General features: G+C 38.9%; 1 protein-coding gene and 1 non-coding gene across 6 annotated transcripts; both read left to right on the plus strand.

The window, feature by feature from the left end:
- Positions 1-39,720: 39,720 nt before the first annotated feature.
- On the plus strand, positions 39,721-39,794 carry Trnag-acc (transfer RNA glycine (anticodon ACC)). The gene has a single exon. It is a non-coding gene; the product is annotated as a tRNA-Gly (tRNA).
- A 17,654-nt stretch (positions 39,795-57,448) lies between these two features.
- Positions 57,449-446,036, plus strand: Esr1 (estrogen receptor 1). 5 transcript variants are annotated; one of them, XM_046427429.2, is made up of 10 exons: positions 57,449-57,695; positions 66,214-66,313; positions 180,638-181,154; positions 210,583-210,773; positions 250,656-250,772; positions 304,207-304,542; positions 370,291-370,429; positions 402,835-402,968; positions 437,337-437,520; positions 441,600-446,036. In XM_046427429.2, the coding sequence occupies exons 3-10, from the start codon at positions 180,709-180,711 to the stop codon at positions 441,832-441,834; spliced, it is 1,782 nt and encodes a 593-aa protein (XP_046283385.1). In that variant the 5' UTR covers positions 57,449-57,695; positions 66,214-66,313; positions 180,638-180,708; the 3' UTR covers positions 441,835-446,036. The 5 variants fall into 5 exon arrangements, with proteins under 5 accessions (XP_046283385.1, XP_046283384.1, XP_058429604.1 ...); XM_046427428.2 differs by lacking the exon at positions 66,214-66,313; XM_058573621.1 differs by lacking the exons at positions 57,449-57,695; positions 66,214-66,313 and adding an exon at positions 59,420-59,602.
- Positions 446,037-447,821: the final 1,785 nt, after the last annotated feature.

Raw genomic sequence — 447,821 nt, forward strand, 5'->3', positions numbered from 1 at the left:
CTACCAATGTTTCTGCTGTTTTTCCTGCCCCCATCAAATGAGGCTGGAGAAAATCACATGAAATCACAGCTAAGTGGCATCCCAAATTCATGACCTTGAGCCCCACCGAGCCCTCTGTGCTGACTGGTAATACTGCCGTGTTTTCCTGGTTAGCTCTTACTGCCATTTTTCAAAACTACTATTGCAAATATTCTTCTCTTGCTCAAAGCTCTTATCCTCTCTCTTCCCTCTCAGTGGATAATCTCATCTGTGATTTCACTCAGTGAATAGAAGCCATTACGGGAATCACCTTCACTACCGCACCCTCATACAGCCTTCTGTGTCCACACCCATCCTCCCTCTTCCCCTCTCGGCTTATGTCTTCTGCCTGGGACTAGTTTCCCCAGCAACTTATCTCATCAATTATTTTTGTCTGTTTTCAATATTTTCATCCTTACCTTTGTTAGTAGCTTAATTCCATCAGCCTTAAAATATGTTCAAATCTCTCTTGTCTTGAAAAATCACTCCCTCTATTTATGACAATTCTTCAAGCCTTGCCTCCATTGTCTTCTTTGTAGTCAAGCCCCGTGAAATTGTCCATTACGTTTCTATCTTTCTGTCTCAACTCCCAATCATTACCTCCTCCCTGCAACCTGGCCCTGTCTCTGCTCTTTGGTTAACAAAGCTTTGCTTTTAAAGTGCTTGTCTAACTTGAACTTTCTGCAACATGTGGCCCTATAGACCATTTCCTTCTTGAAATATCCTTTTCCGTGGGTTTCCATGAAGTGACCTGCAACTTGTTTTTCTTCTACCTTTCTAGGTGCTTGAGTTAGATAAGTCTCAGTTTGTAAGAAACAGAAATGAAATGAGAGATTCATGTAAGGAAAAGTGGGTACACAGGTGAGTGAGAGCCTTGACTGCATAGTCAGAACTCAGTGGAGAGCAGTCGGACATCCCGGGAACAGAACTGGAGGGCCCCGTGCAGGGCCCAGGGTGACTCTTTGGAATCTCGTATCCACCCCACAGTGCCAGGTTTCCTTTGGTTCCTTGATGTGACTCAGCTTTCTGTCTCTGCTTTGACAGCTTCAGTACCCATTCCTGGTCCCATCCCCTGTGGTCATGGAGTGGGGTCTTGCTCGGGTCTGTTGGATGTGAATGTTTCATGGGTGCTTATTCTAGGCTTCCCTGTCTCACATTTCATATTCTTTTCAATGCATCAGCTTCATAACCTCAGGCAAGTTACTTATTTCTTTGTACCTTGGTTTCCTTATCTGTAAGACAGAGGTTAATTTTTTTTGGTGTCCCCCCAAAAGCTCCTGTGTTAATGCAGGAATGTTTAAAATGAAATGTGAATTGATTGGATTGTGGGAGTTGTAACCTCATCTGGGTGATCACTGCAGGCAGGGGGGGCATGGCTGGAGGAGGTGGGTCACCGGATGCATGCCCTGGAAGGCAGCATCTTCTCGGCAGCCCCTTCCCCTCCCTGACTTGGATTCCTGGGTGCCATGAAGGGAGCAGCTCTCCTCCATCATGCCCTTCCGCCAGGATGCTGTGCCTCACCTTGGACCCAGAGCACTGGACTCAGCACATGGACTGAAACTTTTGAGCCAAAATAAACTTTTCCACCTCTAAGTTGTTCTTGCTGGGTATTTTGGTCACAGAGATGAGAAGCTAACAACAGATGTTGAGGTCCTAAGTTTGAATTTCTGTGAACATTAACTCATTTGGAAATAAGGTCTTTGCAGATAAGCAAGTAAGATGAGGACATTATGGTGATTCCTAATCCAATAGGATGGGTGTCTTTATAAAGTGGAAATCTGGACACAGACATAGACACTTACTCAGGGAGAATGCCATGTGACGATGAAGGCAGATATCAGGGCAAGGAATCTAGAAGTCAGTGGAGGCAGATTGTCAACAAACCACCAGAAAATAGGAAAGAAGCCTGGAACAGATTCTCTCACGGTCCTCAGAAGGAACCAATCTGTGGACACCTTGATCTCTGACTTCTAGCCTCCTGAACTGTGGTTGAAGTCACTCAGTTTCTGGAATTCTGTTAGGGCAGCCCTACAATATGAGTACTCTACCTTATAAGCCTATTGCAAAAATTAAATAATATAAAGCATTTGGAAAATATCATAGCACATAATGGATACTCAACACATCCTAGCTAAGATGGTTGTTGTAAATATCACTAGCCAGGACCACCCATTCTTGTGGCTTTAATCATCACCCCTGTAATGATGGTGCTGACTTTTCTTTCTCGAGATGGTTTCTGTCCTAATCATCATGGTCAAGTGTGGGGTAGAATTGTGTGGAGGAGGCACAAGGAGAAACTGAACAAAACAGGCTTGGATCAAATATAGGCTCTGCTGAGTGCTTATCCTGAGTGTTTACTTCAGGATGACCGTGGGAATAACAGGAGTGTTTTGCTCATAGAGTCCTTGTGAGGGTTGACTTGATGTGTATAAGGTGTGCAGCCGAGATCCTGGACCATGCCAGAGCTCCATGGGTGTCATAATGTCTTACAGCTTCTCAACTTCAACATATGCAACATTGAGTTTATGTTTTCCATCATATTCTCTTTCTTTACCACCTGTATCCCACCATATGCTCTCCTGGGCTCCCTCCTCAGAGAGTGACTTGGCTTCTGCTCAACTGTCCAAGTCAGGATGGAGAGGAGACTGTGACTTCTTTATCACTTCCACATCTGATGAATCACAAAGCCCTGTCTAGTCCATCCCCTGCCTTCTCCCTCATCTACCCAAGTCTCTCCTTCCACTTTAAGGGCACTATGGTTTACACCCCCTTTTCTCTGCCCAACCTTGGGTGTTCCTGTATTGTCCCTTCCCTTCTCCACTGTGGTCAGAGTGATCATACCAACAGGACCCTGTGCTCCCTGCTCTATGCCTTTCTTTGATTCCTGCTGCCCTCTGGGTGAAGTTGGTCTTGTGGCACGGAGCACAGGGTTCTCACTCTCTCCTATCCTTGAGGAATGCCATACTTTATATAAAAGAACCTTGGAAATCCCTTCAGTGCTCTCTCACCTGCAGGGCTTTGCAGCTGCCTACCATTTGGACCGTCTCTTTGCTATCCTCATTCGAGTGATTCCTGCTTATTGTTTAGGACTCAGTTGGGATATCACCCAAGAACTTTCCCTGTGGTCCTAAAGTTGGGTTGGGTAACCCACTTATGGGTTTCCATGGTATCTTGTACATAATTTTACCAGCACTTTTTTTTTTCTTTTTTGGTAGCATCCCATTATGATAGAATTAATGGAACAAAGAAACACGGAGACTCAGACAAATCGAAGTTATAGCTACCTGGTCTCAAATCCAGGCCAATCTTACTTTGAAGTCCCCTTTATTCACACTTGGCCACACTACCTCCTGCAGGCGTGTTCATTATGTATCCAGGGCTTGGCCCGTGGTGGATGCTCTGTGGGTATTTGTTGATTGTATGGTCAAATTAGTTGATAGAATGGAGTTTGAATATACAGGTTGGTTGGATCCTCTCTTATCTACATTTCAGCTGTATACAGATTTGGATGGGTTCTTAATGCATAATGATTTGTGTAATTACTAAGTGGGCATATGATTATAAGGATGATAGCTTGCAGATGCATTCAGTTCTTATTTATAAAAATGTTTCATCTACACAATAATTTGGATATGGATGGCAAGCATGGTTATTTCTAGGAAATGGAAAGGGGGAGAGAGAGAGCAGAGAAGAGAGAGGAGAGAGAAGAAAGGAGGAGGGGGAGAAAGAAGAGGAGAAGGAGAAGGAAAGAGAAAATAGGAGAGGAGAGGTGTGGAGAATTGACAAAACTGAGACTAGGTCCCAGGTTTCCTAATTCCTGGTTCCATGAAATTTTCCTTTCACAAAGCTGCTCCCTTGCAACACTTTGAGTAACTTTATGAATAATTCTTGGCCTAGTAGAAAGTAGGGAAGAAGGTAGTACTGAAGAAAAAGATGCTGCTACTTCCCAAGTGGTAATGGTCAACAAATAAAAGTGGAGAGATTGCACCCACTACTGATCCAGAAATAGATTAGGGGACAAAACCCACACTCATGCTCTCTGGCTCCAGATTCACAAAGTTCAACTTGAGAAACATGCTTTCCTAGACTACTGCTAAGTGGAAAATGGATTTTATTGTAACTGTCCTGCTGAAAGTCATTTACACAAAGCATGCCTTTCCCACAGGCCTGGGCTGAATGTCTTCATGAGTTGTTTAGGAAATTGTGAGAACATGATACTGGCTAATGCTTCTCTGGGCTTTGGAGCGAATGCTATGGGTGCACCTCAGTTCCCTCCTTAGGACTGAAGCATTCGTTCTTTTCTTCCTACTTCTTTCTTTCTTTTTTATTTTATTTTTTTTCTTTTTGCTGTGCTGGGGCTTGAACTGAGGACCTTGCACCAACTAGGCAAGCTGAGCTACATCCCCAGCTCCAGAGCACTCATTCTCCAGCTACCCAGAGCTGCTGGCTCCTGTCAACACACAGCTGAGTCCTAAAGGGTCGTAGACCCTTCCTAAGGGCAACTCTCATCCAGGGACTGGCCAATGTAGGGACACACAGCCATAGCTGTCTTCCCTCCATGCAGGGCAGCTCCTAAGGGCCACCATCTCAGCTTCACATCCCTCCTCCCTCAGAAGATTGGCTGGGGCCTCTGTGGCCACTACATCATGGTGTGACTGCCCCCTCTGTCAATCCTGCTTCTCACTCTCTTACATGTTTTGCTCCTGAGTGTGCAATTCAATGACCCCTCTATGTCTGGATCTCTGTCCTGGAGTTTTCCAGGACACCTAACCTAAGTCAGCTTCATGAGCTTTCCCTGCAGTGAGTATTGACCATGTACCTTTCATCGTGCTCCTTGTCAATCAGTCAGTAACAAGTATTTTCTGATCACTTGGTGTTATAGTGCCCATAAAAGAACAAAAACAAAAGTATCTGGGACAAATTACTCATTTTTTTTTTGCTTCTTTTCTTAATTCTCCACGGGGATTCGTAACTAGGTTCCAGGAAAAGGTTGAGCACCAGAAAAAATATTTTATTAGCTTTACTTTCTAGGCAGTTGTAACAGATCACAGTACTGAGAGTGACATAAACAAGAAGGGATCTGTTGTAAGGTATTAAGTGGCTCACAGAATTGTCAGGACTGCAGAAATAAATGTGTTTGGAGTTTTCCACAGCAATTCTCAAAGGCATACCACGAACTAGACCACCACACTCTCTTCTAGTCAATGTTTGAGGGATGAGCTCTCTGTGCTGTTCCATTCCATGAAGAAGAATTGTTGAATTGACCCACTAAGTTGACTTCACTGACCAATTAATGAATGGCAAATGGTAGTTTGAAAAAAATACTTGATTAAAGGAGGAGAGAAATGGCTGTTGATTGCCAATCACCAGAAAGCTGGGGGATCCATCATCGTGTTGATACTACCAGGGTCTGAAGCTAGGGCTCTCGGGGGTCTCCCTTTCAGCTGCTAGTTCCAGAACCTCACTGCACCTGCTGTTATCTGGACCAGGAAGTGCATGCCTTGTACCCTGCCCCTCAGGACCCCTGGACCTAGTGATTGCTGGAACCTTTGCTAATGGGACCACAGAGGACCCAAAGCCTCCACCACATGCTTGCCAGCAGTAACAGCTGTGACAGGAGGTGGTGTGATCACCACCGTCTTGCAGATCTCACACTTAGGCATCTGATTGGCTAAACTCACTTTACATCTGGAATCTGTTCTTAAGGGACTCCAGGAAATATAATATTTAACTTGTCAATGTCAGAGATATAGAAAGGCATGCTAGAAGCATGTTTTTCAAACCTTTTGACATGCTTGATTGTCAAATTCATTTTACTCACAGATACACATAGTCACAGATATGTCTGCCTGAAATAAAAGATTTATAAGAAAAATGTGACGCATCCTGATGGTTTCTATTCTAGTCTGTGTTGCGCAGGGCTCTGCTGTTCTATGCTATTCCATTCCATTAAGCCATGTTGGTCTTGACTCACTAAGTTGATTTCATGACCCACTAATGGATGGCAACTGGCAGTTTGAAAAAAAAATACTTCTCTACAAGAGGAGAGAAATGGATGTTGAGTGCCAATCACAATATTCACCATTCTATGCTGTTCTTTCCCCTGTCCCTGAATTAACAGAAAAGGATTTAAGGCTATTTACAGAAGGGACTTAGTAATAGGATACAGTATACAGTGGACTGAGGACCAGCAGAGTGGCTGAGTGGCTTGTCCTTGGAACAGCAGTTTCTCCATTTGTAAATGAGAGCATTGCAATAGTTCTGGGTTGTAACAACCCAATTGTCACTTGCCTAGAAGAAAAACTGAGGAAAAGTGATCAGTGCCTTGTGATTTTAAGGACAGCGTGGATTAATCTCACAAGGCTGTCTCAACAACAAAAAAAATGTGCTTGTGGATTAACATGTGTACTCTTAAAAAGTAGTACTTTAAGTACTGGCTTTAGTCCAGTTCCTGGTTTTGCATGTAGGTGTAAATCCTAATGATCAATTCTAAGAACACGGCAGTATGTATCAAATGTGAATTGGATGGTTGGTTCACTTGCCCCAGGTTTGAAAATCGACAGTTAATTTTGCTGTTAAGGTTTGTAAAGAAATTAATCCCTTAATGTAGAGCTTTCAGGTAAAATCTTATACTTGCCAGTGATTGAGGCTTTCAATAGGAACTTTTTCTAATCTGGTGTAGGTTTGAAGGTAATTTGTTTTGAAAAAGAGAAACCAATCAAAAAGGGAGAAGAAAATTAAAGTTTACCAAATGCTTATTCTGTGCCAAATGGGGTACCAATCATTTCCACATACAACAACTCATATATGCCTCATGATAATTTTTTTAGCTATTTGTTTTTGTTTTTGTTGCAGTGCTGGGAATTGAACCCAGGGTCTCACACATGCTAGGCAAGTATTCTACCACTGAGCCACACTCTAGTTCCTCACAATATTTTATTTATTTATTTATTTTGTTACCAGGGATTGAACCCAGGGGTGCTTAAACACTGAGCCACATCTCCAGCCCTTTTAAATATTTTATTTACAGACAGGTTCATACTAAGTTGGTTAGGGTCTCATTAAGTTGCTGAGGCTGCCTTTGAACTTGCAATCCTCCTGCCTCAGCCTCCCAAGCCACTGGGATTACAGGCGTGCCCTACCACACCCAGACCTCACAATAATTTAAAGGAAGAATTTGATCATGACTTTTACATGTGAGAAAAAGAAGCTTAAAGTGATTTAAAGGGACTGAACCAAGGTCATTAATCTAGAAAGTGGTAGAATGTGGAATTTACACTCAGTTCTGGGTGATTTCATAGCTCATGCTTTGTGGTTACAAGTGAAAAAGAATTCTCAAAACAGACTTGATTGGCAAGACTAAAATTATTATGTTCTGGAAAATGAAACATTCTTATGGGCATTTAAGCTACTCGTTTCGTGTAAAATCTTCCTAAGCTGTATTTTGCTCTTTATAAGACCTAGATATCTTAAGTGCAATAGAGAATTGGAAAAGATAATTTGCTGGGATAATTTTAGTTTTATATCTTTCATGGTTTTCCTGTGGATTGAATGTTAGTGCCTCTCCAAGACCATAGGTTGAAGCCTTAACCCCCAGCACGATGGCATTTGAAGGTGTCGCCTTCATGAGGTGAGGAGGTTTAGATGAGGTCATGAGGGTGGAGTGGTTCATGATGGGACTGGCGTGAGAAGTAAATTGCTGCTGGCTGAGTCTTCCTAGTCTATGCCATTTTGTTATGGCACTTTGAGTTGACTAAAGCAGTATGTAACAAAATATTCCCCTGAGTGCCTCCACTGTGTGAGCTTAACCCAGCCACCTGTGGTATATGTATGTGGCCCTTGCATATGGTGGTGGCAATGTGAAGAATGCCAAGCTTGCAAAATTTGTGAAACAATCTACAAAGTGCATTTGCTTCTCATAATGTTTGTTTTTGCATTTTTCTTTTTTAGCAAAACATTTTAAAAAATTAAGTAAAATATTAGATTAAAAAGAGCACAATTTGGTGTGACGCTTTGCCTATGTGATCTGATTTTATTAACCTCAGGACAGAGACAAAGCTAGGCACAAACAAGTAACTTATTTAAAATATTCCTTGGGTTATTTCTTATGTGTAAATCAATATGAGATCCACACAATTCTGCGAGTCCTCAGAAGCTGGCCACTACGTCTTCCACAGAGAAGATAAAACCCCACATACGCTTCTCTCAGCATGTGATGGGTTGTAAGGAAAAGGCAGAGCTTCCAAAGAAGTTCTGAGAAACACTAAATCCTCATCTTGATAACCAGAGTTACTATTTATTTATGTGCCAGAGACTGTGTTGAGCTTTTTGTAAACCCTTTGTAAATTAATCTTCCCTAAACTGCACAGTGTGATCAATCTATGTTCAATCTCATTTAAGCCAAAGGATGAGTCTAGATGAGAGCAGTTACTGGTGTCCAACCCCATGCTGGCTGATCTGATCTGAAGGCTCTTGCTCCTGTACTGTTCCACCTCTTCTTAAAACCAGATTTAAAGATAGGGAGCTAGTGTAGGTAGGTAAATCAGGTCTGATGGAGGAAATGGAGTTAGACTGGAGTCTGGGAAATTGGAAACAGCCCCTGGGAGAAGAGCCCTTTGATACTCCTCCTCCCAAAAAATTGTTAATTAAGCAACTCCTGAGCAGACAGGGAGCTGCTCATCATCCCCCACTGGGCTGCCCTCCCTTCCAGCCTAGCACCCCATCGAGGCCCTTCCAGACCACCTGCTCACCCTCTGGCCATTCCATGGACATCCCCCAGTTACTAGGCAGGATGAGGGGCAACGAACAAGGGATAAGAATGCAGGAGAACAAGGGAAAATTTAGACATATAGAAGGGACAGGACTTCCTCATCCCACAGATTCCGTTTTTGGGTTTCCTTCTTTCACCCGGGAGAAGTCTCTTCTACTGTCCTTTAATAAAGCTTCTTACTTTCTACTGGAGGCTTGTCTTGTCGTGCTTCTCTGGTGTTATACTTCAACATTGGAGGAAGCAGGACTCGTCACAGTAACTGGTAACCGGCGGTACCACTCTTTTGGAGAGCCTAGGGTGCAGGCCCTGGTGTGGATGCCTGGCCAGTGCCTGGCACTGTCCTATGTGAGTGTGGGAACCGTGTGGATGCACAGGTGTCAGCCAGGTTGACAGGTTGACAGGTTGACAGGAGGAGCGATGTCCCTAGCAGACAGCTTGGTGTTCTGGGAGCCCTCTGTGACTCCCTGGGTTGGGACTCAGGCTGATTGTTTTCAGCTGGATGTTAGAGGTAAATTTTGAAAGCCACACCATTTTCACTAACCTGGCACCTCTGGACCATTCTGTTTAGGGATCTGATAACCTGGGAATTAAGAGCACAGTTTGGATTATACTGCTGAACTTTAATCTGAACCCACCTTTTGCTGTTTGCGTGTATCTCTGGACATTGGTTTTCTCATCTATAAAATGAGGATCAGTAATGGTCCCCATCGCCTACATGAAATGTTTAGTGCATGGCCTGCCTTACTATTATTGTCAACAGATATTAGCTATTACTGATATTAAGCCATTAATATGTCCAATATAATATTTGCATATTTAAGGAGTTTGCTGCTGAATTAAATGACTGTAATCAGATACAGGGCTTCCTTCCACCCTCTAGGGTCAAGTGGATTGTTCCCAAGGACTCACCTCCTGGTACTGATGCCTGGTGTAATTCTTCCCCAATCCAGTGACTCGGGGCTTGGCACTGTGACTTGCTTGGCCATGGGACTCCAGCAAGTGTGCTGTAGGCAGAGATGTGGTCAGCACTTATACCCTGGGACTTGCCCACTTGGAACCCAGAGGTGGTGCAAGAAAAGCAAACCAAGCCAGTCTATTTGGAGAGAGACCATAAGGCCATACAAAAAGAGGTTCATCCATGCCAATGCCACAGTTGAACTTGACCCTAAGTCCGTTTTCCAGCTGAATGCAACCCCAGAGATGACTCCAGTTATGAGCAGAAGAACTGCCAAGTCAAATCACAGAATCATGAGAAACAATAAATCATAGTTGTTTTAAGCCACTGTTCTTTTTTTTTTTTTTTGGCGGGGGGCAGTTTTATATGTAGCAACAGATGGTCGAAGCACCCTTTGTGTTGTCTGCATAATACTGTGAAACACAACCTTGTACCAAAGCCAAACTAATTAAAAAAAAAAAAAGCACAATTTCCACCCTCTCAATGGCAAATGGATAACTGTGGGAAAAGAGAAGAGCTTTCAAAGAGCTCAGAGTAGTCATCTGCATTATCACTCCACGTTTTGGGGCCAAGCCTCCATTGAAGGCACCCAGGGCATTGCCAGGACTCCATCCTGATGCGAAACCCAGCACTAGGACTGTTGGCTTGTAGGAAATAAGAAAGAAACCACAGGCACTCCAGTGACCTGGCCACAATAAATGCAACCCACATTTCCATTTTCCTACAAAACCAGTGTTTACAACAGAAAAACAGGGCAATTTATATTTTCAGAAACAAACGTTTTATTTGGAAAATGTCAATGCCAGTTGTACCCTGATGTTGTTTTTCTAAAACATGTAGTTAGTAAGAAGAGTAGGGTAGGGATTTGGGTTATTTTAAGAGTGCTCTAAGAAGTTGGCTAAACAGCATTGAACATTATTGTATTTGAAGGGGCATGGGCCTGTCAGCAACATATTCTTGACTTAAGTACCTGCACCAACACTGCCACCTCCACTGACTCAGCTTCTCTTTCCTGCATTACTTTTTGCTCATTGTGTTAGATGAAGTGAATTGGTTGATGTGTATATTGGAGAGGATTATAAATCTTTAGGGGAAAAATTTAATCTATTACTAGGAGGATAGAAAAATAAAGCAAAAAATCAATTTTGAACAAGCAAGTTTGAAAAGTAGACTTTATTGTTATTTTGAGGGGTAGTTTTGGGTTCACAGAAAATTAAGTGAAAAGGTACCAAGATTTCTTACATCCTCTCTCCCCACCCACATAGGCATGGACTCCTGCACTTCAACATCTTGCAACAGAGTGAGACATTTGTTACAAAGGATGAATCTCTAATGACACATCGTTATCACCCCAAATCCATAGTTTGTATTTGGGCTTGGTGTTGCATAGTCTATGGGTTTTGACAAATGTATAATGCCACATGCCATCATTATAGTAACATTCAGAGTAGCTTCACTGCCCTAAAAATCCTATGTGCTCTATCTATTCATTTCTCCCTCTCAGCTCACCCCTGGCAACCACTGATTTTTTTTTTTTACTGTTTCCATAGTTCTGCTTTTTCCAAAATGTTAGATAGTTGGAATCATATAGTACATAGCTTTTCCAGATTGGCTTCTTTCACTTAGTTATATGTATTCAAGGTTTTTCCATGTCTTTGCATAGCTTGATAGTTCATTCTTTTTAGTACAGAATAATATTTCGTTGCCTGGATGTACCACAGTTAATTTACACATTTGCTTCCAAATTTCACCAATTATGAATAAAGCTGCTATGAATATTTGTGGGTTTTTTCTTTTGTGGACATAAGTTTTCAACCCATTTGAGCATACACCAAGGAGCTTGCTGGATCCTCTGGTAAATTTTGTAAGAAACTATGAATCTGTCTTCCAGTGGGACATCCCCACCAGCAATGAAGGAAACTTCTTATTGTTCCTCATCCTCCCCAGAATTGGGTGGTATTTTGGATTTGGCCCTTGTAACATGTAATGGTATCTCATTGTTGTTTTAATTTGCAATTCCCTGATGTCACATGGTGTTGAGCATCTTTCCATAAGCTTATTTGACATCTGTGTATTTTCTTTGGTGAGGCATCTGTTTGGATATTTTGCTTACTTTTTAATTGGATTGTTCATTTTCTTATTGTGGACTTTTGAAAGTTCTTTGTGTATTTTGGATAGCAGTCCATTATCAGATATGTCTTTTGCAAATATTTTCTCTTAGAACAGTTTTATAAAGGTAATAATGTTGAGAGTTTTAAATTAATCTAAGCATTGTGTAAACAAAATGATTATTAAAAGAACAAATAGAAATATATTAGCTATCATTATCAAATTTAGGAAAAACATTGATAAGATGTTGATTCTACATATCTAATCATTCTATATAAGGGAGAGAATGTATTAAAATCTGAGTATCAAAAATATAATTGAGAAAATCTTCAAGATGTAGACAATCTAATAAAGACTGAAAAATAGTGGAGATCCGTAGAAAAAACAGGTTTGTTAATATTTTTCTGTTGTTTTCCTTCTTTCTCACTATATTATCATTATTCATGTCTGTCTTCCTTGTTAGGCTGTGGGCTCCTGAGATACAATATGGCCCCAATATTTTAGTATTTGCTGCATATTTGATGAGACAGAATAGACCCTTAATGAATGTTTCTTGAATGAATAAATATAATTGTACCTTGATTTCTGCAGGAGATTGGTTCTAAGAACCCTCGTGGATACAAGAATCTGCGGTGCTCATGTTGTGTATATATAATGGCATATATTTGCATATAAACTCCATACCTGCTCCTGTATATTTTAAATTATAATCTAGTTTACTTATAATTCCTAGTGAATGTAAATGCTATGTAAATAGATGTCCTACTGTGTTGTTTGGAGAATCATAACAAGAAAAAAGTATATATACACGTTTAGTACAAATGCAATTTTTTTCAAGTATTTTCAATCCATGGTTGAATCCATGAATTCCGAACCCACCAACATGGAGAGAAACTGCATAAGATTGCATGTTCAGTAATTTAAAAATATTGTAAAGTTTCCATGGAATTGGATCTGTCAGAACCAATCCAAAGTGTTATTTGATGAATGGCTTGCAGCACTGACGCATTTGGAGGCCCTACTATATAGGGGTCAAGAGCTGGGTTTTGAAACCAGGGCCATCTAACTTTGAGTCCTGATTCACCAGTTCCAAGCTGTGTGATCTTGGACAAAGTCTCTTTCTAATTCTTTATTCCTCTGTAGTAAAATGGGATTGAAAGGAATTAGCTTATCTCAGGGGTAATAGTGGGAATTCAATAAGAACATGGGTGCAAAGTGCCTGGCAGTCACTATTATGTCAAGCAAATCAACTAACCTGATTTCATAAACAATACAGTGGTATGTACAAAGCCAAGGGAGGAATGTCAGGTCCCCCAGAAGAGCAAGGCTAACCCCAGAGGCATGGTTAGAAGGAGAGGATGGTGCTAGGAGACAGGAGAGGAGAGAGGAGGAGAGAGCGGGTAGGGAGGGAGGGAGACAGCCTTGTCTTGGCGCAAGGTGTACCAGGCTAAGGTGCACCAGGCTAAGTTTCTGCTGAAGTTCTATCTTCACACTGTGGTTGGCCTTGGACCAAGGATGCTTATGCTTAAGGGTCCTTGTGGGGCATCTTCTGACAACACTCATGTCAAGGCCGAGTACAGGGCTAAGATCATGAGCTGGAGTCAATCTCAGGTGGCCATCACCTGACAATGACCACCTAGTCCTCACAGATCCTGCGTGAGGCTCCTGATGAGCCTAAGTCACCAACTCCTGGGGTTCAGATAGATTCACAGCAAACTGATCTCTTACTTTACTGTCTACAACCATAATATTCCAAACACTGAGAAAACATCGTTGTCTGCGTGATTACTAAATCCTATTCCACAGTTTGCTCTGTGATTTCATGTGGAAGAGAATGCAAGGGTGACAGGATGGCAAAGCACGGACTTTCGCTGCCACTAGGAATTGATGTGCAGCTCGTAGTATAAAGATTTACCTGGGGGAGATATTAGGAGCAGATGGATAATTATGGGCAGATAAATAAATGATCTTATTTCAGTAAACGAGTTCCATAAAAGTAAGGCGGATTAAGTGGAAAAGAATTGGCTTATGGCATGGGTAAGGTTCTTTTGGTCTAACCTTGATATTTATGGAATGTTTTATTGAAGTATGAGCCCCAAGGGCAGAAGCACCTACCACATTCAAAGAATGACAGCGTGGTTCTCACGAATCACGACCTGTCAGCTCCTTTGTAAAACCTGTTCTGAAAACACGGTGGGTTTTTCTATCTGATGCTAGTTTGGGTCACAATGATGGCAAATTACAAACTATACAGTAATGAATACTTTGATACATCTAGACAACTATTAAATATACATAGGTGTCTTTCTTCTTATCTGTTTGTCTATCATCTCTTTCCCTACATCCTTTCTCCCTATTCATTTGTCTACCCACCCATATCCATTTAGCTATCACCCATCTGTCTATCTACCTACCTACTTATCTTTCAGTGTAAGCCCTCTCTCTCTCCTCTTCTCTCTCTCTTTCTTTCTTGATGAGGGTCTTGCTATGTTGTACAGCCTGGTCTCAAACTTGTGATCCTCCTGCCTCAGCCTCCCAAGTAGCTGGGACTACAGGTGTGTGCCACTGTGCCCTGTATGGGATGGATTCTTTTCTGATAATAACAAAGTGTTCTTTTGAATGAGTAGAAACAGAACTCCTAATTACAACCTTGATTTTTGAAGGCAATTCTAGACCCTGCATACCTAAATCATGCGTAGTGTTTATGGAGTCTCAAATATTGCCCAATAGTCCATGGGAAGAAAGACTGGAATTGCTACCACTTGAATTTTTTAAAAATGTGTTTTTTTTAATGGAAATAATATATGAATAGGTTCTTGTTGTATTACCAAAAATTCAGAAAGAGATAAAATTCCCTTTACCACTCTTACTCCATTTCCCCATCCCAATACCACCATTGATATCAGTTTTCCAAACTCATAAAAATATGTGTGGGGGGTGGGAGTCTTTGGTTTCTTTTCCTCTTCTTCTAAGGATGCAGATACTATCAGATCAAGGCCCCATTTTTATGCTTCATTTAACCTCAATTACCTCCCTAAATCCCACATCTCTAAATACAGGCACATGGGAGGTAAGGGCTTCATCATAATGAATTTTGAAGGGACACAACTCAGTCTACAGCAAGCACATAATAGGATGTCTTGGGGATCATTCTGTGTGTATGTAGCTATGGTTCAGAAAAGACATACTCACCCTGGAGGTACCACCAGGGTTCAGTCTACCATCTTGTTTCTCTCCTACTTAATTTGATGGATGACATGAAAATCTGTTCTAATGGTCATAAAAGTTTTTCAGAATCAAAAGAAAAATTATTGGAAAAGTCTAATCCTGTGAGTTATGGATACAAGGTTTCCTCTATTTCATTTTGACCATGTAATTTTCAAAAGTAACATGTCAATTTAACAAGTATTTGTTGAGTGCCTTCTATATACAAGGCACTGTGGTAGGTTTTGACAATACAATAGTGAATAAGACTCTCTCAGCCTTCCGGGAACTCTTTGTGGACTCCAGGAATGTGAGAACACAGTGAGAACTTGCTATCACTCAGTGTGCTATTACTACTAGCCAATATTTGTGCAGCAATTTACAGTTTACAAGGTACTTTTGGGGGGCCTAATAGTGGGGATTGAATCCAGGGTGCTTTATCAATGAGCTACACCCCAAGTCCTTTCCATTTTTGAGATGGGATCGTGCTAAGTTGCTGAGGATATCACTAAGATGCTGAGGCTAGTCTTGGACTTGTGATCCTTTGGCCTCAGACTCTTGAGCCGCTGAGATTATAGGTGTGCACCACTGCACCCAGCTACAAGGTACTTTTTAATACAAAGAATGGTTGATTTTAATTACATATCATTGTATCATTTTACTAAGAGAAAACTATCATGTTTCCCTCCAAAGTGCCAAAATATTGAGAGAGCATTACAAAAATTCTTATTGAGGAGCATTACAAAAATTCTTATTTGATAATCTAAATGAGATAATGCTGTTACATTTAGGTTTTGATAAAAAAGAAAAGTTCAAAGATTGAGTTGGTTGTACCACCTCTGAATCCCAGCACACAAGGAAGTGCTCCTGCATTAGGTTCTTGAGAAGTTAAGCCCAGGAACTGAGGATGCCGTCTGCCTGTGGAGAGTTGAGAACAGGAGGTCCTGGGCTGTAAAGTAACTGTGTCTTCCTAATGCAGCGTGCCTGGGTGATGCCACCAACGAAGCTCTAGTGTGATGGGGTATTCTATGGGGCAGAGAAGGATCAGCTGTGGGTTTCTGGTATCCAAGACTCTCTTCCTTCACACATGCACTCACAAGTTGCATTGAAATAAAAAAGGTCAAATACCTTGGAAAAGTTTGTTGACTTAAAAATGTAACAGAGGATGGGGTGGTAGAACCTACTATGCTCAAGGCCCTGGCACTGCAAAGCAAAATAAAACAAAGATAACAAACACCAAAGAACACAAAAAGGCAAACTTTATTAGTAATTATTCATATTTAAAATTCTAGGTCATGTTAGCACAAGGGAGTTTGTGATGATATGAGAGAGGCAACAAGATGTGAGATTACACTCAATTCTTGACTTGTTTAGGGGGAACATATAGACAAAAACTTAAAAATAAGGAAGAATTAAAAAGAAAAAGAAATGCTGAATAATCTGATGACTCTTATAATAACATTATAAGAGTAAAATAAGAGTAGAAAGATGTGGAAACATATCATTAACTATAATAACTGCAAAAATATTAAACTTGCCAACTGAAAGAAACTACCAAATTAGATTTTAAAAATCCAGATATATGCCTTTCATATGATCATACCTGGAGCATAAAGACACAAGAAACCAGAAAATTAAAGTGTAGAAGAAATGAACAAAAGAGAAGCTAACGAAAAGCTCATATAGTTCTATAAAGATGAGACAAAGCTTATTTTTATATAGAAAGCATTTATTAATTCATATATGAGATTATTCATCAACTCACCAAGAATACATATCAATTCTAAAGTTGATTAAACTGCCTCAAAACATATAAAACAAAAATTGAGAGAATTATAGAGTCAGATAAGGGTTGAAAAGAAGAAATAAAACTTTATTTTAGGGTTATATACTTCTTTACATAGAAAACTCTAGAATTCAGACAAATTATTAGAAATAATAGGACAGCTTAACAATATGGCTCTATATAAAATTAATGTACAAGAACCAATGTTGCTGGCAAAAAGACCTGGAAAAAAGACACTGTTTATGGATACATTAAAGAATATCAAGAACCTAAGAATAAATCCAGCATAAAATGTGGAAAGACTTCTTAGAAGAAAATAATCATAAAATTTTGTTGAGGGATATTGGAGAAGATCTAAATAAACAAGGTTATATTATATTTATAGATAAGAAGTCTTAACATATGGAAGATTTCAGTTCTCTCCAAATTGGTCTATAGTTTCAATGGGAATCTAGTACAAATTCCAACATATTTTTTATGACACTTGATAAACTGATTCTTAAGTTTTCATGAAAAAAGTAAAGAGCTAAGAGAAGCTAAAACACTTCTAAGGAAGAAAAGTAGATAGATCTGGCTCTGTCAGATATTAGCATTTATTCTGAGCCTATCAAAATTAGGACAGTTTGGCCCCGATATATAAACAAATTGATCAATAGAAATAAGTTTGAGAGACCATGAAAGCAAAGTTTGATCTGTACCAAAGGTGAATGCTAGATTATGAGGGCAAGGAATGATCATTCTAGAAATGCAACTGAGTTTCCTATATGGAAAAAAGATAAAATTGAAAATTGGATTCTTATCTCACATCACATACAAAAACTCAACTCCAGATTTCTCAAGGACTTAGATGTCAAAAATCAAAATTTAGGAGTTGTGGCTCAGCAGTAGAGCGCTTGCCTAGCACATGCGGGGCCCTGGGTTTGATCCTCAGCACCACATATAAATCTATAAAATAAAGGTATTGTGTCCAACTACAACTAAAAAATAAATATTAAAAAAATAAAAATTTAAAACTCTTTACAGAATATTGAATGATTACATATTGGACTTTAGGTAGGGATCAGTATTTTTCTTTTTTAAGTGCTAACCTTAAAAGAAAAGACCATCACTATTACTAATTTTTTAAAAGGTCTTTGCTAATTTGAAGAGTAAAAATTATACCAAACTCAGAAATTTATATTTCTGTTATTAATGTGAAGTTGAATTTTTTTCATGTTCTTTTTTAAAAAATATTTTTAGTTGTTAATAGACCTTTATTTTATTTATTTGTATGTGGTGCTGAGAATTGAACCCAGTGCCTCACACATGCCAGGCAAGTGTGCTACCGCTGAGCCACAGCCCCAGTCCTCATGGTATTTTTTTTCTTTTGAAATATTTATTTTTTAGTTGTAGCCGGACACAATACCTTTATTTTATTTATTCTTTTTTTTTTGTGGTGCTGAGGATTGAACCCAGGGCCTCGCACATGCTACGCCAGTGCTCTACTGTTGAGCCACAACTTAGCCCCTCATGTTCTTTTTTATTGTTTGGTTAATTGATGACTTTTTTTTTTTTACTGTGATATTTCTTATTGATTTGTAAGAACTCTCTATATTAAGAAAAATCAACTGTGCTCACTATGTATGTAGCAAATATTTCCTTAAATTTGTTTATATTTTGTTTTTCTTTCTTTCCTTCCTTCCTCCCTCCTTCTCTCTCTTCCTCTTTTTTCCTACATAGAAGGTAATAGATTTGAGAGCCCATGAAAAGACTCACATCTAAATGGAAGGTTGATGCATAACAGAGACAGAATGATAGATAAAACCTGTCAATATTTTAATATAGAGATTATTTAGAATGATTCTCCTTTCCTTCAAAATGTTCTTCTATTACCATAATAAGTTTTTTTCATTAAAAGTTAAGAGCTTTCCATTTTCTAAGGTCTTCAATTTATTTCTTTAGAGTTCTGTAGTTTTCATTGTAGAGGTCTTTCACCTCTTTTGTTAGATTTATTCCCAAATATTTTATTTTTCCTGAGGCTATTGTGAATGGAACAGTTTTCCCAATTTCTCTTTCAGTTCATCACTGATGTATAGGCACACAACTAATTTATGGGTGTTAATTTTATATCCTGCTACTTTCTGAATTCATTTATGAGTTCTAAAAGTTTTCTGGTGGAGTGTTTGGGTTCTTCTAAATATAGAATCATGTTGATGGCAAATAGGGATAGTTTGAGCTCTTCTTTTCCTATTCATGTCACTTTAATTTCTGTCTTTTGTCTAATTGCTTTGGCTAGGGTTTCAAGGACTGTATTGAATAGGAGTAGTGAAAGAGGGCATCCTCGTTTTGTTCCAGTTCTTAGAGGGAATGCTTTCAATTTTTCTTAATTTAGAATGATGTTGGCCTTGGATTTAGCATATACAGCTTTTACAATGTTGAGGTATATTCCTACTATCTCTAGTTTCTCTAGTGTTTTGAGCATGAATGGATGCTGAATTTTGTCAATGCTTTTTTTTTTGCATCTATTGAGATGATCATGTGATTCTTTAAAAAAATTAAGACCTGTGCAAGTTCCTTTATATTTTGCAATGTAGATTCAACTTTATTGTTTCAGCAGTTCATTATTCAAATTTATTGTTTCAAAATAATTCTTAAATAGTTTTTTTTCCCATTGAGTTGAAGTACAACCTTCATCATGTGCCAAATTATTAAATATACTTAGGCTTACTTTAAAGTTGTAATTTGCCTTAATGAACTATTACTGTATCAGTCTTAGTTTCACAATAATGTTTAACAATAACTTTCAGGGAAATATGCTATCCCTTACTTCTCTTCAGATAGTTCTAGTCTATTTTTATGTACTTATTTTTCTAGAAGATCTCAATTTAAAGAGAAATTGGAAATATGGTTACACTTATATTAAACTTCTGAATCTATAGTATTCTTTTTTAAGAGAATTTTTAATAGATATAAAGTATTTATTTACATATAACTTTTCTTGAAAATAGCAATTACACATTTTTTGTGGGTTTTAGTGTGATATTTTAGTACATGTATACAAATGCATAATCAAATCAGGTCAACTGGTATTTAAACTACCTCAAATATTTTGTTTTCAAGTATTTATCATTTCTTTTTTTGAGGGGGACATCCAGAATCTTCTCATTTTAAAATATCTATCAATTATTGACAAGCATAGGTAGTCTACTTTGCTAGAAAACATTAGAAGTCATTTCTCCTATCCCATTGTACCTCTGTACCTGTTGACCTCCCCTTTCTCCCACATCTTCTGTTCTCTCCTCCTATGAGATCAGCATTAGTACCCACCTGTAAGTCAGAATGTGTAGTATTTGTCCTTCTGTGTCTGACTTCTTCTTCTTTTTTTTTTTTGACTATGGAAAACACTTGCAATATACATATTTGTTTACAAAATATACAAAGACTGGAAAACTCAACAATCAGCAAATAATGCAATTAAAAATGAACAAAACACATAAACAGGTATTTCATTAAAGAGGATAATCAAATGACAAATAAGCACATTAAAAAATACCTGACATTATTCATTGTTAGAGAATTTCACATTAAAATCATAATGGGCCACCTAAGAGATTGCCTATGGTTTTACACACACACACACACACACACACACACACACGTATTATTTTTTTATTTGCAAATAAAAAGTGTTAACAAAAAATAAAATAAATCTGTTGCTGTGTACCATATGATAAATGAGAGAATGAACAATTGCAACAAAAGCATTCCAATGATCTCCTTTTTGAACCTGACAGCAAGACTATTCAACCCATTTTCCAAAATATTACATCATCAAACCTATCGTTTAATCAATTTCCCACTGACCTTATGTTAGGTGTTCTTTTTTCCCCCAACAATATCAATAATTAATTTAAATATAAATGAACTAGATATTATAATTAAAAGGTATAAATGTTCAGCACGTATAACAAGCAAACAGTAACTATATGCTCTATACGTATGTTGCACTTTACATATCAGTACACCAATAGGTTAAAAGCAAAAGAAGGGGGAAATAAGCATGAGAAATCTGAAGCAGAGCTATTAAATAAAATAAATTTCAAGAAAAAGTATTTTCAGAGATAAAGGGGAACATGTCATAACCATAACAGAGTAACTTCGTCAAGAAAGTATAGCAAACCTAAATGTGTATGTAGCTAACAACAAAATTTCAAAATACATGATGTAACATTTAATAAAACCAGAAAGACAAATCCACAATCATATTTGGAGATTTTAAGCCCCGTCACTTTGCTGGAAGGAGTAATGATATAGAAGGCTTAACAACATTATCAGCCACCTTGACCTACTTATTGTTTATAGAGAATTATGCACAAGAATGACAAATAGAAAATTAATAAGGATAGACTATATTCTGTCATAAAATAATCTTTGAGAAATTTTAAAAATTTGAAATCATGTAGATTGTGTTTCCTTCATGATTTATCACACTAGAAATCAATCACCTTAAGATGTATAAAATCCAACCCTACTTAGAATTAAATGACATACTCATAAATATCTCACAGATAAAACAAGAAAGCACAAGAAAAGCAAATAAAAAGTGCTTTGAACTAAGTGATAATAAAAGCTTAAAATATCAGAATTTCTGGGACGAAATAGTACTAGATGAACACTTATAACGAAGTATTTGTATTAGCAAGAAGCTAAATTAACAATTAAATTATTCTTAAGGAAGGTAGTAGGAAGGAAAAAATAAGAGTAGGAACAGAAATATGTGAAATACAAAAATAATATAGCTAAAAGCTAATATAAGTTTAACAAGTCTGATCAAGAAAAAAAAGCAAGAAAAAATTAATATTAATGGAAAGGGAGCTACTGAAACAATACTAAAGTTGCTAAAAATAATATTACAATTGTATAATTACAATTACATAACTTACATAACTTGGTCTATTTTAGAGGATAGAAACCCCTGCTTGTTTGTGTGATCCATGTGAACGATGTGTTTCTTCCCACTCTTTCACCTTCAGTCTGTGGATGTCTTTGCCTATGAAGTGAGTCTTTTGAGACAGTATATTGTTGGGTCTTCTTTTTTAATTCAATCTGCCAGTCTGTGTCTTTTGATTGATGACTTTAGGCCTTTTATGTTCAAGGTTATTATTGAGATATGATTTGTGTTCCCAGTCATTTTGGTTTATTTCTAGTTTTTAATTTGAATTAGTTTCTACTTTGATTGATTATTACTTTAATGTAGTTCCTTCCTTCATTGGTTTTCACTTTTTTTTTTTCATTTCATCTTCTTGGAATATTTTGTTGAGAATATTCTGAAGTGCAGGCTTTCTGGTTGCAAATTATTTTAATTTTTGTCTATCATGAAACTTTTTATTTCATCTTCAAATACAAAGTTTAAATTGCTGGATAGAGGATTCTTGGTTGGCATCCATTTTCTTTCAGTGCTTGGTGTATGTTATTCCAGGACCTCCTAGCTTTGAGGGTCTGAGTTGAGAAATCAGCTGAGATTGAAATTATAATCTATACGTAATCTAATATTTTTCTCTCACAGCCTTTAAAATTTTATCCTTATTCTGTATGCTAGGCATTTTCATTATAATGTGCCTTGATGTGGGTCTGTTGTAATTTTGCACATTTGGGGTCCTGCAGACCTCTTATATTTATATTTGATTTTCCATTTCATTCCTTATTTTGGGGAAATTTTATGATATTATTTCATTAAAAAGACTGTGCATTTCTTTGGTTTGTATCTCCATGCCTTCATCCATCCTAATAAATCTTAAATTTTTTATTTTCATGTTATTCCATAATTCTTGAAAGTTCATGGTTTCTTAACATCTTTTCTCTGTGGTCAACTCTATTTTCAAGACTATATATTTTGTCTTCATTGCCTGAGGTTCTGTCTTCCAAGTGGTCTAGTCTGTTGGTGATGCTTTCTATTGAATTTTTAATTGTCTCCTTCATTTCAAGGTTTTTTTTTTTCTCCCAGAATCTTTATCTCTTTATTGAAGTGATCTTTTGGTACCTGTATTTGCTTTCTTACATCATACTTTACTTTGTAGACGAGTTTAACTATGTACATTCGAAACTCCTTCTCTGATATTTCTTCCACTATGGAATCGATGGATTCTGTTATTGGAGTATCTTGGTTTGCTTGGAGTAAATTTTTTCTTCTTCTTTTTATTTAAAAAATATTTTTTTTAGTTGTCGATAGACCTTTATTTTTATTTATTTATATTTGGTGCTGAGAATCGAACCCAGTGCTTCATACAAGCCATGCTACCTCTGAGCCCCAGCCCCAGACCTAGGGAGATTTTTTTCCCCTTGCTTTTTCATGTTGTTATATGGCTCTGAGGCTGTAGAGTTTCTACCCTATGAACTTACAGTGTCTCTGAAGTTTTCCAGTACCTCATTGTTTAGGGGGAGACAAATAAAAACAACAATCAGTGCAAATAATTTTAAGGATAGAACCAAATAGTTCCTATTTTAATGTTTATAATGTTAATTATCACAATAAACAGAAATGACATGATCAGTTATGCCTATAATATAAACAGCAAGTTTGCAAAAGGGTTTACATTTTCAAATGGTGGACAGGGAGAGAACAGAAGTGATGGAGGTGATGATTATGAGTGAGCATGAGAGAAGACAGAAGTAAAAGATTAAAGGAAGAGTGAAAGAACAGTAGAGATTGGCTGTTAGAAGAAAAGAGAGAATCAAGGGAAACAGGCTAAAAATATATTTAAAGCAAAAATTTAAATAAAAAAATAAAAGAATACAAAACAAAACTAAAACATATTAATCAAACATCCTAGTTCACAAAAAAACTAATTCATGTAAAATAACTGGCTTCAAAAATAAGAATAGAGATAAGAATAAGAAAGAAATAGAAAACTGTATAAATGTCCATGTACCATTAAGGTCACAATTTAACAGTGAAAAAGAATTAAAAAAAAAAAAAGCTTGATGAAAAGTTAAAGAATTCTTTCCGTTGGAGTTTAAAATATTCTCAGCTTCTCTTCTGAGCAGTTTTAGGTGGGGTCTTCTGGAGCGTGATGCTCCACCCTCTGGATTGCTGGAGTGAGAGGGGTAATCCCATGGATGAAGCTCCTGAAGGCAGGGTTTAGACCTGGGTGGGCTCCAGGCTGTTTGCTGAATTATAACTTATCTGGAGATTTTACATCAGGCACCTCCAGTGCCCAGTACTTGCTGGTCCACACTGGAGGACTTTATGCCAGGGCTCCCCTGGGTTCCACTTGTGTGGTGGGGGAGCGAATTCTTAGTCCCCTACCTGCAGACGCCATGTTTCCTAGTCTCTAGTTCAGTCTCCAATCTCTCCTGCCCCTGTCCTTCTGAGTTCTCAACCAGGTGCCTCTCTTCCAGGTGGTCCTATAAGCAGTCGGGTTGGAGGGGGACAGGTAGAGCTGGGCGGATTTCCACAACCAGTTGTCCCCCGTGTAAACCTCTCCTCATGTTTGATTTTCTTCTGGTCACTTAAACAGACTCTATGTCATGCAGCGTGTGTGGATTTACTGGATTTGTATTTAGGGCCAAACTCGGGTTTGCCAGAAATCTGCTTCCTCAGATGCTGGCCCCTGTGCCACAGTTGCAAAATCGTTCCTTCCTTGTCCTCTGCATGCTGCCTGGAGAGATGGTGGCTTCTTTCCCACATGGATCTTGTGCAGCGGGTTCTTCATGTTGGGCAATGTCCTTGTTCACTAAACACTCCATACCCAGACATGCCTCAGGCCTCCCAGGAATGTGGGTTCCTTTAATTCACTTATCCCTCTACTATGCTCACAGAGGGACCCCTGTGGCTGGAGCTTCTGGCCTAGGGCAGTGGCTGTGCTGCTGGGGATATTTTCCTTATTATATCCAACCTCCTGTGTCCCTGATATGCTTTGAATGTTCATTTTAGGTTCTGGTAAAGTACCCCCTCTTTTTGGTCACCCACCTTGTTGGAGAAGCTGCCTGTTTGGTTTCCTGGTTTCACACCACCGAGGAGCCAAGAAAACAACACCTCTATTCCGCCATCTTGGATCTCTCTCCAATCTTTAGTATTCTGTATTCTTTCTGATCATCTCTGTCTCTCTTCTGCCCATTCTTGCTACACACACACCTAGGTATTTTATAATATGATTTTGTTTTTATGAGTGGGCTCAGATTTGGTTATATTATTCTAAACTGCATATGAGAGTCTAGGAAAGCTTTTTTTTTTTCCTGAAATATTTTAAAATTTTGAAATGAAATTTGGGAAAGCTGAAGCAATTTGTATTTCCATTAGCATTAGGTTTGAGAGCACCTCTATCCTAAACTATCAACACCATAAATATTACCTTAAAATTGGTAGCATACAGTTTTTAAAATGTGAAATTCTTTATCAATAGTGGAATTGAACTTTTAAGAAATTATGTTTATTGGGCTCTCATATTTTGTCTCTTGTAAGTCTTCTGCTAAAGTTTCGGTTCCCATGTTTTATTTTTAAGATATTTGTTCCTCCCCCAGTGCTGGAGCTTGAACCCCAGGCCTTATACATACTAGGCAAATGCTTTCCCACTGAACTACACCCAAGCCCAAGGTAGTTAAGGTTCTTTTTGCTTAAGAATGTTAACCTTTTATCATTACCACTGGTATTTTCCAGTACTTTCTTTATATATACTGTTTTTTCCCTTCAGCCCTAGGGCACAAGATAGAAGGTTCTCACCTGCCACACCACATCTTCTCCAGCTTTCGATGAAGCTACCATCAGAGGCAGTTGGTAGACACCAACTTGCTGCTGAAGAGCTCACTTACTACTTTTCAGGAACATCATGGATGGCTCTGAGACAGTTGTTCTGTGTTCTCTTTCAGTAAACAAAATTTATCTGAAAGCAGAAATGACTCTTAGACATGTTTTCAATGCCTGAAGAAACAATAAGAGTAGTTCCAAAAAAAACTATGGTAAGTAGATTTTTATTTGGGACAGTTTATTTAATTTTTGTGGTGCTGGGGTTTGAACCAGAACCTTACACATGCTAAGCAAGTTCTCTGCCACTGAGCTGCACCCCTAGCCACTAGATTTTATTTTGATAAGCTCTAAATTTCTCACCAGTTAGGAAAAAATGGACATGTAGCTCCAAACATCCCCACAACCTGATACCAACCCATTTGATTGAAAATAATGTTCTCCATTGTCCAAATAATGTTCTCCATTCCCAAAGGAAGTAAGTTCTAACTTTTCTACTTTATTAATTTACCTTAGGTAATCTAATACTGTAATTGTTATGAAAGAATGTAATTTGGTTGAGATTATACAATGTAGAAGGAATATTTTTGTCTTATAAATTGGTGCCAAGACGTGGACGTGGGATACATGTGGGCGCAATGGTTGACATATTCAAAGACTTGACACATGGTCCCTGGATATTTCAGAGCCCTGGATTAAGGATGACAATCTTTCAAATTAGAGAATCTTTAGATTATAAAGTAATGATAGCCAAACAATCTCATTATTCAACAATATTAAATGAGTCTACATCTTAAATACAGAAAATAAATTTTTGTATAATTTTTTCTTTGTCTTCTCAGGCAAAGTTGTTATGTCTTTTATCTTAAAAATTCAAATCTTAGCTTTATAGTTGTGAAAAAAGTTAACATTGTGTGGGAATTTAATATTGTTCTGAAAATATATAGCAAAATATAGATGAAGTTTGAAACTTAAGATCCTATGCACAAATAAAAATGGGAAAACAATAAAACTTCCCGTTTCTTTTGAAAAAGTTTAACCCTTAAAAATAAAATTTTAGTCATTGTAAATTATGTTACAGTGAAATAGTTTTCAGTTTTTGTGAAAGTAAATATTTTGGGTGACCATTGTATTCCATAGTTGTTCATACTTTAGCTCAAATCTAGTCCTTTTTGGGGGAAATTATTCTTAGATTTTATGTTGGATGATATCACTGCACTAGCATGGCTTATTGGCGTGACTGTACCATTGAAGCTTTTGTTCTTTGTGACATGTTTTGGATGAAATTTTATGCATCAGTGACTAACTTTTTGTGCTGATTTTCCTTCTCTTTCCTCTCTCTCTTTCTTTTTTTTTGTACCAGGATTGAACCCAGGGGTGCTTAACCACTGAACCACATCCTCATGCTAAGCAAGTTCCTCTTTCATATTTTATTTAGAGACAGGGTCTCACCAAGTTAGCAGCTTTGCTAAATTGCTGAGGCTGGCTTTGAACTCATGATCCTCTTGCCACAGCCTCTGGAGCCGCTGGGATTACAGGTGTGTGCCACCACGCCCAGCTGTGCTGATTTTATAGCCCCTCACTTTAAACATTATTTAATTTCTGTCTCTAAGTCTATTTTAACTTTTTTTTTTTTTAGAGAGAGAGAGAGAGAGAAAGAGAGAGAATTTTATTATTTATTTTTTAGTTTTTGGCAGACACAACATCTCCCCCTGTAATGTGGTGCTGAGGATCGAACCCGGGCCACACGCATGCCAGGCGAGCGTGCTACCACATGAGCCACATCCCCAGCCCTCTAAGTCTATTTTAAATCTGGAGGAACTAGCACGAACTCATGAGTACCAATTCTAAGTGTTATATATATGCCAGTATGTGTTCATCTTAAAAATGCCTTCTTGAGCCATATGTAGCGGCACATGTATGTAATCCCAGCGATTTAGGAAGCTGAGGCAGAAGGATTGTGAGTTCAAAGTCAGCCTCCACAATTTAGTGAGGTCATAAGCAATTTGGCAAGACCCTGTCTCAAAATGAAAAATAAAATAAAGGACTGGGAATGTGGATCTGTGGTTGAATGCCCCTGGTTCAATTGTTGGTAACCAAAACAAAACAGAAACAAAACAAAACAAAACAAAAATACCTTACTGAAATTAAAATTGAATCATATGCAATTTGTTTTGTTGTTTTTTATCTAAAAAATGTTTAAACATTTCTATCTTCATATATTCAACCTAATATCTTTGTTTTGCGATGCTCTTGGCTAAAAATTTTGTGATGACTAGAGAGTGTTTTTATTCTTTTAAATTTTATGTTTTAAAATATTTTTTAATGTTAAAGGAATATAAACACATTTCCAACAGCATTGGAAACATTTGTAGGTTAGTTTTTTTAATCCCCCCCCATTTATTTTTATGTGCTGTCTATCTCTCCAGTTAGAATTTAATCATTCAAGAAAGGTAAGCAATTCTCCCCATCACCCTTGTGCATCTATGTTCATCGATTTCCTGACGATGCACATAGATGCAGCCCACACCGCAGTGCCTCTAGGGCAGAGAGCACCCAGTGAATATTTGTTGATGGTCCTGATTATGGAGTGATGAAATAATGCTAAAAGCAACTTGAACTTCTGTCAATACAGCTGGGGTTCACTTAGTTAGACCTTTTTTAGTTTGTCTGAACATTATTTCATGTAGATGAAATGACTCACAAGGCTACTTATTGATTTTAAAATTCTTGTTCCCTCCTGTGTTTTTGATTTTTGAAATTAAGTATTTTGTATATCCTTCCTCACACAGAAGCACAGCCAAAGCTATTTCTTATTGTTTTTGTTAAAATTATGTTCCTTAGGGCTGGGGATATAGCTCAGTGGTTGAATGCTTGTGTAGCTTTTGCAAGGCCCTGGGTTTAATCCCTAGTACTGCTTAAAAAAAAGAAAAAAAGAAAAGAGAGAGAAGTGTTCATTAATATTCCTGTTATAGTTTGGATGTGAGGTGTCTCTTAAAAGCTCCTGTCAATAATGCAAGAATTATTACTATTTATTATTATTATGTCAATAATGCAAGAATTATTATTACTCAGAGGTAGGCTACTGATGGTGAGAGCTGTAACCTCATCAGCCCAGTCTAGTTAGAATGGACTAAGTTGGTGGAAACTGTGGGCAGGAGGGGTGTGGCTGGAGGAGGTGGGTGATGGGGATGTGCCCTGGAAGGATCGCTCCTCCTCTGGCCCCTTCCTCTTCCTCTCTCTCTGTTTTCCGGCTGCTTCCCTCCACTGGTTCGCTTCCCCCACGATGCGCTGCATCACCTCAGGGCCCACAACAGTGGAGTCTGCGCTTTGTGGACTGAGATTTCTGATACTGGGAGCCGAAGCAAACTTTTCTTCCTCTAGGTTGTTCTTGTTGGGTGTTTTGTTCACAGCAATGCAAACGTGGACTGAAACAACTGCCGGTTCAATAAAAATCCTCGATCCCCAGTATACAATAAGCACCATGCTAAGGACTATTGTTCATTTCATTGAGACAATGACATTGCTTTGTTTTCCTTCCATAGTGAAGTTGGATGGCAATGTCAAAAATATATTTATGCCGGGTGCCACATGGAGAACATCCCAGCAGCTCTAGAGGCTAAGGCAGGAAGATCGTGAGTTCAAAGCTAGCCTCAGCAAAAGCAAGGTGCTAAGCAACTCAGTGAGACCCTGTCTCTAAATAAAATACAAAATAGGGCTGGGGATGTGGCTCAGTGGTTGAGTGCCCCTGAATTCAATCCCCCCTACCCCCATATATATATATTTTTGTATGTATGAATGTGTGTGTGTATACACACACACATTCATACATACAAAAATAATAAGGCTTTTGACATTGTTATTTAAAAACAATCATTGGTATGATATATTAAGCACCTACTTTGTGCTGAGCACTGTTCTAAGTGGATAGAGTTATGATCTCATGCACTACTGAGAGGAGAATTCTTTCTGCTTTACACATAAGGAAACTGAAGTATAGAGGATGAAGGTATCACAGAGCTAGTGCAGCAGCCAAGCCTGGATCTAAACCCAGGTTTTAAGTACTGTATTAGAAATATGCATCCATAAGGAAGGAAGGAAAGGTTTTTCTAGGTGGCCAGCCTAGGGCTTGGTTTAGGGAAGCCCACTGAGGCAGAACTCAAAAATGCTAAGGCAAATGTTGGTCACTAGAGGAGGTGACTAGTCTTGGTGGCAGGACTTTCCCTCCTGACACTCTCCAATCAACTCCCTTGTTACCATCTAAGAGTGCTGGGTTCATTGACTCTGTTCAGCAAAGAATAGAAGAACAGGACACAGAGATAGCAAGCAAGACGCAGGTTTATTGCGAAGGCGACAGACAGTGAAGACTTCTCCATAGAGAAGGGACCCCGGAGCTGGGAATGTGATGGGGGAGTTGGGGCCTGTTCTTTAGATGGTCTCTGGAATTCCTCGTTTCCTTATCTCCTCCCTGTCCACGCTCCTCACTGTTATTCACTGGTGCCCCCTCTGTCCATGCATCTGTTTTAGTTTTGCTATTGGATACCCTGATTAGGAGCAGAGTATGGAAGTGTCTGTCTGACTGGGTCCCCTGCCTGAGTCCAGGACCACTTTTGTCAAGCAGGAAGTTGACCTCATTAGAGACCCACTCCATGCTCCTTTGGTCTGGCCCTGTCCTTGAACTCTTCACTTGCCATCTTGCCTCTGCTTCCCCTGCCCTTCTACATCTCCCTCGCCTCTTTTCTGGGTTCATTGTCCACCCTACAAACTCCCATTCAGGAAGTGGTTCCTTATTTGGTTTTCTAACCAAACAGTGGGTTCGCCCCTTGGTGGGTGCTGAGCCATTAAACACAACTGGAGGTAAAAGAGTGAAGAAAGGTTTATGACTTTCAGAAAGTCAGGAGAGCACTGGGGATAACTCCCAAAGCAGTGTCTCCCCGAACAAAGGGAGCAAGGGACTTTTGTTGGGAAAACTTATACCGATTCATATTGGACATCACAGGTAGAATAAGCCACCTTCTTGAGCATGCTCAGGTGGAGTGTGCTTATACTTATATTGCATGTTCAAAGATGGTAGACAGGGTACTCCTGGGGCAGAGAATTTAGCATTATAATGAGATTATAATGATCAAAGTTACCCTGTGTCACCTAGAGGAACTGGATGGCCAAGGCTGGTTGAACTTGGTTCCTACTCACTTTCTCTGAAGGCCTTCCCTGAAACAAAGAGACAGGGGTGCTAGCAGTGAGCAGCTTCTTACCCCAAGCACAACGCTCACCCCTCCAGGTTCCTGCCTAGCAGCTAAGAGTTTGTCCAGCCCTTTTACCATCGAGTTTCTCAAGGCCAACAAGAACACTGGCATCGGCTTTATCTTTAGGATTCTGGGAACCAGTCCCTGAAGAAGGCTCTACTCCCTACTGTGGGAAACCTCTGGGGATAGGCCCTTGACAGGAGTAATTCACAGCGAACGTCTTCCCTGCCAACATTCCACCCCTACCAAGAGCTTTTCTACTCAAAATAATAGTTTAAATGTCTACTGTGGGACTCTCAGCTAAGTTAAAAACCAAAAGATTGGAAAATGAATATGCAAGTACGTATCAGTTCAAATGCTTACCCCTAAAATGGTGGCTGATCATTAAAGTCAAGCAAAGGAGGCAAAAGGTGTAGAAGAAGAAGGAACTATTAGTCATAATATTCTTTAAAACAGCACATTACTGTTGACCAGTGTGTGTGCAAAAGATTTTTATTCAAAAGGTGAAAAGGGAATTTTTAGCACTCTCCTTTATCAATTTAGAATAGACACATCTCTACAGTTATCAGATCAGCTCTTTAGAGTTCAGTAGTTTCAAAGGAATCAGTATTACTTTTACATACTTATCTGGCAGGTGAAATTAACTTATCCACTGTATGGGAAAATGAAAAATTCCCCGTAAATTCCAAGGATGTTATAACTTGCTTTAGCAACTTTTTTTTAAGAACTATTTTGTGTATGTATGTCTTACAATAAATATCTGTAAATTCAACTGAGAGGGATGTAACACACACACACACAAACACATGCTCCAGTTCTCTGCCTCATTTCAAAATTCTCTATACCACTGAGCTACACCTCTAGCCTAAGGCATTCTGATTGATTTGGAGTTGGGTCCAGGAAATTCAAATAGGAAGTTAAAATTGACCAATACTGGGAGCACCATATGGGACATAATGCAATAGTCAGAATGGTGGCAAGGGTTAAAAATAGTAAAATGATTTTAAAAAGGTATTTGATTTTTTTTTCCAAGAGTACCCATACAGACATCATGGGGAAAGCAGAACTCTGTTGGCCTTCCCTACAAAGATTTTGCAGTGTGCTATTATTTCCGCTTGCATCATATACTAGGGGTGAAGGGGTGTGCTTGTGTAGGATGACGTGTGAGGCTTGCATTGGAGCAGCATGTCCAGATCAGAGGTAAGAGGAGAAGCCCAGCCTCAGAGCATTCTGCTCTGCAGTCTGGGTGTCCTGGAGGGGCTGCTTCCAGGAGAGTAGGAGGTGCATTTCCTAATTATGTCCAAGGTAACAAAAGTGCTTAGCTTGGTCCCATGGGCAAAGCTCTTATTTTAGTACTTAGGACTGCTAAATGTCAAAAAATAATTTCTCAAACATAAAACGAATACTCAAAATAATTATGGGGACAAACTTTTTGTATGAGGACAGCCTGTTTGTATGGGCATCTCCCAATTAAGTAGCAGCACCACTGTGTCAGGGGCTGACCCTTTATCCTTGGATGGAGTGAGGTGGGTGAGGCACTCCAAGGGGAGGGGCTGATGGAGGGAGGGAGCATTGGAGGGCACTTAAGGGACTCAGTTCGTGGTTCTTTAACATCTGGTGAGGAGTTATTTCCATATTTGAACAATCAATATGGTCTTAGGGTATAAACAAGTGGAGCATGATCTCTGCCTGCCGCCTATCTCAGAAATCAAAGTTTCATCATTTCCGTCTCCCTTTTGATGTTAGCATATAGTTTATGGGCCACAACACAGGTTTACTTCCAGTTTTGGGAAATAGTAATCATGGCAATACTTATTGAGAACTGGTCATTTTATTTCATCTTCATACCAATTCTTGGAGCCCATGACATTTTAAAGGGAGGACGTTGAGGTTAAAGAACATGCCCCCAACCCTCGTTGTGAAGAAGAATAATCAGCCTTTAAACCCAGGTCTGTTTGGGTCTTAAGCCAGGCTTGGAGTCTGGACCCTGTTGCTGAACTCTGGCTGCCAATTTCCCCATGTCCTCATCCTTTATCTCTATATCAGCAAATCCGTGAGTCACGGGATGAAGAGCAGAGAAAGCAGAGATAAGAAGCAGCAGCAATGAGAGGAGATGGACCCCAGGAAGGGCTGGGAGCTAAGCTCCCCCTTCTTAAAAAGGTTGCTTAGTCCCAGGATGCAGGAGATGAGAGAAAAAAAAAGGCACAAGCATACCTCTTCTCAGTTTTGTTCAAAATTATTTGCAAAGATTATTTTTGAAAGTCTCTTGCAGATATTTGGAAAATGAAGAATTTTGTTTATAAGAAAAAACGTGCATTGTTTCCATATTCCTCTAAAAAATTCTTGTTAAACTCGTGTGCCGCTAGTAAATTAAGTCATTATTTATTCTATGTAATGGAAAGCATGCCTAAATTGTGACTCAGTAGACCCCATTCTAGGAATGACTTGGCCCCAAGTTTGCTGTAGCTCTGGGTGAGTCTCTCAAACTTGCTGGGTCTCAGCATTCTCACCTACTAATCAGGGAGTTTGGGCTGGTCCTTGCTCAGGTAGAATTGGCAGCATCTTTCTGCATCCGTTACCCATGTCTTGGAGCCTCAGCGTCTCTTTGATTATTATTTGATTACACATGGTAACAAATCAGAGCATTTTATACCATGTCTGGCACACATAGTGTCTGAGATTGTTATCTCCACTATGGAAAGCAGGTGGTTTGGAAATTAATGACCTGTACATCTTAATGTGGGTTGGGTGTTTCAAAATCCATTCGTATTTATCTACTTACCACTTTTATTCCAAAATTCTTTCTTCTGTAGACCAAGTAAGATTTATGGACAATCATCTAATGCCAGAAATTTGCTCAATGCACTTAAGAAGAACTAGATTAGTAGAGATTCAAACTTAGTTCCTTAAAAAGGGTTGGTGCCTTTTGTTTCAATTTTTTTGGCCCAGGATTCTGGTTCAAAGCCAAGGGACTGCATTTGGTGATGGCCTTCTTGATGATAGAGTGTCAAGACATCATACAGCAAGAGACAGGTTGCATCTAAAAATATTTTTTTGGACATTAACTGCCCATAATAATTGAAACATTCATGCAGTTTGAATTTTTAAACAAAATAATCATAGTAATGAGTTCTGCTCTTTTGCTTTGTTTAGTTCCATTCATTTTCTGTTGGATATTTAGTGCATCCCTAGAATTGCACTAAGTGCTAGCCATGGCTCCCCAAAGCATTGCTTTTTTCTTTGTTTCTAGGGCCTCCCATGTGCTAGGCAAGCACTCTTCAATTGAGCCATATCTCCAGTCACAAGAATGGCTTTATATTCAAGGATATGACAAAATTGTTGGAAAAAAAGCCTTAAATATAAATTGATTTTAGGCAGCAATACAAGAACAACACATAATGCAAGTTTTGATTGCATCTGTTTCATGGTTATTGAAAGGAAAGTGACCACAACACTCGGAGCAACCAAAAGATCTTTATTGCAGCAGTGCAACAAAGAGAAAGGAAAGAAGGAAAGAGAGAGAGAGAAAAGAGAAGAGATGAACAGGGAGAGAGCAAGAGCAAGAGCAAGAGAGAGACAGAGAGCGCGCGTAAGAAAGATAAAGAGCAAGAGAGAGAGAGCAAGAGAGAAAGAGCAAGAGAGAGGGGGCCTGGCAGGAGGGAGTTTTTATAGCCCAAATCTAATGGGGCCTCTGGGTCTGCAAGCTGCCTTGTTGGCCCAAGGGGGGGTTAAGTGTTCAGCCTTAAGCAGGGTTGAATGTTCAGACTTGAGGCAAACAGGTGATAAAGGACCAGATAGAGGGGGGTTTGAGTGCGTGGGCTATCTTGCAGCCAACATCTGTTCAGTTCAGCCTGCTCTGCACCCAACAGTTATGGTCTAAAACAAAGCACCCTTTGTTCCACATAGGGAAGAAACAAGACCAAACAACACACAGGTGAAAGGAGTGTACTGAAAAAGAGAACTCTGAGAAGGTGCTTTTTTAAAAAAAAAAATCAAACATTTTTAGTTGTAGATAGACACAATATCTTTATTTTGTTTATTTTTATGTGGTACTGAATATGAAACCCAGTACCTCACACATGCTAGGCAAGTGCTCTACCAATGGGCTGTAACCTCAGCCCTGAGTATGTGCTTTTCATTGCAGTGCTGTTGTGTGGTGTGGGCTTCTTTCCATGGTGGCGGTCCATAACGGATTCTGGATGCGTTTTGCCGCTCGTCCTTTCCCTCAGGCTGACATTCTTTGGTGCCTTGGTTGTGACATCACATTCTTGCTAAGTGGGTAAAGGTAAGCATACATTGAAGTTAAAAAAAAAATTGAAGTGGTGACTTAGAAGTGAGGAAATATAGATTCCATGGAGAAAACCCATTTGAATTGTGGGACCTGATAAAAACTCACATTACCACCAGATGGACACGACACTGCTTTTACAGATTACTGGGAGCAGATTAACAAGGACACCTTTACCATGTTTTTGAGTGATTTAGAGAAGTAACTCCAACAGTGGGGATTTCTAAATCATTATCTGTAATAACAAACCCAGTAGCTTATGGAAAAACTATCACTAAAGAAAACTATTTAAAATATATCAGGTTGTAATAAGGGTGAAATTTTAGATAACATGAGAAGATAATTTTTCTTTAGGCAGAAAAAAAAATACCTGGCGCAGATTTCTCTTTGACAGAGTGACCTGCCAGAATGCCCACTCGGCAGCCCATCTGATAAAGGTCAAGGAGGGAACACCCCTAAGCTGATTCCCGCAGCACCTGCCCGACCAAATCAGCTACATCCTCTTCTCGGTCCATCCTGCACTGTTTTCTCAAAGTTTGAAGAATAATAAACTAAGTTTCCTGACGCCATGTATGTTTCTTTCTCTCTTTTCCACACTGGAGAGCAAACCGTGTTGTTGTGAAAGTCAATGAAGAAAGACGTCTGTTTTTGACCTTTTTAAAAAATACTACAACAAAACTCTGTCACTTGTAAACTGAGAAGGAGACAGGAAATAAAAACGGAATTAACTTTAAAACAGCCTTTGAAGAAGAGTGATGACGTGCATAGTGGTTTTATTACTGTGCCAAATTTGGGTTTACAAGGTAATGAGTACTTTCCAATTTACTGCCTTTGATTGATTATCAAGTGGTACAAGACATGGCAAATCAAATTCCCCAAAATATATAGTCCTCAGAACATTTTTCTGGGTATTATTATTAGTAGTAGTAGTATTGAAATAGCAGGTATAAAACTTAAAGCAAGTTTTGTGAATACCCAGTTCCCATTTGTGCGTGTGCACATGTGTGTAGGTAGCATAGACTGAGCAGGATTCATCTACTTCCTCTCTCACAGCTGTGCTCAGTACCAATGCTTTCATGCCATGGGCTGCCCTAAATTTTCTGGCTTGGCGCTGCCTCCAATTAAACAAGAAAACGAGGTGGGAAGGGTCAAGACACAATAGCAGGGTAATGGAATTGGCCTCAAAGCCCAGCTTCGTCCAGTCCCTTGATTTTTTTAAAGTGGTTTGTTTTCTAGAAGTGTCTGACATGAACTAGAAATCATTACTATTTTCATCATTCAATTGGCCTCGGAGAGATTTTGTTTTAAAGAGACAGCACAGTTAGAGAATCATGATCTCTGAACTGAGGAGCCCAGAACTCTGGAGCTGGAAGCAGCCAGACCTGAGCCCATGAAGGTCCAGGGAAGGTCCCTTGGTGCTTGTGAGAGCAGCAGAGTCTGCCTGCTGTGTGTGTGGTCTTCCCTCTCTGTACAGCAGTCCACTCCCAGCCGCTCTCTCCCTCTTCCCACCCTCCTCCCTGGCCTCCCTAAGCTTAGTGGAAGTAAACACTGATACATTAAATGCAAGTAAATTTGGCACTCAGGCCCCTTCTTTTGGGTAACGGCTCCACTGGCTGGAGGTGGGCGGCTGGGGTAGGACCCCCAGTGTCCAGGCCAGCCGGTTATCCTGCCACACTACCCCCCCTCTGCTCCGTATCCTCTTCATCTCTAAATGTCTCCCCTCCCTTTCCCATGCCAAGGCTTAAAAGGTTTCAAATACTTCAAAAATAAATGGTTTCTAAGTCATCTCAAGATGACTAACACATGCGGTTTTATCACATTTTCCCAAAGCACAATGGCATATTAAGAATTGATTTCATCTTCATCCATATTCTTAGGATATAGAGACATTATCTCAAATGATTACTCCAGAGACAGAGACAAGAATTTTGTACCATTCTACTTTTCAAATCATTTTAGGTTTTATTTCATTTCATTTCACCTAAATCTCTTAGAGAGTTATTTCCTTCCGTTTTTTCTCATGTCACTTAAAAATTACATTTTATTTGGTCAGGGCCTAAAGAATTGCATTGGAAAACTAAGGAATTACTGAAAAGAATTTTCACTAGCGCAACAAGGGTGATCAGAAGAAATTGGCTAATTTCACTGTCTTTCTTTGGGTTCTTCATAGAAAATGACTGAAATGTGTCTGCCATAAATAACTGTCACTCTGAAACTGATTTAAAGCTGTAGCAGGGGAGAAAAGCTACTTTGGAAAAATTAAATCTTAGACTTGAGGATATTAAAAAGTACCCCCCAAAATCTCATGCCCAGAGGATCAAAGACGTTGGCCCTCTCTTTCAGCCATTAGATGTGAAGGAAGAAAGCTGGTATGTAGAATAGACTCAGGCTTCCTTTAGCCATTTTTATATTATTTTATATAAATTTATATTATTTTCTTGTTAATAATCCCTATTATTTCTATGGGGGAAATTGCACATTTCTGTTCTCTGGTGGACGCACCACCCAGGATGTTGGGTTCTCAGTGGGTCAGAATATCAGGAACTGTACAGCTCTGAGGCCACATGTCTCCTCCACCTGGCTGGGCCCTGTGCAGTCTTGCCCTTGACATAGCTCTGCAAATTCTCATTCCTTCAAAGAGCTGGAGCTCTTGGCCTCTGCCCATCTCTTTCTGCAGCCAGAGCCCCTCTACTGAGGTGCACACTTTCACCTGGCTGCAGGCTTCTACCCACCAGCAGGGGCCTCCCCTAGGAGATGCATGACTGGTATTAACAAAATGAACGAGTGCACCCATGGGTGTGCATGGTGCTGTGTGAGGGCTCTGGTATCACCAAGCACACGTGACCACAGCAGCTTTAAACAGTGTTACGTGCTCAATGTGTGTGGGGGGTGGAGGTCATCAGGCAAGATGGACCCAGAGAGCTATAAGGAGACAGGAAAGAAGAAAGGAAAGGTGCAAGTGGAAGAGAGAAGAAAAAATTAGAGGAGTTGGGACGTCAAAGGGAATTAGGAGAGGAGAACTGGAAAGCAGCCAAGAGAACTCGAGTCTTGAGGCTCCCTCACTTCAGTGCAGGAAGGTACCATAAAGGGAGCGAGAAGGACAGAGATGCATTGACTGGATGTCTGGCTGGGTCTCACCCACTCGCTAGTCTTCCTCCTTTCTTTTTGCTGACACAGTTCTACTGAGCCCTGTGTACACTTCTGGTACTTTCACTGGGAATCTGTGTGTCCTGATGGGAGCCCTTACATATCATAACACTTAAGGACATCTCATTAAAATCGCTTCTTGGCTTCTTATCCTCTGGAGAGTTCTTCACAAACGCAGGACCACACCACAGTCTCTCTTTTATCACAGTAGCCCCAGCACCTAGCAGAATGACCCTGCTCATAATAAACATTTAGCTAAACATTTGCTGAGAGTCTGGAGTTTGGGGTCTGTCACTCCAGTTCTCTGGACTGTAGTCCCTCATTTGCACCATGAGAGAGTTGGTCTAGTTGATACGGGAGACCCCCACCAGCATCGATCCTCTATGGTTTTGTACTTCCCTGGCTTTCTGCCCAATGCCAGGAACAATTTAACTCAAGAAGACAAGGCTGTTGCCTGCAAGGACATTGGAGACCTTTTAAGCCAAACCGTGACTGCTGGGGAGACTGTTCATACAGGACCTTGAACGAGGCCTGGGAACTCAGACCAGCCCTCATTAGCTGGGAGAGACCAGAGCAGCCAACTCTTGCTCTGGGAAGGAGTTGCCAGTAAGTCTCTCCTGGGCCTGAAGATGTGCTGGTGAGACTTGGCAGGCTCATTACAAAGGTGTTTGCGGGCTAAGAGTAAAGAGAACGATGCGTTATGTCTATGTGCACGTATTCCTCTGTGTAGCTAGCGTTTATTCCATGGGCAAACATTAAGTGCATTCTTGGGCAAAGCGCTAAAGTGATTAAAAAAAAAATCAGGCCTCAAGGATCATGCTATTGGATTGGGGAAGAAAGTCATCTTCCCAACAAAAATATGGCAAAGACAATGTGAAGTGAACGAGACAGGCCCTCCTCCACCTAGCAGTCCTCTCCTGTTGGATTTCCTATGAGGATTTAAAAGGAAAGAAATACCACTTACTGCTGCATCATTTGGGAAGGGAGGTTTGAGCTGGGCCTTTAAGCATGGCAGGATCTGGGCCTTTAGAGTGCGGGAGTGGCATTCCAGGTGAAAGAAGAGGCGTAGGAGGGTGGAAAGCCCTGGCACCCAAGGGGAACGTGAGTGAGTTCCGCTGCAGCAGGTTATGTGAAGCCAGCCCACGGCAGACCAGTGCGGAAACAGGCTGTGCCAGGCTGCAGGCATCTAGACTTTGCCCACAGGAGATGTGGAACCAGAGCAGGTATCTGAGAGGGTGCTGGCCAGCTCTGGGCTTCAGAGAGAGAACCATGGCAGTGGTGGGGACCGGCTTGGAGCTGGGCAGCCTGGAGCAAGCAGGGCCAGTTGGAAACTGAGGTTTGGGCTGGGGCTATTGATTTATAGAAATGGGTGGAGTCAGGGGGAGAGGAGAAGGGGCTAAAAGTGGGTTTCTGAGAAATAGCAGGAGGAGCAAGTCCTACCACAGAGAAGGTACTCAATGACATTAAGTCTCCAGAGAGCTGGGGTATAGCTCAGTGGTAGAGTGCTTGCCCACCATGCACGAGGCCCTGGGTTCAATCCCCAGTACCAATTGTTCCCCCCCTAAAATAGAACACCCCACATATAATTTAAGTCTACAGAGAAGTTGAGGAAGGTAGAGGAAGGAGAACCTGAAGAAATTTGCTTGAGGAGCCTGGGAAGGCGAAACCTGGTTTCAAACGGTGAGAATGAGCCCCAGGGCACAGGAGCGGGGGAATGGAAGGCAGGTGTGTTGGGAGTGAAGGTAGACTCATGCTCACGGCATGGGGGTAAGTTGTGGGGGGCAGTCTTGGGGGATAAATGGCCTCAGTTTCCCTTTGGATTCAAATTGAGGCCGTTCACCTGGGCTTCCGTGTCCCGCGGTGGCCTTCTCCTTCCTGTCTCTAGCACCAGCTCCCACTCTCCCTGCTGCCCTGGGCATCTCCTGCATTTTCTCAGGCCTGCCAAGATGGTCCCGGCCTGGGCCCTGTTCCAGCTCCTCCATCTTCCCTCAGTTTCTTACCTGGTGAGCTCCCCTGTATCATGCAGCTCTCACTTGGAATTCATGAAGGACTTCCTGACCAGGCAGTCCAAGAGGGCCATCCAGTGTCTATCACATGGCCTGTTTTCCTGTCTCTGAATTGTATGCATCACCCCTTGATGTTTTTGTTTGCCCCTTTATCAGTGTCTGATCTCTCTCTCTTTGGGAGGTGTAACTTCATTGGGGCGGAGACCTCTTCTGTTCATGATAGTATTCTTTACACCTGGCATATGATAGGAGCTCAGTTAAATGTTTGCTGAATGAAGAAATGAACACCGTTTTCAACAATATATGAGAAAGCAAGAGGCAAGTCTAGAGGGGCTGGGGACATAGCTCAGTTGGTAGAGTGCTTGCCTTGCATGCATAAGGCCCTGGGTTCAATCCCCCAGCAAGACACACACACACACAACACACACACAACACACACACACACACACAGAGGCAAGTCTAGGTGGATAAGATGTATTTTGATGCAGAGAAGAAAATTGAGGAAATCGAGCCATTTTCCATTGAAAATCAGGAAGTAAAATAACATCTAGAAAGCAAGGGGGTAGGGATGTAGATCTCTGGGTATGTCCAAAGGAAATGAAATCAGTATTTCAAATAGACATCAGCACTCCCATGTCCCTTGCTGTGTTCTTCATAATAGCTGAGATATGGAATTACCATGTGTCCATCAACGGATGAGTGGATAAAGAAAATGTGCTCTCTCTCTCTCTCTCTCTCTCTCTCTCTCTCTCTCTCTCTCCCCCCTCTCTCTCTCTCTCTCTCTCTCCTATCTATCTATATAGACCCAGTGCAGTAATAGTCAGCTACTGAAAGGAAAATCTTGTCATTTGTGACGGCATGGGTGAACCTGGAGGACATTTGGCTAAGCAGAATCAACCAGGCACAGAAAGACAGACACTTCCTATTTGTGGAATCTAAAAGAGTTGAACTCCCAGGAGCAGGCACTGGGTTGGTGGGTTGCTGGGTGAGGGTCAGTGGGCAGAGTGGGGAGATGTTGGTAAAAGGGTGGGCAGTTTTAGATAGGATGAGTAAGTTTAAAGATCTAATGTCGGCATGGTGACCACGGTCAGCAATACCGAATACTTCAGAATTGCTAAGAGTAGATCTTAAATGTTCTCATCACAAAAGATGATAAAAAATGTGAGGTTAATTACCTTGAACTTAATCATTCCATATTATACACAATAGATCAAAACATCACATTATACATTGTAGACACACAGTTTTTGTTTGTTATTAAAAAAAGAAGTGAGGGGGTGGAATTGTGGCTCAGAATGCATCTCAGAGGAATGTCCTAGGAGCTCCAAGAGGAAGTAGAGCAAAGGAGGAGAAGCTGGGGTGCCACGCCCTGAACCCCCACCCTGGGAATGGAGAAGAAGGTTCTTAGGATTGTCAGTACAGTTGGGCCAGCAGGAAGTTAGAAGTTCTCCCTCCCGCCTCTTTCTGGTGTCCTTTTGTAAGGCCACATGAAATCACAGCCGTGCTTAGCATTTACCACGAGCTGACGCGGTGATAAATCTTTGCGTGCTTCGCACATTTCATCAGCTCATTTCAGGGACCTCTGAAGTGGGGGCTGTGCATATTCCCCTTGGGAATGAGAAAGTTGAGGGTTAGAGTGGTTAAACGACCATCAGTGGAGGTGCCAGAACCGTCCCAAGCCTGACTCCAGTGACCCTGTTTCAGCCCCTGGCTCCAGGGTCTGTGCTTTCCAAAATCCAGTTGGGGCGGGCTGTGGGTTGTCCAGGCTGCTCCCCCAGGGGCACCAGTTTCAAGTCACAGCGAATTAAAGTGTGAATGAAGAGAGAAGGGGCATTAGCCCCACCCAGCCGACTCCAAGCTGGGGGCTGGCGGAGCACAGGAATAAAGGTCTTCTCATCATTACCTTTCCTTCAGGTGTTAAATAGGACTCAGCTGGGGTCTGTCAGGTCACTGCCCCCTTTTCAAGGACAGCTTTTCAATCACCTTTGCTGCTGTCTATGATAATTGATCCACTCAACTTTTCCCACAATCTCTCAGGTCAATTTTACTAATTTGTTTTTTTTTTTTCCTAGGAAGGTTACCGGGCAGCACAGCGCCCTTCATTGACCTAGACGTGTCTGTGATTCTCTGAAACTCTACTGCTTTCTCAGTCTTGCTTTTTCTTTCTCCTTCTTTATTGTGTTAGGTTTAGAAGAAACCTTGGAAAAAAAAGAAAAAATTGAGTTAGGCTTTAGAACACTAAATGGTAGGCACTGACTTTCCAGGTTTAGAAGAAGTTTATCTATTTTGTTGATCTTTTCAAAGAACAGATTTTAAATTTACTTATTTTTTTTGGTCTTTTCTTCACCTTCATGCCCTAGCTTCTTAATTTATTATTTTTATTTGGGATTTCTTAAAACAAGTATTAAGTACATATTTTATAAATATTTTAAATTTAATATTTTACAGATAATATATTTGCATATATTTTAAACTGCATCTGAGTCACTTTTTTTTTTTCCATGACCTATAGATTTTGGTTTCATTTTTCCAGGATAATTGGAGTATCTGGGTATCCAAGGGTATGCCAGTCAAGTGTTCTTTCATGAGCTACACCCCTAGCCTCCACCTTTGGTTGTCTTGATTCCCAAGATTAATTATAGATATATACAGATATATAGATATATATAGATATATAGATATAGCTATATATATATATATATATATATATATATATATATATAGGTTATATATAGGTATATATAGATATATATATATATATAGGTATATATAGATATATACCATATATATCTCCCATTTTTAAGTAAAGACCTTTCTTTGTATTCAAATTTTATTGGATTATTATCAGATTATATAGCCTGTAGACCTCAACTTTTAAAAAAAAATCTTTTTGCACATTCTTGGTGCCCAAATACATAACTAAATTTTATAATTTGTTAATGGATATATTTTAAAAAATCTCCAATTGAAATATATAATTGAAAGATCTATCACTAAAAATGTAGATAACTGAAAGCAATATTGATTCACTTCTAAAAAAATGCATTAACATCTCTCATAATTACATGTTAATGAAGTTCTTGCTCTTCCAGATAGTTTTTGATCTATGCATTTAGGTGCTATGATGTTTGGACCTTTTGGCTTATTGACTGTTTCAGTTCCTTCACAAAAGTATATAATATTACACATATCTCTATTTTGTTTGGTCAGTTTTTCTATAACTAATTAAAATGCCCTGGTGTTAATGTGACTCTTTTTGAAATTAGCTTAGGTTACTCTGCTCCCATCATGTGATACTTTGCCTTTGGGATTGATTGTTCTAAGGCTGTGTATCCCATATGTGAGTCTATCAATGTAGTCTATAAAAATTCATGGTACTTTTTGCCATTTGGGAGGCTGAGGGGATTTATTTATCCATTCCCAGTGTGCTCCAATTGGACTTTAATTACAACCAAGTGATTTTCTTCATTATAAAAGAAAATGCATACTTTTCTATTGGGCCTAAGCAGTTCCAGTCTATCTAGGACCTCCAGACTTACCTGCCCCACTTCAATATCTTCCAGACACCAGCACAAATCCACGGGCAAGAGAGTATTCAGTAGGAATGCATTGGATGTCCACTGAAAAATGTTATGCTTTGAAAAGAAGAAATAATGTAGATACATATTTTCAGACCATTGGATTTTCAACCAGAGCATTGGAGTGCCTTGTTGATTTATGAAAACAAATGTTTTTCTCATTTCTAAGCCAATTTTTAGTAATTTGAGGTATAAATGTAGGAAAAACTAAGGTTACAAGACGGGGGAGGATGAGTCTTTTCCTGTTATGAGAAAGTGCTGTTGACTGCCAGGCTGTATACAATAACAAATATTTACACAATACCTAGTGAAGGTATGGATTACCAAGTACTCTTTATTACATGGGCATTCATTGATTGACTCAAAAATATTGATTGATGGTCTGCTATATATCTGTTTCCAGGTAGAGGCTTGTGATGGACAACTGGACTCCAGCTATTGTTCTGAGTGTGAATAATTACATGGTTAGCTCAGTGCCTTCAGATGCTGAAATTTATCCTGAGAAGTTTCTGAGTTGCTTTAAAACCAAAAGTGTTTGGGGAACTACAGAGGATTCATGTTTTCCTTTTCTTCTTCCTTCTCCTTTTCTTTTCCACCCCTGTTTTACTATTGTAGGAACATTGAAATAGAAGGAAAAATAAATTAATTTCATAAGTGGTCACTTTCTGGAATACTTTCATTTATGTAATGTTTCCTAATTGTTAAGAAAAACCCATCAATTTTAGGCTGAATCTTAATGATACCTGTATTGTTTGCACTTACCCTAAAAGTTAAAGTGCTTCCCTTAACGTATCTCATTTACTCGCTAGCATAACTTGACCATTGAACATTAAGAATTGTTTTGGAACAATAAATTAAGTCAGGCTGTGGTGAAACAAAATTAGCAAAATTTGAGTTGGGGTGGGAAATTGAATCATGGGATTTAGGGGCCAGTTTGCGGGTTTACTATCTGCAGATTCTGCTCTTGACCAGGTGGGGGCAGCAGAGAGCTGACTGAGGGCCACCAAGTGGAGGCCAGGACTTGTCCTTGGAGTCCAAGGCAGGAATAGAAGAGGCAATGAGTTAGGAGAATCAAGGTTTTGACTCTGCATCTGAGAAGAAGGGAGGAAAGCGAGAGAGTTAGAAACACCACCAAGATCAGAACTCAGGGGAAGCAGGAAGTGAAGTAGGACACAGAGTCAAAGAGCTTGGTGGCGATAGCAGAGACAGCAGAACAGACAGGAAGGTGAGGGTGGGCAGTGAACAGCCAGGGAAGCCAGCCTGCTTTCCAGAGCCCTCCCAACATGGTGGTCGAGATCCCAATTCCATCTTGCTTGGTCCTTGCCAGGGGCTAGAAGGAAATTCTCCTTCAAAGAATAGCCTGACACTTACAAGAAACAGCCCCCTGGGAGACATCCTGCCTGGGAGACATCCTGCAGCCATCTATCTCCCTGAGACATCCTGCGGCCATCTGTCTTCCTGAAACATCCTGAGGTTATCTCACCTTGTGAAGACATCCAGCAACTGCCGATAAGAGAGCTTCCCCATCCCCAGCATATAAATACCCCTGGGTGAACAATAAAAGTTTGCAAGCTTGATCAGAACTCCTGTCTTGCTGTCATCCCTCATGTCTCTTGTCCCTTCATTCCTTCATTCCTCCCCACCTAGGTTCGCCGCCATCGTTGATGTGTCAGAGCAACGACTCTGAAAGAACTGACATGTGAAAAGCTGGCCACCACTCTCCTCGAGCTTGGATTATAATGAAAGTTCTTGTTCCAGCAACAAACATTAAATAAGTTGAGAACACTTGGGATGACTTTGTCCCCATTAGGGAGTGGTGATGAAGTTTTGCTTGGGCTTTTAATCCTGGTTACTGCAAAGGACGAAAGCCCACGATATCCTCCCATCCATCTTTTGGAAGAATTTTTACAATCACCAATGAAATACAGTCTGGTGCTCCTGTTTACTTAATGGTCTACTATACTCGAAGCATCATGCTCTCCCTGTGTGGTCTTGTCATAATTATCTTCAAATGGTGCTAATTAACAGAGCCAACACGCATGCAGCCGTCCCTTCCCTGACTTGGCACCTTGCATGGTGCATTTAGCATCCCCGTGGGCAGGCATTCGGAGAGCCCTCATTGCACCCCCCTGTCTTTCTCTTACCACTCCTCTAAGCTGCCTCACCAGAGAAGCTGCCATCCAATGGAGAAGAGCACCGAGTCCTAGCAGATGGCAGCTTATCTCAAGGCACGTCCATCCCTCCAAGTCCCAGCAGAAGAAAAAGGCTTTTGGATAGTTCCTCTGATCTAATTATAACAGCGTTGGAATTGTGCAAGACAATTTGGAAATTGGGAGAGTCTGGAGAAAAACAAAGGGGAACACAAGGGAGTTCTTGGAAAAAAAGAGAAAAATTTGAGTTAAACACTAAACTGTAGGTACGGACTTTCTTGAGAAAATGGGTGGAAAGTTCTTGATGAGGGACGACACCATGAACTATTCATTGGCTCTACTCTTAGGAGTGGCTGAGGCAGCTCAACTGTGACTCCCTTGATCAGAATGATCAACCTTTTCCTGCCTTTATTTCCTTTTCTGTAAAAGGGGAATTAAAGACCTTGATGACATGATTCCAAAAGATTTTAAAGATATGAATGGAGATTACTGCTGGGCTTGGTGGCACACATTTGTAATCCCAGTGATTTGGGAGGCTGAGGCAAGAAGATTGCAAGTTCAAAGCCACCCTCAGCAACTTAGTGAGGCCCTGTCTCAAAATTAAAAAAATAAAATAAAAAGGGTTGGGAATGTGGTTCAGTGTTTAAGTGCACCAGGGTTCAATCACAGGTACTAAAATAAAATAAAATAAAATAAAATAAAAATGGAGATTACTGACTGATGCATAGTTCTCTGAGAGGGTTCTTGTGAATGAATGTCAACACCAAGAGCATTTTATTAATGAAGTTCAGTGTGTCTTTGGAGAATAAACAGCCTGCCAGGAGAAGTATTGACTTAGTTTGCATTGTTCTATTGCTTGGTTTGTAAATCTTTCGAGTGATCACACAGTTCTTTTTCTCTTTTGTTCAAAATAGTCTTTAAAAAGCTGAATATAGACTTCAGTCCCTGCTGGTTTTGTTCTTTTTCACTTGGCAAAGGTTGAATGATTTTATTTTTCTTTTGGCCTGTGCTTCTTAGCGGCTTGAAATGAGCATTTTTTTTTCCTGTTGTTTGTTTACCTCTTCACCCACGTTGTCAATAATAGAGTCGCGCTGGGAACGGCGTGCACAGTGTGATTTCAGAAGGGAGTTTGCAGAGGGAGGAGGACTTGGTAAAAAATTTGGAATATTGCACTGTCAAAGTTTTTTCTCCCCCCCCCCCCAAATGCTAGAATTGTTTCTCAGGAGTTTTTCTTCTTTCTCTAATACAAACTCCTGCATTCTCTTGAGTGGTGTTGTTAAACATGGTAAATGTGTTTAAAAGATCATGAAACATGTGTTAACACAAATGTAACTAAAGAAGCAGGAAGTAAGTGGACAGACACAGTGACAGGAGGAGCTGGCTCTGTGATGGCTTGACTGTGTGTGGGGGGGTCCATGCACGGGGCTGAATGGGACAGGTCTGTAGGAACGGTGAGAAAATATGAATTAAAATGAGTGGTTTTCCACTCTCATTGGCACATTAGAATCTCATGGAAGATTTAAAACCATGTTAATGTCCACATTTCTCCCCAGAAATCAGAACACCCAAGGATGTGGGTGAGGCATAGATGTTTGAATGTCTCCTTAGTTGTGCGGCCAGGGCTGGGAATTACTGATAACCCACAGAAATGAGCTTCTTATGAGGTCTTCACAGAAGGGGTCTCAGCCTGGCTGCAGATATCTGTCTGCCCAACGCTAACCTGTGGGTTTCATCTAATCTTGATGGGGCTTTTCTTCTGGCAATGGTCCCATGCTATCTGGCCCTTCCTGACTTTAAACAGTTTTTCTCCAGTTGAACTCCTGGAGCATTTAGGATAGAATAAAAATGCCAACAGAAGTGGAATGAAATAGAGGGATGAATTGCTTTTCATGAACTTTTTTTTCTCAGAGGTTCTTAGCAGCCGTGGACTGGTTGCTTTTGAACGTGGATGACATATCTGTTTTGTATCTGAAAGGCACTGCCTTCAGCCTCAGAGCCACTGTCCTCTCCATGTGATTCAAAGAGTTACATGTGTCAAAGGATGCCGCATGTCCCAAACACGATACGCTTCTTTCTTTTGGTGTGGCCTAGAAGTCCCTTATTGAAAAGGTCTCCTGTTAGCTTGGACATGTCCTTTACAGGCAGATAGACCAGTCAGTTTGGTTGGCATCTGCTAGTCTGTTATAGCCGCCTGTTAATTTAGCTTATGTCTGTTAGAGCTCAGGAGAAGGGGACTCAGGAGAGGTGACTGTGTTGGGGTCAAGACAGAGGCGACAGTCAAGGGCACAGAAGGCAAACTCTGCGTGGCAGGTCACAGGCAGGACAGGGATTGGGGCAGCTGAATGAAGGGAAGAGATGCCACCGTCCTGGATGAGTAAGCTAGGGTCACCAGCTCTGAAGATTAAATGCCCGCTAGGTGCTTCAGACTTCCAAACCCTTTGCCAACTTACCGTGTCTTACTGTCTAACTGGTGCCTCAGATTTAACATGTCTGAAACTAGATTCTGGAACCCTTTTTCCCCTTAAACCTGTACCTGCAGGGAACCTCTTTTCTCAGTAAGCGACATCTTCCTATCAGGGTCCTGGAGGCCAAAGACCTTTGGGTAGCGCGCTGGCCTCCTCTCTTTTCCTCCAGGCATTTAACCTATCAGCAGTCGTGCTGGCTCCACCTTTCAGATGTACCCAGCGTGTAAGTACTGGGCACCACCGAGCACCACTGCCTGGTCCAAGCACCGGCACTTGTCTCCGGGTGCTGTGTGTTGGATGTTGGTGTCCCTCTCGAATTTATGTGGAGCCCTGGTGAATGTGATAAATGCCCTTATAGGAGAGATGTGAGAGTCGGCTTCCTCTCTCTGCCCTCTGCCATGTGAGGATACAAGAAGACAGGCACCTTCAAACAAGAAAGCAGGCCCTTCCCAGACACTGGGTTGGTTTGCACCTTGATATGGACTTCCAGCCTGTGAGAAATGCGTTTCTGTGGCTTACGCCACTCAGTCTGTGCTGTTTGTTACAACAGCCCCAGTGGCCTAAGACAACTGCGTGGTTGCAATGTCCTCTCCCGTCTCCCCACTCACACGCCCATGTGTCCTAGTCAGTTACCGTGGCCTGGTAAAATGCAGGTTGGATCATGCCTGCTCACCAGCCTCCAGTGCCTTCCCACTGTGCTCGGAGCAGGTCATCCACTCTTCTTTGAGGACCTCTGGGGCCCACATGACCTGGTGCGCCTCTTTCTCTTCCACCTCCTCCTTGTTCCTTCCTTACTGGGGCCACAGCAGCCGCACTTGCTGCTTCTCTCTCTCCCACTTATACCTGGGACACTCTGCCCTTTGTACTTGCTCCTACTCTGAGCTGTTATGTGCCCAGAAAGAGCTTCCTCCGGGATGGCCACTTGTCTTCTCAGTCTGTGTGATCTAGAGTCACCATGTCACCCCTTGTCCCAGCCTCCCCGTCTCCATGCCCTGTTCATCTTCACCTGAGTGCCGTTGCGTTGTCATTTGTCCTTCTCTCTATTTTATTTATTGGTCATTGTCTTAGCTTGGGCTGCTAGGACAAATACCATAAACAGGGAGGCTTAAAAAATGTAAATCTATTTGTCACAGTTTTGGAAGCTGGGAGTCAGAGATCAGGGTGCTGCCTGGACTGCCTCTGGTAAGGGCGCTTCTGCGTTGCCCAGGACTGCGTCCTCGCTGTGTCTTAACGTGGCAGAAGGAGCTGCAGAGCTCTCTGGGGTAGGTCTTCTTTGTAAGGGTACTAATCTCATCAAGAGGACCCCACCCTCCGGGCCTAGCTACCTCAGAAGGCCCTGTCTCCTAACACCATCATGTCGGGGGTTTGGGTTCCAGTGTATGAATTTTGGGGGACACAAACTTTCTGTCCATAACAGTTACTGTTTCTGCTTCTCACTTTCCCGGCATGTGCCCTCTGTGAGGCCAGGGAGTTTTGCCCCTTTTGTCTGCTGCTGTGTCCCCAACACCTAGGTCAATGCTTGGCATGTTGTAGGTGCTCAATAAATAACTTTGTGTTGAAAAAATGAACTGGTCTCTCACATAATCTCTAAGATCCTTCCCAGTGGCCAGGTCTGCCTAGCTCCCTTGTAACCAAGTCTCAGCCTTGGGTCCTCATGAGCTACTTGGGGAGAACTGGAGATTCTCATAGTCTATTGCATGGTTCTCTCACTCTCACTGCCCACTGGAGCCCTGCCAACTGCCCAGGATGGCTGCTGGCCACTTCCTTGTCCTTGATTATTCAGCCAGTTGGGGTCTTGGTGTGGACTCCTTCACTCAGCCCTCACGCCCCCTCTGTCCCTTCTTCTGTGGCCCCATCTGCTGGCTGAGACCTTACCTGAGCGCACCTTCTTATTTTTCATTTAAATAAATACCCCCAGCCCCCACCAACTGCCCAGCTCCTGGAATTACAGTACGTTGGTCCAGCCCAGTCCTGCGTGAGCTTCTGTTTGCATGATTCCTGTGCAGCCGACCATGTAAATACCAATTCTTTCTAAGGCCGCACTGGGGTGTGAGGTGGGAAAAACGCCTCAGGGCAATTGTACTGAGTCTCTCTGAAGTGACTAATGGGACTCTGTGGCCAGAGTGTCATGCTGCTGGTGGGGGTGGGGCAGTGGCAGGTGGGCAGGGTCCCACGGGGCTGTGCCTGAGGCTCTGTTGATCCTGTCAGATAGAAGCCTCTGGAAGCATGAGTGCCTGTGGAAACTAGACGCTGTTCCTGGACTATTTCACAACACTTTTCTCCAGGAAAAAGTAGGGGGGAAAAGAAAGCCTCATTCTCCTGATCCCCAATGTTACATAACTTCGTATTTCTCTTGCTGGTTGAAATAACTATCCTTTCTCTGCCTGAATAAACAGCACACCAGCTCTGTGGGACGGGCGGCTTCCTCTACCCTGGTGCTTCCGAGGGGCTCGTGGCTTTGTTGGTTTAGTGGTGGCCACAGCTGGACGTGGAGCAGCGTCTGCCTTCACGCCTCCTTCCTGAAGCACAAACACCTTTTAAACGTCTCCACTCAGAACAAACAAGGCCCCACCTCTGGCACTTGCGGGGACTCCCGAAGACCTGCTCCCCGTGAGCTGTGGAGGCCGTGAAGCTGGACGTCTGCTGTTGCAGCGCACACAGGGCCAAGTGCAAAACTCGGCAGCAGGCACTGGAAGCAGGTTCAGAGTCTGGAGTTGCAAACACAGGCGTGGACTCTGTCATGGGGGGACGGCGGATACCTTGGTGCTGTGTTCAGCCCTTACTTCCTAGCCTAGGTTTTCTTATTTTTATGTTGCATCTCACACCTGAATGACTCTTTGTGTAACTGGTGGCTCAGCTCGTTCATACCTTTGTCTTTGTTTCCTACATGAGAAAAATAAAAAGCCCCCGACTGGCCCAACAGACACGGGCGCTGCCCTATGCTGAGGCTGACTTTTGCCTCTTCCATTTCCTCAAGTATAAAGCTTCTTAGGTGGGAAAGGCCGACACAGGGGGACCCCTGTGGGGCGAGGTCCATGTGTCATTCTTTCTGAATCTTGGGGCCAGTTCATACCACAACGTGGTAACTGCTGAGAAGACCTAAAGTTTTGAAAATCAGGATCTCTTTGGAGTTTTACCAGTGAGATTTGCAAAACTGAGAAACGACCATTCCAATTTCTTTGAGAAAATGTGAGTTGTAAGATTGTAACAACTTGGTAAAAGGCACTAATTTAGAAAGGAAAAGTGAGGCATAGGCAACGTTTACAAATTGTGAAGGAACAATAACAACATATGTTGCATTGAATTAAATGTTGCCTTTACAGTGAGAAACCCAGTTCCTTTGCTTCTTAATCTTGTTTGGGCTTCCTTAAGAATTTGATAGTTTCCAGACTCTCCCTTCAGAAAAATACACATGTGCTTATGTACCCAAAAGTTCAGGATTTCAGGGGGGTTTTAAATGCCCTGGAACTACCCATGTGGATGTTTGTTTTGGAGGGTGGAATAAGCAAACCAGAGGACAGTTCCCGGTGGAACACAGAATGGTTTTATGAAAGGGAAATATCTTTGCCTAGTAACCAGCTAAAATATAATAGTTGTGAAGAAAATGCCAATGAGATAACTCAAAATCACATTTATATTATTATCTGTTTTAAGCACTCTTTACATTTCTGGTGATCCAGTAATCTAAATGCTCTTTATTTGCTTTGATTTTCTTGTTCTACTTAATGCCTGTACTGTGCAACTTAACTGTCCTATCTCTGGTGTAATTATCTAATTTTGTCCTTGGTTTCTTACGTTTTGTCTTTTGCTTGTCCCTTCAAGGACCTTGAAGGTACTGGGACTGGGGGAAAAGTAGATTCCAGTATAGGTTTTGGTATCACAGAGGAAGCTTTCCAAGCCCAGCAGGGCTACACTTGGGGTTAGGCTATGCAGTACCCCCACATGTGGCCAACTCTTTTCCTGCTGCTTGGAGAGCAAGGTGAATGTCAGTCTCCTTGGTCACTGAGGATAGCGGAGGGAAGCAGATGGTGGAGGGACTGGAGTTTCTTCCCCTTCAATCCAGATTGAAATGTATTTGAATGAAAAACAAATGAAAAAAAGATATGTTCACCAGGCATTGTGTGGTTTACTGCATAGATCTAGGTGGAGTAAGACATATTCCCAGGTAAACTGCAATCAGTTGGTGGTAGGAGGTGTGGAAGGTACAACTCAGGGCCAGACTGAATCTTCCTAAGAGTGCCATTGAGTATTCTTTAAAAGTGTGCTCTGGCCAGGCACAGTGGCCACTTTTTTTACACTGGGTATAATCCCAGTGGCTCTGGAGGCTGAGGCAGGAGGATCACGAGTTTAAAGCCAGCCTCAGCAACAGTGCTGAGGCACTGAGCAACTCAGTGAGACCCTGTCTCTAAATAAAATTCAAAACAAGGCTGAGGAGGTAGCTCAGTGGTCAAGTGCTCCTGAGTTCAATCTCCAGTACCAAAAAAAAAAAAAAAAGTGTGCTTTGACCTGTTATGGTTTATACCTTTCACCTGTGGAAAGGTCGTTCTCCCTTTCCAGCACAGCTCCTCAAGGTCATGTCTGTTTGTTCTTGCTGGGCATAGAGGAGAGGACTCATAGGCACTTGCTGCTACAGGAGAGAGGTGCAGGCAATGCACTGTGGGACCCAGAGGGGACAGTGAGGCTTGAGCAATGTCGGGCAACCAGGGAGGGCTCCAGGGAGAAGGTGCTCTTTGCCATGAACCTTGAAGAAGTAATGCGGTTACAACTGAGCTGAGTGGAGAATAGGCTGAGATCAAGGCCACGGGGGCTCAGAGTGTGAGGCTGGTGAGAGGGCTGGGGTCAGATGAGTCACAGGGACCCAGTGAGTGGTTTGTACTTCATTTGATTTAGAGTGACTTGGTGAGGGTGATTAAAGAGGGAAGTAATCTGGTGAAGCTGCGTTCCGTGGGTTAGCAGCGGGAGAGGCTGGCGGCAATCAGACCCTTTAGGATGTTATTCAGTCAAGTCCTCCAGAGCTGACGAGGACCTGAGGGTGGGGGAGGGGCCCAGAAGATCTGGAGGCTGGAGGTATTTTGAAAATGGTGTCTGAAATCCCTAGAGTGTCTGAGTCTGGGTGAATATAGGAGAAAAACTGTTAACCACACAACAGTTTTCTCAGGTTGTTGCTCATTACTGCCTTACAGCCTGCAGCCCTTTAAGACTCTTCACTTCTTTGGTGCTGGGTGAATAAGAACGTGCTGCAGAACTGGCCTCAGTGCAGAATGTCACTGTGGGCTCTCAGGAGCCACCAGTATTGACGGGCCATGGCTGTCCATGCTGATGCACATCAAAGGCAGCAAAAGGGCAGGGCCCATTGCCCCTGATTCTCTGTGGTTACTATTTCCTAGATTTCATTCCTTCTTCTTCTTCTTTTTTTTTTTTTTTGTAACAGGGGTACTCAACCACTGAGCCACATCCCCAGCCCTATTTTCTTTTCTTATTTTGAGACAGGGTCTCACTAAATTGCTTAGAGCCCCACTAAGTTGCGGAGGCTGGCTTTGAACCTGCAGTCCTCCTGCCTCAGCCTCCCAGTCACTAGGATTATGGGCATGCACCACTGCACTGGCTCATCTGGTTCTTGATTCCTGTTCTTATATGGGTCAAGGCTTCCCTCTGATCTCATTTGTTTACAGCTGTTTCCCTCCCATAAAGCCGTGTCTTCTGTCACTGTGATTCTGGTGTCTGGGCGAGCTGGGCAGCTGAACTTGACCACAGATTCTGTGCTGTATGTAAAAACCGTTCTTCTCTGACTTTGGCTCCTTGTTCTCAGGTGAAATTTATGGATTCTCCTTTCCTGTCAGAAATAGACCTTAGCAGTTGAAAATATACTAGTGGGAGGGCCACTGATCTCAGACGGACTTATCTGATGGACTTACCACTGATCACAGATGAGCCTGCTCATCTCAGCTGGCTGGTTTTCTCTGTCATTGTACAACTTTACTTACTAGGGGTCTTTGCTTCCTATGTTCTCCATTCCATCCCAAGACGTTCCCTGTGAGGCTCATACCTCCCTGTAGGTTTCCAAATTCATACTCCTGAGAACCTCAACATGATTGGCCAAGTCCATCTTGTTAGGTTGTGTTCTAGGTCACTGCCCAGACTGCAGATTGGCTGTCCAGCTAGTGGTAGTCAGATTGTGGGGGGACGTGGAGTCCAAGGGTGTCTGCTTGGTTGTCTGGGCAATAGGAGTAGAGGGCAGGGCAATTTCCCCTGTGAAGATGGCTAGATGGGTGGTCAGGTACTGATTGATGCCTCCAGGCTAGGACGGTTCAATTCTTGTTGCTCTTCAGGAAGAAAACCAGAAATTTGAAGCGGCTTTTATAGTGTGATGGAATTGAGACGGTCTTGGAGTACTGCCCACAGTGGAAGCATCTTTGCTAATAAGGACAAATGGAGACTATGGGCAATTACCTATGTATCTGAGTCCCAAGCTCTGCTATCATCTGGGGTGTCTGACCAAAGCACACATTCCAAGCCATAAACCTGATTTTTTTATTTTAGCCTAAATCAACCAGATCACAGCAAGATTTTGCTTGAATGACCCAGACAGATTGCATCAATTTTCTGCTTCACTTTACTTGTGGAAACCAGGCTGTTAGTGGCTACTTCTGGAATGGGAGAAGGTATCAAAAAAAAAAAAAAAAGAAAGAAAAGAAAAAAGAAAAAAACATGAAGGTTGTAACCTGAAAAAAATTTTTAGAATTTCATTGTTCAGTGTTCCTTAATAAACCACATGACTCTATAACATATACACGATATGTTTATGTTGGCCCACTTTAGTTTTTAGTAAAGATAGTGTGGATAGCATGATTTTGATGAAAATGACTCTTCCTTTTAAAAGTGTGCATGAGGGAATCAGGCATGATATTGCTCTTTGAATTATACTTCTGAGATTTAATTTGTCCTGTGTTTGTTTCTATGATGCTGTATTACAGTGCTTCATTTAACTTGTTCTTTCTGGGTTTTTTTTTTCATTACCAACTCTTAATAGTGGTGAATACAGTTTATGATTCTTCATTTTAAAATGATTCTTTCTTAATCTCAAGGGAAGTTTTTTTTTTTTTTCTATAAGAAAGCACAGAGTATTTAAAAACATTGTTAGTCTAAGCACACATTTTTATTTTTAGTGAACTCATTAGGATGATAAACATCAAAATGGTCAAAATAAACTTTCTATATCAACCTGATTAAATTGTTTTTGATTTGCTGATGAAACTTCACTGTCTCCTCAGGACACATAGAACCTGAGTGTTCTCATAGTGTGAGATCCTGTGTTGGTTCAGATGCTACAGGGGAGTGTTGAAGGTGTGAGGTGAGGTTTGAGCTGGACTGCCCACATTTGAGCCCTCCTGCCAGCTGGTATGGGTACTTAAGCTCATTATCTCGTGGTCTCCACATCTGTGTTTTGGTAGAACCTACATCACTATGAAAGTGCTTAGAATTCCTGTATTTATATGCCCAGGAGACATTTGCTATTATTTTGATTCTCTTCCACTCAAGAAAGCATATACTGAAATGTAAGTGAATATCAATAATACTCTTTTAAGGGTAAGTAATCTAATTTATATTTTATGTGACGTTTACACTATTTATTCATATTTTCTAAAAAAGGAAATAATCTATAATCAGTTTAGAATCCGTTGAGTGTCCTATTTTTAAGAACTGTTGCTCTCTGAATTTCCTTCACTATATTGATGCGCACAACTGATTTTAGCAGGAAACTAAATGCTGTTTGAAAAGCAAAATTCATCCATTCTCGCTAAAAAATAATGAAAGGATTTAATTAAATTAGAAAAAATATTTTGCTTTTAAGACATTTAAACTGCTCAAAACATTTAAAGTTTACTTTCCCCCAGAAATCATAAACAACAATAAACAGCTAACAAAGTTCCTGCACTGCTTAGTATACATGATTATCTCTCATGTAAGTGAATCTTGTTAACATTTTATGTTTGTGAAACTAAATCAAATACTTTTCATCTTAACCAAAATGTTCCCTGCTCTCCATGTTTTGGAAAAGTTAACCTCAGAGAAGTTTGCTCATTCAAATTATTTATGGACTAATTCACAAATATAGAGAAGATGGAAGACAGTGAAGATTATTTATTTAAAAAAATGTTTAAAGCATTGATTCTGAGAGTTTCCCTTTTCCTTTCTTCCCTAAGTCATTTCTGAGATGGCCCTCCTCTTGCGGGTGGCCTTTGGCTGGGAGACCAAGAGGTGCAAGTAGCCAGAGAGAGGCCCCTCCTCCTCCCTTCATCGGTCACTGCTCAACTTCCGGAAAACCAGCCTTACTCAGACTTTCAGAGTAGAAAAAGCTAATATGTATTTTAAAACACCCTTTGGAGTACATGCTACATTAACCTACAGCAGATTTTTATAAGCTTTTAAAATTTAAAAAAATTTAATATTATCTTAAAACTCATTTTCTACTTTAGAATGTTTGTCTCTGTGTTAAAAACAAACAAACAACAAACAAAAACCCTATGAACTTGTAAACTATTTCAGGAAAGTGCCAGGATCATAGGACAGAAGAAGGAGTTCAAAGTCAGAGGAGCTAAACCTGTGCAGGTTACAAAGTCAGGAAGGTCATTAATCAGTGACACAAAGTGCGGAGCAGAAAGAGAAAGTTACCAAGACCACGATCACAGGTGTGTCCTCTGTCCTGCTTTTAGCTGTGGTTAATTTTGGATGAACAAAATTGTTCAAAATGTGCTGAATGAAAGCTTTATTTACTTCTTTCCCCCCAATTTGTCTAGACTTCAAGTTTTATTATGAGTAAACAGAAAATGGGCTGGATTACATAAAGAGAGAGAGAGAGAGAGAGAGAGAGAGAGAGAGAGAGAGAGAGAGAGAGAGAGAGAAGAAAAGAAATAAGTTTGGGTGGATCAACACATGACTTTCCCCATGTTAAACATCTATCAAAACGGAAGTGCTGAGAAAGTTAGAATCAGGCCTGGATGGAAGGCCACTGCCGCCTTTATTATTTGAAGGAGAGTTTCCAATCCCAGTCAAATGGTGGTGCTAGTTCTTTATTCTTGAGTTTCTGCATTTCCTAATTTCATGGTCACAACAGCCTCAGAACGGCTTCTACCAAAACTGAAAATGCAGGCTCCCTGCTCAGCAGCTCTGTGACGGGCAGCAAAGGTTAAGGCCCCTTCTGCTGCCCTCTCTAGCACAAGAAGACAGTCTCTGAGTGACTTTCTTCTCCTCAAGTAGGTACTCCTATTTCTTCTTCTCAATTGATCATTTTTTTCTTTTTGCTAGAATGCGCTACCGTGTTCAAGCAGGGTATAACTCAGAGCTTACCTCTCCTGTGAAACGCTGTTCCATTTTCTCTCACTGCTCCAGGGGTATTTTGCAAAGTTCCTAGAAAGTCTTAGCATGATGTTAGCATGTTAATCTGAACTTGGTAGTGGAAATTCACTTTGGGAGTAAGATTCAGCTGAGTCACAGGGCAACCCGACTGCCTCTCCTCTGTACAGCACTGACAGGCTCCCTGCCCGCCCCAGATAACTGTATGTTTATTGGATCCGGCTCTAGCCATGAGATACTGTATGGCTGAAATGTGTTGCAATTTTAGAAGTTCATGATTGATCTTGGACTAGCCTGAACACTAACTGTTTCCTTACTCTCTGTTTGGTGCTATAACTTATGTGAGTTTGAACTAAGCAATCGGAATAAGCCATTATTTGTTTTCCTGAAGGCAGAGTTTTTTTTTGAAAAGCTGCGTGAGGTAGCAAGATGAGATTGAGACTCTGTGTCTTGTTTTGCCCCATGATTTTAGGCAAGTTTGTTTGAGTCCTGTGGTTCCAGTTTTCTCTATCTGAACACTACCACTAATGACTTTTTGCAGCAGGGTGGTGTGCACATTAACTACAGCACCACATGTAGCCTGTTGCTCACATAATGACGTGGTGGTCACAAAAGATAGGACAGGATACTTTCATTTTGGTTAAAGGAATGCTACACGTTTCAGGAAATGTTTTAAGTTGTAAGTTTTATTCTGGGTTATGATGCTAACCAGTTTTCGTTTTCTTTGACATGTACATAGAAGCCAACATGATTAATAATTTTTTTTTATAATTACTTAATAGAAGAGTTGGCTTTATCCAGGATTGTGATCATTGGTACTGATTCCTATTCAAAGTGCCAGATTTTGAATGACTATGGGTCAGATCTAATAGGCTTACAGAGTACCTTCAAGTAGAAGGTTGTTGGGAAACTTATCTGGTTTTGATATGATACATATATATTTATTTTTTACACATATAAAATATATTTATTTATTAATGTTGAGAGTGAACTTAGGAGAGAGAACCAGGTAGAAATATTTGAACTAAATCATAGAATGCATGGAAAAACCAAAAAAAAAAAAAAAATTAAGTAGGGTAGGAACTGAGATCTTGGATTCAGAGCCATTTCTATTCTTTAAAATGCCTTCCCATTTATTAAAAGCAAACATTTGCTCTGGTCTTATTAATGTTCTATGAAGTGTGCCTATAAGAACTTGGGATGCATGGACATAGTATTATTACTAACAGGTTGGATACAATAGTGTACAAGTTGTTAGATTTTCAAGAAAATTAGAAACAAAAATAATGTAGGTATGAGAGACAGAGCATGCAGGAAAAAAAAGCAAATTTCTGAATATGAATATAAGGATTATATTTACTAGTAGGATGTTTTTTTCAGGCTCTTGGAGATATTTGTTTCATTTCATAACTGGTGACAGTCAAGGAAAGGCATAAAGTTCTGTACTTAAACTTAAAATGAGAACAAAGCCAAACAACTACCTTTTATTTCAGTGAGACCTGTGTCTCTCATTCAGTTTAGCATTCAGAGCTAGTGCCCTCTACCTTTCCCCTAACACTCTAAAGCGACCTGCACTGTAACCACGACACCAGGTAGCTGCTGAACATTCTTAACCTGGTTGTCTGCAGGGCTTCTCTGAGTATTTTGTCTGTTTCCATTTAGCTCAGTTGGTCAGAACAAATGCTGGGACTGAGGCTCATTGGTTGAAGTTTTGTTTGACCTGAATGGAGAAAAGCTCTGCTCCATGGTTGTAGATAGCTCCAAGGAAAAAAGAGGGATTAGCTCTGAGAAGACCATCACATTGCTGGTAAGGGAAAAAAAAAGACACCCACACTTCATCCATGATGGGTGAGTTATGGTCCTGCCCATCCACTTCTACCAGGGCTGGGTCTCTGTCATTAATCCCTAAGAAAGAAACACCACCTGTGAGGCTTCTGCCAAGAGTCCAATAAGGTGCCATTTTAAAAGATACTTTACAGGTGGCTCTTGCTGAAGATGATAGTGATAAAGGTGCTTGCCTTTTGGGCAGCATCCCAATAGGTTACCTCTGGGCCATTCCCCCTGGACTAGGACAGCAAAACCTTGCACAACTGTGAGTTTGTGGTTCTTTCCAAGGAGTATAAAATTTTTCTCTCTGAAAGTCTGTGGCTGTTTTATTAGAGTTTGAAGAGGCTTGCACTATTCATTTGCCCCTAAAAATAATTCTATACAGATTGTTTTCAGCTCAGGTTTTCTATAACAGATAAATCTTTAGTGAAGTTTCAAATACAAATAAATATGATATGACTAATTCCAAGACTTAGTTATATGAATTTCTACCTGTGCAATTCAGGCAGATTATTTCACCTCTGAACTCAAGTTTTTCATCTGCAATGTAGGGGACTAAGAGTAGCCACCAGGTATAATTTAATGGAAAAAATGAGATTAAACCACTTTTTAAACTACTTGCAGTATTCAAGTGATAGAAACACAACACAAGAAAGCAACTTTAATTCCAAGCCGAGTACAGTGCCTGGTGCTCAATAAATGTTGGTGAATAAATGAATCGAACTCCAGGTTAGTCCCATGACTGCTAGCAGTTGATATCCATCTGATCATAACCAGCGACTTACCCTGAAAAATAACGGGTGGTCAGTTCATCCTGCTGAGAAAGCCACCTACTAAAGAACTGGTGCTTTTGTATTAAGCACAAAGTGTTGAAACAGCAGGCCCAGAAACTGCCAATGTCCTTCTGGCTCTTATTCCCATTATTTCTGTCCTTTGGGACCACAGGATGGTCACATTCCTTTGCGATAAGAAAGGCAGCAAGGAGTATCTTGCTGAGATATCAATACTTTGTTATAAATTTCTTTATATTTATTTTCACATTATAAGAAATATTTTGAGAGATGGGGTGGATGAAGTTCAGTGGTACAGCACAACAAGGCTTCCCCTTCTCCCCCCCAAAAAGAAGAAAAAGAACAAATATGTTGCTTTTTTTGGGCAAAATCTTAGTTCATGTATGCATAGCATGTTAAATTTCTAATTCAATATGGTATCAGAGAACTGAAATAGACTCTCCCTTCTGACCCCACATATATTTAGGGCCCATGACGGTTAGTAATAATAGCAATTACATTAGCACTTACTGTTTGGGGAGCTCTTATTTTGCATGATACTTTTTATAAGTATATCATGTTTCATCCTCACACCAACCCCAGGTCATAAACAGTAACATGATTCTCAATGTACAAATGAGGAAACTGAGGCTTTGCAAGTTAGTGATTTGTCTCATATTATAAAGCTTTGTAAATGGCAAACCTAGCTCTGGAATATAAACTCATCTAATCCCAAAGTTCATATTCTCAGCTATTACTTGAAATAGTATTCATTTCTCAAGTCTCTGTTCAATATGAACTTTGCCTTGGAGAAGCAGGCTGAGCTCAGAGAAGACGTTATGCCCTCTCTAAGGCTTACTATCTTCGTCTGTAAAATGGGAATCATGATGTTGGATTTAACAGAAGTTTTGTGGCTACTGATGAGAATTCAATGTAATAATAACTGTAAAAGAACATTGTGAAAAGTTCACTTTATTCAAATATAAATTTGTTACTGCCAGTAATACAATTATGCACAAATTATGACTGAGTTTACATGTAACATTTTGTCACCAGGTAAGTGAGCATAGCCTGGGTGTGGTGCTGGGAACTGGGTAGGAGAGGCAGGTCATTTTGTGCATGTGAAGCACTGACAGTGAGTGCATCAGTGCAAGTGTGGGTTGGGAGAGTCCTGGCTCCCCAAGCGCGTGACAAAACATGCGTATGAGCAGGGGCAGGAGGGAGGTGGTTGTGGAGGAAGATGGCGACCTTCTCCCTGGTCGACCCTTGCAGACTTGGGGGATGCTCTCTAATTTATTTGGAGAAAACAAATGCCTAGGAACTTCCCTGGCTCGCTGTTGTAAGAGTCGTTGAAGACTCTTATTGGCTGTACACATGGAATGGTGTTGTCCCAAGCTTTCAGGAGCTTAATCTGGCTTTGGTCTCCTACTTGAAATTAAAGTTGTCATCAACATTTTTTTTTTTTTGTGCTTTCCTGCTAAGAATGGGTGTAAGTGGGCACAATCTTCCACCTATCTTTCTTGTTGCCTTGGAGATAATGTCCAGGACCTTCGTGGTTACTGCCAATCATAAGGGGGAAGAGACAGACCACGACAAGATGACCAGTCCAGGGAGCTTGTGAAGTTAAGCAACTGATGTCATGATTCCAGCTCTTCACTGGCAAAGTAGAGTGCCACTGGGTTTTTGATGTTTCTTTTTCCTTGGATCTCATTAAACTGCCATCTTCTCAAATGGAGAGCAGCGGAGTTCCTAATATGCAGCTCCTTCCCCAACAAGGTTCTTCTGAAAATGGGTGATCTGCATTTCTTTTTTCTTCTTCTGGTGGTTCTGGGGATAGAATCCAGGGCTCCTTGCATGGTAGGCAAGCACGCTACCACTGAGCTATCTCCCCAGCCCAGTGATGGGAATTCTTTTTTCTTTTCAAATTCAGTTTAGATTCTATTTATTTATTTGCTTCATTCTTTTTAGTTATAGGTTATAATAGAGTCCATTTTGATATAAGTATATAAGCATGGAATATACAATGTTCTAATTAGGACCTTGGTTTTGTGGATATACACAATGTTGAGATTCACTGTGGTGTATTCATATATGTACATAGGAAAGTTATGTCAGATTCATTCTACTGTCTTTCCATACTCCCTTCTCTTTATTTTTCTTTGTCTAATCCAGTGAATTTTTATGCCCCCCGCCCTTATTGTGGGTTAGCTTCCACATATCAGAGAAAACATTCGACCTTTGGTTTTTCAGGGTTGGCTTATTTCACTTAGCATGATAGACTTCAGATCCATCCATTTACTGGAAAATTTCATAAAGTCATTCTTATTCATGGCAGATTAATACTCCATTGTGTATATATATCACAATTTCCTCATCCATTCATCTATTGAAGGGCACTTAGTTTGGCTCCATAGCTTAGTAATTGTGAATTGTGCTGCTATAAACATATATGTGGCTGTGTCACTTTAGGATGCTGATTTTTAAGTTCTTTGAATATATACTGAGGAGTGGGATAGCTGGATCAAATGGTGGTTTCATTCCAAGTTTCTGAGAAATCTCTGTATTACTTTCCAGAGTGGTTGTACTACTTTGTAGTCCTACCACAATGTATGAGTGTACCCTTTCTCCCACATTCTCACCAACATTTATCGTTGTTTGTATTCTTGATAATTGCCATTCTGAATGGAGTGAGATGAAATCTTAGAGTGGTTTTGATTTGCATTTCTCTAATTGCTAGAGATGTTGAACATTTTTCCATATTTTTTGTTGATAGCTCATTTCTTCTTTAGAGAAGACTCTATTTAGTTCTTTTCGCCCATTTATTGGTTGGATTATTTGATTTTTTTGTGATTGAATTTTTTGTTGAAGAGGCTGTCTTTTCTTCAATGTAAGTTTTGGTGCCTTTGTCTAGTATGAGGTAACTATCTCTGTGGGTTTGTCTCTGTGTCTTCTATTCTGTTCCATTGGAGTTCTTGCCTGTTTTGGTGCCAATACCATGCTTTTTGTTGTTGTTGTTGTTGTTATTATAGGTCTATAGTATATTTAAAGCCTGGAATTGTGATTCTTTCTGCTTTGCTTTTCTCACTAAGGATTGCTTTGGTTCTTCTAGGTCTCTTATTTTTCCACATGGATTTCAAAACTTTTTTTTTTTTTCCTATTTCTATGAAGAACATCATTGGAATTTTAATGGGAATTGCATTAAATCTGTATACAGCTTTTGGTAGTATGGACATTTTGGCAATATTAATTCTGCCCACCCAAGAACATGGGAGAAGTGATCTGCATTTCTGAGACCCATCTTCCTTCTGCTATTCTTAGAAATGGTCTCACTGGGATATTTCCTTTCAGGAGACACCAAGAAATCCAGCAGCAATTTTGAATTTATCTGACAGAGAGTAAATCAAGAATTATTTTCTAAAAACCATGCAAAAAAGGGCCTAATAAAGATGATAGCATCATATTTAATAATTCATTTTAATATCTTTTTATTTATTTAGTTTTTGGTTCTGGGTATTAAATCCAGGGGTGCTTAACTATTGAGCCACATCCTTAGACTTTTAGAAATTTTATTTAAAAATGTTGACACAGGATCTAAATATGTTGCTTTGGGCTGGGGATGTGGCTCAAGCGGTAGGGCACTCGCCTGCCATGCTTGTGGCCCAGGTTCGATCCTCAGCACCACATACAAACAATGATGTTGTGTCCACCAAAAACTAAAAAATAAATATTAAAAAATTCTCTCTCTCTCTCTCTTTAAAAAAATATGTTGCTTAAGACCTTGCTAAGTGTCATTTTAATATCTTTTACTTTAAAGCTATGGGATAAACATACACAGACATGTACACACACACACACACACATTTCAATAAGGAATTTTAGAAGTTCTACTTGCATTGAGTTTTACTACAGAATATTTAAGGATTAAGGTTATTCAGAGCCAAATATAATTTAATTCATTCCAATTTAATTTTTTCCCTAATTTTGCCTAGGAAATGAGTAGTTGCTACAGGGCCCCATTGTGGCTCATTAAACTTTGTCCTAGAGACCCTCTCCTAACAGAACAAAAGTGTCTTGGGTACAGTGCTGGTGATTGCACATCGGTGCCTGGGAAGAGCCTGCTACACACTGGTGTCAGGGGCATGATTGTGTTTGATTGAGCCTGACATTTCTTTGATCCCTAGACATTCTCTACTAGGTATGGTCAGCTGGGAACTGTTATGACTATTAGCTAACAATTATAATATATCCTTTCTATCATAATGTCAGGTAACAGTAGAGGAGAATGTGATAAGTGCTTTGAGAGTGATGAGCTCTGTGGGGGAGTGTGAAGAGAAGAGAGGAAGTTATTTCCAGTTGGAAAAGGGTGGTTAGGGGTGATTTCAGGCAGGAAGTGACATACGACCCTGACCTTGAACTATGGGCAATGTTTCCACAGGAAGATGTAAGGAAAGGACAGAAAATAAGCAAAGCAAAGGCTTTGGGGAATCATTAGCAGTTTGACAGAAATATAGTTAGGACACGTGCAGGGAGGCAGCAGGAGATAATCTAGGAATGGAGAGTTCAATGTCATTTTGAGGACTTGGACTTCATTATGTAAGCATTAAAGATTTTGGTATAGGCTTATAATGAAATAATGTCTCAACCTTAGGAAAACACTGTATAGATGGAAGTGTTCAGGTGATAAGTGAGAACATCAATTTGGAGGTGATTTGAATAGTTCAAGAGAGGTGAACTATTAATTTAAGTGGAACAACCTAAATTGAACGATTTAATAAATCTTTTAGGACTTGTTTTTTTGAATCAGGACTGTTTATGGTTGTAAAGAAGATTTTGTTCCAAAAGTGACTAGTGGAGAAAGAAGTGAGAGTCAAAAGGTCTTACTTTGCCACTGAGGTGCTTAGCAAACAGTGGCAGGCTCTGAGCTGTGTCTCTGTAACTGTAAAATGGGACTGATAACTGCTGGGCACCCATCAAAGCACTATACTAGTGGTACCCTGGAGACCAAGTAATGGACCTTTGTGAAGTGCCACACTTCATATGTGTGAAATACTATCTACTTAGAATATTTTTATAGGACAATTATTTTATTTGGACAAAAAATAGATTCATTAGGAAATAGTTCATATCTCTATAGTAGTTGTACTACTACTACTACTACTACTAGTACTACTACTGTCAGTCTCTCTAAGATTACTCTTTTAATCTTATTGTGATTAATAGGATCATCCCAATTTTTGCATATACTTATTAAATAGATACTCTTCAATGGGCACTGAGAATTTTGACTTTCGAGGCCTCATTTTGCTCACAAAACAGACACAGGGGTTGGACTAGGGAAACTGCATGGTCTCTGTGATTTCACCATTTGGTAATTCTGTGGTTCTGGTGTTCAGTTACCTACAATTAGAACAGTGAGTTGAGATACCATCATAAACACAATCAAACTGATAGGCATCTGTCTGGGAGTAAGAGACAGATGTGCCACTGTCCCATAGACTCAGGGTTCTAGTTGGAAAGGAAGACTGATTTGTCTTTCCTCTGCCAAAATGCTGTGCATTATGGGAATGGGGAGCTGAGTCCAGGTATTGTGGGTAGAAGAAAGGGGGAAGGTTGGGTTTGCTGTCTTTCTTTTTTCTCTTATATAAAAGGAAGGGGAAATAATTATGAAAAGAAAAATGGCAAAGAACAGTCTGGGGTGGGGGTTGATAGAAAAGGCCAAGTGCACTCAATAATCTAATTTCAGTTATAATAAATCTCCAGGGCTGATGCTTCACTCCTGAGAGTGCTCAGTGGCTAACACTTGGCTTTTGTATTTGGGCAGAGATGAACAGAGAGAAGGTGATACTGCACCACTCAGCAGGAAGAACATTACTCATACTGGTTGGATGGTCTTTTCCTCTAGATCACCCAGCCTGCACAAAGTAAGCACACAGGTACTTTAAATCTAGTTTGGAACAAAAAAAGATTCATAGAAAAATGTTTTCTAGGAAACGAAAAGTCAAAAAATAAAGGTCTGTTTACAGTGGCATTCATGTTGCATAAGCTGTATTAAAGTAGATGAGTATTAATCATTTAGAGCAGTTCACAAATTATTCACATTTGGACTATGCAGGGACCTCATTTCACTTCTTTCTCACCATCTGGATTCTATCCATTTCACTCCTCCCTCAGCACTTGGAATAGAAACGAAATTTCAATGTGCCAAATTTCTACTTATTAGAAGCTATAGTAGTATGTTCAGTAGGGAAAGGGATTTATACTGTTATGTAGAAGGAGAGTTTGGGATGATCTAAGGCTTTGGTTTGTTGTTGATATTGCTAGAATCCACTACCATCAATGTTTGAGAATTGGGCGCACTAGAGAAATTTATAGATGTACAAAAGTGTAACAAACATTGGGTGCACTTGACTTCTTTATCCAGCTCTTTAGTTCTAAATTTATTGTTAGTTTTATTTATCAAACCAATTCTCAGAGGAGTGGTATTTGCTGTGGCCACAAGGAAACATCTGTAAGCTTAAACCTTAGAGGCAAAAAGCCAGTTAGAACATTTGGCATAATGAAGCTCAGATTGTAGAAGAGAAAAATTAATCAAGGAAACCCTCAAAACTATTGAGACTACACTAAAGAAAAGTGTCTTATCACTGATACACTGAAGAACCAAGTTCACATTAATTAAGAAATGTCAGAATCCATCATGAATCAAGGAGGAATGTCATACTCTGGTAAATTTGGAAGTTGATGTTAATCTGACTGCCAGGATTTATGGTAGATTATATAATGGAATCCTGAGTTCTAAGAGATCAAAGGAAAATTCTGGCTCTTCCTTCATCCATTCTCTTAGGTCAAGCCTACCCAGCCAAAAGCCAAATGGAGAGTTGAGCAATTATCTGAAGTGGGCAGTAGAGACGGCCAAACCAGATAATGCATGATCAGAAAGTCATTGCAGAGGGAAAATGTGGACTGAAAATAGGGTAGGAGTGAGTGTGGAATGTCAAGCAATTTGGTCAGTATCCACAGTCCAAATTTACTGAATAACAGCCAATGCCTTCTTCATGTCGTTGTTTAGAATGAGACTGAAGGACAAGGGGAAAAACAAAGTCACTACTGAGGCTGTTGCAAGTTTGTGCAGATTTTTCTCCATATCTGTGTTATTATCTGTGACATGTCTAATCCTGAGTATTTCCAGGGATCGGATTTCACTGTTCTAGACTAGTGGGTTGAAGTGGTGGAGGAAACTGACTTATGTTCTTTTACAGTTTTGACGAATATTGTATTTAATTAGTCTTTTTACCCTCCACAGTGCATGCTGGTGAATTTTCCATTGAAAACTTTGATGCTCTCTTGCCTTTCTCATTTCCTCATATGGCCATTTTTATATATTCTTAATTTTAATAGAACCTGAGAAGGAAGAATATAAGTCTGCTAGAAGTGGATTGCATTGCTTTTGGTTAAAAAAAAAAAGGAAGAAAGAAAAAAAAAACCTACCAAAGTCTCAGAATCAGTGTGGTATTTTTAAAATTTGATGTAAAAACCATAAGCTACTCACTTTGAGCAGATGTTTCCCAGCTCTAAATTATCACTATCCATCATCATCCCTGTGTCTGTCAGTGTGAACTTGCTAATTGTAAAAATTCTTTTATTCAATGTCACATTTGTTATTTTTTTAATTGAGAAAAAGTTCATAAATTAAGTTTACTGTTGCTTAGAATTAGGAAAAGACACAGGCACACTCATATTTCAGATGGAAAAACAAAGTTAAGAAATTAAACAAGTTTTTTTTTTTTTCCTCACATTATCGTGTTTTGTACATGTGAAGTCATGATACAGCATTTTAGAAACAAACAAATAAACAAACAAAAATAAAACTGATGACGTACTTTTCAATAGCTTAAGTTGATGTTTAAAACCCATAGGAAAAAATGCCCTGTGGCATTTTTGGAGCACTGCAAGGAATTCTATTGAAATACCTTGTAATAAAGTAAAAATTCAAAAATGGTGTAAATAAGGATTAAGAAAGTCATATAAGTGATGAGATAAAACTGTGTAGGAAATGACATTGCTAATTCCTCACTTGCTGATTCTCTGGTAAAACCACACAGCCATCACAGGTGACTATACTGGACATATGCTTTGAGATGCTGTGGACCGGGAGGTTTTGTTCTAATGACAAAATGAATGTACAGAAATAAAATTCATTCCCTGAACCTGAATTGAGATAGTAGGTTATGGCCTACGTATAAATGAATCAAAACGACTAATTACATCATTGGTAAATAGCTCATGCCTTACTTAGTTTTGTAGAAACTATGGTTGAGGAACTTGATCTTTGCAGATAAGGGAGACATTGATTCTTCAGTGCCATGGATAAGGGAGACTACTTTTATTTTTAATCACCTTGCTTTATTTAAGTGGGGGATAAAATCAGAATTCATAAAGGAAATCTTTGGAAATCACTCATATTATGAAACTGTCCCACTCTGTTATAAAACAAAAGGAAGAAGAAAACCAAGAAGATGTAAGCACAAAAATGTCTTTATACTCTTCAGGACTGCAGTACCAAATCTCAGCCCAGCTCTTTACCAAGAAGGATGTAGATACAAATGTCAATGGAACTACCATCAAAATAGGAGATCATATTAGTTTCCCTTTCTGTATTTCAGCTTCTTCCATGGATATATAAAATATAATTGGACTCTTAGTTTGGGGAATGACTTTTCATTTAATTTCTTTGATTATTGAGCAACTATTGCCAGCGGCTTAGTATATACTTGCTCTCTGCGGAGCACTGGAGTGTGTTTCTTGAGTTGAAGTGAAGGATACAATCTATGAACTACCACCATTAAAAAAATACCCCACAAGTACTGTGTAGTTGAAATTTCTTTACTTGTTATCAGGGAGGTTGACCAACTTATCTACAATGTTCAATATTTCATTCTATATATAGAAAACACTACTTAAAAAAATCTTTTAAGTATCATTTTTTTTTCTCTAATAGCTTTATCATAGCCGTTAGCAAGTAAAACATTTCCTTATTGGAATTTCACAACTTCCTTTTTGTCTTGCCAGTTGTATGATGTTAATTAGACACAAAATGTGAGTTTGCATTTAACCCTGAAATCAGAGAACGTCTTCAGAATGTAGTCTTTATATAATCAGTTTCTACCTAAAACCAGAGACATGACTCTTACATTCTTATTAGTTAGGAATCTTCCTGTGGAATTTAATTATTCAAAAGTGACAAATGGCAGTTTCTAAGGGGAAAAAAATTGTTTAGGTGGACAAGCAGACTTTTTTTTTTTGTATTGTGACTACCAAATAATCAGATCATTTAAATTTAAAATTTAAAGAGAAAATAACTTACTGACCTCCAAGTCCTTTCTCATTTCCTCCATTTTAGAACCAGTTCAGAACCTCTTGGAAAGCCATGCCTATATTCTAATGAAAGGTGTCACCATTGCGTAAAGCCAGCTTGAGAAGCTGTATATTTATTTTTTAGTACATGAATCCAGTAGCAGGCATGTGATATAAAATGTTAAAATCCCTTTTGATTTGTAAATTCCATGCAATCCTTCAAAATGATTAAAAGCCCAAGAAGTCTGAGTCAACTTAATAATATGCAAGGTTTGTTTTTATGTAACGTGCCCACATTGCAAGGGAGGTGTGGGGTGTGGACCTAGCTCTGTCTGCCAATCAGCTATAGAGGCCAGCACTTAACCTGACCTCTCTAGGGTCCAAACTGGCATATTTTACTCAGAGAGATGACCTAATTGTAGAACTAGCAGTTTTGGTGAAGTATTTCAGGAAAGTTTTTGATTAGACCTTGTATAAGAAATGAAGGGTTACTAGGCAAAGACTTTCTTTGGTGACTAATCAAATGTTAAATAATATTACCAATTCCAGGCTTAGTCACTGTCCTCACAAGTGCTGTGGAACTGGTTAGGCTGGTCTTCCCAAGAGGCTGGAGATGATCAACTGTCCCCAAGCACGCAAAGCCCTCCGAACCTTGTCTACAAGAACAAGGCTGACTGCAGGCTATGTAGAAGCTCCCACCCCCCAAACTGCTCTGGCTTATGAATCTAAGAGAGTTATGGTTCTAATACCTCTATTAAGAGTCTGAGCAACTGCAAATCAACCCTCATGTGAATCACAGTAGAGCCAGGGGCATGGCTGCTGTAGCTTCTCACTTCCAAGAAGACAGCGAATGCCTGGAGCTATTTGCCAACCCGGTGCAGACGGTTTGATTTTGGACAGCAAGGGGAAAGACAATGGAAAAAAGAAAAATAAAATAAAAAAAAGAACAAGATTTTAACAAACAAATGAATCCTCTATCTGGCTCGGGGTTAAAACACCAGGAGAACCAGTGCAAATCTTGGGAGTTTGGATCCCACATCATTTTCAATATATTGTCCTATGTCCTCTCTCCCTTTCTGTTTCCACTAGCTCCACGGGTCTCTTGCATTTTTCTTTCTACTTTGAGGTCCCGGTTCTGAAGTTGATTATTCTACAAAGGTCTAAGGTTGCTATTGTTATGACTTTGATAGAGGTTTGAAACAAAACCATCAGTCTTCTAGCTGGCATGGAGCTCAGGGCTCACGGTGTTCCTCCCCAAGGAACTGCGACACCTAGGTGGCACGCCAGAATAATTCTTTCCCATGCCGGTTGCTCTTCCATTTACAAACCACCCAGAACAGAAGTGTTTCTCCCGTTCTCAAACGTATTTGGCTCTATTAACATGAAATGTTGGTTTTCAGTACAAAGAACCTGAAGGCTAAAAAAGGAGATACATAAAGCGCTAGGTTATGGGGCACCTGCATGTGGGTTTCCCCACGAGCACTCTTGAAAGTCCTGTGTCTTTCATGGTCTAATTTTTTCATTCCTGGGGTCAGTGAGTTCAGTCAAGTGGTTAATATAATGACAGTAATAACAGTTATACATTGTTTTCTGGTGCTTGGTGCTTTATAGAGATAGCTCATTTGGTCCTTTTAATATCTCTAGGAGTAGGTGTCTATACACCCACTTTCCCAGGCAAGCAAAGGAAAACCAAATCAAGTAATTTCCTGAAGATGACCTCACTATATGTGGTATAACAAGACTGGAATAGAGGATCTTGGCCACTGTAAGCATGGGTTTCCAGGTTACGAAGGCAGGCAAAAGACATTGATCCTGGAGGATATAGAGAAAGTGTAATGAAAAGGAAAAGTCTTCTCCCAGTAGGATCCCATCATCCATTTGAAATGAGAGCTCAGATTTCTTTGTGAATTGGTATTTGTGTCCCCACTGAATAGATGGACAGATGCCTATGATTTCTTATTTTTATATGTTTGGAGCTCATCTATTCAAGTCGAGAACTCTGTGTTTACAGACCAGGCCATGGACAATGGATTTTTATTTTTTTATCATTTGGAGTACATTGTTCTGCCTATAAATAATACCTAATGAGGCCAACTGATTATATATATCTGGACAAACTAGACTTATTAAAAAAGACAACATGCAAGATTAGCTAACCAGTCATTAAGCTCAATCCTCATTCTAACTTCAGTTAGTGAAAATGTGTCACTGGATTTTGTCCCAAAATAGACAGTGGAAGAGGTCTCTTCTTGACCAGATAATTTTTTTGCTTCCTAATTATATTTGATGTAGATTAATGGTAAATATGATTTGGGGGATTCAGGAAATATGAACTAAAGATGAAAAGAGATGGCTCAAATGTGCATAGGATGGCAGAGGGAGTGGGATCCACAACACTGGTGAATCACACCTGAATAATATAGGACTGACTGCAATGTAACAATGCACTCAACGATTATGTCACTTCATCCTCTATTTGGAGCAACTTCATTATCTATTTGGGGCATATTACTTCTCTGCTATATTCTCGTTGGTATCTATTTACTGGGATTTCTTCTAGTTTTGATTCTATCTCATTGCTTTAATCTGTCTCTAAGTAAATTAGAAGGCAATAAATAATACACACACACACACACACACACACACACAATTCTTGTCTTTATGTCCACCATCTAGTCAGAAGTTATATGTATACAGCAAGTAGAAATCTTAGTCATCTGGAATTCCATGATTCCAGAAAAATGTGGACATCTGAAGCTGGAATCAGTTATGAACACACATGTCCATATCCATGTCTACATTTTTCTTCCCATGGCAACATTTAGCTATTGTTTTGACACATATTTAAATAATAATATAATATTATCTGTCAAAGTATAGATGACATTTTGTTGCTATTGAGCATCTGAAAGTTCTACAGAGCAATTTTGGGATTTTTGCTCAGCTCAAACATGCAGAACACATTTCTTCAAACTACATTTACAACAAGGGAAACCAGCTAATGTGCTTCAAAGAAATTCACCATGTTTCTGTTGATCTTTATTCAATCCTGGAGCACCACAGGAAAATGATATATCAGGGAATCCTTGTTCTCATCACCCAGGAAGCAAGTGTCCTTCCCAGGGATGGGAGGAAGGAGAGGGAGGGCAGGACCACGCTTCACAGGTTACTGTGTACCTTGTTGTCCTGTCTGGTCCTTTCAGGGTAGATTTCCTGGGATAAGAACAAAGCTTATTGGTTGTCCTTGCTCTGCACAAGAGCACACCAGGTCCCTAGTACTGTCTTGTTTGCTTTCCCACACTGGCTCTGCCTCATGTTTCAGCTGAAATTCTTTCCATGCAGGAGGAGAAATGAGAGAAAAAAATGGAGGAAGTGTCTCTACTTTTGAGCCCTCTGTCCAATCTACAGGCATCTGTTTTAACTAGAGGGCTGGAGAAGTGAATGGTGAATGCTGTTGAGCAGAGTTAACATGAGAAGCACGTTTGGAATCATGGAAGTTCTTCTCTGCAGCCTCCACAGAGAGACCTGGAAACGTGAGGGTTTACAGGGTCCCAGGCTGTAAGGTTATCTGAGACAGGCCTATTGTGGTCATCGAGGGGCTTCTGTGCTTCCACTCTTTTTTTTTTTTAAATTTTTATTGTGGGTTGTTCAAAACATTACAAATTTCTTGACATATCATATTCCACACTTTGATTCAAGTGGGTTATGAACTCCCACCTTCACCCCATACACAGATTGCAGAATCACATCAGTTACACATCCATTGATTTACATATTGCCATACTAGTGTCTGTTGTGCTCCGCTGCCTTTCCCATCCTCCCCCCTCCCCCCTCCCCACCTCTCCCCTCCCCTCCCCTCCTCTCTCTCTACCCCCTCCACTGTATAACCCTGAGGGTCTCCTTCCATTACCGTGCAATTTACCTTCTCTCTCCCTTTCCCTCCCACCTCTCATCCCTGTTAAATGTTAATCTTCTTCTCCTGCTCTTCATCCCTACTCTGATCTTAGTTACTCTCCTTATATCAAAGAAGACATTTGGCATTTGTTTTTTAGGGATTGGCTAGCTTCACTTAGCATAATCTGCTCTAATGCCATCCATTTCCCTGCAAATTCTATGATTTTGTCATTTTTTAATGCAGAGTAATACTCCATTGTGTATAAATGCCACATTTTTTTTATCCATTCGTCTATTGAAGGGCATCTAGGTTGGTTCCACAGTCTTGCTATTGTGAATTGTGCTGCTATGAACATCGATGTAGCAGTGTCCCTGTAGCATGCTCTTTTTAGGTCTTTAGGGAATAGACCAAGAAGGGGAATAGCTGGGTCAAATGGTGGCTCCATTCCCAGCTTTCCAAGAAATCTCCATACTCCTTTCCAAATTGGCTGCACCAATCTGCAGTCCCACCAGCAATGTACAAGTGTACCCTTTTCCCCACATCCTCGCCAGCACTTGTTGTTGTTTGACTTCATAATGGCTGCCAATCTTACTGGAGTGAGATGGTATCTTAGGGTGGTTTTGATTTGCATTTCTCTGACAGCTAGAGATGGTGAGCATTTTTTCATGTACTTGTTGATTGACTGTATGTCCTCCTCTGAGAAGTGTCTGTTCAGGTCCTTGCCCATTTGTTGATTGGGTTGTTTGTTCTCTTATTGTCTAATTTTTTGACTTCTTTGTATACTCTGGATATTAGGGCTCTATCTGAAGTGTGAGGAGTAAAGATTTGTTCCCAGGGTGTAGGCTCCCTATTTACCTCTCTTATTGTTTCTTTTGCTGAGAAAAAACTTTTTAGTTTGAGTAAGTCCCATTTGTTGATTCTAGTTATTAACTTTTGTGCTATGGGTGTCCCATTGAGGAATTTGGAGCCCGACCCCACAGTATGTAGATCGTAGCCAACTTTTTCTTCTATCAGACGGCGTGTCTCTGATTTGATATCAAGCTCCTTGATCCATTTTGAATTCACTTTTGTGCATGGCGAGAGAAAGGGATTCAGTTTCATTTTGTTGCATATGGATTTCCAGTTTTCTCAGCACCATTTGTTGAAGATGCTATCCTTCCTCCATTGCATGCTTTTAGCCCCTTTATCAAACATAAGATAGTTGTAGTTTTGTGGATTGGTTTCTGTGTCCTCTATTCTGTACCATTGGTCCACCCGCCTGTTTTGGTACCAGTACCATGCTGTTTTTGTTACTATTGCTCTGTAGTATAGTTTGAAGTCTGGTATCGCTATACTGCCTGATTCACACTTCCTGCTTAGCATTGTTTTTGCTATTCTGGGTCTTTTATTTTTCCATATGAATTTCATGATTGCTTTCTCTATTTCTACAAGAAATGCCGTTGGGATTTTGATTGGCATTGCATTAAACCTATAGAGAACTTTTGGTAATATCTCCATTTTGATGATGTTAGTTCTGCCTATCCATGAACAGGGTATATTTTTCCATCTTCTAAGATCTTCTTCTATTTCTCTCTTTAGGGTTCTGTAGTTTTCATTGTATAAGTCTTTCACCTCTTTTGTTAGGTTGATTCCCAAGTATTTTATTTTTTTTGAAGATATTGTGAATGGAGTGGTTGTCCTCATTTCCATTTCAGAGGATTTGTCGCTGATATACAGGAATGCCTTTGATTTATGCGTGTTGATTTTATATCCTGCCACTTTGCTGAATTCATTTATTAGCTCTAATAGTTTCTTTGTAGAGCCTTTTGGGTCTGCTAAGTATAGAATCATATCATCTGCAAATAGTGATAATTTAAGTTCTTCTTTTCCTATTTTTATGCCTTTAATTCTTTCGTCTGTCTAATTGCTCTGGCCAGTATTTCGAGAACTATGTTGAACAGAAGTGGAGAGAGAGGGCATCCCTGTCTTGTTCCAGATTTTAGAGGGAATGCCTTCAGTTTTTCTCCATTCAGAATGATGCTAGCCTGAGGCTTAGCATAGATTGCTTTTACAATATTGAGGTATGTTCCTGTTATCCCTAGTTTTTCTAGAGTTTTGAACATAAAGGGATGCTGTACTTTGTCAAATGCTTTTTCCGCATCTATCGAGATGATCATATGGTTCTTATTTTTAAGTCTATTGATGTGGTGAATAACATTTATTGATTTCCGTATATTGAACCAGCCTTGCATCCCAGGGATGAATCCTACTTGATCATGGTGCACAATTTTTTTGATATGTTTTTGTATCCGATTCGCCAGAATTTTATTGAGGATTTTTGCATCTAGGTTCATTAGAGATATTGGTCTGTAGTTTTCTTTCTTTGAAGTGTCTTTGTCTGGTTTAGGTATCAGGGTGATGTTGGCCTCATAGAATGAATTTGGAAGTTCTCCCTCTTTTTCTATTTCCTGAAGTAGCTTGAAAAGTATTGGTATTAGTTCTTCTTTAAAGGTTTTGTAAAATTCTGCTGTATACCCATCCGGTCCTGGGCTTTTCTTAGTTGGTAGTCTTTTTATGGTTTCTTGTATTTCCTCAATTGATATTGGTCTGTTTAGGTTGTCTATATCCTCCTGACTCAATCTGGGCAGATCATATGACTTAAGAAATTTATCTATGCCTTCACTATCTTCTAATTTATTGGAGTATAAGGATTCAAAATAGTTTTTGATTATCTTCTGTATTTCTGAAGTGTCTGTTGTGATATTGCCTTTTTCATCCCGTATGCTAGTAATTTGAGTTCTCTCTCTTCTTCTCTTCGCTAGCATCGCTAAGGGTCTGTCGATTTTGTTTATTTTTTCAAAGAACCAACTTTTAGTTTTGTCAATTTTTTCAATTGTTTCTTTTGTTTCGATTTCATTAATTTCAGCTCTGATTTTAATTATTTCTTGCCTTCTACTTCTTTTGCTGTTGTTTTGCTCTTCTTTTTCAAAGATTTTGAGATGAAGTATGAGATCATTTATTTGTTGGTTTTTTCTTTTTTTAAGGAATGAACTCCATGCAATGAATTGTCCTCTTAGAACTGCTTTCAATGTGTCCCATAGATTCCGATATGTTGTGTCTGTGTTTTCATTTATATCTAAGAATTTTTTAATTTCCTTCTTGATGTCTTCTATAACCCATTGATCATTCAGTAACCTATTGTTCATTCTCCAAGTGATGTATGCTTTTTCCTTCCTTCTTTTATCGTTGATTTTCAGTTTCATTCCATTATGATCAGATAAGATGCATGGTATTATCTCTACTCCTTTATATTGTCTAAGAGTTGCCCTGTGACATAATATATGATCTATTTTTGAGAAGGATCCATGTGCTGCTGAGAAAAAAGTATAACTGCTTGATGTTGGGTGGTATACTCTATATATGTCAATTAAGTCTAGGTTATTAATTGTGTTATTGGGTTCTATAGTTTCCTTATTCAACTTTTGTTTGGAAGATCTGTCCAGTGGTGAGAGAGGTGTGTTGAAGTCTCCCATGATTATGGTATGGTGGTCTATTAGACTCTTGAACTTGAGAGGAGTTTGTTTGACGAACATAGCTGCACCATTGTTTGGGGCATAAATATTTATGATTGTTATGTCTTGTTGGTGTATGGTTCCCTTAAGCAGTATGTAGTGTCCCTCGTTATCCCTTTTGATTAACTTGGGCTTGAAATCTATTTTATTTGATATGAGTATGGACACTCCTGCTTGTTTCCGAAGTCCATATGAGTGATATGATTTTTCCCAACCTTTCACCTTCAGCCTATGTATGTCTTTTCCTATCAAATGCATCTCCTGTAGGCAGCATATTGTTGGGTCTTGTTTTGTGATCCATTCTACTAGCCTGTGTCTCTTAATTGGTGAGTTTAAGCCATTAACATTTAGGGTTATTATTGAGATATGGGTTGTTCTTCCAGCCATATTTGTTTATTTCTGTTACTAAACATGGTTTGTTTTCCTCTTTGATTATTTCCCCCCCTTTACTGTCCTACCTCCCACTGTTGGTTTTCATTGTTATTTTCCATTTCCTCTTCCTGTAATGTTTTGCCGAGGATGTTTTGAAGAGATGGTTTTCTAGCTGCGAATTCTTTAAACTTTTGTTTATCGTGGAAGGTTTTAATTTCATCTTCCATCCTGAAGCTTAATTTCGCTGGATACACAATTCTTGGTTGGGACCCATTTTCTTTCAGTGTTTGAAATATGTTATTCCAGGATCTTCTAGCTTTCAGAGTCTGTGTTGAAAGATCAGCTGTTATCCTGATTGGCTTACCCCTAAATGTAATCTGCTTCCTTTCTCTTGTAGCTTTTAAAATTCTCTCCTTATTCTGTATTTTGGGCATCTTCATTCTAATGTGTCTAGGTGTGGATCTCTTATGATTTTGCACATTCGGCGTCCTGTAGGTTTCTAGGATTTGGGATTCTGTCTCATTCTTCAAGTCTGGGAAGTTTTTTCATATTATTTCATTGAATAGACTGCTCATTCCTTTGGTTTGGAGCTCTGTACCTTCCTGTATCCCAATGACTCTTAAGTTTGGTCTCTTAATGTTATCCCATATTTCTTGGATGTTCTGCTCATGGTTTCTTAACAGTCTTGCTGAGCTGTCTATGTTCTTTTCCAGTTGAAATACTTTGTCTTCATTGTCTGATGTTCTATCTTCTAAGTGTTCTACTCTGCTGGTAGTATTCTCCATTGAGTTTTTAAGTTGGTTTATTGCTTCCTGCATTTCTAGGATTTCTGTTTGTTTGTTTTCTATAACCTCTATCTCCCTGTATAGTTGATCCTTTGCTTCCTGGATTTGTTTGCGTAATTCATTGTCGAAGTGATCTTTCGTTGTCTGATTTTGCTGTCTAATGTCTTCCTTGATACTCCAGATCATCTGAAGCATGTATATCCTGAATTCTTTATCTGACATTCCATCTGCTGCAGCTGTTACCTCTTCTAAAGTTGCGTTGACCTGCATTGCTTGTGGTCCTTTCTTTCCTTGTCTTTTCATACTGCTTGCGTATCTTTCCTGCAGGCGCGGGCGGCGGCTCTGCTCTTTCCTTATTCCAATTGGGGTGTCGTGGCTACCACGCCGGCAGGTCACTGGGCCTGTTCTGGGCGCTGGCGGCGGCTCTGTTCTGCCCCTACTCCAATTGGGGTGACGAGTGTACCACACTGGCAGGCCACCGGGCCTGATCCGCCGGTCGGTTGCAGGTTTGCCTACCCTGCAGGCGCGGGTGGTGGCTCTACTCTGCCCCTACTCCAAATGGGGTGACGTGTCTGTCGTACCGGCAGGCCACTGGGCCTGTCCCGCTGGTCGGTCGCAGATCTGCCCACCTTTCGGGCACGGGTGGCGGCTCTGCTCTGCCCCTACTCCAATTGGGGTGTCGTGACTACCCCACCTGCAGGTCGCTGGGCCTGTTCCTGGCACGGGCGGCGACTCTGCTCTGCCCCTACTCCAGTTAGGGTGGTGTGTGTACCACGCCGGAAGGCTCCTGGGCCTGATCCGCCGGTCTGTCGCAGGTCTGCCTACCTTGGAGGCGCGGGTGGCGGATCTGCCCTGACCCTCCTACCACGCCTGCGGACCCCTGGGCCTGATCTGCAGGTTGGTCACAGGTCTGCTCACCCTGCGGGCACGGGTGGCGGTTCCGCTCCGCCCCCACTCCAATTGGGGTCACGTGGCCACCACACCGGCAGGGCCTGATCCGGGCATGGGAGAAGGATCTGCTCTGCCCCTACTCCAGTTGGGGTGACGTGTGTACCACACTGGCAGGCCACTGGGCCTGACCCGCCAGTCTGTGACAGGTCTGTTTACCTTGCAAGAGCGGGCGGCGGCTCTGCCCTGCCCCTCCTACCACGTCCATGTACCACTGGGTCGCGGGTCTGCCCACCTGGCGGGTGTGGGTGGCGGCTCCGCTCCGCCCCCTCTCCAATTGGAGTCACGCGGTCACCACGCTGGCGAGCCGCTGGGCCTGCTCCGGGCGCTGGCGGCGGCCCAGCTCCTCCCCTCTGGCTCGACGACAAATTGAGGAGACTCGGGTGTCTGTGCCTCACCCCGCCTACCAGGAGACCAACTGTTTCATTCGCCGCTGGTATTGATGAAGTTCTCTCCTCCGCTGCTTTCTGATGACATTAGATCTCTGCCATGTTGGTATCCTATGCGAATGGCAGCATTTTGTTCCCCTTGCCGGGCAACCAAAGCAATGGGTGAGTCCTGACCGGCCCTCAGCAGGACCTGGACCGAGAAGCAGTTTCCGTGGGCTCCTAGCCCTGGGCCAGGGCAGTTCCGGGAGCCGGAACTCGGCCGCTCAGTGCTCGGTGTAAGCTCCAATAAGAGTAGGCTCCAAGAAGCAGTCCCCTTGGGCTCAGTTCCGGGAGCCGGAATTCGGCCGCTTAGTGCTTGGTGTATGCTCTGATAGGAGCAGGGTCCCAGAAGCAGCCTCCGCAGGCTCCCCAGCCCTGGGCCAGGGCGGTTCCGGGAGCCGGAACTCGGCCGCTCGGTGTTCGGTCCGATAAGATCAGGTTCTAAGAAGCCCCCAGGCACTGAACCCTAGCAATCTGTCTGTAAGCCGCAGGCGAATGGCAGCCTGAAATTACCTGTTCTATGGCTGAATGAGCTGCGGTCAGTCGAAAACAGGGAAGGTGACGTCAGCTTTCCAACATGGTGGCTGCTGGCCTCCTCTGTGGTCTGACCGGTGTGGAGAACCGAGATGGACCGCTTCCTTCCCCCGTCTCGAACCCAGAATTCAGCCCTGAGTGCGGTGCTTGCACGGCTGGCAGAAACTGCAGCGCTGTATCCCTGCGTCGCTATCTCCTCGTTTCCCAGCGCGCGCTGCAGACTCTAGTCGCGGGGCGATTTGCTGAATAAGCAGTGTTACCCTCCGTGCGACAAACCTCTCGTTTTTGAGTCCCCGTAGCCGATCCTCGTGCGATGGAAATCCTTCCTCCAGGTTACGGAGCACCCCACTATTGCTGGAAATTCCTAACAAGATACCCTTTAGCCGTCCTGACTTGTCATACTCCCACACAGTGAAGCAGCACACGGGGGCAATGCACTCCTCTCGCCGCCATCTTCCTCTGTAGCTGTGCTTCCACTCTTAACCACCGATGTGGATGTGTGAGACTTGTATTTAGGTGACTGAGAGTCTTTCTCATGCTGAAGGAGCACTGGAGGAAGGTTATGCCTCAACATTTAGAATTGACTGGAAGTGTCGTCCTTCATTTTAAAAGGAAATCATGACCTTTCTTATGCTTCCATTTAAAAGTGGTATTGTGTTTTTTTCATATTGTAGACTGCCTGTTTATTTTAGCAAGTTTAGACAAGAGTAAACATGTAGGTAGAAATAACCTATATTCTCATAGGCACATTTTCATTTAGTCTTTTTGAGCAAATATATATATATATATATATATATATATATATATATATATATAGAATAACATGAAAAGATTCCATAGTGTAATGTTAATAAAATTCAAGATGAAACAATTTCCTTTTATAATACACATATGTAATACACACATACATATTATAGATGTGTAACATGTATGTATGCACACATATAGGTATGTATTTTGCAGATTGAGGTTATGTTTAGCCTTAATATTAGAATTTATTTAAATACTTAGAAAGTTTAAAAAGCATTGTTGTCTACATTTTTATTCCCTTAATATAAATTCCTAAATGTGAAAATAGAATGTTAAAGGGGAAAGCTATTTTTAAGGGTTTAAAGGAGTATTTTCAGATCTCTTTTTCTTTCTCTTTAAAAATTACTGGATTGCAGAAACTCTCTCTCAAAATTCCAAGTGAAAATCATCTATAATTCCATCTAGAAATCGAGTCACTATTTTGTCTGTCACCTTGTCTACGAATTTACTCTATTCCTGGATCTTTCCAATAATAGATAGGATTTATTTTCTGCATTTTCTTTGGTTACTGTGCCTTGCATATGTTCTATTATGCCACAGTCTCTTTTTGGTCTGCCCTCCTTCTTTCGTTTCTCTTTGCTTCATCCATCCTACTTCTGAGAAACAAGCACATACAGCTTGATGTGCATCCACTAGTCTTATCTCACACAACCCTATACAAATGTGCACACTGATATTCAGAGGAATAGTCTCCATTTGTCTTCACGTGTGGCATCAAGCTGCATATACAGAGTGTGTGTGAGTGTGTACACGGGTGCACGTGTGCATATTGCTCTGTACCTTGGTTTTCTCTTTGCAATGCATTTTGGAAGTCCTGAGAACTGTACTCGTATCTTGTTCTTTTCAATAGTTGCATGAGGTAGGAATTTGCTAAAATTTATTCAAGCAATCGTCTTTCATTAGTTATTCTGTCATGAAAAGTTCTCAACACATAAAAAGTGCTGTCACTACAAATATTCTTAGACACATATTCTTAACTATTGGTGGTTTTATTTTTATGGTGTAATTCCCAGAAGTAGGACTGCTGGTTCAAAGGGTATGTGTATTTTTAAATTTTAATGGTTTTTTCCACATTATTTTCTAAAAATATAACAAATCATAGTCCCACTAGGAATGTTTGAGAGTATTGTTTTCCTCACTTTTCCACTAGCATTCCTGTTTCTTCACTTTCTAATTTTTGCTAGTCTAATGAGTAAATTGATAACCCTCCCCACCTTTTTTTATTTTTTATTTTTGTAGTACTGGGGATTGAACCTGGGGCCTTGCACATGCTGGGAAAGCCCTCTACCACTGAGCCTCATTCCCAGTCCTAATTTCCACTTTTTGGATGTCTAACGACGTTGAACATCTTTCCTCATTATTGTTAGTCTTTTTGACCTATATAGTTGCTTTTATTTATTTATAAATGCTCTTATATTTATATTATAGATTAAAAAATTGCCAGATAAACTTGCATCTCTTTATTATGAGCAACATGGTATTTTGAACCATATATATATATATATATATATATATATATATATATATATACACACACACACACACACACACACAGTGGAATGGTGAAATATAGCTAATTAATATATGCATTATCTCACAAAGTTATTCCTGTAGTGAGAACACTTAAAATATACCCTCTTAGCACTTTTTTTGAGAATTCAATATGTAGTTACTAGCTATAGTAATTTTGTTGTCTAATAGAGCTCTTGAACTTGTTCCATCTATCTAATGAAATTTGGTAACTTTTAACCAGCATCTACCCAACTATCCTAAGCCCTGATTACCACCATTCTACTCTATTTCTATGAGAAGAACTAAAACATTCCACATGAGAGAGATCACGTAGGATTTGTCTTTCTGTGCCTGGCTTATTTCACTTAGCATAATGTCCTCCAGGTTCATCCATGTATGATAGGGGTTTCTTCCTTTTTAGGGTGAATAGTCTTCTATTATGCAGTATCTCTATCAATTCATCCATCAGTGGACACTTAGGTTGATCTTAGCTATTGCAAATAATGCTGCAGTAGATGTTGGGGTACAGATAAACCCTTAGACATAATGATTTTAGTTTTTTTTTCTATGTAGACATAGTAGTGGGATTGCTGCATCATATGGCAGTTCTTTTTTAATTTTCAAGGGAACTCATATACTGTTTTTCATAATAGCTATACTAATTTACATTCCTACAAAGAGTGTACTACTTTGTTACTATTTTCCCCCCTTTGGATAATAGTCATTTTAACAGTTGTGATCAAATGCCTTCTTGTGGTTTTAATTTTCATTTTTCTAGTAATTAGTGATGTTCAACAAATTTTCCTATAGATTTTTTTTTGTCCCATCAGTTGCTATATCTTTCCCCATCAAAAATTTATCCTTTGATTTTATTTTTGTAGTTTGTCTGTCACAAAATTTTCAAAGTAATTTTATGAAATTCAGTGTGCTTCTCTTCCTCTACAGATTCTGGATCTCCTTACTTTAAAATATCTTCTCACCTCTTCTTTTCTTACAATTTCTTCTAAAAATTCTATTTATCTTTTTCCATTTTTAACAGTAGCAATTTTTACATCTGAAATTGTTTGTGTGTCTAAAAGTGTGAGGTTCAATTGTATTTTTTAAAATTTGAATAGTCTATAATTTAAGCATCACATATGAAATAAACTTTTTTCAATAAATCGAATTTTACTAGTATCTCTTTAAAAATTCTTTTCTCTAGTCCACTGGTATATTTTTATATTTCTTTGATCACAATAGATATATAATGTATTTTAACATCTGTAAACTTTGATGCCCTCACTCATGATTATCCATAACTTTTAGTGTCATTTTTAATGATTATTCTTCTATATGAATTGAATTTTGTATGCAACTTTATTTAAAGAGACCATAAATAGAAGCAAAGTAGTTTTGTTTGTTGCTGCAATTAACAGCAACAATTTTCAATAGTTGACTGCTTTGTGATATTATCTTCTTATCCAAGAACATAGTATACCTTTTCATTGTTTAGCTCTTACATTGAGTTCCTTCGTGGGATTCTCTTTATATTGTTCTTGTATCTTCCTAGTTGTGCTTCCTGTTAGAGTAAAAATAATCCTGTAAGAGAAAAAACTAGAAGGAAATACATCAAACTATTAACATTAGCTGATCCTGGTGGTGGGCGTTACAAAACTTTTGCTTCTTCTTCCACTTTTCTGTATTGATGATGCATTCTTTTTATAGTGTAAGAAATTAGTAACACCTATTTTTCAGATGTATGAGAACTGTAATTTCACCTGGCATTCTTTTGTCATCTCATTGGATCAGTGGATCTCAAGCAGGACAGGTCCTGGGGAGTGGGGAGAAGCTCTTTGGTGTTGTGTGTACAAGTTGAGACATTTTCCTTATTAGTCATCATCTTAACTATAGCTGACAGCTGGCATCTAGTAGCACTCAGTGAACATCTGATGAATAAGTGAATGAATGTCATAAACTATTGTAAGAAAATGTTATAATACTGTGAATTTGGAAAAGAAACCCAGTGTATTGTTTTCATAATATGAAATGGGAAAATAAAATTCAATAAAAGTGTCTCACTGGTTGCTGAGAATCTACAAAAGATACATCTCTTCTATGAATCAGAAATAAGAAATTGTCCCAAGGAAGCCAGTTCTCTTCAGAGAGTTCTGTCTGGAAGATGGAGCTTGAGATTTATCTATGGAGAGGGATGAAAAACACTGGATTAAGTTACAATCGGTTGTCATTGTATCATCCTAAAACTTCAGCACTTAGCACAGAGACTAACTCCGATTAAACTCGCAAACAGTGTTGGCAAATTAAGTAGACAATGTTGAATTATGTCTGATGATCAAAGAATTGAGCTTTTCATTTTGAAAACATGCATAAGATCTGCCTTTCTACCTATTACTGAAATTGTATTAATGGGAAAAATCAGACAAGGACTGGGAGAAAAACATCACATCTGTCTTTTGCCAATGGGCTGAATGCAGAGGTGATGGAGTGGATTTACTAGGCATATGACTGGAAATAGGTTATGGTGCCCCAGCAAGTCCTTGTTGCTTGCTGACAATTAGTAGTGTCTGTTTAAATCATGCAGTTTTATTGGGCCTTAAAACCATCTTTTGGTTAGTTTAAGTTTCAGCAAGAGAGAAAGGAGCGCAGGGGAACACGGAAGGCTGTCACCGTCCAGATCTAAGCTTTATTCTGCCTCTTTCTTTCTTTTTTCTTTTTTTTTAGATAAGTGCCCTCATCACTTCTTCCTCCTCTTCATCTCCTCTAGTCATTTTCCTCCCTCCTTCTCTCTTGTCTTAGCTCTTCTTTTCTTCCTCTGTATCTTCAGGGTTTGGAAAAAGTCAGTAATGAGGGGGGAAAGAAGAAGAACGCCCCTGCCACCCCCAGGCTTGCTGGTTCCTCATCCCTTCCTGGAGCTCTGCCCTCACCTCCAGTGCTGGATTCAATTCAGCTGGCAGTCTTCATTCATTCACACCCAAAACGTTGAGCTCCTACTATATAGAGGTCGTGTTCTGGATGCTCTGCACAGACCCAATCTTGTCCCTCTGGAGCTTACATTTTATGGTGGAGGCAGACAGGTGATACTGAGATAATGTATAAGGCAAAGATCTTAAAAGATGGTCACTGCTGCAGGAAAGAACAGAAAAGTAGACCAAGGTGAGGTGGATTGCCTATCCCAGTGGGAGGGTGCAGCTAGATGGTCATGATAAGCCTCCCTGAGAAAGGAACATGTAAGCAAAGACATGAAGGAGGTGAGGGAGTGAGACATGGATGTCTGGGGAAGAAATTTCCAGAAAGAATTAAGAGCCCGTCCTAAGCCTCAGGGCAGGATCCTTGCTTTGTGATTGGAGAGTTATGGAGGTCAGTGTGTCTGGAGCCCAGTCAAAGAGAAAGCTTGGAAGGTCAAGGAGTAGCTGTGGCAGGTGAACTTATTTCTTTAGGGGAGTTCAAAGAGTAATTCTTTGGATAGATTTAAATGATAAGTATCTCAAATTCATTCTGATTTTATTGTACAATCACTTTCATGTGAATACTTGATTGGCAAGCAGACTGTGATCAGAACTCTAGGACAATTTTATTTGCAATTTTCTCTTTTTTTATTCACCAATAGAGAAGGGAGTTATTTATTTTTTAAACATTAAATGTTTTTATTTTTTATTTGTTCTTTTTAGACAGACATGACAGTAGAGTGTATTTTGACATAGTACACAAACATGGACTATAACTTCCCATTCTGGTGGTTGTACACGATGTGGAGTTACACTGGTGGTGTATTCATATATGAGCATAGGAAAGTTATATCCAATTCATTCCACTGTCTTTTCTATGCCCATCCTGCATCCTAAATCAAGTACTTCGGTTCCTTCTAACATTAACAAGAAATGCATAAATATACTTGGTAGTAAAAAGAAATAAATGAATATACTCAGTGGTATCTTGAATATACTCCTATCTTGGTTGCTCTTAGAGAAACTTACTATAAATTTCTGCAGCTATCCCCCCTCCCTTCCCTTCATTCCCCTTTGTCTAATCCAACGAACTTCTTTCCTCTCCACCTCTTAATGTGTGTTAGCGTCCACATATCAGAGAGATCATTTGGCCTTTGGGTTTTTGGGATTGGATTATTTTGCTTAACATGATAGTCTCCTGATTCATCCATTTACTGGCAAATGTCATAATTTCATTTTTTTCTTATGGCTGAGTAGTACTCTGTTTTATATATATATCACATTTTTTATCCATTCATCTACTGAAGGACACCTAGGTTGGTTCCATGGCTTAGCTACTGTGAATTGAGCTGCTTTAAACATTGATGTGGGTGTGTCACTGAAGTATGCTGATTTTAACTCCTTTGGGTATAAACTAAGGAGTGAGATAACTGGGTCAAATGGTGGTTCCATTCCACGTTTTCTGAGGAATCTTCATACTGCTTTTCAGAGTGGTTACACTAATTTGCAGTCCCATCAGCAATTTATGAGTGTGCCTTTTCCCCTACATCTTCACTGACATTTATTGTTACTTGTATTCTTGCCATTCTGACTGGAGATGGAATGTCAGTGTAGTTTTTATTTGCATTTCTCTAATTGCTAGAGATGTGGAACGTATTTTCATATACTTGTTGACCAGTCATATTTCTTCTGTGACGTGCCTGTTCAGTTCCTTTGCCCATTTAATGACTGGGCTCTCTGGTTTATTTTTTTTGTGTTATGTTTTTTGAGTTCTTTGTGTATCCTGGAGATCAATGTTGGAGATCAATGCTCTATCTGAGGTGCAGATGGCAAAGATTGTAGAGAAGGGATTCATAAAGGAGTTACAGATTTCTGTAGTAAGTTTCTCTAAGGGCAACCAAGATAAGAGTATATTCAAGATACCACTGAGGATATTTATTTATTTCTTTTTACTACCAAGTATATTTATGCATTTCTTGTTAACATTAGGAGGATCAGAAGTACTTGACTTAGGATGCAGGATTGTTTAGAAATGTGACTCCACTGGTTAAATATCTAAACTGTAGCTCTCAGGGAGAATGCAAGGTCAAAACTAGTGATTGATAACAAAAATGAGGGCAGAATGTTTTGAAATGTCATGCCTTGGGTAATCCACTGACAGTTGTTTTTTTTTTTTTTTTTGGTGAACCCAAGGGTACAAGATAATCAATGTTGCCAATATTTTATATCTGCCATTTGCTTCTCCCTTGCCATATGCCTGGACATATGCCGAATGTCCTACCCCTATCATTTCATGCCAGCTATGCAATCTGCCTGTCAACACAGGTATCCCTGACTCTATCTTGTAAGAGAAGAAAACTGAGTCCCAGAGAGGAGAAATAAGAAGTTCTGGATTATCTACAGACCTGTTAACTGGTATACTACAGTATTCTCTCTTTTGATTTTATATTTTGCTCATGCCCTTAGTAAGTTTAAATGAGCAAAGAGACTCACCTTTGAAGAGATATCTGGGAAGCAGTTTTTTTCCAAGTGAGTTCCACTCATCTGCAAAAGTCTTGTTCAAATACATTTTTTAAATGCTGTGAATTTCTTGGAGCAGAATTGTTTGCACTTTCCTCCTCTGTCCTTACAGAAGGCAGGATTTTTTTTTTCATATTTAGTTGTTCTTTGGCTATGTCCCTTACTGTAACTATTAATAAATAAAAAAAAAATAAATTTGTGACTTGTGTTTGCAAACTTCACTAGTTTGTTGCAGGGATGTTCTCATGTAGTCATTTTTAGTTTGGTTGTAAAAAGAAAAAAATAAAAAGACCTCAAAAACTCTTAACTGAAATTAAGGTTTTTTTTTTTTTCCTTTTTAACTAGTTCCAAATTTAAAAACATGAAATAAGTTTTAAATTCATTGGTTTTTTTCTATGCCTTTTTGAACTCTCAAAATTGAATTTTGATCACATCTTATATTAAAGTGGCTGACACATGGCTAAAAAAACCCTGAAAACTTTGTGCTTCCTCTTGAGAGATTTACGTGCAGATTAACACATGAAGGCCTCTGGGAAGTTTGTGGTGCAGAAACCCAATTAACTTATTTGATTAACTTATTTGTTCCTTTCTTCCCCAAACTTTTTGATTGTGAAGCCTAAAAAATAGTATAATAGCTTTTAATATTCTTTGGGAAACACTTAGAGAAATGTTAAAGGGAAAGACATACAAGGACAAATTGAAAAATAGAATTCTTAAAAATGACAATATTTTGGAACAAAACATTCATTTTGCTTTTAGGTGGTCTGACATACACGCATCATTTAGGTAACAATGTGCTTTTGATTATTTGCATTTTTTATTTGCTTTTGAATTTCATGTTACTTTTTAAAGTAATTAATCCAATCATTTGTTAGGTTTCAACCTTGTGCTAGGTGCTAGTAATATAAAGAGGACAATGTAAAATTAATAGACATATCTCTTGCTATGGATTCACAGTGCAGTGACAGAAAAAGAAATAATTTATAGGATTGAAATAAGTGTCACATGACTTGTGTCAATAATGTGCTATGGAAATAAAGTTTCAAGGACTCAGCTGCTCAGGGATGTCTTTTAGGAAGAGGTGATATTTGATCTGAATCTTAAAGGGAGGCAGAAATGTTTATCAGGATGGCCAGGGCAACATGCTGGAGGTGAGGATTCAAGAAAGAGGCAACGAAACATGTTTGGGTGACCAGAGAGGATTTGGTGTGTTCAGGGAGCTGTGATTCATCATGGCCGGAGTTCAGGGTTCCAAGGAGAGATTGGGAGTGAGGAGATTGCTCAGGGCCTGTGTCCCACCCATGAGGCTACAAAGAGAAAGAACACTAGTCTGACGTGAGTTTAGAAAGAGCACTCTGGCTGCAAGACAGTGCATAATGAATAAATGACGGGACAAGATTCCTGAGGAGACCGAAGGGATTTGGGAATCATACATACGCTAGTGGTTTAACATTCAAATAGGAAATTATAGGAAGCAAAATCATGACTACCAACTCTTTAAAACTCATGGGAGTAGAGTGGTTAGATAAGAAGGCATCAAAGTTTTTCTTTCATTTGATAAACTCCTATGTCTTACGTGTCTGCCTGGTCCTAGGCAGTGTTCTCCTTCACCAAACATCAAATGGCAGATTTGTAGGTTTACAGTTGCAAACATGGTCTTTTGGCATAACCATTTAACAAGATTTCTCTCTTTTTCAAGAGCAAGTCATTCATCCAACAAGTTAACAAATAAATTAATTCATAAATTGTTAAATAGAGGTACATGTCATCCTAGTAGGTTCTCAGGGAGCAGGAGGTACATGTTGAGGATGATTCATATATTTTTTAATATTTTTAATTGTTGATAGACACAATACCTTTATTTTATTTACTTAGTATTTTTTTAATGTGGTGCTGGGGATCGAACCCACTGCCTCATGCATCCTAGGCAAGTACTCTGCCACTGAGCCACAACGCCAGCTCGATGTTTCATATTTTCAATGAATTCCCAGACATGAAAACTAGTCAAGTGGTATCAGGCAGATGTGATTGGCTTTCCAACTGTTGGTGACATATTGATTTCCTAAGAGACTTATCTGCTTAGAGGTTGTTTTAATAAGCTTTTTTTTTTTTTTCTGCTGTGACAAAAGGATCTGATGAGTACAACTGTAGGGGAGGAAAAGTTTATTTGAGGGCTCACAGATTCAGAGGTCTTAGTCCAGAAAAGTCCAGCTCCATTCCTTGGGGCTCCAGGTGAGGCTGAACATCATGGCCTGAGAGAGTGGCAGAGGAAAGCAGCTCACATCATGGTGATCAAGAAGCAGAGAGAGACTCCAGCTCCAGATACAAAATATATACCCCATAGCCACACCCCCCAGTTAACCACTTCCTCCAGCCACAACCCACCTGCCTCTAATCACCACTCAGTTAATCCCTTCAGGGATCAATTCACTGATTGGATTAAGGCTCTTGTAATCCGATCATTTCTCCTCTGAACCTTCCTGCATTGTCTCACCTGTGAGCTTTTGGGGGATACCTCACATCCAAACTATAACAGAGGCATTGGGAGAATCCTGTTCAGGAGAAGATTGCAGTCAGGATCTTGGAGAACTGGCAGGAATAATCCTGGCAGTAAGGGGTTTGGCTGGGTGGAATGGGACATCCCATAAGCAAGGAATCAGGAGCACTGAGTGAGCCCAGCCTGTTCAGGGGCTAGAGAGGGCGTGGGGATAGGGGATTTGATCTTGAGGTAGGTGTGCTCTGACTATGGAATCCTTGACAGACCTGCCTGCCAAGAAGTTTTGGCTTCTCTCTGCTGTGACAGGTAGCTATCAGAGCTGTTTGAATTGGGAAGTAACACATTTAAAGCAAGGATTTGCACTGAGAAGTTCCTAAACCAGGGAAGAGCCTGGTTTAGGAGGAGGCCATGGCAATGCAGAGAAAAAGACAGATGTAGACAGAGACAGGGGCAGAGGAGGAAAATGCCACCCAAGACTGTGTGCAGTCAGAACAGACAGCGCCTTTGGCAAGAACACATGGGCCAACACAGTGACAGTAGAGTGTTCAAACAAACTGGCCCTCGGGGGCCCAGATTACTGACGTCTAGACCCTCCAGTGATAGTACTTCTGGCATTAATGTGCCCAAATGTCTATAAATCCTGATATGTTTCCAAACTTGGGCAGCTTCATAGTCCTGTATATTGAATTAAAAATCTAAACTTCTCTAAAGCCATTGTCTTTTCTATAAAATGGTAATGATCACAAGTAGCATACATCTTCATATATCACTGCTGAGACAAAATTCTATTTAAAGCTAATTCATTACCTGGGCAAGTTGCCACTTTATAGTGTGATGTAAATGGGGTCTGGGAGGCAGAACATCAGTACCATTTTAGCTAACTTCGTTTCATAGCATTTATTATAAATCCTTCTCTACCCTGTAAATGCGGCCACTTAGAAGCAAGCAATGTGTATAAAATGTGAATGGTTAGATGTGTTCAGATTCTCAGTATATTGAGAACTTTGTAGCTCATTTTATATATATTTGTACTTTCTTTTTTTTAAAATTTTTTATTGTTGGTTGTTCAAAACATTACATAGTTCTTGACATATCATATTTCACATTTTGATTCAAGTGGGTTATGAACTCCCATTTTTACCCCATATACAGATTGCAGAATCATATCAGTTACACATCCAATGATTTACATATTGCCATACTAGTGTCTGTTGTGTTCTGCTGCCTTTCCTATCCTCTACTATCCCCCCTCCCCTCCCCTCCCCTCTTCTCTCTCTACCCCCTCTACTGACCTTCATTTCTCCCCCTTGTATTATTTTTCCCTTTCCCCTCACTTCCTCTTATATGTACTTTTGTATAACCCTGAGGGTCTCCTTCCATTTCCATGCAATTTCCCTTCTCTCTCCCTTTCCCTCCCACCTCTCATCCCTGTTTAATGTTAATCTTCTTCTCCTGCTCTTCGTCCCTACTCTGTTCTTAGATACTCTCCTTATATCAAAGAAGACATTTGGCATTTGTGTTTTAGGGATTGGCTAGCTTCACTTAGCATAATCTGCTCTAATGCCATCCATTTCCCTGCAAATTCCATGATTTTGTCATTTTTTAATGCAGAGTAATACTCCATTGTGTATAAATGCCACATTTTTTTTTATCCATTCGTCTATTGAAGGGCATCTAGGTTGGTTCCACAGTCTTGCTATTGTGAATTGTGCTGCTATGAACATCGATGTAGCAGTGTCCCTGTAGCATGCTCTTTTTAGGTCTTTAGGGAATAGACCGAGAAGGGGAATAGCTGGGTCAAATGGTGGCTCCATTCCCAGCTTTCCAAGAACTCTCCATACTGCTTTCCAAATTGGCTGCACCAATTTGCAGTCCCACCAGCAATGTACAAGTGTACCCTTTTCCCCACATCCTCGCCAGCACTTGTTGTTGTTTGACTTCATAATGGCTGCCAATCTTACTGGAGTGAGATGGTATCTTAGGGTGGTTTTGATTTGCATTTCTCTGACAGCTAGAGATGGTGAGCATTTTTTCATGTACTTGTTGATTGACTGTATGTCCTCCTCTGTGAAGTGTCTGTTCAGGTCCTTGGCCCATTTGTTGATTGGGTTGTTTGTTCTCTTATTGTCTAATTTTTTTTTAATTTATTTTTTTTATTGGTTGTTCAAAACATTATAAAGCTATTGACATATCATATTTCATACAATAGATTCAAGTTGGTTATGAACTCCCAATTTTACCCCAAATACAGATTGCAGAATCACATCGGTTACACATCCACATTTTTACATAATGCCCTATTAGTAACTGTTGTATTCTGCTACCTTTCCTATCCTCTACCATCCCCCCCTCCCTCCCCTCCCATCTTCTCTCACTACCCCATCCACTGTAATTCATTTCTCTCCTTGTTTATTTTCCCATTCCCCTCACAACCTCTAATATGTAATTTTGTATAACAATTAGGGTCTCCCTCCATTACCATGCAATTTCCCTTTCTCTCCCTTTCCATCCCACCTCATGTATCTGTTTAATGTTAATCTTTTCTTCCTGCTCTTCCTCCCTGCTCTGTTCTTAGTTGCTCTCATCATATCAAAGAAGACATTTGGTATTTGTTTTTTAGGGATTGGCTAGCTTCACTAAGCATAATCTGCTTTAGTGCCATCCATTTCCCTGCAAATTCTATGATTTTGTCATTTTTTAGTGCTGCGTAGTACTCCATGGTGTATAAATGCCACATTTTTTTTATCCATTCATCTATTGAAGGGCATCTGGGTTGGTTCCACAGTCTAGCAATTGTGAATTGTGCTGCTGTGAACATCGATGTAGCAGTATCCCTGTAGTACGCTCTTTTAAGGTCTTCAGGGAATAGTCCAAGAAGGGCAATAGCTGGGTCAAATGGTGGTTCCATTCCCAGCTTTCCAAGAAATCTCCATACTGCTTTCCAGATTGGCCGCACCAGTTTGCAGTCCCACCAGCAATGTACAAGTGTACCCTTTTCCCCACATCCTCTCCAGCACTTGTTGTTGTTTGACTTCATAATGGCTGCCAATCTAACTGGAGTGAGATGGTATCTTAGGGTGGTTTTGATTTGCATTTCTCTGACTGCTAGAGATGGTGAGCATTTTTTCATGTACTTGTTGATTGATTGTATGTCCTCCTCTGAGAAGTGTCTGTTCAGGTCTTTGGCCCATTTGTTGATTGGGTTATTTGTTTTCTTATTGTTTAATTTTTTGAGTTCTTTGTATACTCTGGATATTAGGGCTCTATCTGAAGTGTGAGGAGTAAAAATTTGTTCCTATGATGTAGGCTCCCTATTTACCTCTTTTATTGTTTCTCTTGCTGAGAGAAAACTTTTCAGTTTAAGTAAGTCCCATTTGTTGATTCTTGTTATCAACTTTTGTGCTATGGGTGTCCTATTAAGGAATTTGGAGCCCGACCCTACAATATGTAGATCGGCGCCAACTTTTTCTTCTATCAGACGCAGAGTCTCTGATTTGATATCTAGGTCCTTGATCCATTTTGAGTTAACTTTTGTGCATGGCGAGAGGAGGGGATTCAGTTTCATTTTGTTGCATATGGATTTCCAGTTTTCCCAGCACCATTTGTTGAAGATGCTGTCCTCCCTCTATTGCATGCTTTTAGCTCCTTTATCAAATATAAGATAGTTGTAGCTTTGTGGATTAGTTTCTGTGTCCTCTATTCTGTACCATTGGTCCACCCTCCTGTTTTGGTACCAGTACCATGCTGTTTTTGTTACTTTTGCTCTGTAATATAGTTTTAAGTCTGGTATCGCTATACCGCCTGATTCGCACTTCCTGCTTAGAATTGCTTTTGCTATTCTGGGTCTTTTATTTTTCCATATGAATTTCATGATTGCTTTATCCATTTCTACAAGAAATGCCGTTGGGATTTTGATTGGCATTGCATTAAACCTATAGAGAACTTTTGGTAATATCTCCATTTTGATGATGTTAGTTCTGCCTATCCATGAACAGGGTACATTTTTCCACCTTCTAAGATCTTCTTCTATTTCTCTCTTTAGGGTTTTGTAGTTTTCATTGTATAAATCTTTCACCTCTTTTGTTAGGTTGATTCCCAAGTATTTTATTTTTTTTGAGGATATTGTGAATGGAGTGTTTTTCCTCATTTCCGTTTCAGAGGTTTTGTCGCTGATATACAGAAATGCCTTTGATTTATGCGTGTTGATTTTATATCCTGCCACTTTGCTGAATTCATTTATTAGTTCTAGTAGTTTTTTTGTAGACCCTTTTGGGTCTTCTAGGTATAGAATCATGTCATCTGCAAATAGTGATAATTTAAGTTCTTCCTTTCCTATTTTTATGCCTTTAATTTCTTTCGTCTGTCTAATTGCTCTGGCCAGTGTTTCGAGAACTATATTGAATAGAAGTGGTGATAGAGGGCATCCCTGTCTTGTTCCAGATTTTAGGGGGAATGCCTTCAATTTTTCTCCATTGAGAATGATGCTAGCCTGAGGCTTAGCATAGATAGCTTTTACAATGTCGAGGTAAGTTCCTGTTATCCCTAGTTTTTCTAATGTTTTGAACATAAAGGGTTGCTGTACTTTGTCGAATGCTTTTTCTGTGTCTATTGAGATGATCATATGGTTCTTATTTTTAAGTCTATTGATGTGGTGAATAACATTTATTGATTTCCGTATATTGAACCATCCTTGCATCCCAGGGATGAATCCTACTTGATCATGGTGCACAATTTTTTTGATGTGCCTTTGTATCCGATTCGCCAGAATTTTATTGAGGATTTTTTCATCTAGGTTCATCAGAGATATTGGTCTGTAGTTTTCTTTCTTTGAGGTGTCTTTGTCTGGTTTTGGAATCAGGGTGATGTTGGCCTCATAGAATGAATTTGGCAGAGCTCCTTCTTTTTCTATTTCCTGAAATAACTTGAAAAGTATTGGTATTAATTCTTCCTTAAAGGTTTTGTAAAAGTCCGCTGTATACCCATCCGGTCCTGGGCTTTCCTTGGTTGGAAGTCTTTTGATTGCTTCTTCTATTTCATCTATTGTTATTGGTCTGTTTAAGTTGTGAGTATCCTCCTGACTCAGTCTGGGCAAATCATATGACTTAAGGAATTTATCGATGTCTTCACTGTCTTCTATTTTATTGGAATATAGGTTTTCAAAATAATTTCTAATTGTCTTCTGTATTTCTGTAGCGTCTGTTGTGATATTGCCTTTTTCATCCCGTATGTTAGTAATTTGAGTTCTCTCTCTTCTTCTCTTCGTTAGCATGGCTAAGGGTCTGTCGATCTTATTTATTTTTTCAAAGAAACAACTTTTAGTTTTGTTAATTTTTTCAATAGTTTCTTTTGTTTCAATTTCGTTGATTTCCGCTCTGATTTTAATTATTTCTTGCCTTCTGCTACATTTGCTGTTGTTTTGCTCTTCCTTTTCTAGGGCTTTGAGATGAAGTATGAGCTCATTTATTTGTCGGTTTTTCCTTTTTTTGAGGAATGACCTCCAAGCGATGAATTTCCCTCTTAAAACTGCTTTCATTGTGTCCCATAGATTCTGATATGTTGTGTCTGTATTTTCATTTATCTCTAAGAATTTTTTGATTTCCTCCTTTATGTCTTCTGTAACCCATTGATCATTCAGTAACATATTGTTCATTTTCCATGTGATGTAGGATTTTTCCTTCCTTCTTTTATCATTGATTTCCAGTTTCATTCCATTATGATCAGATAAAACGCATGGTATTATCTCCACCCCTGTATATTTACTGAGGGTTGCCCTATGGCATAATATATGGTCTATTTTTGAGAAGGATCCATGTGATGCTGAGAAAAAAGTATATCCACTTGATGATGGTTGATATATTCTATATATGTCAGTTAAGTCTAGGTTGTTGATTGTGATATTGAGTTCTATAGTTTCTTTATTCAGCTTTTGTTTGGAGGATCTGTCTAATTGTGAGAGAGGTGTGTTGAAGTCACCCATAATTATTGTGTTGTGGTCTATTTGATTCTTGAACTTGAGGAGAATTTGTTTTATGAATGTTGCAGCACCATTATTTGGTGCATAAATATTGATAATTGTTATGTCTTGTTGGTGAATGGTTCCTTTTAACAGTGTATAATGTCCTTCCTTATCCCTTTTGATTAATTTACTCTTGAAGTCAATTTTATTCGATATGAGGATGGCCACCCCTGCTTGCTTACAAGGACCGTGTGCGTGGTATATTTTTTCCCAACCTTTCACCTTCAGCCTGTGTATGTCTTTTCCAATCAGATGTGTCTCCTGGAGGCAGCATATTGTTGGATTTGTTTTTTTTAATCCATGTTACCAGCCTATGTCGCTTTATTGGAGAGTTTAAGCCATTAACGTTTAGAGTTACTATTGATATATGGCTTGTACTTCCAGCCATGTTTGATTATTTATCTTCTTCTTCTTTTTTTTTAATTTAGTTTGTTTCTCCATGGTTAGATTTCCCCCCGCCCTCTGTCTTTATAGAGGCACTTCCCACTGATGGTTTTGGTTATTGTTTTTCATTTCTTCCTCGTGTAGTGTTTTGCTCAAGATGCTCTGCAATGCTGGTTTTCTGGCTGCAAATTCTTTTAGCTTTTGTTTATCATGAAAGATTTTTATTTCGTTATCGTACCTGAAGCTTAATTTTGCTGGATACAGAATTCTTGGTTGGCATCCATTGTCTTTCAGTGTTTGAAATACGTTATTCCAGGATCTTCTCGCTTTCAGCGTCTGTGATGAAAAATCCGTTGTTAACCTTATTGGTTTACCCCTGAATGTAATCTGCCTCCTTTCTCTTGTAGCTTTTAATATTTTCTCTTTGTTCTGTATATTGGGTATCTTCATAACAATGTGTCTTGGCATTGGTCTACTGTGATTTTGTGTGCTCGGTGTCCTGTATGCATCTACAATTTGTATATCCGTTCCCTTTTTTATTTCTGGAAAGTTTTCTGTAATTATTTCATTCAGCAGGCTACTCATTCCCTTGGTTTGAATCTCTGTACCTTCTTCTATCCCGATGACTCGTAGGTTTGGTTTTTTTATGTTATCCCATATCTCTTGGATGTTTTTCTCGTGGTTTTTAACCAGCCTTTCTGAGTTGGCTAGGCTCTTTTCAAGATGATATATTTTGTCTTCATTATCTGATGTTCTGGCTTCTACTTGCTCCACTCTGTTGGTGATACTCTCAATTGAGTTTTTAATTTGGTTTATCGTTTCCTTCATTTCTAGAATTATTGTTTGGTTTTTTTTTTATAATCTCTATCTCCTGATAAAGATGCTTAACTTCTTCTTTTATCTGTTTATGTAATTCATTTTCAAAATGTTCTTTCACTGTTTGGATTTGCTGTCTCGTATCTTCTTTAAGGTTCCATTCCATTTGTCTAAGGTATTCCTTGAGTTCTTCATTGTTTGTACTCCTTTTCTTCCTTGCTTTTTCATGCTGCTCATGTTACTTCTTGTTCTGTTTGACTGCTGAGTTTCTGTTTACTCTTATAGATTTATTTGATGCTTGGGAGGAAAGATATTAGAAGGGAAGGGAAGAAGTCACTAAAGAGAGTGAGAGTAGGCAGGTAGAATTCAAGGAAGGGGGAATAAGAAAATTGAAAAGAAATGAAAAGACAAAAGGAACAAAAATAACAAAGATTAGATAATAAAGAAAGAAAGAAAAGACGAGAAAAAAAATTTAACAAAAATAATAATGATAATAAAAAAATGAAAATTAAAATTTAAAAAATAATAATAATAATAAAATAAAAAATTAAAAAAATAGAAACATTGAAAAAAAGTAAAAGAACATCAACAAATAAAAATTGAAAATGAAAGAAAAAGAAGGAAAAAAAGAAAAAAAAAGAAAAAGAAAAAAAAATGATAATAATAATAATAATAATAATAAATGCAGTCCTAGAGTTCTATTAACTTCTCTTCCAGTAGGTGGAGCTGTGCCCACTGGGCCAAGCTTCTCCTCTCAGTAGGTGGGAACCATTCACTGTGCAGCAGCTCTTTCTCCTAGACTGGGCTGGTCTCCAATCCTGAGTGTCTAGGGCCTTGTCTTGTGTTTCCTCAAGCCAGGCCGTGCTCACCTGTGGCGCTCACCACAATACTGTCTACACACCAGGTCTGCTGCTCCTGGGAGCCCTGTTTTCATGAACACCTTGGCTCACTCTCCCTGTTTGCCTCCCTCAGACCCTAAGTTTGTAGAGCTTGGGGCTGAGATCCCCCAGCGAATTTGCTTGCCCTCCTGTAGCCACGCCCCCGGTAGCTGGTGCAAGAGCCCTCAGTTGTCAGCACTGGTGGGAGCGGTAGCCGGGAGTTCCGCGCCGGGAGTTCCGCGCCGCGAGTCCCGCGCCACTCCTGATTCCCTCGGTCTGGTTATTGCGTTCACAGGAGAGCTGGGAGTGGCCCTTAAGGTTTCCCCGCTGTGTGGAGAGAGATGACTAGGGGATTACACTCCTGTTGCGCTGGTTTCAATGCAGTTATCTCCTCCGCTCGTGACGCCATTTCTCTGCCATGGTGGTTTCCCATGCAAATGGTGACCATTCGTTCCCTTTGCCGGGTGACCAATGCAACGGGTGGGTCCTGACTGTCTCTCCCAATCCCCGTTTCAGTCCTGTGGCCACTGCCTATGAAGGCTCTGTTGGCTTTTACCTCTGTAAGTTCCTAAGGGCCGACCAATTATTTCAGTGGGATCATTAGTGCTGAGTCACACGAAGCAGGCGAACCGGAGCTTAATTGCCTCCGATTCGGGCTCTGTGTGTGTGTTCTGAGGGGCCCAGCCTGTACACCCCAGATCCACGTCAGCTCAGCATTGCCTAGTGATCCTGAGCAAACAGCATTTAGACAGTTTACGGCTCCCTATGCCTGCGCAGTTGAAGCTGTCAGAGACTTGATCTCTCTGCGCCTGCCACCATGTTAGATTTCCTCAGTGATATTCATGTTGCCCTTACAGCTTCCTGGCATAAGCAAGTTCTTGGGATTATACAAACTGCTGCTTCTGTTGCCAGTCCAGATTTCTAGGAATGAAACCCTGCCGCCGTCGCCTCCATCTCTGGGCCGCACTCATGGGCGCTGCGCTCGTGTGCGACTGTAGCAGAGCCGCCCTGGCCTCCGCAGCTCTTCAGCCCGGTGCCCGGCTCCTGGGGCCCAAGCGGCTGCCGCCGCGGCTCTCCGTCCCCCTCCTCCGGAGCACGGGTCCCCTGGCAGGGGGGTGCAGAACGACCCCAGAGCAGGCTCTGCCCGAAGGTGCAGCGGTGAACAGGCCACCGAGGCGCTCGAGGCTGTAGTCCAGCCTTCGGAGGACAGGGCTCAGCACGCAGCCCAGCTCCAACCTCTAGGTGCGGCTGCCGGACAATGTATACGGAGCCATCAAGACAGCAAGCAGAAAGCAAATGGCGGCTCCCGCGGAGTGGATTTTCGGCACAGAAACCACAGCCCCGCCAACAATCCCAATCCACAAACTCTCCCTGTATAAAAAATATTCAAAAAAAAAAGAAAAAAAAGGCGGGGCGCACTGAGCTTTCTTTGCCTCGGGTACTTACAATCCACTGCTGATTACACACTCAGCTTCTCTGCCCAGAGCAAAGCGAAAGAGGAAGCCTCTTATTGTCTAATTTTTTGAGTTCTTTGTATACTCTGGATATTAGGGCTCTATCTGAAGTGTGAGGAGTGAAGATTTGTTCCCAGGATGTAGGCTCCCTATTTACCTCTCTTATTGTTTCTTTTGCTGAGAAAAAACTTTTTAGTTTGAGTAAGTCCCATTTGTTGATTCTAGTTATTAACTTTTGTGCTATGGGTGTCCTATTGAGGAATTTGGAGCCCGACCCCACCGTATGTAGATCGTAGCCAACTTTTTCTTCTATCAGACGGCGTGTCTCTGATTTGATATCAAGCTCCTTGATCCATTTTGAATTCACTTTTGTGCATGGCGAGAGAAAGGGATTCAGTTTCATTTTGTTGCATATGGATTTCCAGTTTTCTCAGCACCATTTGTTGAAGATGCTATCCTTCCTCCATTGCATGCTTTTAGCCCCTTTATCAAATATAAGATAGTTGTAGTTTTGTGGATTGGTTTCTGTGTCCTCTATTCTGTACCATTGGTCCACCCGCCTGTTTTGGTACCAGTACCATGCTGTTTTTGTTACTATTGCTCTGTAGTATAGTTTGAAGTCTGGTATCGCTATACCGCCTGATTCACATTTCCTGCTTAGCATTGTTTTTGCTATTCTGGGTCTTTTATTTTTCCATATGAATTTCATGATTGTTTTCTCTATTTCTACAAGAAATGCCGTTGGGATTTTGATTGGCATTGCATTAAACCTATAGAGAACTTTTGGTAATATCTCCATTTTGATGATGTTAGTTCTGCCTATCCATGAACAGGGTATATTTTTCCATCTTCTAAGATCTTCTTCTATTTCTCTCTTTAGGGTTCTGTAGTTTTCATTGTATAAGTCTTTCACCTCTTTTGTTAGGTTGATTCCCAAGTATTTTATTTTTTTTGAAGATATTGTGAATGGAGTGGTTGTCCTCATTTCCATTTCAGAGGATTTGTCGCTGATATACAGGAATGCCTTTGATTTATGCTTGTTGATTTTATATCCTGCCACTTTGCTGAATTCATTTATTAGCTCTAATAGTTTCTTTGTAGAGCCTTTTGGGTCTGCTAGGTATAGAATCATGTCATCTGCAAATAGTGATAATTTAAGTTCTTCTTTTCCTATTTTTATGCCTTTAATTTCTTTCGTCTGTCTAATTGCTCTGGCCAGTGTTTCGAGAACTATGTTGAACAGAAGTGGAGAGAGAGGGCATCCCTGTCTTGTTCCAATATTTGTACTTTCCAATTTGGATTTTCAGTGTACATGAAAGCCATGTGTCATAACTTTTTGAATTACAGAATAGGAAGGAGATGGGAGTCGGGTGGGCATTGGGTATTTGGAGCTGTGTAGATAGAGAGATGCCTTGTAGGTCACATATAAAATACCACCAGAAGCTTCTGACTAAACTTAGGCTACTAACAAAAAAGGAATGGAAGAAGACATCAACCCACAAGAACAAGCAATGATAGGAGAAGAGACAACAGCAATACATGAAACTCTGGAGTACGGCAGCTGCTGGATGAGTGATAGGCGGCTCCGTGACCAGCTGGTGTGAATTCTGAGCCTTGTGGAGGCAGCCGAATGAAGGTCCAGCTCACCCAGCTAAGGAATCCCAGGTCAGCTGGGGGTTTAATGGCAGCAGATGCCTCCAAAGACTAGAGGTGGTGGCTGAAAACAGAACCAGCTGAGAGTCAACATCTGTGGCAGTTAGAACCACAGACACCCTCCTTGTTGAGTGGAGAGGGGTAGAAGCCTTCTTGAAAATAGAGAAATTAAGGGAAGGCCATCATGTTGAATGGGGAGACCCCGGTGCTTCCTGCTTGCTCAAGACTTGGTAGCAAGGTGTGAACCACCCAGGCAGGAGTTTGGGGGAAGTGGCTAATTGATGAAACTGATCACTTGCAAGAAGGGACCTCTGAAACTGACATTGAAGGGACTAGGTCCCCACCTGATTACCCTAGAACTACACAGAAACATGATGCTCCAAGGAAGGACAGTCATCTGACACTGGTACAATGAAAGATGGAGACACACACACACACACACACACACACACACACACTTCCATTGGAGGAACTATACAGGAAGAAAAACATCTTGTGTCTTTTTTGAGCTACTGTTTGCATGTGTTCTTGGCTAAGACTATTAACCTGAACACTAACCAGAAAACTAAGAATCAGACTCCCTGAAAGATAGATCTTTGCGAGGCAGAGAAAATCTGCTCAGTGTTTGTCCTGGGTCCCTCCTGGTCTCTATCCCTGCTCTTCCTCATTTTTAGATTTGAATCCAGAGTTACTACAAATGCTAACACCTGGGGCCAATTTATGGCTCTGTTTTTGTAATTCATCAAGGAGTCTCTGGTATGAAATACACTTTTATTTGGTCATCTTAGGAGCCAAGTTTTGGAATTTAAGGTTCTTTTGTTTTGTTTTTTCCTATACTGTGAACAAATGAAATTAGGGAACACATTCATAGCCGTTCTATGTACTTTGTCTATTATTTCAAATTCAGAGTGAAATATTTAAAAAGGCAACAGCTTTCTCTTTGCATGTGATCCATGGGAGGCTTTCTGCTATAGATTTATTAAAATTCCCACCTCTGCTCTCTGATTAAGGAATTGTAGACTCTTTTACATGACAACTCCCTTTGGCCCTGGGAAAGTTGGTCCATTTTTAGCAGATTTTGTTGATTTGAGCTTTGCTTTTGTTTGCCGAACCTGTTGGAGTGTTTTCAGGTCATGTGGGGGTAGGTTTGATTGTGTCCCTTTAGCATTGTAAGACTCCAAGAAAACAAAATTTCCTTAAAAAAAAAATTGAGTTTTTTTTTTTCATCTGTTTAAGTCTATGTTCTTTGATTTGGAAGTAGAGAGTTAAAGTGTCTTATTCTTAGTTTTCTAGATTATTAGGAATTGGTAAGACTCTGAAGAAATTTGCCATACTATTTGAATTAATAGGGAAAAAATATAAAGCTTATATTTCAAAGATCTTGGGCTATTGCACCCACCTGACTTGAAAGCAGAGCATGGTATAATTCTTAACCAGGGATTTTGGCAATATTGCCTCCCAAACAGGTTACATTTGTAAATCTGTGTGGAACATTTCCTATGTGAGAGGCAAAAGGTAAAGGTGAAACAAAAAAACGTAAGGTCTGAATTTGGCCCACTTTGAGAGAATGTTCTCATTGGGGAGATGAATTGTGAAAGATTAAACAACAGATATTTGCATACAGATACATGAGTTTGCAGGCATTATTAAGACTAATGTCAAACAGTATTAAGGACTCAAGACAAGAGAAATGAAAAAACTGAGTTGTACATGGAAGAACTTTAAAAATGATGAGCTCTTGTGGGATGAGGGGATCTGGGCAGATGAGGAAGAGAGAAATTTTAAAAAAGATGGAAACCATGGGAGATACTTGATTGACAGAAAGCAAGGAAATTAGTGACGTGGAGGAGGGGTACCCTCCATTCCAAACTTCTAGATGAGCTAGGGTACTTGGGTTTGGTAAGGAGCCAAAACTAAGCAACTATGGCTTGCTTAGGCAGAAAAGGTATTTACAATCCTGGGTCTTGCAATCGGTGACCATAATCTATTCCTCCTTTCATTTCAGCCTAATTTCTTTATTTTTATAGTTTGAAAGGTTTTCTATGTAGAAGACTTGTACATCTTTTGTTACATTTGTTCCTAGACATTTGACAGTTTTATGCTACTGTTAAAGATTTAAACTCCTTTCCTGCTTCTCCTCCTTCCTCTCGTACCCTACCTCTACTCTATTGGTCTTTCTTCTATTAATTAGTTGTTTTTAACTGGTGCATTATATACATAGAAGTGAAATTCACTGTGATACATTCCTACATGCACATGGCATGATTCGCTCAATTTCATTCTGTCATTCTAACCCTTTCCCATCCTTTCTTCCTCCTTCTCGATCCCCTTTCTTTACTCCACGGTTCTCCTTTCTATTTTAATGAGATTCCCCCTTAAAAAAAACCCTTTATTTCTGGCTTCCATATATGAGAAAAAATTCAACCCTTGACTGAGTTTGGTTTATTTCATTTAGCGTGATGTTTTCCAGTTCCATCTATTTAGTCCACAAATGACATAATTTCATTCTTCTTTATGGCTGAGTGAAACTCCACTGAGTATATATACCACATTTTCCCATTCATTTTTCTATTGAGGAACACCTATGCTGGTTTCATAACTTGGTCCTTGTGAATTGTGGTGCCCTAAACATTGATGTGCCTATATCACTATAATATGCTGATTTTAGTTCTTTTGGATAAATACCAAGGAGTGGGATAGTTGGATGTGATGGGTTCATTTCTCATCTTTTGTGGAATCTCCATACTGCTTTTCAGAGTGGTTGTGCCAACTTACAGTCCCTCCAATAATGCATGAGTGTCCCCTTTCCCCATGTCTTTTCTAATATTTATTGTTATTTGTGGTTTTGATGATTATCATTCTAAACTGGAGTGAGATGAAATCTCAGTGCAGTTTTGACTTGTATTTCCCTGATTGTTAGGCATGTTGAACATTTGTTCACATATTGGTTAAACATTTCTTCTTTTGAGAAATGTCTGTTTAGATCATTTGCCCGTTTGTTGACTGGGTAATTTATTTTTTAATTAAATTAAATAATTTCAAAACTTCCACTTTCTAATTGTTGATACTACCCAGAGGTACAACACATTTTTGCATATTGTCCTTATATGCAGCAAATTTGCTAATTTAACTTATTAATTATAACAACTCTGTGTATAGATTCTTTTGAATTTTCTAAATATGCAATCAAGCTATGTATAAATAATGACATTATTACTTTTTCTTCCTCTTTTCTTATTTTTCTTTTCTGAGGTGTGGGGGATTGAACCCAGGGTCTTATTTGTATTTGCTAGGCAACTGCTCTATCACTGAGCTACACCTTGGCCATTTCTGATTTTTTTTTAACCTATTGCATTGGTTAGGATCCTCCAATATAATGTGAATAGACGGTGATATAGTGTGCATTCTTTTCTCATTTCTGATCACAGAAGGACATCTTTTAACACTTAACCATCATGAGTAATGTTTGCTTTACTTATTTTTATAGTTTATCCTAACTAGTTGTCTAATAGCTATTTTAAAATAATGAATTAATGTATTATTAATATATTAAGTAATATAATCTTTTCTATATCTATTGAGATGATCACCTGAATATTGTCCTTCATTTAATTTGATGAATTACATTAATTGACTTTCAAATACACTTTTCATTTCCAAACGAAGTCCAACTTGCTTTTCATAGATTATTTGATGTCAAGAAAAAAGCTGATGAATCAGATTCATAAAAAAATAGGAGCCAGAATGGCAGCCATGGTAGAGAAAGGCAGAGCCCTGAAACTCAGAATATCTGATGGGAGAGGGAATCTATCTCATAGCAAAATCCAAATAAGAGGAGGAAGCCCTGGCTTGTGTTCAAAAGCTTGGGCTCACCTGGTGTAGTGTCATACGCCTCTAATTCCAGCTCTGCCTCTCACTTGGTGTGTGACCTTAGCTCCAATTGTCCTTCTCTATAAAGGAAGATGATGATTTATCTCCCTTAGAGGTTTATGCCAAGCTCATAGAAAATGATTATAATTCCAGCTATTATTATTTTTATTAATGAATACAAGGTGTTTACCCAGGCACCTATAAATGGAAAAATTTAATGGAGAAATCTTGAAGTCTATTTATCAGAAAGATTTTCATCAATAGAAAACACTGATTAGTTTGATAGCTTGGCTTTCTCCAAAACCTTGAATACTTTTTAAAACTCATTTATGATATATGAACTATTTGATGACTTCCAAACTTTAAATTTTTAAATAGCTTTTTTTGAGGTATAATTTTACACACTGTAACTGCACATAAAGTATATGATTTGAGAAGTTTTGATACATGTAAATTGCCATTTAACCTTTACCATAATCAATACAAGGGACACACCCCTCTTCTAAGTTTTTAAATCCCTCCCCGTTCTTCACTGTCTATTAAAAAATGTTTGATTATGCCTTGGGCAATCTGACCCTGCCTGGAAAAACTCCCATGGAGGAAGACATTGGAAGTGCCTATTTTGATAGACTCAGATGTAACATAAGCCACATAAGCCAGTACTAAAATGTAAGATTTGTTCTAGAAGGGTGGTACTAGAAATGCATAATGAAGCTTGTATTTGTTTGATTTGTATCAACCAAAGTACGATATTAAGATGTCGCAATGTAGAAACACCTATATCCTATTACTACTGTCCCATGCTTTTGGTATTCATTTGCAGTGGGCTGAATGTTCAGGTCCCTTTCCCCCTAAATTTACGTGTTGAAATCCTAACCTCAAAGCTGATGGTATCAGAAGGCAAAGATACAGCCTGAAGGTACCATCTGTGACCTAGAAAGTAGGCCCTTACCAAACTCAACCTTGATCTTAGGACTTTCCCAGCCTCCAGAATGGTGAGAAATAAATTTCTGTCATTTACAAGCCACCTAATTTTGTTATCACAGCCCAAATGGACTGAGACTTTGTTCACCATCAATTTGACTCACCTTGGCACCTACAGGGCTCGCGTGTCTCTGGTGCTGCGACAGGAACTGGGCAGGACACGTAGGGGAATTAATAATGCTTGGACCTACCTTGAAGAAACAGTAGGATAAACTGCAAGGAGTAGAGGGTAGAGAGCAAAGAGAGCAACATTTGTTGAGCCCTAGCTCGTGCTAGACATTGTGTGTGCGTGCGTGCTTGCACACACACACTCACTTATCAGAGAGGTTAAGTAACTTGGTAATGTCATAGAATTATCAGTGGCAAGTTTGAAAATAACAAAGGGCAGTTTCTAGTCAGGGAGCATAAAGACAGCTAGGGATCCTTTTGTGAAGCATCACATGAGTCTTGTCACAATCCCAGTCAGAATTGGGTCTGAGGCCTGCTAACTAATGCCTTGTTGGTCTCTGCTGCAGGACTGTGCTTGTGCCCTGGGTCTGGCACATCATCAATCCTACCCTCTTTCAGCATCTTCTTCTGATCTGGCACAGCCTCTTATTTCCCACTCTGGCCTGTGCCCAGGGGTCTGGTCCTCAGAGGAGATCTCTAGCTTTTCCAGTTTGGCCCGTCATGGCCAGCTCCTGTCATATTTGACTTCATTTGAAGAATTCCTCTCCTTTGGATCTAGCTTTCACCTTGCTGTATGAAGTGTTAGCAACCAAATATGGACCTTCACATTAATTCCTTCTAGCTTGGTGAACACTCTGGTCGTATAGATGGCGAGGAAACAATGTTTCCTATTCAACATCTTGACATCACTCTAAGAAACTGGGTGCCCCTGTAATTCTATGATGCAGGGAGCTTACAAGAATCAAGTGTAGCTCTGAAGACCGTCCTGCTGGTCTTCTCTGGTGAAATTTTCATCCTAGTTTTTTCTCTTATCTCTGTGACCACTTTCACACAAGTTATAATAGGTCATTAAACTAAATAGATGCAATTTTCTCTGTCTAGCCAAAATGCAGCTAGAAAGATCTTTGTATAAAATTCATCATCACAAAGACATTTTACTTGAATCTTTTTTTTAGCGTGGTGTCACCCAAGGGTGAAGAGACACTCATTCTTTTTTGCTTTGTTGTTCTGCTCCAGGGAAATTAATTAGCAGACAGAAACATGGGTGCAGGTAAGGTTTATTTTGTTAGTATGGGTTTGGAAGGATTAGGCTTGGCTGGCTGGACACCCAGAGCAATGTGGAAACTGAGCAGCGGCTTGCAGTCTACATAGAGGCCGGGGACGGTGCCAAGAAAGGGGGATAAAGATGGTGCCAGATACCTGCTGCTTCCTGCCACACCAGTCACTCAGTTTGAATCAGACTCCTCTTAAACCCTCAGAGAGTTTACACCAGCCTAGTGCCTCAGCCACAGAGTACCTGTGATAGAACACTGATCAGTTTGATCCTGGCTGCACAAAATAGAGCCATTGTGAGGTTTGAGATGCAGGGTCTTTGGTTGCTAATAACCTTCATAATGTTCTTGTTCCTCTCATCAGGCAGACAAAATAAGGTGTCTGAATTACCACTTTCATTATCCAAGAACAAGACAGAGGTTAAATCTGTAGTTATGTCTTCATAGATCATGGAGAAAATGCTGTTTTCTCATTAATCATAAAAGAAATTGCTTGTCCTAATGAAATGGTTCACTGTAGGGGATTAGAAACAGGGTTTGTGGAATTAGGAGCCATGACATATCCTTATTGTTAGCTGGTTACTGTTAACTGAGTCTTCCTATAATTTTTTCTTGAGAGATAAAATCTGCAAATGTAAGTTTCTTCAAGTTGCAATTGGTGACTTTCTATAATAGAGTTGTAGAAAGCCGTGTATCTTCTCTTCTTCCCGGATAACATTTTTATTTCAATTATAAAATTGCCGCTATAAATAGCTAGTAGAAGTTCATAGGGTATTAGTCTCATCAGGCAGTTAATTACATTGTAAAATAAGTATGAGTCATTTAACTGAAATAAAAAGTAACTGATATCTTGTCACATACTGCATATGATCCATTTGGTCAGAAAAATGAAAAGTGATTTCATAGTCTTGCCAATGTAATTCCAAAGAATAAAGGACTTAGTGTTTGTGAAATGAAGTTAGTCTGTTTATGAGCAAGACACACTGTTTCTCGGATTAAAAACTAAAAGGACTTTTTGCTTTCAGGATTTGCATAATGGTAAATGGGGTTCCCTTTGTGCTTCTGTGATATTGGGTGATAATTGAATTTGATAGTCTTCTTTTGAACTATCGAATTTGAAAAGATCTTTTTTTTTTTTTTTTTTAAATATAGTGCCTTCACCTAGAATGAACTCCAATGGTAAAAGACTTTGGGGTTCACACAGAGGTTAGTAGGGGCTATACTTTTAGGCAGAAGGTCTTTTTTTTACCCGCCCTCAGATCCTATCTTGTAGCTGTAACCATTATCATTGTGACACCTGGTTAGTACAAACCATGATTTTGAAACTGAAAGGGAAGGTTACCTGGGGAAGAGAAGAGCTAAAGGGTTTTGACTTGGTAAACATACCCTCTCCTGTCACCTCTCCCAAGGCTCCTGGCTACATACCTTGGGCTGTAGTCCCTCTCCAGTCCCACCCAGGACCACAGCCTTTGTTGCCTTCATCTCCAGGACCTCTGAAAAGCCTGGATAACAGTAAGTAGCAGGTGACATTTCTGGTGGGAAACTTACACACTCTCCTATGTACTTCACACGTTTTTATTCTTTCAACCAACACAATGAAACAGATCCTATGCATACCTCCACTTTATGGTTAAGGACACTTTATGGTTAAGGACACTTTGCGGTTAAGGACACTTTACAGTTGAGGCATGAAGGGGAAAAATAACTTGTCCAAGTTCACAAAGTCAGCAGCAGAGCCAGGATTTGAACCCATTAGTCTAACCCCAAAACCCATGTCATTAGCCAGCACACTCTCCCACCCCAAACACCTCAAATCCACTGCACCATCGGAGAATAGAACTAATCAGGGACACACCTGCCTCCTCTGCTTAATTGTGTGTTTCTAGGGATGAGGAACCTGGGCTGTGTCCAGCACCAGGGCCATGCAGGCAGGCACCCTGCAAGTGTTAATTGTCATCCTCTACTACGTATTTGGAATATTTGCATCTAACTTCACATATTTAGGCTTAATTTTCGCTAGAATCTTGTGAGATCCACATTGTTCCCATTTTATGTTGGAAAGATCTTGCATTTAGGAAGCCATGGGATGGGAGTCTGAGACCCCTCTGTTTGGTTTCCTAATCCTTCCCCTTCATGACTTTCATTACACTACATGCTCAATTAATTAAAAAAAAGAAACTAGGTAGGTGAGCATTAAACAAAGATGTGGTGAGTTTTGCTTTCCCAGCATTAGGATTTCTTTCTTCCTCTTGGTAGATTCTAGAACACTCAGAGCATTTGTTGCTGTCTCTCTGAAGGAAAGAGTCAGGTTGTTCACCCTGGTTTTCTTGGACTTACAAGGAGACTTCTGTCCTCTACCAGATGCCTTACCTTACACAATTATTTTTTTCCAAGAATTCAGATGATTACATATTCATTTAGGTTAATTGAGTTATTCCTCCTATTTTATTTATTTTTATTTAAATATTTAAAATTTTAGTGGCATTATAAAATAATTATACATAACAGTGGGATTCATTGTTACATTCCATATGTGCACACAACATAATTTGATCAATTTCATCCCCTAGTATATCCCTCTTATTTTAAAACTGTGAGATAATCCATTTAATTCCCAGCTTAGTATGATGCTCTTGAATCAGATCTGTTTGCTTGTAATGCCTTGGCTCATGCAAGTGCAGAAATGAAATTTATGTTGTTGTTGTTTTGGTTTGGTTCTGGGGTGGGACACAGGGCCTCATCATGCTGAGCCATGACCCCAGCCCAGAAACGGCGGTTTAAATTGGATGTAGGATGGAGAGGTTGTTTTGGAGGATGGCGCTACTTCAAGAAAGGAAGAATGCTATTTAAATAATGAAGCCTTTCCCTGGGTTTCCCTGGACAGTCTGCATGCTGCTGGAGAGTTCTGGCTGCTTGTGAGACAACATTATCATGTACATGAGAGATGCAGAAAAAGAAGTGGGTACAATCCAAAGTCAACTTCCATCTTCTTTGTGATTTGCCAAGGCCAGGTGGCAGCTACTGGGGGTCACTGAAGGACATTGTCCTGAGCTATCTTTGCAGAGACTGTGCCAATGGTTTCAAATGCAGTCACCTGGGATACTATCACAGGATTAATTTCTGAGAGCTTCAGAGGAACGACCCATCTTCTAGATTGGCGAGGCCCCATGGTGGCTGGACTCCCTGGCATGACACCCACTTCATTGCTTCTGCCTTCCTGCATGGCGAGAGGGCCACACCACCTACGTGTGAAGGTGAAGGGCCACTTAACTACATTTTTTGGGCAACTCGTTGCTCCCTATGAGTGGAAGCCAAGCTTCAAAAGAAAGAAATGTACAAAACTGAAAAGAGGCCTAGGACCTACTGGGATTTTGGATGATTTAACAAATACCCACTACAATAAAATGTTTATAAAATGTGTATGAGCAGACAAATCATCTTCTTTGGCCGTTCCTTCATTAGTCAAAGATGCTGTGTTTTATGACTGTGTTATTTTGGGGATGGAGAGTAGCACATAGACTCATATCAGCGGAGTTCTCCGTTCTGGCCAGGTTTCTTAGCATCAGGAATTGCCATGGTTCTCATGGTGTGTTATTCTTTCTTGCCAAGCCTTTCTCCTCAGTTCCCCGTCGTCTTGCAGATTTTTGAGGCACCAGAATCCTAGCAACAGATTTCTTGTTTTAATAGAATGATTCTGATCACCATTTTTCTGCAGGCTGGTAAAAATTTTGTGCTTAAGAACCGCCGAATACCCCAAGAGCATTCTTTTTTTTTTCTGGAGACATCACTTCTACCAGTTCAGCAGAAAAATACACCGTGCTTGTAAATCCACAATCAGGTGTCCAAAGGAAATAACTCCCTCCTAGAAGGTAAGATGGCAGAAGTCTCACCTCAATTTGGAGGAACTATATCTATTAGGCTTTTTGTTTGCTTATTTGGTTTTGCATTTGATGTCAATAATAGAAGGGTTTTCAGTTTGGAGGGTCATAGCGATACTAGTCCATTCCATTATAAGAATCTTGTGAATCAATATTTTTCATTCATTGTCCCCCAAATCTTACACATTTGATTTTTATTCTCAGGAAGACATAATGCAGTGAAAGTTGGAATTGCATACTAAATCATACATTTTTTTATGATTTAAAAAGCTTTTTTATGATTTAAAAAACTTTTTAAAGTTTTTAAAATATTTACTTCTCAAATTCTAAAACTAACAACAATAGTAATAGTGTATTTCAGGAACTGTCCTAATCAGTATGCTTCTATTAATTCATGGAACTCACAATAACCCTTTGGGGTAGTAAAAATCACCTGCATTTAGAGGCACAGTAACTAAAGCACAGAGAGGTTGTGTAATTTGCACAAAGTGTCACAGTGGCGAGTAGCATCATGGGCGTTTGAATCCTGGAAGTCTGGTTCTTAAGACCAAACTCCTCAAAATTGCTCTGTGTTTGTTTAAAATCGCTCTGTGTTTGTTTAATGCAGAGAACTTCAAAAATAAATTTTCCATTTCCCTACCATTCAAAGATATCTATTAAAAGGAAGCATTTAACACTCAGTTGTATGCACTTTCTGAATTTTTATGAAAATATAAACTTAAAAAAGAAGTAGTTTCTTTATCCATACTGTTTGTTATCCCCCTCTGACACTTTCCTAGGTCCAAAACTGGATTTTTTTGGATTTTCACCGTTCCATTGTATGAAAGTACATAATTTCTATAATTAAATTTCTTATTAAAAGACACCTATGTTATTTCCAAATTTTCAATAAATGTCACTGTGCATTATTTTTAAACATATGTTTGGTTATTTCCTTATAATAATTTCCTAGAATCACTTCTAAGCAATTCAGGCAGAGGCAAGGGAGATGCACATGTTAAGTGCCTTTAATCATCTTGCCAATTGTCCTCCAGAAAGATTTTCTTGTTTCATTAATGCTAGCAGTGAACAAGAGTGCCTGTTTTCCTGGACACTGGATACCTTGGATTATTCTTCTTCCCCCTTTCTTCTAGACAAAACCAAAGAAATTTCTCATTTCAATGTGCATTTCTTGATTTGCAAAAAGTTTAAATATCAACACAATTTTATTTAGTACTTGAATAGGTGTGCATTATTCAAGTTATTAAAGAAACAAAATATTATTACAGTGAAAGTGCATGTGCCTTCAACATTGGCTCCCAGATGTCCATCAGTAACCTCAGGGAGAACCACTGGTACCATTCTCGAGTAACCTTCTTAAAGGTATCAAGCATATACAATCAAAGAAGTGCATAAGTGGTCTTGTGAGCATGCACACACACACAAAGAGAAACATACCATACATCTTGTTTTGCCCCTTGCTTTTTCCACTTAACAGGAAATGTTGGTGATCATTCCATATCAGTAAACAAAGAATTATCTTATTATTTGCAATGTCTACATAGCATTGCACCATAAGGAAACGGTTGCAAACATTAACATTTGTTTTTTGGCTATGGGCATTTCTTCTTTAAAATTGCCTGTTAGTGTCCTTTGAACATTTTTCAAATTGCATTTTTAACTTTTATGTTGTTAATGATGATTCACAAGTCTTTATTGTAAAATAAATGACCAAGCCATTGGTATTAAATAATGCAAATTTTATTTCATATTTCATTGTTGGTTTTTTGATCTTGTTTTGTGGTGGTTCATTTTTTTGCCATTGTTTTGTCTTTTGTTTTGGAGTGGATGTAGAGAAGTCTTCTTACGTAATCCAACCTATTCATCTTTCTGGTTTGTTTTGTGAATGATTTTCCTGGATGATCAAGAGCTGCCATGGTCTCTTTGTTTACTTATAGTCTCTTTACATGGGGGTTTGGCTATTGGGAATAATGCTATCGTTAACAGTAGTGTGAAAATATTTTTTTAAAAAATACTACTTTCAGTTTCTTGTTTATGTATCCAGAGTGGGGTTTCTGGGCCATGTGGTGTTTCTACATTTCACTTTTTGAGGAATGATCATGTTGTTATCCACAGCAGCTGAACCATTTTACAATCCAACCAACACTGTTCAAAGGCTCCCATTTCTTTATATCCTTGCCAACATTTGGTATATTCTTTTTTGATAGTAGCCCATCCTAAGGAGTGCCAGGATCATTCTGAATATAAAATTTGTCAGAATCTTAAAAATTGTTTCCAAATAACATCCCTCCAACTTCAAATATTCTATAAGAGCAATATCATGAATAGAACCATCTATGAAAACTTGTAGTTGGAAGAATTTGTTTTTTACGAGTTAGTTCCATTTTACATATGCTTCATTTAGGAAATAGTTTTTAATGGATATGAAGTGAAGTTCAGTGCCTGTGCCAAAGGAGGCTTAAGTTCAAGTTTCAGTTAAGATGAAATGACTGATTAGCTTTATGTTGACTTGGAAGCTGCTTGTGGATAAATTTTCATTAAGGAAGAAATTGGGACAGTGTTGAAACTTTACTTCATTCCTACCTCTATTAATCTTGGAATATTAGAAATGCAGATAACACCAAGTCAGAATTTACTGGTGTCTGAAGACACTTGGACACTTGTAGCCATGTTTAAATCAGAGAGTGCAGATCGTTAATAGAGACTTCTCTATCCTGAGTCCTTTCTAACATTTTTGCTTTGTCTTATTTATAAGAACGGGCTTCACTGAATAGTGCTTTTTTGATTTGACCCATAGATGAACAGGGGTAAGTTATTTATAATATTTAAAGTAAGAATAATATTAATAAGGATAATAATAATCTAATATCTGTGTCATAGAACTGTGAGGACCAAATGAGCTAAGGTATGAAAAACATGTTTGATGTAAGTGCTAGATAAACATAGTGGTTGTTGATATTACCATTGTTGAGTATCGAGAGTTTAGTTATTTTTCTTGATATTCAGGACAATTGTATGAAGCCAAGGTTTGGGCTCCTTTCTAGGCAGATTTTTGCTAGCACCAGATAGTGTCTTCCTCCCTCCCTCCTTCCCTTCCATCCATCATAGTGAAGGGGTTCCAAGTCCATTTCTGACTGCCCATTGTCAGTCGTAGTAAAAACAGCTGTTGCCTGCAGAACCATGATCATAATATCTTCAAAGTGCTCTGTGGGGTGTAACTCAAGCATTTATTTTCTACTGAACTACTTTCATGGCTCTCAAATGACAAGGAATTCCTTGCAGGCTAAACCCTCAAGCCCCTTTAATTCCATTTCCCAAATATGGTTATACCGTAGATTAAGGTGAACTGTTTTATTCCACCTTGTCCTCATCTTTCATGCTCTGAGTTCGTTTTGAACTCTGTCTCTATTTAGAGGTACCATACTTCCATTTCTTTCTGGCAGAGGCTCTTTCTTACCTTTATTTTGTCTCTAAGCAACCTGTCCACAGTCTTCTGCGCAATGATCCTTATTTGCCGTCTCTTCCTCCCTCCATCTCTCCATCTTTTTTTTTTCACCATCAGTCTGGTATTTAGTGAGAACCTACTGTGTGAGAGGCACTTTACTAGATGTTGTCTCTTCTTGTTCTGTCACAGAAGGCTTCTCAGAACAGTCTAAATCTGCTACATTGTCACCCTCCATAGGGTGAAACCAATGTCCTCTGAGGATCTTTCCATTTTCTGCCACTTACAGTGGCAGAATTCATGGCGCACAGTAGGTCATTAATCCACTGTGCTATCCTACAGCTAGCTGACAATGTGGCTCAAAAAGGTTCTCACCCCAGCCTCACCTTTGCCTGGAGCCTATCTCCTGGCTTCTAGGAACATTCTCCATATTCCATTGAGTTTCCTTAGTTAGTTTTGATACATGTTTTTTTATATAGACTTTTTTTAACTAGGAAAAATATTACCAGAACTTGTTTCTGGCATGTTTGTGTCAACAGATGTTTGAATCAGATGCCCAATTTTCTATTTGGTTCACTCTGAAAATTTCCTCTTAGACATTGTTTAGCATTTTGACTGCTTCTCTTTACACCCTAGGTTTTTAACAATAAAAAAGTGTTGGGGCTGCTGTTCTGTTCTGCAGGTGGTTGGATGTGGCTGAGACCACCAATGTTTAACACACTCAGTCCTCCATTCTGCTGCCAGGGCCACCTGTGACCCCCTCTGGGCCTCCTCTGTTCTCCTCTGCTTATCTCTTTGGTGTGTTATTTACCATTTAATATTATAGCTCTCTCTATCCATGAACTCATGCATGATAAGGGAAGGGCATGTTGTTATTTTAATTTAAAAAATAATAGTCTCTTTTTCATCATAGCTTTAAGCATGCTTTATTTATGTGATTTATATTTCAGGAAGCTTCTAGTGCAGGAAAAATTGCCCAATAGTTAGAGAAGTATCTTCTAGGTTGATTGAGGTATAATTTACAAATCATATATTTAAGGCACACAAGTAGTTTTTAGAATCAATGAATTTAAAAGAAATTTTACAGTATATATTTAAGAGACAAAACATGCTGCTATAAGATACCTATAAGTAGTAAAATAATTACTATAGTGAAGCAATTTTACATATCCATCATCTCATATGGTACCTATTTTTGTGTATTTGATAAGATCCACTAAAATCTACTCATTAAACAAAAATCCCTGATAAAATCCTATTTCATTACCTCACTTTACAGTTAGCTCTCCAGACTGTTTATCTTATGTATCTTCTACTTTGTATCTTTTGGCCACATCTGCCTATTTCCTCCCCAACTTCTGCCCTGATAAACACCGCTTTATTCTGTTCTCTGTGTGTATTTGACCACATTTTAGATTCCACATGTAATTGAGATCAGGCAATATTTTTCTTTGAGTGTCTGGCTTATTTCACACAGCATAGTGTCCTCCAGCTTTATCCACGGGTGGCAAGTGGCAGGATCTCCTTTTCATGACCAAATAGCATTCTGTTGTATGGAACTACCACAGCGTCCTTATTCATTCGTCCATCGGAGGGTACTTAGGTTGGCTCCATATCTTGGCTATTGGGAATAATGCCGCAATAAGCATGGGAGTGCAGATTTCATTTACCTTGAACATACACCCATAAGAGAGAGAGCTCAATCATATGGTGGTTCTAATTTTGATTTTTAAAGAAACTTCCTTATTGTTTCCCTGATGACTACACTAATCTACATTCCCACCAAGAGTGTGTAAGGATTCCCTGTTCTCCACACATTTGCCAAGTTTTGTCTTTTGCATTTTTTTTATAACAGAAGAGCAGGTGTTATTAGCATTATTTTCTTTAAGCTTAGCAGAGTGTATGTGCTAGACAAATACAGCAGACTAGTTTCTGTTTCTGGAATCAGCCTGCTCATGTTTGCAACTTGTCCCTGCCAGTTCTTAACTCTGTAACCTTGAGCAAGTTGCTTAACCTTTTCGTGCCTCATTTCCCGCCTTTGTAGCATAGGGTTGATAATAATGATGCTCAGGACAGTTACTGTCATACATATAAGTGCTATTAAATATTTTCTATTACTTTTGAATTCAGTTTAATAGAATCATTGTAATCACAATTACCAGCCATTTATAGATGAAGGTATGTGTTTTGTTCATTGATATCATTTCACCTAGAATGAAGCTAGGGATGTTGAAGTTATTAAAAAATGTCTTCTGGGGCTGGGGCTGTGGCTCAGTGGTAGAGTGCTTGCCTCGCAATGTGTGAGACACGGGGTTTGATCCTCAGCACCACATAAAAAAATAAAGATACTCTATATGTTCATCTTCTACTCAATAAATACTTAAAAATATCTTCAAGTGAGTGAATGAATGCATGAATGACCTTGGCACTGCAGATACAAAGAAATATAAGTGATTTTTTTTTTTCTTTTAGACCTCACAGTCTGGTTGAGAATGTAACAAAGATAAGATGATAATTGAATGGTGCTTAAATACTAGGTTGATGTATCATTTCAAGATTTTTCTTTTAGAATCATTTGGGAGGTTTATTAAAATTGCTGATTTTCCAGTGAAACTCGCTAATATTGGTTGAATAGATATGAATTGAGGTTCAGGAATCTGTACAAAAACGTTCTCCAGGAGTTTCAGAGAACACCCAGGTTTGGGATCCACAGGCAAAAGTAGAAATTTATGAAGGAGACAGAGGAGGGAGAGAGCTCTGTGGGCTGAGCTGCTGGCACGGCCTGGTGGAAGAGGGCACCCCAGTGGACATGTGGGGCTCGGGTATGGGAAGGAGGACTAGTGTGGTGTAGGGTTGGTCACAGGTGTTTCACCAGCCTTTTGTCACTCTCACAATATACCTGATGAGAATAAGTTGGAGGAGGAAAGGCTCATTTTGGCACAGTTTCAGAGTTCGGTCCATGGTTTGCCAGACTCTGTTGCTGTTGGGCTTAGGTGAGGCAGAACATCATGGTGGAAGTGCATGGCAGAGAAAAGGAGAGGGGAGGGGGAGGGGGAGGGGGAGGGGAGGAGGAGTAGGAGAGGAGGGGGAGGGGGAGGGGGAGGGGGAGGAGGAAGAGGGAGCTTACTTGCCTACACTTACCACCCAGTAGTCCATTCAAATTATTAATCTATCAAGTAGATTCTCCATTGATGAGGTTATCGCTCTCACAATCTAACCATTTCACCTCTGAACATTGTTCCATTGGCTAACACCTGAGCTTCTGATTACAGGGGGGACCCTCTAGAACCAAATCTTAACAGTGCATCTTAACAGTGGTTTTGACATTCAGGAACAGAGACCTTCTGGCCACATTTTCCTGCCCTCCAGCTCCATCAGTCTCTTGGTTTGCCCTAACAAAGTCATAGAGTACACAGAATCATTTGTTGGAAGGTGCCTAAAATCTTCTATTCACTGAGTGATTTACTTGCACTTATCAGTTGGGTATGGAGAAGAACTGCTCATAACACCCCAATGTGGCCTCTGACTTGGCAATTAGTAGGCCTGAAAAGTAAGCTCAAAGATTATATTTTATGTTCAAGTTTTCTACACTTTACAGAACTTAGTTTCTGATATTATAGAGATCACAGTAACACTTCAACACATCTCCATAATTTCTAACTTCTCAATGGTCACATCTCTCTTAGACCAGGCAGACCAAGTAGTCACCAAATATTATAAGAACTCTCCCAATGTTCCAGTACCTTTTAACCTTAGTCCTTAACATAAATAAATAAATTTGCTATCTACATATAATTCATATGCCATAAAATTCACCAACTTAAGTGTAGAGTTCAGTATATTTTAAGTATCTTCAGAATTGTATAGCCTTCACCACTAAATAATTTTAGAATATTTTTATGTCCCTCAACTATTACTGATACTATTTTTCTTAAACATATACTATTATTGCTACTATTATTCTTAAAAATTTACTATTACTCCTACTCTTATTCTCTCCCCATGTCCCCGTCTCTGTCTCTGGCAACCACTGATCTATTTTGCATCTCTGGTGTCCTAGGCTGGACACTATATATAAATGGGAAAATGTAACATACACACTTTTGTGACTGGCCTTTTTCACTTAGCATAGTGTTTTCAAGGTTCATCCAGCTTGCAGCATATATCATTATTTTTACCTCAATACTTTTTTATGTCAGAATAATATTCCATTGTATAGAGTTACCACATTTTCTTTATCATTCATTTGCTCATGGACATTTGGATTTTCATTTTTGACTGTTATGAATAAGATGATTATGAATGTTTGCACACAAAACATGCATGGACACATGTTCTCCTTTTTCTTGGAATATACCCAAGAGTGGAGTTGTTGGGACTTATAGTGACTCTGCGTTTACTAATTTTTGAGGAACTGGTTAAAATGTTTCCAATAGTGACCATACTGTTTTTCAAGTCTACCAGTGATGTGTGAGTGTTCTAATTTCTCTACATCTTCACCAATATTTTTTTAATTGTCAATGGACCTTTAATTTATTTATTTATATGTGGTGCTGAGAATTGAATCTAGTGCCTAGCTATTGGTTCACACATGCTAGGCAAGCGCTCTACTACTGAGCCACAACCCCAGCCCCACCAACATTTTTTTATTGTATTTGATTATTGACATCTTAATGGGTAAGCAGTATCTTACGGTTTTGATGTTAATATTTTTTCATATGCATATTAGCTATTTGTATATCTTCTTTGGAAAAATGTATATTCAATTCTTTGCTCATTTTATTGTTTAGCTGTAAAAATCTTTATGTATTATGGATGCTAGATCCTTATCAAATATTTTCTCTCATTTTATGGGTCTTCTCACTTTCTTTTTTTCCCCACATTTTTATGGGTACATTAATGTACATATTGATGGGATTTGTTATTACATATTTGTACGTGCACACAACACAACAATATAATTCGGCCAATATGACAATATGATCCCAACACTTCCCCCCTCCCTCCCCTTGGTCCTTTCCTCTACTGACCTCCCTTTGAGTTTTAGGAGCTGTACCCTACCTTTGTTTTCATTTTTCTTCTTTAGTTTCTGAAGATGACAGAAAACATATGACCCTTGATCCTCTGAGTTTGACTTATTTGGTTTAACATGATGGTCTCTAGTTCCATCCATTTTCCTGCAGAGGACATAATTTAATTTTCTTTATGGCTGAACAAAACTCCATTGTTTAAATATATATATATCACATTTTCCTTATCTATTCATACATTAATGGACACCTAGGCTGGTCCATAGTTTGGCTATTATGAACTGTGCTTCTATAAATATGGATATGCATGTATCATTGTAGCAAGATGACTTTAATTCCAGGATAAATACTGAGAAGTGATATAGCTGGGTCATATGGTGATTCCATGACTATTTTTTGAGGGGCCTCTATATGGATTTCACAGTGGTTATTTACACTATAGTGGTAATTTATAGCCCTACCATAGTGTCAAAGTGTTCTTTTTTCTCCACATCCTCTCCAGCATTTATTATTATTTGTATTCTTAACAACTGCCATTCTGACTGGCGTAAGATGAAATCTCAGTGTATTTTTTATTTGATTTTTTCCCCTAATTCCTAATGATGTTGAACATTTTTAAAAAGTCTTTTTTTTTTTTGGCTGTTTGCATTTCTTTTACTAAGAAGTGTCTGTGTAGTTCATTTGCCCATTTATTAATTGGGTTATTTAATTTTTGGTATAAAGTTTTTTGAGCTCCTTATATATTCTAAATATTAATCCTCTGTCAGAGGAGTAGTTTGCATAGATTTTTCTCCCACTCTGTGGGTTCTCTCTTCACATTCCTAATTGTTTCCTTTGCTGTGTGGAATTTTTTTTTAAAATTTGGTGTTGTCCCATTTATTAACACTTGGCATTATTTCCTGAGGTTTAGTGGTCCAATTGAGAAAGTTGCCTGTGACTAAAAACTAGAGTGTTGACCCTACATTTTCTTCTAGCAGTTTCAAAGTTTCTGGTCTAATTTCAAGGCCTTTGATCCATTTTGAATTGATTTTTGTGCAGAGTGAGAATAAGGGTCTAGTTTCATTCTTCTACATATGGATGACTTGTCCCAACACCATTTGTTAAAAAGGCTGTCTTTTCTCCCATGTATAGTTTTGGCAACTTTTGTCAAAGAACAGATGATTGTATCTGTGTGGGCTTGTCTATGTGTCTTCTATTCTGTATCGTTGATCTATGTGTCTATTTTTATGCCAGTACTGTGCAGTCTTTTGTTACTATAGATCTGTAGTATAATTTGAAGTCATGTATTGTGGTGTTGCCTTTTTTGCTTAAATTTGCTTTGACTGTTCTGGGTCATTTATTCTTCCAAATGAATTTCAAAGCTGTTTTTTTTCTAGTTCTGTAAAGAATGACATTGATATTTTGATGGAGATTGCATTGAATCTGTATATTGCTTTTGGTACTAATGGCCATTTTAACAATGGTAATTCTGCCTATCCATGAACATGGGAAGTCTTTCTGTCTTTTGAGATCTTCTTCGATTTCTTTCTTCAGTGTTTTATAGTTTTCATTGCAGAGGTCTTTCACCTACTTGGTTAGATTTTATTCCTACGTATTTTTTTTGAAGCTATTGTGAATGAAATTGTTTTCCTAATTTCCTTCTCAGAAGATTCACTGTTGGTAAATAGGAAAGCTATTGTGTGTGTGTGTGTGTGTGTGTATTATGTAACCTGATACTTTGTCAAATTTGTTTATTAGTTCTAGCAGTCTTTGGGGGGAATTTTTAGGATCTTCTAGGTGTAGGATCATATCATTTGAAAATAGTGATATTTTGACTTTTTATATTCCTGTTTTTAAATCTGTTTTATTTCCTTCTCTTGCCTAATTGCTTTGGCTAGAATTTCTAGCACTATATTAAGTTGAAGTGGTGAGAGTGAACATCCCTGTCTTGTCCCAGATTTTAAAGGAAATGCTTTTAGTTTTTCCCCATTTACTATGAGGTTGGCTTTGGTTTTTTCATATACACTTTTTTTGTGATGTTGAGGTAGGTTCCTTTTTATCCCTAGTTTCTTTTGTGTTTTTATCATGAATGGGTGCTGAATTTTGTCAAAGCCCTTCTCTGCGCCTATTGACGTTACTAAGTGATTTTTGTCCTTAAATCTGTTAATGTGATGAATTACTTTATTGATTTGCATGTATTAAACCATTCTTGCATCTCTGGAGTAAAACCTACTTGGTCATGGGGTACAATCTTCTTAATATATTGTTGAACATGATTTGCTAATACTTTACTAAGTATTTTGGCATCTAAGTTCATCAGGGATATTGATCTGTAGTTTTCTTTCCTTGATGTGTCCTTATCTGGTTTTGGTATGGGTGTAATATTAGCTTCATAGAATGAAATTGGAAGTGTCCCATTCTTTCTATTTCATGGAATAAATGAGGGGTATTGGCATTATTTCCTCTTTAAAGGTTTGCTAAAATTCAGCTGAGTATCTATCTGGTCCTGGGCTCTTCTATGTTGGAAGGATTTTTATTACTGCTTGTATCTCATTATAAGTTATTGGTCTATTTAGGTTTTCCACATCCTCTTGATTCAGTTTTGGCACATCATATTTGTCTAGAAATGTAAGCCTTTCTTCCAGGTCTTCCAATTTATTGGAGTATAAGTTTTCAAAATAGTCCCTAATGATCTGCTAGATTTCTGAGATGTCTTTGGTGAGTTCTCCTTTTTCATCACAGTTTTATTAATTTGTTTTTTTCTCATTTTTTTCTTTTAGTTAATTTGGCTAAGGGCTTATCAATCTTGTTTATCTTTTCAAAGAGTCAGCTCTTTGTTTCATCAATCTTTTGTATTTTTTTTTTAATTCTCAAGTTTATTGATTTTTGTCTCTGATCTTAATTCTTTTTTCTGGCTTTAGAATTGGTTTGTTTTTCTTTTTAAAGGGCCTTGAGCTGAAACATTAGGCTGTTTATTTGGGATCTTTCTGATTTTCTTACACAGGCACTCATAGTTACAAACTTTCCTCTTAGAACTACCTTCATAGTGTCCCAGAGGTTCTGGTATGTTGTATTGCTATTTAGAATTTAAAAATTTCTCCTTTGATTTCTTTATCACCCATTAATAATTCAAGAGTATTGTTCAATCTTCATGTGTTTGTGTAATTTCTGTAGGGTTTGATCATATTTATTTCTAATTTCATTCTATTTTAATCTGATAAGATGCAAAGAATTATATCTGTTCTTTTGTAAGAGGTGCTTTGTGGCCTAAAACATGATCTATTTTGGAGAAGGTTTCATGAGCCACCTAGAAGAAATTGTATTCAGCTCTTGTTGGATGAAATATTATACAGATGTCTGTTGGGTCCATTTGACTTATAATATTTTTCATGTACAAAGACTCTTTACTGAGTTTATGTCTGGATAATCCATCTAATGGTGAGAGAGGTATATTGAAAGCACCCAATATCATTGTACTGGGGTCCATCTGAGGCTTCAATTTGAGTAGTGTCTCTTTTATATAACTGCACCATGTTTGGGGCATAAATATTGATTACTATTATATCTTCTGGTTGGATTGGGCAATCTTGTTGGAATGTTCACTTTACAAATATGAAGTGACCTATGTCTTTTCTGGTTAGTTTTTCTGTAAAATATACTTTGTCAGATATGAGAGAAGCCACTTGCTTGTTTTGGGGCTCCATTCACATGGTATATCAATTTCCATCCTTTTACTTTTAGCCTATGACCGTCTTTGCCTATTAGGTACATCACTTGCAAGCAACATATATTTGGATCTTATTTCTTAATCAATTCTGCCAGCTTATGTCTTTTAATTGGAGAGTTGAGACAATTTACATTTAATGTTATTATAGAGAGATGTTTATTAATTTCTGCTGTTTGATTTACTTATCTTTTGGGCCTGTTTCTCATTTGCTTAACAACTCTTCAAATGAGATTTGTTCTTTTGTGAGCACTGAGGTTTGTTTTTTATTTCTTCTGTGTGCAGTATTTTTTTTTTCTTTTTGGTACCAGGGACTTAACTTAGGGGTGCTCAATTGCTGAGCTACATTCCCAGAACTTTCAATTTTTTATTTTGAGAGAGGGTTTCACTAAATTGTTTAGGGCTTCACTAAGTTGCTAAGGCTGGCTTTGAACTTGTGATCCTCTTCCTTCAGCTTCTGGAGCTGCTGGGATTACAAGCATGCACCACTGCACTGGGCCCTGCATTTCTTTAAGTAAGTTCTTTAGTGCTGATTTAATAGTCATTAATTCTTTTAGTTTCTGCTTATTTTGGAAGATTTTTAATTCATCTTAAAATATGAATTATAGCTTTGCTGTATATAGCAGTCTTGGTTGACAGTTACTTTCTTTCAGGACTTGGAACACATCGTTCCAAGCCCTCCTAGATAGTAGTTTATACTGAGAAATCAGAGGTTATTCTAATTGTCTTGTCTCTAAGTGTAACCTGATGTTTTTCTCTTGAGGCTTTTAAAAATTCTATCCTTGTTCTGTATGTTAGACATTTTAATAATAATGTGTCATGAAGAGGTTCTTTTTTGATTTTATTGCTTTGGGATTCTGAATGCCTCCTAATACTGCCTGAATATTCAAGGCTGACCATTGTCTTCCAGCTCTGATATACTGTCTTCAACATGGTCTACTCTATTAGAGATTTTCAACTGAACATTTTATTTGATTTATTATGTCTTTCATTTCTAAAATTTCTGTTTGGATCTTTTTCAACATTTTTATCTCCTTATTGAATTTCTCATTCATATTCTGTACTGACTTCCTTAATTCATTCAATTGTTTTTCTGTGTTCTCTTGGAATTCATTGATCATTATTATAATGATTCTTTTGAATTCCTTATTTTATAGTTCATTCACTTCAATATTTTGGGGGTCATTTGCTGGTAAATTATCACCTTTGTGAGGTGTTGTATTAGCTTTCTTTTTCATATTTCTTGTATTCATGTGTTGGGTTTTATGCATTTGTTCAAAGTGATTTTTGATCCACTTTTATGTGTGGGCCTTTTTAGGGCACACTTTCCAAAATGTCCTAGAGTGATCTGGATTGAGACCCCCTCATAAGTGTGGTGTCCACCACTTTTGTGTTATTTCTTTGTATTTGCTATAGCAGTGTATATCCATAGGTGGAACCTGGGTGCCCACCCCTAACCATTTCTACTTGGGTCCTGGTCATTAGCTTGGGTTTTTGTCCATTCTGTTCTTTGTATTAGAGTATAACTGAAGAATAGGTGTCATTAATTTGCGTGTGGAGCAAGGTGTGCTGTTTTTTGGTTGAATTTAGTTTAGCATCAGAATTTCTACCTTGTGAACTTGTAGTGTCCCTGTAGGTTCTGAACACCTCACAGAATAGAGGAAAACAAACAATAGTAATGGCCAATGCAAAAACAGCATTAACCTAAATACTTGCTTCCTATCATGACATCTATAATGTCAATTGACACAAAAACAGAAAGTGTAGGGTCAAAAATTGTTAACAGCAAAAATAATAAGTATCCATTAACTGTTCTGGCTTTAAAACATACAAGAGATTTCCGCCATGACATCCACAGCAGTAATAATTGCAACAGCATTAATGGTGGAGGTAAGAGTTAGATAAACCAATTAGTGATAAAAGATGGCAAGAATACAGTTAACAAAGAGAATAGAAAATGTGATAGGAAGGTAGAAAAGAATTTACAATTTAAAAAAGTGAACAGAGGGAATGCAGAAGAGATGTAGCATGTGATGGTTATCAGGAAGGAGGAGAAAAAGTAGAAGAAAGGGAGAGTGAGAGAGAAAAATAGAATCTGGTTGTTAGCAGAAGAAAAGAGAGAAAGAAATAAGAGGAACAGACAAATGAAAAACAATACAAAACCAGACTAAAATATACTATTCAAAAACTTTAAATAACCCTTAAAAAACAAGATAAGGAAAAATAACTACAATTAAAAATGCTAAAAATGAGAAAAAACAAAACAAATATGTATATGTATACATGTCCATGAATTAATCAGAACAGCAAAAAAAAAAAAAAAAAAAAACACGGAGAAACAAAATGCGGAGCACACACACATACACAGAAAATATTCTTAATGAAAAATTAAGGAATTGTTTCCACAAATGTGGTCAAAATAGTTAACAAGAACAGATGATAAAAAAAAGAACAGATGATCAGTTGCCTGACTGTCTTTCTTTTCATTTCTTCTTGAGCTATGTACTGAGCATGTGAACAAGGGCTGAGGGTTATTAAACTGTTCTTCTTTTTGTGTTTGCTCACCAAGCTGCCAGTTGGAGTGGCCTAAGACTGAAGTGGGTTCAAATAATTCTCTTAGAGCTCACTAACTCTCAGGATTGGGGCTGCTGCAGAGTTCCATGAGTGGAGTTCTGGCAGGGGGTTTAGGTCTAATCAGGCCTTGGAGGCTTTGTTAGGTGGTGTATACCCTAGAAGGTTTAGATCAACACACCCCTAGGGCCTGGCAGATGTTAATCTCTTCTGGGAGTCTGGATCTCAGTCACCTCCCAAGGATTCTACTCATGGGGTGGGCAAGCCCATCTTTTACCCTCTCTGCTGCCCATGAACACAGACTTTCCAGGCTTTGTAGGCTTAGTCCCTGACTGTATTCACACTTGCCTGCTCAGATTCCCAACCTGCTTCAGCTGGTCACGTGAGCCCCCAGACTCCAAGGGGGAAGAGAGTTGAGCTCTCTTCTGCTTTTCTGACTTTAATCTCCCTAGGTAAAATATTCTCTGTGTCTGTTTCACTCCTGCTATGCTAGGTACACCCAAGGTCATACAGCAGGCACTTGCCAGGACAGTTTAGCCATGTTTACTTAGATCTCTCTGCTCCTGTAGCAGCAGCTGCAGAGTGGCTGCCCCAAGATGGTTCCACCTCAGCTCTCTGCAGCCAGTTGGGAAACCTAGGGCACATTTCAAGCACCAGTGCACAGTGCAGTCTCTGGATCAGCTAAGAGCAGGCTGCTTTTCTGATCTCAGGTTTTTCTGTACTAAATCTGTCTGCTATGTTTCTGGGTTCTCCCTCCCTCTGTGCAGAACCAGTATTGCTGCCCCAACTGGCTTAGCTTGATGTAGTCTTTCTTCTTTGTTTAATGAATCCGAATTTCTGAGTCTCTAAGACACTCTGACTATCCAATATTGAGTTTTAATGAAATCCCTCTTTCACCCATTTTGCAGAGAAGCTGTACTTCTTGCTGCTTTAATCCTGAGTCATAGAGTGACTAGGGAGGTAGTCTTCTTCTAGCCTGCCATCTTACATCTCTGATCTTCTCACTTTCAAAATGGTGTTCTTTGATGCACAAAAGAGTTTCATTGTATTGTGGACTAATTTGTGTATGTTTCCCCTTTGTTTGCTTATGTTTTAGGTACATATCTAAGAAACAGTTGTGTAATCCATAGTCAGAAGACGGACACCTATGTTTTCTTCAAAGAATTTTATACTTTTAGCTCTTACATTTAGGTCTTTGATTCCTTTTGATTAAAAGTTTGCGAACGATGTGAGGCAAAAGTTCAAATCTGTTGTTTCACATGTAGGTGTCCAGTTTCCCAGCATCAAATATCCAGTACATTTTAATTCTTTGAATTCATCTTGTCCAGACTGTTGAAGTACCCACCTCATGGCTCTTCTCCACCAGAGTTCCTGTGCCACCTTGCTACCAGTTATTCTTATTCACAGATGTGATCATGTCCTTTCCTTAAGAAAAATCACTGGATTTTTTTTTATTATTCTCCTTAAAATATTTCAAGTACTCAGCACATAATTAAAGGTCCTGTGTACCCTGCCTCAGTCTTCCTTCCAATTTTATATTACTTCCTTCCCACCTGCCATCCCACCCCAGCCATCCCTGGCCACTTGGCTTGTCTTCTTCTGGCCATGTGGCATCTGGGTTAGACATATGTGACTTTGGTGGCTGACTGTGGGAGGGCTGCTTATGGGATAACTAGGGACTCTGAAGAATGGAGGTGCTATCACATTTTCTTATCTTAATGACTAGAGGGACCCTTAAGAAGCCAACATTTTAGGACTAGCAATCTATTTTAAAACATTTAGAAGAAAATGAACTTTCTTTTTATAGGTAGAGTCAAATTCACAAATGATCCTTAAGTTGTATTTTTAATAATCAACCACCCATCTCAAACTCTGCAACTTTGTTGGTAAGGTCCATATTTTACATTCTGACACCCATAATTAAGGCCTCCTATATCACTAAAAACTATGGCTTTCATTACTGGGGTAAAACATAGGAGTTGTTAATTTATAAAAATTATTTACTTTTAATTGTGGTAAAAAATAACAAAATTTACCGTCTGAACCTTTTAGAAGCATATAGTTCACTAGTGTTGAGTCTATTCACATTGTGATGTAACACATCTCCAGAACTTGTAAAACTGAAACTTTGCCACCATTAAACAATTCCACATTCCCCTCTCCTCCAAGTCCCTGGTAACCTCCATTCTACTCTGATTCTATGGAATTTGACTGTCTTTAATACCTTATATAAATGGGATTATACAATATTTGTCTTTTTGTAACTGGTTTATTCATTTAGCATAATGTCCTGAAAGTCCATTCATGCTGTAACCTATGACAGAATTTCCTTCTGTTTTAAGGCTGAATAATATTCCACTAAATATATACCACATTCCCATTATTCATTTTTCTGTCAATAAACATTCAGAGTTGGGCATGGTAGCACATGCCTATAATCCCAGCAACATGGGAGGCTGAGGTAGGAGGATTGCAAGTTTGAGTCCAGTTTCAGTAACTTAGTGAGGCCCTAGGCAACCTAGTGAGACTCTGTCTCAAAATAAAAAATAAAAACGGGTGGGGATACAATCCTTGGTTTAAAAAAAAAGAGACATTTTGGATTGCTTCCACTTTTTGGCTCTTAGAAACCATGCTTTCAATTCTTTTAGATCTATAACCAGACATAGCATTGGAATTGCTGAATCATATGCTACCCTATTTGTTAGGAACTGCCATTCTGGTTTCTATAGTGGCTGACCGATTTTTACATTCCCTTCAACAGTGCACAAGGAGAAGTCAATAATGGTTCAACTTCTCTAATGGAAACATGAGCTAAGAGCCCTTTCTCTAGTACCACCAGAGACATGTCTACTGTCTTTGTAGCTTTAAAATTTACATTACTGATAGGAAAGTACTAAACCACAACTTTTCACCTTTGTATATTTGTAAGGATTGCACATGCCAAGATAATTATCAAAGAAAATTGCCTTCTGTTTTTTAAGGTTTAACTTTTGTAATCAACCATGTGGATAATTAAGATGAAGTTATTTATTTTCCACCGGGTTTTCTGGGTTGACTATTAGCATCTTCCTAACTTCACTAAATAATCAAGGAGTTCTCAGGCAGTGACTCCCATTTCCTGATTTAGGCTTTTCATCGTTTCCGAACATTTCGATCTTTATACTTTGCTTCTTTTTGGACATCTCTCATTAAGGTAACCATGAACAAATTACTACTTGAATTTTACCTGCCTGTGCTTTCTTTTGCAAATAGTGAGAGTGCTGAAGTTAATCGAACTTGCAGACTTATAACTCTAAGTAGGTCAATCACTGTTATTACTGTTGGGTTATTAGTTCTGTATTATTCTGGGAAAACATTGTTTGATTCAGGGAAGAAAATCATTTCAGAGAAAAAAGTGCTGGGTCTGGTGGTGTGTGTCTATAATCCCAGTGACTGGGGAGTCTGAGGCAGGAGGATTGTTAAGTTCGAGGCCAGCTTCAGCAACTTAGTGAGACCTTGTCTCAAAATAATAAATAATAAGGGCTGGGGATAGAGCTCAATAGTAAATTGCCCCTAGGTTCAATAGACAAAAAAAGGAAAAAAAAAAAAAAAAGAAGAAGAAGAAGAGGAAGAAGGACACCCTCCCCTCCTTTTTTGAGGAGTTTATAGACTCAATATTTGACAGATTTAAATGCTTCTTTTCCTTTTAGATGTGTGTGGTTCAAATCATTTTAGATGTAAGTAATGAAGAGGATGAATGAATCATCCCTGTGACAACTCTGTAGAGTTTCAACAATTTCTTTAATGTTTCATATATATTTTGTTTTTTATAATGTAAAAGCCAAAAGTTTTAATAGTACAAGTTTCTTTACATCAAAATACAGAGTACAGATCTCTATTAAGGCCATCTAATGAACAGATACCATGATTGGGATGGCGTCTGACGCGGCATAGAAGCCGACATGCTGTGTGCAGTGTGGAAGGGATTCTTATTGAGGCTCTTGCACAAGTCTAAGCCAATGAAAGGTATAAATTAGGGGACTATGTGAATTTGAGTTTAACTTTTACTCTGATTAGAAATATTATGAGAGGAAAAAAACATATTGCAACTCTTACATAACAAACCGGGACTTGGGTAAGAGATGGATAAACAGGGTCAAGAGCAGGGATTCTGGATTCAAAGTGTTTGGTGCCAGTGTAAGCTCTGCTACTAGTAGCTGTGTGACTTGGGAATCTCCTCACAGTTTCCGATCCCTCATCTGTAAAACATAGTTAACAATAGTTGTGGAATTTTAAAGATTTAATATGTAACTTGCTAGAACACTGCCCAGTGTGGAGGAAGTGCTAATAAAGATTTTATTACTGATTTTCTAGTACGAGCCATGAATTCTTATGTTGTTCTTTTTTTCTTTTATTATCCCAGGCATCAATATTGTCATTTGCAAAAAAAGAAAAGTTTTTCTTTTTTTTTTCTGAATGGTTTTAAATGTGGACAAATCAAAGGTTGAAAGCCCCTTTTCCTTTTAGTAATTGGTTAGTGCATAAATTGAAAGAGGGATGGATGGAACATTTTGTACCCTGAAAACTCTCAGACTGTGCACAGGAAACACCAGGAGATTCAGTGAGTGCATCACCAATACATTCTTTGTGACGGCAAGAGTTTTTAATGAATGATTCATTGAATAGGCAGATGGACTGTGGGAGGCAAACCCTGAAGAATTTTTTTCTCTTACTACAGAAACATTTCAGAGAGATAAAAACTCAAACTACTGCTCATGACAATAGATGCTTGTTAATTTTAAAGTTATGGCTGTTTATCTTTTCTGTATTTTGTTGTCTGCAGGGTCTCATCTGCTCTTCCCATCTCTATCTTCTCCATCTTCCAGGATGGGTGGGAAGATCAGATGGGATCATATGTGTGATGGTATTTCTAAAAATGTTTTTTTTACAGTGTTATTGTGATACATTTCATGTAAGAATGTACATTCACATGACTAAAGTGTAAAACTCAGTGCTTTTTAGTATATGCACACAGTTGAACAACCATTGCCGCAATCTAATTTCGAATATTCTCAACTTCTTTCTCTAGGGAGTCCTGTTTTATACAAAGGGTACAACACAACTTGCCATCTTTTGTTTCTAGTTTATTTCTCTTAGCATAATGTTTTTGAGGGTCATTCATGTTGTAGCATGTATCAATACTTCACTGTTCATTGCCAAGTAGGATTTCATTGTATGGATACAGACCTCATTTTCTTTTTTCCATTAATGAGTTGAGGAGTAATTTGTATTACCAATTTTTAGACATTATACATAATGCTTCTCGGAATGTTTGTATATAAGTTTTTGTGTGGACATATATTTTTGATTCTCTTGGATATATAGATAGATGTGAAATTGCCAAGTCATAGGATAACTCCATATTTGGCGTTTTCAGGAACTGTCAAAGGGATGTACAATTTTGCATTTCCATTAACAATGTATAAGGTTTTTTAACTTCTCTACATCCTCATCACCCTCATTATTGCCTGTCTTGTCATAATGAATATGAACTGGTAAAAAGTAATGTGTTGGGGCTGGGGTTATGGCTCAGTGGTAAAGCACTTGCCTGGGTTCGATCTTCAGCACCACATATAAACCAATAAAATAAAAGGTATTGTGTCCAACTACAACTAAAAAATAAATATTTTTTTAAAAAATAATGTGTTTGTAAAGTAAAAGTGAAATTGAAACAGTGCAAAAAGTATGGTCTAGGATCAAAATGTCTCCCAGAATCACATTTCTTTTTCTATAGGTCTTTAAAATTGTCTATGCATCTATGATATATATTTTAAAAAGACATATTGGGCTGGGGATGTGGCTCAAGCACTGGTTTCGATCCTCGGCACCACATAAAAATAAAATAAAGATGTTGTGTCCACCAAAAACTAAAAAATAAATATTAAAAAATTCTCTCTCTCTCTCTCTCTTTCAAAAAAAGACATATCAAGGAGTATACTTTTTATATCATTTCTTTCACTTAATAATATACCATAGAGTAATTTCTATAGAACTGGCTATTCTTTTTGCTCTGTGCAGAGTATTTCTTTGTGAGGATGTACCATAATTCATGTAAACAGTTTTTCTATTGGAAGGATTTTGGTTGGTTCCAGTATGTTGCTCATATGAACATCATGTACAATTTGGTTTTGAGTTAACACTTGTGACAATATTCACAAGAAAAATAAGTCACACTGCTGTGTGTTACCACCAAAAGAGGACGGAAGTGGCTGTCAGGCCAGGTCTCTCCAACGTGACATCATATGTCATCAGACAATTCCATCTTGGCCAATGTGGTATGAGAAAAATAGGTTATTGAAAGTGAATTTGAGCCGCAGGGGGCAAGTCAGGTGTATGTTATTATAAAGCTGGAATTTTAACTTTTTAAATGTTTTGAAGTTGAGCTAAAGAAAGATGAATAAGAAGCACATATTGCTCACAAGTAATATGTGATCTAGCAAAGGAGACACATATGAACCATTTTGCATAGTGAACATGGCATAAATACAAGTACAATAAACTCTCAGTGTTAGGTCACAGGCTAAGCAACTGTGAAATTAAGACTCCCTTCCAAATACTTTGGGGATTGCTTTTGGGAAAAGTTAAGAAAAGCTTGCGGAATAGATGAAAGAGTGGACATCAAGAGGAAGCCATTTCTTTTAAGCAAGAACCATGTATGTTGTACACTGACTTCTCAAAATGCATTGGAAAGCCACTTCTAGTTGTAAGGCAGGCTGGGGTCATAAAGTCCAGCTGTGTGCCCATGGTTGCCATGGTCCTCTGTGGGCAGGGGAGCATGGGTTTAGGCTCCACGGTGTGCGAAGCAGGTGGAAGGGCAGTTAGCTATGTCACTGTGATGTTTCTTAGAACTGCTGGACAGATCTTTGCCAACATAGCTTAAAATTACATTCTTATTAATAAATAAGATGATTCCATGTAAAATCTCATGGTGACATAAGACGTGTGATTCACATGATCATATAATTGGTGCTATGAAATAGGACTTATGCAAGATACTCTATGGCATGGCTGCTCTATTAGCTTTTCATACTGTGACAAACACCAGAGATAAATCAGCTTGAAAGCGGGAAGGGTTAATTTTGGCTCTGGGTTTCAGTCTGTAGTGGCTTGGCCATGTCATTTTGGGCCTCTGATGGCCCAGTATATAGTGGCTGGAGTGCATGGCAGAAGAGCTCTGATCACCCTCTGATAGCTGGGAAGCCAGGAGCGAGACTCGAAGAGGCCAGGGTCTCAATATCCCTTTTATATCCCATTCAGTGGCCTAACTTCCTCCCCCACTAGGCCTCACCTCCCCAGGCTTCCACTGCCACGCAGTACCCTAGGGCTGAGAAGCACACACACCTTCAGCATATGGGCCTTGAGGGAAATGTAAGATCCCAAACACAACAGCTGCTTAAAAATAAAGGGATGAGAAAGGGAGAGACTGAATGTGGGTGACCATGGGTAGACCCTTAAGCTATATTTGATAAGGTGTTGTGTAAACATAGTTACTTTTGTGCATACTCTTTTATTCTGCATTTCTTAAAATCATAGATTCGAGGGTTTTATGTATTCAAAACTCTCTGTGGAAAAAAATGACTCTAGATATTTATATCCATATTTATTAGGAATTCAATTTGTTTTGGTACTTTGAGTATGTATTTTTCCTATGGCAAAAGTTTTACAGAAAGTAATCTACCAGTGAAACCATTTCTGATAATGGATATTATATAATTACAATTCTAGGCAGTGGCAGTTTGGTCATTGACAGAAAATCGGGGACTAGCAATTTGTAGGGTACCTGGGTCAATAGGGGAGAAGTGGGTCTGGGCCTCTCTTCCCAGATTTGGGTTGATGTTCTCTACTAATGTTGACAAGCAGGGGGCCTTTAGTTTAGAAGGTAGTGATTGCTCTGTCTTCTCTAGGTATTTTAAGAGAAATCATTTGTAGTGTTCTTTTGGAATCAATAGAAGGTTGTCTCTGATGAAGAACATTTCCCAGGCTTCTAGTGAAAATACCTAGGTAGAATTTTGCCCAGCTTTTCAAAGTGGTTTTCCCGTAGGGTGAGAAGTAATCTTCATTTCCTTGGAGTCAAATGTCTTCTTCTTATGCTAATCCTAAAATAAGATCTTTGCAGAAAGGTTTTGTTTTGCTATCAAACTTGTGATTTCTGAAGATATGACATCTGAGGAGTTGGTGCCAATGGAGTTAGCTTTGCTTTGGAAATCAGGACGATTTTTATGACCATGATAAAAAAACAAAATCCCACATTCAACTGGAAACAAAGGTCAGGGTTAGACTACTCATCTTGCCACTGTAAGCTTTTTTGTTCTAGAAGTTGAATATTTATTTGAGGGAAATTCTGGAAAACTACTCCAAGTTGAGAAAAAAAATGCTTTCACATGAAATGTAAAAGTAGTTGTGAAGAATTGAAGTTTAAATAGCATAAGGGTCTTAGCACTAGTCTTCAGACACTTAAAGGTACATTTTACAGACACTTTGGATGTTTGAGGAAACAAGACAATCAGCCAAGTATCAGCATTAATGGACTCAATTTTGGCTAAAGTTGAATTTGCCATATGACCTTACACAAATTTGTCTGAAATAGGTGATATTAACTTCTTTAGGGAAAGACTCTACTGGGATTTCTTGAAGGCTACAATCTATGAAACAGGAGAGAGCACATGCTCAGGGGAATGATATTTACATATCTTTGGTCCATAATTCTAGAGCTGGGAAATTCATTCATTATCTGTTTGAGAGAATAAGTGGGATTATTTTAATGTTACTGCTTCTGGATTTTTCTCTCAGTATTCACAGTAAATCCTTTCCAATAAACCAGTTGTCCATCCTTGACTGTGACTAATTCAGATAGTAAGACACAAAGAGTTTTGGAGACTGAATGAGAACACTGATTCTCATAGGACAGGCTAGTCAGGTTTTGAATGTTTTATGAAACTGTTCTGAGAATACTGATAGAATGCTCTTTTAAAAAGACAGAATATTTGAATCAGGCTGTAAATTTAGAAAAGCAAAACCAAATTGAACAAACCCAAACAGAAAGAGTTAATATTCAAATCAGGAGACTTACCTGGTAAGTTTCACTGAACTGGTAAAATGTGATCCAACATAAACAGGGTGCAGTACTATTACCTCTTAATAGTACTGCAACTTAAACAAAGTATTTTTAATTTTCTCAGAACAAACATCCAAAACAAACACAAATGATGATGTGAGACATAGATATAATTTGGTCTATGATATTTTCCAAAACTTTAGTGCCCCAGCCGGTTGGTGTGGCACACAGGAGAGACGATAAATAAGAATGTGCTAGTTGTGTTGCATTTTGTAACCCACCTTGATGGTGCAGGGCTCGAAATGACTTATTATCATAGGAAAACACTTTACTGAAATACTTTGAATGGGAATCTTTATTGTGCATTAAGAGGTTCATATTTTCTTCAATGGTGTTGTAGGAGGCTCTTTAAAGATTCCTGTCTCTGTGCATTTAAGTGACAGAGTTGGAAATGTATATGGGTGGCAAATTTTGCAGACATGTAGCTTTGGCAGGGAAGAGGTAATAGTACTGCACCCTGAATACTGGTGAGGCCATAACACAGTAACTGTGGCTTTTAGCAACTACCAGATTTGCTAAAAGCAGTCACTTCCAATTAGCAGTAAGTGCCATGCACCTGGTGTTACTAGGAATTCAGGCTGATTCTTAATGTAGCTTTAAAGAAAGAACAAAAATCTTACTCATATTTTGGAAGACTAAAGGAAAGTTAACAACGGCAAAATGGAAGGATTCTAATGTGTTGACTATTAATAATGATTTAGAATACAGAGGAACATGCACACCAATGACAGTTTTCAACTGCATCATTTCTAAAAGCCATTTCCTCATAATTTAGTTCCTAATTTTGCATTTAATCTTCATATAACTATTGCAGTTGCTTACTTATAAATTTAGAACACTGCCACAGGCTCCCTATGTGTGTTTTCATGACTTTCTGCAAAGCAAAACTTTTTCACCATGATAATAAAAAAATATTTCAAATTGTAAAGATGTAGAGAAGAGAATATGCTCTTCAATTTCTTTTCCAAGGGTCAAATTTTACCATAATGGAAAGTACTGTAATATGTTATTAAGATGTTATTTTCAACACAGAGTACATATTTTTAAATGTTTTAAAGTTTTCCTCCTTAAAAATTTAATACCCTTTTCTTGAAAATGTTTATCTTCAGAAAACATTTCTGAGGGTTCTGGGCCATTTGATGCTTCCTGGGCTTTTGTCATTTTTTTTTTCTCTTTTAAAGGATTTTGTAGGACAAAATCATCTGTTGGATTAAGCTTTTTTTTTTAGCTACTGTGTTCTTATAAGACTAATAGACTCATAAAATAATTCATCTCATTGCAACTGGAGTGTGTACTTTTCCTTTATTCTCAGTCATGATTCTTTTAAAAGAGCTAAGAATATGAAAATAATCAACCTATCCGGGTGTGGTGGTGCAAGCCTGTAATCCCAATGACTTGGATTGCGAGTTCAAAGCCATCCTCAGCAATTAGTGAGGCCCCGAACAACTCAGTGAGACCTTGTCTCTAAATAAAATATAAAAAGGGGTGGGGATGTGGCTCAGTGGATATGTGCCCCTGGGTTCAATACCTGGTACCAAAAAAAAAAAAAAATCAACCTAATGTAGAACATGCTATCAGTAACTTTTATTGGCTCACTGTATTCTGAAATTTACCATAATGAATAAACCAGAAATATTGAAATTTAGGCTTTTCAGCAAACTCACTACACTGGTAACATAGTCACCAGTTCTGTGTCTTCCTCAATTGTTGATGTGATTTGGAGTTAGAATTATGACATCCTGCATAAAAGGTCCTTTAAGCCACCTCCACTCTTTGGTTTGTGTAGCTAACCATTGAGAGTTAAACAGTTTTAATATATAGAAGTCAGTTTGGAAAAACTATGCAAATGAAAAGTTTTTCTCAAAATTCATTATATGACTGACTTTTAATGGATTGAGACCCAATTGGTAACATCAGTTTGGAGCATAGATATTGCCAGTAGTGTTTATTTATTGCACATATTAAATTATTTAGGTAAAAATTTGGCCCGATATGGAATTTGTAGATATGAAATTTCTAGATCCTGCAGTGACTGGATTAACCTGCTTGTATTGGAAATATAAATATCAGAACTCCTGGTTAGGTGCCTCCACCTCCATTGTCTCTCTTTTTGTCTAATTGGTCTTTGCATCTGTTCATTTTCCCTCTTCTTGGCCTCTTCCTAGAAATCATTATGTTTTCTCAGTGACATCAATCTAGTGCTGTGGGAATGAGAGGAATGTTATGTCCAAGGTCAAACAGATTATAATAGTGCAGAGCGAGGATGTGGAGAGCAGTCAGAGACTGCGGGGAGATGAGGGAAGGAGAAACCAGAGATGGACACACAGAGAAAACCTTCAGGAAGGAGAGTAAATGGAGACCAAAAATTACAATCAAGATAACCAATGGAAATAAACATTTTTGCATTAGAATTAGGATTTGAAAAAGAAAGAAATGTTTATTTTTAATAAAAAAAGTCACCTGTAATTTCCTGAGTCCAGAAAGAGAAAAATGTGTATGTCTTACATGAGGTTAAGCCTTCCATTGTCAGTAAGAAGTGTTACTATTAAATCTGTCACTGGAGAAAACATAGGAATCTTTATCTACTATCTATTATTATTTTATTTGGTAAGGGGAAGAAAAAGTGTGTTATTCTATTCATGCTTTGGCCTATATAGTAAGACTTATGAATCAAAAGACAAACTGAAGATGCTGAGGATTTTCCTTAATATTTAATTACTTAGCTAAAACTCGATTGTTTTCTTTCATGCAGGTAGTGACTATGTGAGCATTCGGTCTTCACTGACCTTACTTGGGAAAATTACTGAGTCTTAAATCAGTTTTTTGTCTTTGTGTTATTTAATGTGTCAGCCACAGTTGATCGTTGTGCCATCTTGAGACCTCCCTTGATTGGGCTTCTGTTGTACCCTGATTTCTATTTCTTCCCTTCCTTCATCAGTTGTACTTTCTTAGTCTTCTTTGCTGGTTGCTCCTTATTTCCAGTCTTTCAGAGTTGGGAGTTCTCTAGGGTTCAGTCTTTGGACTTCTTTTTCCTTTGTCTCTTCAATTCTGGTATATGGCTTTAAACATATCTACCATATCTGTCTTGAACTCTAGACATGTCCTCCAACTACCCACTCAACATCTCCACCTGTATGTCTAACAGAATTCTCACACTTCACATTTCTGGAACAAATTCTGAGTTCTCCCTTCCCTCCATATGTATTCTCATCTCACAACAGGTACCATTTTGATTTGGGCCGATCCTTCCTTCCAGGTCTCAGGCCAAAACCCGTGGGATAATTCTCAACTTCTCTCTTCTATACTGCTCATCTAAATATCAAAGAATCCCTTTGGCTTTATAATAAAAATACACATGGAGTTTAACTACTTCCTGCTGATGCCACCCCAGTCATCCTGATCCTAGCTAATCCATGTGTTGCCTGGATGTTATTGTAGTCGCCTTAGAACTGGTCTTTCTGCTCCTGCCTTTCCTGCCTCTGTGCAGTCAGCTCTATCCATTACAAAGGGAAATCAGATTGTGTCAAGACTGTTTAAACTCTCTTAATCACCTCCATGGTCATTCAGTAAAAGTCAGACCTGCATGGCCCCAACCTTATCTCTTGGATTGACTGCCGACTCTATTCATTCTGCTACAAGTACACTGTCCTCTGATCTAGAAAGTTTATATTTGCCATCTCCTCAAACATGTGGCTTTCTCCTTCATTTTCTTTAGGTGATAATTCAAATGTCACCTTAGCAGGGCCTTTTCTATCATTCTGTTCAGAAATGCAGCACCCTGCCTCCCCACTGCCCATATCCACTTACTCCTTACCTGATGTGACTCTTTCCCCTTTGTCACCTTCTAACCCACTATGTCTGGCTCCCTACACTAGAATAATCCATCTGTGAGAACAGAGTTCCTTGTTTTGTCCAATTCTGTATTTTCAGTATTTAGGACGTTCCTGGGCACACAGTAGACATGCAATCACATTTTTAAATGAGTGTAGAGTAACACATTATAATTGGTTAAAATAAAACAAGTGAATTCATTGCATATTGCTATTAGATTGAATAAGAAGGAAAAATTTATGTTGGGCTGAGGGGAGGGTATGGTGTGCAGAGAACCTTACTTGGCATTGAAGTGGGGGCTCACATCGGCTCTCCCTAACCTCTTCACTGGGCAGGTTCCATTATCTTTCTCCGGATTCCAACCAGTACTCTTGTATACACCTTCTACTTGTACTGAGGCTATTTTAATGTTCCATTAAAAACCATTTAAAATTCAAAAACAAGGCAGTATTACTTTAACTCTGACCTTACAAGACTCTCAGTTTTATAACTGTTTAGAGAAAATGTGGAAAGGTTGAATATGTTTGCTGGCCTCAATCTTTTTATTACTCATCTCTGTAAAGAGGCTTTTAAGGACATATTAAAAAGTTTCCATCTCTCTTGTCTCCTGCCTTCCTTCTCATCTTCCCTCCATGTGTCCTAATAGTCGAAAGCAAGACCCTGAGAGTCTGAGGGAATGTGTTACTGCAGGACAGACAGGGCGGGAGCTGGCCTCCAACTTTGGATCTGACCTCAGAATAACTGCCCAAGTGACAGCTCTCGAGGAGAGTGAGCTCATGCATGTTGACTATCAGCAAGCTCTCAGCTGCTGTCCCACCCAGGGGTTGATGTCCTCACTTGGACCCTTTGTTCTTTTGTGCTTTTATTTTCTCCCATTCTGCTAGAGCTGATGAAGGCTTCCATCTGACAAGTGTTACTACCGAGGAGGCAAAAGAGACCCAGCGGGATGTAGAGTGGTCAACCAACACAGCAGGTAGTTTCTCAGAGAAATCGGGAAGCCAGGAATGACTTCATCCATTTCCTATAATGAGGCAATTTTCTTGACCTTGAGGAATCTATCAAAGTGTGCTTCTAAACACAGAGGCCATTTCTAGGGATAGCTGTAGAACAGCATTTACTGTCCACTGTATACCGAGGCATGGTAGTTTATAAACTCTAGCATAGCTTATAAAACTTTAGAAATGTGAACTTTTGCAAAGACTCCAGAATACTCGGTAGTTCTGAATGTTCATGCCATTTAAATTCTTGGTGGTTTCCTATCTTGGCTATTTAGCATTCTTTAGAGACACCTGTGTGCTAGAAATATAGTAGGAATTTGTGTGCAATTTTGTTACTCATGGGCTGGTTTGTTTCTTTTTCATATTAGAGATAGCAAAATAGGTGCTAAGATGCAAACTACTTTATTATTATGGATGTCTCAGGGGGCCTCCTTTCATCAATGCAACTTAAAATATACTGGCCTGTTCTGTTCCTTTTAAATGCATTTATTTAATAGTCCTCAATCGGTTTGTTCTTTCTGAGCTATTGCATACTACTTCAAGAGAAGTGGCAATAATGATGCATTTAGAATCAGAAAATTATTGCACATTGGAGCTACAGAGGACATCAGAGTACATGTGACCCAGTCCCTTAGTTCACAGAAGAGGAAGCTAAGGCTGAGCACAGGCAGTGACTCACCCAAGGTCACACACTGATTTTCTGTCAGATTTGGGCATTAAAATCTGCCTCTCCTAATTTCTTCCCAGTGCTCTTATATCATATGAGTTATAATAACATTACTGTATGGTTTGTAGCAAAACAGCATAATGCATGCTGCAATGTTGCTTTGGATGTTGCAAATTCCTGTGATAAATTCATTCTCTGATGTGATATTTGATAACTCTAAAGTGATACGGACGTTTCTTGGCATCCCAGAAGGTTACTATTGTCTCTAAAGGGTTTCCTTGAGTCCTGGCTCTTCCATTTACACATTTTCTGAGCTTGGACAAGTTTCTTCCCTGGTGCCCATGTGCTGACCTCTAGAACACCTCTTCTGTTATTTCTACCAGTTCTCTCTTTGCTGTATTCCTCCTGTTTCCTCCTGGAAACTGGAAAGAAATACACATAATGACCCACTTCAATGCCCAAAGGCAAAAATGACTAGCCTCTTTAGAAAATGAAAGTGAGAGTATTTTGTTTTGTTTTGGCTTAATTGTTGTTGCTTTTTAATGTGTGAATGTTTTACATGTAACCCCCTCCCCGGGCCCTCCCCTTCCCTGGAATGCAGTGTGGATGTCCTTAATTAGAGGTTACAGACTGACAGGATGGTGTTATTTATTGTGTTGGAGGAAAGACTCTCCAAACCTGGGAAATGAGCAGACTTCCAGTCTTGAGAATGGTTTGTCAGTGGTTACATCAGAAGAGGGTGTGTTGGCTACAAGAAAGCCCAGGAGGTTATCCAGAGCTCAGAGGCCTTTCTAAGAGGCCTCTTCACTTGTCATTCATTCACAAATTCAGTGAATACTTGATGGGCCTACTGGAAAGAATGGTGAGACTCCTTCCTGCCTTCAAGGAGCACACAACTGATAAAGACTCAGGAGCCTGGAGGAAGGAGGAAAGACCTGGAGAGAGAGCCATGCCTGGAAGGTGACTTGCCATCAGGCAAGGGTGGCAGGGGTAAAGGACGGGACAACCATGTGGGTAACAGGAAGGAGGCTAAAAGCTGCAGGGAGTCACAGGGGGCCCAGCCCTGCAGGAGCACAGAGTGTGGGGATCTCCTCTCCCCTGCTCTGCTGCCAGCAGGTGAGGCTGGCAAGGAGGGCGACCAACCGCCCTGCTTTATCCAGGACTCAGAGTTTCTCAAAAAGAATTTCAGTACTCAAACCAGGAGAGTCCTGGGCAAAACCCCAGGAGGGTTAGACGCCCTATTCTTTGTGTAGGTATCTGCCAACAGAATTGAGGGCTGTCTGGTTGTTTGTCTTGTTTTTCTTTTTAGTAATAGAAGAATATATTAAAGATGGACTATGAAAAAGGAGGAAAGGAGAGGTATGATGTTTGTAGATCAGAGGAAAATATTCTTTTTTTAAAGACTTATTTATTCATTTATTTCTAATTTGCTATACATGACAGCAGAATGTATTTCAGCTCGTGGTACACAAATGGAGCATGATTTTTAATTTCTCTGGTTGTACACAAAGTAGAGTCACACCATTTGTGTCTTCATACATGTACTTAGGGTAATGAAGGCCATCTCATTCTACCATCTTTCCTACCCTCATGTCCCCTTTTTCCCCCTCCCTCCCCTTTGCCCTATCCAAAGTTCCTCCATTCCTCCCTTGCTCTCCCTCCCCGCCCCCATTATGGATCAGCATCCACGTATCAGAGAAAACATTCGGCATTTAGTTTTTGGGGACTGGCTTACTTCACTTAGCATTATCGTCTCTAACTCCATCCATTTACCTGCAAATGCCATGATTTTATTCTCTTTTACTGATGAGTAATATTCCGTTGTGTATATATACTGCAGTTTCTTTATCCATTCATCTATTGAAGGGCATCTAGGTTATTTCCACAATTTAGCCACTGTGAATTGTGTTGCTATAAACACTGATGTGGCTGCGTCACTGTAGTATGCTATTTTTAAGTCCTTTAGGTATAAAGTTTATACCCAAGGGGGGATAGTTGGGTTTATACCCAATGTGGGATAACTGGGTCAAATGGTGGTTCCATTCCAAGTTTTCTAAGGAACAGATGGAGCCATTCTTGATGAAGGATGTGTTCATACTTGGGAGCAAGAGTGCTTGAGCACCTGAGGATCCATGGGTGGGATTCTGGAGGGGTCCACACACTTGGGCTCCTGAGAATGAAGATTATGTCTGGGAACACTTTGGTGGAAATTGATGGAAGAAATGGAACAGAAAACACTTTTGGTGGAATTTCTTTAAAATGTGCGTTTCCTATTAACAGTTTACTAACTATGCTTGAGATGATCATGTAATTACATTCATCAAAATTAAGTTTTCTTCTGTTTTATGATATTTATCAGTCACAATGATGATTATTAAAGATGGATTAGATAATTTCCTCTAAAAATTGTGTTATATTAACCTATAGAATTTCACTGTCTGCCGCATGTTTTTAAAATTAATCTGGAGGTCAAATAGCACATTTGTAAATATAGTGCTTCATGTGATTCTGTCGGCACTCAACATACCTCTCTGTTTTATTTCCCTTTTAATCAATTAGAATAACACTGTGCAATAGAAATATGTCAAACAAAGTCATTTAAAAGTTTCTAGTAATTTCTCTTTAAAAACTCATGAGAAACCAATGAAATTAATCTTGATAATATATTTTGTTTGACACAATATAGCTATGTCACAATTTCAACATATTGTTAAAGAGATATATTACATTCTTTTGATCCCTACTAACTCTGAAATTAATATAAAAATTTCATTAGGAATATTTTATCTATATGTACATATTTAAAATTTACATTTAAAAAAGTAGATTCATGTATCTAAGTAGCTATAACTATATTTCAGTTTGCAATGGCTGAGTCGAATATTCATTTTAAAATGAAAAACAGATGAAGATGACAAATTTTTTTATAGTAACTTGCCTTATTTAAATCTTCATTCAGTAGAACACTATTCTCCAAGTGTTATAGGGCTTGCAATTAGTCTTTGACAGAACCAAGAACACAACAGGTGCCTCTTCTCTCTGTACCCACAGCACTTAAAATATTTGCTCATGATAATAAATAAAAAAATTGGATGCCATCTTACAAATTTATTTTTAAATCAAGTTTCGACTTTGAGTTTTAAAAGCAAAATATAGTAACCATGAATTTAGTGACAAAACTGTTTTGATTACAATTTTGGAAACTAAAGATACTTACTACTCAATGAATGTCCTTTGCTTATTGGTCAGGATATCCAAGTTCAAATTGGTCATGGGAAAACAATCTTTGCTCTGAAAACCTCAAAATATTATCTTTATCATGGTTTTGATACAGATTTCAAATATGAAATTTCAAGCATAGAAGTATTACCACTTGCCTTGAATATGAGAATTTAAATGACTCCAATCTTTAGTCACACCAGCCACCTTCCAAGTGTTTAATAGCCACGTGTGGCTACAGGCTGCTATATTGGAACAGACAAGATATAGACTCCACTAGGTATAAGTAAGAATTTGGAAGTGGGAATAATTTCATTCCTTTCTTTGAAGACTGCTACCCTCCTGCCCTTAGCTGAGTACAACTTTAGAATCCACCAGACCCAGCCGTTTTTTGTTTTGCAGGCATTTGTTCCATAGGCTTCCTGTAGGTGGCAGTACTTTCTTCCTGAAACTACAGGAGGAGGTGTTGCTGGGACTTTTCACTCTGTTTCTGGCATTTTTCATAGAAATTCTCAATTCTTTGGAAAATTCTTTCATAGCATAGGTCAGAATCTTTTCAGCTCTAGTGTTATTCTGCACAGATGGCTGTTGATTATGGAAACAGTTTCTCAGCCTCCAGTCTGGAGAGTTTCTCGTTGCTCAGTTTGGGGTAAGAGAAAAGAAACCCTGAGAAGAGAAAGGGGTGCAGTTGAAGCATTGTTCCCAAATGCTTTTGTTTGCTCATGTCCATATTTTGGCAGTGGTAATTCCAAGTGCCACTTAATAAAACTTCGTAATAGATGAGAGGTGCCTTTTGTTTTCCACGCTGTGGCAATATTAATCTGTTTTCATTTTCCACTGGACTTTATAATTGATTCGCTTGAGAATGCACACAGAATTTCATATTGCTTTTATATATAAGCTAGATATTCACATCCAGTATTGAAAGAACTTGATGGAATATAGCTAAGGTTAATATTTACCTGTAGAAAAATTCATGTTTTTATCTTTTGAAGCATCCTTTCCCTTTCCTCACATTGCATTTGCAATAAGCAAACATAGGTAAGTAATGGCATACTGAAGAGAGAGATCAAAATGCAGAGTTAGGTTCCCTGAGGACCAATGTATATCTGTACCTAGTTCATGAGACCTGTCTGGGACCAAACCCTGGAAAATTGTGGTTTGGTGTCTTGATCCTTTTTGGTTAACACTTAAAAATTAGTTTCCCTTTTCTATATTTTTCACTGTTTCTCACATAGACTATCAAGGTTCCGTTTGAATATTAATCATGATTTTTTAATGTTAACTTTATTACTAGAATATTTGTACTGTACTTAGTATAATGGGTAAAATGCTATGCTTTTACACAAGAAAAAGTTCTTTTCTTAATATACTCTTTAATTCTTTAAAACTCTAACATATAAAATGGATTTCTGATGGTGGCGGAGTAGATAGGGGGAAATGGGGAGAAGGAGAGCTAACTTCATGAGACAGGGGCATGTCAGGAGTGGTCCTAGGTTCTTTGGCATGTGTTTGTTCTCGGTACCTCTTTAAAACACATAGCAGTTTTTATAGATAAAGAAACCTGGACTTAGGTATAAATCCCATCATCTTATAAATGATGGATACAGTTGAGAAAATCTACTGAAGTGGTTTGGTCCTCCTGTGCCCCATCGCCCTCTCCCTTTTCTCCTCCTCCTTGTCCTCCTCCTACTCCTCCAAAGCAAAGATTACATATAAGGGCTTCCACGTGAAGACATCTGAGATTGAAACTATGGTGTCAGATTGATATAACCTCTTGCACAGTATATTCCTTGTTCCCTTTCTCCTATTTGTCTGCTCTCCTAATAACATTTTGTCTCCCTTTCCTTCAATCTATGATTACCCCAAATCCAGGGCTTGTCTTCTATTTTTTTTATCTGTCTTCTTGATAATCACGTTCCATCCTGTGGCTTCTACCATCTTCCCATGCATGCAATTTCCAAATTTACAACTTTATTCTCTGGACTAGTCAGGTTAGGATTATTGCTGAACAAATAACTGCATAAATATCAGCTTAAAATAATAAGAGTTTATTTCTCAGTCACACAAATTCTCATGCAGATAGTCCCCACCTGTTTTCCTGAGTGACCCCCCAAAATATAGTGACTGGAGGAGCCCTCTCTGTCTTTACCCATTTTATGTCTTGATCCCCCTCAGCAGTCAGGCAAATCCTCTGGGAATGTCCGCCCAGGATGATTTTTCTAAGTGTGATAAAAGAAAAAAAAATGTAGCAACAGATTTAATAACTAAAATTCAACGTGAATTTCAAATTAGTGATAGGTAAATACATTACAAGATAGCTACATCAAGTATCTGGGATACAAAATATAGGTGACAAAGCTATAAGTATTATTAACAACTATCATAGTTATTGCTTATTTGAATACAAGAAAAGCCAAGCTCCAATTAAAAGTTTATTAAAGATAGATTTTCCTCACTCAAGTTTATGAAACTCCCAGAGTGGTACAGCCCCTGAGGTCTAGTGACTACAATTACCAAAGCCTACTTAGAGCTTTTTGCTAGATCTTATGCATTCAACTGAATGACTAAAAACTTGTGGGAGAACAGGGGCATGTGTCACTTATAATCACAGGTCTGTGAACTAGAACTAGTTATCTAATCCCCCCCCCCCGCCTAGATTTAAGAGGACTGGAAACTAGATTTCATCTGTGCATTTAAGAAGAAGGGAAAGTGTGGGGAGTGTGGAGGAAGATGTGTTTGCAGGAAGAATTAACAATGGAGGCTAAATTTAGTGAAGGCAAATAGGTTGAGAAGTAAATATTTTCAAAGTCTCTAAGTACCTCCACACTAGATGCTTATTGCAAAGGGAGAAGGGAACTTCACAGAGAGGAGGAGATATGTCCGAGATCACCTCATCCAGGTCTAAAGCTCACACCACTAGTGGTACAAATTAGCACTATGTACTTCCTGATGTGGTGCATGATGGAAAAAAGATATCATTTCTGTGGTGTCCTGCCCACAATCTGTAACCTGAAGGAGTTATCAGAAAAGCCCAAATTGAGGGACATTCTACAAAATAGATAGCTAAAACTCTTCGAAATGGTGAAGGTCACAAACTGTTTCAGAGTTATGACAACTAAATTCCAGTGAGATCTTGGATTGAATCTTGGGTTAGAAAATGGGCATTAGCAAGACAATTTGCAAAATATGAATAAATTCTATCAATTTGAAAATAGCACTCTTTCTATGTGAATTTCCTGATTTTGGTAGGAGTATTATGGTTAAGAAAGAAAAAAAGACTTTGTTTTTTGGAAACACATTCTGATACATGCAACTTATTCTCAAGCATCTCTGAAAAATGAAAACTGGATAAACAGATGATGGGGGTAGATAGATGGATAAATGGATGATAAGACGATGATAAAGTAAATGTGGCAAAATGTGATTTGAGGAATCTAAGCAAAATATATATAGGCATATTTTGTATTATTTTTGCAACCTCTCTTTTAAGTCTGAAATCATTTTATTAAAAAAAGTTTTTAACTAACTAAGTAGGTTGGCCCAAACTTTCTTATGCTTCCTATTTTTCTCTTTGTCAAAGAATCTTGGTGACAATCTGGGTTGATCACTGATATTCTAGTTAACACCTGAATAAGTCCAGGAGTTTCTGGACCATGTGCAAAAAGTATAGTTCTTTATATGTTAATCCATTTTCCTGATAATAGTGAATTTGTGCTTTATTGTCTGGACATTGCCTAGTAATTTGCATGCAACGGTGCAGATAGATTCTGGAACATTTTGTTACTTTGGTTCATCTTATATATTTAGGTAGATTTGAATGCCAGAATCATCAGTGGTTTTGCTAAGACTTCATTGGGAAATATGGATTTGGAAGTCTAATTTTTTAAAAGATATTTTGTTTTTTAATTGTAGTCGGACACAATTCCTTTATTTTATTTTTATGTGGTGCTGAGGATTGAACCCAGTGCCCCACACGTGCTAAGCCAGCGCTCTACTGCTGAGCCACAACCCCAGCCCCTGGAAGTCTAATTTTGCAAGATATTTTTTCAAGTGTGACGGCTTAGACCACAGGAAAAAAGTTTGAATGATCAAACTCATTCATTAACAAAGCCTTATTAATCCAAAAAATCTAAAGTCCAAAATATTCCAAAATCTGAAACTTTCTGAGCATCAACATGATGTCACAAGTGGAAAATTCTACAACTGACTCATGTGACAGTTTATAGTCAAAACACAGGTACACCAAAAATACTGTACAATATTAGCTTCAGGTATACATATAAAATGCATGTAGAACATAAATGAATGTTGTGTTCAGACAAATACTCTAATACCCCAATCCTCAGCATCTTATGCCTATGCAGGTACTCTAAGATTAAAAAAAACCCTCAAAATCCAAAACATTTCCTTTCCAAGCATTTCAGAGAAAGTATATTCAACTTCTAATATTGATGAAATATTCTGCCAAAGTGAGGAAATATTCATCTTTATCTTTGAACTTATGATCCTTAACATACCTGGTCTTGGCTTTGGTCACATGGAAACTGCCCACCAACACACATACCAGTGAGATTACAGAGGGGAGTGAGAGTGGAGTAAATAACCCAATAATGTTTAAGTATAGGAATCAAACTTAGGTAAAATATTGATGGTGTTCTAATAGCCCTATTTTGGGAGACGATCTCCTTTTAATTTATGTTCTCAGAAGGTAAATTTGTTGGAATGAACTTGACTGTCATTACCTTAGAAGTCAGGTCAGACACTAATAGGAGAAAATATTCTAAAACCAAAGAACCTTGATATATTTGCCAAGACTCTGAATAAAATCCAGTTGAATCCACTAAATTTTATTCTATTTGAAGTACTAGACCTCCCATAAGTAAAAGAAGTTGATTATAAACTGAACTAAAGAAAAAAATTAAACCCATGCAAAATCTCACCCTCTAATCATTATCTATGTACTTTTTAAATGTTTTCTAGTTTTTAATAGCCTACATATGATTTACATTATGCTTTTTGATTTATACATCTTTTTCAATGTTTCTATACAATGGAATTACACATAATGTATGCATAATAGTCTATTATTAATTTATGTGCCCATACTTATTCAGCCAGTTCATTATTGTTAGAATTCAAATTTTTTTCTCCAATTTTTTCATAAAAGATAACTAACCAATCCCAACCCTTAAAGCATCTATGTACATATTACTTCTATTGAACATGCTCCTTAGGATAAATTCCCAGAGTAAAATTGCTCAATCTAAGAAATGTGCATAGATTGGTAGATGGCAGGTAGATAAGTAGGAGTAAATGTGAATATTCTTCCTATGTTTTATTTCCAAAGTGTCTTTATCAGTTTGTGGTGGTATATGCATACCATTTATGCCATTTCAATCATCCACTTACCAAATTTAGGTATTTGTTTCCAATTTTTGCCTAACCTAATCATAGAAGGCAACAGAGAATGGTAGAAAGACTTTGAGTTTTGAAGTTAGACAGTTTTATGTTCCAGTCCTGGTTCTCAGGGATTCCATGATGCAAGTCAAGTTATTTAACCAATATGGGTTCAGTTTTTCTTTTCTAAAATATGATTAATGGTACTCATTTCATCAGGTTTTTGTGGCTATCAACTGAAATAGTTTATAAACGCCTAAACAGGGAACTGAGTATGTTTTTGTTGCATAAGAAAAGTGAATAAACACTCATCCTTTCCCTGTCTTCTCTGCCACTCATTTCAGGAATAGTTTTCTCAGTATGAATAACAAGTAAGATCAAGTTTGTTTTTAAATGGGAAGTCTTTTCTGTCTGTAACATTAAAGAATGATTAGTATTTGAGTATTCTCCCTAAACCTGTATCAGCTCTTTTCTCACCAAATTATCTTTTATAAAGGGATGATCAGTTAAGATGCATTTTAGCAGAAAACTCAAGTTGTTTTTGACAATAAGAAAATTTATCTTACAAAGTGGAGATTCCAGATGTGGGGTGGGGTGGGCTGGAATCAAGAGCTGGTTGAATCACTAGCTTAATAATATTGTTTAAGACTGGGTTCTCTCCAACTTTTTGCTCTGCCATTTTCTATGTATCTGTTTTGCTCTGAGGCAGGGTCACCACACTGATAAACAGTTTTTTTCTACCAGCTTCTAGAATCATGTTTCTTGCTCATGTTGAGAGAACAGGAAAAATTTTGTGAAGTGTGGAATGTGAGTGAATGACTCCTTTCAGTCTGACAAATTTGTTTTGTGCTTATTCTTGGACCAACTTGTTGGAATAGATTAATTAATATGGATCTCCCTCTGAAGCTAGAGATGGTGGAAGTATACATGATTTTAATTGAACATCTCTTGAGCTAAAAAGAATGGATTTTATGTCATTACTGGAAGTATATATTGTAAGGAAAATGGGTTTTGGATACATTGGTCATAACTAGCCTAACTGCCCAAGATTTATTAAATTGAAAAAAAATTGTCCAGAAAACTTAAAGCTGTTTTAAATATCCACACCCTTTGATTCTACATTGAGAAATAATTTGTAATTCAAGTGATTACCTTGATTTTGGACTATTACCAATATTTTGGCTTTTGTGTCACAATACTACTATACATGTAAGAGACAGGGGAACTATGCATACATGCAACAAATATTTATTGAGCTCTTGTTCCTTGCTATGCCTGGTATTAACTGCTAGGGATGCAGTGGGCAACATGCCAGGGTCTCTTTGATGTTGCAAATCTCAGCATGTAGTAGACAAATAAATCTCTGTATTCAAATAGGGTTGTATTGACTTCTTATGTGTAAGCACCTTCGTCTCCCTGACTTGCAAACAGCACACCCCATCTTGTTATAGGAAGTGGAGAGAGATTTCTTTTGTATTAATGCTATAAATCTTTATTTCTTGGTTAGAAGTTTTGCTAGGAGGGGTTGAACTCTGACTCATTGCTATCAGAAGGAACAACTCTTGGTTTTGGGTGAAATTCCCCCGACTTTAAATGGGCAATCCCAAATGGTCTGAGCCAGCAGGTTAATTCATCTGGTGGCATTTGCCTGATGATATCTCCATCAGTGCACACTTCTTAACTGGCACTGTCACACAGACACTGTTTTTGTTTCTCCTATTGATTGTCACAGTGAAAGCTGATATGGTGAGCAGGGGAATGACAGAGAACGTTAGGATCTATAATTGACAGGTATGGGTGATTGATTGAATGGACAATAAATTTCTAGGCTGAAAATAATTGATCTGGGTGACATGTAATGAGATAGAAAACACCGGAGGAAAGATTAGGCAGGGAGTGGACTCTGTGTTCAGCCTGGGACATGACAAGCTTGAGGTTTTTGTAAAATGTCCATGTGAAGATGTCTACTGGGGCACTGGATATTTATGTTGACATCCCTGTCACTCCATAAGCTCCAAGTTTGGTTTTTCAGACTTCTTTGAACAACAAGGGTGAAAGACTGTAGTGACACTTGATTGCATGATAGCTTATGGAGGAGTTTTCAATAAAAGTTCGGAAGAGGGCTAGAACTCAGGATATGTTAGCCAGGATGGAATAGGGGTTTGGGGAGATGGGGGTGCAACAGATGAGTTAAGAAGGAAATTCTTGCTTCTACAGCCAGTTAGATGATTTCCAGTGATGTTATAAGAGATTTGGAACAATTTAATTCAGCATTGTGTGCTCTTAATTTTTCATTCATAAATAAGAATATTATGCAATATTTGTCACATCTTTCTCAGCTGAACCCAGAATGTTAATGAAATTAAAATTTAAAAAATTGTTTTTCTTGGAAGAGATTTCATTATAAATATTTATTAAATTTAGGTAGAGCATCCTTGAAATATTTATTATGCAGAATTGAAAATATAGTCATCACTAATAAAGCCAGGCATGATTTCAATTATTTTATAGAATTCTAGTTATTAAATATAATTGATATGTAACTGTAACTAATATTAACTTAATGTAACTGTAATTATATGTAATTGATAAATATGATTGAAAAAGGTTAAGATTCAACCATGAAGAAGAATTCTAAAATTTCCCTCTTTTTTCCAGGAGGTGAAGGTAGTATGTGATTGGCAGTGACTAGACATAGGCAATAAGCCAATTTTGAGAGTCTCAAGCAAAAGTGCCTTTAGTATAACTAATTTTGGGATAAAAACTACATATGAAATTCTGCTATTATAAATCCAGTCATCTGTTTTTTTTTCCAAGATTTTGTCATAATGGGATGTGGAAGAAGTTTAGACAGATGGAAACTCCTGCTAGTAATCTATCTCACCTCAGATTAGATTTGGAGATGATTCATTTGACAATTTCAGTTGTTTCTGAGCAGAAAGAAAATTTAAGAAAGTAAAACCATTAAAATCAGAGAGACACAAGTTTGAAGAAGAGAAAAAGAAGGACAAAAAGAAAGCATAAGAAAAGAGTGGAAATATAAAGGAAGCCCTAAACCAGTTGTATTAGAGTTTTCAATGGAAGTATTGCAAATCACCGAGAAATAGTGTACAACTTATTTGCTTAAAATTTCCAGTTAATGTGCTTCAGCAGCATTTTGCAGATAAAAACTCTCCCTCTGCCTTATTATGAAGGCAGAGCTGTTTCTCTTTTTAGTCTGTCTTGCGATATACTTTTGATTGCTCAAGAGCTATAGAATTGTGTCTATTCCTATTGTTGTCTGCCTGATGGGAATTCATGTAATTGAAAGCGTTTATCTTCTCTTAGTAGAAAAATTGGGCACTTGGAAGTAATGAAATCCCCCACCTTTGTCCAAGGCCCAGGAAATGCTCTTCAGTCAGCTTTGTTCTAAAGTTTCCACTTTTCCCAGGATAACCTGTTGAAAATGTGGTCCTGCACTAGAAATGCCACTGGACTCTCTCGTGGCAGTTGTAACCATGTGTGTTCACATGGTTACATCTTGGTTCCCACTTTGGCACTAATCAAAAAATAAAATTGTATCCTTTCAAAAGAAACATGGAATGACATGAAGAAAGTCCATAATCTATCATGGGGTGAAAAAAAGCCAGTTACGGTGCAAATGTCAAATAGATCCTACTTTTAACTGTATATGTCACATTTAAGTATATCTGTTCAGCTATTAGGGACAATGATTACCTGTGGGGAGTGAGATTAGTAAAGGCAACATGACACTTTCATTGTTAACATTATACTCTTTATTTTGTATGCTTTTGTTTTGTCTGAATTTTTTAAAACAGCAAGTGTTACTTTGTAATTAAAAAAACAAACAAACAAACAACTGACAGTTAACCCCCCCAGGAGTGAGAAATTACTTGGGTTGGAATATGTTTAAATCATTAATTTGTTGATATGCTGCTTGACTATTATTTTCTTTTGCTCCTCCCAAACTCCCCTGTTTTCTCAGGAGGTGGCTTTGAAAAGGAAGGGTAAATGTTTCAGAGGAAATGAGCAGCTCAACCTTCCCACCTCCTGCCTAAATGGCTCATTTGGTTTTGTCAGTAGCAAATGTGACATGCAAGTCTTTATGGTAAATCAAGGACTGTGGGCGTCTAACAGGGCAGTTCAGTAGGAAACCATGCTTTGGTAACTGCTGATTTATCCAATGGTAGCAGGAAGGGAGATTTGGAACAACAGGAAGTCAGAGACCAGAAGGGATCTCAGTTATACAGGGCACGGTGACATGGCACCCAAATGTCAGGAAAGAGTGGACCTTCCAACATATGCACCAACCTGAGTCTCTTTGAATTTTCTTGAATATGCCACAAAACAATGATGAGAAAGTTGTTGCTAGTAACTTTGATAATAACTTTCGCATCTTGTTACAAAGGGTAGATGGCGTTTTGTGTGGCCACAGTGTGTGCAAAAGCAGGATGTGTGTGTGTGGGGTGGAAGAGGCTAGACTCGGATTCCCTTTTGATTTTAATTTTTATGGCAAAATATATAGCAGCTTTTTCAACCATGTATCAAAATCATTATCAGAATCAAAAATGTCATCTGCTTTGGAGGGATTTAAGACAGACGGCCTTGTTGGAGTCTGAATGCAATGAGGTCAGAGAGACAAGGGCTAAGAAAGATGCTGGCTTCCTGACAACCGACATACTAGAGAGCTATTCAAAGCTGGATTCTGGTGAGTGGAAAATCCCCATCAGCATATCCACTATGAAACTTGAAAATCTCATCAGATGTCCAGCCTTAATAACATATTCGCAAATGCTAAGAGACTGCTTGACAGAGAGGTTACCAAGATAAAAGCCCTGAGTGGTGGTGAAGCAGGCAAATTGTGCAGCGTTAGTCACAGGTTCACTCCTCCTCTCATTGTTTCATAAAAAATCCTCACTGTCTTTGTGCCTCAGATCTATCACTTCTTGGATGATGAAACATTCCTTTCCTCCAGGATCTTAATATCTTTCCTTTATCAATTGAATTGTGTCCTCCCCAGAAAAAGGTACATTGAAACCTGACCCTCAGGATCTCAGAACGTGACCTTATTTGGAAGTGGGGTTTTTACAAAGGCCATGGAATTGAACTGAGGCCATAGTGTTGGCCTTGATTCAATGTGACTGGTGTCCTTATAAAAAGGGAAAATATGGACAGACACAAAGAGAGAGAGAGAGAAAAGATCCAGAAAGAGGTGAAGGTGGAGAGTGATGTTTCTCCAAGACAAGGGACACCAAAGATGGTCAGCAAACCACCAGAGGATACAGAGGGTCCTGGTACAGATTCTCATCCTCAGCCCTTAGAAAGCACTCACCCTATTAACACCTTGATTTTGCAGGTCTAGCTTCCAGAATTGTGAGAATATATTTCTGAAATTTAATTCAACAAATTTGGGGTGCTTTATTCCAGCAGCCCCATGAGCCAATGTCTATGATAACATGAATACTCTAGAACAATTCTTACTCATTTCTTCTATATAAACAGAAAGTCTGCTGATAAAGAATAATTATCTTTGCCAAAGTGCATGTTTGAAGGCAGTGTTGGGAGGCCACTGGAGGCTTTTACCCTAGACCTAGTTAAAGGGAGGTTCAGAGGTGGAGTCAGGGAGCCTTCTTGGCAGGTGACCCAGTGACTCAGGAAAGCCGGGTAGGTTTTCTTACCCCACAGATCTTTGTGCAAGTAGCAACTCTGGCATCTTTTCTTTTATATTAATTTATGGAGGAAGATCATGCTTGTTGCAGAATTATGGGCAGAAATTTTATATAAAATATAATTTTATATGAAATTTAACCTCTCATTTCCTTGTTGGCAAATGATTGGATTGTGGAGGTTCTAGTTGGAAAAGTGATGTATAGCTCAATTTCACTTTTGGATCTGTTATCAGTACTGTCCTGGTGTCTGATGACTTTCAACTAAATAAACACATCCGGCATCCTTGGTAAAAATATGGGCTTCTACAACTAGAGTGGCAAACGAACTGGGACACATGCTTTTCAGGAAGTAGGTGTCCTTATTGAAGAGTTGGAGTAGGTTGATTAAGCAGGGTTATTTAAGAAACATTGTCATCAGGAAATTAGGGAAGACTCCAGGAAGAGTTTGGTCAGTTTTAATTCAACCTGCAATGAATTTGATCCAAAACCTTTTCATTAGCTGGTAAAATTTATTAGCAACTGGAGATAGAGAATGTCACTCATTTACTTCTGAAAACATGCTTTGGTTATACCGAATTGTGTAGTTTGAGCAAGGACAGCATCTTAGGATGGCAGAGGGACAGATGGCTGTTCCGTGATAATGAATAACTTGGACATTTTGTTTGAAGTTTAGTTGTTTTATTGGAACTTTCCTGTCCCTGGATGAGACATTGAGGCATTAGATGCTAAGAGCAGGTAACAGTCTCTGGATCACTAGGGACCAATTAGTCATGGATGGGCAGTAGGCCCTGTGTGGTCTTTCTGTAGGATTTAAAAGTGTAAGCAGCTTGGGATGAATTCTTGGTTTGTTTTTTGCACAACAATTAGGAAGGCTGGGCTGTCATTGCTTTTTACCCCCAACTTCCATCTTTTGAAGTCTGTGATGATCACTGACTGGAAAGGGTGGGTTTAGACAGTCTATATTTAGAGAGAGTGTCCTCTACCCATTGTGTTGAACATTTACAGGTGAAGCTGAAAGAAGTCAAGCCTTTTTTAGACCTCTATTGGTGTATTCATAGAATTAGCCTATTGGGTAACTTGAAGAAACTTGGGACTAGATAAAGTCGCCTTTAAATGACTATACAGTTATTCAAGCTTTTTTTTTTCTTCTTTCATGGTTGGTTATTGGCTTCATTTTGGGGACATATGAATTGACCTATTTCTCATGCCACTAATGGGTTGGGATGGACTTTGACCCAATGACTAGTGCAATGTATTCCTTTGATTTTGGAAAAGGTCACACTTCAAAACTTATCTGCATGACTACTCACTAGGCAGCCAGTTCCATCCCTGGGTAAGGACTGAAGTGGCATGGGAAGAAAAAGCAGATATTAAAAGGACACAATCAACTACAGAGATGTACCCTCAACACAAGAGTTGGGTGATAGAGAAATAAATGGTCTAACCTACGATAACATGGATTAAGATTTAAATATTTTTTAGTTGTAGATGGACACAGTATCTTGATTTTATGCATTTATTTTTATGTGGTGCTGGAGATCAAACCCAGTGCCTCACATATGCTAGGCAAGCACTTTACCGAGCCACAACCCCAGCCCTGAATTAAGATTTTTTTGACTTTACTATGGTGCAAAAGTGATTCACATTCAGAAGAGATTAAACTCAAATTCTGAATGCTGAGCTCTTCTTGTATTAGAGATCCTATCTCTCAATGCTAGATAGGGGCAGTGTGCACAGCACACTGTTGGTAACCAACACTCTACAGTGTGCTATGCTGCTAAGCCAGGAGGCTGGGGCAGCAGGTGGATTCAATGCACATAGGGCATTTTCAACTAAGGGTGGGTTTATCAAGATATAACCACTCTGTAAGTTGAGGAGCATCTGTATCAGCAAACAAAACCATCCTGGACTTTACCAGCTTAGAGCAGTAGCCTGAGGAAAACAAAATAGTGCTATAGAAGATGGCGTTCAAGGCCTGCTCATGCCAGCACCTGGGTAACATGGTGGGGGGGGGGGGAGGGCAGGCCAAGAAAAGTCAGCCAGGGGGACTGGTCTACACAGAAGATTGTTTTTACGAGCTGGAGAGCAAGAGTTGTGGTCAGAAAATCACTTAAATGTAAGAGTGGACATGAGAGCACTTTAAATCAGAGAAGGGCAGCAGAGTGCATGGGCAGTTGTTGCAAATTTAAAAGTTCTGGGTTTTGGAGCCAAAGGAATTGGTAAAGCAAGGTAAAGGAAAGAGGCTGGGTCAGAAGGAACCCGACAGCGGGAGCTGGGAACCTTGGTTGGGTATCCTGAGAACATAAGTAAGGCCAGGGCAGAGAATAGATATGGGAAATAGCTCCCGGGTTAAAAGAAGCTGGCGCAGGTGGTTAGAAACCACCATACTGAAATATTAGGAGAAGGAGACCTGAAATTCATTTCAGGGTGGACGGGGTTTGTGGGGCAATGCTAATGGTTCCCATGGTAGTTTTGTGGTGAGAGATACCAATGCGGAGGCTGCTATCTGCTCTTTGTCATCGGTGTGAACAGACAGCGGTGGCAGGAGGACCCTATGGCCTCTGAAGAGGGCTATGGAGCCACGGGTGGTAGTGGCTGTTAGTTACTGGAGGAACAGCGATGAGTTCAAGCTTGCGTGGAGGTAGGGATTAAATGTTGTATTCAGAAAACTGGCCACAGATGAGTGTGGCCGGAGGAGTGTTGAATATGGAGAAATAAAAAGCTGGGTTGATGGGGTGGGCTAGCAGGCCAACAGTAAAAGAGGCAAAAAGTAAAAGAGAGTATTTGGGGGGTGCAAATCTAAGAAGGGCTTGTGTGGAAGCTCCCTCTGACTATGAAAAAGCCAGAGAAAGGCCTGTTCAGCTCTGAAGTTTTGTCTTTTTTGTTTCTTTTGTCAGTCCCAAATAAGAGTATTGATTAGGACTGTAGCCACAGAAATTGGAAGAAGAGGTGAAATCAGGTATTTCGTGGACACGCACGCTGAGGGGTGATGCCCTTGAGAGCAAGGAGCTGTGGCTAGAGAGGAGTGAATGTGGGCATAGGAGGACCAGTAGGCACAACAGAGAAGAGACCAGACTGATTAACTCAGAGCAAAGGGGCAGCTGTCGGTGGTTAATGTGTAGACAGATTGTTCAAACCCACAAGTTCACGTCCTGACACTGAACTAGCCAAGAGATCATTCATTTCTGGCCTAATTTTTAAAAGAAGTTTATACTTTCCTCAAGAAATGACTGCCAGTCCTTCTAAAGTTCTTTGTCGTTATTGCTGGGCAAGTTCTCAGGGTGAAGCCTAGCTCTTCTTGCTGTGTGCACAGCAAGAGTAGAGCAGCAAGTGCAACCCCACACACTCTGCATCGCTGAGTGGAACCTGGTTTGTTTTGAATGTTAGGAGTTCTATACCTTGCTTTTCCTCATACGTTTTGTTATTTAACTTAATGTGTGTTTTTTTTTGTTTTTGGGGGGTTTTTTTGGTACCAGAGATTGACCCCTGAGGCACTTAACCACTGAGCCACATCCCCAGCCCACAATCTCCCTTTTAAAAATGTTTTTATTTTGAGACACAGTTACACTGAGTTGCTGAGGCTGACTTTGAACTTATAATCCTCCTGTGTCAGCCTGCCCAGCTGCTGGGATTACAGGCATGTGCCACTGCACCTGGCAACCTAGTAGATCTTAACTGGCAGCAGAGGAGTCAAAAGCAAAATAATAAACTTATTGCGGACTTCCACGTATTCTCTCTTACCTTTTTTTGGTGCCAGGTATTGAATCCAGGGGCACTCAACCACTGAGCCACATCGCCAGCCCTTTTCATATTTTATTTAGAGAGTATTGCTCAGGGCCTCGATATGTTTATGTATGTTTACATAGAAATATGAATATAGGAAATGGTTAAGATTATAAAGAGGCAAGCACTGTGTGTGTTTTCTTCACTTTTCATAAGATGGTGAGTCTATTTTGGAAATAGTATTATAATGCAATTTTATAGTTAATGTTATGGTTTGGATGTGAGGTGTCCCCCAAAAGCTTATGTGTGAGACAATGCAAGAAGGTTTAGAGGAGAAACAATTGGATTATAAAAGCCTTAATCCAGCGGTTGAATTAATCCCCTGATGGGGTTACATGAGTGGTAACTGAGGGCAGGTAGGGTGTGGCTGGAGGAAGTGGATCTCTGGGGGTGTGGCCTTGGGGTACATATTTGTATCTGGCAAGTGGAGTCTCTCTCTCTCTCTCTGTTTCTGATCATTATGTGAGCTGCTTCCCTCTGCCACACTCTTCTGCCATGATGTTCAGCCACACCTTGAGTTTTGGGGAATGGAATCTGCTATCTGTGGATTGAGACCTCTAAAACCATGAGCCCTCTAATAAAATTGTCCTCCCCTACAGTTGTTCTGCTTGGGTCCTTTTAATCACAGCAGTAAAAAAGCTGACTAAAACAGGTAATGGTTTTCTTTAATTATTTCCCCTATCAACTGATTTTTTCCCCCTTGGCTATTTCAGTGGATCTTTCTGTTATTTTGGGGTATATATTGAATGACTTCCTCAAGATTTCAAGATATATATTTTCAAAATTATAGTATCTGTAAGACTTTTGATATAGGCTTCCTTATTTCCCTCCATGCATGTGTACACCAATTTAAAAGTGTGTGGAAGTGCCCATTTGCTATTATTTGAGTGTCCCTGCCAAAACCCATGTTGAAATTTTATTGCTGCTGTGTGGTTGTGGAATCTAATAGTGTCAAGTGGTGGGATGTGTCAGAGGGTCCTGGGCCCCAGGCTCTTCTCTCATGGGAGGATGTGTTGTGAAGGGGAGAGTCTACTCCTCCTGCTCTCTTGCCCTTTCTGGGTGTGTGCCAGGGGATGATGCAGAAAGAAGGTCTTTCAGCTGCCAGCCCCTCCACCTTGGACTTCCCGCCCCCAGGGCCGAGGGGGAATGGACTTCTGTTCCTTACTAAGGACCCAGCCTGTGGGAATCTGCTAGAACCCAAAAGGACTAACACTACTTCATCTCTATACGTGGCTGCCTTCTGGAAATCATGCTAGCCTGGTATTGTGGCTTTCCTCCAGAAATCCATTGATTTGAACACAGGCAGTGAGTGTGTGAATGGACAGCCCAAAGTCCAGGCCAAATGTGGCCAGTTCCCATGAAGGCCCCATAGGGTTAGGTGTGAATGAAGGTCAATGAGAAATCTATCTCTAGTTACCCTACCTGTTCATGCTTTTTCTAATGCCCCAGTGCAGACTGACCCCTCCACTCTGGCACCATTGTCTTCCCGCGTCACCAGCAGTGGTCTACCTGTTATCCCGTGCCCCCCAAGGACACTGAAGGCTTGCACAGCTGGACTAAGAGGGCACTGATGGTTCCCTGCTACCCGCAGTCTACATCCCAAACTCAGGCACCATTTCACAAGGGCTGTGCCTGCCTGGCAGAGGGGGCACTTCCTGACAATGCCCAGAACAGCCCGTGAGGGTCCGCAGCAGCCCCTGTGCACTCCGGGGAGGTATAGCTCTTTGCTAACTGGAGAGGGGCAGGCCCTTTGTCGCCAGGAGCCAGGTTCTTAGGCACATTGGAATGTGAGGGCAGAAAGGCAGAGGAACCCTCTTGGGGCTGCAGGAGCCTCAACAGCTCTGGGTGGAGATAATAACCGACATGTGTCAACCTCAGAGCTGTCTGACTAGTGGTGTCAGAATCTCTGCCTGTCTACTTAGAAAATAATTCCATGCTTCACTTGTCCTAGAAGATAGGAGTGTGTGTTGATGTGTTGAAACAAACTTTCAATTTTAGGACAGAAAAATCAGGATGATAGATTTCCTGTCTTCCTCACACTCTTCTTACATTGCTATGGTCTATTATAATTAATTAATTAATACTGATACACTGTTATTAATTAACGCCCAAACTTCATTCCATTCCCTCCGTAGTTACCTAGTGTCCCTTTTCTGCCCTGGGTCCTGTCTAGAATGCCACTTTACTTCTTGTTGTCTCCTTAGGCTCTCCTTGCTGTGACAGTTCCGCAGGCTTTTCTCGTTCTCGATGACCTTGACAGTTTTGGGGAGGACTGGTGAGGCCTCTGTAGGGTGCCTCAGTGAGGTTTGTTTCATGTTTTTTCTCATGTTGAGAATTGAATTATAGGTTTTTTAGGCTACTGAGGTGAAATTTTTTTTTAAAAAAATAGCTTTTAGTTGTCAATGGACCTTTATTTTTTTATTTATTTATATGTGGTGCTGAGAATTGAACCCAGTGCCTCACACATGCTAGGCAAGCACTCTACCACTGAACCACAGCCCCAGCCCTGAAATGCAAATTCTTACCACTTCATATCAATCACATAGACTACCAATTGAATTTGTGACTGTGAATGTTGATCTTGATACCTGGCTGAAGGGAGTGTGTGCCAGTTACCTTCACTGTGAAGACTGTACTCCTTTCAGGGAAGTCCCTAGACCCAGCCCATACTTATGGAGTAGAGAATTATGCTCCTCCTTCTGGAGGGTCGAGTATCTAAATAAATTATTTGAAATTCTTCTGCCTTGGGGATTTGTCTAGTCTCTCCCAATTATCTGTTTATTCAGATATTTATTTATATCTGTATAGATTGATGGATATTTATTTTATACTTTGAGATATAAAACAATACTACTTTATTTCTCACATTGTTCAAGCTTTGGGAGAGATTTTTTTTTTAATATAAAAATACTCTATCAAAGAATGAAGTCAACAGGAGAAAATTGTTTTTTTATTTTCCTTAATGTGTTAATTATACCATTTTCCCATCAAATAAAATTCTGTTCATTGCTTGTAACTTAAAAATAGTGTTTGTATTTTAATGTACTCAGATCAGAAAAAAAAGTAACATTTTTGAGGCTGAGTTAGTCAACATGTGCAGTTGTAGGAATACCTTCCCATTCCCCTCTCTAAATCTGCTGGGTGGCCCACTGCTCCTGGGTGAGGACAAAGGCCTCCATGGCTCTCCTTGGTCTACCTCATGTGGTCACTTTGACCTTCCCTTACTGGGTTCTCAATTTCTCAAACATAGTTTTGCCACCAGAGGGTTTTTGCATATGCTACTTTCTCTTTTGGGAATGAGTCCCCTGTAAGTGCCCCCATCCTCAAACCCTGGCTTTCTCTCAATATATATTTTTTTCTATTTATTCATTGGCTCATGTAGTTTTGAGGACTGAAAATTTTAAAATGTGTGGGAAACTCAGGAAGGACTTAATGCTGCATTCTTGAGACAGAATTTTTTCTCTGGTAAACCTTTTTTTTTGCTGGTAAAGGCTTCAAAACTGATTGGATGAAGCTCACTCACATTACAAAGGGGAACTTAAATTCAACAGGTTGTTGATATTAATGACATCTACAGAGGACCTTGCAGTAACACCTAGACTAGTGTTTGATTAAATAAAAGGGTTCTATAATCTAACCAAGTTGGTACCTAAAAGTGACCATCACAGTGATCAGGATAGAAAGTGAGCAGGAGTAGGTGGTAGGGTGGTAGGAGAGTGAGAGATGAGCCAGGGGACATAGGGGGGACAGTTACACTTTAGATGGAGTGGTCAAGAGAGAAGACATTTGAGATGAAATATGAAAAGCTATAAAAGCAGGAACCAGTTACACCAAGACTTTGCATTTCTAGTTTCCTGGTGATACTGATGTAGTTGACATGGGGACCTCCTTTGAGAACCACTGAGTGAGGGTGCAAACTCTCTTATCATGCAACGAATCCTAGGGAGGTCTGTTACCATCCTCCTGGGATCACTTTCCTCCAAATGCCTATCTCACCTGGCAGGGAGGGACTGGCAGGTGTGTTGAGAGGCAGAGTCTCAAGAAGGAAGTCCAGAGAGGTCCAGGACAAAGGGAGGATAGGGGTTCTGTAGGTAAGAACTGAGTTTATTTATTGTACTAAATATAAATATCACCCCAAATTAGTAAGAGATGAGACCTTGATTCTGCACTGTCTCTCTGGACAAGCCACCAAACCCATTGGGGCCTTAGTTCCCCACCGGTGCAAAGAAGAGGTCATAATGAACACAGAATTCTGAAACACATTTTGGTGGCACATTTAAGCACTGAGATTTGTGGGGAGGTCTGATTCAAGTACTTAGTTACCAAAAGAGGTAAATGTGTTGTGAATGAAGGGGGGTGAGGTTATTCCTCTATTCATGTCCTTTCCATTCAGATTCTTCTATGTGGAGGAAAATCTGGGTGCACCTGAGATTGCAGAGAGCTTAGGGTAGGACAGGAAGACTTGCGACCTTGATCTACATGACTGCTGAAGTCCTCCCCAGTCCTACCATCCTTTGCTGACAAGATTCGTTTTCACAGGGTGCTCATAATATTCCCAACTTGGACGTGATATTAACAATGAAGTCACATTCTTTGCATCACCACGGCTGTGGAGGTGTCTGATAGAGGTCAGTTTCCTAAGAGCATTTTCCTGATTTTATCTAGCAGGGCCAGGGCCAACCCCCAAAATCAGATGTTCTTTGCAAGGCCCTGTGTCATCTACCCTCTAGCAAGAGGCTGCCCTCCTGCTCCTGACCCAGGTCCAGGAGAGCTACAGGCCAGGGGCTTTGCTGGGGAAAGTCTGTCCCCAGAGACAAGAGACCAGGTGGAGCCTGGTGCTCTCTGCCCGGCACACACCTTTCTTTATTCCATTCTCACTGCACTTGACTTACAGAGTAGCTAATGGAAAGAACATGCTAATTTCTTCCCAACTTTGTGTTTTTAAACAGCAACAATGAATAACCATTTATATACACAAATATTGCAAAGGAGACCTTTGGCTTTATAAATTGAACCTCTGAGAGTATCTTTTGTTGATTTACTTAAAAAGTCTATGATTTGACATATAAATGATTAGGAAAACATTTATTCCAGTAAGCATCAGATATGTCCTCAAATAGAAGGTATACTGAATTCCCTGGCTCAGTCAATTTCACTGCAGTTGGTCTAAAATATCAGTCATGAGATCCATTTGCTCTGTGTATTAGAGGCATCAGAAGGAAGGGGGAATAAGAGGCGCAGTCCCTTGAAGGAATAGAGATGTGCCATTGTGCCGGAAAGCAGGCCTCACAGGGTTAAACAGAGAGCATTCTCTGTGCCCTTAATCTTGTCCCATGGGGTAAATGTAAAGGAGGAAATGTAAAGCAAAGCTCAAGACTTTCTGGTAGTAATAGAAATGTAAAGCAAAGCTCAAGACTTTACTTTCAACTGTAGAGGCCCTTTAGTCACTAAGTACCATAGCTGGTCCAATGTGAATGTCAAACACGAGTTTCATTTTGTGTCGTGACTCCTCCACTTTCCCAGGTCAAGCCCCAGACAGGCTCACTTGCTCTCTACAGTGGGGTTAGTGGGAGTTAGCCTCCTTCCTCCTTTCCCTCGTATTTATTCCTCTTTGTACATCTTGCCCACCTCAATGTCTGATCCCTACAGGGTTGAAGTGAGTCAGGAGGAGAAGTGAGGGTAGGGCATATTGGGTGAGTTGGTGTCACGTTACCTAGATCTGGCAGATGTTAGGAGCTGTCCCTGTCTCGGGGACAACCATCATTCATGGGCCCCCAGGATATACCCCCTTGACCTTAGCCCTAGGGTCTTGCACTTGGGCTCCTCCATGCAGGCAACACCATGTGCCTGGTTGGTCTTGAGTGGAGTCACCAGAGCACTTCTTCCTGATGAGGTCAGCTGTCGCTGCCAGGCAATCCTCTTTGTTGGATCCAAATTGTAGCTATGCCGGTTTCCTCTTGCACGTGACCCAGATCAGGTCCATTCTTTGCCTCCACAAACTTTGGGACCAGCCCAGCTCTGCCATGGCCAGAGTTCTCTTGTCTTCAAGCTTTGCAGGTGGGCCAGACACCTGAGGTCACTGTGTCTGCAAGTTCTTAGAAGACCAATCTCCTAGGGGTTGTATTATCCTCTTTCCCTGGGCTCCAGATGTCAGCTGGCCTGTCCTGACTCTCCACCTTGAAGAGGACGTGACCCTGCAGGCAACTCCAAAAGTCTTCTAATTTCCTAACTCCTGTTTCTTTCATGCCCTTGATGTATGAGAGATAAGAGTGAATCTCACACTTTTTTTTTTTTTTGAATGCTGTACGGTGGCCTGATACTTCACTTTGGAACATGTCATCTATTCTGGGGATTGAAATACAGCACCAGTAAAAAATGGCTCCATTTTTACATTTTGTTCCTATATTAGCAGATATTTGTTCTAATAAACATGGTTTGACTTTGGTAACCTATTTGCTACCAAATCACTTAATTCAGTTAAGAAAAACTAAGGAAGTCAATTTTTCTATGGATGAGGATTCTCCATTGCGTAGTCCTATACTGATTCTTGAGCTTAATTTTCACCTTCAAGGAGTTTATAGTTTTGTTCAGCAAATCAGTATTATAATGAAATTTCTGGACGTGAAAAAGATGGTTTGTAAAGTTGGATATCATGAGTTTTCCCCAAAGTGCCAATCTAAGAAATAAATGCTGCTAATGATAATGAAGAGTTGATAGTGGATTGTGAAAAATCATGGTATGTGGTAGTAAACAGAGAGGGCTCTTGGAAACCAGCCAGCCTAATATTGGATGTGTGGTGTTAGGGACCCTGGGTCTATCCTATTGACCCATACCTCTTGACTCTGTAAGCTATGTGGTGAACCTGTGGTTACTGAGCCACATTGTGACAGACTTCCTGAAGGTCTATGAGATGAGAGATCCACTCTATAGGCTAACTTCGGACTCAAGATTCTTAGAGGACACTCAGCAATTGTCTTGAACCATCAGGGCTGGGCAATGTGGGACTTGTGATAAATGTGACTTTCAGTGTGTCTGCTGATCAGAACTTGTCTTTTCACCTTATAATTCTTGTGGCATGGATGTTGTTTTATATTTCAGAGAATAATAAACACTTGAGCACAAACAACAGGTAAAGCATTGAAAAGAAATTTATTTACATGAAGCTAGACAATAGGTTCAAATCACTTTATTTATTCTCTTTCAATATATTTGAGTACCAAATGTATGCCAGGCAGTATACTGGTGACCCAAAGGAATCTCAAAGTCTAGTGGAAAAAATGATATAAAAACAATATGTATAATTCAAAGGGACAGTCCTATAACAGCAGGTTACCTATCCACTCTCCCAGGGAGAAATTATGTCTACTTGGTTAATTTTAGGTCTATGTACTTGTGATATGAAAAAATATTTTTTAAAGTGTTAGGAGACTAGATGTTATCTTTAATGACAGGCTAATTTTCTCTTCGTTGATTTTTAAACAATTGGGATACAGTATATATAACTGTGAAAAGGAGTCTTAGTATAAATTCTCCTTCAATGTATGTTCTATGGATAAAAATACTTACAAATATATAACAATTGGTTTTTTTCTGATATGAAAACAACTTTTTAAATTATTTCACAAAAATGAAAAATTATCTATGTATATAAAACCTTGTCTTTCCACTAAAGATAGGTTGTAATTATTATCATTATTTTTTTTCTTATTGAGGTTCAGATTGGTTTCCATAATCTTCAAATCCAGTGGCTATATTTATTATTAATATAAATGGAAAAGCTAAAAAAATGGCTAAGAAAAACTAGATGATTTTTGGTTTCCTCTTGGATGATCATGTTGTACCTAAAGGAAATCTAAGTTAGACTTTGGACACATTGGCCATTTGGGTCCCAAGCATTTTAGCTTTACATTAAAGCATCTTAAAACCTAATATTTGACAGTCTACTTTAAAATATTTATTTTTATTTTTGTGAAAGCCACAGTCCTTTTCTCAACATGACAGCCACAATTTTGTCAACAATCCATCACTTATTTATGAAGGTTTAAAATCTGATGATATTAACTTGCATTGTACAATGTCTCAATGGGAGTAATAGAAGGTGGTTTGTGTTATGTCCGAAAACACAGTAAAACTGTAAAAGCTGGTATTGTAACAATTCATTACCCAAATTACACTGAACTCATAAGTGAGCTTTTGTTTTTCAAGTTTACATAGCTTGCTTCTGGTTACACTGTGCTTGATTATTTTTTATCCCCAGAGAAAGGGTGCTGGTTTGTATCTAATTTCAATAATGTATTAAGCTGACTGTCACTTTGTGGTGGTAGCAAATAAGCCTTAAATAATAGCTCTTCACTTCATCTAAAACTTTTGGGTCATTCAACTCTAGTCTTTGTCATATCTTCTGTCACCTGTAGTAACCTGTGCTTGTGGGGCCCAGGGCTAACTACTGGGGAAAATGGTGTAAACCACTGAGAAGAACTTGCATTTCCTGCATCATCACTTCCAAATCTTCAAACAATTCTTCGAGGTGAGATTGTCCCAATTTTATAGATTCATGTTAAAAACCTAACTTTGTGGGACTGGGGTTGTAGCTCAGTGGAAGAGCACTTGCCTGGCATGTATGAGGCAATGGGTTTGATTCTCAGCACCACATACAAATAAATAAAGTCTATCGAAAACTAAAAAATATTAAAAACCCAAAACTAAAACACCTTACTTTGTCCCAGGTCTTACAACCTCTAGGTGTATCAGCTAAAAATTGAAACTAAAGCATGTGAAAAGATGTTCAATCTTGCTCATGGTTTAAAAAGTGCTGATTAAAACTGCACAAAGCCAGGTGCATTGGTGCACCAGTGGTTTGGAAGTCTGAAGCAGGAGAATCACAAGTTCAAAGCCAGCCTCAGCAACTTAGAGAGGCTCCAAGCAATTTGGTGAGACCCTGTATCAAAATAAAATATAAAAAAGGGCTGGGGATGTAGCTCTGTGGTAGAGTGTCCTAGGTTCAATCCCTGGTTTAAAACAAAAACAAAGAAGCAAATCCGCATGGAGATACTATGTTGAAAAATATTTAAAAACTCAAAGATTCAACATATTTCTGAGGATGTGGGAGTTCCAGTTGTATAGCCACTACGAGGACATTTGGCAACATGTACCAAAATTAAAATTAAACTTATTTACTCGTGAGATTTGACTTAGGTATTAAGTAATTGTAGTATTGTAGTAATTGCAAAAGATTGGAAATACACTTAATTGACTTTAATGGGAATTGGCAAAATAAATTGTTTCCTCCTTGCAGTGGAATACTTATAAAAAAGGAAGAAGATGTTTGATAATGAAATAGGAAGATGTCTAAGGTATACTGTCAATGAAAACAAGAAGCATGACACAAAATAGGATGCATATTACTATAACTTTTTTTAAAAGGGGTGTGGAAATGTGTGTGTGTGTGTGTGTGTGTGTGTTGTGTGTTTTCTTCCATATGCATAGGGTATCTCTGGAAGGCTACTTTTAAAATTGAAGACAGTGGTTGTCTCCAGAGAGGGAAATTGGAGGGTCCCAGGCAGAGGTGGGAGGATATTTCCCTAATTCTGCTTTGGAAATATCTTTTGAAGTTTTTTTTTTTTTTTAACTGCATTATATACTTGAAAATTGATTAAATAAAAATTTAAAATGAAATGAAATCTGTAAAGCACATGATAGATGCTCAATTAAGAGCCATAAGGATTTCCCTTATGCTTCTGGTGAGGCCTCAGAGGAGAGATTTCAGTAGAAAAATCAACACTAGAAAGGATGCTTTCCTTGTTGTCAAATCAATTTGAAAGAAAAGTCTGAGTGGGTGCTGTGGCACATGCCTGTAAACCCAGTGACCCATGCAGCTGAGGCAGAGGGATCACAAGTTCAAGGCCAGCCTGGGCAACTCAGTGAGACCCTGTCTCAAAATAAAAAATAGACACTAGAAATGTAGTTCAGTTGTAGAGCCCCACTGGATTCAGTCTCTAGAACCCCCTCTCTCCCCAACCCCCCCCAAAAAAAGAAGAAAGAAAAGTCTCCAAAGCAGATGGCCATGTTCACACTGCAGCAGTTTGGAGGGAACAGAAATAAAAAATCCTCACTATCAACCCACTTATACAGAGGTTAATGAAATCTGGTTCTCTTTACTAAGCTCCTTCCTTCCTGCCTATAGACTGGGGTGATTGATAGGTAGCAAAGCTCTCAAGAGTGCACACCAGACCCTGTGGGCCAGGCCTACAGGAGCACCGGTTGGGGCTCCTGGGATATGGATGAGGGTTTCTATTGAAATTCCTCTAAGGAAAGTGAAAAGAAGATGGTGAGGTTGGGAGTGTCACTGACCACTCAGCCAGGACTGGATCACCCCCAAGCAGCTGTGGGCAGAGGAGGGCAAGTCTGTTCTGTATGGAGTGAAGGGTGAATTGAGGCTGATTGGGAAACATTCATTGGAATGAATATAGCATTTATTTCCAAGAATAGGCACGTCCAGATTCATTGAGCAAGAACTATATTTAATTGAGTCGTTCTTATATCCATTCTAAGAAAGCTAAATTATCACATCAGAAAGAGTCAAAAGATCTCCTTTTGCATGAAAGAGAAGCCAATGAAATGGGCTGTTAGGTTTAAACTTTGGGTTATTTTACGGTAGCACTTAGAAAAGGACTTTACTGTTTTTAATGTTTTCTGTCTCTAGCATTGTGCACAGTCAGGGAGTGAATTTCAGTGTTTGGAATATGCTTACCTTCCATCTTCCTTTGGGCAAATCATCAGCCCTCTGATCTGACTGCTGTGGGTCATGTTCTGTGAGAGCCACCACTCTAGCCATGGTGCTGTTTGTGCTTGTTTATTATGTATTCTCAAGTGCTTACCCAAACACAAGGACCATCCCAGTGTAGGAAGGAGGCATTCGACCCCACTGAGACACCAAGAACAATGTACCGGGGCACTCCAGGGGCTCACTAAGGGATAGTTTGATGCAGCTCATTCTCGTTTTGAATTTCTTGAGAAAGCAAAGTGCCTAAGGTTTTTCATATAAGTACCTCCTCCCAAGCCCCATGCTTTACTTTTTGTACTTTTGCATTTCTGCAAGAAGGGACTTTCTTAGTTGAATAAGATTTCCCTGTTTAAAATTCAAACACCTACAGGTTTGGTAAGAATGAAAATGAATTCAATCAGATATGTTCCTATGAACTGCAGGCTGAACTTAAGACTTGAACAAGCCAGGATTTTGAGCATGGGGCAGCTGTTCAAGATGAACGTTGGGCATCTCACCAGAAGTGACAGTTGGGCTGAGCAAGGGGTGTCACTGACTGGCTTGTTGAAAAAGAGAGGCCAAGGGGGTCAAGGACACCCATGTAAGAGAGAGCACGTTGGCTGTGAGGTTTGATTAGAATTCTGGGGCTAGTGGGTGACCCCTGTTGAGTAGGAGTTGAAGAGGGCTGGCCTGAAAAGATCGTAGAGATCATGTATTAAGGAAAAAGTAGATCTGTATTAAGAACAGAAAACAGATACGTAAGGGTAGGGTGGAAAAAAGTAAAAAAAAAAAGTGTACAATTCAACCATTTATTAACTTTTGGTAGAAAAAATGTGGAAATATTTTTTTCTCTGGGTTTATGGCAAAATGCTGCAGACAAATATCACTAAAAAGATTATATTTATGCAATAATCATTTAAGAGTTTGCCACTAAATTCTTCTGAATCTGCATGTTTAAATTAATAATCTTTCCAATTCTTTTAGAAAGCTGGTGATTTTTAGGAAGGCTACTGGGTTTTGATTCTGAAGTGGCTTCCTTGATCAGTAGAATAGCAAAATAGAAAGGAGATTTAATTTCTTTCAAACTAGATTCCCTTGAAAATTGAAATGTAACAAATAAAGTAAAATAATCAGCTTTGTTTTCATTTTTCACTTTTTTTTGGTTAAAGCTGTTGCATTTGCAAGTTTGTACAGTTTAGCAGACACAGGAAGGATTTAAATTCGTTTTGTAGCTAGGAAGTTAAATTCCAATTATATGGAAGTGAGACTCAAATGAACTCTCTTCTTGGCAGCAATGAATGGGAGGTGGATTACTCACTTCTTCATGTTCTATTAGGGAAGTCACATCTCTGAACACAAGTTGTGTCAATGTTTGTTTAAAACATTATGTTCTTCAACCCCCTTGTTTCTCTACCAATGATTTGGGAATGTGGTAGCAAACTTATGTGTTTTCCAAAGAGCCGGGAATTTTAAAAACATTTAAGAATAGCTCACTGAACCACCAGGATTATGCCTTAATTTGCTTTTTTGTTAAACCTGGGCTATACTAAAGGAGAATACAGTAGCTACACAGAGAGCTGGGGTGGGTGAGAAAGAAGGACTCACCCTGTCTGGGGCCCCAGATGCTAGTCTAGTTCCTCTACCTGGGAACCTTCAGCAAGTTTCCTGTGCCTTTCTGGGCCTTAGTTTCTTCATAAGTACCATGAAGGATTTGACCGTGATAACCCATAAAGAAACCATGAATTCTAATAGTCCATTATGTGATAAGAAATGGGAGTTGTTCTAGAAAATATGAATCTACTTTCAAATTTTCCTTCCAGCTCTGGTTCTAAATTCCAGCCCTCATCATCTGTCCTTCTGCGGAAGTCACTTAACAATGCAAACGGGATTCTGGGAGAGGTTTCCATATTCATTATCCAAATAGCAGTCGTTGGGGGCCAACTATGCATCAAACATCCTACTAAGAAATGGACTTGTGACTTTGAAAAACATGCTCCCCATGGCCCTTTTGAATTTACAAGCCAGTGGGGGGCGGATACAGAGAACTACTTAGGAAGTCCAACCATATGATAGGGCTGTAATGGGAGTGTTTGTAGAGTGCTAAAATTTGTATGTCCTTTCAAAAATTCATATTAAAAGCCATTGAAACAGTATTAAGAGATACGACCTTTAAGAGGTGACTAAGGCCATTATTGTTGGGGTAGGCTCCTGTTTAAAGGGCAAGTTGAGCCTGTTTTTTCTGTCTCACACACATGCTTCCTTACCACGGGATGCCCTTCCACCCTGTTATGACACAGGAAGAAGGCCCTCACCAGATGCAGCCCCTCAATCTTGGAATTCCAGACTTCAGAATCATAGCCAAATAAGTTTCTGTTGTTTACCACTTAGCCAGTCTGTGGTGTTCTGTCAGAAGCAGAAATGGCCCAAGATGGGGAGATAGGAGCTTTCTTACGAGTGGCCCAATGGGAAATCAAGGAAGGCTGTGATGTCTTGGGAAGATTTGAAGGATGAGTAGGAGTAAGTCAGCTGAAAAGGGATGGGAGGAAGATTCTGGGGAGTATAATCTGAATAGGTGGACATCCCCTTTGCATTGTTAAATATCCACCTATTTAGGTCAGAGGGTTTGAGCAACTTGAAAGCAGGAGCATGGTACCAGTGGGAGGGATGGGACCTCTGGAGAAGCAAGGATGATCATTTGAATTCCTTTGCTTGTCAGATAGATTACTCTTCCTACAGTATGGAGACTAGATAGTGGAGGCCAAAGGATGGAGACAGTGATCTTCAGAGAGAAGACAGTGGCCTGACAACCACAGTGATGAGAAGAGGGAGACCACGTGAAAGAGATCAGGAGATAGAAATAAAAATTTGTGAGAGATCAAATATAATGAGTGAGAACAAGGGTCAAGGCTGATGGCCAGATTCTCCTGGCTTGAGCATTTCCATGAACAGTGGGGTCCTTTGCCAAAGCAGGAAATGGAGGGGAGGGGCACATCTGGGGAAAGATAATGATTCAATTTTGAACAAGTTGAGCTTCAAATGGCTAGTATATTATAGGTGCTCAATAAATATTTATAGACTGAATGAATTTTCACCTAAAAAGATGCCCTCTATATCTGGAATTGGAACTCTTCTGGCCAGGATGGGGATCGTGGTTGTGGTTGGAGATTTCTACTCTGATATCTTCAATGTACTTAAATGAAACTTGAATCCCTGGGAGTGGCTGTAATCATCCAGGGGAGTGTGGAGGAGAGATGGGAATGCATGGGCTGGATGCAGAGGAGTAGCAATGCCTGTGGACCCCTGGGGAAGACCAGGTCTCAAAGGCTGAGTAGGAGGACCCCTGAGATTAGGTTCAGCACTCAGTCAGCTCTGTGAGGTTGGAGGTTTTGGGTTTATTTGGGGTACCTGATATTGACTGAACTGTGTCTCCAGCTTCATATATTTAAGCCTTAACCCTCAATGTGACTATCTAGGTAGGATCCTTAGGCAGCTATGTAGGTCAAATGAGACCAGAGGGGTGGACCCTACTCTGGTAGCACTGTGACCTTCTTAGGAAAGGAAGCGATCTTTTTCCCTCTCCTTTCCCCTCTACTTCTTGCCATGTAAGGATACATTAAGAAGGTGGCCATCTACAAACCAGGAAGAGGGCCCTCACCAGAACCTGACTATGCCAGCACCCTGATCTCAGACTTCCAGGCTCCCAGACTGTGAGAACATAAATGTCTGTCGTATAAGAAACTCAGTCTGTGGTATTTCGTTATGACTGCCTGAGCTAGCTAAGACTGTGGCCACTTACAGATAGCCTGGTAAATATAAGTAATCAATAGTTCTTTTTTTTTTTTTTTGAGAGAGAGAGAACTGAGTGAATGAGGCATTCATTGTCATGTTTACAAATGTGTTACTTCCTCAATACAGAATGATTGCAATTGAGGCGGGTGAGAGAGGGAAGGAACTCTTGGTAGTGTGAATAAGAGGCAGCTATGACAAACGAAGAAACAAACACATAAATAATTTAAAGGCCTGAAAAGGCTTAAAATTCACAAATATATAAATATAGAAATCATTTTGCTAGGCTTGGCTCTGAAATTGGGCATGGGGGATGGTTCTTGGTTAGAGAGAGAGAGAGAGAGAGAGAGAGAGAGAGAGAGAGAGAAGTGTGTGTGTGTGTGTGTGTGTGTGTGTGTGTGTAAGAGCCCTCCTTAACAGTAGATAGGACTATCTAAATCTATGTGTATTTAGGCACAATCTGGATATTGCTCTACACAGAGAAATAATACCCTAAACTGGCAATGAGATTCCTCAAGTAAATAGCAGATAAAGGGTGGAAGACGGACACAGTGTAACAATAATTGGAATAATTGGAATTCTTGTATCCTACATGGCACTTACAGTGAAAGTATCTTCTAAATTGTCTTCTACCACATGCAGTGTAGGTAAATGATATAAAAAGTTCTTAGAATATTTTAAATACATTTTCCAAGAAAATGTAAGATGAAAGTTAGCCAATTCTATTAAGCTGGCAAATGAAATCTGAATCACTTATTGATTCATAATGAAGAGCAGCCATTCTGTCTGGCAACCAAGAATTCTAATCATCTGCATCAAGTCCTGAGCAAGAAGACAGAAAATGGCATCTGAGGTCACAGGGTTTGTAAGAGGAGGGGTCTTTGGCTTGATTCTTGGTTAAAAGTCATGCCTTTTTCTTTGCAGCAGCAGTGGGTTTAGAAATGGGTGAAGGAACACTGATTCCACTGGGCGTTTTGGTCACTTGCATCTTTGCATCTGCTGAGCTTCAAAGTGTCCATGAATAGTGGAATGTTAGTAAAATTCTGTGGTCTTAAGGGTTCTCATGCTGGGAAGTCTGGGAAGAATAAAGTAGATCTGTGCCTTGATGCCAGAGGAAGCTGCAAAGCCAGCACCTGCCTGGTTGTGCCATTGGTGGGAAATGGGGCACATGTGCTCCAATTTGTAAGAGATCTCCTGGGCCAGGTGGCAACATCAATCTATGGCAACAGAACTCAGAACGACAGTTACTATAGAGGTTGGGGGTTGACTACAATGGTCAGGAAGGAACTTTCTGGGTGATGGAAATACTCTATATTTTGACTGGCAGGGTTGTTACATGGGCATATCCTTCTCCCCAGATTTATCAAACTGTATATGCATGTCCATTCTACTGTATGTAAATTTTGACTGAAAAAGCAAAAATCCAAAACTGGGTGAAAATTAAAGGCTAGGAGCTAATAAAAACACTTAAAACAAATGACCAAACTATCTTTAAAACGAGCCCTTAAAAGGACTCATTATTCATCCACTTTAGAGGAAAACAGATGACGTCAAATAAATGCTCAAAAACAAGCTCCCCATCATGACATTTGTAATCAGTACAACGATCAGTTTGAACAGAGCTAAACCTGCACTTCTCAGAGTGCAGGAACCATGTCTGGTGGGATAAGCTATCATGAAGCTATTTCTACATTTATTTTCTTTCATGTTTCTGTTGAGGAATTATGTTTTTGTTACTGTAAAAAGCTTTTAATGGAGCTAGAGAAGAAGCTATGTTTGGCCACAGTATTATCTGGTTAAGAACTAAAATGCAGAGCCCTTTGGTGAATCATGTCGCCAAGAACTGCAGACTTAACACATTGAGATGGTACAGATTTGAATTTTGACTTTATGTTTTCAGTCATTGTGAAGATACAGAGATAACAAAAAACAGTTATATAGCAAAAAACAGTTTTTATAGCAAAAAACAGTTTTGAAAGTGGTAGGACATCACTTAGAAAGTTAGTTTTTAGACACCGTTATTCTGACAGATGGGATATTATTTTATCCTCGGAAGTATCTGTAGTAATTAACTAGCTGATGTTTAATGACTTAATAATGATCAAACACCATTTTAGGCTCTCAAATTCCCAAATATTTCTAGCTAGAACTTGTCCTCAAGGAGCTTCTGAGTAAAAGGTTAAAAATTATATTTATATAAATAACTGATTCAAGGAAGAATGGGTTAACTGCACAAGAACTACCCCTGGAGCTCAGAGGACAGGAATTCTCTTTGGATAATAGAGGAAGGTACCATGGATTCAGTGGCATTGAGACTGGACCTTAAAAAAGGAGATGCTTTTCCCTGACAAGTCAGGAAGGTGGGGGTTCTAGACAGAAAAATTTGGGGGTCTTGGAGTATTATACTTTCATTTGGCTGAAGCACGGGTCACACACCGAAGCCACCAGACTAGAAAGGATGGCGATGGAGAAGAGATGTCTGGAATTCCTGGGGAAGCTGGGATCTGGGTTAAAAAACTCAAGAAAATAAATCCGCAGCAGAATTCAGGAAAAACAGGGAGAAGGAAGAGGCAGAAAAGGTCTTTAGGAGGCACTTGGCACAGGTAAGGCCAGGAGGGATGGAAAAGGGGCGATGGCAATGCAATGATGAGCAGAAGTGGCTAAGTTAGATTGCTTGGGAACTACTTCTTGATCCCATATGAAAGGTAATGGAAAGTCAGGCCTCAAAGGAAAATGCTAGAATTTTAATCTGGTGACCAGAGGGACGGTGATGCTGTACACAAAGGGAAGTTGGAGGAGGGGGGTGACCATGTCGGAGGAGAGAGAATGAGAGCTTGGGAGATGATTGGAAAAGCGGGTCTGGAGATACACTGGGCAGTGGCTCTAGAGAAGTAGACTTTACCTGGTCAGTCAGTCAGTCATGCAGGGCTGTGTGTCCCACATGAGAGGTGATAGGAAAGGAGAGAAAGTTGGAGCCAGAGCCACTAGAGGAAAGTCCATATTGGGCTCCCGGGCACCATGCTTTCCTACCCACCATCACCCAACATGGCAGACCAAACTGATCAGGATGTTGACAGAAATTACTGGAAAGAAAGGGGTCAAGAAAACTGTCTTTATTGGACATGTCAGACTTTGATCACAAGTCTCTGCAGATTCAGAGTCTCTGAGAAGACAGCTAGGCTTCTTATCCCTCCTGTGTTCAAGGTGAACATTTGCAGGTTCTCTTTCCCTTCCTCCTTCCTTTCTTATTTCCTCTTTTCTTTTTTTTTTCCTCATCTCCACTCTCTTCTCACTTCCCCTCCCCTCCCTTCCCTTCTCCTTTCTGTCCCTCTTGCATTTACTTGTTTTATTTTGGACTGGCCTAGTGAATACGTGACCATTGTTGACCTATGAGAGGAGGTACTGTCACCAGGATTCACCACTGTCACCGACAAAGGATAATAATCTTTCTTTTCATTATAATTTTTTAGATTTTTGTGGTGCTGGGGGTTGAACCCAGGGCATCCTACATGCTATGCAAGTGCTCTACTGCTGAGTTACATCCCTAGTCTTCAGTATTTATTTATGTTCAATATTTATTGTCATTGCTAATTGCAAAGGGAACTCTTCTGTGTTCCAATATTGCATTATTTTGGGTTTTTCAAAGCACTCACAAAAAATATATATTTGCATTACGACATAATTAGCCTTTTTTTAAAAAAAAAACTTTCTACTTTTTTATTTGTACTAGTTTTAAGAGCCACTCATAAATCTCTTGGTAACTGCACAGGTTCCTAAAACCAGAGACTAGCCACTCCTGGCATTGTGATTAGAGTTATTTAATACCCAAGGCAGTGACAAATGTCTGGCAATGAGGGCACTACTAGGCGTCATGTGTCCTGGGACCCTGGGGGAGGGCACACTAGGAGAACCTTACCCCAACTCTTGCTCCCTGGTCAGGAGAAATGTTGAGAATCAGGCGGACGCATGAGGGCACTGTCAGGAAAAGTAAGACCCCTGCCTACAGTCAATGCCAGTACAACTAAAAGCTTAAAATCAGTTAAAACAAAGGTCCTACCTTGGTCTTATCTTCATACCCTCAGACTTAATACATTTTTCACATGTTTACAGGAAGCAGTCAAGGAGATATTGGTAGAGAGTTTCGTGGGTTTGGTTAACGAGGTGGAGGAGTATTACTTTTCAGCTGCAAACGTATCCCTGGAATGCCAAGACATTTATTTCAAAGTCTGATTTCCTTGTGCCACTAGAGGCTTGGCAATAGTGTGGCTACTCAGAGATGTGTGGGGCTGGGACCAGTAAGGCATTTGATCCAAGTGTATTCCAGGAAGCTTTTCTTGTTAAATTATATTCTTCAGAAAAAAAAAAAAAACCACCCCTGGCACATTTTGTAAACTTGATCTCTATACACTTTTGATGGGCATTCTATTTTCGCCATAAGCCTATGATTTACAGCTAGGCTGGTTTCCCTCTTGCGTAGGGTGACGATGGCAGAAAGCTTGGGACACAAGTAGAGAGCAGAGGGGGCTGGAGTTTCTTTTCCCCAGGGAGACACACTCTAGCTATGCCACACTGCTGTCCCCAGCAGACAGCAAGCCTCCCTCACTCCCCACTGCCATTCATCCAGCTCTGTTCAGCAGCCCAGCTGCCGCGTCTGCCGGGAGGGGCTGCCAAGTGCCCTGCCTACTGGCTGCTTCCCGAGTCCCTGCCATTCCACACACAAACACATCCACACACGCTCTGCCTTGATCACACACCGAGCCACTCGAACATGCGAGCACATTCCTTCCTCCCTTCTTACCGTCTCGGCCCTTGACTTCTACAAGCTCATGGAACATTTCTGGAAAGACACTCTTGATCCAGCAGCAGGGTAGGATTGTTTTGATTTCTCTCTCTCTCTCTCTCTCTCTCTCTCTCTCTCTCTCTCTCTCTCTTTCTCTCTCTTTTGAGCATTTTGAGAAAGCAACTTACCTTTCTGGCCAGCGTCTGTATCCTAGCTGGGAGATGAGGATGTGCCGTTTTTCCATGGGGGGGGGGGGATGTGTGCGGCTCCCTTTTCTTTCAGGAGTTGTAGTATTCTTTGTGCCATTTATATATATAATTTGGCAGGCTCAGATTTTTAAAGAGCCCCATGAAGTGCTTTTGCATGTGTTGTAAAGAAGGCATTTGAAAATTGAAAGTGTGATTTACGGAAACTAAATCATCTGTAAAAAAAAATTGCTCTGGAAAGTAATTGTTGCTGGCCATAAAGAGAGAAATATCTGCAATTCACCTAATGTGTTTTTAACCCTTTCTCTGCTTATGATCTATAGTTATTGATGCTAAACTCAATTTTGGTTTCATATTAAATCAGTTCATCTACATATCATCCAAAATTGATCTGTTTTTGCAAGAATTAGATAAAAATGTGTACTTAGTATAAAATATTATGAATGTTACCATTAGTAACAGCAACCTTGGCATTTATATATGCCATGAACATTTTGTCAGTTACTCTTTTGGGCATTTGAGATAGCAATTAAGGTAAAGTATTAATGGCTATATCGGAGGCTATTAGGCTGTAGCAAAGGAAGTTTATTAAGAAGTATAAACTAATCAAGACTATGGATTATGATATACTTGACCAGATATTTTATCTCATTAATAGGACTGTGTGTGCATGTGTGCACGTGTGTGTGAGTGCAAGCGGGGTGGCTTAGCTTTAATTCAGTTGAGTTCAAAAATTGTTTCTATTTCTTTTTCATTTGGATATTTGCTTCTGCATTTTCCAGCCCAAGTGGACCCAGAAAGTCCAGCTGTAGGACTAAAGAGATGAAATGCAGAAATGCATTTTAAAATTGCTGGTTAGATGGACAGTGTAACATAACTGCTAAAGCTTTAGCTAGTGACCTCTGAGAGGTTATGTTTTGTGGGGAAAGGTTGCATTGCATATTCAGTTTTCTGAAGTTTTGGTTGCATAACCTGTGGAAGGCATGCACACCCATTTGTGCCTAACCAAAGGTTTTTCTGAATCATCATTCACATGAGAATTTCTAAAGGGAGCAAGTACAGCACCAGTGGTCCAACATAAATAGAAAAGTCAGGCTGGGAGAGTCTCAGAGGTTGTGTCTGGAAAGGACCTTGTCAGAAGCTTTCAGCAGATGAAAAACTGAAGCGCGGTAGGATTCTCCTGCCTGCAGAAAGCAGTTCTTCCTATAAGTACACCTTGCATCTCCACTCTCCTTGCCCCTACATGCCTCCTATCAGTTCCTTCAGCTGCTAAATATAGCCGGCTGTGGCTGGCTGCATATGCAACTGCACACTCCATCCTATCTACCATATCTCAGTTACAGAGCAGTCCTCCCCAGGGTCATTCTATGTACACACTACATATTTCTAGCCAACAAGGAGAGTGAATCAAATAGAAAGACAAACAGAGATAGATTGGAGCCTGGCATGGGCACATCAGGCAGCACTTTAGAAAAAGCTGGCCCCTGGCTTAGTCTTCTGCTTCTGTTTTAACCCTCGTCTTCCCTGAGCCACATTTAGGAGATCCCTCGGCGTCCCCATGCCCTTACGGTGAAATTCAGCCTTCATTCAGCAGCGACCACAAGTAAAGTTAAGTTCTGGGAAGCGGCTCTTTGGGGTTGCTCCAGAAGGAGCGGGGCCTGGAGTGATGTTTGAACCAGTGTCAGTGAGAGGCAGTGGTCCCTGGCGGGATTCCAGCACCTTTGTAACACTTGTAAGCAAAGGAGACCTGTACTTAAAGTTAGAGACTAGGGAGACCCGGAGCTGGCGGGGCGCGTTCGCACCAGGGTTGCACTTGCTGGAGTTTGGCCAGAGTTTGGCCACTGGGCTCCACGGTCGGCCCCCGGGGCAGGGCCAGGCCGGGAGTTCCAGTCGCCTCAGGACATGAGCCGCACCACCTCTAACCGCGGACTGTGCTCTTTTTCCAGGTGGCCCACCGGCTGCTAAGCCCTCTGTCGCCCAGGGAGACAGTCTGCGCCTTGCCCCGCGGTCACCGACCATGACCATGACTCTCCACACCAAAGCATCAGGAATGGCCTTGCTGCACCAGATCCAAGGGAGCGAGCTGGAGCCCCTAAACCGCCCGCAGCTCAAGATACCCTTGGAGCGGCCCCTGGGTGAGGTGTACGTGGACAGCAGCAAGCCCGCGGTGTTCAACTACCCCGAGGGCGCCGCGTACGAGTTCAACGCCTCCGCCGCCTCCGCGCCGGTCTACGGCCAGTCGGGCATCGCCTACGGCCCCGGGTCGGAGGCGACGTTCGGCGCCAACAACCTCGGGGGCTTCCCCCAGCTCAACAGCGTGTCTCCGAGCCCGCTGATGCTGCTGCACCCGCCGCCGCAGCTATCGCCCTTCCTGCACCCCCACGGCCAACAGGTGCCCTATTACCTGGAGAACGAGCCCAGCACCTACGCGGTGCGCGAGGCCGGCCCGCCCGCGTTCTACAGGTACCCGCGTCGCGCCGCGTTGCATCAAGTCGGGTGGCCGGTGCGCGCCCTGCGGGATGGGAAGTGGGGAGCCTGCGGGCACCCGCGCGGGTCCCAGCTCGCCCGAGGCCACCAGTGGGATGCAGGCTGGAGCTCTTTGGGCTGCAAGGGCGGGAGCCCTGGGGTTGTTTGCGGAACCCGGGGTCTGTACTTTGGTACTTAAAAAACAGTTGTTCTCCACCCTCCTATGGTCTCCGTGAGAGGCGGATCCCAAAGCCCGTGTGCCTAACTAAACATGTTTTGGAAAATTATACAAAGCAGCAGTTATTTGTGGGGGCTAAATACCCCAAAGCAAATAAACTCAAGGCACTTTGAGTCACTAGTAAAGGTCCTGCTTTACTATTTAAAGTTGGAGGTATTTGGGGTGAGTGGAACTCAGGAAAGTTTTTAAAAAATTTATTATTATTATTATTATTATTATTATTATTTTACTTTAATATGCCAGTAAAATTTTCTTTTATCTAGAATCATGAATTTGGAATATGCAAGGTATGATGGTGATTTTGGGGAAGCGATTCTTATCATCCACTTCACCCTTCCTCTGCATCCTAGTTTCGAAGGGTTTTGGATGGAATCGCGCTGCTCAGAAGATTCATACAAGAGTTGAATGAGTCTCAACAATTTTCTGATTTCTGACTGAGTTTCTGGCTGATTCCGTGTTGGAGCAGATTGCTGGCATGTGACTTTTGACAGCCGGAAATTTATAGGTGTCCTGTAAACTTAAACCATGCCATATTGAAACACCAGTGATTCAAAATAATCTCCTGCCTGCTAAATGACACATCTGTTCTGCCAGGCATAGAATGCCCCTGGGCTGGTGCGGGGTCAGCGGGGGTCGTCGCCTTTTTCGTCTTGTGCAAGAAACCCTGGCAGTGCACAACACAGGGGAAACTCCTTGTGACCTGAGTGGTGATTGTTTTGTGGCTTTATTATCTCCTAATAGAGATTGCTTCTCCTGCCTCCCCATTACCTTTCATTTTCCCTTGAGCAGTTCCCCTTCCTCTACAGAGGGCCCATAGAGAGCTTGGGTGGGCCTTTCTGGTAAATACAGGTATGGGAGGACAGAGAGAGCTGGGTCCGTTTGGGAGACTTCAGGGTGCCCACATTAGGCACTTTGCCACTGTACACTGGTGTCTGGAGCCTTCTGCTGTGCTGGCCCAGTCCTCCTGCAGTGCAAGCTCTGGACCATTTTCTGCTCAGTGTTCCTTTCCCAGAGGTATTTATAGCAGAAGAAACTGGACTAAGGAGCAGGTTGGCACCCGAGGATACTGGAGAGCAGACTCTTGGGGTATCCAAGGATACATCTTTATCTCCGTTAGAGAAATCTGGCTCATTCCACAACCAAGCAGGTCTAGGCTGAATTATTTCTTAAAAGATGAACAACGAACAAAACTTGGAGTTGCTGAACTGAAATTAATTTACCTGTTTTAATCCAGGGTTAAACTGGAGAGAGAGAGGAGGGGGGGGGAGAGAAAAAACCATTTCTTCTGCCCACTTTTTTCAACTGGAAGAACAAAATATAGCGATTAATTCTAATTCCCACAGCATTTTAAACTTCATGATGTGAAGGAAGGTATTGGTAGCATATGAATTCCATAACCTTATGGTGGACTCCTGAAACTGTTTTCTTTTCCATTTAATTTTCAGTTCTTTTATTGCAAATGAATGCCACTGAATTTCAATGGGCACTAATGAGACTGCTCCTTGGTGGATTATTGCTGCCTTGCTAATAATTACAAAGTGAGCATGGTCAAATAAAGAGGGGACCACATTTTATTCAAAACTGCTCATCATCCAAGTGGCAAATAATGTCACTATAATATGCCCCATCTTAAACTTTTTTCGTTAAACAATATCCAAATACTTTTAGAATAATAAAAAAATGACAAAAAATCTTTTTAAAGTAAAATACTCACAGAAATTCAATTCCCTTGGGAAACTCAGTTTTGGAATTTTTTTTTTTTTTTTCTGTGTGGTTTGCCTCTTATTACCCATGGAGGGAAGGAGTTGTCTGTGCTAGTTACTTCAAATGCACAGATGCTATTTAATATATTTTCTTTTCTTATCAGTTTTCCTGTTTGGATAACTTTGGATAGAAAGAAAAAAAAATGATTAGGCTCTTTTAAAAACCTTTAATTTTCTTAAGTAGTTCTTAAAAGTTTTGGAAAGCAGTGTTTTCAACTACTTGTCATGACACAGTAGATCAAAAAATTAGTTTATTAAGTCAATTCATTATTAAAGGAATAAGTCAGAAAAATATTAGAGTACATGATATTTCGCGAGGGTAAGTTTTGTTCCATGTAAATTTGTGGTAATTTTATGTGCTACGTGTGCCAATTGTGATGTAAAATATATTTGTTACTGTGGGTTGCAGTCAAAGAAATTTGGAAGATACAGGCTTCAAGGGTTATGTTCAGTAAAAACAGAAAATTGAGGCAGTGGCTGCGGTTTTATCTACACAAACCAAAACACTTATTTGATTGTCTTCATTTTATTTTTCACTTATACATTAGGCTGGTATATTTAGGTCAGTTAGACTAAGGTTTGCTATTTCTGATTCTTAACTTTCCATTTGTAGAATGGTGAACAGCACCATGGGGTACAGTTTGCACTATCCACATGAATGTCCCCCTGGGATGTTCAGTGAGCTTGTGTGAAGTTCACATTATTCAGCATTAAGATGCTATGATTACTTTCTTTCTTGGCCACCATAAACAACCACATTTATGTATGAAGAAAAGTAACAGGTAAAATTGCACAGGTCACATAATAATATGAGAAGGATTATTGCACTTCCCAACAAATAGTTATTAAGAGATAATTAGTTTGTTCACAGACAAGCTGTGATTTTGCAAGATGTGTCTTACCTAAAATTTCATGACGAAGGCCTCTGATCTTGAGTTCTTCTTTAAGGTGCCAATGGCTTAGGGATTTCAAATGCAACTAAAAATGAAAAAATTGACACTGTTTTTTTTTAAAAATTCAAAGTAGACATTTAATGCTGCATGCTTATTTCAGTTTTATTACTCAGTATTTCTAAAGGCTGAACATTGCTTACTTCTTTTGAGTGGCTAATGTTCAAGTTTTCAGTAATTCTTCCCTTGTGCTTAGATGCTATTTCAGCTCCTTTTCTTTCTGTTCTTACTTTTTTCATTCATTTAAATTGCTACTGATTACCTGACACATACTGCCTCGGGAATGAGTGGATGTTCGGATGAAAACGGAATCACATCTCCAATCTCCATTTCATTTTCACCTACTCCATGTGGCTTGTGCCTGTTTGGTAGAAAGCTCGTGAAGGATAATTGCCACTTATTCTAATCTTCTTTCTCACACTCTGTTAATTTGGATCCCTGGCTATAATTGTTTGTTATTTACTTTTGTGGATATATTTAGGCTATGACATTTATAATTTGAGAAAATTCAGGTTGAAGATTTTTGGTTTCTTATACATTTAAGGATATAAAAGACAGGGGGCAAGAAATCACCAATGGCAGGCACAATAGAAAGCAGGAAAAACTGTAAAAGACAAGTCCGATTTCCCATTAACGATGAGAAAATAGTAATCTTTATCAGGGGAGACTGAATATATAAAAGTAGTATATAACTATACAAATATTAGATATTTTTATTACTTTATCCCAATGCTAATATTTGTGCTGGTGCTTTCTTACTCTAAAAAAAGCAGAAGAGAAGAACAGATTTAAGTGGTCAGAAGTTTTGCTATGAATATAGAGTGATGATATTGTGAAATATTTTCCTCTGGGTGCCAAATTTAGGTAAAAATCTTTATTCCATCTGCAACATTTGTTTGCAACCAGGGTTATTCTAAGGAACATTTATTTTATAGATGCATTTTTAGAACGTATCCGATTCTAAAAATCTGATTCAGACTGATTATGTGAAAAAAATTTTCACATAAGGAAATAAATGAATTTTAATTGTATTTTTCTCAACTCCAGAGTGTACATAAAATTAAGACGTCTCACTCCTCCCTGGGCCTTCAGTATTATTTTTAATGTAAATTTAGATGATCTTAGTTGAAAAAGCAGCACTCTGAGTGTGCTCCTTCCTTTTCCAGGAGACTTTAAAGAGGAGCAAGTATGTTCTTTGGTTTAATGATAAGTCTCAGTTTGCTTACCTAAGAAAGGAAAACCTGGGCACTTGTTTGGGATCAAAATGCATGCTCCAGGGAAAGACGCTATATAAATAAAAAATATAGCCACTTGAATGGGAACCAACCAAAGTGAAAGGCACAGGATTTCACAGAAGGCACTTCGTCAAAGTCATTGAGTAGTTTTATATTTTAAATGCTTTCAGTCAATTGGTGAATAATGTCATTTGAAAAAAAAAATAAGTGTGTCTGAGCTGTTCTGTCCACCATCCTAAAAGGTCTTTACCCTGTCTCCTGGAATTGGAGGACTTAGGTGGACTGGAATTTAAGGGAAGCTCCTTTATGATCGTCTTGGTCTCATGAGGGAGAAAAGCGTAATTGCTGAATTCTGTACCTCGGAGAATATTATTAGGAATGATGAGGAAAGTTTGGCCTTCACCAACAGTATTTTAAATGATGTGTATTTTTTAGACCTTATTAAGATAGGAAGGATAGAGCAAACTATGTCAGTCCCATATGTCAGAATTTCATGCCATTTAATAAAATCATAACTTTAAGTAACTTGGTTAAATAAAAGAGGATGCAGCTGTCACTCCTAGGTGGTATGGCAGGGTGGTGACTGTGTTAATGATGATGGTGGTGGTGGTGATGACAGTGGAGTTTTGGGGTCAGTTAGGGTCAATGGTAGTTCTGGTTGCTTGTAATATAGCCTGGAGAGGTTTACCATATATGAAAAAAAAAATCCATTTATTATACTCGACTCAATTTTGTGAGGCTATAATTTAATAGTCTGAAAATGTCAATGATGTTATTAATAATAATATCATAAATCTATCAAGGACCTATAATTGCTACACAGAAAATTAAAACAAATGATCAAAAATCCCCCAAACGCAAACAAGCCTGGGTTTCCCCCCAGCCCTGAACATTATAGAGGACCAAATCACATCACTAGTTTGTTCTCATAACATTTTCTACTTTGATCAAATGTGCTGTCTTTAATAAGGCAGTGGACCTCTTTGTCCTGTAATTTTATATGTTCCAGAGTTTCTGTGAATTATACCTGGGTAAACCTTGGGAGTTCACTTAAAATTAATAAAGTTGGTTAAATAGTGCTCAAGACTCTGTATGTTCAAATGAGCCCTTGAAAATCTAAATTCTCTTTTTGAGAATTCCCTAAATGTCGTCCATCCTAAGAGTCCAAAGGGCCTCTGCAGTTCTTACCTCCAGCTTGGAAGCTGACAGACTGGCTGGTCCTCTCCGTTGGTTCCATTCTGACCTGCATTCTCCAGCTCCATGGTGAATTACCACCGTCCAAGCATTGGCATGGTTAGGGGCCCCAGTGGCTGGTGTGTTCATGCTGGTACTTACTACTTCCTGGGCAGTTTCCCTGGTCTCTTGATCATTGACAGGTTTTGGATTTCTTCTAAATCTCTAAAAGCAAAAGACAATTTTCTAGTTTCCTGCAACTACATGATGCTAGAAAGAGTTATTTGGTTAAATAAAAAAGGAATAGAAAGGAATTGTTGGCAAAATTCCTCTTTACTCTGCGATCTTTTTTACTTTCTCACACTTTCTTATTTCCTCTGCTTCATTTTCTCATAAATGGAAGCTTTAAGTTCCCTTTGAACTCTTTTTGGGTCTCTCTCCCCATCAAGTTTTCTTTTTTTTTTCTCTTCTATTTTAGTTGTTCTTTCTGTGTAGCCTCAGATTTTTTCTTCCACCTTTTCTGGTTTGTTTATTTATGGACCTATTTCATCTGTTATTTTAATGAAATTTGGAACAGGATTAAGCAGAGTTCCTACCTACCATGGGAAAACCAGTAGTATTAGAATATTCTTTAATAACTCAGAGTGGCATTAACTAGATTAAAATTTCAAAAATGAGTTTTTCTTATCTCTAAGTATACAAACCTGAAACAAAGTCAAGAAATTTTCACTTAGTGGAATTGCTTGGACAGTTCATTCATTCATTTGGCTACCTTGTTCCAAATTGAGTAGCTCATTGAGGGCATGGATTACATAAAGTGCATTTTCGTGTTCCCAGTAATTCATCAAACAATGTTGAATATAACAGCTGGGAAATCTTACGGCGTGGGTAGATGAAATCCTAACACCCAAGTCTATTGGGTTTGTATATGGCATGGAGATTAAAAAAAAAGTAAAGTGAAGCCTGGTTATTATTATCCTGGGGATCGGAATTTTAGACCAGGAGTTCTAGAAACATATGAATATGCACAAGACATTTATGCCAAAACCTTCTTCTCCTACTCAATCGACGTAAAAGCTCATTAGAAAATAATTTAATTACATTCCATGAGTCATTTTACTTATGTCATGAAGAATTTTAGACAGTGATTTGGGGGGTTAAACTTTCATGATGTGACAGTTAGAAATGAGTTATTTGGTTTTGGCTTTTTTTGGGGGAAGATGGTTGTATTTATTTCTACTGGATTATTTCAAGCATTCCAGAGTGAAAGGATGCATATTCCAATTTGAGTATGAGATACAAGTTAGTGACATTGCAAAATTATTTTCTTTAGTTACAGGAAACAAGAATCACAGGACTTTTGGAAGCTTCTTTGATTTCTAGTAGGAGGGATCCCTGAGCACTGACCCAGGTGGATACCATATCTCATTCATCACTTGTTTCTCTGAGCCCTTTGCAAAGAATGTGGCACATGAATGTCTGAGAAGCAGCTGAGTGAACAGTGGTTGTGGGCAGGAAGCACCAATTGCACTGATTCTCTCCAGTCTCTTGGCTGGGAGAAAGGCCATTCAGGAAGGGACTTTCAGATGCCATTGGAAGGATGTGGAGAGTCTGTGAATCTCCTCCCTCAGAAATGAAAGTAGAAAGAAGGACTTCATAAGCATTCCAAATACAATCAACCCTCATCGGCCACAGATTTGGTATTTGAAAATTCACCTCCTTGCTACAATTTTTTTGTAACCCCAAAATCAATAGGCAAGGTACTTTCTTGGCCCTTCGCAGACACATGCAGAGTGGCAAAGACTTGGTGGCCCCAATGTGCATGTTCTTAGCTAAGGTAGGACAAGGTGCTCTTTTTGTTTCAACTTTCATAGTGTAAATGTGCCCTTTTAGAGTCCTATTTAATGCATTGTTTTTGCATTTTTATACTTTTTGTTGGTGATTTTGCTGGTTAAATGACCCAAAGCACAGTGCTGAAAGACTGCCTAGTGTTTCTAAGTGCAGAGAGGCTCTGATGTGTCTCACAAAGACAAGCAGTGTTTTGGTATGAGTGATAGCGTGGTCAGCTGAGTTCAATATTGATGAATCAATAGTTTATACTAAATAAAGTGTTTTTTAATAGAAACACCTATAAGACAAAGTTATGTATTGACAAAAACACTGTAACCAGAGGCTCCCAGGTACCCACCATGTTTTCCCCTCAGAGTAATGACTCCATATTCACAGTGACTTTATAGTATATAACTACAGTGAATAGTGAGAACTGACTCTACATATGGGAGTGATTAAAAGCACATGTTTGGGAGGTAGGCCACTTATATTTCTGTCCTGGCTTGACTCTTGTCTAATCTTGCAAGTTATTTAACTGTGTGTTTCATTTTATCATTTGTCAATTGCTGATCAGAATAGGACCTGCCTCTTTTGGATGGTGTGAGAATTAAGTGAGTTCATAGACATCTAAGGCTTAAACATACCCAGCACATAGAAGTCACTATTTTCATTTCTCTTTTAGAAGGGGGAATGGGAACTACCCATTAATGATGAAGAGGGACCTCTCTAGAGTCTGCAATGTTTGTGATTGCCCTCAGTTGGTTTGATTTGCCTTTAAGGAACCAACTTTAATGCCCTATTGTGATTAGAAGTTAAACTTTTCCAACCAGAAGGAAGCAGGAAGCTACTATTTCTTGAAGTGCTTAATGTATGCCAGGTACTATGCTAGAAGAGAACAAAACAAGCTGGGTGTGGTGGTGCGCACCTGTAATCCCAGCATTTTGAGAGCTGGAGGCAGGAGGATTGTGAGTTCAAGTTCAGCATCAGCAACTGAGCAAGATCCTGTATGAAAAGAAAAAAAAATAAAAAGGGCTGGGGGTGAAGCTTGGTGATGAGTACTCCTGGGTTCAATCTCAGTACCAGGAAAAAATGAAGAAAAAAAAAAGAACAAAGCAACTGTAATAAATTCCAAGTGAATAAAAACCAATCAGCAGATAAAAAGCGGGGAGAGGTATTGAGTATGATGGAATGCAGCAGTCCCTCAGAGAAGCAGAGTAGAAGCCGATCTGAGCCCTTTAGGGAGAAGCTTTCAAGTGCAGAAGCCCACTCCTCTGAGATCTGGAACAAAGGAATATGTATGTGCATCTTCAAAGGTGCCTTTCCAACCCTGGCTGCAGTTAGAATCAGGACGATTGCAGAATCATCCAGATGATTCAAAACCCACTAAGGTCTGGGCCATTTCACAGCAGTTCTGATAATTGCTCTGAGGTTGAAGCTAGAATAAGAAATGAACAAACAAAACAAAACGATTCCTCAGGCTTTTCTCCTGGGTACTCCACTGACTTGCAGTTTCCCAGTAGGCATCTGCTCCTGCGTTCCATCTTCCCACCATGTTGGATGGGTGGGGATATTTCCAGCACGGTTTAATATGGAGAGAGAGAGGCAGGAGGGCCCTGGTGTGACAGGGCTTTGCTGTGTTCCAACTTTAAGGAGAAATGTTCAAATCCAAGTGTGCCCAACTTCCAAGTCTCCCTTCTATTGGGTCACTTGGATATTTGAAGTAGGGAGTAGAGGGAGTATTGAGGACCAAGGTGACAGAAGCATTCCTTTCTACTCCTCATTTTTCCAAAATAAGACTTGATTAGACCGTTTCTGTTTGATGTGGATACACAGAAGACAGTATGAATAAGAATATGAAGATGCACAATTTTCCACACAGGATATGAAATTGAAATTAAGAAACCACTTAAAACACGGATGCAAACATACCCCATGCCCATTACTTTGCATAATTGGATTTTTGTTAAGTGTTTAGATACTTGGGAGGTGATTGAAGTTCTTCTGTGATTCCTGAAGAAGAGTTCTCTTTCCTTTAGGTTTTTCAGTTGCCACAATGTCAAGCTGTTGGTGATGGATATAACCTCTATATATCTATATTTATAACCATAAAATACTAAATATCAGTACCATTGGTTGACTGCACAAAGCTTTAGTTGCACATTTGGAAAGTTCTATGAGTTGGAATCCTCAGCTTGTCTTTGATGTGGAGGAGGATGCCTGTACAGCTTTCTTGGTGTACTCCCTCTGTCACAGTGTATCTTCAGAATTCTTAATGGAGTTAGAATGTGTGCTATTTTTAATGCTTCCCCCTTCCAATTTTGTGTTTTAAAAAATTAATTTATTGATGAAGGATAGGGGAATTCAGGCCCTCCATCTTGGCATGTGAGCCCAGGGCATGGTCTCCTAAAGATCCCCCTCACTTTGCCCAATGCTCAAGTCTGGTCTTTTTCTTATCTGACTGTCTGGAATAAGCAGCTGAGAGCAAGTTTTTGAAATCCTAGGAATATGTATAAATGCACCTCCTCGGGTTAGAAGTGAACACAGGTTTTCTCTAGCGCCTTCACTTCTTGAACCATAGGTTCTAGGAAACCTTGACCATGAGGGACTAGCAACATACCAGCCTGGGGCTTTTGGTGCTTTGGTCTTTTGATTTTGATGCTTTGCAGTTGTGACTGATGGGACCAAACTTGCTTTTCTGTAATGAGTCCAACTTTCTTTTAAGAAGTCTGTGTTTGACATAGGAAATGGCTAGCAGAGTGATCAGGTTAGAAGCATTCCATTGCTTTGATTTTTAAATAGAATAGCTGTGGTTGACCTAAAAGTTAGGCCACCTAACAAACACAGGCAAAATGTTTCTTTTGAATGTCTCCCACGTCATTCTTTCCTTTCTCTACACAAGTTCAGTCCTCTTTGACTACTTGTCCTAAGGTCATCACTGTCTTTTTTTTTTTTTAACTCTTTTTCAAACTCCAGTTAAGCTTTGAGGTTGCTACCAGAGCATACCAGTCAAAGATCTGTAGACCTGATCTGCTCCTTCCTCTGCTTACGTGCCCTCAGTATTTTCTCACTGGTCACAGAACACCTGTATTTCATGGTGTGGCCTTCAAACCCTTGTGACTTGATTCCAATAAATCTCCTACTGTCCCTCCAAGAAGCTCTTGTTCAAAGCCATATTTGAATGGCACTTGTGATCCTTATAGTCACCCTTATCTGTACTGTGTACCTTTCTTCCATTTTTCTCCCATCTCTGTGAGGCTGATTCTACCTGGAAGTCAAGACTCAGCTCAAATGCCTTCTCAGCCAGGTGAGTTTCCCACCTGAGATTCTTTCAATGTGTATTGTGCACATAAATTACTTTTTTGTTATCTTTATTGTAGCCACATGGAATTCTGTTCACTTTGGTTGTAAATAGATTTGTCTCCTCTATCTGTTGAATAGATTGAATCAGGGTTACAGGTGAATGTCCTGGATGGGAGGCTTCATTGGATGTGGTATTGGTTCAGAGATGGAAACCTAGTCTGGGGTCAAGGAATTCATCAGAGTGAGGGAGATGCTGAGTGTGTAGACCAGGTGAGAACAGTGGAATAAGAGCTGTGTTAGAGGGCAGCCACGGGGAGCCTGGAGGAGAGGCGCCAAGCCAGGTGGGAGGTCCCATCCCTCCACGTGGAGGTCACAGATGGTCTGATGAAACAAGTGACACTTTCAGCAGAGGTTTTAAGAATGAGGGGCAGGTGAGGCTGTGAAGAGGAGCTGAAGCTTGCTTGTCCTGATGCTTCCTGCAATTGTAGCTCAGTTCCTTTGACCAAATAAATACTTGATGGTTTATGGAACCATGCTGTTGATTCAACAAAAGAAGGGTAAAATGTTAAGGTTCAGAGAGATAACTTTAACCATGCCAATGGCTGGTGCTTTTGGTTTTTGGAACACACTGTGCCAGACATCTTCCTGAAAATCTTATAGGGATCCTCTTGTTTAATCCTTATGCTAAACTTAAGAGGCTGGTGCTATTATTGCCCTCATTTATGGATGAAGAAATTAATACTTAGAGAGTGGAAATGATATGTCCAAGGTCACACAGCCAGCTAATGCAGGACCAGTGAGTCTCAATCTAGAAAAGAGAGCTGAAGCTTTAAACTGACTGTAGACTATGTGGAAACGGTGACGGGGTGTCTTCTGATGTGATCAACTTGCTGGGCCCTTGGTCTGTTAATTTCTTTAATGTCTTTATTTTTAGTTGTGACAATGCTTTAATCTTAGACTATGTCCTGAGGCTGCTGCTTTTAGTTTTATGGGAAACTGCTATTTTTATGATGCTTTCTAAATGCATGTTTAAACAATTTTCCATTAAGTAGGGGTATGTTTTCCCTTCTGATATCAGAAGGAGCCATTAAATACAATCCTAAAAAGACTTGCTGATAGCAACCTTATTCTTTTCTTTGCATGTGAAAAACATCCAAGAATTTCAAATGTGGACAGAATTATAGTGTAAGTTTGGTCCAATCCTCTCTTCATACAGATAAAAATCAGAAAATCACAGTATTTTCATCTAGAAGGTACATTAGATATGATCTATTTCAACCTTTTTTTTTTTTTTAGATAAAACCATAAGGTCCCGGTAGTTTAGGTCAAGGAGGGACCTTAGATGTGATCTCGTCCCATCTCTTTATTTTCCAGGTAAAGAAATCAGAGTCCAGAGAGGTGAAGGGACTCCCCCAGAGCTTCACTCTGGAGAGTCAAAGCAGGTCTACGTCTATACCTGGCTCTTGCCCATTACCTCACCCCTAGCAGATGAGGGTGAGCCTGCTCCCATCACGCAGGGCACAGAGAACACACACACTCATGTCGTTGTTCTGGTGTTTGTGGTGGACGCTCAACAAAGTGGAATGAGGGGAAGCCTGGTTCTGGTAGCTATGACATTATAATGATGGCTAAAGGGAGAGTGCCCACTGTACCCTCCTGGGCTGGCCATCCGTTTGATTGGCATATGGTCTCCGTGAAAAAGCATAACCTCTATTTGGCAGTTTGATTTTGGCTTTCTAGTGGAGACTTACTTTCTATACTTCCATTTAGATCGTTTCCTTTCCATCCTAATAACTATAACTTGTTTGCTTTCTGATTGTAGGTTTCCTTTCTTGTTTTTTTATTTCCCCCTTCCATCTGGAGCTTAAAGGTTAGGAATTACCTTGCCAAATTTCCCTGGAGGCTTACGCTGACTCCTTTCAGATTTCTAAAGCAGTTGGAGGCTATTTTTATTCCACTATTACAAATGTGAAGATGAAACTTGCATTAATTCATCATGGATATTTACCTTCGTACTGTCAAAATATTTTTTTAAAAAGCCAGGATGCACATTAAAAACTTTGCTACAATGGTCCCTATGTTGAACAACATGTGTGTCCTCTGAGACTAATTTCTAAACCCAATGTTGGTTATATACTGTTTACTATTAAATTTTTCCATTTGTGGTTTAATATTGTTCCAGGAAATTAAATGTAAGTTTAATATGAATGGCAATTGATGGAACCATATGTTGGAAATATAATTAATGTTTAGCACATTTATTGTGGCTGATGGGTTCTAACTACACTAAAGCAAAAGCAAAGTACTTTGACACAGCTTATTCTTTAGAAATCTATCAAGATAGGACTTACAATTAAGCAAAAATCCAATATTTTTTCATTTTGATTTTTTTTTACCAGTTAAAGAACTGTTAGTTACTTTTTCAACTGAAATGTTTGAAAAGGAGAAAATAATCTTACAATTCAAAATGGTATGTAGAAATTAAATATGTTCCTTTTAATATTTTAAGACTACTTTGTGTAAAAGAAAAAGTTTTTGAGGTAGAATTTATATGGAATCCTTAAGGTTGGCTTTCATATTGATTTTCTTTTTTATGAAAAAAATGTAGGCCAAAATGTATTTTGTTCGGGTTTGAAAGTAGTATCACTATCCTTTCAGCAAAATGACTCCCACTGAGGCATGAGAATGAAGCCACCCTGGTGATATTTGGAGGGGCCATTGTGCAGATCCCACAGTCTAGGTCATCCTTAGAGTCAGAGGATGCCGCATACAGGAAGTTCAGGTTGATGGCACCCGTCTTCCATCAGTCCATCTTGGAGGATGATCTTGTTAATCCTCCCAGAGATTAGACTAGCAATTTATACTGGGCTCAAAAGTGAGAAAGATGAAGTCATGTGTCTTGTGGCACTTACTGGTGAGGGGACTTCTCCTCGGTGACTTAAGCTGCGTGAATCATGAGATACATTAGTCTTTTTACTCCCAGGTCATTTTAGTAAACAGGTGAACATTAATTTAACATGACATCCCATTGGCCCAGAGTCAGTGCTCCCTGAGCATTGCCTATTATGTCCCCTGACGAGAAAAGCATAATTAAGTGTGTGATCATTAACTTTTCCTATTGTTCTCAGATCAAATCTCTGGTGACTGCTGGAGTCACACATCTCCATTGCCTTTCTTAAAAGGCTATGCAGGGCTGCCAGATAAAAAATAGGATGCCCAGGTAAGATGAAATTTTAGATAAGTAGCAAGTCAGTTTTTAGTTACTTCTCCCATCATATTATACTCAAAGTTGTTTTTGCTGTGTATCTAAAATTTGAATTGAACTGGGCATTCTGCATTTTGGTTGGATAAATCTGGCAGCCATAATCATCTTGCCTCACTATTTATGGTTTAGTTTTTGAAGCCTAGAGATTCTTTTGTGTGACTACACAGGTTTCCACTTCTGCCTTTCTGTCAGCAAAGGAGGCACACCCATGTCAAATTTGTACACGTATTTTTGCTATTATTGTTAGTTATGATTGAGAACATACATTTAGATTAAACATAGACATGACTGCCACTCAGATAATTTGATAATTGTAAAATTTGACAATTATAAAGATAGATAATTGAAGTATAAAATAAATATTATAATGCATGAGGAGAAGGTGAAGGCGTAGGATGTGGTAAAAGGAGATCTTGTCTTCAGAACTGTGGATTCACTTTTGTAGTGAATTTTGTAGTGAATATTGCAGTGAGTATTATAGATATAACACTTTTCTTGGTAACCTTGGGAGAATTCTCTTTTTTGGGGGAGGCATCGTTGGATTTCAGAAAATAGCAACTTAGAAAAGCAAAAATCTGAAATGCTGTCTAAGGCATAAAAGACTCAGAAGGAGGAAGTGCACCTCCAATGTAGATAAAGCTTTAAAGAGACCTGTCTGCATTCCCTCTCTTCATCTGCTCAGTTTGCTACACCTTGGTTTGGCTGTATTGAGAGCAGGAGAACTTGAGCTTGCTTGTGGTGGCTTGGGAGGTGGCTGGCTGCACCAGGAGGTGCATGGCTACCAATGGCCTTGGAGGGATGGGGGATCTCCAGTGTACCGTGGGGTTGGTAAAGAAAGCCACAGTGTGAAAAGGGAAAGTAAAGAAATGCTCCAGTAATCACTGGGTATAGGTCAGTAACTGTACTTGTGTAATTTTCAGGGAGGGGGTGTTCTCTGAAATCTTTTTGATGAGAACATGGAGACAGGGATGTGAGTGACAATTCCCAAGTTCTCTGAAGTATTTCCTTTTATTCAGTGCTGACCCAAAGATGTTAGAGAACTCCCACTATCACATCCCAGGACATAACTGCAAGCAAGAGTTGGTGCCAGGGTGGAAGTGTGTCTGCCAGGGTTCTCAGGTGCTTAGAGAACTTGTTGCATTGGCTGGTGGCGGCCAAAGTGATTGGCTGACTGGTAAGTGACTTACCCCAACTGGTTGAGAGCCAGGTTGAACAGAGCCCTGGGGACAGTACTGCATTGGAAGTTGCTTGGCTGGTTTGTTTGGCTTCATAGCATGCTTATACCTTGGAGAACTATAGCAGGAGAATCAGGAAGATTATTTCTGAGCTAAATATAAAGAGTTATAAATACCACTTGTAAGAGTAATAAAGATATAATATTAAATTTCCTCCGAACAGGCCAAGTCTTGCAGGACAACAGTATAAATGAGCTGGAGCCTGGGAATCTGTGCCCTTATCCTAGTGAATCAGTTTGCTTCTGATTCCACTATCTAGACACGACCATCAGAGGATGCTGCCTAGAATGTTTTCAGAGGCAAGTGAAGAAAGAGCCAGTCTGCGCCAGCAGCTGTAGCCCTGATGTTTTCTGAGAGTAGCAGGGGGCTTTACCTGGCTTTTAACTTGCCACTCAAGCTCTAGAAAACTTTGCTGTATTAACTATGTTGACCTCCTTGGGCATTACATTGAATCCTTGTTTTTGTTCCTCATAAAGAGTAATTGAAGTCATGGGCAGTCTGGTTGACAGTGACCAGTGTAGCCTGTCTGACATGATCTTACTTCAATTGATGTTGTTAAATCTGCAGCTGGCTTCTCTGGGTGGCCGGCTCAGTTTGCCCATTCATGCATTTAACAAATATTTATTGAACATTAACTGAATGCCAGGCACTGTTCTAGGCATTGGGAATAGATCTGCTAACAGATCAAACAACCATTCCATTACAGGTTCTATTGCAGCAACTTTGCTATTGCAAAGGCGACATTTAAATGAAGATCTGAATAGCGGAGGGAATGGAGCCTTGAGAAGTCCCTAATGAGAAGTGATTGAAGCTGAGGGCACAGTAGTGGAAAGGCCCTGAGGCAGGAGCATGCCTCACATGTTTAAGGCAGAGGCCAGTATGGCTGGAGTGGAGTAGTTTGGAGGTGACTAAGGAGAAGAACAGGGAGGTGAGAGCCACGAGAGCCACTGTGCACCATCAGCAGGACTCTGGCTTTTACTCTGAGTGAGTTGGAGAGTCAATAGAGGGTTTCAAAGAGAATAATGACCTGGTCAGAGTTCTTATTGTGAAAGTTTTCAAACCTTCACAGAAATGGCAGAGAATAATGACCCTTTATCTATTCCTCGCCCAGCTTCAACAGTTATGTTTTATTCATGTATATTTCTGTATATAATTCTGTAGAAGAAGGACTATTTAAAAAATAACCATAATATCATTCCATTAAAAACTTAACATTATTTCCTTAAGTATCAAGAATCTGAATTGGTTCATTCCTTTCAGAGAAGCACATTGAAAGACCACTAAATATGTACCTCAAAACAGGTTTTAAAGATTAATGGCAGGCACTGGCTTTCTGATTTTTTAATTTCTTTTCATAAATGTTATTCAATGCCATAATCTCTCCAGTGAGAGAAAACGCTGTCATTCGTATTTTTAAGAAAGGAGGGAAATGGCACAGAATTGCTTACATGTTCAGTAGCTTGTTTTAAAGTTCCTTATAGAGTGATTTAGAAAATCTTGGTAAACTGGGAGTCACTTATCCAAACTTGAATTTCCCTGGGTTCTGTTATTTTTTTTTTCTTTCTTGCCTGTGGGAAATTTAGTCAGGCAATTGGGCACTTGTCAGGACTCTTGAGATATTTTGAATTATTTAAAAGGGTATCATGGAACTCACTCCATAAAATTCACTGGAGTGGAATTCAATTTAAATAAATTCAAAAAGATATCTTGGCTGTCTCCCATCTAAGCTTCCACCATCTAGCAGGTTTGAAACCTGTGTACATGTGACTTGCAGTGTGGTGTGAAGGGGGCCAAGAGGAAGTGGGTAATGCACAGAGAGTCAACAGATGAAGCTGGATCTGAATGTGTTGGGGATTTCTCCTGACTCGCGAGGGCTGGAAAAGGATGCCATTGGAAGGAAAAGACATGAGCCAAAGCATGGAAGTGTGAGGGACGGCATAAAATGGGTTGCTGGGGAATCAGGCCATGAGAGAGGTTGAGGTGTTCCAGAAAGCACTTCGTAGACATTATCCTAAGTCAAAAATAATAATATGATGTCTAAACTCCAAGACTGCAACCAAGCGATAGACTCGCTGCCCTAGTAGAGTGCAGTACACCTATCAATCCAGTCTTATGCCTTGGGGTTCATATAGTGTGCATCTCCATGCATATTCTAGCACATTCCCAGGGTCTCCAAATGATACCCTCAGCAAATGTCCTCACTGTACCACATAGTGTTTGACTATGTCTTCTGAGACATAAGAAAGATTTTATCTTTTTTTTTTGCTTCAGTAGCAATAGAATAATTGTTCTTTGAGCCTGCTTTCTGCAGAGTAGGCGGGAAAACCAAAGAAGATTTAACATTAAAGATTTAGTTTTGACTTTCATGTCTAAGAGAGCCCTTGGTATCTACTCAAAACTTCTGGTCTATGAAGACTTTGAGAGGTTCGACTTTGCCCCACTGATAAATTTGTTCTGTGCAAAAGAGTCTGTGTTTATTTTTTACCATATCCAAATCGTCTCCTATTTGAGATCATTCACTTGCTTTGGAACTTTTCCCAGTCACGTGTGCAATGCTATGATAGTCAAATTATAGTTTACTTTGTCTTTTTCTGTCTCACCTCTTTTTTCTTCAAGTTTCCATCTCAATCATGGATGATAGAGCTCTTGGAACTGAGAACAAGACAAATATACAACTTTTCTCCCCCTTTCTCTGTTTCTCCATTTTTTCTTTCCCTTTTCTTTCTGTTTTCTCTTACCTTGCATTACCAAAGTTACAGTTTTGAGGGGAAGTCATATGAACAGTTAGAAACCCAGTGGCTATGACTGACAGCTACCTATGCTGAGATGGCTACTTGTTACCATTAACTGGCTGTGGCAGCTCCGAGAAGACTCCACTGTGGTGCTACCCCTCAACCCAGCTCGTGTTTTATGCATTTTGTTACTCTTAGGAAAGAGTTCTGAGAAATAAGCTTTTCTCTCGTGGGACCCATTGAAGAAATTCTAGCTGGCTACAGATGTTATTGTTGGGTCAGAGGCATGGGCTAGAATCATGGTCACAAAATTGTGGTGCCAAAAAGAATTTGGGAAGCCCAGTTGTGATTTCTCATTTTACAAGCAAAGAAATGGAGATCCAGAGAGTTTAGATCATTTGCATAGGCCACATAGCTGTTATTGGCAGAGTTTTGTCTAGAACTCAAGAGTTCTGGGTCCGTCTAGAACTTCTTCACTACAATATCCTGCCTTCCTTATTTTATCTTGAAGTTTATTACATTTGCAGCAATGTGATCCCTGATGACAATATAGCTTCCCAAATAATTTTTGTGGGCAAAAAAATTTCCATTTGCAATTCTGGACATGTTTGTGTGGGATTTTTATGTGATGACATGTTGGCCTTATCTCTTGGCTGGGATCATAAATGAAATGATTTATAGATAACGTTCAAAAGCAAGCCAGAGGCCATTGTCTAAAGAGCGTTGTTTTGAGTCCTTGACATTCTGTGTTTAAGTGTCAGTGGGTCTAGGACTCTTGCCTGCAGTGTATTTTCCCAAGGGCCGGGGCCTTCCTCCCCCAGTCATCTGCTTCCCAGGACAGAGCTTGGCCTGACTGTCTTCCCTCTGCGCCCCTCCATTGCCTGCTACCCTGCGTTCCCTCTCCTGTTGTTCCTGTCCTTTCTTGTGCTATACCCTCTGGTTGGGCACGGGGAGCTGTTCTCTCAATGCTGTTGAATAAATGTTAATAATTCTGGGTGTCAATACGTTTATCATTCTCCCAATACAGTGTCATAGTGACTGTAGAAGTTAGACTGGAAATCAGACTCTCTCTCTCTTTTTTTTTTTTAAAAAGGTGTGGAATCCAACTGTTGCTTGCTGCCTCTTGACCCCTTTCTGTGTCACCTGTATACCTTGCTTCTTTGCATCTCTGGGCCCTTAGTTCTCCCCATCGTTCATTAGCACATGTAACAGGTGTGAGTGAATAGAGAAAGGAGAGGTGATGAGGCTCAAATTGGGTCATTTGGCTACACATTAGTAGCTCAGAGAAGATAAAAAGATATTGACTAAATGGGGTTTTTAGAGAACTTTATACCAGGCTATTCTTGTTTCCCATTAGTGTGGAAAATCAACACTTGCTTGTATTTTGGGGTGAAGACATTTTTCTTAAGTGAGTGGGAAAACCACTTGACATTTTACGGAGTGCCTTACCTCTTGAGTGATGAATGCTAATGTTCTTTGTGCGTTAAGAATTTCAGAACTTTTGCATATGAGCATTAATGACACACAATTTTCTGTTTGTTTTTGAGTGAAAATAGATGATTTCCTGCAGTCACATTTTTTAGAAAATATTCAAACTTTCATCAAACCCTTCTCCTGTAGGACTTACTAGCTCCATTAACTACATTTTCATGGAACTCAACAGAGTTTTCAACCTTTGCCCTACAAGTTAAATTACCATTCTCCCTCAAAAAAGTATTGCTGGCCTTGTAAGAAACATCCGCAGTGATTTCTAAAGGGATTTATGAGTGTAGGGATGAATCTGAGGCAATGACTTTGTTCCCAGATGCACTTTGCCCTTGGCTTGCAATGACTTTGGGTGGAGCTCCTGGGGATTGTGTTTTGTGGGGAGCTTGGGCTCTGGGGTCAAATTCCAGGGCCCTCTGCTCCAGAGTTTCTTGACTGACTCTGATGGGTTACCTAATCTGTGTGCGCCTGGGTCGCCTCATTTCTGAAGCAACTGGAGTTTTAATAGTACTGCTTAGTGTGGTTTGAAGGACCATGTAAAATAATATTCATAAAACACTTAAAATAGTGCCTGCCACTACCATCCAGGTAGTGTGACCCTTTGCTAGTCTTCTGGATTCAGAGTCAGGTGGCATTTCCTAGAAGTCTGGGGCGTGGTCTAGAAATTGGGTGGCAGCTGGAACTCCAGCTGCCACCTTCTCCCTAGAGAATTCCAGGGAGCATTCTTCACTACTTTATCACTAGTCTTTTTTGGAAGAAGTTTACTTCTACACTTTTTAGGGAAGAACCTTCTCTGGCTTTTTTTTTTATATTAACTAAAAGACACAATAAAAATATAAGTTAAATTCATTAAAGGGATCATCTGAGGCAAGAGATAGATACATATTAAGTTTTCAGAAACACAGTGTAGAGGAGCTAGAATAATTTCTAAAAGTGTTGAAAGAGTCCACGTTGTCAAGCTGAAAATAATTTATAACTTGCCTACCCCGGCACACAACTGCCACCTGGTTAAGGGAGTTGCCTAGACCTGGTCCAGGACTCACTTAAATTTTTCTAAAGGAGGTTCAGGATTTTCCTTTCCAGATTCCACCAATTTAGATAGAGTCCATTCCTGCCCATTCTTCTAAGCAATATTTATTTACTTCCAGGAAAATAAATAGAGATCATATAAAGTCAAGATACAAAATTGTAGAGAAATTAGAAATCAACCCATGACATGAAGCATCCCCAGCTTATGCCCATTCATGTGGATATTTAGAGCAGAGACAGCTGCCCGAGAAACCATATTTAGATGGACTTGTTGCTCCACAAACGGGCATTAATAATTGTTTTCTCATTCCCTCTATCCATCATTCTGTTAGAGAAACACACTCTGCTATGCCCCTTGCAGGTTATTCTTAAGTCTATTGATTGACTTATTCAGTAAGCATTTATCAGTTACTTTCCATGTGTAAAGAAATGCAGGGGATACAAATTGGGGGTGATATAAATACTTATAATACAGCATCTGTATTCTTGGGAAGCTTGAAGCCCCCTGCTGGAAAGCAAGACACAAAATAATTGAACATAGAATTTTACTCATTCCCACAACCACCTATCCAATTCTTGCTATTCATCATATGGTGTTGGAACCTGGGAAACAGCCATGAATATAGTAGGGTCTCCTTCCTGGAGATTTACAATTAGATGATGATGAAGCATATATTTGATATTCGGTCAGCACAGGTTCATTCTGTTGGAGAGAGGCAGTGGCTGATATCTGAGCAGGAGGGATTTTTTACTCAAGAGCTTTTTTGCCTTTTGACCAAAATAGGAAACTGTGTGGGCGAAGGTCAGAGCTGTAGTAGCTTGGTTTGGGAAGCATAATTCATAAAATTAATCCCTGCAGGACAGGTAGGGCTGGAGAGACAGAGTTGCCAGGTCATAATGGGCTGGTGCTAAAGAACCTGTGTGTATCCCATGGACCAGCGGATTTTCGGCTGAAATCTTCTTGGGAAGACATTCATGGTCTTCAGGAGGCCTGTGAACACCCTACGATTATAAGTGAAACCTGTGTGTCTGTAAATAAGAGGGTTCTCCTGGACTCCCTGAGCCAAAGAAGGTTAAGAAGTCTTGCAGAGATGATAAGGACACAGGAAGGATTTTGAACAGGGGTCCACTTTTCAAGGTAGAGCCCCTCGTTCTTGCTCTAGTGTGTAGGACAGATGTGTGATGTGGGGGCATGGAAGGTGTGGAGTGGGGAGGAGTGGGAGAAGACTCACCATGACCCTTCACTCATTCGCATGGCAAATTAGTAACTTGCAGTCATTCACATGGCAAATTAGTAACTTAGTATCAGGCAGTAAGGAGGAGCTGGCAGACCCTGGCAAGTAATGTGGCCACAGTGCCCGCCATGGTGGAGGTAATGGCTCATAGGATAAGATACATAAGTAAGCAGAAGACAGCAAAGTGTGGATTCACTGCAGCTCTCATTTATTTAGGGACTTTTTCATCCAACAACTGTTTCTGTGCTGGGCTGTTTTCAAGGTGCTGGTGGAATCAAGCTTACCCTTCTGGGAAGAAGATACACAATGAAATAAACATATTTGGAGCAGGTATGTTAGTTAACTTTTCTGTTGCTGTGACCAAGATACCTGACAAGAATGATGTAGAGAAGGAAAAGTGTGTTTTGAGCCCACAGTTTCAGAGGTTTAGTTTATGGTTTTCTGAGTCTGCTGAGCTGGCCCCAAGATGAGGCAGTACATCCTGGTGGGAGGGCATGATGGAGGTGCATGGCTCCACGTACGGGGTCAGGAGATAGAGGAAGGGCAATGGGCTGCAAAAAGATGCACCGTTTCAGGGCATGCTTCCGGTGACTGGCCTCCTCCAGGCACGCCCACCTGCTACAGTTACCACCCATCAGTCCATTCCAGTTAAGATGGCATGAGTAGGTTACAGCTCTCATAATCTAATCAGTTCACCTCCCAACATTCCTGCATTAACAGAAACTTTGGGGGACACCTCACATGGCAGGTTGGATGTTGGGTGGTGTTAGGTGTTGTAAAGACTACAAACCAACCAGTGCAGAGCAGAGAAAGTAAGAAGGAGCCTAATCTAAACTGACCAGGAAAGTGGTGCTGGGAAAGGAAGCAAAGCTGCATCGAGGGAAGAAGCAAGACCAGGAGGAGCTGGGCATGGGGAGGGCGTGGGACGGGGAGCACATGGTGTGACTGTCCAGCAGCAGCCGAGGTGGCAACTGAAACTGGGGAGCAAGGGCAGGGGTGCAATGAATAACAGGCAGCGTCACAATGTGTTGGGCCTTCCAGGGCACCAAAAGAACTTTTTTGAGTTTTCTTCTTGGAGGGTGGGGACCTGCCAAGTGTTCGGAGTGGGGAGTGCAAAGACTTCTGCTGTAACTGGATGACTCCAGGTCTTATATAAACTAGGCTGATGCATTGGCAAAGCTATGGAGGACCTTGTTTGAGCTGAGACAGGAGGATGAATAAGGGTTATTCAGGTGTGGGGAACAGGTGTTCCAGGCAGGAGCACAGGCTTGAATGCATCAGTGGATCCTAGGAGTAGGCTCTCTGGGAAACAGTCTTGCATGCATTGAGCTTGAGGTTTCTTTAGTTCATTCAAGGGAAGCTGCAGAGCATAGAGGAGATAATTAGCATATGGTCCAAAGTCCAGGAGGGGGTGTGAGATGGCAGTTGCATGTGACCACACATGTTTCTGAGATCCCACAGAGAGTAAATATCAACTGAGAATGGCAGAGGGCCAAGGGTAGAAGAACCTTGAGGAACACTGCCTAAGGAGCCCTGTGGAGGCAGAAAATACTGCACAGTAAGTGGAATAGTTGCCAGAGGTCCAAGTCCATGTCCAACTAGGTGTGTAGGGATGAGGGGGCGATGTTAAATTGTATAAGAATTCAAACTTGAACTAGTGTGAGCCGGAATACTCATGGATGATGTGGATCATCCGTGAGTATAGAGCTTAGTTTTCTAGGAGGGATGAGATATGTATAGGTGACGGGAAGCAGGAAATATGAGGGGAACGTAGTATGAGCAATTTCCTAAGGGTGGATTTGGTTACATCTTGCTTAGGCAAATACAAAGAGAACAATATTGCCTGGTGCAGGGAATTCAAGAATTTGGGCTTAATTCTAATGTGTTGACATTATTTTTTAAACTTGTGTTTTTCGGGTTTATAACTCCCCTAAAATTATAGGGAGAATTTTTTAAGCAGTGCTATCAGGGTGAGTTTGAGGAAAAGGGGGAGGAGGACAATTAATTCAAACTCGGAGCATTACTGATTTCTCAGATATGAATGATAAGAACAAGGAATGGAGAGAAGGATAGGCAGAGTGTTTTGAAGAAATAATTGACTAAATGTGGTGGTGGGATAAGATGTAGGAGCTGCATTTAGCAAATATTTATTAAGGACCTACTGTGTGTCAGTTAAAATTGGGAGCAAATGAGTTTATTGGTGAAGGGGAAAATACACTTATTAATAATACCCAAATATAGGACTGGATTTTGTGGTAATTGCCATGAAGGAAGATTCTGGGGAATATTGAGTGTGCATAGCTTTGGGTACTTGATCTGGTGAGGGAGAATTATGAAGTTATTCTACTAGCAGTTAATTAAACCATATTTCTAGGAAGTGGACATCTGTTGGTTCTTTTAATTTAGCTTTGTAAAAATATTTCCTCTAGAAACCAAGGCTTTCAAACTTTTAAAAAATGCTTGGTTACTCAAAGAGAATAATGCTTTTGGATAGCTGGTACCATTATATGTGGTTAGACAAACAACAGTATTTCATTATACTGAGCTTTAAAATTTTCCTTTGATTAATAAAAATTTTCTTGGTTAATATTTTTTTATCATGCTGTGTTTATACTTGGTCCAAGTGGGTCCACTCATATAGATCCACCTTTATGAATGCCTTCAGATACATCTTTTAATTATGTTGAGTATGTCGCACATGTAATATCAGTGAGGCATCCCTTTGGAAATATTTAGTAATTAGTTGATAAAATGAAAAGTGAACTAAGTCAAGGCAGCTGAGTTTCCAATTTCCATAGGTAAATGTGTTGCTGCTTTTGTTTTTTTTAAGCATTGTCTCTCATGCTTCTGGCCCCTGTTCCTCTGCCTTTTCTTTGTTCCTTGGTCACTTGTATGCTTCAGGGCTGTATCTATGTATTACTTACATGAAACATGCCTTCATTTCACCCTGAAGTTTCTGTCTTGTTTCTTTCCAGACAGTCTTGAAAAGTGTTAGAAAAACTGAACAACGTTCAGCCTCTTTATTTGGAGCTTAGTAAATCCATTCAACTTCTTATCTGGGTCTGATGAGAAAGTTTCCAAGATAAAAAGCTGTAATGACTGGGTTACAATTCAATGAGAAAGGGGTAAGAACTTTTCAAGGGAAAAAAAAAAGGTGTTTTAGAAATTTTGCTAAAGAATTAGTGCATCCTTCATTTATAATCCAGAGCTAAGAGCATGGATAGGACTTGAAAGCCTCCCATCAGGAAAGCAGGACCTGAAGACATTTTGAACATGAAATTTTGCTCCTGTGAAAATAAAGGAAATCAAGGTCCTCTGAGGTGAAGGGAGAGGAAGAAGCAATGACTTAAATGTGGGATAGGCCCTTCCTGCAAAGGAGGTGTAGGCTAGCAAGACCAAGTCTGTGACAGAGCAGTGGGCCAAAGCCAGGTAGAGAGCAGCAAGAAGAGATGAGATGAGACTGGGACTCATGTCTAAGCCCATCTGCTGGGGTTGGTCTAACTAGAGGTACTCAGATAATTGCAGGTTGGTGCTGATCCACCCATATGGCCAGGTCTGAGCCCAGACATGGACACATCCCACTTTGTTCCTTTCTACTGAAGATTATCAGGCTGAGTTCTGCATTCAGAAGATACAGCTGTCTAGAGACAGTTGTGCCCAATTAGCCTGGCCCAATGGATGCTCAAGAAAACTTGAATACAACTGCAATGTGCCACAGGGCTCTGCAAACCTGTGGGAAGGTCTCGCCTGACTTTTAGGGTGATCTGGTTGATTCTCTTTTTCATGATGTTTTGGGTGTTTTCATACAGCATATAATATTGTCATATTATGACAATATTGTATCATGGATTTCTGGCTAAAACGTTGCTTTACGGAAAGTAAGTATGGTCTGTCTACTTCCCCCCTTCTTCTTCATATGCCTTCTGCTTTTATGCCTTCTGTTTGCAGTCAATATTCAATAATCCAGAATCATTTAAAAGTTAAAGTGTATAATGAATGACATTTTGCTTTCAGTAAACATCTATACTACTTTTATAACTCTTGCTATTACAATTTTTTAATAGCAAATGGGCTTTTGCTATTAAAATTTTTACCAAAACCTTAAAGACCAACGTTGATTACTCCATTTATATTGTGAAAATGATCACATCATTGGTCCAGTTATGGATTAATTATTTGTGATCAATATTTATTCAGTCTCTCTTTTGGATGAGACACTATGCTCTAAGCACTTGGCATTACAAAGATGAATTAGACACAAGGAACTTTGCAGACAGCTACAGGAGCATTTCTGAAGATGGTTACACAACAATGTAAAAGTTGAAAATAAATCACAGGAAGGATTAATGTAGCTAATAGCAGAAGAGAAGTACCAAAAAACCTGTCAGAGAGTCCAGAGAAAGGCTGAGATATTTCAAGTCTGTGGAGTGGCGGGCAGGGAAGGAACACAATGCTGAAGGTGATGTAAAAAATCGCAGCATTCCTCTCATACTCACTAGGATGGCCACTGTAAGACAGATGGGCAAAATAGCAAGTGTTGACAAGGACATGTAGAAGTAAGAGCCCTTGTGCCTTGGAGGGAATAGAAAAGGGTGCAACCACTATGGAAAACGGTATGATGGATCCTCAAAATAGTAAACAGAATATCAGGTGGTCCAAGAATGCTGCTTCTTGGCATAAATTTAAAAGAATAGAAAAGCTGGGTCTTGAAGATATACTTGTACATCCATGTTTATGGCAGAATTATCCACAATGACCTCAGGACATTATTCTAAACAAAACAAGCCAGACCCCCCCCCCCCCCGCAAATAAACAACAACAGCAAAAAGAAATACTGAATGAGCCCACTTATGGGAGGCATCTGAAATAGTGATGTTCTTAGAAACAGAAAGCAGAATGGTGGTTGCCAGGGGATAAAGGAAGGGGGATATTGGGAGTTTAATGGGTTTAGAGTTTCAGTTCTGTAATGTGGAGCATTTCTGAAGATGGTTACACAACAATGTAAAAATAGTTAACACTGCTGACTCATACACTTAAAAATGATTAAGTTGGTCAATTTTAAGCTATGTGTATCTTACCACAGTTTTTAAAAAATGCAGTGCTGTTGACCCTTGAATTATGTAGGAGTTAGAGGTGCTGACCTCCTGTTCAGTTAAAATATCTGAATACAACTTTGAAAATTATTTAAGACTTTTATTTACCAGGAGTTTAAAGTTTGTTTATTTAAAAATCAAGTTGTAAGCTTTTTATTACACATTAAAAATGAAATTCTTTAAAAGACTCAATTTGATCATATATGAAACAAAATTTTAAAGAAAGAAAAACCTATGCTTTTAAAAAGAACACATTTCTCATTACTAAAAAGACATGTCTTTAGGTAAAAATAGTAAAAACCCTATGCTGTATAGACTATGTAGCTTGAGTTATTTGACCAACAGGTAAAGACATTCCGTATCTTTTTCATTGTGGCCCTCCCCACTCTGCCTTTGGTGAGCAGGGCCTGGAGCAACCTGTCTATAGCCCTCGCTCCTATTTTGTCTTTCTGGTCCACCTTTTCCCCTGTTAGCACCATGCATGGCTTCTCCCTGCACAGGAGGGGTGGAATACTGTGGTCCATGCCTGTGGGGTCTCCACGTGTAGTAAGGTGGGAACCTGGGCCGGTGGTAGGCCAGTGTTGTTGGGCACGGACTTTGGGAGCTTAAAAGCTGTTTTGATTTGGGAGTCAATTGTACTTTATTGTATGAGAATTATGGGAGTATATCTGACATCTTGGAATAGTTGCCCATGCATACCTTTTGTTTGTTCATTCATTCATTCATTCGACACACTTGTATTGAATGCTTGCTGTGTGCTAGGCATTGAGTTAGGTTCTTGTCTGCAACAATTAATAAGGTTTTCAAGACAGTATATCTATCCATTTCATGCTTTCTCATTATCCACTCCCACACCCGCAAGGGATTGAATTCCTAAGGTTAAATATTCACAGTGGCTTCCTACTGACTTGAATCATGCATAAGACATTAGTAAACAAACTGTAGAAAGATCTGAGGTTGATGGGGGGCATTCAGCAGCATAGTGGTGAAATGGAAAGAGATGGGTAACAGAAATATGAACTAGGATTGAAAACTGAGGTCCAGTGCTCTCTCAGGATCATTAAAAAATAAAGAATTCCTATTTGAGGCTGCCAACCTCAGAGCTAAGTTATTCCAAATGGAAAAAAATTGGCAAATCAGATGTACTTAACCCAAGGGACCAATGTTTTGTGAATTTTATGGCAAATGTAGTTGGAGACACACAAAAAATTGTGTACAATATTAGTAAGTGCGAAGGGCAGGGAAAGGTTATAAAATCTGAGCAACAAGAAAAAAGGGCTGTAAAGGGGGGAATCGGTTGAACTCAGCATGGCTGCAGCTTCCTTAACCACGAGATCCTGGGAGCTCTATTTTCAATTTACTGTATCTCTTCTTAGAGTTTTGAAAATCTTGTAGGAACCTTTACCCCATCTACCTCTACAATATCTGCCAACCTCTGTTTCCCAATCACCTTGTACACACTCTTCATTCATCATGTGTATCATTGAGTGCCAGCTACATTCCAGGCACTGTGCTGCCCTCTGACCAACACCCCTCCACCCCCAATCCCTTACACTCAACCTGTGTTGGTTGTCACATGTCTAGAAAATCCCAGGCCACCCTAACTTCTGCTTCTATACCTGGCCACAGGAGAAATGCGAACTTCTCATCTACTTCTTCCCATTCCTCCTTTCTTCCGATCTTCTTCAAGGTATCTTCCACAGGTGGCTCCTTGGACAGCTTCTTTAGTTTCCTTCTTGCCTTTGTTCTTTTATTCTCTTTGTGCCTTCATCCATTCTGTCCCTGCTGGTCTATTCCCTTCAGTTTGCATGAGGGCTTTGTAACCTCTTCCACTATAAAAATCCTTTGGGGGGTGGCATTATATTCTTTAAATACTACATGAAATCTTTCTTGAGCCATTCCCATACCAGCTCTCCAAGATTTGGAAAGCCTCACTCATCTTCTCACATCCCCCCCTGGCGTCCACACTGGGGTTTGGCTGGAACCTCTACCCTTTCTCCCAGAACTCCTTGCTGAATGTTCTCTTAGTCAAATTCAAACTCACTTTATCAGTGCTTGTTTCCTTGGACTTCTCTGTTCCATTTGGCATTATTGAGTGCCCTCAAATCATTCTTAAAGCTTTTTACTTCCCCATTTTCTTGATTCTCCTAGCACCATGCTTTGTTTCTGTTTATTTTTCAATTTCATTTCTGGGATATGCTTCTTCCATGAAATCATTAAAGGTGGAGGTAACCATTGGTGTTCCTCCACTCTTCTCATTCTATATGTTCTTAAAGAGGACTTTGAATAGTGGAGGACAGCACCCTTAAGTTATAGTCAAGTTTTAAAAATCCATAACCAGGCTTACCTGGTAACAGTAACATAAACATTTATATTGTTGATTTTTTGACATGTGTTCTACATTGTTCACCAATTCATTGGAATTTCAATGCTCCAGCTGTCCTATGCTTTGTTTCTATTTCCTAAAGACCCTTTCTGTGGTCTAGAATCAGAATGAGCCTTCGCCTTTAACAGTTCTGATTTAATTGTAAGTTTTGAGAAAAGACACTTATTAGAAACCAGCTAATTTCATTTTGTCATTTTTTTAGAGGTAGCATTTTTTGGGATAGACAGTCTGTTTCTTAAGCAAGTTTGCAACAAACAATTTTCCCTCAAGGTTAATACAGTAGGCAAACACCTTTTGTGGCAGCAAACAGCAAGAAGTAACAAAAGATTAGCTTACATTATGATTCATTATTTCAAAATGTCAGGATAAAGTGAATCTGCTCATCTCCTAAGCCTCTTATTCTTTAGAGGAGAATACATATTTTGTTTTTTCTGATGATAATGGACTCACCTTTTTCTTCCCTTTTTCTCCCTCAGGCCAAATTCAGATAATCGTCGCCAGAGTGGCAGAGAGAGATTGACCAGTAACAGTGACAAGGGAAGCCTGGCCTTGGAATCTGCCAAGGAGACTCGCTACTGTGCAGTATGCAATGACTATGCCTCTGGCTACCACTATGGAGTCTGGTCCTGTGAGGGTTGTAAGGCTTTCTTCAAGAGGAGTATTCAAGGTAATAGTGTGTTGAAATCAACTTATTCTATGTTTGGTCCAAAGATCAGAAATGACCAAGGAAGGAAGACACAATCAGCTACTTAACACCAGTGGGTCCCACTAGCATCTTTGGTAGAAATACAGAGAAGAAATGGAATCTCACAGGAGCTGACAGATGTCAGGGAAGCTGTGACTGAGTAATTCTGCTTCCTCCATTTGGCAAGGTTCCTACAGTCTCCACAAATTCTATAGAGGGGGACTGTAGTAGCTGGGTCTCTGAAATAAAAGGAAATGTCTCTGCCCTGATTGGGAATTGGCAGATGGACATTCCTGTTCTGCAAGCAGCTAAGCTTATGTACTATATTGTTTGTGCACAGTTATCTTACCTTGGCCTTGTCCAGGTTAGTATTCTGTTCTGATCTTTAGTCCAGACCATTTCTATGCAGCTTGTTCCCTTCCTCTCTTCGATCTCTTTCCTGTCTCAATGGATGACATGACCTTTTGCTAATATGAGCAGACTAAATATCTAGTGACTTGAAATAGGGGATATAGCATCAGTCCAAGTAGTTACGAAGTATCCAACTGTAACATTTCATTCTGCTGCCTGCTCAATCTTTTTGTTGTATAGGGTTTATCAATTGCAGCTTCTCTGATATAGTGCCAGCTACATTTTATGTCTACTCCAGGGTTGTCCATGTTGTGGTATTTCACAGGACAACCTAGGAAGATGTCTATCATTTTTACTACTAAAATATCCATTCTACAGATCCTTTATCAAAAAGTCTTACTGAATTTACCTTTTGTTTTAATAGGAGGATATTTTTTTCTGTTCTTATCCCTTTACTTTTTCAGATTCTGTGAAGCTTGGTCTATAGATACTAAGGATATTTCTGAGAGAGTTTTCACAATTCCCTCTCCAGAAATCTAGACTTAAGTAACTTGTTAAAAACTAGAGTCTGCTAAATTAATAGACACTGACAGAAGAAGTGATTCTCAGGAACTTTCTGCTATGGCTCTTCACAGCTCTTATATGGCATGAAAACTGAGGGATGGTACATACTATTTAGTTTTCCTTCCATTGCCAGTGGAATTTTTTTAAAAGCTGTTCATATCTTAATAGAGTAGACTGTGAGGTCAATGTGATCCATTTAAAAAGCATTTTTCTTGACACTTACTGCTTTCAACATCTTTAAAACTCTGCTGTAAGACTTGTACTTTTTTGTCAGTGTTTTTATAACAATTAGTGATATTATCTGGCAATAAATCTGTAAGTGTGTGTGTGTGTGTATACACACTATTAATTTTACTAGCTGATACTATCATAATTCAGAAAAATTAAATTTAAAATTTATATCTTGGTTAAGGTTAGTATAAATACTTAAAAGTCTGACAAACATCTTCATTTGTGGTTTTACTGTTGATTTGATTTTATATAATCTAAAATACTATTTTTACTAAGCATTTAATCCAATAATGAAAATGTATCTGATAAAGGTAAGGTTAGTGAATAGGTTCAGCTATATACTTAGGTAAGTCAAATATCAGGGACTTATTTCCATCATCAGTAAAAATGATTTAGAGTAGTGCAGGGGTCCACAAAGTTTTCTTTTTTTTTGAAGGGCCCAATAGTGACTATTTTAGCTTCTGCAAGCCATTCAATCCCTGTAACAGGGACTATCCTCTGGTACTGTAGCTTGCAAAGAATCACAGGCAATATTTAAATAAATGAGAGTGGCTATATGTCAATAAAGCTTTGTTAAAATAGACAACTGACCAGAATTAGCTGGTAGAGCATCATTTACTGATCCATGATTTAATATTTATTGATTTTATTTAGTCTACATATCACAGTTTATGGAAAAAATGGGTGGTTTTTAAATCTAAAGTTCTGATTATTCATGGTTTGTTGAGAACTTACTCTGTTCTTTTCTGAAGGAAATAGAAAATGTGAAAGACATACTTCATAATCCCACAGAATTTAGAGTTGTTTGAGAAGTTTATTTGGGGGAAACAAAAGTACTGGTTCTCATGACATAATTGTATAGTAAGTTAGTATAGATAAAGTGTTACTTTATGAAAAAGATAAGGAAAATAATAGATAAATGTAAGAGAAGAAAATAGTGTCAGTTATAAATGGAAACTTATTGAAATTGAAAGTAGAGATGGCTGTCTTCCAAGAAACAATAGCAGTATTCTTACAAATTATTTTCATCATAGTTTTTCAACATTAGTAATAAACTACACAAGTTCCCATCATATTTAGTAGTATCTCCAGGCATTAAGACATATGACCAGAAAATAAGAAAAAAGAAAGATACACTTAAAAATATCAATGAAAAATGTGCTTATTGGTATGGTTTTTACCTCAAGTTCAATTTTTAAAAATAATTTCTGCTTACTCTTTGATACTTTACACACACACACACGTGCGTGCACGCGCGCACACACACACACACACACACTAATCTCCATCTTGTATTCACAGACTAAATAGTAGAATTTCATTGAAATTGTACCATATAAAAATGAGAGTTTTATCTAGGTTCAGAAAGTTCTTATATATCATGGTGTGGTCATATAAATAAAATTTCTTCCATTGGGTGGAGATTGAGTATGAAGTTCTGAAAGAAACCTAGAAACAAGGCAAAATTATTACTTCTAGAGATATGGAGGGACCTTAAAACTATTAAGTTCATTAATTTATTAATTTATTCATTGAATATTTCTACTAGGAAAAGTACTATGCAAAGCCCAGGGGGATGCAATAATAGAAAAGACCTGGTCCCTACTCTCATTGAGCTTATAAGGTAGAAGTAGAAATGAATAAATAAACCAGCAATTAAATTACAGTGTGACAAGTGTCAAGCTCCAGGTGAATGCAGCGTTTTACAGAAGTTTAAACTTGACTCAGTCCCAGGGAGTAAGGGTCTCAGAGAAAGTTTCCTGATTAGAATTAAGTCTGAAGGATGAGATAAGTGAGCAAGGTGAAGGACAGAATGTTTAGTTATAGCATGGGAATATGAGGGAAGGTCAGGGGGGAAGATAGAGTGCAGGGAGTTCTGTGAATAAAACTTCACAAGATTCATTTGCTATTAGATTGAACAGAGACATTCCAGGCTGTTGATTCCCTTTCCATTTTAATGCTATTTTCATATGTTGTGTTGGTTTGTGCTGCTACAAGGGGATATGCCAGAGCAAGTTTAAATGTTTCCAATCCTGTTTTTCTCATCAGAGTCTTGATGACTTGGAACTAAAGGTTTTACTGAACTTTTGTGGCTCTTTATGAATCACACTGCCCCTCAAACACACTGAAGGACAGTGGAGGGGCTGGCACGTAGGTGGAAAGTTCTGAAGAGGCTGCGGCTCTCCCTGTTTTTCATGTTACTTAAGAAGAGAGCTAGGAGTGAGTATACATCAGATTATTCTCAAGTTCTAAGTGTTTTGGTTGAAGAGGTAAAGTGTTTGACTTGAAAGCACACAAATTTTTATCCACTACTTAGTCTATAAACTTGATTACTTAAGAAATTGAGTAATGGCCTCCAGTTGAATGCATTTAAAAAAAATTAAAAAGCAAAGTTAAGAATGCTATTAAAGTCAGAAGGATGAAATTGAATATTCTATGAATTTAGTAATCATTGTGGGCATTGGATTATGCCTTAAGGTGTGTTTTAGGTAGAGACTATGGAATAAGTTACATAAGCAGATCTAGTTATACGTTCGGTAGCCGATATTATCTTTGAGTGCTTCTCCAAGGAAAAATGGTTCTACCGAGTTCACTTCTCTTACATTATTATTTCAGAAAACCTGAGCCATAGCAGGGCCCAAGGCTATCTATACACCATTAACTATGCTACCACTTCATATTCTATCCATGTATTCAAGTCACTCAACATTAGACCAATATACATGGCCAAGGCAGATGTTAACCCACAGATGAGCTGAGATGGGACAACATGGTATCAGAGTGGAATCCGGTTATGTTTCAATGCAGTGGGGGGCTTACATCCAACAAGGATAACTGAGTGCACAGTCCACCTGGACCTTAGAAAGCATTGGGGTAAGCTAGTCCAGGACCCTGGATAGCTCCTGCAAAAGCTGCTGAAGGTGTGCAGAGGCTTACTTTCTAAAGAAAGGTCCACTTAGCTGGTTCCATCAGTCTGTAGAGCTCTGTTGAGAGAGAACACAGTTATCCCAGGATTGACAACTCACGCTTGTTCACTCAAGATTAATTAGTTTTCATATTAGTGTCCAGCCTTCTGCTTGGTAGGTGAAGCCCTATCTGGAAATGGTTAGTGAACAGGTAGGTGTGGGGGCTCCTCTTGCATCATGTCACTGTTTTATATTGGTGATCTCCTCAGAGATGTGATTTGGATCCTGATAATATATACACAGAAAAATATTAAGTCTTTTTTCTCCACATTTCTATACTTTCCCCCCTTGCAGTACAGTCTCCATGCAACAGCAGAAGAGATCTTTTAGATACTTAGCCAAACCAAATGATCTTGAGCTTAAAACTCTCAATGAACTTAGAGTAAAATTTCCTTTGTATGGCTTACAACGGTCTACCTATTTCTAATACTGTTTACTTCTCCCCAGTTAATGGTGGTCCAGCCACACTGGACTTCCTTCTTTTCTCCCAACATGACAACACGTTCCTTCTTCAGAACCTAACAATGTGGTTCTTTCTCTCTGTTCTATTGCCTGGAATGTCCAGATTTTCCCTGGCCAGCTATTTGTCATTCAGAACTCAGCCCACAACCACTTCCTCAGGTAGGTCTTCCTCAATTATCCTACCTAAAAGGATCCCTACAGACCATTGCCCTGAAGTGTTGTTTTCTAAGTGCTCCCTTCCCTGTCTTCTTTTCTCTTTTTCAACTTATACAGAACAGTTATGGTACTTATTTGTAGGGTACCCAATGTTTTGATACATGTATGCATTGCATAATGTTCTAATCAGAGTAAATGTTACTTCCTCAAGCATGTATCATTTACTAGTGATGAAAACATTCAAAATCCCCTTTTCTACAAAACACAAAACAAAAATCCCCCCAAATTCCCCCCCTCCAAAAAAAAAACTCCAATCAACAGTACTTCCCATTCCATCCTTCCTTATATTTGTTAGAGGGGAAGCTGAGAGTTATTTCAACCAGCATCAATCCTAGGCCACTTCAGCTGGCAGCTTGGTGAGCAACACGAAGAGAGGAAGGGGTTAAAACCCACAGCCTTGCTTGCTTCCCACCCCCCTCTCTCAGTACATAACCCAAGAAGAAATAGAAAGAAGGCCACTGGGGTGATATAGGCAGTGACCATCCATTATCTGACTGTTGTGACCATGTCAGTGGGCTCAATTCTTATTCTATCATTTTTCATTAAGATTTTTTTCTTTTTGTGTTTGGTTTGTGGGCATACATACATTCATATATTTGTTTCTTTTTTCTCATTTTCTCTCATTTTAAAAATATAGTTAATTTTCCTTGCCTTATTTTTTGAGTGTTAGGGTTTTTGATGTGGTTAGTTTTGGTTTTGTTTTGTTTATTTCTCTCTTTCTTTTCTTCTCCCACTAACAGCCAAATTCTATTGTTCTTTCTTTATCTCTCCCTTTACTTTGTTTTTCTTATTTTTTTCCTCCTTTCTTATAGCCATCAAAATAATTTCTTCTGGCTCTTTGGAAATATATAATGCATTATCATTATCTGTGGTCACTCTACTGTGCATAGTGTACCAGAACTTCTTATTTCTATCTAAATATAACTTAGTATATTGACCACCATTTCCCCATTCCTCCCTCTCCCTAGTCTCTGGTAACCGACATTTTACTCTCATCTTCTATAAGAACCACTTGCTTAGATTTCACATATCATGTAAGATCTTGCAGCATTTGTATCTGTGTCTGGCTTATTTCACTTGACATAATGTCTTTCAGGTCTGTTCATTTAATTTTAAATGACGACATTTCCTTATTTTTATGGTATAGTAGTATTCCATTGTGTGTATGTGTGTGTGTGTGTGTGTGTGTGTGAGAGAGAGAGAGAGAGAGAGAGAGAGAGATTGATTTTCTTTATCTTTTCAAAATTTGATGGTTACTTACACTGATTCCACCGCCTGGCTGCTTTGGATATATACCCAATAGTGGGATTGCTGAATCATGTGATAATTCTGTTTTTTAATTTTTTAAGGAATCTCCATACTGTTTTCCATAATGACTCTGATAATTTAATATGTCTACCAAAGGTGTGGAAGGGTTCCCTTTTCTCCATATTCTCACTAGTACTTATCCTTTGTATTTTTTGAAAATAACCATTCTAATTGGAATGAAGTAATATCTCATTGTGGTTTTGATTAGCATTTCTCTGATGATTAGTGATGTTGAACATTTTTTTATATACCTATTGGTCATTTGTATGTCTTCTTTTGAAAAATGTCTATTATCTATTTTAAAATCAGGTTACTGGGAAATTTATTGTTTGCTTTTTTATTTGTTTTTATGTTATTGAGTTGAGTTCTGTGTGTATTCTGGACATTAACCCCATACCAAATGTAGAATTTGCAAAAATTTTCTCTTGTTTTATGGTTGTATCTTCACTCTGTTGTTTTTTTTTATTTATGGTACAGATTATTTTTCTTTAATGCCCTTAAAGCTTTATGAAGATGCCCTGTTTATTCAGTTGTTTAATTTTTGTCTGTCTGCACCAGGTACCTCCTCCCTATATTCCCACACAAACTTGGATGTAAACTCAACAGGGGAGCTGATTTCTGGTTGCTATTAGCTCCTTTGCCTTTAGCACTGTTGGACACACATGCACTGAATGGAACATGGGTCAAATGAATGATGGATACTGGGGTCAAAAGAATGATGGATAAAAACTTCTAGAGGATCTTTAAAAAGGCAGATTAGATTGGCAAGAAAAGGGTAATGCAAGTGGTACATGTGATATAAGATTGAAAAGAAATGGAGGATTTTTCATAGGCAATAAGAATTTTGGAAGATAATTTCAGAAATGTGAAATAGGATAAACCAAGAAATTGAGTAACTCAGCCTTGAGACAACAGAGGGCTTACTGTGCTCTGTCCCTGTTTCCCCTCTTTGGTGCTGTAAAAGTGTATTCTCCAGGTCTGCAATCTTTGCTTTTTCTTCCTCCTCCTTTTCTCCACACAGTTTACTAGGGAATCTCCTACATATCTGATATGGATTGAAGTGTGTCCCTAAAAGAATATGCTGTAGTCTGAACCTCTAATATCTCCGAATGTGACCTTATTTTAAAATAAAGCTGTTTCAGATATAACTAATTCAGATCTTGGGGTAAAGTGGTCCCTTAACCCAACATGACTGATGTCCTAAAGAAAAGAGGGAAAAGTGGACACAGACAGAGAGGAGAGAATGCCATGCACAATGGAAAGGCAGGTGGGAGTGGTGCATGTCTAAATATCACAGATGGTGGGCAAACACTAGAAGCTAGGAAGCAGTAAGGGAGAATCCTCCCTGGCAGGTTTCAGAGGGAGCATGGTCCTGCCAACACCTTTATTTCAGATTTCTAGCCAGCAGCACTGTGAGACAAAACTTCATGTTACTTAAGGAACTCATTTGTTTTGGCAAGCCTAGGAATCTGACACAATATAAAAGGCCCAAAGTATCACAGCGATGCAAATATCTCTCAAGTCTGGCTCTTGTCCCATCTTGGCTTCTCAGTGATTATGGTGTGTTTCCCTCTGCTACCAGCCACTCTTGATCTGACTGCTTGATGTATGGGTCCCTAACCTCACCACTGTGTCCAGCATCCAGATTTTCAAACTTGGAGTTAGTTACCTCCATGGTTACACTCTGCAATCTGTGTCTCTTATGTTACCAATCAGAATGATTGCATAGTTCTGTTGAGTCTATCTTTCAAATGCAATTCCCTTTATTCAGAGTTGGTCCTTTAACCTTTAACCAGGACCAAACATTAATTCAGTATTTCTGTTTGTCTTCATTTGCTTTTTCTTCTTTCAAACAATTTTGCACACCACCAGTCTGTTAATATTCTTAAAGCAAATCACTAATCATATAAATCCTCTGTCTAGAATCCTTTGAAGAGTTCTGTGACCATGGAATAACCCATGGCTTATATGGCTATTTCAACATTTATACTGTCTTGTTCTAGCCTGTCTTTCCAGTTTTTTTTTAAGAGAGAGAGAGAATTTTTTAATATTTATTTTTTTTTAGTTTTCGGCGGACTCAACATCTTTGTTTGTATGTGGTGCTGAGGATCGAACCCGGGTAGCACGCATGCCAGGCAAGTGCGCTACCGCTTGAGCCACATCCCCAGCCCCTTTCCAGTTGTATTTAAGTCACTGCTTGTACTTGCATGAAGTAAACACTAGGCAGACTGGATTATTTGCTGTTCTACAAATGCAATCATTCCATGTCTTTTCATATTTCCCTATAAGAATTCTTCCTCTCCTGGTCAAAAGTAATTGTCATCAGAACCGCTGATGCTCATGCAAAAGATCTCTCTCTCTCTCTCTCTCTCTTGATTTCCATAAAACTTTGTTCCATCAAATCACATATATTTGTGTTTCTCCCACATTGACTATTAGCTTTTCAGAGGTAAGGACCAAATCAAGCTTTGTATTATAGGAGTCACTCAATGAATAAATCAAAGAATGAAGGGAAGGTGAAGCTCAGTTTGTGGACTTTAAGCAACATAAAACCATCATAGAATGAAATACTCTTTAATGAAGTTTAACCTTTCACAAGCATGTAGGAAACTTCAGGGAAGGGAGCAAATAAAAGCATAAAGACTAATTTATGTGATGTTCCATCAGTTTAGGTACATTATAAATTTGGACATTTCAGTAATTGTAAAATGGGAAAAAAAGGAATAAAATGGAAGGTTAAAAAGATCATACATTGTATAAAGATGATTAAACACGAATTATCCAGGAAAAAAGGAGTTAAAGATGTTCCAACAGAGGGGGAGTGACCTTGGAAATGAATGAACTAGTGAATTCAAGAGGAAGGCCAATTAGTAGGGGCACAGGGTAAGTTGAATTCTAGACATGCTGAGTTTGAGAATGTAGCTGGGTCTGCAGATGGAATTATCCAGCAGCCACAGAAACAGAATCAGCACTGTGCAGACAGTTCAGGGGTGATTTGAATCAATTTTCTCAATTAATTTTAAAGGAACATGATAAGAATGGTCTGAATACTCCTTGAAGGTTGTACATTATTAATAAGGTAGAAATAACTGTAAACTTCTCATTACCTAATACTTAAAAGTCCCTAATATAATCAACTGAAATAGAGTGAAGGTTTATTTTCGCTCACAGTTTTGGAGGTTTCAGTCTATGGTCACTTGGCTTTTGGGCCTGTGGTGAGGCAGACACAATGGGGCAGGAGCTTGTGGCAGAGGAAGCCTGTCCATCTCATGGCAAGAATAAGAAAAGAAGAAAGGGGCTGAGATCCTCAGATTGCTTAAAGTCCCCAGTGACTTTAAGACCTCCCACTAGGTTCTGCCTCTTAAAGGTGCCTCCACATCCTGTAGCCCCATGGCTGGGGACTGAGCCTCGACCACATGGCCCTTTGGGAGACACTTATTCAAACCATAGCAGAGACTCTAATATGTTAAAAGAGTTTCCTGGACTTTACCAAAACCGTGTAAGAAACATGTTTATTATTAAAAGTAGGCACAAGACCCTTCTAAACAAGAAAATCACAAATCAGCTGAACAGGGACAAACAATGCTCTCTAGGAGATTATAACTGAAAAGAGAACATGCTGGTACCAAGATAGTAAGCTACATACTGAAGCACAGGAACAAATATAAGCATTTTTTATGATGCTCAAGTAAGATCTACTTTTTTTTTTTTTTTGCAAATTATTTGTATTGTGGGAGTTCATAGCCCACTTTTCCGACCAAGAGCTTGCCTAGTCTTTCTACTGTTTCTACTTTTAATTTTCAATTTTCCTTCTTATGGTAACATGCATATTATGCAACAGAGAAATAAAAGTATTGAGGCTGAAGAGCAGGAGGTCTTTAGTGTGTACACTGATGCACTGTCATGGAATTTTCATATGAAAGTTGTTATAATGAATCTTTTTTGGAGAAAGAATTACCTGCAGGTATTGATAAATTGATAAAGAGGCAGAACCTAGTGGGAGGTCTTAAAGTCACTGGGACTTAAAGGAATCTGAGGATCTCAGCCCCTTTCTTCCTTTCTTATTCCTTGCCATGAGAAAGAAGGACAGGCTTTCTTTGCTACAAGTTTGGCTCCTGGTTCTCTTCAGAGGAAGGAAAAAAAAAAAAAAAAAAAAAGACACACCATGAGAATCCAGATCTGAAAGCCTCATTCCATGCAAGAATCTCCATTACCGCTTTTAAGTGCTTGTCACTCTTATTGCATTAGTACAAAAATTAGACATGTGTGTACGCACCTGCATGTGTGCATTTGAAGAAAGTCTCAGAAAGGTAAAATCAGCCTTCCTGCATGTGAAATGACAGCGGTTCTTCTTTTCTGTCCCTTTGGCCAGGCAATCTTTTTCTTGGAGGTAATTAAGACAAAATGCCTCTGACAAATAAAATCAGTATAGAACCCCTGTTTTTTTGGCAGCTTTTGTGGACACAGCTGAAGCTTTCAGAGGTCTTTAAAAACCATGGTAACAAATGCCTTTGAAGGGTAAGCAAAGGTTCCAAATGTTTTTAATCGCTGGTGTTTTTTTATGCTACCACTTCAAGCATTCTTCTTTACTTTTTGTTCACCTGATTGAAATTAAATTCCCAATTTCCCTACTAAGTGGTTCTATTCTGGTCATGGCATTGATTATTTCCATTAAAGTGGTAGTTTGTGCTCATATACAGTGGTTAAGCTCATCAACAATTCCATTAGAAAGCCCCATTTATGAGTGGCAATAATTTCCCACAAAAATTATAGATAGGCTTTAATGGGCACATTTGCAAAGGGCATCAACTGGCCCTCAGAATTATTGCTGACACTGTTCTTGCAAAACCTTCCAGTAGTGGTCTGTGGTCTCATCCTGCCAGATTGGTCTCTCTATCCATGGAAAACTTCTGTTGATACCGTTATATCCTTTTAAAGAGAAAGGTCTGTTTCTCTGATACTCATTCAGAGAAAACTATGCATTTAAACACAGACTGATCCTTCCTGAATTACATATTGTACAATTTCAGCACTATAGATCCAGATTATACCTCACCTCCTTTCCTGAAAAAGCTCCATTTGCAGCAAAATACCACATGCAAGAAAAATCTATTTCATAAATCTTCCATCACTTTATAAAACTTTTTCTTGCTACTATATTAATTCTGCATTTGTATATGAGTTAGAAAGCAGATTTATTTATTTATTAATATATTTTAATATGGAAAATACTTACTTGAGAAAAAGAAAATATAGTGGGGAAAGTACTCTTATTGTTTCCCACACATTTTTGTATTCTTTAGCTGAAATAAAGAGATTTTATTTTTTTCATTGCTAAGAAAGAGAGGAAGAAAAAAAAACCTTAATTATTAAATTCAGTGTCTCTCTGTAATAGGCATATATTCTTTGTTTTCTTTAAGAAAGAGGAAGTGGATTTTAAATTTTATCCAAATGAATATTATGAATAAATACAGAATTACCATAGTAGCAAGTAAAAGTTTTATAAAGTGGATGGTAGATTTATGAAATAGAATTTTCTTGTATGTGTTATTTTTTTCAGAAAAGGGAGCTTTTTTAGGCCATAGGATAAGGCATAACTTATATCTATAGTGCTGAAATTGTAAAATACGTTATTCAGAAATCACCAGATTTAAGAATTTATAGGTGGCTGGTTAGACTACATTTACAGATATGAATTATTTTGTGGTTAAAATCTAAGCACAAAGATCTATAAGGATGGCCGTATCAATTTAGTTTATTTCTGTAAGTGTTATGCACAAAGAAATTATGGTATTTAAGATAATAAAAATTCACAATTCACTTCAGAATTACTGATAAAGAATTTCATTTGAAAACCATCACTAGTGTATGTTGACACTACTGTTAAGCAGTTCATGATGGTGTAATGTAATCATCATGGAGAGGATTTTTCTCTTTATTTTTTGATTTCTAGCACATTGGTCATTCCTCCCTGTCCACCAGCACCTGCAGGCAAGCCTTGCCCTCACCCTCCTACTTCAGTTCCCCTTTCTTCCTACTTCTCTCCCCTTAGCACATGTGCACTCTGAATGCTCTTGGAGACTTCCCAGCTCAAGTTCCCTGCATCCTCTTCTTCAGAGAGGGCTAACTTGTGGAGCTCAGGTACTTAATTTTTTTTTATTTCATTGGAATGGATATTTATTGAATGACCGTTTTAGTTTGGAAAGGTGAGAAATGCAAGCCATATCATCCATAGACCCTCCAATCCAATGAAGGATTCAGCTGGAACATTAATTGAACACCCAGGTTAAATTCAGCACTATAGGCTGTACTGAAGCTATAGAAAGGAGCAAAGGAGTATTTCAAGAAGGACATGTGTGAGTTCAGAGTAGGGTATAAACACAATACTCTAGAATAGGCTAGAAGCCTTTGTGGAGCAGACGGTGTCTGATCTGTCCAGAACACCATGAAGAGAGGCTACTTCATCGCAAGTAACCTGAGATTTGTTATTAGTTATTAATTGCATACTTAATTCTGCATGGTCAGTACTGTGCAGTATCAGATAGCAACTTAGAGTGGTTTTTAACCAATCTCTAGATTCATAATAAACTTGTTGCTAAAGATATTCATTTGGAATACTTATTTGTAGGATGTGGGTAGTAGAATATTTCCACTTATTTTTGAAGCTTAACATGGTAATTATATCAACACAACCTGGACATTCTCTTCTGTAGTAATATATAATGCAGCAATTATGTAGGTAAACATACTGTATTTGATGTTTTTTATGATTTTAGGTAAATAATTGGTTCCAAGTAAAGATTTATTTAGGTAGGCCTGATTTAGACCCGGTTATTATTATGTTTGCAATTTTATTGGTTCCCCCCCTGGTTTTAATTCTGTGAGATATTTATCAAGGATGTTTTAAAATTGGCTAGAGCCTTTTTCATCTAAGAGTTAATAGTAAGCTTTTCGATAACCTGAGCAATTAGTAGTTGACAAACTTAGATACACTCTTTAATTTTTAATATGATGCCAGTAAAACTGGTCTCAGAGAAGGTAGAAAATTGTTTGGCCAGCTTTTATCAATTGCATTACATTAAAAGATATTTGAAAGATTTCAGTTCCTTTCTCTTCCACTCTCAGTGTGATACTTTTTCTTAAGGTCGGTACTGTCCATGCAATTGGTCTCAACAGGAGACAATAGCAAATGTGAGTCTAGGTCCTGGAAACACTTCCTTTCTTTGTGCTACCTGTTCTGTGCCCTTCCTCACTTTTTGTAAGTCCAGGAAAGAAGCCGGAAGCTCATGGGATGTGCTAGCGCAACTTTAGGGACAGGGTGTTCTCCTTTCTCCTAATTTTGTTCCCATGTCTCCTCCCTGAAATAAGTAAGGGCATCCTACTCACACTCTTTGATTTTAAATATGTTTCCCTAGAAATGAAAGTATTGTCAAGGGCCTAATGTGATAGTTATTGCTTATAAAATGCTTTTTAGGGGCCTAATTTTTCTGACTATAAGGTAGAAAAAAAGAGTTTGAATCAAAGGTTTCTTGTAAACAATTCCTTTTCTGTGTGTGTGTATGTATGTGTATGAATGCACACATAAATAGGTGTGTACATAAATATATATATGCACACATGCATGCACACACATAGAGCAAGAAGCATTTATAAACTTTGAAAATGTGTGTACAAAATATCAATCTATCAACGGTACAGAATAGAGGACCCAAAGACAAACCCACATAAATACTGTTATGTCATAATGGACAAAGGTGCCAAAAGCATTAACGAATGGTGCTGGCAATCATCAAAACTGGAAATCCATATGTAGCAAAATGAAATTAAACCCCTACCTCTCACCATGCACAAAAATCAACTCAAAGTATATCAAAAACTTAGGCACTAGAACAGAGACCCTGCACCTAACGGAAGAAAAAGTAGGCCCAAATCTTCACCCTGTTGGCCTAGGATCTGTCTTCCTTAACAAGACTCCTAAAGCACAAAAAGTAAAATCAAGAATCAATAAATGGGATGGATTCAAATTAAAAAGCTTCTTTTCAGCAAAGGACACAATCAATAATGTGAGGAGAGAGCCTACAGATTGGGAGAAAATATTTACCACACGCACTTCCAAAAAAGCATTAATCTCTAGGATATATAAAGAAGTCAAAAAACTTAACACCAAAAAAGCCAGATAACCCAATCAATAAATGGGCTAAGGAACTGAACAGACACTTCACAGAAGAAGAAATACAATTGATAAACAAATATATGAAAAAATGTTCAACATCTCTAGCAATTAGAGAAATGCAAATCAAAACTACACTCAGATTCATCTCACTCCTGTCAGAATGGCAATTATCAAGAATATAGACAGCAATAATCGTTGGTGAGGATGTGGGTAAAAAGGTACACTCATATATTCTTGGTGGAACTGCAAATTCATGCAACCACTATGGAAATCCATATGGAGATTCCTCAGAAAATTTGGAATGGAATTACCATTTGACTCAGCTATTCCACTCTTGGTTTATACCCAAAGGACTTGAAATCAGCATACTACAGTGATGCATCCATGTCAATGTTTATAGCAGCTCAATTCACAATAGCTAAACTATGGAACCAACCTAGGTATCCTTCAATAGATAAATGGATAAAGAAAATGTGATATATATATTCAATGAAATATTACTCAGCTTTAAAGAAGAATGAAATTATGGCATTTGCCAGTAAATGGATGGAGTTGGAGAATATTAAGCTAAATGAAATAAGCCAATCCCCCAAACCAAAGGCCAAATGTTTTTTCTAAAATGCGGATGCTAATTCACAATAAAGGTGGGGAGAACAATAGCGTTACCTTAGATTAGATAGAGGGAAATGAAAGGAGGGGAGGGGAGGGGAGGGGATATGGGGACAGGAAAGACAGTAGAAAGAAACAGACATTATTACTTTATGTATATTTGTGACTGCATGACCAATATGAATCTGCCACATGTACATTCACAAAAATGAGAAACTATATCCCATCTATGTATGATATATTAAAGTGCATAAATGCATTCTACTATCATGTATAACTAATAAAAACAAATTTAAAAAAATAGTGCCTAATTGCTGAATGTTAGGATTAGGAATAAATCTGGTTCTTTTTTCTTATCTATATTCTTATTGTCTACAATTAACATCTTTTATTTTTGTAATCGAAACATCATGTGAAAGATCAACGTTGCAGTTGATTAGCTGATTTTACCTTAGCATTTTCTTTGTTCTTCCTCTAGTAGAGAAAGAGTATTGTGAATATACCAAAGTGCAAAGTCTTTACTCTCAGTTTGCACTAAAATACAGCTTTCATTTCATTCTCAAGTAGCCCAGGTGAAATTGTATCAGGTGGACACAGGTAGCTGAGGCCAATAGAATATTCCTTCTGAGCTGTTGGGAAATCACAGAAGAGGAGGCAGAAGGCGTTGTGTGAACAATGCCAGTAGGAATCTAGATTTCTACAGCTGCAGGCCTGACCAGCAAGGTGACATATTTCAGTGACTGTTGACCGTAACCATACATCCACTGAAGGGGGAAGACAGCCGTCTGGAAGGGACCTGGGTTGTTATCAGTCATGGATTGAAGCCAACTGCACACATGGACTAGAAATAGTCCCTCAGTCCAGAGGCAGGGCTTGATCCTCACCTTGCTTGTTTTCCCCTTCTCCAGCTCTGGGGACCAGTGGCACCTAAAGTGACTTACGCTGTGAACTCTAGCAATTCATTCTGCTCCCACTTCTTCATTTGAAAATTATATTTTTTGATTTTGTTTTTTAATTCTGAAAGTAGATGGACAAAGGGTGAAAAGGTCGTCTGGAAGCAACTGGAAGAATTGAAAGCAAAACATTATATAGGACTATAATGGAATCATTGCATTAAGGGTGATTCTTCTTCTCCTTCTCTCTTTCCTCCTCCCTTTCTTCTTATTCTATTAGCTGTAAATCTAGAACTTTGAGAACCCCTTGGGACAGAAAACTCCCCATTGACAAGAAGCTGGTGCTCTGGTCTTCTGGGGCTGAACTATCTGAAGTCCCAGGGAGTTCTGAGCTTGGCCTTGGTGGCTGCTGGCTGCTCCAGGGCAGGATCAATGGTGTGACCAGATATACTAAGAGCCTTTTCTCTGTGTTCATATGGCCCTATGGTGAGCGACATTTTTCTAACCTAAGATCATAAACAGAGTATTTTGTTATAGTCTCTTAGAAGTTTTGAGGATCATTGTGATTTTAATTTTAGAGATATTAATCTTTCTTAGGTGACTTTCATAATGCTAGAACTTCTCTATCTAAATTAATTTAAAAGTCATGAAGACTTTTTAAAGCCTTTCATTTGCATCTCTTTGAAAGGGAGTGTTTTAAAAAGATAATAAACTAGTCCTTTTGCTCTTATGCAGTTTGCTTCGGAATGGGCTGAAGTCAAGAAACCATTAAAATAGTCAAGGAGAGTGGTACAGAATGTTGGATGGACCTGGGGGACCAACAGAGGGTCCCAAGTTGTACAAGTAACAACTGATGGTGGCCATGTCCTCACCACATGGAGGAAAAAGGCTGCTTGCTAAGCAAAGACTGATTAAAGTAGAACTGGCAACAATTAACAATGGATTTTTTTTTTTTTTGGTACCAGGGATTGAACCCACTGAGCCACATTGCCAGCCCTCTTTGTATTTTATTTTGAGACAGAGTCTCTAAGTTGCTTAGGACCTCACTGAATTGCTGAGGCTGGCTTTGAACTTGCAATCCTCTTGCCTCAGCCTCCTGAGCCACTGCGATTGCAAGGTTGCAACACCGTGCCCACTGGACAGGCCTTTGAGGAAGAGATATGATGTGATTCTGCGATGTTGAGTCAGGATGGCTGAAAGAACAATGAAGCTGATGCTTGAACAAATGATATATGTAGACTGGTGAATAATAGTTCTGGAAGGGAACTAAATTGGAAATCCATCTGGCTCACTACCCTGCCTCTTAATCCTTTTCTCTCTGTTTTTGGTATTTTACCTATGAATGAATATATTATTTTTAATTGCTTCATTTATCTTATAAGGAGTTTAGTTTAGTATTTTAAGTAGAAATAAGATCACAATTGGACCTGGTCTTGTGCCATCTTGTTTAGGACTACACTTTAGCTAAAAACTATAGCTGGATTAGAAATTATATATATATTGTTCATGGTATGAAGCTGTTTAAATACTTGGTGCATTTGAAATGAAAGCAGTAGGTATTAAAGACAGAATCATTTACCAAGAAATAACAGGTCAGATTGATTTATTGCTTCAATACTAGTGGAAACTTGTTTTCTTCAAAATCGTCTTTGTTTCTGTTTCCAATTAAGTGTGGTGAACTTTTATAAAAGACGTATGAATCAGGTCACAGGAGTATTCTCCTAAAAAAAAAAAGAACCTCTACAAGGGGCCATCTATATGTGGCTAGAAGCTCTACACCTGCCATTGTGGCAGTGGATGAAGACAGTTCAGTAAAACAGCTTCCTGTTCATTAACCTTTTCATTTTCCTTTCTTTCCCCTATTATTTTCAACTTCCATGACTTATGAGATGCCAAATAGCATAATTAGTCTTTACCTTCAATGTATTTTTGCAGTTTTGGATCATATTTTGTCACAATTTATAAAATGTGCTTAGTAAAAATGATTATAACATGAGAAGTCACTTTATATGTCATAAATTACTATATTTCATGGAAATATAGTTGTCACTATTATAACTTATCTGTGTAGTCTTAGAAAAATCATTTCATGAACTTGTAGGGCTTATAGCTTTGAGTGAGCAACTCAGACTAGCTTGGTGATGGGGGAGATGAAAAGCAAAAGATGTTGCTAGAAGGTCACTTGAGGGTCTTGGTTAACTGCAAGCAGGACAGGAGTGCAGGTAGGTCTCAGTAAAGAAAGGCTAGTTGAAAACTTTACCAAAAAAGGTGATGGAGCAATAAAATAAAGAAAATTCATTGTTTTTTACTTCATTGAGCTAAGTGAAAAAACCCAGGGTCTCAGAGCAGGTCAGGACCCCAGCCTTGCCTCTGCTCCTCTCAGTGACAGCTTCATGTCCTCCATCGGTAAATCTACATGAACCCTAAGGTGGGAAGCAGGACTGGCAACAGCTGCCAAGCTTCACATCCTGTGACATTTTTCAAGCTAACAAATATTGTGAAAGCACTCTGATTGGCCTAGTTTTGGTCAGGGACATACCTCTGCATGTTGTCAGGAGGCAGAGTCACATGCACAGAGTTGGTTCCTGGGGTAAGCCCTGTGAGGTCATTATGAGTCAGTTATCTTCCTTCCTGCTACTCCTCTTTTGGTCTTCAAAAACCAGTGTCTCTGAACTTCTGTTTCCTCAATTATAAATGCCACAGTGGTTCTGACATTGCTGGAAGATGCAGTGATTAGAGATCATGCTTTGAAAAGAATCATTGTCATTATGACCTCGAGTGGTCTCTGCCCTCTTTCTATTCTGAAGCTAAGTGGAGCAAGTAACTTAACATTTCATTATTTTATTTCTACAACCATCTTTACTTCTTATGTCTTTTTAAATTTAATTTTTTAAAAAAAGTTGTATATGTTTAAGGTGTATAATATGGTGTTCTGATAAACATTAAAAAAAGTGAAATAATAACTGCATTTGAGCTAGCATATCCAATGCTTCACATCTCATATACTACCATAATTTGTGTGTGGTGAGCACACCTGAGATCTACTCACAGAAAACTTCCAGTGTATAGTACTGTATTATTAACTACAGTCACCCATGCTGTACTCTAGGTTTGTAAACTTTTTTGTCCTACATACAACATTTTATCCTTTGACCAATATCTGTATCCTTCTCTCTCTCTCTCTCTCTCTCTCTCTCTCTCTCTCTCTCTCTCTCTCTAACCGTGTGTGTGTGTGTGTGTGTGTGTGTGTGTGTGATAATATTATTTCTTCTTTTTTGGGGGGTGGGTAACCAGGGATTGAACCCAGGGTCACTCAACCACTGAGCCACACATCCAGCCCCTTTTTTATTTAGAGACAGATTCTCACTAAGTTGCTTAGGGCCTCTCTAAATTGCTGAGGCTGACTTTGAACTCATGATCCTCTTGCCTCAGCCTCCAAGGCCATGGGGATCACAGACATGTGCCACTGTGCCTGGCTGATAGGATTTATTCTTAACAAGGAAATGCTGCTATTTGTGACAACAGGGAGGAATCTTAAGGACATTGAACTACATGAAATAAGTAAGACATAGAAAAATACCCATTACTTCTCAAAACCAGAATTTGAAAATTAGTTACCATTGTGCTATAAAAACAAGAGATTAGAGTTTTTTTTATAAAGACTTGGAATCTTTATCACTTATGCTTTTTTTTTTTTTTAACCTTAAAATGTTAAGCTTCAGGCTGGGCATAATGGCAATGCCTATAATACCAGTAGCTGAGGAGGCTGAGGCATGAGGATTGCAAATTCAAAGCTAGTGTCTGCTATTTATTGAGGGTGTAAGGAACTCAGTGAGACCCTGTATCTAAATAAAATACAAAAATAAAAGATAAAAAAGGCTGGGGATGTGGCTCAGTGTTTAAGTGCCCCTGAATTCAATACCTTGTATAAAAAAAGTGAGCAAATATAGTCTTTTTGAGTCTCTGTAATAACAAGTACACAAATACATCTCTTCTTATATATAGCAGAGACTGAGAAAATTTCTTGGATGAATTCATTTTTCTTTTATTGCTGAATCATTTTTTTGGATAAAGTTTCTAACTAGCATTTCCTTACTTAAAATATATTTAAAGAATGAAGATAGTATTTAACTGCAAAGTACAGAATGAGAGCACCAATTTAAATTGAGATTTGTTGTTTCTATAGATTAGTGAAATATACTTTATGGGGCTAGGTGAGTCTTACTACTCTATTTTTCTTGCTGTGTTTTTGATAGTGACACCAAGAATATAATCTTTCCTTTTCATGAGATCATTCTCAGAAAGTGGGCTCTGCTTCCACATAAACCTAGCCTTTTTAGTGAATTAAAAAAGAAAATCAAACTTCATAATAACCTTCATAATTGCTACTTTGAAATGGGAATTTGGAATGACACCAAATTATTAATCAGTAGAAAGAGAGTAGATTGCAAAGAAGTAATTATGCCAAATTTAACACCTCTTGAAATATATTTTGTTAAATAAAATATAGTCTGTCTTCCTTGTTCTCATTTGTAAGCACCTAGGAAAATTCTAGTAACAAGAATCAGGGAACAATACATTCTGTGTTCACGGATGGGTTTCATAGATTTGGGCTTCCCTCAGACTGTAGGAGAGCATGTACCTTTTACTTTTTGAAGAGGAGAGGTAACTGCATTTACTTTACAGCCCCGAAGTGAACTATTAGTCTATGTTAGATCATCTATGGTAAAGGCATATTATGACTTTCAAATAGTTCTGGACATTTAGAATGTAATTCTTGGTTGTTTAAATAGGTGTTTGGACGTAGTTTGTCAAGAGGATTGAATAAATGGCTGTTTTTCTTACATTTCAGCCTGCTTTTTCAAGCCTTAGAAGTCTCATAAGGCTCTGACGGTTAGCCTTTTGCTGACTGTGGAGGATTTTTTTTTTTTTTTTTTTTTGCATGTGACCAAGAGTTTTATATGATTTACACTTGACTGCATAAATGTAGCCTTGCAAATTATATGATGTGAAGAGAATTACAGGTAAAACCAGATTGTATACTAGGAAATGTTAGGTTATTATAGATTGGCTTGAAGTTATTGTCTTTTAGATGTTGTCCCTGAGCTGTGCCATGTGGAGATTTAGCATCTAATAATAATGATGGTTAATGTTTAATGAGGGCTTACCCTGCCCTGGATTTGATGTTACCCATTTTACATGCATCTAATATCATTTAATACTTCACAAAATTTTAGGAGGTCAACTCTGTAATTACTGAGGTTTATACGAAAAATAATCCAAGGTTGAAACTAGTCAAATTGCAGAGCCTGACTCTTACTATTGTGTTCTGTAGTCTCATAAAAGAAGGAGTGCTTCTGGAAGGGACCTTGGAATGAGGACTGCTCTCTGACCATTGTCCTTCTAGGTTAGCAGGCAATGGAAGGGGAACACAGGGCTGTCTGGGATTATCTTGATTGCCAAGCGGATAATGGGGCAAAGCCCCACGTGCTACCTGTTATACCACTAGGTGCAGGATTAAGGTTGAGGATGACTCCATGCTCTCTATGGAGACGAGACCAAGGGGATAAAGATTTGGGTCTGCTGGAAATAAGGGTTGTATGGCCCAGCTTGGAAAGGTGGAGACTCACACTCAGATGATCTGGTGACCCCACAGACCAGCTAAATGTCCTTGAGAAACCTCTGCTTGTTCTTTGCCGGATGAGCTGGAAAACACAGCTTGTGCTTAGCCTTTTTAAGAAATTCTATATAAGAGAAGTGTGATAGTTTCCTCTTGATGAACAAGGTTTTTCAGAAATAAGAGAAAAGAGAAATAACTACTGGAGGGGATTGGAGGGGATGGGAGCAGAGCCAGAGAAGAAAATGAAGATTGACATTAGGCTGGTGTTGATTTCAAAAACTTCAAATATATTTTTTTCTTTCTTTTTTTTAAGAGAGAGAGAGAGAGAGAGAGAGAGAGAGAGAGAGAGAGAGAGAGAGAGAATTTTTTAATATTTATTGTTTAGTTTTCGGTGGACACAACATCTTTATTTGTAGGCGGTGCCGAGGATCGAACCCGGCGCCGCCGCGCGCATGCCAGGGGAGTGCGTTACCGCTTGAGCCACATCCTCAGCCCTATTTCTTTCTTTTTAATTATTAATAAACACCAGCAGATAAGTAGACAAAGTTAAGAGTTAAAGCAATACAACATGGTATGTCATGAAAAGTTAAGGTCTTCTTGTCTCATACCAAATCCACTGTTCCTTTCTCAATCGGCAAACACTGTTACGTTTTTTGAAAATTACTTTATGTATGCACACATATTTTGGTAACATTTTATAAATAACTTAGATTAGAGATCTTTCTAGATCCGTTCATGTAGGCTCACTCATTCTCTTTTGAGGCTCCATATTATGGAGTGATACCTGTTATTGTTACAAAGTTTCATGGGTGACACAGTGTTTGTATCTATTAACTCCTCTGTCTATATGGCAGCCATACTAGAGGCAGCAGTGGCTGGATACGGTGGGGCACGCCTGTAATCCCAGTGGCTCGGGAGACTGAAACAGGAGGATTGTGAGTTCAAAGCCATCCTCAGCAACGGCGAGGCACTATGCTACTCAGGGATACCCTGTCTCTAAATAAAATACAAAATGGGGATGTGGCTCAGTGCTTGAATACCCCTGAGTTTAATTCCCCATACTCCCCCCACCAAAAAAAAAATCATATTAGGGCATAAGAAGGCCCAGAGGGCTTGCCTAGCTTGCCCAGGAGCACACGGAGCCTGAGCCTCAAACCCAAGTCTGGTACTTCTAACACTAAAGCATTCCCCAAATATGCCTGTATCCCTATAGTTTGGTACAGCAGCCACTTACTGGAAGTGGCAAAAATCTCACCAATCTGGAATATCAAGAAGACATATAAAATGTGGACTTCAGCAGAGTGAGAAGAGGGTTTAGAACTAGAGTGGACCATAATGATTAGCAGATTCACATCTTTCCTTTCACAGAGGCAGACCTGGGTGAGGCCTGCAAACATTAAATAGCATGTTCAGGCCCCACAGCTGGGCCTCTTTCTTTCCTGGGACTGGTTCTGGAAAGGGAAGCAAAGAGATTCTAGATTTTTCTGGCTTTTTTGTTCTCATCAGCTAAAATGTGAAGTGGAATGTTGACTGAGAAGCTAAATATCCTTGAGAAATGAGAACACTTCTTTTGCAATGCTGTGATGAGGCTTGTCTGAAGTAATTCTCCCAGCAGGGCAGTATGACCACACAGTCTGGAGTGGTCTGGATGCCCAGGAAGTGTGAGTTTTAGTACCACTTTTGCACTGACTGCTTGAGCATCCACATGTACTCTGCCTTCTGCCAGGCTCCAGGGCCACTTTCTGCAGCTTATGTCACAGAATCTATCCCCAACCACGAGGAGTATAAAATACAAGAGATTGTCTATACTCTTGGGTTAAATTTTCCATGCAAGTAAATACACACCCATGGAAAATATTTCTCCCTATATACAGATTTGGTTTACTTTTATCAAACAAACATTTCTAATTGTTTTCAATGAATGAAAACCAACATTCACTTGTTTCTACTAGATAAGAGAAAGTGTTACCTAAGTTGAAAAAGTGTTAGTAGTTATTTCTCAATCTGACAGACTAGCTCTTGGTTTGTTTCCTTATTTTAAAAGAGAACTGAACAAACTTAAAAAGGGAGGGATGACTGAACTCATGATATAGATGTGCCACAGTAGCCTCTGCCTGTTGATTCAGAAGGTCCTCATTGTTACTCTGATCAGGATGCCTGGGAGGAACTTCACCTACTAAGTAAACTTGGGGGAGACCTTGAAGATGGGTGAAGGCACTTATTTTAGTGTTTAGAGGGTCAAAATTCCATAAGGGAATCTTGAGATGTGGCAGTTTGAGGGACCTTCAACACCAAGTCTTAGTCAACAGCTTTTCCATTTTGTTCCAAAGCACCAAAAGGACCCAGAAATGAGAGGGTGGGGAAATGTGCTTACTCATGATTCCAGAGATCCAGGCCAGGAAACACAGCCCTGTGCAGGGTCTCTGAGTTTTACCCTCAAGCTCTGATCACCAGATCATTTTCCTCTTCCTTGCTTCTTCAGCTGAAGACAAGAAAACTTTGAAATTATTTCTACTACTTTTGAACATACCAGGGTTTGGATTTTAAAGGTGCCCAAGTAGGAGAAAAAAAAAAAAAGCTTGGAGAACGTTCTGGAAACTATTGAACAGAGAAAAGGAGAGAGATCCAAAGGGGAGCTGAATGCCACCTGCCATTGAACTAATCTCACCAATGGTCACCTCTCTGCTCTTTGTTTGATGCTTATCTGTCGTCCCAGAAGGAGCACTTTCAGAAGGTCTTTTTCTGAGATGTAGAACAGCACTTATTTGTGGAGCTCTGAGAGGCATTCTTGAAAGCCATTCATTGTCTTGAGTATGACAATGAGATGGTGGTCACTGATTTCATTATGTTTTCCCCTATTGCAGCTGTTGGTTTGATCCTGTGCCAGGTGCTTAAAACAATTGTGGTTTTGCAGATGAAATCAAGAGGCTGGGCAAAAAGGGGGGGGGGGTCATATCATTTCCACCCTGGCCAAAATTTTAACCCACTAGGGTCTTGTGAGGACAAAGATTTCCTTATTACTTCATTTTCATTTAGAAAAAGAAACTTTTCAGTATGATTTTCTTTCCTAGAATTCCTTTCTTTCTTTTTTTTGTTAAATCTTATTTTAAAAATATTCTGAGATGACAATAGTATTTTTTTGTTTCACTTAAAAAAATAAAAACAAAATGCCAATTGGGGGTAATGTTTTCACTGATAAGATTAACTAGATTTGACTGGTGTAAAAATATAATTTGGGAGGCATTATTAAGGCATGCTGGTTTTATTTGGATGCCATTACATACAGATGTGGTTGTGAAATCATTCAAATCATGGCACATTGAATGTCCTTGCTGGATTTTTAGGAATGTGTTCATCAAGACAGCCAAATTTTATTTCATTTTGTTTGGCACATTGCATTGGCTGTAAATCGGAGAATATTTGCTTTAATAATCTGAATCAAAATTTATTTCCAAACATAATACTGCAGTTCTTCTTCCACAGGATGTAAATTTCTTGTTTATTTCATCAGTACTTTGCTTTCTGCTTTCTCTTCTTATTCTATGCTGGAGTGTGCTAAGACATTTTCCATAAAAATTTTTATGACCTATCTTCCAAATCCACTGATAAACACTTGTCATGAGATTGAGCTCTCATATTTTAGGAGATATAATCATGGAAGTGTTACCACCAGTGGTTCTGGGAATAATTGCCTGGTTGCTTCTGAAATCCCTTTTGATGATAAAGTCATTCCGTTGGGTACTCTATCTTTATTATGAAGTATAACTTAGTATTTGTATGTTCTGAGTCAGTGTTCATTGAGTTCTTTCCATTTCACCAACCAAGGTAGTATTCCTGGGAAAAGGACTAGTGATGAGACAGACCTGGATTTTTAATCACGGTCCAACATGGAAAAGCCAATGCCCTGCTCAACCTGTCGATTTCCTGGGGTCTCAGTCTCTGACTTCTGTAACTGGGAATTAGAGTAACCTCACTCATTCCTTGTGTTGTTCAGATGAGACAGAAAGCCAGATTGGTGCAAGGAAGGGGATCGGAAGAGGCAGACTTACAGCATGTAACTTTGATTCCTTTTCCTGCCCTCCTCATGGAGATACTTCATACCACTCCAACTTCACTTTAAAAAAATGTGGCAAGATGAACATAACAAAGTTGATTCCTTCAGTCATTCTTCAAAGTAAAGTTCAGTGCCATTAATTGATTTGTGTTGTGAAACCAGAACTTTTTCATTTTCTCAGATTCGAACTCTGTACCCATCAAACAGTGACCCTCCCTCCCCCACTTTCCCACAACTCCTGGGAAACAGCTTTTCTGCATTCTGTCTCTATGAATTTGTCTCTTCTAGATGCTTCAGGCAAGAGGGAACAGAATATTTGTCCTTTTAGGTCTGGCTTTTCTCACTTTGCATTGTTTTCCAGGTTCATTTATTTTATACCATGTGTCAGAATTTCATTTCTTTTTAAGGCTGAACACTATTCTACTGTATTTATTTAGTTAGTCAGTCCTTTTTATGTATTCAGTAGAGTATATTTTGACATTATACGTACATGGAGTATAAATTATTCTAATTAGGAATCCATTTTTGTAGTTGTACATGATGTGGCGATTCACTTCATATATGAACATAGGAAAGTTATGTCTGATTCATACTACTGTTTTTCATTCTATTGTATTTACATACTACATTTTGTTTATTTATCTGTTAATGGACATTTGGGTTATTTCCCATTTTGGGTTGCTTTGAGTAATGTTGCCATAGGCATGGAAGTTTGAGTGCTTGCTCTCAATCCTTTTATAATCTTCATTTTTTGGTCCTGAGATTGAACCCAGGGCCTTGTACATGCTAACTATACAGTCTAGCACTGAACTACATTCCCAGTCCCTCAGTTTCTCTGAGTATCTTCCTGAAAGAGGAATTGTTAGGTAATTTAGCCTCTAACTTCATTTGGATCTGACTTCCAAGCTTTAATACTGCATTTATGGCCTGCTGCACAGTTGGTTGGTGTACTACTGAGATCTCAATTATAAAATGCTTAAAATTGTCCCATGCTTCTTCCTATCCCCACTCTCAGATCAGATCCTCTGTCTGATTAACAGTAAGACCAACTTTCAAGACATCTTGGCACAAACCATCAGACTCTTTGAATTTCTCCTCCCCTTCCCCCTGGCTCTAAATATTTGACAAAGGTATTTAAAACTTCACATCTTCTCTCCGCCTCATCTCCTTTACTACTCAAAGATGATTAGTACATATTTTGGTATAATTTTTCTTTGAATCCTTCATTTTTTATGACAGTTATACATTCCTACTTTCACTTAAAAATTTTTGAACTCTTATTTCTATGACAAATCCCTGCTAGTCTTCATTTTCTTTTTGTTCGTGGGCCCTGACAACATCACTGCTTGAACCTGTTCTTCCCTTGGTGACAATGAATAATGTGTTTGGCACCACCAATATATGGCATCATTCCTGAGACAGGGGAATGCAGATAATACAGGAGGTCCATATTTTCCTGAGTTGAATATAGGGGAAGATTTCTGTTCCCTGTACAGTCCTGTCCAGGAGAGTTGGACTGTACATTTCATCCCTTTGATGTAAGTAAAAAAAAAAATTTGCTCAAAGAATCCAATATTAGTTTGATTTTTGTGTGTAATTTGCAGATATATTAAGTAGAAGACAATAGCATTGGCTTGGCTGTCTTAACTCCTCATGATTTACTTTCTTTGCATGCACATCCTAAGAATCAGAATACTCTGTGGTCAGTTGTTGCGGAGGATCCTATCATGATCACTCTCTGGAAAGCAGATAATGGTTCTTGAGTGAAGATCTTGCACTTTGGGGAAGTCAAGCCTACCATGTGTGAAGGCTGTTAGAATGGAAACAAATTCAATCTCTAAGATGAGGGAACTTGGTTCATAAGTCATCTGTGGCTGGGTGTGGTGGTGCATGTCTGTATTTCCAGCCTCTCTGTGACTGAGGCAGGAGAGTCGAAAGTTCAAGCTCAGCCTCAGCAATTTAGGGAGGCCCTAAGCAATTTAGGGAGACTCTGTCTCAAAATAAAAAATTAGAAGAGCTGGGCATGTGGCTCAGTGGTTAAGCACCCTTGGGTTCAATCCTGTTTTAAAAAAAAAAAAAATCTGCCACTTTCTTGCTATGTGGCTTTGAACAGAGTTTAAAACTTTGGTATATCAAAGTTTTGCATTGGTAAAATGGGGATTAATATAATTCCTTCCTCATAAAGTTGTTGGGGGATTAAATGATACAGTTCATATAGTATCAAGTGTCTGCCACATGAACTACAGTAACTAAAAGGCCAATTTTCTTAGAATGATCAGAGAAGCCTCTGACAGGGCTTCTAGACAGGAAGTAGTACAGGTTTGAAAGGAATAAGCAGGAAGAGGTGTATCCCTCCTTAGGAATTCCATTTACGGAAAACTCTGTTACAAAATGCAGTTGCTCAGGTCCTGCTGGTTGCTACCTTGTGCAACGGAGCTCTGACCATTCATTCCCCAATGGATTCTTATTATATTTTCAAATGCAAAAGCTCAAAACCATGTGTTTGACCTGTCTCATGTACCTTAGTATCTAGAGAATAATGCAGATGTTCCCCAATTGAGGATAGTTCGATGAATGATTTTTTGATTTTACAATGTTGTGAAAATGATATGCATTTGGTAGAAATTCTTTGATTTAGGGTCTCTGCTCCCTTCCCTGGCTAGGCATGTGCAGTCTGACCCACCTTCATGTTGGTGGGCAGCAGCAGCAGCTGTAGCTCCTGACAGGCATATGATCACGAGGGGAACAACTGGCACTCACTCTGCAGTGTGTGATGTGTTGCTATCTAGGGTGCTTGGTAGATGAACTGTATGAGATGCATTTTTTACTTATGATATTTTAAATTTATGATAAATTTATTAGGCTGTAGCCCCATCCATCATAAATTGTGGAGCATCTGCATCGTTTACTGATAAACACTAATGTCATGGATTTCCCTTTGCCAAATATTAATAGGATCCTATTAAATATTAATAGGATCCACATTAAAGCTGTTTTCATCACTCTATAAATACACATTAAATACTTAAGCAGGGAAATAAATCCAGAATTGATATCTTATTTGGCAATTTAAACTATTTGTACACAACTTCTAAATTCTAATAAACTTGTTAATTTTATGCAAATAGTCCAGAAGAGCCTTTAATAAAGAGAATGGAAAGGTAACCAAGCTTTATAGATGGTAGCTAAATTAGGTATGAGAGAAAAAGACTTTGAAAATAAAATGTTATTGTGTTGAATTCTTCAATGAGGTTTTCAGGATTAGTACAATTGGTTTTTATTTGATGTGTGGATGCTTAAAATTGGAGAGTTAATTTATCCTTGAGAATTCATTTTGATTTATGTGCCTTAAAATATGAACTGTTAGCTAAATGCTTACATATGTTGATAAGAAGTGTTAAGTGTTTATTCCTTAATGGTGCAAAATGTTTTCCCAGTTTTCATAATTAGCTTCTTGCCTAATCTCATGAAAACCTCCTTGATTTCAATGCTTTTTTTCCCAGAGTACTGTATATATTCTTAGTGAGCTCACTTACAAAAAAATCATAAAATAAGAGTTGATATCATATATTTTGACATTTGGAAGTCCTGAATTAAATCTGTGTGGGTGCTTCCTTAGGAGTGAGTGTTGTGAGCTGTAGAGCACTTTGAAATGTGTCAATTGGAGATAGGGACATTGGAAAGCCCCATTCAAATACAACTCTGATGGCAGAAACTTAGGAAGTAATAAAATGGTGGAAAAATAACTACACTGCACAAATATGTCAACGGACCTGTATTATTTTATTAACAAAATGATCTTCAGCTTTAGAGGCTATGATTGAAGCAAACATTTTTAATATCTTCATATTTAACTATTAAGCCATGAGTAGAACACTTGAAGTTTAGCTTCTCTTATAAATTGAGACATTTAGCAGTCTATATCTTTTATGTGCAAGAAACCCTTCAATCAAGGTGTTCATTCTTTCCTACTAGTCCTCTGACCTTGCAATTTATTTATGAGGATTTTAATTTTCTTTGGAATATAATAGCATAGACTCATTATTTTTACAGCTAAATGTATTCTGTGGTAATGGTAGTGAGGAGAGAGATGAACCAGGGCTAATCTTGTAGGATTTTGTAAAATCATGAAGCAGTTTTTTATTTTTTGTTTCTTTCTCTTAGTTTGGAGATAGTGATCACACCAGCGCACCTCTAATAAAATTCTACAAGGCCCCTTGTAATCTTCAGTATGTCTGGGTATCTACCAGCTTTCTATTTTTATTTATTCATTTATTTAATTTATTATACATGATAACAGAATGCATTTCAATTCATGGTACATGATGGAGCACGATTTTTCATTTCTCTGGTTGTACACAAAGTAGAGTCACATCATTCGTATCTTCATACATGTACTTAGGGTAGTGATGTCCATCTTATTCCACCATCTTTCCTACCCCCATTCCTGCTCCGTTCCCCTCCCTCCTCTTTGCCCTATCCAAAGAAGTTCCTCCATTCTTCCCATGCTCCACTCCATCACCCTTATGGGTCTGCATTCACTTATCAGAGAAAACATTTGGCCTTTGTTTTTTTTTTTGGGATTGGCTTATTTCACTTAGCATGAAATTCTCCAACTCCATCCATTTACCTGTAAATGCCATGATTTTATTCTCTTTTAATGCTGAGTCATATTCCATTGTGTATATATACCACATTTTTTTATTCATTCATCTATTGAAGGGCACCTAAGTTGGTTCCACAATTTAGCTATTGTGAATTGTGCTGCTGTACATTGATGTGGCTGTGTCCCTGTAGTATGCTGTTTTTAAGTCCTTTGGGTATAAACCAAGGATTGGGATAACTGGGTCAAATGGTGGTTTCATTCCCAGTTTTCCAAGGAATCTCCATACTGCTTTCCATATTGGCTTCACAAATTTGTAGTCCCACCAGCAATGTATGAGTGTGTTTTTCCCCCACATCCTCACCAACACTTATTGTTGCTTGTATTTTTAATAACTGCCTTTCTGACTGGAGTGAGAAGAAATCTTAGAGTAGTTTTGATTTGTATTTCTCTAATTACTAATGATGTTGAACATTTTTTAAAAATATATTTGTTGATTGATTTATATCCTCTTCTGAGAAGTGTTTGTTCAGTTTCTTAGCCAATTTATTGATTGGGTTATTTGGTTTTTGAGTTCTTTATATATCCTGGAGATTAGTGCTCTATTTGATGTGTGTGTAGTAAAAATTTGCTCCCATTCTGTAGACTCTCTTTTCACCTCATTGTTTTTTCTTTTTCTTTTTGCTGAGAAGAAGCTTCAGGAATCTTGTTAAGGAAATCAGTGCCTAATCCAATATGATGAATATTTGGGTCTGCTTTTTCTTCTATTAGATGCAGGGTCTCTGGTCTAATTCCTAGGTCCTTAATGCACTTTATTTTATTTTATTTTTTTATTGGTTGTTCAAAACATTACAAAGCTCTTGACATATCATATTTCATACATTAGATTCAAGTGGGTTATGAACTCCCATTTTTACCCCAATTACAGATTGCAGAATCACATTGGTTACACATCCACATTTTTACATGATGCCATATTAGTGACTGCTGTATTCTGCTACCTTTCCTATCCTCTATTATCCCCCCTCCCCTCCCCTCCCATCTTCTCTCTCTACCCCATCTACTACAATTCATTTCTCTCCTTGTTTCCCCCCCCCATTCCCCTCACAACCTCTTATATGTAATTTTGTATAACAATGAGGGTCTCCTTCCATTTCCATGCAATTTCCCTTTTCTCTCCCTTTCCCTCCCACCTCATGTCTCTGTTTAATGTTAATCTTCTTCTCCTGCTCTTCGTCCCTACTCTGTTCTTAGTTACTCTCTTTATATCAAAGAAGACATTTGGCATTTGTTTTTTAGGGATTGGCTAGCTTCACTTAGCATAATCTGCTCTAATGCCATCCATTTCCCTGCAAATTCCATGATTTTGTCATTTTTTAGTGCTGCGTAATACTCCATGGTGTATAAATGCCACATTTTTTTTTTATCCATTCATCTATTGAAGGGCATCTGGGTTGGTTCCACAGTCTAGCTATTGTGAATTGTGCTGCTATGAACATCGATGTGGCAGTATCCCTGTAGTGTGCTCTTTTAAGGTCTTCAGGGAATAGTCCGAGAAGGGCAATAGCTGGGTCAAATGGTGGTTCCATTCCCAGCTTTCCCAGGAATCTCCATACTGTTTTCCAAATTGGCCGCACCAATTTGCAGTCCCACCAGCAATGTATAAGAGTACCCTTTTCCCCACATCCTCACCAGCACTTGTTGTTGTTTGACTTCATAATGGCTGCCAATCTTACTGGAGTGAGATGGTATCTTAGGGTGGTTTTGATTTGCATTTCTCTGACTGCTTCACTCATTTTGACAATATTAATTCTGCCTATCCAAGAACAAGGGAGATCTTTTCATCTTCTAAAGTCTTCTTTAATTTTGATATGTTGTATCAGTATTCTCATTTACCTCTTTAGCATTCTGCAGTTTTCATAGTAGAGGTCTTTCACCTCTTTTGTTAAATTGATTCCCAAGTATTTTTTTTTTTGAGGCTATTATGAATGGGATAGTTTTCCTAATTTCTCTTTCAGAGGATTCATCACTGATGTACAAAAATGCTTTTGATTTATGGGTGTTGATTTTATATTCTGCTACTTTGCTGAATTAATTTATTAGTTTTATAAGTTTTCTGGTGGAATTTTTCAGATCTTCTAAGTAAAGAATCATATTGTTGGCAAATGATGATAGTTTGAGTTCTTTTCCTATTTGTATCCCTTTAATTTCTTTTGTCTGTCTAATTACTTTGGCTGTAATTTCAAGGACTATGTTAAATAGAAGTGGTGAAAGAGGGCATCCCTGTCTTGCTCCAAGTTTTAGAGGGAGTGCTTTCAATTTTTCTCCATTTAGAATGATGTTGGCCTTGGGCTTAGCATAGATAGCTTTTACAATGTTGAGATATGTTCCTATTTTCCCTTGTTTCTAGTGTTGTGAACATGATGGGGTGCTGTGTTTTGTGGAATGCTTTTTCTGCATCTATTGAAATGATCTATGATTCTTATCTTTAAGTCTATTGATGTGATGAATTTTGTTTATCGATTTCCATATGTTGAATCAACCTTGCATCCCTGGGATGAACCCCATTTGACCATGGTACACTATCTTTTTAATATGTTTTTGTATTCAATTTGCCAGAATTTTATTGAGAATTTTTGCATCTATATTTATTAGAGATGTTTGTCTGAAGTTTTCTTTCTTTGATGTATCTTTGTTTGGTTTTCGAATCAGGGTGATATTGGCCTCATAGAATGAGTTTGGAAGTGTTCTCTCTTTTTCTATGTCATGGAATAATTTGAGAAGTGTTGGTATTAATTCTTTTCTGAAGATCTTGTAGAACTCAGCTGTGAATCCATCTGGTCCTGGGCGTTTTTTGGTTGATAGGCTTTCGATGGTATCTTCTATTTCATTGCTTGAAATTTTTCTGTTTAACTTGTGTATATGGTCCCAACTCAGTTTGGGTAAATCAAATGCTCTGGAAATTTGTTGATGTCTTTGATACTTTCTCTGTTATTGGTGTACAAATTTTCAAAATAGTTTCTAATTATCTTCTGTATTTCTGTAGTGTCTGTTGTGATATTTTCTTTTTCATCATAAATTTTAGTAATTTGAGTTTTCTCTTTTTTTTCTTCATTAGTGCCGCAGTCCGGCTGCAGCAAAATAACCAGGGGGTGACGAGCAACTTGTGTACATTGATACAGCAGGAGTGGGAGCCGTTTATTGTAGGACAGGAGGGGTATATGTACATTCCACACAGCTTATCTTAATTAACATAAACCAGATACAGCAGTCAACCAATAAGGAATCTCCACACTTAATGGCTCGCTGGCGTTACTTCACAAACCACTCCCTCTGGAAAAATGCCAGGCGCCATCTTGACTTGTTTACAGACCCCAACAATTAGCGTGGCTAAGGTTTTATCAATTTTATTTATTTTTTCAAAGAACCTACTTTTTGTTTTGTAAATTTTTAACATTGTTTCAATTTCATTTATTTCAGCTCTGATTTTAATTATTTCCTGTCTTACTACTTTGGGTATTGATCTGTTTTTTTTTTTTCTAGGGTTTTTGAGATTTAATGTTACATCATTTATTTATTGACTTTTTCTTCTTTTAAGGAATCAACTCCATGCAATGAACTTTCCTCTTAGTACTACCTTCATAGTGTCCCAGAGATTTTGATATGTTGTATCAGTATTCTCATTCACCTCTAAGAATTTTAAAATCTCCTCTCTAATGTCTTCTGCAATCCATTGTTCATTCAATAACATATTATTTAGTCTCCAGGTGTTAGTGTAGCTTCTATTTTTTATTTTATCATTGATTTCTAATTTCATTCCATTATGATTTGATAGAATGCAGGGTGGTATCTCTGTTTTTTGAATTTTCTAAGAGTTGCTTTGTGGCATAATATATGATCTGTTTTAGAGAAGGATCCATGTGCTGCTGAGAAGAAAGTGTATTCACACATTAATGGATTAAATATACTATATATGTCTGTTAAGTCTAAATTATTGGTTTATTATTAAGTTTTATAGTTTCTTTGTTTAGTTTTTCTTTGGAAGATCTATCCAGTGGTGAAAGAGGTGTGTTAAAGTCAGCTAGTATTGTGTTGTGGTCAGTTTGACTCCTGAAATTGAGAAGAGCTTGTTGGCTGAATGTAGATGCTCCATGGTTTGGGGCATATATATTTATAATTGTTATGTCTTGTTGATGTAGGGTTCCCTTAAGCATATGATATGTCCTTCTTTATCCCTTTTGACTAACTTTGGCTTGATACAAGAATGGAAACCCCTGCATGTTTCCGCAGGCCATGTGAGTGGTATGTATTTTTCCCATCCTTTCAGCTTCTGTATGTGGATGTATTTTCCTATGAGATGAAGCAGACATTTTTAAAAAGTTAAAATACCCTATGAAATGAAATTGGTATTCAATGAACCACATTAAAATGGATATATAACCAGATTATTAGAAGGTGTGCTAGTTAGTTTTCTGTTACTGTAATAAAATACTTGAATTAATTAACACAAAAAGAGGATTGGTTTATTTGGGCTCATTGTTTCAGAGGTGTCTGTCTGTGGTTGGTTGGCTGCGTTGCTTTTGGGCCTGTGAAGAGGCCACAAATCCTGACAGGAACAAATGTTAGAAGAAACTGCTCACCTCAAAGAAGTTGGGGAGCAAAGAGAGAGAGAGAGAGAGGAGGGGGTTTGGGCCTCAATATCCCTTTGAAGGTATCTTCCCAATCACCTAATTCTCTTCTACTAGACTCCACCATCTCCCAATGGTTCCACAAACTGGGGACCATGCCTTGAATACTTGGGTCCTTGGTAGATACTCAATTCAAATGATAACAGAAACAACATTTTAATTCAGTAACACATCTCTATAAAGAACAAACTTTTGAATAATTAGAATATGTTTGATTTTTTTGAGCAATCATAAAATTCACTCATGTCAGTGCAGCGTCAAATTTGAAATCATAGTGAAGATAATTCCCGGGTCACACACTATTTGATGTAGCTCTTGACCTTCTCATTTGGGAAGAACTGTACCTTTATGCTAATGTCTGGCCCCAGTCAGTGTTGAAGAGCAGCTTCCCCCCGCCATCTTTACTCTTGTTCTCATGGGCCTGAGTTTTGGGATCCTGAGCTGTAGCTGTAGCAGCCATTGCTTTGTTCAGGGTCAGCATCTTCTCAGTCATTGCTTCCTTTTTTCCACACCCTTTTTTTTAAAATTGGTGCATCATTGTTGTACATAATTGTGGCATTTGTTGTTATCTATTCATACATGCACACAATACAACAGTATAATTTGGTCAATATCATTCCCCAGTATTTCCCCTTTCCCACCACTCTTCCCCTCCTCTGGTCCCTCTCCTTTATTCTCCCCATCTCCCTTCAATTGTCATGAGATTCCTCCAACTTTTATTTTCCTCTTTACTCTATAGGTTCCATATATGAGAGCAAACATTTTGAGTTTGGCTTATTTCACTTAACATGATACTCTCAAGTTCCATCCATTTTCCTGAAAGTGACATAATTTCATTTCTCTTTACAGCTGAATAAAACTCTATTGTGTGTATGTTACATTTTCTTTATCAGTTCATCTGTTGATGGACACCTAGGCTGGTTCTGTACATTGGCTATTGTGAATTATGCTGCTATGAACATAGTATGCATATACCATTAAAGTAAGATGATTTTAATTCTTCAGGATAAATGCTGAGAAGTGGTATAGCTGGGTTGTATGGTGGTTCCATGCTACTCTTTGAGGAGCCTCCATACTGCTTTCCATAGTGGATGTACTAAGTTACAATCTCACTAACAGGGTAAAGGTTTCCTCTTTCTTCACATCTTCTTCAGCCTTTGTTATTGTTTGTGTCCTTGATGACTGCTTTTCTGTCAGTCATTACTTTCTTTATAGAACCCTGATATAAAGAAGCCTGTGATCCTCAGACAGGATGAAGGAGGGGGCAACAGAACATTAGTATGTTTCTTTGGGTCACCTAACAGACTCACTAAGCTCCACTGTGTGCCTGAGAATGTGCTGAGCACATGGTAATGGATGAGACAGATATAGTCCATCCAGGAATTGAGAAAAGCAATCAAGTCTAATGTAGTAAGTGCTAATAGGACATAAACTAGGCATGGTTGGAGGGCAGAGGAGATTTCTCAGAGGAATCCATATCTCATATGCATACTTGAAAGATGAACAGGAACCCACCACGCAAGAGTAGGGAGGGTGCAGTATCCACAAGAAAAAGGAGCCCATGCAAAGTCCTGAGAGTGACAGGAGCTTGGCATACTTGGACAGAAGGCATGGCTGGAACCCAGGAATGCCTTAGGGAGGGTGAAGAGAATCTTGGGGAGGAGCTGGGAAGAGCTCTGTAAGCTGTGTTGGGGTTTTGGATTTTATCCTTAGTCCTTGGAGGCAAGTAAGAATATAATTCAGGATAGTGGTAGCATGGTGTGTGGTTTTGAAAAAATCACTGGCTACATGGTGAGAAGGTTGACAGGGGAAAGTTGGAGGCAGGGAATCACACAGTGGGCTGTTGTGGCGATCCAGATGGGAGATGGTACAGACGCCAGTAGTGAGGGTGAGCATAGGAAGAAATTGGTCTGCTTTGAAAAAGTTAGAAAAGAATGGATTTGATTTCTCTGTGCATGTGTCTGTGTACATGTGAAGGATGAGGGGTATGGAAGGAGGGTCCACTGAGGAAGATGGAAGATCTAGAATAACACCCATGTTTCTGGTCTCGTGGTGGTGTGGTGGGTATGGACACACTGCTGAGGCAAGAAGACAGTCAATCCCACTGGGCACGCTCCTTCTGAAGAGTCTGTGAGTCAAGTCTGTATGGACCGAGGGCAGGTGGACACAGAAGTCTGAAGTTTGGGAAAGAAACTCGGCCTGAGATGACTGTCAAGAAAGTACTAAGGAAAAGGTGGTAAAAGGAAAGACCCACAGTAGTGGGTTTCTCTCATGTTACTGCTTATTTTATATGGCCTGTGTTTATATTCCTTTTGAATCTCTGATTATGGGTCATTGCTTATTTTCGTAACTAACAAATGTAGACTTTCTGAGTGATGGTAACAAAGAAAAAAAATCATCTGCTACCAAAAGGGGGAGAATAAGAGAAGGAAAAAGAAAAAATCAAGAGAAAAGAACTCAGACATGCTGAAGGCAAAGTTCATGTGAATCCTCTGTTCCCCGAGAACCTGATGATTCTTGTGTACAGGTGTCTTCTCCCCCCACTCTCTGGCTCTCTGGTTGTTTGCTGTACCTGCTGTCCCTCTACTTCCTATTACTCAAATTATAGATTCCCCCAAAGGTTTCTCATTTTTATTTACTTTTGATCTTTACCTTTGCAGTGCTGGGGATTGAACCCAGGGTGTGGTGCAGTCTAGGCAAGTGCTCTTCCACTGAGCTACATCCCTATTCGTCATTTTTGTGTTTTGGTGGACAAGAAAATAGTGATTATTATTTTTCAAACCTTCACCTGAACATGACTCATAGCTTCAGCCTTTAGTCACAGGTATGCAGATTCTTGGGTCTCTACAGTGAACACACGAATGCTTCGCAAATATCACTGGTGTAAGTTGGCTTTTTAAAAAAAAGTACTTCAATAGGATTTTTCTGGAGTATTTTACCCACAAGATTAAATGAGATTTAAAGAAGAATTTCCTCTTAAAGCAAATTAAATCAATTGCCTTAATAACACCCATTGACCAAATTATACTCATTAAGGAAAAAAAATATTATTTTTGGTCTTCTTCTTCTAATAATAGTTGTTGTTGGTATTTGGTTAAGAAGGACATAACTTTCCTATGTTCATATATGAATACACCACCAGTGAACCTCCACATCATGTACAACCACAAGAATGGGATCCTAATTGGATTAAGTCATACTCCATGTATGAATAATATGTCAAAATACACCCTACTATCATGTGTATCTAACAATAACAAGTTAAAAATTAAAAAAGAAGAATTTTTTTTAATTGTAGATATCAAATAGGTGCTATTAAATATTTCTTCTCATCAGTTTACCAATGCTTTTTAATGTATTTCAGGTAAAAGAAAACCCAGCTTTGTCAAAATAGGTTTGCATTATGAAGTGATTCCGTTGTGCATCTGTTTTTATTCTTGTTAAGGAATGAATTCAACTGCACAAGTCCAGTGCTTTTTGTGTATTAAACATGTTAGTTGAAGAATTTCACTTGGTTCTATAAAGATAAGCATATCCAGTGGATGACAAATCCAAATAGAAGGTTTAGCCAATTGGCCTGTCATCCAATTCAGTTCTCCCATCTTCCTCTGGCTTGCAAAACACCTGCTTTTAGGGGAGAAAGCGAGTCAACATAATATTTGGCTTAAGTCATTATTAACTTAATTTATACTCATTTTTTGAGCTAAAATACGTTAATGTATTCTGAATAAACCCCATAGAAGACCAAACACTAACCATATCTTTATGGTACCAGGAAAAATGCACCTTTTGCTTAGAGTTAGCATCTGCCCAGACAAATTTCGTTCCTGGTTCTATTACTTCCACAATTTGTCCTTATTAATAAGGACATTTCTAAAAATAGTATCTGTGCCTGGATATTTGAGGCAGTGTGTGGTCTCTTGCCAAAGTTCCAAGTTTACAACTCCATTGAATAGTTTTCTGGTTTCTATTATGCAATAGAAAAATGCAGATGATAATTTGAGCTGAAGTCTGTTTATACAGTAACTTTTATAATGTATATCTAAAGATGGAGGAACAAGTTTTATAAGGCAAGCATTTCTTGTCAAGCCCCCCCTCCACCCTATTTAATCAAGTTTGGCTCTTATGTTGAATAAAGAACAAAGAGATCTGTATTAAAACTTTTCATTATATGATGCATCTCATCCTTACTAAATGGGAAGATAAAGACTGTAGCAGAGAATCTGAATTAGAGGGTAGTATGTATACATTCAGTTTTGGGGGTGGGAGAATGGGAAACATGTTTTTAGACAGTACATATTATTTCCTTAGTCTAAATCCAGGATACTTCCCTAAGACAATTAGACTTATATAAAAACGTACTTATTAATTAGTGAAGTTTAATATTCTGCACAATACAAACCAGAGTTCTTTTAATGGATAAAGAAGTGGAGGTGACTTCTGAAACTTAGAGTAGAAACTTCCTGTGATTGACTGGATGCAAGCATGTGGACATGTATTCTCACATTTGAGTCTTACAATAATTTAGGTAGTGAACACCATATCGTCTCTAGGTTAGAGAGAAGGAAAGGGAGGCTCAGAGATGTCCAGCAGTTTGCTCTGCACCCTCCAGTGAGTAAGTGACCGACTAACTCAAGGGTGAGCCTTGGGGACACCCAGCACCCTCCTGCTTGAATTTAGGTCTTCTGTGTTTCATTTGAGTATCTAATTAAAGATCCTTTAATTTATGTTTTAGGAAGGACCACCTTGAAACTCATTATTAAAATCTGATTTCTAGCAGCTCTATTTGGACAATTTTATTGAGTGGCCTGGGTAAAAACACAAAACCCAGACAAAACATCTCACCTACCGAGAACCTTGACCTTCGGGGCCCAGGTGAGACGTGATACAGCTCTATCTAGGCTGTGTGAGCTTCCAGAAGGTGATTGTCCAAAGACCTCCTGGAGCAATCGGCTGAGGTAGAAATTAAGTCCAGCTGAGGTTTATTTGCACTTAGCATGGAGAGAAGGAGGGCAGATCAAGGTGGCAACTTGGGAAAGCCAAGTTAGTGATATGAAAACATCATCCAACAGTTTCCCTGTAAAGTCCTTGAAATAATGTTAATTCTGTCCTCTTGCTTTTAATAGGGCATAATGACTACATGTGTCCAGCTACCAACCAGTGCACGATTGATAAAAACAGGAGGAAGAGCTGCCAGGCCTGCCGGCTCCGCAAATGCTATGAAGTGGGGATGATGAAAGGTGGTAGGTACCCTGCCATGATGCCCGTTCTGGCCCAACTTGCCTACTGTCCAGGGCTGGCAACTTCTATTTGCATAGCCACCAGGAGTTTAGTGTGTTTAATTCATTTTTTTCCTAGTTCTCTTTTCAACAAATGCATTTTATTTCAAAGCAATTGAAAGTGGCTGGAACTAGAAATTCTAACATGCCATTTTGTGTTTCATATTTGCAATGTAAATAATTGTCTATTAAATCAAAGGTGTATGGGAGTTCATAACCCACTTGAATCAAAGTGTGAAATATGAGATGTCAAGAACTATGTAATGTTTTGAACAACCAACAATAAAAAATTAAAAAAAAATAAATCAAAGGTGTGTGGGAGGAGTGGTGGAAGGAAAAGAAGACTGCTCAATGAATTATTCTGGAAATATTTTTTCAGTTACCGATGCTATTGCTATTGCTAGAAAACGATATCTAGAGATAAATTTCCCCCTCGATTCACACTTGTACATGTGAGCACTAAATACTAATTTATAATGGTGCGATGTTTTGATGTACCTTAGGGGATTTGAATTTCAGTCAGAGGGATTGTTCACCTTTGGAACTTGAGTCAAGCAGCACATTTTATAATCTCAGTGCTGGTTACATGCCCACTGAGCACTAATGAATCCCTGAGCTCTCAGGATTCGCGCCCATGTGGTTATCTTTCCTGTGTGGCTGCTCAAGTATGCACATGTGGTTTCCCGGTGCCTCGTGCTCAGTCCTGCAGTTTTCTTGTATGGGAATCTGGAGTCCACTTCTGGGGGGTGTTAGATGCTCCTATTTAAGATCCCCTTGTGTTCTAGGGAATATCCTCTTGAAGAACATTGCTTCTGGTTTTGGATAGCCTTCAAACATAGTTGGGGAGAACAAATAGGCGCTGTGTAATTAAGTCCTGGATGCTTTCCATGTTCCACAGTGATACAGGAGGCAGGGAGGGGTCAATGACTGTGCGGTCTACTGTCTTCCCTGGGGAATGACTTTCGGAAGCAGGCGAGGTTCAGGATGAGCTGAGGAGAACACAGTTACAATGAAGAAGAATAGTGATTTTGCAAATAGAAGGCAGCTAACTTTTAACTCACACCTGAATGAAGGGAAAGGAGAGGGAAACCTAAGTAAGAATGGAGGTGAGGATGAAGGCACACTTGGTCATTACCAACTTACAAAAAAAAAAAAAAAAGCCTTAGTTCCATGGTCAGATTGTGATTTTGAATACAGCATTCAGAATACATTTTCTCGATGAGCAGATGAAGTGTTGAATTTAAGCAGTGTTATGAGATGTGACTATATGTCTTGAAAGTCTGAAAAATCAGCTTTAATTCAAAGGGTAATTAATTCTAAGAATTGAATAGCCGCATTCAGAAAATGACACTTTGAGTCATAAATGGATTAAATATTTAAGGAATTAATTTTTCTTTGTACCATTGGAAAATTAGTCATACTTAATTAAGCCCACAAAAAGCTTCTTAAGGTAACTTGATAAATGACAAAAGATAATGGCTATATAAGAAAAGTTTAATTTGAAACAGAAGAGTCCAAATGTAATATTCTTTGGCGGTTGTAGGTAAGATAAGCCCAAGATTTTTTATTGTCTCTAGAAGCTGAAATAATAAACTTGTGAATAGGTCCAAAACATGTTTTGTTTATAAATTTGAAGGTATCCATACATTGACTTCACTTCTTGAAAACAATTCTTTTTTCTAATTAATATTCAGATACAATCTGGCTACAAAAACATAAATTATTCATCCTCATTTTTAATCTCGCAAAAATTCCAATTTGTAAAGTCATAATAAAATCTTTCTCACTGTTTTCAAATAGAAATCTAAATAATTTGATGCTACCTGGACAGTCAGCATGCATATACTTGTACATGTATATTTATGACCATAAAATATGTATCTGTGTAGTTTTCTGGAGTTGCCATAGCAAAAATAAACTAGTTGGTTCAAATGATAAAAAGTAATTTTCTCACATTATTGGAGGCAAGAAGTCTAAGGTCAAGTTGCTAGAAAATTTGTTCCTGGTGTTGGCATCTCTTGTAGGCTTTGGATGATCTCACTCACATGGCCATTTCTCTGCCACTCACTCCTGGTATATTTTCCTTTTGTTATAAGGATGTCAGTCTCATTGGATTTGGGACTAACCCTTATGACTTTACATAATCCTAATTATCTCTATATAGACCCTATTCCAAAGATATTCAGATTGGGGCTACAGCCTCAATATCTAAATCTGGGAGGACACAATTCAGTCATACCAGGCTACCATGACAAAACACCCTGGACCTAGTGGCTGAAATGACAGAAGTTCATCTTACAGCTCTGGACGCTGCATGTCTGAGGTCTGTGTGCTGGTGGTTTGGTTTCTCTGGAGGCCTCTCTCCTTGGCTTACAGATTGCCACCTTTCTGTCCTCACATGACATTTTCTCTGCCCACGCACTCCTGCTGTCTCTTCTTCTCATGAAGACATCAGGCCTATGAACTAGCACCCTACCTGTTATGACCTTGTTTAATCTTAATTGCCTTTTTAAAGACTTCATCTCCAAACTCAGTCACATTCTAAGGTCCTAGGAGTTAGTTAGGGTTTCAAAATATGAATTTGCAAGTACATAATTCATTATGTAACACTATCCCATTGGGATTACTCAATGATTGTTCAGTACTTATCCACATATAATGAAAATGTGTCCTTCTGGAAGTTTATGTATATACATGAGTTTTGAACCAGTTTTTACCAGGTAGGCTGCAAGAATATCACGTTTTAATTACATGTATAAAGTACTTTCCATGGGCTGGGATTGTGGCTCAGTGGTGGAGTGCTTGCCTAGCACGGGCGAGACCCAGGTTCGATTTTGAGTACCACATAAAAATAAAGGCATTGTGTTGTGTCCATCTACACCTAAAATTAAAAAAATTAAAAATAAAGTACTTTTCATAAAGCAATATAAATTATTGGTTTTTTTATAATATGGGATGTTATAAAATATATCCTCATAGCACATATAACCTCATGGCACCTTATATAACAACTCCTTGAAAATCCCAATGAATAAAGACTTAATTTACAACTGGAAGTACAGTAATAACTAACTATAAAATTTGCAGTTGTAAAAAACAGCTGCGACTAAATAAATCTTTACAACATTTTCCAACTGGTTCCATTAACAATCCAGTTTCTTAACCAGGCTAGTCGCCAATTAGAGTAGTAAATCTCTATTTATTTTTATGTGATGCTGAGGATCGAACCTAGTGCCTCACATATGCTAGGCAAGCACTCTACTGCTGAGCTACAACAGAAGAGTAAATCTCTATATATGAAATAAAAATTCTGGCTTCAGAGAATCACATAACATACCTTCTGCTTTAATAGCAAGGCTGAATACATTTGTGAAGATGTATTCTAAAGATCTAAGAGAGCAGGATTTATCCACATGAAAAAAATTTTTAATCAATCTGTTGATTACCTACTGTCCTCCCTGCCTAAATCCCATGATTAGATTTGCTTCTGAGTTATGATAGTTCAATGAGATGAGGGATGTAAGATATGCCTCAGGGGATGTTTTTCCATCTTAGTGTAATTTTTGCTTCTTCGTCTACCTCATTTCCCTTTAGCCCTAAGAATGCAGATTAAATAGTTCAGGAATTTTTCTTTCTGGAAAATTAGTTCCTGTGCCTTTGCATTGGGTTGGATCCTGTATTCTAACTTCCACAGCAAATGTCTCTGAGATTCCATCTCTGTTGTTGTTCAGAGTGTGTCTTCTCTAGTTCATGAACTCTATGAGGCAGTCTGGAGTTCTTTCTGTCTTGTTGACTGAGCTAGTATTGAACAAGTCACAAAGTAGGTGTTTAATGAAAATATTTTGCAAAAGTGAATTGATTTAATTCATTGAAGTAGTATCTGTTTCGGTTGTCTTACATGCAAGTTGTTGTGGATGAAGTGAATATGAATAAGCCTCGTCTCTTCCATCAGTATCCTCATAGTACAAAGAAGACACATTGCAAAGGTGCATTTGAAGTGGTAAACAGTAATCCAGAAAATTTGAGATTTGACAAGCTTGGAAGATAGCTCAAATAATGAAGAATCAGAATGGATGTCCAGAGCTTTAGCCAACCTCTCCTGGGTTTAGCCCAACCCAGAACATTACTCAGCCCATCTGACTTCCAAAGTATATATTGCTACCCATGAATTTTACAAGAAAAGGGAAGACTTGAATACTGACCCCTCCCCAGACTAGCTGAGCAACCCCATTAAATCACTTTTGTGAGCTTCACTGCTCTGGGACGTAGGATGAAATAATTTCTACTCAACCAGTTTGTCATGAAGATCACAAATCATAACACAGGAAAATACTTTATAAATTTAAAGTTACCATAGAAGCATTAGCTATTTTATCTTTTCTGTCAAAAATAATTCTTATCTTACTAAGGAACATCATGCTGCTATTTTTTTTTTCTATTGGAAGAAAGACACAATTTCATTACTTCCACTAGGTAAAATTGTTTAATTCCTTTTTGAAGAATAAAAACCTAGGCTCAGACACATATGCTTTTTTAAAGTCATTTTTATGTCATACACTGGATATAGTTGCATGATGAGGTTATATAAAATGATGATTATCATTTTATGATGCCAGAGATTTACACAGGTTCATTAAAGTTCTTTCCCTACAATAGACACAGAGGCAAGTTGCTGGCCAGGTTCTCTTTTCTGTAGTCCATGAAGTTGGCATGAAGAGGTCAATTGATGTGCAGGACTTTTGCACTAACTATCCTGGTTTTATTTCATCCCAACATATTAAAAGAAATTTAAGACAAAGTAGTAGTTGTCAACTCATCTTTATTTTGATGACAATGTTGCAATCTAATGTTTAGGACTATTTCAAAACAATAAAATACTAAAACATTGCTCTAATTCTACTTTATGTTTGTTTTGATCTCTTTATGTTTATGTATTTCTAAAGTCTAAATTTGTTTGTTAAGCTGATATGTTAAAAACATAACGATTGTGCTTACTATGGTGTACCATGGGATGTTTTGATTCATGGATATATTGTTATGTTTAAATCAGATAAATCATATCTATCTCAAACGTTTATGGTGAAAACCTTCAATCACTTCTAGTTTTTTGAAACACAAAATCCATTATCATTATCTATGGTTGCCCCGAGATGCACTAGCACAACAAAACTTCTTACTCCTATCTAACTGTAATTAGTACCCACCACCAACCTCGCCCTGTCCCTCCCTTCCTCTACTCTCTCCACCTCTGCCAAGCAGGGTCCCACTCTCTGCCTCTAAGATGAGATCAGCCTTTTCACATTCTATGTGAGTGCTATCATGTGGCCCTTGTCTTCTGTGTCTGGCTTAGTTTAGTAACCATGATGATCTCTCCAGTTCCATCCATGTTGACAAAAATGACAATGTTATCCACTTTAAAGGCTGAATAGTGTTCCCATTGCATATATGTACCACATTTTCTTTAATCTACTGATGGGTTGATGGACACTTGGGTTGATCATGTTTCATGGCTCTTGTGATGATGAATGCTACAGAAAACGTGGAAGTGCAGGTGTCTCTTCAACATACATCCTTCCTTTTGATGTATACCCAGTAGTGGGACTGCTGGACCAGAAGGCAGTACAGATTTTACTTTTTTGAACAACCTCCACATCATTTTCCATAATGATTAGTTTCCATTCCTACCCACAGTGTGCAAGAGTTCCCCTTTCTTCACATTTACATCAGCACTTGTTGTTTTATTTGTCCTTTTTCTTTCTTTCATTGTTATTAGCACATTAGAATTTTACATAATAGATTCATTATGTTACATTTGTTTTTTCACACAACTAAATTTGATCAATCTCATTCCTTAGTACCTTTTCTTTCCTCCCCTTCTATATCCCCTGGGCTGCTTGTTTTCATCTACAGATCTTCTCTTTCTAATATTATTACTGTTATTTTAATTAGAAAACTATAGTTACATATATTCATGATTCATTCTAGTGTATTTGCTAAATACATAGACATCGTATAGTTTGACAGATTCCCCATGTATTATTCCAGTATTCCCCATGGCCCTCCCTCCTCCTCCCTCTTGATCCCCTTCCTCTACTCTAATGGTCTTCCTTCTATTTTCATGAGGTCCCTCCCACTTTTTGTTTTTCAATATTCCTTTCATTTCTGTCTCTCTGGCTTCTGTAAATGAGAGCAAACATTCGACCCTTGACTTTCTAAGTCTGGCTTATTTCACTTAGCATGTTTTCTTTGCTGTGCAGAAACTTTTCAGTTTGACGTAATCTCATTTCTCTATTTGTGCTTTAGTTGCCTGTGCTTTTGGGATTGTGTTAAAAAAATACTTGCTCATTCCAATGTCTGGAAATGTTTTCTCTATGTTTTCTTTTAGTATTTTCATAGTTTCAGGTTTTACATTTAGGTCTTTAATCTTTTTGAGTTGATTTTTGTAACTACTGAGTGATTGGTAGGGGTCTGGTTTCATTCTTCTGTGCATAGACAACCAATTTCCAATTTCCCCAGCACCATTATGGAGAAGTTTGTCTTTTCTTCAATGTGTATCTTAGCACCTTGGTTGAATATCAGTTGGCTGTGGTTGTGTGGATTCACTTTCAGGCGCAACATAAGAAATCAACAAATGTGATATAGTGTATCAAATGTGATGCAATTTATCAATGAAATAAGGACAAAAAAAACCCATATGATCCCTTCAATGGAGGCATAAGAGATATTTGGTGAGAGTTAACATTCTTTCGTGAAGAATGAAGTATGAAATTAAGTACCTCAGCATAACAACATTCTTCTAAATGAAGTATGGAAGGAGTGTCCTTCAACATAACAAAGGTCATATATAATAAGCTCATAGCCAACAGAATACCGAATGGGGAAAAGCTGAAAGTTTTCTAAGATCTGGAACAAGGCAGGAATGTTCACTTTCACCACTTTTGCTCAACATGGTGCTGAAAGTCCTAGTCAGAGCATTGAAGCAGAGAAAGGAAGGAAATGATTTTAAGTTAGAGGAGTCTAATTATCACTGTTTGCAGATTACATGATCTTATATGAAAGAAATCCCACAGATGACACCAAAAAAACTATTGAAACTAATAAATTCAGCAATGCTGTCAGATATAAAATTAACATATAGAAATTTATAACTTTTATAGACTAATAGCAAGTTATCTGATATAGAAACCAAGAGAGTACTCATTTACAATAGCTACAAAAAAATTAAAACATCTAGGAATAAACTTACCCAAATATGGAAAGCAGTATGGAGATTCCTTGGTAAACCTGGAATGGAACCACCATTTGACCCAGCTATCCCTCTCCTTGGTTTATACCCAAAAGACTTTAAAACAGCATACTAGAGACACAGCCACATCAATGTTTATAGCAGCACAATTCACAATAGTTAAACTGTGGAACCAACCTAGATGCCCTTTAGTAGATGAATGGATTAAAAATGTGGCATATATATACAATGGAATATTACTCATCATTAAAAGAGAATAAAATCATGGCATTTGCAGGTAAATGGATGGTGTTAGAGAAGATAATGCTAAGTGAAGTTAGCCCAAAAAAACAAATGCCGAATGTTTTCTCTGATATAAGGTGACTGACTCATAGTGGGGTAGGGAGGGGGAGCAAGGGAGGAATAGACAAACTCTAGATAGGGCAGAGGGGTGGGAGGGTAAGGGAGAGGGCAGGGGCTTAACAAGGATGGTGGAATGTATTGAACATCATTATCCAAAGTACATGTATGAAGACACGAATTGATGTGAACATAACTTAATATACAACCAGAGATGTGAAAAATTGTCCTCTATATGTGTAACAAGAATAGTAATGCATTCCACTGTCATTTATTTTTTTAAAAAATCAATAAAAAAGGCAAAAAAGAAAAAAAGAAAGAGTTGTATGCATGAATTAATGAAATGAATGAAAAAAAAATGTGAAAGTACAGGAGCAGAGTTATGACTAAGAATCCTGATTTTCTAATTTGGAGAGAATCTTGGCTTGGAAGATGAAACCTATATAGAAGCTTATGCTAGATGACAGAATCTCATCTCAGATCTCAATGACATTCAAGAAGCATCTATTACTCACATATCAGGAAGATAGGCTTGGAGCATTTGATGATATTGGCTGGACTTACTCATGTCTGTAGGTAAGCTGGTTGTCTTGGCTAGAGCAACTGGAAAGACTTAGTTTTGCTTCATACATCTTTCCTCCTCTAGTGGGCTGATCCAGGCATGTTCTTACTGCTAACAGTACAGGCACAAAGAAAGGCAAACTCCAAGTCTGAAGCTTTTGCTTGTATTATTTGATGGCATACAGCAGGCCACAGCAAGTCAATGTCTGAGTTCATTGGCAGAAGGAGAGGAACTTTCAGAGTTATGTGACAAATGTGGGAATGTTTGGGATATATTTTTGTAATCTGTTTCAAACAAAAATGTGAATTGCTTAGATTTTGGACTGTAAACCAAATAGAATAATTTGATCTTAGAGTTGGAGAGGGCATATCTACTGTTCTCTACTGTTCAAGGTGAGAATCATTATGTAGCATCCCTAACAGCTTGTGTTAGAGTGCAGAAAACAGATGTGAATTGTATTTTCATGCCTGTCTTTTATATACATATGATGAATGGACATGATAAGGCAGAAATCCAGCAATATATCTGAGCCAATACTTCTGGAAAATGTGGGATAATTTCTGGTACGCTGGAATTTGCTAGTTGACTTTGATGTGAGTTTAGTATATATGTGTGTGTTATTACTGTGTATAAATGGAAAATGAAATAGTAATTAAATATGAGACTCTTTTAACATATTACATCTCTAAAAGTTAATTACATCTCTAAAATTAACTACAGAACTTTATTTTTATTTGAGCTAACATCCAATTTACATTTTTAAAATTTGTATTTATTTCTAATTGACAAATATATATTATATACTACATGACGTTTTGAAATGTATATACATTGCGGAATCACTGAATCAAGCTAATTAACACATTCATTAACTTGTAAAATTTTGTGGTGAGGATACTTAAAATTGATTGTTTTAATGATTTTCATGTATTCCATGCATTGTTAATAACTGTAGTCACCATTGTGTGAACTGAATCTCTTGATCTCATTCTACCTATCTAGCTGACCTTTCATATACTTTGACCAACATCTTCCTCAACACCTCCCTCCTACCCCCAGCTTCTGGCAACAATCACTCTACACTGTTTCTGTGAGTTCACGTTTTAGGTTCCATACATAAGTGAGATCATGTGGTATTTGTCTTTCTGTGCCTGGCTTGTTTCACTTAATGTCCTTTATATTCATCCATGTTCCTGCCAATCAGTCTCTTTTGGAAGGTTACATAGTATTCCATTGTGGGCTGCACTTAGGACACTTAGGTTGACTGTATATCTTCTTCTATTGTGAATAATATTGCAAGGAACACAAAAGTGAAGATATCTCTTTGACATTCTGATTTCATTTTGATATATGCCTATTAGTGGAACTGATATACCACATCATAGTTCTATATTTAACTTTTTGAGAAATCTCCATTATTTTCCATAATGACTATATTAGTGTACATTTTCACCAGCAGTGTGTAAGTCTTCCCTTTCTCAAAGTTCTCACCAACATCTTATTGGTAATAGCCACTTGTTTCAGTGGGCTTTTTCATTGCTGTGACTAAAATACCTGAAAAGAACAATGTAGAGGATGAAAAGTTTATTTTGGCTCAATCTATGGTCAGCCAGCTCCATTGCTGTGGGCCCAAGGTGAGGCAGAACATCATGGCAGAAGGATGTGCCACAGGAGAGCAGTTTAGGATGTGGCACCAGGAAGCAGAGAGAGTTTCACTCACCAAGAACAAAATATAAACCCCAAAGGCGCACCCATACTGACCTGCCTTCTCCAACCACACCCTATCTGCTCAGTTAATCCATATCAGTGGATTAATCTACTTTTGAGGTTAAGGCTCTCATAACTCAATCATTTCACCTCTAAAATTTCTTGCATTGTTTCATACATGAGCTTAATCATAAAACCACTGTAATAGGTTCATGGTGATACCTTACGGTAGGTTTAATTTACATTTCCTTGATGGTTAATTAATTTTGGACATTGTTTCATATTTTTCAGTAACTTATTAGAAATGTCTGCTCTGGTCCTTTGCCCATTTTTCACTTGTATCACCAATTTTCTTGTTTTTGAGTTCCTTATATATGTTGGATTATTAACTGCTTATCAGAGGTATGATTTATAGATATTTTATTCCATTCTAAAGTTGTGTTCATTCTTTTATTGTTAATTTGGTGTGCAGAAACTTTTTAGTTTAATGAAATCCCACTTATCTTTTTTTTGCCTTTATTATCTCTGGTTGTGAGATTGTGTCAAAAAAATTACTCTCTAGACCAATGTCATGGAAGTTTTCTCTTTTTTTTTTCTAGTAGTCTCATAGTTTTAGGTCTAATATCTGAGTCTTTAATCTTGGTATTTCTTTTGCAATATCTACCATTGAGCCCTACCACTGAGCTATACCCCAGCCCTTTTTATTTAGAGACAGGGTCTTGCTAAGTTGCTAAGTTTATCTTCATGTTGTCAGCCACCTGAATTATTGGGATCAAATCTGTGTGCTCAGTGTCTGGATTACAGTATTTTTGCATATAGTGTGAGGTAAGGGTCTATTTTCATTCATCTGCATTTGAATATGCATATTCCCCAGCACTATTTATTGAAGAGATTCTCTTGTGTTTGTGGAAATTTTATTGAAAATAATTGTTGCTAAATATATGAATTTATTTCTGGATTTTCTGTTCTTGTTGGTCAATGGGTCCATTTATATGCCAGTACCATGCTTTTTAGATTACAAAAGCTTTTTGGTATATTTTGAAGTCAGGTAGTGTGATGCTTCCACCTTTGTTCTCCTCACTCAGAATTGCACTGAATCTGTAGATCACTTTAACTAGTAAGGGCATCTTAATAATGTAAATTTTTCTAATCCATGAACATGGAGTATCTTTCCATTTATTTGTATTTTCTTCAGTTTCTTTCATCAATGTTTGATTTTCAACGTACAGGTCTTTCAGTTTCTTGGTTAAATTTATATCTTAGAGTTTTTTTTAATAGCTATTATAAATGGAATTGTTTTCTTGATTTATTTTTTGGGATAGTTCATTATTGGTATATCAAAACACTACTGATTTTTATAGGTTGATTTTGTATCCTGAAACTTTATTGAATTTGTTTATTAAGTCTAACAGATGTGTTTGTCTAACCTTTAGGGATTTATATATTGATATTATGTAAAGTGCAAACAAGGAAAATTCAACTTCTTCCTTTCTAATCTGCATGGCTTTATTTCTTTTACTTACCTAATTGGTATGGCGAGGAATTCCAGCTCTATGCTGAATAGACGTGGTAAGAGTCAGCATCCTTATTTTGTTTCTAATCTTAGATGAAGAACATTTAACTTTTTACTATTGTGTATAGTATAGCGGTGTGTTTACCCTATGTGTTCTTTAATGTGTTGAAATACATTCCTTCTGTACCTAATTTATTGAGAACTTTTATCATGAAAGAAAGTTGAATTTTGTCAAATGCATTTTTACATCTTTTGAGAGGATTATATGATTTTTGCCCTTCATTCTCTTAATGTAGTAAATTTGTAGATTTGCATGTGTTGAATTTTACCTTTGTCCCTGTAAATTACACTTGAACATGGTGAATGATCCTTTCAATTTGCTGTTGAAATCAGTTTTGCTAATATTTTGTTGAGGAATTTTTGCACCTATATTTGTCAGGGATATTGATCTGTAATTTTATTTTGTTATACTATTCTTGTTTGACTTTGGCATTAGGATAATGCTGGCCTTGTAAAACGAATTTAGAGGAATTTCCTTCTTTTCAATTTTGTCAAAGAGTTTGAAAAGGATTCATATTAATTCTTTAAGTGTTTGAAAGAATTCAGCAGTAAATTTATAAGGTTCTGAGCTTTCATTTGATGAAGACTTTTTATTAACTGATTTAATTTTCTTATACATTATAGTCTATTCAGATTTTCTATTTCTTTATGCTTAAATCTTGGTTAGTTTTATGTGACTAGGAATTTGTTCATTTCTTCTGCATTATCAAGTTTGTTGGTTTATTATTGTGCATAATGGTATCTTATGATCTTTGTGTTTCTGTAGTATTATTTGTAATGTTTCTTCTTTCATTTTTCTTGTCTTTTTTTCTTAGTCTGACTAATGATTTGCTAATTTTGTTAGTTATCACAATCAATTCTTAGCTATATTGATTGTTTATTATTACTATAAGTATAGTTACCCCTGCTCTCTTAGGGTTTTCATGTGTTTAGAACATCTTTTTTCATTCCTTCACCTTTAATCTGTGGATCCTTATTGGTGCAGTGTATTTCTTATAGGTAGTATATCATTGGGTTTTTTTTCTTTAATCCACTGTGCCACTCTGACTTTTTCTTTTTTCTTTTTGGTAGTAGGGACTGAGCCAAATGTTGCTTAACAACTGAGCCAATCCCCCAATCCTATTTATTTATTTATTTATTTATTGAGACAGGGTCTCACAAAGTTACTTAGAGCCTTGCTAAGTTTCTGAGGCTGGCTTTGAACCTGCAATCCTTCTGCCTCTGCCTCTTGAGTGGTTCACACTGGGATTATAGGTGTGCACCATGGCACTGGCTCTAGACCTTTTTAAATTTTTTATTTTGAGATTATGAGGCCTAATTTTGTTGCTTAGGGTCTTGCTAAGTTGTTGAGGCTGGCTTTGAACTTGTGAACCTTCTACCTCAGATTTCAGAGCACTGGGATTACAGATGTGTGCAGCATGCCTGGCTTTTAGAAGAAAGACTTCCCTGATTGGGAATCAAACCCAAGCCTTGGTGGTGAGAGTGCCAAATCCTAAGTACAAGACCACCAGGGAGCTCACTCTGTCTTTTGATTGGAGAATTTGACACTTATATTTAAAATAATTATTGATAAATAAGAACTTATGCTTGCTATTTGTTTTCTAGATGCATATTTTCTTTTTTCTTCTCTTGCTACCTTCTTGTGTGATTAAGTGATTTTTTTCATAGTGGTATGCTTTAAATCTTACTTTTTATATTATTGACTGTCAGTTTTTGCTCTGCATAATGCTTACATAAAAATGCTTAAAAAACCATAATGCTTACATAAAACCTTTTGCAGTTATAACAGGCTATCTTAAACTGATAACAACTTAACCTTGACTAATATTTTTATACTTGAATAATTTGATTGCTTATTTAGAAGTCTTTTTTTGTTTTTTAAAGAAGGAAAAAGGAGTCCATCATTTACCTTTTTAAGAAAGACCATATCTACACCAAGATAGACATGAAGACCAATGGAATAGAATAGAAAACACAGAGACAAATCCACATACTTATAGCCATCTGATATTTGATAAAGGTGCCAAAAATATATGTTGGAGAAAAAAACAGCTTTTTAAAGAAATAGTGCTGGGAAAATTGGATATCCAAATGTAGAAGAATGAAATTAGATCCCTATCTTTCTCTCTGCACAAAAGTCAAATCAAAGTAGATCAAATCTTAGGAATTAGATCAGAAACCTTACAGTTGCTAAAAGAAAACATAAATACTCCATCATACGGTCATCTACTTCCACAAGAAGACCCCTAAAGCTCAAGAAATAAAATGAAGAATCAATAAATGGTATGCCATCAAATTAAAAAGCTTCTGCAAAGCAAAGAAAATTATTGAGAGAGTGAGAGAGAGAGCTTACAGGATGGGAAAATATCTTTGCCAGCTCCTTCTCTATCAGGTGATTAATAATCAGAATATACAGAGAACTCAAAAAACTATGAAAAATAAATAAAAACTAAATAACAAATATCCCAATCAATAAGTGGGCAAAATAAAAAAAATTCTCAAAAGAAGAAACACAAATGGCCAATAAATATATGAAAATATGTGTAACATCTCAAGCAATCAGGAAAATAAATGCAAATCAAAACTACACTAGATTTTATCTCATTCTAGTCTGAATGGCAGCTATCAAGAGGATGAATAATTATAAAACTGATGAGGATGTAGGGGACAAAGTACACTGTTGAGAGCCACAGCCAAAGGGGCCCCAGCAAACTTCCAGCTGCCAGTTCTAAAAACTTTATTTTTAGAACCACATAGCCAAACAAAACAGCCTCTCAGGAAAAACCCTCAGAGCCTCAACTGCCACCACCGGCTTTCCACAAGCCTCTCTCTCCCACACAAGCTTCTCTCCACCTCCCACAATCCTCCTGCTCTTGAGGCCGATTGGCTGGGTCATGTGGGCGGAGCCAAAAAAGTCCCCCAATGAGCAGCTCCGTGGTCTGAAAGGGCAGGGAAACAGCCCAATGAGCATCACCGCAGAGGAGCCAATCAGCTAGATGTTGCTGGGGCCGAGGAGCCAATCAGCTAGATGTTGCTGGGGCCGCTGTGAGCCAATCATCAGCCAGCAGCTGGAAGTTTGCTGGCAGCTGGAAGTTTGCTGGGGCCCCTTTGGCTGTGGCTCTCAACAGTACACCTATACACTGTTGTTGGGACTGAAAATTCGTTCAACCACTTTGGAAAGCAATGTGGAAATTTCTCAAAAAATAGGAATGGAACCAGCATATGACCAAGCTATCCTACTCTTCAGTATTCATCCCAAAGAATTAACATCCAGCCTAGTATAGTGATAGAGCCACTACAATGTTCATAGCAGCAAAATTCACAGTAACAAAATTATGGGATCAGCCCAGATGCCTGTCAGTAGAGGAATGGATCAAAAAAATGTGACCTATGTACACAATGGAATTTTACTTGGCCATAAAGAAGAATGAAATAATGCTATTTACAGGAAAACGGATGGAAATAGAGAAAATTGTACCAAGTGAAATTAACCAGACTCACAAAGCCAAGGGTCAAATGTTTTCTCTCATATATAGAAGCTAGAGCAGAATAAGAGGAAGAAGGTTTTGGAGGAGTGGATCAGATGTAATAAAGACACAGGGAAGATCAGTGAAGTAGGAGAAACAGGAGAATGGGAGGGAGAGAGGGAAGAAGGGAAAGGGGAAAATATGTAATGAATTTAACAAAATCATGGTATATACATATATAAATGTACCAAAGAGAGGGAGGGAGGGAGGGAGGGAGAGAGAGAGAGAGAGGGAGGGAGGGAGAGAGAGGAGTGAAAGGACTATCATTAGAGGAGGGGAGAAAAAAGAGGATAGGGATTAAAATCAAATTCCTTGTAGGTATAATTTTGTCAAAATTAACTCCAATACTGTGTGTACTTACAATGTTCAAAAACAAACAAACAAACAAAAAAACCCAAAAACAAAGACAGGCATGGTGGCACATGCCTGTAATCCCAGTAGCTCAGGAGGCAGGAGGATTCCGAGTTCAAGGCCCACCTGGCAACTTAGCAAAGACTAAGCAACTTAGCAAGACCCTGCCTCAAAATAAAAAATAAACAACTTAGCCAGACTGTGTCTCAAAATTGAAACACTTTTTAAACAGGGGTTCTAAAAACGATTCACTCCCCTAGTCACAACCATTGAAACAAAAAGTATGTGGGAATTCCTGAGGTCTTGGGGTTTACCGAAATTAAGAGTAGCAACTATCATACTATTGCCCACAAACTTTGACATTCGTAGTGTTCTATTCACAGACAGTGCCTTCATATCATATCAAAAATCGTTTAGTTTTCCAGAAACAAATTGTAAAAAAACAAGAGAGAATCTTTGAAATTTTTGCCTGGAATTGAGTCTCTGCCAATATTTCTTCTAACATTTAAAGTGAGATATGGCCTTTTTTTCCTTTTTCCTTTTTTTTTGGTACCAGAGATTGAAACCAAGAGCTGAAAAGAACTTGGGGGTCACCCACCCCACCTCTTTGTTTTTCAGCCCATGGCTCTTGTCCAGGCCATACAGCTAGTTGGGACTTGGACCAGAAGCCCAGTCGCCTGCCTCTTGGACCACTGTTCTTTCCATTGTGCTCACGGCCGAGCTGACTTAGATCATCGTGGACGATAGATGCATGCAGATGTCAGATATTAATATGCCACAGGCCCAAGAAGTGACTTAGGAACAGTTATTGTGGACACAGGGTGCTGCTCCTCTTCAAAAAAAATCATGAATGATGAATTTGACATAGTTGTGCAACCAAAATACAAAATAAATATACACAGTGGGTGTGATGGCTAATTTTTAAAGACTTAATATTTAATATAATTTAAAAAGGACATTTTTTTTCCTTCAGGCCAAAGATTTTCACATAATTTTAAAAATTTTTGTAAAGCTTATTTTTATTTTTAACTGTTTAGACTAGTTTTGGTATACTGAAAGGTCATTTTGTCAAATTGGGATTTTGACTAAGGATCAAATACATAACCTGACTCTTCACTTACTACTTAGAACCTCGGGAAGATCACTTCATTTTTCTGTCCTGTTAAAATTTGGCTGTGGTTTGTCTCCAAGGGCTCCTGGGTGGTGTTGTTGGGGTGGTAGAACCTTTAAGACGGAGTATTACGGGAGGTGGATAGGTCATTGGCAACACTTTCCTTGGGAGGGACTTATGTAGGTCTTGTGGGACTCCAGTTAGTTTCTTTGAGCATGGGTTGTTACAAAGGAGCAAGACTGGCCCCTCTCCACTCTTGCTTTCTGTCTTCCCCTGTGATGCCTCTTGTCTCTCTTGTACACACTCTAACCCTGATGCAATCTGGCCTGAGGCCCTCACCAGAGACTAAACAAATGGGTCAACCTTTCAGCTTCCAGAACTGTGAGATAAATAAACCTTTTCTCTTTGTAAAGTTCTCAGACTCTGGTATTTTGTTATTGTATAGGAAAATGGACTAATACATGTATTCAGATTTTACTTTTGAAAAGACATGGGCTTAGGAATCAGTGGTCTATTAAGTATCTTTCTAATTTTAAATTTTGTTTTAAGATTTGAGTTCAGATTAACAATGGAAAGGTTAGACTATAAAGGTAGTATGTAAAGTTTCTGGATATCAGAAACAGCTTGACAATTGTATTTATACTTAATGCTAAATTTAGCCTAACAACTAGCAACTAGAAAAATTTTTTGGAATTGATGAAGTTATTCTCTTCATTAATAAGCATGGAAAGTGAGTCTCTTCTGAATGGGAAATATCACAAAAATTAATAGATTCTGTCTTCACAGTGATTATCACAATAAAAAAGGCAAAAATTACTACAAATTATTTATACAAATAAAAGAAAGAATTCAAGAACAAAGTTTATTTAGACAGGACTTTGAGACAATAACTAAGCTCTTTTCTCTTATTAGAGATGTCATATATGCATATAATTAAGACTTGAATACCAAGAGATGGTAGAACATTCTGGTTTCTGCCTTGTGGAAAGAGAGAGGTTAAAAAGCTGGTGATTATGAGAAGTTTCTGATTCAATATTACATATGCTAGTTTCGTGGTGTTGGCTGGAAAACATATTCAGTGGGTATAAACCAGTGCACTTGAGGCTGGACTTCTTCGAAATCACAGAAATATATTCCATGCCTATGAGGGATCCTGAAGTAAAGTGCAGAGAGACTAATTTGTAAAGAAAAATTCTGGTCACTCCTGGAGGCAACACTGGTTTGGTTTATGCTTGATTTAGCAGAGAAAAATATCTGAGAAGCATACAGAATTATATTTAGTTTCTTATATCTTTAAAAACTTGCTTTATACCCAGCAGGTGGGGAGGCTGAGACAGGAGAATTGTGAGTTCAAAGCCAGCCTCAGCAATATCGAGGTGCTAAGCAACTCAGTGAGACCCTGTCTCTAAGTAAAATACAAAATAGGTCTGGGGATGTGGCTCAGTGGTTGAGTGCCCATCCCTGGTACCAAACAAACAAACAAACAAATGATAACAACAACAAAAAACCCTTGCTTTATAAAACTAATAAATATTTATTTTATATTTAAAATTTTGACAGTAATACTAATTGCCAATTTAAATTTATAAAAATTTTTTTTCCGGATTGAATTTGGGGCTTGAACCTGGGGATTGAAGTTGGAGCTTCTTGCGTGCTAAACTGAGGACTCTGGACTCTGAGCTAAACCTCCAGCTCCTATGTAGAATGTTTTACATAGCAAATGCCAAGACTAGTCCAACTTCTGACCTTTTGTTAAGCATCTACAATTTGCAGGTGCTGGAGACAAAAGAGAATTTAAGAGGAGGTCACTGACTTACCTCAGAGTTCAGGCAATTGAATGGTGGAAAGAGACCATTCACTTAAGAAGGTGATTAAATCCCTCCATTTCCTCAGGAGACCTAAGTTTGGAGTTGGCTTACAATTCCTGGTTTTTCAGCTTACTTACTGTTCTGACCTTGTTCCCAGAGGTCAAGCAAGGTGAAATGACTGGCTTTTTGTCCTTTGTGGTTTCAACTTCTGACTGATGTTCTTGGGGATGTGTCCTATTGCCACATCAGACTCCTACGCATCCTTGATGTTTCTGCTGTCATTGTGTGTTCCAGTCTCAGACAAAACTGCTGCCTTCTAAGATTATTTTGAAACTGAAAGGTGCAAACTGTATTTTGACAATTACAAATTGGCATCGATATCAGGGATTATTATTTGTATAGGATGTAGCCTTGTGGGTTCAATATTCAGCTTTAGAATCAGACCACTTGGATTAAAAGTTTAACTCTATCTACAGGTGTATGACTTTGAACAAAACCCGTAACCACTTTAGATCGAGGCTTCTTTATTTGTCAAATGAGGATGATAATAGTCATACTTACTTAATATTGTATGAGAATGAATGCCAAGCTTTCAATATTGAACTTGGCTTGTAGTGAGCTCTCCATATAAGTTGGTTACAGTGGGCATTGAGAACTACACTCAATTTTGCTTTTTGTACTTGATAGAATCTCCAAATAAAATGCAATTCCACTGTACTATCATTCATAATTAAACAGAAAAATTTAAAGTGAGTAATTAGTATGCATTTGGTCCCATTTGGATAATCAATATAAAATGTCACAACTCACCCTGAGGAACCTACAATTCAGCCTCCTGCTGACCTTGGCCTTTAAAGTTCTTCACCCTCTGAATCACACCTATTTTTTTTTAAGGTTTTCTCTCCTATTTTCCTAACCTACCTTTGGCTCCAGCCAACAGGACTGGTCATTGACTATAGAATGTAGTTTGTCTCTTTATGCCTCCCTTCAACCTGAAGTTAGTCATTAATACCTTTATTTATTAGTTGTGCCCCTGTTCACTGATCCCCTCTCTTGAACTGGATCATGTCTCCCCACAAGCTGTCACTTTTCCTTCTGAATTTCTGTAACACCCTTTTTGAATGTCTAATCCAGGGTCAGCTGAGCTGCTGTCAGAGCCCCTGGGTTAATCCAGGCACTGAGCTCTTGGTTCCCTGGTAGCTTGGGGACAAGTCAGACACATTGGTGTGTGATGGCTTTCAACTGGGAGACCAGTTTTTGCCATCAGTGACCATGCTTGCTCTGGACTCCTGCTTGATCTCACCTCCTTGGTTTCCACCTAGACTCCAACCTCTGCCCGCTGCTTCGCCTCCACTTCTGGTCTCTGGCATGACTCCAGTCTGTACGAGGTTTTGGTTTTGGACTTCTAGATCATTTATATCATTGCTCATTTTCTTTCATCACGACTTATTTGTGTACAGATGTTGCTGTCATCTTCCCATGATATGCCTGCCACTCAGCTCTGTTCACTACTGACTCTCCGTCCAGCCTGGCACTGAATGGCAGAGCACCCATGCCAGTTGGATCCTGCCCTTTGATTGTGCTGTCCCTTTAGCGCCTGGCCTGCTGGCCCTGAGTTTGATTTATCTTTGTTTATTGCATGCTTAATTGAATGGGGGAATAGAATTCACTTTCTAAAAAGTTAAGACAAGCTGACAACTTAGTATTTTCAAAACATACCTATCTCTCCTATCTATTCAATTAGATTTTTGATCTTTACAGTCAGAAACAGTCATATTCTTATTTTATTCATAGCACAATAATACTGTTTTCATCATTTATTATTGATGGTGAGTGTAAGTGACAGAGGAAAACAGGAGAGGAGGTAATTTATCTTGGAGTTTAGCTAAGCCATTTCCTTGACATAGTCTATTGTTCAGATGACATGGCATGACTGAAGCAACACCTTGACTATAATACCATAATTATCTCTGTCTCTCTCAGCTTTTGTTTATATAGGGCATAGACCTGTAAAAACTTTATTATGTAATTTTAATTATAAAAAGTCATGAAACCAAATACCACAACCATCATAACAAATAAATACAACTGTACATTAACTCAAAGAAACACAGGTTTGGGGAAATAGGGAAAAATGCCATTTCTAAAATTAAGCCCAAATAAGATTTTTTTATTATTCAATGACTTTAATGATTTTATGATTTTAATGATTCAGTATCATAGGATGATTTTGTTGGGAGTTGACATTCTTGACAGAGTTGGAGATGTTCTGATCCTTGACATGATTTCAGCTTCTCTCTCCTACTTTCTTAACACAGGCCTGACTCCAGCAAGTTCTAGGTCTGATATCTTTCTGTTGAATTCCTGTTTGTTTTTCTTTAACTTACTTTTATGTTTATTATTTTGTTTTGTGTGGGAATCCAAAAATTTGGGTTTCATGATATTTATGCATGTTTTTTTTGACATTATTCCTCGTCTGATGACAGTTCCATCTTGGATTTCCCAGAATTCCTTCATTTAGACAGATAGTAGCTCTATTTAGTTTTAAAGACATTCTCTGTCTCAGTCCCTCTTTCTCTAAATATAGTTCTAATACATCCAATGAAAGACCAAAAAATGTGTTGAGCATTTTCTCTAATAATAATTGTCTTTGGAATAGCTTGCTACATTTGCTCCAAGGCGGAATTTCCTCATCTGTTCAGTTCTGTCTTTTGCACAATTAAATGTTGTGCATCTGTAACTGATTTGCTTCACAGGGATGTTGTTTTCCTTCCCAAGGAGATTCTGGTTTCTGGTTTTCCCTAGAAGGTCAGAAAAGTATCTGTCTATATCTGACATCATTCCCTGATGGAATTTTGCTGTTGAGTTTACTGGTAAGATAGAGGACTGAGCAATCGTAGTAGGTAACTTCTTTGACTGAAGTCCAATTAAAAGAATTAGTTGTATGAATCAAGGACAAAAAACTAAAAACAAAAACAAAAAATACAAACCCTAGAAATGTAAGTTTTAAAAATAGAGTATTAAATAAAATACTCCACCAAAGCACCCAAGGCCATTCAAAAGAATAATCAAACAGAAGACTGAGCTGGCTGGAGGGAACTAGAATTACCCAGGAGTGGAACATCATGGGATGGGAGTCTGGTTGAACAGATTCATTTTAAAAAATAGGGGAAAAAAAGTTTAGGACTAACAAAAAGAAAGTGGTAGAATACTGATGACATTATGCTTAGAACGTCCTTAGGATGATAGAAGTAATCAAAATACCAGGAGGTGTGAAGTCCAGGCATGGTGCATCTGCAGATAAATGTCTGGCTCAAAACTCAGTAGGTTCTAAGTTGCATGGAGAGTTGATGAGATCCCAGGCAGAACTGGTGTACCTGAGAGTAGAAAGATAGATTTAAGTTCCAGATGATTGAATGAGGCATATTAATGAAAAGAAATACTCCAATGACTAAGACCTTAGATTTGGGGCATAATCCTCCAGACAAAGAAGTAGAATCTACTTTTTAATTTTAAAAAATGGGAAGCTTTAGTATTAAAAGTAAGATGTTAGACTGTTCTAAGAGTTTGCTTCTCCATGTTTAGATAAGATTTCAGGAAAAAATATGGAACATTTCATGAGCATCACAAGCTTATATAGCTTATGGGCAAGATAACATTTCTATTTGAAGGCAGAAAATGTTATCTTAAGATGTGAAAACTTAATCACTTTTCAACTTTTAGTGAAAACCTGAATCAGCTCCTCCCAGTAGGTCACACACAAAGATGGGGAGGACAGATCAGTGAATGACAGGTCAATAAACTAGTGACAAGTGAATATTAGAAAGTTAAATGCACTATTAATTACTCCATATTTTTAAAATGATGAGACTGAGAACTGTGACAATTTCAAAAACGACCTATGAAGATGGTAGGACAAGTACAGAAGGAAACATCCAAAGTTTTACCTCTACGTCCCCCTTTAGCATGAGGACTAGTTCACTTAGCCAACTTAGCAAGTTAAAAATACAAATTTTTGTTAAAATGAATGACTATGGTTAAGTATATTAGTTAAGGTTACTTTTGATGTATTTTGTTAAGAAACACTTTAAAAGCCTGAAATGGGAATTTAAAGACATAGTTACCATTAAAATCTAAGTTGACAATCCAATTCATCTAGGATTTCTAAATCATTTTTAATATTTAAGGAAAATGGTCTAAACGTATGTAAAAATAATTGAACAGATTAAAAATATAATCCCTGAAAGAGACACAGGTAACAGTTCTGAATTTTAATGTCCTAATACTATAATCACAAAATATAAGTGATAAATATGTACAAAACCATTGGGTTAGAGGTTTTCATGTATTCTGGATCCTAATTTTCAATTTATATTATGATTTGATAGTGTATTAATTTAGTTTGTAGCTCAACTTTTCTTTGTTTATCATCTATTTCTCAGAAAATTTTAATTTTACATTCTGAAATTTATCATACTTTATACTTTGTGCTTTGGAGTCGAGTCAATTTTTAATAATGGACACTATCAAGGTACTTCTCTTTATTCTATTTTAAAAGTATTACAGCTTTGTCTTTCACATTTTGTTACTTATTGGAAGAGAATTATGCACATTAATTGAGGAAGGATTATAATTTTATTTTATTTTTTCATTTAGATAAACCAAATTTTTTCCAGTGTTAATACTTAAGCATTTCATTCTTCCCATTGATCTGTAAAGCTAATTCCATTATCTCTGAAGTTCTGGAGCATGAAGGAATCTGAGTCTGATCTCTCTTTTTCTATTTCCTTTGTATGTCTGTATCTTCAATAAAACCATGGCTAAGACCATTCACTAAACCAGTTAACTTTATAATTGCTTTGATTTTATAACCTCTTCTTAAAAAAGGACTTTGTCCTTTTCCAAAATTGTTTTGTCTATTTATGGATATACTTTTGCTTTCAAATGAATTTCTAAATCTACCATTAATGAAATTGCATTGAATTTATAAATTAATTTGAGGAGGTTGGATATTTTACAAAATTTAGTCTTCCCATGCATTAGCATTTTCTGACTCTCCATTTAAGTCTTTTTAAATGAATCTCAGTAAAAAATTATTCATAGTTAGGTCATTTTACCAATATTTAAAGAAAATATTTTTAAAATTTATATTACTGAATTGTTTCAGATGTGTCTGAAAAATTTTACAAATTTGGGATTACATCGCCTGTTCATTTTTCAGTGTCCCATGTTGTTGGTATCTATCAAGGCAAAATTATTAGGGAAGCTACATTAACATTCCTGTATGGACATTCTATAATATATGTAATTATCTTGAATCAGATATGTACATTGTTTCTAACTTTCACAATTTTAAACATGACTATAGTCAGTATTTTTTTGGTTTTGTTTTGCTGAATTTTTGCATATCACAATAATTGCTTTTTTAGGGTTCATTTCTAGAACTTTAATTTCTGTGTCAAAAGCTATGCATTTTTTCATGACTTAGTATATATTATCAAAATCAAGCCAATGATGATTGATTTACAAATCAGGATATATCATATAAATAGAATACTATGAAAGCATTAAGAGTTATGAAATCTAAAAAATATTGATTGAGATGGAATATATCTTGAATAAAATGGGTTATAAACACTGCCTAACCATTTTGAGGCATATAAGCTTCTGTGAGCAATACAGAAAAAGATGGTTAAATGAATGATTCTGGAAGAATTTGCATCAAAGGGTTAGTTAATAGCAGTTAACCCCTCTAGGCAGGGGACTGATGTATGCTTTTATTTTCTTCTCTGTACATTTTAAATTGTGTATATAAATTATTTAGGAATAAAATTTTTAAAACTTTGATTTGTTAGGTTTAGTGGGATAACATTTCTCCTTTATTGCTTTCATTTTAAGAGATCTTTCTTTTTGCAGTTGCTTTTCTTTTTTCTTTTCTTTTCTTTCTTTTTTTTTTTTTTGGCACGGGGGATTTAACTCAGGTGCACTTTACCATTAAACTACATCCCCAACCCTTTTCATTATTTTTAAAATTTGAGACAGAGTCTCAGTAAATTTCTTAGGGACTCACTACATTGCTGAGGCTAGCCTTGAACTTGCAATCCTCCTGTTTCAGCCTCTCGAGCTGCTAGAATTACAGTCCTGTGCCACCATGCCAGGCACAATTGCTTTTCTTTTTTTAAATGCTTATTCCTGTCTTTAAGAAGTGAGATTGAGCAGCTGTTTTACTGTAATGCTGTGTACGTTGTCATTGTTGTATCTAGCTGATAAATTCTACAGTTGCTAACTATTTTGTCCCATATTTGGCTCTTAACTATATTTTAGGTGAGCTCAAAAATATCATTGACTGAACTAATTTGACATTAAAATACTGAGTCATCAATAACAAATAATGATTCTCTTAATAAATGACAGGTATCTTGGGGGTTAAAATTTGTTGATTACATTTTTAAAAATGGTACTGGGGATTTTATTCAGGGATGCTTTTCTATGGAGCTTCATCCCCAGTCCTTCTTATTTTTTATTTGAGATAAGGTCTCACTAAGTTGTGGAGACTGGTCTCAAATTTGTGATCCTCTAGCCTCAGCCTCCGAGGTCTCAGGGATTACAAGTGTGCACTACCAAGCCTGGCACATTTGTGTTTTTTCATGATGAAAGGCAGCCATTATTGTAAATGGCATGAACCCTTGCCAACTGCTCACTCCTTCCTCTTCCCTTTCCTTGCTTAAAACCAAAGCAGGAACCCTTGGTGCTATTCACTCAGGAGTTACCTGAAGAAGCCACGGGGAAGCAAGTTACCTTTCCAGGCCTCTGTCGAGATGTTTTCAGTTTCTGTAGTTCAGTTCCTGAATTACAGAAAATTAAATAAGGAACAAAGAGGATTCACCACCAACGAAAACTTTCCAAACAACTGAGAAAAAATTGTTCTGGAGCAGCAACGTCTGGCTGGTCCTTTCATTTGAATGTGTTTCCTTAAGGCAGTGACTGGCAAGGAGCTTGATGATTTTATGTTTAAAGTAATTTCTTCCCAGCAAGGTGTCCGGCTGCCATCAGGTTTCTTTTCAGAAGAATTCTGTAACTGATACCTGGTAGCTCATTCTGATTGTCTGCTTCACGTCCACTGTTGAGTACATACTGTTCTGAAAAATCTCAAAGTTGACATATTTTTATTTGGGCAACTTCTGCAATCAAGGTAATTCACTCTATCTTCAGAGGATAAAACGGAAAAAGGCAACCCAATCTCTGTGACCTTAAGCGTCTATTGAAACGTAGAGACGGTTAGCTCAGCTGCTAAGTGCTTGGTGCTGATCACACCAAGGTCATGGATTCTATTCCATTACCGGGCACTAAATCTCAGTGGAAAAATCCCATTGCACTCACACAAACTCCCTGGGACATCTGCCAGCCATTCTCAATGAGGCAAAGGAGTGCCTTTTTTTTTTTTTTTTTTTTAGCGAATTGTGTTTGGAGATGGCTTAAAGTCTCTGACTTGAAGCCTGAATTCCTCAGTTGGAGGACTAAGGAAGAGGGCCCGTCTTGAGCGCTCTTAGGCCAGAGCACAGCAAAAGAAGAGGAAGGCTCCTCTAGCTCCAGGGAGTAGGTGGATGTAACGATGAGAGTGGGTACCAACACCAGCAGGTTCCGGACGGCAGTGACTGCACACCTTAGTGTCAGGAGGAGACCTGTCTGTAGTGGATGGTACATATGTAACACGGCAAGAGCTCTGGAGGGTAAAATCCATGGAAGGAGGGTTGTCAAATGTCATAAACGGATCTCCTGGCTGCCACTGGGTTCAGAGCTGTGATTCACGTCTACAGCTTAGGCAGAAGCAGGACCTCTGGATCTTGACCAACTGAGCCATCAGGGAGTGGGGAATGTGTGGGGAACTGCACAGCTCTCTGCCTAGGGCCTGGGGGTGGGGTTGGGGGTAGGTGGCATCTATGCTGTGTCTGAGAGCAGGACTTAATTATAGGCTTCACCACAAGTTAGGAATGCTGACCTACCTGGCTTGGGGCAGGAAGGGACTGAACTATAGGTGGGGGCCATCAACAAATCCAGCTGCAAGAATCTATGAGTAGGCAGAGGAATGTTGTAACCAATGTGACCATTACTGTCAGAACTAGGCAGGGGATTGTCTCTGGTGACAGCATCCTTCTCACCTCTGACATGGTTCTAAGAGGATGTACTCATGTCCAGTGAGGTCTGTCCAATAGAACTTTCTGCCAGGGAGTGATTCTGTTCTGCTCACTTTGGTGGCCGTGAGCCACAGGCAGCTCTTGAGCATGTATAAAATGTTGCTAGTGTGACTAAGGATCTAAATTTTTAATTCAATAAAATTAAATGGAAATAACAACATTTGGCTGGTGGCTATTGGATGGGACAGGACAGGGCAGCTCTTGAGGCTACTAGAGTGATAGCAGCAAATTTCATGTGGAGTATAATGGAAATCAATAGCTAAAGTAAGTAAGTGAGATGGGCAAAAGTCAAATGGTATTCTCCACTCCAAATAGGGAGCACTAATTTTCAAAATTTATAAAATATAAATTCCTTTGCTTGTGGAGATGCAGGTTCACCTGGTTACTGGTACTCAACACACAGAGGCAGGCGGCATGGAACTCATTTTAAAGATGTACATTGCGCTGCTCTGTGTGTCTACAAAGTGGTAATTAAGCCTGTACTGGAACCCACTCCAGCAGTAGATGGTGAATGGGCCATTTCTACATATCCCTTCAAATCGTTTAGCAGTGGTTTTCAAAGTAGTTTTGGAAGCAGGCAATTAACAACATGATCTATTAAAGTGTGGACAGAAAATAAAAGAATTTCTTACTTTTAAAAAGTCACATGAAGGAAATAGTATTTTGGCTTGTGTATCTTTTATGTGCATAACACAGTAGTATACTAGGATATTAATGTAATTCAAATATACACATCTCCTGGAAGTGCTCGCTCAAATATTTTTCCTGGTAGAGATGAACAGGTAAAAAGTTTGGAGCTCCAGTCTTAGTATATTTTATAGAAAAAGGTGGCCATAGCGGGGTGGACCAGTGTGATTCAATGTTTATCCTCTTCTCAGATATTTGGATAATTTAGTAACAGGAGCGTGTATTTACTGAATGGCCTTTCTTGGCAGCATTTTTAATAAATGTATCACCTGGTGCACTTGATGTAAGTTTTATAGCTCTGTTTCATGCTCAGTGAGTGTTCTGTTTCTTTCCATGTCTTTGCTGTTTTATTCCCCATTAATCTTCATAGGCCCCTCAAATGTGCTCTTCAAAACTTTACAGCCTCCTTGTAACCTGCTCTGACTTACCTCTGGGGGTGAGAGAGGGAGGCCGCCCCTCTCAGCTCCCAGCTGCCCCTCATTAGGATGTAATCCAGATTTGGTGCCAGAAGCGCCAGCCCTTGGAACCTCTCTTAAGTTACCCACTTTACTGTTGTGACTTGGTTAAGTCAGACTCTCTGAGGGTGGCTGCAGGTACAAGAATAGTTGTCCTGGGTCCCAGGTGATTCTAATGCACATCCACGGTTATCCCTGAGCAGTGCCACTGCCCGGTATCTTCCAACAGGACTTGCCCATATGTCTACTGCATGGTCTGAGAGGCAGCCACGGCCAGTTAAAATTAAATAATATTATAAATCCCACTCCTCAGTTGAAGTAGGCATGTTCAAGTGCTCATTGACCATAAGTCAACAGTGGCTACCACATTGAGCGGCACAGCTATAGCACATTTCTGACATCACAGGGTTCTGTTGAAGAATGCAAACGATTAGGAGACATTGAGATGGAGAAGCAAATTCCAAAGTGCTCTGTGGAGGAGAGCTTACAACTATATTAAATTATATTGGGAATTATATTGGGAATGTCATGTATATATTTCTTAATTTTCAAATTCAGTTGAAACGAACTTTGGTTGGCTTAAGTGAGGATTAGCTGATGATTGGATTCATTTTATGTGGTTGGCGTAGCTTTCCTTTGTTTAATGTATCTCTTTTGCTAATAGGGATTATAGCAGCATCTCACACTTTTAAACTATTAAAAGCTATTAAAAACTATAGTTTAAAAACTATCAAAACCAATTTAATCATAGAGATCTGTATTGCTTTAAGGAAGGGGTGAACAGCTGGTGAAAAATAACTCTAAGGTTTCTAATCCCTCCAAAGGAAAGCCTGGTGTCAGTCATGACCTTGCACCGTGACATTTCTGATGGATTTCATGCTCTAGTAGTAATGCATCAATATAAACATTTCCATGGGGCAGCACTGAAGAGCCTTATCATGTCAGGAACAATAGCAGTGCGAGGATATCCACCTTAATATCATTTCTACTTATTGAAAGCACTAAAAGTAGCCATTTACCAGCTGAGTATTTACTGGCTTACCTTCTCCGATTACTGGGAACCTTTCACACGCTGCCCCTGACCTCTCCATGGTGGGACCTGCACTTACAACTAGAGCTTCACTTCTTATGCCCTCCTGCTCTTTCGAATGCTCTTCCCATGTCCCTCCCTACATGTTAACAGAACACATTGGTCCATTAATGGACTTCATTATGCTCACTTGTCTTCAAGAAGAACTTTAAAGCTGATCACAAGCTACTGTGTAATTATAATTATAATTTCATGGATGCGTACATATTATTTTTAACAAGTTCATTTCATTAAGTGTCATCCTATTTTGAATAGTGACATTCACTGGTATAAGAAAGAATTATTAAAATGATGGTTTAACTGATATTCTTGGCAGGTAAGGCCAATTTTGTATTCAATAATTGTAAATATTAGCTCATAGCATACAAATAGTAACTCTGGGAAGTTTATTCTATTAGATTAAGCAAAACAACTTTTTCTACCGGGACTTAGTTACCAAAGTAATCTTTCCCCCCATTTTAGTCTATCCATCTATCTTCAGTTTTAATTTTGTTCTTCCAAAGAAGTCTGAATCTTTCCCAGTGTAATATTTCACATTTTTCAAAAATCTAATATTATGAAGAATAATAACATATAGTAGATTGGTTTTTCATGTACTGGGCTAAAAATTATAAGCATCACCAAATTACCAGAAAATTCTTTTAACAACCAGCTTCTTAGTTCGAAAATGATTCCTTTTTAAGAGGTGATAATCTTGTAATCTTCAAACTATCATCCTTGGAAAATTTTATTTTTCATTATTCTTCTTGTTTCCATTCAGAGCATTTCATGAGAACTTTAATTTTTCTTTTCTTTACTGCATATGGTCTTAATGTGCTTTCTTCTTGAAAAATAAACTCTTTAGTTTCGGGAGCTCTGTGTTCTATTCCTTCGTTTTAAAATCATGTGAAAAATAACTGTCATTTCTTTATCCCTGTCTTCAATTCCCTCCTCATTTTCTGCAGGCCAATTTTCTTCCTTTTCTTCTGTCTACTCTGAAGAACTTTCTCGTAGGCTCCATTCTCTGCAATTCAGGGCTCACAATTTCTTTGAGCTTCTCAGATTACCCTTTGTCCTTCCACCTACTTTTTCATTAAAAAAAAAAAATCAGTATTTTTTAACTTCAACAGCAGCGTATTACCATATTTAAAACGCATGCACTTATTTATTGAAATGAACTTTTCCTCCTACCAAATTGTACTGAATTAAGTAACTTCTGAATGCCTTAAAAATCATCACATAATGTGAAAGAATTAGATAGCATATTCAGGTTACTGAATTATGTGCAGTGAAGTTGAAGTGAAATAGCTTATAATGAATTCAATACTAAGAACTAATTAGAGAATCTGCATATATCAGGGACTGGGTCAACAAATCCACAAGGCAAATCACCATTTTATTAGAAATTCAACCAAACCTAATAGTATTGAGGACAGGCTAGCAGGCGAAAGGGCAGGAAAACTGAGATGAGCTGTCTTGCATTCTAATTTTTTGTCAGCCCCTAATTGCATGTCTCTGGGCTAAGCCATTGTTCCCTCCTGAGACTTTCATGTATAGAAAGAGGGCTAGTATCTCCGACATTTCCACAAAGTGGTATCTAAAGTACTTGGCACAGTAACCACTGCATAGTGTTAACTTTCTTCCCCCAAATGCACACTTGTGCTTTGAATTCAGGATGGATGAATTCGGGCAATTTATAACCATTTCAATAAGAGAACAGTTTGCTTTCATCCTGACTGTCATCATGTCTTACATGGTTAGCTAAACTTGCTTTTCACTTCGCCTGCCAACTCAAACCTTGGTTTCACATCTAAAGAAAGTTTTACATAAGACATCCCATCTTAATACAATCTCAACTAAAATTTCTTTCTAGCTTTTTAAAAATGCTTCTATTTTGGTTACAAGGCAGGTCTGTTATCTGGCTTGCAAAAATTTCTTCACCTTTACTTGAGCATTCACCCTGTTTTTGTGATCTTTGTGAACAGAGGCCTTTTCTGGAAGGCTAAAGTTGAAGTCTCCGACAATGGGGTGTCCTTTTGGATACACCTGCATGTCCTGGGGGTCAACTGTAATAGTTTTTTTACTCCTTGAATCAAAGCCCTGCCAATTTCAATGAGGTATATTCATATTGCCTACAGGAATCCTATAGTCATAATAAAAATATGCTTTATATGTCACAACCAGTTTTAAAACATATTAAACTTGAGAAAGTATGCAGTTACCAGTTGACAAGTACCCAAAGATTGAATGAAGTTGATTGTCAATGTGACTCTAGCTTTCATGAAAAAGGACGAAATGTCCCTTGTTCTCTCTAAAAGAGAAAGTATGCATCTAGGGAAGTCCTTTTACATCCCATGGAGCAGACTCTAATACGTCCTACTTCTGTCTGGACTGTTAACAGTGTCTGATGGCTGACTTTCCTGAACCTTGGACTGTTTATTTTATAGATTTCTGAAGGTTATGAATTCATCTTGCCTGGGTTTAGGACTATTCTGACCATTTCATTTAGAATTTCTTCTGCTCCCTTAACTCTTACAGACATCACTGACTCCTGCTCTTGCAATTTGATTGAAGGCTTCTCTCTCCTTCCATTTCCAGTAGTAAAATCTAGGTTTTTATAGAAAACTGGTAGTTAGGCCAGGTTGCTAAGTATCTTCCCTCTGAAGGACCATTATTCTGGAGCAGCATATATTTAGCATTTGACATTTGATAAACAAGCTTATTTAAGATATTTTAAATACAATTTCAGCTTTGGCAGTTGTCAGCAAAGGATACAGTTGGTATTTGGTGAAGTAAACAGATGTGGACATGCTTTATGCATCAAGATGCATTAATTTTTTTTCTGAAAAGTGGATAAGAACCTGTGAAACTGAATAATGGAATTTAAATCAGATGGGGTGAGATAGTTGATATTCAAGAATAAATCACAGTATAACAAATATGCTACTTTGGATTGAATGAGAAGTTGCTTGTGCTGAAATATAGTCAGAAAAAAAGGAAGATGGAGATTCTGTAGAAGAGAGGCTGGCCCTGGGGAGAGGTTCTGTCCACAGTGCAATGCTGTCTCCTTTGGAAGACATGATTCAATTCACTGCATGAAACATGCATTGATAATTAGTTAGGAAAGCTTATTTATTTACAAGGCACAGAGCTAAGTAGTAAGAAACACAGAGAACCAGGTTCTGTCTCTATTGTTAAGCTATTTCTAAATCTAGACATGTTTCAGAGAGAAATTCTCAGCTTGGACAATAGGTTCTTTCCTTGGAAATGAGTGTGTTAAGAAAGAATTGCTTCTGACATTTCAATGATAAGAGTGAGAGATTTTCTTTTGATGACCTCTCTATTAAAACAAGAGCAATAAACCTGATATGCATTAAGACTTGATAATTCTGGGTTTTTCACCCTATAGTACTGCTTCTATTTGTCAGATCAATATTTTTGGAAAGAATCATTCTTGCTAACTCCAGTGATTTCTATTAATCCCCAGGATAAGATATACATCCATCATTTAACAAATATTTATTGAGCTGCTAGTTTGTTCCACACCAGGATTCAGTACTATAGGGCGTATCGAATATCTCTAACACAGTTAAGGTGACAGAGTTCACAAGCAAGACTTTATAATAAAGGAGTATTCATTTTTAAGCCTCAAGAATATGACTTGCACTCACTTGTTTTGTTAAATCATTAGGGTGAATTATCTTGTGATCCTGTGCGGTATTGTGGCAGGATGACAGTCACGCTGGCAGGCACTTCTTGCCCAAGAGAATGTAATTGAGTGTTGGTGACTCAACCGAGGCTGGGAAGACTCATCGGTGACCAAATTAAAGACAACAGGGGCTTTATTTGTATCCTACTCAGCACCTATCCACATGGGGAGTCAGGGAGATAAAATGTGTCTTTCACAAGTTAGACAAGAACAGGTCTGAGCTGCAGAACTGCTAGGGAATAGGAGGGGAAGAGAGAGAACTTCACAGGCTGAGTCCCAGGGTCTTATTTATTCCTCTTGGCTACAGAATGCCTGCCAGCGGGAGACTCATCACTAAGATATTCCGGGGAAATGAAGCCAGGCAAGAAAATCATGTATTGCTTTTCTCCTCACCCCATAAATTTCGTTATTAATAAATCAGATTCTTATAGAACAGCCTGCCACAGCTGCCTCTAGAAACAGTTTTATTAGTAAAAATTTTAACAAAATAAAATACACAGTAGTTTTAAGAGTAAACATTATACTTTTCAGTCAAAATGGATGTCTCTGAGGTCACGTGGGGCTGTTGACACCTTACCAGTGTCTTGCTTGGTGGGGAGGGGTGGTGTCTGGTGCCTGGTTTTTGTTGGCGGGATAAGGTGGCATGATTTGACATCAAATTAAGGTGCAGTAGCTGTGATTGATGTCCCATTCTTGACACTCCCTTTTCGGACTTCTGGGAAAATTCAAAACCAGTTCAGTTTTTTAAAAAAATATGTATTTATGAGTCCATTATAGTTGTACATAATAGAAAAACAGTTCAGTCATATAGGAGGGCCTCCTCCGTGGTGAATTCAGCTTTCACAAAGAACGGTTTTTTAAGTAGTACAGCAAGTCAGGGTAAGACTGGTGCAGTGGCTTTTTAAAATTAAAAATTTGAAACAAATGTCATCAAAGTAAATTGTGCTTTTCCTTTAGGGTTTGGCAAAAAGAGGAAGATTAATAATCCCTAAGCATTTGCTTTGCTGAAGAGCAATAAGAAAACAAATAAAGTCCCTGTTGTCTAATTTTAAGAACAATAGCATATATATTATTTTTCTGATTGAAAAAAAATCCCCGTATTATCCTGAAATTTGTGTTTGTCAAGTGCTTTTCAGCCAGACCATCTGAGCTCAATGTGTGGGGTTGGGCTGTTGCAGACTTGTGGACACATGCCCTGTAGTGGGACAGGCATGACCAGGAGGGCTGGCAGCGTGTTGATTAAGGTTCCATGTATGAAACTGCAGCTGCTCCCTTCTCTCATTGCTGGGTTCCTATTGCCATCATACGAGGGACCAGCTTTGAAATAAGGAGAACCCAGGCTGGGTTGGGGACATAACCAGCCGCCTGGTGGGCCCTGGTTGCTGCTCATGCAAGTGAAACAGCTAGAGCAGGCGTGGCTGGAGCTCTAGTTGAGGAGGAGAGGTGGGGATGCACCCTTTGCACCCAAAGGAACCATTGCCCATCTGTGCCCACGTAGACTCAAGGACAGTTGGTTCACCCTGACTAATTACCATAAAGGACCCCCATGTTCAGAGAACTTGCCAGTTGATTTGAATATGGGCTCTGGCAGATGATAGCATGGGACTTTATATTTATCCATAAATATGACAGTTATGGAGAAGGTGGGAGACAGACTGCTAGTCTGGGAGGAAGGACGAAGTTAGTTGGTAAATAGCACCGTGAACAATTGAGGTTAACTGGTAGTTGGTTGTGAGAATAGCATGATGAAAAAGTTGACAGTTAATTACTTTTAAAGAGAATTGAATTAATGAATCAATTCTGTTTGTACTATGTATACAACCTCCCCCTTGCTCTTAATAGTTTCACTTCAAACTTATGTAAGATAATGAAAACAAAACTTGGCAATATGGGGAAGGGACAGAGGGATCAGTCCATAAAATTAGATCACAGGAATATTAGGCTGCATAAGTGGGTCAAGGATTTCATGTAGAAAGACTGATCATAACTATTCTCTTTCATTTAATAATAAAAAGATGTGTTACTTACATTGATTGTATAAAGTGAAGCGCCTTACTGAAAAAGTGCCTGTTTTGAGGACTGCTATCATCAAAAGTCAACCACTGATAGTGATCAAGATATTTGTAATATATTAAAGCTGTGTTGTTAATAAATTCCTTCCTTAATATGATTTGAGGTCCTACCAGAAACATATATGTGTTCAATTGACGTAATTCTGCTGAAGTGTAGCAAATATTGTGGACACAAACATTGTGGACACAGATCTTTAACATTTTATTGTGATCATTTTACCTCTTTAATTGGAGAATTTTTTCCTTTAAAGTGTACTATGTTCAATATTAAAGGAGAAAAGTGGAAGGTGCTTTTCTAAGACTCAGTAAACCCATTGGGTTTTTCTTTCCCCTTGAAAGGAAAAAAATCAGTGCCTAAATAGATGGGCAGTTTTGGAATTATGTAATTGATGATCTAGGAGTGAATCTTATTATAATAGTGTTTTAGTGGTCCTAGAACTTCTTGAAAATGTTAGCTCTGAAAATGGTAATATATTTATAACATAACAAATGTTAATTGAAGGCTAATACAGCACAGCACTGTGTTAGATTCTGAGGTTACAGAACACTGACTGCATTGAATTAGTTGCCCCCATCCCTATAATCAGTTTGAGATTACACAGGTTAACTGGTAGTTGGTTGTGAGAATAGCATGATGAAAAAGTCGACAGTTAATTAGTTTTAAAGAGAATTGAATTAATGAATCAATTCTGTTTGTATTAATCAATTCTGTTTGTATCATTAAACATAAAAGTGTAATTGGATATTTTGGTTGTAATTTTGATAAGTGCTATGGAGAAGAAGCATTGTGTGCTATGAAAGCAGTATTTGATTGATTGATTAGTATGAAGGGTCTGAGAAAAGTTCCTTGAGGCAGAGGCATTGGGTTGAGTAGGAGATAAGTAGGCAGGAGGAAGCAGGGGACATATAAGGAGAAAGAGGACTCTAGTAATACACACAGAGGTACACGCAGAAATACACACAGACATACGCATGTGCACGCCCCCCACACACGAAAAACCACCACACGCTTGGGCGTAGGTGCCCAGTTACAAAGACTCATTCAGAACGCTGAAGATGGAGACAAAACCTTTTTAAACAAAAGCTTTTTGTAAAATGTATTGTGAAATTTTTAGTTATAGATGGACACAATGTCTTTATTTTGTTTATTTATTTTTATGTGGTGCTGAGGGTCAAACCCAGTGCCCCACATGTAGGAGGCAAGCGTTCTGCCACTGAGCCCTAACCCCAGCCCTTAAACAAAAGCTTTTTTTTTTTTTTACACAATACCTTTATTTTGTTTGTTTATTTATTTATCTTTATGTGGTGTTGAGGATCGAACCCAGGGCCTCCCGCATGCTAGGTGAACGCTCTACGGCTGAGCCCCAGCCCCATCCCCAACAAAAGCTTTTTTAAACACAGAGTCTTTGTAGTTTTGATTTATAGGCTGGTTTTTCTGACAGTCCTATTTTTTCCTCTTTCTCAACTTCATGGCCTTTTACTAATACAATGCAATCATTATTATAAAATTATATTTTGACTCCCACTCTCAGGTGGGACCATTCAGCTGTCCTCCTTCAAATAGCAGCACAAACAGCAGAAACCAGCGAGGGGGCAACTTAAAGCCAATCTTCACATTATAGAAAGGTAATTCTTGCTCAGTGCCCTCCCCCTTACTATTTTTTTTAAAAGAAACTTATTTCAGATTAATTTTAGATTTACAGAATTGTTGCAAAGATGCCAAGCGGTCTCATACACCCCACACAGTTCCTACACTGTTAGCATCTTATGTGGTATATTCACCACAATTAATGAACTGGTTTTGATTCTTTTTGTTGTTGTTGTTTTGAGGTTATAATAATATTGTATTTTTAAAATTTATATATGATAGCATAATACATTACAATTCTTATTAAATATATAGAGCACAGTTTTTCATATCTCTGGTTGTATAATAGTATATTCACACCAATTTGTGTCTTCATACCTGTACTTTGGATAATAATGATCATCACATTCCACCATCATTAATTACCCCATGCCCCCTCCCTTCCCCTCCAACCCCTCTGCCCTATCTAGAGTTCGTCTATTCCTCCCATGCTCCCTCTCCCTATCCCACTATAAACCAGTCTCCTTATAGCAAAGAAAATATTTGGCGTTTGTTTTTTTGGGATTGGCTAACTTAGCATTATCTTCTGTAACTCCGTTCATTTACTTGCAAATGCCATGATTTTATTCTCTTTTATTGTTTAGTAATATTCCAATGTGTATATATGCCATATTTTTAAAATCCATTCATCTTTTGAAGGGCATCTAGGTTGGTTCCATAGCAAAGGACTTAAAAACAGCATACTACAGGGACACAGCCACATCTTTGTTTATAGCAGCACAATTCACAATAGCTAAACTGTGGTTTTCATTCTTTATTATTAAAGTCCATACATCCATCAGATTTCCTGGGTATTTACCTAATGTCATTTTCCTGCTCCAGGATCCCATCAGGATACATTTATGAAAGTCATTTTGCCTTAGGATTCTCTTAGTAGTGACTGTTTTTGTTGATCTAGATGGTTTTAAGGGATACTGATCAAGTATTTTATAAAACATCTCTCACAGTGGATTTGTCTGAGATTTTTCACATGGTTATAGGTGTCAGTGTAATTTGGGGAGGAAAGGCCACTTAGATTAAATGTGATTCTTATCACATCATATCAAGCATACATTCTGTCAATATGTCTTATGGCTGTTGATTTTCACCTTGATTACCTGGCTTGAGGTTGCATTTGTCAGATTACTTTTCTTCTCCCTTCTCTTGGGAAGAAGCATTGGGTAGTTCAGACCTAAAGACTGGGAAGTTGTGCTCCACCTTCTTAAGGAGGGGTTAACTATACAAATCATTTTCAAGTATCTGTTCTTCTCCACTAATTAGTTTATTTAATCACTTATGTATATACATATATTTATATATGTGTATATCTACATACATACATTCTTATGTGCATACACACACATTGCACATACATAAGAATATCCATGGATACTTATTTTATGGTTTGGGTAGAACCTACCAGTATTTTTTTTTTTAATTTTGGAAGCTCTTTCTATTGACTTCTGTATGCCTTTACCATGTGCCTATCATTGTTGGTCTTCCCTCCCCCATCACACACATTTGGCACTTTTTAACTTTCACAATGAGATATTTTGGATTCATTTGTGTACTTCCTGCCTCACTCTAATGATCAGCCATTTCTCCAGAGAATCAAGATCTGGGAAGTAAGTGTACTTGTTATTGAGTGTTGTTAATTTTGGGTCTCCTATGCCGATGATACAAAGAGGTATATGTACTAACCCAAGCATATGCATATATCTACAACTATTTGCATAAATCACAATCTGTATCTATGCTAAACTGCATATGAGTACGCGCTGATGCTTCTAAGGCTAACCACATTGCAAGAGTATTCCTTCTAGCTCCCTCATCCCATTGGTCATTTCCTGAACCAATGGCAAGAAATCATGAATAGCTTTTGGATTTTGTCAAATGCCTTTTTCTGAACCAATTGATATGAATTTTTCCTATTCTCTCTGTTAAGGTGGTATTCATTAATTTATTTTCTAATGTTGAATTTGTTTTACATAACTAGAATAAATGCTCTTTGGTCAGGCTGTATAATTTATTTTATATGCTTTTAGATTAGACTTGCTGACATTAGCTGAAATTTTATGCTAATGATCAGGTGAGAGATATTGGTTTATACTTTTTCTTTCTTTTAATGCCTTCATATGATTTGGTATTAGTGTGATGCTGGACTCACAAAATGAGCTACAAAGTGTTTCCCCATTTTTGAAGGTTATTAATTATTGATTCCATTTCCTAAATAAAGAGTTATTCAGGATATCTGTTTCTCCTCATGTGAGTTTTGGTAATTTGTCTTTCAACAATTTGTCCAATTTATATAAATTATCAAATTTGCAGGCATAAAATTATTATAGTATTTCTTTATTGTCCTTTTAATGCCAATGGGACAAATGATGAGGACTTCTTTTTTATTTATTATGTTGGTAATTTATGTTTTCTCTCTTTTTCTTAATTAGCCTGACTGGAAATATATCAATTCTAATTGATCTTTTTGAAGAACAAGATTTATTCAACTGAATTTATTTTATTTATGTTTTTAATTTTGTTGATTTTGTTCTAATTGTTATTTTTTTCTCTTATTTTTATTTTAGACATATCTAGCTTTTTCTCTTCTTGTCTCCTAAGGTGAAACTTTGTTTTATTGATGTTATACTTTTCTTCTTGTCTCATATATTCATTTAATGCTATAAAATTTCTTCTTAAGAACTACTTTTCTATATGCTACAAATTTTAAGTTTTGTTTTTATTTTCATTTAGTTCAAAACATTTAAACATTTCTCTTGAGGCTCTTTTTACCCCTATGACCCTTAAAAGAGTGTTGTTTAATCTGCAAATATTTGGGAATTTTCCAGTTATCTTTCTCTTATTGATTTCTAGTTTATTTCAATTCTAACATGAGATCATACTTTGCATGATTTCTGTTCCTTTAAATTTCAAAGGATGTTTATGGCCCCGAAACTGGCCTATAATGGTGAATAGTCCACCAAAGCTTGAGAAGACTGTTTGATGGAACATTTTATAAATATTAATTAGGTCAAGTTGATTGATAAGAGCTATTGAAGTCAATAACTATATGCATGTTGATTTTTTCCACTGGTTTAAACTATCAATTACTGATCAAAATGATGAATTTTCTAACTAAAACAGTGGATTGGTCTGTTTCACTTTTCATTCACCTGTTTTGTCCATGTATTTTGAGGCTCTACTCTTAGGTACAAACACAATTACTAGTGTAATATTTTCTTAGCAAATTGATTTTTCTATCATTATATGGTAACCCTCTTCTTAAATCCTGATAATTTTCCTTGTTCTGTAGTCTGCTTTTCCTGAAATGAATACAGCTATGTCAGCTTTATTTTGATTTAGTATAGAATTTTTTATCCATCCCTTTACTTTTAACATATCATGTGCTTAGAGTGGGTTTCTTGAAGACAATACATAGCTCAATCTTGACAATTTCTGCCTTTTAATTGGTATACTTAGACCATTTGTTTTTAAAGTTGTTATTGATATATTTGTATTAACAACCATGTTTGTGACTGTTTCATGTTTATTGCTAGAGTCTTCCTTTGTGTCCTCTTCTAGTTTAATTGGAGCATTTTATATAATTATCACCTCTCTTAGAGCAAAGTTTTTTTTGTAGTAGTAGTTCCCCTAAAGTTTAAAGTATACATTTAAAAGAATAATCCTAGTACACCTTCAATAAAACTCTTCCAGTTTACATGTAGTATAGGAACATTAAGACAATAATCCCAAGCCCTCCTTCCTGTCCTTTGTGACATTACTGTCATTCATCTCACCTATCTAGTCACCTAATTCATTGTTACTATTATTAATTTAAACAGGAAGTTAAGCCTATTAAGAACTTTAAAAGATTTTACTTTTTCTGCTTTGATTTTATTGTCTGAGGGTCTTCCAAGCTTTATGTAGACACAGTTTCTGATCTATGTGTCATTTTCCTCCTACTTGAAGACAGTCTTTTATTATTTCTAATACCAACACAAGTCTACTGGTGATGAATTCCCTTAGATTTTTACTTTTTAAAAATAATTATTTCTCTCCACTTTTAAAGGATAGTTTTTATGGGTTTGAAATTCTAGATGGGTCACTTTTTTCCTCCCATCATTATATTTCATTCTACTCTTTTCATGCATTCATGGTTTCCGAAGAGACATATTCTTATCCTGTTCTCTATGGGTAGTTGTGGCCCCCTGTCTAGGGTTTTCTCCCTGTCTTTGGCTTTCTACAGTTCAAATATTATGTACTGAGGTGTAGCTCTCCTTGCGGGAATGGGGACATTTGTTCATTTTCAAATTCTCTAAGATACCTCGATCTGTGGTTTGCTCTCTCAATAATTTTGGAAAAATACTCAGTCATTGTTTCCACCAATATTTTTTCTTCTCCTTTCATTGGTTTCTTTCTCACATTCTAATTATGCATAGGTTATACTTTTTGCCTTTTTATTTATTTTTTTGGTCCTTTCATTTAAGTTAACTCACTGCTTCTTCCCTTGGCCAGGATGAGCTAGAGTAGTGTCTAGCTTTTTACCCCAGAGCAGTGTCTGGATATCAACTACCAAAGATGTTTTTCATTTTTATCACAGTATTTTTACATTTCTAACATTTGCTTTTGATTTTTTCTTAGAGTTTTCATCTTTTTTGCTTCTGGTACCTAGATGTTCTTGTAGGTTGTCTACCTTTTCTATTAGAGCCCTTGACATCTTAATCAAAAGTATTTGGAATTTTTCTTTCCTCACATTTCACATTCAATTCATCAACAGTTCTTATTGACTTTACATCTAATTCTATCTTGCATCCTCTTTTTTATCATGCAAAATATAAGCTCCTGTTATCTGTTACCTAGTCAACTGCCGTGGCTCCCTAACTTATTCTGCAGTGCTTATTTGAGGCTGTAAGTTCTCCCTAGGGGGTACCAGAATAATCTTTTAAAAATATGAATTCTATCATGTCACTCAACTTAAAAGAATGCCTTCTCATCTCTCGGAATACAATGCACAGTCAGTCCTTACCTAATCTCCTGGGTTCTGGAGGACGGGCCCCCTCACCTTACTTCTTCCTTGCTCTGTCTACTGTAACAATAACCTTCCTGACCTCTGCCTTTTCCTTGAACAACTTGGGTGCATTTTCTTCCAACTGTGGGCATGCTGGTCTTTCTTCCACAGCAGAATTGACCATCCTAGCCACTGTGCTTTGGTTTCTAAACCTATGTACTCTGTGGTCTAAATGCACTTTCCACACGTTGTTTTTCCTCCTGACATGTTTATTATTACTTGTTTAATGTTTATCTTCATCACAAAAATAATGGTAGTGTGAGGGTAGGAATTTTGTCTTTTTACCCCAGAGCAGTGTCTGGCTATTAGTAATTTGTATTGTATGAATTAATGAATGAATAAAATTAATTTATCTAATTTTAAATAGATTTATTTAAAATGCACTGTTTATGTAAGCATGCATACATTTTACATAAGTGATATATGACACCCTTTCAAAGCTTAGAGGTTTTTAACTATTCTCAACTGATTGTAACACACTGGAAAAAATCATGGTGAAGATGTTTTTTTAGAGAAAATTTTAATAGGAGATAGGTGTCAATTTTAGCCCATCTGCTTCATTTGGAGAAAAATGATCTATTTTAATATGTCTAATATTCAAACCTTGGGATCTACTAGTAGGCAAATAATTTGCCTAAATAAAAACTTCAATGAAAAAATAGGAAAATAACTTCTAAAAATATTTCTGGACTAGGATTTATATAATGTAGACTATGTATTGAGAAATGTTGTAGGTGATATTTCTAGGAATTACAGAATCATTGATTATATGCATGGTGAACCAATAGATGTACTGTTTTATGTGATAGTTTGTCCTCCAGGGATTCTAGGGTCTCAACTGTAAACACAAAAACCACAGAATACAACTAGTTATTTTGATTAACAGTGCTTGTAGGTTTTTACAAATTGTACCAGTCAATATTTTCGGAGACAGCTGTGGCATGGTATTTTATTGTGTGGGCCCTGCAATCAGTCTTCCTGGGTTCAAGCTCCAGTTCTGCATCCAGTTTTCTTGGCAATAGGAAGAGATACGGTATAGGACATATCTTACATTGTGTCTCTGAAAATTAAATTGCATAATATAGGCCAAGAGCTTAGATGAACGCCTGGTATATAACAATGACTCAATAAATCTTAGCAATTATTATTATTATTGATTGCATTATTATTGATTACAAGCACTACAAACTGGCTCACACTTAAGAAATAAATTATTGAGACAATTTTGTGACAAAAGAAATTATTGAGACAATTTGATTCAATGCCAGGACTGAAATATCAGGCTTAGGGAACAGTTGTGAGCAAGAGAAGCAGGGAGCCATTGCCTTTGCCAGTGGAGCAGTCCTGCCTCCATTCTTGGGCACCAGATGCACCACTGGACAGCAAATGGAATTGTCCTACGCCCTGGCTGCACAGCCTCAGGGGGAAGCGTGCTGTGGGTGGAGCCCAGGCCACTGACTTTCTCCCTAGAGTCTGGAGCCACAGAAAGCAGTAATTGTGGCTTTTGCAGTGAAAGGCAGATTCTGACATCTACTAATTCACAAACTAGGAAATTTGCCAAATATAGAAAGACAATTGAGGTGCCAGGAAAACAAAAATTAAGAAATGTCTATTACTACAATTAGTTAATAAAATTACCCATTTCAAAAATGTTTGAACAATGCCCTAAAAACAACAGTTCAGTTTGAAGTACCAAACAAAATGTTCAAAACTGCAAAACTGGTCCTCAGTCTTTCTAAGTTCTCTGTCTTTAGGTGTTCTGTAGTGATTCTAAACTTCTAGAAAACTGAAGACTCTTACCTGGGATCTATTCAAACCCAGTATATTTTGGTCATGTAGATCTGACCTGGAAGGTCATTTCAACTTGCCTTGGGAACCTGCTTCTACACAGTGAATAGATTATCCCCTTGAATAAAGAGAGCTACATTCACAGGGTTAAATTGGAGGAACAAGCAAAGCGCTGCATGTCTCTGGAGAGATGCTGCTTCTGGGGTCTTGGGGGCTGTGCTGCCTCCCCAAGTTCCTAAATAGCAAACGTGTCTTCAGACCACTGTAACCTGGATCAGAGAGGATCATCAGATAAACAAAGGTGAAAATAGTTCTCATGGTTAGCAGCTGGGGAGAACAGGAATTGCAGCTGGGAAGCAATGAGCCAGAGTGTAAAGAAATGGAGAGGCAGGGTGAAGGAGCTAAGCCTCCTAACTTGCTATTGGGAAGAAGCACGGAGTTAGTGGGAGGGAAATACGGTCTTTGCTTACTGAAAATAAACTCTCCTTTTCCTCCCTCTAACTTTTCTAACTTGGGCTTGAAATCCTTTTTGGTCATTATACTTTACAGAAGAGGAAAAGAAAATCCCAATAAGATCCATGCTGGTAAAACTCTAGAAGAAGAAATGGAGGATTTCAAACAGGAAGTTGGTTAATAGAGAAGAGATGAGAGTAAGGGATTTTGTTAAATCTAATGATCAAAATAATTATTGGGAATCTCTGCCAAGATGGAATAGCAGGTACTAGATTATCCACCACCAGAAACGTAAAGTAAATAAAACCTACAAAAAAATATTACACACACATACACACACACACCACACACACACACACACACACAGTCTTTAAAAACCAAGCAGAGCATGACAGTGTCTCTTGAGAAAGGGAAACTAATAAGGAGAGCCCAAGACAGCTCCAGGTTCCTTCCTGGAGGGAAGGTCCAGGACACAAAAGTGAGGAGGAACTCGGGTATAACTAAAACGGGACAGCAGCACCGTGAAGGGCCCAGGGAAGGAAAGCAACGGAACAAAGAAGATGGAGCCCACTAGGCTGGAATGGGGTCTAAGTCTGACCACAGATGAAATGGGACCCGAAATTGTTGAGGTTGAATAAGAAACGGATAGAAAGAGAACAGGGTGGTGATGTTGCAAAGCATTATAAAAGGATACACAGGCCCAGTCTGCTTCTACCCAAATGGAAGGTTTATGAAAGGGATTTGTAAAGCTACGTTTCAAGGTACTTTATTTAGACTCTTTGTGAAAATTCATGAGTTTTAATTTAGAATTTGGGTTTATTCCATTAATTAATGACTTTTAAAACTGAAAATAAACAAGTAAGCCCTAAAATAACTTCTTCCCCTAATTCCAAACAAGATGCACAGACAAACACACATACAGCTGCTTTGGACAAATGGAGTGATGGGGTGGCTAGAAACCCCAGGAGCCCCACCTCAGATACCCTGTGGTACTGCCCAGAGTCTTCAAAGTGTGGTTGAAGAGTTCCAGCTTACGGCCAAGGCACTCAATGAAAGTCTTACGTACACCGTGGCTGGATGACATGGGTGTACAATGGAGATGAACAAATCCCTAGTGAAGGTAGGCAGGGTGCCCAATTAGGAGCTACTTTAATGATCTGGGCAAGGGGATGAGGATATGAAGTAGCATGGTGTGTTAATGAGCTTTGTGTTACTATAATAAAATTCCTCAGGTAATCAATTTATAGGGAAAAAGAGTTATTTTGGCTTAGGGTTTCAGAGGTTTCCATCTATGTTTGATTTGCTCTGTTGCCTTTGGGCCTCTGGCAAGGCAGCACATCAGGGTTGGAGCTCATGATGCAGAAAACTGCTCTCTTCTTGGCAGCTAGGAAGCAAAGAGAGAGAAAGGAAGGGCTCAGAGTCCTAATATCCCCTTCAAGGACACACCTCCAGTGACCTCACTTCCTGCCTTTAGGCCCTGCTTCTTAAAGGTTCTGCCATCTCCCTGTAACCAACAGGCTGGGGACCAAGCCTTTAACACCTTGACTTTGGGAGACATTTTTTCAGCCAGAGCAAATGATGGCAGTGAAGAGAAAGGAAGGGACTAAAGCAAGAGGCGTATGTGGAAATGCTGTGTGTGTTATGGTGATTCTTTGGATGTGAGGAGAAAGAATGTTGAATAGTGTTAAATGAACTAGATCATTCCTAGTTCCTTGACCTGACACACTTTAGGAATGTGATTATATTAATAATAACAATAATCTACAATTACATAATTTGAAGATACAATCTAATGGTTCGATAGGGGCTTTATGATCAGTCATATTGTGGTACACAGGCTACGGAATCAGATGTACCTTGGTCAGAATCCTGTGCTGACCTTGGTAGGACCTTGGGCATGATAGTCAATGTATTCGCTGTTAAATGAGGACAATAACAATATTTACTTTATAGAATTCATCTTGAGTATTTGAAGGGACACCATTAGAATTGATGAAGGGGGAATATCTCTAGAGCAGTTTTATTAGTTCTTTATTTAATTTTTAACTAATCAATACTTCTGTTTTCTTTAACATGTTAGATTAAAAAGCTTTTAGTGTATTTCTTTGTCTGGATCTTTAATACCTCACGAGTAATGTGAAATTATTGAGAAACAAAGGAAAAGTGATTATGCAAAAGCTTGAAATACTTAATAATACATTGAAGTAGTTGTAGGAAACTGGAAAAATGACTATACTGGTGTTATACTAGGTTTTTTTTTTAGAGGTATTGGTTATTAAGAGGAAAAAAAATTTTCAATAAAAGAAAAATTTAAAATTAGAATGCATTAGAAGTGAAAAATCCAGTGAATTCTATTATTAATGAATATTCAGATAGTATATTAACTTTTGAGATTCAATGGCCAAAGAATTTAAAACCTTAAAAAAATGATTAAGCCGAGTCTAAAATAATTAGACACGCTCTTTTAAAATGCCTCAGGCAATTTGCTCATTAGGACAGATGTTTTTCCATTTAGGGTTAGGACGTACTTTTAAGCAACAGAGATATCTTCATCCTCTTTCCCTGGGGATAATGCCCAGAATGCCTTCAGCTGATGACTGATGTTTGAATCCCAGGCAGGCTTGCAGAGATCCTTGGGGCCTGCCTTCCCTCCAGAATAACCAAACCACCTTCCTCTCCCTTTCATGCCCACCCTGATTGCCTGTGTTAGTAAATTCTCTCAAATTCATGCTTCCTGTGGTGGATTAGAATTACTGGGGTCCACAGTGAGTGCTACTAAGTAGAGACGCTTTCCTTGGCCTAAGTCCTGACAATAGTTGATGAGGATATCAGAGATGCCTAACCCCAAGGAGACAAAAATCAATCTGGTTGGCGTTTTACACTCATGATGGGTTTGACAAATGAAAGAGGCTTTCATTTCTCAGTCACTTATGTAAAATCCATGGACCCGGTTAGGAAAATCATTGAATAACGGAAAGATAAAGAAATCTGCTTAGGTGCAAGTGTTATCTAATCAGCGGCACAACTTGAGAGCTAATAACATGTACATTAGCCTCTCCAGTGCCTAACATCTTGTGCTGATAAATATATTGCTCAATCATTCTGAAAATATTTTAATGTATAGGGCATCTCATATGTACAATCTTATGAGCCACAGTGCTATTGGCTACCAATAAAGTTTCTGACTCTCAAGAAGCTGTCTGTTTAATATTTGCATAATCTATGGTTTTTCCCCCTTGCCTCTGCTTCATGCTCATTGTTTAGTCTTTTAGCTTTTTCCTGATAGTGTAAAAAAGGTAGGCAAAGAGGATGAGCCTATGTTGTTCCTCTACAGATAATTCTGGAGGAATTGGGAGAGAGCAGAGAATGAGTTTTTAGTTTTGTCTTTGGCTTTCAAGTATCCATGCCTTTCCTGTGCTCCACCCCTCTTTATAACTAAGAACTGACCTTACACTCCTCAGAGACACAACAGCCCACAGTCATGGTTCTGATCTTCAGTTCTCACTAGACATAGGGTAAAATAGGAATAGAAGTTGCATTATTTTTCACCTTCTTTCATTTAATTCCAGTTGTACCTTGTTTTAACTGCTGCAAAATAGTTGTGCAGTGTTATCACCAGCAATGTGTACATTATGACTTGCAAGTAGAACAGGATTCCTTTCTCATTGAACAATACCCTGGGATCCTCTCACAGACAGTTGGCCACATAATATGTAGAAGCGTCTCTTTTTATTTTCTTTGTATAATTGTGGGAACTCTGATATTTGAAAAGTATAGTACATTTGGGGTAAATTAGAAAAAAAAATTCATTAATGCTCATTGAATTTATCTTTCCCTCTTTGACTCTTTGATGGTTTTCCAAATAATCAGCCTCTCTTCATCTCTCCAGTTGTGTTTTCCTCTTCCACCTCTCCAACCTGTGGCCATTTTTGTCGTATGTTCAATAACCTGAATTGTGTGTGAAACTCAAGTGGGTGTGCTGGTTCAAGTCACTGCTTTAAATAGCGCTATGACTAAACCACCAGAACAGTCTACTTCCAAATTCCTCTAAGATGAGAAATTTCATGATTTGACACAAACATTCCTGTAAGGTTTTCATTTAGCCTATTCTTGGAAAATGCCAGTGGTCCACCTTATTTCTTCTTATGGTGGCAGCTTCTGACTCAGTTGTCCCTCTGACTGTTGCACATGCTCCTGGTCCTGCACTGCAGCCAACTCTCCGGGGTCGCTCCATACTGCTTCTGTTTCAGCCATTGGGCTGGTAAGCAGGCAGTTAGTGGAATCATGCCACTCAAGATTGCCCCTCTGAGGGTGGTGCTCGAACTTCCTCTAAGCCTTTTCTCCGGGCTCACTCCTCCTTGTTCCTTCCTGGTTCTCCATGTGACCTCAGTTCAGGTCTCCTTGACATTCTAGTTAACGCTAATCTGAATAGATCTTTCTTTACTATGTGGCATCTGGCACTGAGCATGCTTCTGGTGTGCTCTGATGAGCCGGGAGCAGAGGGGGAGCACCATCACCCTTCATCCAGATGTGGGAGCATCTGGCAGTGAGGCAGCGGAAGGGCCCAATTCTGCACAATGACTGGTCATATACTGTTGTTCTTGTCTGACTTGGTTTACTTCTTGGTGTTCTTACACTTATCAACTTTGTACCAATGATAATGGCTAAAATTCAAAATCTCTGTTTAACTGAAAAGCAAAACAAAACCACTTCTTTAAAGAGCCATGACCTGGAATCAAAGAGAAATGATCATGGGTGAGCCATGAACCTAAGTGCAGTTTTCTAACATTTACAAGATTATTGTGAGAACCAATGAGTTACAATGTGTTACAGCATAATATATGTAAAACACTTAAAACAAATAGTGCCCAATGTGTATTTGCAATAATGATGTAGTTTATGGTTATGATAACTTATTCTAAGAGCTCTGATAAATGCTCATTTTAATACTGAGCAATAGAAAAGGTGGGTGGCTTCTCTTAGTTTTAAAAATGACATCTAATATACCTTTAGACCTACAAGAATAAAAGTTATATATTAAACACTTTACAACCACATATTTGCCAAAATCCCTTGAAAAATTAAATTAAAAAAACCAAAGCTCTCATAGTCACTCATTTGTTTTGGAGTGATAGAGAAAGATGATATATTATAGCATTTATTTCTCATGTCTTTAATAGTAAAAATAGTTGTATTAACTTTTTATCAAATGATAATTTTCTACATATAAATCGAAAACTGCTGCTATCTGACAAATTTTGGAGAGATTAACTTTCTTTGAAAATACAGAAGCTTGTGTGAAATTTTTTCTTTTAAAAATATTTGTTTTTGCTGATAACATGTTTAGCAGCACAGCCTGGCCTTTTTCAGGCAAGATACTGAGCCAAAACCTCAAAGAATCACAGCAGAAAAACTGAATTCCCCCTTTCTCCCCTATTCCATGATGTAGTTAGTAAGAACCCAGCTGGGTAAACCTTTGGGGGAGGGAAACTACTTTGAACTACTTAGAACTTTAAATTCCTAGGTACTTTATTTTTTATAGCTATTGTAAATGAGATTGCTTTTTAAAATTCTTTTTTAGATGATTCATCATCAACTTAGAGGAATGCAACTGATTTTTGTATGTTGACTGTGTATCCTGAAACTTTGTTGAATTCACTTAATAGTTCTAATAGTTTTCTTGGTGAAGTCTTTCTGATTTTTAGTGTATAAGATCATAACTGTAAAGGGACAATTTGACTTCCATTTTTCCAATTTGGATGCCATTTATTTATTTCTTTTGCTTGAATACTCTGGCTAGAATTTCCAGTACTAGGTTGAATAAAAGGAGTGAAAGTGGCCATTCTTTTCTTGTTCCCCTTAGAAAATTTCAGCTTTCTCCTCTTCACTATTATGTGAGTTGTGGGGTTATTGTATTTGATCTTTACTATACTGAGGTATGCATACCTTCTGAACCTAATTTGTTCAGTTTTTTATCATGTACGGATATTGAATTTTATTCAATGCTTTGCCTCTACTGAGCTGATCATATGGACTTTTGTCCTTTATTCTGTCGATATGATGTCTCACATTTATTGATTTGCATATGTTGAACCATTCTTGCATCCCTGGGATGAATCCCACTTGATCATGGTGAATGATTCTTTGGATATGTTGTTAGATTTGGTTTACTAGTATTTTGTGGAGAATTTTTTCATGAATGTTTTTCAAGGAAATGTATGTAGTTTTCTTTATTCATGTTCTTGTCTAGTTTGGGTCTCAGGATAATTCTGACCTTGTAAAAAGAGTTTGGAAGAGGGGCTGGGGCTGTAGCTCAGTGGTAGCACACTTACCTGGTATGTGTGTGGCACTGGGTTCGATTCTCAGCACCACATATACATAAATAAATAAATATCAACAATTGAAAAATATTTTTAAAAATTTTAAAAAAGAGTTTGTAAGAGTTCCTTCCACCACTTAATTTTTTTTTTGAATAACTGAAAAAGAATTGGTTCTTCCTTAAAGGTTTGGATGGACTGCATCAGTGAAGCTGTTTGATTCTAGGTTTTTCTTTGATGGGAGACTAATCCAGTCTTGCTGTGGTTGGTCTGTACACGGTTTTTCTATTTCTTCATGATTCAGCCTTGGTAAGGTGTATGTGTCAGGAATTTTTCCATTTTCTCTAGGATATCAAATTTGTTGGCTTTTGGTTGTTCATGATAGTCTTCAATGATCCTTTTCAATTCTGTGGTATAAATTGTGATATCTCATTTTTCATCTCTGATTTTGAGTCATTTTTTTAGTCTAAAAGTGTCATTTTTGTTTATGCTTGCAAAAATCAACTCTTAATTTTGTTAATTTTTTTCATATTGTTGTTTTAGTTTCTCTTTCATTTATTTGTGTTCTGACTTTTATTAGTTTTTTTCTTCTGCCAACTTTGGGTTTGGTTTGTTTGTATTTTCTTTTTAGTTCCTTGAGATGCAATGGGCTATTTATTTGAGAACTTTCTGCTTTTTTCATGTAAAAGAAAGTCAAGATTCCCATGAGCCTATGTGCAAAAATTCTCAACAAAATAGTAGCTAACCAAACTCAACAACACATAAAAATGTTATTCACCGTCCTCAAGGGGGATTCGTCTTAGGGATGCAAGAAGGGCTCAATATATACAAGCCTATCAGTTTTCCTCTTAGTTTCCTATACCCCCTAGGTTTTGGTATGTTGTATTTCCATTATCATCTATTTCAAGAAAATTGTATATTTTCTTCTTAATTATTTCACTGATCCATTGGTAATTTGGGTCCGTTTAAGTTCCACGTATTTCTAAGTTTTTCTTGTTACTGATTTCTAGCTTTATTGCATAGTGATTAGATAAGATACTTGATATGGCCTACTGTATAATCTCTCCTGGAGAATGTTTTTGTGCTGCTGAGAAGAATGCATATTCTGCAGCTGTTGGATAGAATATTCTGTAATGACGGGTCCATTTGGTTTCTGGTGCAGTTTAACTCTGCTGTTTCTTTTTTGATTTTCTGTCTAGATGATATGTCCCCAGCTGAAAATGAGATCTTAAAGTTCCCTGCTATTATTGTGCTGGAGTATGTCTCTCCCTTTAGGTCTATTAATATTTGCTTTATATATTTGGGTGCTCTGATATTGGGTGCATATATATTTAGAACTGTCATTTACAATCTTGCTGAATTGATCCCTTCATCATTCTACAATGACTTTCCTTGTTGCTCTTTAATACTTTTGATTTAAAATCTGTATCTAAATATCTAAATGATCTATCGTACTCAAAATAAGTATGACTACTTCTGCTTTCTTTTGGATTCTAGTTGCACAGAATTTCTTTCCCTGTCCCTTCACTTTCAGTCTATACATGTCCTTAGAATGAAGTATTTCTTGCAAATAGTGACTAGTTGGGCCTTGTTTTTAAATCCATTAAGGTATTCTGTGTCTTTTAATTAGAGAATTTAATCCACTTGCATTTAAGGTAATTATTGATAGGTTAGGTCTTATTACTGCTGCCTTCCTTCCTTCCTTCCTTCCTTCCTTTCCAGGGGATTGAACTCAGGGCACTCAACCACTGCGCCACATCCCCAGCCCTGTTTTGTATCTTAGTTAGAGGCAGATTCTCACTGAGTTGCTTAGTGCCTCACCATTGCTGAGGCTGGCTTCGAACTTGTGATCCTTCTGTCTCAGCCTCCTGAGCCGCTGGGATTACAGGTGTGCACTACCACTCCTGGCTCTTTGTTTCCTTTATGGCCTTCCTTCCTTCCTTTCTGTTTGATTTTCATAAATTAATCTTTCTCAGTGAAATTTGTTTTTCTGATGAATTATGAATTGTTTCTCTGTATTTTTTTGCAGTTCATTGTGTTTTTCTTAAACAGCTATTTTGAATCTCTGAGTGTTCTTACATGTTGGTTGCTTTATAATCAGTTGCTGGTATCCATTTTCTTTTTCTCCTTCTCCTCCTCCTCCTGCTGAGGATAGTACCTGAGGCTCCCCACATGCTAGGCAAGCAGTCTTTCACTGAGTCATGCCCCAGCCCTTCTGGTGTCTTATTTTGTCTATTAGGTGATGTTTTGATTTTCTGCAATTTGTTAATGCTCATTAGTGTGTGTGATGTCATATGCATATTAAAGGATTAGGTATTATTCCAGTCTTTATAATTTGTCTTTGTGCCCTTCTTTCCAGAAATTCTAATTTATTTTCTCTGAGCCTGTGGTCACTGTCACTATTTCAGCAGTAGATGGTACCCTAAGTCCTGAGGTGCCATTGTGTTGTTCAAGACGGCCGAGGGATATATCTGAAAGGGCAGTCCTTCTCTATAAGCCTTCTTGTCAACCATCCAGATGCCTTGTCCATGGTCAATGATCTGAAGTCAGGCACCATAGAATTTTGCCTGGCACAGGCCTCACTGTGGAAGGTCCAGAAACAACTAGTGCCTATCTCCCTCTTCATTCTGCAATGGACAGTAACTCTCTCCATGTTGTGCTGCCTGGGATTGTGGAAAGGATGGGCAGTCCCACGGACACCATGGCTGCTTCAGTGCCAGTTCATATCAGAAGCCAATAGTCCACTGATACCAGTGCAGCATGAGGCAGGACCAAGGCCCTTCCTGCTATGACCTGCCTGCTGCTGTGGTTTCTTTGTGGCCCAAGACCCCTGCAGCTGATTGGATGTGAAGTGGGCTAAAATGCAAGGCTGTCCTACTGGGGACACAGGTCTCTGCCTGGTGAAGGGTGCATACACAGGCTTTGTCTAAGTCAAAGACTGGGGGTAGGGGCTATAGCATTACTCCCAGTACTGAATGTCACTGTGGTACACCTGGCACTTGGTTTCGTGTCTAAGGTCTATATTCCTCTCTCAAGTGGGAGGTGTCCTTCTCTACATTGTGCTGCTTAGAGTTGAAAGAAGGGTAATGTGAGCAATTCTTTCCTTGTTGCCTTTAAAGAATCTTTCTTATTTGTATGCTAAAAGCAGGTACTGTGATCTCCCATAGCTCTTGTGAAGGTACTTTCATGTGTGAATAGTTCTTGAATTGATGTTTCTGTTGAGATTCAATCTTTGGAGGCTCTTATCCCACCATCTTACTCTGCCCCTTTATTATTAAAATATTCTTTTAATTTACTATTTAAAAGAATATTCATGCAGAAGAAATGTTTGATGTTAAACTATATTTCAAGAATAGTTTTTTATTATAATTCTTTTGTTTTACAGCATCTGTTTTATACACACACACACACACACACACAGACCTGGTGTGTCACAGCCAGCTTGTACTGGCTCACAAAAGCCTACTGTTATTTACAAGCGTTTTATAAGAATATTGATGTTAGAAAAGTGACTTGAAATTAGTTTCAGTGGCAGTATTTATATCATGAAAATTGGCAAATGCTACAAATCAATTCCTTTTTTCCCCCTTATGGAGAGTTAATTGCTAAATGCTTACTAGTTTGTTTGTCCCCCATGTATTTACTGAAATAAAATAAAGTGCTGTTTGCTTTGAAAATGGTGTTTATATGAAAATTTACTTGGGAACAAATTAGTTAATTTTTTCCCTCTGCATTTTCAGGGATACGGAAAGACCGAAGAGGAGGAAGAATGTTGAAACACAAGCGTCAGAGAGATGATGGGGAAGGCAGGAATGAAATAGGACCCTCTGGAGAAATGAGAGCTGCCAACCTTTGGCCAAGCCCCCTCATTATTAAACACACTAAGAAGAACAGCCCTGCCTTGTCCTTGACAGCTGATCAGATGGTCAGTGCCTTGCTGGACGCTGAGCCCCCCCTAATCTACTCTGAGTACGATCCTACCAGACCCTTCAGCGAGGCCTCCATGATGGGCTTGCTGACCAACCTGGCAGACAGGGAGCTGGTTCACATGATCAACTGGGCCAAAAGGGTGCCAGGTAAGAATGCTAAGCTCAGCTTTTATTTTAAGAGTCTTTTTAAGAACTGATTGCAATTTCATGGGAGAAATAGTGGGAGGAAAAGAAACAATACTTGTTATCTCATTAGTTTCAAAGCTACATCAGAATTTTTCATATCAATACACTATAATTCTCCTAGAATTTAGGAAATAGCATTTTAATATCAAAACCTAGAAGACTAAAATGCTTGATCTGACAAAACTTATTTTTAAGCCATCTTATTTGCCAAAAAGATTTTGAGTAGACACTACATGATGAATGTATTACATATCATATATGCATGCTGTCAGAAGTGTTTAATACTATAGGACCTATAAAAGATTTTAATATTGAGCACTATCATTCAAAAACCTCAATTACTAATAAATTATTTTCCTGAAAATATTTTCTTTAAAGATTTGTCTGAACTAGAGACATAATACTAATAGATTTATTCACTGAATGCCTATTATTTATCCAAACTGACATATGCATAGTAGAAATGTAATTGAAAAATAAATTAGGGCATTGTCTCTGAGAAGAGCTTGTGGAAGGACCCAATGGTGGAAGTGACATTTCTGTTGATTCTCTCAGAAATGGTGTTTCCATAAAACTCAACTGCTGCTCTTGCTGTTCAGAGAAGAGCTCTAATTAGTAGGGAAACCAGATTCCTCCATGTCCCAACACATTCATTATGCATATCAGGAAGTTTGTACTAAGGCAAGAGGAAGTTAAATCTCTTTTGTGGGCTTATTGGTCAAATGAGTAGTGGATTTAGATAGAGATTTTCTCATATGGTTTCTCCTACCTATGAAGTGTGGAACTTTTTATGAAACTAAAATAATGTGAAGTTTTGTGAGCACATCTCTAAGGTCACTGATATGTTATAGGTTGAGTAGACCTATGTCTGGCCTTAAAGAACCTTACAGGTATTGCATATATCAAATTAATATATAAGCATGTGGTCCTTTGAATAAGAAGCCATCTATATTGTGATCCACATTCCTTAGAGCACATCCAATACACTTAGGTAATGGTTAGGGTAGTGAAGATTGGCTTACAGGGAAGTCTGGGGATTAATGGGCAAATTTAGGTTTTTCAGGGTAAGTCAACCTGGTAGACAAAAGCTCCTAACCATTTTTGGAATTAAGAGTTTTATTGAACATATATATATTTTACCATTCTTAAGTGAAGTAGACACGTCATCCATAAATTGTAATCTGGATGTTATGGGGCTATAGGTTTTGCTTGAGAGCTAACTCTTGGTTGCTGTTTATTGTTCTGTAAAGGTATATTTTCCCTTATGAAATTTTGGCAATATTACTATCTGAGTACTTCTCAACTCAAGTCTGTACTTTTGATATTTATCTGTAGATTACCATTGTGGAATTTTTTATAATTATAAAAATTTAAAATCATTTGAAACAACTCTAAGTTCAAACACAGTACTAGTGGATGAAGAATTCATGGTAATAATATTCTGAATTTAGGAATAAAATAGGGACTCTGTCAAGGAAAAGAAAATACTTTGTCCATGTTTAGCTATTGCATCATGAACTCAGTACTAGGTAAATTTATAGTAATGAGGTATGTTCAAAAATACCCTGTAACTCCCTTATGTTAATTTAAAAGATCTAGATGACTCCAAAAATCCTTGAACCAAACTCTATTACTTGGTTATTTATTTTTAAAAAGAACTACACAGGCAAAATTAAATTATATACAGTCATGTACTCCATAATGGTGTTTTGTTTAGCAAAGGACCACACGTATGATGGAATTCCCATGTGATTTTATCAGCTAGTGATGGTGTAGCTGTTTGTGGAAGTACGTTTTATGATGTTCACACATGATAAGATCACCTAATGATGCATTTCTCAGAATGTATCCCTGCCACTAAGTGACACGTGACTGTGGGGGGTTGGGCGCGCGCGCGTGTGTGCGCCATTGGAATAGAGCTTTTATAAGTCAAAAGCCTACTTGTCTGACCAATTGGAATAAAAATAGTCATTGATTTTAAAAGAATGAAGAGTAAGAGAAGAAAAAGTTGTCCTGGAAGAATTCTGAAGGCAATTGTCAAGATTTTCATTAAAATTTGAGAAAGCCGCATTTTAAAAAGATTTTATATCAAATATTGTCAGTCATTTAAAAAAATAGTTTACACTAAGAATCAAATTCAGACAATGTTACATTTATGTGGTATAATTTGAGAGTCATAATAATGGTTACTTTTAAAAGACAGGATGGGAAACATCATCAGCAAGCAGAATAGTGGAGAAGCCATTTCTAGAAATACCCAGAGTTGGTCTTTAGACCATCCTCAGAATGGCTATTAATATAACAGAAATTATGAACAGACCTCATTTTGAGTGATGAATTTTAATAAAGATAATCAAACTTTGGGCTACTTTAGTAGTTCTAGATGTATTTTTTTTTTTTTTTACTAATAACAAATTGTCAGAATTTTCAAGTACTGGTGACTGTAAGTTGAAATTCCTTTTGTCTTAATATCTTGGAATATTTTGACATATATCTTTATTAAGAATTAAGATGAGAAGAGTTTTAAGATAAAATACATCACACAATCTTGATAGTCAAGTTCCAACCTATAGAATATTTATTATATCAAGCCAGATTAAACATGACTTTAAGGATTTAATTTTCCCTTCACAATTTACAAACAAAGCCACAACAAGAATGTGAAAACCTTCCTACTCAGCTCTGAGAAGTGATGCTTTTCTATAATATATGCTATATGTCTGCATTTTATTATCTAGCTATAGAGGTTTTTCTCTTTATTGTTTGATCTGTTATTCTTCAATATGCATTTTATAGTTAACCATAATGGAGATTAACTTTAAAAAATATATTATTAAATCTTATTACTATTATCCTGTGCATAGTGAAACTAGTCAATAAATGAAACATCATTCAGCCTGATCACAAAGGGGGAAATATTACTACAAAGTTGTTATACTTCTGATATCTATCTGCATCACTTTCAGGGACATGGATGAATGGTTGACTCTTAGTTTCAGTGTTAAAGAAATACATTTGATTCTTTTTGGTTTTTGCTAGAAGCTTGAAAGGCAGCAGCAAAATGTCACTTTGACTTATGAAAAATTAAGTCTTTTCCAAAATGCACCATAATTTTATGTACCTCCAAAGCAATTTCATTCTTACAATTTGTACTCTAGTTTCTACCTATTGAATTGGGAATATAGATTTGGGATGGATACCCCAAGGCAGATTGCCTTTTAAAAACTGATACCCAGAAACCCGACAGCCCTGAACTGCTGGGCACAGGTGTGAGGTGTCCAAGGAGTAGGCTAGAGGCCTGGCCAAGGGAGGAAGTAAAGGAGAAGTGGCTCTGGAGCCAGATTCCATGGGACTCATTCAACCTTAACCACTTCCTCATTCTTTTAGGGGCAAACTAGTTATTTTCTCCTTTCTTGCCCATCCCTCTCAACACAATGCTAGAGTCCCTGCTTCCTTCTGGGCTCTGACTCCTGCCCCCATCTTACTTCACATTCTCTCCTTGCTCACTTTTGGCCCCTGGGGTAGAGGATCCATTTTGTGGGGATGTGCCCCCCACCAGCTCCAAGCTCAGTGTTTCAGCAGTTTCTGTATCATCTCTGACGGCATGATTGTCTCAGCCACCCCAGGGATTGAGGCTGCTGCTTCTCCTGTATTCCCCAGGAATTCAGCAGTTAGCTTCCCTGGCTCTAAGCTCAGCCTCCTCACTCAAACCAGTAATGAACGGAGCTCAGGAAAGGCTGGAAGGAGCAAGTACACAAATGAAAAGTAGCTTTTGAGATGCCTGATTTTGAGACATCTGAGCCCTGTTAGAAGTCAATACCCCTTCAACCCATTCTGTAAGGCTGTGGCGTTCCTTCACCTCTCTTCTGAATCTACGGGATGTTCTGACATCTCTCTGGCAGCTGCCTTGGTGAGACTCCAAATTTCCATGCTTTCTTTTGTTAAAGAGCAGAGATGTCCAGAGAAAGGTGCAGACAGGAGCTCTTTAACAGGAAGACTTTAACAGGCTTCAGGTGTCTGTCAGCAGGTGAGTTCACTTAGTGAGTGTAACTGAAAACTTAAATGGGTAGGGACAAGAGGACGGCGGGTGGGGCACAGTTCCTCCATCTGGGAATTGGGAGCATCTAGTAGGAACATATTCTATTCTGGGTGGTTCCTGTGGATTCCAGGGAGGAGGCAAAGCTACCCAGTACTCTTCTTCCCAACTACAGCTAGACCAGTAGACCCTACTCTTGGGCGGCTGTGGTTCAACTGCTTCAACATGGCACAGCAATGAGGAAACTTGACATGGGAATATGGGTGACATACTGGTGACAGATGCATACGCTTAAGGGCAAGATTTGCTGTTTTGCAACCATATCGCTTTGCTACAATAAGAGTGTATTCTTTTTTCATCTCTGTGACCAAAGTATCAGAGAAAACTAACTTAAAAGAGGAAAGATTTACTTTGACTCACAATTTCAGAGGATTCAGTCCATGGTTGGCTGGCTCTGTTGCTCTAGGCCTGAGATGAGGCAGAACATCATGGCAGAAGGGCATGGTATAAGAAAGTTGCTCACCTTGTGGCTGCTGGTGGGACAGGAGTGAGGGGAGACAAGATACGGCATCCCTAAGGGCATTCCTTTAAGGACCTACTCTCTTCAACTAGGTCCCACCTCTTATAATTTCTACCACCTTCCAATGGTCCATTCAGTTATCAATGGATTAATCCATTGATGAGGTCAGATTCCTCATGATCTAATCACTTTCCATAAGCCCCACCTCTGAACATTGCCTCATTGGGGACAAAACCTTTATTTTATTTTAACTTTTTCTGATGCATTGTAATTATACATAAAATGAGATTTGTTATGCTATATTCATACATGCACATAACAATATTTGTTTAATCTCATTTCCCAATATGTTCCCTTACCCTGCCCTTCTACCTCCTCTGATCCACTTTACTCTATTGATCTCCTTTTAATTATAGTCATTATTATTTTAATTAGTGAATTATAATTTTATACACATACATATGTAATATGTGGGATTCACTGTGGTATATTCATACATAGATCTAGCATAATTTGCTAGATTTCATTCCTCAGTACTTCCTCGTGTCCTCCCCTCCCTTTCAATTCCCTTCTTCTGTTCTTTTGGTCTTTCTTCTATTTTTGTGAGACTTCCTTCTTTTTTTGTTTTTTATTATTCCCTTTTCCTCTCTCTCCCTCTCTAGCTTCCACATATGAAAGAAAACATTTAACTCTTGACTTTCTGAGTCTGTCTTATTTCACTTAGCATGATGTTTCTAGTTCCATCCATTTACCCACAAATGACATAATTTCATTCTTTTTATGGCTGAGTAAAACTTCACATTTTGTTCATTCATTCGTCTGTTGATGGGCACCTGGGCTGGTTACATAACTTGGCTATTGTGAATTGCACTGCTATAAACAATGAGGTGCCTGTATTACTATACTATGCTGATTTTAGTTCTTTTGGATAAATACCAACGAGTGGGATAGCTAAGTAATTGGTGTTTCCAATCCAAGTCTTTTGAGGAATCTCCATGTTTCTTTCCAAAGTGGTTATACTAATTTGAATTCCCACCAACCACGTATAAGTGTACCTTTTCCCCGCATCCTTGCCAGCAATTATCATTCTTTGTGTTCTTGATGATTGCCATTCTAACCAGGATGAGTGAAATCTCAGTGTAGTTTTGATTCGAATTTTCCTGATTGCTAAGAATGTTGAACATTTTTTTTATGTATTTGTTGGTCATTTGTGTTTATTCTTTTGAGAAATGTTTATTAAGGACTTTTTGTCCATTTATTGATTGGGTATTAGATTTTTTTGGAGTGTTTTTGGGGGAGGATTAATATATTCCTTGTCTGAAAGAGTTTTTTTAAATAAGATTTTCTCTTATTCTGTAGGCTGTATCTTTCTTTCTTGTTTCTTTTACTGTGCAGAAGGTTTTTAAATTTTTTAAATTTGTTTTAATTAGTTGTACATGACAGTAGAATGAATTTATGCACTTTGATATATCATACATAGATGGGATATAATTTCTCATTTTTCTGAGTGTACATGTTGCAGAATCATATTGGTCATGCAGACACATATATACATACAGTAATAATGTCTGTTTCATTCGACTATCTTTCCTATCCCGACATCCCCTCCTCTCCCCTCCCATCACTTCCTTCTACCTAATCTAAGGTAACGCTGTTCTTCCCAAGTGCTCCCCACTTAGCATGATATTTCACTTAACATGATATTCTCCAACTCCAACCATTTTCTAGCAAATTCCATAATTTTACTCTTCTTTAAAGCTGAGGAATAATCCACTGAGTATATATACCACATTTTCTTTATGCATTCATCTATTGAGGGACACCTAGGTTGGTTCCATAGTCTAGCTATTGTGAATTGAGTGGCTATAAGCATTTATGTGGCTGCGTCACTATACTACGCTGATTTTAAGTCCTTTGGGTATAGATCAACAAGATAGCTGAGTCAAATGGTGGTTTCATTCCCAATTTTCTGAGGAATCTTAATAAAGTAAGGAGAGAGCATACAGATTGGGAGAATATCTTTACCAAGTGCACCTCCAATAAAGCATTAATCTCTAGGATATATAAAAACTCAAAAAACTTAACACCAGAAAAACAAATAACCCAGTCAATAAATGGGATAAGGAACTGAACAGACACTTCACAGAAGAAGAAATAGAATTGATCAATAAATATATGAAAAAGTGTTCAACATCTCTGGCAATTAGAGAAATACAAATCAAAACTACCCTAAGATTTTATCTCACTCCTGTCAGAATGGCAATCATCAAGAATACAGGCAATGATAAATGTTGGTGACGATGTGGTGAGAAAGGTACACTCATATATTGCTGCTGGGACTGCAAATGAGTGCAACCACTATGGAAAGCAATATGGAGATTCCTCAGAAGCTTTTTAATTTTATGCTATTCCACTTATTGATTCTTGTTTTTATTTCTTGACCTTTAGGGATCTTAGTAAGGAAGTCAGTGCCTGCACTGACATGTTGGAGTTTTGATTCTATGTATTCTTCTAGTAGTTTCAGTGTTTCTGGTCTAATTCCTTGGTCTTTGATCTACTTCAAGGTGATTTGTGTGTGTGTGTGTGTGTGTGTGCAGGGTGAGATATAATGATCTAGTTTCATTCTTCTGCTTATGGATAAGTAGTTTTCCCAGAAGCATTTATCAAAAGCTCTATCTGCTCTCCAACGTGGGTTTTGGAGACTTTATCAAGGATCAGATGATTGTGTCTACGTGGATCTGTCTGTGTCTTCTGCTCTCCCGTGGTCTTCATGTCTCTTTTTATTCCAGTACCATGCTGTTTTTGCTAATAGAGCTCTGTAGTATAAATTGAGGTTGAATATTGTGATGCCTCTAGCTTTGCTCTTCTCGGGGACCAAGCCTTCGTCAACATGAGACTTTGGGGGACATTCCAGATCAAAACCATAACAAAGAGCTCCAGAACTGGGCTGGAATTGCCCTAGTGAGAACGGTGGAGCTGCTCTGGGCTCCAATGTACAGCTACCCTGATAACCTTTCCCCGCTTCTCATGGCTCCCGCAAAAGTTCTGGGTGACACTCAAAGAATGAAGCTCTTTGCTTGTTTTCTCTTTCATGTGAAACTTTGAAGCACTATCAATTTTTGAGGACCCGAAGCTAAAAAGCCTTTTAAAATCCCTTTTCTATTTTGAGAATATTTGAGAAACATGCTCCATCCTCCTCAGGGATCTGCTTCAGGAATCCTGGGTAGGGAGTTGGGGCATCTGCATGTCTATCTCGAGCACAGTGGGCATGGTTGGTGGAGTGTACTTAGGACACGTCATGGGGAGTGTACACCTGATTCTGTCACTTTCTTGGGGGGCTGGCAGAGAGAACGTCAGCATCCATTAACTGTTTATGTACTTAAAAGATGTCACTTTGAAGTGGTTAGTAGGTCAAAGTGCATCTTAAACCCTAATGTCTCAGAATGTGACTTAGGAAGTAGTCTTTACAGTGGTGATCAAGATCAAATGAGTTCCCTCTATGGATTCTAATCCCACATGACTGGTGTGCTTATGGAAATGGAAATTTGGACCCAGAACTAGACATGTGCAGAGGGAAGCTGAAGAAACACAGGGAGAAGATGATCACCCAACCAGAGTACATGCACAAGCCCGGGAACACCAAAGTTTGCAGCAAACAGCAGAAGTTGGAGAGGCAAGTTGGACTCTCCGCTGGGGCATTCAGAGAGAGAGAGAGAGAGAGAGAGAGAGAGAGAGAGAGAGAGAGAGAGAGAGAGAGGCCCCACTGACACCTTGATTTTAGACTTTTGCTTCCAGAACTGTGAAGCAATGCATTTCTGTTCTTTCAAAAGCCACATTGTTTTTGACACTTCATATGAAAACCTAAGAAAAATAATACAAAGTATATTAAAATATTTTTTTTGTTTTGCATTTTTTTGAGGCAGGAAAAAAATCAGGAGTTATTTATACCAAGAGGAATGTTTGGCTCATCTAGGGCAAGTGTGGTTAATCAATTACTCCTGTGTATTTTCTTCAGTGACGGTGCAAGTGGTTTACCTAACTTCTGGCTTTGAAACTGAGTTAGCACTGTAACTGTTCCATGCCTCTACCTGGTAAATATCTTGTAAAAGATTGTAACCCAAAGAAGGATGTTTTCATGTGGCACTTTCATAGTTTCTCCTTTAAACATTCATGTCTTCGATCCATTTGAATTCCTCCTGAGATACCATATGAAGTGTGGCTCTCACGATGTTTTTCAACAAGTGGCCACTTAGTTGTTATTTATTGAACAGCCTCCTAAAGAAGTATTTTCAATACTTATTTAATACTTTGCCTTCCAAATTTCAGAGCTTTGTTAGTTTCAGTTTATTAAGAGCTTTTAAAGTAGGGTGAAAGATTTGACCATTAGTCAATATGTATGGTTATTGTTTCCAATTCTGAAATAAAAATAAGTTAGCTATTCAAAATTATACATTTTGCCTAATTTAACTAAATATATAGTGTGATTTGTCTGCCCTGAGTGGAGATATTTGGTATTTTTCCATTCATTTGGAAAATAAAGACAAAAATATCATGAGACTTGAGACATTCAGGTAAGACCAGTGCTGGTAGGAGGTAGTCAGGTGATATACTGACTATTAAGTTTGAATAGGACATCAAAATTGTTCCCCAGGAGAGAAAAGAGTGTGCTAGGCTTCTTTTTTCTTTTCTCCCACAAGTTGTAGATATCCCCCAAATGCTGTAGAACTGGACCCTCAACACTCCTGCTGCTTCTAACCAACTGGAAAAGCCAGTCTCTACAAAGCTTTCTCCAGGAACTTTTGGTTTACTTCTTTCCAGATTTCTTTCTCTAGGTTCTAAACACCTAAATATTAAATTTTCACTTTTAGATATCTGCAGCCCAGGAGTTAAAGGTCACACTTTCACAAGCCAACTGGAACCAAATGGGCTGTTTTTCTCTTTCTCCCTTGAACAGTAAACTCATTTTTTGATTCTGGTCCTCTCCACCTGGGCCAGGGCCTCCACCCTTCTTCCTATACACCTGTGGAATCATCTTTGGGTATGGCTCTTTTCCACCATGCACCTCGATTCTTTCTCTTCATACCTCTAGATTTATGCTTCCTTATTCCACTATCACTACCTTGGCCCAGACCACCAAATTACTACACCTTTACTATTTGGGTGTCCCTGCAAGGCTTCTTTGCTAATGCAGGAATATTCAGTTATGAGAGCCTAATCAGTCCATTCTGGTTTGAATGAACTGACTGGGGGGTAGCCGTAGGCAGGTATGTCTCTAGGACCGTGTCCGGAAGGATTCGTCTTCCCTGTGGCCCCTTCCCCTTCTCTCTGTCTGCTTCCTGGCTGCCATGAGTGAAACAGTAAAGCTCTGCTACACCTGTCCTCTAAGATGTTCTGCCTACCTGGGTCTAAAGCAACGATTTAGCCAATCATGGATTAATCCTCTGGAGCTGTGAGCCAAAATCAATCTTCTTCCTCTAAGTTGTTTTTGTCAGATATTTTGATCACAGCCATGAAACACTAACATAGAAATTAGTTCTGACTAAGCTTTCCAGGTGGTTCAGAAGTCTTTGGAAATGGTTTTTGGAAGGAGTTTGGAAAAGTTTGAAGATGCAGGCTGGAGAAGCCTTAGAATGTTGTAAGCAGAGCTTAATGGGTGATTCTGGTGGAAGCTTGGATACCAGCATGTTGACAGGAAGGCAGACTCTGCTTGTGAAATTTCAGAGGAAATGAGGACTGTATTTGGAATTGGACTAGAGGCCATTCATGTTTTATTCTGGCAAAGGACTTGCCTATATTTTACCCGTAACTTTGTGTGAGGCTGACTTTAAAGGTGATTGACTAATTAATCTGGTAGAGGAAATTTCCACACAGCATAGCATTTAGTCAGTGGCATAGATTTTGCTGTCAGCTTTCAGCCAGATTTTCTGTGAAAATTTATAGCAAAAAAAGCAGAGCTGAAGGATTTTAAAAGCTTGTAAAACTAGGGCCAAGCATGATGTGGTTGTTAAAGAGATTATAGCCACTAAAGAGATGCTAAGTACTTTTCACACAGATAATGGGAAATATGCCTTGAGGACATCTCAGGAATTTGCAAGACCATACCCATTGCAGGCTTAAGGATGTGGAAAGGGAAACTCCTTTAAGAAGTGATCCTGGGAGTAATCTGCTTATACCTAGGCCTAGGGAGTTGTTTCACCCTGCTTAACCATGCAGGCACTCAGAGGCCACTGCTACTTTGATCCTAGGGGACCAAGGTGCTATGTGAGCTGGTGGCAGACCTTGGTATCATTCATGGGGTGCTAGTTCTTCAGGAATGCAGGATGCTGGAGTTAAGGAGTTAGAAGACTACCACTGAGATTTCAAAGAAAGGCCTGGAAGGCCAAGCAAAGTGTAGCAGGGTTGGGATCCCTGTAGGTTTCCCCTGAGAGGGTAATGTGTGAAGCTGTGAAATTGAAGCCAAACCTGGAATGGAGAACCAGACAGGAAAGAGATACCAATAATATGGAATCGCTGCCAAGGAAATCTGCTGGCTCTGGATAAAGCCAGACTAAAAGAGCCTATATGTGCTGCAACCAGCAAGGCCAAAGAGATGGGATTGGCCAAACCCTTTAGGGAGCACATCTCCCTACCATTTATCTAGATGCTGTATGTGATGTTTCAGGACTTGTTTCTCAATTGAATTTCAGTCTTATTTTGGACTCATCCCTTTTTTCTATACACCTATTCCCTCCTTTCAGAATGAGAATATTTACTCTTTACCATTTTACATCGAACATGTGTAACTTGCTTTTGATTTTTATAAGGGCTCCCAGTCAAGAATGTCTTGAGTCTCAGTAGAGATTTCAGACTTGGACTTTTGAGCAGTACTGGAACTATTACGACTACAGGACTCTTAGAGGTGAACTAAATACATTCTGCATTGTCAGATGGACATGAGCTTTTGGGCACAGTGTGGAATGTTGTGGTTTGGACACAAAGCATCACCCAGAAGTTCCTGTGTGAATGCAGGAGTATTCAGTGGTACAATGATTAGATTATTAGACTTGTAACCTAATCTGTTCTTCCTAGTTTGAATGGTTTGACTGGGTGGCAACTGGGTTGGGGGAAGTTGGTCATAGGGGCATGCCTTGGAAAGGTTCCTCTTCACTGTAGCCCCCTTGCCTCTCTCTGCTTCCTGGATGTCTTGAATAGGGCAGCACCACACCCTTCCACCATGAAGTTCTGCCTCACCTTGGGCCCAGAGCAATGGACTTGGCAGATCCTGGACTAAACCTCCAGAACCATGAGCGAAAAAAAAATAAATAAACTTTTTCTTCTTTTAAGTTTTTCTTGTGTATTTTACTCAGAGCATGAAAAGCTGATCATCACAGTCCTTATTTAATTTCTTATTTGACATCTACTTTCCAACATGATCTACTTACCTTGGACAATTTTGTTGGCTCACCCTTTTTCCTGGCACTTTGCCATTCATACCTTGCATTGATTTTAATTTTCTTTTGTTTGAATGCCTGCATTCATTCCCCTCCCTTCCAGTTCTATGCTCATTTTTTTTTCCTAAAAGAACTTCATCATTTCTATTTCCATTCTGAAATTTCAAACTACTTTCATTGACTTTGCCTTTTCGGGATAACCAATAACTTAGGCCAGAATATCTTGTCATATTTCAGAATGAGTCAATGGGAATCTAAAACACAGTAATTACTCCTGTTTTCTTATTTCTTATGTCCTCTATGGTAGGTTTGATGCTGGAGAGTTCATTTGTGAGATGAAAATTAAAGGAGACCACTGTTTTGGGCTAAGTTTGTGCAGTAATCCCCATCAGACCATACCAAAAAGTTGAAAATTTTCATTCATATTGAAAGTCAAACTAAAATCAAGTTGTTATCTGACCTTCCTAGAAATAGGAGAGAATGAATTAACAGCCCCAATTCCCTAACAGGCCCATTTCAACTTCATGGAAGTTCCTCTGCTTAAATACTTATGTCCTTAAATTTTTACAAGAAGTATCCCAAGGTAATCTGATGTCAATCAGTTATTTGTCTGTTTTTTCTGTCTCCATGTCCACACTTTACAGGGAAAGAGACTTTGAAATGACCAATCCACTTTATATTCTTGGTTTTATGCTTTCTTCATCCTTTCCTGCCTATAAAACTAACCTCCTCTGCTTGGCCCATTGTAGCACTTAATTCTGTTTTATGGAATGAAGTGTTATCCAATTCCAGGATGGCAAAAATAAAACCAATTAAGATCTTCAAACCAAATTGGTATAATTTTGGTTTTTGACAAACTGTAGTTGAATTTCTTCTTTAAAATGGAAAGATGAGTAGTTTTTGTTGGCTAAGTATTTTTTTCTAAAGAACTCTGTGAAAGGAGAAATATTTCCAAAAATCTGAGTTTAATTTGCTCAAACCACCATCTTGTTCTTTAAAAATTATATATGTTCAAAATAAACTTATATTAAATGAATCAAATTTTAATGTTGTAAGGATAATCAAATTTTAATGTTGTAAGGATAAATAAAATCTGTGAAAGATACTTCTCTATGAGGTAAGCATTTCTTTGACAAAAAAAAGTTCTCCTTTTTATTGAACTGAAAAAAATAGAGAAATTTTTCACAAATAGAGAATTTTTAATAGGTGACCATTTGTACTAACTATAATTAGTTACTCGCATTCTTAGAATGGCTCAGAACTACATGAATTCTCCAAATATACGTGTGGCTGATTTTCTTGGGTGACTGGTCTGCATGTTTTTGGCTTAATGTATTCTGTGTCTAGATCCCTGAAATCCAGTTACTTCCAACAGTGGTATATTTAGACCCATATGGGTTAAACTCTGTGTCCTCACTGTGCACGTGGTGGAGCCCAGCCTGAGCTTCCCTGCCATGCAATGGAGGTTACACCTCCATGATGTAAGATGTTAGTTTTCTTTGGGGGTTAATGGCTGGAGAACTGCAAAAAGGAGAGAAATGGATGTTGGTTTTAATGAGATCTGAGTAGAGAGAAAGAAAACAGTGAGTACAGGGGAAGGAATTTTCTAGTGTAAATTAAAAAAAAATTCAGCTCCTTATATAATCAGTTGAATCCTAAAGAAAGCTTACTATATAGATTTGGAACTGTTTTCATGCCATCGTCTTTTTATTGCTTTGTTCCCCTGCAAGAATCAGTGGGTTCTATAATGAAAGGTTTTGCACTTTAGTCTTTACATGAGACTATGACGTAAACTTGACTGTTTATTTTTTGGCATAGTTATTACTTTTCTTTGCTTACTCCACCTCTGGCTCTGAACTACTCATGTCAAGGATTTTTTTCTTTTGCTAGTATGAAAATGAAACCATTGCCTCAAGCAGATGGTTGAACATTGAAACAGATTGAAAAGTATTAGAAGTAGACTAGATGTAGTATATATATGTGCTCTTTTTCTCTCAATCACATAATGTATTTCTGAGAGAGAAGATGGTATAACAGTCTCTTAGGTAATTCATAGCTGAAAGTTGATAGTCATCTGGTAAGCAGGTGCCTACTCTGCACTCTGATGGTTGTGCAGAGAATGCATTAGAAAATGTGCAATTGTAAAGTCTTTTTATTACTTAAGTTATTTGAACATTATCAATAAAGTAGACACAACCGTAGGACTGTTGACAGGTCACCTCACCAGAGCCACCAAAGCTTCCTGGTGTTCAATCACCTTCTTTCAAAGGGTAAGTGATTTCATTGTTTCTGGTTGGATTCCCCTGGTGCATGGGGAGTCTTTGGGTTTCGGTGTTTCAGTTCTGTTGCCATGGTTACTAAGCTGTTCCACAGTTTAACTTTGTTATTCATTTATTTATTTTTGTTTGGTTTGGTTCTGGGGCTTAAACCCAGGGCCTTGTGCATGTTAAGCACAAGTGTTCTCCCACAGAGTTACCCACTAAGCCCTGCTCAACTTCCAATGGATACTTCTCTTAGGAGTGTCTTCCCTTGTAAGTAAATTGCTTGATATGTTAAAATCTAAGTTCTGTTTCAAAATTCTTGATACCAATTCACCATGATTGAGTTTTAAAAAGTGACCTTGTTTTTTATTTTTTGGGGGGTCTAGGATTTATCACTTAGTTGTATCTAGCAGAGCCCCTCACATAATAATAGGGAAAAATAAAAATGTAATTGCTAGAGAAAGATAAAATTTATTAAAATGATGTCAGTGCCCTTCTCTGGTGGGAACTGCAGTTTCTCTTTGTAGTGTCTCATGTGTTCATTATGTGACTCTTTCATAAACATGAAATCTAATAAAATGATGGGCAGTTTCCTCTCTGGAGGGTGTTAAAAGTGTCTCTTCTTAGAACAGGGTGTTGCATTATAACCTGTGGTTATTTTTACCTGGTCAAGATGTTTCCCTAAATTTACTTAGGCTGGGTAAATGCTTTGGATATAAAAAGTCATTCAAAGCCTTGGATATTGTCTAAAGTATGTATTCAAGTTGTATCTGTCAGTGTTTTTCTTCTTGTATCAATAAAGCAGAAATAAATATGATCATGTTTGTCTTTTCTTATTGCTGTTCACAAATCAGAGATATAAAATAGATAATCTTTTTCTGAGTAGACTTTGAAATTCTCCAAACTGCAATCCAGAACAATGCTATGTTGGTATTGGGACTGTTTATATAGATGTATAAGGAGAAGCAGCCAAATAGTTACTATCTAACACATGCATACCAAAACAAATGGGTCCAATCTCATGAAATCAGAGAGCTCTACATAAATATCTTGGTCTTGCCTAACAAATATCAAGACCACTTTGAGGGAATCTTTAATACCAAAGTGACTGTCAAACAGACAAATGTTATCAAAAGCCCAGTAAACCAATTTCTGATTTGCCTTAGCTTTTTAAAATAATTGAACCTAACTATTTATCATAGAAGCCATAGTTTTAAAGTCTGTTCTGCAGATGAATCATAGTAATGGTTTTGAAACCATGTGAATGAAGTTAATGCCACTTAAAAATGGTTTACTGTAATCAAGAAGGAGATACAATACAGTATGAAACTTACATGAAAATAAGTCTTTGCATGTTGAGTTCATCAGCTTTATAACTATAAAAAGTACCTGAGATAATCTACTTATAAATAGGAAAAGTTTATTTTGGCTTACAGCTTTAGAGAGTTTAGTTTATGGTTAGTTGGCCTCATTGCTTTGGACCTGTGGCAGCACATCATGGCAGGAATGTACAGCAGAGCAGAACCACTTGGTCTACCTATGGTCAGGACGTAGAAAAAAAGAAGAGTCCCGGGCCCCACAATCCTCTTTCGGGGTATGCCCTCAGTGACCTAAAGACCACCTACTTGACCCACCTCTTAAGGTTTCCACCACCTCCCAATAGCACAAGCCTGGAGACCAAGGCTTTAACACACAGACCTTTGGGAGACATTCTATATCCAAACCATAGCACATGGCAGAAAGAAATACATGGAAATGAAACTACATTCAGAAGTGATTCTTCTTATCCAGAACTTTAAATTTGATTTTCAGATAAGAATATAAACATTTTATGGGGGTTGGTGATGTAGCTCAGTGGTTGAACAGTTGCTTAGCATGCACAAGGCCCTGGGTTTGACTCCTAGTACTGCAAAACAAAATAACTAACAGAAAAAAAAATACATATGTATAATACGTATGTATAATACATAATATATGTAATATAAACATTTGGCAAGAAGGTAACTTGATAAACGAAGGACATGGAGTGGAACAAAGAAATATAAACAAGTTTGACCTTAGTCTCCTATGGAGTCTTTTTCATATTAAGAGCTTTTTTTCATATTAATTTCATTCATTTGACAGTAATTTGATGAGCTCCTCCTATGGCTAGGTACTGTTGTGTGTGAGACTATACCACAGAACAAAACGGACAAAAATCTCTGCCTTTGAAGAATGTCCATGCAATGCTCCCAGTTACTGCATAGAGGATGTGGGTCCTACTGTGACGGTCTGCCTATTTTACATGTGAAGAAGTCAAAGCAGAGCCAAGCTTAGTAATTTATCTCTTAGAAGATAATAAGAGGCCTTATGAGTAGGCCTCTGCTCTCAGCATTTGCCTATGTTCACTGAGCTGAGTGCTTTTATTTTCTCCATCTTCATCTCATCTTGTGGATGATGACGCAGAGCAGAGAGGTCCATTGCAGACTGGTGTGTCATTAGGGAAGTGATTTGACTTCTAGAACACTATTCCTGTGTGAGATTCTCAGCATAGGCTAAAGAAAGTCGCTCCTGATTTGATTTTTAAAAAGAGCCCTCCTCTTCCTCTCCTGCCCTGTGATGTAGACATCAACATGAAGGTCTGTGTGTTACAGGAAGTTAAGAACATAACCTTGATCTTAGAGCAATGCAGACCTCATAGTGCACATTCAATAATATTAGTTGTTGTTCTTGCTGGTTTTGAGGTTTTTGATGTAATTAATTTTGAATCTGACTTTTAAGAAGTATTATGTAACTATAAATTAAAATCTTAAGATAACGTGGCACTTTGCAAAAGTGGAAACCAGTTTTAAAATGCACTTTAAGCCTAAATTCAGCATGTCCCTTTTTACTTGTGCTATATGATTTGCTTTCATGCTTTTATGCCTTTTCTTTTTTCAAATAATCTTGCTATTCACAAAAACTAAATGAGATTTAACTGTTGTTTCTTTGCTTTCACTTTGTTTTATTTTTACATAGTGATACAACTAAGAAAAAGAAAACATTCCCTGAAGTGTATCAGCTCCTGTCAATTTTTCAGGTTAACCTTAACTAGAGACTTTTACTACATTTTAATGCTTCAAGCTAGCCAACAAGCTTAAAATAGTTATACGTGCAAATATTTAAGTGAAATTGGAAAGAGAATATAGAGATACGAAATAGCATCAATTGAAGAATAAATCCTACTTAAAACATACGGTTTCACAATTAAAATCAACCATGTGCAAAAGAAAACCCTCAAATAATAGTGACTTAAACAAGATAAAACTTTTATTTTCTGTCACATAAAATAACCTGAACTTCTTTTCACAGAGATATGGCAGCTTCATAGTCAAAAGGCCCCGTGTCTCCTGACTTTCTGTTCCCCTCTCCCAGCACAAATATTCCATTTTCAAGGTCAATGCCTGGTCTAGTGTGGCTACAGGGGCTTCAGCCATCACCACTGCCTCCTAGACAGCAACAGAAGGGGTTATGGGAAGTCAGCGGGGACACACTTGCCATCAGAAGCAGTTTCCTTGATGGTGCCTTTCTGAAAGTCTTTCTCAGCACTTGCTTTTTTAACTGTCGTTCAGTTAGTTATCTGGGTTATCTAATCATTAAACTATGTACATTGTACCTGGAATAAAGTATGAGTTCTATTAATAAGCAGAGTTGAATGGATATTTTGGCAGGCAAATGGCAGTGTCTGCTATAATAATGAACTTATATAAGTAGGTTTATGTAAAAATAGTAAACTGAAATAATAATTTCAGAACTGGATCCTGTTTTTTCAAAATTATTATTAGTTGTTCAAAACATTACAAAGCTCTTGACATATCATATTTCATACATTTGATTCAAGTGGGTTATGAACTCCCATTTTTACCCCATATACAGATTGCAGAATCACATCGGTTACACATCCACATTTTTACATACTGCCATAGTAGTGTATGTTGTATTCTGCTACCTTTCCTATTCTCTACTATCCCCCCTCCCCTCCCCTCCCCTCCCCTCCTCTCCCCTCCCCTCTCTCCCCCATCTATCATAACTCATTTCTCTCTTGTTCTTTTTTTCCCTTTCCCCTCACTTCCTCTTATATGTAATTTTGTATAACGATGAGGGTCTCCTTCCATTTCCATGCAATTTTCCTTCTTTCTCCCTTTCCCTCCCACCTCTCGTCCCTGTTTAATGGTAATCTTCTTCTCATGCTCTTCCTCCCTGCTCTGTTCTTAGTTGCCCTCCTTATATCAAAGAAGACATTTGGCATTTGTTTTTTAGGGATTGGCTAGCTTCACTTAGCATAATCTGCTCTAATGCCATCCATTTCCCTGCATTTGCCATGATTTTGTCATTTTTTAGTGCTGAGTAATACTCCATTGTGTATGAATGCCACAATTTTTTTTATCTATTCATCTATTGAAGGGCATCTAGGTTGGTTCCACAGTCTAGCTATTGTGAATTGTGCTGCTATGAACATCGATGTAGCTGTATCCCTATAATACTCTCTTTTAAGGTCTTTGGGGAATAGTCCAAGAAGGGGAATAGCTGGGTCAAATGGTGGTTCCATTCCCAGCTTTCTGAGGAATCTCGGATCCTGTTTAATAAATATTCTGAGTTACTGAGTGTCAATTTATATCATAGATAGATCACCATTCTGAAAAAGAACCAGAACACAATAACAAAATTCATACTGAAGTCCTACTAGGAAAAAAGAAAAGTCACCCCTGGCTGTATCCCCTGCACAACATTCCTATGAGTGTGGCCATTTTAGATATAAAGAAACAGGGGCATGAAGATGACAAGGAGCTTTCCGAAACATGACTGAACTAAGCAGTGGCAGAGCCTGGGGAGTCTGGTCCCCAGTTGCAAGCCTTAAGATAAGGCGTGATGTTGCCTCATTTCATACTTCATAAAGTATTACAGGATGGTGCAGTTGGTCATCTGGAGCATTAATTGCCATCTTCTGATTTTGTGGAGAAATGTGGCCACTTGAACTATTTAACATTTGGGATTTTGGTCCCTACATGTGATTGTGCTTTGTGCATACTTTAAAAAAAAGTAACAAATCAACATGTGCACCCTCACAGGTACCTCTCAGAACAGTTCTTGTATTGAAGGGAAATTTTTCTCTACACGAGAGAAGGCAGTCAGAGCACATGGTGAACAAATATTTCACACTTGTCTTCAGAAAGTGTCATGCAGCACCTCAGAGCCCAGCCTCTGTGCAGCCTATTTGACAACCAGAGTGTCCATACCATTCCTGCTTTTTCCTTTTTGGGGGTTCAAAGATGAGGAATTAGAAGTGGAGTTCTACTACTTCCATTAATAGAAACAAAGTTTGGGGAGGGAATGTGTGTGAGTGTGTGTGTGTGTGTGTATGTGGCCGTATAGCTATAGAGAGATATTCTGTGCATCGGCAGAGGGTGCTGCCAGTAGCAGGAGGGTGGAATGAGACAGAGAGGAGTGTGGAGGGCTTGGACCACTCACCTAATACGTCGTGCACATGCCCACTTACCTGCGAACCAGCCCTCTGGAGACTGCACTGTTCAGCAGGAAATGCTCCTCTTCCCCTCGCCTTCTGGGGCTGAGCTTGGCTTGTTTCGTTCATCTTTGTTTGAATCATTCTATTAATCAAACCTAGTGAGAGGTCACTTAGTCACCTGTGAAAGCAGAAACTCTCGATTGTGAGGAATCACTGGTGCGACACACCTTTCTCTACCCGTGAACAAACGCAAATGCTTATTTTCTCATGATTTTTTCTTTAAAAAAAAAATTCCTAGGCTAAATAACCACAGCTTCACTCCTGATTTCTCCTCTCCCCACAATCTTGGCTTTTTCTCAGTCTCCATATTCCGTCATGTCACAGAAGTGTCCTCATGGCAGGGCTGTGAGGGCTGTGCACAGGGTGGCTCCTACCTAGCCACTAGCTTTTGAGGAAGTTGTAGACCTGCAATCCTCAGGGAGTGCAAAGCTGAGTGGGGTTCTTCCTGGAGCACGGGTAGTGAGTCTGAGATCCCTGAGCCCAGGGAGCCCAGCACGGTGTGGCGCTGTGTCTCCACCCTCCTGTCATTATTACCCCTACTCAACTACAGGAGGAAAATTGAATTGAATCGAGTTACATACTAAGGAAGAGTTAGTATTGAGTTAAATACCAGGTAGGTTGTGCTTTGGAAGCACAACTTCCAAACAGATATGCTTTGGAAGCATATCTAGGATTTCTTAACTCCCAGAAATAATCTCTGTCCCCTGAGAGATGATCATGGTCTTGATCCTACACACATTCATGTAAGATGTCCACCACTCTGTATGAGCACCATTCAATAATATGCCTTAAACTTGTGTTTACTATGTTCAGATGTTTATTATCACTTGTAATCCAGAAGAATGTAAATTCTATGAGGGCAGAAGTTGTATCCATTTTGTTTACTGTTATATTTGCAGTTCCTAGGATACTACCTGAAATATAGTAGGTGCTTAAGAATATTTTTTAATGCATGGTTAATAAAACACAAATTAAGTCTATGCATTTACTGATCCCAATGTTTTGGGGCTGTTAGTTTTTAATCAACATTCACTGACAGGACATTAACAATGTGTGTGTGTGTGTGTGTGTGTGTGTGTGTGTGTTTGGGAGGGTATGGCATAGGTACTTAGGCTTTTCTGATGTGCATATGGAGTCTCTGCCTATTAAAAAGTGTAGAGAAACCTGTGCCTTAATGAGCTTGTAGTATGGTTGGAGGTGGCAGCTACAGATTCACGATGGCTTTGTTTATTCAGCAGTCTCACTGAGCATGCTTGGTGCTGTCCTTGGTGTTTGGGATACATCAAGTCCTACAGCTAGAGGGCTCAGTCTAGAGGGAGACAGGAACAGGCAGACGGGATGTCTGATTTTTGGAAGATGGCCAAAGTGTGGACAAAGGGAAGCAAGAGCTGGAGAAAGCAGAGTGCAAGTGTGGGGTTGGGTGAGAGGTCAGGTTAGAAGGAGCCTTATTGAGACAGCATCTGAGCAACAGTTGATGGAAGGGGTGGGGGGATTAGCCAGTGTACTAGGCAAAGAGCCCAGAAAACTCAGATTCCTGAAAGCAAGAGCAGTTCTAGAATGCTCTAGGGACAGGAGGGAGGCCAATATGGTTGGAGCAGAGGGAGGTAGGAGTGGGAGAAAACGCATTCAGAGAGTAAGGGTGTGGGAGGTTACGTGAGTCCTTGTGGCATCTAAGGTTTCGGCTTGTTTTCTGAGGGAAATGCACATTCATGGCAGGACGGGAGAGACGCTATCTGACTTGTTTTATGAGTGTTCACTTTGACTGCTGGGTTGAGAAGAATCCCAAAGGGAGCCCAGGGTTGAGGCAGGAAGGGCAGTTCAAAGCTTACTACAGAATCTCAGGTGAGAAAAGAGGGACTATGGTGGCTCTGACAAGGGTGGCAGTGAGGGCTGGTCACATCTTGAATATACCCTAAGGTAGAACTGTCAGGATTCCCTGATGGGTAGGGGTGGTATGTGAAGGAGGGTCTAGAATGACGTGATCATTTTGACTTGAATGATTGGAAGGTGGAGTTGTGAACCACAGATATGGAGAAGTCTACAGGTAGTCTAAGTCTTGGAGGAGGAAATCCAGTCTAGTGCTGACCATGTTGAACTTTGAGATGTATTTAGACCGTCCCAGAGGAGATGCCTGGAGTCTGGAAGTGGGTCTGGACTTGGGAATGTTGTGCATCCTAAGTGAAGAAATGATGAATGAGACCACCACGGGAGTCGATATAAAGAGGGAGAGCGAAAGACGGAGAACTGAGACCTGGGATGCTCAGACGTTATTTAAGAAAGAAGAGGACCCAGGAAAGGAGATTGACACAGAGTCCTTCTTTACTGTGGCATGATGGAAGACAGATGAAGAAATACAGGCAGAAAAAGTGATCAGCTATGTCAGATACTGCTCTTGGGCCAAATAGAATGAGAATGGGTAGTTGTCCATCTTACTAGGAGAAGTTTTGATAGAGGGATGGGGTGGAGGCATAATTCAGTGAGTTCTTTAGAAAATGAGAGGAAAAAGCAAGTATAACCGACTCTCTCAACAGAGGGAGAAGGAAGAACGGCTCTGGTGATATCAGGTGGAAGACAGGAGGGACTGCTTCCACTGGAAGGAGTCAGGGCACAGTTCTTAGAAGCAAGGAGTGAGGCCATTGGCTATGAGTGTGGGTAGGGGAGAAGGATGAGAGACTGGGGTAGTGCCCCAACTCTTTCAGGAAGAAGGGAGACGAGATGGACCCTGTGGAATGGTGTGGCTTCTGGGCTGCATAATCCACCCAACTAATATTTGGGGCATGGAGGTGTAGATGTGTCTTCTTCCGTCAACTCCTCTGCATGGGTGGCTGGCAGAGAGTTCAGTTTAATCCAGATGGCAGTTTTGGAAAAGGAGTATGTGGCATCAAGAGACTTCAGGGAGCCCACACCGCGTATAGAAGAGCGATTTCAATGCACACCTCTGGAAAAGGAAGTAGCAAGGAGGGAGGAGTGGATCTTGAGTGGGCAGGTGCAGCAAAGGGAGTAGGATCCCTGAGGGGGATACTTGTGCCTTTAAAGCAGGGCCAAGAACTTCCTGCCTTTTTAGGGCTTTCTGCTGCTGCAGGGGGGTCCCTGGAGACGGCTCTGCAGGGATGCCTGGAAACCTGCACGGAGGGGTGCTCAGAGGCCCCCTGGGAGGCTCAGATGGGAGAATTCCTGTGGTTGCTTAAAGCCCACCTCACTCTGCCCTGTGTGGCCTGAGAAGACCACCACACTTCCACTCTGCCATCCCTAGTTCCGCCTGTGGTTCTGGACTCCTGCTTAATGTACTTTCTTTTCAAATAGAACCTTTACTACCACAATCCTACAAGGAATTAAATAATGATGAGGGCTACTTTCCTGTACAAACCCAAACCACAACCAAGGGGGAAAGCCAAGCCAAACCAACAAACCAAAGAAAAGAAAAGTATGTGACCTTTTACCACAGTCCCTCCTACACTGAAGCCCTTTGGCTCCTTTGTCTCTGAAATTTCATAATTGTGTGTTCGTTTTCATTCACTGTGCTGGGCGCACACTGAATGGACTCTTGCAGTTTTAGGAGGAGTGGGTAGGGAAGTGGCAGAGCTACTTTTTAAGATTTCTTCAACTTTATCTTCTAAATCCCATGGATTTTTAAAAATGATGACTGGCTTATTTTCCATTTTCAAAATATATTCTTTGTCCCCTAATGGTTTCCTTTAACTATATATAAAATGAATAATATGTACATATATTTTTGTATAGATTTTGATTCATTGTTACTGTGTTCTTTTTATCTTTTGGATGATATTCATTATAGGTTTGTTAAAAATATGTTGTACATCGCTCCCTGAATTACCTCTTTTCTTTAAACTCCTCCCTTCTCCCTCCCTCTTTTTCTCCCCCCACCCTTTCTTCTTTTTGCTTGTGCTCTTGGTTTTGGAGTCCTACGAATATTTGACCTTCCATTCATTTTGACCTTGAGGAACTGAAAGTGCTGATTGGAGCTCTGTGTGCCGTTGGAGTGGGGCTTTGGATTCTTGGGCTTCGTTGCAATGTCTTCTCTGGCACCGATTAATTTCCCCAGATCTACAATTTTCCAGACTGTTTCCATGGGGTGAGAGCCTGGCTGCATGTTCTATGGAACTGAAAGGGAGAGGAGAGTGAGCCGCCATCAGAACGCAGACTTGCTAATTGGCTTCTTTTCAGCCCTGGGACTTCTGCCTCTCCTGCTACCGTTGGTATCCCCAAATATGAACCCCCTTAAATTATGTTTCTCCAAAATAATAAACCAGTGATTCAGATCCATGGTCCATTTCTGATCAGCTTATTTGTCTTCCTGCTAATATCCTGTTAGATATTACCCCTTTATCAGTTGTATGCTTTGTTTTCTCTTTATCTGTGGGTTGCTTCCTTTGCTGTGCAGAAGATTTTAGCCATCCCATCTGCCCACTTTTGCTTATGTTATCTTTACTTGTAGGGCGTGTCTAAATATTCCTTGTCCGGACCAATCAAGGAACACTTCTCCTATGTTTTCTTCTGGTGGTTTCAGGTCTTATGTTTAAGTCTTTAACCTATCTGGAGTTGATTTGGGCACATGGTGTGAGATAAAGGTCTCATTCTCCAGCACCATTAGTTGAAGAGGTTGTCCTTTCCCCTGTGCACTCTTGGCCCCTTTGTTGAAAGTGAATTGACTGCTAAGTGTGTGGGTTTATTTCTGAGCATTTTGTCCTGTTCTTCTTACTATTGAAAATAAGGAATTGAATACTTTCCTCTCACTTTCCTACCCTTTACCTACTTACTGATTTTGATTATAGTTTTTGGCTCATCTGTTTTAAGTAATACACCTAAACCTATACTTTTGATTCATCAAATGAAGACATATCTATCAGTGGCTCATTATAAGAAATAAAGAATTTGCACATTTTTCTTTCTTCCAAAGCTCTTTCTCCCCCTCCTTTTTTTTCTGTACTACTGCTGTTAGATTGACAGGATTCATAGTTACTGTTCTGGAGCTATAGAATATATTTCATGTTGTATACAAAAATTGATTATATAATTAGCATTCACAACATTATTTGGTAAATATTAATGACAAGCTGCACAATGGAACTCAGAGAATTTCCTTAGAGGTTCTTTCCTGAGAATGGAACTCAGAAGCTGTTGCTGAGCTTTTTTGTTAGTGTTAGAATATATCCTTGAGTAATTTTTCAGAATGGGCATGTGAGTTATAAACTTCCTGACCTCGCCTATGTCCAGAGAGTTTGCCTTCATGTTTGCTAATAGTCTGATTGCAAATCAGATTCTGGGTTCTAATTTTTTCCCCCTCAGAACTTTAAAGATTCTGCCCCACCGTTTTCTAGAATCCATTGCTGCAATGGAGAAATTCTAGTGTCAGGCAAGTCTTATTTCTTTGAGGTTACTTGGGCTTATTCTTCTGGAAACTAATATTTCTCCTCTGAATGATGACACTCCTCTATCAAGTCCCTGGATGTAAATGTTGCTTGTGTTTAATCCTTAAAGACTTGAACAGGTTTTTCAATTAAATTCTCATCTTTTTCAGTGCTGTGAGATTGATCTTCTATTATGTTTAGGTTTCTTCTTTCCCTTTATTGTTTCTGTTCTTACCTTCTTAAGTGTTTTTTTTTTGATAAATGTTGAACTCCCGTGATCTATCTTCCATGTCTTTGAGATGATCTCATACTCTGTCTCTGTAGAAAGCTGTACTCCATTAAGGACATCCTTGCACATAGGATACCACCTACTTTATCTTCAGTTTTGTCAGTTTTATTATCCAATCTATCTGAGTATTTTTGACTTTCTGTTTTGCAACTGTATTTTTAATTTCCAAGAATCTGTTGTTTATATTCTACTTTTTTCCTGAAACCTTACTTTTATATCCTGCAATACCTAGAAAGAACTCTCTCTTATCTGTGGCTCATAAGAACATCGAATGCAGACATCTAGGCACTTTGCTTCTGTCCCCAGGTCTCCAGGCCCAAGAGACCTACCCTCCATCAGCCTCCCTTACCCACCATATATCACCACCGCCCTTAAGTTCCAGGGTGGTGGAACTTGTATTTTGCCACCCACTCTTTGTAGTTAGGCCAGCAAATTCCTAATTCACGCTGTTGTCTTTCACATCTCCAGTAACAATCCTGCTTGATATACCCACATTCACAGTGGGGTGAGAAATAAAGGGGAAGAACTCCATCCCTTGACACTACTTTTTCCTTACAACTTTCTCAGGTTTTGTGGATGCAATAAATTTGCAATCTCTCTGAGTATGGAAAAGAGTTTGTTAAATATTCTTCTATTCCCAGCATAATCTCTATCTTTTTTTATGACTTATCATTTGTCCATCTTATGTATTTTGTTTCTCGCTGTTGGCAATAGCCTGTTTGTATTGTTCATATTTGCTAGTTACCGTCAAGGTTGGTGTGGGCAGCTGGTCTGTGTTTTCATTGTGGCTATGTGAGCTTGTCAGGTTCCGGGTCAGTGGGCAGAGTGTTTCTCTTGCAAGCAATCCTTCAGGCTGATGAAAGCAAGCTGTGGGATGCCAACAGAGAAGATTTGCTCTGTGCATGGTCCTGATCAGGGCTGCCTCCTTGATTTTTTTTTTCTTTCATCAATGAAGACCTGGAGTTTCTTTGCCTCTATCTAGTATCAAAACCCCTGGGTAGAAAATGTCCTCATTTGAGTCATCCACATTTTTTAGCAAGTAGAGCTCAGGCTTTGAGTGGAGGCTAAAGGGTCAGGTTTACTGGGTGAAAAGGTCAAGGACCCAGTTCTCCAGGCTGTTCTGAATGCAGTGCTTTAATAAATCACCCTGATAATTTCTCCAGGTGCTATTTATTTTTGAATTTCTGGTGTCTAGGGAGAACTCTGATACTCTGGTGTGGATTGTGGTTTCCTCCACTCTCATTTCTGCTTACGACTATCCTGTGCTTCCTTCTGAGGAGAGAGAGGAAGCACATGGGTGCCATCTGTCCCTTTCCTTCAACCAGAAACCCCTCCAGTTTATTTTAAATCAGATTTGATATTTATACAGATTCGTTATTGGGGTTTTGGTAAGTCAGATCTGTAAGAACCTGTGATCAAAGTTCTGTATTCCAAATGCTTTGAGTTCCTTTTCTAAATAAGCCATTTGTGTTTACAGCACATAGGAGCCCTGGTCAGGGAATGTGTATATGCATTCACACACATGCCTGTGCATGCGTGCACACACACACACACACACACACACACACACACCATCTCTCCATGTCTCCTTTCATCTCACCATTCTAGCAGAAAATCATAACTCATTGCTTTTCCAAATTTTAAGTTAACTTATTTATCGTCTTCCCTGTGTGTCCCCTCCTTTCTAGTGACACCGACATTGTTCTCTCCCTACTCTCCTGGAATCTCATGCTCAGCTCTTTGCTGGCCTTCTGCCTTCTACTGACTTCAATTTTTCTCATCATTTCTCCCTGTGCCTTGAGAGACCCCTCTAGTACATGGCTCTAATGGTGACTACATTGGATGCTATCCAACGTAGAAGCCATTTTTTTGCTTCCCTTGCTGTTTTATGCTTAGCATGATGCTGGGCATTCAGTAGACAAGACTAAAGAAGACCAGTGGTCTATGGCCAGGAGGGAATAGGCTGGTGGAGTCCTGCATCCTCTGTCCCTCTCCTCCGCCACTGACCTCCAGCATCTTTCCTTCTTTCTACTATGGCACATGACATTAAGGACACTTGCATATAAGAAGTCCTCCCAGGAGCATACTTAGATTTTATGAAAACAAATAAAATATTTTTAAGGAAGCAATTCCCTTCAAGTTCGCTTTTCTCTGGGCTTCTGCAGGTAGCCTGGTGATGGAGCATCACAGCCCTGGAAATTGGCCCTTTTTCTCCCGCTCTGAAAAGCAGACCTGAGCTAAAGAAATGTTATGACAGGGAGTATCTTGGAGTTTAATTCACATTTTATTATTAGTGACAGATTACATGGCAATTATTTGATAGGTGGTCAGGAAATCCCACACCGGAGGACTTGGAGCTTCTGTTCTTCAACAGGGCAGCTGGCATTTCGTCCTGATTTAGTGCTGTCCCCCTGTTCCTCTCACTCAGTTGAACCTCCACCCCAACCAAAAGACTTCCTGTTCCGTTAAATTCAGTTTTCTTTTTCCTGCACCTTTCCCCGCCTGTTTTTCAAATCCTCCAAGTGGCCTTAATGTTTTTCAAATCTACCAAGTAGCTTAAACGCTACTTTATCTGTGACAGTGTCCATCCTCATTCTAATACAAATCTTGGGCTTCATCTTTGATTTGTATCTTTATTATGGTGTATTTCACCCATACCAGAGTTATTCGTTGGTGTATATAATTTCCTCCATAGTATTCGTGTATTTTATTCATTTTCATACTTTATAGAATGCCTGGTGTAGTACTTGGTATGCCACAAGATAATCAATAGATAATCAGTAGATCCTGTTGCCTGGATCCATTCTAAATTTTTTGCCATTTATTTGCCCTGGCTAATAGAGGCTTTGATGGTGGTGGTGGCAGGGAGAATGTTGATAACTGATTGCTCAGTGTGGGTAATTGTCTTCCTGAAGAAGGAGATGTTGGTGACAACCATGTGATCATCTTCTTTAACCCCTACAACAACTCCCTGGAATAGACACTTGTTTTTGTCTTAGGAGGGAACATGCCTAGAGGAGTAGGATGATTTGCTGAGTGGAGAATGCTCTGTATGCATTCAAAAGTGAGTGTAGCTTCATTTTTCAGTTGCGAGCAAGCTGGAGAATATGACTGGATTTTTCCGTCTACTCCCATTTAATAACTTGGCCAATCAGACTTCGGGGTCTGAAGAGATCTTGCTCTGGGGGATGTCAGGGAATTCCCCCAAGTACTTCCCCAGGCTGATTGTCTAGCACACCCAGAGCAGTCACTAAGCTGTCAATGTTATCAAGTTCTGTTACGGTTTCCTGAGTTGTCACTCTGCCGACAGCACCAGCTGCGGACAGTCCCTCTGTCTGCTCCTTCCCTTTCCTGCTATTTGAAAGCAAGTGCTGAGAAAGTCAGTGCTTCAGTTATTGCAGCTTTCCAAAGGCTTCTGGAAGCAAGACACAACATCATAGGTGGGCCAGTGAGCGCATCTTGTTGATAGAAACTGAAGTTTTACATGTTGTAAATACTAGGACGTTTCCCAGACAGATACGTGGCTGGCAAAACACAGCTCCCTGGCTTCTTCCACTCACAGATGGCTCATAAACTCTTCCTGCTCCCCTAATTTCTTTTATCTCACTTCAGATACCTGGCAGGGATGTTCATTTGTTTTCTAAGTTTTCATCATTGATTTAAAATAGAAACCAGAAAACTTTTCCTGTAAAAGGCCAGATAGTAAAATTTCAGGCTTTTTGAGTATCTGGTCTTGGCCACTATTGAACTTTGCCATGGTAGCACCAAAGCAGTCACAAACAGCATGTGAATGAACACGCATGGTTGTATTCCAATAAAACTTTATTTAAAAAACAGAAGGTCAGCTCAGGCTGCATTTTTCAATCCCTGATTTAAAGAAAAGACAGAATGTGCTGTGCTATGCCCATTAGATGCTACCTGAGTTTGATTCTGAGTTTTCTGTATTTTTCTAAAATTTACTGGGCAGGAAATGACTAAATTGATGATACAGCAATCTAATTCAATCATGGAGATAATAGTGGCTAACGGTTATCGAGTGTTTGCTCTATGTTGGGCACTTTGCTAAGTACTCTCCATGCTTTATGTGATTCATAAAGCAAATAATGTTATTATCTCCATTTATAGCTGAGTGAACTGAGTCACAGAAAGCTTATAGAGACCGCCTATGGTCGCATGTCACCCATGCTTTGAAACAGGTGGTCTGATTACAGGATCCACGAGCGTCTGCAAAGATCACAATGATATGGGACCAACAGGAAAGAGCACAGGACCAGGAATCAGAAGTCTGAGTTTGTATTTCGAATCTGCTCCATGCCAAATTACATTAACATGGAGGCCCAGGTTTCCCACCTGGGAAAGGGACTAATCCCAGCCCTCGCCCCTGCAACCATAGAAGTTGCAGTAAGAATGAGAGGTTATATGCATGTACTTCATAAACCAAGTACCATACAGCTGTTAGTTATTCATTTGCATTTGGATATATCTTAGACTTTTTAAAATGTGGAATAAAAATATTTAAGAGAGGCAGTGAGATTCCTGAAACTAGAAAGCTTTTAGGGGTGTTGAAGCCACCATCAGCATTTGGGTTCTTAGATAACTTGATCTCTGGCTGTCCTGGCAGCTCTAGGTGTTTGGCCTCTTGTTAACTGCTTCTAGGCCCATCCCTGTCTGAAGGAGAGGTGGCCATTTATTCTCCCCTACCTATTGTTCTGTGGAGGGAGATTAAACCTAGATCTCTCAGGCTAGGTGGAAATGAAGTGGCAGAATTGAAGTTGCACTCTAAAGAAAGGACAGTTAGGTTTTTACAGAGTTCCAATTTTATGATCCTAGTGTAACCAAGCCTTGCAGCAGATTGACTTGACTGGAAGTTCAAGACACCTGTCTCCCAATTCCCTCTGTCCCCTCAGTGGGGCATCTGTTCATATATTAGTAGTTTGGTCATGGGACTTGAGTGTCCCATATCTTCCCCTCTGGAAGGAACCAGAAAGGCCAAGAATGGAAATGACCTTGACCGCTCTTCCTTTGCCACCCAGCCAGTTCCTTTGCAATATCATGCCTAGAAAACTCTCCTTATTTTGTCCTCAGCTCTTCATCCCTTCTAAGAGTCTAAAGCAATTGGGTATATTAGTCACAGTTCTCCAGAAAAACAGAAGCAATAAGAACCATATGTCTGTCTGTCTGTCTGTCTATCCATCTTTCTATCATCCATCAAAAGAGATTTATTTTTAAGGATTGGCACAGGCAGTTGTGACATTGGCAATTCTGAGATCTGTAGGGCAGGCTTCTGGCTGGAAACTCAGGGTGATTTCTGTGTGGCAGAATTCTTTCTTCTTAGAGAAACTTTCATCTTTGCCCTAAGGTCTTCAACAGACTGAACAAGGCCCACCTAACCTTATGACGAAGAGTAATCTGCTCTATATAGTTTACATAATGTGAACGTTAATTCTAAAGAACACTTTCATAGCAACATCTAGACTAGGGTTTGACCAACAGCTGGACACTATAATCTATCCAAGTTGACATTTAAAATTAGCCATCACGATTGATATTAAAAACATATCATTTTGAACCTGTCTGTATACTTGAATAGAAAGACATGCTGGTCATTCTGTGGATGACTCTTTTGCTGAGTAGATAGCATGAAATATTTGTAGTGTGCTTGAACTGCAGTTCACCTGTGGATAAGTATCCTCACAGTTTATCTTCAGGCAAATAATATGCTCATTAGTTTCAAATAATGCTGTTTTCCAAGGATGCAGATGATAGTGATGTATATTATTTGAACGATCCCAGGATGGTAAGGGATTTCTTTTTTTTTTAAGGTTTTGATTTTTGTTCTATGCTCAATAAAGGAAGCCTCAGTCTTTCATTAAAAAAATAAAAAAAATAGAGTCTGGAAAGGACAGGGAGGGAGAAAGCAGCCCACCGACGTGTCATCATCTTTATTCGACAGGATCACAATTTAGCTGGTTTTACCTAAAACTCAGAGATTCCCTTCTGGCGTAAGTGGGATTGTGACGGAGTTCAATTACTGTCCCTATTATTAGAGAAGTAAAAAGTCCATCGCTGGTGATGTTATGATAGGGAGGTTTTAAGCCAGGTCTCCACCTAAAACTTTTCAGTCAGTGGACTTAACAAACTTCTCAGTTTTGTACCCGAACTACAAAACCTTTTTGGTTGTACAGATCCAGATTGTCTGAAAAGTGCAGGAAATGTATCACAAGAATAGCATTTCTTGAAATGTTTCAAATGTCCTGATTTGGGTTAATTGATAAATACCATAAGGGTAATAAATCTTTTACATTTTAACTTTATTTTCTACTCGGAAAAATGCAACATAAAGCTAACAGAATTTTAAAAACTAAAAAATTAACCATTGATAAAAATTAAAATAGGGATGGGGATGTGGCTCAAACTGTAGCACGCTCGCCTGACATGCGTGCAGCCTGGGTTCGGTCCTCAGCACCACATACAAATAAAGATGTTGTTTCTGCCGAAAAACTAAAAAATAAATATTAAATTCTCTCTCTCTCTCTCTCTTTAAAAAAAATAAAATATCTTTATATTAGTCATCCTCACCTAATATGTTAAATATTCAACTTTGTAAGCAGAATCTTTCTTTTTTACTTGAATAGCCCCTCAATAGCAAAATGCTTCAACAACTCTGTCCTTTTTAGCACTCACAGAAGCTTCAAATGCTTTACACGTATATGCATAAAATGTATCTAACTACATAATTAAATAATTTCAAAAAGTCTCCATTCGAAATGCCCTTACTACTTTCGGATGGAGACTTTTTGAAATCTTTCAGAACTCATTGGCTTCCTTTGCTGGTACTATGGAGGCTTGGTGCCATGGAAAACCAATTGAAAATGACTGTGTTGGATTACATGTTAAAACATATCTTTCAAAATGCATCACTGAGCTGGCAAGAAAAGTATGCCATTGTAGAGAACAAAGGAGTGCAAGCAGAAACCCCGGGAGGCAAGGGAGTCTGCAGGTATTCATGACACCGACAGCATCAAGTTTCCATTCTGACCTGCATATGGGCCAGTAGACAATTTCTACATAAATCTGGAGCTACACCCTTGGTGGTATTAGAAAGAATGTGAATAAACTCTCAATGCAGAGAGGAGCAGTCCCCAAACTTGCCTGATATGACCCTGAAAGAAAAATATCTTGGAGAAATGAGAACCAGGAGCCAACTCAAGTGAGTTTGCATCTTGGATTGACGTTATCTGTGCAGTCCAAAGAAGCCACAGTGGACTTGGTACTTCAACATGGACTTTGTTGATAGGTCTACAGAGGATTGGGAAAAGGAAACACAAATTCTCACTGGGGAATGGAATTTCGTGTTATTCATCAAAGATTTCCCACTAAAAAGATTTCAGAAAATTTGTGCCCACAGTCAGAAATCACAAACAAACACTCTTTCTAAAAACAAACCACTAAGAGTGAACCAGCAAAAGAAATGGAGAGATGATAGTCGGAGAATTTAGATGATGGAGGTTTAGACACAGGATATCAAAGATAAACATGAAGTATGTTTAAGATGTAAAAGGGGAATTGAAAATATCAGTCAGGAATAAGAAGCTGGAAAAATAACCAAGTAAATTTGAAAACAGAATGAAACTGAGCATCTAGAAATAAAACAGTATAATAATGATAGTGAAAAAATGTCACTGGATGAATTAAACAGCAGAATGAATACAGCAGCAGAAAGATTTGTTGAACTGAAAAACATAACAGAGAGGTGATCTAGAAAAAAAAATTTAAGCAGATAAACAGATGGCAAATATGAACAGCCATTTAAGAGACATGGAAAACAGTGAACAGAAGTGTAGTAAATTCTAACCAGAGGCAGGGAGGAGACAGGAAAGAGGTTGGAAAAGCAACATTTTCAAAGGATATAATAACTAAAATTTTTCCAGAAGTGTTGAAAGACATGAGTCCTTAGATGCAGAAGCCTATAATTTGCAAACAGAAACAGAAAACAGAAATCGGCACCAAGAACTGTCTTAGGGCTTTGGCAAAACATCAGAGATGAAGAACTTATCTTACAGGCAGCAAGAGAGAAAAGACAGATCATCTTCAAAGAAAGAAGCAATAAGATAGTTGATTTCTCAGTAGCAACAATGAAAATAAGAAGCCAGGGGGATACTTTCAATATGCTGAGAGAATATGCTTTCAACTTCAAGTTGTAGATATGGCAAAATCATCCTTCAAGAATGAGAGTGAGGGCATGACATTATTAGATTAAAACAGTTTCCTATACATAATGATCATTCAGGGAAATTTTGGAGCATGTATTTCAGGCCTAAGAAATAAGATTTCCAGAAAGGATGTCTGATATGCAAGAAGGAATGGTGAGTGAAATATTGAGAAGTATGTGAGTAAATAAAAATAAGAGTTGACTAATGAAAAAATAATATCTAATTTGAAATTTTAATAATTAAATAGAACTAAAATATGGGACAGTAGATGATGAGATTCAGGAACAGCATTCCCACTCTCCTTGTATTTCCTCTTCTTACTGGGACTAAATTATGATTTTCACTGAATCTACTTACTTGTTTAAAGCGTCTGTATAGTCACATTCTGAGATAATGGACATTAGACTTCATTATATGAATTGGGGGTGGGGAGGCAGTTCAGCCCATTGCAATTTAAATACAATGTCTGTGGGGGGAAAAATCTTACCTTCTGGGACAGAAAAGAACAAAGTTCTTTTGGAGGAATGAATGTGGCTATGTATTCTAAGATGACTTCAGAAGAAAGTGGACATTAAAGTACTAGGCTTTTGCCTTTATGATTTTATTAATGACTTGATGTGTATGAAAAAATCAGTAAACAACCTAATAGTATCATAATGATAACTCAGAGTCCTGCCCTTACTTTAATATTATAAAACTAACATTTCTATAGAAATAGAATCTTATCAATTCATATTTTAACTTACTTTCCTGGAATGTGCAGTTATTCAAATTAGGAAAGCAGAGTGTGGAACTTACTTTAATAAATAGATAAAAATGATGGGCAATTAAAAATTAATCTTATGTATTTCTTCTGAAGTTTTTGAATGCAATCTTTTCTCACCAGGGTTAATAGTCTTCCTCTTCAGTGGTGTTTACAATATTGCTCTTTTTGATTATCTGCTTCTTCTAGATAGTGGAACATAAATCTTGGACACATTTGCTTTCTAAGTACCAAATTGCACATGTAATTAAAATTTAATGAGCTTTTACTGCTGTAATATCAACAGACATAATCTATGATGTTGATTTTTCAGTAGTAAGCATTTTATTGTGTTTTCAAGTGGATCAGATGAGAACTTTAAAAATAATCAGAACCTATTTTCCAAATTGCATAATATTATTGCACATAGTTTTAAAATGCCATTTAAATATTTGCTTGTCTGAAGTTGAAAGATTCAAACAGTTCTTGTGGTTGTTACATTTTAGAAAGCATTTCTTAGGGGGAAAAAATAGCCCTTTAGTTGGTTGGTAAGTGATGGGTTTTCTTGGGATACATTTCATGCTAACTACAAAAAAAAAAATTCAAATGATCAGCTACGTTCTGAATTGTTTTCTTCCTGTAACATCCTCCCCTTTTGCATTCTTGGATTTTGATACTCCTACACGCCAGTTAAAGCACTTGTGAGAGTGTCCAAAAGAAATCATTGTAATTAATTTCCCAGTCTCTTCTCTCTTTGATGTGTCACTATAATGCTATGAGTAATTTTTGGTGTTTGGCATTTGTTCAAGGACAGTGTTTTGACTTTGAGGAGGGGGAGATGCAATAAAGGAAATATAATCTTTTCCTAAATTGGAGACAAAAAAATATTTTTTGTCTAAAGAGTCTAAAACTTATTTTATTTTCTTGACAGATGACAATAAATAGATAACTCATTGACATAGTTGACTCTTCTTAAAACCTTTTCTCTTTGAATGGCATCAGCCCAGTAGCCTGTAACATACAGAATGTCTAGGTTATCTTGCCCAAAAGAAATTCAGATAGATGAGCTTTGCAAACTGGACTCATCTGAAGTTTTTAAATGGCTGCAGGTGTCTTAGTAGGAGACTAATTTTATTTTCTCATGATTAGAAAGAATGACCAGACCATGAACTCTAGGGTTATGCTTCGTTTTTCATGTCCTGCACAGTATGTTCTGAGCAGTTTCTATTTGGAGTCGTACAGTGGTTCTAGTCTTTTTGTTCATTCTATACTTGTATTTTAAAGTTAGGAAGTATTTTATTTTGACTTACTCTTTTATAAACTTCTTATATTCCCCTCCCATATTTCCAATTCTAAAGTAACAACTCATTTTCAAGGGTAAGAAAAGAAAGAAACGAAAATTCAGAGATCTGGTGGAGTTTCTTGTTTGTGGTCTGATTCACTTTTGAACAACTAGCACCTAGCACAGGAGTGGCACCCAGCAGGCATTTGACCAATTTTTGTAGAATTGAGTTAATTTTTTTAAAAAAAATACATAACAATGAAGAAAATGGTTCTGTAGAAATTCTCAAACCAAGAGAAATATCAAAACTAAAGTTTCTGTATTCTTCTGATAGACCATGAGTTTTTTTCTTTGAAGAAAAAAATCCATGTTTATGCATAAGACATTTGGTGGTGACTGACCAATTCTAATAGAATGGACTTGAGAAGTATGTGTAGAATTTGTCTATTAAAATGTCTGTTATAAAATGTACACCTAAGAACTTATGATAGTTTTGTTTACAAAAAATTATTGTTGCTTTAATTTGAGAAGTTAGAACTATATTGAACCACAAAAATTCAGATGTTCTTTTCTTTTCTCCATCGGTAGACACTGTTCTCTGTCCCACCTGGCTTCCCAGCAGCTTGTCCTTCTGTCTGTTTTAAGGTGTACGCTTCATGTTCATAATGATATTTTCCTAGGTCAAGTGTAAACACCAAGCTGAGGAGTTGTGTGGCGCTTCCAGGCAAATCAAATCTATTTTCATTCTATGTTGTTAAATTTGCAACTCAAGATTATACAGATTCCTTTGCATGTTACAAATGCATTTATATAGATAGCCTTGTTTCATTCATTCACTCTGTGTCTCATTCATTCAGTAAAAATACATTGACTGCACACTGTGTGCAAGTTGGTGAAGATTCAAAGAAGAGAAAAGCAGCCCACGATGTACTGAACACGCTGATACACCAATATCCGGGGAAAGGAGGATGGAGGGCCTGAGAAGCTGTGGAGGCAGCTTCATGTCCTCCTAACATTCTTCTGGGCATAGTACCTGACTTTCCTTTAGATACCCAGGTTTGTTTATTGGCGATGCAGGTTTAACATATAAGATGCTCATTTCAATAAGTAGTGTTTAGAAAGTGTTTGTAGAATGTCCCTAACAGAGCTTATTCAGTAGAAATACACTAATTCAGGGATACTAACTCAGAAATATACTGTTGGTAATATGAAACTTTCTAGTACCCAAATTAAAAGAGCGAAAAGCCACAGGTAATTTCAGTAATAACACTTAGTCCAACATATAAAAATAACGGTATTTCAGCTTGTGATCAATACAAAATATTATTTATCAACCATTTTGCATTCTTTGTTTTGTGTTAAGTCTTATCTAATTTACACTTTATGCTTAGTGCATATTTTGATTTCGATGGTAATTTTTCACTGGAGTATTTGATCTATATTTAGATTAGATAACTTCCAGGGTTGAAAAAGGAGATTCACATACCCAAGTTGTTCCAAGTACACTTCACAGTGTTTGGTAATCGAATCATTGATTTTAAAACATAAGTTAATTAAAATTAAATACAACTTAAAATCCTCTTCTTTAGCCACACTAGACACATTTTAAATGCTCAATAGCCGTAGTTGGCAAATAGCTTTTCCACTGCACAGTGCAGGTCTAGAATGAGAATTCAGTATAAGTGGTATGAAGGAGGCATGAAGAGAGAACTGCAGGGAATTAAAAAGGAAAAGATGAAGTGGGTCTTGAAAAATCAATAGGATTCATAGGTAGCGGGGGGAAGGAGACCAATATATTCCATTTCTTGACAGAATGAGAAATAGCTACAGTAGATGGGCTTAATAACATTCATTATTTAATTGAAAGTAATTAATTGAGCATGCATTATGTTGGTGCTTGTGCTGGGTACTCAAGCTTCAGTGAGACACGGTCCCTGAGCTCAAGTAACTTAGAGTCTGTTATTCATGGACCCATTTCTCAAAGAGGTGGGCCTGGGTGTGATCCCGGGTGTGCCAAAATGTTGCTTCCTATAGCTCATTATTTCTAACTTGACACTTTCAGGGCCGCCTCATGAGTAAGAGGTTTATTCAGTTCCAGGGGAAAAAATGTGCTTTAAAGAATTTAATATCTATTATTTTTATATCATAGGATTCAGTATGATATTTCAGTACATGCATGTAGTATGCACTGGTCAAATCCAGCCTCCTCTTTCCCACCCTGCCTCCACTCCTTCCCAACTGCTAGTAATCACTATTCTACATTCAGATCAACTTTTTTTTTTTTTAATTTTGACATATGAGAGAGAACAGTCTGTGCTTGCCTTTCTGTGTCTGGCTTGTTTCACTTAAGATAATGGCCTACAGTTCCATCCATTTTGCTGTAAATTACAGGATTTCATTCTTTTTTATGTCTGAATAATACTCCATTATGTAGTTAAAAGATTTTTTTTTTGGCCATTCATTTACTAGGTTGATTCCACATCTTGGATACTATTAGTAGTGTCACAATAAACATGAGTATGCAGGTATCCCTTCAGTATGCTCATTTAATTCATATATATGTGTACATGTGTGTGTGCGCGTGTGTGTGTATGTGTGTGTGTATATATATATCCAAAAGTGGAATGGATAGACCCTATGATAGGTCTATTTTTAGTTTTTAAATAGCCTCATCATATTGCCTGTGATTGACAAAGATAACATGGCCCATACTGAAGATTTCTGATGGCTTTTAGGGTCTGCTAGTCATTTGCTTGTGGGATTTTTACCTGTCACCAGGGTTCAGTCAAACTCCATTGTGGCCTTTGGCTCTTTTACTTGAATACCTGGGCCAATGATGGCCGTGGCTGCCATCTGGAATGTTGGAACTGTCCTGGAGACATGGGAGGTGAGTGAGAGTCACACGACTGGGCTGCTAGCTGAGACCCTGATCACCTCCTTGGCATGTTGCCTATTTTGCAGTTTGGGATCTCTAGTGAACTCACGTCTGGCAGATTTCTATTCAGTTTACACTGTGGCTTTTGTCTGTCACTTTATTTGTTTTAGCTCTCCCTAAAGATTAGGCAAACAAACAAATCAAAACTGACCAAACAGAAACTCTACAGACAAGAGCATCATGGTGCATCTAGAAAGATTCTCCCAACTATCCTCTACAAGATTATTATCTTCTCTTTAAAATTTTCATTAGAGTTTTTTTCTTTTTTTTCTGCAATCCTTGGTTTTGTTTTTTACTATTTCACCATCCTCCTGGTTTTGAAAGCATTTTCTAAAGTCTAACCTGTATGATTGTTTTCTTATGGATATTTTTTAGAAGGCTTACTATCCATCAGTCATAAAATTTATTTTCTCTTCAGAGAGACATGGATTAAGGTGAAATCAGAGACTTTTCATAGAAAGCTAGAGTGGCCATTCAAACCCAACTATGAGGAAATATCAGGTCTAAACAGGATTCAATTTGAGAGCCAAAATACTAGAAATAACAAACTTGGTAATCAATTTTGGCACTTGAAGCTAGGCTAAAATCAACAGCTATGACACCCATGGACAAATGCAGAACTTTTTACACAAAGTGATTTTAACCTCTGCTATCACAGACTAGCTGTGTTTCAGCAGATAGTCCAGGTCCCTATTACAGTCCTCCCTGGGCTGTGGAATCTGGACACTGGTGGACTACTATTTGCAAGTATTATTTTCATAATTCTGCTCTTTTGTCTCAAAGCTATGGATGCCTATTTTCTTAAATAAGCAGCTTTGCTTCTTATAGTGTTTGTATGACCCTTGTTTCTCCAAAATAATCTCTACATATATATAGAAATCTCCAAAAATTTTAGAAAGTATTTTGAGTACTTAATTTTCCCTTCTATCCTAAATGTTATGTGACTTGACCTCTCCATACGTGGATATTTTGGGACAGCTTTAGAAGAACAGCACTCTAGGGTCATGAAACCTGATTTCAAATATAATTTTGCACAAGTAATTTAATCACATTAATTGTTAGCCTCTTCATCACGAAGATGGGAGAGAATGATTTGTACATCATGAGGGTGATATACCAACGGATGCCTAAACATCAACCCCATAAAGTACTAAAAAATGAAGCGTATCAACATCTCTGTTCTGGAGGGATGGTTGTGCTCTAGGTCTTGTCATCATTAAAAGGGAGCAGGTTCTATGGAAAAGGCCAGTGGATCTTCAGAAGGATTGTAAGGTCCAGGTATGGATGTCATCTTTGTTGACAGGGCAATGGTTATAACTTTTCAGCTGGGCAGATGTCTGCCTTCATGCATTAATTCATTTTTTTGGTTAAGTTCTTCATTTCTTAATTTTCAAATGGGTTACTTGGGTGTGTGACCCTATAGGGTGAGGAGGCCCAGTGATATATAGTTGCATTGCTGAGAACAGGCACAGTTTGGAAGTGTGACAAGTGCCCTTTGTCTTTATGACAGGGCTAAGACTGGTCATGAGGTGTATAGGGTGTGTGAGGTCCTGGTCTTGGGCACAAAACCAAAGGAAACACTCAACATTCAATACAATATTGTAAAGCAGTATTTTAAAAATCAAAATTAATGCAAAAATCTGTGAGGAACAAAATGGCAAATTTTTAAATGAAAATCTCTTTTTCTTTCTTGTCTTATATATTGTAACATATTGTTGATTAGAAGAGAAAGTATCTGTTGCTTTTCTCTTTTCCTCATTTACTGTTTATGTTTGTTTAAATTTCTAGGTTTCTGTGCCTGTGGACACCTCCCAGGCACACTGATAGGGAGAAGCAGTTTATTTGTATTGATAAAATGACAAAATGGGACAATAAGAGTGTGCATTATTATGTAAGTAGATTATAAAATAAGCAGCAATAAATAGATATAAAGCCCATTTTGTGGATTAACTAGTTTTTTAGATCTATTTTTTTGAGAATTCAGCAGGCAAGTATCTATGGCCCAAAGTATTCAAGTGCAGTGGTCATTAAGTGAAGAAGTGGTCAGGGTCCTGCCTGCCATGCTCCCTTGGATGTCTTCCCAGTGGAAACCACCTTAGACCAGCTCTCCTAGTGGCCACACCCAGAATTCTGAATGATTTGCCTGTGTCTCACATCTTGGTTTACCAACTTTGAGCAGAATGTCTTGACTTCCAGCTATGAAGGATAAAGAATATGAATCATTTTCTCTTCTCCTTCTTTTTACACACCTCTCAATTTTTGTTGCATGCCTGCCTGGGGAATATGGGCAGGTGCATGTGTGTGTATGCACATGTGTGTACATGTGTGTGTACATGTGGGACCGTTTTGTCTGGCAGGCTTTGGTTTGGGATGATCCCTCAGGGTAGCTGCCCTTCCCATCTCTCTTATGCAGAAGGATTCCTACCCTGGAATCCCTGGCCTTTTCCAGACCGCAACCTGGTATTTCCTTGGACATTCTTTCTCCTCCCTCATCCTGGGTCCCAGTGGGCTCTGCTCAGCACAGTGGCTCTCACACTTCACTTCTCTGCAGTGATTTAGCTTAGGTTTGATGCTTCATCTCATCCCATTGTATCCACTCATCAATCATCTCTCCTTCAGGACACCAAAATTTTTGCTTGGCTAATGTCATATCCTTCCACTGACAGCATTTTAAAAAATTTATGCCTGGTGTATGTTGTTATGATTTTTAATAGGCTCTTGAATATTATCATTAATTATAAAAATATTATGTAATTATAAAAAGTTGACCATGTCTTTTAAGCTTCTATTGCTTTGTCAATTAAACTTCATATATATGTATATATAATGTGTATATATATATATATACATGAATATATGACAAATGAGACAAATAATGCAAATGTTTTTCACCTCTTGCTTGTTGTTTAGGGTTAGTGGAATTAAAAGCTTAAACTCAAAGCAGTTTGAAAAATGTTTTCATTTATATATACATTTCCAAGGAATGTGCTATTTTTTTTCAGGACTATCAAGTCAAGTACATTGGTTAGGAATTTTACCAACACTTTTTATAACACTGAGGCCTTGGATAATAAAGGCACCTTTTAAAAATTACCCAGTAGGCTGGCAAATGATACCTCTGGAGAGGATGATTCCACCTCTTCCTGAGTGTGCTGGTGCACATCCTAGCTGGATGCTTAACTTCCCTGGTGATAAATATTGTAGAGTTAATTAAAAAATTAAATACATGTCTTAATAAAAACAGTATGATCTAGTTCAGATTTGTTAAATGTGTTTATGAATATAGCACATTCACTTTTCATTACTATTACTTTCTTATAAGACCTTTCTCTAAAATTAATTTGAAAAATATGTAATAGTAGTGCTTACGATGGCTTTTATAGTTCCCTCTGATCCTAAGACATAATTAACTTCAAAACTATTATCAAATCATTATATTTAAAATGATTGCAGATTTAAATGGTTTACACAGGCCAGTGGAAAAAAAAATTCTAGTGATGAGCAAAGCATTAGACTTCATTGCCAATAACTGTCTGAGACGGAGATAATGTCCTGGATACATTTAAACCAGCTCAGGGACTGAATAGCTGAAAAAATTGCATACTTTTGCTTTCTACCTATATTTAATTGCTATATTATGACTTATCTTCAGATTATTGGCAGGCATCTCAGGGCAGAAAAAGTCATTGCTTTGTGTATGTTCCCAGTATCTCTGTTATATTCAAAATACTTTTATGTTAATGTGTCATTGATGCTTAAAATTGGATTACATCTCTATTAGAATTAGGTTTCTATCTATGATTTGTGTGTGTGTTAAGGGTGGGAGTACATGTACATTTTTCTGTGTTATATTGGTTTCTGTGACACTGTACATTTTCTTTCTTTCATAATTGAGATTTTATTTATTGTGTGAAGGATCAGTACATAGACATTTCAACGTTACACAATTTTTAACACATACCAAAAATCTAGAAAGCTACATATTTGCTTTTATTTTTTAATAATTCCAATGACTTTACAGCTTCAATTTGGAGGCAAAATTCCCTTAAGAGTATATTAAGCATCAATATTCATCAAATGTTGATGAGCTTCTACCCATTAAGTCCCAATTTTCCAATTCTGCAAATATTTTAACAAAATTGACACAGGTGCATGAAAATAGGTTGGAGCCGGTTGGTGCATGCCTGTGATCCCAGCAGCTCAGGAGGCTGAGGCATGAGAATTATGAGTTCAGTGCCTGCCTCAGCAAAAGTGAGGTGCTAAGCAACTCAGTGAGACCCTGTCTGTAAATAAAACACAAAATAGGGCTGGGAATATGGCTCAGTGGCTGAGAGTTGCTGAGTTCAATTCCCAGTAATCCCCCCTCAATAAATAAATAAATAAATAAATAAATAAATAAATAAATAAATAAGATAGATTGGGAATCATAATCTAGAGCTTATATATCCTTTATTATCATTAAAAGCAAAAGTAGATTTTCCTATAAACAGGACACTGGGAAAATGCGTCTTATACATATATAAGCTGTCTTAAAAATAGGACCTTGAGCAAATATGGTATCTGGGACATTGGGACAAAATGGGTACAGTCCCACTTATATCATACACCATACTCACACTGAACACTTTTTCCTTCTAATTTATGTTTCTATTTATGGGCAGAATTACATCATCTACCACATGGGCATCCAGTCATATTTTGATAAGACTACATTTCATAGGTCATCAATGGAGTGTTAGATTAATGTTGATGATAAATATTCATACCTACAAATAATAATAAAAAGCAACATTTATAACAATAAATGTAAACTTACTGAATTCTAGATGATTTAAATGTCTTCTAAGAGGTAGTATGGATTAGATCAACTATTGCCAATGAAGTATATTTTGCTTATTTAAATTTTTAAGTGATGATTCTTTTGTGGAATGAATGTGTATACATGGTATACAAGGAGAGAAGTACATGTATGCTGTATTAAAAAGGATAATGTTAGCTGCCTTAGAAAAATCCCCCAATTTGATTGGTTTATTATAAAAATATTTCTTGCTCACAAAATATTCCCTGCTGAGCTCCTTTTTGGAGGGTGTCCCTATCACAGGGGAATTCAGGGAAACAATCTCCTCCTTTTGTGGCTGTGTCATCTCTGTGGCCATGAGAAAAGCAAGGGTAGAGGATATTTGCTCGTGACTGCCTTGGCTTGGACCTAACATACCTCTCTGCTCTCATTCCATTGGACAGATGTAGTGTCATGGTGGCCCAGAGCTGGCTGCAGTGGGAGAGGGTGAGAAATGTAGTCCCTGGATATCTTTTCTCAGTGACAACTCTAAGTGTAAATTATGGGATGGAAGCATGAGTTTTGGTGGAGAGTGAACTATCCCGTTCAATATTAAAATAACATTCAGCCTTGTCATTGTAGCACACTGATATAAATATATGAATAATTATCCATAAAAATCAATGAATAAATAGTAATCTTCCATTTCCATTTTTAATCTAGAATTTAATTTTGCTTATCTGCTGTGTAATATAGATATGCATAGATGAAAAGGTGTTTAGTCTGTTTTCATTTACTATAGTGAAGCACCCAAGGGTGGTGCTGTATAAAGAAAAGAGATTTATTTGAAAATCCAAACTGTATAGTGTTAGCTCTGCAAAAGGCCTGCACCCCCACTGGCTGCTTCACATTATGGGCAGATGGATTCATAAGCATGAGCGGGAGATTGCATGGTAAGACCTAGAAGCCAGAAAAGGAAACCTAGGTCCCTCAAGAACTGTTAATTCCTTCTTATGGCATGCCTCCATTGACCCAGGGACTTCTCCCTGGACCCCTCCTCTTAAAGGTCCCACCACATTTTAACATCTTCACCTTGGAAAAGAAACTTCCAGCACCTTCCCTTGAGGAAAAGTTCACATTTAAACCATAGCAGAAGATATTTATAAATAGATGTATAAGCTAATACCCTACACTAAAGATAAACTTAACCAAGAAAAGTTATGTTAGTTGCCCATATCCATACAGTACCTCTAGGAGAAACACCAGAACCCATACAATTTAAGTCCGATTCTGTGCCTCTTTCAGTACGCTGAACTTTTGTATATTAAAGTCCCTTAGAAAAAAATGGCATTTTAGGGGAGAATACTAAGCAAAAAGCTCATTTCACAATAGCTCCATATTGATGGCAAGTTACTTTCTGGGATCTGTGGATCCTAATATTTGTGATGATAGAAAGCATTGGTCGATGTGACTTTTGGATAACTCTGAAGTGTGCAGATGTTGAATCACAATTCAGTTCAGCCTTGTGTTCCTGAACTACCGTACTCATGTATTAATTATTTCTTAGGAGGAATTATTTCTTCTTCAGAATTTGGTTTTATGATTTATTTTTTTATTTTCTTAGAAGCCAATAGTTGGAAATTCAAGATGAATCCTACTATGAAAACATTTATTGAAAAGAATTTTATAATCCTACCAGTTAGATGCTATAAGGAACCAAAAACAAAAACAAAAACAAAAAACCCCATAGTTTCTGCTCCCAAGTGTCTTAAAACACAGGTCAGAGAAAACAAGTTCCATTTTTTAAAAAAATGTATAATTAGGAGCAAAATTGCAGGTTAGAAGAAAGAAAAATAATGATTGATTTCTTGGAAAGAAAAGTTTCACAGACAAAAATGGGCCCTGAACTGGTTGTGATAAGATGGATCATGGTTTGAGGTTAAGGAAAGGCCATTATGGTGAATGTGACACTATGAACAAGAGCTTGGAGTCCCCAGCACAAACCCTGGACTTCCTGCCCCTCCAGGCCAGGTGGTCTGGCTAGGAGTCCTCTTCTCACCAAATCCTGCCCCCATTGCCTCCCAAACATCCCACACTCTTGGCTGACATGCTCTTTCATCCTCTTTATTGTCATGGACAGGACATCACCTTTCCCAGGAACTTCTCCTGAGCCTGACTAAGTGTCCCCAGGCTTCTGTATTGCTGCATCTCTATTATGGTTGTTTGCTAACTCCAACTAGTCAGAATCTCCAAGGAGGGCAGAGATTGGGTCTTCTTTTTCTTTGTTATGCTTAAAATTTTTTTATCATGCTAATATATACATAACATGCAATTTACATTCTCTTTCACCACATTAAATCTAGAGATGAGTGGCATTTAGTACGTTCATATTTTTGTGCAGCCACCACCACCACCATCTCCAGAATTTCATCACCTCAAATTGAAACTGTTCACATTAAACAATAGCTATCCATTCTGCTCCCTCCTCCCTCACTCCTGGTGACCTCAAATCTACTTTCTTCCTCTATAACTGACTATTCAAAGTACTTCCTGCAAGTGGAATCACACATTAGGTGCCCTTTTGTGCCTAGCTTTTTTCCCACGGGACAGCACTGTCAAAGTTTATCCATGTTGTCATATTTGTTTTGGTATCTTTCTTTCATAATGCCCGGCACATAGAAGGTAATTAATGCTTTTTGAATGAAAGCATAAGATCAAAAAAATATAAGCATATTTGAAGGATACTCAAGAGAATTTCCTGGGGACAGAGATAGTGAAGCTTGGAATTTGGAAGTTGACTGGGAGTGGTGAGGTTGGCAATGTGGGTGGGGTGAGAACAGGAAGAACCTGCGTGTCCTAAAGTGTTTGGATCTCCTATCAGCAGAATTGGACCTCTAAAAAGTTTGGAAGAGGTAAACATCCTCAGTTTTCCTGGGTACCCTTACTGTTATAACAATGATGTTGTTGTGGCTCATGTGTGGGACTCTATCTTATTGACCTGCACCAGTGTTAGAAAGGAGAGGCAGAGAAGAACAGGATTTGAACAGGAGATAAGAGTGTGAAGATTTGTATAAACATGTCTGATATGCTGTAAGTAATTTATTATTTAGAATACCTGCAAGAAAGCACACTATAGTGTCTACACGTATCTAGTTTACTTCATGATTTTGCTTGAGTTGCAAAATGTTGGTACGTGAGTGGAGATGTTCCCCACTCATAGGTTTTAAAAATGTGATTATGAAGCCCAAAAGAAACTTTTCATACAGAAAATTGTACTTCATGATATAAATGAGTTAATATGTTTTCAGATAATTAATTTACAAGTCAGAAAATCTATTTCTTCTACAGTCTAAATATGTCTAAATTACATAACTGTTGTCTAGGGCAATCTATAAATCAGAGAAGCATATTAGTCTCTATGAAGTTAACATCACACTCAGTTGCCAAAGGGCTGTTGACATACTATCCAAAGGACACTCAAGACATTCACATTACAGTCAGCAAGGTATGAAATGGGATATGTTGATCTAATAATATTAACTTCTTTTCTTGGGTTAGTCCTGGCTCAGAGCAAGTGGACAGGACCAACTTCCTTCTCCCAAGTCACAGTATTCTCTAAGTTATAAAAGTCAAGCCACAAAGACACCAGCTAAAGAAACGACCAGAAAAGAATGAGAGCACTGACTTGTTCCTAAACCCTGGATCAGCTTTAACTCCAGCTCTGGATTTGTTGACAGCTTCCCTTGAATTCTCTGGTTTCAACCCAAGATCCTCCCTATGATTTCTGACATACACAGCATTTAGCATTTTCAACTTGATTTATTCTCCAACATCTGAACCAAAACTTCCAATGATCTGGCAGGAAGATGAGTGGGTGTTATTATCCCCATTCCATAGATATGGAAATTGAGGTCTAGATAGGTTGAGTGGCTTGCCCAAGGCCACATGCTCTTCAGTGGAGAAGCTCAGATATGCACCAGTGTCTTCCATTAGCCCACACTGCCACATAATTGCATAGTTCGTTTTCCTTTCTAGATGAGGCAGTACTAGGAATTTTGCCAAAAAATTACTTCTACTTTTCTTTATACTGAAAAGTAATGATAAGAGCAAATAACTCTAGAATATTAACTCTATGCCAGGCATGATATGCATTTTATGTGGTAACTTATTTAACCCTCTCAATGACCATATAGAGTGATTATCACTATTTTTACAGATAGGGAAATTGAAATACTGAGATAGTACGTAGGTTGCTTAGGTCACAAAAGTTGGGGGAAACTCAGTTTGAGCCCCTCTGAGGTCCATTCCATCCTGAAGACTCGATTCTTTGTTCTTTATATGAGATCACTTTTTGATTGGAACCTTAACATTTAAAAAATAACCTCTACTAAATTTGCTGTAAACTTTTCAAATGTAATCTCTGGTCTTTCATTTCTATCTTCTAACAAGTGTGAACAATCCTAGGCATGTAAGCACTCAGAGAAAAACTTATGGAATTAAGTTGAAAAATACTCTTCCAAATAAACCCCAAACCAAGACAGAAAGGCTGATGTCTTAACATGCTCCTTATGCTGCTGACTCAGGACCCATGGGTGACAAGCCCTCTCTTACTTGTTATTCCATGTGTGATGATGGGTGGCATCCAAAACCTTTCATCAAAAATAAGTCCAGGAAGCTCTGTCAAAGTAAGCAGAGAAGCTTTCTTGCATCTTTGTCTTCATGATGCAATACAGTGCATTCTAACAAGCTAGCAGGATGCCTGCTAGTTCTCATTAACACCTTGCCTTTACAATCAGGAAAGAGATAGAGATAGAGATAGAGATAGAGATAGAAAAGGAGGGAGGGAGAGGTACAGAGAGAGATAGAGAGAGAGGGAGAGGAACAGAGAGTGAAAGAGAGAGGGAGGAAGAGGTACAGAGAGAAAGAGTGAAAGAGAGAGGGAGGGAGAGGTACAGAGAGAGAGAGAAAGAGAGAGAGAGAAAGAGGGAGAGAGAGAGAACAAGCAAGGGGCAGACTTGTCCATTTTGCTTAGTATATTTCCATTTGAGAAATTATCATTGAGATGTTTTATTATTCCAGCTTCCAAGGCAAATTCCTTCCTTAACTTAAAAGAAATCAATCTTTATAAGTAATATTTGAATAATGTCATTTGCCTGATTCAAAGAGAAAAAAATTTATGCTTTTCGTATGCCCTCACATATCTCCAGAGGTTTTCAAACTGAAGGAGGGAGCCTTCTCTAGAGGAGATACAAGGAGAAGAAGAGTCCATGGATGGAGCACCCTCTGCAGCTGCAGAAGCACATGGATCCCCTGGCTTCATTCCGAAGATGACCTCTGTGTGCAGATCAGGCCCTGAGAACATGGGTGGTGACCCTGAATTCTGAACTCCTAAATCCATAAAAAGGCCTTGACCTCCAGTGCTGGGACAGCAGCTGACCCCTGGTGCTCTGGCCTCTCTAACTTCTTGCCTCCCTTCCTTCTCCCATTCATCTATCCATCAATCCAAGACTCTTTGAGTACTTATGTGCCAGAAAGTGTGAGATACAAGAGAGAAAATCTGTACAATTCTTTTAGGGGCATGGACCAGTAGGAAAGATTTCATATGGGAAGTCACAATTGAAATAAAATCATGATTAAAATATATCGTCTCATATTTACAGTAGTATTTTAAGTTCAAAGTTGAAGTTCTTGATTGTGTTCTTAATATCTGTTTTCCAGTTATGCTTTTTGGGGTAAAACTTCAAAAATCAAATTATAGTTTTATGGCTTCTTCATTTTATTTTATTTATTTTATGCAAATGGTGAGAGTTATAAAGTAAGTTGAGTACCCCAAAGGTAAAAATTGACTTTTATTTCAGACCTGTCCTACCACTTTGAACCACAATGAGTGCTGCTACTACTGCTGAACTAACAGTGAGTGACTACCTGGAACAACATTTATAGCATTTTATATTTCTTGGTTCATTTACTCATCATAATACACCCAGAGGAAAGACACTTTTTAAATTTTAAGCTCCCACCTCAGATGAAGAAATGGAGGCAAGGGGAAGTCAAGTATCCTTCTCAAGGTGTCTCCATTATGAAGTATCAGAGCCAGGATCTCAGCCAGACCCTCTGTTCCTGAGGCCACACCCTGAAGTACACATGACTACATCAAACTGAATGGCATCTTCCTCCACTGCAGTTTGAGAAGAAACCTTGCATAGCAAGATCGTTAATACCGTTCCATAAACAGTGCATGCCCCTCATCCCTTCGGTATGTGTGGGAGAACTTCCTTATTTGCCTATGAAGGAGAGGGCCGTCATGGCTGTCTGCTCTGGTTCCCACAGTAGCTGCCATAGACTCACATGGAGGCATCTGAGCCAGGCCTGGGGTCCTGCTCTGCTGGCCTGCATTCCACTTAGATGAGTATTTCCTCCTCTGCATACATACCTTTTTCTCTAGCCAGGGCTCCCTCCACCTTGTCCTCCTATTGTGATGCTCCTTCCCAAGCAAGGCTCTGCTGGTGTCATTTCCATCTCACTTCCTCTTCTGGACATGCATCCTACCCTGCCCTGCTGTCTTCATGAATGTCTGTGGGGACTATGTCCTTAGCTCCCCACCCCTTGCCACCAACGCTTCTCTCCTCTTGAGCTCTTCCAGCTTGCATTTATGCCTCTTGCTTAGGTATGACTATGAGACCATGTTACATATCTCTCTGTGTATCATTCACACCAATAGATACGTAGGCATGTAGCTAATGAGATAAAATTAGAACTTTGGAGTCCATATCAATATAGAAAATAAAGCAAAGTACACTAATTTCAATGCTTAACACAATACTTAGAATGTAATAGGACTTCAATAAATATCTAAGGGATGAAAGATTTTGACATATTGTTTGAACAAATCCATAAGTGCTATTCTCAAAGTGAAGATAATTCTATCTTTTAGGTCATTTCAAACAAGTGAGGAGCTTTTAAATACTACTACTTATTAAGGACAAAAGAGACTTCAATGACAAAAATGTTTTGAGCCCATCCAAATATGTTATCCTAATACTTCATCTCAGCTAACTAAATGGGGCCCTAAGAGTCTTTCAAAAGAAAATACCATCTCTCTCTCTATTTAAGTACCTTTTCTAGTCTTAAACAAAAACTAAAAAAGCAAAGAAAAAAAAAGCAAAAACAATGTGAACCCCATTTAACTATTTATGGTTTTGGTTAATTTGCCCCAAACTAGTGAATAGTGGTAGATTTGATCAGTATTTGTGGAAAATCTGTATTGTGGAAGTCTGACTTTCAATTTTCCCTCCAATATAATTACTTTTAAAATCCATTAAATTCACACATCATTTACTAATCATCTACTAATAAATGAAAAATTCTATAGTAGACCTTTCAAGAAATATGAATTGAAATGCTAGGTAATTGCAAACCTCAACAGTATGCTTAGGTTAAATTATCTCTTTTTTATAGCAAACTTAGGAAACTAGAAATGTTTTTTATGCCCAAATAGGTTTTTTCTTTTTCTTTCTTTCTTTCTTTTTCTTTTCTTTTTTTTTTTTTTTTTTTGGCTTTTTAAAAAATCACAGCCCCAGTGTTGCAATATGAGACATCAGATACAGATATCTAATAGGATTGGTATTGTCGCTGTAAGAAATTAAACTCGAAAAGAATAACACTTTATGAAAGATTTCCTATGCTAGCTGGACACTAATAGACTCAAGAACAGAAGGTAGTTTCCACAAATCATTGTTCCATTTTCTGCCTCTTTCTTGACATTGACTGTGCTTTTAGCAGGGCAAAAATTATCTGAAATTTTAGCTTTCAGAATTTACATCATGGTCCCTCTGCTAAAATGCCACTGGATAGAGTAGCAGAAGAGGAAAACACAGAAATGTAAGAAGGACAGTAAAAGCAGTGGAAAAGTTTTAAAGATGCCACCATTCTGAGGGATTAAGCAGCAAGTCACGAAAGGCCAAAGGAAGAGTCTTCAGGGTCATTCTAAAATTTCAGTGATGAAAGCAACCCCAGCGCTTCTGCCTTCTTGATAGAATCTTCTCTTATACCTCAACCTGTTTGGATAATCTTTTAAGTTTCTATCTCTATTTTTTTCACTTGAAATTTTAAAAATGTAAATTTATTTTTAACTGATATATAAAAACATAAAATTTATACAAAACAATGGGGTACCATGTGATGTTTCAGAACACATATACATTGTGTAATTTTTAAATTGGGGTTCTTCCTATGCGTTCTTAGCTCCTTGTACTCATTCACTGAATATTTTTGCTGTTGATTGTTAGCCCCAAATCTGGCTCTTATCAGTGTTTATGAGGCTGTTGTCGAAGTTTTTGGAGTGGGCTGGGTGAACAGTCAAACCACAGCTGGATGTCCCCTCTCTTGGCCAGCCCTCTACTGGCCATTTATGTTCAGGTACTAGGATGCTTCATACTGAGGAACATTGTATTTTTGAGGTTTTTCTTGTCTGTTTCATGCATAACTTTGGATTTTATTATTCCTTAAAAGTCAAAAAAATGTATTTTTGATACCCCCAAATCATCTTATAATTTATTGAATTACTAATCTCTTCTTGTTAAGACTTACAATTTACCTTTACTCTTCAAATCTTCATGAAATTTCACAGACATTCTTTAGTTAAGATATTATGATTTCCCTAAATAGCTGGTGAAATGAATCATCAAAAGTGGGTCATCAAGGCTGACTCTCGTACCTGCTGTTAAACAGTAGTTGTTTCACTAGATCTCTGTTGCAATTTTTTTTCACTTCTCTTTGTCTCATGTACAATAAGAATTTCCAATAGCTTATAGAAGTTTATTTGCTCTTCAATCATTTTATGAAAGCATTCCAGAAAGAGTGCAGGATGAGAAAAGGTCTTCCTTGTTTGAAATGTCATATGCATGAAATTCTCATTTAATCTGTTGTGTTTTAGTTTCAAGAGAAGATATAGAATGAATGACGTGTGTCACAGTCCACCAGAAGGATGCTGTAGGACAGTCTTCCAACACAATTTGATTATTTAGGAATTCATTGACGTTTATCCTCAGCCTATCAGGTACTCCTAACCTGAGGTCCATGTATACACCAGGGTCTTAAGAAGAACTAAGTCCCACTAATTTTTTTCATTTAGTGACTTTGGTAAAAGATATTTTCTTTTTCTAGAATGTATTGAGATTTATTATTGTCAAATTAAAAAGCAACATGTAGACTACATAAGCATGATATACATGTAATATATACAAAAATATAATATATATGATATGTACCCATTTGTTAGAAATATATCCACATGCAGTATATTTTGTTATATCTATGCATGCACATGTACATATGTTTATTTATTTATTTTTATTTGTTCTAATTAGTTATACATGACAGCAGAATGCATTTTGATTCACTGTACACAAATGGAGCACAACTTTTCATTTCTCTGGTTGTACATGATACAAGTCACATGATATGTGCAGTCATACATGTACCTAGGATAATGATGTTCATCTCATTCCACCCTCTTTCCTGCCCCCCTTTGTTCCTTCATTCTCCCCCGACTCATTACGTATTAGTGTCCACTTATCAGAGAATGAACATTTGGCCTTTGTTTTTTGGGGATTTGGGGATTTTGGGGAATATTTGGCCTTTGTTTATTTTGCTTAGCATGATGTTCTCCAACTCCATCCATTTTTATCCACAAATGCCATAATTTTTTTCTCAGTAAAATATATTTTAATTTATGCACTTAAAACATTACTCCATAAACTTCACAGATTTCCAATTGAAACATAAATATTCAAAAACCCTGTCATAAATGTGCTTCTACCTATATACTTTAGATGTAAAACTCATGGTTAGGCATAAGAAAACTGATCTTCTCCATGATATTTGACATTTTTTACCTTAAAATGGAACTAGTAGTAATGATAGCTACCATTTATTCATGAACCACCAATTTGTAGCAGGCAATAGGAGATTCTATTTATTTTTAAAGTATCCATAGAGCAGACACCAAGAGTGGGCAGCAGGGACTGATCAATTCACCCAAACCACATGGCTCATACGGGGCAAAGCTGGGCCCGGCAAAGCCCACTGTCCCTCCACCAGACAGTACATCTTCACAGCATCTTATTCTATGTCAGACAGGTAAGAAGTCCTATGGAGACCTGAAACTCTAGGAAGGTGGCCGATACATATTTTACTTTTTATATAAATATGAAATATAGTTAGGTTTCCCTGGAAAGTAATGATTCTGCTTTTCTTTATTCTAGCTTTGAGTGAGCAAGCTGTATTCCAATCAGTGATGTTCTGGAATTAACCAGTTCTCTTCTAGCTCTGTCACTAATCTTGCAAGGATGCAGAGTTAAGAGTCTGTCATCCCAGTGATGGCATCTATGTGTCCTTGTACCCACAAACATATACCCACTCCTTTGCCTTGACAAATATTCAGAAACCTTGCCTTTAATTTGGTGTAGGTGCCATTGTATTTTCATAGGATCTTGTTTTTTGTTATTTTTCAGTGATCCCAATTCATACTGTTTCACATTTGTGGCCTGAAATAGTTAGATCAAGAGGCTTTGCAATTTTGAGGGTTGAATATTTTTTTAAGCCAGGTTGGCATCACCCATTTTGTGGAACTTTGTGATGGAAATCCTAGGAAATTAAACAGATGTTCTTTATCTCTGTCCGGAAATATTGCTGTGCTCTTGTTGAAATCCTTCAGAATCCCACACTATCCATGAGGCTCAAGACAAAGCTAGGTTCCACATTCAGCCAGCAAGAAATTACATAGCTCTTGCTTTCAAGACAAGCAGTACTTAGAGAAGCTCTCTTTTAGGCTGGCCTAGCACCCACTTTATTTTTAGAGAGGCTATTTAATGACCTGGAAATATATACTGGACTTATAAAAGTATCCACTAGGGTTTAAAGGAACATCAATTCTGGCTATCTGGCTTCCTTTTGACCTCTCTCTAGAATGATCTGTGCAAATTCAGGGATCATTGTCTTCAAGTATTGGGTGGAAGAGGTGGAAATAATTCTTTCTCCTTCATTTCATCACTCACTTTATCTGGTACTAAAATTTCTAAAGGATCATGGAACAATTAATGGGTGGCAGGCAATTGTAGGAAGACCAGATGGGAGAGAGCCAAGTTTTCCAAATACTCCCAAGTACTTGTGAGACCCCAGACTTGCTGGCCTGCCCCTTCTTGATCTGGAACCTGTGGCTTGTCCCCTGCCTTCTTGGCTGGAGCATTGCTTGCTGTGTGATTTGATACTCTGTCTTTCCCAGACCTCTTGGGGGTTATGCCTTGTAAAGCTCCCATTTTGACATAATTTTAAGTAAAACAATGAATGAATTAACCTATTTTTCCTCCTAAAGCATTCTAGAGCTAGATGTCCCTGGGCCATCAGCTATGATGGGTGTTCTAGTGTTTAAATCAGGTGTGAGTGTGCGTGTGTGTGTGTGTGTGTGTGTTGTGGGGGGAGTCCTTCTAAAACTGTGGATCATCAGCAATTTGGTTTCATGAAGGGGCTTGAGCTTGGCAGAGGTGGGAGAAAAGAAATCATCATTGTTGATTTGTTTTGTGGACTTACTCTAAAGGGAGACTGTCTTCTTCCTTCTTAAAGTGTGTTGATGACATTTGTACTGTTTACCAGGAGCGTAGTTTGGAAACTCAGACTGATGACAATAGTATTTGAAATGCTCTGTAGGTCTGCTTCTAGAAATATGGGGAAAACTATGTTCCCGGGGACAAGTGCTTGTTGACTTTTCAAATGCAGCCAGTCTGTGCTCTTTGTCAGGTAACTCAGAGTCACTCCGCAGTGGCTGGCCTTCCTGTCCATTTGACAAGCACTTAAAAGGACAGTCTTAAGTACTTTACTTTATAGTTTATTAATTTTTTTTTCCTTCTTTAGTTTGCAATCTACTCTCAGAAACTGGAAAATAATTTCTTTTACTTTTTCCCCCTTTCTCATTTAAGCTGAAATTGATTTCTTTCTGAGCTTGTAAGGAACGAAAATTAAGCTGTAGTTAATAGAGTTGCCTTCACTGAATAAAAATAAAAGACTGGTTTACCTTCAAGCTGTGCTCTATCAGAGTAAAAAGCTGTTGCATCCCTCTGTGGAGGATTTTGATATGAAAAGTGCCAAAACTCATAATATCTATGTAGAATAATTGTAGCCAATATGGGCAGTAATAGAATTGCTTATTTTGGGGTTGGGGGTTTGGATTTTGGTGTGTTTGGAAAATTGGGAAGCCAGGAGACTCTCATAAATTCATCAGCTTCTCCAGAATTCTTCTCAAATGCTCATTGTCATGACAACCATGTCTTCATAAACCAAGGCTCTGCATGTAATACAGATGGGGCTGGTAACAAGGTAGAATTGCCATCTGCTTTGTTTTCTCTGAGGGACTTGTTTTTGGATCCCCAAGTCTGAGCCTCAGATTTGAAGTCTTGACTGTTTTCCTCTCGGGAGGCAGCTCTAGTTGTGCTATGAATTCTCTTCTCTTGCCAAATCACTTCCTCATCTGTTACCACAGAACTTACTTATGGTTAAATGGAGGGAAAATGGAATATTCTGTATGTATGCAAAACCAAATACACCCATATTTGAATGGTTTATTTCTCTACCTGCTTTGCAAAGTTCGATATAAGGTTCGTCCAAAAGTAAGGTCCACAGAAAAGAAGCAGCAAGGCAGACTTTTTTTTTTTTTTTTAGGAAATAAGTGAAATTGTCAGTGTTCTAGAACATTTTATTCATGTCTGTGCCTCCTGATGATGGGGCTTACCAGCCAATGAAAAGAGACATGCCAATTCTTCAGAAGAAATTTTTTACAAAATTCAGAAAGAACCATATAAATGAAGACTTGTATGAGGTATCCAGCCTCTTTGACAAAGATGCAATGACATTTTCTCATATTGACTCATTACATTAACAGAGGAGATACATTTTTAAGAAAAATAGGCAGTATTTCAAAAATTCACATGTGCCATGATCAGAATTAAGATCCATTTGGCCTTTGAAAAAGAAGAAAGTACAAATCTCGCTATTAAAAAATGTGATAAACTAAATCAATAAGACTAAGAGAAATATTTCATGAAGTTCATTTAAAGTCAAGAATAATTTGCATGTCATCATTATTTTATATATGCTATAATGTATTACTCTAAGCATGAGAATCTTGAGCTTTTATAATAGAGCTCTATTTTTCTTTCTATACAGAGAAGTTCTATAATTACCACTGTAGGTCAGATTTCCATACACTGTTTTTAGGTTATCTCTAATTATGTGCAAACATAATCGAATACTGGCAGATGACTAAGATGTAACCACAATACACACACACACCCCTAAACAATAAATGTGGACTGATTCCAGATCAGGGGAAAGCTGTTGAAAGACTTTGTGGTAGAGTCTGAATTTACTTCTGGGTTAAGGCTAATAATTTCTTAGAGGCATATTATAAGGTATATGGATCCTTGAATTTAATTCAACAGTTGAGCAAATGGTTATGTCTTTAGATTTTTTTTTCTCAACAAGTAGGTTATGATAAGGTATCTAAGACCTTATCAGAAGAACATCTCTTCTGTACTTAGTTTATACTTAATGAATGCATTCACACGTGAGGGCCAGGGATTACCTGTGACTCTCGTTTTTCCCCTTTCATTTAGATAAAAATGAGGAAAAATGCAATTACCCCAAACAGTACTGCTTTGTTTGTTTTAGGTGTTCCACACAACCATCATCTTAGACTCTGTATGTATAAGACTAATTCTCAGGTAAGATGTGTTAGGTTTTGCTGCATTATTCTGAAGGAATTGGTGATTATGTTATGTAAAAGAATACATGTTTCCATTGTCAGAGTGCAGTGTCAATGTTGGTAAACAGAGATCATACAGATTTATATAGCTATCATGACCTTCATCATCTGTAAGTCTTTTGAGATATGGCTCTCAGTGTGGGGCATTAGAAGCAGGCATCATTAATTTTAAAAACCAATCTCTTCATTTATTTTCAAACCTCTTACTGAATTCCTCAGTTTTTACTCAAATTAATTGGCTTCCAACTATGCTAAGTGTACGTATTTTTAAGATATCAAATTTTCACATTTGGTCCTTCAGTACCAATGGATTTATTGCATAGTGTTTTTCTGAGGAACACCATTTTGTTTCCCAAAGAGAATAGCCACCACAGGGAAAGTTTTATTTTGTCTATCCAAGGTCAGTGAAGGGTACCCAGCATAGCCTAGAAGGGTGCTGGGTTCAATAGAAAACCATCTTCTGCTTGTTTGGGGGGTACATGGAGATAGATACATTCTGGAGATGCTCACCATTTTAGAATGCTTTGGATATAATAAAACCCCAAATATACCCTCTTTTCTCATCTATGTATTTTAGGGAAAATATAATTCACATGCTCTTATTCCCTCCACTTTTAAATCATAAAAATGTTGTTTTTTTAAAGTGCTCTTTGATGTCCAGAAAGTCTTTTATCCTTTTTATTAGGTTCTTTATATATAAAGGAAAATACAATATGGCATCATGAATTGGGGTCAATACGAAATGCCCAATTTAAATTTGAGATTCAAAATCTAAAATATTTTAAAAACAAATCATGTCTCTTGATGTTCTGCAGAAACAGAAATTGTAGCCTGTTGGTATGAAGTATGGAAGACAGTAGTCACTTTGGTACCCTGGGACATCTGCTAATTTTTATAGTTACTCTGAGTGGCAGGTCAGTTTATCTGCATTTTACAGATGGAAGCACTTCCAGAGATCTTAAGTAACTGGCTGAAGGCCACAGAGCAATTGCAAACCAGGTCTGCTTGACTTTTCAGCTCACTCTCTGTCCATTCTGTTGGCGGGTAGGGTCCAGATAATTACAGTCCAATGTTGGGATGTGATTTGGAAATAGCTTAGTCATTATGCCCACAGATGAGGGCTATTGTCATACAAAGAAGGAAAGAAGTAAACTTGCTATTGACAAGGTCAATATTTAATTGATGGCTGCTTAAGAGCATCGGATAGGTGATATGATAAGGTGTGAGGTCAGGGGGCAGGCTGCTCACACTTCTCTTATTAGAGTCAGAACCTAGTGATGGTGATGTGGGGAAGGCTCTTGCATTGTGATTCACAATATTTCTAGACAAGTGACTGTTTATTCTTTTACTACTTATTGTGTTGATACAGTTTATATTTATTTTATTTTTAATGGTAATACATATTTGATAAAAGAGTTGTGTGACATTATTTATTTAAGTACATTAAACTCATTTCTGCAAAAAGAAGTTTTTGATGCTTACACTGTTGGAAACAGCATTAAGTTTCATAAACTAGCAATCACAGCTTTGGTGGATGCCTCTACACTGGGACTGTGTATAAGATGGAGTGTAAGAATATCTTTGGAATGAAGGAACATCATATTCAACCATACCATGGGGTCCGTGGACCATGGTATAACATTAAATTACTATTTTCTGGAGAAAAAAAATTACCAAATGAAAAAATGTGAAGACTACTTGGCATTTGAACAGGGGTCTAGGATCTTTTCTGATATTATCTGTTCTATAGGATTTCTCTCAGAAATCCTAGTTTGGTTCAGCTTGTAGCTATCATTGTGCTAAAATCTCATCCGAACCTTCCATGATTTCTTAATTTCTTACCTTTCTCTTCTCTTACATTGAGTCTTTGGCATCAAGGGCAAAAGATATAAATCAGTAAACTTTTCTTCCATTGAGTAATAAGGCAACACAGAAAAAAAAATAAGCCAGGCAATTTCATAACTGACATTTTGGAGAACATTGTGGTCATATGACTGAGAACATGATTACTTTTTCTGAAGGTCAAGAAGCCAGTAGTTGTTCCAGTAGATTAACTGAGGGACCCAACTACCTGGCTTCTGGTTTTGTCGATAGCATTCCCCTGATAAATGCTGCTTTCTTCTTCCCCGGGGTTTCAACTTTTTGTCTCCATTAAGTGTATCCCGTGGAAATAACACATACAATTGCTGTAGTGCTTAATTTTTCTCATGTCTCCACTGAAGAGGAACTCTGATTTATCATTTATTCTGAGGCAGTGTGGGACTTTATGGGCATTCAGATGATATTAGTCATTTTGCCTAAGGATCTCTGCACACTTTCAACATGATTTCTAAAAGCCAGGCCACACCCAGTAATGGAGGGTGAAGCTTAACGATCTCTGTGTGTGCCAAGGCGAATGAAGCAATCTGCACAGCAGCACTTCCTAGTAGAGAAGAGTGGAGCAGAGGGCTCAGCATCTCATGAGACTCCAGGGAGGGTGATGGACATGCTGTAGTTCCCTTTACAGTTAAAACCAAGTTAAAATATCTGAAGGGGAAAAAAAAGTAGGAGAGAAGGCATGATTCTACCTGGCCATGATGCTGGAAATAATGAGCTGGTGATATATGGGCTGGTGTCCTTTTTCTCCCTCAACTTTATTAGCTAGGTTACATTCCATGTGGGATGGGGAGGAGGTCTTGAGGCATCTCTGTCTGTCTATACTATATCCCATCTCTGGAGATTTTATTTTACTAGACCTGTGAAGGAGAACAGGAGAAAACACCTGTGTTTGTTTTTTAAAAATAATTTTATTTTATATAATTAGATTTCTGAACATTTGATTTAGCTTCATCTCCATCAACTGCTGTTACTACTTGCTAGCACACATTCTTTCCTTCTGGTGAAGTCCAAAGGACCATGCTGCCTCATCATGGTCATTAAGATGTGGTCCTCAAGTGAGGGGGGGAAGAGACACCTCTCATTGTGCCACCTGCGAGAATATCTATCACTGATGTCTCTACTCATATCCCATGGCAACTGAGAAGCTCCCATCTTCCTATTGCTGAACTTTCAAGTGTTCAGAAAGAATGGAATTTAAATTGTGAATGCCCTAAGTTTTGTCAGGTCCATTGGAATTACATATTGGAACTGTCTTCATGTTCATAAGGAAAGTAAGCCAAGGAGTTCAAACTTGATGGCATTAGATATCTGGCACACTATCATTTTGTTAGGGATTTATTACATTATTTTTCCCCACTGACTGTCAATTGAAAAATTCATGGACATTTGTTCCACACCAAAAGGGTATTTGGCTCCTGCGTGGTTAATGTAATGTCAAGACCAGTATATTGGAAGAAAGGAGACACTCCATCTAATAATTCTCTTTTACAGTCCTCTCATTCATCGAGGAGGTTAATTGTCAGTCTTTTCTGCATGATTCTCTGACCCTGTCCCAGGAACTTGCAGAGGACACTGTGGAACAGACATAATAACCTTTGTCTATAGGCAATACGCACAGCTGGGAAAGATAATTAAATAGACTCATTTGAGAGATCTACAACATTTCAATAGAGATACCTAGCAATCCTGCTGGCCTTCCATTGAAAACTATTACTAACAGACATCCCTCAGACCCATTTCATAATCACCATACTTACATGGTACAAAGGATTAGGGGGAGCTTGTTTGGCTCCCAAAAGACCACTAAAACTGTCACACCTAAACAACACTGGAATTCTAAAGAGAGAATTAAAATGTGATTCCCATTTAAATGTAAAGTTGCCATCAGAAAGCAGGCCTTTGGTTTTCCCAAGTTGATTGGTTACATGACCAACTGCAGTTCTGAGAACTTGGGAGTCAGTCCCCAAGCCCATCCTTTATAATTTTCTGAGGCTTATGTAAGGAATTTAATATTACAGGGTAAATTCTTCATGGGTAAACATATCACGTGATACCATTTTTGTGTACACAAAATAGTGAATGTTGTGAGAGACAGAAAAAGACTTGCTTTTAAATGTTAACCTTTCTAGGCTGAGGATGTAGCTCAGTTGGTAGAGTGCTTGCCTTGCAGGCACAAGGCCCTGGGTTCAATTCCTAGTACCACACACACAAAAAAAATGTTAACATTTCTGAAAGTGAGTTTAACTTATAGGGTAGGTTTATCTCACTATTAGGAGACTTTATTCAGAGGGACATATTAGGGCTTTCATTTTATGTTCTTCCCCTGGGTTTGGTTTTTCCTATTAGACCAGAAGAAAGAGAAGCATTTATTGTTGAGCCAGGTGATGTCTCCTCTGGAGAAAGCCTGGTCCTTTTTGACCCAGGGCACTAGGTGAACATCTACGTATTGCAGATATTTATGTTCCTTTCCCCCCTAGGCAGGTCTGAAACCAAAAAATAGCTTTTTAGTTTTCAAGATTTTCTTATGATCAATGCCACCCATTTCCTCATTTCTCCAGATACCAGTCTGTGTCACCTGAGTGGAATCCATTCTTTCCAGTTGGAAGATACCTGCCCTGACAAAGGCTATGCTATTATGAGGCCTGGAATGGCTGTGTGATGTTCTGGAAGTCGCAATAAATTTGAGCTTTAAAAAAAGTGGGCTTTGAGAGATCATCCATTTTGTGGCTCTAATAGGTTCATAGTCTAGTGGGTCCTACAGATACATGAATAATTGACGTGAATACAGTGTAACGAAATGATCTGGTAGAAAACATGGGATGCTCAATATGATTAGGAAAATGCAAATCAAACCACAATGTCATTGTTATACCTTTATATCTATTAGAATGTCTAAAATGAAAAAGACCGACCACACTGATATGGGCAAGGATGCAGAACACCTGCTGTTCTCATGTATTGCTGGTGGGTATGTAAAGTGGTACGACCACTTTTGAAAACTGTATGGAAGTTTTTAAGAAGCACTGCACACTTAAATATCTAACCAAGAGCAATGGAAGCATATGTCCATACCAAAACTGATACATAAATTGCTCATAACAGTTTTACTTGTAATAACTCAAAATCTGGAAACAATCGAAATGTCCAATGATAGGATAAATGTGTACTTAGTGATTCAATAATCCACTCCACGAGAGAAAGAATCAACTATCTATACAAGCAACATCATGATTAAGTATTATTAGAGTAATAGGGAAGTCATACAAAAAGGTAAGAGGTGATTAGGAATTGACTTTGTCAACTGTAGGAACAGAGAGGAGAGGAAGACTAATGGATTAGGTTTGATGATGAGATGATGGCAAGAAAGGGGACATAGGCTGTGAGGTTTGTTTCAGGCTTAAATTTCTGTATCTGGATCCCACTTATTTGGTGATGAGGATTAAGTGCTATACAATGCCTAGGCATGTACAAATATGAGCTAATTATTTAAGGCTGAGCTGTGGATAACACCAAGACCCTCAAGAAGAAATATCCACTAGGCAGATCATTTATACTTGACTAATTAAGGAAATCATCTTACATTTTGACTTTTCAATTAATGCAATATTAGATTGCTAATTAAATTAGAAATAGCAAGAAAAAAAGAAGAGGACATTAGAAAATAAGATTTATATAGCCATTCTCATGGATAAGTGGGAACAGAGCTGAGGGTAAGGAGCAAGAAGAAGGAAATACACTGCGCCCCTGGGCCAAAGAACAGGAAGCTGATCTGAGAAACAAAAAACTTTTTGGACCGTGTCTTCATTTAATTTCCCTGTCACTAATTTATCCTTATGTGTGTGGTTAGATTTACTTGGTCATTCAATTCAAATTCTATAATTAAGGAGAGCTCACAAGAGGTCATGCTAATTGTGGTCAAGGGCACAAGCACTGGAGATGACATTGCCATCTCTGAGTATCTGTTTTCTTATCCTGTAAATAGGTGTCACTTCCCACCTCTTCTGGGTATTGTATTAATAAAAATGAGAAAGACCAAGTACAGGAAGCACTTGGCGCTGCCTCTAACTTATAGTAAGGCACTCATAAGCTGGTCTTTCTTTCTTCCTCTTCTTCTTCCCTCCATTTTCTTCTCCTTTGCCACCTTCTTCTCTTTGTTCTTCCTCCTCTTCCTTGTTGTTATATTTTGAGCATCCAGCATTTGTCATTAATGATTGGAAAAAGCTTTAATATCCTAATCAACAATGTGGAAAAAGGACACATTTTAATGTTTTTTTTTATCAAAAGTAATCATAATGTCACCTTTAATCATCTGTTTCATTCTCCCAAGTGACTTACTTACATGTTATTTCATGAGTTTTTGACAGATTATGAAAGAAGATCATATGATATGATCTTTTAGATATGAAGAAAAAATAGATGTTTAATGACTTTGGTCCTACCTGAGTGCCAGTTTCTGTATGGTATAAGACAAGTAATTTAAATTTCTTGCACCTTTGTATTTTCAACGAAGCACAAATGAATAGCAGCCAAATAGGGCTATTAAAAGTGTCATAAGTACAATAAAATCCCTGGGAATCAATCTAACAAAAGAGGTGAAAGACCTCTACAATTAAAACTACAGAACACTAAAGAAAGAAATTGAAGAAAACCTCAGAAGATGGAAAGATTTCCCATGTTCCTGGACAGGCAGAATTAATATTGTCCAAATGGCCATACTACCAAAAGCATTATGCAGATTTAGTGCAATTCCTATTAAAATCCCAATAACATTCTTCATAGAAACAGAAAAAGCAATCATAAAATTTATTTGGAAAAGTAAGAGACTCAGAATAGCAATCCTTAGCAAGAAAAGTGAAGCAGGAGGCATCACAATACCAGACCTTAAACTGTAGTAATAAAAGTAGCATGGTATTGCCACCAAAATAGAACTTGTAGACCAATGGTTCAGAGTAGAATTTTGGTTATGTCATACTAGACATAAATTTGGTTACGTCATACTAGACAAAGGTGCCAGAAACATTCACTGGAGAAAAGATCGCCTATTCAACAAATAGTTCTGGCAAAACTGGAAATCCATATGTAGCAAAATGAAATTAAACCTCTATCTCTCACCCTGCACTAAAATCAACACAAACTCTGTGCCTAATAGAAGAATAAGTAGGCCCAAATCTTCACTATGTTGGCCTAGGATCTGACTTCCTTAACCAGACTCCTAAAGCACAAGAAGTAAAAATCAATAATCAATAAATGGGATGGATTCAATTGAAAAGCTTCTTCTCAGCAAAGGAAACAATTAACGTGAAGAGAGAGCCCACAGATTGGGAGAAAATCTTTGTCACATGCACTTCTGATAAAGCATTAATCTCTAGGATATATAAAGAACTCAAAAAACACCAAAAATCAAATAACCCAATCAATAAATGGGCTAAGGAACTGAACAGACACTCCACAGAAGAAGAAATACAATTGATCAACAAATATATGAAAAAGTGTTCAACATCTCTGGAAATTAGAGAAATGCAAATCAAAACTACACTAATATTTCATCTCACTCCTGCCAGAATCATCAAGAATACAGGCGACAATAAGTGTTGACGAGGATGTAGGGAAAGAGGTACACTCATACATTGCTGGTGGGACTGCAAATTGGTGCAACCACCATGGAAAGTAGGATAGAGATTCTTCAGAAAACTTGGAATGTAACTACCATTTTGCCCCAGCTATCCCACTCCTCAGTTTCTACCCAAAGGACTTAAAGTCAGCATACTACAGTAATGCATCCACATCAATGTTTACAGCAGCTCAATTCACAATAGCTAAACTATGGAACCAACATAGGTGTCCTTCAGTAGATGAAAGGATAAAGAAAATGTGGTATACGTATTCAGTGGAATATTATTCAGCTTTAAAGGAGAGTGAAATTATGGGATTTGCCAGTAACTGGATGGAGTGGGAGAATATCATGCTAAGTGAAATGAGCCAATCCCAGAAGACCAGGGGCCAAATGTTTTCTCTAATATGCAGATGCTAATTCACAATAAGAGAGGGTGCGGCACTAGAGAAGAATAGCATCACTTTAGGTTAGGTAGAGGGAAATGAAGGGACAGGAGGGGAGGGGATGTGAGGATAGGAAAGACAGTAAATGAAACAGACATTATTACTTTATGTATATATGTGACTAATGACCAATATGATTCTATAGCATGTACACTCAGAAAAATGAGAAATTGTATCCTATCTGTGTATGATGTATCAAAATGCATAAATGTATTCTACTGTCATGTATAACTATTAAAACAAATAAAAAATTTATAAAGTAGAAAGCATTTAAGCTTCATTACTAAGTACAGAAAGCTAAGTGGGTTATATAAGTTTATGTATTTCTGTAGATGTGACACTACGTCATTAAAAAACTTAAAACCACAACAAATTTATTCATAGAGCTAGGTTTAAATAATAGTTCCTTGACGTTCCTATATGGTGTGCCTCTATTACACTTAATTCCATCTAATAGAAAACACAGCCAAATGGTTGCAATCCCTGGTTGCATTGATTCCACCAGTGATGAATGCTTTTCATTTTAACTCAGCAGAGTTTATTTTTTCTTGTCATGTTTCAGGCTTTGGGGATTTGAACCTCCACGATCAGGTCCATCTTCTGGAATGTGCCTGGCTAGAGATCCTAATGATTGGTCTTGTCTGGCGCTCCATGGAGCACCCAGGGAAGCTACTCTTTGCTCCCAACTTGCTCCTGGACAGGTGAGTGACTTGGCTCTGTCTTAGGAGAAGCACATCCTTTATTTTCCTGGTTTATTCTTTCAGATATATATTTATATATACATTTATATCTGCTATTGGCTCTATGCATTCTTTTGGAAGTACTATGTAGGCTCCTTATCTCAAAAATTCCACATCTCCATTACAAGTGTCACGATCCCAAATGTCTACAGAGCTAGTCAAATGATGTAAATGACGAAGGCTAGTGGGTGAGAGTCCAAAGAGGAGTGCTGGAGATTAGGTGACCTTGCCCAGGCTAAAGACATCTGCTGGCTGAACTTGAATAACCTCCCTTTAATTAAGACCTTTTTTGGTGCATGTATATCCAACCCACAATAGCCTTTTCATTTCCTCCCCCAATTTTCCTATCAATAAAATGAGGAAATTTGACAAGAGAGCTCTGAAAGCCATTTCCAGTTCTACAAATCCATTTCAGTTTTCAAATGCATTACCTTCTCTAATGTATTGTACTTTGGTTGCCTTGGAATGTGGGTCCTACTGTTTTTCTCTTTCGGTCATTGATTAGCGTAATGGGATTTATATGTCACTTAACAGCAGCTACTGGGGACAGTCACCACCCCACACCAGCTGCTGGCCTGAACCCTTTACATTTGTTATCTCATCCAACTGTCACAGAGCTCATAGGAGGCAGGGGCTTATCATCCATGTTTTAGGAGAAGGGAAGTCCAGGCTCAGAGACATCCCCCAGCTTGCAGTCCGCAGGAGTCAATGGATGGTGGGTTGGCACTTGAACTCAAGGTCTTTCTGGCTCCTGGCTCTATGGTTGGCTACTTTAGCTTGCTATTTTCATGTGCACCTTGTCTTTCAAAGCTACAGGATGATTTGAGTGTGAAAGGATCATCTTCTTGTTTGTTGTAAACTTATTTTCCATTTGCTTTGGAGAGCTGCACTGCCTCTCCAGGGTCACCCTGCTCTGGGCTCGCTCTACTCACCAAGCCCACTGGAGTGGAGTTACAGCAAAATTCAAGTGTGAGAATATAGTGCAAGGCATTGTTTTGTCATGTTGTGTGAGCCTAGCTTTTGAAAAACATTGATGACACCACTCACGAAGCAGATTTTGCTGTCCATGGACCATATTCTAGTATCACAGTTTCAAAAACTTATTAAGAATGGCCGCTAGTCTTATTCCTTGGAACCATATGCATAACTGTTCCATACTGTATTCTCTCAGACTTTAGAGGATGTCCTCCTCTCCCCTCCCCTCCCCTCCTCTCCCCTCCTCTCCTCTCCTTCTTTTCCTGGTCTTGTCATTTCCCCTCCCTATTTCATTTCTCTTTTACTTTTTTGCTATCTTCTTTCCTTCTTTCTTTTGCACCTGTCTCCTTTTTTGTATTAAATTTCTTGCCCTATAATAGTGTGGTTCTATATCAAATTTGCAGATGAAAATTTTAGACAATATATAATATTTCCCTCCTACATACCACAATGTGTCTTCACATTCATGGCTGAACTGATCTGCTCCATGATTTCCATCCTCCTTTATGTCTATCTTTATAGATTCACAGTTGCTAAGAACAGTCATAAAATCATTGTATTTTGAATATGAAAGAGCCTCTGGCATTACTTCAACCCACTGAACTCATATTGCTGGTGAAGTGAAGTTACCTAGGATTTGATTAGTCCCTGCCTTTCTTTCCTTTGTACACACTTCTAAAGTGGTTGGTCTTCTCTCACATCTCCTACAGAAGGGTGAGGGGTTCAAAGTTCTCATCTGTATCTAGTCTACTCTCAAAAAATCCAGGTTAGAAGTTTCTATTATCTCTAGACTAAGATTTCTCCACCTCTGCCCTGTTGATGTCCAGGGTAATTCTCTCTTGCGGGCAAGGGATTGTCTGTGCCTTGTAGACAATTTACAGCACCCCTGGACTACTGCTAATTGCCAGTAGCATCCTCCCAGATATGGCAGCCAATACCATCTCCACACATTTCCATACCTCTACTGTGTGCGATGTGGGTGGCCAAGGCCAAATTATTGTGAACCTGGTTGAGAACCATAGCTACACACTCCTACTTCAATGTCCTATAAGCCCTTCAGACTCATCACATCTCAAAATGAAGAACTGATCTTCCTCGTCAAGTCTGTTCCTTTCTTTTTCCTTTCTTAATGACATATTTACCTAGACCTTGGAGATATAAAGTTTAAACGAAGGATGGATTCCACTTCCTCCTTCAAGAATACCCAGAATCCGAAGCTCCCTTGGTCTCCATTCTACTGCCTCAGCTCAGGTCCTGGTGGTCTCGTCCTCAGGTGATTCACCTCCCTGACTGTCTCTCTTTATTGGCCCCCCACCCCTCTTTTTCTCCTCCACAGTGATACCAGAAACTACTTCCCAAGGCACAGCTAGAAGCATGAAGCTTCTGGACTCAGCTGCTATTGGCTCTGTCCATTCTTTTGGAAGTACTATGTAGGCTCCTTATCTCAAAAATTCCACATCTCTGTTACAAGTGTCACAATCCCAAATGTCTGCAGAGCCAGTCAAATGATGTAAATGACGAAGGCGAGGAGGTGAGAGTCCAAAGAGGAGTGCTGAGGATTAGGTGACCTTGCCCAGGCTAAAGACATCTGGTGGCTGAACTTGGCGTGAGAACTGTGAACACAACTTCACACACTGCTTCTGAGAGACCTTCCTCCTTGAGTTTCATGTCAGACACTTATGCATTCCATGAGGCTCAATCAGAAACTACTTTTCCATAAAACCTTCCTTCAAACTTTTCTCTTCAGACAGAAATTATCCTTTCCTCTGTCTACAATCTCATGTGTTTGAATTGGACTTCTCTCATCCTGCCAGATGTTAGCTATGGTTGTATTTCTTATCTTCCATACCAGCTCATAAACTTTTCAAGGTCCAGAACCAAATGTTATTTATCTTTGTGTCACCCCCAACATACAAAGTATTCCATGATCCCCAATAAATGTTTGCTAACGGCACAGGCCAAGTCAACCATGTAGCTCATAGCAGAATCAGAAGGAGGATCCACATCTTCTGATAAACATGTCGTCTGTTATTGTCATCAAGTTTATTTTCTTGTTGTTCATTGTTACTCATCAATTCCTGGCTTATTCCTTTATAAATTTTGCAGAATAAGTATCCGTCTGTTATGGAAGGACTTTCCAAATGTATTAATGTATTTGACTTGTAACTATACTTCTGCTTATACTCCATAACCCTCTTGTACAACTTTTAAATTCTAAATGCGGACGAGCAAAATATTTTCCCCCATAACTGGCCTCACTATGGAGTATAATTCTTAGTATTACTAAATGTAAGAATAATTAGGACCAGGGATGGTGGTGCATGCCTATAAGCCCAGTGATTAGGTTACCTGAGACAGGAGGATCACAAGTTCAAGGACAGTCTGTGAAACTTAGCTAGACCCCGTCTCAAAATAAAAAAAAATAAAAGGAGATGAGGATGTAGCTCAGTGGTAAAGTGCAAAAAATAAAAGAAAGAAGGAAAGAAAAAGAATATTTAGGTACATGTTAATGATGATTAAAATGTACAAATAAATATAAAAGGTATATAGAAAATCATGTAAAATATAAACAGTAAGATATGATCAAGAATATAAAAAAATTCTGTAGTCTTCTAATCATTAACATGCACATAAATATTATTAAATTTTAGTATAATGTAAATTAACTTCTTAGTGTTTGAGGATAGCTGCTTTTGATGACATTGATAGGTAGAGAACAGTAAAAAAAAAAAAAGTATTTCAATCAGCAGCCCATCTGAAACTTTATATGTGTGGAAGATGGCTTTTGAGTGGTGACTGAGAACAGGGTTCACATGGCTTTTTTCTATAAGCTCCCAACCCCCCTGATAGCACTGGACCCTCTCATTAGCACAAGTCACCTCTATCTTCCCGTTGCTCTTTTAGAGACATCCATAATTTTCAAAGCTCTGAGGTTGAGGGAGAGCTGGGAGGCAGAAGACAAATGTTGGCACCACCCTTTTTGTTCCATCTCAGGCTTTGATGCCACTTTGGAAAGGTCGGCTGAGGTTGGCCATCTCCAGGGGTTGTTTTCATTTATGTAGAAATGGGAAAAGATCAAGCCTAAAGTCACAATGGCCCTTTAAACATGAGGGTCATCAATGCTACTAACTGGAGACAGAGTTTTATCTGTGATTAATTATACCGATGCCCTGTTTTCTCAAATCTTTCTTATGAATCTGGCATTTGTGTCTTACAAAGCCATCGGAAGGGTAGACTACACCCCAGCCTTTTGTAATTACTCAAATGTTTGAATTGGCAAGTGGGGGGTTGGTGAACACAGGGCTATAAAACCTGCTGGATTGCCCTCCCTGCTATCTTGTGTCCTTTAGAAAAGAGTTATGACTTGATTTACTCCCCGATGACAACTCAGGGTATCTTGATTCTGGTAGTTTATTATTTCCTGGTAGTCATATGCTTGAAGGCTAATTTTATCCTTATCCAGCTTAGCCTGCCCTCAATTTCCAGTTCTTTCCTATATCCTGCAGCAGTGAGGGCCAACTTCTTAACGTTGTCCTTGTCACTTCTTCCTATGAAAACCAAGAAGTAAAGGTTGTAATAAAATGTAAATAAAGAACCCAGTAATTTCTTTAGTAATTTTCTTTAGGCGGTGTTTGTGTGTGTGTGTATGTGTGTGTGTGTTTTAGAAGAAGAAAGTTAAAGATAATAGAAATGCCTGTGAAAATAATCAGAAAATGGAGAAAACTCATTTTTCATTCTAGCACCTAATCCTTTGGTGTGTGTTTGGCACTAGAAAACACAAAATATGCCCTCCGCGTCTACTAGGAATGAGCCTCTTCAGTTAGTCCTGCTTGAGTGCTCATACGAAAAAATACAGACCAAAAACTGGAGCAGAGGCACTCATCATGACTCATTTGTTGTGAGGTCTCTTCACTTTTGCAGGAATGAAGTTTACTATGTCCACAAGGCAGATAGGATGTTAGAGGAAGCAATGTGAATTGGCTGTTAGGTAGGACTGTCCAGCCATCAAGGGGCTGGCTAATACTGCTTTGCTGGCGCCGTCCATGCTAACAAATTCTGAGAAATATTTGTGGATTTGTCAGTGAAGCCAAAGCACTCTCTTTTGATTCTTATTCACTCTCAGAGAGAGAGAAAAAAAAAGATTCATGCATTTGAAAAGCAGAGACCAAATTCGATAAACGGAATATTGCCTCAACCAAGCCTTTGGCCAGAGGGTTGTTGATCTAGCTCTTTCACTGTTCTTCCATCAGGAGGCTCTGCCTGCAGGGAATAGAGCTGGACAACAGAAGTTCTTTAACCCATAGGCATGAAATAGGAATGAATTCTCTTCCTTAAGGAAAAAAACAGGTTGTTCCACCAGAGAGAACATTTAAAGAGCAAACTGTTTTCTGATGATAGATTCATTTTAAATTGAAAAGAGAGTAATTTTTGAACATTCTTATTTTAGGTTGTTTATTGTAAATATTTCAGAAAAAAATGCAAATAAAAACATGCAGCAACAACAACAACAAAATAATGCTTTCAGCAATAATTTTATTGGCTTCCCCCACTCCCTCCCTCCCATGTCTTTACAGCTTCATTAATTTTTTGCAGGTTTTTTACTTGGAAGAAATAAAAATATGAAGTTCTGAAATAACTTGTTGATGAATTCAGAATGTAATCCATCCACATGTGTTTTGGGGGTAGAAAGGGAAGGATCTCCCTTTATGTTCCCTTTTCAAAATTGCCCTTCCAAGAAGTGTGTGCTGTGCTAAAGAGAGACCTCACACAGTGGGTAGATGGGGGAGCAGGTTGTGGGGGTGTGCAGTGAGCCATCCACCTGTCAGCAGAGCCAGCCTGGGGCAGGAGGCAGTTCCGTAAAGCCAGGAACTTTGCCAGATTCCCCCTCCACATGCCTGGAGTGCGGTGTGCTTTGCATTGCCCTTTGCCCCATTCAGACCTGAGTGATCATTATACAATGCACCAATAGATCATAGCACACCTGCAAAGATGTATAATTATCATTTGTCAATTTTAAAATACTTTAACCTTTCATAACCTTTCTCCTCTCCATCTTAAAAACTGGATGCAAAAAGAAAAGAGAGAAAGCCAATGTTCATTTAACTTCTTGAATGTGTACAGTCCTGTTCTGGGTTATCTTCTACAATATAGTTCATTCATTGTATAAGATATAGGAAGTTATAACCAGTTTATAATTTAACCCTGGATCTATTGATTGTCGTTCTGAGCCCTTAATCACTCAGAAGCTTGTGCCAGTTGATCGATTCTTAAAACTCTGGTTTAATACCTTGACAGATTCTGGGAATATAAAACTGTAAACTGAAAAGGAGAACTATTGAGGTCAAAGAAGGGAGAAATTAGCCCAACTTCCATTATTACTGGTACTTCTGATTGAAGATGAATCAAAGTATCTATTGGACTAAAAGTCAGTTGAATTTATACACTTTCAACGCATCGTTGTTAAGACACGAACATATCTCAATAAAGATATTAAACACACAGACACATAAATACCCATATTGGTATTTCATGAAAAGACAACTTGATCAACAAGATCATCAGTCATGCAAGTACTTGAATGTGTTCTATTGGAAAAAGGTAGAAAATAAAAAATTGAAAGCAAAGTTTCTCCTTAAAAACAAAAGAGCAACATTATAAAATTTGCTAAGCCACAAATCTTTAAATCCTTAAGAGAGTTAAGCCTGTAAACAGTAAGTATCCACTCAACATACAATTACTCCAGGGGAAAAGGCCTAATTCCAACTCAAGAATTAATCCTGTGTAGGAGGTTAATTTGACTTTTCTTACATTTTTATACACTGCTTTATTTTTCACTTCCACTTATTAGTAGCAATTAAATATCAGCTAAATTGATTAGATATAATCAAAATAGTATTTTGACAGTTAATTTTCAAATATATTCACACTATTGAAATCACAGATTCTATACAGGGATAATCCAGGCTTTTGCCCTCATGCTGCATAGCTGCTTTTATTACAGATACCTCTTCCTGTTAAGAATGGAAAGATCCTTTTTCGTGTGTGCAGTGCTGGGGATGGAACTCAAGGACTTTGCATGCTAAGCAACCTTCCTACCACTGCACCGCACACCAGTGTGGCCATTCTCATTTTTTAAATGAGTTGTTAAAATCCAGCTATAAGGGAAGAGAGCCAATTGCAAGTCTGTGTTGGTTAGAATTCAGTATAGTCCAACCCATTAGGCATTTACTGAACACCAGCACATCCATAGGGTTCTGCATGATACTAGAGGACACAAAAAAAAGGAGATGGGTACGAGGCAGACCTGCCCTCAGGGAATTTAGTGTGCAGTAGTGGATTAATATTTGTAAGTAAATGAATGCAATCGAAAGCAGGAGCTTGCCACACTTCACCTCATTCATGTCTGTTTGTCTTCCTTCGTCACTTTTTAATGGCTATGGTTTCTGAGTGCAAACCAACCCCTGGTTTATGCTTGCGTTGTTGTACTGATACATTCTTGATAATCCAAGGTGGAATATTTAGCATAATTATGCTCATTCTACATTATTCCTGCCTATAAATATACTATTTTAAAATAAACATTTAATATTAAACCAATACTAGGTAAATCACAAATATTATGCAGAAACAATCAAATCACTTCATACACACACGCACACACACACATATAATACATACATATACATCTTTGAAATATTGCATATGCTAAGGATGGCCAGGCTTTGATGGTTTCTGTGACAACAGCTCTTAATTTTATGAGTGGATGAATGTTTGGCTTCAAGGTAAATGGAGTTAGAATGTCTATTTCTTGCTAAAAGTTGAAATTGTCTTTATTATTAGTGTCATGGTTACATGTCCTTGTGGTCTATAATTAAGTTACAGTTTCTATTCGTATTATTGACATCCCCTGTGGGCTTCTAATGCAAAGGATAAAGATGAACTTTCTTTTTGATGATTTTGGATACATTTATTAATTCTTTTAGTATTCTTATTTGTCATTTTCCCTGCATCTTCATTTTATCAAATAGAAAAGAGATGTTAGAAACAGTCAGTATCTTCTTTTATATCACCGCTGAGAACCGGTTCTATAACCTGCTTGCTTATTTTTCATTCTCCATTGGTGTAATGCAAGATCCATCCTAACTTCGTCATTGGAAAAGGAGATGCAACAAACACACTGATTTGTTGAGGGAAGGTTAGTTACTGCATACTCTGTACACCCAGGCACTCTGGACCCTAGGTTTCTATCTTGGACCCCCTGGACAAAGCAGGGATGTATCTGTGCAAGTTTGGTCAAGACAAGTTTAACTGATGTGTGTGACTGATCCTCTGAATAGGTTCAGGTGTGCCTCTGGGGAAAGTGGAAACTTTGAGGGCACTTCATGCAACGCAGCACAGATGTCCAAATTTTATGTCAGTGTTGGAAAATATGCAATGAGACTGGGAGGCCAGGAGAAAGGGTGGCTGTTGGAGAAATCAAATAGGAGGATTTTTTTCGGGGAGACAGCAGATTTAAAGTGCAGGGAAGATGTCCTCAAGATGATGCCCAGCAGAAGGTTGGAGCTCCCAGGAGAGGTCAGAACTGACGATGAAGGTTTTGGAAGTTACCTCCATGGGTTACAGCGTGGAATGAATGCAACACTAAGATGAGATGATAGAGAAAGAGGAGTCCAGAGGGCTGAGGGAAGATTTCCTGAAAGGCTGACTTTGGGGGACTTTAGGCAAAAGAGAATTTCAGCCTGGGGTTAAGGAAAAGTTGTTTTGAGAAGTAGAAGTAAAAATATCCCTAATTCCCAACCAGGGCGGCGGGGATGCTTTTCAAAAGAAAAAGATGGTGCATCAGGCCAGAGAGCAGAGAGATGGGCAGAGGTGAGGTGGAAGGGTTTAAGGATTGGTTAATTAGGGGATCATTGTTCCTTAAGGGAACACATTCAGTAAAGGTAGAGGAGGAAAAAACAGTATAGCGTATTGAACAGAAGTACTTTATATTGATATATGAAAGAGAAAATGGGCAGGCGACATTAAAGAAAGGAAGCATGAGCCTGCTCATTGAGATGTTTGGCAGTGAGGGAAGCAGGGGGCCTCTGGTTTTGACAGCTGCAGCATCAAGGGGAGCTTTTTAAACCAATTTTTCCTGATTTACAGTGTGAAATAAAGATTGACTTTCATGTGTTTCCAAATGGATATTCAGTTGTCCCAACACCCTTATAAAAAAGTCAATATTTTCTCAAGTGATTTGAGATGAATCCCTCATTACCCATTAAATTTTTCTATACACTTAAGTCTTTTTCTGAAATTTTAATTATCTGCTAAAGTTTGTTTACTTAAAAATCAATATCACATAGCTTTATTTATAGAAGCTCCAAATGGTTTTAAATCCAGCTTACTATCCCTCTAATATTGCCCTTTGATTTTTTTTTTCACAGTTTAACAGGCAATTCTTCTGTTTCTTTTTCCATTTGACCTTTGAAATTAACTTGTTTAACCCTATAAGAAAACTTGTAGATAATTTTACTGGAATTGTGGTAAATGTAAATTAGCTTAGGGAGTGTTGACTTTTTTTGTTTTTTGAAAATTAGAGCAGAATAAGTAACTGTAAGAGCTGCAGAATAAGTGTTGACATGTGGAGTCTTCCTATTCAAGGACAAATTGTGCCTTTTCATTGTTCAATCTTTTGGCGTGTCTTTCATAAGTACTTTAAATATCCTCATAAGTATTTTGCATGTAAAATTTTGCCTACTTTATATAAATACATATAAATTCAATATATAAAATATAAAAGTGTAATATTTATATTATATACTCTATACATACACTATATAGTGAATGAAGATCACTAATTGGAGTTTCTCTTCCATTGCTTCTCTTAATTGGATACTCTATGTTGGTAGATAAGTGACTTTTGCATTTATTATTATAGACGACGATTTTACTAAATTTTCTTATTGTTCAGAGTATTTTGTTTTCATTAAATCCAGTGGGGTTTTTTAGTACATAGTCATATATCTGCAAATAGAGATTCTTTTACCTTTTCTTTCATATTCCTAAGCATCCAAATATTTTTTCTTGTTTAACTGTGTCAAATAATCTTGTGATTATTTATATTACTTATATTTAATGTCTAATATCTTGTAAAATTGGTATGAATTGTGGGCAATACTTCTTTATCAGAGGATTCTATGTATGTATGTATGTATCTATCTATCTATCTATTACTTGATACTTCTTTATTCCTATATATTCATGTTAAAATGTTTTCAGGCATTTCTGTATTGTTTAGTGCTTTCATTAGGATTAAAAAAAAAGATGACTGTCAGTTTACATCAAAATTCAGACAAAGTTTGGAGTGTTTTTTTTTTTTTTTTTTTAGTGCTGGGGTTTGAATGCAGTGGTGCTCTACCACTGAGCTACATCCCCACATTTTATTTTGAGACAGATCTTACTAAGTTTCCCAGGCTGGCCTAGAACTTGCAATTCTCTTGCCTCAGCCTCCCAAATTGTTGGGTTTACAGATGTGCACCACCACACTGGGTTTGAAATTTTTTCTTTATGTAGTCTTAAAGAGTTTTTGTTATTTATGTTCACTTGCATTAAAAAGTAGTTTGAAATTTGCCTTTCATATTCTATAATCTAGAAAGTGTTAAGTAGTATTGGGATTATTTGATCTTTTAAAACACTGGTGGAATGCCCTTTTGAAACCATCTGGATCTGGAAATTTATAATACAGAAGGTCTCTGGAAACTTTTATTTTTTCTGTTGTAATTGATCTCTTTAGACTTTCTATTTTTTCCACCGTCAGGTGATAGATAGATACATACATACATACATACATAGAATCTTCTGATAAAGTTATCTATTTTGTGTGTTTTCAAATTTATTGTATTGAGTTGGACAACTCATTCCTAATTGTTTTTTAAATTTCCTCTGGTTGGATGGTTATTGCAATATATAATTTGTTTTATGCATTTATGCTGTTTCTAGAAAACTTAGATCAGCTGGTGATTTTCCTGTTTTGTTGATTCTTTTCCCCAAAGAACTAGCTTAAGTTTGTGTCTTATTAGTTCTGCTGGATTACTGCTTCCTAACTCATCAAATTATACACATATCTTTATTAGGTCCTTCTTTCTGCTTTTAGCCTTTTTCATTAGCTTTCTAAATTAATATTTAATTCATTTCATAATATAGGATATTAATGCTCAGAATTTTCTCAAACTGTTGCTTTGGCTGTGTTCCTATATATATTTTCTTTCATCAATATTCTCCCAAATTCTTCCACTTTTTGTTTTATTCTCTTTTATTCAATAGTTCTTCGATAAATATCTTAATTTCTAGGTTGGAAGAGCATTTTTTTATTTTATTATTAATAAATACTATTTTCCTTGGAATCAAAGACTACGGCTTACATTTTGATTCTTTTTGACCTATCAATGCAACTTTATAATTTCAGCTTTTCTAAATGTTCCATATATATTTGAAATGCAGGTTTATTCAATCATTGGGCTACATGGTAAAATATTATATGCCTGTGTCTATTTATCTTCTTATAATCTGTCATTTCTGCTTAATGAAAACTTCAAATCTGGTACATGATTCATAAATACTTATATTTGCTTTATATCTATTATGCACTATTGATGTTTGTGTGGTAAAGTTTTTGATTCAATTATTTTGTGGGATTGAATTTTACCTGCTTAAAACCAAGATCATAAACCCTTGTTCCTTTTTTAAAAGTTCTGTTTTCTTTTCTTTTCTTTTTTTTTTTTTGTAGTTGTAGATGAACAGCATGCCTTTATTTTATTTGTTTATTTTAACGTGTGTCTAAGGATCAAACCCAGTGTCTCACACATGCTAGCAAGCGCTCTGTCACTGAGCTACAGCCCCAGTCCTCCCGGGTTCCTTTTTATTTTCACTTACTCCATAGATCTTTCCTCATTCTTTATTTTCAACATCAGAACAACTTTGCTTTCAGTCTCTATTTGATATAGACTACAATTGTATTTTAGTTTACTTGTCGATCTGAGAATATTTTTAGTATGTGAATGAAGCTGATTTATATTTAGTGATACCAACATCGTGTTAGGTTCCAGTTGTATTTCCCATATTCTAACTGTTCTATTTTCTTGGCTCTTTATTGACTGATTTATTATGTTTCTTTGGGTTTTAGATCTTTGTATTTTTGTTCTGATTGTTAGATTTATAAATAACTATCAAATCTTCCTTTAGAAACGGTTCATTTCCTGCTATGAGCAATAGTGAATGTAATATTTCCTATCTAACTTCCAATTTTAGTCACTGGTATTGTCTGTGTTCAGCATTATCATGTTAAATATACTTAAGCTTCTACTTTGTGGTTTGTCAGATTTAAATGATATTAATTTACTTCCAGATAATGCCTATGAGGTCATTGTGAGCTAGTAATAATTTTTATGACTATTTTTCTCACTTCATCATGTATTTTTATATATCTCTAGAGCTTATAATAATACTTCCATGCTATTTTCTACCACCTCAAAGTTCATTTCTAATGTCAATTCTGTTATTATTATACTTAATGTCCACCCTCAGACCAAATTCTGATGGTTCTCTAATCTTTTTGGTTGTTTGGAACTTCTTTCTTGTAGGTTTTTCCAAGAAATGCTCATGAGAACACTTTTCCTGTCTAGTTTAATAACATTCATATTTGTCTTATTATTTATTCCTTTGTGCTGAAACTCACCTGCATATCGAATCTTTGGCTCACAGTTCTCCTCAAGTGTTTTTAAATTGTTTTGTATAAAGTATTGCTGTGTCAAGGAGTTGAATGGAAATTTGATTTTCTTTCGCTCATTAATGATTTGGTCTTTTTGTTTTTCTCTTAAATAGCAATCAAGATGTGCTTCTCCTTTGACCATTTTTGGCCAGTAACTCTAGGTACTTGGCACACTTCTTGAATGTGTAGGTTGCAATCTTTTACTTCTTGACTCTCTTGATTTATATTCTTAAATAATTGCTTTGCTATATCACTTTGATTTCCGTCTTCAGAGGCACATTTAAAGGATACCCATATATTTCTAAAATATCTCAACTGTTGTACTTCCTGTTACCTGGCCATATCTTTTCTAAGTTTTCCCTTTCTGAAATATGCCACCAGCTCTTTGAAAAGCTTTGATCATTTTTTTTTCAGTGTTTTTAATTCTGTCTGAAGCATTAGGCTCCAATTTTCATCTGCTTTGTGGACAGCAGTGCCATGGGGAGCTGAGCTCTCAGGGCAGTCCCCACGAACCTGAAATCTGCACCAGACCCCATTGTTACTGACAGCTAACAAGGCGTTCAAGCTGAGAACTTTCATAAGCATAACATATCTGTCTTTAGAAGAAGTCTGAACCATCATATAGAGCTTCCAAAGGATCATCCTTCCTGGCTGAAATGTGTTTTGTTTGGGAACAATTGATGATCCATAGGTAATTGGCCCAGAGGAAGCCATTCTTAGGTTTCATGCTATCTTTGCCATGAGATAGAAATCCTATGGGGTTATTCTTCATTTACAAGCAGCAGCGGCAGGATATAAGTTTTTAAGCTCCATTTTTTTAAGTATGAATGATGATTCATATAGACTGCACATATCCTGTTTAAAACATTCTTAAATAAGAAATTACTTTTTATATTTCTGATATTGAACCCCATAAAAATGGTTAAAAGAAGGTAATCAATATACAAAAATCAAATCTATTTACACCAGCAACAAATTCAAAACATTATTTTATACTACAGGTAGACTTTATAGCTGCAACTCAAACCTAAAAAATTATACCCCTCTATTGAAAGTCACTAAATATATATGGAAAAAAATCTATACTACATTTATGACTGGGAAGATTCATTGTTGAAAATGTTTTTATTCTCCATAAATTGATTTATAAGTTCATAGCACTTCCAATCAAAATCTCAAATTCATTCTAAAATTTATATGGAAAAGCTTAACAACTGAATCCACCCTCATGCTCCCAAGAATAAAATGAAGATTGAGGAGATTGGGTATAAAAAAAAGAAACCCTTAAATTATAAAAATCATAAAGCTGTAATAATTAGGACAATGTGATGGTATTTGCATAGAAATAAACACATCAACTAATGAAATAGAAGCGAGAACCAGAAATAAACCTCTACTCTAAGGATAAGCTGTTCTGTGACCCCATGAGTACTGAGAGTTCCAGGGAAATCGTTCAATGAAGGGTGCGAAGGAACTAGTTTTCTACAAGGGGAAAAAAAGAGAATCCGATTCTACTCCATATCGTGTGAAAAAAGTAATTCCAGAACTTTTAAAAGCCAAAATTAAATTTTTATAGGAAAGAAAACTTATCTCAGGGTTAGGAATTATACCTTAAACTAGACCCAAATGTTTCTAAGGATAAAAAAATATGGATAAAGCCCATCTCTTTAAAGTAACTGCTTTTATAAGGGAAATAAAAAGAAAACAAGTTACCAAAGAAATGCTTATTTATTTCATTATGTTTCATTATATATATATATATATATATATATATATATATATATATATATATATATATATATATAAAATAAAAATTCTATCCTAAAACTATAGAAAGGGAAGGGAAACAGAAAGGAAAAACAACCTCTAGGGCTCATGAAGTTAGTCCCTTTACATCCATCATCAGCTGAATCAGGAACCTGCATCACTTTTAAGTTTTCTGAAATGTGAAATGGAAATACTTGTGGAGGGCCCTCACAGATGCATTTAGAGATTGTATGCTCAGGAAAATGGAATTGAAATGTTTTAGTAAGAGTCATGGGCCCAATCCTTGAAATAGATGTTTGTCGAGTTTTCTATAGCATGTAATTACAACACAATAAGACTCAAAAGCATTTCAATAAAGTGTGGGTGGAAGAGAAGCATACTGCTTCAAGGGCTTCATTAGCTTTCTGCAGACCGAAGCTCTCCAGACTGCTGGGAGGAGCCCTGTTTACCTCGGTTCAGAATCCATTTCAACCATCAAGGAGGTCAGGGAGCTCAGAGAACAGCCTGAAGGCCTTGGAGATACTCTGGGCAGGGGAGGAAAAGATGACAATGATTTGCTAAAAGCCCAGAAATGGGCTGGGGTTTTGTTTACCAGCTGTTCCAGGGATGACATATTGCAGTGCCAACCCTGGAGGAGGAGGTGCAGGAGTATACTTTGCTCTTGTTTCTTGAAGAAGCTTCAGGTAACTGAGAGCAACGACATTGACTCTCTTCCGTGTTGTCCTAATAGACCAAGGATACACTCTCCACAGGCACTGAGGTGTGAAGCACTGGAAATGTTTTCCAAGGAGAGGGAAAGAGTAAGTGACAGAGAGAAAGAACCAACCAAAACCAGAACATAGCCCCTTACAGTAAGGATGATGAGTGAGACGCCATTACCCATAAAAGACATCAGATAATCTGTGACTTATTTCTGAAAATGCCAGTGCATGTGACTGCAAAGATAAAACATCCTCTGGGCAGAGTAGAAAGGCTTCATCTGGCCTTTGGAGTCACATGGGTGATGGTGGGCCTTGTGTTAGTGAAACTTAGTGGATCTTTATTTGTTTCCTCAAGACATTGATGAGCTATTACTCCTCCTTCTCTCATATTGCATTGCTTTTTAAAAAGGCTTAGAATCAAAGCTTCTAGAAGATCAAAGTAAGTTTTAAGTGATGACGATCTGATAGTAAGTATCATGCTAGTGGTTTGGAGTGTCCTGGCCTCTCATGTAGCCTTGGAACAGCATCATAACGATATTAACATACACATTACGAGGCCTTGAACCACAAGACTAGAACAAGACTCTTTACTGCAATTCAATGCTTTCTCACTCCACCATTAATAATTGGTGTTGATTAAGAGTCTCATTATTTTCCTAGGCATTAGATACATAGAGAAAAATGTGACCTGCCATCTTCTGAGAGCATGTAATACATTGGGGAGAGGGTAGTTTTATAAATACAGAAGATTGGATATATCAGTGAAAACGAGATAGGTGGCAAATAAGGGATCAAGGTGGAGTATACTTAACCATGTCCTCATCGTGGGAGAAGTAGCAGTGGAGAGCAGTAGGTGGAGAAGCAGAGAGGAAGATTACCACAAGCAAATAGATGGTGCCCTACAAGAACCCAGGAAGAGGATTCAATAGCTATAGGGTCTTTAATCCAAGAATCTGGTTCTAAGTCAGGTTTTAGCTGTGGGACTGGTACCATGTAGTCATTGAACAGACTGAGGAACCAGCAGAAGAGAGAGTTATAGAAACTTTCAAGGCTTTATTGGCACATCAGTTTGAAAATCAGCGACCTTTTGGTTCTCCCCACTGGTGTTCAGATGCACTGGGGTGAGAGGATCCCAGAGCAGCCTGGTGAGAAGGTTGAGTTGCCTCAGAGACCAGGGCCAGCAAGCCTGGTGGAGAAGGGGTGGTGGTGGAAGGGTGTTCAGTGTGTACTGAAGCCAGGCTGCAGGTTGAGCGCCAACTAATGGTGGATTCTGGAAGGTCACATACCATCTTTTTTTTTTTTTTTTTTTTTTTTTTTTATAATAACAGTAGCTTTCTTGTGGAGTATTTTAAGGATTCAATGGTTAGATGTTCAGTCCCTAGGCTGTGCTTATTAGCATCTAGTAAAAACTCAGTAAACATTAGCTTATAGTGGAGCTCAATTACATCATGAATTAGCTTTTGAGGTGTGGTCAGTACTAAGTCAAAGGAATGAATAGCAGTACTTCAAGAAGTTTGGTTACCAGAGATGGAGCTTTTGTAATTACTGAAGGTTTACCTTCTCATAGAAGTTAGCAAATCTACAAAATATTCAGTTTGTGTTTCAAGTGTCATTTTTGGAGATTTTATGATTCTCTTTGCACTTATAAAGGCCCTAAATCATTTTAGAATTGGAATGGAATTTAAGAGTGAGGCCGATAACTTTCCACCTTAGGTTCTGTGAGACTTTTCACAAAGGTGGCTGAGGCCTTGCCTTGAAGAAAATAGGAGGGATGGGATATCTAGGACATTTTCTTAGTTCTTACAGAGCAGAGGTTCTTTGATTCTGTTTTGTAATTGGAGTGTTGCATGTTATTTATTAGGAGGAGCCCACTTCTAAAAATCGGGTTGAAAGCCATTGATATGATCCAGGCTCCTTGTCCACAGAAGAGGAAATGGAATTCCAGGAAGGTTAGATGACTTGCCCAAGTTGGCACAACTGTTTATGAGCACAGTGAATCCACAAACACAGACCTATTCCTTCCTAGTTACATAATGCTACCTGTTGCTGCATGACACAAGATAACTTCACTTTTCTTAATCTTGAAAAATCAAAAGAAAAATCTAAAATATACCTCCAAATCGGCATCTGTATGCAAGAGCTTAAAAAAAATTAGTATTGAACATGGAAAGATATGTCTCCACTTCCCCCACCCCATTAGGAACACATGCCCTCCTTTAAATAAATGGTGGTTTCATTTCTGTATTTTTATTTGAATAAAACTGAAATTAAGAAGTATGAAATGAAGTTACAAAGGAGGAATCATGTGGAGAACTCAAGATAAGGATTGTCCAGAATAAAAGAAGACAAAGTGATAAGAATGAAGTAAACAAAAAACCATAGAATATTTGCAATAGAAAGGAGAGACGTCCAATACTCAACAGGATTATTTGGAAGTGACTGGCAGTTGGGAAGTCCTGCCATGTTCCTTCCACTCTATTCTGGGCCTGGTTTGTGAACTGGGTTCTGGGGAAGCCTATTACTCCGCTAACCTTTGCGGTTCTGACTTCATCATGGAAAGACAGATTCTGGAGGGAGACAGTGTTTAGGACACTTGTAATTCCACCTTTCCATTTCAGATTTCTCATGTTGTTCTGCACATGCTTATTTCCTGTTCTTCCTTATTGGATTTTAGAGTCAGACATTTTATTTCCCTACCCCTAAAAGTAACCATTAAAATAATGACCTCTTTCATATCCCGATGCAAAGTACTTCACATTTCACTCCTAAAAATGGATTCTAGATAACCTCAGAACATGTTGTCATGTAGGCCTTGGTTCGATTGTCACCTCCTCAAGGGCAGGCTAGTTGGAGTTGACCTCACACAGCTTGCCTGCTTACCCCTGTTCCGTCTTTCAACAATTGGAGATGATCTTGTTTATGAAATGTTTATTGTCTGTCTGCTCCACTTGACTATGTGTCAGGGTAGTCAGGGGCTTGACACATTAGCAGCTTAGGGCCAAGTGAAAGCAAGATTTGTACCAAAAAAACTGGTGACTAGGAACCCTGTGAGACCCAGCAACTTGGGAGGCTAAGGCAGGAGGATTGCAAGTGTGAGGCCAGCTTCAGCAACTTGGTGAGACCTTGTTTCTAAATAAAAAGTAAAAATAAAAAGGGCTGGGTATGTGGCTCAGAGGTAAAGTGCCCCTGGGCTCAATCACAGTACCAAAAAAAAAAAAAAAGAAAAAGAAAAAGAAAAAAAGAAATTCCAAGTCTTTGTGAGTGGGTAGGTTTTTCATAATAGGAAGAGGGAAAGAAAAATATTTCTTTTTTCCTTCAGGTATTTCAGTGGTCATGATTCATCCATCCTAAACATTTTACAGTGCATTTTGTTTTTGTTTTGGTTTCTGGATGCATAAAAACTTTTGGCAATAAAATGAACAAGTTAAGAAATGTAGATTTTATTTTCTTCCTGCTATAAAGACTTAGAAATATTTCCCATATGAGTTCCTTGAGGACAGAAACTGAAAGAACAATAGCACAGCTCGGTCACTCTTCCCTTAAGACTGCAAGGACCTCTTTTGGTGGCAAGGTTCAGTGCCCTCCCTGTGAGCTCTAGCATGTGCTGCTAACTCTCCAGCTCCTGGGGCCAATAGTGCCTGGATCACCTGCCTCTAGTTTGTTGACCTTCTTTCAGGTTCTCAAATCGTGTAGCATTTCCTTACTTCCAAAACCCTCACACATCTTTCCTGGGACCACTCTTCCCAATTTTCATTTCCAGGCTAGTTACTAGTTCAAGATTAAATGTCCCTCCTCAAGGAGACTTTCTCTGACACTTAAGTTCTTCTCCATCACCTAAGTTAGTTCCCTTTGTTGTACCATCTCATAATCCCTGGTGCTTTCCCTCTTTGGCATTTATTAGGAGTTTTATTTGTTTTCTCGCTGTGTATGTGTTCATGCGTATTCAATATCAGCTTACTACTAACCTCTGTTCTGCAGAAGGACTCAGCCTGTAACCCAGGGCCTGCAGCATAGCAGATTCTGACTCAGTCCATTTTTACTGAATGAATAAAGAGAGGAATGAATAAAACTGATCGTTTTGTTCCTCGTGCCTAGCATAGAGAATGGCATCTATCCTGGATTCTGGAAATAGTGCTCTGCTAAAATTGAGTTAATGAACAAATGAGGTGTTAATCATATTTTCTTTCAGAAAAACGATGGTTTGTTGATCAATCTAGAAACCCTGCTCTCATGTGCATAACCTGGCGTACTCTCTGTTCATTCATTTGCCTTCCTTTTAGTTCCTGGAGTTGCTCATTGAAGGGCAGTGGAGAGAAACTACCTAACTCTTTTGTATATTTTCAAGACTTCCCAACAAAAAAGTGAATAACTGAGGCCTTCATCCTTCTCTTACCCACTTGATGAGGATGCCTTCAAAGATTGATTGTGTCTCCTTTCAGCTGGATATCTGAGTAGCCACAACCATTAGAGAATTTTCCTCCAGGGGCTTACTGTGGCTCTTAAGCCATATAAACTGAACAAGGAAACTCAAGTGGATCATTATCTATAGGAGTGCAGAATCCCATCTCCCTTTGGTAAACCATTCAAACCTAGAAGTGTGTTTTACACATTCTGAAAGAAGAATCTATAATAACCCATTCTAACCTCTTTTTTTTTTTTTTTGCCACTTTACCATCCAAAAGTATAAGAAAAGAGAGCATGTTAAAGCTCATTCAATTTATTAGAAAATATCTCCTGGCTTAAGAAAGCTTTTGACTATCAGCCCCCTGATGTGAGAAAAGTAAATAGCAACGAGTTCCCCAGGGTCTCACTTCTGTATGACAGGCAGTTTAATAAAGATAATGGAACATTATATGACTAAGTGTCTGAAGCTCAAATCCAGACACATCCTTCAGGTAGGTCAATCTAACATTTCCTGTGTAATTTCCACAACAACAGTTTGAGCCAACGTGAACGCAGAGGGACTGACTCCTTGTGGGTGAGTAACAGATACATCAATTATTTGCCCTCTGTGACCAGGGTTGGGAGGCAGGCTCACAGGGGCTCTTTCAAGGCTGACGTCCACCTGTGGAAACTGCAGTAAAAAACAAGGACAAGGGATGAAAAATAAAAAGGCTGGGGGCCTTTTTTTTCTGGAAGGGGGTGGCTGTGAACAGAATGAGACGTGCGTGGATAGCTGGTAATACAGGGCAGAGCATTCACCCTTCAGAAAACAGAAAGTGAGGGCCCCAGTGACGCAGGTCTCAGGGAGAATGACTCTTCTCCCTCAACCTGAAAATATCTGCCCAAGGACACTGCATGAGAGAAATAAATACTTCTTTCTTTGTTTTCAGTGTTCATAGACTTCTTTATACTAAAGGAATATCTCTGCCTTTTTAATTTTTTATGATTAAAAAAATCTATTCACTGGGTACCTACACACATCGATTGGCTTCTCTTGATTACAGATCTCCTTATGTTTCAAAATTTTAAAAGACAACTACAGAAGTATAGCTATGTACGGGTTTAGGCTAAGAGAAGCAGAGAGTAAAACACAGTCCTGCTTCCCAGCTTCTGAGGCTGAGTTGCGCTGCCTCGGGCCTGCCTGCCTTCTGACAAGTTTGCAGCTCTGAAGGGCTCCTAGGTTGCTCTGAGCATTTATCCCTCAAACTCCTGGGGAAGCTGGCACTGCTCTCTGTCTCATAGCAACTCTTCTCAAGGTAACGGACCCAAGAGCCATTTCCACTTGAAATCCAATCCTTCTAAATGAATCACAGGACATAGTCATCTCCATTTCCTCCTAATAACTCTGAGAAGAGGATCCTCTGGCTGTGTTCTTAAAATCTCTCCTGTTTGTGTTTATTTTACTCCATTCCCCCCCCCCTTTAATTCCCTACCTAAACTTGCTCCTAAGAGAAATAATATTTTTCTTAGTTATTATTTTGTTTTTAGCTCCTTTGCCTTGCAATACAGCTTGTGATATTTAAAGGACACTAACACAGAAACATGGCCCCGGGCCATCAGGTTTATGTGTTGACAGGTGGCCAGGAAGAAGGTTAGGCATGAGGGAGGTGGCTGTCCTTCTAGTGAGACTGTGAGACCTGCTCTGGCAACCTTCTGGTCATTGTCTTTGTTCAGAGCAGTCTTCAGGGGAAAAGGCCTCAAAGTTGGGGTTGGCCATAAAGGAACCTTGGGTTGTTCTTCAAAGTCAGGCCTTTGGTCAACTCTTAATCAGCCATTTCATATTGTGCTTTGTTATGTGACACGGACTTGGTCTCAGTGTTTTTATGGCTCCCCATTTCTGTTATTTGGTTTGTCCTCTGCATCAGCACAACTGCCCCCTGGGAACCCCACCACTGGCAGTCTTTTAAACCGGAAGCTTCTTCTCCAGGGCAGTAGTCTCCGTAGCGTCCTCCACACCTCTCACCCCTTCCTACTATTGATCCTACTCCTTCCTCTTCTTTTATTATAAATAGTTTTCCATTTGACTCCTGGTCCATCCTAGGCCCTATAATCAACCACTGCAAAATTACCTTCTAGAATCTCAGCCTTCAACTTTTCTCCAGGCTTGGAGGGTCAGTCTTCTACCTTTGACCACATCCACCATCCACATTCTTCACTTCCATCCCCTGGCTACCTAGACTGCTGGAAAAAAAGCCAGGGTACCATCTTAATCTGGCCCATAAACTCATGCTTATCTTCCTCCATTCCTCTGAGCCATCAACACTCTCGACACCTCCTCTTGGCCTTGCAATGCCCTCCTCCCATGCTGTTCTGCTCCCCCAGTGCCCCTCTCGGTGTCTTTGCAGGCTCATCTTCCTCTTAGGCTGTATTCCCCCGTGGTGCTCTCTCTCCTCTCCGTCCATGCCCTTGACATTCCCCCCTGGCAGCTCCCAAAGCTGATCCCAAAGTTTCCCTGAGTTCCAGATCCATTCTCCACCATCTAGTTAGATATCCCGCTCCCTTCTCAAGCTTCTCTTCCACATGGGGCTCCGTTTCCCCCTCTCATAGTATAGTGCAATATCATGACTTCCTCCTTTCTATCATTAACCATGACTTTCTTTCTTTTGAAAACTATCTGCCACTCTAATTATTGTAAGCTCCTTCTGAGTTTGCACATTCCTGTCTATTCATCACTACATTCTTACCAACCCACTGGGTGTGGGCACATATTGAGCATAGTAGTGGCCAATAAGTTCATGAAATATACAACAGCGATATACGATAGGGGTCAACAAAGTAGGAACACAGGACAGATGCAGCCTGCTATTGTTTTTGTAAGTGAAGTCTTATTAGAGCACATGCTGTATGCTCTACTTATGCATGTTAGTCATGTGCATTGAGCATACGTTTTTGACATCTGCTTTGATGCTAAGACATCAGAGCTGAGGAAATGCAACAGAGACTCGATGACCCCAAAAGCCTGAAATATTTACTTTCTGGCCTTTTAGAGAAACAGCTTGCTGACACTGATAAAAGAGATAGTCCAACAACACCCAGGAAAAGTATAAAACCCAAGGGAGAAAAGGGAAGGGAATGGTGGGCTCTCAGGGCAGTCTTCCTAGAGCCTGTTTGAGCCTTAGAAGCTGGGAAGGAGTTCTCCAAGGGCAGGAGGGGTGGGGGGTAGTCCAAGCAGGCAGCACAAGCAGTGCCCTGGGAAGCCTGCGTTTGTTCTGCGGAGCTGTGCAGCTCACAGGCGAGGCCGGGAGTGAGACATGGACTTACAGAGAAAGGGGCCAGGGCCAGAAATCCCGGGCAATGCCAGGGAGCTTCAGCCTGATCCAATCTTGGGCTCCAGTGGCTTTTACAGATGCTTCGGGTGTCCTGAATTCCATGCCCCAGTCTACCTTTCCATATTCTCTGCAAATACTGACACTTCCATTTCTTAAAACAACTGAGGCAAAACTGTTTTTAATGTAGATTTACTGTGCTGACATTATAGCTTCTAACTCTGGAGTTAGAAAAAAGCACTCTCTTCCTCCTGTGATCACACTGAATCTGTTCTCGCCTGTTTCCATGACTCTCTTCTCTCTTTCCCTCAGGTCCCCGCTTGAGCCCACTACCTCTTCTGTTTGACCTTCAGACCTTCTGCATCTCGGCTCCTCCTCTGTCGCCACATCTCTGACTGTTGCCCTCTTGGTTGGCTCCACGCTTTTGTCTGTCATGCTAGAGACGCTGCTGTCCCCCAACTTCCTCTGCTCTGCCTGTTTCTCCTTGGGCTCTATCTCCCCCACCCTCCTTCTTCCCCCTTCTTTCCTGCTCTCCTCCTCCTCCTTCCTCTTCCTCTCAACCTCTGTTTTCCCTAATGAGTGCAGTCTATTCAGATATCTCCAAAAACCTCAGTTTCTGGATATGTCCCTGCTCTCCTAAGGGCTGTGGAAGTTGGCATAACATTTTTGAAAATCATTTTAGCCATACTTAGTAAGACGTTAAACGTTTCTGTTCTTTGACTGACATCACATATGTAAGGATTTTTTTTTTCTGTACACTTTGGCAAGTGTAGGAAACACATATATAAGAATAATTGTACATTTTTTTGTAGCTAAAAGTTGGAAATAGTATAGACACTAATCATCATAGGAGCATTTATATAACTGTGACTACAGTGGAAAACTGGGCTGGGCACCTTTCCAAAAATGTGTATATTCTCGTGTGCTGATTTGAATAGATGCCCCTTATGGCAAGTGGGAAAAACTATTCTGCACTGATGTATGTAGCCTGTTCTCTCTCCCAGGTTTCAGATATATATCTTTAATTTATTTTACATCTTTAATCTTCTGCTTGTCATCTCTAGTTACACAGTTCTATGAATTTTCAAGTTCAATAATTTTTTAGGAGAGGTTGTTCTCATAAATTAAAGACCTCTGACTTTCCCTCTTTCTGCTCATTTCTCTATTTCTTTTATAGTTTTTCAGTTCATCCTGGCATATGATTTCAGAGGACTCTTTAGACCCTTTTTTGTCTGTCCAGCACTGTGGACTATTCACCAAGTGGGTCTGCTCTTCCTTTGAGGGGATTTTCTAACTCTCTCTTCTTGTTCACCGCTGTGGTGACTCTTGCCCCATCCCACCCCCAACGTCTCCTTCAGACTTCTCTCCTCCCTCCCTTCCTCTCCTTTGTGCACTGTTGCCAAATCAATCAGAACAAAGTGCTTAGGGTGCCTGATCCCAACACCCACTGATAAGCCCTCTTCTTCCCACCATCATCTTGTGACTCTTTTATTAACCACTCTTCAAGCTCTGACTAAGCCCCCTTTGCAAGTTTCTCTCCTTATAAATAGCCAGCTCAGCCTGCTCCATGGCCCCACCTCCACTTCTCCCACCTCGGGGCCTAGACCTTCCTTCCTCCTCACTCACACAACCCCTGGAGACCCATGTCAAATGCTGCATCTTCTTTTGCGCTTTTACTAATCACACCATTGGAAATGATTCAAATCTCTAAAGCAAGGTGCTATCAAAGTCCATTCCACCCCCCATTTTTTTTTTGCACCACTGGCACTTGAACCCAGATCTTACGAGTGCATGTTAAGCAAGTGCTTTATACTGAGCTACATCCCCAGCCCTGGAATTCCATATCTTATCCCCCCTGGTCATACAGTACCCATGTCTACAGAAGATCGGTGCACTTTTGCATCCCATGTGTTGCTGTGTGTTGAGAGTATGTTGGAACAGGGAGGAATTATCTCTAAAATTTTAATAACAGTTTATTTCTTATTCAAAACATTTTTTTCAGAGTAGGTATATCTCTTGCTAGGTGAACCTCTCGTTAAGGGACCCAGAATCCTTCTAGTCTGTACCCCTGTCCCTCACTAGGTCCTTGAAGGGCTCCTGATTCGGGTGGTGGGTGGAGGTCTGGGGAAGCACATGTGTTTCTTTACAACTTCATCATAGAGGAGATGTCAGCAGTGTCTGCTTACTTTCCATTGGCCAGAGCCCAGTCATATGTCCACTCTTAACCAGGAGGGAATTCAAGAGAACAAGGAAAAGTGCTTTGGGGAACATGGCTGTCATCGTTGTCATCACAGCCTTCACTTCTGGTTGCCAAATATCTATTTCTCCCACACAAAGAACACACTTAGCACCACCCCAGGGAGAGGATCCCATCACATATACCCATAGAGTCAGCTCAAGGATTTCTCAATGATGTACTGTCCTCTCTGTCAAGGACGGATGTGGCTTCCCCTGGTTTGGCAGCCTCACCCACAAGATGTACCCGATGCCCCGTGATCAAGCAAGGGCAAATGTACTGTGATCCAAACTTCTTTACAGAGAAATGGAAGAAGGGAAGACTCAGTATCACTCTTTCATAGGAGCTAGGACATTCTGGTGGGCAGACTCATGGTGGCTTCTACTCTCCGGAGCTGGAAAGTTCTTTAATTAGTCCCTAATTTTGCTCTCTAGGAGCAAAGTGCTCTAATTTTCTCCTACCCTGATGGGAGGGTCTTCTGTTCCATCATTCACTTACTGGGAGGTTTTTCTTCCCATTGTTCCCCTGTGGTCGCATCTGAAGTGGGCAATGGTGGGCTCTCCAGTGGTCATAGCACTTCCTGCCCACGGACCCTTGAGGCTGAAGGATCAGAGGCTCAGAACAATCAAAAGCTGTTTTTCAGTCAAAAGCTGTAATTTCTTTGGTAGGACACTTGTCTCCACAACCTAGGAGGCTTCAATTTACATGCCTCTTGTCAGTTCCAACCACTTGTAACCACTCCCAAAGTACTTTGCTAGAGACAGTTCTCAAATCCGATTATTCTTTATTTTATTATTGTTGTTTATGCTTTAATTGACAAATAAGATTTGTATATGTTTATGGTGTACAACATGATGTTTTGAAATATATACATATTCTAAACAAAAGGATTGCATCACATAAGCATCTTTTATTTGTGGTGAGATAAAATCCATTCTCTGGGCAATCGTTACGCATATGATGCAACGCATGCTATTAGCTGTAGTCACTATGTTGCCCAGAAGAACTCTTAAACTTAGTTCTCCTCTCAGTGATGGTTTGTATCCTTTGACCAACATCCCCCATGCCAAACCCCCTTCCCTTCCCAGCCTCTGGTAACCATTCCTCTCTCTGCTTCTGTGAGATGGACACGTTTTGATTCCACACATATGTGAGACCATATTGCATTTGTCTTTCTGTACTTCAGGTTCATCCATATCATTGAAAAATGAATTTTCTTCTTTTTCAAGGCTAAGCAGTATTCCATTATATGTACATACCACATTTTCTACATCTGTTCGTCCACTGATAGACACTTAGGTGGATTCCATTTTTTTGCGATTATGAATAATGTTTCAAGGACATAGGAGTGCAATATCTCTTCGACATACTGATTTGGTTTCCTTTGAACACGTTGCTAGATCATATGATAATTCTATTTTCAAAATTTTGAAGAACCTCGATGCTATTTTCCAAAGTGGCTGCACCAACTTACATTTCTACCAATAGGGTGCAAGGGCTCCATATTTCCCACATTCTCACCAACAAGTTTGATATTCTCATTGGCTTCTTAGTCTTTGGGCCTTTCCCTTATGATTTGAGTGTGACTCCTTTGAGGTTTTTTGAATGATGTGCTTGGATAGGAGGTAATACCCTTTTGGAGTTATTCTTTTCCATGATACTATGTTGTAGGCATCCTTTGATATCTTTAGGAGATTGGTTCCAGGACCCCTGAGGATACCCAGATCTGTGGAGACTCAAGTCCCATATATAAAATTAGCACATGAAATATATATACCCTTCCATGAAGTTTAAATCATCTCTAGACTACGTATTATACCTAATGCATTGTAAGTGCTGTGCCAATTGTTGCTATACTTCATTTTTCAGGAAATGATGACAAGGAAAAATGTTCTTGCTCAGTACTTGTTCAGTAGAGGTGCAGCCATGGTAGGTCTAACCATATAATGCATGAAGCACCACAGGATGCAGCGTGTGTAGATATGAGAGTCTAGATGTACTCTGTAAACTGAGGAGCCTTCCTGGGCCTTTCTTACCCAAGACCCTTTTCGGTTTCATCTCTTAATATTTTTTGGCCAGAAATAGTTGGTTTTTCCAAATCTGTAAGACCATCTACCTTTTTTTTTTCATTCCCTTCAGTTTCTGCTTGAGCTCACCTCTTTCTGGTAATGCCTTACTGATGGCAGCCACAGTACCCACTGCAGTCTGACTCTTTCTGCCCACTTCTCTGGGTACTTGGTCTGCCTTCCAAGTTATTGCAGATGTTTTATGATGTTGTAGCAGGGTTCCCTAGCTTGCTACAGTATCCATTTCCTTACTACCCGGCACTGAGGAAGTAAACATTTAAACATTTTTTTATAACATTATTTCCACTTCTGGCACCCATCTCTCTCTTCTCCATGATCTAACTGCTATATCACAATCATCATGCACCAATGGCTTCTTTACTTTTTAAATTCAACTTACATTCCAATATGGGTGATTCTGTCTCTCTTTTCATTCAGAAACAAGTAGTGAAATAAAGTAACAGATTCATGGTCATATATTTCCTAAGTAGTGATATCAAGATTTGAACCCATATAGGCTCTGGGATACAAAGCCTAAATCACTTGTTAAAAATTGCATCTTTTAAGATATATTGCTTACAATTTGCCATTTTCAGTTCTTCTTTCTATGCTTCAGAGTTGTATATGCAAACCTCATGATCCTACAAATATTTTTGAAGTCAAGTTCTTCAAATATGACTGATCTTACCACGATTGATTTTATACAGTATCTTATTTGTAACTGTTTTCTAACCATATTGTGCTATTTTTCATTGAATCTCCTATGCTGATCTGGGTTTTCTTGGTTTCTATTTCTCTAATTCCTTACATACAAGAGAGGCTGATGGGTAACATTACAGTTTGTAAAGCATATTTTGAAGATATAAAAGATTTGATTATTAGACATCTTTATTTCCTTCCCATGGGGAAGAAGAGGAACTTGAAGATTCTGAAAAACAGGATTTCACTTTTATAGAGAAGTATCAAGACCTGCTCTGAGCTCTTTCAAGCCCTGTTCCTTCTCTCATTACTTAAGTGACAATGGGCTGCATTTGAAGAGGGTCAGTGGCAGAACAAGGTTCCCCACAAGGGGATATCGAGGTGTTCTGAAAAGCTGCCTGATATAATCGGCGAAGGAGTTAGTCATGGCAGGCTGTCACGTCTCACAGTGGGAGTCATGGGCTGGTCGGCTTGGTAAACTTGCTTTTGATCTATGATTCCTTTAAAATACATGTTGTTTTTTCCACACCCTGTGTGTTTCTCAGCCTCAGGAGCACCTCCATGGATTTACACTAATCTTGTCTTACAGTAATGTTACCTCCAGATTTTCAGCACCGCCCTCCCCTTTCTGATGCTGTGGATACATTCACTTCTTCAAAAAAACTGAGTTAAATGCTCTTTGAAGTTGGTGCAGGATATTTTGACGGGGCTCTGACCTCAACCAACAGTGAGACTTTCTTTGCACCAGACAGAAGACAAGTGCCTGTCTTAGAGTGCCTATCTCAGACTCATGCACCAGAATGTGGAGCACCTATATTCACGTGAAAGAGAGACTCCAGGGACCTCCTCTCATGCCCTGTGATTGCCGCTCAATACATGCTCTCTCCACATCCCTAAAGGACATACACACACACTCAAGGGGAGAAGTGAACTGAGAATTGGGGGTATGCCCCATCTCTGAGGACACAGTCTATAGCTTCTAATGAATACTGCAGTGTCAGCATTATGTCTGCAGATAATAATTGCTAGTGGGGATAAGCAGGATATTCAGAGAAAAGAGAGTGCAGAAAAATCCACCTTTGCTGGAAGAGTTAAGAACGATTCAGGCATTTTCCTTCATCAGAAAATGTGGGAGACTGTTGAAAAAGGACGAGAAGAAAGGAAAATTGTTCAGACTCTACTTTCTTGGTTTCTGAACTGAACTTTTGCTCGCAGCAGGTGAAGGCAGGCTTCCTCCCACATCAAGACTTCCTCCCTGCTGGTGTTCAGTCTGCTAAGTAAACAGAGACTTTATACTGAGAAAGGAACATTTCTCTATTTTGGCTATGAGTTGTTATTTTTAAAGCTTCATCTTCCAAACATTTTCCCTTATCCTTGTTTATTTTTTCACTGGAAAGAAAATGTACCTCATTTGCAAAATTCAGCTAGATGACAAGGAAAACCCACTCCTAGGATGCCCTCTCCACTTAAGGCCAAGGGCCCCTTTGGAGAGACCACTATCTCATCCTCACTTTGAGCAATATGGCTTTTAAAATTTCCCCTGTACGTCCAGATTTCCATGGTCAACATGAAATGCACACAGCACTCGTATTCTAGATGCTTCTCCCTTGACAGACACTCATCTCTCTATTCATCAACATATACGTAACTAATACTTAAATATCATCCCTGTCAAATGCCACACAGCATTCTAAATATTTCACATTAAAAACACTTACTAAACTGTGTCGAACATACTATGGCAAATGCTTCCATATTGACACAGATGAAATTGGTGGAGACTGACATTAGATGCAGAGATTCTTTCTGGACCTTTTCTGTGGATGGCATCTCATGTCCTTGCACCTATGCTCCCAGTTTTCACCTCTTCATTTAAGATTCCCATTGCTTTCTTCTCTATGCCCTAATGTGGAGCACAGGACTGGTATATAATAGATCCTCATAATTTTGAATTAAAGAAAAGAAGACAAAGAAAACCTTTTTGTTAGGGTTCTTCCTTCTAGTATGTAGGCAGTGTGGTTTGATAGGAAAGTTTAGAGTCCTAATTCCACTACTTGGACAACAGGAAAAATAACACTCTGGAAATGAATATAAAGAGTCCCTAGTCTATCTCAAGCCAGTGGTTTGTTCCAAAATGGTGTTGAGGACACCAACTTGCTACCTGAAAAGAGTGTTAAGCTGAATCTTATCTTAAGACTACACCAAAACAAATCCCACAAGAGGGTAGGTAGCACAGCTATGTGAATACACCCAAATCCACTGCATTGTATTCTTTCAATGGGTGAATTATATAGCATGTGGGTATCTCTTAATAAAGTCATTATAAAAAATGAATACATTCCAGAAAATCAGAAATTTAAACATAAAAGCATAGAATGTTACTGAAAGGAAACATAAGATTTATGTGTTATTGAAATGGGGACTGACCTTATCCAGCAAGACATAGTATTCTAGAGCCATAAATGAAAAGTTTGATAAATCTGATCCTGCAATAATTAAATCATTTTAGGAAGAAAACACCAGAAACAAAATTTAAAAAAAAAGATGACAAACCATGGGAAAACCATATTAGAAAGATGTATGACATGGCACTAATTACTATCATATATAAATATCTCTTAAGAATCAAGGTGGGGCTGGGGATGTGGCTCAAGCGGTAGTGCGCTCGCCTGGCATGCGTGCGGCCTGGGTTCGATCCTCAGCACCACATACAAAGATGTTGTGTCCGCCGAAAATTAAAAAATAAATATTAAAAAATTTCTCTCTCTCTCTCTCTCTAAAAAAAAAAAGAATCAAGGTGAAAATGACCAATAACCCAACTGAAAATTGTGGGCAAAGTACTACAGCAGGCAATTCAGAGGAAAATCTCATGTCAACATAGTTTCCTATGGAACTGGAGGTGTACCTTAGTGGTAAACCCCATGTTTAGCTCTGGGTTCAATAGCCAGAATAAGGGGGAAAAATTATTCTACCAGTAGCTTATTGGTACAAGCTCTTTGAAACCAATGTTTTAAACTATCGTAAATAAAAATATATTATGTCTTTTGTTCTAGCAATTCTAACTCTAATAATGTATTCTGTAGCTATCTATATGTGTCCAAGGGCATAAACATAGGATTATCATTTTGTGAAATGTTTGTAACAGCACAATACTTAGAATCAAGCTAAATATCAACTAAAAAAGAGGTGGATAAATAAATTGTCATATACCACTTAAGAATGTTCTGGTCAACAATGGACCACATGTATAATGGTGTTCCCGTAAGGTTATATTGCTTAGTGACATTGTGGCCATCTTAGTTTATCTAAACTCTATGATGATCATACAGTGACAGAATTGTCTAACAGCACATTTCTCAGAGTGTGTCCCCATCATTATGTGACAAATGATTGTATAGCATTCTGTTCAGTGATAACTGTTCAGTTGTTAAACTTGGTTAATAAAGAACTCCAAGATCTATTAATCAAAGACAAAATGAAGTCCTGAATTATGTTTCTGCTCATATTTAAATGTTATGTGTTTTACAAATGACTGAATATGCACGGACTCTTTTAACTTATTCCTGTGTTTTAAAATTTTCAAACATATCATGCCCTCAAATGAATGGATTCCTTCCATATATAGTATCTCTCTTTATTTCTGAAACAACCCCACAGATAGGATATGGCCATGTGCATTTTTAAATGTTACGTCTTATGACCTTTTGAATTTGCTTATTTAATAGTTGCAACCACTAAGGTGAAATCCTTGACGCCAAGTTTCTGTTGGAAGGGGAGAAGGCCTGAATTTCTTTTGATGGTATAGGAGAAGCTTCGTCAGCTACACAGGCCTACCTCATCACCTACAGCCACCACTCTGTGTTCTTTCCTGCTGCTCTCTTTCTGTGTAGGACTTTCTTCTAGTTATGCATTCACATACTTACTTGAGGAAATCCTACATTCTCTTATGGTTAACTCAAATGTCACTTCCTAGGTACATTCTTCCCCACAGTCCTTTATAACACCAATGATCCAGCCCAGACTCACACCATAGTAAACTTCTTGGCACATTGGTATATTACTTGAAGGTCACGAGCATCTTGAGGGCAAACCCTCCCCTTTTATTCTCATGACTACTACAATATCTAGAATACAGTAACAGAGCAATGAACTGTATTAGAAAAAAAAAATTGCCTGAATCTTAATTATTTTCAGTTACTATAGATTGAAGAACTCCACATTTAATGTCGTAGATTTGGCAACTAAACACATCTTTTCTAGGAATTTGAAGTGAAGATGTTTATTGATGGAAAAATCTTTGCTCGTCTTGCCTTCTGGAATTCAAATGAATGTCCATGTTCCATTAAGAGGATGGGCTGCAGGTTTTTATTACAGATTTGGAGTCGGTAGCTTTTTATAAATGTAATTTGGGGTTTTGCGGAAACTTTCCTGTCCTTTAATGCTTCTAAAAATTTGTTTTTGTAGGAATCAGGGTAAATGTGTAGAGGGCATGGTGGAGATCTTTGACATGTTGCTGGCTACGTCGACCCGGTTCCGTATGATGAATCTGCAGGGAGAGGAATTTGTGTGCCTCAAATCTATCATTTTGCTTAATTCTGGTGAGTTGATGACATGTGAGAACTTAATGCTGGATTATTGGAAGAAATATCTGTTTGTACTTTTTAGCAAGATATGATCTACGCACTCCAAGGTCATGATGTCATAAATGGAAAGACATTATGCATGTTTAAAAATAACCCATCATCATTGTAAGTTTCTTGGGAAGCTAGAACAATGTTAGTCAAATATTAAAAGTGAAAATGATAATGGACAATCAAATGGCCTTTTGGTTGAAACATGCGCATCCTTTCTCAGAGTTAGGGATTTAAAAAATTAAAAATGGTGGATGTAGGTAATATATATTCATTGAGAGTTATGCATGTCTGAAGTCAGCAGACCAAGAGGCACTAATAAGAAGTTGTGATCTGTAGGCTGGGGGGATTGCAACTCAATGGTACAGTGTGTGCTTAGCATGTGCAAAGCTCTGGGTTCCAACCCCAGGAACACTAAGAAGAAAAATTATGACCATTTCCAACTCCAGGTAGTAAAGACAGTTATTTGAGACAGATCATGTTCCTGGTTAAAATTGATTAAATTAGCTTAAATAAACCAGCTACTAAAACTGAGCATTATGGAATGCAGCAGCAAGAGCATTTTTCACCTGACCATGAAGTCTACTCTTGCTGTCCCGTTCTATTTATGTACTTGAGAAAGCTTAGCTGAGAGTAGCAATGGTTTGGCTTTGCTTTTCTGTTTTTCTACAGTGAGGCTGGCCGTGGCATGGAGTCACCACAGGCCACCCAGATGGAAAAGATGGCTCAGCCTGAATTAACACGCTTACTCCTCCCAGCCCCCTTCATGTGTGGGTCAAGAACTAGGTCTATAGCCTCAGGGACTGGAAGCCCTCAATTGAGTGCCACTTGCTCAGTGGATACCTTGAGTGGGGACTGAACGCCCCCAGCCCTACTTTGTGCCTCCTATGTCATTCTTATGGTGAAATCATAGTTATTTTGAAGCCTCAGGTCCAGTTTAGTTCCTTACACCATTACCTCTCACAGTCCGTTTGATCAAATAACAGCACTTCCTTGTCTTTCTTGTCTCTCCCTGAGGAATGCCAATCCCATCCCATCTCCCCAAACAATTTTCCACTTCTCTGGCCCCCCAGTGCTAGCAACTCACTGCCTAATGATTCTCACAGTAATCATGCTCACTTATCAACTAAAAAATGGAAATCGGTACTATTACAGGAGGCAAGGACTGCGTTACAGAGTGAAGTTCCCTGGAAAATACTGTGGTCTGTTCGGAGGAAGTGATTACCACCCCATTCAAGTTTCGGGTCTCACTCACAAGCATTGGGCCTATTCATTTGAGTCATTTGTCCTGTACATTGAAGGGTGCAGATCCCACAATGGCTCTTTATTGGATGAGAGTTCTGGGAGCAGTGCCACTCGGCTGCACAGTGCCAGGTCCTGAACCTGCTCCTCCTTTGGTGGAGGGCTGGCACACACGCAGAGCTTTCATGTGGGAAATCTGCTAACTTCAGGGAAAGCGGGCCTAACAAGTGTTGGGACTTATTTCCCTCTTTAACCAGGAAAGAGGCTGGGTGTGGTGGTGCACACCTGCTATCCCAACTCCTCAGGAGGCTGAGGCAGGAGGAGTACAAGTTTGAGACTAGCCCAGGCAACTTAGTCTATGGCTCAAAACAAAACATAAAAGGGCTGGGAGTGTGGCTCAGAGGTAGAGTGCTTGCCTAGCGTGTGTGAGGCCATACATTCTGTCCCCAGCACTGAAAAATAAAACCCCAAATTCATAATCAGGGAAGGATACCCCAGACAGGAAGTGGCATTACTCAGAGTTGTAGAATCAACACCTGTGATTTATCTGCTCTTAGTAATGAAAAAATACCTCCTTCGGATCCAGATAGCCTTTTCCTGAATTTTGATTGTTTCTGTTCCTAGGACAGTGTGGGTTTTATTATTTTTTTAAACATTTGGTAAAAAAAGAAAAAAAAAAGTCATAATATTACCACCAAAACATTAGATTCATAGACCAAGGATTTTTAAAATCCATGGAGAAAAACTTTCAGTTATAACCCAGGGAGAAAAACGTTCAGCCTTCACTGGAACATTTTTACTCAAAGACTGGCCCTAGAACCTCAATACTGAATTTTTCATGGCAGGATTTGGCCCTTTCCATCTGACTCCTTGTCATGCGAGTTTTATACCCTGTCCTTGTTCCTTCATTTCTTAGTATCCTCTGTGTGCTTGCTGGCTCTTGAAGGGCTGGAACACTGTTTTGGAAATACGAGGCCCTATAATGTTGATAGAGTTTATAGTTTTCTTTTTCATGAGATAACAGTGCAGCAGCTTGGCAGCTTGTCTTTCCCATCAAGGACGGTGCTGCTGGCTCAAGGGAGCAGGAACAGAGCAGAAAGTAGTCTCTCAACCCTGTCACAAGTGAAACCACTCTTCTCAACACAAAAGTGAGCTGTTTTGGAAAAGCAGACACAGCTCCTGGTGTCTCATATTGTCCCCATCAAAGCAGAATCAAAGTGGACAGCCTCTGAAACACAATGGTATGTTATTGGGAGCCTTTTTCTGAGTAAAGAAAGCAACCTGTCATTGGAAGAATACCACCATCAATGGTTCCCCGTGCACACACACAATGGAGGGGAAAGATTTTTCTAAAAACCTAACTAGTTCATGGTTTTGTTCGGGTAACATCTTACCTATCATGAGACAAATTACAAAGCTACTCTGATTCCAAGAGCCTCTGACAGAAGCCACACTGGAAGTGTTCAGAAAACCTGAATTAGAAGATAGCTTCCTAGGCCTGGGCAGCAAATCCCCAGCATACGGAGGAGCCTAAGGTTTTGTGTCATGGGCCTGTCAAAAGCCTGACAAGGCCGTGTTCACGTTGGCCCTGATTTTGGAGCAGAGGCACGAGGAGAATTGAAGGGTTACTGTGAGGACCTGCCAGGAACATCTTCCTGGAATTCTCTAAAGGCCAGAAATTCACAGCAGCTTGGGAGAAGATATCCATCACGATTCTTGCCTCATTTAGAATAACTTATTGTTTTGCTTGCAAAAGACTGGAATCATACATCGGGCAAGCACTGTTTTTCTGCACTGAAGGACAAAGGCAATCCTGGTTAAACCAAAGATGCTGTAACAGAATCTGTACCAGCTTCAAGACTTCAAAGAACTAGCTGGGCTGAACTCAGGAGGAGGGTGAATAAGAACAGAGCAGATGAGCTCAGGGCACAGCCACTTAAGGAGCAGGAGTAGAGGAAGGTTGGGGTGTTGGAGCTGGGAGAGGAGACTGAGGAGGCAGCCCTGTGCCTATCCACGGTCTTCCTTCCACCCAGGTGACTTCCCATCTTCCCCAGGAGCGATCAGATATTTTGCTTTCTTCTAGACCTAGTTCAGATCCCTTCTTACTTGGGAAATCTTTCTAGTGCTCAGTTCATAATGCATCTTCTTTCTCTGGTCTGTGTCAATACTGAAAAATTTACCATTTAATTAATCGGGTAATTTCATTTCTTTAATCAATAATTTCATTCACTTATTCAACAATCCAATGCTTAGTGAATCCCCACTGTGATCTTTGTGCCAAATATACCAAAATGAATGTCGCAGTTTTATGACTTTTCTTTTTCTTTCAGCTTTTCACTTTAACCTATTCTCTGGTTCTGTGTGCATGTATTTCCTAATTCTTGCATGAACTATTCATACCATTTTTGTATTCCTCATGGTCTTTAGATTGTCAACATATATTGCACCATTCAGTCGTTTAATAGATGCTTATTTGCTGAACATGGCCTGGAGAACCTTGAAAGTCCTTATTTTTTCCCCAGCATTTTCCTACCATTCTGAAATATATCATTCTTTTTTGGAGGATTAAGCTCCAGATAATATCGAATTATTAAGAGGAAAAAGTGATGTCCCTATGCTGCTGCTGTGGGTAAGGAGGAAATGCTGTGGAAAATGTATAAAGCAGTTCTTGGGACATAGTGTCCTCAGTTAGGAGTTGCGTCCTCATTGCCCATGAGAACCTGGCCTACACGGAGTGGATTACTGTATTTTTGCAATGCAATGAAATATTGTAGTTGAAAGGCTTATGAAAGAAATGCAGGAACCTGGAGGTAAAGTAGTAGAGGCTGTGAGGGTTACCCTGAAGCTTTAAACAACTGTGCTAATTAATTATGTTTAGAAAAAGTTAGAGTGAGATTTATCTTAAGAGTAATAACTGATTGTGATTGAACTTTAGTGTTGAAAGCTTAATGAAGCTGTGGGACTCAGTGCAGAATCACCACAGCTCATTCACCATCCATCCTGTCTTCTCTTAACTTTCAGAATCCACACCCAGTCAGAACTCCACCTTTTTAAAAAGCCTTTTTCATAACTCAGAAAAATCCATGTATCCAAGTTTTATATGCATATATCTATAATCTCTAATGAAAGTTTGCTTTGTTTGGTCTGAAATTCAATTTAATAATTATTTCCTCCCTTTCTGGAACACTTTTTGATCACAATTCTACATATTTATTCTGAAGAGCCTCATTCACTTTGCTCCTTGGAAACATTATCCAGCTCGAGCCTGGAGAGCTGGTCTCAGATTCCTGATTCTAGCTCCTGGGTGTTCGTCTCTCTGTAGGGCCTTTTTCTTCTCCTGGCCCACAAACCAACTCCCGCCACCCGGAAGTCCTCTCCATGTGCTGCTGGTTCCCCAAAACACCATTAACAGGACATCTTGTCCTGGAAGGCCTTACCTGAACTGACCTTTGGACAATATTTCTCTTTCAGTTAATGGAATAATGAGGGATGAGAGCCAAAGTCCACAGACTCTTAAAAACTGAAGGTGAAATGTAAGGGAAAACAGAATGCTTGAAAGGATATGGCAGGATTTCTAAAGTGTGTACCCTAGTGAAGCAAGGGAATGTTGAACAGGAGCAGATATAGTGGACATAAACTTAAAACTGTTAGGCTATTTTGACTGTGTACCTGGCCACCATGGTGTCCTGAAGTCAAGCACGTGATGTTGAACTCATGGCATTCAAGTGCCTTTTCTGTCTTCATCAGTAGCCACACTCTGGTCAAGGAAGCATTTCTTTCACAATTTATTATTATTATTATTATTATTATTATTCTTCTTCCAGGGATTGACCCCAGAGTTCTTAACCACTGAGCCATATCCCCAGCCCCGTTTTATATTTTATTTAGAGACAGGGTTTCTCTGAGTAGCGTAGGGCCTCACTAAATTGCTGAGGTTGGCTCTGAACTCTCAATTCTCCTTTCTCAACCTCTCAAGCCGCTGGAATTACAGGCATGAGCCACCTCACTCAGCTCTCCCACAATTAAATTTAACAAGTTCTATCACAAAGAATATTCCAGCTCTCCAGACCTGGATCATTTGCACTTGTTCTGTGTTATTAGACAGTCACTCAGAGCATTTATGTTTTTAAGTTTAGAAGTAATACAGTAATTCAGAGGGTCCCTATATTTAGATGAAAGAACATTTTTTTAAACATGTTGACTGTAAACATTGAGGATCATTGATTCTCAACAATTAAAGGTTTCTGAGGAAGAAGCCTTGGAAATCACAAATGGGCACATTGCCAAGGATGCCCATTGTTGTTCCATTGAAAAAGATTTGATTATATTATCTCTGTGTTCTCTGTAATGCCAAGCTTCCTCTCCAGGGAGCCTGCTTATTGTCATTATTTTGAAATGAGTGGCACTTCACAGTTATTAAGTGGTTCATTGTCTCCTCTCTGGCTGACTGGATTGTGCAGGCAGCAACTCAACTTTTGGAGCCTTCACCTATTACCAAATTCCAGTGTGGCTTTAAATAAGCCTCATGGCCACCTCCTGAAAATGTGACATCGTATGATCTTTGTCATCAGAGAGGACTGGAACTCAATACAAAGGATGCCACCACTTACTTGAAGGGGTAGTAATAGAGGCCCTTTGATAAGTTACTTTCCTGAAGCCAGTGTGTAAAACAGTCCCGAGTGACACTCACTCAGCTGTTGTGACAATTGAGAGCCTGGCCACACAGTCCATGTGGCATCTTACACTTGCTTGCAGCATGTGGGAGATGCCCATGAATGCAAGAGTGTTTAATCCCAGGTCTCCAAATACAAATACCCTGGCTCTTGGCTCCATGAAATAAATTACTCTGCTTTTCTCAGCAGATAATAAGTGAATTCCTCCAGAAATTTCTGAGGCAGGATTTCACTTCTCATTTGAAATGAAAAGCTCTCAGTCTCAGAAGAAGGATGCCCTTGAGATGGGGTAGGTTTGGTCCTTCAAAGTTCTCCTGGAGGGTCTGAGAACTGGGAACCAACCAAGTGCCTGTAGCCTGGGGAAACCTAAGGAGTGCATGATTTGAATATGGTGTTGATACCGCTCGTAATTGGCAATGAATCCTGCTTCCTCACATGTTGAAGTATAACATCAGAGAAGCATGCTGAGGAAAGCATATAAAGCCGGGTTTATTTTAAAAGGGCTACTACAGTCTTCTCCAGGGAAGGACAAGTGGGGCATAGGTGCTATCCTGGTATCCCAAGAAGTGAGGGTGTTCTGCCTGTTGTATATATCCTAGACTTTCTTTGTTCTCCTGCTCTCTTCCCCCTTATCTCTGTCCTTCCTGCATACGTGACTAGGCCCAGGAGATGCTCTGGTGGGATGGCCAAAAGGGAGAAGCAGATGGACTTGGGGAAGGGCCAAATGGAGTGATCCAGGTAGGAAGCAGCCCAGGAGGACACATTAATTAACAACTTCTACAACTCCTTGTAGGCGGGGACAATTCTCGGGACAGGTTATCTTAGCAAATATCATTTTACAATGTTACAGGTTCCATGGAGCAAGGGCAGGTTATCTTGTTAAGCGTAGAGGAAGGGCTCTGAAGGCATTAACACTTCAATCCTTCAGGGGCAGTTTCCAACTTCCCAGACCCAAATTGTCCTCCCTTCTCTCATCGGACCCAATTTACCTATTTACCCAATTTGCTTATCTTTGATTCTAGCTTCATTCCCCCATCTAATTTTAGGAGCTCCTTACTGTTGTAATGAAATGGGACCTCTCTGGCTGCTTGGAGCTGAGAGGGGGTGGCGTGGAGTGGGACAAGCAGTTAGGAGTTAGTTACCTTTTAGAAATTGGGTTGGTTGAGAAGTCCGTGGTAAAAGTCTGGTTGTAAAGAACAGGTTGTAGGGTCACCTGGGGATGGGTGATTCTATGAGATAGAAACAAAAATATATGAATACTGAAATGAGATTAACACAAAATGAGTGTTGCAGCATCTGGAACAAGTCAATGAATATCATGAAGTTGCTTTAGAAGTCAATAATCTCTCACCAGGAGGTGCAAGAGCTAAGAAGTTGTCCCCTATAACAAGGCCAGACACGACAAGGCCTTTATTTGGGAATATAAATCTTTAACATTGCCAGAGTTATCAGGAATGTAAACACAATACTTAACTTTTAATACCACAGATGTCCATCCTCATAAGATGTAGGTGAGCTATTTAATGTCAGCTGATTTTTGGAAAAGATGATCTTATTGGTATGATGACCTCTGTGTTTAGTAGAGATCTCTTTTTTTCTGTTACTTAAGGCTAGATAATCATGCTACCAACACTGATTAAGCCTACCTGTGTAGGAGGTTAGGAAGAGTTCTAGGCCTTAAACTTACAAAAAAATCCTGGCTTTGGCAGGTTCTCTTGATAGTTATCAGGCATTCCTGCCTGAAAATCTCTCTTTTGTAGCCTCCAGTCTTATTTATTCTTAGGGGCTAACACAAGTGTATATCTTAAGTTACATTTAACCATTGCTTTTTTTTTTAATGCCCAGGAGTGGTTGTGTTTTGGTTTTAACTATTTCTGCTAGATATTTAAGATCAAGCTGGTCAAATTGATCTTATTCCTATCTGTTGTTAAAAGTCAGCAGAGTTCTACAGGGTCACTCATGGGGAGCTTGAGAGCAGCTTCTTACCTCGGCTAATGACATTTGCCCTAATATGGGTTGAGGTCTCATTGACCATGTGGCTTCCCTTGGAAGCATCAGGGATGTCTCCCTTCTCCAATGACCCCCTCTTCATAGCAAGTGCACTGATTGGATTTTCCTTCTCCAGTGGTCTCATTAATCTCCCTGACGGGGAGACCATGTGTCCCAGAGTTGCAAAGCTCTTTAGAAAGTTCTCTGTTCCCTGGTTTAGGCTAACTGAGATGGCAAGAGCCAAATATTGGTTTTCTTGGTTCTTTCAATTTAACTTTAATTTTTAAGTCTTGATTTTAAATATCTAGTAGGCCAGTTTCATTAGTCTTAAAATGAGAGTATTTTGCTTTAACTTTAAGGTTTATAACTTCACAGTCATTTACCCCTTTTATTTAATTGGGGTCTGCATTATCCTGTGGGTGATGGTTTATTATCTTAAATTAACCCAGGTTGTGTGATCTTGAAACAGTATGTCTGCAAAGCATTAATAGGTAATAATTATAGAGTTTACAAGGAAAATACAAAATGGAATTAACAAGAGTAAAAAACACAATTAATTTGTGCAACAGTTATCTTGAATTTTGGCTGATTTATTCATTATATTCTGTTTGAGATCACAATAATCTTTATATCAAAAATCAATCTTTTGAACACAATTTTAAATGAACTGAAGTCTGGCCTACTTTGGAAACATTTGAACATGCAGTAAGGTTGGAGGCAGAGCCTTATCTCAGTAAGGCAGGGCTCCTCAAAAATCTTAAGTGTTCTAGTTCTGAAGCTGATCTTTGCCTCTTTCTTAAATATCATTTTACAAACGTTACATATTATTTCTTGCGTCTATATGAATGTTAGCTAACATAATATGATATTACATGTAAAAATGAATTAAAGAAAGGCTAAGAGAACTTTTAACCTTCTTTTTGTAGAAGTGGCAAAATGGTTTTATATTTTACAATATTAACTTTTGAATAGATCAGACTTTCATTATCTTTTAAAAATACATTTAAATTTTATCCCAGTGTAAAAAAGTAACATAAAATTGTATGTATGTGTGTGTACACACACACACACACATACACACATATATGTAAATTAAAGGGGTTCTTTTTATGCCGATTGGGACTTAACTTTTAGCATATATGTATATATATCTTATTGATAACAGGTCTAGTTATAGAACATGATATAAATAAATTCCCAATAAATTTTGTTATCTTTATAAGTCTAAAATTAAAATTACTAGACAACTTTAGTTCAGAGAACACCAGCTTGATAAAAATGTTACTTTAAACCTTCTACCTTAAAGACATGTATACCTGGAATATAGGAATACATTTAATATACAAAGAAGAGTAATAGCACCACCATTACATTGATGTTTTTATATTAATCGAGTTTAGCTCTTAAATAAAAATCTAGACTCTGTAATATAATCTAATACTCCAAAATAACCATTGTTGTTTAATCAGTTATATAAAATTTAATTCCTTCAAGACTAGTTGTTCTAAAGAATAAAACTTAACAGAAACAACATTAGTAAATTAATATTTTAAGAAATCCTTGCCATTTTAGCACATAGATTAAACTTTGGTTTACATCAGTACATTAACATTTGACCTTAGGAAAAAATCCTGAATTGATTGTTCCATATATATATATATATATATATATATATATATATATATATATAACCAACTTAGTTACACACAAACTTGTTGAAATTTTCCCTTTACTTACACAGACATTCTTATCACTTACTTAGACCCACATGTTGTTTATTTCATTACACAAAGACTTTCTTACCCAGAGGCATTTTCTTTTTCCTTTTACTAAGTATATTTTTATATCTAGAACCTTCTAATTTCTCTTTCCTATCCATTGATCCTTCTTTTTATTTACATTCTGAAACAACCCTTGTTAATTTCTGAATTTAGATAAATTACTCCATTTTACTAAGATGAGATATTTTATATATATTAAAGTTATAGTACTTTAATTGAAGTGTAGTTGAACCTTTTGAGGTCCTTTGTGTATAGGATTATACTTGTTGGGACTTAATTTTTAGTAACCTTGTCTTTAGTTATGACACAAAGCAATTAAAAACCCTTTATTTACCAATCAAAACACCAATAATGTTTAAGTATGTTTCCCTATGGAACTTAGAGAGTTAAGATTACTTGATGTTATATTTAACAGTTAGCATTTTAACTTTGTAAATTAATCAGATGTCTCTAAGAAACACATTTATGAGTAATCCTATACATATCAAATTTATTTATCTCATTGTAAAAACCAAGATATCAGACAAGTGTATTGAACAGTATTTGCCATCTCTTCCTGGTTGAAGAAAAGTCCTAGAAACAATGGATGTTAGACATTTTATAGACATTGACATTTTATTAATTCTTTGACCACCTAGAGAGACTTGTGAGTTAAGTAATTTTAAAGACATTTTACCTTTATTTGTTTACCCAATTTAAATTGACCCTTTTTAAATCACATGAATTAAAGGTATTTGAATTCATTTTTTTAATTTTGATTTGTGAGTGCTCATTATCTATATATCAATTTTAATATTATGTACATGATATATGGATGCTCACATAGACAGACAACATGATACACCACTTTGCACACATACGAAAGCAAAGACCTTGTAGCTTTTTGTAGGTGAATCTCCATTGCAATGTTTCAGATGTTTCAAAGGACTCTATAGTTGAATAAAAAATAGGAGTAATCACAAAAACATTAACCTAGGTGTGTAGGATCAAAATCATGAGCTCAAAAAAAAAAAAAAAAAAAAAGAAAGAATCTAAGAACAGGCGTCCTAGAAAAAAATGACATGGCTGTTAATTATTTTAGTAAAGCATTATATAATTTTTGCTCAGGCTAGCATGAATTCAGGCAAAAGACACTTCATTTTCCCCCTTGGGTTTTAGATTAGTCTCCTACTGAGCCTGCAAGCTTCTTCCATTGACATTTCAATGTAAGCCCTTCCAGGAGATCTGGAAGGAGATGAGGGAAATTGCTGTTCTGAGCAGAAATCTCATGCTTAGGCATTTTAACCAATTTTTTTTTTCTAGTTGGTCATCTGACAGGTTTGGACATCAAAAATCATGATACTTTTGTATATACAGTATGTTCATGCCAATTCATGTCTTTATACATGTATTTTTTACATTACAATTCTTATTACACATATATATCACAATTTTTCATATCTCTGTTTGTATAAAAAGTAGGTTGACATCCAATTCGTGTCTTCATACATGTACTTTAGATAATGATGTCAATCACATTCCACCATCCTTGCTAATCCCCTGCCTCCTCTCTTTCCTTCCCACCTCCTCTTCCTTTATATACAAAGATATGAAAAATTGTGCTTTATATGTGTAATAAGAATTATAATGCATTCCACTGTCATATATTTAAAAAAATAAAATCAATTAAATAAAAAAGAGGGGGGTAGGGATGTAACATCTATCTCTCTCAGTGGTCAAGGACTCTTGGATTCAATCCTCAGTAACAAAAAAAAATGGAAAAAAATAAAATAGAGAAGGTTTATTTTGGAAAAAAAGAAAAAGAAAATCATGATACCTTATTTCCATTACTTTTGAGGATGAACCTACTATGTTAAGCTCCTTACTGAGCTATACCATTGACTGTTAAGCAAGTCCATTCTTTTGTGTGATCACTCCCAGGGCTATTTCTTCTCTCAGTGACAAACAGGTTAAATTTTATCCAAGTACATGTATGAAAACACGAATTGGTGTGAATATACTTTGTAAACAACTAGAGATATGAAAAAATATGCTCTATATGTGTAATAAGAATTGTAATGCATTCCACTGTCATATATAGATTTTTAAAAATTAATTTAAAAATTATTTTCTTCAGTAGGTAAACTAAGGACTGAGGATAGGGGCTTAGAGTAAGGCCCCTTTTTAATGCCTTAAAGGTCTTGATATGTTCTGGTTCCCACATCAGGGTATTTGCTCTTTGGTGTAGGGTTTCTTTAAAGAGGCAGTAAAGAGGCTTAGCTAATTGCCCATAACCAGGAATTCAAAGCAGGCAGTATTCAATTATCTTAAGAAGCCTCTGAGTTGCCTTACTGTTTCAGGTAGAGGATATTGTCCTGTGGGGGTTATCTTCCTGTCCTAGCTTGCCTGTTCCTTAAATGGCTGTGATCCTAAGTATTGAACTTATTGTTGGCATAATTGAGCTTTCTTTCTTTCTTTTCCTTATCAGCTAATGTAATGGCCTTTTGATTTTTTTCCTGAGTGGTGGCACATTAAAAAAAAAGGATGTCAGCTACATATTGGAGAACAATTACAGATGTTTTGTCTCTGAATTCTGATAAGTGCTTAGCTAGAGTTAATCCAAACAAGTGAAGGCTATCTTTAAATCCTTGATGCAACACTGTCTAGGTTAATTGAGAGTCACTATTTGGTTCCTCAAAAGCAAACAGATATTGTGGTTGAGAGTCTAGGAGTATACAGAAAATGGCATCTTTTAAATCTAACACAGTAATCCAAGCAGCATCAGCTAGAATCTAAGATAACAGAGTATATGGATTAGGAACTATAGGGTGGAGGGGAATGACTTCTTCATTAGTTATTCTGCACTAGGCCCCATTCCCCATTTGGCTTTTGAACACCCAAAATGAGTGTGTTATATCGGCTGCTGTAGGACATTAGAAGTATCTGCCAATTAAGCTTCTGAATGATCTTTAATTAAACCCCCCCCCACACTTTTTTTTTGTCTTTATGCTCCCTTTCTTTTTTTCCTTTCTGATCTCTATTATAAAAAAAACAGAAGTTGCAAGCTTGAGGATATCATCTAAGAATCGATCAGGGCCATATGCCCATTTTTGTAATTTCCTCCAAATTTCTGGGACCAACTGAATGATAAATTTATCCTCTTAAAAGTAAGTGGACCTCTATGGATTCAAGATCCAGGGTGTTTTTTTTTTCTTTTAATTGTCTCCCTTTATCTTTTCATGAAAATAGCAGGACTTTCCTGAGAGCTTTATGTAATAATTTCCCAGGCATCCTGCTCATCATTTGGATCCCAGTTAGAATCATTTCTGGGAACTGCCTGTGCTCTAGATGATAATTAGGTTTGTTCCTAGTTTGTGCTGCTGGGACTTGGGCAAGATGTAGGTCACCCCCAAATTGTTCAGCTGCTTTTAGGGTGGCTTCCTTCTTAAAGTTTGGTTAAAAAATAGCATAATATCTTTCCAGGTGAGGTCAGACACCTGGCATAAGTTCTGAAACATCTCAATATATTTATCTGGATCCTCTGAAAATCTCCCTAATTTTATTCTTATCTGTTTTAAGTTGAGGGGGTTACCTTGATTTTTCTCCCTTAGTAGGTAATTCCTTAAGGCTTTCTCCTCTCGTGGCAAAGATTATTGAGGGCAGGCCTGGCAACATAAGAAAATGAGGCACTTTTCCTGATCATCTTGATTTCCCAGTATGCAGGCTAGTGGTGGACCTGCACACTGTCAAGAGTGAAGTTACTATCTTAACACTTGCTATGGGTCCCTAAGCTTAAGCTTCACTATAGCCCAGAAAACCCATCTCTCATCACCTAGCTTTCCCAAAGTTACTTATGGCCTCCTTTGGCGAAGTGCTAGGGTCCCAGTTTGCCCTATCCCAAATATCCTTGGAGGATTCAAACTTAAGGGCATTACTGCTTTCCTCCCTGATACTATAAAACTCCTGATTATGAACAAAACCTGAAAAAAAAGAAGGACATTGTACATTTCTTTGCCTATTTTTTTTTTGCCCTGTAGATTAAAGGACTCGCTGGAGAATAAGGGAACATCTACTGGTTGTTAGGTGCATAACGCCCTATTTTAAACCAATCCCAGAGTTTATTGGAGGGATTGGTTTAAAATAGAATGCCTCCCTCCTGCAGATTTTTTAAAAAATATATTGAACACATTTGAGCAGAGGAACAGTAATGGGGAGATTTTAACTGGCTAGTGAAGGCTAGGTATGCAAACAATGGGAACATTGGTATTTTCTCACTAACAGTTTTCAGCTTAATCTGAATTGATAGTGTCTGACCAGGGAAGGAAAGCACCCTGGAGGGGTGGTATTGGGAGAAGGGTACAGAGAGTATTGTATAGGCCACATGGAGGCTAGTTGTAACAGACCCTTTCCCTCACTGCCACTTATGGACCTGTCATCCTAGATACCCCTTAGGGCAGTGAGGAGTGGAATCTGGAGAAGGAACCTTTGGAATTTACCCAAGAGTGGTCTGGGCCAGAATTCCTCAGTAGTTCCAAGCTCCTTCATCTGCCTCCACGCATCCAAGGTAGACCAAGACTAGAGATGCTGTGCACTTATGCCCATTGCTCTCCAGGCCTGGACAGAAAAGTAGGAAGTGGCTTCAGTCTGCACAGAACAAGTGATTGGGAGCTGCCTAGGCCAGTAAATCTTTCCCCAAGTCTTGAAGAATGGTGGTTGCACTAACAGCATATAAGTAGCCAACAGGTGCCCCCATTATCATTCTCCACAAAGAAAAAGACAGAAAGATGCACCTCAAAAACAGATGTGGGGTGCGTGAAGAGGAGCTTACTTTGGTGTAGATCTCGGTGGGACCTCCAAATATGATACAGCCAATTATCACTGAGTCCTGCTTCCAAATATACTGAAGTATAACATTAGAGAAGCATGCTCTGGAAAGCATATAAAGCAGGATTTATTTAAAAAGGGATAATACAGGCTTTTTTAGGGAGGGACAAGGGGGGCATACCTGCTATCCTGGTATCCCCAGAAATGAGGGTGTTCTGCCTGTGTTATATATCCTAGACTTTCTTTGTTCTCCTACTCTCTTCTCCCTTATCTCTCTCTTTTCTGCATATGTGATAAGGCCCAGGAGATGCTCTGGTGGGATGGCCAAAAGGGAGAATCAGATGGACTGGGGAAGGGCCAAATGGAGTGATCCAGGCAGGAAGCAGCCCAGGACACATTAATTAACAACTTTTACAACTCCCAGTAGGCAGGGACAATTCCTGGGACATGGTACCTTAGCCACAGGGGAAGGTTATCCTGACAAGGGTGGAGGAAGATCTCTATCTCTGAAGACATTGACATTTCAATCTCTCAGGGGCAGTTTCCAACTCCCCAGACCCAAACTGGTCTCCATTTTCTCAGTTCAACCCAATTTATCTATTTACACTGACTTTAATTCTGTAATGACTGACTGTAATTCTGGTTTTAGTGTGTCACCACTAAAAGACACACTGAAGTTTAACCCCTATTGTGAAGCATGAAGAAAATGGAACTTAAGCCAACAATAGAGGTGGAGGTAGGGCCTTTGGGAGGTGACTGGGGTTATATAAGGTCAGGTGGAGCCCCCATGATTGAACTTCAGAGGCTCTGATAATACACACACATGTGCACACACACTGCCTGTCTCTTGCTGTCCAATGCCTCTGGATTCTGCCAGCAGTAAGGCCTGGACCCTCCCCTGTGAACCAAACTGTAAGCCAATGTATGCCTCTTTTCTTTATAACTTACCCCGTCTGTGCCATTGTGATATTAGCATCAGAAAATGAATGAAGACAGAAAATTAGTACCAAGAAATGGGACTGTTATTAGTAACAAGTTCTTGAATATGTGGAAGCAGCATTGGAATTGTAAGGGTATGGATGAAGGCTGGAGGGTTTTGGAAGAAAATACTAGAAAAAGCTTCAAATGTTATGAGTGGAACATTATCGGCAATTCTAGCAAGGGCTCAGAAGACAGGCGACTAGGAAACTAGTCTCAATTGGAAATGAGGATCCTCCTGCACATCAGAGGAAAGGCCATCTTTGTTTCACCCTTGCAAAGAGCTTGACTGTGTTGTATTCATGCCCTCCACCTCTATTTGGCCTTCTGTGGAAGGCCCAACTTGAAAGTGATAGACTAGTATCTTTGGCAAAGGAGACTTATAAACAACAAAGCATTCAGGCTGTGGCAAAGGTATTACTGGTTGTTTTAGTCAGCTTTAGAGTGAAACTTTGGAGCAAAAGGAAATAAAAAGGAAAGATTTGGAAAATTCTTAGCATGGCCAAGTAAAAAGTAAAAAGTATATTTGAAAGAAGAAACTAAGAGGCAGCCAAGATGACACTTGTTAAAGAAATTGGTGCAGATAAATGGCAAGACAATGAGAAAAAGGTCCTGAGGCCATCTTAGGATGACCTCTCCCATTACAGGCCCAGATAAGGGTAAATTGTTTTAGAGACTGAGCCTGGGACACTTTTCCCACGGAGTCTTTGGGATTCTATTCCTTGTAGGATTCCACCACTTGTGCTAGTGGCAGACCTGGGTGGTGTCCACATTGTGCTGGTTTTGCCGGTGCTCAGGATACAGGAATTATGACATCATGATGATGCCCTTTGAAATTTCAAAGGAAAGCCTACAAAGCCAGGTAAAAGTGTGCCTTAGAGTCAGATCCTCTGGGCAGAGATTCCAGTGGGGCAATGCCTTGTGGAACCTAAACAGGAATCTCAGAGAAGAAACCTAGCAGCAATATGCAAAATCCACTGCAGACAGCTGCAGGCTGTATTCAGAGCCAGCCCAAGAGAGTAAGCATGATCTGTGACCCAAAGCCTTACAGACAGGGCTGCCTAAGACCCTGGGGGGGGGGGGCTTCCTTAACCAATACAGTGCGTACAGGATACTAAGCTTAAAGCCTTAAGCTTTATATCTTTCCTGCTGGGTTTTGGCTTACTTTGGGCTGATTACTCTTTCCTACTTTCCTACTTCTCCCTTCAGAAATGGGAATGTGTGTCCTGTGCCTGACTTGCCATTGTACACTGGAAGTAGATAACTTGTGATGTTATAGGCTGATAGCTGGATGAAATTTGCTCTAAATCTCAGATGAGACTTTGGACTTTCGAATTAAAATTAGAATGAGATGAGACTTTGGGACTCTTTGGATGGAATGATTGTATGTTTCATGTAAGAAGAACATGAATTGGGGGAAAAAGGGGTTGAATGCTATGGTTTGATATGGTTTCTTGCCTCCCAAACTCATGTTGGAGTTTAGTCCCCATTGTGAGGGATTAAGCCTTTAGAAACTTGGGGCTGGGGCTGTGGCTCAGAGGTAGAGCATTTGTCGAGCATGCATGCGGCACTGGATTTGATCCTGGCATCACATAAATAAAATAAAATAAACACAATAAAGGTTAAAAAAAGAGTTTAGAAACTCAATCTAGCTACAGTGTATTGGGGTGAGGCATTTGGGTAGTGCTTATGATCAGAAGGTCATCAGGGTGGGAGTCCCCATTATTGAATGGCTTTGAAGCAGAGAGAGAGAGCAGAGAACACACACAAAAATGTGCACAAACGTGTGTGTGCATTTCCTGTCTCTTGCCATAGGATATCCTGTGCTGCCTTTGGACCCTGCAGGCAGGAAAATTACAACCAGATATGGCCCCTTCTCCTTGGACCTGAACTATGAACCAAAACAGGCCTCTTGTCTTTGTAACTTAATCAAATTTGTATTGTTAGCAAAAGAAAACAGACTGAAACAGGGAGTTTTACTATAAATTCTTGGGAGGTGGCAAAAGGTATTTGGTATAGAGAGACTGGGAATCCCTGTCTGTTCTGGATACCAGGAGGAGTTATCCACTCATGTTCAGGCCTCGGCAGGAGGAGAACCTGCTCATCATGTTTTGCGCTCATGGACACCAATGAAGGAAATGCCACCGCTCAGGTCTTTGATTTGACAACCATTTTGGCACACCCTCTGTGGGTTCTCTACAATAAATTGGTATTCTTAAGTTTGAATAATGTGTAGATCCATGTTTTTTTTAATAATATGCCCACAGATTCTTAAAGTGCTGACTTTAAAATTCTTAGTATTTTTGCCCAGCATTGTGAACTGTAGACTTTAACAGTTTTGAGCCTTGAACCAAAGGAAACTAAGCAAAAACAACAGATAAGAAAAACCCTACCAAAGTCCTGATCCCAGACGTAAAAATAAAGTTCTGTTTTTTTAAAATGGGTTTTTCTTTTTCCACCAGATATTTTGAATATTGAGTGAGCATTCAAGGCATGCATAATAGTAAATGTATACTACCCTCAGAAACAGAAGTGGGGAATCAAACTTTTCTGTAAAATTTAAAGTCTGAACCCAATTGGACAGCACCTACCTGGAAGACCTACCGGTGGGCATGGCCTTTCCAATGGCCCTGTTGCTCCTCCTGTTGCTCCCTGGGATTGAAAGAGAGATGGAAAAACCAGATCCCTGCTCTGAAGTTCATCTCCCTTGTGTCCAGCCCTGCCATGGAGACACAGCCTCCCTCAGCACTGTCCCCAGGGGCATGTGGCTGTATTGAGTTTGACTGAGGTTTGCCTCGGCTCTAGTTTCTGAGTTTTTACTTTATATCCATATTGTAAGTTTTATTTTTCTTCTGCCATAAAGAAAGACCGCAATCTCCCATTATATGGAATGTTACTTGTGAGTTGGACCTCAAATTTAGGATTTACTACATTCCAGTTCTTGTGCTAGTGCTGAAATACAAAGCTGCTTTTAGTTACCCCATCTGTAAAATGGGAAAAACAATAGTTCTGCGTTGAGTTTTGTGTCAAGTGGGGCCTAGGGACTGTTTCCTGGAACCCAAGAATGGCTCCATGAGGTGACTCAGTGGTTGGACCAGCTGTGGGAATAGTAATGGTAATTAGAAACAACTTCTACCTTAAGGAACTCACATTCTGATGAAAAGGACAGATATAACAAGAGAATTATCCTTTTTAAATATAAAATTAGAACTATAATATAGTGCATTCAACAATGTATAGTCATATAAAATGTAAAATTAGACAAAATGTATAATTAAGGAAACATGGAACCACCTGCAGTTAACCAACCACACTAATGCTTTGATGCACCATCCTACAAGGCAGTGTAAGGGTTAAGAACAAGGGACTTTGGCTACAAGTGCAAGTCCTCTTTCTGCTGCCTCTTAGTCGTACAACATTGGGACAAATTGCTTCAACTTTTTGTGCTTCTGTTTCCTTGTCTGTGAAATGGAAATTGTAGTAATGCCTACCTGTAGGGTATTGCTAATGCCAGTCAGCTTTTAGAACAATGGCTAACAATTTGCATGAGGCAAATTTTCTTTTCCATACCGCAGTGTGCATGTATTCATAAATAGTGCTGTGTGACTTAATGACCAGCAAGCATTCTGAGAAATGCTTCATTAGGTGATTTTGTTGCTGTATGAACATCAGAGTACATTTATTTGCACAGATGTGGTGGGTACAGGTCAGTTTCTCTTTGTAGCCTCTTAATGCAATCAAGAGACTCAGTAAACACAAATTGCATGAGGCTGCCCAGGTGATACAGCAGCTGACTATACACACACACACACACACACACACACACACACACACAAACCAGGAGCATAGTCGTTTGTTACTGTGATCAATATCATGTGCTATGCATATTTGTGCTACACTTTTTTACTAGTGGCAGTGCAGTTGGCCTCTCCACACCAGCACCCCCACAATCATGTACTACTTTGCACTTGGACATTATGATGGCTATGACATCACTAAGCAACAGGAATTTTTCAGTTCCTTTATAGTCTATGGTACCACTGTCCCATATGTGGTCCATCACTGAACAAAAATGTCATTCTGTGATACATGACTATCTTTATATTTATGTATCTAATTACAATTCTATGCCTGTACTTTCTTTTAAAATAAGGTTGTAAATGGATGCATGCTGCTCATGAGGATACAACTTGGTTTATTTAACAAATCTTTCATTGTTAAACATTTAAAAGTGATTGCTTTCCTCTGATATTATAAATAATGCTAATTTTGCGCTTTCAATACCTCTTTGTCCACTTTTCATTATTAGTTTGGATACATTATTAGAAGTGGATTTGCTTGGTGAAAAGGGCCAAAACATTTTTCAGGCCCTTAATACATATTGCCTACAGCTCCAGCAAACTCTATCAGTTTACACTTGTACCAACTGGGAGTCAAAGTGCGCACTTAATGCAAGCTTATAGTGCACCGTGGAACACGAGTGCAGGTTGCTGGAAAGTCCAGAGAGCATTGTCCTCCTGGCCAGGCACTGCCTGTGCACTGAAACACCCGCAGTCAGGAATTATACACAGATTATAGTATAAACACAGATTACCTTTTATTGGGGAATGTTACCTGTTTAATGATCCATACAGGTGCTTGTTACGTTCATTTTAAGTGTCCTGACTTGCACAGACGTGGTGCTGGTGAGCTACTCTTTTTCCAGGCAGTGAGGGCACTCACAGGGTTGATAGTTTATGTTTTACCTTCTGCAACTGATCCTGTGCCACAGACTTTTTTTAAAGCTATATTTGCGAAAGAAAGAAAGAAAGAAAGAAAGGCAAGAGGTTGAAGATCTGAAAGCACATCTCTTTTAAAACTCTTCTACAAGAGGACATCCTGGTTCCTCCAGTGATTTTTCTCCATCTGGGTTCTGGGCTTTGTGTATTGGACGTGCTCTTTTCTAGTCAGTGAGAAGCTTAGAAGAAGCAGTATAGCATGTGATCCTTCTCTCCAGGTGTGCCCTCCTCTGACAAGCTATACTTTTATTCATAGTGTGACCTGTCTAAATGCACGGAGGCCCCAAGGATCAAGTGCAAACTACTCTCCAGGTTCTCTGCAATGGAAGGCAGATACTAGACTCCATAGTCCATCTGGGACAGGTAGCCATTCTGAGGAAGTTCAGCAGGTGGGTCAGGAAGGAACTGGCAGGGGAAGTTTATTTATTCTTTAAAATTGGCATCAACAACAGTGATGAATGAAACTTGAATGTGAAATGCCTTTTCACCATGACACCTGAAGCATAGCCCTTTCTTTTGGAAGGGAATGTGAATCATTGAGTTAGCGGAGCATTCATGCTTAGTAAAAGCCAAGCCCTGAGCACCTGCTAGTAAGACCTTGAGCCTGTGCTATCTTGGCAGTCCAACTTGCAAGTCCTCTAGGGACTATGCATGGTCAGTCTTTGAAACTGACCTTCTTTGTACTTATATATGTAGCTAAGCTTATTGATGACATCTCAGGTATTTCTAAGGAAAATAATTCAAAAAAAAATCTTTTAGTAACATTAATTCCATTTCCTGGTGAAATAATAAGATTTGAAGAGTTTCATAAATGTGAACAGCCATAGAGAAGATGGAAATATTATGAAAAGAGTAATAAATAATATTTCTATAGCAAGCTCCTTAATTCTTTGGAGTATCCATTCACCAGCTGTATTTCCCTCTCAACAGTCTGGGTGTTGACAGTTTGTGAAATAATAGGAATGAAAGGAACTTTGATATTTTTTTATTTCTAAAAGCACTTTTCTCCATCAAATTATGAAAGTAATGCATGCCCAAGGCAGAGAACTTGCAAAGTAGAGAAAAGCCACCAAGAAAAATAGTCTCCCAAGTGATCATGATTTTATCACACAAAAGTAATCATTATTATCATTTTGGTGAAAGTCCTTAATTAAAGAGACATTTTAGAAGATACCTGCTCATGTCTACTCCTTTTCTCCACACCATCCTGAACCCTGTTTTGAAAAGCAGAATCACTCCTAAATCATTCCAGGAAAATTATTGTTTTCTCAAAGAACTCTGGAGGTGAGTCCTTTGGCAGCCATCCCTAGTTTCTCTCCAACCTTGAAAGTGAGGAAATGCCTTGAGTAGTTTTTGAGCACTGGGCTAAGGGTATGGGATGTTTGGATTCTAGTTCAAGCTCTGTCACTTATTTTACCAACTGGGTGACGTCATTCAAGTCCCGACTCTTTGCCCTACCTGACTTCTCTCCAGATCACACATCTTCCAGCTCCAGTGCCTTTGCCTCTTTGAGCTGCTGTTTGTCAACAATTAAAATAATTGCATCCAATCAGTGGTTTGAACTTTATTTTTTACATTTTAGCAGACTTCATTTCACTTTTCAGAATAGTGTTAGGGTCATGGTAAACTACAGAGAGTTCCCAGATACCCACTTCCGCCATCTACACGGTGTCCCTCACTATGGCCACCCCAGCCAGAGTGGGACGATTGTTATAATCAATAAACCTCTGCTATCACATCATTATCATGCCAAATCTACGGTCACACCAAGGTTCACCCTTGGTATTGTGCATTCTGTGCTTTTGGAAAGTGTCTCCACTATTGTATTGTTCCATAGAATACTTTCACTACTCTAAAAATCCTTGTGCTCCTCTTATTAACCTTCCCTCTGTCCACCCCTGGCAACCACTTATCTTTTACTATCCCCATAGTTTTGCCTTGTCCAGGATGTCATGTAGTTGGGCTCATACATATACAGCCTTTTCATATTGGCTTCTATCACTTAGTAACATGTAAAACTTAAGTTTCTTCTGTGTTTTTTCATAGCTCAGTAGCTTGTTTTTTTTTTTTTTTTTTTTTTTTTTTTTTTTTTTTTTTTTAGCACTGAATAGTATTCCATTGTTTGGATGTATCAGTTTAACCATTCACACATTGAAGAACCTCTCAGTCACTTCCAAATTCTGGTCATTATGAATAAAGCTGCTAAAAACATCCATGAAAAGTTTTTGTGTGGAAATATATTTTCACTTTCTTTGGGCAAATACTAAAGAGCATGATTGCTGGATTGTGTGGTAAGGGTATGTTTAGTTTTGTAAGAAACTGCCAAAGTGTTTTCCAAAGTGGCTGTGCCATATACCAGTGGAACAGAATAGAAGACACAGAGACAAACCCAGACAGAGACAGTCATCTGATCCTTGACAAAGTTTCCCCAAACACATGTTGGTAGAAAGAAAGCCTTTTAAACAAATAGTACTTGGAAAAACTGATTATCCATACATAGAAGAATGAAACTAGATCCATCTCTGTCACCGGGCACAAAATGGATCACAGACCTAAAATTAGACCAGAAACTTTGCGAATGCTAGAAGAAAATGTAGGGTCACCACTCCTACATATAAGTACAGACAACGACTTCCTCAATAGGGCTCCTAAAGCTCAGTAAATAACAGTAAGAATCAGTAAATGGGATGACATAAAATTTAAAAGCTTCTGTACAGCAAAGGAGACAATTAGGAGGGGAAGAGAGAACCAACAGAATGGGAGAAAGTACTTGCTAGCTCTTTGGAAAGAGGATCCATATCCATAATGTACAAAGAACTCAAAAAACTTACCACTAAAAAACAAATAACCCATACAATAAATGGGCAAATGAACTAAACAGACACTTCTAAAGTACCACAAATGGTCAAAAAATGTTTGAAAAATGTTCAAAAGCTTTAGCAATTAGGGGAATGCAAAACTACACTGAGATTTCATCTCACTCCAGCTGGAGTGGCAGCCATCAAGAGTGCAAAAAATAATAAAAGCTGGAGAGGATGCGGAAGAAGGGAACACTTTTACACTGTTGATGGAACTGTAAGTTAGTACAACCACTGTGGAAGTCAGTACAGAAGTTCCTCAAAAGACTAGGAATGGAATCACTGTTACTCCCAGCTATATCAATCCCTGGTATTTATTCTGAATTAAAGTCATTGTAGTATGGTGATATATGTATACTCATGTCTATAGCAGCATGATTCACAAAGCCAAACTGTGGAACCAACCTATCAATAGATGAATAGATGATGAAAATATGGTATACATACAGAATGGAGTTTTATTCAGTTATAAAAAAATGAAATTATGTTATTTTCAGAATAATGGATAGACCTTGGGAACATTACGTTAAGTGAAAGAAGCCAAACTCCCATATTATCTCATATGTGAAAGCTAGAGGGAATGGAGGGGAAAATGCAGGGGGAGTCTCACAAAAATCAAAGAGAGACAAGTAGAATAGAGAAAAGAGACTATGGGGAACAAAATTTACCAAATTATATTGTTATAATGTGTGCATGTACAAATATGTAATGGTGAATTCCACCCTTATGCATAATTATAATGCACCAATTTAAAAAAAAATGGAAAAGAAAAAGATCAACAGTAACAATAAAAAACCAAAATGGCTGTGTCATACATTTCCACCAACACAAATAAGAGTTCCTTTTGCACCACATCCTTGTCAGCATTTGCTATTGTCAATGCTCTGGATTTTGGCTATGCTAAGATATGTGCAGTGGTATTTCATTGTGGTTTTAATTTGCAATTTCTGAATTATATATGATGCTAAGTATCTTTTTATATGCTTAATTGTCGTCTGTATATTTTTCTTGGTGAGTTGTTTGTTAAGGTCTCTGGCCCATTTTTTTAAATTGGGTTTTGTTGAGTTTGAACAGTTCTTTGTATATGTTGTATAATAGTCCTTTATTGGATGTGTCTTTTGTAAATATTTTTTCCAGTCTCTGGTTTGTCCTCTCATTTTCTGGAGATCAATGTTTTTTGCACTTACTTGTGCTAAAATTAAGCACTATAGAAGGATCCACAGAGCCACCACAGGATTGGGTACTGGTAGCAAGAAGAGCAGGAGTGGGCTTTAGGCTTCCCCTATCATTCTCCCTGCTTGAATCAGAAAAGTCTGATTTCACCCAGTTTATATATGAGAGTTTACATGGGGTTCACTATTTGTACAAAGGTTGTTTTGATTCTCAAAAGTTTGAAGTGTGATGATGATCTTAAGGCATCTCTTAAATGTATAATTCTAAAATCCTGTACCTCGGTTTGTGTAGTGTAAGTTTCCTTTCCTTAAGAAAAATAAAGTAAACCTGTTACAGTTATTCAACAGAGTTTTAAATCCACTCTAGTATACACTGAAAATGATGGGATGGATCTACCTAAAGATACATACAATCTGCATGACCAAAACAGGAATAACCAGAAAAAACTCTCAGCCATTTCAATTTGTAACTAGGATAAAAAGGAAAAAATACTTCTGAAGGTTTATGGTTGAGGAGATAAACATGCAGATAAGAGTGAAGAGGGCATGACTTCACACATTAGCTGCTGGAGCTGAATATCACAGGGTAGTTAAGCAGGCTGCTTGGTTCAGAATGATGTGACCATGTGCAAATCAGCTAACTGTATATGCTTAGGTTTGTCATTTTTTCCTGGAGTCGAGGCTAAGTCAGATGAATATTTCATGATGTTTTATAAACACTTCTCCTCACACTAACACCGTTCATTGATTTGGCAGAGAGCAAGGGAGCATCTTTTCCATTCTCTTATTCATACACTGTTTATTCCACAGAGGGCTTGACTGACCAAATTTCATGCCAGGCAAAGGGGCAAACTAACAGTTGACAAAATCTGCATAAAAGAATAATACCATGAAGAAGACAATAAATTCAGGAGTCAGATTAGCACACAGATGTACACCTCTGTTCAGATCCTAGGTTGGTCCACAATTTGGCTCTCAATTTCTTTGCCTGGCCAAACCAAAAAGGAGGACAAATTCCATTATCAGGTTCATAGGCTTTTAATGAAATAAAATGGACTCGGTTGTTCACCATGAAAACTCTCCTTCAGGCTGTTAGGATGAATTGAAACCCTTACCACTAAAACAATGAGGCTGGACCAAAGCATTGGTGAGTGGTAGAGTTCATAATGCAGAATGAGAAGCCCAAATTCCATCTTTCACATAGCCTTCAAGATTAGGAGTCTAATTTCCATCCTGCTTATTCTTCATCATTTTCCTCCCTAGGTGTGTGATGTGGATGTCAAAGTATCTTCTGGTCACTGTCATTGTGTAATGAATTAACTGAAAATGTAATGGCTTAAAATATTGGTCATAAATTTGGACAGGGCACAGAGGGAATGACAGTCTCCTCTCCATGGTGTTAGGGTCTTCAGATGAGGATACTTGTCAACTGGGGTAATTTGGTTGTCATGAGCTAAAGTGACCTGGAGTTACCTCTGTTGGCTCACTGGAGATTGATGTTGGCTATTGGGTGGACTATCAGTGGGATCAAATAGGATGGCCATTTGTGGCCTCTCTACAGCATGGTATGCTAGACCTCTTAGAAGGTGGCAAGTGCTTCCAAAGCAAATATCCTGACAAGGCCAAAGCTTCATGACCTTTTATGACATATGCTTAGAAGTCATGCAAAGTCACTTTCAGCCCATTCCATTGATGACAAGCAAGTTATGAGCTCATCCACATTCAAGGGAGGGTGAACAGACCGCATATCTTCATAGGAAGAATGCCAAGATGTCCTTATAGAAGCCATGTGGGTAGGAGATATTGGCATGGTCATCTTTGGAAAATAAAATCTGCCCCAGTATGTCAGAGCTGCTTCCTGTTCTGTGTTGTTGCTCCCTGATCCTTAAAATACCAGTTAAGAAAATGCCTTTTCTGGAAAGAAAAGGAAACTGTCAGGACCTCCTGAGACTAAGCCAGCTCCTTGTGGTTAGGAGTCCCACGTGGAACCTCGTACAAATTCCTCTGCAATAGATGGGCTGCACAATTTCCACCAACTTTGTCTTGGGAGCATTTCCTTTCTGACCTTGAAGAGGTAAAACCTTGGATGATTATTAATATATTACAAATATAATTAACAAAACTAAGACTCCTAAACAAACTACATGTCCACAATGGCTTTATCCTAAAAGGAATAAGGGTAAGTGATTAAAAAAGCTTAAGAAGTGGGACTTCACATGTAAAAGTGAAACATATTTGACACTTAAATGTAAAAGAGAAGTCCATATTTAAGATGTTTTCCTTCAAGTCATCTGAGTCAGTTCATCTGAAGTCATCATTAAGAAATTTTTCTTCTGAGTCAGTTTGACTATGTTGATGACCAAGTATTTACCTTCTAGAACATCTAGTACATTTCACCAAAAAAAATTACCAAATTGACAAATGTCACTGAATCAGAAATACATAGTTTCATAGTCATTGCTGCCAAGAGGGCACTCATAGGGACCTAGCATTGCCAAGTGAATAGGGCCACCATGTTCCCACGCCGGGTTCTGGCAGGGACTCTCAACTTCACTTTGATCTCTCTCACATTGAGACCACTGAGAGCGGACTTCTGTGAGTGTGTAGTCTTATACACATTAGTGTAATTGCACACATTGGCACAAAGATGGGGTTATAGGTGGATTCACACCAGGTGAATAACTACACATCAGTAGAAGCATAGAAGTTTCCTGTCTATGGACACTTCAAAATGATAGTGTCTTTTTTCTATGACAATGAATTTACTTAATGGCTGGCAGCCTTTAGGTAGATGGAGGATGGGGGCTGATCCCTAGAAAGACCAGGCACGATTCGAGGGCTGAAGACTGAGTTGAGCACCAGTGGTCAGTGGTGTAACCAGTCATGCTCATGCAGTGAAGCCTCCACAAAAACCCCAAAGGTCAAGGCTCAAGTATGTCAGGACAGATGACATGTGGCAATTTCTGGAGGTGGTGAGCCCTGGAAAGACCTGAAATCTCTCTCTGCTTGTTCCAGGCATCTCTTCATCTATACCCTTTGCAATATCCTTTATAATAAACCACTAAACATCAATGTTTCCCTGAGTTTTGTGAGCTGCTTGAGCAAATTAATGTAACTCAAGCAAGGAGGAGGTTGTGGGAACCCTGATTTCCAGTTGGTGAGTCAGAAGCCCAAGTAGAACAACTGGGAGCTGGTGGCTGGCATATAAAGGGGGTGGGATCACAGTCCTGGGGATGGAGCCCTCACCTGTGGGAACCAGTGCCATCTCCAGGTTGATAGTGTCAGAACCAAATTGAATTAGAGGACAGAAGCTGGTGAGGAGAAGTCCTCACCCTTCTCAGGGTCACAGATGTCCTCTGTGTCTATTGTGGTGTGAGAGCACAGGAAAAATGGCTTGTTTTTCTAACTCGGTGTCCTAGTCCTCTTCCATGTGGTCATTGAGGGATGCAGGTGAATGAGGACTCTGCTTTCTTAAATGAGTGGTTTCCAAGGAGATCCTCGGAGTTCTCTCCATTCTCACCAGCCAGGCCGGAAAGTGGGAGGGGCCCAGGGGAGCACAAGTGGTCCAGGAAATCCATGAAGACAATTTCCCGAAGTTATTGTTGTGTTGTGGCACTTTTCATGGAACAGAGACACAATATATACTTTCTGTAGCCATATTTACATTTTAGGAGCCACAATATGAAAAAAACAAGGTAATCACATGGCTTTTCTTCCTGGCTGCATGTGTCTTCTTAATGGAGGATGTTATTAAATCACAGATATCAGACTCCTTCCTTGGCTTCCAATCATCATGTTAGGGAGGAACCTGGGTAGCTGCATGTTACAAAATTCCACAGAAGATTCTGAAAGAAAGCCAAGATTGGAAATCACAAACATAGGAAAAAATATGAAAATGCCTACTGGCATTTAAAACATAAAAATATATGTAACACTTTGACTATCTTGAAATGAAATAGATAATATTACACCTAGATGCATGATAGTAAAAAAACAAAAAAAAACAATGTACTTTCAAAACTCTCACATAAAAGATGAAAAATATTGAACTCATTTAAAATAAGATGATATCTATTTCAATATAGATATCCAGGTTTAAGAAAAGTAGAAAATGCAATAAAGTAAGTAAAATGCTCTCTTGTTTTCAGAGTGAATGTTTGGGTATAAGATGATCAGAAGCCTTTCTGTCCAAGTACAGGCCTAGGAAAAAAGCAGAGCTAGAGATGGACACTAGAGGAAGAAGATGAAAAACTAACATAACCTATTTGTACATAATAAAAAGAGAAAAATAAATAGATCTAGTAATAACATGCCAAGAAAAACCAAAGAGTGTAAAGGTGAAAGAAAACTTAGGGAGTAAACTAATTTTTGCAAACGCTGGGCATTATTCTAAGTTTATTGTCAAAGTGATTCCCTCTCTGTCTGCATGAAGATTTCATCTCACTCCAGTCAGAATGGCAGCCATCAAGAATACAAACAATAATTAACACTGGAGAGGATATGGGGGAAAAGGAACACTTTTACACTGATGGTGGATTGCAAATTAGTACAACCACTATGGAAATCAGTATGGAGGTTCCTTAAAAAACTAGAAATGAAACCATCATATGACCCACCCGTACCACTCCTTGATATTTATCCTAAAGAACTGAAATCAACATATTATAGTGATACATGCAGACCTATGTTTATGCAGCACAATTCACTATAGCAAAACTATAGAACCAGCGTAGGTGTCCATCAGTGGATGAATGGATAAAGAAAATGTGGAATATATACGTAATGGAATTTTATTTTTCTATAAAGAAGAGTATTTATGACATTTTCTGGAAAACAGATGGAACTTGAGAACACTATGTTAAGCAATAGAAGCCAAACTCAGAAATCCAAAGGTTGTATGTTTTCTCTTATATGCAGAGTCTCAGAAGAAAAAGAAAGGTGTGTGTATGTGGACGATTCCATGAAATTCACTAGAGACAAGGGATAGGGGGAGGGAGAAAGACAGGAAATGAGAGATATTGAGGATTGAAATTGATCATGACTATTACATTGTGTGCATGTATGAATATGTATTAAAGAATCCCACCATTATGTATAATTATAGTGCACCAATAAAAAGGTGGAAAAAAAGTGATTTCCTTTGTTATGATGCAGGATGAGAAAGTGCCAACTCTCCTATCTTAATAGGCTAGGATAATGGGATACATTGGGATGTTGAGAAACATATCCTAATATCCCACTACATTCAAGGCAGGTATTCAGTCAGTCTCTTAAACTTGAAAAGGCCTTAGAGACTAGATCCTTTGGCTAGGTAATGGAGAAGAGACGATCGATTGGAAAAAGTAACAGCCAAACACAGAGGAGGTATCAGGAAGTACATGGGAAACTCAGGAGACACTGCCAACATAAGACAGAAAGAATAAGAATCCCCAAATATCTTAAATATGCACTTTTCACAAAATGGATTCCTTTATAAGTAATATTATAAAATTACTTAAAATGTATAGGAGGCAATAACACAATATTCCACTGGTGTTTACTCTTTTACAATCATCTGTTCTACTTTTGCTTAGAAGAGTCTCATATCTCCTCTCTATATATTCACAACCAATTGTGGTTTTATTTTTTGTAGTATCTGCAGAGTAGCCCTGAAATCATCCAGCTGAATGTGCACATGGAAAGCTTATACAATGTCCTCAGTTGACAGACTGCATAAAGAGAATCAGTTATTTAATAATTTGAGAATATGCATTCTGCTTAATCTTCTCTCTCTATAAACCAGTTTGTGTACTAGACTTTTAAGTACAGCCTGTGAAAGCTTTTGAAATGGTGTGTTTGTGTCTGTTGCTGGGATGAAACCCAGGACCTTGCCCATACTAGGCAAGTTTCCTATCACTGAGCTACTCTCCCAGCCCACTTCTCAAATTTTTTTCTTACAAATTTCTATTTGCAATAATTTTTATTGTAGGACTTTCAAGAGGTGTAGAGATTGGAAAAAATCCTTGTTTGTCTGGGGCTGACTTGCACATTGTAGGTCATCTAGCACAGCCCCTGCCACCAAGTGGCAGCAGCAACTATGAGTTGTCCCAAGACTCCACCAGGGACAGGACCACCCCCAGGAAGAATGGTAGCAGAGGCGAAGCCCACAAGTGTGGGTCCTCAAGCCATTGGGCCTCAAAGTCACTTCTGAGCCAACACTCTATTTGGTTATTTGGTTGTGGGAACAGTTCTCTGCAAAAACCCAAAAATGCCAGCATGCTGATTCATCACAGGGTCCTCGATGAATGCTGGGCATTCCTCCTCATCCAAGCCCAGTGACAGTGTCCTGGCCCAGATCACTGACAGCTGTGGACTTAGTCTTTGCTATTTTTTCCCTTTGAATCATTCCCCCTCCCATTCCCTCTTTTATCAAGATGCCATAGACTGAAGAACTCTCCCAGGGCCTATTGTCACATTCTTCCTTTTGGAAAAGGGGAGGGGAAGGGAATGTGGCCTTGCTTGAAGAATTTGTCCTCAAGCAGCTGGTAAGCCAGGGACCCACATTGGTCAGTTCTCTACTACAGTGCCCCCCAGTGGAGGCCAATGGCAGGGCAAGTTGGGGACTCCAGGGGCTACTTGTGCTTCCTCCGGCCAGTGGCAGACAGACACCTGTGTGCTGCAGAGCCAAGCCTACCTTCCCCCAGCTTCCAGAAGCCACTACTATCTAGAAAAGAGCTGAGGAATAAGGAGGAGATTGCATGGGGTGAAGATGGAAAGGGAAACAGGAAGAGGTGTCTATGCAGGAGAGAAGGTGCCCGAGAGCAGAATCCAATTCATGAGATCCAGAGAACAGGAGAGGAAAGTCAAGATCTCTTGCGCATAGGGGTCTCTGTGTGTTTGAACTCTCCATTCTTCTCTACCAGCGTGTTTCCCACAGACTTTTTCTAAATCTCTCAATGGTGGCTGCAAGATTCAGAGTATGTAGAATCTCAGATCTGCCTACCAGGCCAACCATGGGCAGTGACATACAAGTGCTCTTTCTTTTATCCCCTGCGCTGTCTTCGGGATTTGGACCCATCTCCAGAGTTGCAACAGTCTGCCTTGCTGCAAGACTCCAAAGGCTCTCAGTGTCTGCTCACTGGCTCCTGCTGCAGGGAGCCAGGGAGCAGCCTTACCAGCAGCCCTGCTTTGCTCTTGTTCATTGACAGTGGTCGCCAGTGAACCTGAAGCATTCTGGGAATTTGGATTGCTGTTGCTTCTCAAACGGCTCCTTAAGGCAATAGGCAGCAAACATGGACCACATTCTGCTGGAAAGGCCCCAAAAAATGATGGCTGCTGTTGTCAATTATTGGCATTTTTACAGGGCTATATTTTTATTTCTAAGTATATTTGCACAGCTAGGAAGCATCTGCTGACAAGGATGAGATGATAAGCTGTACTGGTGCCAGAGCAGGACTGGAAAAACAGGCTTGTTCTGAGAATGGCCCACATCTCGAGAGTCACTGTTAAGAAAATCCTCTCTCCACAGGCAAAATCTGCTCTTAAAATATTAACACTTGAAAGGAAATAAGGCATGGAATCCCTATCAAAGAGCACAGTGATGCACACAATAGGTTCTCAGCTATTACTTGCTGGATGAAGGAACCCATGCAGCCATGCTCATGAGAAAACTTGACTTGCTCAAGCCTGGGTGCTGCCTCTTTTACCTCCACTGGAAAGTGCTTCGTGAAATGCTGGCCCCCGGGACTGGTGAAGGTCTAGAGTGTGTCTTTGCTACTGAGCCCACAGTAGGAGGAGAAGTGAAGCCCAAGGGTCAAGCAGGACCCTCTGTGCTGTTTGACCCTCATTTCTGGGTTCTCTTGAACAAGAAAGGGGTCATTGGTGAATGAGGCCAGTATCCTGGGTGGTAACAGAAACGGAAACTGGTAAAAATTGCATCATTCAAGTTGGACTGACTTAGCCTTGTGGCCTGGGTGGGTTCCCAGGATATCCAGTCCATGGCAGGACCTGTAGCTGATGACGCTGGACTGTGGATAATTACATAAAGGACAGATCTCGAGAGGCAGAGCCCATGGGGAGCTTAGCCAGGGCCACCCCTGACCCCAACCCACCCTTGCATATCTCCATGCTATGTGCTATGTCCAGTCCAACCCCATGGCTACTGGACATTGCCCATTTTTCTGATAGACACATTCTTTCTCTGTCAACGACCCACATGAAATGTAAGTGAAGGAATTTTGAAATTTCCTTCTTATCCCACTACCTGTCTGCTGCTTGCTTGTTATGTGCTTTGTTTATTTTGGATCCATGTGCCTCCAGGTACCAAAAATGACTTGATGGTATTTGATGGCGTGCTAGCCACTCTTATTTTGTTGTTGTTGTTGTTGTTTTGTTTGTTTTAAACCTTAGCCATTTTCTATTCTGGGCAATTACAACTCTGTTTACTATAAGTTCCTCTAAGGAGGTGTTTTCTTTAATCCCAACCCACAGATTGCTGCGTGGGCAGTAACTTTTGAATTACATTTAAACAGTATTAAGTTGGGGGCTGCAAACTAGGAAGATTTTAATTTGAAGGTGCTGGTGAGGACAGAGGAGGGGAAGAGAAGTTAGTCATGAGATGGCCAGTGAGCTGAATGAAGGGAGGCTAAAAAATAGTGCTACATACTCATAACTAGGAGAAAATCTCTGTGCCTTCTACTCCCTATAAGATAGTGTGATTGAGCAGGAAGTGCTTATTTCTGGAGGTTTAGCTGATAGAAAATCTGTGGTCCCAAGACAAGCACATTCCATCCAGCCCTTCTTAATACTCCTCAACCCTCCCCCACCTTGTGCTGGGGCTCAGCTCACAATTTACTGGAACAGTCAGGATTCTTTCTGTTGAAAGTGGCAGAAACTCAACTCCCATTATCTTAAGCAAAGAGAGAATTTGTTGATTCACATGTTAGGAAGGATACTATGAAAGCTCAAAGGTCAAATGAAAACTATATAAGAACTAGGGTCTTGTGACTGAATAGAGTCTCTCTCTCTCTCTCTCTCTCTCTCTCTCTCTCTCTCTCTCTCTCTCTCTCTCTCTCTCTCTCTCTCTCCACTCTGCTTATTGCTGTAAAGCTCCTTCTGCAGATCAGAGCTCCATGTACTAAAAAGAGGGCCATTTAAAGCTCTATACAGCATTCTCATCTCCTAGCTTAGCAACCCTAGAAGAAGGGGTTTCTAGCTTACAACCTCCATGTACAACCTCAGAAGAGAGGTGTCCTGTAGCTGTGGCTCAGTGACAGAGTACTTGTCCAGAGTAAGCAAGGCCCTAGATTTGAACTCAAACATAAGAAAAAAAAATTCCAGAAAGGGTCTCTTTTGTCTAGCTCAGGACTGGTGCTGTCCAGAATGGAGTGCATGATGGTCTCAGCTGCAGTCCTGACCCTACCTGTGGCACAGAGAGCTGGAGAAAGGCAAGAGAGGGTTACCTGGAGTAGAAACAGCTATTTCCAAGATCCTCTGCACTCACCCTTATCCTAAACCATCAGCTGACACTGAAAAGGGCTTAGGCCCCAAATCTCAATGGAAACACAGAAGCAAAGCAAATCCTACCTGGAAAGCCACCTTCCGTCACTTAGCCAAGCAACCACCAGGTCTCCTAGAGTCTGCCTTCTCATCATCAGCTGTGCTATCCAAGCTTTGCACCTACTGTGCAAGCTTGGTAGCAGGTCAGAGCATCCCTCTGCCCTGAAAAGAAGCAATAGTGGCTTCCCCACAGGGTTGTGGTTCACACTGGTGTTAAATGGACAGTTCGCACTGGTGTCAGATAGATCCCAGAAGGGTGGCCAGTGTCCCACAGCCCCAGTGCTCACAGTTCTATCCTAGGAATCTTGACTCCGGCACAGGGGGCCATATTGGTTTCTGGCGGCTCCCAGACTTGCATGTTCATTAGGAATTTCATGGAGTTGCTTGGTCTTAAATGGTTCCAGAACGTTCCTACTGCTGTACTGCTGCGCCAGAATGGGCTCTGGCTCACTGTTTTGTCTCATGGACATTTCCAGTCTCCAAGACCTCATCCTCTTTGAGTCTCTCTTTCTGTGCACATTCAGGAGTATACACATTTCTGTCCAGCACCCTGAAGTCTCTGGAAGAAAAGGACCATATCCACCGGGTCCTTGACAAGATCACAGACACCTTGATCCACCTGATGGCCAAGGCAGGCCTGACCCTACAGCAGCAGCACCGGCGCCTGGCCCAGCTCCTGCTCATCCTCTCCCACATCCGGCACATGAGGTCAGTCATCCATGGGGTCCCCTGGGAGAGACCTAAAGGAAGCTTGCCCCAGCCCTGTGTGACAGCTGGCTCAGGAAGGGCCACTGCCTATATATGGAGAGCACCCTTGAGACAGTTCTGGGCGTATAATAAGCTCGCATGCTATGGTAGGATAGAGGAGGGAGGCGTTGCTCTGCCTAGGGCACGGGGCAAGTGTTGGAGAACGCTCCATAGAGAGTGTGGTGTGTGTGCTGGGTTGGAAGCATGTGCAAGGTCTTATGGGTGGGGGAGGAGGCCAATCAAAGCAAGTCAGTCAGCACAAGCCCCTCTCCTGAGGGGGCACATCCCTCCTGCTCCCTTCCAAGCTCGCCTGAGTTACACTCAGAGATCCTAAATGACAGACTGTTAAGATGCCTGATGGAGGGTCAACCTTGACCTCTCCATAGCTCCTTAACCCCTCCTTGTCATCTCTATTCCATTTCCACTGCCCTTTCTGTACCAGCCACCTAACATGTCTGTCTGCCTTTAATCTTGACCCTTTCAAACTATCCTGCGTGATGTAGCCAGAGTGATCATTCTTATACCAAATCTGATCATGTCATCTCCCTGCTTAAAACCTCTCAGGGGCTTCCCATTGCTTTTAAATAAAAGTTATATAAATCCCTTCATTTTGTTTATGTTACTCCTTGTGGTCCAGCCCTACTTAACTTACAGGGACCTCCTTGTAGTCTGAGCCCTGCCTCCATAGTAAGCTGCTCTCTATGTCCTCTGGGAGTCTGCACCTCAGGCTGCAGATGGGCCAGGCGGCTCTGCTGATCTCAGCTGGATGCACTCACACATCTGTAGGGCACAGGTGGGAGAGTCTGCTTCAAGCTGCAGCCCTGCAGGTGGGCCAGCTGACAGCTTTATGTGTCTGGTGCATCTTCCTTGCACCCACAGGTTGACGTGTGCTGGGCAGAGGCAGATGAAGCAAGCCCTTTTGGGCAAGTGCATCATTTCCATTAACATTCCCCTAGCCAACCAAGTCAGGTGGTGAACCCAAAGTCAAGTATCATGGACACATGGTGGCAAGGGTGTGTGTGTGTGTGAATATTTCTAAATAGTACTCAAACTTGTCATCACGTAGATCTCTCTCCTTTCTGGAAAGTATGTCCTGACCCTTTAGACTTGTTCTTTTTAATTGTTATTGCCCATTTCATTAACCTCCTGCCCAAACAGACTGTAAACTCTGTGAGACTATGATCACAATTTGTCTTACCCTGTATACCCTACACAACCCAGCACAGTGCTAAGCACATAGTAAAATGCAGTGAATATTATTTACAGAGGAAATAGAATCTCTTTATGCCAAAAGGTAAAGGTAGCCTCATTTCTTTTCTAAAGAATCATGAAACTTGGCTGCTAACAGGCTTAGGGGATGCCATTCTCATAGGTAGAGCTCAGCCTGCAAGGAAGAGATGAAGAAAATATGGATTCTTTATCACAGACTCCAGAAAGTTCACGATAATGACAATGATATGAAATGATAGCACTAGAGAAAAGTACCATGGGTGATAACACCTGCATGACCTTGAACTTATACAAGGACCCTAGGAATCAAAAAGAGGTATCTTTGAGGAAAGGACCAAGATGTTTAGAGGGAGTGGAAATAGTTCATTTTCAAGGGACCTTCATTCAATCTTTAGCTGTATGATTCAAATGGCAAGAAGTTTTTCCCATCAAAGTCCTAGTTGTCTCCTTTCTGGAGACAATCTTGCAAAATTGTTAGATTCTTGATAAAAGAGAAGTACCTTTTTTCCCTTTATATCCCCCAGAGTGCTGTAGATGAATACTTACATACAAAATGTGCTCATAAAATTATAACCAAGTGAATGAATGAATGAGAGAATGAATCAGTGAACAAATGAGTCCTGATAGGTTTTCCCCTTCCTATGAATCTGAAATTCATAAGTAAAGAATTCCACTTGGGAAAGTTGGGAGAAAGTGATTACAATCTCTGTTCTCAGGATTCCCCAAGAATCCCTGTGTAGCAGACGAAGGACTCACACTACCAGGTACAGTAGGTGATTGCACCAGGGTAAACAATCCAACCCTTTCCTGTCTTTGCCTTTTGATGAGCCTCCTAGAGAAAGAAGCAGAAAAATGGCTCAGAATATCATATATCCTGCCGGATTACCTGGTGCAGACAATAACCTTACCTGGAAGAAAACAGACCGTCTTTTACTTTGAGCTAGGAATTTCACGCATGTTATAGAAATCCCACACCCCATGGATGTGTTTATTTGTTGATAGGAATCGATGACTATTCAAATTCATTAACAGCCTGACAGCATTAGCAAGCTGAACTGGTTAATATCAAGTATATTGGCACTAGACATCCAGCCCTGGCTGATTTTACTGGGCACAGCAGAGTGGAAGCTCTGTTAGAATTTCTTTAGGAATTGTGTGAAAAACTAGAGAAAGATGTTGTTTTATTGAAAGCTTTGAGCGTCCCACCCCCTCACTCTCTTTCTCTCTTCTTCTCTCTCTTTCCCTCTCTCCCTCCCTTCCCATACCCCTCTGTCTCTCTCACTCATTCACATATACAAAATAATATTTTGGTGCCTCACGACAGCTAATCTAAGTCCCAGAACTCTGTTTTGTCAAGCGTGGCTCCAGCCATATGCTGCTATTCAAAGAATTTAACACCAGATTTCATCTGACTGTAAATGTGATTCATTACATTGCATGAGCAAGACGGTGGCGGATCCAGGGGGCATTTAACTTTAACGGCATCTAAATTAAATAGCAAAACAATAACAAAATAACACTCATCTAGGTTGGGCTGTAGACCTGGATGACTCTGATGCTGGGTTTCCATGGCAGGACCCCAATCTGTGCTTGCGTCCCCCTCGCCCCACCCCCAACACTGCAAATATTTTTCCAGGACATTTTTTTGGTCCTGTCTCCTCATGATACATATTTTCTTTCTTAAGAAATGTCAAGCTAGATAGTCATTGTTGCAGCCCCCTCCCACCTCATGCTGTGGTGAGAACAGCAGAGAGGTGGCTGGTGGAGGGTAGAGGAGGGGCATGTGACAGAGAGGAGTGACATTTGCCTATGTTCCCCTTGCCGATTTACCCCCATTTGCAAGACACCAAGTTCCGGACACAGTTCTAGGCTATGGTAGATGACAGGATGGACAGATCCTCTCCTCCTGTAACTTGTACTATGCTGGGTTGTGTGTGTGTGTGTGTGTGTGTGGTCTGTGTGGAGTGTGTGTCTGTGTGTGTGGGGGGGGAGGAATAAACACACATGAGCACACAGGAGAATTCCAGGTTGTGTTAACTGTAAGAAGGAAGACGGAACAATTCAGAAGAGAGCAGCTCAGACTGTAGGGCCAGGGCTTCGTGCCACGGGGGTAGCAGAAACTTCCCAGAGGAGGTGACATTTGAAGATTTGGGGAAGTACATCCAGGGAGAGAGATTGGCAGGTGCAGAGCCCCTAAATCTAGGAGGATCCTAGTTCCTTTACAGGACAGCACAAAAACCAGTGTGGCTAAGGAGTGTGAGTTAGGGACAGAAGACAGGATGAGCACCATGAAGGAGGACAAGGAAGGTCACTTGGGCCTTGGAGAGTGTGGACAGAAATTTGTTTTGTTCTGAGTTTGCTGGGAAGCCATGGAGAGGTTTAAGCAAGGGAGCTTCTTGAACAGCTTCAAATATCATAGTTTCACTCCTGCCTGGCTGTACCTCTTCTGTTCTCTTTTCACATGTAAAGGTGAGAGAGGGGAATGGGGTCTCATGCCAGGATGTAGAAGAAAGTCACCTGCGTAAACAGTACACTGTCAGTGAAGTGACTGGAGAGAGAGTGGGTTTGTGGGGGGGGGGTGGGACTGCCCTTGTAGGATGGGAAAATGAAACACAAATGAAGACAAGTCCCAGACTGGGGTCTCAGCAGCCCTCAGGTTTCTGCAGGTGCCGTCCAAAGATGGGTCTTTAAATGGGAAGGAAGACTGGTTTACAAGCGTCCCTGGAGTCCCTCTTACTTCCCCTGGGAATTTCAGGTGTCCTAGGGCTCCGCTGGTGTCTAATGTGGTCCTCTCTGTGCCCCCTCCCCAGCAACAAGGGCATGGAGCATCTGTACAGCATGAAGTGCAAGAACGTGGTGCCCCTGTACGACCTGCTGCTGGAGATGCTGGATGCCCACCGCCTGCACGCCCCAGCCAGCCGTGGAGGAGGGTCCCCAGAGGAGTCTAGCCAGAGCCTGCTGGCCACCACGGGCTCCACTTCAGCACATTCCTTGCAGACATACTACATCCCCCAGGAAGCAGAGGGTTTCCCCAACACAATGTGAGAGCTCTCGGCCTCTCCCAAAGCTCTGAGAATCCCTGCAGCTTTTTACCCAAGCCAAGCATCACTTTAGCGGAATTCTGTCTCCTGCACACACCAGGCATGCATCCACCACCAGTGGCTTTCTAGTATGAGTGGCCGTTCATTTGCTTGCTCAGTTCTTAGTGATACATCTTCTGTTAGGAACAGCCAAAGGGAGTCCAAGGCCAATTCTTGGTAACAGCTCTCTTCCCCCTTTGCTACCTGACTGAGAATGAGGATTCCCATAGCCCTTTGCAACTGAACTCAACCTATGAGATGACTGTGCTTTGAAACGACTTGTTGAGGCCCAGGCCTGGAGAGTAGCCATTTCACTTCTGATAAGCACTTTGTGATGGCTCCAAGAAAAAGCCTCAGGAAAGAATTGATAGTGGCTCTTTTAACCTATGACATTGAGAAAGCTAGCTCAAGGGTTCCTTAGCATCCTCTTGTATTCCTATAGTCATGTGTCACTTTATTAAGGTGATGCCTTTATCATTTTGTTCTGTTGCATGGCTGTAGCATTATATTTAGTGATTGTCTATTCATTTCACCTATAGGAATACAAGACACACACAGGGAAGCAAGACCCCCTGATTGTCAAGATCATGTCAACTTGCTGACATCTCTACTGTTGTATTTCTAGAGCACTACATACAGATCATGGGTTCTGGCTAATTCTTGCTTCCCAAGGCCCTGTGGGAAGTCAGCAAGTCGATTTCAATTAAGTCACCCCCACACAGATCAGTCTCTCTGTATGAGGGACAAGCTTGAGTTTTTTGTTTTAATTTTTATTTATGGAAGCAAGCCCTCTGCCCCCAGGACTTTCAGTGAAAACAGCTTTCAGAACCTGTCTTGGTGGGGTCTCCTATTTATCAGCAGAGGGCGCTGTACTTGGATCTTCCTGGTGTGAGCTCCACTGAATTTTAACATGTAAGGCCCGGTCAGGAAAAAGGGGAGTTTCAGTGAGCCGGCTTCCTCCTGGTGTTTGAATTTTTTTTTTTTTTTTTTAGCCCTGGGGCATGGGGCTAAATAGTAACACTGCATGATGATTGTGGCTGCTCCAGAGGAAAGAAAGCAAGGGAGAAACTGGATAAATCTGTAAAGCAAGGTCAGCCTTGCTCAGAGTGGCATGGCCACAGGCTTCAGCTCCCAGGATGCATCTCCCAGGCCCTCCACCCTGCAGTGCACAGCGGGCTGTTCTAGGGTCCACAGGGTAGTCTGCCCTTCTTGCTTTCTGAGTGGCCCTCATTGGAAGAACAGCAGTGGATAGCTGTGTTCCTATAGTTGGCCCAGCATGCTCCTGGCAGGGAAGGAGGGAAGGAGAGAAGTGACAGGAGCGCTGGACTCAGGCTGTGGGGGCTGGTGAGACTGCACATGCCCTTGGGAAGAAATCAGCCCCTCCCCCGCCCCACCCCCCATCTCCTGTTCTAAAACTTCATAAGCCAGGAGGAGACCAGCATTGGGGCCTTTGCTTCTTTAATGCAATTGTGGGTTATTTCCTTTTTTTAAGCTAAGAAGTAAGTTTGATTTCCTTCCCTGACTTCATAGTCTTTAATTCGAACCCCATTGAGAGGTGACATGTTTGCCAACACCCCTGGAGAGCTACTAGGCTTCTCTTGGTATGTCCTGTTTGGAAAAGCAAGTTTGATTAATTTCTGGTTGCCCAGTTAAATTTCTACCAAAGGACTGGGAAACTGGGAGGGCCAAGAAAAAAAATTATTATTTTTTTTCCATTTATATGAGCATCTAAATTTGGGGGCAATTTTATGTATCTGCATTAAGAATATGTTTAAGAACATAATTCTTTTATTGTTTGTTTAAGAAGCACCTTATATAGTATGATATATATTTTTTTGAAATTGCATTGCTTGTTTATCAGACAATTGAATGTAATGATTCTGTTCTGGATTTAATTTGACTGGGTTAACATGCAAAAACCAAGGAAAAATATTTAGCTTTTTTGTATACTTTTCAAGTTACCTTGTCATGTATGCAGTTATTGATGCCTGAAACCTGGTGATTATTCATTTAAATGAAGATCACATTTCATATCAACTTTTGTATCCACAGTAGACAAAATAGCACTAATGCACATGCCTATTGTTGGATATTGAATGATAAGACAATCTTATGTAGCAGAGATTATGCCTGAAAAGGAAAATTATTCAGGGCAGCTAATTTTGCTTTTACCAAAATATCAGTAGTAATATTTTTGGACAGTAGCTAATGGGTCAGTGGGTTCTTTTTAATGTTTATACTGAGATTTTCTTTTAAAAAAAATAAAAAAAAAAACAAAAAACAAAAAAAAACCTCTAGGACTATAGATGATGTAATACCAGCTAAATCCAAACAATAATACAGTGGAGGGTTTTACATTATTCATCTACTGTGTTTGTATTCATGTCAAGATACTACTACATTTGAAACGGGCCAAGAACATTAGATGGTTGAAATGTTAGCCCGGGAGTTTCAACAATTTTGGAAATCTCTTTTTATCCTTATTTGAAGTGTCAATAATGAGCTGCTGACATTTTCCAGCTGATGTTGCTGTAGAGTATAGGGTAGATTTTGAATAATTTTTCCTGTCCTTTCCCCCCACTTTGAGCCAATTTAAAGTTTGAAAGACATGATCTACCTGGAGGATACAGATAGGATGGGAAAGTGGGTTTGGGAGATTGATGTATGGGAAAAAGGGGAATAAGAATATTGAAAGTATTCTGGCACCAAGTTTCAGTATTCTACTTGTGCACTGTAATCCAAAAATAACTAGCTCCATTGACAGCCATTTCCAAAATGGCAGCTTGAGTTCTGGAGAAGTAAGTGGCATCAGCAGTGACGTCCAAAGAATAGTTAGGGGTCTGAGTTTCTTTTACCCACTGCCTAGCTTGCTGTAATGATGCTGTAATGCTATCATGCAGAAATAAGGAGACTAGGTATTCCAAAGAGAAGACCCTATTGATGGAGATTGTGAGATTCAGCCCATAAGGCAGTGCAATCTTCGATGGATTTCCCTAGTAGTCTTGCAAATATGCTTAACTATGCCATGTCTTATGCCTTTTGGAGGCTGAATAAATAAGTGACTTACTGATAATTTACTCTTAATCACATTGAGGTGTTCTGTATTTAAAATTTTACTCATTGAAATGGCCCTTGATTTAGGCCATTGGTTTAGAAGACTTCTATCGCTACATGAAACCAATTATGAATCCTTTCCTATTAATACTTTGCAACTCTGAGATGGACTGTGGATACTGGGAATGATCACTAGGACCATAGTAATGACTATATATTTACAGGAAGATCTGCTTGGGGAAACTAGTTCTTTGATAGGCAAATAGAGTTACAGAGTAGCTCATAAGGCAACCATGATTCTCTTCCATGCAAGTCTTGGGAGGTTGATCCAGATAACACTGCACACTCCCTAGATTAAATCCCCAGAAAATTTACTTACACTTAACTGGAGCAAATGAATTTAACTGTGGTCCCAAATATCCATCTTTTCATTAGTGTGATTATGCTCTGTTTCTAGCTGCATTTCTTTTCCATTTAAATTAAGGTGTGGTCTTTTATTTAAGTCATTTAAAATTACTTTCTAATAATTGCTGCCTCTATTATGGCACTTCAATTTTGCACTGTCTTTTAGAGACTCAAGAAACATTTCTATTCTTTCCTTTTTTTTTTGCATCCAAATGTGCCTGAACTTTTTAAATATGTAAATGCTGCCATGTCCCAACCAAACCCATCTTTAGTGTGTTTTTATGAGCTGTGCACCCTGGAAATAACATTTAGTCCCATGAACAGGTGCCTAAGACATGGACCCCTTTGTGTTCACAGAGAGGTCATTGGTCATAGAGACTTGAATTAATAAGTGACATTAAGCCAGTTTTTGTTCTCTCACAGATATAAACAATGCTTTTGGTGCACCACATATTCTTCAGTGTAGAGCTCTTGTTTTATGGGAAAAGGCTCAAATGCCCAATTGTGTTTGATGGAGTGATATGCGCTCATGCTGATGCGTACCATTATTGATGTGATTCCATTTTGTCGCAGCTTTGCTTTGTTTAATGAAACACACTTGTAAACCTCTTTTGCACCTTGAAAAAGTAAAGAATCCAGCAGGATGCTTTAGCACCTGTAAAACATTTTCTCAACCTATTTGATGTTCAAATAAAGGATGAAATGAAAGATTGCCTTTTGTTTTCTTTTGTTTTTATGCTGTACTTGTTGCTAATAGTTCACTACTGTTTCATGGGAAATCAAGGTGATTGGAAGATCTGTAGAACACAGATCTTCCATCCCCCTCTCCTGCGCGCCCCCACTGCAGGTGTATGACACTGACTTCAGGTGCGTAGACACTGACAAGGCACCATCACATGCAAGTTTTAGGATCACTGGCAATTGGTTTTTCAGAGCTTCAGGTTATCAACACAATGGTGATAAGCCATCATCCATTTGTAAGGTGATGAGGAGGATTAAATAAGTTTCTCCTTGAAATAACTGTATTCTATTACTTAGCCCCAACTTCTTCCCAGTGAGAGACAAAGAAGCTTTTTGAGTCCTTATTTACGAATGAAAGAGTGAATAGATGATTGAATGATCTGAAATATATATGCTTAGATCAAAAACCGGTTATCCCCACCATGGAGGTAAAGCAGGATGACTGGTTTCCATTTCAGGACATCCTTTCCTCTCAGAGTTACCTGTTTTCTGTATGACTCACCTGACGAATGGGGGAGAGGAGCACATGATGTATTGAGAGCTACATCACATACAGGCTCCGAATCTAGATTACTCAGTTGGAATCCTCATCCTACCATTTACCTTGCCATCTTGAGTAAGTTAATTTCCCTGTGCCTCATTTTATTTTCCTGTAAAGTGTATTAGTCTGTTTTCCATAGCTACTACTGAAGCCAGATTGAAAGATAGGTAGGTAGTGTAGTTAGGTAAATCGGGTCTAATATCAAGTAAAATCGAAAATGAAGGCCATGTTGAGAATGGAGCCAGGGAAAGCAGAGCAGCACTTGGAATGTTAAAGTTCCCAAGGCCCAGAGCCCATTCTAAAGAAATGTTAATGAAACAGCTCCCAGCAAATAGGGAGGTGCTAATCAAAAGCGGCCCCAGGCCCTTCCTGCCCAAGATTACTCCTCTGGCCCCTCTGCCCCTCACCTTTTGGGTCTCCCCACCTACATTCTATCACTGCAAGATAACAGGACAAAGGACAGGAACACCCACCGACAGAAATGCATGCAGGAAAGCTGAAAGAAGACCTTAGCTGTAAAAGAGGGAAGACCTCCCCTTCCACAGATTCCACCTCTTGGGTCCCCTTCTTTCTCAGGGGAAAAGTCCTTTCTGCTGTCCTTTAATAAAGTTTCCACTTTCCACTCTACACTTGCCTCGGTGTGCTTCTCTGGTGTTATACTTCAGCATTGGGGAAGCAAGGAATTCGTCACCGGTAACACTATGACAAAATATTTAGACTAGGTAACTTGAAAAGAGGTTGATTTAACTCACGGTTTTGGAGGCTGAAGTTCCAAACATCATGGTGCCAGCTCTGGCAACATCTCAAGACCAATGGCCTTACTGTGGGTGTGAGAGTGATAGGGATCACATGGTATGGACAGGAAACCAGAGAACTTAGAGAGGCCAGTCCTGCCTTTTTATAACCACCTTCCCTCTAGAGATCTGTGTAGATCTGTGAGCTATGTTAGTCTCTTATGAGTTCAGTCCACCTCCTCCACCTAATTACCTTTTACCAAGTCCCACCTTTTAAAGGTTCCTCCACTTCTCAATATCACCACACCGAGGACCAAGTTGTCAACACAAGAACCCTGGGGCATGGGTGGGGGACATGCTCATATCATATCCAAATCTTAGCACAGAGTGGGAAAGAGAATACTCCCTCCTGCCCGAAGGAGGGTTGTGAAGACTACTTTGGCTCATCCATGGAGGGCACTTAAGGGCAGTGGCTGA

This window comes from Marmota monax, unplaced genomic scaffold, assembly GCF_021218885.2.
Source record: "Marmota monax isolate L192 unplaced genomic scaffold, Marmota_monax_Labrador192_F-V1.1 WCK01_AAM20220418_F8-fsc00114, whole genome shotgun sequence".
NCBI lineage: Eukaryota > Metazoa > Chordata > Mammalia > Rodentia > Sciuridae > Marmota > Marmota monax.

Bases quoted from the DNA above. Each gene is read 5' to 3' on its own strand.
- Esr1 (XM_046427429.2), top strand. From the start codon at position 180,709: ATGACCATGACTCTCCACACCAAAGCATCAGGAATGGCCTTGCTGCAC. The intron at 250,773-304,206 runs GTAGGTACCCTG...CTGCATTTTCAG, and splicing joins AGTGGGGATGATGAAAGGTG to GGATACGGAAAGACCGAAGA. The intron at 402,969-437,336 runs GTGAGTTGATGA...GTGCACATTCAG, and splicing joins TATCATTTTGCTTAATTCTG to GAGTATACACATTTCTGTCC.